This window comes from Ambystoma mexicanum, chromosome 8 (genome assembly GCF_040938575.1).
Source record: "Ambystoma mexicanum isolate Mex_15411 chromosome 8, UKY_AmexF1_1, whole genome shotgun sequence".
In the NCBI taxonomy this organism is placed as follows: domain Eukaryota; kingdom Metazoa; phylum Chordata; class Amphibia; order Caudata; family Ambystomatidae; genus Ambystoma; species Ambystoma mexicanum.
In genome coordinates this window covers 27,018,429-27,595,144 of record NC_090929.1, presented here as the reverse complement: position 1 = coordinate 27,595,144, position 576,716 = coordinate 27,018,429, and the positions used below count along the sequence as shown (strand labels likewise).

General features: G+C 47.5%; 1 protein-coding gene across 4 annotated transcripts; it reads left to right on the top strand.

The window, feature by feature from the left end:
- Window positions 1-97,540: 97,540 nt before the first annotated feature.
- Window positions 97,541-520,807, top strand: ZER1 (zyg-11 related cell cycle regulator). Of its 4 annotated transcripts, none has more exons than XM_069609184.1 (16): window positions 97,541-97,759; window positions 173,833-174,074; window positions 174,704-174,854; window positions 175,547-175,986; window positions 176,277-176,453; window positions 203,676-203,790; window positions 249,556-249,702; window positions 255,607-255,780; window positions 256,320-256,535; window positions 270,323-270,364; window positions 295,988-296,107; window positions 359,827-359,942; window positions 489,454-489,642; window positions 506,758-506,855; window positions 517,866-517,968; window positions 519,342-520,807. In XM_069609184.1, exons 2-16 carry the CDS (start codon window positions 173,917-173,919, stop codon window positions 519,397-519,399), a joined length of 2,304 nt encoding a protein of 767 aa, XP_069465285.1. In that variant the 5' UTR covers window positions 97,541-97,759; window positions 173,833-173,916; the 3' UTR covers window positions 519,400-520,807. The 4 variants fall into 4 exon arrangements, with proteins under 4 accessions (XP_069465285.1, XP_069465287.1, XP_069465286.1 ...); XM_069609186.1 differs by having other exon boundaries at window positions 97,702-97,759; window positions 173,828-174,074; window positions 519,342-519,624; XM_069609185.1 differs by lacking the exon at window positions 97,541-97,759 and adding an exon at window positions 98,613-98,737.
- The last annotated feature ends 55,909 nt before the right edge of the window (window positions 520,808-576,716 follow it).

Here is a 576,716-nt window from a genome sequence, read left to right as displayed (position 1 = left end):
CCCGTGACGCCCACATTTTCACGAGTTGTTCCCCATTCCACGTGTCAAGCCCCGTGTTCCCCCTACTTTTGTTATGTGCGCCACGCTATGTGCGCTTTCGCTGTGGCCTTAGCACACGCCGTTAGATGACCTGTGCGCCGGCGTGCGCCGCACACTTTTTCAGCACACATCCCAGATTTTACTCGCGCACGGACTTCCATGAATAGATGTGCGCTGGTTTCCCTGCGATATTCGCACTTGCACTGCGATTTTCGCTCTTTCACTGCGAATCGCACGTTTTCGCACACTTGCGCCGATATTTTCAGCGCACATTAATTCCATGAATCGGCCTGTGTATGAGACACTTGATCTTGGGTTAATGGAAATCTTGTGTGACGAATGGTGAGACCCCAGGTGCGATCCACAGATATGATGTAGAATGCCTGGCTAGGGAGGCATAGTCTGTTGTGGAGGGGGCTGTAATTGGGGCTCTCTAAGGGAGATTATACACTGGAAAAGACTACATCAGCGGTGCAGCAGTGAATTCCTTTCTTTTTATTTTATTTTTTGGTGGGGCCAGGGGGTAGAAAACCAGTTCTTCCTTCAAGATGATGCATCTTCGTTGTAGTTCACTGTTATGAACGTTGAATATGAAAATGAAATAAAGCTTATTAAAAAATAGGAAAGTAATACCAAGATATCCTAAAAAGACACTGTCAAAAAGAAAGAGTACCCGGGACACAGGAAGAATCCTCGATACTGAGGGGCCTTCTTGTTCAATACCTTCTGAGTAGAACTAGAGGCAGCAACAGGCATCGGCCCCACAGCAAGAAATGCACAAAACCCTTCTCAAAGCTCTCCATAGCCAGAGAAGAGAAACAACTGATGCTAGCCCAATGACACCTTGCCAACAGATTACACAGACTAGAAAACGTCACACAAGGCTCTTAGAGGTGCCAGGAGGATTGACAGATAGTAGTCCACCTGAAAAACCTAGAATTGGGCAAAGTACTTTGTCAAACACAACCACTTAAATGGCCAGAACATGACCACCCATTTCCTGCACTAGCCCTCTGTTGCCAAGGTTGTGGGCAAACTCCTTGCAGCGTTCTGTCTAAAAGACTTAAAAGCATCTGCAGCACCACCAAATGTTTTTCTGCAGCATTAAAGGCATTAGTTCAAAACAGAAGGATTTAGCACAGTACCACCAACCCTAATCGCCAATAATATTCAAAAATATGGGAGAAGAACAGATCACCCCAAATACATTAATGATGACCAACTAGAGCGAAAAAGCTACAAAGGCATCTGTGTAGGCAGCAGCCAACGGAAACCTCTGTGCCATCAAGAACAGGACATTCTAGACAGGAGCCAAGTGGGGGCTGTCGCCAAGCACAGGCCAACTGACCATATTTACATCGCAGATGTGCCAGTACACAAATACGCTCATGGGGCATGCTTACCTTACTTCAAAAAGGCGCCTGACACAATATGATACAGGAGTCGTCCTGACTTGCAGGAGACAAACGTGTAGTATGTGATCAGACAAATGTATTCCAAATCTGAATGCACAGCAAACATAAATAGCACAACCACAGACACATTCAAATAAGAACAGGGAGTGAGGCAAGGGTGAAGAGTTTGGCTAATTTAATTTGACATTTACATGGGTGACCTGGCAGTCACCCCAGACAAATCATTCAAGCCCAAACTACCAGTGTGATATACAGGGATCAGCGGCCTGCAGTCCTGGATCTCACCCCAGACAAATCACTCATGCCCAAACTACCAGTGTGAGATACAGGGATCAGCGGCCTGCAGTCCTGGATCTCGTCCCAGACAAATCACTGAAGCCCAAACTACCAGTGTGAGATACAGGGATCAGCGGCCTGCAGTCCTGGATCTCACCCCAGACAAATCACTCATGCCCAAACTACCAGTGTGAGATACAGGGATCAGCGGCCTGCAGTCCTGGATCTCGTCCCAGACAAATCACTGAAGCCCAAACTACCAGTGTGAGATACAGGGATCAGCGCCCTGCAGTCCTGGATCTCACCCCAGACAAATCACTCAAGCCCAAACCACCAATGTGAGATACAGGGATCAGCAGCCTGCAGTCCTGGATCTCACCCCAGACAAATCACTCAAGCCCAAACTACCAATGTGAGATACTGGGATCAGCAGCCTGCAGTAGGGCTATGACCTTGTCCCCTTGCATCCAGCAGAACACAGAGTACAGAACATTATAGATGTACTTAAAAGCTACTACACCCTACTGCGTCTAAGCGTCAACAAATGAAAGATCAACGTGATGGTCCTTCAGAAAAAAGAGAACAACAATCAACCAATACCAGTTCACGGGACAAAGGCACCACATTTCAACTACTCAGCAATAACATCCTATGGCTCCTGACGCGTCACCCAATCCATGACATACCCACAAGAGATGGCCTCTGAGCACCAAATGCCTAAAGCACAGACTCCAAAGCATGATCTCTGAGTGCATCATCACACCTGGTGAAACTTAAGAGGAAGCTACTAGACAGCGCAATAGAACCTATGCTACTGTATGACCATGAGGGCTGAGGCCCAAAATATACCAAAGACCACACAAAATGGGATATAGCCAAGCAGAAGGCATGCACCTACTGTGCTGCTAAAAAGTAGTCATGATTCACAGAGACAGCCCAGGCAATGTTTGCAGAGCACAGCTAAGGCAACACCATCTTCCAATGGATGGAGAGAAAAGAGCCATGAACTTCAGATGCATCTCAGGAAAAGCAGCAAAAGAATCTTCCAGGCCAGCGCCCCAACACCCCAAACTCCTAAGCAACCAAGAAAACCAACACGCACACAAATCCAAGCCCAGACGTCACCGTGAAGCAAAAGAAATCTGCTCTCAAAAGGGAAAAGCAAAGGTACAGAACTGACTTGCAAAATTTGATGCGGGCGCAAAGCATAATGAAATGCGATTGGCTGCTACTTGGAAAAGGGAAAAAACACAAACAAAGGCAGCTAATAACCAAGTTCTGGGACAGTGACACCAAATGCAAGGCACAGATAGACCTGAAAAGCAGAGCAAGGTGACATCTGTCAGCAATCTGTCAGCAATTGTACCAAGGCCTTGTTCAAAGTGATATCCACTTCCTCATGCAAGGCCCAAAGTACAAAAAAACATGGAAACGCTACTGCTAACAATACGGTTCTATGTGAAAAGAGCTCATTGTAAAGGTCTCAAGAGAAAAAGACTGATTTGGAAACTTGTTTGGAAAGATCATGCATTGCTTGCATCAGCTTGAATCTGTGCTTGTCTCACTACTTTGTGTGGGATAAAGGAAGAACCAGTGCGCATCCAGGGCGCGCGTCCTCGCAAATGGATTGTTAAGTGGTAGTCTTGTAGTCTGCCAGTGCTTGGAGATGTGTTTGGCAAGATTGTGTATTGCTTGCTTGAACCTGAACAAATGGACCAACCCGGAGGTCTAGCTGAAAGTCTTGCACCAAATCCCTCAACTATGTGTTCTGTTATCTGAGGATTTCGATTTCATCCAACCAATGACATGTAAAAACCCTAATGTGTCTAGAGTATACTGTGGAAATGTATAGGCGTGTTACAAATGCCATATCATATCATGTGACAACTGTGTCTTTACTACAGTCTTGTGGCCTTCAAATGTTGAACTCTGGCATTGAGCTTGATGTGGACTTGGAGAAAGAAAATCACGCTCTGCCATTAATAGGCATGAACAATAAGAATAGCAGGCAACTAAAATGATCCAGCACTGGGCAGTCGGATGAAGTTACATCATCTGCTGGTGTTCAAAAACGGTTTAAATGGTTGGTGGAGGCAACAGTGCCGGGTGAGTCCTGTTGAATTGTATCTATCATGTCCTGGAACACGCTGGGTTTTAGTCAAATCTTGGGCTCATCGGAAGCATGTGAAATGTTGACTGGAAACCTGATGTTTACCCTATGGGAAACATGGCTGAGAGATAATCTCTCAGTGGAAGGATTCGTAATCTACCAAACCTTGGCAAAGAAAGGGGAGAAAGGCAGGCCATTTGGTGCTCTTGTAGTGGGTGTTAGTCAATTGTTGAATGCCAGAAGGATTGTAAGGGGCTTGGTCTCTGAGTATTTACTGGCTGTTCAGATTGAGGGCATTAACCCCACCGCTGGTGGTAGTACATCTGTGGTGAATATGTACAATCCACCGGGAGGCGGGATGAGCGAACTGATCCAAGATGAACTGTTCGATTTGTTAGTGGGTTGGTAATATGCAGGTTTTAAGGATCTGGTTATACTATGTGGTGACTAACTGTAGATGCGTATGTAAAGAGGGAAATTGGTCCACGGAGTTAAGGTGTATGAATGTCCAAAACAGACCCTCCACAGAGGGGATTAGGTGGTTGAGATTTTTGGGAGAATGCGATTTGAGGATAACCAATGGCTGCGTAGAGGGTGACATGGCCGCCCCCGCACTTCTGTAGTGCAAACCCAACCCTAATGCTTACATCAGACCTGCCTCGGCGCGAGATTGGCTGTCTGCATCCTAATTTGGCCAATCCCTTGAGGGCAGGCAACAAGCCGGCCCACCCACAAAGGCACACCCATCAAGGCTGGTGCCTGTCCAGAGCCTGTCTAGGGTAGACAGAGGCCAGGGCCAAGAACTCTGTTCGTCTGCTGCCATATTACTCCTGGCTCAAAGCAAAGTATCCAGCTTTACTGGTAAAAAATGCTATGCCTTCAGCATGATTGAAACTTTATAAATCCTTAAATCCACTTGTTCATTGCTACTGATATTCATCTGCCTATCCGGTTATATGTGTTCCATTTGTTGCACTGCCTCCCGCCGCCGGGACTTAAGGTTTAACTGTATCCTCTTACAATGCTTCTGATGACACGCCACCTAAACGCATAGCGCCGTGCACCCTTTTACCTGCCCGTAATACCTGCACCACTACCTGCCTTACTACTAGCCTTAGTGGTACCCATCCGGACTTCTAAGTCCCCCTGCTGCTCTGACCTGGCCATGCTCTAGAGTCATGTGCCCGCACTGCAGAACTTGACCTCCTGCACATGTGCTAAACTTAGCCCTTACATGTCGCCTATGCCTACTTTGCAAGCATCACGCTGAGCTTAGTCTTTAACCTCTGCGACTACCCCGCCAGTAGCGACCTGATCTTGTGTAGCCCATGATCATTATGATAATACTGCTAGTGTTGCCCATATTACGTCCAGCACACTATTATTATGACTACTGCAACAGTACTTGCTTTATATTTAGTCGGTGGCCCTAATGTCCATATCGCTTTTGTGTTTGTGCCAGCCCTGCCTACTTCTGATTGTGCCTGCATTGCCTATCTCTGCAGAGCCTCATAGTTCTGTGATAGTACCGCCTGCCTATATTTAGTCGGTGACCCTAATGTCCATGTCACTAGTGTGATTGTGCCAGCACTGCCTACTTCTGATAGTGATTGTGCCTGCATTGCCTATCTCTGCACAGCCTTATAGTTCTGTGACCTTCACTCTGTGTTATCCATGATTTCTGTGAACACTGCACACATTGCCAGCTACGCCAATAGCACGCTGAGTATGTGAATTTATCGACCATTTTGATCTCTGTGAGCACGTTGCTAGCGCTGCCCATATCATGCCTGGTTTGTCTTACTTATGCACTTTACTTTGCCTATGTGTGCTAACAAGTGCCGTTTCTTGCACTACCTCATAGTGCTGTGACTACCGCACCGCTATTTGCTTGCCCACACCCTAACAGTCACTAGTGCCCACTCTGAGCTTACTCCTTATATATGGTACCTCCACCATTAGTCAGCCCACCTTTACACAAATCATGTATTTGCCAGCTACCTATACAGTCCTATTGAGGACTATCCTACACTTACTCATCACAATAGATGCTAATATGTCTCACACTTTGCCCTCCTTGGCATCTGCGACACCCCCGAACGATCCCAAAAACTTAAATGATATGATCTCTAGACCATGCAATCTCGCCCAAAGAAACCTCAAACTTCGCGCCAGACTTCCTAAAATTTACGAACCCACAGCCAAATCTCTAGACCTCCTCTCCAACAACTTGTCTAGGAACCTAAGAAGTGCCCAGCCTAATACCAAAACCTCTTTGTACAACTCTACTAATACTCAGCACCCACTCCAGCTCAACAGCCGACTCTCTCGAGACCCCACCACCTGCCCGAGATCCCCCACAATACTGCAATACCACCTACTAGTCCACACTGCCAGATATTAGAGGAGCCTTACTAAAGGCTCGGTCTCTGGTGGCACATGCCACAGAAATAGCTGACCTTATCACAACTGAAAACATGGACTTCCTCGCCATTACGGAATCCTGGCTTCACTCAGCAGCTGGCCCAGCAATTATGCTAGCTATCCCTGTGGACTACACTCTTTTAAGAATAGACCGCACCTCCTCCCGAGGCGGTGGCCTAGCCATAATTGCAAAAACTAGCCTAGCACTGAGACTTACGCCTCCACTAAAGGTAGACTCTTGCGAACTCCTGACCACCAAACTAACTATCTCAACCACTCAAACAATATCTATCCACCTTATATACAGGATCCTTTAGGATCCTTTGAAGAAGATCTTACCAATATCCTCTCAGATAACCTCAAAAATACATCACCAAGTCTTCTCCTAGGAGATTTTAATGTTGGTTACAAAGACCCCTCAGATCCTAATGCCACACAGATCAACGACTCCATCGAGGAATTAGGCTTCATCCAAAAGGTAACAGACGTCACTCACTCTAAGGGCAGAACCCTTGATTGGATAGCGGAACACCATTGTGAAACGTCCATCAATGCCATAACACCACTGCCCTGGTCTGACCACCACCTGATCTCTTTCTCCCTTGAAGTCACAGCCCCCCTTCATGCCATTAGTATAGCTCCTGCTATTCCCACCAGGAATAAAAAGAACATTACAGCTGACAAACTAATTCCGCTGATCATCCCCACCTTGACCTCCCTCCCTGACTCTGCAGACCCACTTACCTTGGTCGAAGAAAACAATAAGGCAATGTTAACCGCTTTGGATACCATAGCACCCTTGAAAATCAGAAAATGCAAACAGAGAAAACATGTTAACTCATGGTTCTCTCCCCACCTAAAAGCCATCAGACTTGAGAAAAACAAATATGAAAAGATATGGAGATTAAACCCTTCTGATACTAACAAAAATAACCTCTTAAAACTAGCCTCCCTATACAAAAAAGAAATAATCCTTGCTAAACAAGACTCCTACAATTCGCGCATCACTCAAGCTAACTCCAATACAAAATAACTATTCATAATCCTTAAAGAATTGGAAACACCTATCCAAGCCCCTGACACCTGCCTTAGGGACAAAACTTGGTGCACTAGCATTCAGAATGCCCTTGCTAATAAAATAACGACCCTGCAGGCTAAAATCAACAACAAAAAAGAATCCCTCCTCCTTGCCTCCAACTCCAACAACATCACGGCCCCTGTGCCCTTGGACACTTCACCCCTCACCCCCCAAATTACCTAAACCCCTTTTCAACTTTAAGAAAGTATCCACTCTAGAAGTTGAAAAAGTCATCTTAACTCTCAAACCGTATTGCCACGGCGACCACTGCCCTGCACAAATCATAAAGGATGCTGCAAGGGACCTTTCCCCATTCATAACAAAACTCATAAATGCTTCATTCTCCACCGGTACCATTCCCAACAATCTGAAACAATTGTGGGTCCTCCCACTTCTAAAAAAACAAACACTTGACCCGTCCATTCCCACTAATTATCGCCCCATTACGACAGTGCCATTCCTGCTTAAAATTCTGGACAAGGTAGCGTACCTCCAAGTTCAACAATATCTGGAATGCAACAACCTCCTAGGAGTACGTCAGTCAGGTTTTAGACCGCAACACGGAACGGAAACGGCATTGATCGACCTTAAAGCACAAATAGACACCCTGAGAGACAACGGTATCACAGCATTACTTCTACTGCTCGACCTTTCAGCGGCGTTTGACTTGGTCGATCAAAAGAATCTCTGCCACCACTTAGACTCAGCCACCCACCTCTCACAAGAAGCCATAGGTTGGATTCAATCCTTCTTAGATAATAGAACTATGCGGGTCTTCGCACCTTCAGCAGCTGCAGACCCTATTCCTATCACTTGCGGTGTGCCTCAGGGCTCTTGTGTTTCGCCCACTCTGTACAACATCTTCACGAAGCCCCTTTTTGATGATATAGATGGCCTGGGTATCACCTACACTAATTATGCAGATGATACACAGATCCTCATCCCATTGACGGGAGATTACAGCAAGGATTTGGCCTTTGTGAACAGAGTATATCTCATCATCCAGGCATGGATGGCCTCTCATGGACTATGCCTGAATGATGACAAAACGGAACTCCTCATTTTGGGCACCACGGCTAACCTAAATAAACTAGGCCACTTATATTCTAACTTCACCATAGACAACAACAACATCCCAGTAGCCAAGGAAGTGAAGACTCTTGGTTTCTACCTAGACTCCACTCTCACCTTCAAAAAACAAGTAAACTCTATGGCCTCAGCCACCGCCTACACGTGTAAGTAAATTAGAGCAGCTAAGCCATTCCTTACACCTAACAACTGCATTACTCTATACTCTAGACTTGGTTTTATCTAAATTGGATTATTGTAACGCCCTATACTTAGGCTGCAATAAATACATTACCAACAAGATCCAGATCTTACAAAATAATGCTTTGAGAGCAGCCCTCAACATTCCCAAGAAAGCTCACATATTAGACTTTAGAAGATCCAACAACTGGCTCTCCACCAAAGATAACATTCTCCTTAAATCAGCCTCCCTAACTCATAAATGTTTACACATGGCCAACCCCCAGTACCTCACTTCCAAATTCCCGAGACAATCCTCCAACCGCCCCTCCAGAACAGCTACTGCTAACCTACTTCAAGTCCCTAGATTCAAACGTATGAAGACTGGTGGTAGTAGCTTCCCGGTCAAAGCTGCCCAAAACTGGAACTCACTCCCACCCTCTTTAAGAGAAGACATGCCCTACCTACGCTTTAGATCTAACCTCATCCAATGGATCAAGGAGCATGACATTTGACCCCTGCCACACTGCCACACTACTGTCCACTACTGCGTTTAATTGTATATATTGTATATAATTGTTGTTTGATGTTTCCTGCTACCATTTGTTCTTTTGTATGACTTATGCCAACACTGTTTATTAATATATTGTAATGTAACGCACAGCAATGTAATCTAAGCTGAACAATCCTCTTTTCCTTCTTCTGCACCCTAATACCTTCAGGTCTGGTGCGCATTATAAATAATAAAACAAACAAACAAACAAACAGGGAAATCTTCCATGGAAATTGAGCTGGAAAAGCTACCCTTGATTACTTTCTCGTTACAACCTCAATATTCAGAAATATCATTGGATTGAGGATAAAAGGGAATTGCTGTCTTATAAGATACCTGAGCAAGTTAAAAAGCGTCTCATGGGTGGTGGTATCGAAGTGAATCACGCTGGGAATAAAGTAACTTGGCCAAGGAAAATGTTGACTGGGCGAGGGCGAAGGAACTGGAAGCTAAGAGTGCTGATGAAATCGAGGAATGTTTCACCGAATTCACTTTGAAGTTTGTATATCATAAATCAACACAAATAGCTGTTGAAGTTAAAGGTAAAATGAGATATGATTGGGCGATCAGAGACAAGAAACGAGAAATGAGCGGGAAGTGCGAAGAATTAGTAAGGGAGAGCTCTCCTTAAGGGCTAACATTTCCATGATGAATAGAATAAAAAATAAATACAGAAATTACATCTACTGGTGGAAACATACCTCTACAAGTGGGGATTGGCAACATCTGGTTAAGGCCCTGAAAGAAAAGAATGGGCGTAACATTTGGAAATCACCCGGTGAGGCAAAAGGAATGAAAAATAGAAGAGTCATTCATCCAATCAGTGAAATTCAATGGATCAATCATCTGTGGAAACCACCACCTAAGTACATAAGAAATCCTAGTTTTGTGATTGAGAATGTGGATATTGAGTATAAAATTAGAAGGCTCAAAACACCCAGGGCTCCCGGGCCCAACGGCCTGGTGAATCTAGTATTAAAACAAGAGCCTGAGGCCTCGGCCTGCATTCTAGGAATATTGTTTGAAAAGGTTATAAAGAAGGGGGTGATCCCTCATGTCTGGCAGTCAGCAATTGTGATCCCTGTGCACAAGAAGGGATACGCTATGGATCAGGCTAACTATCGAACTCTTTTGATGCTGAATGTGACTGGCAAAATTGTTGCCTCATTTCTGCTTCAAAAGATGCAGAAATGGGTACCAGAGAAGGGAATACAGGATCGTTTCCAGACAGGTTTCAGAGCTGGATGTGCTGCAGGGGACAATTGGCGGCTTATGGACATGACCACAGTGAGAAGACAGCATAAAGATAGTCCAGGGCTATACGCACTATGCATTGATTTCAAAACAGCCTTCAGATCAGTTAACCGAGAAGGCTTGTGGCAAAACCTGGAGACTTATGGCTGCCGCGAATATATCTTATATTTCGTGAAGATGTTTCACGGTAAGGGGACCGTAACGGCCCCGGTATCGATCTGTGGCGGAGTTAAGCAGGGCTGTGGTATGGCGCCCTTACTTTTCAACCTCTACTTGGCTGATCTGCCGCTAACCTTCAATAGGGTAGGAATGTGTCCCCCTTAGGTTGACGGTCATAGCTATACTACCCTGGCATATGCCGAGGACTCGGTCATTTTGGATCGCACATTTAGGAAACTAAAAAGAATATCAGAGAGCAATTATGGGCATATGCGAAGGAAAACAAATTGACTATTAATAGAGACAAGACCCAGGCGATTTTCTTTGGCAAAAAGGGGTCAGGAGAGTGGCTTTAGACATAGAGGGACATCATATTCAGTACACGGAGCAATACAGATACTTGGGCATTATCATGGAGCCCCAGCAGGGCAATCACAAATGCATTTGAGATCGGATAAGAAGAGCAAATCAGTTAACAGCTTTAATCTTGCATTACGTTTCTCGTACGGGTGGCTTCACACTGACAGGGTCCAGGATGCTGTACTGCCAGTGTTTTATACCCTCAGTACTATATGGGCTCGAGGCTTTGACAATGACCAACTGGAATTGGCTACAGGTGATTGAAATTAAATTCTGGATGAAAATACTGGCGTTATCCCAATGCGTTCCAATAGTAATCGCCTGGAGTTGAGGTTAATATCGTTGGATAGCCTCTTGAAGCAGAAAATAGCACTGGTTTATATAAGGAAAAAAAGCGGCTTCAAATTTGCTACTTCACTCGTTGGAAGGGAAATGCAACGAAAGCAGGGGAGGCATGTATGGCCCAATTTTTGAGACAATTTGAACATTCTGATTGGCTTTCTAATTGGGAGGGGAATAACCAGGTTTTGAAGAACAGCCTGGAAAGGAAAATGGAATTGGTGGATTGGGTAGAAAGTTTAGGTTTATACTGAAGATTGAAGCGGTTGCCAGTGCTGGCTAACACCGGGGTCATTTTGAAAATCCCAGAGCAACTTAGATATTGTAGATTGTGTAAGAATAAGGAGCGTCTGGAAACGGGAAACACGTGTTGACTGAATGCCCTACGATGGGGCCCATTTACATTCGTCATTTGAGTTTCTTGGCACATGATTTGGATGCCATAAAGGAACGTGATGTTTGTTTAAGGTGTCTGAATTCAAACTCAAAGTCAACCCAAATTGCACTGTATAGGATATGACTGGTGGTAAACGAAAAACTGAATTGGGACGAAATTAGAAATTTGAAAGTAGTTTAATTTCATGCATACATACATACATTTTGATATGGACTATTGTTTTAGATTGTTGATTTTTTTTATTGTACATTTTATGGAATGGAACATTTTAGGAAATGTGTATTTGTTTGTATTTATGTGTGAAGTTTTAATTAACTGTAACACATTAAATCAAATAAATAAATAAAAAGACCGATTTACAATGCCCGATTTTCTTTTGATCGTAAAAACAGCATTGTAAAGGTGTTTTTCACTTGAGACCTTTAAAATGTGTGTTTTTGTTTTTTAAATATTTGTTGGGTTTCACCCCTGCGCCACCATTGTCCATCCCTGCCCATCCCCACCCTCTCCCGTGGGATTTCCGCCCCAGCCCCCTCACCCACCCAAAGCAAAACACATACATACACACACACTTACCCGTTCTCCTGGTCCTGCGCTTCCGGGGTCCCGACCTGCCTGTCAGCTCCTGCGCACAGTCGTGTGCAGCAGGGGCGTGACAGTCCGATTTAGAAAGACTGCTCCCTGCGGTTATGTTATGTTATGTTGTTACTTGGCATTTGTATAGCACCTTATATGTCATTGGTATGACCTCAAAGCGCTGGTAGGTTGAACGCCCTCGGGAACCGTAGTTCAACTCAGTAGAGAGAGAGTGTCATACGGAGCGTGGGTGCACCAAATATGTGTGCAGCTGGTGTAGTTGTTGGATGATAGCTTCTTCCTAGCGATAGGTGTTGTGCTGAGGAAATCATTTGGATGTGTTCAGTCTGGTGGGTGGTCACCCAGACTGGGTTCTGGCTGCATTAGGCCTGAGGAACGCATATGCGAACAGTTAGCCGGAATGTGCTCAGCTAGCTGCGTTTTATTAGCGTGATGAGGTGATCATGGAGTCGTTTTCGTATGTGAACAGCTAGGCCGCATTAACAGGGGTATAGCTGTGTTCTGGTTGAATGATGGTGTATAGTAGAGAGTAAGCATAGTGGTGTCATTTGGTGGTTATCAGTATAAGCGCCTGAGAATAGACACGTGAGCAGGACAGTGGGGACGTACGTAGCGACATACGTAGCGACATAGAGATCTATAGCTGCAGGATGGATACAGGTATATATGGGATACAGATATATATGGGGATACAGGTAGGTAACATATCTAGGGGATACAGATATATGGCAACAACATGGTGAACAGGTGTTGCCTCCATCTGCTATATCCGCAACATCCGCACCATCCGTAACATCCGCACCATCCGTAACATCCACACCATCCATAACATCCGCACCATCCATAACATCTGCAACATCCATAACATCCGTAACATCCGCACCATCTGCACCATCCGTAACATCCACACCATCCGTTCCATTCACTCTATCCGTTCCAGTCATTCCATTTACTCCTTTATTTTCTCTACTCGGTCAACTCTGACATTCTGTTTACTGTGTTCATCCACTCTGTTTACTCCATCCATCGACTCCATTCACTCCAATCATTCCCTCTAATCCATCCATTCTGTCCTATCATGTGGGTGAGCACCAGGTAGGACAGCTTCATTGTGTGTTTCATCGTTCGGTTGCTGGGGGGTTTGGACACATCTTTGGTGGTCATCGGTGTTATGGGAAGAGCCACGTTTTTAGTAGTTTGCGGAATGACAAGTAGTCTTCGGTGTGTTGGATGTGGGGTGGAAGCGAGTTCCATAGAGTGGGGGCCAAGGGTGAGAACGAGGATCCTCCTGGTGGTTGGTATCACTAAAAGGAGGGCGGAGCTTGATCTTAGAGTGCGCGGTGGGTGGTAGGGTTTTAGCTTGTCTTGCAGGTATAGAGGGCCGGTCTTGTGCACTGCTCGGTGGGTGATGCATAGGGTTTTGAAAGCGGCCATTCGTCCAACTGGGAGCCAGTGGAGTGTTCTGAGAGCTGGAGAGGTGTGGTCTCTTGGGCCCAGTGCTGGTAGCATTTTGGCGGCAGAGTTTTGTGCTCTTTGTAATTTAATGAGGTGGCATGCCCAGACTCCGAGATAAAGGGAGTTAGCGTAGTTCAGTCTCGACATTACAATAGACGGAACAGCGGCAACTCTGTTAGGAAAGGAGAGGTAGGGAAAAATGCATCTAAGAATTTTGAGGTGGTAATGACAAGGCTTAGATACTTTGTTGATTTGGCGAGAGAGGGTTAGGTCAGAGTCCAGAGTGCATCCAAGGTTTTTTCTGTGGCAGAGGTGGTGGGTGGGTTTCCCATGGATGTGGGCCATGGTAAAGGGTTGGGGGAGAAGCTCGGTGTTGCCACACACCACGATTTCGGTTTTAGTGGGGTTTAGGAGGAGGTGGTTTGTAGTCATCCAACGATCAATGTGAAGGAGGCAGGCTGCGAGGTCGGGCTGAGAGTGGAGTCTGAGTTGAGGAGTTTTAGGATTATTGGCGTATCATCAGTGTAGTTATAACACAGGATATTGTGCTGGCGGATTATTCCAGGGAGGGTGGACATATAGAGGTTGAACAGGAGCGCTGATAGGCATGCTACTTGTGGTACTCCAGTATTGACTGGCCGAGCGGCGGAAGCAAAGGTGGAGAGGAGGGTTATTTGTTTCCTGTTGTTGAGGAAGGAGGCTATCCATTTGAGAGCGTTTCCACGGATTTCTAGGGAGTGGAGGCGGTCAAGTAGGATTGAGTGGTTAATTGTGTCGAGAGGTCTAGGAGGATTAGTGCAGTGCATCCTGCAGAGTCTGCAGTGATCTTAACATCGTCCCAGATTGAGGTCAGAGTGGTTTCGGTTCCGTGTCGTGGTCTGAAGCCTGATTGTGCGGGGTTCAGGAGGTTGTTGGATTCGACAAAGGCATTTAGTTGGGAGTATGCGGTTCGATCGATGAGTTTTGCAAGGAACCTGGTGTTTGAGATGGGGCGGTAGTTTTTGGGGTTGAGGGGTGTTTATTTTAGAAGAGGCTTGACATGTGCAATTTTGAAAGCGTCGGGGAAGATTCCCGAGCTGAGGGGTCGTTTAGGATGGTTCTTGCGTACTCTCCTGTGCAGGAGGATGAGAATATTACTTTGAGAACTGAGGCGGGGCAGGGGTTAAGGGGGGAGCCAGTTGGTTTTTGAGCAGAGAGAAGGTCTAGAAATTCATCTCTCGAGATTGGAATGAAGGAGTCAAAAGTGGGTGGAACTGTTGTTGCCGTGGCGGGCGGGGGGGTGATTTTGTGGCGGTGAGAGGAGGGCCAGTTTGTTGTTAAGAGAAGTTGTTCTGTTGAGAGCAATTATTTTGTAGAGTTCCTTGCTGCGGTTTCCACAGTTGAGAATTCGGGAGTTGTAATGGGCGTTTTTGGCTTTTCTGATTTCAGCTTTGTAGTGGCGATGGTGCAGGGCGAGGGTGGATCTACTCAGGTTGGTTTTACTTTTCCGCCATTTGCATTCGAGGGATTTATTCAGTTGTGTCGCAATCTTCCGTTCTGGTGAAAACCATCTGGGATAAGGACCATGGCGAGAGGAGGATTGGCAAGTGGGGGTGAGCGGTATTAGTGAGATATTGAGCCATGAGTGAAAGGAGTCGATGGTTAAGGGCTCATTACGTGGGATGGTTGAGGGAGGTCTTTGAAGCAGGGCTTCGGCTAGGTCAGGGAGGATCTTTAGTTTCTTCCAGCACTTATGGCGAAGGGGGGCAGCTGGCTCAAGGATGGGCGTGGAGGCAGGCGAGCGGATGGGGAAAAGGGACAATGAAGTGGTCAGTCCAGATGAGAGGTACAGGGGGGTTAGATGTATCTGGTCGTGGGAGCTGAAGATGGCATCAAGGTTGTGTCCTTTAGAGTGAGTTGGGCCGTTCATGTGAAGGTGGAGGTTAAGCGCATCTAGGCAGTCGGCCAGTGAGTGGGTCATGGGGTTTACATTATGTAAAAGATGATCTCTCTCTCTCCCTCCCTCTCTCTCTATACACTTTGTTCCTATGATGTTGCATCTGTTCCTTTACTGCTCTCATCTCTTAGTATACTGAAAATATGCTTAATCCATTTTATCCCACTTTGTAGGTGCTACGATGGTGGAGACAAGGCCACAGGTACTAGAACTCAGTCAGATAGCAGTAGGAATAACGTAAGCGCCACTAGGGCATATTCGTATGACTGTGTCCTTTACTTCACGGCCATAGTATTTTCTATAATATTGCTATGCTTAGGAATGTACTGGAGTATTTATTTTATTGTTGGTGACATAAGGGAGGGGGTCTAATACAAGAAGGGGGAAAACTAATATGGATGGTGTAAAACTGATATGGGAGCAGAACACAAACCTCACTACTTTATACATAAATCACACAAAGGCAGTACCACAACCTGGGCTAGTAGTGATAATGACAGAGAAAAAGTGATCTTTGTACAAAATGATGATTTGTTACTCCATCAATGTTTACATTGCTACAAGTGACTCATAGCCAACGAAAACCCTTGTTGATATTGTGTATACTCTGTCTCCCACTGTCATGCCAACGTGGACACAGGTATTTTTTGTATTTATCGCCTAAATACTGCAAGTACACGCAGAACCCCCAGTGTTAATAACAAACGGTTCAGAAGTTTATTTGCTGATGGTAGAGACAAATGTACAAAGACGAAAATGACAAATACAGCAACACAAATACGATACATATCATGGGTTGGACAAGGTAGAGGATCTTCATCATCCGGACCAGTCTAATAAGTGGTACTCTGATATGAGCGCCACAGGGAGACAGGCCACAAATGGTAGCTGTTATGTGTGTTCACTAATACCTCATGCATCAGGAACAGCCAAGGTTTTGGTGCCACAAGAATCCCCCCCTAGAAGAAGCCCAATGTCTCGTTCATCTCGCACTATGTAGAATCAGGAACACCTTCCAGGCACACACAGTACAACTACAACTGCTTCCTCCTGATGAGGAGTATGCAAGAAGAACCCTGAAGGTGCAACATGCTTTAAGGAGCCGTTCCTAGCAATTAAAGGGACAATGTTTGCTGACAACAAATGGCAAGATGCAACAGTAACGTGCAAGGCAGAAGCGCTACGTGGCCTTTCAGATAAGAGACTGTAATGGATGGAAGACACGTGTGCCCAGATATGGTCCCAACACATCACAAAGCTGACATGGGTCACAGCTCCTGAAAAACCAATCAAGATCCAGCATGAAGAAAAATATGAACTCTGTTTCACGTCGAAGGAAGTGTACCCATGGGCTCAAACACAAGCTGCAACACGGTCACAGAGCGGTCTTTCTAAATCGATCTGTTGGTGAAAAGATCTTTTCACTTAGAACGAAGAATACACCCACACGATCACTTGCTTCATAGAGCTTGAGGGTGAACAGAAGGTCTGAAATCTGCTGTGGTAAACCCAGAAACAGCAGAAAAACCAGAATAGCCAGAAACCTGAAACACCATCAGAAACGCAAGGGTTCGCAGTTTACAAATACTGTGATATTGCGCCAGAAAACCAGCCAGTACTTGTAAGTCCATAAGCCATGTCAATAGAGCATTACTGACTAATTGAATCAAGCACCCCAGTTGCACAAGGTGGAAACTAGTGACAGCACGCTTCCCCTAGAGACTGATATGGGCACTGGTAACCATAAAAGACACCAGTAGAGACAGAAATTAACACTACCGCTGCACACTACGCCCAGAGACTAAGATGAGCACTAGTGACCAAAAAAGAGCCCAGAAAGACAGAAATGAACACTACTGCAGCACACCACCCCCAGGGACTGAAATGGGAACTAGTGCATTCAGACAGAGAGATAGGTACCAGTGACTGCACAGAGACTTCAGGGAGAAGGACATGGACATGATTACTGTCACACTACCCCCAGAGACCAAGACGGGCGCTAGGGACAGCAGAGAGACTCCAGAGAGACAGACATGAACACTAGTAGCGGCACACTACCCCAGAGACCAAGAGGGAGGCTAGTGACAGCACAGAGACTCTGGAGAGACAGACATGAACATTAGTAGCTGCACACTACCCCCAGGGACGGGCATCAGTAATCATACAAAGACTCCAGAGAGATAAACAGTGACACAAGTTGCAGCACACTACCCCTAGAAAGCAAGATGGCCACTAGTGGCAGTACACTGCCCCCAGCTACCAAAATGGATAGTAGTGATGTCATGTGCACCCAGAGAGCAAGATGAGTACGTACTAGAGGCCAAACATAGAACTGCACGATTGGGTAACCCAACATCCAAAGGAAATCCGAGAAAGGAAATCCAAGATTACAATCTTGATTTAGTGAACGGATTACCTTACATTCAAGGCGTGTTATTCCTCCCTACTGAACAAACCTGTCTCAGGGCATTAAAGTGGGGTAATGACTCTTTGGTCGCTGCTCATCCAGGTCAGAAATAAACACTCAAATTGTTACGCAGATGGTGTTGGTGGCCTTCTATGACTCGCGATGTAGTGGATTATGTGAGGTCTTGCTCTGTCTGTGCACAGTGTAAATCCAATCCCCGAAAACCAATGGGGCTTTTGCATCAACTTCCTTTGCCTCACAAGCCGTGGCATATGGTATCAATGGATTTCGTCGTGGACTTGCCCATTGACTGTGGTTTGGATACCATCTGGGTCATCGTGGACTACTTTTTAAAGATGTCTTTGTTCGTGCCGTGTGCCAGAATTCCTACAACAGCACCCATGCTTGCTGATCTGTTTATGCAGCAGATTTTCTGGTTTTTTGGTCTGCGTTCCATTATCATAACCGACAAGGGATAGCAGTTCACGTCTCATTTCTGGAGAGCATTGAGTTCAGCTTTTTTCATCGACAACAGGCTCTCTAGTGCTTATCATCCTCAGACAGACGGCCAAACGGAGCACACAAACAGGATGATGGAACAGTATCTCTGTTGCCTCTGTTTACAACATCAAGCGACGTGGTTGTCTGTGCTGCCTTCGGCAGAATTTGCTTACAATAATTCCCTACATACATCCATTGGGACCTCACTGTTTTTTGCATTGTACGGTCAGCATCCACAATCTATTTCCCTGGACCTGCAGCTGTCTCCTGCCAACCCAGCCGCAGTGGCCTGTGCTCAGGATTTGGTTTCATTGCAACGTAAGATCGAAGGCCAATTGCGTCGGGCACAGGAATGCACCAAGTGGTATGCATACTCCCACAGATTCAAGGCTCTGTCATACCAAGTAGGCATGAAAGTCTGGTTGTCTACCAGAAACCTAAGGATCCTGGGTAAAAGATCCCTACTGCCTAGGTTTGTGGGTCCTTTTTCTATCACCAAGATCATCAATCCGGTGGCCGTGCGTGTAACGCTCACCTGGTATCCACGGGGACGCCACTCAGCCTGTTTGGACCTCCTACGACCTCAAACCGTTCCCTGGAGTCTACTTGACTGGAGGCTGGGCCTGAAACACAGGATTGTCAGAGTTTTACTCTCTATTGTCTCTGCGTGCTTGACCCCCCTCTTTCCTGGGGTCCAAACCTTCCCCTTGGTCCACTCCTCGCCTTGTTTTCTTGTGTAGCGTACTCTCCATCCTGGTTTCAGTGCAGGGGTGCGTTGATTGATGCGAGCTCGTTGCTGCCTAGCTGCTTCACTGGCGTGAGCCCGACGGACAGAGCTTGCTGTAACTTCAGTCCGACCGGTAAGTAGAATGAGTCTTATGAACAGTTCTGCAACTCTCGTTCCTTCTATAATGTGTCTTTCCTTCCTTAGTTGATGGACAGGGTTCGGAGATGGCGGCGTGCTGCTGAGGTGAATAGCACTAACGGTGAGTGAGGGCACGATGCGCAGTGCAGCCCCTTTGTACTTGTATTTATCAAAGTTCATCTCTGTGTCCTTTTAGGTGCCGCATTGTCTCAGCGTGGATGCTAGGTAAGAGGAAGAAGCGCGGTGAGTGAGCGTGATGTGCGGTGCCTCTGAATGCTTTCCACTCTAACCTGGTATGTCTTTTTCCTGTTGCAGATTGATAAGATGCTCCGGAGTTGAAGTTACCCCGAGCAGCTTGAATTCAGGTAAGCGTTTGAATCTCGTACAGTTTTCAAGTAAGCAAAGATATGCAGAATGCTTACTAATGTCCTCTCCTCTGTTCTTTTCCCTTTTCTTAGGAAGACAGAGTGCCGAGATGAAGATGACACCGACGTAGTTGTCCACAGGACTGGTGGAGCGATGGATGGAAGCTGGATGCTCCGCATGGTAAGGCTATTATTAATGGTGTTCTTGTTCTTGCAGGGGCGCTGGGCACGGAAGAAAGGAGCAGGCCTTCTGGAGATGGATCCGAGCACGGTGAGTGTCACGCTACAGGTGCAGAGAAACGCAAAGCATGTTTCTCAGCCTCGGCATGGCTTAAATAGTCTCTAGGTATCCCAGGTATCCCTGGGTTGAACCACACCCAAAAGGCTAGACTGCATATGCAGTTCTAGGAACCGGAAGATGTGGGGGCATCCATCTTGCCCCCCCCCCCTATGCACTACAAGTGCAATGTTCAATGCCATCCTAGGGAAGTGTGTGAGCTTGGCGCCACAGGCGCCAAGTCTGACTACAAGTGGCTCTTTGTAAGGATGGAGAGGCCCTTAGGGGCCATGTAGGTGACCGTGGCCTGGCTCCAGCCTGACATCTCGGAGGGCTGGGTGCAGGAATCATGACAGCACTCCCCCCCAAGGCCCCTCTCAAGGTGGCTCTTCTGTCTGGTCCTGGTTTGGTTGGATGGTTTTGATGAAATCTTCTAACTAAGCATGGTGTTTGGATATACAGGTTCCCATGTTCTGTCCTGCGGACCATACCCCTTCCAGTCCACTAAGTAGTATAGGTTGGATCTGATGTACTTTGAATCCAGATGTCCTTGACTTAAAATTCTGGCTCTCCGGCGACTACTACTGGCTTTGGTGGCGTTGCTATTCGGGTCCCAGGTTGAACAGGTTTAAGGAGAGACACGTGGAACACAGGATGAATCTGCATGTTTGATGGCAAGGCTAGTCTGACAGCCACTGGATTTATCACAGAGGGGACGGTGAATGGACCCAGGTATCTTGAACGGAAGGTTCGGGTTCCTTTAATGGGCACGTGTTTAGATGACAGCCAGACTTTCTCTCCAACATGGTAATTGGGGGCTTTTACTCGGTTTTGATCAGCAAACTTCTTTTGGCGATCCTTAGCTTGAAGTAGGTGTTCAGCAGCTCTTTTAAAGATTTGAGAAATGGTTGTGTGTAAGGTTTTGATTGCTGGCATTTCCAAGGTTGAAGGGACGTCCAACTCGGAAGCACGTGGATGCCTGCCATACATGTATAAAAGGGCGTCTGCCCAGTGCTGGTGTGTAGGGAATTATTATAAGCATATTCAGCTATCCATAATGGGTCTGACCAGTTTCCTTCAGCTTGATGTAACATGCAGCGCAGATACTGCTCGAGCGTTTGATTTGTCCATTCAGTTTGACCATCCATTTGGGAATGGTGACTGGTGGATAGTCAAATTTTGATTTGAGCCATAGAGCAGCACTTCCTCCAGAAGTTAGACACGAATTGAGTACCTCTGTCTGGGACCAGTATTGAAGGAAACCCATGGAGCCGTACGATGCCTTCAAGAAATACCTTTGCCAGAGTAGAAGCGTTTGGGAGCCCCTTAAGAGGAATGAAGTGTCCCATTTTCGAAAACAGGTCCACGACTACTAGAATGGTGTTAAACCTTTGACTTGGTGGTAAGTCAGCAATAAAATCGAGGGATAACTTTGCCAGGGTGCTGGTGGAATCTCCAATGGTTGTAAGAGCCCAGCCGGTTTCTGCCTGGATGATTTGTTTTGTGCACACACTCCACAAAATAGGATTAATTGGATAATGTCTTTATGCCACGTGGCCCACCAGTAATTTCGTTTCATATTGGCTAGGGTTTTTGCGATTCCGGGGTGGCCTTTGATTAAAGAATCATGATAACCGGACATGACTTGTTCTCGTAGTTCTTGGTTTGGCAAGAATAAACGGTTCCTGAAGTAGGGCAACAGGTCCTTTACCATGTAATGTTCTCCTTGTGTACTCCACTCTTGTAATTGCTCAGGACTCATCAAGTTTTGGATTTCTTCATGTAATTCCTTCTGAGTTATGGTTGCCGTGATTCCTAGGAGTTTGTCACTCGGGATGATGGCTATCAAGTCAGGGGTCCGATACCCGTGTGCTTCCACACCCATACGGGAAAGGGCATCGGCTTTCCCGTTTTTTACCCCTGGTCGAAATGTGATCATGCAGTCATATTCAGCGAAGAAAAGAGGCCAACATAGTTGTCGTGAGGATTGAGCCTTTGCTGTTTTTAGGTACTGGAGGTTCCGATGGTCAGTTATTACGGTGATTGTGTGTCTGGCACCCAGAAGGTAGTGTTGCCAGGCCTTAAAGGCTGACTTAATGGCCAGGAGTTATTTGTCCTTGATAGCGTAATTGAGCTCGGGGGGTGTGAATTTATGCGACCAGAAGGCAACAGGGTGTAACTGACCCGTTTCGGGGTCCTTTTGTGAGAGGACGGCTCCCATAGCCATGCTCGAGGCATCCGTCTCCACCAGTTACGGGATAGATCTGGGCGATGGTGACGTAGAATTGGGGTGGAAGTGAATCTTGCCTTGAGTTCCTGGAAAGCCTCCTCGGCTTCTTTTGTCCAATGAAACTTTTTATTGCATTTCCTTAACAATGATTTGATGGGATGCACAATTTGCGAAAACCCCGGGATGAACCGGCGGTAGAAGTTATACCAACATGCTTTGGACCCCCTTCAATGAATTTAGTGATGCCGGTTTAGTATAGCATCTACCTTGTGTACATCCGTTCAGATTCCATTCGGACTGAGGATGAAGGCAAGGAATTCCACCTCGGAGACATGAAATGAGCACTTTTCGAGCTTGGCATAGAGCTGGTGTTGACGGAGTTCTGCCAATACGGATCGCACGCGTTTGACGTGATCCTGTTTAATGCGGAATATACTAGGATATCGTCAATGTACACTAGAGCACAGACATCAATCAATTCCCGTAAGACATCGTTCATGAAGTATTGAAATGCAGCGGGCGCGTTGCAAAGGCCAAAGGGCACTACTTGATATTCGTATAAGCCGTACTTGGTACGAAAGGCGGCTTTCCATTTGTTACCCTTTTTCACATGAACGAGGTGGTATGCTCCTCTCAGGTCTAGTTTTGTGTAGATTTGGGCATCTTTGACTTGGTCAAGCAGTTCAGGGATTAGCGGCAGAGGATAACGATTTTTCATGGTAACCTGGTTCAGTGCGCGATAGTCGATGCATGTTCTCAAGTCCCCTTCCTTCTTCGGTACGAAGAATAGGGGACTGGCTGCTGGAGACTTCGAGGGACGGATGAACCCGTTTGCCAGGTATTGGTCGAGATAGGCCTTCAGGTGCTGGTTTTCTGGTTCTGTGAGTGCGTAGATTCGTCCACAAGGGATTTGTGCGCCGGGTATCAGGTCGATCTGGCAATCTTATGGTCTGTGCGGTGGTAGGGTATTAGCTTATTCTTTCATGAATATTCATCTTTGAAATCCTGGTATTCACGTGGTAGGGTACCGGTTGCCACTGTCCCAAGCGTAGAAGTTCTGGTATCAATTGGTTGTTTCCCTTGGCGATAACATGTGTGGGCGCAATTCTCGGAAAAGGCCACTTTTTTGCTCACCAATCGATTTGAGGATTATGAGCTACCAACCATGGCATTCCTAAAATCAACCGGAACTGCAGTGCCTTAATGAGGTCGAAAACGATAGATTATTAGTGTCCATCCTGGCACAAAAGGGTTAAGGCTGCAGACAGTTTATTGGGATACTGGACCAGAAGCTATTTCCGTGCCATCAACTGTGGTAACAGTGTCTGTGGTTCACTTAGGGCATAAAGGAAGCCCCATCTTTGTTGCGAGATCCTGGTCTATGTAATTCCCAACGGCTCCACTGTCTATGTACGCTCTTACTGCGTGCATCCAAGATGGTTCTTGGTGATTGATCAAGACCACAGTGCAAAATGGGAGGTCTGTAGTTCACCTTCTTCGCTCAACAAGTGGACCCCTACACTTGCCGGGCTTGGGAGTTTTCTGATTCCTTGATGGTATGTTCCTTGTCCGTGGCCCGTACCGTCCTCTTCGGTGGCTTCACAGGGCACTCTTTAAGGAGATGACCTGACCTTCCACAGTATAAACATAGCTGCTGCTGTCTCCTTTTATCCCTTTCCCCCTTAGTCAAAGGGGATCTGACCCCACCCCGATTTGCATTGGTTCCCCTGAGCCTTCTGTTGTTCGAGAGACATAGGGCCTCATTACGAGTCACCCGGTATGGAAATAGCGGTGGCGGTAAACCCCCCCTGCCACCGTTATTTCCATACCGGGTGATCTCGAGTCCTGCAGGCGGAGGTGTCATTCCCGCCAGGTCTGACCTGGCGGGTTTAACACCACCCACCTGCAGGCGGATGTGGAAACACCAGCACCATCACGAGATGGTGCCGGTGTTTCCATGGTCCCCATTCCCATTGAGTCCTATGGGACTCAATGGGAATGGGGATTTACCGAATTCCACCTCCGGAATTCCCGGGTCACCGGAGTTGTAATGCCCCGTTAATTCCGGGAATCACGGAGGCGGAATGGTAATACGAGTCCAGCAGTAACCGAGCCGGAAAAACCGGCAGGTTACCGCCAGACTCGTAATGAGGCCCATTGTATTTTGAACAGACATACATAGGGCGAGGGTCCGGTCTGGTTCGATCTGCTCTTCGATCTTGCAACCTATGATCCAGCTGAACAACAAGGTCAATAAATTCTGAACAATCTTTCGGGGGTTCACTACTTGCATGAGAACATCTTTGAGCTCTCCCCGCAGCCCCCGATGAAATAACGTGGTTCTCTTCTCCTCAGGCTATTCTGCTTCAACTACGAGTCTATTGAACGTGGCTATGTTTGTTAATAGGTCTTGGTTCCCTTGACGTAGAGCCAGAAGTACATTGTCTAATGCCTGCCCATGAGTACGACGGGCGCAAAGTTTTTCCATCTCCTGCTGAAAACCCCTGAAGTCATGCAGCAAAGGATCGTCTTGATTCACAAAGGGTACAGACCAATCTGCGGCGCTTCCGCTCAGATAGGATAGGACAAAAGCGACCCGTGATTGGTCATTCGGAAAGGCCCCTGGTCTTCAAAGGAAGTGCAGGCGGCATTGATTCATGAATGTTGCATACTTCTTGGGATCCCCCATGAATCGCTTTGGCGGGGCCAAGGTAACAGCCCCAGGAAGGGTTATCTGAACGGGGTTGGCTGATGGCACTGGCATTGAGGGCATGTTTCCCGGCAACGGTGCATGCCCCGCTTGTGACTGGAGAAGTTGCCGGCTTAAATCATCAGTGCGTTCTTTAGCAACTATCAACTCTCTCCTCAGGGTGTTGGTCTTCTGCCTGGCTGCATGTACTTCGGCATGTAGCTGCCCCAACATTTGGGCTAACTGGTCGATTTCTGACGTTTCCATGACGCGCAGGTGGATTTTGGTGTGAGGCTTTGCGTTCTGTAACGCTCACCTGGTATACACAGGGACGCCACTCAGCCTGTTCGGACCTCCTACAACCTCTAACCCTTCCCTGGAGTCTACTTGACTGGAGGCTGGGCCTGAAACACAGGATTGTCAGAGTTTTACTCTCTATTGTTTCTGCATGCTTGACCCCCCTCTTTCCTGGGGTCCAAACCTTCCCCTTGGTCCACTCCTCATCTTGTTTTCTTGTGTAGCGCGCTCTTCGTCCTGCTTTCAGTGCTGGGGTGCGTTGATTGATGCGAGCTCGTTGCTGCCTAGTTGCTTCACTGGCGTGAGCCCGACGGACAGTGGTTGCTGTAACTTCAGCCAGACCGGTAAGTAGAATGAGTCTTATGAACAGTTCTGTAACTCTCGTTCCTTCTATAATGTGTCTTTCCTTCCTTAGGTGATGGATGGGGTTTGGAGATGGCGGCGTGCTGCTGAGGTGAGTAGCACTAACGGTGAGTGAGGGCACGATGCACAGTGCAGCTCCTTCGTACTTGTATTTATCAAAGTTCATCTCTGTGTCCTTTTAGGTGCCACAATGTCTCAGCGTGGATGCCAGGTAAGAGGAAGAAGAGCGGTGAGTGAGCGCGATGTGCAGTGCCTCTGACTGCTTTCCACGCTAACCTGGTATGTCTTTTTCCTGTTGCAGATTGATGAGATGCTCCAGAGTTGAAGTTACCCCGAGCGGCTTGAATTCAGGTAAGCGTTTGAATCTCGTACAGTTTTCAAGTAAGCGAAGATATGCAGAATTCTTACTAATGTCTTCTCCTCTGTTCTTTTCCCTTTTCTTAGGAAGCGCCGTGCCGAGATGAAGATGACACCGCCGTAGTTGCCCACAGGACTGGAGGAGCAATGGATGGAAGCTGGATGCTCCGCAAGGTAAGGCTATTATTAATGGTGTTCTTGTTCTTGCAGGGGTGCTGGGCTCGAAGAAAGGAGCAGGCCTTCTGGAGACTGATCCAAGCACGGTAAGTGTCACGCTGCAGGTGCAGAGAAACGCAAAGCATGTTTCTCGGCCTGGGCGTAGCTTAAATAGTCTCTAGGTATCCCAGGTATCCCTGGGTTGAACCACACCCAAAAGGCTAGACTGCATATGCAGTTCTAGGAACCGGAATATGTGGGGGCATCCATCTTCCCCTACACCCCTATGCACTACAAGTCCAATGTTCAATGCCATCCTAGGGAAGTGTGTGAGCCTGGCGCCACATGCGCCAAGTCTGACTCCAAGTGGGTCTTTGGAAGGATGGAGAGGCCCTTAGGGGCCATCTAGGTGATCGTGGCCTGGCTCTAGATGAAAGATGATAGGTAATAGTGTGGAACCCTGTGTTCCACTGCCATTGACAGTATGGAGTGTGGGTCTCATGGAATAGAAACCCCTGGGGGTTTCCACCTAAAGATGAACGATGATAGGTAATAGTGTGGAACCCTGCAATCCACTGCCATTGACAGTATGGAGTGTGGGTCTCATGGAATAGAAACCACTGGGGGTTTCCACCTAAAGATGAAAGATGATAGGTAATAGTGTGGAACCCTGCGTTCCACTGCCATTGACAGTATGGAGTGCGGGTCTCATGGAATAGAAACCCCTTGGGTTCCACCTAAAGATGAAAGATGATAGGTAATAGTGTGGAACCCTGTGTTCCACTGCCATTGACAGTATGGAGTGTGGGTCTCATGGAATAGAAACCCCTTGGGTTCCACCTAAAGATGAAAGATGATAGGTAATAGTGTGGAACCCTGTGTTCCACTGCCATTGACAGTATGGAGTGTGGGTCTCATGGAATAGAAACCCCTGGGGGTTTCCACCTAAAGATGAACAATGATAGGTAATAGTGTGGAACCCTGCGTTCCACTGCCATTGACAGTATGGAGTGTGGGTCTCATGGAATAGAAACCCCTGGGGGTTTCCACCTAAAGATGAACGATGAAAGGTAATAGTGTGGAACCCTGCGTTCCACTGCCATTGACAGTATGGAGTGTGGGTCTCATGGAATAGAAACCCCTGGGGATTTCCACCTAAAGATGAACGATGATAGGTAATAGTGTGGAACCCTGCGTTCCACTGCCATTGACAGTATGGAGTGTGGGTCTCATGGAATAGAAACCCTTGGGGTTTCCACCTAAAGATGAAAGATTGTTGTTATTGTTATTGTTATTGTTATTTTGCATTTATATAGCGCCTTATATACCATTGGTATGGTCTGAAGGCGCTGGTAGGTTGAACGCCCTTGGGAAGCGAGGTTCGGGTCAGTGGAGAGATTAGAGAGGGCCAAAGGTGCGTGTGCGCACCAGGTATGTGTGCAGCTGGTGCGGAATTTCTGTGGTAGCTGCTTCCTAGCGATAGGTGTGGTGGTTGAGGAATCAGGAGTATGTGTTCGGTCTGGCAGGAGTTATCCAGTCCGAGTGAGGCAACGTTAGGCCTGACGAGAACGCTTGGCTGGGGGTGAGAAACCAGCAATGTTTACTTAGAGTGATGGGGAGTGAGCGGCGGATGTTGATATGAGAACAGTTATACCAAATGGTGTCATAGTATCTCTGTGTTCTACTTGAGTGGTGGTGTAAGGAGAGAGTAAGCGTGGCGTGTGAAATGAAGTATGCTCTTACAACGGTTCCTTGCGTTCCACATCAAAGTCTGCACATTACGCAATTCAGAGGGGTCCGGTCCGGTCCGTGCGATGTGTTTTGTTTCTCATCTGCTCTTATGCACTATTCATCGGGTCAGCGAATTCTTCCGTATAGCGTACTCCTCCATCTAGCATAATCATGCGCTCTGGTCCATTCATTCACTTGTTTCGTGCGTTCACCCGCTCCCCAGGCTCATCTGTTACGCACTCATTCGCATCAGATACTCATCCGCCACTTGTCAGTTCTGCATTCATCAGCTCCGTTCACTCTTCCGTACAATGTACTTATCTGTTTTGTGAACACTTGTTTTCTCGCTCTTATTTCTCGTTCGTTCGACGCATACCCGTTCTCTTGCCATACTCAGCCGCTTGCTACACTCGGTCGCCCGACATATTCAGCTGCTTGCCATACTCAGCCGCTCGCTACATTCCGTCGCTCGCCAGATTCAGCCGATAGCTGTACTCATCCGTTCCCTAAGCTCCTCCGCGGTCCATGTTCTTCCCCTCATTACACTCAACCGTTTTCTACATTCATGTGCTCTCCATATTCATTCAGCCGCATTCTACACTCATGTGTTCTCCACATTCATCTGTCCACCACATTTATTGGCTCTTCATATTCGTTCGCTCGGTACGCTCACCGCCCTCCACAGTCATCCGCCCTCCACAGTCATCAGCCCTCCGCAATCATCTGCCCTCTGCAATCATCCGCCCTCCGCAATCATCCGCCCTCCGCAATCATCCGCCCTCCGCAATCATCCGCCTTCCGCAATCATCCGCCCTCCGCAGTCATCCGCCCTCCGCAGTCATCCGCCCTCCGCAGTCATCCGCCCTCCGCAGTCATCTGCCCTCCGCAGTCATCCGCCCTCCACAGTCATCCGCCCTCCACAGTCATCCGCCCTCCACAGTCATCCGCCCTCCACAGTCATCCGCCCTCCGCAATCATCCGCCCTCCGCAATCATCCGCCCTCCGCAATCATCGGTATGACTATTACCTATCATCTTTCATCTTTCAGTATGGAGTGTGGGTCTCATGGAATATAAACCCTTAGGGGTTCCACCTAAAGATGAAAGATGATAGGTAATAGTGTGGAACCCTGTGTTCCACTGCCATTGACAGTATGGAGTGTGGGTCTCATGGAATAGAAACCCCTTCGGTTCCACCTAAAGATGAAAGATGATAGATAATAGTGTGGAACCCTGCATTCCACTGCCATTGACAGTATGGAGTGTGGGTCTCATGGAATAGAAACCCTTGGGGTTTCCACCTAAAGATGAAAGATGATAGGTAATAGTGTGGAACCCTGTGTTCCACTGACATTGACAGTATGGAGTGTGGTCTCATGGAATAGAAACCCCTGGGGGTTTCCACCTAAAGATGAAAGATGATAGGTAATAGTGTGGAACCCTGTGTTCCACTGACATTGACAGTATGGAGTGTGGGTCTCATGGAATAGAAACCCCTGGGGGTTTCCACCTAAAGATGAACGATGATAGGTAATAGTGTGGAACCCTGCGTTCCACTGCCATTGACAGTATGTAGTGTGGGTCTCATGGAATAGAAACCCCTTGGGTTCCACCTAAAGATGAAAGATGATAGGTAATAGTGTGGAACCCTGTGTTCCACTGACATTGACAGTATGGAGTGTGGGTCTCATGGAATAGAAACCACTTCGGTTCCACCTAAAGATGAAAGATGATAGGTAATAGTGTGGAACCCTGCGTTCCACTGCCATTGACAGTATAGAGTGTGGGTCTCATGGAATATAAACCCTTAGGGGTTCCACCTAAAGATGAAAGATGATAGGTAATAGTGTGGAACCCTGTGTTCCACTGCCATTGACAGTATGGAGTGTGGGTCTCATGGAATAGAAACCCTTGGGGTTTCCACCTAAAGATGAAAGATGGTAGGTAATAGTGTGGAACCCTGTGTTCCACTGACATTGACAGTATGGAGTGTGGGTCTCATGGAATAGAAACCCCTTGGGTTCCATCTAAAGATGAAAGATGATAGGTAATAGTGTGGAACCCTGTGTTCCACTGACATTGACAGTATGGAGTGTGGGTCTCATGGAATATAAACCCTTAGGGGTTCCACCTAAATATGAAAGATGATAGGTAATAGTGTGGAACCCTGCGTTCCACTGCCATTGACAGTATGGAGTGTGGGTCTCATGGAATAGAAACCCCTTGGGGTCCACCCAAAGATGAAAGATGATAAGTAATAGTGTAGAACCCTGTGTTCCACTGCCATTGACAGTATGGAGTGTGGGTCTCATGGAATAGAAACCACTTGGGTTCCACCTAAAGATGAAAGATGATAGGTAATAGTGTGGAACCCTGTGTTCCACTGACATTGACAGTATGGAGTGTGGGTCTCATGGAATAGAAACCCCTGGGGGTTTCCACCTAAAGATGAACGATGATAGGTAATAGTGTGGAACCCTGTGTTCCACTGACATTGACAGTATGGAGTGTGGGTCTCATGGAATAGAAACCCCTTGGGTTCCACCTAAAGATGAAATATGATAGGTAATAGTGTGGAACCCTGCGTTCCACTGCCATTGACAGTATGGAGTGTGGGTCTCATGGAATATAAACCCTTAGGGGTTCCACCTAAAGATAAAAGATGATAGGTAATAGTGTGGAACCCTGTGTTCCACTGCCATTGACAGGATGGAGTGTGGGTCTCATGGAATAGAAACCCCTGGGGGTTTCCACCTAAAGATGAACGATGATAGGTAATAGTGTGGAACCCTGTGTTCCACTGTGTTCTGACTTGAGTGTCGTGTAGACCGATGAGACCTTCCTCCCCAAGTGACGCACAGGGGAACTAAAGAAACCCGCTGTACGACCTTTGAGGCCACAGGTGGGAGATGACTTCCCAGATCCACGGAACCTCTGGAACACCGATGCTGCTGGCAAAAAGGAACGAGGTTAAGTACCAGGCAACTACAATACATATACAGTAAACCAAGGATCTAAAAGGTCTTACCTATCGGGTGTTAGGAAAACCCAGGAAACCTAGTAGAGGTTTGAGACTCTGATGATGCGGCAGTCCCTGAAATAGTAGGACCGCAAGATAGCGTGGATGTAGGAACAGCCACCTGTAGGAGTGAAGGCGTGACTTGAATCCCCAGAAGGGAAATGGCGTAGGAGTTCAGTGAAGTACCAAAGGATGATCCAAAGACAAGTCAGGAAGTAGTCCAAAATCCGGCAACAGGTAAACAGTTCCAAGCAAAGGTACAAGGGGTATCCGAAGGAGTCCGAGGTAGAGTTCCGTGATCAAAGGCAACAGTGGAGCAATGCGTAACGCCAAACAGAGTCTGAAGACAGCTGAGAAGCAATGAGTGTTCTGTCTCTCAGATCTTTATACTGTGCGTCTCTGGGTCATGTGACGTCTCTGGGTCACGTGACGTCCACCAAGATCACGTGAGGAACGCCACTCTGGATCACATGATCGACATGGAGACGTAACACCGCCCCTTCTGCTGTACGTTCTCCAAGGCAATTGCCAATGCAGAAAGGGTTGCAATCGAGCCCGTACACCATAGCTGGTACGGAGTTTCTGGTCCTTTGGGTTCACCGAATCACCTGAGCCTCGAACCGTGGGAGGAGATGTTGGGGAAATGTGAGCAGTGTTCTGGTGTGTAGCGGACTGGTGTGCAGAGGATCGCCTAACATAGCCCCTCCCCAACGGCCCACGACCCCGTGGGCAGGACGGATGATCCCTATGGAAGCGGGCCACCAACTGAGGGGCGTCTAGATCCCAGGTGGAAACCCAAGAACGCTCCTCCGGGCCGTAACCCTTCCAATCCACTAGATACTGGAGCCTACCCCTAAACCATCGGGACCCCAAAATGGCCGACACCTCAAAGACATCAGGAGAGGCTAGGGACACCGGTGCAACAGGGGTACGGAGACGGACAGAGTCGGGACAAGGCTTGAGGAGGGAGACATGAAATACAGGATGGATACGCCAAGAACTAGGAAGCACTAGACGAAACGCCACCGGGTTAACAACCTGAGAAATCACATATGGGCCGACAAAACGAGGCAGCAATTTCCGGCAACCCACTAGGCGAAGATGACGTGAAGACAATCAGACCCGAGAACCCACCACCAAAGGAGGAGCAGCTAGACGTTTTCCATCCACACGGGCCTTCATAGAAGCCTTTGCTTCAGTGAGATGGACCACAGTACTAGCATGTATAGCAGACAGATCCCTAAGACATGTCGTGGCCGCAGGATTCGAAGAAAGAGAAGCATCGGGGACCGGCAAGACCTTGGGATGTTGGCCGTAGAGGGCGTAGAAAGGCAAATAACCTGTAGCCGAATGAGCCGCGTTATTATATGCGAACTCAGCAAGCCGTAAAACGGCCAACCAGGAGGTCTGGTGTTGCAATATAAGGCAGCGAAGATACTGCTCCATGGATTGATTCGTCCTTTCAGTCTGCCCATCAGTCTCAGGATGATAGGCCGAAGAATACCTGGTATCAATGCCCAACAATTTAGTCAACGACCTCCAAAAACGAGAGGTGAACTGTGATCCTCGATCGGATATAATGACCGAAGGGAGTCCAAATAACATGAACACGTGTTCAAAAAACAAGTCCGCCACGACCGGAGCCGAAGGAATACCCTTACAAGGAACAAAACGAGCCATTTTTGTGAACGTGTCCACCACTACCCAGATGGAGTCAAAACCTTGTGACTTGGGGAGGTCGGTAACGAAATCCATAGACAGTGTATGCCAAGGTCTGGGAGCTACCGGAAGTAGCAACCCAACCGGTCGGCCTCTCCGATGTTTAGCCTGAGCACACACTGCGCACGAATTGACATAACACTCCACGTCGCGCTTCATAGAGGGCCACCAACACCAGCGCTTGAGAAGATCTAAAGTGCGCTCCTGACCAGGATGGGCATTAAAAGGAGCATCATGAGACCACTCAAGGGCCAGATTACGAGTGTCAGGTGTGGGAAGGAACAGACGTTCATGCACGAAAGGCAACCCATCAGAATACACGGGGTCCCATTCTCGCAACTGTTCGGAATGAATGCTAGTCCAGGATCGGATCAAGTCTAATAATGACAATGAGGGTGTACAGAGGCAAATTACATGACTCTTTTCGAGAACAGTGTCGGGGAATGTTGGCAACTGGACCCCACCTGGGGAACGTGACAAGGCGTCTGCTTTACCATGTGAGGTTCCAGGACGATGCGTAATATGAAAATCAAAAGAGGAAAAGAAAAGATGCCACCGAACCTGTCTGCTATTAATGCACTTCAATGAAGCCAGATCCTGTAAATTACGATGATCTGAGTATACAGTGATGGGATGTTTAGCCCCCAGAAGATGATGGCGCCAAACACGAAAGGCGTCCATGACAGCCAGGAGTTCCTTCTCCGTAACGGTGTAGTGTGTCTCAGTACTGGAGAACTTACGGGAATGGTATGCCACTGGGTGTAATTTGCCTGTTGTAGGACAAGATTGGGACAATACCGCACCGAGAGCAAAAGAAGAGGCATCCGCCTCAACTATGAATGGAAGATCAGGATTGGGGTGTTGGAGCACCGGTGCAGTAGTGAAAGCGTTTTTCAAAGCCTCAAAAGCCTCCTGATGTTCTCTTTGCCAACGGTAGGGTACCTGAGGGCTGGTCAGGGCCGTGAGCGGGGCAACGATTGTGGAAAAGGAGGAAATGAAACGCCTATAGAAATTGGCGAAGCCCAAAAAGGACTGCAATGACTTGAGTGTTTGAGGTACTGGCCACTCTAAGACTGCTCTGACCTTGGAATCGTTCATGGATAATGCTCCCGGGGTAATGTGAAATCCCAGAAACTCAACAGACGTTTTATGAAACTGACATTTCTCAGGTTTGGCAAATAAGGAATGTTCTCTGAGACGGGATAATACCTCTCGGACATGTTTTACATGGTCATCAAGGTTACGAGAAAAGATCAAGATGTCGTCCAGGTACACAACCATGTATACATCCAAAATATCCCTGAATATGTCATTCATAAAGCGTTGGAATGTGGCCGGGGCATTACACAGACCAAAGGGCATGACTAGGTATTCATACAAGCCGTAACGAGTACAGAAAGCAGTTTTCCACTCATCGCCCTCGCGAACGCGTACTAGATTGTATGCGCCGCGCAGATCAAGCTTGGTGAAAACAGTAGCATGTGATAAGTGGTCCAGAAGGGGTGTGATTAACGGAATTGGATACCTATCCTTTTTTGTGATGGCATTAAGACGTTGATAATCCACACAAGGACGTAAATCCCCCTCTTTCTTAGGTACAAAAAATATAGGGCTTGCCGCTGGTGAAGTAGAGGGGCGGATGTGTCCTAAACGAAGGGCGTTCTGTACATACTCTTTCAATGCTAGTTCCTCCGAAGGAGATAAAGAATAAATCCTGCCCGAAGGAATAGAGGAATCAGGGATTAATTTGATTGGGCAGTCGTATGGTCTATGCGGAGGTAGTACCTCAGCAGAGCCACGATCAAAAACTGATTCGAATGCTTTGTACTCCGATGGTATCCCAGACACCAACCCCCCAACTGTATGTGGAGTCACAAGCTCAGATCCATCAACACTCAGCGTGAGTTGAGCTAAGGCTCCCAAAGCCCGAGAAGGAGTATCAGTTGTTTGATGGGTCGGGAGACAATAATTCTGACAGATCTCGGATTCGAAGAGCACAGTGCCTGATTGCCAATTAATCAATGGATTGTGTTCACGTAACCATGGTATCCCTAATATGATACCGAATTGAGGTGTGGTGATTAAGTCAAAACTTAAGGTCTCTGTGTGAATATCTTGTATGGTCAACAAGAGAGGCGCAGTTTGGTGTCTAACAGGACCAGAAACTAACTCAGAACCATCTACGGCTTGAACAGGTTCAGGTCGGGTTTTTACCACTAAAGGTAGATAGAGGGAATGGGCTAACGCAATGTCTATGTAATTTCCAGTGGCACCTGAATCAATGATGATTGTGACTGCATGAAGAAGACCTGTAGAGGGACATAGAGTAGCGTTTACAGAGACGGTTGAACCCGAGCAAAGGCAAGAGAGGTACCCGGAGATGGAGACTGAACACTCGACCTGCTCTCCGGATCTAAGGTCGAGCTGTCCGAAAAACCTGACTCTTCTTGGGACGTCGAGGACACTCTTTCACATAATGTCCCGTGGTGCCACAATAAAAGCAGGCATTATCCACCCTTCTCCGTTCCCTCTCCGATGTTGTAATAGGGCTACGTAAACCTCCCACTTGCATAGGTTCTTCCGTACTGGAAGCAGGAGTACTGGCAAGTGTAGGATGGGAAGAAACCCCCAACTCGGCTCTACGCTCCGATCGCCGTGCATCTACTTGTAGTGCAAGATCAACTAGTTCCTGATACTGAGTGGGCATAGAAGGGATCATTGCTAAAGCGTCTTTCATTATGTTACTCAACCCTCTATAAAAGACAACTGCCCGCTTGTTTTCTGGCCATGATGTTTCAGCTACTAATTGATTGAACCGGGTGATGTATTCTATCAAGGTCCTTCTACCCTGGGTTAGTTCTAACAACTCCAAATCCCTAGACTGTGCCTTGTGTCGGGTATCAAATACTCGAGACATTTCTAGAACCAACAGATCAAAGTCATAAAGGACTGGGTTATTATTTCCTTATGACACATGGCCAATGCCTCAACCAATGTAGATTTTTTCCCCATACCATTTATTACCATTGGCGACTTAGTCATGTTCTCCTCCTCTTCTATGATATTGATTATTTCATCTCCTTCAACCTTCCCTATTTTACCAATGCCGTTTACAGCAACTACGGATTTATTTTTGGTCTGTTTGGAAATAATGTCTACAGAGGGTTCAATAGTCACATTCCTTGAACATACTTCACTGTAGGTTTTCTTGGTTAGTGAAATCAAACTGGGTTATTATTCTCCAACAGAGGATTAGCCCAAGCGGCAGCTGTCCCGGCTAAATGGGAAAGGGCAAAGGCGGCTTTAGCAGTGGAAGTAGGAAAGGACAAAGGTCTGCACAAAAAATGTAACTTGCACTGGTTAATGAAGGTCCTGAATTTCTTGGGGTCACCTTGAAAACGTTCAGGAGCGGCCAGGGGGGAAGGGGTTGGGAGGATCACCGGAGTTGGGACTGTAGAATTAGTCAAGGGAGGAGGTGTGGTTGAGGAACTAGCGTCTCCGAACTCAGGGTCTGCAGGAAGGGAATGTTGAACACTCTGTATGGAGTCTAACCTTTGGTGGATCACCGTATTCGCGGCGGCCATATCTGCCCTTAACACTGTAATCGCCTGGACTAAAGCAGCTATGGGTTCTTCCGTGGATCCCTGCATTGTCTGACACGACTATATGGCTTCTCAGTCTGTTCTGACTTGAGTGTCGTGTAGACCGATGAGACCTCCGTCCCCAAGTGACGCACAGGGGAACTAAAGAAACCTGTTGTACGACCTTTGAGGCCACAGGTGGGAGATGACTTACCAGATCCACGGAACCTCTGGAACACCGATGCTGCTGTCAAAAAGGAACGAGGTTAAGTACCAGGCAACTACAATACATATACAGTAAACCAAGGATATAAAAGGTCTTACCTATCGGGTGTTAGGAAAACCCAGGAAACCTAGTAGAGGTTCGAGACTCTGATGATGCGGCAGTCCCTGAAATAGTAGGACCGCAAGATAGCGTGGATGTAGGAACAGCCACCTGTAGGAGTGAAGGCGTGACTTGAATCCCCAGAAGGGAAATGGCGTAGGAGTTCAGTGAAGTACCAAAGGATGATCCAAAGACAAGTCAGGAAGTAGTCCAAAGTCCGGCAACAGGTAAACAGTTCCAAGCAAAGGTACAAGGGTTATCTGAAGGAGTCCGAGGTAGAGTTCCGTGATCAAAGGCAACAGTGGAGCAATGCGTAACGCCAAACAGAGTCTGAAGACAGCTGAGAAGCAATGAGTGTTCTGTCTTTCAGATCTTTATACTGTGCGTCTCTGGGTCATGTGACGTCTCTGGGTCACGTGACGTCCACCAAGATCATGTGAGGAACGCCACTCTGGATCACATGATCGACGTGGAGACGTAACACCGCCCCTTCTGCTGTACGTTCTCCAAGGCAATTGCCAATGCAGAAAGGGTTGCAATCGAGCCCGTACACCATAGCTGGTACGGAGTTTCCGGTCCTTTGGGTTCACCGAATCACCTGAGCCTCGAACCGTGGGAGGAGATGTTGGGGAAATGTGAGCAGTGTTCTGGTGTGTAGCGGACTGGTGTGCAGAGGATCGCCTAACACACTGACATTGACAGTATGGAGTGTGGGTCTCATGGAATAGAAACCCCTTGGGTTCCATCTAAAGATGAAAGATGATAGGTAATAGTGTGGAACCCTGTGTTCCACTGACATTGACAGTATGGAGTGTGGGTCTCATGGAATATAAACCCTTAGGGGTTCCACCTAAAGTTGAAAGATGATAGGTAATAGTGTGGAACCCTGCGTTCCACTGCCATTGACAGTATGGAGTGTGGGTCTCATGGAATAGAAACCCCTTGGGTTCCATCTAAAGATGAACGATGATAGGTAATAGTGTGGAACCCTGTGTTCCACTGCCATTGACAGTATGGAGTGTGGGTCTCATGGAATAGAAACCCCTTTGGTTCCACCTAAAGATGAAAGATGATAGGTAATAGTGTGGAACCCTGCGTTCCACTGCCATTGTCAGTATGGAGTGTGGGTCTCATGGAATAGAAACCCCTGGGGGTTCCACCTAAAGATGAACGATGATAGGTAATAGTGTGGAACCCTGTGTTCCACTGCCATTGACAGTATGGAGTGTGGGTCTCATGGAATAGAAACCCCTTGGGTTCCACCTAAAGATGAAAGATGATAGGTAATAGTGTGGAACCCTGCGTTCCACTGCCATTGACAGTATGGAGTGTGGGTCTCATGGAATAGAAACCCCTTGGGTTCCACCTAAAGATGAAAGATGATAGGTAATAGTGTGGAACCCTGCGTTCCACTGCCATTGACAGTATGGAGTGTGGGTCTCATGGAATATAAACCCTTAGGGGTTCCACCTAAAGATGAAAGATGATAGGTAATAGTGTGGAACCCTGCGTTCCACTGCCATTGACAGTATGGAGTGTGGGTCTCATGGAATAGAAACCACTTGGGTTCCACCTAAAGATGAAAGATGATAGGTAATAGTGTGGAACCCTGCGTTCCACTGCCATTGACAGTATGGAGTGTGGGTCTCATGGAATAGAAACCCCTGGGGGTTTCCACCTAAAGATGAAAGATGATAGGTAATAGTGTGGAACCCTGCAATCCACTGCCATTGACAGTATGGAGTGTGGGTCTCATGGAATAGAAAGCCCTGGGGGTTCCACCTAAAGATGAAAGATGATAGGTAATAGTGTGGAACCCTGCTTTCCACTGCCATTGACAGTATGGAGTGTGGGTCTAATGGAATAGAAACCCCTGGGGGTTTCCACCTAAAGATGAAAGATGATAGGTAATAGTGTGGAACCCTGTGTTCCACTGCCATTGACAGTATGGAGTGTGGGTCTCATGGAATAGAAACCCTTTGGGTTCCATCTAAAGATGAAAGAGGATAGGTAATAGTGTGGAACCCTGCAATCCACTGCCATTGACAGTATGGAGTGTGGGTCTCATGGAATATAAACCCTTAGGGGTTCCACCTAAAGATGAAAGATGATAGGTAATAGTGTGGAACCCTGTGTTCCACTGCCATTGACAGTATGGAGTGTGGGTCTCATGGAATAGAAACCCTTGGGGTTTCCACCTAAAGATGAAAGATGATAGGTAATAGTGTGGAACCCTGTGTTCCACTGACATTGACAGTATGGAGTGTGGGTCTCATGGAATAGAAACCCCTTGGGTTCCATCTAAAGATGAACGATGATAGGTAATAGTGTGGAACCCTGTGTTCCACTGACATTGACAGTATGGAGTGTGGGTCTCATGGAATATAAACCCTTAGGGGTTCCACCTAAATATGAAAGATGATAGGTAATAGTGTAGAACCCTGTGTTCCACTGCCATTGACAGTATGGAGTGTGGGTCTCATGGAATAGAAACCCCTTGGGTTCCACCTAAAGATGAAAGATGATAGGTAATAGTGTGGAACCCTGTGTTCCACTGACATTGACAGTATGGAGTGTGGGTCTCATGGAATAGAATCCCCTGGGGGTTTCCACCTAAAGATGAACGATGATAGGTAATAGTGTGGAACCCTGAGTTCCACTGACATTGACAGTATGGAGTGTGGGTCTCATGGAATAGAAACCCCTTGGGTTCCACCTAAAGATGAAAGATGATAGGTAATAGTGTGGAACACTGTGTTCCACTGCCATTGACAGTATGGAGTGTGGGTCTCATGGAATATAAGCCCTTAGGGCTTCCACCTAAAGATGAAAGATGATAGGTAATAGTGTGGAACCCTGTGTTCCACTGACATTGACAGTATGGAGTGTGGGTCTCATGGAATAGAAAACCCTTGGGTTCCATCTAAAGATGAAAGATGATAGGTAATAGTGTGGAACCCTGTGTTCCACTGACATTGACAGTATGGAGTGTGGGTCTCATGGAATATAAACCCTTAGGGGTTCCACCTAAAGATGAAAGATGATAGGTAATAGTGTGGAACCCTGCGTTCCACTGCCATTGACAGTATGGAGTGTGGGTCTCATGGAATAGAAACCCCTTGGGGTCCACCCAAAGATGAAAGATGATAGGTAATAGTGTAGAACCCTGTGTTCCACTGCCATTGACAGTATGGAGTGTGGGTCTCATGGAATAGAAACCCCTTGGGTTCCACCTAAAGATGAAAGATGATAGGTAATAGTGTGGAACCCTGTGTTCCACTGACATTGACAGTATGGAGTGTGGGTCTCATGGAATAGAAACCCCTGGGGGTTCCACCTAAAGATGATAGATGATAGGTAATAGTGTGGAACCCTGCGTTCCACTGCCATTGACAGCATGGAGTGTGGGTCTCATGGAATAGAAACCCCTTGGGTTCCACCTAAAGATGAAAGATGATAGGTAATAGTGTGGAACCCTGCGTTCCACTGCCATTGACAGTATGGAGTGTGGGTCTCATGGAATAGAAACCCCTTGGGTTCCACCTATAGATTAGAGATGATAGGTAATAGTGTGGAACCCTGTGTTCCACTGCTATTGACAGTATGGAGTGTGGGTCTCATGGAATAGAAACCCCTTGGGTTCTACCTAAAGATGAAAGATGATAGGTAATAGTGTGGAACCCTGTGTTCCACTGACATTGACAGTATGGAGTGTGGGTCTCATGGAATAGAAACCCCTGGGGGTTCCACCTAAAGATGAAAGATGATAGGTAATAGTGTGGAACCCTGCCTTCCACTGCCATTGACAGTATGGAGTGTGGGTCTCATGGAATAGAAACCCCTTGGGTTCCACCTAAAGATGAAAGATGATAGGTAATAGTGTGGAACCCTGCGTTCCACTGCCATTGACAGTATGGAGTGTGGGTCTCATGGAATAGAAAACCCTGGGGGTTTCCACCTAAAGATGAACGATGATAGGTAATAGTGTGGAACCCTGTGTTCCACTGCCATTGACAGTATGGAGTGTGGGTCTCATGGAATATAAGCCATTAGGGGTTCCACCTAAAGATGAAAGATGATAGGTAATAGTGTGGAACCCTGCATTCCACTGCCATTGACAGTATGGAGTGTGGGTCTCATGGAATATAAACCCTTAGGGGTTCCACCTAAAGATGAACGCTGATAGGTAATAGTGTGGAACCCTGTGTTTCACTGCCATTGACAGTATGGGGTGTGGGTCTCATGGAATATAAGCCCTTAGGGCTTCCACCTAAAGATGAAAGATGATAGGTAATAGTGTGGAACCCTGTGTTCCACTGACATTGACAGTATGGAGTGTGGGTCTCATGGAATAGAAACCCCTGGGGGTTCCACCTAAAGATGACAGATGATAGGTAATAGTGTGGAACCCTGCGTTGCACTGCCATTGACAGCATGGAGTGTGGGTCTCATGGAATAGAAACCCCTTGGGTTCCACCTAAAGATGAAAGATGATAGGTAATAGTGTGGAACCCTGCGTTCCACTGCCATTGACAGTATGGAGTGTGGGTCTCATGGAATAGAAACCCCTTGGGTTCCACCTATAGATTAGAGATGATATGTAATAGTGTGGAACCCTGTGTTCCACTGCCATTGACAGTATGGAGTGTGGGTCTCATGGAATAGAAACCCCTTGGGTTCTACCTAAAGATGAAAGATGATAGGTAATAGTGTGGAACCCTGTGTTCCACTGACATTGACAGTATGGAGTGTGGGTCTCATGGAATAGAAACCCCTGGGGGTTCCACCTAAAGATGAAAGATGATAGGTAATAGTGTGGAACCCTGCCTTCCACTGCCATTGACAGTATGGAGTGTGGGTCTCATGGAATAGAAACCCCTTGGGTTCCACCTAAAGATGAAAGATGATAGGTAATAGTGTGGAACCCTGCGTTCCACTGCCATTGACAATATGGAGTGTGGGTCTCATGGAATAGAAAACCCTGGGGGTTTCCACCTAAAGATGAACGATGATAGGTAATAGTGTGGAACCCTGTGTTCCACTGCCATTCACAGTATGGAGTGTGGGTCTCATGGAATATAAACCATTAGGGGTTCCACCTAAAGATGAAAGATGATAGGTAATAGTGTGGAACCCTGCATTCCACTGCCATTGACAGTATGGGGTGTGGGTCTCATGGAATATAAACCCTTAGGGGTTCCACCTAAAGATGAAAGATGATAGGTAATAGTGTGGAACCCTGCGTTCCACTGCCATTGACAATATGGAGTGTGGGACTCATGGAATATAAACCCTTGGGGGTTCCACCTAAAGATGAACGATGATAGGTAATAGTGTGGAACCCTGCGTTCCACTGCCATTGACAGTATGGGGTGTGGGTCTCATGGAATAGAAACCCCTTGGGTTCCACCTAAAGATGAAAGATGATAGGTAATAGTGTGGAACCCTGCATTCCACTGCCATTGACAGTATGGAGTGTGGGTCTCATGGAATAGAAACCCTTGGGGTTTCCACCTAAAGATGAACAATGATAGGTAAAAGTGTGGAACCCTGCATTCCACTGCCATTGACAGTATGGAGTGTGGGTCTCATGGAATAGAAACCCTGGGGGTTTCCACCTAAAGATGAACGATGATAGGTAATAGTGTGGAACCCTGCAAAACACTGCCATTGACAGTATGGAGTGTGGGTCTCATGGAATCGAAACCCTGGGGGTTTCCACCTAAAGATGAACGATGATAGGTAATAGTGCGGAACCCTGTGTTCCACTGCCATTGACAGCATGGAGTGTGGGTCTCATGGAATATAAACCCCTGGGGGTTTCCACCTAAAGATGAAAGATGATAGGTAATAGTGTGGAACCCTGCATTCCACTGCCATTGACAGTATGGAGTGTGGGTCTCATGAAATAGAAACCCCTTGGGTTCCACCTAAAGATGAAAGATGATAGGTAATAGTGTGGAACCCTGTGTTCCACTGCCATTGACAGTATGGAGTGTGGGTCTCATGGAATAGAAACCCCTTGGTTTCCATCTAAAGATGAAAGATGATAGGTAATAGTGTGGAACCCTGCATTCCACTGCCATTGACAGTATGGAGTGTGGGTCTCATGAAATAGAAACCCCTTGGGTTCCACCTAAAGATGAAAGATGATAGGTAATAGTGTGGAACCCTGCATTCCACTACCATTGACAGTATGGAGTGTGGGTCTCCTGGAATAGAAACCCCTGGGGGTTTCCACCTAAAGATGAACGATGATAGGTAATAGTGTGGAACCCTGTGTTCCACTGACATTGACAGTAAGGAGTGTGGGTCTCATGGAATATAAACCCTTAGGGGGTCCACCTAAAGATGAAAGATGATAGGTAATAGTGTGGAACCCTGCATTCCACTGCCATTGACAGTATGGAGTGTGGGTCTCATGGAATAGAAACCCCTGGGGGTTTCCACCAAAAGATGAAAGATGATAGGTAATAGTGTGGAACCCTGTGTTCCACTGACATTGACAGTATGGAGTGTGGGTCTCATGGAATAGAAACCCCTTGGGGTTTCCACCTAAAAATGAACGATGATAGGTAATAGTGTGGAACCCTGCGTTCCACTGCCATTGACAGTATGTAGTGTGGGTCTCATGGAATAGAAACCCCTTGGGTTCCACCTAAAGATGAAAGATGATAGGTAATAGTGTGGAACCCTGTGTTTCACTGCCATTGACAGTATGGGGTGTGGGTCTCATGGAATATAAGCCCTTAGGGCTTCCACCTAAAGATGAAAGATGATAGGTAATAGTGTGGAACCCTGTGTTCCACTGACATTGACAGTATGGAGTGTGGGTCTCATGGAATAGAAACCCCTGGGGGTTCCACCTAAAGATGACAGATGATAGGTAATAGTGTGGAACCCTGCGTTGCACTGCCATTGACAGCATGGAGTGTGGGTCTCATGGAATAGAAACCCCTTGGGTTCCACCTAAAGATGAAAGATGATAGGTAATAGTGTGGAACCCTGCGTTGCACTGCCATTGACAGCATGGAGTGTGGGTCTCAAGGAATAGAAACCCCTTGGGTTCCACCTAAAGATGACAGATGATAGGTAATAGTGTGGAACCCTGCGTTGCACTGCCATTGACAGCATGGAGTGTGAGTCTCATGGAATAGAAACCCCTTGGGTTCCACCTAAAGATGAAAGATGATAGGTAATAGTGTGGAACCCTGCGTTCCACTGCCATTGACAGTATGGAGTGTGGGTCTCATGGAATAGAAACCCCTTGGGTTCCACCTATAGATTAGAGATGATATGTAATAGTGTGGAACCCTGTGTTCCACTGCCATTGACAGTATGGAGTGTGGGTCTCATGGAATAGAAACCCCTTGGGTTCTACCTAAAGATGAAAGATGATAGGTAATAGTGTGGAACCCTGTGTTCCACTGACATTGACAGTATGGAGTGTGGGTCTCATGGAATAGAAACCCCTGGGGGTTCCACCTAAAGATGAAAGATGATAGGTAATAGTGTGGAACCCTGCCTTCCACTGCCATTGACAGTATGGAGTGTGGGTCTCATGGAATAGAAACCCCTTGGGTTCCACCTAAAGATGAAAGATGATAGGTAATAGTGTGGAACCCTGCGTTCCACTGCCATTGACAATATGGAGTGTGGGTCTCATGGAATAGAAAACCCTGGGGGTTTCCACCTAAAGATGAACGATGATAGGTAATAGTGTGGAACCCTGTGTTCCACTGCCATTCACAGTATGGAGTGTGGGTCTCATGGAATATAAACCATTAGGGGTTCCACCTAAAGATGAAAGATGATAGGTAATAGTGTGGAACCCTGCATTCCACTGCCATTGACAGTATGGGGTGTGGGTCTCATGGAATATAAACCCTTAGGGGTTCCACCTAAAGATGAAAGATGATAGGTAATAGTGTGGAACCCTGCGTTCCACTGCCATTGACAATATGGAGTGTGGGACTCATGGAATATAAACCCTTGGGGGTTCCACCTAAAGATGAACGATGATAGGTAATAGTGTGGAACCCTGCGTTCCACTGCCATTGACAGTATGGGGTGTGGGTCTCATGGAATAGAAACCCCTTGGGTTCCACCTAAAGATGAAAGATGATAGGTAATAGTGTGGAACCCTGCATTCCACTGCCATTGACAGTATGGAGTGTGGGTCTCATGGAATAGAAACCCTTGGGGTTTCCACCTAAAGATGAACAATGATAGGTAAAAGTGTGGAACCCTGCATTCCACTGCCATTGACAGTATGGAGTGTGGGTCTCATGGAATAGAAACCCTGGGGGTTTCCACCTAAAGATGAACGATGATAGGTAATAGTGTGGAACCCTGCAAAACACTGCCATTGACAGTATGGAGTGTGGGTCTCATGGAATCGAAACCCTGGGGGTTTCCACCTAAAGATGAACGATGATAGGTAATAGTGCGGAACCCTGTGTTCCACTGCCATTGACAGCATGGAGTGTGGGTCTCATGGAATATAAACCCCTGGGGGTTTCCACCTAAAGATGAAAGATGATAGGTAATAGTGTGGAACCCTGCATTCCACTGCCATTGACAGTATGGAGTGTGGGTCTCATGAAATAGAAACCCCTTGGGTTCCACCTAAAGATGAAAGATGATAGGTAATAGTGTGGAACCCTGTGTTCCACTGCCATTGACAGTATGGAGTGTGGGTCTCATGGAATAGAAACCCCTTGGTTTCCATCTAAAGATGAAAGATGATAGGTAATAGTGTGGAACCCTGCATTCCACTACCATTGACAGTATGGAGTGTGGGTCTCCTGGAATAGAAACCCCTGGGGGTTTCCACCTAAAGATGAACGATGATAGGTAATAGTGTGGAACCCTGTGTTCCACTGACATTGACAGTAAGGAGTGTGGGTCTCATGGAATATAAACCCTTAGGGGGTCCACCTAAAGATGAAAGATGATAGGTAATAGTGTGGAACCCTGCATTCCACTGCCATTGACAGTATGGAGTGTGGGTCTCATGGAATAGAAACCCCTGGGGGTTTCCACCAAAAGATGAAAGATGATAGGTAATAGTGTGGAACCCTGTGTTCCACTGACATTGACAGTATGGAGTGTGGGTCTCATGGAATAGAAACCCCTTGGGGTTTCCACCTAAAAATGAACGATGATAGGTAATAGTGTGGAACCCTGCGTTCCACTGCCATTGACAGTATGTAGTGTGGGTCTCATGGAATAGAAACCCCTTGGGTTCCACCTAAAGATGAAAGATGATAGGTAATAGTGTGGAACCCTGTGTTCCACTGACATTGACAGTATGGAGTGTGGGTCTCATGGAATAGAAACCCCTTCGGTTCCACCTAAAGATGAAAGATGATAGGTAATAGTGTGGAACCCTGCGTTCCACTGCCATTGACAGTATGGAGTGTGGGTCTCATGGAATATAAACCCTTAGGGGTTCCACCTAAAGATGAAAGATGATAGGTAATAGTGTGGAACACTGTGTTCCACTGCCATTGACAGTATGGAGTGTGGGTCTCATGGAATAGAAACCCTTGGGGTTTCCATCTAAAGATGAAAGATGATAGGTAATAGTGTGGAACCCTGTGTTCCACTGACATTGACAGTATGGAGTGTGGGTCTCATGGAATAGAAACCCTTGGGGTTTCCACCTAAAGATGAAAGATGATAGGTAATAGTGTGGAACCCTGTGTTCCACTGACATTGACAGTATGGAGTGTGGGTCTCATGGAATATAAACCCTTAGGGGTTCCACCTAAAGATGAAAGATGATAGGTAATAGTGTAGAACCCTGTGTTCCACTGCCATTGACAGTATGGAGTGTGGGTCTCATGGAATAGAAACCCCTTGGGTTCCACCTAAAGATGAAAGATGATAGGTAATAGTGTGGAACCCTGTGTTCCACTGACATTGACAGTATGGAGTGTGGGTCTCATGGAATAGAATCTCCTGGGGGTTTCCACCTAAAGATGAACGATGATAGGTAATAGTGTGGAACCCTGTGTTCCACTGACATTGACAGTATGGAGTGTGGGTCTCATGGAATAGAAACCCCTTGGGTTCCACCTAAAGATGAAAGATGATAGGTAATAGTGTGGAACACTGTGTTCCACTGCCATTGACAGTATGGAGTGTGGGTCTCATGGAATATAAGCCCTTAGGGCTTCCACCTAAAGATGAAAGATGATAGGTAATAGTGTGGAACCATGTGTTCCACTGACATTGACAGTATGGAGTGTGGGTCTCATGGAATAGAAACCCCTTGGGTTCCATCTAAAGATGAAAGATGATAGGTAATAGTGTGGAACCCTGTGTTCCACTGACATTGACGGTATGGAGTGTGGGTCTCATGGAATATAAACCCTTAGGGGTTCCACCTAAAGATGAAAGATGATAGGTAATAGTGTGGAACCCTGCGTTCCACTGCCATTGACAGTATGGAGTGTGGGTCTCATGGAATAGAAACCCCTTGGGGTCCACCCAAAGATGAAAGATGATAGGTAATAGTGTAGAACCCTGTGTTCCACTGCCATTGACAGTATGGAGTGTGGGTCTCATGGAATAGAAACCCCTTGGGTTCCACCTAAAGATGAAAGATGATAGGTAATAGTGTGGAACCCTGTGTTCCACTGACATTGACAGTATGGAGTGTGGGTCTCATGGAATAGAATCCCCTGGGGGTTTCCACCTAAAGATGAACGATGATAGGTAATAGTGTGGAACCCTGTGTTCCACTGACATTGACAGTATGGAGTGTGGTTCTCATGGAATAGAAACCCCTTCGGTTCCACCTAAAGATGAAAGATGATAGGTAATAGTGTGGAACCCTGTGTTCCACTGCCATTGACAGTATGGAGTGTGGGTCTCATGGAATATAAACCCTTAGGGGTTCCACCTAAAGATGAAAGATGATAGGTAATAGTGTGGAACCCTGTGTTCCACTGCCATTGACAGTATGGAGTGTGGGTCTCATGGAATAGAAACCCTTGGGGTTTCCACCTAAAGATGAAAGATGATAGGTAATAGCGTGGAACCCTGCATTCCACTGCAATTGACAGTATGGAGTGTGGGTCTCATGGAATATAAACCCTTAGGGGTTCCACCTAAAGATGAAAGATGATAGGTAATAGTGTGGAACCCTGTGTTCCACTGCCATTGACAGTATGGAGTGTGGGTCTCATGGAATAGAAACCCTTGGGGTTTCCACCTAAAGATGAAAGATGATAGGTAATAGTGTGGAACCCTGTGTTCCACTGACATTGACAGTATGGCGTGTGGGTCTCATGGAATAGAAACCCCTTGGGTTCCATCTAAAGATGAAAGATGATAGGTAATATAATAGTGTGGAACCCTGTGTTCCACTGACATTGACAGTATGGAGTGTGGGTCTCATGGAATAGAATCCCCTGGGGGTTTCCACCTAAAGATGAACGATGATAGGTAATAGTGTGGAACCCTGTGTTCCACTGACATTGACAGTATGGAGTGTGGGTCTCATGGAATAGAAACCCCTTCGGTTCCACCTAAAGATGAAGGATGATAGGTAATAGTGTGGAACCCTGTGTTCCACTGCCATTGACAGTATGGAGTGTGGGTCTCATGGAATAGAAACCCTTAGGGGTTCCACCTAAAGATGAAAGATGATAGGTAATAGTGTGGAACCCTGTGTTCCACTGCCATTGACAGTATGGCGTGTGGGTCTCATGGAATAGAAACCCCTTGGGTTCCATCTAAAGATGAAAGATGATAGGTAATAGTGTGGAACCCTGTGTTCCACTGACATTGACAGTATGGAGTGTGGGTCTCATGGAATAGAATCCCCTGGGGGTTTCCACCTAAAGATGAACGATGATAGGTAATAGTGTGGAAACCTGTGTTCCACTGACATTGACAGTATGGAGTGTGGGTCTCATGGAATAGAAACCCCTTCGGTTCCACCTAAAGATGAAAGATGATAGGTAATAGTGTGGAACCCTGTGTTCCACTGCCATTGACAGTATGGAGTGTGGGTCTCATGGAATAGAAACCCTTGGGGTTTCCACCTAAAGATGAAAGATGATAGGTAATAGCGTGGAACCCTGCATTCCACTGCAATTGACAGTATGGAGTGTGGGTCTCATGGAATATAAACCCTTAGGGGTTCCACCTAAAGATGAAAGATGATAGGTAATAGTGTGGAACCCTGTGTTCCACTGCCATTGACAGTATGGAGTGTGGGTCTCATGGAATAGAAACCCTTGGGGTTTCCACCTAAAGATGAAAGATGATAGGTAATAGTGTGGAACCCTGTGTTCCACTGACATTGACAGTATGGCGTGTGGGTCTCATGGAATAGAAACCCCTTGGGTTCCATCTAAAGATGAAAGATGATAGGTAATATAATAGTGTGGAACCCTGTGTTCCACTGACATTGACAGTATGGAGTGTGGGTCTCATGGAATAGAATCCCCTGGGGGTTTCCACCTAAAGATGAACGATGATAGGTAATAGTGTGGAACCCTGTGTTCCACTGACATTGACAGTATGGAGTGTGGGTCTCATGGAATAGAAACCCCTTCGGTTCCACCTAAAGATGAAGGATGATAGGTAATAGTGTGGAACCCTGTGTTCCACTGCCATTGACAGTATGGAGTGTGGGTCTCATGGAATATAAACCCTTAGGGGTTCCACCTAAAGATGAAAGATGATAGGTAATAGTGTGGAACCCTGTGTTCCACTGCCATTGACAGTATGGAGTGTGGGTCTCATGGAATAGAAACCCTTGGGGTTTCCACCTAAAGATGAAAGATGATAGGTAATAGTGTGGAACCCTGTGTTCCACTGACATTGACAGTATGGCGTGTGGGTCTCATGGAATAGAAACCCCTTGGGTTCCATCTAAAGATGAAAGATGATAGGTAATAGTGTGGAACCCTGTGTTCCACTGACATTGACAGTATGGAGTGTGGGTCTCATGGAATAGAATCCCCTGGGGGTTTCCACCTAAAGATGAACGATGATAGGTAATAGTGTGGAAACCTGTGTTCCACTGACATTGACAGTATGGAGTGTGGGTCTCATGGAATAGAAACCCCTTCGGTTCCACCTAAAGATGAAAGATGATAGGTAATAGTGTGGAACCCTGTGTTCCACTGCCATTGACAGTATGGAGTGTGGGTCTCATTGAATATAAACCCTTAGGGGTTCCACCTAAAGATGAAAGATGATAGGTAATAGTGTGGAACCCTGTGTTCCACTGCCATTGACAGTATGGAGTGTGGGTCTCATGGAATAGAAACCCTTGGGGTTTCCACCTAAAGATGAAAGATGATAGGTAATAGTGTGGAACCCTGTGTTCCACTGCCATTGACAGTATGGCGTGTGGGTCTCATGGAATAGAAACCCCTTGGGTTCCATCTAAAGATGAAAGATGATAGGTAATAGTGTGGAACCCTGTGTTCCACTGACATTGACAGTATGGAGTGTGGGTCTCATGGAATATAAACCCTTAGGGGTTCCACCTAAAGATGAAAGATGATAGGAAATAGTGTGGAACCCTGCGTTCCACTGCCATTGACAGTATGGAGTGTGGGTCTCATGGAATAGAAACCCCTTGGGTTCCACCTAAAGATGAACGATGATAGGTAATAGTGTGGAACCCTGTGTTCCACTGACATTGACAGTATGGAGTGTGGGTCTCATGGAATAGAAACCCCTTGGGTTCCACCTAAAGATGAACGATGATAGGTAATAGTGTGGAACCCTGTGTTCCACTGACATTGACAGTATGGAGTGTGGGTCTCATGGAATAGAAACCCCTGGGGGTTTCCTCCTAAAGATGAAAGATGATAGGTAATAGTGTGGAACCCTGCAATCCACTGCCATTGACAGTATGGAGTGTGGGTCTCATGGAATAGAAACCCCTGGGGGTTTCCACCTGAAGATGAAAGATGATAGGTAATAGTGTGGAACCCTGCTTTCCACTGCCATTGACAGTATGGAGTGTGGGTCTCATGGAATAGAAACCCCTGGGGGTTTCCACCTAAAGATGAAAGATGATAGGTAATAGTGTGGAACCCTGTGTTCCACTGCCATTGACAGTATGGAGTGTGGGTCTCATGGAATAGAAACCCCTTGGGTTCCATCTAAAGATGAAAGATGATAGGTAATAGTGTGGAACCCTGCGTTCCACTGCCATTGGCAGTATGGGGTGTGGGTCTCATGGAATATAAACCCTTAGGGCTTCCACCTAAAGATGAACGATGATAGGTAATAGTGTGGAACCCTGTGTTCCACTGCCATTGACAGTATGGAGTGTGGGTCTCATGGAATAGAAACCCCTTCGGTTCCACCTAAAGATGAACGATGATAGGTAATAGTGTGGAACCCTGCGTTCCACTGCCATTGACAGTATGGAGTGTGGGTCTCATGGAATAGAAACCCCTTGGGTTCCACCTAAAGATGAAAGATGATAGGTAATAGTGTGGAACCCTGCGTTCCACTGCCATTGACAGTATGGAGTGTGGGTCTCATGGAATAGAAACCCCTTGGGTTCCACCTAAAGATGAAAGATGATAGGTAATAGTGTGGAACCCTGCGTTCCACTGCCATTGACAGTATGGAGTGTGGGTCTCATGGAATATAAACCCTTAGGGGTTCCACCTAAAGATGAAAGATGATAGGTAATAGTGTGGAACCCTGCGTTCCACTGCCATTGACAGTATGGAGTGTGGGTCTCATGGAATAGAAACCCCTTGGGTTCCACCTAAAGATGAAAGATGATAGGTAATAGTGTGGAACCCTGCGTTCCACTGCCATTGACAGTATGGAGTGTGGGTCTCATGGAATAGAAACCTCTGGGGGTTTCCACCTAAAGATGAAAGATGATAGGTAATAGTGTGGAACCCTGCAATCCACTGCCATTGACAGTATGGAGTGTGGGTCTCATGGAATAGAAACCCCTGGGGGTTTCCCCTTAAAGATGAAAGATGATAGGTAATAGTGTGGAACCCTGCAATCCACTGCCATTGACAGTATGGAGTGTGGGTCTCATGGAATAGAAACCCCTGGGGGTTTCCACCTAAAGATGAAAGATGATAGGTAATAGTGTGGAACCCTGCAATCCACTGCCATTGACAGTATGGAGTGTGGGTCTCATGGAATAGAAACCCCTTGGGTTCCATCTAAAGATGAAAGATGATAGGTAATAGTGTGGAACCCTGCAATCCACTGCCATTGACAGTATGGAGTGTGGGTCTCATGGAATAGAAACCCCTTGGGTTCCACTTAAAGATGAACGCTGATAGGTAATAGTGTGGAACCCTGTGTTTCACTGCCATTGACAGTATGGGGTGTGGGTCTCATGGAATATAAGCCCTTAGGGCTTCCACCTAAAGATGAAAGATGATAGGTAATAGTGTGGAACCCTGTGTTCCACTGACATTGACAGTATGGAGTGTGGGTCTCATGGAATAGAAACCCCTTGGGTTCCACCTAAAGATGAAAGATGATAGGTAATAGTGTGGAACCCTGCGTTCCACTGCCATTGACAGCATGGAGTGTGGGTCTCATGGAATAGAAACCCCTTGGGTTCCACCTAAAGATGAAAGATGATAGGTAATAGTGTGGAACCCTGCGTTCCACTGCCATTGACAGTATGGAGTGTGGGTCTCATGGAATATAAGCCATTAGGGGTTCCACCTAAAGATGAAAGATGATAGGTAATAGTGTGGAACCCTGCATTCCACTGCCATTGACAGTATGGAGTGTGGGTCTCATGGAATATAAACCCTTAGGGGTTCCACCTAAAGATGAACGCTGATAGGTAATAGTGTGGAACCCTGTGTTTCACTGCCATTGACAGTATGGGGTGTGGGTCTCATGGAATATAAGCCCTTAGGGCTTCCACCTAAAGATGAAAGATGATAGGTAATATTGTGGAACCCTGTGTTCCACTGACATTGACAGTATGGAGTGTGGGTCTCATGGAATAGAAACCCCTGGGGGTTCCACCTAAAGATGACAGATGATAGGTAATAGTGTGGAACCCTGCGTTCCACTGCCATTGACAGCATGGAGTGTGGGTCTCATGGAATAGAAACCCCTTGGGTTCCACCTAAAGATGAAAGATGATAGGTAATAGTGTGGAACCCTGCGTTCCACTGCCATTGACAGTATGGAGTGTGGGTCTCATGGAATAGAAACCCCTTGGGTTCCACCTATAGATTAGAGATGATAGGTAATAGTGTGGAACCCTGTGTTCCACTGCCATTGACAGTATGGAGTGTGGGTCTCATGGAATAGAAACCCCTTGGGTTCTACCTAAAGATGAAAGATGATAGGTAATAGTGTGGAACCCTGTGTTCCACTGACATTGACAGTATGGAGTGTGGGTCTCATGGAATAGAAACCCCTGGGGGTTCCACCTAAAGATGAAAGATGATAGGTAATAGTGTGGAACCCTGCCTTCCACTGCCATTGACAGTATGGAGTGTGGGTCTCATGGAATAGAAACCCCTTGGGTTCCACCTAAAGATGAAAGATGATAGGTAATAGTGTGGAACCCTGCGTTCCACTGCCATTGACAGTATGGAGTGTGGGTCTCATGGAATAGAAAACCCTGGGGGTTTCCACCTAAAGATGAACGATGATAGGTAATAGTGTGGAACCCTGTGTTCCACTGCCATTCACAGTATGGAGTGTGGGTCTCATGGAATATAAACCATTAGGGGTTCCACCTAAAGATGAAAGATGATAGGTATAGTGTGGAACCCTGCATTCCACTGCCATTGACAGTATGGGGTCTGGGTCTCATGGAATATAAACCCTTAGGGGTTCCACCTAAAGAGGAAAGATGATAGGTAATAGTGTGGAACCCTGCGTTCCACTGCCATTGACAGTATGGAGTGTGGGACTCATGGAATATAAACCCTTGGGGGTTCCACCTAAAGATGAAAGATGATAGGTAATAGTGTGGAACCCTGCATTCCACTGCCATTGACAGTATGGAGTGTGGGTCTCATGGAATATAAACCCTTAGGGGTTCCACCTAAAGATGAACGCTGATAGGTAATAGTGTGGAACCCTGTGTTTCACTGCCATTGACAGTATGGGGTGTGGGTCTCATGGAATATAAGCCCTTAGGGCTTCCACCTAAAGATGAAAGATGATAGGTAATATTGTGGAACCCTGTGTTCCACTGACATTGACAGTATGGAGTGTGGGTCTCATGGAATAGAAACCCCTGGGGGTTCCACCTAAAGATGACAGATGATAGGTAATAGTGTGGAACCCTGCGTTCCACTGCCATTGACAGCATGGAGTGTGGGTCTCATGGAATAGAAACCCCTTGGGTTCCACCTAAAGATGAAAGATGATAGGTAATAGTGTGGAACCCTGCGTTCCACTGCCATTGACAGTATGGAGTGTGGGTCTCATGGAATAGAAACCCCTTGGGTTCCACCTATAGATTAGAGATGATAGGTAATAGTGTGGAACCCTGTGTTCCACTGCCATTGACAGTATGGAGTGTGGGTCTCATGGAATAGAAACCCCTTGGGTTCTACCTAAAGATGAAAGATGATAGGTAATAGTGTGGAACCCTGTGTTCCACTGACATTGACAGTATGGAGTGTGGGTCTCATGGAATAGAAACCCCTGGGGGTTCCACCTAAAGATGAAAGATGATAGGTAATAGTGTGGAACCCTGCCTTCCACTGCCATTGACAGTATGGAGTGTGGGTCTCATGGAATAGAAACCCCTTGGGTTCCACCTAAAGATGAAAGATGATAGGTAATAGTGTGGAACCCTGCGTTCCACTGCCATTGACAGTATGGAGTGTGGGTCTCATGGAATAGAAAACCCTGGGGGTTTCCACCTAAAGATGAACGATGATAGGTAATAGTGTGGAACCCTGTGTTCCACTGCCATTCACAGTATGGAGTGTGGGTCTCATGGAATATAAACCATTAGGGGTTCCACCTAAAGATGAAAGATGATAGGTAATAGTGTGGAACCCTGCATTCCACTGCCATTGACAGTATGGGGTCTGGGTCTCATGGAATATAAACCCTTAGGGGTTCCACCTAAAGATGAAAGATGATAGGTAATAGTGTGGAACCCTGCGTTCCACTGCCATTGACAGTATGGAGTGTGGGACTCATGGAATATAAACCCTTGGGGGTTCCACCTAAAGATGAACGATGATAGGTAATAGTGTGGAACCCTGCGTTCCACTGCCATTGACAGTATGGGGTGTGGGTCTCATGGAATAGAAACCCCTTGGGTTCCACCTAAAGATGAAAGATGATAGGTAATAGTGTGGAACCCTGCATTCCACTGCCATTGACAGTATGGAGTGTGGGTCTCATGGAATAGAAACCCTTGGGGTTTCCACCTAAAGATGAACAATGATAGGTAATAGTGTGGAACCCTGCATTCCACTGCCATTGACAGTATGGAGTGTGGGTCTCATGGAATAGAAACCCTGGGGGTTTCCACCTAAAGATGAACGATGATAGGTAATAGTGTGGAACCCTGCAATCCACTGCCATTGACAGTATGGAGTGTGGGTCTCATGGAATCGAAACCCTGGGGGTTTCCACCTAAAGATGAACGATGATAGGTAATAGTGCGGAACCCTGTGTTCCACTGCCATTGACAGCATGGAGTGTGGGTCTCATGGAATATAAACCCCTGGGGGTTTCCACCTAAAGATGAAAGATGATAGGTAATAGTGTGGAACCCTGTATTCCACTGCCATTGACAGTATGGAGTGTGGGTCTCATGGAATAGAAACCCCTTGGGTTCCACCTAAAGATGAAAGATGATAGGTAATAGTGTGGAACCCTGTGTTCCACTGCCATTGACAGTATGGAGTGTGGGTCTCATGGAATAGAAACCCCTTGGTTTCCATCTAAAGATGAAAGATGATAGGTAATAGTGTGGAACCCTGCATTCCACTACCATTGACAGTATGGAGTGTGGGTCTCCTGGAATAGAAACCCCTGGGGGGTTCCACCTAAAGAGGAACGATGATAGGTAATAGTGTGGAACCCTGTGTTCCACTGACATTGACAGTAAGGAGTGTGGGTCTCATGGAATATAAACCCTTAGGGGGTCCACCTAAAGATGAAAGATGATAGGTAATAGTGTGGAACCCTGCATTCCACTGCCATTGACAGTATGGAGTGTGGGTCTCATGGAATAGAAACCCCTGGGGGTTTCCACCAAAAGATGAAAGATGATAGGTAATAGTGTGGAACCCTGTGTTCCACTGACATTGACAGTATGGAGTGTGGGTCTCATGGAATAGAGACCCCTGGGGGTTTCCACCTAAAGATGAACGATGATAGGTAATAGTGTGGAACCCTGCGTTCCACTGCCATTGACAGTATGTAGTGTGGGTCTCATGGAATAGAAACCCCTTGGGTTCCACCTAAAGATGAAAGATGATAGGTAATAGTGTGGAACCCTGTGTTCCACTGACATTGACAGTATGGAGTGTGGGTCTCATGGAATAGAAACCCCTTCGGTTCCACCTAAAGGTGAAAGATGATAGGTAATAGTGTGGAACCCTGCGTTCCACTGCCATTGACAGTATGGAGTGTGGGTCTCATGGAATATAAACCCTTAGGGGTTCCACCTAAAGATGAAAGATGATAGGTAATAGTGTGGAACACTGTGTTCCACTGCCATTGACAGTATGGAGTGTGGGTCTCATGGAATAGAAACCCTTGGGGTTTCCACCTAAAGATGAAAGATGATAGGTAATAGTGTGGAACCCTGTGTTCCACTGACATTGACAGTATGGAGTGTGGGTCTCATGGAATAGAAACCCTTGGGGTTTCCACCTAAAGATGAAAGATGATAGGTAATAGTGTGGAACCCTGTGTTCCACTGACATTGACAGTATGGAGTGTGGGTCTCATGGAATATAAACCCTTAGGGGTTCCACCTAAAGATGAAAGATGATAGGTAATAGTGTAGAACCCTGTGTTCCACTGCCATTGACAGTATGGAGTGTGGGTCTCATGGAATAGAAACCCCTTGGGTTCCACCTAAAGATGAAAGATGATAGGTAATAGTGTGGAACCCTGTGTTCCACTGACATTGACAGTATGGAGTGTGGGTCTCATGGAATAGAATCTCCTGGGGGTTTCCACCTAAAGATGAACGATGATAGGTAATAGTGTGGAACCCTGTGTTCCACTGACATTGACAGTATGGAGTGTGGGTCTCATGGAATAGAAACCCCTTGGGTTCCACCTAAAGATGAAAGATGATAGGTAATAGTGTGGAACGCTGTGTTCCACTGCCATTGACAGTATGGAGTGTGGGTCTCATGGAATATAAGCCCTTAGGGCTTCCACCTAAAGATGAAAGATGATAGGTAATAGTGTGGAACCATGTGTTCCACTGACATTGACAGTATGGAGTGTGGGTCTCATGGAATAGAAACCCCTTGGGTTCCATCTAAAGATGAAAGATGATAGGTAATAGTGTGGAACCCTGCGTTCCACTGCCATTGACAGTATGGAGTGTGGGTCTCATGGAATAGAAACCCCTTGGGGTCCACCCAAAGATGAAAGATGATAGGTAATAGTGTAGAACCCTGTGTTCCACTGCCATTGACAGTATGGAGTGTGGGTCTCATGGAATAGAAACCCCTTGGGTTCCACCTAAAGATGAAAGATGATAGGTAATAGTGTGGAACCCTGTGTTCCACTGACATTGACAGTATGGAGTGTGGGTCTCATGGAATAGAATCCCCTGGGGGTTTCCACCTAAAGATGAACGATGATAGGTAATAGTGTGGAACCCTGTGTTCCACTGACATTGACAGTATGGCGTGTGGTTCTCATGGAATAGAAACCCCTTCGGTTCCACCTAAAGATGAAAGATGATAGGTAATAGTGTGGAACCCTGTGTTCCACTGCCATTGACAGTATGGAGTGTGGGTCTCATGGAATATAAACCCTTAGGGGTTCCACCTAAAGATGACAGATGATAGGTAATAGTGTGGAACCCTGTGTTCCACTGCCATTGACAGTATGGAGTGTGGGTCTCATGGAATAGAAACCCTTGGGGTTTCCACCTAAAGATGAAAGATGATAGGTAATAGCGTGGAACCCTGCATTCCACTGCAATTGACAGTATGGAGTGTGGGTCTCATGGAATATAAACCCTTAGGGGTTCCACCTAAAGATGAAAGATGATAGGTAATAGTGTGGAACCCTGTGTTCCACTGCCATTGACAGTATGGAGTGTGGGTCTCATGGAATAGAAACCCTTGGGGTTTCCACCTAAAGATGAAAGATGATAGGTAATAGTGTGGAACCATGTGTTCCACTGACATTGACAGTATGGAGTGTGGGTCTCATGGAATAGAAACCCCTTGGGTTCCATCTAAAGATGAAAGATGATAGGTAATAGTGTGGAACCCTGTGTTCCACTGACATTGACAGTATGGAGTGTGGGTCTCATGGAATATAAACCCTTAGGGGTTCCACCTAAAGATGAAAGATGATAGGTAATAGTGTGGAACCCTGCGTTCCACTGCCATTGACAGTATGGAGTGTGGGTCTCATGGAATAGAAACCCCTTGGGGTCCACCCAAAGATGAAAGATGATAGGTAATAGTGTAGAACCCTGTGTTCCACTGCCATTGACAGTATGGAGTGTGGGTCTCATGGAATAGAAACCCCTTGGGTTCCACCTAAAGATGAAAGATGATAGGTAATAGTGTGGAACCCTGTGTTCCACTGACATTGACAGTATGGAGTGTGGGTCTCATGGAATAGAATCCCCTGGGGGTTTCCACCTAAAGATGAACGATGATAGGTAATAGTGTGGAACCCTGTGTTCCACTGACATTGACAGTATGGAGTGTGGTTCTCATGGAATAGAAACCCCTTCGGTTCCACCTAAAGATGAAAGATGATAGGTAATAGTGTGGAACCCTGTGTTCCACTGCCATTGACAGTATGGAGTGTGGGTCTCATGGAATATAAACCCTTAGGGGTTCCACCTAAAGATGACAGATGATAGGTAATAGTGTGGAACCCTGTGTTCCACTGCCATTGACAGTATGGAGTGTGGGTCTCATGGAATAGAAACCCTTGGGGTTTCCACCTAAAGATGAAAGATGATAGGTAATAGCGTGGAACCCTGCATTCCACTGCAATTGACAGTATGGAGTGTGGGTCTCATGGAATATAAACCCTTAGGGGTTCCACCTAAAGATGAAAGATGATAGGTAATAGTGTGGAACCCTGTGTTCCACTGCCATTGACAGTATGGAGTGTGGGTCTCATGGAATAGAAACCCTTGGGGTTTCCACCTAAAGATGAAAGATGATAGGTAATAGTGTGGAACCCTGTGTTCCACTGACATTGACAGTATGGAGTGTGGGTCTCATGGAATAGAAACCCCTTGGGTTCCACCTAAAGATGAAAGATGATAGGTAATAGTGTGGAACACTGTGTTCCACTGCCATTGACAGTATGGAGTGTGGGTCTCATGGAATATAAGCCCTTAGGGCTTCCACCTAAAGATGAAAGATGATAGGTAATAGTGTGGAACCATGTGTTCCACTGACATTGACAGTATGGAGTGTGGGTCTCATGGAATAGAAACCCCTTGGGTTCCATCTAAAGATGAAAGATGATAGGTAATAGTGTGGAACCCTGTGTTCCACTGACATTGACAGTATGGAGTGTGGGTCTCATGGAATATAAACCCTTAGGGGTTCCACCTAAAGATGAAAGATGATAGGTAATAGTGTGGAACCCTGCGTTCCACTGCCATTGACAGTATGGAGTGTGGGTCTCATGGAATAGAAACCCCTTGGGGTCCACCCAAAGATGAAAGATGATAGGTAATAGTGTAGAACCCTGTGTTCCACTGCCATTGACAGTATGGAGTGTGGGTCTCATGGAATAGAAACCCCTTGGGTTCCACCTAAAGATGAAAGATGATAGGTAATAGTGTGGAACCCTGTGTTCCACTGACATTGACAGTATGGAGTGTTGGTCTCATGGAATAGAATCCCCTGGGGGTTTCCACCTAAAGATGAACGATGATAGGTAATAGTGTGGAACCCTGTGTTCCACTGACATTGACAGTATGGAGTGTGGTTCTCATGGAATAGAAACCCCTTCGGTTCCACCTAAAGATGAAAGATGATAGGTAATAGTGTGGAACCCTGTGTTCCACTGCCATTGACAGTATGGAGTGTGGGTCTCATGGAATATAAACCCTTAGGAGTTCCACCTAAAGATGACAGATGATAGGTAATAGTGTGGAACCCTGTGTTCCACTGCCATTGACAGTATGGAGTGTGGGTCTCATGGAATAGAAACCCTTGGGGTTTCCACCTAAAGATGAAAGATGATAGGTAATAGCGTGGAACCCTGCATTCCACTGCAATTGACAGTATGGAGTGTGGGTCTCATGGAATATAAACCCTTAGGGGTTCCACCTAAAGATGAAAGATGATAGGTAATAGTGTGGAACCCTGTGTTCCACTGCCATTGACAGTATGGAGTGTGGGTCTCATGGAATAGAAACCCTTGGGGTTTCCACCTAAAGATGAAAGATGATAGGTAATAGTGTGGAACCCTGTGTTCCACCGACATTGACAGTATGGAGTGTGGGTCTCATGGAATAGAATCTCCTGGGGGTTTCCACCTAAAGATGAACGATGATAGGTAATAGTGTGGAACCCTGTGTTCCACTGACATTGACAGTATGGAGTGTGGGTCTCATGGAATAGAAACCCCTTGGGTTCCACCTAAAGATGAAAGATGATAGGTAATAGTGTGGAACACTGTGTTCCACTGCTATTGACAGTATGGAGTGTGGGTCTCATGGAATATAAGCCCTTAGAGCTTCCACCTAAAGATGAAAGATGATAGGTAATAGTGTGGAACCATGTGTTCCACTGACATTGACAGTATGGAGTGTGGGTCTCATGGAATAGAAACCCCTTGGGTTCCATCTAAAGATGAAAGATGATAGGTAATAGTGTGGAACCCTGGTTTCCACTGACATTGACAGTATGGAGTGTGGGTCTCATGGAATATAAACCCTTAGGGGTTCCACCTAAAGATGAAAGATGATAGGTAATAGTGTGGAACCCTGCGTTCCATTGCCATTGACAGTATGGAGTGTGGGTCTCATGGAATAGAAACCCCTTGGGGTCCACCCAAAGATGAAAGATGATAGGTAATAGTGTAGAACCCTGTGTTCCACTGCCATTGACAGTATGGAGTGTGGGTCTCATGGAATAGAAACCCCTTGGGTTCCACCTAAAGATGAAAGATGATAGGTAATAGTGTGGAACCCTGTGTTCCACTGACATTGACAGTATGGAGTGTGGGTCTCATGGAATAGAATCCCCTGGGGGTTTCCACCTAAAGATGAACGATGATAGGTAATAGTGTGGAACACTGTGTTCCACTGCCATTGACAGTATGGAGTGTGGGTCTCATGGAATATAAGCCCTTAGGGCTTCCACCTAAAGATGAAAGATGATAGGTAATAGTGTGGAACCATGTGTTCCACTGACATTGACAGTATGGAGTGTGGGTCTCATGGAATAGAAACCCCTTGGGTTCCATCTAAAGATGAAAGATGATAGGTAATAGTGTGGAACCCTGTGTTCCACTGACATTGACAGTATGGAGTGTGGGTCTCATGGAATATAAACCCTTAGGGGTTCCACCTAAAGATGAAAGATGATAGGTAATAGTGTGGAACCCTGCGTTCCACTGCCATTGACAGTATGGAGTGTGGGTCTCATGGAATAGAAACCCCTTGGGGTCCACCCAAAGATGAAAGATGATAGGTAATAGTGTAGAACCCTGTGTTCCACTGCCATTGACAGTATGGAGTGTGGGTCTCATGGAATAGAAACCCCTTGGGTTCCACCTAAAGATGAAAGATGATAGGTAATAGTGTGGAACCCTGTGTTCCACTGACATTGACAGTATGGAGTGTTGGTCTCATGGAATAGAATCCCCTGGGGGTTTCCACCTAAAGATGAACGATGATAGGTAATAGTGTGGAACCCTGTGTTCCACTGACATTGACAGTATGGAGTGTGGTTCTCATGGAATAGAAACCCCTTCGGTTCCACCTAAAGATGAAAGATGATAGGTAATAGTGTGGAACCCTGTGTTCCACTGCCATTGACAGTATGGAGTGTGGGTCTCATGGAATATAAACCCTTAGGAGTTCCACCTAAAGATGACAGATGATAGGTAATAGTGTGGAACCATGTGTTCCACTGCCATTGACAGTATGGAGTGTGGGTCTCATGGAATAGAAACCCTTGGGGTTTCCACCTAAAGATGAAAGATGATAGGTAATAGCGTGGAACCCTGCATTCCACTGCAATTGACAGTATGGAGTGTGGGTCTCATGGAATATAAACCCTTAGGGGTTCCACCTAAAGATGAAAGATGATAGGTAATAGTGTGGAACCCTGTGTTCCACTGCCATTGACAGTATGGAGTGTGGGTCTCATGGAATAGAAACCCTTGGGGTTTCCACCTAAAGATGAAAGATGATAGGTAATAGTGTGGAACCCTGTGTTCCACTGACATTGACAGTATGGAGTGTGGGTCTCATGGAATAGAATCTCCTGGGGGTTTCCACCTAAAGATGAACGATGATAGGTAATAGTGTGGAACCCTGTGTTCCACTGACATTGACAGTATGGAGTGTGGGTCTCATGGAATAGAAACCCCTTGGGTTCCACCTAAAGATGAAAGATGATAGGTAATAGTGTGGAACACTGTGTTCCACTGCCATTGACAGTATGGAGTGTGGGTCTCATGGAATATAAGCCCTTAGAGCTTCCACCTAAAGATGAAAGATGATAGGTAATAGTGTGGAACCATGTGTTCCACTGACATTGACAGTATGGAGTGTGGGTCTCATGGAATAGAAACCCCTTGGGTTCCATCTAAAGATGAAAGATGATAGGTAATAGTGTGGAACCCTGGTTTCCACTGACATTGACAGTATGGAGTGTGGGTCTCATGGAATATAAACCCTTAGGGGTTCCACCTAAAGATGAAAGATGATAGGTAATAGTGTGGAACCCTGCGTTCCACTGCCATTGACAGTATGGAGTGTGGGTCTCATGGAATAGAAACCCCTTGGGGTCCACCCAAAGATGAAAGATGATAGGTAATAGTGTAGAACCCTGTGTTCCACTGCCATTGACAGTATGGAGTGTGGGTCTCATGGAATAGAAACCCCTTGGGTTCCACCTAAAGATGAAAGATGATAGGTAATAGTGTGGAACCCTGTGTTCCACTGACATTGACAGTATGGAGTGTGGGTCTCATGGAATAGAATCCCCTGGGGGTTTCCACCTAAAGATGAACGATGATAGGTAATAGTGTGGAACCCTGTGTTTCACTGACATTGACAGTATGGAGTGTGGTTCTCATGGAATAGAAACCCCTTCGGTTCCACCTAAAGATGAAAGATGATAGGTAATAGTGTGGAACCCTGTGTTCCACTGCCATTGACAGTATGGAGTGTGGGTCTCATGGAATATAAACCCTTAGGGGTTCCACCTAAAGATGACAGATGATAGGTAATAGTGTGGAACCCTGTGTTCCACTGCCATTGACAGTATGGAGTGTGGGTCTCATGGAATAGAAACCCTTGGGGTTTCCACCTAAAGATGAAAGATGATAGGTAATAGCGTGGAACCCTGCATTCCACTGCAATTGACAGTATGGAGTGTGGGTCTCATGGAATATAAACCCTTAGGGGTTCCACCTAAAGATGAAAGATGATAGGTAATAGCGTGGAACCCTGTGTTCCACTGCCATTGACAGTATGGAGTGTGGGTCTCATGGAATAGAAACCCTTGGGGTTTCCACCTAAAGATGAAAGATGATAGGTAATAGTGTGGAACCCTGTGTTCCACTGACATTGACAGTATGGCGTGTGGGTCTCATGGAATAGAAACCCCTTGGGTTCCACCTAAAGATGAAAGATGATAGGTAATAGTGTGGAACCCTGTGTTCCACTGCCATTGACAGTATGGAGTGTGGGTCTCATGGAATAGAAACCCTTGGGGTTTCCACCTAAAGATGAAAGATGATAGGTAATAGTGTGGAACCCTGCGTTCCACTGCCATTGACAGCATGGAGTGTGGGTCTCATGGAATAGAAACCCCTTGGGTTCCACCTAAAGATGAAAGATGAGAGGTAATAGTGTGGAACCCTGCGTTCCACTGCCATTGACAGTATGGAGTGTGGGTCTCATGGAATAGAAACCCCTTGGGTTCCACCTATAGATTAGAGATGATAGGTAATAGTGTGGAACCCTGTGTTCCACTGCCATTGACAGTATGGAGTGTGGGTCTCATGGAATAGAAACCCCTTGGGTTCTACCTAAAGATGAAAGATGATAGGTAATAGTGTGGAACCCTGTGTTCCACTGACATTGACAGTATGGAGTGTGGGTCTCATGGAATAGAAACCCCTGGGGGTTCCACCTAAAGATGAAAGATGATAGGTAATAGTGTGGAACCCTGCCTTCCACTGCCATTGACAGTATGGAGTGTGGGTCTCATGGAATAGAAACCCCTTGGGTTCCACCTAAAGATGAAAGATGATAGGTAATAGTGTGGAACCCTGCGTTCCACTGCCATTGACAGTATGGAGTGTGGGTCTCATGGAATAGAAAACCCTGGGGGTTTCCACCTAAAGATGAACGATGATAGGTAATAGTGTGGAACCCTGTGTTCCACTGCCATTCACAGTATGGAGTGTGGGTCTCATGGAATATAAACCATTAGGGGTTCCACCTAAAGATGAAAGATGATAGGTAATAGTGTGGAACCCTGCATTCCACTGCCATTGACAGTATGGGGTCTGGGTCTCATGGAATATAAACCCTTAGGGGTTCCACCTAAAGATGAAAGATGATAGGTAATAGTGTGGAACCCTGCGTTCCACTGCCATTGACAGTATGGAGTGTGGGACTCATGGAATATAAACCCTTGGGGGTTCCACCTAAAGATGAACGATGATAGGTAATAGTGTGGAACCCTGCGTTCCACTGCCATTGACAGTATGGGGTGTGGGTCTCATGGAATAGAAACCCCTTGGGTTCCACCTAAAGATGAAAGATGATAGGTAATAGTGTGGAACCCTGCATTCCACTGCCATTGACAGTATGGAGTGTGGGTCTCATGGAATAGAAACCCTTGGGGTTTCCACCTAAAGATGAACAATGATAGGTAATAGTGTGGAACCCTGCATTCCACTGCCATTGACAGTATGGAGTGTGGGTCTCATGGAATAGAAACCCTGGGGGTTTCCACCTAAAGATGAACGATGATAGGTAATAGTGTGGAACCCTGCAATCCACTGCCATTGACAGTATGGAGTGTGGGTCTCATGGAATCGAAACCCTGGGGGTTTCCACCTAAAGATGAACGATGATAGGTAATAGTGCGGAACCCTGTGTTCCACTGCCATTGACAGCATGGAGTGTGGGTCTCATGGAATATAAACCCCTGGGGGTTTCCACCTAAAGATGAAAGATGATAGGTAATAGTGTGGAACCCTGTATTCCACTGCCATTGACAGTATGGAGTGTGGGTCTCATGGAATAGAAACCCCTTGGGTTCCACCTAAAGATGAAAGATGATAGGTAATAGTGTGGAACCCTGTGTTCCACTGCCATTGACAGTATGGAGTGTGGGTCTCATGGAATAGAAACCCCTTGGTTTCCATCTAAAGATGAAAGATGATAGGTAATAGTGTGGAACCCTGCATTCCACTACCATTGACAGTATGGAGTGTGGGTCTCCTGGAATAGAAACCCCTGGGGGTTTCCACCTAAAGAGGAACGATGATAGGTAATAGTGTGGAACCCTGTGTTCCACTGACATTGACAGTAAGGAGTGTGGGTCTCATGGAATATAAACCCTTAGGGGGTCCACCTAAAGATGAAAGATGATAGGTAATAGTGTGGAACCCTGCATTCCACTGCCATTGACAGTATGGAGTGGGGGTCTCATGGAATAGAAACCCCTGGGGGTTTCCACCAAAAGATGAAAGATGATAGGTAATAGTGTGGAACCCTGTGTTCCACTGACATTGACAGTATGGAGTGTGGGTCTCATGGAATAGAAACCCCTGGGGGTTTCCACCTAAAGATGAACGATGATAGGTAATAGTGTGGAACCCTGCGTTCCACTGCCATTGACAGTATGTAGTGTGGGTCTCATGGAATAGAAACCCCTTGGGTTCCACCTAAAGATGAAAGATGATAGGTAATAGTGTGGAACCCTGTGTTCCACTGACATTGACAGTATGGAGTGTGGGTCTCATGGAATAGAAACCCCTTCGGTTCCACCTAAAGGTGAAAGATGATAGGTAATAGTGTGGAACCCTGCGTTCCACTGCCATTGACAGTATGGAGTGTGGGTCTCATGGAATATAAACCCTTAGGGGTTCCACCTAAAGATGAAAGATGATAGGTAATAGTGTGGAACACTGTGTTTCACTGCCATTGACAGTATGGAGTGTGGGTCTCATGGAATAGAAACCCTTGGGGTTTCCACCTAAAGATGAAAGATGATAGGTAATAGTGTGGAACCCTGTGTTCCACTGACATTGACAGTATGGAGTGTGGGTCTCATGGAATAGAAACCCTTGGGGTTTCCACCTAAAGATGAAAGATGATAGGTAATAGTGTGGAACCCTGTGTTCCACTGACATTGACAGTATGGAGTGTGGGTCTCATGGAATATAAACCCTTAGGGGTTCCACCTAAAGATGAAAGATGATAGGTAATAGTGTAGAACCCTGTGTTCCACTGCCATTGACAGTATGGAGTGTGGGTCTCATGGAATAGAAACCCCTTGGGTTCCACCTAAAGATGAAAGATGATAGGTAATAGTGTGGAACCCTGTGTTCCACTGACATTGACAGTATGGAGTGTGGGTCTCATGGAATAGAATCTCCTGGGGGTTTCCACCTAAAGATGAACGATGATAGGTAATAGTGTGGAACCCTGTGTTCCACTGACATTGACAGTATGGAGTGTGGGTCTCATGGAATAGAAACCCCTTGGGTTCCACCTAAAGATGAAAGATGATAGGTAATAGTGTGGAACACTGTGTTCCACTGCCATTGACAGTATGGAGTGTGGGTCTCATGGAATATAAGCCCTTAGGGCTTCCACCTAAAGATGAAAGATGATAGGTAATAGTGTGGAACCATGTGTTCCACTGACATTGACAGTATGGAGTGTGGGTCTCATGGAATAGAAACCCCTTGGGTTCCATCTAAAGATGAAAGATGATAGGTAATAGTGTGGAACCCTGCGTTCCACTGCCATTGACAGTATGGAGTGTGGGTCTCATGGAATAGAAACCCCTTGGGGTCCACCCAAAGATGAAAGATGATAGGTAATAGTGTAGAACCCTGTGTTCCACTGCCATTGACAGTATGGAGTGTGGGTCTCATGGAATAGAAACCCCTTGGGTTCCACCTAAAGATGAAAGATGATAGGTAATAGTGTGGAACCCTGTGTTCCACTGACATTGACAGTATGGAGTGTGGGTCTCATGGAATAGAATCCCCTGGGGGTTTCCACCTAAAGATGAACGATGATAGGTAATAGTGTGGAACCCTGTGTTCCACTGACATTGACAGTATGGAGTGTGGTTCTCATGGAATAGAAACCCCTTCGGTTCCACCTAAAGATGAAAGATGATAGGTAATAGTGTGGAACCCTGTGTTCCACTGCCATTGACAGTATGGAGTGTGGGTCTCATGGAATATAAACCCTTAGGGGTTCCACCTAAAGATGACAGATGATAGGTAATAGTGTGGAACCCTGTGTTCCACTGCCATTGACAGTATGGAGTGTGGGTCTCATGGAATAGAAACCCTTGGGGTTTCCACCTAAAGATGAAAGATGATAGGTAATAGCGTGGAACCCTGCATTCCACTGCAATTGACAGTATGGAGTGTGGGTCTCATGGAATATAAACCCTTAGGGGTTCCACCTAAAGATGAAAGATGATAGGTAATAGTGTGGAACCCTGTGTTCCACTGCCATTGACAGTATGGAGTGTGGGTCTCATGGAATAGAAACCCTTGGGGTTTCCACCTAAAGATGAAAGATGATAGGTAATAGTGTGGAACCATGTGTTCCACTGACATTGACAGTATGGAGTGTGGGTCTCATGGAATAGAAACCCCTTGGGTTCCATCTAAAGATGAAAGATGATAGGTAATAGTGTGGAACCCTGTGTTCCACTGACATTGACAGTATGGAGTGTGGGTCTCATGGAATATAAACCCTTAGGGGTTCCACCTAAAGATGAAAGATGATAGGTAATAGTGTGGAACCCTGCGTTCCACTGCCATTGACAGTATGGAGTGTGGGTCTCATGGAATAGAAACCCCTTGGGGTCCACCCAAAGATGAAAGATGATAGGTAATAGTGTAGAACCCTGTGTTCCACTGCCATTGACAGTATGGAGTGTGGGTCTCATGGAATAGAAACCCCTTGGGTTCCACCTAAAGATGAAAGATGATAGGTAATAGTGTGGAACCCTGTGTTCCACTGACATTGACAGTATGGAGTGTGGGTCTCATGGAATAGAATCCCCTGGGGGTTTCCACCTAAAGATGAACGATGATAGGTAATAGTGTGGAACCCTGTGTTCCACTGACATTGACAGTATGGAGTGTGGTTCTCATGGAATAGAAACCCCTTCGGTTCCACCTAAAGATGAAAGATGATAGGTAATAGTGTGGAACCCTGTGTTCCACTGCCATTGACAGTATGGAGTGTGGGTCTCATGGAATATAAACCCTTAGGGGTTCCACCTAAAAATGACAGATGATAGGTAATAGTGTGGAACCCTGTGTTCCACTGCCATTGACAGTATGGAGTGTGGGTCTCATGGAATAGAAACCCTTGGGGTTTCCACCTAAAGATGAAAGATGATAGGTAATAGCGTGGAACCCTGCATTCCACTGCAATTGACAGTATGGAGTGTGGGTCTCATGGAATATAAACCCTTAGGGGTTCCACCTAAAGATGAAAGATGATAGGTAATAGTGTGGAACCCTGTGTTCCACTGCCATTGACAGTATGGAGTGTGGGTCTCATGGAATAGAAACCCTTGGGGTTTCCACCTAAAGATGAAAGATGATAGGTAATAGTGTGGAACCCTGTGTTCCACTGACATTGACAGTATGGAGTGTGGGTCTCATGGAATAGAAACCCCTTGGGTTCCACCTAAAGATGAAAGATGATAGGTAATAGTGTGGAACACTGTGTTCCACTGCCATTGACAGTATGGAGTGTGGGTCTCATGGAATATAAGCCCTTAGGGCTTCCACCTAAAGATGAAAGATGATAGGTAATAGTGTGGAACCATGTGTTCCACTGACATTGACAGTATGGAGTGTGGGTCTCATGGAATAGAAACCCCTTGGGTTCCATCTAAAGATGAAAGATGATAGGTAATAGTGTGGAACCCTGTGTTCCACTGACATTGACAGTATGGAGTGTGGGTCTCATGGAATATAAACCCTTAGGGGTTCCACCTAAAGATGAAAGATGATAGGTAATAGTGTGGAACCCTGCGTTCCACTGCCATTGACAGTATGGAGTGTGGGTCTCATGGAATAGAAACCCCTTGGGGTCCACCCAAAGATGAAAGATGATAGGTAATAGTGTAGAACCCTGTGTTCCACTGCCATTGACAGTATGGAGTGTGGGTCTCATGGAATAGAAACCCCTTGGGTTCCACCTAAAGATGAAAGATGATAGGTAATAGTGTGGAACCCTGTGTTCCACTGACATTGACAGTATGGAGTGTTGGTCTCATGGAATAGAATCCCCTGGGGGTTTCCACCTAAAGATGAACGATGATAGGTAATAGTGTGGAACCCTGTGTTCCACTGACATTGACAGTATGGAGTGTGGTTCTCATGGAATAGAAACCCCTTCGGTTCCACCTAAAGATGAAAGATGATAGGTAATAGTGTGGAACCCTGTGTTCCACTGCCATTGACAGTATGGAGTGTGGGTCTCATGGAATATAAACCCTTAGGAGTTCCACCTAAAGATGACAGATGATAGGTAATAGTGTGGAACCCTGTGTTCCACTGCCATTGACAGTATGGAGTGTGGGTCTCATGGAATAGAAACCCTTGGGGTTTCCACCTAAAGATGAAAGATGATAGGTAATAGCGTGGAACCCTGCATTCCACTGCAATTGACAGTATGGAGTGTGGGTCTCATGGAATATAAACCCTTAGGGGTTCCACCTAAAGATGAAAGATGATAGGTAATAGTGTGGAACCCTGTGTTCCACTGCCATTGACAGTATGGAGTGTGGGTCTCATGGAATAGAAACCCTTGGGGTTTCCACCTAAAGATGAAAGATGATAGGTAATAGTGTGGAACCCTGTGTTCCACTGACATTGACAGTATGGAGTGTGGGTCTCATGGAATAGAATCTCCTGGGGGTTTCCACCTAAAGATGAACGATGATAGGTAATAGTGTGGAACCCTGTGTTCCACTGACATTGACAGTATGGAGTGTGGGTCTCATGGAATAGAAACCCCTTGGGTTCCACCTAAAGATGAAAGATGATAGGTAATAGTGTGGAACACTGTGTTCCACTGCCATTGACAGTATGGAGTGTGGGTCTCATGGAATATAAGCCCTTAGAGCTTCCACCTAAAGATGAAAGATGATAGGTAATAGTGTGGAACCATGTGTTCCACTGACATTGACAGTATGGAGTGTGGGTCTCATGGAATAGAAACCCCTTGGGTTCCATCTAAAGATGAAAGATGATAGGTAATAGTGTGGAACCCTGTGTTCCACTGACATTGACAGTATGGAGTGTGGGTCTCATGGAATATAAACCCTTAGGGGTTCCACCTAAAGATGAAAGATGATAGGTAATAGTGTGGAACCCTGCGTTCCACTGCCATTGACAGTATGGAGTGTGGGTCTCATGGAATAGAAACCCCTTGGGGTCCACCCAAAGATGAAAGATGATAGGTAATAGTGTAGAACCCTGTGTTCCACTGCCATTGACAGTATGGAGTGTGGGTCTCATGGAATAGAAACCCCTTGGGTTCCACCTAAAGATGAAAGATGATAGGTAATAGTGTGGAACCCTGTGTTCCACTGACATTGACAGTATGGAGTGTGGGTCTCATGGAATAGAATCCCCTGGGGGTTTCCACCTAAAGATGAACGATGATAGGTAATAGTGTGGAACCCTGTGTTTCACTGACATTGACAGTATGGAGTGTGGTTCTCATGGAATAGAAACCCCTTCGGTTCCACCTAAAGATGAAAGATGATAGGTAATAGTGTGGAACCCTGTGTTCCACTGCCATTGACAGTATGGAGTGTGGGTCTCATGGAATATAAACCCTTAGGGGTTCCACCTAAAGATGACAGATGATAGGTAATAGTGTGGAACCCTGTGTTCCACTGCCATTGACAGTATGGAGTGTGGGTCTCATGGAATAGAAACCCTTGGGGTTTCCACCTAAAGATGAAAGATGATAGGTAATAGCGTGGAACCCTGCATTCCACTGCAATTGACAGTATGGAGTGTGGGTCTCATGGAATATAAACCCTTAGGGGTTCCACCTAAAGATGAAAGATGATAGGTAATAGTGTGGAACCCTGTGTTCCACTGCCATTGACAGTATGGAGTGTGGGTCTCATGGAATAGAAACCCTTGGGGTTTCCACCTAAAGATGAAAGATGATAGGTAATAGTGTGGAACCCTGTGTTCCACTGACATTGACAGTATGGCGTGTGGGTCTCATGGAATAGAAACCCCTTGGGTTCCATCTAAAGATGAAAGATGATAGGTAATATAATAGTGTGGAACCCTGTGTTCCATTGACATTGACAGTATGGAGTGTGGGTCTCATGGAATAGAATCCCCTGGGGGTTTCCACCTAAAGATGAACGATGATAGGTAATAGTGTGGAACCCTGTGTTCCACTGACATTGACAGTATGGAGTGTGGGTCTCATGGAATAGAAACCCCTTCGGTTCCACCTAAAGATGAAAGATGATAGGTAATAGTGTGGAACCCTGTGTTCCACTGCCATTGACAGTATGGAGTGTGGGTCTCATGGAATATAAACCCTTAGGGGTTCCACCTAAAGATGAAAGATGATAGGTAATAGTGTGGAACCCTGTGTTCCACTGCCATTGACAGTATGGAGTGTGGGTCTCATGGAATAGAAACCCTTGGGGTTTCCACCTAAAGATGAAAGATGATAGGTAATAGTGTGGAACCCTGTGTTCCACTGACATTGACAGTATGGCGTGTGGGTCTCATGGAATAGAAACCCCTTGGGTTCCATCTAAAGATGAAAGATGATAGGTAATAGTGTGGAACCCTGTGTTCCACTGACATTGACAGTATGGAGTGTGGGTCTCATGGAATAGAATCCCCTGGGGGTTTCCACCTAAAGATGAACGATGATAGGTAATAGTGTGGAAACCTGTGTTCCACTGACATTGACAGTATGGAGTGTGGGTCTCATGGAATAGGTAATAGTGTGGAACCCTGCATTCCACTGCCATTGACAGTATGGAGTGTGGGTCTCATGGAATAGAAACCCTTGGGGTTTCCACCTAAAGATGAACGATGATAGGTAATAGTGTGGAACCCTGCAATCCACTGCCATTGACAGTATGTAGTGTGGGTCTCATGGAATAGAAACCCCTTGGGTTCCATCTAAAGATGAAAGATGATAGGTAATAGTGTGGAACCCTGTGTTCCACTGCCATTGACAGTATGGAGTGTGGGTCTCATGGAATAGAAACTCATTGGGTTCCACCTAAAGATGAACGATGATAGGTAATAGTGTGGAACCCTGTTTTCCACTGCCATTGACAGTATGGAGTGTGGGTCTCATGGAATAGAAACCCCTTGGGTTCCACCTAAAGATGAAAGATGATAGGTAATAGTGTGGAACCCTGCGTTCCACTGCCATTGACAGTATGGAGTGTGGGTCTCATGGAATAGAAACCCCTTGGGTTCCACCTAAAGATGAAAGATGATAGGTAATAGTGTGGAACCCTGCGTTCCACTGCCATTGACAGTATGGAGTGTGGGTCTCATGGAATAGAAACCCCTTGGGTTCCACCTAAAGATGAACGATGATAGGTAATAGCGTGGAACCCTGCATTCCACTGCAATTGACAGTATGGAGTGTGGGTCTCATGGAATAGAAACCCCTTGGGGTTCCACCTAAAGATGAAAGATGATAGGTAATAGTGTGGAACCCTGTGTTCCACTGCCATTGACAGTATGGAGTGTGGGTCTCATGGAATAGAAACCCCTTGGGGTTCCACCTAAAGATGAAAGATGATAGGTAATAGTGTGGAACCCTGCATTCCACTGCCATTGACAGTATGGAGTGTGGGTCTCATGGAATAGAAACCCCTTGGGGTTCCACCTAAAGATGAAAGATGATAGGTAATAGTGTGGAACCCTGCGTTCCACTGCCATTGACAGTATGGAGTGTGGGTCTCATGGAATAGAAACCCCTTGGGGTTCCACCTAAAGATGAAAGATGATAGGTAATAGTGTGGAACCCTGCGTTCCACTGTCATTGGCAGTATGGAGTGTGGGTCTCATGGAATAGAAACCCCTGGGGGTTTCCACCTAAAGATGAAAGATGATAGGTAATAGTGTGGAACCCTGCGTTCCACTGCCATTGACAGTATGGAGTGTGGGTCTCATGGAATAGAAACCCCTTGGGTTCCACCTAAAGATGAAAGATGATAGGTAATAGCGTGGAACCCTGCATTCCACTGCAATTGACAGTATGGAGTGTGGGTCTCATGGAATAGAAACCCCTTGGGGTTCCACCTAAAGATGAAAGATGATAGGTAATAGTGTGGAACCCTGTGTTCCACTGCAATTGACAGTATGGAGTCTGGGTCTCATGGAATAGAAACCCCTTGGGGTTCCACCTAAAGATGAAAGATGATAGGTAATAGTGTGGAACCCTGTGTTCCACTGCCATTGACAGTATCGAGTGTGGGTCTCATGGAATAGAAACCCCTTGGGGTTCCACCTAAAGATGAAAGATGATAGGTAATAGTGTGGAACCCTGCATTCCACTGCCATTGACAGTATGGAGTGTGGGTCTCATGGAATAGAAACCCTTGGGGTTTCCACCTAAAGATGAACGATGATAGGTAATAGTGTGGAACCCTGCGTTCCACTGCCATTGATAGAATGGAGTGTGGGTCTCATGGAATAGAAACCCCTGGGGGTTTCCACCTAAAGATGAACGATGACAGGTAATAGTGTGGAACCCTGCGTTCCACTGCCATTGATAGAATGGAGTGTGGGTCTCATGGAATAGAAACCCCTGGGGGTTTCCACCTAAAGATGAACGATGATAGGTAATAGTGTGGAACCCTGTGTTCCACTGCCATTGACAGTATGGAGTGTGGGTCTCATGGAATATAAACCCTTAGGGGTTCCACCTAAAGATGAAAGATGATAGGTAATAGTGTGGAACCCTACGTTCCACTGCCATTGACCGTATGGAGTGTGGGTCTCATGGAATATAAACCCTTAGGGCTTCCACCTACAGATGAAAGTTGATAGGTAATAGTGTGGAACCCTGCATTCCACTGCCATTGACAGTATGGAGTGTGGGTCTCATGGAATAGAAACCCTGGGGGTTTCCACCTAAAGATGAGCGATGATAGGTAATAGTGTGGAACCCTGCAATCCACTGCCATTGACAGTATGGAGTGTGGGTCTTATGGAATAGAAACCCCTGGGGGTTTCCACCTAAAGATGAAAGATGATAGGTAATAGTGTGGAACCCTGTGTTCCACTGCCATTGACAGTATGGAGTGTGGGTCTCATGGAATATAAACCCCTTGGGTTCCACCTAAAGATGAAAGATGATAGGTAATAGTGTGGAACCCTGCATTCCACTGCCATTGACAGTATGGAGTGTGGGTCTCATGGAATAGAAACCCTGGGGGTTTCCACCTAAAGATGAACGATGATAGGTAATAGTGTGGAACCCTGCATTCCACTGCCATTGACAGTATGGAGTGTGGGTCTCATGGAATAGAAACCCCTGGGGGTTTCCACCTAAAGATGAACGATGATAGGTAATAGTGTGGAACCCTGCGTTCCACTGTCATTGACAGTATGGAGTGTGGGTCTCATGGAATATAAACCCTTAGGGGTTCCACCTAAAGATGAACGATGAAAGGTAATAGTGTGGAACCCTGCATTCCACTGCCATTGACAGTATGGAGTGTGGGTCTCATGGAATAGAAACCCCTGGGTTTCCATCTAAAGATAAAAGATGATAGGTAATAGTGTGGAACCCTGCATTCCACTGCCATTGACAGTATGGAGTGTGGGTCTCATGGAATAGAAACCCCTTGGTTTCCATCTAAAGATGAAAGATGATAGGTAATAGTGTGGAACCCTGCAATCCACTGCCATTGACAGTATGGAGTGTGGGTCTCATGGAATAGAAACCCCTTGGGTTCCACTTAAAGATGAACGCTGATAGGTAATAGTGTGGAACCCTGCGTTCCACTGTCATTGACAGTATGGAGTGTGGGTCTCATGGAATAGAAACCCCTTGGTTTCCACCTAAAGATGAAAGATGATAGGTAATAGTGTGGAACCCTGTGTTCCACTGCCATTGACAGTATGGAGTGTGGGTCTCATGGAATAGAAACCCTTGGGGTTTCCACCTAAAGATGAACGATGATAGGTAATAGTGTGGAACCCTGCGTTCCACTGCCATTGACAGTATGGAGTGTGGGTCTCATGGAATAGAAACCCCTTGGGTTCCATCTGAAGATGAACGATGATAGGTAATAGTGTGGAACCCTGTGTTCCACTGCCATTGACAGCATGGAGTGTGGGTCTCATGGAATAGAAACCCCTGGGGGTTTCCACCTAAAGATGAAAGAGGATAGGTAATAGTGTGGAACCCTGCATTCCACTGCCATTGACAGTATGGAGTGTGGGTCTCATGGAATAGAAACACTTTGGGTTCCACCTAAAGATGAAAGATGATAGGTAATAGTGTGGAACCCTGCGTTCCACTGCCATTGACAGTATGGAGTGTGGGTCTCATGGAATAGAAACCCCTTGGGTTCCACCTAAAGATGAAAGATGAAAGGTAATAGTGTGGAACCCTGCGTTCCACTGCCATTGACAGTATGGAGTGTGGGTCTCATGGAATAGAAACCCCTGGGTTTCCATCTAAAGATAAAAGATGATAGGTAATAGTGTGGAACCCTGCATTCCACTGCCATTGACAGTATGGAGTGTGGGTCTCATGGAATAGAAACCCCTTGGTTTCCATCTAAAGATGAAAGATGATAGGTAATAGTGTGGAACCCTGCAATCCACTGCCATTGACAGTATGGAGTGTGGGTCTCATGGAATAGAAACCCCTTGGGTTCCACTTAAAGATGAACGCTGATAGGTAATAGTGTGGAACCCTGCGTTCCACTGTCATTGACAGTATGGAGTGTGGGTCTCATGGAATAGAAACCCCTTGGGTTCCATCTAAAGATGAACGATGATAGGTAATAGTGTGGAACCCTGTGTTCCACTGCCATTGACAATATGGAGTGTGGGTCTCATGGAATAGAAACCCCTTGGTTTCCACCTAAAGATGAAAGATGATAGGTAATAGTGTGGAACCCTGTGTTCCACTGCCATTGACAGTATGGAGTGTGGGTCTCATGGAATAGAAACCCTTGGGGTTTCCACCTAAAGATGAACGATGATAGGTAATAGTGTGGAACCCTGCGTTCCACTGCCATTGACAGTATGGAGTGTGGGTCTCATGGAATAGAAACCCCTTGGGTTCCATCTGAAGATGAACGATGATAGGTAATAGTGTGGAACCCTGTGTTCCACTGCCATTGACAACATGGAGTGTGGGTCTCATGGAATAGAAACCCCTGGGGGTTTCCACCTAAAGATGAAAGAGGATAGGTAATAGTGTGGAACCCTGCATTCCACTGCCATTGACAGTATGGAGTGTGGGTCTCATGGAATAGAAACCCCTTGGGTTCCACCTAAAGATGAAAGATGATAGGTAATAGTGTGGAACCCTGCGTTCCACTGCCATTGACAGTATGGAGTGTGGGTCTCATGGAATAGAAACCCCTTGGGTTCCATCTAAAGATGAACGATGATAGGTAATAGTGTGGAACCCTGTGTTCCACTGCCATTGACAATATGGAGTGTGGGTCTCATGGAATAGAAACCCCTTGGTTTCCACCTAAAGATGAAAGATGATAGGTAATAGTGTGGAACCCTGTGTTCCACTGCCATTGACAGTATGGAGTGTGGGTCTCATGGAATAGAAACCCTTGGGGTTTCCACCTAAAGATGAACGATGATAGGTAATAGTGTGGAACCCTGCGTTCCACTGCCATTGACAGTATGTAGTGTGGGTCTCATGGAATAGAAACCCCTTGGGTTCCATCTACAGATGAACGATGATAGGTAATAGTGTGGAACCCTGTGTTCCACTGCCATTGACAGTATGGAGTGTGGGTCTCATGGAATAGAAACCCCTGGGGGTTTCCACCTAAAGATGAAAGAGGATAGGTAATAGTGTGGAACCCTGCATTCCACTGCCATTGACAGTATGGAGTGTGGGTCTCATGGAATAGAAACCCCTTGGGTTCCACCTAAAGATGAAAGATGATAGGTAATAGTGTGGAACCCTGCGTTCCACTGCCATTGACAGTATGGAGTGTAGGTCTCATGGAATAGAAACCCCTTGGGTTCCACCTAAAGATGAAAGATAATAATGTGGAACCCTGCGTTCCACTGCCATTGACAGTATGGAGTGTGGGTCTCATGGAATACAAACCCCTGGGGGTTTCCACCTAAAGATGAAAGATGATAGGTAATAGTGTGGAACCCTGCATTCCACTGCCATTGACAGTATGGAGTGTGGGTCTCATGGAATAGAAACACTTTGGGTTCCACCTAAAGATGAAAGATGATAGGTAATAGTGTGGAACCCTGCGTTCCACTGCCATTGACAGTATGGAGTGTGGGTCTCATGGAATAGAAACCCCTTGGGTTCCACCTAAAGATGAAAGATGAAAGGTAATAGTGTGGAACCCTGCGTTCCACTGCCATTGACAGTATGGAGTGTGGGTCTCATGGAATAGAAACCCCTGGGGGTTTCCACCTAAAGATGAAAGATGATAGGTAATAGTGTGGAACCCTGCATTCCACTGCCATTGACAGTATGGAGTGTGGGTCTCATGGAATAGAAACACTTTGGGTTCCACCTAAAGATGAAAGATGATAGGTAATAGTGTGGAACCCTGCGTTCCACTGCCATTGACAGTATGGAGTGTGGGTCTCATGGAATAGAAACCCCTTGGGGTTCCACCTAAAGATGAACGATGATAGGTAATAGTGTGGAACCCTGCGTTCCACTGCCATTGACAGTATGGAGTGTGGGTCTCATGGAATAGAAACCCCTTCGGTTCCACCTAAAGATGAACAATGATAGGTAATAGTGTGGAACCCTGTGTCCACTGCCATTGACAAGATGAACGATGATAGGTAATAGTGTGGAACCCTGCATTCCACTGCCATTGACAGTATGGAGTGTGGGTCTCATGGAATAGAAACCCCTTGGGTTCCACCCAAAGATGAAAGATGATAGGTACTAGTGTGGAACCCTGCGTTCCACTGCCATTGACAGTATGGAGTGTGGGTCTCATGGAATAGAAACCCCTGGGGGTTTCCACCTAAAGATGAACGATGATAGGTAATAGTGTGGAACCCTGTGATCAACTGCCATTGACAGTATGGAGTGTGGGTCTCATGGAATAGAAACCCCTGGGGTTTCCACCTATAGACTGAGAATGATAGGTAATAGGATGGAACCCTTTGTTGCACTGCCATTGACAGTATGGATTGTGGATCTCATATAGCTCTCACAGGACAAGGCTGCAGTGTTCAGTGACGCAGGTACGCAGGAGACGCTGCCCAACGATATGTAGTATGCTCCGCTACGTCCACGCACCCGTGCATATAAGAACTGCGGTATGGACCCTCTGCTGCAAAGCCCTCGCAGGACAAGGCCGTGGTGTTGAACAACGCAGGTGCACAGGAAATTGCTTTCTGGGGCTTGGACCCGCACTATATGCAATGCTCTCTTTCTAAATACTCTCCCTCTAGAGCCCTATGCTCATCATCCGCAGGTTGAGCCGTTTTTCCAAGCAGAGATTCGGAGTAGATCTTTATCCTCTGCAGGTCCTCCATCTGGAACAGGTTCACTGCTTCTATTCGCCTTGAGCCGGTGCTCCTTAAATTCCGGAGACTCCTCAAGACCTTCCCCTTCTCTTCCTCTTTCTGTCCCTCTCCCCTGCTATTCCCCTCTCACTTTCTCTCCTGCCTCCACACTCCTCCATCTCTTCCCTACCTCTAATCAGCTTTTGCTGACTGGTCGCCTGGCTCACCACCAGAGCCTCACAGGTCCCACAGGCTTCCCCTCCAGTCTTTGCACTTGCCTCCAGGCCTATGCACTATGGTCAGCACTACTGCACTTTCAGCATACTTTCCATGAGAGGGGCAACCTCTCTGCACTTAACCCAGGACCCTGCTGGACTGGGCGCAGAAGTCCAATTTTCAGCTTCTTCTCCGAAGGGGCATTCTACCTTTCCTCACCTTCCCCCGGAAGCTCAATGCCTTCAGAGCCCTAGCTACCTCAATTTTCCTCTTTCTCCCTTTGCCCCCTCCAACTAATCCAGAAGAGGACTGCAAGACTCATGGTTGGCCTCAAGCCTATGGACCATCTCTCCAGCCCTAAAATCGCTCCACTAGCTCCTGGTGACTGCAAGGATCAAATTCAAAACCCTTTGCATCATCCACAAGGCTGTCTGGGGCCTGGGACCTCTCTACATCCAGCTTTCTCTCCCGAAATACCTCCCAGCCCGAATCCTTCGGTCTTCTGGCTCCAACTCTCTGCAGGTCAAACGTTTCTCCAAGCAGAGAGTGGGAGGTAGATCCCTCTCCTCGGCTGATGCCTTCCTCTGGAACTGCCTCCCCCCCCCTCAGACTTGAGCCAGATCTTCTCAACTTCTGGGAACTTCTCAAAACCTTCCTTTTCTCCTCTTCCTTCCCTCTCCCCTCCCATACTCTCCACCTGCTGCTGCGACTGGGGCCTGGTCTCTTCTGAGTCATACAGGGACCAGACCACCCCCTCACAAGTCCCCCCCAACATCCTTGGCCAGCACTTGCCCTCAGGCTCCCTTTCCCAGACTATCCCAAACCAGTCCTCCTGTCCACTGCACTCCTCCCCCGTCCACACCTTTTCCCCCTGGCACTTGCCACCAGGGCTTGACCAGCACTTCCCACACCTCATCCGTGGGGGTAACCCTCTCTTGCTCTTCTCCCTCTTTCCCCCTCCTCCTTGCAACTATCAGCATGTCATGCACTTGCACGGTAGGATTGTCACAAGGCAAATATAACTGATTCTTTCTTCTTTGTTGTATTCTTATGATTCCAATGTCCCCACCACCCTGTCTTGTGGCGCCTGGAATAACCTGTGTGTAGGCGCCTTACAAATGTCCAATACAAAATAAATAAAAAGAAAAAACAGAATAAGGGCTGGAAAGAGTAGTGGAATGTATAGGATGACAGAGGGTGGTACACTCAGGAACAATCAAGGCACACAAAGGGGACTTAGGGACTGGAGCCTACCGCTTCGACTGATAGGGTCAAGTCCCTGACCTTGTCACAGTATTCCAGCATGGCCTACCCAATGTTCTGGCACTGCATAAGGCATTTGGCGATATTTATCCGGTGCAGTGATACAGCTGTTAGGTATTTGGTGAAGTTGGGTGGGTAGAGTAGCATGGTCTATCCAGTGAAGTGATATAGCTGTTAGGTGTTTGGTGAAGTTGGGTGGGTACAGCAGCATGGTTTATGCGGTGCAGTGAAACAGCTGTTAGGTATTTGGTGAAGTTGGGTGGGTACAGCAGCATGGATTATCCAGTGCAGTGATACAGCTGTTAGATATTTGGTGAAGTTGGGTGGGTAAAGCAGCTGTCATGACCCGGCAAAATTGCCCCTTCTGGACCTCATAGTCATTGTCATGAAGGGCTTGTAATCCTTGTTCCTCCCAACATGGCCGTACCAAGCTCTGTGCTAGGCACTAGCTTTCACGTCGTGGCATGTACTATAAATTGGTCACGCCCCTGCGGGTCCGCGCGTCTCAATGCTATCTTCGGTAATGACCCGACATGTGTTTACTCTCTACATTGGTTTCCTTTGATCCTCTTACTTCCTTCCTTGCCTTTTATCCTGTTCCTGGATTTCCCCCCTACTTACTCATTCATCGCTATCCTGGATACCCTGGAACCACGATTTTCCCGGAACTCTGAATGCGTCCTGCAACCTGACGAGGCTTGGGCGAGCCTATTCAAGACCCGAACCATCCACAGGAAGAGTCCTGCGGCTGAACAAGGGAAATCCCGATCACAGGTGAGACGGGGGGAGATTTACGACAGTTTGAGATGCCAAACGATCAATACGGATTCTACCATGGAGAATGCTATTCAGGACCTGATGCGCGGAATGCAAGAACTTTCCACAGAGATGCAGAATTTAAAAGCCGAGAATGCGGCGCTAAGACAGCTTGTCTTGTCACGTGACTCCGCGAACAAGGACAGCGTACTATTGGGAGGAGTGGTTGATAAATACGACGGTTCAACAAAGACCTTACATGGATTCCTGGATTCTTGTTTGGTACATTTTACCTTCAAGCCCTACTATTTCTCAACTCCTAGGGCTAAGGTGGGCTTCATAATATCGCATCTCTCCGGTAATGCCCTTACATGGGCCACTCCTTTACTCAATTCAGGGGATGCTTTCCTGGATGATTATGAAGGCTTCATCGCGGAACTCAAGACCATGTTCGAACGTCCAGAGCTGGTCCACGGTGCTCAAGAGAAGTTACTCGACTTCCAACAAGGATCCCAAGACATGTTGAACTATGTTACCAGATTCAAACAGCTAGCCAAAGAGGCGGACTGGCCCCTGGAAGCCAGTTTTACCTTATTTCGCAGAGGTCTAAATGAAGAGATTAAGGACGAATTAGCCAGAGTGGCACGTCCTAGTTCATTCCAGGCCCTCCTGGACTTGTCAATGCAAATAGACTTCAGAATCCAAGAAAGAAAGGCCGAAAAGAAAAAGAATAAAGTCTCAATTCAAAGAAACTCCCCAGAGAATACTACAAGGACCGAATCTGCCATGAATCCGAGCACTGATTCTGAACCCATGCAACTCGGAGCCTTTCGTGGACCAATTTCCCCGCAGGAAAGGTTAAGAAGGATACACACAGGCTTATGTATGTATTGTGCCTCAGATAAACATCTAGTTAAAGAGTGTCCTCTGGCTCCTCCCCGACGCTCGGGAAACGCCAGCTCCCGATCCTAAATGGAGCAAGGTTTCGGGAGAGCGATGTTTGCTCCACATCAATTCCATCCTTGAACTCTCCTGAACAAAACAAATTGATGATATTACAGGCCTTTTTATCGCCACCCCAGGACAAGGTCTACCCCATACTGGCCTTGGTGGATTGCGGAGCAATGGGAGTCTTCATTGATCAAGATTGGGTCAGAAGTCATAACATTCCATATGAAGCAAGAGGTTTTTCACAGCCAGTGGAAGCAATTGACGGAAGACCTCTTTCCTCAGGACCCATATGTCTGCAAACAAGGGAGATCCATCTCTCCATAAATCATCATCAAGAAAGAATTGTGTTTGACATTATAAAATCAGCCCATTACCCCTTGGTTCTGGGCATGCCCTGGTTACAAAGGCACCATCCATATATTAACTGGACGGCCGGATCCTTATTCCTGGGCTCGGAGTTCTGTATGAACCATTGTTTAAACCTGGATACCTCAGTCACAGCTCCTATAAGTCTACCAAGGTGTCCAGAGACACCACTCATGGTTTCCAATATTGTACAAGTTCCAGAGATCTATCAAGGGCATGCTGATGTATTATCTACTGCCATTGTTCAAGCCTTACCTCCACATAGACCCGAAGACTGTGCCATAGATACTGAACCCTCAGCAGTGATTCCCTTTGGCAGGATGTTTATCCTTTCAGAACACGAAAAGAGAGCCCTCCGGGAATACCTAGACACTAATCTTGAGAACGGCACCATAAGACCTTCAAAATCACCAGCTGGTGCTTCATTGTTCTTCGTTCCAAAAAAGGATACCAAAGAGCTTAGACCTTGCCTGGACTATCGGGGCCTAAATCAATACACCCTGAAAGACAGATACCCACTACCCCTGATCTCGGATATCCTTGAAGCTGTGAGAGGTGCAGTGATATTCACGAAACTGGATCTCCGAGGTGCTTACCATTTGATCCGTATCCGGGAAGGAGACGAATGGAAAACAGCCTTTAGAACACCCTTTGGTCACTTTGAATACCTAGTCATGCCCTTTGGTCTGACTAATGCTCCCGCAGTCTTCCAGCGTTTTATGGATAGGGTGTACTCTGACATGTTATTTCTCAATGTTATCGTCTACTTGGATGACATATTGATCTTCTCCAAGGACTCCTTGAAACATGAAGAACATGTAAAAGCAGTACTTCAACGTCTTCGTGAAAATCAACTCTTAGCCAAACCAGAAAAATGTTTGTTTCATGTTACATCAGTTCACTATCTGGGATTTGTCCTTAGTTCAGAAGGAATTAGTATGGACCCTTCAAAGGTGAAGACCATACTGGCTTGGCCCGCCCCAACATCTGTTAAGCAAATACAATCCTTCCTGGGCCTTGCCAACTTCTACCGGAAATTCATTCCCACCTTTTCCGAGATTGTTCAACCAATTGTTAATCTCCTGAAGAAAGACGTTCCATTTAACTGGTCCATACCACAAGACAAGGCATTCCAACGCTTGAAAGAAGAATTCACTCAGGCCCCCATCCTGGCCCAACCTGACATAAATCGTCCTTTTCTAGTGGAAACTGATGCCTCCAATTACACCATAGGACCAGTTTTAAAACAAGAATCCGATGATAAGTTGGAACATCCCATTGCTTATCTCTCACGGACCCTGACCACCAGCGAGACTCACTACTCAGTTCTGGAGAAGGAGTTATTGGCTATTCGTCATGCCTTCACTGAATGGAGACATCTACTCCTGGGTGCTAAATATCCAGTTCAGGTCCGTACTGATCATCGAAATCTTCAGGTCCTACAATCCATGGAGTGCAGGAACAGTAGACAAGCTCGATGGGCCTACTTCTTTGCTCAATATCAATTTCAAATTTCACATGTTCCTGGATCGCAAAACTTGATTGCCGATGCCCTTTCTAGGCGTCCCGACTACGTTCCCTTGGAGGATAAGATCTATCCTAAAATGCTTCCACCCACAATCTTTGTAGCTCAAGCAATCAATCTCCTGGAAGAAATCAGAGTACAGACTCAATTATCTGAACTCTGGAAGGACATATCGAAGAAAAATCCCTGGCTTCTGACAATCAAGGAAGGATATTTATTCAAGAACAATTCAGTGGTCATTCTGACAAAAGAACTTCAACAGAAGGTAATGAATCTATGCCATGATACTCTTCACTCCGGCCATCGAGGAGTAACCAACACCTTCCGTCTTATACAAAGACAGTTCTGGTGGCCAGGGATGAAGTCCAGTGTAGTTCAATACATCAAGACCTGTGCTATTTGTAGTCAGAACAAATACGATAATCAGAGGCCGGCGGGTCTGCTTCTACAACCTACGTTGCCAACCAGTCCCTGGGAAGTTATTGCCACTGACTTCATTGTTGAATTACCACCTTCCCAAGGATATACAACCATAATGGTAACCATTGACTTGTTCACTCATCTAGCTCATTTTACACCATTGTATAAACTACCATCTTCCTCAGAACTTGCTGGAATTTTCCTGGAACATATTTTTCGTCTTCATGGCCTTCCTTCCAAGATTATTTCGGATCGGGGAACTCAGTATATTTCAGAATTCTGGAAACATCTCTGTCGTGTTCTAGGAATCCAACGTGCCCTTTCTTCAGGCTATCATCCACAAACCAATGGGGCAACGGAACGAGTAAATCAAACCCTGGAACAATATCTTCGTTGTTTTGCCACCAAGGTTCAAGACGATTGGTCTCTCCTTATACCTTTAGCCGAATTCTCCTACAATAACTCAGATCATTCAGCTCTCAAGATCAGCCCTTTCTATTGCAGTCAAGGTTATCACCCGTCTGTTTTACCATCAGTTCTTCCAGAATCTACTCCGGTACCTACCCTTGACTCTTGGATTCAGACGCTGATCGACTTACAAAGAGAGGCCAAGGATCAGTTAGAACAGGCCCAGACTCGAACCAAAAGATATGCGGACTCTAAGAGAAGACCATCACCTTCCTATTCAGTCGGCGATCAAGTCTGGTTAGCCTCGAAAATGTTACCTCGACATCTACGACCAAACAAATTAGCTCCTCGCTATTATGGTCCATTTTCTATTAAGGAGATCATCAATCCTGTCTCCTTCCGACTTAAGCTCCCGGATTCCTGGAAGAAGATACATCCAGTCTTCCATACTTCCCTGTTGAAACCCTACGTTAGTTCTACTCGAAAACCCTTCAAACCCACACCTGTTGTTGTGGACGACCAGTTGGAATATGAGGTGTCCAGGATATATGATTCCAGGTATAGGAGGGGTCGACTACAATATCTGGTCGAGTGGAAAGGCTACCCCCCTAGCGAGAGAACATGGGAACCAGTTTCTAATTTAAAGACCCCTCGTTTGCTCAGAAGATTCCATCTTATTCACCTAGGCAAGCCTGGAGGAACCAGTCTTCGGAGGGGGCATGCTGTCATGACCCGGCGAAATTGCCCCTTCTGGACCTCATAGTCATTGTCACGAAGGGCTTGTACTCCTTGTTCCTCCCAACATGGTCGTACCAAGCTCCGTGCTACGCACTAGCTTTCACGTCGTGGCACGTACTATAAATTGGTCACGCCCCTGCGGGTCCGCGCGTCTCAACGCTATCTTCGGTAGTGACCTGACGTGTGTTTACTCTCTAGATTGGTTTCCTTTGATCCTCTTACTTCCTTCCTTGCCTTTTATCCTGTTCCTGGATTTCCCCCCCTACTTACTCGTTCATCGCTATCCTTGATACCCTGGAACCACGAACTTCCCGGAACTCTGAACGCGTCCTGCAACCTGACGAGGCTCGGGCAAGCCTATTCAAGACCCGAACCATCCACAGGAAGAGTCCTGCGGCCGAACAAGGGAAATCCCGATCACAGGTGAGACGGGGGGGAGATTTCCAACAGCAGCATGGATTATCCAGTGCAGTGATACAGCTGTTAGGTATTTGGTGTCGTTGGGTGGGTACAGCAGCATGGCTTATCCAGTTCAGTGATACAGCTGTTAAGCATTTGGTGAAGTTGGGTGGGTACAGCAGCATGGTTTATCCAGTACAGTGATACAGCTGTTAGGCATTTGGTGAAGTTGGGTGGGTACAGCAGCATGGTTTATCCAGTTCAGTGATACAGCTGTTAGGTATTTGGTGAAGTTGGGTGGGTACAGCAGCATGGTTTATCCAGTTCAGTGATATAACTGTCAGGTATTTGGTGAAGTTGGGTGGGTACAGCAGCATGGCTTATCAAGTTCAGTGATACAGCTGTCAGGTATTTGGTGAAGTTGGGTGGGTACAGCAGCATGGTCTATCCAGTGATGTGGTGATGGAGTCAGTCATTCAGCGAAGTAGGCTGTGTATTGTAACATGTTTTACCCTGCAGGTCTTTCCTGTTCATATTCCGAAGTGCACATTAGATATCACCTGATGAGGCCTGACTAGGTCGAAACACGTGTCTCGGTTTGCTGATGGTACACTTATTCAGAGGATAATTGTTATGAACGTTTTCTCTTTACTGCACCTTTCCTTCCATTTTAATGGACCACCAAACTTTTTGCTTTTATTTTTGATCCTGACCTGTACTTTTTACAGTGCAGTGAAGCCTTAAGCTTCACTAAACTGTCTTTTGCTCATATGTTATGGGGAAATGAACATGTCCTTCAGGCTGTCAGTACTGGGAAACATTGTTTCCCTTAGTCTTGTTACTTGGTTACTACTTTTAGTAACTTGTTATCTCTTGTGGTAAAGTTTTATCATTGTACAATGTATCTTCCAATGCAGTACATTGGGGTACACTTTTGTTTTTACCTTAGACTAACACTCAGGGGATTTTCGGTTACTCTATGGGCCTCATTACGAGGTTGCCGGTCCGGTAACAACGGTACCTGTATGCTTGCTGGTACTGTTGTTACCGGACCGGCAAACTCCGAGTTGTGCTTGCTGGTGCCTTTCATTCCGCCAGGTCTGCCCTGGTGGAATGGAAGGCACCCGTGAGCACAGCATGCCTGTAGCACCGGCACCGTTATGAGCGGTGCCGGTGCTACAGGCATCCCCATTCCCATTGAACCCTATGGGGCTGAAATGGGAATGGGGATATACCGGCACCGGCACCCGCGAAAGGGCAATTACCGGTCCGGCGGCGCCAGAATACCCCATTAATTGCCCATTCATGGCTGCCGGATTTTCATGCTGGTAAGGCTACTTTCAACCTCGTAATGAGGCCCTATGTGTGCAAAATGGACAAGCTGGTGGCAGCAGTGACTTTTTTACCATTTTTCAGTGCTTTTCGTTTTAGCCTTACCACGTTTACCACATTTGACTACTAACTGTGGCTAATGACCAAACATGGCCATGTCACAAAGTATTTTGCTTGTCCATTGGCCATCTTGTATTGTAGCCTTCTTCCTGGCCTTTGAGGCCAGGAAAATCCTTGTATAGACTTCCAGTGCCTGGGAAACAAAGGCTTTTGGCAGGCAGCTGGAGGGCTATGTGTGTTTGCTGGCAGGGTGTGGGCTGGGACTGTCGGGTCCCAATCCACAAACTGGTTTCAGTGTGTCTGCATGTTATGCATGAGTGTTCCCACCAGTGGTCCTGATTGGACCAATGCTGGGGTGTGTGTGGGGCTAGTTCTGCTATTGGCTAGTGGGAGTTTCGGCTCTTACCTGGTTTTTAGGATAAGAAGAGGACACCTGCAACCACTGTTCAGAGATCCTGGAGAAACTTGAAGGAGCAAAGACTCCTGTCCAGCTGTGAGACCCGTGAGGAGACCGGTGACCTGTCTGAAGGAGGCCTGGCGACCAACTTCTGCTGCTGTCCTGGAAGAGCCCTGTCTTGCTGTTGATCTTCAGCAGTCGTGTGAGGGAGCTGCGACCCTTGGAGTGCAGGGAACATCAATTCCTGACGTCTGCTCAGCACCCTACAAAGAAGAGCCTTCAGAAGTGCCCAGGACCGTCCTGTGGCTGACCAACTCAGAGTTTGGTCTACCGTGGTGCCGACATCACTGTTCCGCATTGAGGCCTGGAACTTGCAGGATCCTCAGCTTGTCCTACAAGACTTACCACTGCAACATTTCAGAGTCCTAGCATCAAGGGGACCCGAGATAGGAGGGAAAGTCCGACGGCGAGAAGTGAGTCCCTTTGTGTCACTGTGCTGCAGTGACCACTGTTAAGATGGATTTCTAAACTCTGACCTGGTGAGCAGAAGTTTAGGAGGCCACCCTAGTGTAGTGGAACCTTCTGGACAAACCAGACCAATCTACGGTAGCTTGACAGGCGATCAAGACTAAGTTTCAGGAGGGGTCAGAGTGATTGGAAGCCCACAATGAGCACAGAACGTAAACCTCCACGGATTGTTCTTAGACATATGTATATCAAAAATACATTTATTATAGGCCTTTATAACAAAACACGATTAAACTACAGTATCAAGAAAACAGGTACCACACACGCTTATTCACTATGTAACATATATACAAAAATGTGTTTATCCTAATGCTGCTGAAAGGGGAGAAAATAACCACAACCTGCAACAGAAAGGGGTAAGTTCAACACAGAGATCGTATTAGGCAGTTCTTTGTAGTCATTTCCTAACTTATGTAGACCGGCCCTAAGAAGTGAGGAGCCTTGTGCTCAAAGTACAGAAGTGCGTTACCAGTGCGCGGTCGTGCGTAAAGTGAAAAACGGGTTCTCTTCAGGGAGCTGTCGCTGCACAGGAAAGGGGTTGAGGTGACGAAGAATAAAGCCCTACCCTTGCAGATAGAGCGACCTTCGGAGTTCAGGAATAGCTGGGGAGCGCAGGCTAGCCCTGCAAACGTGAGTATCTTTTCAGGGATTCTCATGCGTATAAAACAGATGGATGTGCCAGGGGGCCACCGGTAAGTGAGGAAAGTACTCTCCGACCCTCGACACAGTCCGGACCAGACTTTGCCAGTCTATTCCACTTCACTGGTAGGTTTCACCCCTGCAGTTACAGGACACTCTGGCTCTCAGCGGCTGCGGGACGGGACGACAATCCATTGCGGGACAGTAGCCTTTTCTCAGCTCTCAAAGAAAGAAGGATAGTTCCAGTGCAGCACATCTCAGGACAATGGGGGGTAGAGGGGTTGGTCTGTAGGCATGTACATGGATAGTCACCACAGTAGGGTGAAACAGGGACCACAAATGCTTGTGGCATGGTGCACTCTCATAAATCGCGACCCAGAGAAGCTAGGACAACATTTTGGTGGGAGAGGGCCCAGGACCACAAATAAGCGATTCCCAAAGTCTCGAGTCTCAACTCAGAATGGCGGCGTTCCTGTGCATTACCCAGGGTTCAAGCTGGACAGTTCACTGGATGGCCCAGGAACGCCTTCAAAGGGGCTCTTTGCGAGGGTAAGCAGGAGGTGCTGACAATAACTGTTAACATTACTCCAAAGGGTAAAAGCGCCTTGTAGGCCTTCTTGGTTCCAGAAAACAGGGGTCCAACGGGACTACAGTGGGGCAAGGTGCCAAACCATCCTAGCACATCTCCAGTGGTTCCTCAAATCTGCTCTTTCATTAAGGATAATTGGCTTCTTATGAGGTTCGGTGTGAACTTCAGTTGATCGACCTGGAATGGATGGAGAGCCCCTTCTGTTATCCAAGATTCATTTCACGCTCAAATCTCAGATAGCCAATGGAAAATCTGCTCTTTTGCACTCACACCAGGCATGGGCCAATCATGGCCCACGGTGGTTCCAGTCATTCAGGCATACCAGACATATTGAAACCAGTAGTGTGGATTGGGACCAGACACTCCCAACCATCTTCCTGGGCAAGAGCACACGTAACATGCAGCGGCCCGCGAAAGATGCGATTTTTGTGGGAGGCTGCAGGAAGGCAAAGGGACAAAATGGCCAAAGGACACAACAAAAGACTTTGTGGCACTGCCATTTTCGGCACTGGCCACTGTCCTGGGCCAAATGCGGTAAACACGGTATGGTCCATAAAAACTAAGAAAAAATACTAAAAGTAAACTGCTGCCACCCGTTCATCCTAGGCACACTTGTACAAACACCAAAAAAATCCTTAGAGGGTTGCTAGGGCCATAAAACAAAAGGACCCCTATGCGTGGTACTGCAATGTACTTGGCGTATAGATAAAAAGTTGCCAAGAAATGGCAACATAGTCGAAGACTAAGGGAAACATAGTTTCCCAGTACTGACAGCCTGAAGGAAGTGTCAGTTTCCCCATAACTGTCATGACCCCTTACCGGAGGTGGTCGTGGTTGTGCCATCAGGGTATGCGCCTTATGTCTCATCTGCAGTTTTCCTCTCCCAAGATGGCCACCTGTTCTACCCATTGCTCCAGGATGTTGTTCGCACTATTCTCCAGATGTGCTTCACCCCAGCTTCGAGTCCAGTTTATCAGCAGTGGATGTCTGATGCTAGACGCGTCGCTACTCCTGTAACAGACGCTACGTAAGTTCGTTTCTAGGTGCCTTTTGCACTGCTCTTTCCTACTTCTGGTAATCCTATCTTTTCATACTTATAGATTTCCCAAGTTGATCGTGAACGTCTCCTACACTACCTTATGTTCACGGTTCACCCTCTCCTCTCAGGACCTGCCCGGCATCACGCTGTCGGAAACTCACTCTCAAGGAGTTTATGCCTTCGGTTCATTGGCAGGGTAACTCTCACCGGCGTGACGGTAAGTGCGATCCGTGCAAACCTTCTCTATGCTCCACCCATCACCCAATCCCTTCTTACTATTTCCAATCCCTTCCAGCAGCCTCAACACGGTTCACGTGAGAACACATATGAGCCCGTTTACCTGCAGCTCCAAGATCAAACCTGGTTGATCTACGAATTTACCTCACCAGCTGGCACCTCCTTATTTTTGATCCCAAAGAAGAACACAGAAGAACTCCGTCCTTGCCTGGATTATCGAGGCCTCAACAAGATCACGGTGCCAGACCACTACCTCTTATCCCCGACTTATTGGAGGCAGTAAACGGGGCCACCATATATACCAAGCTCGATCTGAGGGGGTTCCTATCACTTGATAAGGATTTCGGAAGGAGACGAATGGAAGACGGTCTTCCGTACTCAGTTTGGACATTATGAATACCATGTTATGCGGTTCGGGCTCTCCAATGGACCGGCAATATTCCAAAGGTTCATGGACCATTTATTCGCTGATGTACTACTACACTTTGTAGTCATATACTTGGACGATATTCTGGTATCCTCCCCCACAGAAAAGGAGCATGTTAAACAAATACAATTGGTTAAGGTGACTGCAATCAAATCATCTGTACTGTAAAATGGAGAAGTGTGAATTCCATCGATCCCAAGTGTCTTATCTCGGATACATCGTATCAGCCCATGGTATAGCCATGGATCAGTCAAAAGTCACAGCAGTTCTTGAGTGGCCACAACTTACCTCTGTCAAGGAAATACAGCGTTTTGTGGGATTTGCCAACTTTTATAGAAAATGTATCCCAGACTTCTCTGATATCTTCTTGCCTCTCACAAGACTGCTCAAAAAGGGTGTCCCATTTCAATGGGACTCCCAAGTTCAGTCCTCATTTGAGCGTCTAAAACAAGCCTTTTCTATGGAACCCATACTTATCACACCAGACCAGAACAAGAAATTAATCCTTCGAGGTGGACGCATCACATCATGCAATAGGGGCAGTCTTATTGCAAGAGAACGACGCTGGATTGGAATCCCCTTTAGCCTATTTATACAAAGCCTTAAACCCATTGGAACTGAACTATTCAGTTCTTGAAAAGGAGCTATTGGCCATAAAGAAGGCCTTCAAAGGGTGAAGGCATCTATTGTTAGGATTGCAATATCTCATTGAGGTCAGGACCGACCACCAGAATGTAAAAGTATTGCAGTATGCCCAAACCACCAACAGCAGACAGGCCAGGTAGGCTCACTTCTTCTCACCATACGATATACTTTTTACATTCCTTCCGGGAAGACAAAACCTAAGAGCCGATGCTTTATCCCAAAAGGATCATCCAACAGTCCAGTTCCAGTCTGAGAGAATCTTCCCCAAGGACGTGTTTGTGTACGTCATCACGGATTTTCTACAAACAGTCAAACAGGAACTCATGCACATATTGCTGGATGCCAAACTATTGCACAGCAACATAACCTAACCTCAGAAAGGGGTTACTACTTTCATAATCACCAACTGCTGATCCCTACTCCTGCACTCCAAGTTGAAATCATGCATATGTGCCATGACTACCTGGCTGCGTGTCATGGAGGGATTTCTAACACCCTAGCCCTTATAAAACGACACTTTTGGTGGCCCACTATGACTACTGACGTACGAGATTATGTCTCATCCTGCTTCATTTGCCTGCAGACCAAGACTCCCCGAAAACACCTCTCTGCCCTCTTATCCCATATGCCTGTCCCAGATAAACTGTAGCAGATCATATCTACTGATTTTATCGTAGACCTTCCTCCTTTAGAACAGCACACTGCTATCATGGTAGTCATTGACTATTTTACTAAAATGGCTCATTTCATTTCATTACTAGGGTCCCCAAGGCTGCTCACATGGCTAGGATATTCATAAATACCATTTTTGCTAGACATGGTTTTCCAGACACCATAGTATCCGATCGAGGCCCTCAATTCACCTCACAATACTGGCTTAAGGTTTGTTCACTTCTCAACATCCGCGGTGCCCTTAGTTCAGGATTCCACCCGCAGAGCAATGGGCAGACCAAGCGTTTAAACCAAACCCTGGGAGACTACTTACGTTGCTTTATTTCTGCAGCGCAAGACAAATGGGTCATTCTCCTTCCATTAGCTGAGTTTGCATATAATAACTCTCCTCATACCACACTGAAATCTAGCCCCTTCTTCTGCACATATGGTTTTCATCCTTCCTGCATTCCGGCTGCGGCTCCATCCTCCTCTCGAATTCCTGATGTGGATGCTTTTGTCATGGACATTCAGCAAGGTCACCAGGCGGCTCATAGGGCCCTCCAGGAGTCTCAGGACCAAATCAATCTGTATGCGGATCGGAACAGGTTGCCTGCTCCGGTGTACTCAATCAGGGATTCTGTGTGGTTGACCACGTCACCTGGTTCCATCTAATTTGTACCCTCACTATTTCAGCCCATTCAAGGTTCTTCAACTAGTTGGTCCTGTGGCAGTGCGCCTCCAGCTTCCTGCTTCATGGTCCCGTATCCATCCGGTTTTTCATTTGTCTCAAATCAAACCTGTTCCTCCGGATCGTTTCCAGCGTGGGAACTCTTCTCACCCTCCTTCGTTGTCCTCCGATACGAGTCCGGAGTTTTAAGTTTCAGGTATCTGCGACTCCCGTTATTACCGGGGTCATCTCCAATACTTGATGGACTGGAAGGGTTACACTCCGGCGGACAGATGTTGGGAACCTGTTGCTGGGGTTCATGCACCCGGTTTGGTTCGCCGTTTCTATTGGCTTCATCCAGGCAAGTCAGGCGGGGCGCCTCTGAGGGGGGGCATACTGTCATGACCCCTTACCAGCAATGGTCGTGGTTGCGCTATCGGGGTATGCGCCTTATGTCTCATCTGCAGTTTTCCTCTCCCAAGATGGCCACCCATTCCTCCAGGACGTTGCTCGCTCTATTCTCAGGACGTGCTTCACCCCAGCTGCCTTCAAGTTCGGCTTATCATCAGTGGATGTCTGATGCTAGACGCGTCGCTACTCCTGTAACAGACGCTATGTTAGTTTGTTTCTAGGTGCATTTTGCATTGCTCTTTCCTACTTCTGGTAATCCTATCTTTTCATACTTATAGGTTTCCCGAGTCGATCGCAAACATCTCCTACTCTACCCTACGTTCAAGGTTTCACCCTCTCCTCTAGGGACCTGCCCGGGATCACGCTGTTGGAAATTCACTCTCAAGGAGTGTATGCCTTCGGTTCATTGGTGGGGTAACTCTCACCGGCGTGACGGTAAGCACAATCCATGCAAACCTTCTCTGAGCTCCACCCATCACCCGATCCCTTCTTACTAATTCCAATCCCTTCCATCAGCCTCAACACGGTTCATGTGAGAACACATACAAGCCCGTTTACCTGCGGCTCCAAGATCAAACTACCAAACCACGTCTTTGCAGCTGCTAACAAACTTCAGAACAGGTTAAGACCCTACCATTAAAATACTTACCAGTCTTTCTTATCACTGTCCTACGTTAACAGCCTGTATCTCTGCCCTCCAGCTAACTGATTCAACCAGCCCAGATTGCCTAGTCCGCAGCACCATTGCCAGTGTCGGATTGGCCCCTCGGCCTTTCGGCCCGTGGCTGGGCCGAAATCATCCCTGGGGACTGGGGGCCGGTTTCTGGCCATGCCTGGGCTGGTTTGGAAGAAGAAAAAAAAATGGACAAAAAAAAATTCTATTTCTTTTTCATTTTTTTTCTCAAGAAGTCTTTCATCCTTCTTAGGTCGATAAATCAGTACCAACACAGGTTGGGCGATATTGTATGCATATTTGTTCTATAAAAAAATAGCTTAAGAGTAAGTGCTATACAATAACATATTATCATTTGACCTTGGACGTCTGCATGGATTCACAGTAATTTAGTGTACTTGGGAACAATGCTATTTGATGCCACTTCCTGTTTTGTCAAGGAGTGAAAGGGCATGTTGCATCGCTTCCCGGGATGTCACTTTGGGGTGGGGTCAAATGACATCACTTCCGGCTCTTCTTCTGACAACAGACTGATGCCGAGAGGCCAGTAATTCATTTGTATAGATGCAACAGCGAAGGGACGGACATGAAGTTGTATTGAATTGTTAACAACAGAACATATTGAGGACTAAGGGAACGTCAGAATGCTTCAAGCTTCAGAAGAAGAGCTCAGGCTCGAAACACGTGTCACGCTGAATCTGCAATAAACAACAAATAATATATGCACCTATGCATGGAACTTTGTAGTGATTGGCGCAATGTGATTGTATATTATTACAAATTGTTTATCTAATTTGTAGCGTGTCTGGCCAGATACCCACGACATACAACCAACTGCTGCCATCAAACCAGTATTCCCTAGGGTGCAGGCGCTTGGGTGACTTTGTCTTTTGTGCCACTGTCTATTTAGAAAATAAATCTATCCTCCAATCCCTTTTCAACTCCCCCTTTTCCCATTACACACCACACACCTCTCCCTCAGCTTTCATGGGGTATTCCCAAACCCATTCCATCTTCCCCTCCCCATCTAATACTGTAACAAGGAAGAGTCAACCGGGAGCAGTGAAGATTTCCCATAGAAACAACATGGGGAAAGTAAGGGAAACCTGCTATAGAAAGAATTCAAGTTGTCCCACTAATAGAGGCAGGCTGGGTCAGGCATTTGATACTAACCACTCACACCTGAATCCACTTGACTGTTTGTTCGACTATAAAAGGTGTGGGTTTTCACAGAGGAATGAGCGAGCTGGGGATGCCGTTTGGACCAGAGAAGCCAAGAAGCAGAGAGGGCCAGGAGCTGAAGGATGGAGGAGAATGGTGTGTGGATACGCTGGCCCGGTGTCTGTGAAGGACTGCAGCGTGGCGAGGGAAGCATGTCTCCCGCTGGAATCTTGCTGGTGGCATTCAGTGGAGTGCTCGTTCCCTTGGGACCTGTTGCTAGCCCCAAGGGTATCTGAGGGGCAGATGGTGAGACCCCGACCTGAATCGGCGCATCCTAGAGAGACTGCATGTCAACGCGACTCTGCCCAGTGTATTTCATGAAAGTTAATGAGAGAGAAACTCGTGAGCTTGCGTGTGACTGCAGCGGAGCAGAAGGAAGGCACCCTAGTAAAGCGGCAGTGAGCGAAAGGCAAGTGACAGATTGTGAGAAGGCATGAAACAAGAAAGCAAGCAGAACGAGTGTAACGCAGCACAAAAGAAAGAAAGTCAAAAGCAAGAGAGAGAAAACAAGCGGAAAGTCAGAAAGAAAGCTTGAAGGAAAATGTGCTAGGGCTGCTGAAATAAGAGGAAAGTTAACTGTTCGAAATATAAGAGACAGAAGAGTGCGAGTGACCCGAAGTAGGAAAGATGGTGCAAGAAATCACTTCAAAAATGTTTTTTGCTTTTTGGGCACGCTATCTTGTTTATACTCAAACAAAAACTTTAAAATAGCGCCAAATTAAAAGAAACTAGGCAAGGAACCTAATAAATGATTGACTAATGGAATTGCAGCTAATACTAAACAAAAACAGTGATGGAGAATCCATTTCCACAATTTTTTCAGAATAATCAAATTTGATGACTTGTCCATAAGGATACAGGGACAATCGTGTCCCACAATATTCATGCAGCCAAATTAGGTAAGAATGGACTTACATACGATTGAAAACGCTGTGATATGAGTAAACCTCAGTGTACTAATGGAGTAATATTACTTTTCCCTCGTTTTTTCTCCTTTTTTAACACATTTCAACAAATATGTATAATCATCTGATTATATGTTTGTGTAACTACAAACTGTGAATTATTTATTTGTATCCATCACTGGAAAGGAGGAGTCAACAAAGGTAGCATGCGCCCCTCTCTCGACATTATAACCTGTTCAGTGGTTATTAACCACATTGAGAGTTTGCAGCCATCTGCTTTTTGCTCACTGTACCTTTCACAGATGGGAAATATCCATTTGCATATCAGTCTTTGTCCCGCCCACAAGGGCAGTCCAGCACCGAAATGCTATGGCAATTCCTCTCTGAACAAGAGTACCTACAGCAACCCCATACACGTGTTTCAGCCTTGTTGGGCATCATCAGTGAGGTGAAGCTGAGCCTCTCTAAGGAAAGGAGGAGTACCCATGATAGGTTCAGCATGGATAAAGCCACATGTAGGCAAACACCCATAACTCAGCATTTGAGATTATGAAAGTTTCTGATAAGCTAGAAAAATCTTTTGGCTGATGGGCCGGGTCATGGTCAGGGGGAGAGGGTCATTGAGCCTCTGGCAGGGGGAGAGGGTCTGTCAGGGGGAGCGGGTCATTGAGCCTCTGGCAGGGGGAGAGGGTCTGTCAGGGGGAGCGGGTCATTGAGCCTCTGGCAGGGGGAGAGGGTCTGTCAGGGGGGTCGGGTCATTGAGCCTCTGGCAGGGGGAGAGGGTCTGTCAGGGGGAGCGGGTCATTGAGCCTCTGGCAGGGGGAGAGGGTCTGTCAGGGGGAGAGGGTCATTGAGCCTCTGGCAGGGGGAGAGGGTCTGTCAGGGGGAGCGGGTCATTGAGCCTCTGGCAGGGGGAGAGGGTCTGGGTCATCAGTGGGTCATTGAGTCTCTGGCAGGGGGAGAGAGTCTGTCAGGGGGAGCGGGTCATTGAGCCTCTGGCAGGGGGAGAGGGTCTGTCAGGGGGAGAGGGTCATTGAGCCTCTGGCAGGGGGAGAGGGTCTGTCAGGGGGAGCGGGTCATTGAGCCTCTGGCAGGGGGAGAGGGTCTGGGTCATCAGTGGGTCATTGAGTCTCTGGCAGGGGGAGAGAGTCTGTCAGGGGGAGAGGGTCATTGAGTCCATGGCTGTGGGGTGTGGGGGGTGGGGAGGGGTCCAGGCTAGGGATCTCTAGGTGGGAGGGGGAGGAGGGGGGGGCACATAATGCCCGTCCACGCCCCCTTCCCTCCCGGAACCTTGCCTCCGGCCACAGTTCCCGGCCGGACCTGCTTCGCAGCCGGAAGCGGTTCCCGTTGCTAGGGCCCATCCCGGAAGTGACGGTGGAGTTTGTTGACAGCGGAGGATCCGTGGACAGACCGGGACGGAGGACCGCCCCCGGCCGGTGAGAGGGGGCGGGGCAAAGGCCGGTAATACCTGGCCCTCCAGGGCCTCCAGGGCCCCCACCCGGAAACAGCTGTGGCACAGGGTGTCACTCCCCAGCTGATTACTGTGGCTGAACTACCGGCCCCTGGCCTGGGAGGACCACCTGAGACAGCGGGGCCTGTACCCTCCCCGCACCCCCAGGACCCCCCACACAATGTCCCCAGGGGAAGCGCCTCACTGTCTCCTTCCCGAGGGGACACCATGGGAACCCACAGTGCCCCCACCCCGAAGCCTCCCCATCTCACCCATCAGTCACCCTGGAGTCCAGGCTAGAATCCCCCACACCCATCAGTTCCCTGCCCCCCCCCCAAATGACATCTCTCCCACCCCACGGCTACCCCATATTCACACCACAGGGGCATCCATGGGAACCCCCCAGTGCTCCCACCCCGAAGCCTCCCCTCCCCACTCATCAGTCACCCTGGAATCTAGACCCCACACCCATCAGTTCCCTGTCCCCCCAAATGACAACTCTCCCACCCCACGGCTACCCCATATTCCCACCACAGGGGCATCCATGTGAACCCCCAGTGCTCCCACCCCGAAGCCTCCCCTCAGTCACCCTGGAATCCAGGATAGAAGCCATCCAAGCTCATCAGTTCCCTGCCCCCCAAAATGACAACTCCCCCAGCCCACGGCTACCCCATAGTGCCCCCACAGGGGCATCCATGGGAACCCCCAGTGCCCCCCACTCCCTCCCCACCTATCAGTCACCCTGGAATCCCCCCACACCCATCAGTTCCCTGCCCCCCAAAATGACAACGGGGTCCCCTCCAATGAACAGCAGGCAGGGAATGGAATCCAGGGCAGAGGGTTAAAGCTGCGTTTAGTTTCACTTTCTGTTCATGGTGTTTCCGGGCTTGGGCGGACTCCTGCCACCTGTTGCCATGTAGAGGGGCTGAGGATAACGTTCGGAATAAATGCTGCATTCCCAAATGTAAGTGCTGTCTGTGCCCGCCCACACCCAAGGAGCCCGTTCGGGCGCCCCTACAGCAGAAGGGCTAGGGCTGTGCCGCAGCTTTCAAGGCGCTTCTTTCCCTTCCCTCTCCAGCTTTACAGCGTCTCGCCAATGCTGGGGATGTGTGGCCATTCGATGCCTCTTCTAGGAATGGGAGTAGTCCGGGGATTGTCCACAGTATCCCTGCGTGGCAGGGGTAGGCCCGATCCCTGCTCTCTTATTTGCCAGCATTTATTTTGCCGTCTTGTGATGTTGCAGCTTCTGGAAGTACACCGGCCCCTGTATATGGGTAGCTTTTCAGCTAGTTAAGGCAGCACTTGAGTTGATAGAGTTTTGATGGAATATAATACATTACAGGCCGTTTTCAAGATGATCCAGGCTGTAACCTTTTCAGAAGGGGAGCAATGTCTCTGTGTTTATTAGTGCTGTCGATAAGTCTGGCAATGGCCTGCTGCACTGTTTCGAGTGGTGCGAGGGCTGTGGCAGGCGTACCCGAGAGGAACACATTGCACCCCTCCACGTGTGATGACCCAGAACACTAATGCTTCAGAGGTTGGAAGAAACATATTTTATTTTGCACAGGAGTCTTGGCTGGAATAGGCTGTTTCTGTACTCTTGACGTTATGAGGTTTGAAGGGTAGTTTGCTGCCAATGATACAACTCAGTGATTTGCACTAGGACATTTTTACTGCTTGAATCTTTCAAGGCATCATGCCAGATAGCCTGACTAGGATGAGTTTTTACTTGGTTGGGTTGACGAGGAGCACAGCCTCGGTTTTGTGTTTTATTTATATATTGTATTGTGAATTGGTGTACACAAGACAAACCTACACAATTACAATACATAACATTGACATTTTTCCTGCCGTTTAAATGCAATTTCATTTAAATATCGTCACCGTAAAATTGAATCCAAATTTAGTTAATTATCTTTAAAAATTCAGAATATAAAACAAATAGCTGCCAGTATCGGAGCAGTCGGAGCACCTGCTAAAATCGGACCCCAGAACACCTGGTCATTAATTCCATTAACTTTGTGAACACATTTAAGCCGTGCATTTCTTCGGTGTAATAACGGGGGACATTCTAAGAGGAGATGTTTCAAGGTCTCGATTTCAAATCCTTAGCTTGTTTGTTTGTTTGTTTGTTTTATTATTTATATTGCACCAGACCCAAAAGTATTAGGGCGCGAAGGTATAAAGAGGGTTAAGCTTTTGTTACATAGTGGACATGAATAATAAGTACAGCTATGGTTACAATGCTGTATGCATGAACAACGGGCAGGAGGGTTAGCATACCCTACATGTTCTATCAGCTCTATTAATCCCAACTCTCTTCAAATGTTGGGTACGGGTACAAATGCAAACACAATTTAATAAAATGTCCCTTCCAGGTTTGATCTGGGAACTTTAAAACATGACCCAGTAAAATACCAGCTCCTCTTTCCTCCACGAACTGGGCGCCAATCATTCTTAGTTCAGCTATTTTATTACGTGTATAAATCTAATCCATTCAAAATAAGGTTTTATTCGCTAGACAGTGAGTTTAAGCTTTGAGTAGGTGCTCGCCATGCAGGACTGAGTAAATGCAACACAGCATAACTACGAGAAATCTTTGACACAACCGACTATTGGGTATAATTGTGTGTCATCTGATAAACTAGTGTTTCTGGGTCGTAGCCCCTTCAGCAATCTCTGCAGAACGCACAGTTAGTACATAGTGTTCTACAAATCTTACTTCCACCACTAAAACGTGTTGTCCAGTAGGTAGAACCCATTTCCTAACACATAATTAAACCAAGTTCTAAGCGCATAGTGTTAATGTGACATATATGTATTTTTGTGTGGCACCAAAACTTGGGGTGTCAAAATTAGCTTCTAATACCAGTTGGTGTCATGCTAACGAGGCTCTTCTGGTCGATAACTTAAATCTCCAGCTTTTTCAATCTCTGAATGTTCCCCAGGGAAACCCCAAGGTTTATAGTGACATTCCATTATGTAATTTTTTCGAAAGTCATAATATCGAGAAAAAAAAGTCAAACAAAAATTTTATTCGAAATGGGGGGGGTTCACCCCCAACCCCTTGTTTTTGTATTTTTTTTTTTGTTTTACCCATTTTCTTTTTATTCCTGGACCCCAAAATAAATATATAATTAAAAAAGAGGGCATTCGACTTTTTTTTTACCCTTTTTGTTTTCGATATTATGACTTTCGACAAAATGTTTTAAATTTTTTTTTTTTTTGACTGCACACCAAACCCCAATTAGTGTTCCCCCTTCCTTGTTACCCCAAAAGGGTCTCTTTCAAACAGTGTTTCTTTCCGGGGGGGGCAAAAGTGTCTCTTTCAAACAATTCTTCGTTCAGGTTGGCAAGTGTCTCTTTCACCCAATTATTCTTTCAGGATGGTAAAAGTATCTCTTTCAAACAATAATTTCTTTAGGATGCCAAAAGGATGTTTGGTATACTCCTTTACCATGTGCTTTGTAAAATAAGTATGTTTCTTTATAAAACTTGAATGGACCTCCTGGTATACTGCCATGCCAGGCCTCCTCTAGAAAACTCTTCAGATCCCATGGTATAGTCCCCGCCAGGTATCTTGCTACTAAATGTTCACTGCCTGATATATTCCCTTTATCAGGACTTCAATATTTTTTAACATAACACAGTTGTATCGTTTCACTGTGTTTATCTTTGCTTGAGGTATGTATGATTTGTTCCAACTTTTCCCACATTGATATCCCGTATATGGGTATTTGTTCAAGTTCTGTTGCTGTGCTTATTTCTTTAACCTTTACTTGCTTAGGATTATACTTGCTACAACTTTCCCAATATTGGCATCCCATATATGGAGACTTGTTAAAGTTCTGCTTTTGCACTTAATTTGTTCGGTATTCAAATATTCATATATGTTTTGTTGGCTTACATGACTGTGGGTACACCTTGGGGTCCCCTATGGCTTTGGGTGGGCTCACTGGTGTTTCGTAGCATTACTGGTCCGTGGTACATCGTATCGATGAAGCTTCCTCTCTGGCACAACGTCCGTTACTCTGAAGACCTTCCTCCGGCTCTCGCCGCAACTTCCAACTCACCCGCCGGCTTCTCTCTGCGATCAGTATCAAAGACCGCTGCCTCTTGGTGTGATGGTATCTCCGGTAGCTCTGTTGCTGCTACTGGTGTTCTGTCGATCCTCGGACGATCCCTGCAGCATCTCTTCTGGTCTTGTGCCACGCCGGTAAGCGGCTCAGATGATTATAAGCTTCTTTCTGGACTTGTCAGCCTTCTCGTTCTTCTCCACTGCGGTCCTGGCATGCCGCTTCTTTCTGCTGCTCTCTCTGCAGTTCGAGTGTGGACAGCATTTTTAAATGTCCTGCGCACTCGTGATCTTCCCAAACCACTAGTCTGCATATTCAGATTGGAGATTTCTTCAATATGCATCAACTCCTCACTCCTCTGCCTCGTCTCAGTATCTGGGCCCATAGGGGAGTTGGAGTTCACATAATGTCTAAGATTTCTACAGTGATATTATTCAGAACTTGCATTTAAGAAAACATTAGAAACAGGAGATATTGTCACCAGGGAGTTAGTGGTGACTCCATCGGATTCATCACCTAAAGGAATGCATTTTTGTTATCCTTGTTTGTAACACCAAATCAGAATACCTCCAATCTGTAAAACTCTTTACTCGCTGCATACATTTAAACTCCACAGTGTCCCCTATAGGAATAGCAGTGTCCTCGAGTGGAGTTTCCCATGGGAACCCGTCAGCTGTTATACAGGAAACCCTCATGGAGTCCCATGTGAAACCATGCAACTTTTCTACTTGCAACTCCCAAATCCTGAAATGTCATGTTCTTACTGTGATGGAACCCTTGTGTACCTTCTTTCTTGCTAGCTCTGCACTGTGATAGTTCTTTCTTTCATGTCAGGAAATGGGAATCTGGGATCGCAGTGTTCTAGCTCCGACTTCAAGTTCCAGCATGCAGCATTTCTCATTTCAATCACTTTAACTAGTTTCTCATACGGCCCTCGGAACTACCTTCCTGGTTTCGGCCAGCAACCTTTCTCCACACAATTGCTTTCTCGAATGTCTTTACTGTGTCTTGAGCCAACTATTAAGATACAGAAGAATTATATCTGAAGAAGATGAATTTGATAAGAAAGCAAATGAACTTACAAAACAATTACTCTCAAGAGGTTACGACCCAATAAAATTACAACAAGACACAGAAAAAGTGAAGAACATCACCAGACAACAAGCTCTACGTCCTTGTGCCAAGGAGGATACCACCGACATAGTGTATGTCACTACCTACTCACAACAAAGTAGACAGATCAAAAAAATAGTCAGACAATTGGGTGAAACTATCTCTAGATCTGAAATTGGTAAATCTTTTTCCAATACTGCCACTTTTTGCTTACAACAAAAATAAGTCAATTCGAGACTGTCTGATCAAATCAGATTTTAATACCAAGAAGCTACAGAGCAATACGTTTAAGGGAACACTTCATGCAACAATTGCAATTGTTGTCACAATGTGATGCAAGGCAACTATATCTACCATCCACATAAAGGCAACAAGATCTCACTGAACCATACCTCTACCTGCGACATACAAAGTGTTATTTATGGCATCAAATGTCCCTGTGGGCTCTATTATGTGGGCCTCGCAGGTAGAAAAGTGAAATGATGGTGCGAACATAAATCCAAAGTGAGGTTGAAACTCACTAAATCCCGTGTAGCACAACACTTCAACGAACAAAATCACACAATTGCCCAAATGCAATTTGTGATTTTAGAACATGTTTAATTACCAAGACGCAGAGGTAATTTACAAAGATTGCTTCAATAAAGAGAAACGTTTATGGATCGATAAACTGGACTCAATGTCCCCACGTGGAATGAATTTGGAATCGGACTTGTATTGTTTTTTGTGACATAAGGCTGTTTTTGTATAAACTACCACCTGTGACAACTTTTAATTGAGACAAGTATAGGCCTCTTTCGTACCGTTGGATTTAACTTATTTGCTTGACACACCTATTTCATTCACCTATTGTATGAACTCCATACTGTTTTGAATGAAGCCTCATGACATAATGGTGATGGAACGCTACACAGGTTCATTTAGAACAACTTGCTAACATCTCAAAATGAGAACTATTTACTCGAATGTAAGAAATTAAAGGTATTTTCGACTCAAATTAATCATCTGTAGCATTGTCCGATTTATATTTCATCTATTTAACTTAGACCGTAGATTTATCTTAGAAATCTTTCGGCCATTTTTCCACCCAAGATGGCTGCTCTTGGAGTTCTCCCCGTAATCAGAGTGACCCTCTAGTCTATATGACACGCACACTTCGCTGAACGTTGCGCAGCAACGGCAGGTGAAACGGGAAACTGTCCGCAATTTTCGAGAGAGACGGGCTGACCGATTCACGTTCATAGATGCAGGTAATTCTCGGTTCTCCGAGTACACGGAGATCTAATAGACACAATACGGCCCGATAGATTTAGAATTGAGCGGAGTAACTGGTTGATTAATACAGAGGTGTCTTTCTCCTCTTTGTTCAACAGATTACGAACACCCGAGGCTAACAGCCTGTTTACCGTATGATACACGGCTTCAGGCTACTGTGCGCGTGAATTGTAAAACAGTTACATGGCCGCTTCTTGGCCATCCATAAGCCATCTCCTTTGAGCCTGAAAGGAACGATCTGAAGGCAGAGACCCCTTTTCTATACACAGTGAAAATCGTACGGAACTAAGCTTACGGTACCGGCTCATTGCCAAAACATTTTTCTACTTTTCGCATTTTAGTATAGTTTAACCCCTAGTTACACCTAAAATTCCGTTGTTTTTACCATAGCCGCTGTGGCATCTTTAAAGATGATGTGTACGAACAGTGGAAACACTCTACGAGTTCTCGGAGGTTAGAATCCTACACCTGCAACCCAGAGAGGTGAGTCAAGAGTTATGTTATCATAACCCACGATCTTTGAGCGGGACCCAGCGCTTTTTATGAGCCCTGGTCCCGTCATAGATCACATTCTACCTATAGGCAAAATGTGAGTTAAGTCTGATTTTACAGTATACTGTGTTCTCTGTTACTTATAGGATTGAATATCCTACACAGTCCATTGCGAATATTGACCATGATCACTGATCACAGCAACAGGTTAGTAAAGTGACTAGCCTATTCTTTTCTTCAGTTAATTAACTTATGAGCTTGATGATTAACTTAATAATACTACTTTATCAATTTTTCAGAAAGAACCAACTGATATCAATAACTGAAGAAGGGTTTTAATAACCCAAACGCATAGTATAGGACAGAAGACACAACAATACTTTCTTGTCCAGATATCGGATCATATTTTGTGTTTTAATAGACTGAAATTTAATGAATTGTTTGTTTTTTGTTCTCCAACGCCAATTGAATGAGATATACAATTGTTAACTGGTTATTATTTGTTTCCTTTTTGATTTAACTGTATATAAACTTGATACAATGAGAATTATGTTACTATGATAGATATGTACTGAATATCACCAACAAGATTCTATGTTGGTAAATGTCTTTCAATAACACTATTTTTTGTTTAAATTATATTGCCTTGAATTATCTTTCCAGAAGTTACAAAGTGTTCATATGAAAGTGTTTAGCAGCTATTAGGCTGCCTTTGTTTGTACCTCGAGTTTTTTCAAGATGGCCATCCCTTTCTCTTCATTATTTGGATCTAGTAGCATAGATCCCAACAGGGAGCACTATTAAGCTGACTTGCATCCATCGATATATATTTTAATGTGTACAATCAACTATTAAACCATTACCTAGGTGTGCACCTCTACAACCAATGTATTCCTTTCCTGTGTTTTGCCACAGATGGGCAGTCTCAGTTCCATTGCCTTTTTCTGGCTCCCCCCGTACAATGGAGTGTGTCTGCAAATTTCTCTCTATCATTGGCTCTCTTTTCTGCTTTGTCTCACTGTCTCCCGGCCTTCTTACTCACATAGACCTCTGAGGCTGGTAATCTTCTGGTCGCTTTGCATGGTCGCAGCGTCTTGCTTTCAACATCTTTCCAGCATCCCGTTCTTCTGCTATCTGGGTATTGTGCTTGTTTTCTTCTTGCTCCGTGTGTGAGATCCGTACACACACCACTATTCAGCCCGCCTTCCCTTCCTGGGCTCTCCATAGCTTGCCCTGCTCCTCCTTCACTACAGCTCTGTTAGAACGCTTTCTCTGACGACCTGTCTTGTCACGGCTCTGGGCAGTGAAGATGGACTCAATATTTCCTGTTGCCTCTCTAGGTTCCAGAGGCTATCGCCCCACAGTAGTCACTTTCCAAAACACTCGGGTGTACACTATAGAAATGCAGTTATTATTGCTATTTCTTTAGTTGTCATGAAGCCATCACAAAGAGTCAAAACACATGGCATAAAATTCAAAATACACAGTACAGCAATCCTATTGTAGCACAGTTTGTAGAGCGCTGTATAGCAGCCAGGTTGGCATCTTGAAGATTTTTTGAGGAGTAAGAAGCATGCAGCCTTAGTGGTATGAGGGGCACCAAGATATATAACAGTCATTAAATCATACAGTTAAGTGAAAATGCATTCAATATGCGGCCTTCTGACATCATGGCAAATATTTGCAGTGGCATTGGCTGTCTGTATTTCCGGTGCCGCTGCCGCCGGTATATCATCTCCTATAGCTATTGCGGATATTTTCTCCTATAGCTGCCGGGGTATCATCACATAATAATGTTCCCGCCTTCTCGTTTCAAGCTATCTCTAGAGGCATGTTGGAGAAAGTTCTTAAGAAAATGCCCCCCCACCACATGGTGGGGGACATCATCCCTTCAAGAATTGTACTGGGACACCGGGGAATCTTTGCTCCTTTTATTTGGTCCACTTTGCAAATTCTACATTTGCAACCAACCATGTGCCAGATTTGCTGAAAAAGGTGATTGTCGCCCCCTGGTTAAAAAAATAAAATAAACAGGGCAAGATCATAAAGTTTTCAGTAATCTAAGACGTCTAACAAATGTGCCTTTCTTGCTGAAAATGATTGACAAATTGACTACACAGCTCCAGGATTATGTGGAAAGCAGGAAGATCCTTCATCCTAGGCAGTCGAGTTTTAGGCCCTTGCACGGCACAGAAAGCGCCCTTTGGATCTACAGGCTGATCTACAGGCTGAAATGCGTAATATCACGGACAAAAGCAAATCGGGGCTGCTGATGTTAGATCCATCAGCAGCCTTCCATCTTGTAGATCATGAGACATTTCTTAGAGGGCTTGTGGACCAGGGAGGGTGCTCTAGTGGAGCAATAGACTGGAGCAGATCCTTTCTCCAAGTTAGGAAATCGAGAATAGTTTGGGGGTAATGCATTCTCCAAGCCTGAGCTAATTAATATGTGTACTGCAAGTGGCTTCCCTCTCCCCGGCACTATTATATTCTGTCGCCCCCTATGCGATCTCTTAGACTCACTAGGTGTGCGATTCAGAAACTATGCCGATGACACTTAGCTCATTATGGAGCTGAGTGGAAATTATGAGAAAGACTTGGTGAACATTGAACAAAGTCCATCCAAAATTGGATGACAGCAAACCGATTTTGCCTTAATGCGGCAAAAACAGAGTTCCTTATCTTTGGATCCACAGAAGCACGCTCCAAACTAGCGATGCAGTATGAAGGATTTACCATAGATGGGCACTATATTAAGACTGTCCAAAGTGAAGACCATGGAGGTGATTTTTGAACCATCTCTCGGTGCTGAAGCCTATGTTAACAGTGCAATCAACCAATCTCAATGTCACCTGAGACTGCTCAGCTTGGTGAAACCGTATGTCTCCCTGGCGCATTGCACGACACTCGTTTGAGCTGTTATAATGCCTAGGCTCGACTATTGTAGTGCGTTACTGGCCGCAGTGCGTAAAGGCTGCATTAAAAAGCTACAGTACGCAAAATTAAAGGCACAGCAAGGCATGATCAGTTTTCTGCCCGTAGGAGGGAGCTGCATTGGCTTCCAGTTGAGGCCCAGAATATGCTTCAAGATGAGTACTATTGTGCATAGATGTTTATATGGACAAGCACCAGAGTACTTAAAAGAACACCTGATACTTGAAAAACGTTCGAGTCACCCGGGAGTCACCCGGTCTAAGGACTCGATGTTACTGGCCCACCCTAGAAGTTAACGAGTTAGAGGCAATGGACGCTCGTTTGAGGTACAAGCAGGGCTGGTCTGGAACAAACTTCCTGCTGAGATGCGCATGGAAGAAAACATGAGCATCTTTAGGAAACGTTTTAAGACGTTACTGTTCATTTAAATTGTAAGCTGATTGTGTTGTCTGTGTCATATATGTTGCACCCTGATGCCTGCGGGCTCCGGCGCATTATAAACCAATAAACATAAACCTAGCTGAGATCTGGTTATCTCTAATAGGAGAGCCTTGTTCTGGTCCTAATTGCGGGGGGATGACATCTTGGTTTTAAGATTTTTCCCATAAGAATATAAAAACAGCATATTGTCCAGCATTTCAATTGAGCTGCTATTGTTGCCATTCATGGCCTCGCTTCCCAACAAGGCTACTTACATGCACCTACCCACCCTCTTTCAGGTTGCTGTCCTCAACATGCCTCGCAGCATAATCGGTGTGAGCTGTGGCAAGGAGGGGACATGAACTAGTGGACACCCTGGCCAGGAAAGCAATTGAGTAGAAATAGGAAGAGAGCTTCTATTGTGAATGGCGTGCCAGAATGAGTGCCGCAGATGCCACTTGCTGCATTGCGCACGCTCCGTTTAAATCACTCTTATTGAACTTCATCTCATTTACTACTGTTTTCCGTTTCTTGCCCTATTTTCTCATCTCTAGACCCTGTTTTGGTGGTTTGGTTGCACCTCCTTTGCCTGTTTTCAACATCAACAATCTTCATTTGAAGTGTCTTTGTATGAGTTTCCATTTTTATATCTTGCATAATCCTGACTCCATTGTGCACATTCCGAGCCATTGCAATCTGCATTTTACTGTCCCTCGTTCCCATGGCTGTCTCCCCAGTCAGCATTGTGGTAGCTATCGACCGGTAGTGAACTATCGACCGATCGCCCTCCTGGACATTGAGGGCAAGTTGTTTATGAGAGTCCTTCTGGGCGAACTAGAGATTTGGGTGAAAAAGGCAAAAATTCTTTCGAAGTACCAAACAGGGTTTAGGAAGGGGCTGTCTGCTGCTTTAAATGGAGTGGCATTAAACATCTTGAGTAAAAACGCAGGGAGTAAGGGAGAGCAACAACTCTTTGGGGCCTGGCTTGATTTTTCAAAAGCGTTCGATCAAGTTGATAGCTTCAACCATAGACGATTTCTAAGAGCTTGGGGCACCCCGGAAGGTATCCTGGCAATGTTGGTCGAGTTCCATAGGGATAGTGCAGTCAGAGTTTGCCTGGATGAGGAGGGGTACCTATCTGAGGCCATCAGGTTGGAGAGAGGGGTTCGGCAGTGCTGTGTGGGTGCACCCCTCTTTAATTTGTATTTGGCGGATGTGGGGGACGTCCTGAAATCATCTGCGTTGGTCAGTCCAGTGATTAATGGATCCGGGATTCGCTGGCTGGCTTACGCTGATGATGTGGTCCTGCTGGACAATACAGCAGTGGGGCTGCAACACCTTTTGAACAGATTGGACTGTTATGCTAAGGAGAAGGGACTCGCACTCAATCCTAAAAAATCTAGGATATTGCTCTTCAGACCCAGGAACAAAAGCGTCATTTATCCCCATTGGGAGATGGGAGGTTAGCATATCACAAGGGTCGAAGACCTGGTTTATCTGGGCTACAAAGTTTATGCCTCCCCGGCAATATGTAAGGTGGAGCAGGATGTGCACAATAAGATCGTGCAGTTCATCCCCCAGATGAAAAAAGTATTGTAGCTTTTCAATCTTATTAAATATTACAAAGCAAAGGTTATCCCGGTCATATTGTATGGGTTGGAGGTGAAGCCCCTCTTGTGGAATGGAGATTGGCAAAGATGGGAGGGTCTCATCTGGAAGAATGCTCTCGTTCTTCCCTTGAGTCTCCCTATGTCATGTCGCAGATTTGAATTAGGCTTGCGGTCATTCAAAGCTGACCTCTCTTTATCGGCTTATCATTACGGCACAGGTGGGGACGTTATATGCAGACATCGGAGCCCATCTGGAAAACACTACCAAAATGCTAACAAATCTGGGAGTTTGGGTAAAGGATGGGCTATTTAAAGCAGAGTTGGACCTCCAAACACTAATCCAGTGAAGGCACAAAAGGCCTGGGAGGAAATGGACTGGATAGTCACAACAGACAATATGCGTGCCATGACCTGTACACACTTATTTTTTAAAGCTGGCAAAAAGCTAGGATATATTGCAAAATACCTGGTGAAGTTTCCCGATTGGCAAATCAAGAAACATTTTCTTAGAATACGTTTAAATGTGGTTCACACTGGGGAGGTCCTTGCCAAAAGGGGATTTGGAGATTCTACCACCATCTTTGCAATGTGTGCAAAAATCCAGAAGATCAATCCCTTAGGCATCTGCTAATGAACTGTGAGGGTACCTGGCCTGTAAGGTGCCTGCTATTTGCCAGATTTGGAGTCGGTTCAGAGAGTTTCCTGCCGGACATGTTCTGGGATAGATTGATCTCAGGGACGCACAATAGCAGTGGTGCATGTGTTGGAAAGAAGCAATATTGTGTTCTAAAATGCCATCTTCGATCTGAGACTTAGTGGGGACAGACAGGTTCTTCCGTGCTCTTCTAACTGATTGAAAGAGTTGCTCCACTGGTGTTGGTTTTTAAGGTTGGGGGTGGGACACTCAACAGCCTTTCGATGTGGTCCAATGGTTATTAGTTAGTATGCTCCACCTTCTACTCCTTTATTTATTTATTTATTTATTATTTTTAATTGGATATTAGAGTTTTAAGGCATATGTTTTTGAATTTTATATGGAATGTATGTTTTATCATGGTCTAATATGAGTATATTTGGGAACTGTTTTATTTAAATTGTGATGGTTATATGTTTTTTGTAAAAGGTTTTTCGTTAACCAAATACAGTAATAAAAAATGTGTAACTATGCAAAACCCTGTGGATTGCCGGCCAGCCTCACCCTTCGAGAGCCTTTTTCAGTGCTCTCTCGAGCTTGCTCTTTAGGGGACGCTAGATTCCAGATCCTTGCTTGTAGAGGGGTGCCAGATATTTTCCAAGTCATACAGTGAATCCAACACCTCCTGAAGGGTAACCAAGCGCGTCGTTCTACTGCTCCACTCCCCCAGGGGCACTTTATTGCAGTAGTTTCTGCGTTTACACTCGCGAAACATAAAGAGAAGTTATCCTCCCAGCCTAAACTCTGTGGGCGGCAAATCCAAATGTCGCTGTCTCCATACTGCTGGTCATGAGGTCGCCCCACTGCCTACTCCTCGCTCCTGTATTGTTAGAATTGGAGGTGTGCTGAATATTATATTTAATATTTTGCCAAATAGCGAATATTTTCTCAAGTATTCAGTCGAAGCCGAATAGTTTTTATTTAATCAATCCTGTTTTAAACTTGAAAACCACACATTTAAATGTGCTCCATCATTAATTTATCCACAGTTCAATCAACATTGCATCCTTATTTGGTGTACCCAAGCCAGAAAAGAACAGATTAACAAAAAAGGTCAGACAGGATGTATGGAAGGATGTTGTTTATTCAAAAAAGTGCCACTAAAAAGTGGCGTGCATCAGAAATGCGGATGTGCTAGGTTGCAATGAACAAAATTGATATTGCAATTTGCAAATGCCATTGCGCACACTGCAGTCTCTTGCATGGAAGGTGAGTTCTGAATCTTCCTTTTAGCTCATGTAGAACAGAAGTCAAAGGTATATGTGTGTGAGGTGCCTGGACTCAATCCGCCAACTATCTTCCCTCCGCCCCACAGAGTGATAATGATGTATTGTTTGTATAGCACTTTCTCCGAAGTGATGTACTTGGAACATAGTTGCATACAATTTTCACCCAACCGAATTTGGTACTGCTTTATTGACCCTGGAAGCATAAAAGTCTCAGTTGGCGGTGCCGGGAGTTGAACCTGCAAACTGCATATCGCACACAGATCGCAGTAATGAGTGCTTAACCCGCTGAGCTATCTGAGTGGCTGTATTCCCAGCGAGGTAGATGATGCTCCTAGGTAGATAGGATTGCAGCACGGTTAGCTACACTGGGAAAACCCTGACGTGTGACGTAGAAGGCCTAAATTCCACCAACTCTATCTGTGCCCACCTCCCTCCCACCACACTGGAGGCTGCAGCCCAGCGCTGCACAATAACAGCACGCAGAAAGACCTTTGCTGCTAGGGAACACTGGGCTGTCCTCTTATTCCAGAGGTGACCCAAAAAGTATGGATTGGGAAATCCTGCACTGTCTGACATGAACAGACCCTTCCCAAGCCCTGTGCCCTAGAAGAGGCAGCCCACCTGTTGGGAAGTCTTCTGATTTCCAAACCTCTTCCTTCTACCCATTTCACTAACCGAACACAGCTCTAGGACTATGACCGATAGAAACCGTGTTCACTCACCGATCTCTCCATACACCCTCTGGCAGACTTGCTCACAAGGACGTGGAGAGGTTTCATTATGTCCAACATATTTATGACTTTAGACCCACTGGTCTCATACTACCTGTTTTGAATTCTGAAAGATTTTCCATATGCATTTGCTGTTGGAGCAAGCAATGCTCGCCTGATGCTAATGCTCGCACCCCTTCTATCCAATACACAAACATATGCGCCTCAGTCTGATATATAATAAGGAATGCCGCAAACGTCAACTTTCACGCTTTTGCGATCTTTACTCCATATTTGCATCAGTCGATTCATTGCATTCAGATAAGAAGACACAAGTATTCTGCAGGAGTAAAATTGCTAAAGCCAAATAGCTTTTTTTTCAGCCTGAATTTGGTCAAATACCTACCGTAAGCCGAAGTTCGGTATGCCCCAGGCATAATGGCCACTGTTTGGGCTCTCGGAAGCAGACTCTGATCTTCATTGTCAACAGGTGTTCTTCTTTCTTCCCTTCACGGGATATACCATCAATTGCGCCTCACTTTATTTATTTTGCAGTTTGCATAGCGCACCATACCCAAAGGCATTTGGGCGCTGTTCTTAGTAAAAAAGCATAAATGTTACATAGTTGCGTGTATACATAAACAGTGACCTACATTTACAAGATACTTGCTTAAAACGTCATCTTAAATTGCATTGGTCCTACTTGAAAATACAGTGCTGTAATGAATCCTGATTGTGACTATTTTAGTAGTTCCTATGAGAGAAGCTGGGTTTTCAACTGGTTTCGGAAGGTCCAGAAGGAATCTTCTGACCTTAGTGTGGCTGGTAAAGTATTCCAATGTCTGGTCGCCATCACTGGGAAGCTACTGCCTCCAACTTTTTGCAATTTAAATCGCGGGGTAGAGAGCAGGTGCATGTATGCTGAACGCGTAGGCCTGTTGGATTGAAAGGTAGTGACTTTATCTGCCAGGTATTTAGGGGCTAACTTAATGTAAACATTTATGCGTCAAGGTTTAGTTTAGTTTAGTTTTATTATTTATAGAGCGTACCTAACCCTGAGGTATCTGGGCGCTTGACATAGGGAATTGTTACAGGCACATACAAATAGCCTAGTTAATTGTTACTGTCACATGCACATATAGGACCAAAGGACACATGGCTTGTTGACGTGGGTTACAAATTGAGTAACGTGCCATCAAAATAAGACGGAAAGCATACAATATACAGAAGTGCTGAAGTAGCTGAAGGTTGGGACACAGCTGCCCTTGGACCAGGGATGCGACCTAGGGGTATATTTTAGTGTTGTTTGCCGAGGAGCCAGTCTTTTACTTTGAATCTGAAATTCCAGAAAGATGATCCAGCCCTGATGACTGGGGGGAGAGGATTCCAGCACTTCGCTGCAAGCACAGGGAAGCTGAGTCCACCTGCGGTTTGATTCCTAGAGAATTCGTCTGCTATATATTTGGGGGCAGATTTTGACAAGCATTTGTGTGTAATAACTAACGTACGCAGAGAGATTCTGTCGTGCACTGTGAGCCAGTGTGTCTCGTCTGATGGCGGAGATGTGGTTGGAGCGTGGGCTATTTAAGGGTGATCTGAGTGCAGTATTCTGGAGAACTTGTAGTCTGTTCAGGTTATGTTCAGAAGAGCCTAGAAATAGGGTGTTGCAATAGTCCAGCTTGGATAAAATCAATGCCCTGGCTAGCGTGAGGCAACTGCTGGTAGATAAGTAGGGTTTGCAGGCATTAATCAATTTATTAGTTTAGGCTGCAGATGAGTTCGTAGCATTGACTTGTTTTTTGAGGGAGAGAGTGGAATCTAGATAGATGCCTAAGGTTTTGACTTCATTGAAAACTTTAATGATATTCCCGTCAATATTGAATGCCTTTATAGCGTGGGTTTAGTCTGTTTAGACAAGCTTGGGATCCGATAATCAGATGCTCTGTCTTATCGTCATTAAGACAGAGGCTTTGGGCAGCCATCCATGCCTGGATTTCGAGGTAGATGTCATTTAGTAGTTTGGATTCCTTATTGTAGCAACCAGTGAGCGTGATGAGGACCTGGGTGTCATCTGCATAATTCGTGTAGGTGACACCCCGATTGTCAAGACGATCAAAGAGGAGCTTTGTAAAAATGTTGTAGAGCGTGGGTGAAATGCAGGAGCCCTGAGGAACTCCCCAGTAAATGGGGATTGGGTTTGCTGATGCTGTGGGTGCGAAGACCCTCGTGGTTCTGTTCTAAAGAAAAGATCGGAGAGAATGCAGCAGCTGTAGTTAATGTTTTGTCAGGATCTGATGGTCAACGAGATCAAATGCTGCAGAGAGGTCCAATAGGAGAAGGATGGGCAGTTTGCCTTTGTCTTTATTTTCATCCATTTGGATTTTTAGGTTCAAAAGGGCCGTTTCAGTGCCATGCCTGGGTCTGAACCCAGATTGACGCAAGCCTAGAAGGTTGTTGTCCTCCATTTGTTTTTGGATTTGTAGATAGGCCGCTCTATCTAGAATTTTTAGGAGGAAAGGGAATGTTATCAGTCTGTAATTAGTGGGTATTTTGGGGTCTAGATTAGGTTTTTTGAGGAGAGGCATAACCCACACCCCTTTAAGATTGTTGGGGACTGAATTTGTTTTGAAGGAAGAGTTGATCAAGGCGGCAATGAATGGAGCTAGGTCTTTTGCTCCTTCCTTAATAACTGATGCAGGGCAAATACCTCCCTGGCACTTTGAGGGTTTTAGGCCGGCTATGATGTTTTCCACTTCTTTAGGGGAAACCGGGATGAAGTAGAAGGGATGACTCGGTGGGGCTTGCTGGTCGGGAAAAGTGCTGAGAATGGAACTTGCGGCTAGGCTGATCTTTCTTTAGTTTAGATTTTTTTGTTTGTAGTAATGCTATTTTGTCTGATAGGGATTTTTTGGATGTTGGCGCACCAGGCCGCATCTTTGGTGCAGGCTTCTGTCAGTGGTGCAGGGGACTCCAATTCCCTTAGTTTTGCAAAGATCTCTTTCGTGCAGGATTTTGCATTTTGAATTCTGACATTAAAGATCTCTTTTTTAGTATTGTAGATGGTTGTTGTATAGGTAGACGCAGCAGCGGTGATTGTTTCCTTTTTAAGGGTTGAGGGTGTTTTTCTCTAGATGGCTTTAGCGGTTCTTTTGGCGTTGTGGAGGGTTTTTAGTTTAGCTGTGAACCATTATTTAGATGAGCTGTGGGTTTAGCCTTTCTTAATTTAACAGGGGCAATATTGTTTAAGGCTTGTTCTAGTGTACCGTTGTACAGGTCGACCAATGTCGACGGGTCCACATCGTGTTTTTTTTGGAAGTTGATGATAGGGAGGAGTAGTGGTAGTAGGTTATCAGATGTAATATTCCGGTTGTTTCTGGCAAAGGTTTGTGGGGCTATGGCGGTACCATTATTGAGGAGGTGCTCTATTGAATAGTAAAGGAGATGCAGTGGTGGTCTGACCAAGCCCAGGGTTCATTTTTGAGGATTGTAGTGGTGCAAGCAAGGTCTGCCAGCCATCCAGTGTTCTACCCTTGTTGTTGGTAAGCTCGTTCATGCGATTTTGGAAGCCAAGCTGAGTGATGGCGTTTTGGAGGTGGCGCTGGTGTCATTACGGTCATGAAGGCATAAGTTAAGGTCACCGAGTAAAATAATGAGAGCCAGGTTTAGTGTTTTGGGTCAGAAGGGAAGTGATGTCCTTGAAGAATGAGATGGGGCCAAGGGAATGAAGCAGAATGGTACGGGTAGCTGATAGAGGGAGTTTAACCAACAGGAGTTCAGCTGAAGGGAAGCTCGCAGTAGGTAATGCTCTGAGGCTGAGGTGCTTTTTGGCTATGAAAGCCATGCCACCGCCTTTGCCGGTACTTATGTCTGCTCGGAAGATCATGTAATCTTCTGGGAGGGCTGAAGACAAGGCTGGACCTGCCGCAGGGTGTAGCCAGGTTTCAGTAATGGCAAGGAAGTCTAGTTGGTTGGTAGCGATGAGGTCAGCGATGCCGAGGGCATGAGCTAACATTGAGTGCTCCTTTTAATTGCTGGTGTGACTAGGGCTGGGGCTCTGAGTAGCGGTATTGCGGTCGCCATTGGACAGGAGCTTTTGATGGAATCCGTGGATATGATGGGTTGAGATGACAGATGTGTGTTGGAGGGGTTGATGCAGGTTGACGGATCATGAGACTTGGTGGTAAGCTTGAAGCCAAGGAAGCGTGAGCCCAGTCGTGCATTCCTAGAACTTAATGGATATGGGATCAGCGGCATAGGTGGCAAGGCGAAGAGGCGGAGCCATTTAGTGGGGCTGATGGGGTAATGGTCATTGTTGGCTGGGGCTTGGTTCAGGTCAGGGCGAGGTACGTGTGGCTGTAGGGGGGGTAGAAACTTGGTTGGTGTTATCGTGTGGAACAGTGGTAGAATGGTGGCCATAGTGAGCGTTACTCTCCGTAGAGTGGCCATGTGGTCTGGGGCTGACTGCTGTGCACAGTATGAAGTGTGGTGCAATACCAGGTTCACCAGCCGCTGAAAGTGGAGTCTAGTGGACTAATAGTGTCGCACTTATAAGATGCAGTTGTGAGCTAGTTCGCAGTAGGTTGAATGCAGTACACAATAGGTTAAATGCGGTATGATGAGGTGTAATACTAAATTCGCTTTAGGTTGAGGTACAATACTAAATTCACTTTGGGTTGGGGTACATTGCTGAATTTGCTTAGGCTGAGGTACAATACTAAATTCACATTGGGCTGGGGTGCAATGCTAAATTCACATTGGGCTGGGGTGCAATGCTAAATTCACATTGGGCTGGCTGGGGGGCAATGCTAAATTCACATTGGGCTGGGGTGCAATACTAAATTCACATTGGGCTGGGGTGCAATGCTAAATTCACATTGGGCTGGGGTGCAATGCTAAATTCACATTGGGCTGGCTGGGGGGCAATGCTAAATTCACATTGGGCTGGGGTGCAATGCTAAATTCACATTGGGCTGGGGTGCAATGCTAAATTCACATTGGGCTGGCTGGGGTGCAATGCTAAATTCACATTGGGCTGGGGTGCAATGCTAAATTCACATTGGGCTGGGGTGCAATGCTAAATTTGCTTTGGACTAAAATGCGGAGCAAGGTAGGCTAAATGCATGCACCTAAGAAATGCAGTTGAGAGCTGGCTGATAGTAGATTAAAGGCAGTAAACAATAGGTTAAGAGCAGTATGCTGAGGTACAGAGCTCAATTCACATTGGGCTAAGGAACAATGTATGCATGCACAGTGCATTAGCAATGCAGTGGAACAGAGTTTGGCAAACATTAAGTGGACTAATTGTGGTATACCCCAGTGCCTGCGCAGCGCAGCAAGTGGGGGGCGTAGGCAGTAAATGGTATGCATTATAGTAAAGACAGACTAAGGCAAGTTATGGACAAGAGTAGTTTTTCAGGATAGCGTTTATATACGTTTGGTTAATGTTAATCCTGGTAGTCAAGCATGCAGCAGTAGGGCTCACGCAGGAGAAATAGGACTGACTGCTCCAGTTAACAGAGGCAGTAGCACAACAGGATGGGCCCTTGGAAAGAGCTCGCTGTAACTGTAGATACGTGGCAATAGTCGAGGGGGGGCTCTGCGTGGCTGTGGGGTGAGAAGGTGATCTTGAGCAGCACTAGGGGTGGAGCCAACAAGCAGAGAGAGATTCACGGTCTCAGACAAAATGGTTAGTGGGGGTGTAGGGGCTCGGTGAGCAGGCGATTGAAGATACAGAAGGTGCTAATGGTACATACAGTTCACGGGCAGAGTGTCGGGCCGACGGCACGAACGGCCTGGACAGGCACAGACAGGCCCTTTGGGAGCAGCGCCGGCTTCCGCCGAAACAGATTGGCTAATGAAGATTCAGGATACCCAATCGGGTTATCCTTGTTTTGGGGGCTCGGTGGCCTAAGAGGGTTGCCTGGCGAATAAGGCACCATCTTAGAATCTTGGTCGTCAGCTGGTCCTAATGAAAGAAACGCGGTGCCGGCTAAGTGTATCGCCTTGCAGCGTATGGAGGAGCGTTCTAGTAACGCGTACTCCATGGATGATGAGGTTGATCCCGTCAGTGATCCCACGAGGCAGGAGATTGTTGGTTGTCGGATGCGGGTCACGGCGGGAGAGGGCTCCTGCCCTCTCGTCTTCATAGGTAAGATTTTGTAAGGCAAGGGTTTTGAATAGGACACACTCCTGAATAGGTAGCCAATGGGAGTTCTTCTTGTCGGGGAGATGTGCATGTTTTTTGGGATGTTTCGAGCTGCTCTATGGGTGTTATTTTGGATAACCTGTAGTTTTCTAATATTGTGGTTCTTGGTACGGGCGTAAAGGACATTACAGTTGTCTAGTCTTAACAAAATGAGGGCTCTGGCTAGTGTGATGCAACTGTCGGGTGACAGGAAGGGTCTGCTAGCATTGATGAACTTGGATGTGTAACCTGCTACTGATGCTGTGGCATTGACTTGTTTGGTTAATGTTCAGACTGAGTCCAGATGAAAGCCCAGAGTTTTTACTTCCTTAGACACCTTGATGGTGATGCCATCTTATGTTGAAGGCCTTAAAAGAGTTGTTAAGTTTGTTCAATCGTTGTGATCCTATGAGGAGGAGTTCCTTTTTTTTTCGTGCATAATCCGTGGTGGGCCATGCAAGTCTGGGTCATTTGATGGATTACGTTGAGTGATTCAGTGTCATGATCGCCCGTGATGGCGATGAGGACTTGAGGTAAAATGATTCAAAGTAGGAGCGATCGGCAATCGCTTTAGCAAATCCAATGTTTATGTTGCCACAATGTTTATTATCTCCCTAATGCGGGCCCCATCTGCTGTCTCACAGTGAGATTCACGAGATACGGAATCCACTCACGTTACAAAACAAAAACGGCAAACAGGTCATTGTCCTCTCACATGTTGCACACAGTCACTAGAGTGTTTAAGTTAAGCATTAGTTTTAATTCAATCCGAGGGCAACACAGATATGCGTCGCAACAGCCCTGGGTGCACTGCATGACAAATATAACAGATTAGCAAGTAAACACTGATATATCTTGATAAATGTGGTAACTAAAGGGTCAACACGATCACAACATTGAATGCATTTTTTAATTTTATACACGCAAATGGAACTGGGCAATAAAGAGATTGAGGATTTAAAGGTGTTGCCACAAATCGGTATTAAGAATCACCAAGATCAAATGAATTTATGATATTTGCTTCTTTATGTCTTTTCTTATCTGTTAAATGTTCGTCTGTATTTGTGGGCACCCTGTATATTACAAATGGACCAAATGCGTCATATCAATGTTTTATGTCAAAATATGACTTTGTATTATGATTTCGACATGCTGTAATCTATGAATTATATCAATATTTCTGAGGCTTGTGGAATCTGCTTAGATCACATGCTGTGCATAGGCCGACATCTAGTGGAAGCTGCGGAGTATTACAGTTTGTTTTTCGAAACTCGAAAATGGGCGTCGACACAGGGTGTGCCAGTAATACTATCCCTAGTGTGATGTCCACTGTACCCAAGATCCCTCACGCGTCTAGGATCCTCAGATTGTTTTTTTCCGCCATACTGGTCGGAAGCATTTGGCGGAGTCCCCTGGCGTTAGCCATACTTTTGCTAAAAATTTAAAAATAATAATCTATTGACATCCTTCCCCACCCCAACGTCGAACTTCGACACTCGACGCCGGCTGGAGAAGAAATCGACCGTCGGCTGCTGCAGGACGGATTTGGGCCTCGGAAGGCCTCTGGCCTCGGCCCGGGCCTTGGAAGGCCTCTGGCCTCGGCCCTGCAAGTAGGGAGAGTGGGGGGTGGTACATACTCTACGCTCTTGGTATATAGGTACACCTTATACATTTCCTACACTTAACCGCCCGCTGCCTCAAGGTGCGTATGGAGGGTACCCCTTTTCAATTCTTCCCCAAGTGCAATCGCAAATACCCTTGGGTCGACAGGCACGCCACGTGCAATCTCTGCTTGCCGAGGGACCACCCCGAAGCGAACTGCAGAGCGTGTAGTAGGTTTAAACCTAAGACACTTAGGACCGCTCTTGGTATATAGGTACACCTTATACATTTCCTACACTTAACCGCCCGCTGCCTCAAGGTGCGTATGGAGGGTACCCCTTTTCAATTCTTCCCCAAGTGCAATCGCAAATACCCTTGGGTCGACAGGCACGCCACGTGCAATCTCTGCTTGCCGAGGGACCACCCCGAAGCGAACTGCAGAGCGTGTAGTAGGTTTAAACCTAAGACACTTAGGACCGTTCGACGAAGCGTTGGGCCCACCACGCCAGGCAGGCGGCCATGGCAGCGAAGGGCGCCTTCAGTGACGGTAGGGACGGCGAGGGCATTACGGCGTCGAAAGACAGCCGAGCGCAGGTCCCCGACCTCGGAAGGTCGTCCGGCAGGGCGGCTATGGGGAAGACCCCCGGCGACACAAGCGCTTCACATACTACACACACTAAACACACTAAGTCCAACCGAGACTCGACGACGTCGAGTTCGCGGAAAGAGGCACAGACAGAACGGTCTGATTCGGTGTCCTCTGGGCGCTCTCGATCAAGATCGCCGCATGACTCAAGGCAATCATCCACTCTTGCCAAGAGTGCCTCGCTCCCTAGGCTAACAGAAGTTCGATCGTCGGAAGACGAAGACGACTTCCACCCCCAGGCCGCGCTCCAGGAGTCGGAGCCCGCAGTTAAAACCAACGAGGCCCCACGCTCGAAGGACAGGGGCACCACCCCCGATCCTCGACGCCAGGTGTCGAAAAACTCCGGAGCTCTAAAGGACAGGGAAATTTTTTTTCCACTCACGGGGAGGGGGGAAAACAGCAGAAGAAACAACCTTTGCACTCTTCCACACCTGTGAAACACACCACTCCCCCTAAACAGACAGACAAAACCAGGTCTGCTGATATGTCTAAAACCAGCAAAGCTACTCAAGATAAATCCCATAGACTTGCTGAGAGAGTCATTCCCAGTTCCAAAAAATTGTCCAGTGAAGACATAGAAAGGGTCATGTCAAGAATGTCTTCTTTGGCAGATTTTTATGATAAAAATCCAGAACATTTCCTCTTGTATGATCCACAGTGGGCGACACCCTCAGGCTCTACTGATCCTATCCCCCCCGAGTAAAAAGCCCCGGTTTGAAACTCCGATGAGGTCAGAACCCTTCGAGGTACAACCATACGCAAGACCATACTCACTGTATCAAGGAGAGGCTTCCTTTTGTGAGGACCAAGAATTTGGTATGATAGAAGAGCAAACCGGGACAGGCTACTATGGGGATGATGAGTACCAGGAAGAGGAGGACCCGGAAACATACAGAGTAGATTCCCCGGTAGAGAACAAAGCCCCGGTTACCGACTCCCCGGTCGATAACCAACCCCTCCTAAACGAGGTTCTCGCATGCGCAGCAGAACATTTCCACATTGACGCCCACAGTGTCCAGGAGGAAAGGGACTTCGCAGAAGAGTTAGTGGGAGAAAGGAGGCCTGTTGCCCATACCATCCCTATCCTTAAGTCCATTCAGCGGAGAATAGATCCGTCCCTGGTGAACCCGAACCTCACCAGAGCAGTCAATCCCAGGGTTGAAAAACTTTTCAGGGTGGCCCAGTCTGACCCTCTCTATATAAGAGGACATCTGAAGCCAGACTCCCTAGTTGTCACCAACACTCGTAAGAGGGCTGGAACACCCTTGTCATCGTCCGAAGCTCCTCCCGACAAGGAGAGCAAAAAACAATACGGTTTCGGCAGGAAAGTACCCTCAACGTCCGCTTATCAAGCAAGGATTGCAAACTCCACCACCCTGTTGGCCAGCTACAACTGCCATCAGTGGGAAGAAGTCGTGGCACTCATAGCCTCTGCTCCTGAACCTTTAAAGGGCCAGTTCACTCGGATCTCCGCAGAGGGTAGAGCCATGTCTGGTTGCATTTTGAAAGCAACCTTCGACGCCACGGACAACGCAGGCAGATTGATAGCGGAAGGCACTGTTATCAAAAGACATGCGTGGTTACGGCAGTCTGGTTTTAAGGCAGAAACCCAGGCATCATTGTTGGACAAACCGGTGGAAACCGATCTGTTGTTTGGTAAGGCGGTCGAAGACGCACTGAAGAATGCCAAGGACGAATACGAAACACTCAAGTCCCTTGGCCAGTTAACCAATAAACCCCCTAACCAGAGAGGGAATAGTAATTTTCGTCGTCCACGCGGCCAAAATTCCCAGAGAGGATCTACCTATTCCCAAGGGCAGGGTACACAGTGGAACAACAACCAACAGTCTGCCCAGGGTTACGGCAGGGGTAATAGGAGAGGTCGTGGTAAAGGCAGAGGCAGCCCCAACAAGGGAGGCGGCACGCCTCCACCAAAGCAGTGACGCTCAGTTCAGGGTCCCTTCTCACGCAACCCCAGTAGGGGGACGCATTTCCAACTTCACCCAGGCTTGGGAAGGGATCACATCAGACAGATGGGTGCTGTCAACAGTATCCATAGGATATTGTATAGAACTACTGCAGCGTCCCCGGAACCATCCTCCACGACAAAGGGTACACTCTTTAGAACATCAAAAGATTCTCCTTGAGGAGATCGCCATTCTGCTAGAAAACGACGCGATAGAACTCGTCCCGGGACACCAGGTAAACAAGGGTATTTATTCAACTTACTTCCTTGTGCCAAAGAAAGATTTGACAATGCGCCCAGTATTGGACTTGCGGCCTGCCAACAAGTATGTCAAGCCCCAAAAATTTCGTATGACCACGCTACAAGAGGTAATCCCCCTCCTAAAAAAGGGGGATTACATGGCAACCTTGGGTATGAAAGATGCTTATTTTCATATTTCCATGTTCCCAGCGCACAAAGTATTTGCGCTTCAAGGTGGACAGCCGACACTACCAATTCAAGGTACTGCCCTTCGGGATAGCTTCAACACCAAGGGTATTCACCAAGGTACTGGCGGTGGCAGCTGCACACCTACGCAGGCAGGCAATCCCAGTGTACCCTTATCTGGACGACTGGCTCATAACGGGGGAAACCCCAGGAATTTGCAGGACAAACATTCAAAGGACTATCGACCTCCTACATGAGTTAGGCTTCTAAATCAACGAGAAAAAGTCAAGCCTAGTGCCAAGCACCTCAAAACAATTCCTAGGAGCAATCCTAGATACCCAAGAGGGGTTGACCTTTCCTTCAGAAGAAAGAATTCAGAATATACTACTGCAAATTCCGCATTATCAGTCCGGTCACCAAATAACGGTACGCAAAGCAATGCGTTTACTGGGCATGATGGCGTCATGTATTTACCTGGTCCCCCACGCTTGCCTGCGCATGCGTCCCATGCAGGAATGGTTGGTGAAACAGTGGTCTCAGGCAAGTGGTCAGTGGGACGATCTAGTGGTCGTTTCACCAACACTGGTACAAAGCCTTCACTGGTGGACAAGAGAGAATCTCGCACAGGGGAAACCCTTTTACGATCCCGAGGTACAGGCAATAGTCACTACAGACGCATGCCTGACGGGGTGGGGAGCTCACCATCTCCACCACACAGCTCAGGGTCTCTGGTCTCACTCAGTGGCCAAGAACCACATCAACCTGCTAGAGCTTCTGGCCGTATTCAGAGCGCTTCAGGCGTTCGAGCCCCACCTACTAAACCTGTCAGTGCAAATCCGGACAGACAGCACAACAGCCATGTTCTACCTGAACAAGCAAGGAGGGACTCGCTCGCCAAATCTGTCCAAGCTTGCCCAGAAAATCTGGATATGGGCACTCAGACGGAACATCTTCCTGTCATCACAACATGTTCCAGGGGAGCTCAATTCCCTAGCGGATGCTCTGAGCAGAGACTCCCTCCCAGAGGAACACGAATGGGTTCTACACAGAGAGGTCGTAGAAAATATCTTCTCTCAGTGGGGTTTCCCCACTATAGACTTATTCGCCACAAGCGAAAACAGACAATGCCCAGGATTTGCATCCAGGTTCCCCCAACCAGACTCCCAGGGGAACGCCCTGTGGATGAACTGGTCAGGGATGTTTGCGTACGCTTTTCCACCAACTCCTCTCATCAGGAAAGTGATGAACAGAGAGTCGATGACGCTCGTCCTAGTTGCTCCCATGTGGGCAAGACAACCGTGGTTTCCACACCTACGCAGGATGGTGGTGTGCGAGCCCATCAAACTTCCAGCCTGGCACAACCTACTGTCCCAGCACCAAGGTCAAACAGTGCACCAGCAACCCAACTCAATGAACCTGGCAGCATGGCTCCTGAGGTCATAGAGTTTGGACATCTCAATTTGCCACAGAGGTGTATGGACATCCTAAAGGAATCTAGGAAACCAAACACAAGGCACTGTTACTTTGACAAGTGGAAGAGTTTCGTTATCTGGTGCCAGAGTAGATCAATCAACCCGGGTGATTGCACTCCTTCCACTATTGTTACATACATGCTCCACCTGCTGGATGCAGGATTGGTTTTTAACTCACTGAAGGTACACCTGGCAGCCCTGTTGGCTTACACCACTTCCCATAGCAAAGTTTTGTGGTGGAAAGTACCAGTAGTTAAAGCCTTCATGGAAGGAGTAAAGAGACTTCACCCTCCTATTTCAAACCCACCACCAGGGAGGGACCTTAATGTGGTGTTAGCCAAGCTCATGGGCCCCCCTTTCGAACCCATGCATAAAAGCAGTCTCAAACACCTGACTTATAAAACGGCCTTCTTAGTAGCTATTACTCCTATAAGAAGGGTCAATGAAATTCAGGCTCTGTCAGTGCAGGATCCCTTCTTTACTGTCCATAAAGACAAACTGGTTTTACGCACACACCCTAGGTTCTCACCTAAGTTTATATCTAAATTCCATGTAAACCAGTCCATCGAGCTTCTGGCTTTCTTCCAAGACCCACAAAGCTCGGCTGAAGTGAAACTACACACCCTAGATGTGCATAGGGCGGTCCTCTACTATGTAAATAAAACCAGACCGCTAAGAAAAACAGATCAACTGTTTGTCTCCGTAGCTACAGGCAGAGAGGGGGATCGCGTCTCTAAAGGTGCCATCTCGAAGTGGATTATTAACTGTATCCAGCTGTGTTACTCACTGTCTGAAAGAACTCTGCCTTTCACGCCAAGAGCCCACTCTACTAGAGGCATTGGGGCCACTCTGGCTTTCATTGCAAATGTCCCCCTTGGCACCATTTGCAAAGCAGCTACTTGGAGCTCTATTCACACTTTTACTCAGCACTACTGCATTGACACCCATTCCAAGGCAGATACACAAGTGGGACAAGCGGTTCTAAGACACTTATTTGCTCATGACCCTTCTCACATCCCACCTCCTTCTTCAGGTACTGCTCGCTAATCTATGCACAGCATGTGATCTAAGCAGATTCCACAAGCCTCAGAAGGGATACATTACTCACCGTAATCGTATTTCTGATGCTTGTATCTGCTTAGATTCACATGCGACCCACCCTTCCTCCCCTCTGAGAGAAGGCGCATGATTGCTTGTAGTCTTACCTTTCTGTCTATCTGCTTGGATTATCTGTACTCGCGCTACTCCTCATGCTACCTCATGTCAGAAAAAATACAATCTGAGGATTCTAGACGCGTGAGGGATCTTGGGTACAGTGGACGTCACACTAGGGATAGTATTACTGGCACGCCCTGTGTCGACGCCCATTTTCGAGTTTCGAAAAACAAACTGTAATACTCCGCAGCTTCCACTAGATGTCGGCCTATGCACAGCATGTGAATCTAAGCAGATACAAGCATCAGAAATACGATTACGGTGAGTAATGTATCCCATATACTTTGTGCACATGATTAAGTTAGAATTCACAACCCGGCTCTGAAGAAGGAAAAAAAATTCCGAAATGCATTAGCCGCATGGGTTTTCGTTTGCCTTAGATACAGCATTAGCCTAATTGGTGAAGCTAATTTTAAAAAATCTGGATATTTGAAACCGGAAATCATCTTGTGAAATAATAAAATAATCTCAACACAACTATAATGGAATGAAAATTTATATATAAATATACCGAATTTGCTGAACCCAAAGTGGGTATTGAGGGTGTACGGCCCACACCGAAGGCTTATTAGCCTTGGTCTCTCTTCTCACAGATGAGGACTTGGGTGAGATGTAGGATCCTTGTGGTACACCGCAAGTGACCGGGGTTGGCTGCGCTGCCGCATTGGGTGACAATACTCTTATAGTTCTCTCCGTAAGGAAACATTTTATCCATTGAATGGCTTTCGGTGAGAAGTGGGCCGCTGACGCTAGATGATTGCAGAGTCTCTTGTGATTTCACTAGATCAAACACTGTGGAGAGGTCCAGTAGGAGGAGGGCTAATTTACCTTTTGTCTTTTAACTCATCCATTAGAATTTCGAAGTCCAGTAGAGCTGTTTCGGTCCCACATCTTGGACGGAACTCTGATTGGAGTAGTCCAAGAAGGTTATTAGTTTCCAGATATTTTTGGATCTGGAGGTACGCTACTCTGTCCAGTATTTTCAGTAGGAAGGCCACTTTGGTTATGGGTCGTAGTTTGTCGGGATGTTGGGGTCTAGCGTAGACTTTTGTTTTGTAAAGGGAGAACCCACGCATCCTTGAGATTAGTTGATACCATGCTGTTTTCAAAGGAGGCGTTGATTAGACTTGCAATGAATGGAGTCAGAATAGGTTCACAGTGTTTGATGATCTCAGGAGGGCATTGGTCACCTTGGTATCTTGATGGTTTGAGACCAGAGATCATTTTTAACACTTTTGGAGACAGGTGTGTATTCGAACAGTGCAGCTGTGTTATGACTGACGTGACTTGTAGTCCGTTGAGGTTGTGGGGCAGGTTTAATATTATTTTTTTTTAGTTTCAATTTTGGATTGTTGGATGGCTATTTTATCGCAGAGAGCATTTTGAATACCAGTGCACCAGTTAGTATCTTTGTTGCAGACTTCTGTTAGTGCCACTGAGGACTCAATTTCTCTCAGGATAGCAAAACGTTCCTTAGTTCCTGATTTGACATTAGTTATTCTCTCATTGTAAGTGGAACTTTTTGTTTGGATGACTCCCTGTTTCGTAATTTTTGGACTCCTCAACAAACATTGCTTTGTTTAGCTCATTTAGCAATTTTTTCCAGTTAGCCTCAGCAGTTCTTTTAGAACTACGCAAGGTTATTAGGTTGGGAGTGTACCAGGATTTGGGGTGGGCTACTGGTGTAGCTTTACACGTAGATAGGGGAGCTACTTTGTCAATGGCTGCCAGGATGGTTGCATAACTCAACCTACATAACTCAACCATGAGGGAAGGTTTGTTAGTCCCTGAGTTTTGGTGTGCCGTGATAGGGTGTAGCAGGGAAGGATATTGTTAACTGTGATATTTTGTTTATTCCTGGATAAAGCAGCAGGTGCACCAGGTAGTTGGATGTGGGTCCCAAGGTTCTTGAAAATATTAAATGTGATGGTCAGACCACGGGCACTGGGAGTTGGAAGTTATGTTTGTGTTGCATTTAAGGTCCGCAAGCCAATCGAGTATGCAGCCTTTAATGTGTGTAGGTTTATTAATCCGGTGAGTAAAGCCTAAAGCTGAGATGGTGTTAGTAATAGCTAAGGCATTGTTGTCCTTAGGATCGTTAAAGCCCAGGTTGAGGTCACCCAGTAGTAAGGTTTGAGAGCTAGATTTGGTGTTTGTTGAAAGGAGTTGAGCTATATCGTCCTCAAATGGCCATATCGGGCCCAGAGGTCTGTAGATCAGGTGAATGTTCCAGGTAGCTATGTGCGATGAGGCCCCCTTGATGGAGAGTGATTTGCCCGAATGGAAAGTGAGATCTCTCTGATGTTAAATGTGTCTTGGCAATAATGGCTACTTCAATCCCCCCACCCCTCTGGCATTTGGTCTATCAGTCCTGAAGATGTTGTAGTGTTCCTGGATAGTGAGAGAGAGGACGGGGCCTGCCGCTGGGTGAAGCCAGGATTCAGTGATGGCAATGAAGTCAAGTTTCTTGGTGGTAATGTCAGCGATGTCTAGGGCATTTGCGAGGAGAGATCTTTTTTGATCGATTGATTGATATTTTATTTCTATCGCGCTCGTACACAAGTGTTTCAGAGTGCGACAAGGTAAAGGAGGGGAACAGGGGAGAACAAAACAGCGATCTTACACGGCCCAGTGACATTGAGAACGCGCAAGTGCATGGGAGAGGGGGGAGGGGAAAAGTGCATGGAAGGGGGAGAGGTGGAAAGTGCGACGCAGTGGAGAAACAGATAGATACCAATAAATAAATAATAAAGGCAACAAACAGTGGTAATGCAGCCAGCAATTTGCAAGTGCTAGGTTTAAGGCAGCAGATAGGGTAGGTCCGATAAGTGCAGGAAGAAAAAGGGGGGGGGCTGTACATTGATGAGGGCCCCCTGTATCCTAGTTGCTTTAGGGTTCGTGTTATGCACTTGGATACATGTGGCGCTGTCATGGGTATATGTGTTGACGTGTCGGGTTTGCTGGGTTCCAACCTTCAGGGATTCCTGGTGGAGGTTAGTGAAAGCAAAAACAAAGAGGTGATGGCTGGAAGGTTTAGAATGAATCTTAACCACTGGCATTGCTCTGGGCAACCCTCCAGACCACCGTTCTTCGCCTGCCAACCCATTACAGAAGGGGAAAGACCATATGCAAATCAGGCTTGGCCCCACCCCAAAAGGGGTAGTCCAGCCCAAACTGCTAGGTCACATCCCTTCTTCACGAGACCACAAGCATCCCCAAACATGTTTCGCCCTTGTTGGGGCTCATCAGTGAGGAGTGGCTTAGGTCTCTAGGCCCAGCAGGTTAGTGAAAGCCTAACGTAGGAGCTAGTAGTGAGGGGTTTGTGGGTTTTAGTGGTGTGGTTTGTGGTTCTGTAGTTAAGGTATGTATTCCTTCGGTTGGTCGAAGGAGTAGTAGTTGAAGTACGGGCCCTATTGGACCTAGTCCTAATAGCGAGTCTGCTATTTCTGATGGCAAGCGGGCAGGGTAGGCAGTGGTTAGATTTAGGTTGCAGGGTCAGTCGCTGGACGGTTTCCGCCTCCGTATTAGGTGGAGTTGTAAGTATACTCCGCGACGGTAGGCTAAGGTTGTGAATGTTGGCTAAAGGAAGGAAGCGAGTCGGGGGGGGGGGGACAGTGCTTGAGTCGGGGAGTTTAGGCGACATAGAAAGTGTGATAATGCCCAGGTTATGGAAAAGGAATTGTATTAGACCAAGTTTAGGGTGGGGTCCACGTGCGAAGGAGTGCATGCCGATGGGATTAGGCATGGTGGGGAAGTTATGGTGTGCATGTAATCGGGAAGGTTGAAGCCTTAGGTGCATGTGGTAACTTTTATAGGTGCAGCTGCAGCTAAGGATTAGCCTAGCAATTCGTACTTGGTGCTTGCCGCATAGGCTAATGCTGTGTGGCATGTTTGTGAGGTGAACAGGTGAAAAGATGTGCGATTAGTTGTATGCATGTGCTTGTGGCTTTACTGTGATGATTAGGTGAAGAACACTGTAATTGCATTAGGGTTCAGTAGACTGTAATCTAGTTGCCAATGCAGTCAATTCGTGAGGCAAGAGAATTAGGCAATTCGTACAGTTCACGGAAGATGGCTACGTAGTGCCGGCAGATTAAAGTCCTTACACTTGTGTTGAATAATGCAGTTTCTACAATGCTATTGATACGCCGTGGGTGCGGGTAGTTAACAATATGTCCATAGTGGCGCAAATGCAAGCAATTACGTCATATTCACTTGCAATTCATGTCATGCGAGCCAGTTGTAAGGTACTAGTGCACGTATGTCTGGATCAGTTTGGGGAGCAGTTAGCGTCTTTACACATTGTCACTTCAAGGGATGGAACAGCCTTCCAGAGCTTCCGCTCTGCCTGCTCCACCCTCCCACTCGCAAGCTTGACCTGAAGTGCGTTACTGCAGTCTGGGTTTGTGCCTAATCCAGCATCCGGCCACCAAGACCTCCTGGCCTCCCTCTATCACCTACAACTCCTCCAGACTCCTGGCCTCATCCGACGACTCCTGGCGTGGGGTACCACGCTCCACACTTCTTGAAAAATGTATTTTCGGAGCACAATAACGAGAGGTAAAACACAGCCGAAACTGAGACACGAGGAGGGGCTTGTCTAGGGGACATCCATCATTGCTGTGCTCCTCTTGAAGCTAGGGGTCCATTGCTGGAATTGTTTAGGGACTATTCAGGTATGTTTTTTTTGGCATCGGCATTCATTGGGGTAGGTTTGAGGTTTTCCTGATCATGAAAATTTGCTTCCGGGGGGCTTTTGAGGGTTGGACCCTATAATGACCCTTTTGCTGGAGTTTAGGACTTTACATTTCTATCCTGGAGTGAGGGAGACCTTTTTCTTACTCTGTCATGGATTTTGATCTGATTTGGACTCTGTTTCTTTTGGTTGTGGAGTCTGACAAACTCCATAGGCATCCCCCCTTTTTGTATTGTGACACACAGCACTTCAGTGCAGTGGCACTGAAATACCTTCTCTTGGGTAAACTACTGTTCCCAAGAGGAGTAAAGTGAAATTGACTTTACTTGCCAGTTTTTCCTATGTAGGTCCAGTACAAACCATCTTATGTGGAAGTACTGGGGAGTTAATAGTAGCCCCTTTTCCTACTTTCTCATGTAACATTTTTGTTACCCTCACTACAATTAATGTCTGGTGGCAGTGCTTTAATGTTCCTACCATTGTGTGTTTTTACCACAGAGTGAATCCTCAGCTGCAGTATTGCACCTATGGGTGCCCATTTTATAAAAATGGCCCTGTCTTCTTTTTCGCCATTTCTTGCCTGTGAGGTCTTTCTTGGGTTTTACTCTGTGCACCAAACTAGGTTTGGTCCCTTTGTTCGTTTTGTCTTTGGCGGACAGTGCTGAAACACGCCTCTGGCTCCAGTGTGTCTGGCAGGGCAGGAAGCGAGGGAGGTTCCTGAAACTCCCTGTGCTTGGTCTCCTTGGTTACAGGAATGCATCCAAAGGTGATTGGCTGTCTGGCTGTTCTCGGAGGATAGCCACCCTGCTGTGTGAGTGACAGCTAGGCTGCGAATGAATGGGAGAAACCTGCATAAAAAGGTGAAGTCTCTTGGAGAGACGGCAGTCGACCAATGGATGAAGGAACCGAAAAAGAAACTAGAAGAGCAGCTTGCTGCACCCTCCTTGTCAGGTTGCTTGATTGTCGTGAAGAGTATTGAAACCTCCGCCCCCAAGTACCACAGAGAGAGAATACAAGATTACTCCCTATGCGATCATTGAGGCCACAGGTGGGTAGTTCTTGAAGCTCGGAAACACCGAAAATGTTGAAACCCAAGGCAGCTGTAAAGGAAAACCTTTATTAGCAATCACCTGAGCACAGTACAAGCAAACAAGCAGAATAAAGAGCAGGGCTTACCTAAGCTGATGGATGAGGAAGCCCAGAATCCTATGACGGTTGATAATTCCGTGGAGGGGCACGTGAGCTGGTTTCCCCGATGACAGTGGGGAGAAGAACTGTAGGCTGGGTTATAACCCAACTTGCCCTCCTGTAACTTGATGAAACAAAAGGACCAAAATCCAAAGTACTTGATAACGTAATGCAGTAAAGAGGAAAAAATGCCAAGTCCAATTCAGGGTAATCCAAGACAGTCCAAAAGGCGTTGCGAGTTCGAGATGATCCAGCAAACAGAGCCAAAAGACGGGAGCAAAGCAAATCCGAAAACAGTCCAAGAGTCAAGAGCCGTGAAACACAAGGTATCCAAACGCCGTACAGAGTCCTCCAAAGAACAGCTGTGAAGCGCAGACGTGCGGAAGTTCAGCGCTTAAGTAGCGGAGGCTTCCGTGTCACCTGATCCGCGAGTGAGACGGATGAACGCGTCACGTGACTCGCAGACGCGACACGTGAGCGTTGTTTTGATCTCAATGTTCTCCATGATCGCGGAATTGACTTTCTGCGCGCAGCCTCCTGTAGCCGGCGCCTGCGAGCTCCCTCTTGCAGACGCCAGTGAAGGAACGGGGAACCCTTGAGTCTGCATATGTGGCCCTTGGGGTAAACCCGCTCACGTGACACCCGTCCACTTTGAGGGACATGGAATGGAAACCTGACTGGGGTAACTGGTGTATTGTGAGTGTTGCCTGTCCTAGATAAAGTGTGAGTATTGTCTGACCTAGATGCTTGTGAAATAGGGACAGAATGAGGGGACACTGTGACACTCTTGAACTGCTGGTTTGCGCGGTGAAGCACTGCTGAAGCTCCCATTTTCGTATCGACTAGAGCAGCCCGGAACTGACAACTTCTTCCCTTGTGTTGGTGGGACCAACTGACCCCAAGACGAACTTGACCTTTCTCCCTGCTGGCTGTACTTTGCTACTGCTGGAACCGAGTGCCAGGGGACAGGAATATCAGGAAAGGGTTCATCGTCTTTAAGCTGGACTCGATGCTCCAGGAAAATCCTCAGGACCCTTCCGAAGCAGGGTGACCCAAGCCTGAGCCACCTCAACAGATTGTTCGACCCCCAGAAGTGAGAGGAGCCCACAAGGTGTCCAAGAACCGCAGTGGTGCTATTTACCGGTGGCTGAAACTGCGAAATGCCGCTGATCTGGAGTAAGCCCATTGCTGCTGCCGACCTTCGAACTGCAGTGTAGGAGTCCTACAGACTCCTCCCTCTTCTCACCACGACTAAGGCCCAGGAACACGGGAACTGCACTACTACAACCAGAACAGAAGCCAGCTGGATCCTTTTCTTCAGACCAAAGTTACTGTTTAACTAGGGATACTTACCTCTTGTTGTTTGTAGCTTGCTTGCTCTCACTGGAGACTTGCATTTGCTGCCCTTTGCAGAGTTGCTTGCATCTTTTGCTTTTCACAAGTCTCTCATCTTGTAGCCCTACAGTGATTCTTTTCTACCAACTCTGTGCAAGACCTATGTGCTATCTACAAGAAGTGCCTCAGCTCCCCTAGACTTTGTTCAATTGACATTGGCTGTCCTGGCTCCCTGTAGACTCTTCTGACCCTTTGACTTTGTATTTATCTGTTCCTCAGACGTGGTACATAAGTTACTTGTATTGCTGGGAAAGGGTTAAAATATACTTCATTGGGGTATTGTAAAGTACTTCCCTGTTCAGAGAACTTGTTAACCTTTGTTTCCTTCCCCAACCTTTTCCTTTTTCCACAACCTCATTATTGCAAGTGTTAAAGTGATATGTTAATGTCCACACTGTCCTAGCTATTGAAGTCACCCCAGGGTGGGGGGGGGGGGGGGGGGAGGGGTGTGTGTGTGTGTGTGTGTGTGTGTGTGTGTGTGTGTGTGTGTTTTTTTTTTTGATGCTGTAGTTTATTTGAAAACATTTTCATCATTTGCTTGAGTTGGATTGGCTTTTTTAATTTTGTTTGTTTAGTTCGAGTATAGAAGATAGGAAGAGAGCAGTTGTGTAAGTGTACTTGTTGTTGTGGCCGCTGAGGAGAGCGGTCCATCTTTCTTGCGTACACATTTGTGTCGATGAGAGTTGACAAAAAGCACCGAATTCTTTGCGTTGTGAGGCGAGTTCATTACATTCCATGACGAGGTTGAATATGGTTTCCTCGATTTTTGTTTGTGTTTTTTTTTTTTGGTCTTTGCAGAACCTGCAGTAGTTGTCTTCGTGCTTGATCTGTCTTTTTGTAGATAGGTATGCTTTTGTAGGAAGAATGTTTAGGCAAATTTTTAGAAATGTTGTTCGAATGGTTTGGTCTGGGAAGGTTTGCAGGTAGGCTGGTGGTTCGTGGATTCTCCTATTGTCTTTTGTGCAATGTAGATTCTGTTTGTAGGTATTTTTTTGTTGGATGGTCTTTATCCAGTCGTTGTGCAGCAGTTTTGTTTTTGCGTGTTGTCGACGAAGTGTAAGCAGTTCTGTGATATTTTCACTATCCATTTCTTTTCTCATTGTATCTTTCCATTTTTGCAATATTGTCGTATTGAAGGTGTTTTCTTTATGTCGCAGTATTTGAATTGCTGGAGTTTTCCCATCTGTCAGTATTTTGCGAAAAATATCTAGTCTTTTCCATTGTACGACTGATTTAATTGATTGAGTTGCCAATTCATAGCGTATTCTTGGCATTGGAAATGTTTGCGGGAGTCGAAGGACTTTGCGCCAGAAAGCCGCTTCATATTTTGTCCAGTTGACTCTCTGAGCGTTCAACATGGCTTCAGTACCGTAGGTCAGAATCGGAATGTACTTGTGTCTGTAGTAGGAGATAATTGGCTTGAAGGAGAACTTGCCGTATTTTCTGTGAAGGAGGCAGCTTTGTCTTGATAGAGTTTGAGATGTTTGTTCGATTTTGTCTATCCACTGCTCTTCTGATTTTGACTGGTTTATTGTGATCCCTAGGTATTTGAACGAAGTAACATTTTCTATTTCGGCATTGTTGATCGTAAAGATACGCTTGTTTGTTCTTTTTTTTTTTAGTGGTTTGGTGAGAGTCATTGTCTTTGTTTTTTCCGTATTGATCGTTAGTTCGTTTTTTTCATGTAATGGCTTAGGTCTGCCAGTGTCGTTTGTAACCCAGTCGGTGTTTTGTCTAGTAACACAATGTCATCGGCGTATGCCATGACTGGGACTGGGGGGATTGGTTTTATGTGATTTTAGATGTTCTTCGATATCAGCAGTGAACAAGTTGTAGAGTGTCGCTGCGAGAGGACAGCCTTGTTTGAGTCCATTTTCTGTTGGTATGGCAGATGTTGTAGCTCCTTGTCTCGACAATCTAACTTTTATCGTGGTTTTTGAATACAGCAGAATAATCGGTTCTAGGATATCAGGTGGACAGTTCCATGTTCTAAGTTTCGACCATAGTTTTTCGCGTGAGATTGCGTCAAAAGCCATTTTTAGGTCAATAAATGCTGCGTAGATTGTCGAGTTGGAGTTGATAGCTTCATGTTTAATTACTTGTAGTAATATCAGGTTGAGGTTTGTTCCAACATTGGCCGTGAATCCTGTTTGTCTGGTCCAGAATTTATTGTTTTTTATGGCCCACGCAGTGAGTTGGTTTAGAAGTACTGCTGCAAATAGTTTTCCTAGCGGATCGAGCAGAGCGATCGGTCGGAAGTTTTGGGGGTCTTCTCTAGGGCCTTGTTTGTGGATTGGTACAATTACTGCTGTTCTCCAAGAGTTTGGTATTCTGTGCAGTTTATTGATCAGTTTTGTGATGTGGCATAGGAGGCTTGCCCAAGCGTTAGGATCTTCTTTGATTATGGCATTGGATAGTCCATCTGGGCCTGTTGCTCTAGAAGTATTGAGTTTGTTAATCAGGAGGATGAAATCTTCAAATTCTGCGTGTACTTTCCATGTTGGGTCTGTTGTGGGCTGTGTATTCTGTTGATCTGTTTCTCGTGGTGCGTAAATGGTAGTAAAGTGCGTTATCCATTTTTCTTGGGTTACATTAGCTGTAAGCTTGTGCTGTTTTTGTTGATTGTCATTGAGTAAGTTCCAAAGTTCTTTTGTATTGTGGGATTTGTGGATTTTCAATATGTTTTCTGCATCTGCTTGCTGAATGAGACTTTTTTGTGATTTAGTCCAGTTTCGATGGTTGTTTTTCAGAATTTTAATCTGGTTTGAGGTATCGAGAGCTGGAATTTTCTATAACTGTCTTATTGTTCGGTTTAAGGCTTTTTTTCCTTTCGACAATTTCTTGGTTGTAGGAATGTCGATGGTCTTTCTGCGGGCGATTTTTACTGGTTTGTCGGAACGGAATTGGGATCCATTCGTAGTCGATTTTTAGAGCATTTGTCAGACTTGCCTGTAGGAATTTTTCCGGTAATGAGGCTAAGGATGCTTGTGGAATTCTCAGTCTTGTTGTTGTTCTGTTTAGTTCTAATAGAGGAGATGGTAATGCTGACTCTATTTTTTCCAGTGTCGCTTCAGAGTGGGCGGTAAGTTGATTGTGGTCGCTCCTGTCTGTTAATATCGTCTGCACGTTTGTGACTGATTGGTGAAGTTTTTCCAGATAGAAATATATAATCGATGATTGCATGGGATGAACCTCTGCTCCATGTTGGTGTATAGGATTTCGAAGTGTTCCCTTGACTTAGAAGGAGTAGGTTGCGTATTGTGGTTTCTTTTATCCATCTCTTTGCGTTTGCCGATAAATCTGAGTGCTTTAAGAGGCCACCGTTCTTATCATATAACTTGATGTTCAGATCGCCACATATTATTATTTCCGATGACGGATATTTAGTTGTGGCCTCATCGATTGAGATGAAAACTCCGTCTAGGAACGTATCTGTTGATATTGCTAGTGGGTTCCAATAGAGGTTTAGGGTTAGGATTGTTGAATTGTTTTTGTCTTCTCGCTTTTGCTGGTTTTTTGTACATATTATTGTGGTCAGTTGAGTCCAAGGGTTTATGTTCTCGGAGAGTATTGCTGTGCTGTGAGGGTTTATCTTGATTAGGGTGAGTAAGCCTGAAGCAGGTCTTCCTTGTTTTTGTACGATAGCTGGGTTTAGGAATGTGATAAAACCATTGCATGTCAGTGGATCGCTGAGCCAGGTTTCTTGGAGGCATATGAATTGGTATTGCGTTCAGCGGCTGTGTCCGTGAATAGATATAGATTTCCTCTGGTGTTCCACGAGCACAGTGACCACATAAATCCATAGTTCGTTAATTGTTATGAGTTTGAGTTCATTGAGTATTCTGTTTTTAAAAAGGTGGTTTCGAAGTCATAGATTCTTCTAATTGCGTGGGCATCTCTGTCTCGTCGTTGGCTTTTTATTGAGTCTTCTATAGATGCAATGTCTGATGAAGGAGTTTCAAAGCTTGTTCTGTTGGGTTTGTTATTTCTGTTTGAGTCTGCTTCTTCTGAGGCACGATTTGAGTGTCTATCGTCAGTTGCCTGTTTTTGTTTCCTTTGGTCAATGTTTTTTCCTTCGTAACTTGCTGTTGCTTTATATTTTGGTTTGCTTGGTATTCTTGTGAATGTTGAGGCCCAGCATGAGAAGCCCAATTTGTGTAATTGTCTTCGTGTTGATATGATGAGTTCTTGGTTATTGGGGTCCGGGAGCTCTATGACGATCTTGTCCAAGTTCCGATCGTCTTTAAAGGTTATCAGATCAATGTCTTTTGTTGTGAGTTTGTTCAGGCGAGGTATTACGCCAAAAAGGCATAGTAGGTTTGTTCTATTTAGAATTACCGGTTCCAGGTTTTTATTTGCATTTTCAATGTGGATTTCATATATTTCATTTTGTCGTAGTGGATTGACAAATGTTGGTCGGATCTGGCTGTGTCGACTGGAGTCTTGTGGTGTTGTTGTTATCGAGATCGACGAGATGGGGTCGTAGGCTTCGTCTCTGGTTGTGGTTGTTGAGATGTTTTCCACTGAGATCATTGAGATTTCTTCTAGGGAGAGTTCAGTAGAGTTGTCTTGATTTTGTTTCGATTGTTGGTCAAGGATTGAGACGTATTCGTCGATTATTATGTAACTCGTCTGGATTATTGGTTGCGAAGACTGTTGATTGTTTTCTGATGGTTGTTCTTCATGGGTGGTCATGTTGAGCAATTCCTCGTCGATCGGCGATTGTGGCGGGATGGGTTGCGCTAATTTGGGTTTTGTCTGGGCTAGCTGAACTTGAATACTTTGTGTGTTGGCAACTGGTAGTTTCTTCTTTGATTGTTTGTCGTTTTTTGTTATTTTTCTGTTGGGTGCATTTTATTTCATTTGTTTTTTCTTTTTCGAAAATCTGAAAGTTTTCATTTGGATTCTTTGTTATGTTGCTTGGGGTAGTGGTTTTTGTTTTTTTGTTAGTGATATTTTGACTCGGTTCTTTTGGTATTTGTTGGGCAAGGTCCGAGATGGTTTCAGGTAGTTGTTGTGTCTGAGTTGGACATTGTGGCGATTTTATAAACGGTGGGCTTTGTAGCCGTTGGTCGTTTGGTCTGGTTGCTTGCTGGTGATGGTGTTCTTTGAGCATCTGTAATCGTTCTCCTGTAAGTTTTGTTTTCTCTTGTCGGTCTCCTCTTGCGATCTCAGCTAGTCTTTGTTGCCACCGGTGTGTCTCGTCTGCTTCTATTGTCAGTCTTGATTCCACTGTCGAGACAAAGTGTTCGATGTGTATCTGTTTTGAATGGATTAGCGCTAGAAGGGTCGCTTGATCTTTTTCAAATCTTCATGTAGTTTCAAGAAGGGGATCATCGACTGGGAGAGTGTTGCGATGAGCATATTTTGCAAATCTAACATTGTTGTTGGGATTCTTGGGTGTGTATCTTCTTCAGCTTGTTCGTGGTTGTCGTTTTTCTGTTGGGGGTCTTTTGGTTTTTGGTTCTTGATTATTGGGTCTGGGGTATAGTAGGATTCATCCGAGTCATAGTTGAATCGTGATGGGACAGTTTTACGTTCATCCAATTCTGGTTGCCGTTCTTTTTTCATCTGCCTGTTTTGGTTTCCATAGGGGATACATGGTGTTGGTGTTGATTGCATTTGATTTGCTTCTATTAGGTCTCCAAATACTTCTTTTCTTTTTTCTGCAGTAGTCATGATTGACTCAATTTCGGTAATGTCCAGTGATAGTTTTGCCAGTTTGTTTCTTGTTTTGGATGTTGTTGGTTCCACTGTGCTGGTGGATTTAACGGAGTTGTGGGTTTTAAGCCACGCAAGTCGTGCTAATCTTGCTTTTTCTTTTTGCTTCTGTTGGTCTGGTGTTGGAGCTGCTGATTTTGTAGTTAAGTCTTGTGTTCGTTCAGTTTGTTGGCAGTTTGAGGTTGGCTTGAAGCCGACAGGGTCAGCTGTGTGTTTTGGTTCTTGATTATTAGCAATCCTCATGCTATCTATTTCGTGTGGTTTCTTCGATTCCATGGATTGCTGATTTCGGATTTGTTTGTCCGGTGTTAATTCCTGTTTTGTGGTTGTCTGCAACTGTTTGGTTGTAAGTTCCATGGGTTCTTGGTTGCTGGTTATAAGATTTGTCAGGGTGTCTTGTATCACGTTGTTTGAAGGATCTTGTTTTGTGGGCTGGTGGTTTGTTTTCAGAACAATTGAAGGATTGATTAGTTGCTGTTCAAGTTGGAGAGCCGGTAATGATGGTACGGACATGGTGGGTTGTCCAGTTTTTGTAGTTGGATTCTGAGCTTGAGGTTTAATGTCCGGTCTATTTAGCCCAGTTGAGATGAATTGCTGATTTTCTACTGTACTGTGTGACTCCACTAATAGTCGGGGGGATGTCACAGTGGGATTAACAGTTTCTAGATTTTGGTCTCTGATGTCTTCTGAGTTCTGTTTAGAATGTGAATTTTGTGCCAGGGACTTTGGGATTTCTTTGTACAATGTCACTTTCTTGAAGGATTGCTCCAGTGTTGGCTGTAGTGAATCTTGGTCCGTGGTGTTAGCGATCGCGGTCTTGGTTGTTTGTCTTGTTTTTGGGCGTTGAGTTGGGTGTTGTTTATTGGTGCGAATTGTTGTCATTGTTTCCAGGTTGTAGTTTGCTAAACTTAAGTTTTGGGAGGTTCCTATTTGGTTTCTCAAGAGTACTGGCCCCCTGGTTAGGGCTTGCTGCTGTTGTCTTTGTCTAATTCAAACGTTTTGGTATTTGGTGCGGTCAAGTTGTTTTGGGGCCGAGAGTAGGGTTCTATGCAGCTTACTGTACTAGATTGAGCTGGGTTAGATGGTGTGTCGTTTGGGATTCAAGGGTCTTACCCTGTCGGTCTCCCGATCGATGAGGGTGCACAGATATGTGTTTGTTGCGGTCTTCCGCGATTTTTTTATTTTTTTTATTTTTTTTTTTTGAGTTGGCTTTCAGGATCCAAGGGTCGAACCCTTTCGGTCTCCTGATCAGCGAGGCTGCGCTGGTGTATCTTTGTTTCGGTCTTCTATAGAGGATCAAGTTGCGCTTTCAGGATCCAAGGGCGGGACCTTTTCGGTTTCCTGATCGGCGAATGGTACGAGGTTGTATGATCGTTTTGTTTCTCTGGAGCGGTTAGGGTTGAGGTTTCAGGATCCAAGGGGCGAACCCTTTCGGTCTCCTGATCAGCGAAGGTAGGCAGATGTTTGCTCTTTACGATTTTCTGCGGTAGGTAGAGTTGGAGGTAGTCTATTACAGACTTCAGTTAGTCGGTAGGGATCAGATCAGGATCCAAGGGTCGAACCTTTTATGCAAATATTTTATTGTTGCATGATGAGATATGGCATTTATAACGTGCCTACAGACAAATGTTTTAAGGCGCAACGAGGCAAGGGAGGGAGAACCGAGGGAAGACCAAGACAACGATCTTACTAGACCAGGTGACAGTGAGATCGCACAAGTGCAGGGGGAAGGGGGAAAGGGAAAGTGCTGGGGCAAAGGGGAAGAGGCAGTGCAATACATAGGATCAACAGCAAATAAATTAAGAAAGAAAAAAGAAAAGAAAAACAATCAGTAAAAGTGCAGCCACCTAGTGTCAAGAGCAGGGGTAAGTGCAGACACCAAGTGTCAAGAGCTGGAGGGGACTGTAGGGATACAGAAACAGCCCTCAAGTGCAGGGGCTGCCCGGGAGGCAATGCTGGTGGTGGCTGGGGGAACCTGGGCCCGAGAGAGGGTAGCCAAGTGACCAGTGCAGTTTCAGTCAGTAGTTCAGCGAGGGAGAGGAGAGAAAGCAGAAGCCAAGAAGAAGGTCTTGAGGTGCTTCCAGAACTGGAGATGGTTCTCGAGTTTCAGGGAGGTTGATCCAGAGGTAGGCCCCAGCTGAAGGAGTTCTACCACCAACTCGTTGCTTGGAGAAGCGACTGATCCTGAGGGAGTTGGAGGCGGATAAGCGAAGAGCTTGAGAAGGAAGATATTTAGGAAGGGGAGAGCTTGAAGATATTGAGGCCCTCGGCCCCAAAAGGCCTTGTGGACAATGCAGAGGGTTTTGAACTTCATACTCGCTGCCACTGGGAGCCAGTGCAGCGATTTCAGTCCCGGAGAGATACGATCGCTGGGCTTGAGGCCAAGGACAAGTCTCGTAGTCCTGTTCTGGATGAGTTGCAGAGGGTGGAGAGTAGAAGAAGGCAGATTTAGAAAGAGGCTGTTGCAGTAGTTCAGCCTAGAGAGAACCAGAGCTCTGGAGACGGTGAGCTTCTGGGGGAAGGAGAGGAAAGGAAGAATACCTCTGAGGAGGTGCAGCTGGTAGTTTGACTTCTTAGAGACGTCAGAGATGTGAGAAGAGAAGGAGAGTGTGGAGTCGAAGATGACCCCAAGGTTTGTAGCCTCAAAGGTGTAAGAAGGAAGAGGGCCAAGGGAGGCTAGCCAGAGAGCGAAAGGCGGGAGTAGGTGTGCCGAAGAGGAGAATCTCAGTTTTACTGGCATTAAGGCAGAGCTCATTGGCGGCACACCACTCCTGGATAGCGGACAGACCGTCAGAGATGAGAAAAGGAGAAGAGATGGCAGAAGGGAGCCTGAAAATGAGCTGGGTGTCGTCCGCATAGCACTGAAAGTTGGGGCATAGAGCAGCGATGCGGTGGGCAAGAAGTGCCAGGTATTGGTTGAACAGCCAGGGAGAGAGGTTAGACCCCTGGGGAACACCACAGGTAGAGATAGAGGAGAGGGAAGACCTAAGTTGGACCTGGTAGGGTCGATCAGAGAGGAAAGAGGTCAATCAAGCCAGGGCCTGATCGGTGATACCCAGGTTATCACAGAGACGGTTGAGCAGGATGGCATGGTTGACCACGTCGAAGGCAGAAGAAAGATCAAGTAAGATAAGGACACAGGGGGTATTGGAGTCAAGGTTGGAGAGCAGGTCTTCACGGATGTTCAGGAGAGCAGTTTCCATGCTTCTGGCAGCTCTGAAGCCAGACTGATGGTCATGGAGACAACCAACCGATTCATTGTGACGGTTAAGCTGGGAGATGGCCAGCTTTTCCAGGAGTTTGCCCAGGAAAGGAGTGATGGAGATTGGGCAATAGTTAGCAGGGCAGGAGGGGTCAGCTGAAGGTTTCTTAAGAAGAGGGTGCACAAGGGAGTGCTTCAGGGGGGAAGAGAAGACTCCAGTGGCGAAGGAGTGGTTGCAGAAGTCGCCCAAGGCAGGAGCCAGGGTGTCAATGTGGTCCTTGATGGTTTTAGAGGAATAGGAGAGAACCTGTTTGGATGAGACTTTCATAGGTCAGACTTGTCTAGAAACCTTGTCTGGAGAGAACAGGGGAAGGCAGATAAGGAGGGAGGAGAAGTTCCCACAGAAGGGCTGGAGGTAGAGCAGGGAGTAGAGTGAGGAGAAGGAGAGGAAGAGAGCGGACAGGATGTCCTGAGTTTTAGAGATGAAATGAGAAGCCAGGGCCGTGCAGAGGGCCTGGAAGGGGACAGGAGAGGTAGAGACTGCAGCAGGATTGGCCAGCTCCTTGCAGATTTTAAAGAGTTCGGCCGAGTTGTTGGATGCCGCAGAGACGCAGGCTTGAATGAGGGCTCTCTTCTTGGTGCAAACAGAGAAGATGGTATTGCCTTTGGAGCAGGCGGCAGGCCAGTTTGTCAGAGGATGTACAGGAAGCACAGATTTCCTCTCAGCCACCCTGCACTTGCGTTTAAGGGTGACGAGGTTTGTGTCATACCAGGAGTTGCACTTGACTTTGGGCTTCAAGCGGATCCTCATGACAAGGGCAAGAACATCAAGAGTTTCAGATATAGCAGAGTGGAGCATAGAAAGGGCTGTGTCTGGGTGTGAGTAAGCCAGAGGGGGATAGGGGTGGGGTGAGAAAGTGGCAGCGAAAGCCTCAACTGACACATGCTTCATGGGTCGGATAACCAAGAAGGTAGGTGGCAGTGCTGGAGTTGGCTTGGCCTAAGGGGTGAAGAGAGTGAGCTGGGAGGAAAGGAGAAAGTGATCACTCCAGGAGAGAGTGATCACTCAAGGAGAGAGGAGTGGTGAGAGGGCTAGTAAGGGGAAGGTCTTTAGAGATCCGAACATCCCGATTGTGTCCTGCAGAGTGAGTCGGGCCAGAGGGGAGGATAGAGAGTTGCAGAGTACGCGAAAGAGTCCAGAGGAAGGACAGAAAAAATCCAGGTGGATGTCCAAGAAGAAGGAGGAGTTGAGTGGTTGAGACCAAGAGGGAAGAGGAGAGGTCCGCCCACTTGGAGAGGAAGGTGGAGATCTGACCAGGTGGCCGATAGATGGTAGCCACAGTAAAGGAGAGTGGGAGATATATATATATTTCTGAGGCTTGTGGAATCTGCTTAGATCACATGCTGTGCATAGGCCGACATCTAGTGGAAGCTGCATAGTATTAGTTTGTTTTTGGGCGTTGAAACAGGGCTTGCCAGTAATACTATCCCTAGTGTGACGTCCACTGTACCCATGATCCCTCACGCATGTAGGACCCTCAGATTGTTTTTTTCCACCATACTGGTCGGAAGCATTTCGCGGAGTTCCCTGGCCTTAGCCATACTTTTGCAAAATATCTTTATATTTTCCCCATTCTCCACCCCAACGTCGAGTCACCGAACTTCCACACTCGACGCCGGCCCGGAGAGGAAATCGACCGTCGAGAGCTGCACAACGGATTTGGGCCTCGGAAGGCCTCTGGCCTTGGCCCGGGCCTCGGAAGGCCTCTGGCCGCGGCCCTGCAAGTAGGGAGAGTGGGGCGTGGACATACTCTACACTCTTTGGTATATAGGTACATTCTTATATATTCCTACACTTATCAGCCCGCTGCCACAAGGTGCGTATGGAAGGTACCCCTTTCCAATTCTGCCCCAAGTGCAACCGCAAGTACCCTTGGGTTGACAGACACGCCACGTGCAATCTCTGCTTGCCGAGGGACCACCCCGGAGCGAACTGCAGAGCGTGTAGTAGGTTTTAAACCGAAAACACTTAAGGACCGTTCGATCAAGCGTTGGGCCCACCACGCCATGCGTCAGGAGGCCATGGCAGCGGAGGGCGCCTTCAGCGATGGCAGCAACGCCGTGCTTTTGGACGGCGAGGGCAACGTGGCGTCAAGAGAAAGCCGAGCGCAAGTCCCCGACCTCGGAAGGTCGTCCGGCAGGGCGGCTATGGGGAAGACCCCCAGCGACACAAGCGCTACCCACAGCACTTCCACAAAGCACATGAAGTCCAACCGAGACTCGGCGCGCACGTTGAGTTCTCGGAAAGAGGCACATAGAGAACGGTCCGAATTGGTGTCCTCTGGGCGTTCTCGATCTAGATCGCCGCATGACTCCAGGCAATCATCCACTGTTGCCAAGAGTGCCTCACTCCCCAAGGTAACGGAAGTTCGATCGTCGGAAGGCGAAGCCGACTTCCATCCCCAGATCGCACTCCAGGAGACAGCGCCCGCAGTCCGCTAACGGCGGCTACCGAGTCCCTACCTTCACGTTCAAAAGATAGGGACACTACCCCCGAACCTAGGCGCCAGGCGTTGGAAGGCTCCGAAGGGGCAAAAAAGCAGGGAAAACACTCGCCCACCCACGGGGAGGGGGAAAAACAACAAAGGAAGCAGTCTCAGCCTGCTTCCGCACCTCTAAAACTTTCCACTCCACATAAATTCCAAAGACCCCTGCTAAAACCAGTAAGTCTAGTCAGGATAAGGCGGAGAAAGTTCCAGAAAGGGTCATTCCCAGTTCTAGAGAATGGTCTAGTGATGACATAGACAGGGTTATGTCAAGGATGTCATCATCGGCAGATTTTTACGCAAAAAACCCTGAACACTTTCTCTCTTATACTCCCGACGGGTCAGCACCCTCAGGCTCTAAGGAGCCAATACCTCCAAGTAAGAAGTCCCGGTACACGGTCTTCGGACCCCTTCTATATACAGCCCTACTCTCAATATCACAGGGATACATCCTTTTGTGAGGATCCAGATTTGGGCATGTTGGAAGAGAAAACTGGTACGGGCTACTATGGGGATGATGAGGACCAAGAAGAGGAAGAGGAAGACCCTGAAACCTACAGAGTAGATTCCCCGGTAGAGAAAGAACCCCCAGTTACCGACTCCCCTGTCGACAATCAACCTCTCCTGAATGAAGTTCTGTCCCGAGCAGCAGAACACTTCCACATTGACACCCAGGGTGCTCAAGAAGAGAGGGACTTCGCCGAGGAGTTAATAGGAGAAAGGAGACCTGTTGCGCAGGCCATCCCTATCCTTAAGTCTATTCAGAGAAGAATAGACCCTTCACTTGTAAATCCCAACCTCACCAGGGCAGTAAACCCAGGGATTGAGAAACTTTTCAGGGCAGCCCAATCAGACCCACTATACATAAGGGGGCATCTGAAGCCGGACTCCCTGGTAGTTACAAACACCCGTAGGAGGGCTGGAACACCCTTGTCATCGTCCGAAGCTCCTCCCGACAAGGAGAGCAAGAAACTATATGGTTTGGGTAGGAAGGTAGCCTCCACTTCAGCCTACCAGGCAAGGATTGCCAACTCCACCACCCTGTTGGCCAGTTACAACAGCCACCAGTGGGAAGAAGTCGCGGCACTCATAGACTCCGCCCCAGAACCCTTAAAGAGCCAATTGGCACGAGTTTCCGCGGAGGGAAGAGCCGTGTCGGTTGCATTTTAAAAGCAACCTTTGATGCCGCGGATAACGCCGGCAGATTGATAGCAGAAGGGACTGTTATCAAGAGACATGATTGGTTACGGCCGTCTGGATTCAAAGCTGAAACCCAAGCATCATTGTTAGATAAACCTGTGGAGCCCGATCTGTTGTTTGGTAAGGCGGTCAAGGACGTGCTGAAAAAATGCCAAGGATGAGTATGAGACACTCAAATCCCTAGGCCAACTAACCAATAAACCCCCTAATCAGGGAGGGAATGGCAATTTTCGTCGCCCACACGGACAAAATTCCCAGAGAGGATCTAACTATTCCCAGGGGCAGGGTTCACCATGGAACAATAACAACCAGCAGTCTACCCAGGGTTATGGCAGGGGTAAAAAAAGAGGATGTGGTAAAGGTAGAGGCAGCCCCAGTAGAGGCGGCGGCGGCACGCCTCCACCAAAACAGTGACGCTCCGTTCAGGGTCCCTTCTCACGGAACCCCAGTAGGGGGATGCATTTCCAACTTCACCCAAGCTTGGGAAGGGATCACATCAGACAGATGGGTGCTATCCACAGTATCCGCAGGGTACTGCATAGAACTGTTAGAGCGTCCCCGGAACCATCCTCCACGACAAAAAATACATTCTTTGGACCACCAGAAGATCCTCCTCGAGGAGATAGTAAAAAAAGGGGGATTACATGGCAACATTGGACATGAAAGATGCCTATTTTCATATTTCCATGTTCCCAGCGCACAGAAAGTACTTGAGCTTCAAGGTGGACAGTCAGCACTACCAGTTCAAGGTACTGCCCTTCGGGATAGCTTCTGCTCCAAGGGTATTCACCAATGTACTGGCGGTGGCGGCAGCACACCTACGCAGGGAGGCAATCCCGGTGTACCCTTACCTGGACGACTGGCTCATCACGGGGGAGACCCCAGTAATTTGCAGAACAACCATTCAAAGAACGATTGACCTCCTCTTCGAATTGGGCTTCTCAATAAACGGGAAGAAGTAAAGTCTGGTGCCAAGCACCTCCAAACAGTTCCTAGGAGCTATCCTAGACACTCAAGAGGGGTTGACCTTTCCATCCGAGGAAAGAATTATCCGGTCGATCGCCAGATAACGGCACGCAAAGCAATGCGTTTGCTGGGTATGATGGCGTCATGTATTTACCTGGTCCCCCACGCGCGCCTGCGCATGCGTCCCATGCAGGAATGGTTGGCGAAACAGTGGTCTCAGGCAAGTGGTCAGTGGGACGATCTCGTGGTCGTTTCGCCAACACTTGTACAAAGCCTTCACTGGTGGACAAGAGAAAATCTGTCCAAGGGAAACCCTTTTACGATCCTGAGATACAGGCGGTCATCGCAACCGATGCATCTCTGACAGGGTGGGGAGCTCACCATCTCCACCACACAGCTCAGGGTCTCTGGTCTCACTCAGTGGCCAGGAATCATATCAACCTATAAGAGCTTCTGGCGGTATTCAGAGCGCTTCAAGCGTTAGAGTCCTACCTGCAGAATCTGTCAGTGCAGATCTGGACGGACAGCACTACAGCCATGTTTTACCTGAACAAGCAAGGGGAGACTCGTTCGCCAAATCTGTCCAAGCTGTCCCAGAAAATTTGGATATGGGCACTCGGACGGAACATCTTCCTGTCATCTCAACATCTTCCAGGGGATCTCAATTCTCTGGCGGATGCTTTGAGCAGAGACTCCCTTCCAGAGGAACACGAATGGTGTCTACACAGAGAAATCGTAGAAGATATCTTCTCTCAGTGGGGATCCCCCACTATAGACCTATTCGCCACAAGCGAAAACAGACAATGCCCAGGATTTGCATCCAGGTTCCCCCAACCAGACTCCCAGGGGAACGCCCTGTGGATGAACTGGTCAGGGATGTTTGCGTACGCTTTTCCACCAACTCCCCTCATCAGGAAGGTGGTCAACAAGATGAACAGAGAATCGATGACGCTCATCCTAGTTGCTCCCATGTGGGCCAGACAACCGTGGTTCCCACACCTACGCAGACTAGCAGTGTGCGAACCCATCAGACTCCCAGGCTGGTACAACCTACTGTCCCAGCACCAAGGGCACAAGGTCATCCTCAACCCAACTCATTGAACCTGGCAGCATGGCGCCTGAGGTCATAGAGTTTGGACATCTCAATTTACCACAGAGATGTATGGACATCCTAAAAGAATCTAGGAAGCCAAACACGAGGCACTGCTACTTTGACAAATGGAAAAGATTCGTTATCTGGTGCCAAAATAAGCAAATCAACCCGGTTGATTGCACTCCTTCAACAATTGTCACATACATGCTCCACCTACTGGATGCAGGACTGGCTTTTAACTCACTAAAGGTACAGCTGGCAGCTCTGTCAGCATACACCACCTCCCATAACAAGGTGTCGTGGTGGAAAGTACCAGTAGTTAAAGCCTTCATGGAAGGAGTAAAGAGACTTCACCCTCCTATTTCAAACCCATCACCAGGATGGGACCTTAATGTGGTGCTATCTAAGCTCATGGGCCCCCCTTTCGAGCCCATGCATAAAAGCAGTCTCAAACACCTGACTTATAAAACGGCCTTCTTAGTAGCAATTACATCTATAAGAAGGGTCAGTGAAATTCAGGCTCTGTCAGTGCAGGATCCTTTCTTTACCGTTCATAAAGATAAACTGGTTTTACTCACACACCCTAGGTTCTCACCTAAGTTTATTTCTAAATTCCACGTGAACCAGTCCATCGAGCTGCCGGCTTTCTTCCAAGACCCACAGAGCTCGGCTGAGGTGAAACTACACACCCTAGAAGTGCGTAGGGCGGTCCTCTACTATGTAACAAGACCAGACCGCTAAGGAAAACAGACCAACTGTTTGTCTCCGTAGCTACAGGCAGAGGGGGGGGGGTCGCGTCTCTAAAGGTTCCATCTCGAAGTGGATTATTAACTGTATCCAGCTGTCTTACTCCCTTTATGAAAAAACTCTGCCTTTCACGCCAAGAGCCCACTCTACAAGAGGCATTGGGGCCACTCTGGCTTTCATTGCAAATGTACCCCTTGACACCATTTGCAAAGCAGCTACTTGGAGCTCTATTCACACTTTTACTCAGCACTACTGCATTGACACCCATTCTAAGACATTTATTTGCTCATGACCCTTCTCACATCCCACCTCCTTCTTCAGGTACTGCTTGCTAATCTATGCATAGCATGTGATCTAAGCAGATTCCACAAGCCTCAGAAGGGATACATTATTCACCGTGATCGTATTTCTGATGCTTGTATCTGCTTAGATATACATGCGACCCACCCTTCCTCCCCTCTGAGAGAAGGCGCATGGATGCTTGTAGTCTTACCTTTCTTTCTATCTGCTTGGATTATCTGTACTCGCGCTACTCCTCATGCTACCTCATGTCAGAAAAAATACAATACGAGGGTCCTACACACGTGAGGGATCATGGGTACAGTGGACGTCGCACTAGGGGTAGTATTACTGGCACGCCCTGTGTCGACGCCCATTTTCGAGTTTCGAAAAACAAACTGTAATACTCCGCAGCTTCCACTAGATGTCGGCCTATGCACAGCATGTGAATCTAAGCAGATACAAGCATCAGAAATGCGATTACGGTGAGTAATGTATCATATATATTCTGCAGACGAGGCATTCAAAAGAGGAGCAGGCCTGCGTAGGGAAGATCAGGGCTACACCCACTCCGGAACGTTTGGACCTTGGTGCGGAGAGGATCTTATAGCCGTCGGGAGGAGAGTGTCAAAGCTTGTGACAGAGCTGGCTGTGAACCATGTCACAGTGAGACCGAGGACATCAAGGTCAAGTTCTTCAAGGAGGCGGCAGATGTCAGAGGAGTGTTTGACAGCTGAGGGAGAGTTTAGAGTGGCAGTATGGAGAAGGTTGCCGACCTTGAAAGACTTCTGGGGAGGGGTACAAATCAGAGGTAAGCCCTGCAGATATGTAGAAGAACCCCAAGGGGGGGGGGGGGCAGAAGAGGAAGGAGGAGAGGGCGAGGTAGCCAAGGAAGAGGCAGCAGGCAGAGGCAAGGAAGCTGTGGAGGGAAGAAAGGGAACGGCACGAGAAGAAAGAAAATTGATGAGGAGTGGGAAGTGTCTTATCAAAGAGAAGGTTGGCCTGATGGCCTTAGACTAAGACGGTACCATTCAGGTAAACCTTAATGATGACCTCAGAGGAGTTGAAGGAGGGCAGGAGGGCCTCCCACCGGGTGCCACCATTAATGGGAGAAGAGGAGAAAGCACAGAAACCATATGGAGAGTCCATAAGTCTGGCGAGGGAATGAAAGAGAGTCCTGTATAGTGGGGGAAAGGCCTAGGTTTCACAATGCAGTTAAATACTTTCACAATATGATAGTTTATTTATATAGCGCCTATACACAATGTGTTTCAAAGAGCTTCAAGGCAAGGGAGGGAACAAGGGAAAATAGAATGACATTCTTACAGGCCATGAACAGTAAGGATGTGAAATTAACTATCGTACTCAGCCTGGCGACACTTCAGAAAGTGCAAGTACTAAAACACAGATAAGGAAGGGAGGGGGAGAGTGGGAAGGAAATTGAAACAGATGGACGACTACCGTACTAGGCCTGACAAAATTTCTGGTAGAGCCGGAGATTAACAAAAGGTGAGGGAGAGGGGTGCAGAAAGGCAGGGGAACATCATAACGAGCAACTAATGTACTAGGCCTGACTACATTTCAGATAGTGCTGGAGGTTGGGGTGGGGGGAGGGGGGGAGAAAATAAGTAGGGGAGGAGACAAACTAGATTGCTATCATACTAGGTCAAGGACAATTCTGATCGAGTAGGTGCATAGAGGAAAGTAAGGGGAGGAGGGGAGGAGATAGGAAAAGGGAGAAAGGGCGAGGAGGAGAGAACAGAGATTGAGCAGTGAAAGTGGAGAAGCAAGAGGGGAGAGTGAATATAATTGCAGAAGTTGCAAGAGAACAGCAAAAACAAACCAGGATTCAAGATGAAGATGGGAACAGCATGATTCAGGGCCACTATGAGTACAAGATGCAGGGGAAGTCCAGCATGAGAGTTGAGCGAGGGTGACGCACCGTGGGTCAATGAAGTCCATAAAAGTCAAATCAAAGCATTATAAAAGGTATTAATGGTGAAACCAGAATGTATCTGGACAGACTCCTGCAGAGGTAGGATGTGGGGGTGGAGGGTGGAGAGGGTTGGAGGGGGGTAGTGGAAGCAGGGTAGAAGAATCAAGCAAAACGGGCAACTCCTGTATGCTCGAGGCGGGGGGGTGGAGAGAATGGAACATCACAGGGGACCAGAGGTGGGGATGGCCTGTGTGGACAGAGGGAGTAAACGCATGTTGGTGCATGCAGACCTGCTGTTTAGGCAGGGGGTTGGGCCCTTGGTCCTTCTGGTCCAAACAGGAATTGCCCTTTTCTTTGTCTGCCCTTTGGAACCAGACGCCTGGGCGAGAGACGCCCTTGATCTTACCAGCAAAAGGAAGTGGCAGGGCTAAGAAGGTAGGTGGGGTTTAGGCCAGGTGACCTAGATCCACTTGGACCTGCTCCCCATCTCCAAAGGAAAAGAGGCTGGAGGGCTGCTTAAGTAGGGAACACATTCAAATACTGGAGAAAAAAAAACAGGGTCTGAGTGTCCTGTGTAGTGGGAGAAAGGCCTATGGTGTGATGCATGCCAATAATCACAGCACTATTCCAGCGTGGGACAGGCTAATAATTACAGTATTATTCTAGTGTAGGTAAGGTTTCTATGGGGCAGGGTTTTCAGTGTAGAGCATGGCTCTATTCCTCACCCGTGCCACTCCTACCTTACTGGCCACTGCTGGTTGACGGCTGGCCACTGGCTTCACCTGCAGACGCGATATGGAGCCGCCTCTGTGGGAGCCGCCCTTTGCCTTGGGGCCCTTAGCCTCCGGGGCTGCATGGACAGAGGGCTGCCCTAGGAGGGTCCGTCAAGAGGAGCAATCTGGCCAATCAGGGGAGGGCTGGGAGGTGGGAGGAGGGTGGGGAAGTGAGAACGAGAGGGTCTGGGGAAGTGAGAACTAAAGGGTCCGGGGAAACAACAATGGTGCATGGGATGCAGGGGGGCTCAACAGGGGCTGATTTGGTCAAAACTCAAGGCCTAGGAGGGTCATGAAAATGCAGCACTCTCCTCGATACGCCCAGATGGAAAGTCTTGATCGAGGTGAGCGGTAGAGGGCTAGTCCCCACAGGAGGATTCAGTTGGGCAATCGGGGGAGGGCGCCGTCCGGGAGGAGGGTGGGGATGGGGAAGTGAGAACGAGAGGGTCTGGGGAAAAAACAACGGTGCAGGGGGGCTCAACAGCATATTGCCCTTTCTAAAGAAGGCTTATTTTAAAACTGGCTGTTAAATTAATAAATAATTATTTTAATAAGAACCCTTGAGTATAAGGTTATTTGAATGCTTGTCACTGTGAATCTCTATGTTGCACCTCTACAGCTCACATTGACCTCTCTTGAGATAAGTCTGGCTGCTCAGTCCCTCTACCAACTTGTGTAGTACACGCCTATACCAAAGGTTGGGTTACCTATTGCCAAGAGGACAAGGCTGGTGTAGTCTCCCACAGGGTTACTACCTACAATCTTGCCTAACAAGTAGTTCACATACCTGCAAGTTAAATTGGAGCACAATGTTAAAAGATTGCAGCCTGCTAACCTATCGGCGGTGCAGGAAAAAATAACGATTGGTGTCTCGAGATGGGAAACGCTGTTGGGCGATGATAAGAAAACAGTAAGATGTGTCTCTTGTCACATATGTCTTCAACAAACCCCAGAATCTAAAGGATGGGTGAAGGGTTTTTATTGAGAAATAATAAAACATATTTATGATAATACTGTCATGCTGGGTAAACTAGTGGTCGTCCCTGCCTGGTCCCCTCAAACTCCTGCGTGCCAATGCCAACCTAACCCAGGCTTCCTTAGCACCCAGGGCAATGTCAAGACCTAGAGATTGGTAACACCTTTTATCTAGCCTAGCTTTTAGGTGAGGGCCTAAAGGACGATACCAATGTGTTCCTGCTCTAGTGCCCACCCAGGAACATATTAGTATGGTTCAAGAACATGCCTGTATCCCTCACTCTCTTTTGCTCATTTTCTTGATGTCACAACTACTTGACTAGTTCCTGTTCTCCCCTACTTCTTCCACAGTCAATACCTTACCATGACTCCCATCCACCACCTCCATTTCCACTTCCCGTCGTCCTCCCGGTCCACCCCCACAAGCCTGACCTCATCTGGACACCTTTCACTCTGGATTGCCTGCGTGCATCCTTTATACCCCCGACTTTTCCAATTTTCTCCATTCCTCCCCCTTCCATTGGCCCTGTGACTCACCTGACTCTGAGGGCCAAATGAATCCTGCACTTCTCCTCGAGGGTGGGCCAACACAAGGTAGAATTTCATAAACCCTCTTAGCCCTGCCCCCTCTTCGTGCATGGGCCCCAGTGGGGCCCCTGCAGTCCTTCCGCTTAGTTTTCGTTCAGCTTTCTCTTCTGTGATTGTGTTGCAGTAGTAGTAGTGTTTGTTTCCCATATTCCGGATTCTGATTGTCGGTGGAGATGCATGGGCTTTAGTGTTGCCAATGACTCCTTTTTAAGCTGTTTGTTCTGTTCACTCCCAGCCGTACATCTTTATGCAATTCCGGTCAAAAACGGGTTTGGAAGGCATTGGTTGCTAGACAGTGGTACCAATGTAATAATTCAAGGCACATTCAGGGCGTCGGGAACTGGGGCCCGCCAAACCTCCTTACCCCACCTTTGCGGTAACATTGGCTCTGGCATTCGCCCAAGTAGACTGCCTACCCCAGGTTGGATGAGTCCCTGTTCCCTCTAGACACTTTACGGAAGGATTTAGAGAAAGTGGGCTGTGTTTTAGGGGATTTTTGTGAGGGGAAGGGATTGCAACTTCAGGAATGGGTCGTTGAGGAAAGAGGTCAGGTTTGGGGGTTTGGTATGCCTCATCTAAGAGATTATTGTGCGTTTCTTCTGCGAGACTCTAGACCAGAGGTCTTCAAACTATATTATGCCAAGCGGAAGTGGTGCAAAAGTGGTGTTGACCGGTGGTGTGCACGGCTTGTATTTTTGGAGATTTGTTGCCAGATCTTCCAGGTGAACTCATGGAGCTGCTGGTGCTTTAAGCAGCTGGAGGAGGAGCTGCTACTGCTGGTCCTGTGACTACCACTAATAAAACTACTTCCGACCACGTAAGCCGTGTTGAACAGTCTTTGGTGGCGTTTACAGGAGTTACTTTTATTGAGAGGAGCTGCACGACAATGAAGAAACTGGGGAGAGACTCCCATCAAATAACGGGGGAGCCCTCTGGCACCCGAACAAGACTCCAGGTGAGACAGCGTGTTAACTCGCTGCCCACATCTACACTTCCCCTGACAGTTAACGGGACCCAAGGGCAGTAGCAGTCGTAGCTGGTATTCAGTACCCGTGAGGGGCAGACTAAATCCCCGACAGGGACTTGGGCTAATAATGAAGACCTCGAGCGGTGGGCGGACAAATCCACCCACTTGGGCTGCCTTGGGGAAAGCTGATTCTTCTAAGATCCAGATGAGTCAGTTAAAGGACAAGTGAATAGGGGTGGAGTTGAAAGGAATTGGATCCGAAATAACCGGCCCTGGTCTGGAGCTGACTCTGTCGGAAGCATCCCCGACGGTGGCACAGATAGGGAGTGCGGGGCACGCATGGAGAGAGGAGGGCAACTTTGTTCCATTTATAAGCCTCCCGTTTCCATGCTCTGATGTGAGCACTGTGCTACAATCAACCAGCATGAAAACCCTGTTGGAAATAGAAGGTCCCACAAACCTGGGGAAAGAGCCAGGGAATAACGGGGATGATGAGATGACCCTGCCAACTCCTCCCGGCTGTGAAATTCTCTTGCAAGGTTTAGTGAAAGATAAGACGACCCCACCAACTCCGCTCGGGTGGGAAAGGCTCCTGCAGGTAGGGGGCACAGATGTCCCCCGGGACTTATTTTTAAAACCACTCGCACTGATGTCGAAATGCGATGGAAAAACTCTGCTCACAGTGCACAGACAAATTGCGAGAATTGCTCAGGTCAAGTTTGTTTTAGGGCATTGGAAAATAACACCTTACCAAAAACTATCGAGGACTTACAATTGTATGAAGATCAGACCACAGAGCCAGACAACAGCGAGTTAGGCAGTCTGGTCTGGGAGGATCTGGATGAGCGAGAAGATCCTGAAGAGCTGGTGGAAGCACTGTGGCGGTTTGGTGAAAATGTTGATATTGATTTGACTATTCCAGCATTTGCAGAACAATTGGAAAGGGAGAAAGTCACAGAGAGCGGGCAAAAGGGAGAACCGCCGCAGAGACCTAGCTCAGTTTAAATGGCGGCAGAGGTTGAGAGGGAGCAGCTGCCCAGAAAGGTAGTTGATAATCATCCAATTATGAAAGCTGGGCAACAACCCAAGGACCCTAGTAACAAGATATATCAGCTTTGACTGGGAGGATTGCACGGAAGAAACGTAACAGCCTCTCATTCATTAAAGAGAAGATCGCGGCATTGGACTAAAAAGCACCACTCTCACCACAGAGGTCCCTTTCCCCTGAGTCAAATGGGAGTGTAAATCCATCTAAAGTGCTGACGCCTCCAGCTCTGAATTCCGCCGCATGAATGAAAATACAGGAAGAGGATTTGGAAAGAGTAATTCATGAAAAAGCAAAGAAGGAAAAAGATGAATGGTCTATCTCATATCCAGAACACAATCCTTGCAGCATTTAATATAGCAGTGGCGCCTTTCCTAAAATTGTATGAAAGCATAAATGGATCCCTGCAAGACATCTATAAAGCAAATGCAAAAACAAAGCTCGGCTGTCCGGTCTGAAGTGCTTCATGAATAAAATCGAACAGAGATTAGATAAAGAAGCTGAGCTAACTAGAGTTTTGCAGAACCGCCTGGGTGGTTTAGCTAGAGGAGAAAGTAATTACTGATGGAGGGGGTGTTAGAAGATTGTAAGTGAATGAGAAGACTGTATAAAACAGAGGAGACCCGTAGAGACTCTCAAAGAAGCGGGGATGTTGTGTTTGTGACCCCATGTAAGAAGAGAAGCTCAAAACTGATGGCTGTTAGAAAGTCCACTGTTATGGGGCAAGTCCAAAACAGAGAAAATAATAAGGACATGACATCATCGAGAGAGGGAAAGGGGTAAAAGCCAATAACAGCTGGGAAAAGTGCTTGAGTTAAGGTCAAAAGCTCAAGTGGGAATTGAGCCCACATGACGGCTAATACTGGGAGACCCTGTAAAAACAACTGTTCCGATCTTCCAGGGCTGAATCTCATTGGAAAACGTCAGTCATTGGTAAGAAGACCGTTGATCTAACTCAGAAGGGAAATAAGGAAGTAAAAAAAATGAAAAATATGAAGCAATTGGCAAAAAGGAAAGTCAACGGATCAAGGGCATTTTTAAGAAATATAAGAACACCTCCAAGACTGGAAATGAAACAATGTGCAAAGAAGCCCAGAAGAGAAATGATGATAGCAAAGGCTATCCCAGATATACAAGTCCTAAATGACTCCCAATCTTCAATTGAAAGCTTAGATGGTGTTGATTCTCAGGACGATGAATCGGAAGCTGGTTTGAGTGACCTGATGGAGATCATTGAAAAAAATCCAGAAGAGGAAGAATGGGAAAATGTCAGTCCCTCGGAGTGGGAGGAAATTGAAAAACAGTTGAGGGACTTGTCACCCGAACCAGTCAGAGAATCGACAAAGTTTAATAAAGAGGGAGACACTAAAGTAAACAAGTGCCTCATCAAGAACAACGAAAAGGTTAGAGGGATGGTTGGACGTGACAAAAATCCTGATGCCTTCAAAACCCGGCAAGAAAATAGAAAGGACTTCTGTAAGGACAATAGAAGAAAATGTAAGGAGACTGAGAAGTATCCAAAGATGGCGGATGTAACAAAAAGATTTATGAACCACTTGTGTTCCAAAAGTAAGGACAGGGACGATGAAAAAAGGCCACAGATGGAAGACAGAACGCACAAAGTACGTCTTGAGAGAATAACAAATGATTCAAAGATGACCCTTTTAAATAGAGAAAAAGTGATGAAGCTACTAAAGGAGATCCCAGCAGTTAGACATATATCGTCGGATGACTTCAGAATTGGGGAATTTGTCAATGAAAGAAGGCTGGATTGAGTGATCTTGCACCTGAAATTCCTAGAAATTAAGGAATCACTAGAGATGACAGATAAAATTGCTAGATTAGGCTACTACATAAGTGAATTCAAAAGTCGAGATCCAGAACCTGGCCTGACTATCTGTCTCGCAAAGGAAAAAAGCCATCTGAAAAAAGAGGAAAGTGACTCTAGCCGTTTGAAAGCTGATGACAAAATGAAGATCAAGAAGAAGCATACTCCTGTGAGGACAGAAGTGAAGATGAGAAGAAATGATTTGTCGAACCACCATACTGAAAGAATGGATAAAGCTAATGGAAAGGGGAGAGTTGAGGAGTGTGTGGAGCGCCCTACATTGTCAGAAGAACCGGGAAAAAGATTTACCATTGATAATTCCAGAAAGCAACTGAAAGCATTAAAATCATCTAATCAAAAGGCTGAGACGCTTTCAGACTTGTCTTGGATGGCAGGAGTATTGACAGAGAAGAAGAAGCAGTAGAATGAAAGGAAGGAGGACGGTGTGAGACTGATATGAGCTTCTAGGAATACACACGGTTTTCAACTTCTGTGTGCAGGAGAAGATAACTCTCTGGGGCAATACAAAGTGCTATGCCTGCAAGAAACATGGTTTAGAAAGAAGCCCATTTGTGAAGGATATGAAGTATATATCAATCCAACAAGGAAAGGAGAGAAGGGAAGACCCTACGCGGGATTGTTAACCTTGATTAAAAACAACAGCGACCTGAAAGGTGACCGAACATCGCATCCCAAATCCTTTTGTTCAGATCATAAAAATCAATAAACAATTGGAGAAGCAGGATATTAAAATCCTCCTGATCAACACATATTGGCGTGTGAATATGTGTTCAATGGAGATATAATGGCAGAAGTGGATAGATCAATGTTAGAGGACAAGAATCAACTCATCATGATAAGTGGAGATCTGAATATTAAATTGTTGAATAAAGATGGGTCGTTGAAAACCGAGTCGCAACTAGAGGGGAGAGCCTTACGATGGACAACTGAAATGGAAATCCGTTCCATGAGGATGTTAAATGGTCTGACAAAGGGGGGATCTATAAGGAGGGGATACCTGTCTAGAAGTAATAGTTCTGCATGCTTGGACTACTGTTTTGTGTCAGGTAATACTCTACAATGGATCCAGTCATCAAATCCATGACATTAAGGATTGAAATGGACCTCCAGGTTTGTAAGCTGGAAAAATCAAACATGGAGCCCAGTGGAAATTACCTGGGGAAGGAACACACTAAGAATAAAGCAGAAAGAAACACTGAAATTGTTAGGGAGATTCGAGAATTGTGTATATGACAATCCTGAAGAAGTCGAGTAAAGATGGTTACTAAAGGTATTTGAAATTAATCAAGATACAAGTAGGAAAATAATGGTAAATCGGAGCACACTCCTATGATATAGATCTGGTGGCCAAAAGGAAAATATATAGAACACAAGTGAAAGAACTACAAAGGTCGGTATGTCATAATAAACTGGAGAGGATTAGGAAGTGCAAACAAACCTATAAGAACTGGCTTCGTGCCACCAGAGCAAAAAGTGCCCTGGGTGATGCCGAAAGAATGCTGGCAGCTGTATGTGCAGGTAATTCAAGAAACCTTTGGGATATCGTCAATAAGGGCGATGACTTTCAAGCTGCAGTGGCGATGAGCCAAGTGTCGGAAGAACGTTGGGTAGAATACTACTCAACTTTATTTGATAAAAGGCCAGCTAGTATTTGTAAGAGGCACAAACCAAAGATCTTGGAGGGTGAAATTTGATCGTACAGAAATAATTTGGATGATCAATAAGTTAACTTCCTCAAGGACGGCGGGCCCTGACAGCGTTTCAAATTACATGCTGAAGGCAAACAAGGAAAGTTAGGGCGATCTAATCCATACATTCACTCAAATTTTGAAGACCAGGACCATTCCATTGTCTTGGAAGGATGCGTTAGTAGTCCCGATTTATAAAAATGGAGATTGTGGAGACCCTAGTAATTATAGACTGATTGCCTTATTAGATTCCTTAGGCAAACTATTTGCATCGCTATTATTGAGAGACCTTAAATGCTGGGCGAAGAAGGCCGGTATATGGATCCCGGCAAACAGGCTTTATAAGTGGAGTTGGTACATCATTAAACCTATTTCTCTTGAGTGTTTTGGAGTCCAAGACACAATCTATTTAGGATTTATCGACCTTGAACAAGCATTCGATGGAGTAAGTCGAACGCTTGTGGGAAAAACTTAGGCAGTGGCAGTGCCCAAAGGACCTGCTTGAAGCTATTCAAGCCCTGTATACGGGAACATCTATACAAATCCTACTATCAAGAGAGGGATCCCTGTTGAGAAGAATAAATACATCAGTGGGTATAAAACAAGGATGCACGTTGGCACCCTTTTATTCGCCCTGTATATGGCTGACATGGATGAATCGCAAAGAAATGAGAGCATTCCTGCCTAAAATGGAACAAGGAGTGATCCCATGGATCCGATATGCGGACAATATTGTTTTCATTGACCAAACGGCAATAGACCTTCAGAGGCGACTCCATGCGTTCAAGGGCTATTTGGATTAAAACTAAATGAGGGCCAAAGTGAGGAAATCAAAGATCCTGACTATGAAGTCAGCACAAAGTACCCAAAAAGGAAATATTCCGTAATTGGCCAATTAACAACCAGAAACTGGAAGTGGTGAACTCCATAATATAATTAGGAGTGCAAATTAATAAAAACTTAAATGAACAAGGTCAATACCTGCTGATCAAAGAAATGCTGAGAAAACTCATAAACCATGGGAGAGTCCTCCATAAAAGATATGGATCCTTCTCATTGGTTCCGATCCTCGCCTTTTACAAGCAAAAGGTTGTGGCAGTTTTGTCGTATGGGTCGGAGGAACTATTGAATCTATCCTGGAGAATATGGGGTGTATATGAGGCTTTCTTTTGGAGAAGTATTTTGAAGCTGCCAAATTTCCTGCAAATGAACATAATAAGATGTGAATTAAGGCTGCATTCATCAATTGTTATGTGGAAAACAATTTCCCTATATCGAAAATGTGTAATCGACTCGCCAGAGGTGCCATTTGAGATTTTGAATAATGCACTGGAGACTAAAGATAAACGCTTAAAGAGGTGGAAAATTCGATGTAACGAGTATTTAAAGATAAATAACATAGAAAAAGAAGTCCTGACAACGAATCCAAATCGAATCCAAATAAGGCAAAGAAGATCTTGCAGGAGAGTGATTGGATGGAGACACTAGAATTAAAGTATAATAAATTCTGTACTGACATCACCTGGGAACAGAAGGTCAACCAGTTACCCAAATATCTGAGACAATTTCCATCGCCTTATTACAGAGATCTTCTTATGCAATGTAGATTCAACATCTTAGCTACAAGAGAGGTCCAGTTAATGAGAAAATAGATAGATCAAAAGGAGGCGTTTTGCCGATTCTGTAAGGATCGGGTGAAAATAGAAACCCTCCGACTTGTGCTACTGAATTGTACATCTCTTACTGAACTAAGAACGAAATCTCTGGGGGCTCATATCCGCCAACATGACTCAATGCAGGAGGATGATTGGTGGGAAAGGAAACTGACAGTGGAGAGAATTGGACTAACACTAGATGCTCTGAAATGTGTAGAGTCGCCTTTAAAGGACAATAATCCATGATAAATTAGTTCTTAGGAACAGTCACTTGAACAATCATAGTTGAAATCACTTATAAGTGCTAAAGGAGGAATGTTAAAGGTTTAAATGTATTTAACCAATAAATCAATTTTAAAAAAAATTATAGTTATGCCAAGCTCCACTTGAGGACAGTTTGAAGTCAGACCTCCCACCCCCTGGGTTATTGAGGTCCCCAGATGAGAGGCAGACAAGGCTTTTAAGAGACCACCTACCCATTGTCACAGGCGTAGCTCTGAGCAGAGAGTATGCCAAGGAACTAAATGCCCACAGTTTGGTTATGTGGTGGGTGGGTTGAGGCAGATGCCTGTATGTTAATTCCTTCTGTATCACACTTCTTCCTTACAGTCCATGCCAATTTGAAAACTCTGCTCTTGTCTCTCTTCCTTTTTTAATTTGCCTGTTCTGTCTGCCATTTTTTCTGGATTTGACTACCATTCTCTTGTTCTCTCATTTTACAACTTGCATCCCCTTAAATTCTGTCTCTCATCACTGTCTGTACAGATGTCTGACACTCCATTAACCCTCCCCTCCCACCATTCTGTCTCTACCCTTCCTCCATTTCTGTCTCATCACTCGCCATACAGACTTTCGTCTCTCCATTATCCCTCCTCCCATTCTGTCTCCTCTCCCTCCATTTCTGTCTCTTGCATATCTAGCCTTGCACCTATTTGATCTGTTGGCCTCTAAACTTCTCATTCTGTCTGTTATCACTCTCCCTACAGACTTCCGACTCCCCATTATCCCTCTCCTCCACCCCTCCCATTCTGTCTCTCCTCTTCCTCCTTGTCTGTATCTTGTTTCGCTAGCCCTGTACCTATTTGGTTTGTTGGCCTCTGCACTTCTCATTCTGTCTATTGTCTCCTTATCGTTCTTGATTTGCATCTTCTCCTTTTCTCCCTCCAGCCGTTTCTGCTCTCTCGCTCTGCTCCCGAACCAATACTCTCTCCTTTTCCCCTTCTGTTATGTCTCTTTTAGTTTCTCTCCATCCTGCCTGTCTCGTCTCTTACTGTTCTGACTTAGTTTCTCCTTTACATGTCGTCTCATCTTTCAATCTTCTGTCCTCTTATCATCTCTTTAAGTTCTCTTCTCATTCCCTCACTCTTTTTTTGTTTCCTCGACTCTCGTAGGCTTCCCTCCCAATCTGTGTTTTTTCCTTTCCCACACTCTGCCCTCCTACTTTGTCTAACCCTCTCCCGCCCATTCTGTCTCGCTCTCTGCCTCCTCCTCTGTCTCTTATTCTGTCCCTTACATTCTGTCTCTCTCCCCTGGCCTGTCCCATTCTGTGAGTGTCTCTCCTGTTCTCGAACAACTTTTTGCCCTCCTCCTGCTCTGTCTCTTCTCTGCTGTTTGAGATTTTGTCTCTCTTCCTGGCTGTGTTATCTAGCATTCTTGTTTTCCTTCTCATTTTTCTCCCTGCAGCCTCATTATGGGCCTCTTGTCATGGCCCTGCTCTATTCCTCTTCTCCCCATTTTGTGTTGTATATGTTCTTTTCTAAACCTTTTACATCCTCCGTAACCCGCAGCAGTCCTCCTTAACCTTGTATTGTGGGGACTGGATAGGGAAGAGGTTACAGTGCCTGCCTCCCTATCGTAATTGTGTTTCCTTTCTTTATCTGAAGCACACTTCAGAAAGGGAGGCAGGCGCCAGAGTGAAAGGAAGAATGTAACTACTGCGCATGCCCCAGGAGAGAGGACTAACAGCCGATCAGTGTTTATCGGCTCACACCAGAATAAATACACGCCGCTAGGGAAATAAGGCCAAAGGCGATCTTGTAAGGATAACCACTTTAATCTTACAAAAGAGGATGGTAGCAAAGGATTGCTGCCTGAATGTTCTTCTCCTGTTCCACTACTCTTTCCTTCCTGCCAAAGTGGTTTCAAGCTGGAGTTTATATAGGTCCAGCGTGTCATAGTGATGTCACTTTTACAACACACTATACACGTACTATTAATGAATTTTTTACAACACACTCCCCCACGACTAATTGGATACGCCCGAAATAATTTTACTGCTGCCCATAAGGGGAGTCGGATTATGACTTCTGCCCAATCTGTCCTTCTTCCATAATAGGGATACTTCAAGGCCTTCTTTCTTAATTGTCGCTGGTTTTGTCAGGGCATGCTGTTCTACTTTTTGCTGGCTATGCAAAAACACATTGCAGCTCTACAGACTTTTACCAACCTTGCGACCTAGCCCAAGGAAAACTCCTAAAACGTTGTTATTCATGTGCAAACCTATTTCATCCATTCTATACACATTCCACTCGTCCTGCTCAGGTTATCTGGGTCCGCAGTTTCCTCCCCAATTTACATTATAATTTGTCCCATTCTGCACTTGGCCACAAAACACAAGCAAGCCCTATTTAGACACGTGCTTTATCCACTCCCCATTGCCCTGTGGACCCTTGACGGACAGTGGACACATGGTGAGTCCGTTCACGCTTCGGCCATAGTGAGGGAATCCGCACGCTAAGCACCTGTTTATTTACGATCCCACAGGTCGCATTCCTTCTGGGGAGGATGGGGAAGTTTGGATCCTCACTAACTAAGCCTTTTGCAAGGCCTGGGCATCCATTCTCCTGTGACTTTGAGCAAGTCTATTCTTTCTGCATACTCGGCAGCTGCAGCCTGTTACCTCAACTACTATTACCGCCGTGCCTCTCATGTCCTACCTATATCTGACATTAAAAAATCTATCCAACTAATAGTTAATTGCGCCTATATATCCTACTGTTGACCATAACTAACTTCTTCAGTGTTCGTCTATGTGTATGTGAAAATGCTTGCATAAGAGAGCCCTCCTGGTGCCCCCCCCACCCCAGTCTGTTATAGTGCCTTGAAGATGTCTCGCCTAACTCTAAAGCGCTTGGGGGTTTGGAGGACCCTGGTTCCTTTCCAACAACTGCAAGCCCTGCCTTTGCATTTTGCCTTTCAGTCGGTGCTCGACGCTCTGACTGAAAGACACGCAACGCTGCTGATAAACAAGAATTGGTTGTGAATTGTTCAAGCTGAGGGATTCGCGCCCCCTCCACACATGGTGCCACGCCCCACAGTTTGAAGAACACTACTTCAGACACTGGTTGACACAATGAGGATCGAACTCTCTGAGTTGGATGTCTCTTGAGAAACCTATTTGTGCCCTGTACCTAACTGACCAATTGATCTCTATGGAAAAGGTGGCAAAGCGTGCGCGCTCCCTACCGATTGTTCTCTGTACTGCTTAGAATGTGTCAGGATTGTTTTGAAACAGCAGATGCAAGCTATCTCTTCCGTGAGGAGCCCTCTCTTTGGGGCAACCCTGCATTGACAAATAGAAACTTGAAGCTTTACCGGCCTAGCTTAATAATGGCTCGGATTTTGTGGATATGTGACATCGAAGTGGCAAATGAATGGTAGATTGCGAGTATCTCGGTTTGGAATATATACTTGTGAGTTGTGAGAAGGGTAGATCTGCAAAGCTCCAGCATCTTCGGATTGGATAGACTACAGTTGACGACTGGAGAGATTGCAGAGCTTCCGTCTCTTGCTAGGTTTCAGGCGTCTCCTGTGTGTGCCTTGTGCCTGGTTTTCCTGACCCGGATGTGTTGGCAGTTGATGGACAGCGAGGGTAGGAAGAGGAATGGTCTTGAACGTTTGACTTGGAATTGACAGATTCTCAGTGGATCCTGGCATGTACTTCCCAGCAGACGGTAGACTTGAACCTGCACATGCAGTACACCTTGTGACAAGGTCGTTGGCCTGACTCTGTCAAGGGGTTGTTGTGGGAAAATGTAGGCGGACCTCTGTCCCTGACTCAAAGGTATGCATGGGGCTTTGTATGCACTTTGGTGCCGCTGTCCTGGCCAGTACTTATATTTTTTTTAATCTTTCCATCCGGGGACAATATTGGGCAGTCTGATTCATACGACAGAAGAGAAGTCACTACATGATAATGAACCTTTAACAACATTAATATCCCATCCTTTCGAATGGATTGCGTCCTCCCACGTATTCCTCATCTTATGATAATTCGTTATCTCCAGCTTCGCTGCTTCGGAAGAAAAAATTCTCGGCAGAGGGCGCCATGCTTGAGGTCGTGGCGTCGATTGTCCCTCGACGGTCTCCGTACCGTGTCGACATCACTGATGGTATAAGTAGCTCGAGCCGCGCCCGTTGCTCCAGTTCCGTTTTTCCGATCGCTTTGCTATCGTGAACGGCGCGCTCCGAGATTTTCTTCGTGAAAATGTCATCTTCTTCGACTCCTTCGACACCCAAGACTGGGTTCAAGAAGTGTATTGATTGTGGATCGAAAATATCACGGATCCTCACCGAGTTTGTCTCGGTTCTAGTCACCGAACCGAAGACTGTGGTTCCTGCCAGTCCATGACCGAGAATGCCCTTCGTCAGAGGAGAGGTAAACTGTCGGTGGGGAGGGAAGCCTCTAAGAAGCTTAAGCATAAAGCATGTCCAAAAAGCATAAGATAGCGACCGATTCGAAAGAATCGGATCGACATAGGCACTCCAAGAGATCTCGATCTAGCAGTAGATCGAGACACTCTTCTTCCTCGTCAAAAAAACTGAAGAGGAGACATAGGTCTCCCTCATCGTCATCATCTTCTGAGTCGACCGAAGAAATTCGATGTCCGACAAAATCGGTTTCCCCCAGAAAATGGGAGGAATTCCGTAAAAAGATGATGGAGGTTTTCGATAATGCGGCCCGGCCCCCTCGAAAGAACCTCGGAAGAGCCATTCCTCTAAGGTCGCTCCATTGGACGACAAAGAGAAGTCGAGAACTACCTTGGTGAAAGCCAGTAGTATCGAAGATACTCGAGTCGACGCCAAGTCGTCGAAGGCTCCTCGTGAGTCGAAGACTCCTCGAGAGTGGAGCACATCTTCGGTGCCTCATTAAAAGCTCAAGTCATCGAAGGCTTCGACGGCTTCATCGGCGTCGACTGCTTCAGCATCGAAGCCAAGAACGTCTTCGACACCTGTATCGAAGTCTTCTTCGAAGTTCCCATCGACAACCTCAAAGGATTTTTCTATTCCTTTGAAGTAAATTGTTGAGGAAGAAAGGAGATTTACTTCGTTGCCCAGAACAGACTTTTTTAGAGCTATGTCCTCAATTTATGAGGAATCTGGCTCGGAGGAAGACAAAGTCACTCCCTTTGGAGTTTCATATGGCACAAGACATGTTCCTGAGGAACTCATTGATCAGGAATCTAGAATGAGAGACTTGAGTGATACTCTACACTCTGCTAGTGGAATTGACACCTCCCTATAGTTAGAATTTGCCAAACCTGACCCTGCAGAACATGCAGACTCAGGGTACAGAGGTCTTATGAACAGGGTAGTAGAATACATGGGTTGGGGTAACACTTCACCCGTGTTTGAACAGGAAGACATGACAGATATAATTGTCAAAGGTCCCCAAAAAGACCCAGTTCTCCCCTTTCATAGGGCTCTTCAGAGAACAGTAGAAAAAAATTGGGAAAATCCTGATAGCATTGCTGCGACAAATAGTAATTTCCCAAAGAAATACAGACCAGCTGGTACAGATCCTGAATATTTAAACAGGCATCCAACTCCAGAAAGTCTGGTTATTCAGGCTGCATCCACAGCAAAACAAACTGCATATCCCACTATCCCTCCGGATAGAGAGGACAAGAAAGTTGATGCTTGGGCCCGTAAAGTTTTCACTTGAGGTAGCATGGCCATGAAATCGACAAATGTCACCTGTACCCTGGCCAGGTTTACCCATACCCTGTGAGACTGTATTTCGGCGGCGGCTGAGCATATTCCGGAAGGTGAGGAAAGGGAAGGCTTCCTGAATATAGTTAAAGAGGGAAAGGAGGCAATGGGGGGAATGTCTCCAGTCTGGACTGGATACTGCTGATAGCATCAGCAGATCCATGGCTACAAGCACTGTGTTGCGCAGATTTGCGTGGTTGAGGAAGTCGGGGTTTGCACAGGATGTGCAATCCAGACTCCTTAACATGCCCTTTGATGGCTCGAGGCTATTTGGCAGTAAGGCTGACGAAAGCCTAGAAAAACTCCAGACCTCGAAAGCGGCAGCTAAATCTCTTAGTGCCTCCATGCGCCAGCCTCAGAAAACCTATTCAGGATCATCTTCCTGGAGAGGTCGTTCTTTTCGCTACTACTCCTCATTTGGTAGAGGAAGAGGACAAGCTTCTCAAAGAGGCAGAAAAAACTTCCCTCGTGGTGGACGAGGAAGAGGTGCGAAATCAGCCTCAGGAGCGGCATCTTTGCCCTCTGCCACTCCTGCAGCTGCCTCCAAATCTCTCTGAGACCTTGCTCCACAAGACACCAGTGGGAGGCAGGATCTCTCAACATCTGAAGGAATGGCGAGGCGTTACCTCAGATGTTTGGGCACTGGAAACAGTAGCTCAAGGTTACTGTCTCCCCTTTCTAAAAAGGCCTCAGAATCATCCACCGGGAGCCAACTCCGTAAAAATTCCAGACCCGCTCCTGTTGCAGGAAATTTTAACCCTGCTAGAGAAAGGTGCCATAGAACAGGTACCTGTAGCGGAGAGGAACAGGGGTTGGTACTCCCCATACTTTCTCATCCCAAAAAAGGATGGAGGATTGAGACCCATCTTGGACTTAAGAAACTTGAACAAGTTCCTCAGGAAGGACAAGTTCAAGATGGTGACCCTTTCTCAGATCCTTCAGGCTTTACAACTCCAAGGCTGGTTGGTATCATTGGACCTCCAGGATGCTTACTTTCATGTGCCAATCCATCCAGGGCACAGAAAGTACCTGAGGTTCGCGATTGGCAATTCTCATTATCAGTTTCGAGTTCTGCCATTCGGGTTGACCTCTGCCCCGAGGGTTTTCACCAAACTGTTGGTGGTTGTGGCAGCAAGTCTCAGGAGAGGAGGTATTCACATATATCCCTACCTGGACGACTGGTTAATCAGAGCAAGTTCTCGAGAACAAGCTCAGGAACATCTTTCGATCACCTGCCACTTCCTCCACAAACTGGGCTTCTCCCTCAATTTCAAGAAGTCCCACATGATACCAACCTAGAAACTCCAGTGTATCGGAGCAGTCTTGGACACTTCATCAGGAAAAGCCTCGCCTCCCGAAGTGAGAGCTCTCCACATCCAGCAGATGGTAACGAAGTTTCAGAATGCCCAACATCTACCGGCCTTAGATTTTCTCAGGTTGCTCGGCCTCATGACATCCTGCATTTTCCTAGTACCAGAGGCCAGGTTGAGAATGAGATCCCTTCAATGGGCACTCAGAACTCAGTGGTCCCAGTTCTCAGGGAATATGTCGGATCTTCTGCAAGTCCCGAGCGTAGTTGCTCAGGATCTACTATGGTGGGCTTGCAACGACAACATTCTCAAGGGAGAATCCTTTTGGCAACCATGGCCGGAGATAACAGTAGTGATGGACGCCTCACTCACAGGGTGGGGAACACACACCAACGATCTGACAATCAGCGGTCGTTGGTCTCCATCGGAGTCCAAACTACACATCAACCTATTGGAGCTGAGGGCAATCAGACTAGCGCTGAAGGCCTTTCTGCCCTCTGTACAGGGAAAGAATGTCCTGATAATGACGGACAACACAGTGGCCATGTACTACCTCAACAAGAGAGGAGGAGTAGGGTCATTACCACTGTGCAGAGAGGCAATGCAGCTCTGGGTCTGGGCAATACGAGAAGGAATCTCTCTATCGGCAATTCACCTGGCCGGAGAGCAAAACACGGCGGCAGACGCTCTGAGCAGGCAGAGCACAGTCTCCCACGAGTGGGAGCTAGGTCAGGAAGTCCTTCAAGAGATCTTCGCCCTTTGGGGAACCCCTCACGTGGATCTGTTCGCCACTGTGATCAATCAGAAGTGCGAGCAGTACTGCTCAAGGGAATTTCCTCAAAGAGGAGCTCTGGGAGACGCATTCGTAGTGGAGTGGAAGTTTCCACTGCTGTACGCGTTTCCCCCAGTCCCCGTGATTCCTCAAGTAATCAGGAGGTTGAGAAAGTTCAGGAAAACCATGATACTAATTGCCCCGGATCGGGCCAGGAGGACGTGGTACCCGGACCTTCTAGACATGTCCATCTGCCCTCCAATACGTCTTCCGCAAACAGAGGATCTTCTCTCACAAGAGGAAGGTCGGGTTCTCCATCCAGAGGTCAAGACACTCAACCTTCACGCATGGTTTCTGAGAGGTTGAGATACAAGGATTGGGATCTTCCGGATGACGTAATGGAGATCTTGCTTTCGGCCAGAAGGCCAGCAACAAAATCTTTATACCGATGTCGCTGGAACAAGTTCCGTAACTGGTGCAAAGATAAGAATGTGGACCCTTTTCAATGTGGCACCCCAATGGTGCTTTATTTCCTACTGCATCTAGCCAATCTGGGGCTCCAGATAGGGACAATTAGATACCTTGCTGCGCTGTCTATTTTCAAGCGCACCTCAGAAGAGGTTTCATATTTCAAAATTCCATTGATCTTTCAATTCTTAAAGGGGCTTACTAATGTATACCCCCCAGTACCTTTTCATGTCCCAACTTGTGACTTAAATCTAGTACTAAAATTCTTGACTTGTATACCTTTTGAGCCTATGCACTCCTGCCCATTGAGACTCTTAACATTAAAAAATGTACTTCTTGTGGCCTTGTCATCAGCCCGCAGGGTTAGCGAACTTCAGGCTCTCTCATGCAAACCACCATTTACTACTTTTTATAAGGATAAAGTTAAACCTTCTTTTTTACCAAAGGTAGTTTCAGACTTCCATTTGTCGCAAAAGATAATATTACCAACTTTTTATCCTCCTCATTTGGGAAAGGAAGAGGAGAGATTGCACGGACTAGATCCCAAGAGGGCTCTTACTTTCTATATCTCAATAATGGCTAAATTGAGGCAAGATGACCAACTATTTGTGGGTTATACTGGTCATAAACTAGGATTATCTGTAACAAAACAGACCATATCCCGCTGGATCATGTTATAACTGAATGCTACAGGTTAGCAGGAAAAGACCCACCAGATGGGCTTTGTGCCCATTCTACAAGGGGAATGGCTACTTCTACAGCTCTAAAGAGGGGCGTACTGGCAGCAGATATTTGTTCAGCTGCTACTTGGAAAACAATACACACTTTTGTAAAACATTACTGTTTGGATACTGCCTCCTCTAATGAGGGTTTATTTGCCAAGGCAGTTCTGCATTCGGTCCATGAAAACTGAAAACTAATACTCCCACCTCCAAAATTACTACTGCTATGGGAGTCTATCATAAAATGAGGAATACGTGGGAGGACACAATCCATTCGAAGAACAAGTTACTTACCAACTGTAACGTTCTTTTGACTGGATGTTCCTCCCACGTATTCCTCATCGACCCTCCCATCCTACCCCGCAGTACAGTTTACGTTTTCTTACACTTTCCTCTCACGAAGTGTGCATCAGTCATGGGGCACGCCTGGGTGTTCCTCCTATATGTTTACATTGAAAAAACAGAACTGGAGCAACGGGCGCGGCTCGAGCTACTTATACCATCAGTGACGTTGACACGGTACGGAGACCGTCGAGGGACAATCGACTCCACGACCTCGAGCACAGCGCCCTCTGCCGAGAATTTTTTTTTCCGAGGCAGCGAAGCTGGAGATAACGAATTATCACAAGATGAGGAATACGTGGGAGGAACATCCAGTCGGAAGAACGTTACAGTTGGTAAGTAACTTGTTCTTCTATTGAAGAAAAAGAAAAACTTGATTAAATTCCATCCATACTGTCCATTTTTTCAAGGCATCAATGGTTCTGCCAATTTTCGTTGCTTTCAGCAGTCTTTCCCATGTGAAATCTTCCTCATATTGCTCAAATTAAGACTGTAGGAATGGCATAACGATTTCTCTTTGCTCTGTTAGCGCTGAACATAGTAGCAACAAATGTCTAGTTGTTTCGACCGCTCTTTACAAAATCGGCAGGTTGATTCCTGCGCCGTTATCACTTTCCTAGACAAGAGTAATTTGTTGGAGGGCAAGATGTTCAGTCCGTCCTGTCCTACGTTTCCAGCTCTGGTGACGCGTATAGCACAGTCTTCAGATTCAGTAATTATTTCTGGGACTCAGGGGCCCTGACCTTCGTTTCCAGCTCTGAGGCCATCTGTAGCATAGTATTCAGATTCTGTTATTTCTGGGACTGAGGTGCCCTGACATACGTTTCCAGCTCAGGGCCACGGATAGCAGTCTTCAGATTCTGTAATTATTTCTTGGACTGAGGTGCCCTGACCTACGTTTCCAGCTTTGGGGCCACGTATAGCGCAGTCTTCAGATTCTGTAATTATTTCTGCGACTCGGGTGCCCTGACGTATGTTTCCACCTCTGGGGCCACCTATAGCGCAGCTTTCAGATTCTGTAATTATTTCTGTGACTCAGGTGCCCTGGCGTACGTTTCCAGCTCTGGGGCACGTATAGCGCAGTCTTCAGATTCTGTAATTATTTTAGTGACTCGGGTGCCCTGACCTGCGTTTGCAGATCTGGGGTCACCTATAGCACAGTCTTCAGATTCTGTCATTATTTCTTGGACCGAGGTGCCCTGACCAACGTTTCCAGCTCTTGGGCCACGTATAGCGCAGTCTTCAGATACTGTAATTATTTCTGGGACTGAGGTGCCCTGACCTGCGTTTCTAGCTTTGGGGCAACCTATAGCGCAGTCTTCAGATTCTGTAATTATTTCTGGGACTGAGGTGCTCTGGGGCCCTCTTTAGCGTAGTCTTGAGATTCTGTATTTATTTCTGGGACTGGGTGCTGTGACCTGCGTTTCCAGCTCTGGGGCCAACTATAGTGTAATCTTCAGGTTCTCTAATTATTTCTGTGACTGATGGGCCGTGATCCAAGTTACTGGCTTTGGGGCCACCTATAGTCTGAACTTTATATTCTATCATTATTTCTGTGTTTAAGGGGTCATAAGCCGAGTTTCTGGTATTATGTCCATCTATTGCATAATCTTCAGATTTTATAATTCTTTCTGGAACTGAGGGACAATACCTGCGTTTCTGACTTGGAGGACCACGAGTAACGTTTCAAGTTACTAACCAGCCATAAAAGAAAGTCACTTGCCCCCTCCATTCAACACATACTCGGAGCACACCATTTCTTACTCTCCAAGGGTCAATTATCACTAGCCAGTAGTAGCCAGTGTACATTTTGAACCCCGTTTGTGGCAATCTATTGAGTTTATAATGAAATGATTTATTTTACTCTGGGGCTTTAACTGGATTTTCTGGCTTTGGGACACGTTTTTGATATTCCTGGGATCCTAGCATTGTTTTGGCTTAAGGGCCTGTGACCCCGGTTCTAGGGTGTGACATCACAATTTTCAAGATTGTTTCTTCAAGTTAGATGTTGTAGTCTTCGACTCTCTGTCTATAGTTGTTAGGTAATGTCAAGTGTTCTTGTATAATGCTCTTCTATTTCACATGATTTCGCAAAAAAAGAGAAGGGATGGTTACTGTGAGGGATGGATGGATTGGTTTGAAATCTGTGGTGTTGATGATTGAGTTGCAAGCACCTGAGTCCTGTGTGCCGGGTGATTCTTTCTCTAGAAGAGAGAGCCCAAGATCTCTTAACTGCCAGTACTGGGACATTGGGAGAGCTCATGGCCTGGAGTGGGTATGTGATAGGCCCCGTAGAGGTTGCCGGCCTGCAGTGAGCTGTAGCTGGTTAGTGCAGTGGGATTGTTGCTTGCAGGTATAGGCGTCTGTATAGAGGGGGCCTTTGTGTGTATTGTAAAGATGAAGGTGATGGGAGAAGAAATGTGAGTCATTAGTTTGGGAGGCTCCTGAGGAGTCCTCTTGTTGGGGTTTTATTCTAGGCAGAGCCCACAGTTGCAGTTTACTGTTGGGCTGAATGTAGTGTTCTTGTAGTGTTGTTATTCGTCAGAAGGGGTGGGGAGTCTTGCTATTGATTTAAGAAATAGACCAATAATGTGCTTATCTGACCTTGTTTGAAAGGATTATTGAGCAGCATCCAAGCAATAGATTGATCGTGGCCGTTTACAGAATGATTGTAGATGTGTGGGCAGGTGTTGCTGTGAGTAGCCACTCGCAGCGGCAGGAAGATCTGGGATTCCAGATTTCGGGGATTTGTATTGGCTTGAATGTGCGCATAGACCTGCAGGCCCTGTTATTTCCAATCCATTTAAACTCCATGGCATTCAGCTTCCCCATAGATGCCGCTAAGATGCACCCAGGAGCCCATGGGAAATGTTGAAAAGGGCATGGGGCCCAAGGTACATGCTTCTTTGATGGGGCTGTAAAAGGATCCAGGAATATTGGACAGAGGTCCTCTTGTGTATCTATGAATTAGACAAAACTTGGATCCATTATTAGTGCTTTTTCAGATCTCGGTTGAAGTGGAGGACTTAAGACATTTACTGCATATGACCCACCACCACCTTCTGCTGGTGGCTCGGGGGGTGTGAGAGACCCTCCCTGTCAACAAAACCCGATTGATTGAACTGAGCAAGAGAGCTGTAGGAAATGTAGAGGTTAACCTGCTGATTAACACAAAGAAACGGTATGGCTTCTGGACTGACTATAAAATGGAGAAAATTAGCCCATATGAGCAAGTATGTGAAAGGTGAACTGACATGCTATACACAAGCCGTTATCCCTCATTGCTAGTAGGCGACATAGAAGTTTTCACTACTTGAGGGAAGAACTCATTGCATTACAGGGAAGGATGTTGTTTGTTATCGCTCATACCACAAGGAGAGAAAAACAGTGTTTCTGTTTAAATATGAGAAATTAATAAACCTGAAATTGAAAAACAAATTTATAAATTCTGAATGATCTGGAATCTTTATCATCAATGAGTCCACTTAAGAGCCACTGATATCGGTGTAGTGTTTTGGGGATCCTTCCCCTTTCACTGAAGCAATGAATAAATCCCTACCTGTGTGCAGTGTTACTTCATGCCATGCTATTCCCCACTGCCATGGAACATGAGAATGGCATGGATGGTTTAACACGAAACTAGTGGCAAAAACATAAATGAAAGTGGAGAACTCAAGTAATGAACTGTCTACCAAAAACTGTGAATTGTTGGAATGTATTTATCTGCTTCAATTACAAAAATGAAGAAAAAATCAATCGCACTAATTTATAATCTGGTTCTATGGATGTTATTTTTCTTAAGTTGCTTTTTCTGGTGCTCATGTGCCTGTTTTCTCTTTTGAACCTTTCTCTGTTTTCTCTCTCCTCCCCTGCAAGTTCAGAAGTTTCTCTAAGACTAATGGGGGGCGATCGGCTTATTGTGGGCCTGAGTTGAATCCTCACCTTCGGAAACCAGACTCTCCACCATGGCGATGGACTGCCCTGAGTCACTGATGACACTCTGTACGGAATACTGTTTGCGGAATTTGGATGGCACTCTCTGCTACTTGCTTGAGAACGAGACCCTGAGACTCCACCCCGACATTTTCCTCCCGAGTGAAATCTGTGACAAGCTGGTCAATGAGTGAGTGACTGGGTGCAAGTACTGCACACACTAGGGGTTTGCACGAGCAATGCTCTCTGGGGGTTTGCACAGGCAGCACATGCCATGTGGATTTGCAGTAAGTGTGATTGGGATGGAAGAGCGTACTTTTAAGCAAACCTTATCTGAGCAAATTTGGGCTGTGGCTCTACCTCTAGGCGCTATGTGGAGCACACACATATCTGTATCCATAAGAAGCCACATGTGGGCCTCGTGCCTCTGTCATCCCTATTAAAATCACTAAGATAGATATAGACTCTATAGAGGGATCGAGCACGCACACACTGATATCACTGGGAAGTGGGGAAATCCCTCGAACGAGCTTTGAGCACTTAATTTAGGGCAAGTGCACCTTGGACGTAAGCCACTTTCAACTGTCTCAGCAGAACCATGCATAAGAAGCACACATCTTCATGTGCAGAAACAAACAAATGTATCTTTCAGAGGGAGCTCCCCGGCCTGTTCCATGGAAAGGGAACATGTGCACGCACGCACGCACGCACACACACTCTCTCTCTCAGTGCAGTTCTGCTGTCCTTAATCTTCGATGAGAATGAGGGTTGGGGGTACTGTTTAGCTGCTTGACTCTTATCCCTCTTCCTCCCTTGCAGGTACATAGAGCTGGTCAATGCTGACAGTGTCTTTGAGGCCCATGACAGCTTCTTTGCATTGTTCTCTGAGCCCCGGAGCACCAGGCTAACGAGAGTCCACCTGCGAGAGGATATAGTGCAGGATCAGGACCTGGAGGCCATACGAAAACAGGTGAGCATGTTTGGTCTTTCAGGCAGGCAGTCATGTGCAGATAGGAACTGCATGATAGGACTGAGTGTGCACCTGTATTCAGTGACCCTTTTCCATATGTATAGCGGGGGTTTGGATGAAAACTTCTTGCAGCAGTGGCTGGAGCCCTAAATGATCTCACCATCTTGGTCAGGTGTTCTTCACCCCTAAGGATGGATTGTGTTGGCTCACTCCCTTACCTCTCTTCTCCCCCTCATCACCTGCGTCAGGTCTCCCTTTTCCCAATGGGTGGCTAGTGTGAGCTTGCCCTCTTATCTCCCTCATCCCCTTGGTCAGGCCTTTCTCACCCCCATGAATGGCCTTTGTTGACTTGCTCTGTTCTCTCTCGTGACCTGATTCAGCTCTTCCCTCTGCTCTGGGATAGTCTGCGTGTTTGCCCACTTATCGCCCTCATCACCTTGTTGACATGTTTCCACCCTCTACTCCCCAAAGGATGGTTTGCTTTAGCTCACCGTTTTATCCCTCTTGTCACCCACATTACCTGGGTAAGTTCTTCCCTTTCCCCGGGAATGGTCTCTGTAGGATAGCCCTCTTATTGGTGCCTCACCTTGGTGTGTCTTAGATGTTTGAACTGGCACTCACATTCTGGAAGTATAGGTTAGAGGTAGGAATGCAGTCTGGTGGTTGTGACATCTTTGTTCTTCTTCCTGCAGGACCTGGTGGAGCTCTCTCTTACGAACTGCGAGAAGCTGACGGCTAAGAGCCTGCAGACCTTGCTAGACTTCAGCCCCACTTTGGTCTCCTTGAGTCTCTTTGGCTGCAGTAACATCTTTTATGAGGAGGAGAATCCTGGGGGCTGCGAAGACTATGACCGGTTGGTTAATCCTTCTCTGCAGGTCCTCGTCAAGGATTTCACCTTTGAGGGCTTTCGACGACTGCGTTTTCTAAACCTAGGGAGCATGACCAAAGGAGTGGACGTGGAAAGGCTGATTCGACCTCTGACCTGCCTGACAGCCCTTGACCTTTCTGGGATCCAGCTTTCCGATCTTAGCTTCCTCACACAATGGAAGGACAGCATGGTTTCTTTGGTGCTTTACAACACAGACCTGTCCGAGGAGCACATCCGGTCTATTATCCAGCTACACAAGCTGAGGTTAGCCTTTGGCCGCCAACTCTGGAGCGGCGGGAGGAAGAGCAGTGTGCCTTTCTTTCAGCCCATCTCGTTCCTCCACAAGGTGGTATCAGTCCCTGGTATCCACAAATACTTTCATGTTTCCTTTGTGCTTCTTGAATTTTCATTGTATTTGCAAAATTGTGTGCTTGTAATTGTTCCCATTTTCTGTGGAAGGAGATAGAGCAATCCTTGCAGCGTTGTGTTTGCAGGTTGATAGCATTTGTTCTCAAATGTATTGTTTTCATAGTTTTCTTTTTGCTCTTTTTCAGGCATTTGGATATTTCCCGGGACCAGCTCTCGAGTTATTACAAGTTTAAACTCAACCGCAGGGTGCTAAGCCTGATTGTTCAGAACCTGAGTAGTCTGACTTCATTGGACATCTCAGGTCACATGATGTTGGAGAACTGCGCCATCGCCAAGATTGATGAAGAATTGGGTCGACCGAGGTAAGAAGTAGTCTGAGAAGGAGATAGATAGTTGAGAACATTGGTAAGGCAGGGACAGGCTAAATCTAGAGGAAGGGGGAATTGGGGTGGAGAAGCTCTGAAATTAGCTGACAATGGAGCTAGAAGAAGGCAGAACCAGCCAAAGTTAATATGAATAACATGCATTTGCACTACGTAGTCACTAGGTGGGAAATGAAGAATTAAAGAATGAACAGGTTGTCCTCTAGTACCACAGGAAAATAAAACTCAGAATGAGTAAAAAGCAAACTGAAAAGGTGCACCCAACTACGGCCTAAAGTTTTAGGGCTCCTAGGGTTGCAAGCCAGAGCTGCTATAGTGCACTCACCAGGACATGGATTCATGTGCAGGAATCTGTGAGCGTGCAACCCTGGCCAGCACTATGCATGCCCATCAGGGTCTCCAGCCGCTAGAATGAGAAATCAAGCACCTACCAAAGTAAAGCATGCTTGAGTTCTTTGCTGCCGATAGACAGTTTCACTGATCGGGTTTGAAAGTTCAAGGAATTTTTTAGGCTAAGGTGGAATAAATAAATTGGACTTAAATGAAGCAGCATGACCCAAAGCCAGTGTTGGCTGCAATCGCACATTTGGTATTCAACCAGTTAAAAATACTACATCCTAGTAGCAAATCAGGTCATGCTTGCAAGCAGCCACATCGAAGAGGAAACACTGAGAGAAGGCAAGCACCAGGCCAGTGAGATTACTCGCCCGGGCTGGGCTACGAGCTGGAGAAATGTTTGTCAAAAAAGAGAGGTGCTATTGGAAAAAATGGAACCAACATAATGAGGGTTGTGAGGTGCCACTTTGGAAAGATGCAGGGATGATGGCCTACACTGACTACTCTGGAATATGTGCCAACTCCGAACCGACCAGCTGACGCTGAATTCTACACACGCAGTTTATGAAGGTTCAGCTTCCATTTCCCTAAGCTGCCCTTGCAGCAACTGCAAACAATTCTGAGACTGGGCAACTATTTTTTCAGTAATAAGTAGAAGGATGCATAAAGGCATCAGTGGGGGCATAGTCACAACATAGGTGCGAGGAGAGAGACTTGCGATTAATAGAGGCTTGGGTAGTGGATGCAGTGTCGGGCTGTGTTACTACCACTGCTCAGTTACAGGTGTAGTAATTGCACCACATGCTTGAGATTGGTGAAGATAGTTCAGCACAGATTGCATGCTAATTGGTTTTACATCACATACATGCATGTGATGGCATCTCTAGTAAGGCTGTAAATATGTTGGATGGATTGTTGACAATGTGGGGTATACATTTCCATATCACGCTACTGGGAGAGTTAAAGGAGCCAAACCCTTGTTGGCTATAGAGAGTGACGGATGAGAGGGTGAGCAAACCAAGACCATCCCCTGGGATGAGTGATACAGCCCAATGAGACAGGGTGGATAATATGGTGTGCTGACATAAGACATCCCTGGGGCCGGCAAAAAACCTGACCAATGATGATGGAGATGAGGGGGCGAGCCAACCTATTCCATCCCCAGGGACAAGAGACACCAGACCAAAGTGACAGGTAAAAGGCCGCGCCCACAGAGACAATTCCTGGCAATGCCGAAGAACTGACCAAGTGAAGTGGAATGTGGGAAACCTACAGATGTGTAGATAAATACCTGGCCAAGATGATGAGGGAGCTAAGAGGTTGAGCTCACAGAAGCAGTACCTGGGGGAGGGAAACCTACAGAGGTGATCCATGGGCAGAGATACAACTGGCCAAGATGGTGAGAGAGCAAGAGGTTGAGCTCACAGAAGCAGTACCTGAGGGAGGGAAACCTACAGAGGTGATCCATGGGCGGAGATACACCTGGCCAAGATGATGAGAGAGCTGAGAGGTTGAGCTCACAGAAGCAGTACCTGAGGGAGGGAAACCTACAGAGGTGATCCATGGGTGGAGATAAACACCTGGCCAGGATGATGAGAGAGCTAAGAGGTTGAGCACACAGAAGCAGTACCTGAGGGAGGGAAACCTACAGAGGTGATCCATGGGCGGATATAAACCTGGCCAAGATGGTGAGAGAGCAAGAGGTTGAGCTCACAGAAGCAGTACCTGAGGGAGGGAAACCTACAGAGGTGATCCATGGGCGGATATAAACCTGGCCAAGATGGTGAGAGAGCAAGAGGTTGAGCTCACAGAAGCAGTACCTGAGGGAGGGAAACCTACAGAGGTGATCCATGGGCGGAGATACACCTGGCCAGGATGATGAGAGAGCTAAGAGGGTGACCTCACAGAAGCAGTACCTGAGGGAGGGAAACCTACAGAGGTGATCCATGGGCGGATATAAACCTGGCCAAGATGGTGAGAGAGCAAGAGGTTGAGCTCACAGAAGCAGTACCTGAGGGAGGGAAACCTACAGAGGTGATCCATGGGCGGAGATAAACCTGGCCAAGATGGTGAGAGAGCAAGAGGTTGAGCTCACAGAAACAGTACCTGAGGGAGGGAAACCTACAGAGGTGATCCATGGGCGGATATAAACCTGGCCAAGATGGTGAGAGAGCAAGAGGTTGAGCTCACAGAAGCAGTACCTGAGGGAGGGAAACCTACAGAGGTGATTCTTGGCAGAGATGAACACCTGACCAAGATGATGAGAGAGTTAAGAGGTTGAGCTCACAGAAGCAGTACCTGAGGGAGGGAAACCTACAGAGGTGATCCATGGGTGGAGATACACCTGGCCAAGATGATGAGAGAGCAAGAGGTTGAGCTCACAGAAGCAGTACCTGAGGGAGGGAAACCTACAGAGGTGATTCATGGGCGGAGATACACCTGGCCAAGATGGTGAGAGAGCAAGAAGTTGAGCTCACAGAAGCAGTACCCGAGGGAGGGAAACCTACAGAGGTGATCCATGGGCGGAGATACACCTGGCCAAGATGGTGAGAGAGCAAGAAGTTGAGCTCACAGAAGCAGTACCCGAGGGAGGGAAACCTATAGAGGTGATCCATGGGCGGAGATAAACACCTGGCCAGAATGATGAGAGAGCAAGAGGTTGAGCTCACAGAAGCAGTACCTGAGGGAGGGAAACCTACAGAGGTGATCCATGGGCGGAGATACACCTGGCCAAGATGGTGAGAGAGCAAGAAGTTGAGCTCACAGAAGCAGAACCTGAGGGAGGGAAACCTACAGAGGTGATCCATGGGCGAAGATACACCTGGCCAAGATGATGAGGGAGCTGAGAGGTTGAGCTCACAGAAGCAGTACCTGAGGGAGGGAAACCTACAGAGGTGATCCATGGGCAGAGATACACCTGGCCAAGATGATGAGAGAGCTGAGAGGTTGAGCTCACAGAAGCAGTACCTGAGGGAGGGAAACCTACAGAAGTGATCCATGGGCGGAGATACACCTGGCCAAGATCATGAGAGAGCTGAGAGGTTGAGCTCACAGAAGCAGTACCTGGGGGAGGGAAACCTACAGAGGTGATCCATGGGCGGAGATACAACTGGCCAAGATGGTGAGAGAGCAAGAGGTTGAGCTCACAGAAGCAGTACCTGAGGGAGGGAAACCTACAGAGGTGATCCATGGGCGGAGGTACACCTGGCCAAGATGATGAGAGAGCTGAGAGGTTGAGCTCACAGAAGCAGTACCTGGGGGAGGGAAACCTACAGAGGTGATCCATGGGCGGAGATACAACTGGCCAAGATGGTGAGAGAGCAAGAGGTTGAGCTCACAGAAGCAGTACCTGAGGGAGGGAAACCTACAGAGGTGATCCATGGGTGGAGATACACCTGACCAAGATGATGAGAGAGCTGAGAGGTTGAGCTCACAGAAGCAGTACCTGAGGGAGGGAAACCTACAGAGGTGATCCATGGGTAGAGATAAACACCTGGCCAGGATGATGAGAGAGCTAAGAGGTTGAGCTCACAGAAGCAGTACCTGAGAGAGGGAAACCTACAGAGGTGATCCATGGGCGGAGATAAACACCTGGCCAGGATGATGAGAGAGCTAAGAGGTTGAGCTCACAGAAGCAGTACCTGAGGGAGGGAAACCTACAGAGGTGATCCATGGCTGGAGATAAACATCTGGCCAGGATGATGAGAGAGCTAAGAGGTTGAGCTCACAGAAGCAGTACCTGAGGGAGGGAAACCTACAGAGGTGATCCATGGCTGGAGATAAACATCTGGCCAGGATGATGAGAGCGCTAAGAGGTTGAGCTCACAGAAGCAGTACCTGAGGGAGGGAAACCTACAGAGGTGATCCATGGGTGGAGATAAACACCTGACCAGGATGATGAGAGAGCAAGAGGTTGAGCTCACAGAAGCAGTACCTGAGGGAGGGAAACCTACAGAGGTGATTCATGGGCAGAGATAAAAACCTGGCCAAGATGATGAGAGAGCTAAGAGGTTGAGCTCACAGAAGCAGTACCTGAGGGAGGGAAACCTACAGAGGTGATCCATGGGCGGAGATACACCTGGCCAAGATGATGAGAGAGCTGAGAGGTTGAGCTCACAGAAGCAGTACCCGAGGGAGGGAAACCTACAGAGGAGATTCATGGGCAGAGATACACCTGGCCAAGATGGTGAGAGAGCAAGAGGTTGAGCTCACAGAAGCAGTACCTGAGGGAGGGAAACCTACAGAGGTGATCCATGGGCGGATATAAACCTGGCCAAGATGGTGAGAGAGCAAGAAGTTGAGCTCACAGAAGCAGTACCTGAGGGAGGGAAACCTACAGAGGTGATCTATGGGCGGATATAAACCTGGCCAAGATGGTGAGAGAGCAAGAAGTTGAGCTCACAGAAGCAGTACCTGAGGGAGGGAAACCTACAGAGGTGATCCATGGGCGGAGATACACCTGGCCAGGATGATGAGAGAGCTAAGAGGTTGAGCTCACAGAAGCAGTACCTGAGGGAGGGAAACCTACAGAGGTGATCCATGGGCGGAGATACACCTGGCCAGGATGGTGAGAGAGCAAGAGGTTGAGCTCACAGAAGCATTACCTGAGGGAGGGACCTCTACAGAGGGGATTCATGGGCAGAGATAAAAACCTGGCCAAGATGGTGAGAGAGCTAAGAGGTTGAGCTCACAGAAGCAGTACCTGAGGGAGGGAAACCTACAGAGGTGATCCATGGGCGGATATAAACCTGGCCAAGATGGTGAGAGAGCAAGAGGTTGAGCTCACAGAAGCAGTACCTGAGGGAGGGAAACCTACAGAGGTGATCCATGGGCGGATATAAACCTGGCCAAGATGGTGAGAGAGCAAGAGGTTGAGCTCACAGAAGCAGTACCCGAGTGAGGGAAACCTACAGAGGTGATTCATGGGTGGAGATAAACACCTGGCCAAGATGATGAGGGAGCCGAGAGGTTGAGCTCACAGAAGCAGTACCTGAGGGAGGGACGCCTACAGAGGTGATTCATGGGTGGAGATAAACACCTGGCCAAGATGGTGAGAGAGCAAGAGGTTGAGTTCACAGAAGCAGTACCTGAGGGAGGGAAACCTACAGAGGTGATTCATGGGCAGAGATAAAAACCTGGCCAAGATGATGAGAGAGCGAAGAGGTTGAGCTCACAGAAGCAGTACCTGAGGGAGGGAAACCTACAGAGGTGATCCATGGGCGGAGATACACCTGGCCAAGATGATGAGAGAGCTGAGAGGTTGAGCTCACAGAAGCAGTACCCGAGGGAGGGAAACCTACAGAGGAGATTCATGGGCAGAGATACACCTGGCCAAGATGGTGAGAGAGCAAGAGGTTGAGCTCACAGAAGCAGTACCTGAGGGAGGGAAACCTACAGAGGTGATCCATGGGCGGATATAAACCTGGCCAAGATGGTGAGAGAGCAAGAAGTTGAGCTCACAGAAGCAGTACCTGAGGGAGGGAAACCTACAGAGGTGATCCATGGGCGGATATAAACCTGGCCAAGATGGTGAGAGAGCAAGAAGTTGAGCTCACAGAAGCAGTACCTGAGGGAGGGAAACCTACAGAGGTGATCCATGGGCGGAGATACACCTGGCCAGGATGGTGAGAGAGCAAGAGGTTGAGCTCACAGAAGCATTACCTGAGGGAGGGACGTCTACAGAGGGGATTCATGGGCAGAGATAAAAACCTGGCCAAGATGGTGAGAGAGCAAGAGGTTGAGCTCACAGAAGCAGTACCTGAGGGAGGGAAACCTACAGAGGTGATCCATGGGCGGATATAAACCTGGCCAAGATGGTGAGAGAGCAAGAGGTTGAGCTCACAGAAGCAGTACCTGAGGGAGGGAAACCTACAGAGGTGATCCATGGGCGGATATAAACCTGGCCAAGATGGTGAGAGAGCAAGAGGTTGAGCTCACAGAAGCAGTACCTGAGTGAGGGAAACCTACAGAGGTGATTCATGGGTGGAGATAAACACCTGGCCAAGATGATGAGGGAGCCGAGAGGTTGAGCTCACAGAAGCAGTACCTGAGGGAGGGACGCCTACAGAGGTGATTCATGGGTGGAGATAAACACCTGGCCAAGATGGTGAGAGAGCAAGAGGTTGAGCTCACAGAAGCAGTACCTGAGGGAGGGAAACCTACAGAGGTGATTCATGGGCAGAGATGCAAACTTGGTCAAGATGATGAGAGAGCGAAGAGGTTGAGCTCCTAGAAGCAGTACCTGAGCGAGGGAAGCCACTGGATAAGGGACCCACAGGTTGATAAGAGGACGATTTGAGAGGATGGCATACATCTGACCCAGGTAACGGGGATGAGGCGCACTGTGGTGGAGGAAGGCATCAGACCAAGATGATGTGGGAGATAAGAGAGTGAGAAAAGAAGCCATACCTGAGAGCTAGAAGTGGCTAGGTTAAGCAGTGAGGGTCATAGAATATTGCATCCCTACAGAGGTGACCTGTAGCCAAGATGATTACCCCAACCACCTATCGTACGTCTTGCCCTTCTAGTTGGCCTTATAGGGGAGAATGAAGACATATAAATGCCAGAATTGACCATTTTTTTTAAAATTTATTCTTATCTGGTTTACTAAGAAACCTACCAAATTACTCAAAATTGTTACCGATAAATATTACATATGAAAAAAGAAATCACTATTTAAAATTGTGAACGCTATGCTGATTAAAGAAGTGCATTAAAGGTAGTGGAAAATCTAGTGCACTTACATCAGGAGGACATATTATTAACCCTTTAAATGCCAGCGACGAGCCGGCTCGTCGGTAAAAACCGCTCCAGGTTGCCACCGACGAGCCGGCTCGTCGGTGGCACTTAAGGGGTTAATGAGGGGGGAAATGCTGGCGGGTTTGGCGGTGAATACCGTGATTTTAAAAAAAAACCATTGGCACTGGGGGGAACCTCAATGGCACTTAAGAGGTTAAAAGGATATGAGAGTTACCCCATGGAGGTATCCACCAAAGAAAAACAACAACCATCGCAGGCACTTCCCAAGAGCCCAATCGTCTTCCCAGCGGCCTTCCAGGAATCCCAGCACGTCCACCTGGCTTCTAAAAATCGGATACTGAGCTGGAATTCACTGGGGTTTCACACCTACATTCAGAAGAAACCGTACGAAAGTTTATGGACATATGATTTCATAATCTCACAAGAAACATCGCTCACCAGCTGTCCAGACCTAGAAGGGTTTTTGCTCGACTATAAACCTGCCAAGAAGGGAGTGAGAGAGGGCCCTCAGGGGGAGCGGCAGAGGGTCTGCTAACAGCTATAGCCAACGGACAATCGCGGTCAAATAAAAATGGAAATGCAAATCTGAAGCGGCACTGGTGACCGAAATAATGGACTCGAGCCACATGAAACCGATACATATGCTAATTTTAAACCTCTATTACAACCCAACCCGATGTCTAATGAATATGACACTGGATGCATTGGAACATTTCCTATTGGACTGGGAACAGCTAGCTCCTTCCAGTCCAATAATCATGGGTGGGGACTTCAGCTGTGAATGTAGCATTTGTGATAATGATTTAGTCCCTTTTGACGAAGCGAATGGTGATGTCCTAGTTCAAATGTGTGACCGGTCAAAAAGGGAAAACCTGGTCTGCTTTTTTGGTAAGATGGGGTTTTGTATATTCTAACATCCTATTTGATGGAAAACTGAAGGATGTACTGTTAGGCAAGAATTTACGTAGTAACCCTGTGCGAGACTGCACAACACTTGTCCACTTGGTATTGGATAACCCACCTTTTGGTATAGGCCTGTACTACACAAGTTGGTAGTGTGACTGAGCAGCCAGGCTTATCTCAAGAGAGGTACATGTGAGCTGTAGAGCTGTAGCAATGAAATCCACAAATACAAGTAGCCAAGTTACACTCAAGGGTTGTAATTATAAATAATTATTTATTTATTTAAAAATAGTTTTAAAAAAGCATTCTTTAAAAGCAGTATATGTAACAATAAAATACTTTTCCAAAATCACAACAAAGCTAGTAGATACTCTTTAGAGATGCTTTTTAACACTTCCTACACCTTGAGGTGACTTCACTAACTAGGACTGTATTGGCATTTATATATCGCTGGTACACTTTGTAGATTCCGAGGTTGGTAGAAAGGAAAGGTTAAGGGAAGGAAAAAGGTTAAACATGTTCTCAGAGCATGTGAGCACTTAAATCTTCCAATGAAGTATAGACAAAAACCTTTCCCATCAATAATAGTTAAAAACTAATTTATCACTTATAAGGGACAGTAAATATAAAAGTCAAATGGACTAGAAGAGTCTGCAGGAAGTCAGGCCATCCAAAGTCAACTTGAGCAAAGTCTATGGAGCGCAGGCACTTCTTAGATGGCAACGTCTTGCACAAAGATAGTTTGTTGAAGAAAAATCACTGTAGTGTCACAAGCTATTACACTTGTGAAGGGTAGCGCTGAAATCAACTCTAGCAAAGCAGCTACTGCAAGTCTCAATTGAGAGGAGCAAAGCTACAGACACTGAGGTCGTACCCCAAGTCAGAGCATTTCCTTTGGTTAGAAGAAGAGTGGTCCAGCTGGCTTCTGTCTGGTTGCAGTGATGCAGATCCTGGGTTCCGGAGTCTCAGTCGTGGCGACAAGAGGGATTACGCCTGGAGAACTCCTCTGGCAGCAATTTGGAGGTCGGCGGCAGCTACGGCTCTTTTCAGACCAGCGGCACTTCGCGGTTAAGCGCTTGGGAAACGGCAGGACTGCGGATCTTAGACACTGGTTGGGCTTCCTTCACTCCTGGAGTCCTACACTCTGGTGAGGGGACTCTAGCTCTGGTCATCCTGCTTCTGGAAGTTCCTAGGGAGACTCCTGGAGCTTCTGGCCGGGTTCACAGACGTTGCACTAGACTACGGATTTCTCGACCCCTGGCACTCGGTTCCTGCAGCAGCAAAGAAGTACAGCCAGTCGGGGAAGGTGGTCCAGTGGAGTTTGTCTCGGGTTTAGTTGGTCCCACTAACCTAAGGGAAGAAGTCGTCCCTTCCAGAGATTCTCTTATCGATTAGAAAAAGGTGTTTCAGCACAGCAGCAGGGCTTTACAGACAATTCAAAGGTCCGGGAGGATGCAGCAAGCTTCGTTCACGGTTTCCCAGTGGTCGACTCAGTTCTAAAACCCTTGCCTTTTTAAGCAGGCTTCTCCCATTCATGCACAGCCTAGCTGTCAATCAAACAGCAGGGTGGCTCTCCTGAAAGGACAGCCAGCCAGCCAATCGGGACTGGGTGCATTCAGGCATTCCTAAAGACAAAGAACAGGGGAGGGTTCGGATCCTCACTCACTTCCTACCCTTCCAGACACACTGGAGCCAGATGCAGGTTTTATTACTGACGCCCGCCAAAGACAAAACGAACAAGGGGCTCAAACCTGGATTGGTGCGCAGAGTAAAACCCAAGAAAGACCTCACAAACAGAAAATGGCGAAAAAAGAAGACTGGGGCCATTTTGACAAAATGGTCACCCATGGGTGCTGTACTAGAGCGGAGGAAAATTAAACGACTGCCACCGGCCATTTAAATTAGTGACGGTAACATAAAAAATGTTACATGAGTAGGTAGGAAAAGGAGTTAAGTAACCCCCCAGCACTCCACATAAGATGGTTTGTTCTGGACCTACATAGGAAAAACTGGTAAGTAAAGTTAATTTGACTTTAATGGTCTTGGGAACAGTAGTTTATCCAAGAAAATGCATTCAAACCTTAGAATGAATCGAAAGGATTTCTGTGACGCTGCACTGAATGTACTGTGTGTCACCATACAAAGCGTAGATGCCTATGGAGTTTGTCAAACTCCAAAAACAAAAGAAACACACAATCCAAATCAGGTCAAAACACATGAGAGAGTGAGAGAAAGGACTTGCTCACACCAGGGTTAAAATTTCAAAGTCCTAAAGTTCAGCAAAAGAGGCGGGGTTCTCTAAGGTTGAAAGGAATTAGCACAGAAATGAGAATTATCCCAAACATGTACCCACGTGGCAAAATATGGGGACAAGTTATATAATTTACTAGATATTTTTGAAGAATGTAAACCCTAAGAATGTATATACCTTTGATATCATACCGACAACATTGAGTGATCACCCGATGCTAAGTTTAGATGGAAAAATAGGTGCTGCAACTATAACAGAAAACAGGGGTATAACTAATCTTATAGCAACTGTAAAAAAACAAAAGGATAAGTCAAACTGGAAACCCCCACAAAGCGAACATCAGACTGGGGGCCAGTTGGGAATCCCTATTGGATGTTTATAAGGATAAGGCAACTCCGACAGAATACTTCCGCTTACTCCTTAACAAACTGGTAATTGTACCTAAACTGGGCAGTGTATTGTAGTTAAAGTGGTTTGAGAGCTTGTTAGGACTGTGGGTCTTGCGCTAGTGTGTGCGTTGCTATCTTCTTTATGTTGCCTGCCGCCTGTCAGGTGGATCTCAGAGGGACCAAGCTCCTAAGGTCCCAATGTTTGCAAGGGTTGTTCTGGGTTACTGAGATCCAGAACTTGAAATTAGGCGCTGGACAGTGGTTCCTTAGTATCCAATGAGTATCAATTTCCACACACGTTAGGTGTTTGCAACATTTGTTGATTTATTTTTCCTTCAGTAATCACACATTGGTTGTCACTCTTGTGACCAACACATTCTTTGCTAAAACTTCATATGTGGTACAGAGTATGTGATATACTTTTATTACCTTAGTACCGACACATGTTTCAACCTTTGAGGTCTTTCTCAAGGCAAATGTAGGGTGTTCCCGGATGGTTGGAATTGAAATTCTTATGTTCAGCAATGGTAGAGGGTGACACCTCTTACACTCGTGTCAAGAATTATGTGAATTCTTGTCATGGCATTTGTACTTAACAAAACCTAATCTGGAGATACTCGCCTCCAAGAACAATTGGTATCAGTGTCCTGAATGTCAAAAGAGATTCAATCGAAAAAACAGTCTGACTCAACATGAGAGAAATCATACTGGAGAAAAACCTTATCAGTACTCAGAATGTTAGAAAGGATTCAGTGATATACATGCTCTAACTAGACATGAAAGAAAACATACTGGAGAAAAACCTTATTAGTGGAATCAATGCACACAGGACCTTTGCAAGTAGTATCTATAAACACTTTACTCATATTGCAAAAGGGGGACATTGTGCAAACTCATGGTAAAGTGCAGTGATAGTCCCTATCGTCAAAAGAGGCAATAGAGCCCAACCGCAGAATTATCGACCCATTTCCCTTTTAGATTCGGCTGCAAAAATCTTTGCCAAATTAGTCTTAAAAGACCCAACTAATTGGGCAGAGACGGACAGGATGCGGAGTCCTCTCCAAATGGGATTCCGCAAGCAGGTTGGTACAACATTGAGTACCCTAGACTTCACGCTTGTACCTCGAACATAGGCGGGCCATTTGGGAAATCAATCTATGTTGCAATAATAGATCTGGAAGCAGCCTTTGACAACCTAGATATTGAGTATCTCTGGCACAAGTTGAAACAATGGGGCATCAATATGGGACTCCTTTCTATGATAAAACTCCCATATGATATGGCATTTATAACGCGCCTACACACAATTTTTTTTCAAGGCGCGACAAGGCAAGGGACGGGGAACAAAGGGAACACCGATGCAACGATCTTACAAGGCCAGGTGACATTGAGATTGCGTAAGTGCAGGGGAGAGGGGTGGGGAAAAGTGTGAGGGCAAAGGGGAGAGGGTAGTGCAGTACATGGGATCAAACAATAAAAGAAGTGCGGCAGCTGCTGGCAAGTGCAAGGGTAAGTGCACACAGCAGGTATCCAAAGTGCAGGTAGGGGGACTGTAGGGTTGCAGATACAAACCCCAGTGCAAGGGGGGCAGTGCAGGTGTGCAACTGGCGGGGAGGGGACCATGGCCTGAGATCCGAGGGTAGCCAGGTGACCAGTGCAGTTCCAGTTTCAGCCAGGAATCCAGCAGGGCAGAAGAAGAGAGAAGGCAGAAGCAAAGAGGAAAGTCCTGAGGTTCTAGTCAAGTTTCAGAGAGGCAGGGAGGCTATTCCAGAGTGAGGCCGCAGCCGAAGAAAGAGATCTACCACCAACTCGTTGCTTGGAGAAGCGACTGACCCTGTGGGAGTTGGAGGCAGAGGAGGAAGAGCTTGAGTAGGAAGATATGTACGAAGAGAGAGTTGGATGTATTGAGGCCCCAGGCCCCAGAAGGCCTTATTGACAATACAGAGGGTCTTGAAGTTAATCCTCGCAACCACTGGAAGCCAGTGCAGAGATTTCAGTCCTGGAGAGATATGATCCATAGGCTTGAGGCCAAGGACAAGTCTCGCAGTCCTGTTCTGGATGAGTTGCGGAGAGTGGAAGCAGGCTGATTTAGGGTCCAGGTTGCCATGTTTACTATGGATAGTGTGGAGGATTGTATCTGTTGCAGTGGTTCAGCCTAGAGAGGACAAGAGCTCTGCAGACAGTGGGCTTCTGGGGGAAGGAGAGGAAAGGAAGAATACCTCTGAGGAGGTGCAGTTCATAGTGTGACTTCTTAGAGATGTGAGGAAAAGAGAGAGTGGAGTCGAAGATGACTCAGAGGTTCTTAGCCTCACAGGTGGGAGCAGGAAGAGGCCCAAGGCAGGCTAGCCAGAGAGTGACAGGAAAGGAGGGAGCAGGTGTGCGGATGAGGAGAATCTCGGTCTTACTGGCATTAAGGCAGAGATCGTTGGCGGCACACCACTCCTGGACAGCAGACAGACAGTCAGAGATGACAGAAGGAGAAGAGGTGGGAGAAGGGAGCCTAAAAAACGAGCTGAGTGTCATCCGCATAGCACTGAAAGTTGGGGCAGAGAGTGGCAAGGCGGTTGGCAAGAGGTGCCAAGTATTGGTTGAACTGCATGGGAGAGAGGTTATACCCCTGGGGAACACCACAGGTAGAGAGAGATATAGAGGCGAGGAAGGACCCTAGTTGGACCTGGGAGGGTCGATCGGAGAGAAAATTGGCCAGCCAGCCCAGGGCCTGATCAGTGATACTCAGGTTATCACAGAGCTGGTTCAGCAGGCTGGCATGGTTGACCGTGTCAAAGGCAGACGAGAGATTGAGTAAGATGAGGACAGACGCGGTATTAGAATCGAGGTTGGAGAGCAGGTCTTCACGGATGTACAGGAGAGCAGTTTCCGTGCTTCTGGCTGCTCTGAAGATAATTGGTCCCTGATAATAATTGGTCCCTGCCTAAGAAATCTTTTAGTATTTCTACGGGGTGGACGAGGCTAAAGAAGCCTATAAATAGAAACATGTTGCTTGAGATACTCCACTCACAATTGCCTGTGAGAATTGTGAAGAGCAGTGATTTCAAGTTTGTGGGGCAATGCTCTAAAGATCTGACCAAGGGTAATTGCTTTTCTGAGTCGGTGGTAGTGTTTATCAGAAATGCAAAATCTGATCTAAAAAAATATGGGTATGAAGTTCATGCTTGCCAAGTTCGTTTAAAAACGAGCAAAATTCTGGGAGAAAAAAATGATGAGGCCTTACAAGCTATAAAAACAAAAACCCCAGAGGCTAAAGATATCACATCACCAAATCCCATTGGGAGTATCTATGCTCCTTTTTGCCACCAATTAATAATCAAAAATAAGGTAAATTAGCTATAGTCTCCTGGAATACTCGCAGCCATTGTCCTCTTTTTGGCACAGCTGGATCATTTGGCCTGCTTGAGGATGGCAAAATATTTTTTTTACAGCAGGCATGGCTGCTATCTAACCCTGTCTTTGATGGCTATACTGCATATTTTAAGCATGCAAAGAAAAGGGAAAAGGAGAGGCCCCTTGGAGGTTTGGTTATATTGGTCAGTAATATCAGTTCCTCTGAACGTATTCAAATGGACAGCGATTCTAATCTGCTGATGGTTGAAATTCTTCTTGATGGTGGGCTCAAAATTGTCTTGGTTAATATTTATGACCCTCCTGAAGATGGGTGTACCCTTGATATCCAATTTAATCTATATCATTGTATAACTGACAAATGTGTTGCTGATGGAGAAGTAAATGTTATCCTTGGGGGTGAGCTAAATGTTAGGGACTTGTTTGATTGCCAGAATGAGATGACTAGGGATTAGGTGGGAAGCAAATGTAATGTAAAATTGGAAAGGTGGAGGGTTTTTCTTGCTGATGTCGATCTGCATATGGCAAATGGATTTGGGAAGGAAAAAACAGGGATTGAGCCAACGTGGGCCAGTGGATATTATCCTCCAGCATGGGGTATAGCATGGATTCACATGCTCATGAATATTCCCCGTCGTCAGGCTGGGAATCCTCGGTAAAAGAAAAAATAAGTTTAATTTCTGAACTGTCTTTCTCCTAACAACCAATCACTGAGCTCTGGGTCCTACTGCCACTAGCCAATGTCTGCCTTCTACATAAGCCCCTCCTCTGGCAACAATCTTCAGATTTTTACAGCACGTTCAAGTGTTGCGCGTCCTCGTGCTCAGCTCTTGAGCTTTTACTGTGTTTTTTGCTTTTTTGAAAGAGTTTAACTCTATTTTCAAGTCAATCGAGCCTTGTGCTTCCGATTAACGGGGATCCGTTTTTCTGATTCTCCAGCGCCCCTCAAGGGCGGATTTCATTGTTTCTTTGTGGAGGCTTCCTGGAGATTCTTCAGACCTACGCCGCGTGGACCATGTTGGACGAGAAGAAGGACTCCACCCCCCTTTTCAAGCTTTGCCCCGACTGTGCCTTAGAGAATGTTTTCACGGAGGACAAACATTCACAGTGCCTTTACTGTTTGTACCCTGCGCACAAGAAGGAAGATTGTTCATTTTGCCATAAATTCACGCCGCGCACGTTGAAGGATCAGCGTAAGCGGCTGAATGAGTGGCTGCAGACCAAGGCCTCTTCATTGGGTGGATCCCAGGAGCATGCCTCTTCCGGATCTGGGAAAGCTGAGCGGGCTTCTAAGTCCTTTGAGGGTGCCCCTCTCGCGGGGTTCCAACAAAAGGCCAAGCACCGCGAATCCACTGCCACCGGGAGATCCGCTGCAGCGGGCTCCTCGACGGCCAGGGTGCGTCCGACGTCTCCAGCAACTTCTGTCACCAGTCAACGCTCAGAATCTTCGTCCAAGGGAAATCGGTCCATCCGGGCAAACTGAAGGTGGCCCCGGAGACGACCAAGGAGAAGTCCACAACCAGCCTGCCCCCGACGGAGAAGGCCAAAGGGGACCGAGTCTCTGACGCGCCCCCTAAGGAGAAGGCCAAGCAGGACAAGGGACCGGTCTTGACCGCGAAGGCCCAGGTACACCTGACGGAGGCTCCGCCTTCCATCGAGGTGGTGGTGGCATCCCTTTTGAAGGCAGCGGAGGCGGACCCGCAGGGCGCACTTCCGAAGGCAAGAGTGTCCCTCCCTGCCAGGAGGGGGAGTCTTCCTTCCAGCCCATTGAGAAGACCCCAGAGAAGAAGATACAGGTCATCTCCCCGAGACCCTCCCCGCTGGACGCGAAGAAAGGGGGGGCGGAGGTCGTCCAGCGCACAGATATCTCCTCAGAGGAGGAGCTTGGCTACCTTCAGACCATCCAGGAGGGCGAAGGCAATGAAGGAAATGTCAGGGTCACGCCCTACGACGAGGGCGCCGACGAGGACGACTATGAAGGCGACGACGACGAGGATACAGTCGATGAAGGCGACGGAGAGCTTCAGGACAAGGGCTTTGGTTCTCTCCCTGCGCCCCAGCTTCCTGTTTGCCCTCCTCTACCTCAGATGCCCCTACAGACCTCTCAGTGGACATTCTCTCTACTCTGCATACACTGATATCCGAGATCCAGAGGAGGATGTCTGTTATGCCGGCGGCCTCGGCCCCGGTGATGGCCGACCCTCTGGTAAAGGGGGAACCGCCGGCCAAGAAAAGGAAGAGGCACCCACCACCTCCTTGCCACCCTTCGCCGCCCTCTCCTCCCCCAAGGGGTGAGACGATCCTGACACCACGACAACAAAGGGCATGGACGACGACGGGCACGGACGACGACTGTGGAATTGGGGACCTCCCGTTGCCTCCTCCCAGATCCTCACCGCCGGACGAGATAGGCTCCATGTGATGATCTACAGAGCTTCGGAACTCTTCCAGCTCACCCCACAGGAGAAGGAGGGCTTCTTATACCAGCGCCACGAGGTGAAGAGAAAGACCATCCTTTCAGTCCCACTCTTAGATGACATTTGGGACGAAGGCCTGTCTCTCATGAAGAATCCTTCCTCGGCCCCAGCAAAGAGGGACTGCCTCGAGAAGAAATACAGGGTGTCGGACTCTACCCAAGTGCTTGCAGGCCCAACCCTCACCGGACTCGGTGGTCTCGGCAGTGGCCAAGAAGTCGTCATTAGGCGCTTCAACTTCGGCAGCGTCCACTCCTCCTGACAACGAGGGAAAGAATTTAGATGCGATGGGACGACGAGTTATCTACTCTGTGGCGAAAACCATCAAGACCACCAACGCCCTCGCCATCGGGAGCTGTGGTTCAAGCTTGCACCTCTGCTGGACTTCCTTCCTGAAGAAAAGGGGTCAGAAGCAGTGGAGATTTTGAAAGGGGGCGAGGTGGCGTCAGACCATGATATCACGATGGCTACGGACATCGCAGATGCGGGCTTCCGCCAGATGGGCAATGGCGTTTGCCTTCATCGCCCTGGCTGGCTCAGGGCCACTAACATTCGACGGGAGGTCCAGACAAGGGTTTTGGACATGCCCTTTGATGGAGACAACCTTTTTCGGGAAGGCTGTGGATGAGTCTACAGGCCATCAAGGAGGACACGGAGACGGCACGTGCCCTAGGCATGCTACAGCAGCGACAGCCGTCCTTTCAATCAGGAGACAAGTCTCCCCGTTCTTCAAAGGGTTACGGCAGGGGCTCCTCTTCTTGCTGCCAACCCTCCCGATCCTCGACCCAAGAGACCAACCGGGGCCGCTCCAAGACCTTCGGAGGAGGACGCTGTCGTCACCAAGGGCCCCAAGGCGGCCTGTCGACCTCCAAACAAGAATGAACCGGCCGTGACGTCGGGGCCCCCACCCGTGCACCATCTCCACCGACCGTTTGGTGCTGGACGCTTTCACCCACAGACACATTCTAGAGTTCCAACAGAGGTGTCCTCAAATACCACTGGTGGCCCGGCAGGAAAACCACATCCCTCAACTTCTGTTGGAGGTCCGGACCATGTTAAAGAAAGGGGCGATGGAGCTGGTTCCAAAGCGGCTCTGGTGCCCTGAAGTTTACTCAGGGTACTTCCTCGTGCGAAAGAAGACCGTGGGCTGCAGGCCCATTCTTGACCTGCGACGACCAAACAAGTTCATAAAGTCTCAAAAGTTCTGGATGGTCACCCTTCAACACGTGCTCGGACAGCTAGAAAAGGGAGACTTTCTGTCATCGTTGGGTCTGGAGGATGGGTACTTCCCCATTCACAAGAGATACCGCAAGTTCCTGTACTTCGTCGTTCAGGGAAAGCATTACCAATTCAAGGCTCTACCCTTTGCATTAAAGTCGGCATCCAGAGTCTTGAGTCTTCACCAAGTCCCTGGCGCCGGTAGCGGCCCATCTGCAACTGCAAGGGATCCCCATCTACCTGTATTTGGATGACTGGCTCATCCGGGCCAGCTCAAGGAGCATTGCCATCGACCACACGGCGAGGACCGTCAGCCCACTGACAGATCTGGGGTTCTCAGTGAATTACGGAGTCATGCTTGACGCCATTGCAAGACGCGCTGTTCCTGGGATCCCGGCTCAACACGGTGTCGTGTCTAGCGTCCCTGTCGGAGGAGAGAGTGACGGCCATCCTGGGCAAGGTGCAGCGGCTGCTCGCTCTGAAGATCGCCACAGTGAGGGCCATCAAGTCTCTGCTTGGCATGATGTCATCATGCATTTCTCTCATCCGACTCTGCAGGTTACGGATGCGCCCACTGCAGGAGTTCCTCGATGCCCATTTGATCCAGGTGTCCGAAAGCTTCCAGGACAAGATCGCTCTTGACAAGGTGTTCCGTCGGGTGATAAGGTGGTGGGGCGTGTGCCCCCATCTGACCGGAGGCACAGATTTCCAGGCCCCACCGCACCAGGAGACGGCAACGACAGACGCTTCCCTGGAGGGATGGGGAGCCCACACCGGAAGTCTCCATGCCAGAGGCCTGTGGCTACCGGAGGAGAAGACGTTGCACATCAACGTTCTGGAGCTACGGGAAGTGTTTTGGACCCTCAAATCGTTCCTGCAGGCCCTCAAAGGCAAGGCAAGGTAGTGCGGGTCTTCACAGATGACACCATAACGATGTTTTACATCAGGAAACGGGGGCACCAGATCCCCAGCACTCTCCAAAGAGGCGCAGGACTTATGGCATTGTGCCGTCGCTCAGGGGATGTTCCTCATTCCGTTCCATCTGGCAGGAGTAAAGAACACTGTCGCAGACTCTCTGAGCAGGGAGGTCCTCTCTTGCCACGAGTGGGAGCTTCGGCAGGGCCTAGTGGAGGACCTGTTCCGCAGATGGGGAAATCCCCAGATCGACTCGTTTGCAACGGCGACGAACACGAGTGCCGGAGTTTTGCCAGCAGGTTTCCCCAGCAGGGGAGCATGTGGGACGGATTCTCATTCCCTTGGGAAGGCCTTTCTCTGTATGCATTCCCTCCGTTGCTGTTGTTACTTCGAGTCATCAATCTACTCGAACCGTGTCCGTGCTGGATGATCCTCGTCACCCAGGCGTGGCCTAGGCAATTCTGGTACCCGGACCTTCTCGGCATGTCAGCGGCACTTGCCAGTCAAGCTGCCAGTGGTTGCGGATCTTCTCGCCCGGGAAGGAGGCGCCATTCTTCACCACGATCCAGGGTCTCTGAACTTAAAGGCCTGGCTCCTGCAGAGCTAGAATTTGGTAGCTATGATCTCCTGGCTGACTGCAATGAAGTTCTCGCCAAGGCTAGAGCATCGTCTACTTTGAAGTGCTACCGACTCAAGTGGAAGAGATTTGCTATTTGGTGCCGTGCCAAGATGATCGACCCACTGAGGGTCAAGGCCCCTCAGGTACTTCTATATTTGCTGTCGTTGGCCAAATCGGGGCTGGCCCATGCCTCCATCAAGGTTCATCTGGCGGCTTTCTCCCGCTACACCAGATCCCCAGGACGACCATCCTTGTGGTCGCACCGATTGGTCAAGGAATTCATCAAGGGACTATTCCGCCGGTGAAGACTCCGGCCCCGGCATGGGAGCTGAATGTGGTGCTTACTATCTCATGGGACCGCCGTTCAAACCTATGCATTCTGCACCTCAAGTTTTTGTCGTGGAAAACAGCTTTTGCACGACAAGTGGGTGATATCCAGGCCCTCTCCTGTAAACCACCTTACTCGACTTTCCACGAGATGTGTGGTGCTGCGGACGCACCCCTCCTTCATGCCCAAGGTGCCGTCATCTAAAAGAGCCCTTGGTGTTACCTGTGTTTTTTCCGACGCCTTCGTCGCCGGCTGAAAGGACTTTGCACTCGCTGGATGTGGCTAGAGCTCTGAAGTTGTATGTGGCCCGAACAAAGAGTTACCGGAAAACTTCTCAGCTCTTTGTGAACATGTCCTGTGAACAATGGGAAGGCCCTGTCCAAGGCTTCCATTTCCAGGTGGCTCTCCGGCTGTTTTTCCCACTGTCACCGGTTGGCAAACCGACCATTGCCTGGCCATCCGAGAACCCACTCTACCAGAGCGATTGCTGCTACAACGGCGTTCCTGTCTGGTGTGCCCCTACTGGACATCTGCAGGGCTGCTACGTGGAGGTCGACGCACACCTTCACGAGATTCTACTGCGTAGACAGGGATTCCAGGGAGGAGTCCAGAGTCGGGGAAGCAGTGCTGCGCAACCTGTTTGCTTGAAGGTGAGCCTGGTGAGGAGGTAAGAGATGCTTATGTTGAGCCTTGCCACCTCCCATTGTTGTGTATGTGTGTACTGCTATGTATTCCTTATTCATGAGCATGTGAATACATGCCAGACCCCATGCTGGAGAAGGAACAAGTTACTTAACTGTAACTGTTGTTCTCCAGCATGGGTCTGGCATGGATTCACATGCAAACCTTCCCGCCTACCCATCTGCGGCTCTTCTCTTGGTCCTACTGCCACTTTACGTGCTACCAAATCTGAAGATGGCTGCTGGAGGAGGGGCTTAGGTAGAGGGCAGTCATTGGCTAGGGGCAGTATTACCCAGAGCTCAGTGATTGATAGTTAGGAGAAAGACAGTTCAGAAATGAAACTGAAACTGTTTTTTTCTTTTACCGAGGATTCCCAGCCTGACGACGGGGAATAGTCATGAGCATGTGAATCCATGCTGGAGAACAACAGTTAAAGCTAAGTAACTTCTTCCTTTCTCTGCCATTGACTATATCTATCTTAGTGCCTGTCTCTTCGACCTTTTGACTCAGTTCGATATTCAGCCTACCCTTTTCAGTGACCACTCACTACTGACCTGTACCCTAACGATGAAGACCTCTGAAGGGTCAACTTTTGATACCATTGGGGAAGTTTTTGTGCTGGGTAAGGGAAATCGGCTGGGTTGGTCTGACCGGAATTTGGCCAAAGCCAGCCACTGGAGTAAGAGCCTTCTGTCATGATGCCTACCCCCGGGCAGCTGGACCAAGCCCATCTGCCCTGGAAGCAGGCATCCGGACATCTGTTTAAACCTCAGAAGCCCCGGCTAGGGGCTATCTGGGTTCAGTCCTGGCGCCTAAGGCGCCATGCTCATAGTCATCACTTACCTCAGGCAGATCATGCTGCACATGCATCCAGGCCAACGTGAGACCTGGAAGGACTATTTTTCCACAAGGACTACTTTTCACTTGGGTGTGGTTCTAGGGACTTCTTACCTGGGACTACTTTCAAAGCTATTTAAACCACGCCCGATCTTCAACACACGCTTCGCGTTATTCTGCATTTAGCAGCGTAACGCTCACCGTGTCTGCAAACCTGCATCCAGCCTTCTGCCACGCCCGCCTCAAACACGGAGCCCCTAGGAGAGAAAAGAAAATAGAAGAAGAGGTTAGATTACAGACTTTAATCTGATTTCGGATCCTGCATCACTCCGAGCCTGAAGGGACATTCTTCCGGCACGCGTCGCATCCCAGCTGCAGCGCCGCTCCATTTTCACCAGCCCACAGCATCTCTGATTCAGCGCTGCCTCCGTCACTTTTTCGGTGATTTTCAACACCTGGGGAAAAGACAAGAAAAAGCAAGGTGAGCCTAAAGAGACTAAAAAGACAATCACTCATATTACAAGACTTACCTGATTATCACCGGAGGCTTTATTCTTCAATACGCCAGATCCAGGAAAAAAGGAAAAGACAGTGGCTAATCTCACGCATCTTTACAGGATAGTTTGGGTAAAACAGACTCTTACCTGAACGCCGCCAGCAACCTCCTGACAGAATTTGCCGCCGCAAATCAACAGGGGAGTGCAAGAGTGAACTTTGGACATTTTGAACTCTTAAAAAACTTGGCAAACTCCGGACTCAATCGTCCAGAACCCCAACACCTAAAACCAGTGAAGTAACTGGCATCTACGCGCCCCTGCATGCCACGCAGGATGGAGAGCTCACCAATCAAAAACATAAGGTGATGACACTGACCGGGAATATCGGAGGTGGCAAGTGGGGAGATCGGGAGCAGGGTCTGCATTCACACCCACGGGGCTAAATACCTTTCTCCATCTACAGGAGAATATTTCTATGAGTCAAGCTTACAAGACTGAGGGGGTCCGTCCAGATGGTCATCTTTGCCCTACGCTTCACGCTGGTGGAGGCCGCAGCTGTCCGGGTTCGATCTACGCCCCTGTGGGAACCAGGTGTGCTTAACACCTTCAAATTGAAGATATGGCTAAGCTTTCGGCTGAAAAGATTGTTAGGTGGGTTTCACTATGCATGTATGGTATGATGCCAATGGGACAAAAACTGCCTCCCCACCCTTTGACATTTTACCACGTCTCTCCTTTTGATAAGATTATAAGTTTTGAAAAGAAGAAAATGCGTGAAGCAGTGAAAAACCCTCGAATATACCTCATCTTCTTGTGCTTACTATAATCTGGAGAAGCGAAAAATAAAGAATACTTATAGGAACTGGTTACATCTGTATAGAGCCTCTAACAATAATGTCAACTCGCAAGCTATGATCAATAGCCTTCTGGCAGGTGACACTGTATAGATAGCGAAACATGGGTGAAATACCTTGAGGAAAAATGTAGGGGAGACAATGTGAGCCTGGTAAAAAAAAAGCCTATACAAAATCTCACAATAACTCGAGATGATGTTATGGATATTATTAAGAAATTGAAAACATCCCGTGCCCCTGGCCCTGATGGTCTGTGCAACACCATCATCAAGGAAAATGCTGACATCTGGGCCGATATATTAGTTACTATTTATCAGAAAGTTAAAGATACTGGAGTAATACCCAAGTCATGGAATACCTCCATAACCATTCCTATATTTAAAAATGAAATGTGGAATTTGCCAGACAATTTTCGTTTATTGGCCCTCACAGACGTGCCCAGCAATATTTTCTGCACGTTTGTCCTTTGGGAAATAAAGATGTGGATATCCCATAATAACATCCTAGATAAAGCCCACTGTGACTGGGTTTTGCAAGGGTTATGCCACTACTGATGATATTCTTCTGGTGAACACTCTCATGGAGCAGGCTAATTGTCCATCTGGTTTACCTCTTTATATCCTTTTTGTGGATTTCTCATCCGCATTTGATATGGTAAACAGAAGTATGCTCTGGCTAAAACTCGAGCATATCGGCATGCCAGCTCATTTATTATACATCTGTAAGCTAATGTATGAACAAAAGAGCACACGGGTATGGCTTAATAATTTGGGCCTGATGTCTGATTGGATATCAGTTAGGATGGGTGTACGTCAGGGTTGCGCTCTTGCCCCTATGTTTTTTAATCTTTTCATGGCGGATTTTGGGGAAATATTTGTTGATAAAATGAATGCCTTCCCCAGAATCGGCCTGAATAAGCTGGGCAGTTGAATAAGAGAGCCAAGGTACTTTCCACCATGGGGGCGGTTCTGTCCTTTTCCAAAAGAACAGCAGGGTATAGGTTTCATGGTATACGTACTATCTATAGATAGAAATTGTCTGCAGCCTTTCTTTATGCTCTTGAGGCATCATATATTGGTCCTCTTTGGCAGATAAAATGGAAGGTTTAATTTGGCGCAGAATAATGGGGTTAAACAAGTATACGCCCATTGAGATGGGGTTAATATCTCTCTCTATCCTAATTAATCTAACTAGAGCTAAGTTGTAAATCAAGATTATGTTTGCGACCCCTATCTCTTTTTTGTCCGATTTATGAACATCTTTGGATAGTGGCACCGGTATAATGATGAATACATTTAGGGCCATGAATGAGCATTTCTTTGAGAGGTTGTGTTGGACCCCGTGCTGGGAACATGATGAAGGCGCCCTGGAAAAATCTTTAAAAAACGTTCCTGAGAAGTTTGATTGGGTAAAAAGCCAAGAGAAGGTTGCCAGCATGAAGTCCTTACACACCTTTTCTAGGATGATAAGGAACCAACCCCAAGATTATCTAAAACTCCTCCCTTCTATAGTAACACGTCATATTTTTCTGAACATCAGGTTAAATCGCCTAAATGTGCTTAAAATAAGAGATGCATGGTCCGGTATTCCACTAAATGAAAGATCTTCTAGAATATGCCTTGATAGAGGGGGAAGTGGACTCAGCAAGACGCATACTTACCAAATGTCCTGGTATGAGATCTGCATATGAACGATACTACTCTAAATTTGTTGAAGATGTTGGCGATATAACCTGAGATGTATGTCCGGCTATGGCCGGAGGAAGATCATTGCCAAAACGCAGGTTTGGAAATGTGCTGATAAGCTCCTGAGAAAGTTTGAAGAGGAGTTAAAACTGTTAAAGGAGCATTACAACCTGACTGTATCTGTGATATTGTAACTATGTTACCCATATTTGGCTAGATGCTCTTGGCTTTCCTTTCTCCGTTTGTAGTGTTCTCTTCTTTTTGGTATTAAGTTTTTTTAAAGATATAAATAACTATTTTAGCTTTTGACTTTTAATTCAGTCTAGCTTTCGTGATTACTTAATTATGAAACTGAATTTGATGTATTTCTGTATAGTATATGTATATATGTGTATGAAGATGATTTATATGTGATCTATATGTGTATAAGATTTTTTTTAACCTGTATACACAATAAAAAAAATTAAAAAAAAAGAAGCCAGGCTGATGGTCATGGAGACAACGAACAGATTCAGTATTTAGATTAAGATTGCAGATGGCCAGTTTTTCCAGGAGTTTGCCCAGGAAAGGAGTGATGGAGATTGGGCAATAGTTAGCCGGGCAAGAGGGATTGGCTGAGGGTTTCTTGAGAAGAGGGTGCACAAGAGTGCTTCAGGGGGGGAAGGGAAGGCTCCAGTGGCGACGGAGTGGTTGCAGAAGTCAGCCACAGCAGGAGCGAGGATGTCAATCTGGTCCTTGATGGTTTCAGAAGAACAGGGGAGACCCTGTTTTGACGAGACTTTCATAGATCAGACTTATCTAGAATCCTCATCAGGGGAGAACAGTGAAAAGGCAGAGGAGGGAGGAGGGAGGAGATGTGGCCACAGGGGGGCCAGAGGAAGAACAGAGATATGATCTGATATGATAGGTTATTTATAACTCATTTATAACTCACTTAATATCAGAGGTTTCTAAGCGCGGACCCGGGGATCGAAACTGTCTTGCTCCGTGTCGTCTTGCTTCCAAGGCGAGCACGTTGCTGCTGAGCTATCCTCCCGAGATCCAGAGTAGAGGGAGGAGTGGGAAGAGGACGAGGGAGAGGGAAGGATGTCCTGAGTTTTAGAGATGAAATGAGAAGTCAGGGCTGTGCAGAGGGCCTGGGAGGAGACAGGAGAGATAGACTGCAGATTGGCCAGCTCCTTGCAGATTTGAAAAGAGTTCGGCCGAGTTGTTGGATGCCGCAGAGACGTGGGCTTGGATGTGGGCTCTCTTTTTGGTGCGGACAAAGAGCTGGTACTGCCTTAGGAGCAGGCGGCAGGCCAGTTTGTCAGAGGATGCAGATGAAGCATGCCATTTACTCTCCGACAACTCGATAAAAGTAGGACTAAACAAGCAGGGAAATACATCTAGGTCCATCCCAATTTTCAAAGGTGTAAGGCAGGGATGTGCCTTTGCTCTCTCCATCTCTTGGCTATGTGGGAGGAATTTAAATCATGGAGATGCTATGCCCCTAAATGGGGTGTCCTTAGGGCAAATATCATCGCCTACGCCGATGATTTGGTCTTGGTGGATTCTTCAGAGATAGGCCTACAGAGACTCTTGGTGGGTGTGGAGAGCTACTTACTCAAGAATCATCTAACTATAAATCCTGAGAAATCTTTTGTAATGACATTTACAAATAGATACATAGTAAAATCTTATGCATGGAAACTTCATGACTTACCAATCAGGCAGGCCTCCGATACTGCTTACCTGGGGTATTCGATTTCCTCAGAGTCAACTCATTAACCAGAAAAGCAAAATGTAGGGGAAAATGAGAGTCAATCTCCTATGATGAAGGTCTTAAAAGGGAAAATGCGTGCCTATTCCTTGATTTCCCTCATTGAACTATACAAGTAAAAAAATTACAGTCATGGTGCTATATGGATGTGAATTTATATCATTAAAAAAACAGAAAATTCCTTAATGTCTTCAAAGGCAAAATCCAGAAGGCTGTTCTGGGCCTGCCTAAATCACCCCAATTAGTGCAATTCGGTTGGAATTGGGGATTACATCTTGGTGGGCCCAGTTTGCTAAGCGTAGCGTGTTTTTGCTATACAAACTAAAGCTGGCCGAAAAACCTAGCCTAGGCTATTGTCTGTACGAGTGCTTGAGGAATACATTCAATACTATGCCCTTTCTAGAAAGCTTCTGCAAGCGCTGTTTGGTTCTTGAAGAAGCAATAGAGATCATAGATACCGAAGAAAAAGAAGATTATGAGGTGGTACAAGTATATGGATACTGCGGATTTAGGGGGACTGACATTTTATAAAGACAAACAGGCGTACGACACTGCAAAGGTCAAAGTTGGAGAATATTTAGCCGAATTTCCATTGCAAAAAATGAGTCCGTTATCTCAAACTCTGCCTTAATGCGCTTCCAACACTGGAGGTATTTGGGCCAAAATGTAACATACCAAAGGAGCTACAAGGATGTTATGTTTTGTGGATTAGCACCCCTGGAAACAATGCAACATCTGGTTTTATGTCTGAATTTCGAAACTAATGGAATCGCACTACTAGGCCCATGCATGCACTCCATTTTCTCAGTCATTCTGCACTGTGGGAGAGAATTAAGACAACAACCAATCAGGGTCTAATACTGGTATTGGCAACATTATTATGATATGATATTTTATTTGTATCACGCTCGTACACAAGGGTTTTAAGTGATTGGGAATAATCCTCAGCAGGGGGAGCACGACTGGCTGGAATGCTGGGATAAGTAAAAATGAAAAGAATGATAGAATGTCCAAGATCTGTTATGTGCAGAGTAACGCTGAACTGATATTCTGTCCGAGCAGGACGGGAGCTAGTGATTTTATTTATATCGAAATGTGAAAATGTATGGATTTGTATTTTGGAAAGCACAACGTGTACCTTTTTAATTCTGTTTATTGTATTTGGGTATTATCAGTGACGAAAGGTTTCTTGGAAACTAGAAATCACTAAATAAAAATAAAGTAAATAATGATCTATTCAAGACATTCACTATCTGCAAAGAAAATAAAAAAACAATCTCTGTAAAATAAAACCTGTGTGTTTTGAGAACTAACATGTTTTCCCTCCATCCCACAGCACGGATCCCAGCAAGAGCAGCATCCTCCCATTCCGAGCCTTGAAGCGGCCGCTTGAGTTCCTGGGCCTCTTCGAGACCTCACTATGTCGCCTGACGCATATTCCCGCATACAAAGTAACTGTGCTATTAATTCACTTTGGTGTTTTAGTATGAATGTGTGCTGTATGCTTCTTGTGATTGTATGCCTGTGTGTCTCCTGTAGACCACATCTTGATTTTATTGACCTATTCCCCCCCCCCATCCGGGCTGTTTGGCCTTACTCCATTCCCCAGTAGCCTTATGCAGCACTGTCACTCACTTTCTTTAAGATCTGGGAGACTGTAGGAAGCCCACGGCTGCCCCTTGTTTATTATATGCAGCGGCTCCATAGATTCGGATCTTCTCCCTCACCCATGTATTAGCTGGACTGGCTCACCAAAAAACAGCCTCCTGCTTCACACCCTCACTATCATCCCAAGCACGTGAGAGGGTGTTTCTCTTCAGATGCCACTCCCCCTCCCTCCAGACTCACGTGATGTTCGTGCTGCAGGACATCATTTGAGAATATTCTTTGAATAGGGGATCTTGCACGCATGTGCTACTGAAGGCTCCGTACCAGGCGCTCCCTGGCTCCTGCACCCGAGTCCTTTTCTTTTGCTGCTCACCGCAGCACATGGTTTACTTAGCTCACAGGTACCTGCTCATTCATTGCTTTTTTTAGGGGGCCTTGGCTGCTGCTGTGGATGTTTGGCCACCAAACCTAGCTTCAGGATCTCGCCAGTGCTGTTGCTGACTGGCTACAAGCAGTGCTATCTGTGGCAGACTCAGATCTTCTGCATCGGCCTGCGTTCAGCACCCCTAGCCTGCTCCCGGCTTCACAAGCCTCTTTCTTTTGGTCTCTCAGGTAGAGGCTTTACTGGTAGGCACATATGCTTTTGGGATTCTGTCACTGCAGCACGTCGAGGACTTTGTAGTTTGGCTGCAGTAGATAGAACTGTCTTAGTTGGGTGGACATTAGTTTTCTCAGTGCCCCCAGCTTTGCGATTGGCTCATTACCACTATGTCTCTATCCTAAAGGGAGCCTCACTGCTGTGCCTGCCTTCACCAAAGCCATTGCGACTGGGGTGCGATTTAGGACTTTAAGAATTTATTTGGAGGATGTTAGGGAGAATTCTCAGAAATGTGCTAATTCCTCTCTACCTTCGAGACCCCCAGCACCTTTGCTGGATTTGAGGACTTTTGATTTTTTAACCTGGAGAGAGTGAGACCCCTTTTTCCCACTCTCTCATGTATTTTCTGTGATTTGGATTCTGTGTTTCATTTGGTTGTGGAGTCTGAAAAACTCCATAGGCATCATCTTTTACATTGTGTCACACAGCACCTTCAGTGCAGTGACACAGGGAAGTCTTTCAGATTTCCCAAAGGTTTAAATACCTTCTCTTGGATAAACTACTGTTTCCCAGAACAGTGAAGTGAAATTGACTTTACTTAAATTTGTAACTTTCTAGACTCAGCAAACACCATCTTACAATAGGGTGCTGGAGGGGTTACTTAGTATCCCCTTTGTAGAGTTTGTCATGTAACATTTTTATGTTACCCTTTCTACAATTAATGGCTGGCGGCAGTGGTTAACTTTTAACTACCATGGTGTGTTTTTACTGCGGGCTGTTCGTTTTGTCTTTGATGGGATTCACAAGTGTAGCCTGTCTCTGGCTCCGAGTGTCTGGCAGGGGCAGGAAGTGAGGGAGGTGCCCGAAACTCCCTGTGCTTAATACCCTTGGTTACAGGAATGCACCCAAAGGGGATTGGCCGGCTGGCTGTCTGACAAGGACAGCCACCCTGCTGGGTGACTGACAGCTAGGCTGGAATGAATGGGAGAAACCTGCATAAAAGGCAAGGCTTTTTTGCTTGCAAGGCAGAGTCGACCACTGGATGAAGGAATCCGAAGAAGAACTTGGAAGAGACGCCTGCTGCAACTCCTGGACTGTTGGTTTGTCCGGAGAAGCCCTGCTGCTGTGCTGAAGCTCAGAATTTGCCTCGATTAGAGAAGCCCTGCAAAGTAAGACTACTCCCCTTGAGTTGATGGGACAATCAACTCCAAATTGAACACGTCTGGACATCCTCTCAGAGCTGGCTGTACTTCCTAGCTGCTGCAGGAACCAAATTGCCAGGGAGAGGAACACTAGATTGGAGTGCATCACTTTTAAATCGGACCCGAGCTTTTGGAAGATCCTCCGGACTTTCAGGAAGCAGGACTGACCAAGCCTGAGCCACCTCAACAGCGTGCTGGACCCTAGAAGCAAGGAAAGTCCAGGGTGGTATACGAGAACCCCTGTGGTGCTATTTGCTGAGACGCGAGGAGCTGAAACCGCGAAGTGCCACTGAATTGAAGTTAGCCCTTTGCTGCTGCTGACTGTCCCATTGCAGTGCAGGAGTCCCCAGAAGTCCTCCCTCTTGTCCCCACGACTGAAGCACAGGAACAACAGGATCTGCAGAGCTGCACAGGAACTGAAGCCAGCTGGAACCATTTCTTCTAACCAAAGGTACTGTGCAGTCTAAGAACTTACCCCTTGTCTTGTAACCTCACTTGTTCTTATTTGAGACGTGTCCTGGTTGCTTCTGTAGAGCTGCTAACAGCTTCTTTACCTCACAAGCCTAATCAGTTTGTGGCCCTACATTGATTCTCCTTTTGTACAAAGACTTCTAAAACATTGTGCAAGACATTTACTTGCCTCTGAGAAGTGCTTCAGTCCACCTAGACATGTGCCCAATTGACATTGGCTGGCCTGGCTCCCTGAGTGACTCCTCCCTCTGTTTGTGTGTTTTGCCTTCCCTCCAGGAAAGGGTTAACTTGCTTTACATTGGGGGTTTCCAAAAGTACTTACCTGCTTCAGAATAATTGTTTGATCTCTTGTTTTATTGTAATAACCTTTCTCTTTGACATACTCCTAAGTATTGCTCTAAATGCATCAGTGATATATTCATGTCCACAGTGTCCTAGTTATTGAAGTCACCTGAGGGTGTCGGAAGTGTCTGTGTGCCATCCCAAAAGGGTACTTTCTGATTTAGAGAAACTAAGAGTGTGTATTTGAGTGTATTTGTGTGTTACTGTTATATTGCTCCCTTCGGAAGAAGGCTTATTCAAACTGTTAAATAAATGAATATTTGTTTAATCAAGAAACCTTGAGTATAAGAGTTTATTTGGCTACTGGTCATTGTGAATCTCTGTGTAACTCCCCTACTGCTCACATTGACCCCTCTTGAAATAAGCCTGGCTGCTCAACACACTACCAACCTGTGTAGTTCAGACTTGTACCAAAGGTTGGATCCCTATTGCCAGGAGGTCAAGGTTGTTGTCGTGCACCCAAAGGGTACTGCATACAATCTTGCCCAACAGAGGCTTACACCATTTCCCAGGCATGGTTTTCCCCAAGTTTTTCCTCTATGTACTGGTGACCTGGATGCCATTTCCTATGGTTGTTCATGACTCTGCCCAGTTCATTAATGACTGAACATGCTCTTTCCTCCTCTGAGCACTCTGGAGTCTTGCAAAAGTGCATAGTTATTCTTGGGACCCTGTATTCCTTGTTGGATTTTTATCTCTCAGGAAATATTTTTGCCTATTCTTCTTTCCTTGGTTGCTGAAAGGTCTGCGCTTGATCTCATTGTTCACTGGGTGCTGAGATTCTACCTAGTCATTCGCTCACCAGACATTTTGTGACTCATTGTAGTTCTGCACCCAGCAAACAGGCCTAACGTTTCCATTTCTCTCTGCTCTCTTACATCTTAGAATGCTACACTAAAGTTGTATTGTTAATCCAAAACAAATCCACTTTTATTGTGATGCGTTGAGACCCAAGGTGGCTTTTGCGGCGCTACATCCTACTGGATTTTCTTTGTGGGCTACTCGCATATTTTGTAAGCACAATGGGGCTCATTACGAGCATTGTGGTGCAGGAAAAAAGTGGCAGTAACGGAATTACCGCCACCTTTCCCGCTCTGCCATAGTACAAATTTGCTCTGGAGTGGGGGATTTACCTCCAGCATCATGCTGGAGGTAAATCCTCCTACTTACGGATGAAAAATCGGTGGAATTATGGAGTGCTATGAACTCCAAATTAATGGAGACTAACACCTCCACCAACACTTGAAATCTGGTGGTAAATCCAATGGACCAAGTGGTGGTAACGGTCATTCCGCTGGTCGGTATTCCGGGAGGTTTACTACCGGAATACCACCCAACTTGTAATGAGGCCCAATGTTTTGTATCCAACAGACCCTTTCCACGCGAGCGCATTTTCTAAACCTTTATATTATCTTTTTAAAAAGCAGGTTTGGGATAACCTCCATGGTGGAAATGGATTGTGTTAGGGTTCGGGATTGGACCCTGTCAGGGAGGAACCTACCTGGGTGAAAGCCAGAGCCAGCCCTGCTCCAGAGGCAGGGAGGAGAGTGGGCGGGCAGTCCCTTGCATGTTAACGTGGATTCCACCCTCTGTCACACAATCCTTCCCAGTTCTTGTTCTGGCCAGAGCTTTTTCAGAACAGCAACACCCAGAAAACATCTGGGCACAACCAAGAAAACTCAGACCGAAACCAGGGGAATGCTATCAAGGGCAGAAAAACAGTGCACTGGGATTTTTATTGCCAGATATGAGACCCCACACACCAGACCTAACTACCTCAAATGGTCCTCCTACCCCCAAATGGTCCCCAGGCACATGGTAGAGCAGCAGAAAATGAACAGTGATAGGCAAGACTGTGTGCAGTACCCTTTGGGAGACTACAACAACCTTGACCTCCTGGCAATAGGGAACCCAACGTTTGGTATAAGTCTGTACTACACAGGTTGGTAGTGTGGCTGAGAAGCCAGGCTTATCTCAAGAGGGGTCAATGTGAGCAGTAGAGTGGTTACACAAAGATTCACAGTGGCAAGTATTCAAATAAACTCTTACATTCATGGTTTCTTGATTAAGCAATTATTAATTTATTTAACAGTCAGTTATACAAGTCTTCTTCAGAACGGAGCAAAACATCTAACACTTCAAAATACATTTCAAAACCCACTCTGTTTCTCTAAATCAGATGATAGCCATTGGGGAGGGCACACAGACGCTTCCTACACCCTCAGGTGACTTAAATAGAACACGGTGGGCATTGATTTATCACTGGTACATTTAGAGCAATACTGAGTTTGGTGCAAAGGTTACATAGGGGAATAAAACAAAGGTTAACAAATAATTCATGAACTGGAAAGTACTTTTTAAACCCTCTAATGCAAATTAAATTAACCCTTTCCTGGACGAAAGGTAAAGGCACAAAGTCGGAGGTAAGAAGAGTCTCTCAGGGAGCCAGGACAGCCAATGTTAGTTGCACAATGTCTAGGGGAGCTGAACATCCTCTTTGTAGGTAAGTCAAAATCTTGCACAATGTTTTTAGAAAAGGTTGTAGAAATAAAATGTGAAGGGCCACAAACTGGGGGGGTTGTGAGGGGCAAAGCTGTAAGCAACTCTGCAAGGTTAACCAAGACAAGTCTCAACTGAGAACAAGTAAGGCTACACCACAAGAGGTAAGTCCTCTTAAACTTTACAGTACCTTTTGGTTAGAAGAAATGGTTCCAGCTGGCTTCTGTTCCTGTACAGCTCTGCAGATCCTGGTTTTCCTGGGCCTCAGTTGTGGGATAGGGACAAGAGGGAGGACTACTGGGGAATCCTGCACTGCAATGGGAAGGTCGGCGGTAGCAATGGGTAAATTTCAATTCAGTGGCACTTTGCAGGTTCAGCTCCTCGCGTCTATAGCAAATAGCATCACTGCGGTCTCCCGGATACCACTGTGGACATTCCTTGCATCTGGTGTCTAGGTGGCTCAGGCTTGGTCAGTCCTGCTTACTGGAAGTCTGGGGGATGTTCCTGAAAACGGGTCTGACTTAAAAGCAGTCCACTCGGTTTGGTGTTCCTTCGTTCAGTGGTCGACTCTGCCTTCCAAGCCAAAAAAGCCTTGCCTTTTATGCAGGTTTCGCCCATTCATTCCAGCCTAGCTGTCAATCACACTGCAGGGTGGCTGTCTTCCAAGGACAGCCAGCCGGCCAATCACCCTAGGGTGCATTCCTGTAACCAAGGGGATTAAGTACAAGGAGTTTCGGGCACCTCCATCACTTCCTGGGTTTATAGTCATAATCCCGAATTTAGAAATCCCGAAAAAAAAATCTCGAATAAAAAAGGCTTATTTTAATTATATAACTAGAGCCAAAAAAAAAATGAAAATTCGATATTATTTTTTTCGGCCTTTTATATTCGAGATTTTTTTTTTTCGGGATTATGACTGACCACCCACTTCCTGCCCCTGCCGGACACGCTGGAGCCAGAGGCAGGCTACACTCCTGATTCCTGCCAAAGACAAAACAAACAGAGACCAAAGCTGGTTTGGTGCGCATAGTAAATCTCAAGAAGGACCTTTCCAACAAGAAATGGCGAAAAAAGACCAGGCCATTTTGACAAAAAGGGGCACCCATGGGTGCCTTACTGCAGCTGCAATTGCAGCCTGCAGTAAAAACACACAATGGTAGTAAAAAGTAAACCACTGCCCCCAGCCATTAATTGTAGAAAGGGTAACATTAAAATGTTACAAGAGAAACTAGATAAAGGGGATACTAAGTAACCCCTCCAGCACCCTATGGTAAGATAGTGTGTGCTGGGTCTAGAAAGTTACAAAATGTAAGTAAAGTCAATTTCACTTCACTGCTCTTGGAAACAGTAGTTTCACCAAGAGAAGGTATTTAAACCTTTTGGGAAATCTGCAAGACTTCCCTGTGCCAGTGCACTGAAGGTGCTGTGTGTCACAATGCAAAGATGCGCCTATGGAGTTTGTCGGACTCCAAAGTCAAAAAGTAACACAGTCCAAATTACAGAAAAATACATGAGAGAGTGGGAAACGGTCACCCTGCCTCTAGGTTAGCGATACAAAGTCCTAAGTTCAGCAAAAGAGCTGGGGGTCTCTCAGGTACAGGGGAATTAGCACATTTCTGAGAATTCTCCCCAACAAACCGAGAGTGAGAGAAGACTACAGGTAGCAGGGGAGACACAGAAATCCTCCCCAGATCAAAATGGAAAGAAAACTCCTTAGTAAATAAGAAAGCCACAAGGAAAACGAGCGGCCTGTGAACCTGCAACTGGAGATTGAAAGGGGGCAGGGCTAATGTTTTCTTTTTGTTTTTTTTGCACCGGTGTAACCCAGCCGGTGGGGAAAGAATAGCCACAGATTGGCCCACAGAGTCAGGTGTGCGCTGAAACCAATGAAGGGCCGGAATAGAAACAGAAAGAGTAGTATAAAAGGAAAATGAATGCGAGACCGAGTGTGCGGTAGGGTTGAGGTCAGGAGGTGTTGAGGTGGACTCGAAGACCGGGTGGAGGATGGATGGTGGAGCAAAGGGGGGAAGAGTTGGTGGCAGAGTTTGAGCAGAGTGCAGTTACGGTATTGGTTATGACAGTGGTACCAGTTGTACAAGAAAAGCATAATTTTCTGTCGAAACCTGGGGACGGGCTGATCAAGGCACCCCTAGAAGAACACCGGAGGGAGACCGATAGTTGAGACTTTTTGCCGTTAGACCATCACCTACAGCCAGTCTTGGATATCAGGTGTTATGACTGCACGTTGAAAGTCCTGGGGGTTAGGGTCACCTGGGTTATGGTGAAGTGAGCCCACTGGATGAACTGCAAACTAGAGCTTCACAGTACTCTTGAGCTTCCCATCTACTCCCAAACCGATCTTCAGTGTAGTCCTGAATAACAGAAACAAGCTCCTATACGTTTAGCTTGTGACTCTACCTCCGTGAACGGAGACACATTCTGAAATTACTTAATAACTGGGCCATGATTGGCTTAGCACTATCATTCTACAGAGGGATACTGACTCCCTTCTTAACTCTTTTTGTATTCACACTTTCGTTAAAGTATTTACAATATAGCAAGGCACACAGGCCAGGTAAACAAACACAGTACAAATTAATTGACATCAGCTCCAAGAACCTACCCCAAATTTCTTCAGATTTTTTTTTTCTTCTTGCATGGAACAACTCGAAGCAGTGACATTTTGCGAAGATCTTCATCCCAAATAGACCATGAGGGAAAGTTGACATTCTTCAAATCTCTCAATATGATTTTCTTAGTAGAGAGGGAAGCCCTAAGAAACACTTCTGTGGGTGTGTCAAACCTTCTAAATGTTCGTCTTCCCCCCTAGCAATGAGCTGAAAATCAAATTCCAGGTCCGAGAACAGAACCTTGTTCATGGTTTCAGTGACTTAGAGCCAGAATGTCCTTACTTTAGAACACTCCCATATCATGTGCTCAAAGGAGCCCGCCCTGTGGCCAAAACCCCAACAGGCACCCGAGTCGCTCGAACCTCTAGCACTCACTTTGGTTGCGGTCCAGTAAACATGGTTGAGAATTTTTATCTGCTGCACTCGTTCCCCAAGATTCAGTGAGGTCAAAGCCACATTTCTGCATAGGTTCTCCCTTCTGTTATTTCTGCACCATTTGACTCTGACCATGACCAGGAACCGAGGAGTTGCTCATTGGACTTCCTGTAGCTCATTAGAAGCCAGTACACATCTGATGCAAAGGGACCTTTTTCTTACAAATTCATTTCTCCAGAGCAACATGTTCATCTATTTCCACCACCCCAATCGCTGTCCTCAATGTTCCTGTGTCAATTTCCTGTATTCACTTTAGGTGCAATCATGGAGGATCTTCATACTAGGCAGCATGTTAAAGGGGATCCAATTCTTGTCCACAAATCTCCAATCCACTGTACTCCATTTTATTAGGTAAGAATTGATGTAGTAACACTGTGAGACTACACAACACTTATCTGCTTGGTATTGGGTAACCCACCTATTGGTATAGGTCTGTACTACACAAGCTGGTAGTGTGACTAAGCAGCCAGGCTTATCTCAAGAGGGGTAAATGTGAGCTGTAGAAATGCACACATGAAATCTGTAAATACAAGTAACCAAGTAACACTTACACTCAAGGTTTCAGTTATAAATAGTTATTTATTTATTTAATATCAATTTTTGTATAAGCGTTCTTTAAAAAGGGCAAGATATGTAACACTGTAAATATACATCTGGATATGCTTTTTACACAATTCCTACACCCTGAGGTGACTTCATTCACAAGGACAGTAATGGCATTTATATATCACACTAGTTATGCTTTTGTTTAGAGTTGTTTAGATTCTGAGGTTGCAGAAAGGAAAGGGTTAAGGAAGGAAGAGGGAGGACGTCTGGAGGGCTCCTGAGGCGGCACTTTGCGGTGTCAGCGCTTGATAAACAGCACCATCACGGATCCTTCCTTTACTCCTTGGGTCCTGCACTCTGGTGAGGGGACTCGAGCTCTGGTTGTCCTGCTTCAGGCCAGATTTCAGACGTTCCACTCGACTATGGATTTCTTGACCCCTGGCACTCTGTTCTTGCAGCAGCAAAGAAGTACAGCCAGTCGGGGAAGATGGTCCAGTGGAGTTCATCTCGGGTTAGTTGGTCCCACTAACCCAAGGGAAGAAGCTGTCCCTTCCGGAGCTTATCTGTCGAATTGAAAAAGGACTATCACTACAGTAGCAGGGCTTCAACAGGCAATTCAAAGGTCCAGGAGGATGCAGCAAGCTTTGTTCACGGTTTCTACGTCGGGTGTTTCTTCCAGTGGTAGACTGCCTCTAGTCCCAAAACCCTCGCCTTTTAAGCAGGTTTCTCCCATTGATGCACAGCCTAGGCTGTCTATGTTATGTTATGTTACTTGGCATTTATATAGCACTCTATATATCATTGGTATGACCTCAAAGCGCTGGTAGGTTGAACGCCCTCGGGAATCGTAGTTCTGGTCAGTAGAGACATAGTGTCGTAGGGTGCGTAGGTGCACCAGATATGTGTGCAGCCGACGCAATTGGCGGATGGTAGCTGCACCCTAGCATTGGGTTTGGTGCTGAAGATATCAGTTGGATGTATGCAGTCTGGTGGCTGGCTCTGGCTGTGTTCGGCCTGAGGGATGCATATGTGAGCAACTAGGCCAGAATGTGCTCAGCTAGCTGCATTTTATTAGGGTGATGAGTTGTTCATGGGGTCGTATTCGTATGTGAAAAGCTAGGCTGAATTAATCAGGGTTATAGCTGTGTTCTAGTTGTATGATGGTGTATAGTAGAGAGTAAACATAGAGATGTGATATGATGGTTATCTTTAAAGCTCCCGAGGCCAGGCACGTGAACAGGATGGCAGGGAACACATGGACACAGAGACAGGGGGCTGGGTTTACAGCGACGGGGGGGATACGGATATAAAGCAACAGCATGGGAAACAGGAAAACAGGGTACACAGTCCTACACGGGTGGGGCATGTTTAACATTTACTTTTACATTTCTGTCAAGATGCGATTCAGGCAAATGTTCACAACTCCACCCAAGTGGAGAAATCTGTCGCCAGAGAGAATACACAACCTCTGGCGCTTCCAGTTGTCAAGAGTGCCTAAGGAGCAAGCAGCGTATTCATGCTAGACTCCGCCATGGCCAAATGCCTGGTGATTCTTCAAGAAATTGAGTTAAATTGATTGCAGAAGAAATAAGATGATATAGCACACAATCTGGGACTCCCGAGCCACCTCTCTCACAAAGAAGTTGTAACCTCCAAAGCTTCAGGTGCTCCGATAGAAAACTCTGTAACCCGGTCTCTATTTCCGTTAAGCTTATTTTCTTTACGGAAAGAGGTAACATACTCAGTATGTAGTTAACTTGCAGAGCAAAAGCCATCTTGATAGCTTTGACCTTCCCCAAAGGGACAGTTTCAATTTGGACCATCTTGCTAGAGTCACATTTTCAAGTTCGTTGTCAGGCACCTCATGTTTTCATCCATCATAAGTCTGCCCTCCTTAGTTAACCAGACTCCTAAATATCTCATCCTATCTGGACACCAGCGCAATCTGAACTGGTGATGCATGTACTATTGTTAGGGAGCATTCCCTCCACCTTAGAGACCCCCAGCAACTCTGCTGGATTTTGAGGAGTTGATTTTTTAACCTGGAGAGAGTGTGACCCTTTTCCCCACTCTCTCGTGTATTTTATTGTGATTTTGAACACACTTTCTTTTGGTTGTGGAGTCTGACAAACTCCGTAGGCATCATCTTTTCCATTGTGTCAGACAGCACCTTCAGTGCAGTGGCACAGGGAAGTCTTTCAGATTTCCCAAAGGTTTAAATACCTTCTCTGGGATAAACTACTGTTTCCAAGAGCAGTGAAGTGAATTTGACTTTACTTACATTTGTACCTTTCTAGACCAGCACACACCATCTTACAATAGGGTGCTGTAGGGGGTACCTAGTATCCCCCTTTGTCTAGCTTCTCATGAAACATTTTTATGTTACCCGTTTCTCACTTAATGGCTGGTGGCAGTGGTTTCGTTTTAACTACCGTGGTATGCGTTTACTGCAGGTTGCGTTTGCAGCTACAATAAAGCACCCAAGGGTGCCATTTTTGTCAAAATGGCCCCAGTCTTCTTTTTTCGCTATTTCTTTGTGGAAAGGTCCTTCTTGAGATTTACTCTGCATGCCAAACCAGGTTTGGTCCCTTTGTTCATTTTGCCTTTGGCGGGATTCACGAGTGAAGCCTGCCTCTGGCTCCAGGGTGTCTGGGGTAGGCAGGAAGTGAGAGATGTGCCTGAAACTACCTATGCTTAGTCTCCTAGGAGACCCAAATGCACTCTGTAGTGATTGGCCGGCTGACTGTCCGGCAAGGACAGCCACCCTGTTGGGTGACTGACAGCTGGGCTGGAATGAATGGGAGAGAACTGAATAAAAGGCGAGGCTTTTGGCTTGGAAGGCAGAGTCGACCACTGGACGAAGGAACCAAAGAAGAGTTTGAAGAGGTCGGCTGCTGCAACTCCTGGACCGTTGGTTTGCCCAGTGAAGCCCTGCTGCAGTGCTGCTGCAGTGCCGAAATGCCAAGTTTACATTGACAGAGAAGCCCCTGCACGGACAACTTCTCCCTTGAGTTGGTGGGACCAATCAACGCCAAAGTAAGCCACCTGGACATCCATCTCGGAGCTGGTTGAATATCCACAGAGTTGGTGCTGGAAACCGTATAGCCAGGGAGAGGAACACCAGATTGTGTGCACTGCTTTTAAGCTGGCCTAGAGCTTCAGGAAGGTCCTCTGGACTCCCAGGAAGCAGGACGGACCAAGCCTGAGCCCCCTCAACAGAGTGTGGGGCCCCAGAAGCAAGGAAAGTCCATCTCGACAGCCAGGAACCACATTGTTGCTATTTGCTGTAGATGCGAGGAGCTGAAACACTGAACAGTGACTGAAAGTGAAGTTTGCCGGTTGCAAGTTTTGTCCGTCCCAGTGCATTGCAGGAGTCCCCCGACGTCCCCCCTCTTGTCCCCACGACTGAGGGCCATGAACAGCGAGATCTGCAGAGCTGCACAGGAACAGAAGTCATCAGCTGCATCTTTTTCTTCATTTCTATGGTATTGTAAAAAGTCTGAGAGAACTTGCCTCTTACTGTAGAGTGTTTGCAACTTCTACAACTCACAAGTCTAAACAGCTTGTGGCCCTACATTTGATTCTTCATCAAAGACTCCTAAGAACTTGTGCAAAGACTTTTCCATTTACTTACCAGAAGTGTTTCATCCTATACAAGACTTTTGCCCATTGACTTTGGCTTAGCCTATTGTACTGAATGACTCTTCTTGAGGTATTCAAAAGTATTTGACTGCTTAAGAATATTTGTGGTCTCTTGTTGTTCTGATAATCTTTGCCTTTTACCAACGTCTAAGAGTATTCTAAATGCCAACAGTAGGATATTAATGCCCCCTGGACCCTAGCTATTGAAGTCACCTGTGGGTGTAGCTGTGTCTCTGGGCCACCCCAAAAGGGTCTTTACTGATTTAGAAACTAAGAGTGTACAGTATTGAAGTGTATTTGTGTGTTACTATTATATTGCCCCCTTCCGAAGAAGGCTTATTCTAACTGACTGATAAAATACATTAATAATTGTTTATGCAAGAAACCTTGGGTGTAAGAGTTCATTTGAATACTTGTAACTGTGAACCTCTGTGTAACTCCCCTACAGCTCACATTGACCGCTCTTGAGATAAGCCTGCCTGCTCAACACGTCTCCAAAACTGTGTAGTACAAGCTTATACCAAAGGTTGGGTTTCCTATACCTGTAGTCAGAGTTGTGTGTAGTGGTCCCAGAGGGTACTGCATACAAATGTTGCCTAACACTGGTGGCAGGCGGTGGAATATATTGTAGAGTTGTTACATTGAGAATTTGCTTTACTTTAGTTCAACTAAAAACCTTCACAAGGCTAAGCCCCACTAGGAAAACAATTGTAACATGCCAGATATGGAAAACTTCAGGCAGGAAGCCCATATCATTTAAACAGTAGAGCAACTGAAAGAAATGTGTAAAGTCAGGAATCTCCCTGTTAAAGGAAACAAAAATGAATTGCAAGATGGTTGAATGATCAAAGTCTGGGTAGTAGGCCCGTCACACCTACTATCCCAGGAAATGTGGAAAATGATGATGAGGATGATAGTTCAGAGTCTAACTCTAATATTGTTGAAGAGTCAGAAGAGTAAGAGGAGTCTCAGGAAGAGAGCCCCTCTTTACCTCAACAGGCCCTTATGCCTTGACCTTTAGCCACAGGGACATTAACAGGTACAGCACTGAGTCCAGAATGTGTGTCTCTTGAAAAAATTAGACTTGAGTCAGAGTTCAAAAGATTACAACTCCAAGCTGAAAACAAATATCGGGACATCAAACCAAGGGAAATGGAAATGCAACATGCTCTGAAATGAAGAAATTGTCTCTTGAAAATGTTTCTATCCCAGAGTCTTCTAGGTCTACCAGTCCTAAGAGACCTTGCATGCCTAAGGAAGCAGTGAGTATGTACGAGGTGAAACTTGATGTTTTGGATTGGTTGGGTGCTTTTCAGTATAACTTAAGGGATTCAAAACGTTACAGGGAATCTGTTGATTCCTTAGCTTTTGTCTAGGCTCCCCCAGGTTGCAACTGATGCTGTAATGGAGGTGGGGGAAATAGACAGGATGGATTATGAAAATGTGAAGCTAGCTTTGACAGCTAGATTTTGGAAAACTCCTTCCCAGTACCTTAAGAGGTTTAGGACCCTCAAGAAGACTGCCCGTACCCCTTGGGTTACCTCGGTGTGTGAATGTTTGAAAAACATGGATGGTTGGGTTAAGGGTTACAGAGTGAACTCTTTTGAAGGAATGAGAAATCTGTTTTTGTTGGAATCTATTTTTGATGCCTGCTCTCCTGAGCTGAGACAGAACTTGGCTGACTCTAAAGAGATTGATCCCGAGAAGCTAGCAAACACTGCTGACTTGTGGGTTGCCAACAGGGCTACTCGCAAGGATTCTGGGGCCACTCATAAAAAGGATGAGGGGAAGCAGCACAAGAAAGATGACCAAGAGAATTCTAAAACCTCCAATCCAAAAGAGGGCCACACACATAAGAAGGGTAAGCCACATGGGAAACCAGGCAAGTCTAGTGAAACCTCTGGTGCCAAACCAGAGGGAGGTCAGCAAAAGCCCTCATTTGTCAAAACATTTGGAAAATGTTATGCGTGTGGGTCAACTGACCATGTGAAAGGGCAAACCTTCAGGGGGCCACACTGCCTCCTTAGCCTTCATCCGTGAGGGAGGAGTACATATGGCAAGTGGACACTTTCAACTATTGGCTGAAGACCCCATTGGAGTCTCTGCCAGTGTTTCTGGGTCTGTGGGAACAGCAGAATGTAGATGTGTATAACTCTATACCAGATAACACAAAAGAATACTACAAGGACAGTGTACTTGTAAATGGTCAGGGGGCCCCTGCCATTAGAGACACTGGGGCCAGCATCACAGTGGTGGATGAAACCTTTTTCAAACCTGAGGATGTTGCTAAGGCACCCAAAGGTCCCACTAAGCTTGCTGGAGGCCCTATCCAGATGGTTCCAATACGACCAGCTCTCATCCAGTGCAACAATATGACTGTTAGAATACATGCCAGTGTAGAAAGTGAGGTGCCTAGGAGAGTCCTGTTGGGGAATGACTTAAAAACTCTTGGAGTTGTAGCAAGCACCCAGAGGCCTCACAGTAAAAGGAAGCAGCACCCACAGGCCTCACAGTAAAAGGAAGCAGGAGAAGACTAGGAAGGCCAGAGTGCTCACTTTAAATGACTCTCAGTGGGTTGTTACAGAAGAAACTATAACACCCAGTCCACAAGAAGAGCCAACCTGTCTTTCAAGGAAGAAAGAGACAAAGGGGAAATCCAAGGTCTCCGGCAACAAGAAAGATAGCACTCCTGTGCATCAAACCAGGACATCCCCAAGAGGACAGTCCAAAGTCACACCAATGACTACTCCACGAGCTGAAGCTGAGTGTGAGATCCAGGCAGGATAGGTTGAGTCAGCTACTGGTGACACTTAGCTGGAAGAAGACCTTCCCCCTGTTGGAGATCTGGATCCTAAAGACCTTCCTGAGCTGCAGTCTTTACTGGCAGAAGGTAGCCCCTGTAGGGCAGGCTTCAGCAGAGGTCAAAGAGAGTGTCCTACTCTTGAAGGACTTCGCCAACAGGCAGCTTCCCTGTTGGAAGGGCAAGAGCCAGGGAAGCACAGGTTGTAATGGGAGGATGGGCTCCTCTACAGTGAACCTATTGAGTCTACCTCGGGAGACTACAGAAGACTTGTAGTGCCCCAGGAGGTGAGACCTCAGTTTCTACAGTTAGCCCATGAGATTCCTTTAGCTGGTCACTTAAGTTGTAAGGAGACAAAGGAAAGGGTTTCTCTGTACTTCTACTGGCCCAAGATGGGGTCTGATGTAGATACATTCTGTAGAAGCTGTCACACTTGTCGGACCTCTGGCAAGAGTGGAGCCAAGAATGTGGCGCCTTTGGTGCCTCTCCTCGTGGTGGGAGTACCTTTTGAGAGGGTAGGAATCGACATTGTTGGTCCCTTAGACCCTCCAACATCTTCAGGCAACCGATTTTATATTGGTTGTGGTAGACCATGCTACCAGGTATCCTGAAGCAATACCCATGAGGACTGTCACAGCTCAGGCCGTGGCTAAGGCTCTACTTTGTATTTTTACCAGAGTATGTTTTCCTAGGACGTTATCTCTGACAGGGGATCAAACTTTATGTCCCACTACATGCAGGCCATGAGGAAAAACTGTGGAGCGACCTACAAGTTCTCAACAGCCTACCATCCCCAGACCAATCGGTTCGTAGAGAGGTTTAACAGAACTATGAAGAGCATGATAGGCGCTTTAGAGGAACCCCTTAGAAGGAAATGGAACCTTCTACTGCCATGCCTTCTCTTTGCTTATAGAGAAGTCCCACCGGAAGGGATTGGATTCAGTCCCTTTAGCTTCTCTATGGTCATCCTGTTGGAGGTCCATTGGCCCTAATCAAGGAGGGGTTGGAGAGTGCTCCTTCCCACAAGCCAGTGAGAGTCACTGACTATGTGTTCGGTCTCCGTGGGAGAATGACGCACATGATGACAGAAGCTTCAGATGAAAGCAGGGCAGGGTCTGGTGAAACATTGGCATGACCAGAAGGTCAACATGGTTGAGTTTACTTAAGACCAGCTAGTTCTAGTTATGGTACCTACAAGGCAGAGGGCCTTGCAAGACAAATGGATTGGACCCTTCAAGGTTGTGGGAAAACTAATTATTTGGTGGACTTAGGCAATCCTAAGGAGGCCCCTAGAAGAGGAATAAACATAACCAAGGCATCCTCTCTTCAGTTGCTCAGCATTAGCATCCATTAAGAATGTCTCTTGCAGAAGGGCCACATCTGCCTCTAACTCATTGAGGTGGTCCAAAATTCTTCTTCGTTTGTTTGGGTTGTTAATACCATTAACGTTGCAAGAAACTTACTTTCAAACTTTGATTACCGGAAAAAAACTGCTCAAAACTCTGTTTTTCTCGATCTCTTTCCCTCCCCTGCTAATCACCCCACTACCGCTGAGACTGGTGGCCTGGTCCCATGAATCTCACAGGATACCAGGACCTTTTACTCTGTCGATACTAGCGCCTCCCCACCAATGCACTGCCCTGCGAGCCCCTGCTTGGCTGCCCTACATCCCACCCTTGGGGGTCACCCGCACTAGCACTTGATCTGAGGCCTCCTCCTTAGCACTTTCCTCCCGGGCTCCCCACCAGCACTTGTCCACACCTTTCCCCCTCCCACACATCCCTATCTCCTGCACTTCTCTTTACTACACTTGCACGTCTGAATAGCACAGGGCCTATTAGGACCACAATTGTATATTTACTGTTTTGCCATTTTATTTTTCTCTCCCCTGGTCCCTTCCCATTTAGCCTTGTGGCACTTTGAAACACAATTCTGTTGTATACGTGCCTAACAAATGCTCAATAAAATAAATAAAAAATAAAATAGACATTGTAAATATGTTATGCCCCCCAGCCAAATGCACAGCACAACAAGGAAAAGACAAAAACAAACGAACACTAAAACACCTATAAAGTTGGTATGGTCACACCTGGCGGCAGAGCGCTTTACAACCTCAACTGTGCTTGGATTGCTCCTATCCCTGCTCCCCCCGCCCCGTCAACGTCACTCCCCAAGAGCTCCTTAACTACATCTTCAAAAGTTCTCCCTGCTTAATCCTATGAGAACTAAGACCCTCCTAGTAACTAGTTCATCAAAAATGAATTCAAACTATAACATGGCCCGAAAGCCACGCTGTATATAACCAGGTGCAATCTCTCACTTGAAACAGCATTACGGTTTGAAGTGGCCTAGCGCACCCGATCACACCTTCTATGGTCATTGGATGATAAGATGTAAGTGGCTACATCTTGGTAAACTTGAAGATGTTTATCTGGTGATGAGGATGTAAATGCAAGTTCAAGGCTATGAAGATGTAAGTGGTTAGTAGGATGATGTCGAGCCCAGTCCATGTACTAGCGCCCCCATTCCAGTGATCTGGTCACGGGTTTGAATCCTGTTGCCTTCTTATGAAACAAGTGCAGATGCCACTAACCCTACTCATAAGATCTATCCCATTAGTCCAGGGATTGTTAGGGTAGTGTTTCGTTTTGTGCCGGGGTCTGGAGCGATCGTGCGCAGGGTCTGTAGCATGCACACTGCCCATGTATTGTATTGCTTTGTCTGGGAAATGGCAACCTCAAAGTGCTGGCTGGCACTGAAACAGAAAGGAGCAGGAGACATCATGCCCCTTCAGAAATCTCATTGAAAGGGGGTTTCCTTGCTTGCGCCCAAGCTATTCAGACAGAGCCTTGCGCGGCATACTTTTCTTAATGGGTGCAACAAAGTTGAAATGGTCAATGGACCTAAAGGTTTGCATTAAAGAACAAGCTTCTTGTTAAAAAGAAGTACACATCCCGACTCCCTAACCCCATAAAGAATACTTGTCCAAATCTATTCTGAATCTGCACGTCGAAGGTTCCGACTTGAATGGATCTTGGGAAATAGTTGTGCCAAGGACGGTGTGTCTTAATTTTATTGTGGTGATCTTTCATTTTCCATAAGACGGCTGATGCATGTTTCACATTTCGTGTGCTTCAGGAAGGTTGATAGTAGACATACAGGATATACAGACTTGCATTCCACTAGACGACTACACGCTGATCCGAAGTTAATGTAACCATATTGAAATAACAGCGCATAACATCATTGCCCTTATAACTCGCCACAAGTGATCCGCATCACTGTACATAATGACGAGGCAGCCCTTCTGAGGTGCCACTGCAAATCCCTACTGGGGAGCCTCAGGGGTCAGAAAACACCCTTTAAAGCAAAGCCTGTAGCTATAAGGGGAAGAGGAGGTCCCGGTCTGCAGACCCAGTCGCTGGGCATAGAAAAGAGATTGGTTCCATTTAAACAAAAGAAAGGCTAAGTGTTACAGCCATACAGACAATGGATCTGTTACTTTGTTTTTCCTGGTAGCTATACTGAGGAAAATTAATATAAAAGCCTGCCTGACCTGTGGCAATACATTGTATCAATTGTTCCTTCTGCCAATGGAAAGAAAACAAACACTCATTAATGTAAAGTGTATCTTGCATTGGGCTCCTGCTCTGGCAAGCATTGGAGGAGATAAAAGGTTACAATGTTTCAGTCCCAAATGAAGAAATGACTACAGCAGTTCCCCAGGTTTACCATATGGTTTATATTGGAGGAAAACGCATGCTAGATGTACATAGATACAAAGAAAGCAGTAGACCGCCTCAGAAGAGATCCAAGGGAGGGAAGGAAAGTACACATGCAGCCCAAGCCAAAGTAAAATCTAAAATGGCATCTGACCTTTAAATAGCTTTACGGTAGCCCCTGAACGAACACCTAACCCCAGACATGTGGGCCAGTGGGACAATGGAACAAACCACGGCGCACAGGTGCAAATGATCACCCTGGGGATCACCAAGGGGAGGAACAGGCGGCCATCCCAATCGGCCTTTTCCAGTCCTGGGCAGCATCTCGAAGAAGGTAGATCCTGGGAGAGCCCGCAGGGCACTTGGCAGCGAACGGCTAGTCCTGGGAAGAGCTGTGAGGAGTACATTTCCTGCGAGACCTCAAGTCAAGAGACTTGGCAACGAACTAGCAGCTCAGAGGAAGCTGTGAGGAGTACATTTCCTGCGAGACCTCAAGTCAAGAGACTTGGCAGCGAACGGCTAGTCCTGGGGAGAGCTGTGAGGAGTACATTTCCTGCGAGACCTCAAGTCAAGAGACTTGGCAGCGAACGGCTAGTCCTGGGGAGAGCTGTGAGGAGTACATTTCCTGCGAGACCTCAAGTCAAGAGACTTGCCAGCGAACGGCTAGTCCTGGGGAGATCTGTGAGGAGTACATTTCCTGCGAGACCTCAAGTCAAGAGACTTGGCAATGAACTGGCAGCTCAGAGGAGAGCTGTGAGGAGTACATTTCCTGCAAGACCTCAAGTCAAGAGACTTGGCAGCGAACGGCTAGTCCTGGGGAGAGCTGTGAGGAGTACATTTCCTGCGAGACCTCAAGTCAAGAGACTTGGCAGCGAACGGCTAATCCTGGGGAGAGCTGTGAGGAGTACATTTCCTGCGAGACCTCAAGTCAAGAGACTTGGCAATGAACTGGCAGCTCAGAGGAGAGCTGTGAGGAGTACATTTCCTGCAAGACCTCAAGTCAAGAGACTTGGCAGCGAACGGCTAGTCCTGGGGAGAGCTGTGAGGAGTACATTTCCTGCGAGACCTCAAGTCAAGAGACTTGGCAGCGAACGGCTAATCCTGGGGAGAGCTGTGAGGAGTACATTTCCTGCGAGATCTCAAGTCAAGAGACTTTGCAACGAACTGGCAGCTCAGAGGAGAGCTAGCTAATGGAGAGCAACAGATCCTGGAAAGCCTGCACAAGAGGGTCCACTTGAAAATGAAATGGCTATGTGCTGCAGAAAGCCCTGGTGAGAGGTAAGATTGGAAAAGCATGGGAGAGTATAGAGGAATTGGGTTCTGTAGAGGGGGAGTTATTTGCAGAAAGGGGTACCATCTAGTAAGTGAGTGAGAGAGCAGAAGTTATTGAGAGAATGGAACAGAAGAAAGAGTTGAAGTACGCAGTGGAAATAGAGATTACCTCAGGGCAGACTGAGAAGGATACCAACTTGGAGGGTGACTTAAGGGATACTATCTTGAAGCTAGAAAGGCGAGCAGAGCAGAAGGGAATTCTGGGGCTTATGTAAAAAACACAAGAAAAGGCGTGAGTTTATCAGAGACCACTAATTAAGTGGTAGGATGGGGTAAACTATAAATTGTCGGGGTAACTTATCTAAGGGATGCTGATCTCCTGCCTCCCTCCTACTATTAAGCATAGCTATCTCCACTCTCTCACTGTAGGTTGCCCCCCTCCAGCCCCCCCCCCCCCCCCCCCCCCCCCCGAGCTAGTAGCAACAACGTGGATCCCTCATATCCCTGGCTTAAGTGTTTGTCATTCTGGGCTATTTTGACCACCCACCGCCCATGGTCCCCCTCGTGGACCAAAGTCTCCTCTCAGTATCAGTGTTGGTGCAGAATTACATTTATAGATTTATTGTACCTGTGCACCCTACATTTTTTGGTGGTGTGTTCTGATTTCTGACTTTCTTTTTGTGATCGGAGGGACTTCTACTGAAGTCCCCCTGTCACTGCATCTCTTATTGCTGTGCTGTAGTAGCTCATACGAATTCCAGCTCAGTTTGGTTGCAGGGTGATTCTATCATGCTAACAGTGTGTTGGGGATTAGGCCTGTGGCAGCTGTACCTTTTTGTTTTGGCTACAACACAGGTGGCGCCCCTTTTACTGAATTGGTAGCCCAGTGCCCATCTATGTTGGTCATTCGGGTAATAATGTATTGTTTGAAGTCCTACGCCTGACCATTTTGCTTTGTGGCCTTTCTTTGTTTGAGCAGACCACGAAGCATGACCAAAATGGCTGTTTTGCTGATGGGCTCATCCTGAGTTCACAAAGGCATCTGTAAGGGATCAAGAGTAAGAGTCAGATACAGTGGCATTATTTTTTTGGTCATAGACTTTTATTAAGATGAAATAACGAAAGGGTTGGGAGAAAATCCTACTTCACCCCAACTCTACAAGTGGGTTCCCTGCCTAAACAAAACGAAGGACCGTCTGTGTCAGGATGTCAACCAAAAAGTGTCCTCTGTCCTGTGTCCAAAAACCCTAAACTGACCCTTACACGCTAAACTCAATATAATGTGCAACTCTGATTTCTGTAAGCTATACAATTATTGCTTTTTTTCAACGTTCCAAACATAACGTTCTAAGGTGCAGAAACGAAAAGGATTACAGTTCCAGCAGGAAAAGGGGTCCTCCTTTGCCATATGTGTCTTCTGCTCCACTTCTTTTTTTTTAAAACAAATTTATTTTAAACCTGCAGCACAGCAGGAAACAATGGAAGCACATTTGACATTCAATGCGACTAAGAGTCATTACTCTAAAAGGCTCTATGTCCATAATCTATATGCCCCGAAATCTCCTCCGTCCCTTTCCTCTGTTCCGGTCCCCCAATCTGGACCCCTCTTGATGCAGTGAGGGAAGCTCGGCTGTAGGCAGCGTCGGGCCCGACCGCAGGGCCAGTTGGGCTAGGCTTGGTTTATAGGTCAGTGCCGGGAAGTTCATGTCGAAGTCCATCAGCGGGGCCCAGATGTTTTCAAATCGGTGGAGGAGGCCCGCCTTGGCCGCCGTTACCTTCTCTGCCACTAGGATCTTGCAAATCTTAATCCACCACAGAGTCATGGAGGGGCCTTTGGTGGTCTTCCATGTTCGGGCAATCGTAATCTTTGCTGGCGGTAGGAGTTGGGTCAGGAGTTTAGCTGTCCTCATAATGTTCCACTTCTTTTGAATGCTTCAATCCCTCACTCTCTGGATCTGTTATCCTTAAAGGGGTATGGTTCTTCCCTTTTCCATTGATTGTCACTGTTCCACAATTTCAAGGAGAGGTGTTGACCCCTAAGATTTCTCAATCCTTTTCCTACCCTTGGTGTACTCTTCTGCCAGGGTTCTTTCAGCTTCGTTATTTATCCTTAAAAGCGGTATGATTTCTTTTATTTTTTATATTGGTTATCACTATTCCACAATTTCAGTAAAAGGTTTTTACCCCTGAGTTTTCTCCCTTCTCTTGTTACCCCTGGTTTACTCTCCTGCCAGGGTATCGCACTTGGATGCGGGTCCCAGACTTGACCACTGCCTGGTTTACTTTCCTGCCAGGGCTTTTTGTCCTATTATGGGTGTTAGTATCGGGTTCCAGTGTTAGGCAGAATTGCATGGAGTACCCTCTGGGACCACCACATACAATTAGGATACATGTGTAAGCAAAACCAACCTTTGGTATAAATCTGTACTACACAGTTTTGTGGTAGCAAGGTGAGCAGCCAGACTTATCTCAAGAGGGAATGTGAGCAGTACAAGAGGTTACACAGAAGTCTTACAATCACAGTGGTTCACGTAGACACTTACACTCAAGGTTTCTTGGTAAAACACTTATTCATTTATTACACAATAATTTAGAAAACATTCACTAGAAGGAGGCAACTTAATAATATACACAAATACACTTCGATAGCAAACCAATATGTTTTTGAACAAATTGGGCTCCCGTGAAATAGGAGCAAAATGGCATTTGTTACTTTCAATGGGAGTAAAAAGGCACAAGTTAGCAGAATAGAACACAAATACTTTCTTAGGCAGTGCAAACAGTTATAGTTCACTAGAGGACTCGATTCAGTTCATTAGGCCTAGGCCAAAGTCAATGGACTAGTGTCTTGGATAGGAAAGAACAGTTCTTGAAATAAACGGTAAAGTCTTTGCCAAAGTTCTCAGAAGTATTTTGAACGAAAAAGAATCATATAATGGGTCACAAGCTGATTAGGCCTGCAAGTTGGGAAAGTTTCACGAACTTTCACCGCGAGAGAAGCGTTCTCTCAATCGAGTTGGCACAGTACTTTAGTATGAAGCAACAAATGCAGCTGAAGACGTTTGTTCCTGGCAGTTCCTGCAGAACTCTCTGTTCATGAGCCTCAGTCATGGGCACAAGAGGGAGGACGTCGGGAGACTCCTGCACTGCACGGTTCTGTCGGAAAATGCGGACAAAATGGAGTCACTTCAGTTCGAGTAGCTGTTCATCAAGCACACAAGATGGTATCCAGGTGGCTTACGAGTTGATTGGTCCCACCAACTCAAAGGAAGAAGTCATCCTTGAAGTGGCTTCTCTGTCAAAAGGAGCTTTGGCGATTCAGACCTGCAGCAGGGCTTCACCGGGCAAACCAACAGTCCAGGAGTTGCAGCAGCCATCCTCTTCCAGCTCGTCTTCAGTTCTTTCGTTCCAGTGGTCGACTCTGCTTTCCAGTCCAAGAGACTCACCTTTTAAACAGTTTTCTCCCATTCATTCCAGCTTAGCTATCACTCAACCAGCAGTGTGGCTGTCCTTGCCGGACAGTCAGCCAGCCAGTCACGCCACAGTGCATTTGGGTCTCCTAGGAGACTAAGCACAGGGAGTTTTGGGCACCTCGCTCACTTCCTGCCCACCCCAGACACTCGGACGCCAGAGGCGGTCTTCAGTCCTGAAGCCCGCCAAAGGCATGGAAACAAAGGGACCAAACCTGGTTTGGCGCACAGAGACAAACACTAGAAGGACCTTTCCAAAAAGAAATGGCGAAAAATGAAGACTGGAACCCGTTTAAACAAAGGGGCTTAAGGTGCCATCATGAAAAACATGGCTCCCGTGATTTTTAGCTACCAGTGTTCGCGGTCGGGAAAAATCATGGTAGTTCATTGTAAAACCACTGCCACTAGGCATTTTAATAGAAAAGTGTAGCATTTGACTGCTACATGAGTTTCCAGACACGGGGGATACTAGGTGACCCCTCCAGCACTCTATAGGAAGATAGTGTGTGCTGGATCTAGGAATTTAAAGACTAGTAAAGTCAATTTAACCTTACATTCTCTGGGAAACAGTAGTTTATCCCAGAGAAGGTATTTAAACCTTTGGGAAGTCTAAAAAGACACCCCGTTGTCGCTGCACTGGGCTGTGTAACACACATACAAAAGATGATGCCTATGGAGTTGTCTAAAACTCCACGACCAAAGAAAATAAACACAGAAAACTAACAGAATAAAAAAAGTACAGAGTCCCAAAGTTCAGCAAAAGAGCTCGGGGGGGTCTCTAAGGTAGAGAGGAATTAGCACATTTGGAAAATTCTCACTACCACCCAGTGCTGAAATCCTACAGGAGCAGTCAAATAGCCCACCAGATCCCCCGAATTGGTTCGCCCAGCAGTTAATGGGAACAACTACTTGGTTGACCAAACCTGTGGAAAAGGGGAAGGGGAAGTGGATAAAATAATGGTCAGGATTCCTCTGGTTCCCTTAGATTTCTGGACGTCTCTGAACTCTGTAAAAACTGCAAATAATACATTGCTGATTAATCATCAAACCTAAATACACTATCAGTAATTAAGTATATTTCTTCCCAAAAACCACTGATTACCTGACTGCCTCTGCTTATTGCCTAGAGGCAACTTCAAGAAATCTAATCTTCTTGTTTAACTGTGTTCTGCAAACTGCCCTTGCTGCTGCACCCTCGAAGGCAACCTTCGTTTTTGACTTTTGAAGTTTCCTCACTGGACACATTTAAATATTTATATTTTCTCTGGTACTTGTTGTAAGCCCGTTATTGTATTCCTGAAGAGTTCTTTCTGAAGACTCTATTTATCGATTGCTTCTAACCTCATAAAGACTCTCCTTAACATTAGGTTCTGTGTTAATTCTCTTATAGCAGGTAAGAACTCCCAGGTCTCATATTATTGATATATAACGTGGTGTGGCCAAACTGCTCTTAACCTCTGTACATTTCCTTAGTTTAGTTTATTATTTGATGATGCGCTCCAAAACCCAGGGGTAGCCGGACGCAGCAGTTACAAGAATACTTAGGCTTAAGGTTGCGTACATACAAAAGGATACATACAGAATATGCATTATATGAGTTATTAACATATATACAAAACCAATATACAAATATACAAGAAATACAGGAATGTGAATCCCTCTCATAGGTCTGGTATCGGGGGAGTCAAAGGTAGTTATGCGCAATGATAGGGCCAGGTTCAGTGGGTTAGTTGTCGTTACTCCAGAGCCAACTTTTCACCTTACTCCTGAAACTAGAGTAGGGTAGATTAGCTCTCAATGCCATGGGGAGTGAATTCCAAGCGCAGGCCGCTCTAACAGGGAAGCTAGCTCCGCCTGCTTTAGTTAGTCTAAATCTGGGGGTTTCAAGTAGGGAGTGGATAGAGGCTCTGGTATGGTGAGTAGAGGATTTTCTAGTCAGTCTAGCCGAGATGTAGGGGGGCGCAGTGTTGTTCAGTCCTTTATGTGTGAGAGATAGTGTTTTAAGGAGAACTCTGTCATTGATTTTTAGCCAGTGGTTGTCTTTCCTAATATTAGATATATGTGCTCTGCGGGGTGTGTCAAGGGCTGCTCTAAGAGCATTATTCTGCAATATTTGCAATTTGTTAGTGACAGTTTTATTGGCGCCCGCATAAAGGGCATTACAGTAATCCAGTTTGGACATTACTAGGGCATTGGCTAGTGTGATACAATTGGTTGTGGACAGGTAAGGTCTGCAGGCCCTGATTAATTTGCAAGTGTAGGCTGTGGAGGAAGCCAAAGCGTTAACTTGTTTTTTGAAAGATAGAGTGGAATCTAGGTAGAAGCCTCGTGTTTTTACCTCCGTTGCCACTTTGATTATATTACCGTCTATATTGATGGCACTGTAGTTAGGGCTGAGTTTTTTAAGGTTGGAGTCGGTACCCAGTATCAGTATCTCTGTTTTATCGTCATTCAGGCAGAGGCCGTGGGAGGCGATCCATGCCTGAATGATGAGGTAAATCTTATTTACTAGAGCTGTGTCTTCAACAAAGTTGCCAGATAGTGGTATGAGGATCTGCGTATCGTCCGCGTAGTTGGTGTAAGTTACCCCCAATGTGTCAAGTTTGTCAAAGAGTGGCTTAGTAAATATATTGTACATTGTGGGGGAGACACATGAACCTTGTGGGACACCACAGGTGATATTTATTGGGTCCGCTGAGGCTAATGGGGAGAACACTCTTATTGTACGGTTAGCTAGGAAGGATTGTACCCATGCTATAGCTTCACTTGAGAAATGGGCGGCAGATGCTAGATGGTTGCATAACACTGCGTGGTCCACTAGGTCGAAGGCCGCCGATAAGTCAAGGAGGAGGAGCATAGCTGTTTTACCTTTATCCTTCAACTCGTCGATTTGTGTCTTAAGGTCGATTAGGGCCGTTTCAGTACCATGTAGTGGTCTGAAGCCAGATTGGCGTGATCCTAGTAGTTGGTTTGTCTCCAGGTAGTTTTGGATCTGGAGGTAAGCTACTCTGTCAATGATTTTAAGGAGAAATGGGACCATAGTAATGGGCCTATAATTAGTTGGGATGGCTGGGTCAAGGGTCCGTTTTTTCAGGAGAGGCAGCACCCAGGATTCTTTAAGGCTAGTGGGTACAGTGCTAGATCTGAAGGAGGAATTTATTAATTTAGAGATGAAAGGCGCTAGGTCTCTGGCTGCATCCTTAATGTGCTGGGCAGCTGTCACCTTGGCAGTTGGATGGTTTCAAAGATAATATCACCTTTTCGGTTTCCAGTATAGATATGTTGGAGAAACTGAATGGTTTGCAGTTGTTTTGAGTGACTATTCTAGGTATATCTGCCATGTGGGAGGTATGGGTTCCAGTGTCATTTAGGGATGCTTTCTTCTTAGCAATTTTCGTTTGAAGAGTTGTGATTTTATTAGCTAGAGCATTTTGGATGCTAGTGCACCATTGTTTGCCCTTGGGGGCATTATCTGTGGGTGTGATTGGGTTTTCCATTTCTCGGAGGATGGAGAAGAGTTCTTTGGAGTTAGAGTTAGCTTTGCTAATTCTCTCATTGAATGTATTCTTTTTGGTTTGGATTATTTCCTTCTTATATTTTTTGGCCAAATTGTCAAGTGAGGTTTTATTCTCAACTGAGGGTGTATGCCTCCAGATAGCTTGGAGTTTGCGTTTTTGGATCCGTAATCCCTTGAGGTAGGGGGTGAACCAGGTGTTAAGATGAGATTCTCGTTTGCTTTTGCGCAGTTTAATAGGGGCAATAGTATCCAGGGCCTTTGACATAGTGTTGTTGAATGTCTCAACTAGCATGTTAGGGTCAGAATTGATGGCGCTAGCGGAGAGGGCAGGTAGGAGGAGAGGAAGTAGTTTATCAGCTGTGATTTGTTTTTTGCTTCTAGTAGGCATAGGCGGAGCTGAAGTAAGCTTGTCTAGTTTGGGAGGCTCTATGGTAGATGAGAAACAAATAAGGTGGTGGTCAGTCCATGTTTGTGGTAAAATGTTGGATATGGTCATGGCGCAGTTTCGGTTAGCTATCCAATCTAGTGTCCGTCCTTTTGTGTGTGTAGGGGCCAAAACTTGTTGGGTAAGGCCATGATCGATTAGGATTGATTGGATGGAGTGGGCCTGTTTGTCTGTGTCGTCATTAAATCCCAGGTTAAAGTCACCTAGTAACAGGAGCTGAGTGGAATCTTTGATGATATTCGAGAGGAGGCTAGATAGGTCTTCCTCAAAGTTACCTAATGGGCCTGGTGGTCTATACACCAGAAGGACAGTTAATGTACTGTTATTAGAGATGGGTATTTTAGCAGAAAGAAGTTCACAGGATGTGATGGCTGGGTGTGGGGTGCGCCTTACAGCTAGTTTCGTTTTGGCAATAATGGCCAGGCCACCGCCCCTAGAGTTGTGTCGATCGACTCTTAGTATATAGTAGCCGTCTGGTATGGCAATCATAAGTGCAGGGCCCCCAGCATCATGGAGCCAGGTCTCAGTAATGGCTAGTAGCTCTAAATTGTCCATGGCTAGTATATCGGCAATTTCCGTATTGTGGGCTATGAGGGACCTTGCATTGATGAGGGCTCCTGATAGGGTAGGAGTTGTGATTATTTTTTGAGTGGGTCTGGGACTAGGGAGACTGGGTCTCTTCTGGTTGTGGAGGAAGTTAGTATGTGTTGTTGGGCGTCTTTCTGCAGCTAGGGCAGGAGGGTTGGAGTCAGAGGCAGTTGGAGTTAGTCTGGACCCAGGTGGTCTAGTTCTTTTGTTTTTTAGGTCGTATAACCGTGGTAATCTCGCTCTGAGTCGCATATTTCTCTCTTGAGGGTTACAAGGTATGGCGTTAGCGTAGGCCGACGTACTGATGGGTCCTTTCCTTGAGCCCGTGATTCCGGCAGCCAGCAGCCCGTCTCGTTTGAGTGTGCGGGCAAGTCTGTGCTGGGCGGAGGCGGAGAACAACGCCGGGAGAAAGCCTGGAGAAAGCGAGGGAGAAGGACTGAAACAAGGAGAGGCCCCGCTTACAAGACATCAGGTGAGAGGTGAAAAGTGAGAGCCGCATCGCGACGCGCCGTGCCGTGTACCGGGTTGCTCTGGAATTGTGCCTAATATCGCACACCACGGCACGGCGGCGAGCGAAGCTATCAGCGGTGCCTAACTCTCACGGCCCTTCTGCCCCACTGCCCCACTGGGGCCCCCCTCTATACATATAAGGAGCCATTAGAAAGAGGTGGTGTGGCACCTCCAGCACCCCCCCAGAGACTGAAGGGGGCAGACGGCAGTTTCCTCACCTGACTAACCTCTCCCCTTGATAAGAGGAGGGGTTGGTGTCAGAGGTGGCAGGGAGGCACCTACAAGTGGTGCAGAGGCATCAAGCATAATCCTACCCTACCCTGAGCTGTACCGGGGAAAAGGGGGAACCCTCTATCCATACTTAGGGACTGAGGGCCCGCCTAAGAGACGGGCGCTATAGCCCTCGGGTCGATTGGCAAAGGGGGGGGGGTCTATAAGTTAAGCGGAAAAGCAACTTTGCCCCCCCACATGGACCGAGGGGAATCACCACACCACGCAAACACCGGACCTTTCTACCTTTAATCTGGAAAGCAAAGAGAACTACAACACAGTTATGCAGCGGGGCAGAAGAGCCCCCCATTCAATATACAATTTACGTAAAAATAAGTGCCCATCCATGAAGGAATCCAAAGAGTGTCCTAAGAAAGGGGGAAATCCCAAAAAGAATGCTAAAAATGCTCTACCTGTGATGCAAGGGGCTATAACCGAATTCTTCCCGGTGAATCCTCCCCCGGCCATTAATTCTACAGTAATTGAGGACACGACAGCACGGACACACAACAATGGCATCTCTTTAAACACCTCCAATTTTGATGACATAGATAACAATTCTCTTCTGGATCTATGCCTGACCATACAGAAAGGGATGCAGACCCAAACTCCGATGAAGCCAAACAGTGGCATAATCCCCACCAAAGACAGTAGTATAAATAATCTTACAGGGGAACATCGTTCGCCGGAAAGGAGCAGACGATTATCTGCATCTCCTAACTTAGTAATGACATCGATGGAGGACGACCCAGATAACTTAACGGCAGACAACATCGACCTTCACCCTAGTCCATCAAAGATAATTGAGCTCCAATCATCGGTGGCGGCCCTGCAATTTGCCCTCAAGATACTGCTACAGATGTCGGGACACATTTTGGCCAACACCAACGCTATCACTATAGCCTTAGGCTCCAAAGGACTCCCACGAGAAGAGGCTGAAATGAATCTTTCAGCTGCATTATTCACAGCAGACGTGATTAATGAACATGACGTGGAGATGGAAGAAAACGAGGGGCCAAATGTATCCAATAATAACAGCATAATTGAGATACCTCTAGAAGAGGGGGAGGAACGGGACAAGGAACATAGCCCCCAGCCCCCCCTTACACGCAAACAGCGCAGACTGGCAAAAAAGGCACTGAAGAATATGCCAGTGGTTATAGGTATCCAATCTCCCATATTGGATTTGAAATCAGCACCGGAGACACGGTCGAAAAAGGCTAGGAAAAGAATGGTGAGAGCAGCCCAACGGGCGGCTAGGGCTAAGGGTCCCCTGTCAGATTGGTTGATACCTGAAGATAAGGCTACTGAAGCGGACGATAATGACATATCTGTGCTGTGTGAAGAGCCTGACCAGGAAACCAGCATTTATACACAGCCGGAGTATGTGCTTGAGACACAGGCGTCAGGGGAATCCGGGGAGCCACCATCATTAGAGCCGAAGAATGCAGTGAACGACACAACTTCTAATCGCATTTGCTTCATCAAGAACCTATATCCTAGTGGCAAAAACCCCTGGTTAGCACGCTCTGAGTTGCTTGCTAGACTATACCACATACCCCAACTGCGTGTTTTAAAATCCGAGGACTTTCTTTTCATTGAACCACTTGGCTGCCCTAATTCCAACGTCTCGGCCATACATTGTACCTTTCCAACTACGACGCAGTTAATCAGGAATCACAAAGAAGACATGTTAGCAGTGGACATTGAGATTGATGTGGACCCCATGAAGAAGGACCTCTCATTAAAACCAGAAGACATTATGCCCGCAGTGCCGGCTGAGACTGTACCTAAAATGAGGCAGGGGGATAACCTTGCACTGGCTGAAATACAGCAAGCCTTGAAATCGCTGCTAGAACATGTCCCTCAAATGTTAAAGAACCACTGATGTTTTTCATTACTCTCTTGGAACTGCAGAGGCTTTTCTCATCTTCTGAGATCTGAGGGTTCGGCTGACCTACTGTCACAACATAGCTGTATCTGTCTCCAAGAGACATGGTCTCTTGACCCTTTGTTACTTGACAGCTTTGTTATATATCAGGCGGGGGCCAAACGTGGCAGTACGGCCGTCCCTATGGGGGGCTTTTAATTGGGGTAATGAATGTGTTTACATCTCGTAAGATACAGTGTAAAGCCGAGGAGCAGCTCTTGGCAGTAGAAGTTGAACTATACGGCGAAAGAGGGCTGGGAGGATATCTAGTAATCAACCTTTATAACCCCCCAGGAGAATTGAGGCGTGACTCGCTGCAGGAGGCGATTCAGGACCTGTTGTCTTCCTGGTGCTTGAGAGATGGAAATGTGGCCGTGATGATCATGGGCGACTTTAACTGCCACATGACTGATGAAACATCCATACCCCTAACCCTGACCTTAACACCAGGTGTGAAATGACCCATGGAAAGAGAGAAGCTGAAGGGCTAGGCTGGCTACAATTGTTCGGAGCTTGGGACATGGCTATGATCAACGGTCGTACCAGGGGAGATCCACCGGGGAAACACACTTGGTCTAACGGTATCTCTTTTAGCAGGTTAGACTATATATTCATGTGCCCCGAGCTACAGACAAGAGTTTCTGATATGACTGTAAAGCACAACGAATGGAGCGACCATGCATCGCTACATTGCACTCTATGTATCCCTATCCCCTCATCAGTACCTCCTAATATAGGCAGTATTCAAACCAACTGTGCAGGTTCCAGAATTGTATGGTCCGAGAGAAATATAAGCTCCGCTACGGAAGCATTTAAATCTACGGCCATTCCAGATTTTCATGACTTTGAATACATGTCAATTAATGAGATCGAGGACTGGATATTTAAATTCTCAGGCCAGCACGCTACGGCCAATAAGGGTCATATGCTAAAGATAGGGGGGTACATACCCCCGTTCAACAGGGAAATTAGGGACGTTAAGAGAGGCCTCAGAGCGGCTATCCGAGGCCTGAAACCGATGAACTTACCTGGAGCCCTATACCGGGAGAAACTAAAGATAATCAAAAATAGATGTAGAGCAGACATCAAATATATCAAGAGCTCTGAAAAAAACAGCAGGTATCAGAAGCTAGTACAAACGATCGGCACTAGAAATTCTCGCGGCATTTGGTCGCTCCTAAACGAGAACAGAGAGAAGGCCAAAGCCCCCTTGGTGAACCCAATAAGTAAGGAGGCATGGGAAAAGTTCCTGTTAGATCGGAACTCAGGAGGGATAGAAAACATGAGTAGCGCTATGGTGAAGGCTCCTTTCCCAATGCCCTTTGACATCTCTGTAGAAGCAATAATGAACAAAATAGTGGCCCTCAAATCCTCCAGAGCCCCTGGACCCAATGGACTAGCCAACGTAGTGATTAAGAGCCGTCCTCTATTTTGGGCCGACTTGTTTGTGCTACTTTTCAATAAAATATTAGAGCAGGGGGCAATCCCCAGATCATGGCAAATGGCCATTCTTGTCCCGGTATTCAAAAAAGGTAGCCGTTTGGATCCTAATAATTATAGGCTATTATCCATGTTAGACATCTCTGGTAAGCTATTTGCCTCGTTGCTACTCAGTGAGTTGCAAAAATGGGTGGATAATACAAACATACTCAGTAGATTCCAATGCGGGTTTAGGCGGGACTTCTCCACCGCACATAACCTCTTGGTCATGGATATACTGCGTACACGGGCACTTAGAAAGGGACAGCCCCCGTTGTACGCCCTATACATTGACTTCAAGGCCGCATTTGACTCGATCCCCCGAGGGAGACTATGGGCCAAGCTAGAAAAATTGGGATGCCCGACAGGTCTGCTATATTACCTAAAATTACTCCATCACAACACCACTGCATGCCTTAGATTAAACCAGGAAGGACACTTGACTCGAAAGGTGACACAAGACAGTGGGGTAAAGCAGGGATGCGTCACTGCACCCCTTATTTACAATCTGTTGTGTACGACATCCCGGCAGCCCTGGCTGAGGTCGACAATTGTCCACCTAAAGTCGGGGAAGCACCTTGCACAGTACTTGCATACGAGGACGATCTGGTTATCTTTGATAACACCATAGGTGGCTTAAGATGTTCTGCTACTTCTCTCTGGGACTACGCCAGAATTAATGGCCTAGTGATTAACCTGGATAAGACAAAAGTACTAAGATTCACGAGGAAAAGAACAACTCGCGTGAATCTGATGGTACATGGTAACCTTATACCTTACGCTCCATCCTACCGCTACTTAGGAGTTGACATTGAGCCCCTAGGCGACTATGCACTTTGTAGACAGGGGCGAATTACAAGAGCAATGCAAGTCACCTCACCTATATCTGCCTTCACAAACAAGCAGGGTGGCTTCACTCTATGGGGGACGCGTCATCTCTACATTCAAGTGTTTGCACCCATGATCGTGTATGGACTTGAATCACTGCTTACTATGGATCTAGGGTGGTTACAAGTGCTGGAGGGTAAGTTCTGGAGACGAATCTTGGGACTACCTCCGGGGACACCGATGGCACTGATTAGATTAGAGTTGGGCCTTCCCTCCCTCAAGGCTATGGTTATGAGGAAAAGAGCTGGTTTCCACCTTAAGATGATAAGTGACTCTAGCAACCCCTTACTATCTGTGATCCACCAGGAGGTGATCAAAAAATATTCCACCTCTCCCTTGAACAAAAATATGGTTGAATTTTTCACTGAGATTGGTTGGATACACAGAGAGACTATGGTCACAAAAGAAACTATACATGCATTAGGTAATAAAATAGACAGATGGGACTGGCTAGAGAACTTTGTGCACATAAGTAATCTTGAGACATATCATTTTGTCAAATACCGGCTGTATAATTATATGAAGCCTCAAGCTTACTTTTCTCTCTGCCCCTCCAGGAAACTCAGACGCTTCATCATTCTGTTTAGACTAGAACAACTACCTACTTTGTATATCAGAGGGGCCTGGGAGAAAATCCCGATGGACAAGCGTATATTTCGTCTCTGTAAATCCCCAGACTGTCTTGAGACTGCTAGACACCTCCTCACGGGATGTCAGACGCTGAGAGATACTATCCTCCGCCATCTGGGCGATTTTGTACACGATTGTATAACAATACATGATATGTCTTTCTGGATTTATTGCACCAATACCAGCAATATGCACTTATTTATTGCACTCTATAACATTTGGCAACAAGTAGAACTTGGCCTTAAGGGAAGGGCAGAATCTACCCAAGATTGAGGAGCACAGGAAAATACTCAGAGATCCTCTATGGAGAGGGAAATTAGCTTCCCATGTAGTATATGCAATGATTTTTCTCAAGTTAGAGTTTATTTTTAATGTCGGTATGTATATATGATTATATTTGTTTTTTAGGTTTATGTACATTTTATATTGAGCACAACGTTATGTATCTTGCAACATGTAAAATTGTATGTGTAAAGTCTGAATTTATTTTTATACTATATCACATTAAAGAATTTATTTATTATTGTTATGATGGTGATGAGAATGGTCCACAGTAGGGAACAGAGTATGAGCGTACGGTAAGTCTTAGTAGAGCACATGTTAAGGGACAGGTAGCAGTAGTTACGTAGTTGCACCACGCTACTTCAGTCGACTCGTCACAACCTGATGCATGCTCATTAAACTGCTGCCGGAGAGCTGCGTTACTTCAGGCAGTCTTTCATCTTTGCAAGCGCGTGTTTCGCTTACATTAAACTCGCTGCTTCTCCTCACGGAAACCCGGGCACATGGTTGCCGGCCGCCGCTCGGCTGATTCTGTCCCCCTTCGCTTCACAGCTGAGAAAACGAAACGCTTGATGATGCCACTGCGCTTTCTTCCTCCCTCACGCAGACTTGTGCTGATGGCTCCTTTGCCCTAGTGCTGCTAGGTTCCCGTCGCGCTCATAGCTACTAACACTGCAGTGCTTTGTTACGCACAGGCGCGCACACGCTGGAGGACAGTTACTACTCGATTCCAATGCCTGCGTGCAACTCAGCAGTTCTTTACAATGCTAATACTTTGACTTTAACAACAACTTTAACTGTTATTCTGGTTACTTCCTGTGACTTGTCTTCAGCAATATATGTACATTTCAGATCAAGAACTTGCTGCTTCCATGTAGTATTGTTTAAAGTTCTCATTGACCAAAACTTATTTTCTCAACAGTCACTTATCTGAATTGGTCTCTGGCACTTTCAGAAGAACTTCTTCTTAGATGTGTGGTTTCTTTTCTCTGGTTTCACTGTTTTTCTCTGGAGCTCTTGAGCGCTGTGACCACTTTCAAAAGGATCTTGAATTAAAGGCAGTTTAGAACCTCTCCTGAGGTTCGAAACTGCATCACAACAGTCTTTAGCCAATTACTGCTGAGCAGGAAGTTCTCCATCTTGGGGCTGGGAATAATAGTAGCTGGCTGATATGATGGTTAAGGAAATATTGTATTGTAAACACAGCAAGTACAACAACTACTAATCCTCCTAAGAATACCTAAACTAATGCCTCCTGTTACCCAGGGACATTTTGCTCGGTTCACTATCCTGCCAGAGCTTTTCTGTTCTCCGTTCACTTTCTCTTGCAGCAAGGAAATAATGCTTTTCAAGTATCAAGTACTGGGTCACCGAACCTCACCAAACCTTTCTATACCATGTTCGTATTTATAGTAACTATTCCAGTTCCTTTAATTTGGCTCTCTCGCGCTTTCAACGGTGAATGGCAATTGCCCTGAAGGGCCCCAGTTTCCTATTCGCTCTCACTGGGCTTACCGATCTTCATTGGCGGCTTCAGCTTTCCTCACGTCTCACTGTCTTCTTTGCTCCTCGCCAGCTGACTGAGAGTGCGTCCCGTTAGCGGATTGGTTCCTGCTTTGCCTTCCTCTGCTTTTGGTGGTTCCAGCTGCCCATGGAAATAATGCAGCAAACTTCTTTCATCTTGGTTTCTCTGCATGCCGTTCTTGTCAGCCTCTGTGCTGCGTCCTGCAGTCTGCTCATCTCCGGTGTACCAATCGGCATCAGAACAAGTGGGATTCTGAAGCAGTCCCTGTCTCTCTCTCGTTCTGTTCAGCTGTGTCAGTTTTAAAGGTCCCGGTATTGGTTAGCATTTTGCACAGACTAGAACGCGGCGTTGGCGTACCTCTTCTTGTCATCCTCATTACTCGATCCCTCTTGCTCGTCTCAGTACTATACAAGGGGTTGGGGAAGGTAAATAATGTTCTTGGCCATGAAAACCAGGAATTCTCCACATAACAATAAGCCATGCAGGAATATTGCAAGGGCACATGGGCGTATTTAAGATTTACAGCTGAAGGATTATTTGCATTCAGTATTTTCCTGTCTTTCTGGAGTTTGACCTCCCCTACTTGGGCTTCCCGCAGATAGCCACCCCAAGGGTTAGTCAGGATAGCTTCTGCCTTTCCCAGGCTACTTAAGAGAAGCTTCCCTCCAGAGAATCGTTGACAATGTTGCTAGATTTGTCACACATCCTAAGTTTAGATGTAAGCAAGTTTAAAATGGCGTATGAGCCTCCAAACATCCCTGGCCACAAATGGTTGGGTGTTTGGGCATTCGGCTAGCCTGTATGATTGGCTGGCTGCCAGAACCTGAATTCTGTGTGTCTGTGTGTTGGTGGACTGTTTTTGGCAACCACTGAGTGAACGTGTCACAGTGGGAGAGCTCTGTTTAGGAACTCCCCTTAGGACTGCTGATATGATGGACTGCTGCTGCGGATCCTGGTGTATCCATTTTGCTGTCTATGGCGCCTTTGTCCTGTGCATCCCGTTTCTCATTTTTGATGGAATCCCCTGCTGAGCTTCCTTTGTCTTCTCCCCTTCCTGCCCTCCTCCTTTCCCGCTGCTCTTGGTTTTCCTTAAATCCTGGCCCTGGTGCTTGAAGGTGGTGGTACGTACCTCTCTGCTGTGCTGTCCTGGAACTAGAGTGGCTGCCAGCTGCTCCGTCTATGCTCTTCATGGGATGTTCGAGTCACCTCCAACCGCTGTCTTCACTCTGGGACCCTCTCCTGTTGGCTGGCTTTAGTCTTGGTACTCCCATCAGACACTTGTGACCGTTTCTGGACTCTCCTGCTGCTGCTGTCACTGCTACAGTGTTGTTTGCCTCGTGGGCTGTTGTGTCAGGTGTCTTCTTCACCTGGATTACCTCATCTGGCTCTATTCAGAACTGTGGGTTCAAGTCACACTGCTGCCAACCAGACCTACACCTGGCACCAAAACGCATCTGCACCACCTGCCGTTCTTGGGCCCACCCTTCAGCTCTGTTAGGGTTTGGTCTGAGGTCCTTAAGTCCCAAATCCGTGGTTGGTTGCACCCTGAGTAGTTTCTAGTTCCGGATGCATAGGTGTTTTTCTGCCCGTTATTGCGACCAATTGTGGGTCTGGGCTCACTCTGCAACCAGAAGCTTGGGCTGGATGTCCTCTGTGGAGGTCCCTTACACTCCCTAGCTGGATCTGACTGCCTCCAACTGCACCTGTGTATAGGAAGTAGAACTTATTTAACATTTCCCCAGAACTGCGGCTGGCCTATTGGGCTTGTCCTGTTGTTCCCTAAGGGAGAATCTTTGCAAACTCTGGGAAGTTACTCTGTTATGTCACAGTACAGGCTACCTTTTTCCCCATGTCTGGCCTGGGACCTCTTCGGCCCAGTACTTTGTCTTTATTGTCTGACTGTTGCCCTTTTGGCTTTAAGGAGTGAGTAGGGATCAGCATTAACCTATTATTGTTTCTTCTATTTCTTTGTTATTGTTGGTATATTTTCCCAAAGTACTTATTTGAAAGTGTTTTTATCCTTCATGTATTACTAATAAATGCTGTCGTTATTTTGACCTTGTGTGGTGTATTTTATTGTGCATTTGTCTGTGCCTAATTGTACTTTGATGTCATCCTTCCCTTGCGCCCTTAAGCGAAAAGGCTGACTGCTCATCAGCACTACTAATTGTGAGAGTTGGGACTAGATTGTGAGACACCCGGATTTATCACTAAGGATAGGCCTTACTACAACCCTCACCAGATAGCTGTGGACCCGACCCGAACAAGCTGCTTACCATCCTCTACGGGTGGTTGCCTTTCTTTCTCTCCCTATGTGGGTCTGGTCTCTACCGGGTCTGAGGTATAACCCTCGGCAGTCTCTTTCTATCTCTTTCTCTCTCTTTCTCTCTCTTTCTCTCTCTTTCTCTCTCTTTCTCTCTCTTTCTCTCTCTTTCTCTCTCTTTCTCTCTCTTTCTCTCTCTTTCTCTCTCTTTCTCTCTTTCTCTCTTTCTTTCTCTTTCTTTCTCTTTCTTTCTCTCTTTCTTTCTCTCTTTCTCTCTCTTGATCTCTCTCTTGATCTCTCTCTTGATCTCTCTCTTTCTCTCTTTCTCTCTGTCTCTCTCGCTCTGTCTCTCGCTCTTTCTCTCTCTCTTTCTCTCGCTCTCTCAATTTCTCTCTCTCGCTCTCTCAATTTCTCTCTCTTTCTAGGTGTGATCTATACCAGGGTCTGAGATAAAGCCCTCAGCACACTTTCTGATTTCTCTCCCTCTGTGGGTCTGGTCTCTACCAATGTCTGAGATATAACCCTCGGCAGACTTTCTGATTTCTCTCCCTCTGTGAGTCTGGTCTCTACCCAGGTCTGAGATATAACCCTCGGCAGACTTTCTGCTTTCTTTCCCTCCCTCAGTCTGGTCTCTGCCAGGGTCTGAGATTTAGCCGTCGGCAGACTTTCTGCTTTCTTTCCCCCTCTGGTTGTGGTCTTGACCAGGGTCTGAGCTATAACCCTCGGCAGACTTTCTGCTTTCTCCCCCTCTCTGGTATCTACCAGGGTCTGAGATATAGCCGCGAGCAGCTGTTCTACTTTCTCTCCCTCCCTGGGTCTGGTCTCTACCAGGGCCTGAGATCTAGCCCTCAGCAGACTTTCTGCTTTTTCTCCCTCTGTGGGCAGGGTCGGACTGGGACAAGAAATGGGCCCGGACACTCAAAAAAAAATGTCAGTGCTGGACTGCCCCTGGGCAGGACAAAGACTGATATGTGGGGACATTTCTTCTCTGTGAAAAGAACAGTGAGCTAAAGACTTGGCTGAGACTCTCCCAGGGGCCATCCACCCAAGAACAAGTCAATTGGCTGTGTTTGTGCTGGTAGAGAGTTTCCCAGATCCCCCTCCCCTGTTTTTCCAAAAAAAAAGCCTGCCTTGGCTTCAAAAAGTGTCCCACCCCTCGCCCCAAAAAAGTGGCCCTCAAACCATCATGCGTGAATCGCATCAAATCACGACTTTACAGAAAATGCTATTTATGGAGGCTTCATGTGTCTGTTGCATGTTATGTTTTGTGTAAACACTTGAGAAAGTGATAACATTCCTTTTTGTACTTTTTTTTAAAAAAAAATCATCACATAGCTAAATACTAATTTTGCAGAACCAGACTCAAGCAAGGCATGTCTCTACTCGTTGCCAGCAGTAATGAAAATAGAGTTGCATTAATAAGCAGTACAGCCAAATGATGACACCGGAAAGTACCTTGCCAGTTTTATTTATGCTCAAATATAATATTATAACACAACTCATAAAATTACATAACTGCATACAGTTCTGTGACCGGGTCCAGAGCTCCGAGGCACAGGAGTGACATGAACCAACCACCCCCACTGCGGTTTTGGGATCTACTGCAGGTCGATGCTTATACAGGGCTCCACAACCCCAGCAGGGAAGGAGGAATTAGGGTGACGATGTCAGGTCCAATCTTGAATCTTCCTGCAGGAGTGATGCTGGCCCACCAGACCCCCCCAAGTCTGCCCGCCTAACAGTCTCTCAGCAGATAAAACTACCAAGCTGGCAAACCCAAGGGGAATTGGAGAACAAAACAAAGACAGATTTTCACGGAACTGCACTGATGCCCTCTGGTACTGGATTGTGGATTGCTCGCCTCAGTGTCTGTGAAATCTAGGAAAAACAATAACATAAATGTTGATGTATATCTGATAAATATGTTTACTTTTTCTTTTACTATAATTTACTTTCTATTTTCCTAAAATACCTGTTGCCTATGCTTTTATGCTGATAGGCTTTCTTTACAGATGATGTTGAGCTGATACTTTTGTAGAACTTGAATGACTTCTAAAAAGTCAGCTGAAATGTCTTTATGTTTTTAAAAAGATTAAATAATATCCTTAACTGAATTGTCTTTGACTAAAACTAACTTGTAATGCTTCAAGCTGAAAAGTCTGTGCACTCTTCTTTTCAAAAACAACTCTGCTGAAAATCTGTAGACTTGTGTGCACTCAATACGAAAACTGTTGTACTGTATAAATCTGTGCTTGAGTTTGATGCTTCTCTTTTAGTCACACGAACCGCGCTTCTTACCGACATAGAAAAATGACCTACCGCGCTTTTATCCGATTCTTGCTTGTTTACAGCGAACCGCGTTTTCACCGTCGCTCTATTTTCTTGATTGATGAACCGCGCATCATCTGGCACTTGCTTGTAGATAAAAACGAACCGCGCACAGCTTCCGAAAGAAAAGACGTGTAAGCGACGGCACGTAATGAACGTAAGGTTCCTTACTGTAACCTTACCAATAACGGCAAAAAGTGAGATTAAGATACGCTCGCGCACGGAACTAGTAAATAGCTTAAATACCAGTACAGCCCGAACATAACTGTACTAGTAAAGAAAAATATATTTTCTTTTTAAAATAACCGCGCCAGAGTTAGTAGATACGTAGCGCAAGTAAAAACTTAAAGAACACAAAAATATATACACGCAATAAACAGATATCAGATAATAAACGAATTCAATTCTGATAATGAAAAATTCAGTCTTTTCAGTATTTCTTAAAAACAATGTCTTTCTTCAAAAATAAGGCAAATAAAAACTTCACTCGATTTCATAAGTCTTGAAGGAGTGAATCACTTAGCTTGCTTCATCTGTATCTTCACTGCTTTCTCTGCTCCTTGTAAAGTCTTGAGTTCAATGACTTTTCTTCTGAAACTTTTGGAATTTATTTTAAAACTCATCTAGTATCAGCTAACTATAAATATTTTAAAAATATACTCTAGGGCTAAGTAGACTGCGACCTGCCACAAAGACAGCTAAAATGAAAGGCAGTTTAGAACCTAGAGTAGCATTCCAAACTACCTCACAATCCATTTACACCAATCACTGCTGCAGGAAAGAACCTCCATCTTGCCTTTAATTCAAACATAACACTTCTAAGTAAAACTACATCCAAAAGGTGTAGCTAAATGATGATTTCTTATTTAATGTGAGCAATTGAATTTAATGAAAATTATCTTGGAATGATAACAGTATGTCTTTTGAGGTTGTGGACCTTTGAAACTCTAGAAATGTACCATGGAATCCTGACAGACGATGGTTGGATACGAAGGGGGGCGGGGAGTAGGGAAATCGGAACAAGGTTTAGGGAGAGGTTATGGATAGGTTGGGGATCTAAGGGTAAGAAATAGAAACACACGTCCCTGCTTCTGACTCTACACACATATACAAAATCACTACAGCAGTATACAAAGGCACAGCAACATAATAAACACACAAGGGTTAGTACAGCACTTAGCTTAGGTTAGTTGTCACCAGAGTGTCCCTTGTTGTCTCCTGCGATTTCGTTGTGCCAGGATGTCGTAGTAGCTGTTCAAATGCTGCAAGAGAGTGCTACAATTAGTGCACATATCAAACACTGGCTCATGTGGCTGTTCACGTTCTTGTACACATGCAAGAGATTTAGAGAGGCCGTACGCACGTGGCTACTAAACATGCACAGTAGGGGCCGCATGTGGCTCTGGTAAGTGGTGGTAATGTGTTAGTTAGGGCATGCATCAGCAGTTAGTAACGCCTTAGGAAAGGTGTTCCAAATTGTGTCCACGGCTAGCGAGCCGGCCTGCTAGCCAATGATTTATAGTGCTGCGCGTGGCTGGGAAGCGCTGATTAGTATTGTGCTCTGTTACGCGGCATGCAGCGTCTTACTGGTACAGTAAGGTTTGTAGGAAGCAGGGCCAGTTGTCTCTGTCTGGTGGGGCTGGGCCCCTTACGTGACCCCACTGCTCCCTGTGGTTATGCAGAGCACTGCAGCACTTATCTGTGTCAGGCGAGGGGCTGGGCTGTTGATCCGGTGGGGCGTGGCCCCTCGCAATGGATATGAAACCGGAGCTGCTCAGAGACACCTCTTCTCAGCAAGAGGACTTGAGCACAAGCACTGTGCCTTTGTTCCTGCGCACGCGCAATGACGTCCCACTCCCAAGGTGGCCTTCCTGTAGTTCTGGGGCCATGTGCTGCTGGGAAACGTAGTTTGGTAGGCGGTTGCCCTACAAAAAGGGCAGAGAGAAGTTTTCTAAAAGGCTGGATTGTCTATTTGGGGATGCATTTTAGTTTTTGCTGTGTCTTTGGCACTATTACAATGTCTCTGGCATGACTAATGCCATTTATTGCTCGCTTGCCTTTCAAATGGATTGTGTCCTCCAACGTATTCCTCATCTTTGACATGTAATGTCCAGGTTCAGCTGCTTCAGAAAGAAATTTCGCCAGAGGGCGCCCTGCGCCATCCAGCCAATCAGCTCTGGGTGCATTCAGGTAACCAAGGAGACTAGGGGCAGGGAGTTTCAGGCACCTCCCTCGCTTCCTGCCCTGACAGACACACTGGAGCCAGAGGCAGGTTTCAGTACTGAAGCCCGCCAAAGCCAAAACGAACACAAGGGTTAAACCTGGTTTGGCGCGCAAAGTAAAACCCAAGAAAGACCTCACTAACAAGAAATGGCGAAAAAAGAAGACTTGGCCATTTTGACACAATGGTCACCCATGGGTGTCATACTGCAGCTGAGGATTCAGCCTGCTGTAGGAAAGCACAATGGTAGGAAACTTAATCCACTGCCACCAGCCATTTAAAGTAGTGAGGTTAACCTAAAAAATGCTACATGAGTAAGTAGGAAAATGGGCCACTAAGTAACCTCCCGGCACTCCACATAAGATGGTGTGTGCTGGATCTACAAAGAAAAAGGGTAAAGTCAATTTCACTTTACTACTTTTGGGAACAGTACTTCACCCAAGAGACGGTATTTAAACCTTATGAGAAATCCAAAGGACTCCTCTGTGACACTGCCCTGAAGGTGCTGTGTCACAATGCAAAGGTAGATGCCTATGGAGTTTGTTAGACTCCAAAAACAAAGAATCACAGAGTCCATATCAGATCATAAATATGTGAGAGAGTGAGAACAAGGTCTCACTCACTCCAGGGTAGAAATTGAAATCCTAAAGTCCAGCAAAAGAGCAGGGGGTCTCTAAGGTTGAAGGGAATTAGCACAGAAATGAGAATTCTCCCTAACACAACCGTACTGCTCTCCTGGCCGCACGGCTCTAAGTAGTAATGCCAGGATTTGCGTCTATCTCCGGTAGTAAGGGTGACTGACCCATACTGCGTTGTGACATATTTTTAGGAGATCGGATTGCCCCGGTTTCTGAGTCAATGCATTATAGAGCTGAAGTGGCAGTCTGCCGACTATCCACAGAGTTCCTTTATTGCCCCACCCTCTTCAGCGCTGCTGCAAAAAACAAAGCACTGTCAATATCGGTGGGGGGGGGGGGATTGCAAGTATCTTGATCGCTATGGGAACACGTGGTGCTGTGAGCAGTTTGTGCTTTCCTCCCATATGGTGTTTGGGGGAGTGGAGTGGCTGACCTCACCTCCTATTTATGGGCTCCCATGGGTCTAACAAATAGGCGAGGTTAGGCAATGGGGAGGGGCCCTGAGGGATACACCAGGGAGCGCCTCCAGGCAGCTTATAGCAGTATGTGTGGCCATACTAGGAATCCCTCACTTCCAGAGCTGACTTCTCTAATGTGAGCACCAAATGCTCTGCTTCTTTTAGCTGGCTGTACTCTCACTGCTCACCAACCTATGTCTGAACCCCTGCTTCCTATCTCCCAGACTGAGGAACCCAAACCTTTTTTCTATTGGCTGGGCTAGGCTCCTAGCCAAGGGGTTCTCTGCAGCGTTCTGATAGTGTACTGAACTACAAAGCTCCTCATTGGGGCTTTGTAGTTCAGACCTTAGTGGGAGGGCATTCAAAAGGCTGGTGACAATTTTGAATTCATGCTTCTGGTGTTTGTCGAGGACCTATTTTCCTCTCTCCCTCAGTTGCTGCTTTCTTTAAAGATATAGGGGTGTAGGGCTGGGAAATTTCCATTTTCTGGGGGCCCGCCTGCTTTGCTTTGCCTTGCCTTGGAAATTTCAGGTTGTTGCATCCAGTGGGGTTTTAGGGCCATGTAAATGTTTTGTAAATGCAAGCCTGGCTAATGACTGGAGGGTGGGTTGAGATTCGCTGTTTTGAGTCAGTGAGGAGGAGGTACTGTTGTCAGTTGAGGAGGGGGCAGGCATGTTTTAATTTGTTCTTGACTGGTGCTGGGTGCATCTAACCTCTTGTTCCGGAGTCAAGGAAGTGGGGGTCCTTTGTAAGGGATGAAGTGGGGAGCTGCGGAAGGGGGTTCTCCTGCATCCTGTCTGGCGCTAGGGTTGTCCAGACTCCCTGTGCCAGGAAGGAGGAGGGAAAGCTTCACTGTCCTGGGAGGAGAACTTTTCATGCTGAAGCATTTGCCCACTTACTGTGTGTGAGCCTGCCATGAGGCATTGGGAGAGGGGAGGGGATGTGGGGGGAACCCCTCCCCCTTTCTACGTCATCTCGGTGTACATCGCATAACAGGTTCCCAGAGCCCCTGTAATCCCAAAAGGACGGGTGTTTACAGTGGCTTCATCACCAATATTCCAACATATTTTACCCGTTGCTTGATGAGGTATGTGCGTGACATGGGTGACTATCATGTAGAATGTTAGGTTGTGGTAACTTGAATGTTCTGTATGGGACAGGTCCAGTTGGGCCTACTTAATAGATGACATCTCAGTATTTGTCTTCCTTTCTACTCATGTTTGATTTGTTGTAACCTGAAGGCCAAAGGAGTAGACTTCTGTTGTGATACGAAATCTGTGAGACACCTATTGTTCTATTGCACACACTACCCCGTGGTTGTTGGTCCAGATCCCATGTTCATCTTAGTCTGGCTCTCTGGAAAAGTGTGTATTGATAAATCGGGCCCATACATATTCTACACCCCCTTCCCCTGCCAAACACAAATTTAATTATAATCTTCCTGTGAGTTTGGCGGAAGGGGCATTGGGTATAGCAGTAAGTGCATGGTTTTCTTGTGACTTTTCTGCTGGTAGACTATAGCCCCACGCCTTCCTCTAGAGAAACCTGCCTTCCAAACCCATTGCCAGCGCCTTGCGTCATGGATGGAGAGGGAAGAAAGACTGAGGTGCATGGGGCCAGTGGGCACCTGCGGAGTGGGTCCTGCAGTCACACATTTACACTGTGCTCCATGTTTTAATAGTTGTTTTGGCTTGCATCAAATGTTTGTGTGCGTTTTCCTGCAGCCGGGCTATCCCATGCACCTGTGTACAGGCGCGTTATAAATGACTTATCATATATATCATATCATGGATCTGAAGAGTACCTATAGTAAGTAATCTGCACTTGTTCTCTGATGAACGGAAGCTGAGTCTGCTCTAGATGAGTCCTCTTTATCTTGTCCCCATTTGACCTCTCGCTTATCATGCATGCATACCCTTCTTCTCTAATCATCTTTTCTGCCCAGGGCTGCTTATGAATGTATGTGCTGCGTCTGTTCTTCCATAACAATTCTTTGCCTGCCCACAGGTGAGCGGGGATAAGAACGAGGAGCAGGTGCTGAATGCCATTGAGGTCTACACAGAGCACCGTCCAGAAATCACCTCTCGTGCCATCAATCTTCTCTTCGACATCGCCCGAATCGAGCGATGCAACCAGTTGCTTAGGGCACTGCAGGTGAGGGATCAACATTTTAGAAGGAAAGTGTGCCTGTTCGGCAATGTTTTCTTTTTGCAGCTTTCCCGCCCACATCTGTGGGACACTGATGCAAAGTTTGTACGCAGTACCCTGTGGCAACACCACACACAACTATGACTACAGGTGTAAGCAAACCAACCTTTGGTAGAAGTCTGTACTACACAGTTTTGGTAGCGGGGCTGAACAGCCAGGCTTATCTCAAGAGGGGAAATGTGAGCAGTAGTGGAGTTACACAAAGATTCACAGTTACAGGTATTCAAATAGACTCTTACACTCCAGGTTTCTTCTATAACAATTAATAATCTATTAATCAGTTCAATTATAAATACTTCAATACTATTTCAGAATTCTTTTTAAGAGGAGTGAAAGGCAAAGGTTATGAGAACATGAAAGGTTACAATTATTCTTAGGCAGTGTAGATACTTTGAGTTTACCGGAAGAGTCAGTTCAATTCAATAGGCTAGGCCAAAGTCAATGGGCTAAAGTCTTGGATAGGATAAAGCAGTTCTGGTGGTTAAACGGAAAGGTCTCTGCACAAGTTTTCAGAAGTAGTTTGTAAAAAGAAGAATCATATGTTGAGTCACAAGCTGATTAGGCCTGTGAGTTGCAAACGTTTCAAGCACTTTCACAGTGAGAGGTAAGTTCTCTGTCTTGTTTTACAGTACCTTTACAATGAAGCAAAAGATGCAGCTGATGACTTCTGTTCCTGGCAGTTCCTGCAGATCTCGCTGTTCCTGAGCCTCAGTCATGGGGACAAGAGGGAGGACGCCGGGGGACTCCTGCACTGGGACTGGTCAAAGCTTGCAACTGGCAAACTTCAAATTCAGTGGCTGTTTTGCGTTTCAGCTACCGCACTGGTAACAACGCTGGTCCTGGCTGTCAAGGTGGACTGTCCTTGCTTCTCAGGTCCTGCACTCAGCTGTGGAGAGTTGGGCTCGCTCGGTCGGTCGGTCCAACGTCATGGGAGTCCAGAGGATCTTCGAAAAGCTTTTGGCCTGCTTACAAGTAACTCACACAACCTGGTGTCCCTCTCCCTGGCTCTACGGTTTCCTGCAGCACTCTGAGGAAATGCAACCAGCTCCGAGATGGGTGCCCAGGTGGCTTACTTGGGAGTTGATTGGTCCTACCAACTCAAAGGGAGAAGTCGTCCTTAGCAGGGCTTCTCTGTCAATGCGGAATTGGCGATTCAGACCTGCAGCAGGGCTTCACCCGGCAAACCAACAGTCAAGGAGTTGCAGCAACTGTCCTCTTCAAGCTCTTCCTCTGTTCTTTCGTTCCAGTGGTCGACTCTGCCTTCCAAGCCAAGAGACTTGCCTTTTATTCAGTTCTCTCCCATTCATTCCAGCCTAGCTGTCACTCACCCAGCAGGGTGTCCTCAGTCAGCCAGCCAATCACCACAGCGTGGTTTGGGGTCTCCTAGGAGACTAAGCACCTCCATTACTTCCTGCCCACCCCAGACACTTGGGCCCCAGAGGCGGGTTTCACTCCTGAAGCCCGCCAAAGGCGAATGAACAAAGAGACCAAACCTGATTTGGCGTGCAGAGAAAAACTCTAGAAGGAACTTTCCACAAAGAAGTGGCGAAAAAAGAAGACCGGTACTTGTTTTAACAAAGGGGGCTCAGACCCCATCTTGAAAACCATGGCTCCCATGATTTAACATTACCGGAGCTACGAATAGTTTGCGGCCGGGAAAAATCATGATAGTTGTTGTAAAACCACTGCCACCAGCCATTCTGAGAGGAAAGAGTAGCATTTGACTGCTACATTAGTATCTAGGCACAGGGGATACTAAGTAACCCCTCCAGCACTGTATTGTAAGATGGTGTGTGCTGGGTATAGGATTTTAAACGACTAGTAAAGTCAATTTCACTTTACTTCCTCTGGGAAACAGTAGTTTATCCCAGAGAAGGTAGTCAAACCTTTGGAAAGCCTGAAAGGCTCCCCTGTGTCACTGCATGGAGGGTGCCGTGTGACACAAAAGAAAAAGATGATGCCTATGGAGTTGGTTAGACTCCATAACCAAATAAAACGCAGAGGTAACACACATCAAAATACATGAGAGAGTGGGACAAGGGTCACACTCTCCAGGTAAAAAAATCAAGCCCTCAAAATCCAGCAAAGTTGCTGGGGGTCTCTAAGGTGAAGGGAATTGGCACATTTTTGAGAACTCTCCCTAACAGACACCCAGCTTATTTTTCAATGGATTGGTTGATCCTGCACTGACTTTGGGAATGAGGTATTTTTCAACCCCACTCACTTGTTTTGGGGGCACTGGTTAGACCTTATGGTTACCAGTGCCGAAGGACTTCTGTCTCCCATATAGATCCTTGTTGGTGTAGTAGTACTACCTCCTTATGGGAATATTGCAGGCATATGTTTCCTGTTGTTAGGCAATAATTGATGTAGTAACGCTGTGGGAGACTACACAACACTTATCTGCTTGGTATTAGGTAACCCACCTATTGGTATAGGTCTGTACTACCCAAGTTGGTAATGTGACTGAGCAGCCAGGCTTATCTCAAGAGGGGTAAATGTGAGCTGTAGAGCTGTACAAATGAAATCCCAAATACAAGTAACACTTGCACTCAAGGTTCTAGTTATACATAGTTATATAGTTATTATGTATTTAACATCAGTTTTTAAATAAGCATTCTTTAAAAAGGGCAATATATGTAACAATCAAATATACTTTAAAATACTTTTCCAGAATCAGCACAAAGCTAGTAGATACACTTCCTACACCCGAAGGTGACTTCATTCACAAGGACAGTAATGGCATTTATATAACACTAGTATACTTTGCAGATTCTGAGGTTTGCAGAAAGGAAAGGTTAAGGGAAGAAAAAACGTTAAACAGGTTCTCAGGGCATGTGAGTATACTTTGATCCTCCAATGAAGTCTAGATAAAAACCTTTTCCAGCAATAATAGTTTAAAACCAAGTTATCACCTCGGAGGGACTGAAAATATCAGTCAATGGACTAGAAGAGTCGGCAGGGAGCCAGGACAGCCAAAATCAATTGGAGCACAGTCTATGGAGCTGAGGCACTTCTTAGTTAATAAAAGTCTTGCACGAAGTTAGACTTTTTGTAGAAAATCACTGTAGGGCCACAAGCTGTTACACTTGTGGAGGATAGAGCTGAAATCAACTCTGGCAAAAGAATCACTACTGCAAGTCTCAACTGAGAAGAGCAAAGTTAAATACACTGAGGTAAGTACCCCAAGTCTGAACATTACCGCTGGTTAGAAAGAAGAGTGGTCCAGCTCGCTACTGTCGTGTTGCAGCGATGCAGATCCTGGGTTCCTGAGTCTCAGTTGTGGGGACAAGAGGGAGAACGTCTGGAGGACTCCTGCAGCACCAATTTGGAGGTAGTGGGCAGCTACAGGCTCTTTTCGGATCAGCTGGACTTTGCGGTTTCAGTGCGCGGTAAACAGCACCACTGCGGATCTTGGATACCGGTTGGGCTTTCTTCACTCCTTGAGTTCTGCACTCTGGTGAGGGGACCTAAACTCTGGTCGACCTGCTTCTGGATGGTCTGTAGGAGACTCCTGGAGCTTCTGGCCGGATCACAGACGTTGCACTCGACTACGCATTTCTCGACCCCTGGCACTCGGTACCTGCAGCAGCAAAGAAATACAGCCAGTCATGGAAGGTGGTCCAGTGGAGTTCATCTCGGGGTTAGTTGGTCCCACTAACCCAAGGGAAGAAGTCATCCCTTCCGGAGCTTCTCTTGTTTATCAGAAAAAGGAGATTCATCGGGCAATGCTAAGGTCCAGGAGGATGCAGCAAGCTTTGTTCACGGTTTCTTCGTCTGGTGTTCTTCCCAGCGGTCGACTCTGCATCTAGTCCCAAAACCCTCACCTTTTAAGCAGGTTTCTCCAATTCATGCACAGCCTAGGCTGTCACTCAAACAGCAAGGTGGCTGTCATGAAAGGACAGCCAGCCAGCCAATCGGGACTGGGTGCGTTCAGGCATTCCTGAAGACAAAGGACGGGGGGGGGGGGTTCTTCATGTTAGGGAGAATGTTCATTTCTGTGCTAATTCCCTTCAAACTTACAGACCCCCAACTTTTTTGCTGGATTTTAGGACTTTTTAATTTCAACCCTGTAGTGGGTGAGACCTTTTTCTCACTCCCTCATGTATTTTTGATCTGATTTGGACTCTGTGTTTTCTTTGTTTTTGGAGTCTGACAAACTCCATAGGCATCCTCTTTTGTATTGTGACACACAGCACCTTCAGTGCAGTGTCACTGATAAGTCACTGGGATCTCTCTTAAGGTTTAAATACCTTCTCTTGGGTTAACTACTGTTCCCAACAGTAGTTAAGTGAAATTGACTTTACTTACCCTTTTCCTATGTAGGTCCAACACACCTCATCCTATGTAGAGTGCTGGGGGGTTACTTGGTAGCCTCTTTTCCTACTTACTCAAAAAAAGAAGACCGGGCCATTTGACAAAATGGTCACCCATGGGTGCTATACTGCAGCTGAGGATTCAGTCTGCGGTAGAAAAGCACAATGGTAGGAAATGTAAACCAGTGCCACCAGCCAGTTAAAGTAGTGAGGGTAACATAAAAAATATTGCATGAGAATGTAGGATAAGGGGCCCCTAGGCAACCCCCAGCACTCCACATAAGATGGTGTGCGCTGGACCTACAAAGTGAAAAGGTAAGTAAAGCCAATTTCACTTTGCAATTTTTGGGAATAGTAGTTCACACAAGAACAGGTATTTAAGCCTTATGAGAAATCTAAAGGTTTTCTCTGTGACACTGCACTGAGGGTGCTGTGTGTCACAATACAAAAAGTAGATGCCTATGGAGATTGTCAGACTCCAAAAATAAAGAAAACACATAATCCAAATCAGTCAAAAGACATGAGAGGGTGAGCAAAAGGTCTGTCTCACGCCAGGGTAAATAGCCCAGCAAAATAGCTGGGGGTTTCTAAGGTTGAAGGGAATTAGCACTGAAATGAGAATTCTCCCTAACAGTGTACTTCTTTCTTGTTTGATTTTGGAGTCAAAGTTAGTACCATAGGCTTGAGCTCGCCTCCCTAACTCTGCCTTCACCCGGGAGGGTCGCTGGTGTCCTTGAAACACAATGCCATCTTCACTTGTGGGATCTGGCCTTCTCCATGCGTCTTTCACGCTCTGTCGTAGGCAACTAACTCCAATAATAGGGATGCCTTCTGGTTTTCGGCCTGCTACTCTTGTCCCTTGGTCTGTTGCTCTGCTCCAGTAGAGAAATTCTGCTTGTTCTCGTGTTCCTCCTTCCTCAGTGCGTCATTAGGTGTTGCCTTTTATTCGTGTGAGGAGAGCTAATTGGTATCAGGTGTATGCACTTAGGGTAAAGTGCCTGACTTTGCCTGACCCGATTAACGTGACATGCCCAGTACGATGTGAGAGAGTTAGTCTGGTTGCTCTCTGTCACCCTCTTTCTCGGCCCAGTGTTGAGTAAAAAGTGGGGGAATGGTCCGGACTTTGGAAAATCCTAAAGAATAGGATGGGCTAGATGAACAAATAAGGTGGGAATACCCTGTCTCACCATCGGCTGCCTAACCCCCACTCCCCGAAGACGCCTCACCCAGGTGATCCACCCGCACTGGTCTACCCCCAGGGTCTGGATCCAAAGGCGATGGCCGTGCTCTGGCCACCAAAGAGAGAGATCCCTGGGGATTAGCGGGTGAGACACCCTCTGGTTTCTCACCTTCCAGGACCCATCCCATGGGCCCATCAATATCAGTCCTGGCTTATAAATCCTTTCTCACCAGTTAGCATCTTGTGTGGAATAGGCACAGCCTTGTTACGCATCTGGCCTGTGATCTGTTTGTCACTCTTTGGTGTCTTGTCTGTGATGGGCCCTTGGTCACTATATCCCTTTGTTGCTTGCAGCTGGTTATCACAGCCCTCAAGAGCCACAAGTATGATAAGACCATCCAGGTGACGGGCAGTGCCGCCTTGTTCTACTTGACCAACTCTGAGTACCGCATGGAGCAGAGTGTGAAGCTGAGGCGGCAGGTCATCCAGGTGGTGCTCAACGGCATGGAATCGTACCAGGAGGTGACGGTAAGTCTACCATATGGTCTACCCGGAATGTCCTCCTATCAGGAAGATCAATTCAGCACACTCTCATTGGATGCGCCAGTACCTGCTGCCTAGCAGTCGAGCAAGTGTGCCCTACACAGTAGTGCAGTGAGCCTCACGTGGAGGAGCATTGCAAGTCTCCGGTATCGATATATCACAAGCATGTTTGAATCTCCAGTTGCTAGCCTTTTCTATGTATACATGTACATTCTTTACTAGATGTGTCAAATGTATATATAAATGTATAATGTAATTCTCATATGCATAGCTCTGTAACTAAGCTCGAAGTATCCTTACAAATCTGTACTCTGTGGTGCCCAGTTACCTATGGGTCCGGTGCGCACTACAAATTAATAAACAAACAAACAAGCTGCCTTCTAGCAGTGCCACAATGGAGCTAAGGTTATCACTATCCCTCTCAAAGCTCACCTTCTCACCTTCTAGCAACTGGCCATAGTTCGGATTGTAGCAGCATGTATTGTCCTTTTCACGCCCTGCTCTATCTAACCTCTGTTCCCCAGGTGCAACGGAACTGCTGCCTTACATTGTGCAACTTTAGCATCCCCGATGAGCTGGAGTTCCAGTACCGCCGAGTAAATGAGCTTTTGCTGAACATCCTTAATCCCACACGTCAGGATGAATCCATCCAGCGCATCGCCGTCCATCTCTGCAATGCGCTAGTCTGCCAGGTGGACAACGACCACAAGGAGGCCGTGGGCAAGATGGGATTCGTCATGGTGAGTGATGTGGGCGCAGGGGAGCTATGTGTATCTGGTGGTGCAGGAGGAAGAAGTGGAGTCATGCATCAGAGGTTGAAGGAGGCGAGCTGTGTGCGTGAGCGGGTAAAAAGAGCAAGCTTCATCATGATGTGTTTTTGTGCAGGAAGGGATTTTCGTCCTTGTGTAAAGGGCAAAGGATGGCTGCTTTATCTCAGTTGTGACAAGTGGTATTGAGCAAAGAAGTGCATCTTAGTTACAGGAGATGGGCTGTGTATGTGAGAGGGCAAAGGAGGCGCGCCTCATCACCATATGTGAGAAGATGAAAGAGCATGCTCTGTAGTGTCAAGAGTGCAGGAAGATCTGAGAACTAAGCAAAGCGGTGCAACAGATCTTAAAGAAGTGCAGCTGTGTATGTCAGAGAGAGAAAGAGACCAGCTTCGTCATGTGTGGAAAAAAAAGCAAGCTGGTAGCATTGCCATCATCTGTGGGAGGATGAAGGAAGCGAGTTTTATCATGTGAGAAGGTACAGCAAGGGTTATTTATTTGTATGTGTGGCCAGTGGATGTAGCTGTGCTTGTGGATGGAAGGAAAGGAACTTTGTGTGTGAAAGTGATGTAGGGGAACTTGGGCATCGCATGAGAGGGTGAAGCTGGGGAGTTATGACATCCATGACCAAGCTGTCCTATGACAAAAGGGAGGGATTGAGTGCAGCGGTGTATGTGATAAATGGGGTGGGGAGGCGTTGAGTAGGTTTTTTGTGAGCGGTAAATGAGGTGCATAATCAATGTGCAATAACTTTGGAACACTTTGTAGCTTATTGATTTTCAGGAATCGCGGGCACACCACCAACACATAGCAAGTATAATTTCTTACAGAGGCCTGTCCTTTAGAAGGCCTTCCCTACTCTAGGGCATAAGTGTTCTCGGAGGCAGAAGCGGGACCCAGGTGGTCCAGTGGCCAACGGTAGTCCGGCCGGGATAAGGCACAGGAGTCGGAGTTCAAGAGGATTTCTTGTCTAACAAGTAAGTACAGACTAGTTAGTAGAAAGTGTTCAGGGATTTTGTAGAAGGCTCCCTAGATGTGTTCCATCATTAGGCCTGGATGAATGGTATGGGCGAACTCCCAACTACACAAATCACCACCCTAGCCACACAAGACTATATATAAGCATTAGACTTGTTAGGGCAGTTTTTCTGAAGTCTTAAGGACTTAGTAAAACTATTTAACTGAGGCAGTACAAGACGCCATTCTTAGTATAAGGCTGTACCGCATGAGTTCATGCTAGCGTAGACAGAGCAGCCAGGCTTATCTTAGGAAGGAGAGAGGGCTGTAGAATCAGTACAAGTGAAATTGTCATACAAATGGTCCAAAGAAACACTGAAACACTTTGTATGTAAAAATAAATGATTTATTTAAATACAGGTAGGCCCAAATAAATCCAGGGGTAAATATTATATGTAATCACATTTCTCAAAACACAGCACTATGCTTGAAGGTACACAGGCCAAAGTAGAAACCTTATTTGGAACACCTAACAGGAGTTCTAGGGAAGTCAAACCTTTTTCATGCGCATTCAGTATAGGTCACACCTTTTCTTGGGGAGTAACAACCAACTGTTACTTTCACAATTACATTCAGTAATGAAAGGGCAGTAGACTCTACCAGTTGTACACTGACTCGAAGTACAAATCATATAATCAGTCAACTGGACAATATCATTTGTGTGAATAGTGGAACAGCGATTCCAGGTACAGTGAAAACCTATAACTACTTTTGTGATAACACACAGTTATGCTAGGTGAGTGAAACCCAAGGATGTAATATTCAATTGCAGGTGCTTTTGAGATCAGTGAAACACAGATGGAGATGAGCAGTAACTCTTGTAACTTATTTTTGGATGGCACACAGCTAACTCAAGATAAGTAAAACCCATATACTTTTTTAATCTCACAAGGAGTCCAGGTTAGATCTTTCACAACTATGCAAGTGATTGAAGTAGGACTTATAAGGGACAGTTAGAACCACAGACTCTGGGTTAGATAGCACAGAGAAAGTAAACCCAAATAGTACACTTTGCTGAATGCCTCAAAGTTATTCTAGGTAGACAATAACCGAATACAGACTTATTCTGGACGGGCTAGCAGCAAGTCAGTGGAAACAAGACCCAGTTGGAGGACACTCATACAATTATCCTTCAGGAATAATCTGGTGAAACCAACCCATTACTTTTGGGAAGAGGCACAACCTAATCACAGGAGAGTAATATACCTTCACATCTACTTTCTGTTAGACTGGCAAAACAGTTTCTAAGGAAAGAAAATATGTTAACCATACTTTTAAGAATAGTGCATCACACATCCAAGGTAAGTAAGAACGTATGTAACTGTTCACTCTTAGAGTTACAGTTACCAACCAACTCTTTACAAGTAAGTAAACTTTTAAACACTTATTTTCTTTTCTAGGCAAAAGTCCCAATCCCTTAAAAGTCTTTCCCTTATTCTTGGAGCATGAGTGTTCTCAGTGGTAGAAGGGGGGTCACTAGGATCTAGTGTCCAACAGGCATTGTCGGGATAGGTTCTTAAGTAGCAAAAGTCGCAGTTCCTTAGGAAGACTGGGCAAACAGGTGAGTACTTTACTTTTGAGTTAGAAGAGGGTCCAGGGGCTTCCCAGAAGACAGGATTCTAGTAGTGGGACTGGGTGCACTGGATGAGAGGCCTCCCCATCACAGAAAACACCCCACAGCTACACAGAAATCCTAAGAGGCTTAAGGTAAGTACATACTCAAGCCAGCACAGTACCTCAGCATTGATGAGATTTTGCAGCAGGAGGACGTAAGGGTCTGCAGCCAAATACCCAGTCAGTGGATTCCTTGTCGTGGTGACTGAAAAACAAGACCTCAGAAGGAACTTTGCAGCAGGGATCAATGAAGAAGGCTCTAGGCAAGGTTTTCCTCACGTCTGAATGTGGTTCTGTGGATTTGGCGCCTTTTCAAGGAGCACAGAAGAAGACAGAATATCTCAGGTCGGATTCATGTTGTTACAAAGGTCCAACATTCTGGTTAGGGTACCTTTCGGACCCGATTCGTGTCTCTGGAGATCCACCAGGATGCCCACAAAGTTTCAGCGAGATTCGGAAGACCGTGCACTGCACAGTGGCTCGAGGTCCCAGGGTATTGGGGTATTGCAGCAACGCAAGGTCGCAGCAATGCGTGGGATGCCGCAAAATGTAGGTCTTCTTGAGTCTAGTGGGTCTCGCCAGGATCGGTCCGGGTCATCGTTTTCGAAGTCCCCAGGTCGATTGAAAGGAAAGGCTACAGCAGGCACTGGTTACACATCAGGCTCTCCAGTCGCTGGAAATGATTTCAGCCGCTTTTCCTTCGTTATCTTCGGTTTCAGTTCCAGTGGTCGACCTTTTCTTCAGCTTCCAGGTTTGCAGTATTTATCAGGAATTACAACACAACTTCTGCATTCTCTCCCTGCATTTTACACGAAAGGGCGGTCTGGTTCGTCCAATCAGCACAGCCAGCCCTCCCATTGGGATTTGTCCCCATTCAGGCAATGAGGAAGACAAAGGGCTGTGAAGTTGTGGACTCTTCCCTCGCTTCCTGCCTTCACATACATACTGGAGCCTGGGCGGGGAGTACAGGGGACTCCCGCCAAAGATAAAATTCACTCAAAGGAATTTCCCACCTGGATGTCAGGGGAAGGAACAAGAAAGGACAAGAAACACAAAAATGGCAAAAAAAGAAGATGGGGCCATTTTGGTAAAATGAGCACCCTTGGGTGCCTTTACTGCAGCTTCGAAAATAGCCCACGGTAAAGGTGCACGAAATTAATACAATGTGTCACTGCCACCAGCCATTAACGGTATCAAAATCAAGGTAGCCAAGGAAGTTAAAACCCTAGGATTTTACTTAGATTCAGCTCTCACCCTCGACAAGCAAGTTAATGCCACAGCCTCAGCAACCAGTCACTACCTGCAAACTTATTCATGCCTGTAAGCCATACCACAACACCAACAAACTCCAAACCCTGCAAAATAACGCCCTCAGAACAGCATTAGCCATTCCTAAAGGGCAACACACATCTGACCAAACAGCCGTCCACTGGCTGGCCATCAGTGACCGTATGAAACTTAAAACTCTGAATATCGCACACAACTGTCTTAATGATAAAGCACCTGCATACCTCACAGAGAAATTCACAAAGCATACATCTGAACGACCTATCAGAAAGGCCCAATCAAATAGTGTCAAAATCCCCAACTTCAAACTGAAAAGAACTGGAGGTTCCAGCTTCCCAGTACTAGCAGCTCATCTTTGGAACTCCATCCCAGACTCACTCAGAGCCACTCCTTCCATGCGTTCAAATCTAACGTCAAACTCTGGCTTCATACCAATGACTGCTAAAAGCCCCCCCCATCAAACATAAGCTCAACTGTATCTGATATTCTGTATATTAATGTAAGATATTTGAAAATGCAACATATGTTAATGTAAGATATGTGATACTGTAACATAAGAAATGCAAGATATTTATGTGCCTGTAACCTAAGATTTTATCTCTCGCAAGCGCCCAGTTGCCTAACGGCCCGGTGCGCTCTATAAATAAATATACAATACAAGGTAAGCTTGTCCCTGTAACAGAATTGTTACAGTTTTAGTGTGAAAGGGGATACATTGTATCTCCCCAGCACTCCACATAAGGTGGGGTGTGCTGGTTTCACTTAACAAAATGTAAAAGGGATCCAAAGATCCTTTCTACCCTTGGGAGCTGTAGTTCTCTCAAGTTTAGCAAAAGAAAGTTAAAAGAAGAGCGCCCAGGGCAACTCAGCAACAACAGGCACTTATTGCCAATAAGTTGTTAAAGAGGATGATAATAATAATAATAATTTGGCACTTATATAGCGCTACGAACCCTCAGGTATCTTTTAAAAGACACTATGGGGAGTCAAAAAAAATTACACCCATTTAAAGAGTAAAATATTCTGTGAATGTGGAAAAAGGTTCCCATTCACAGAGGTATTAAGGAAAAATATCCCAGTAGTAAAGCAAAAAGTTCTGTGGTTGACCCAGGTCATTAAGATTTACGAGTTCTGTGAAAATCTTATCTAACAAGACTCGAGCACAGTATCGAAGCAGAAGTTGCAGATGGATGCCTTCATGATGCAGCAGCAGAGGACCCGGTCTCTGGATTCTTGATCTTGGTGACAAAAGAAAGGACACTGAATGGGAAATCAGACTAGAGGAAAGACTCCCGGCAAAGGATACTTGGGTGCTTCTCGCAGCTCTGTCGATTTGGTGCCCTTTTCAAGGTACCAGATGTGGAACGGTCATTGTATGATTGATTTGCTTCGCTATCTCAGTCCAGCACTCTTGCTTCAAGTAGTGGAATCTTGCTTCTAGAGGTCCAACAGGAGTCTACTGAAGTTTCAGCAAGTTTTCGTTCATGTGAAGACATTGCACAGCACTCAGCCTGGTGGTCCCAGGGTATTGGAAGTTTGCAGCCCAGGAAGATCTCAGCTCATTATGGGATGACTTGAAATGCAGGTCCTCTTAAGACTGATTGGTTCCACCAGTCCAAGGGTTGGAGTCGTCTTCGGGACTCCCAGGTCGCATGGAAGAAGGGGTCAGCATAGGTAGCGGCTGCACAGCAGGCATCTCTGATCGCTGGAATCAGCTATAGCCGTCTTTTCCTCTTCTTCCTCATTGAATTCAGCTCCAGTGGTTGACTTTTCTTCAGCTTCCAGATCCATGGCATTTATTCAGGAGCCCAGCCAATGAGCACCCATGCTACATTCAAACTTTAAGAGGTGGCTGTCATTTCAGGTCCTTTCAGGACAACCAGCCCCCCAGTTGGAACTGGTTCCAGGCAAGCATGCCAGAAGACCAAGAACTGCAGTGTTTCTAACTCCTCCCTCATTTCCTGTCTTCACAGACACTCTGGAGCCTCTGCGGGCTACACAAAGGGTTCTCGCCAAAGACAAAAATCAAACCAGGACCTCCCGCTCGCAGGATGGCAGAAGAAGGACCAGGAAAGGAAAAGCACACTAAAAATGGCAAAAGAAGCCACCGTTCTAGATGAATGGTTACCCTTCTGTGCATTACCGCGGCTGGTTTGACAACCTGCGAGTAAAAGCCACACAAGTCAGTGGAACATGACCATTGCCACCAGCCATAATTGTAAGCTTGCAAAACAAAGGGGGGTCTGGGAGTCTCTACCAGCACAAACACGGCCCAATGACTTGTTCTTGGGTGGATGGCCCCTGGGAGAGTCTCAACCAAGTCTTTAGCTCACTGTCCCTTTCACAGAGAAGAAATATCCCTGCATATCAGTCTTTGTCCTGCCCTGGGGCAGTCCAGCACCAAAATGCTAGGCAATTCTCCTCTGAACAAGAGTACCAACAGCAACCCATCCACCCAAGAACAGGTCAATGGGTGTGTTCGTGAGGTGTATTGGACTCGCAATATATAAAGTAGAGAGGATACGTAGATCTCTCTCTATTCTTGAGAACATGTGTTCTGCAAGCAAGGTAAATAAGTCACTGTAACATGTGGTGTGGTGTTTCACTATGGAGATTGTAGAAAGGATAAAATGTATGCTTCTACCTTTGAGAACAGTAGTTCACACAAGGAACCCAAGAGAAAATAAAAAGGGGAGCCCAAGGGGCACCACAGCAACACTGCACAGAAAGTGCTGTGTGCTGCAATAGGAAAATGCAGATGCCCAAAAAGTTACATGAAAGTACAATTCCCAAAGAAAGTTTGGAAAGTCATAAAAAGGACGCCCATAAAAAAAGAGTAAAAGAAAGGACAAGTGGGGAAAAAGATTTCCACTCACCCAGGAACATAGAAAAAGAATCCTCTAGTCCAGAAAAAAAGTGCTGGAGTGAGGGAGTGTCTCGCAGATGAGGGAGGTTTTGCATAAAAGTCAAAATCTAATCTGACCTGGGGATCTTTGTAATGGTATGTCAGAGTGAGAGGCTAGCTTTCTCATTGTGTGCGAGTGGACAGGACAGTGATTTGTTATCATATGTGAGAGACAGATGGTGGTGTGCCCGGCGTCGTTTGTGGGAGGGTGAATGAGGAGTCGTCATCATATTTGAGAGGGGGACGGTGAGCTTCCTTGTCATTAAATGAGTGAAAGAGGGCAGCCTTGTCAGATGAGAGGTTGGGAAGGAGTAGCGCTGTTTCTCCAGCATGGGGTCTGGCATGGATTCACATGCTCATGAATATTCCCCGTCGTCAGGCTGGGAATCCTCGGTAAAGAAAAATCAGTATCCGTTTCGTTTCTGATCTGTCTTTTGTAGTAGTAACCAATCGCTGATCTCTGTGTCATACTGACCACAGCCAATGACTGCCCTCTCCCTAAGCCCCGCCTTTGGCAGCCATTCTCAGATTTTTACCGCACGTTCAATTGTTGGGAGTCCTCGTGCTTAGCTCTCGAGCTTTTGCTGCGTGTTTCGTGCTTTTTCAGGTGAATTTTCACATTTTTTCGGTTAATCGAGCCTCAAGCTCCACTGTTTCTACTCCCGTTAACGGAGACCCGTTGCAGGATTTTCCTACGCCCCTCAAGGGTGAAGATTTCGTCGAATCAACTTCTTGGAGGATTCCAGAAGATTTGCGGCCTACTTCGAGATGGCCAATGACGCGAGTTCGTCACCCGGACCCAAGCTGTTTCGCAGTTGCCCTGGATGCGGGTTGCAGAATGTGTTTAAGGAGGACGAACCTTTGCGATGCCTCTACTGTCTTCATGGGGACAAGACTCATGTAGAGAAGGACTGCCAGTTCTGCAAGAACTTGTCGGAGCGGACCATGAGGGACCGTCGATCCCGTCTCGCCAGCTGGTTGGAGAAGGGCTCAACGGGTGAGACGAAAGGGTCCTGTGCGGGCGCCCCGGTAACGGGGACCCAACATCAGGCCAAGCGCTGCGAGTCCGCTGGCTCCGGGAGCGCCGAAAGGTCAGGCTCTTCGGTCGCCAGGCAGAGCGCACCTTCCCCGGCACCGTCAACCACGAGCCAGCGCTCCGGTTCGGGGAAGAGGAAGTCCGAGACCCCGGGTAAGCTTTGGGAGAGGGGGAGCGAGGCATCGCCCCTCCCCCTAAGGAGAAGGCCCAGGACGCACCTAAGGTGGTGAAGGCCCCTACCCAGCAGGCAAAGGCCTCTATCGAGGCGATCGCGGCGACTCTGGCCAAGCCTGCAGAGACCCCGCCAGCAGAGACTGCCTCCGGGACTAGAGTTTCCCTGCCGCCAAGGAGGGAATCCTCTTTTCAGCCCATCGTTAAGGCCCCCGTGATGGAAAAAGGGGGGGGCACGGTAGCCTCCTCGAGCTCGGAGTCAGCCTCGAAGGAACTGACTGAGGTCGTGAGGGATCTCGAAGTCCAATTCGAGAGGGTTCAATCCCGCAAGGAAGATCCTCGGGAGATAACCGAGGAAGACGACGATGGCGAGGAAGAGCAGCCTTCCCTTCCGGCGCAGCCGGAACCTAGGCCTCAGGATAGCTTGGCGGCCATTTTGTTTGCGATCCAGTCCTTATGCTCTGAGATAAGGACGAGATTACCACGGGCCAGGCCAGAGGACCCGCAACCTGGCCCGTCGGGAATCCTCGGAACAATCTACGGAGGATCCAATCCTCTCCTCCGCTCGCCCCCGTAAGGCCTGCAGTTCCCTCCTCATCCTCCCACGAGTCGGGAGATGTCGGTGCGGTGTGCTCGACGACGGGTTCTGACGGCGACGGCAATGACGACGGAACGGGTCTCCCGTCGCACGGGCCTCTCCGCCCGACGAGATTGGCTCGTTCCACACCATGATCGCCAGGGCGTCCGAATTGTTCCAGCTCTGCCCGGAGGAGCAGAAAAAGGAAGGTTTCCCCTATCAGCGCCGGGAGGCCAAGAGGAAGACTGTCATCGCGGTGCCTCTAATCGATGACATCTGGGAGGAGGGCCTGTCGGTACTCAAGAACCCCTCCACGGCACCAGCCAAACGGGACCGGTACGAGAAGAAGTACCGGGTCCCCGATACCGCTCCCCTGTGCCTCAGGGCCCAGCCAACGCCAGACTCGGTTGTCTCGGCGGCGGTGAAGAAGAAAGCGGCAGGGTCAGGAGCCTCAACGTCGAATTCCCCGCCGTACGGCGAGGGAAAGAAGTTGGACGCCATGGGGCGACGGGTCATTTCGTCGGCGGCGGCGACGACGACGATCAAAGCGGCCAACGCCCTGGCGATCGTGGCCCGTGACGACAGGGAGCTCTGGTTTATGCTGGCCCCCATATTGGACTTCCTACCGGACGACAAGAGGTCTGAGGCCCTGGAAATACTTCAAGAAGGCGAGGTGGCGTCGGACCATGCCATAACGGTGGCAACCGATATTGCCGATACCGGGTTCCGCCAGCTGGGCAACAGAGTTTGCCTACGACGACGGGGTTGGCTCCGGGCGACCGACTTCCATCAGGACGTCCAGACCAGGGTGTTGGACATGCCGTTCGACGGCAGCAACTTGTTCGGGAAGGCGGTGGACGAATCCCTCCAAGCCATAAAGACGGAGACGGCCCGCGCCCTAGGAGCCCTTCAGCAACGACGGCCCTTTCGGAGCTCCGGAGGCAGACAGGGGGCCTCCAAGGGATCCAGCGGTGGCTCGTCGTCCTACCGCCACGCGGCACGCTCCTCGTCTCAGGAGGCCTACAGGGGTCGCGGCAAGCAGGGAGGGCCTCGCCGCCGTCGGCAAGGTGGCCAGGGCGGCAAGGTCACCACCTCCAAGCAGGACTGAACCGGCCGTGGCGTCGGGCCCCCACCGAAGCACCCCGGTGGGAGGCCGGCTGACGAAGATCGTCGGCGTGTGGAAGTCCATCTCCACCGACAGTTGGGTGCTGGATACCCTGGCAAGAGGACACTCTATCGAATTCCTGAAGAATTGCCCTCATGTTCCACCTGTGGCCAGGAAGGAAAATCACGTCCCGCAACTGCTGTTGGAAGTACGGGCGATGCTCAGAAAAGGCGCCATCGAGCTCGTCCCGAGGAGGCTCCGGGGCTCTGGGGTGTACTCCAGGTACTTCCTCGTCAGGAAGAAGACAGGCGGCTGGCGCCCCATCCTGGACCTTCGTCGTTTGAACAAATACATCAGGTCACAAAAGTTCAGGATGGTCACCCTCCAGCACGTGCTGGGACAGCTGGAGGAAGGCGACTTTCTATCGTCGCTGGACCTAGAGGATGCATACTTCCACGTTCCCATCCTCAGAAGTCACCGAAAGTTCCTCAGGTTCGTCGTCCAGGGTCACCACTACCTATTCAGAGCACTGCTGTTCGGATTGAAGTCGGCCCCCAGGGTCTTACCAAGTGCCTAGCACCTGTGGCGGCGCGGCTGCGCCTGCAGGGGATTCACGTCTACCCCTACCTGGACGACTGGCTCATCCGCTCAAGGACGAGGGAACTCGCCGTCGAACACACTGCGATGACCGTCCAGCTACTCACAGACCTGGGATTCGCCATAAATTACCCAAAGTCCCACCTGGTGCCGTTGCAGGTGGCCCTGTTTCTGGGAGCGAAGCTCGATACAGTGAGGCGCGTGGCGGCACCGTCGGAAGAACGGACGAAGACCATTCTGGGCAAAGTGCAGCGCCTGCTAGCCACGGACGTGGCCACGGTGAGGTCCATCAAGTCCCTCCTGGGGATGATGTCCTCTTGCATCTACCTGGTGCGCCTCTGCAGACTACGGATGCGCCCTCTTCAAGAATTTCTCGACGCCCGTTGGATGCAGGCGACGGGCACCTTCGAAGACAGGGTCCCCCTCAACGAGGTGTTCCGGCGGGCGATTCAGTGGTGGGGCATTCGAGCGCAACTCACGTCGGGCACGGACTTTCAGACGCCGGCGTACCAGGAGACGGTGACGACGGACGCTTCCCTGGAAGGTTGGGGCGCCCACACCGGAGATCTCCACGCAAGAGGCCTCTGGCTCCTGGAGGAGAAGCTCCTGCACATCAACATCCTGGAACTCCGAGCCGTGTTCTGGGCTCTCAAATCGTTCCTCCCGTCGCTCAAGGGCAAGGTGGTGCGGATCTTCACGGACAACACCACGACAATGTTTTACATACGGAAGCAGGGAGGCATCAGATCCCCAGCCCTATCCAAGGAGGCACAGGATCTGTGGCACTGGGCGGTCGCCCAGGGGATGTTCCTGGTTCCCTTCCACCTGGCAGGAGAAAGAAACACCATCGCCGACTCGCTCAGCAGGGAGCTGCGTGCGTGTCACGAGTGGGAGCTGCGCCAGGATCAGGTGGATCAACTCTTCCGACGATGGGGCAAACCCCAAATCGACCTGTTCGCAACAGCGACGAACTCGAAGTGCCAGAGGTTCGCCAGCAGGTTTCCCCAGCCGAGAAGCATGGGCGATGCGTTCTCGTTCCCCTGTGACGGCCTATACCTGTATGCGTTCCCTCCGTTGCCATTGCTACTTCGACTCATCAACCAGCTAAAGAGGTCCCGGTGCAGGATGATCCTCATCGCACCAGCGTGGCCGAGGCAGATCTGGTTCCCGGACCTTCTGGACTTGTCAACGTCCCCATCCATCAAGCTGTCGGCGGACGCGGATCTTCTCTCCAGAGAAGGAGGCGCCACCTTCCACCACGACCCGGCGTCGCTGAACCTGCAGGCTTGGCTCCTGCATCGCTAGAGTTTGGAGGGTACGATATACCGGCCGACTGCAGAGAGGTTCTTGCAAAGGCCAGGGCGTCCTCGACTCTCAAATGCTACGGTCACAAGTGGAAGAGGTTCTCTATCTGGTGCCGAGCACAGAAGATCAACCCCCTACAGATTACGGCCCCTCAAGTGCTGCCGTACCTGCTATCGCTGGCAAAGGCTGGGCTGGCCCATGCCTCCATTAAGATTCATCTGGCGGCGATCTCCAGATATACCAGAACCACAGGACGGACGTCCCTGTGGTCCCATCGACTGGTAAAAGAGTTTATGAAAGGACTGTTCCGGTCGTTCCCGCCGGTGAAGGCCCCGGCACCGGCGTGGGAGCTTAACATGGTGCTGACTTGGCTCATGGGGCCCCCATTCGAGCCGATGCACTCCGCACCGATGAAGTTTGTATCGTGGAAGACTGCATTCCTGGTAGCCATTACCTCCGCACGATGAGTGGGAGAGATCCAGGCCCTATCCTGCAAAGCACCGTACTTGACTTTCCATGCCTCGAGGGTGGTGCTTAGGACGCACTCCTCCTTTATGCCCAAGGTGCCGTCGGACTTCCATCTAAACGAGCCCCTGGTGTTACCTGTTTTCTTCCCGTCTCCTTTGTCGCCGGCCGAGAGGACTTTGCACTCGCTGGATGTGGCTAGAGCGCTGAAGTTCTACGTGGACCGCACAAAGAGTTTTCGGAGGACATCACAGATGTTTGTGAACTTCGGACCTGTGAATCAAGGGAAGGCTCTCTCGAAGTCTTCTATTTCCAGATGGCTCTCCGGCTGCATCATGCACTGCCACCGGTTGGCTAACCGACCTCTGCCAGGCCGTCCGAGAGCCCATTCGACCAGAGCGATCGCTGCTACTACGGCGTTCCTATCTGGTGTACCCCTGCTGGACATCTGCAGGGCTGCTACTTGGAGGTCGACGCACACCTTCACGAGATTCTACTGCATTGATCGGGATTCCAGGGAGGAGTCCAGGGTCGGCCAAGCAGTGCTGCGCAACCTGTTCGCTTAAGGTGAGCCTGATGAGGAGGTAAGACGCTTAATGTTGAGTTGTTGTATTGCTTAATGTTGTGCCTTTTGCCACCTCCCGTGGTTGTGCATGTGTGTACTGCTATGTATTCTTATATTCATGAGCATGTGAATCCATGCCAGACCCCATGCTGGAGAAGGAACAAGTTACTTACCTGTAACTGTTGTTCTCCAGCATGGGTCTGGCATGGATTCACATGCGAACCCTCCCGCCTACCCCTCTGCGGCTCTTCACTTGGTCATACTGCCACTTTACGTGCTACCAAATCTGAGGATGGCTGCCAGAGGCGGGGCTTAGGGAGAGGGCAGTCATTGGCTGTGGTCAGTATGACTCAGAGATCAGTGATTGGTTACTACTACGAAAGACAGATCAGAAACGAAACTGATACTGATTTTTCTTTACCGAGGATTCCCAGCCTGACGACGGGGAATATTCATGAGCATGTGAATCCATGCCAGACCCATGCTGGAGACCAACAGTTACAGGTAAGTAACTTGTTCCATCTTATCTTATAAGAGTGAAAGAAGGCAGCCCCAGTGAGATAGTGCAACTATGTTTGGAAGTCTGGCTGCTTTTGAATGACCATGTTAGGTTTCACACTCTGCGTTGCTCCCCCCTCTGTTTGGTGGGTGTGGAAAGAACAACTAGCACCAGCGAGACATGAATCTTTCCTCTTGAGGCAACCCCGCTGGGTGTCCCAAGTTTCTAACTTCTTTCCATGTAACCTTTGAAGTATTCTGGTGCCTGTGTTAAGTGTAACTATGCATGCACTATGAAAAGTAAATAATGAAAGCATACAAAGCATACGTGAAGGTGGTACAAAGGGATGCTGCTTGTCAGTTGTGGCAAACATATTAATTTATCTCTCAGGGTGGAATATGTGACCTCAACCCTTGGGGCCGAAAGGGTGGGAGTGTTCGAAGGGAGAATTGATGTTGAGACATGTAGCGCTTCAGAGAAAGCACTTGTGCTATAACATAGAGAGGTAGTTGTATGCTAACAGGGGCTTGGCCGAAGGTTTCAAGGGGGCTTTATGTAGCAGGGATTCTTGTTAGTTGAGCGACCGCAAGAGTCATGTCTCCTTTTTCCCTTTTCAGACGATGCTGAAGCTGATTCAGAAGAAGCTGCTGGACCGGACGGTCAGTGTTTACTCTCTCGGGCTGAATTGGGCATTGTTGCAAGAACAAGGCTCTTAGAATCTGTGTCACATTTTACTTACTGATTGCCAACTTTAAAACCTCATTTAGTGTATGTTGATTAGTCCTCTTCTGTTCCCGTGAACACATGATTCTCAAAGTCTCTGAGGCGAGTAGTGTACTCTACAAATGTAATACCTACCTACCTACACGACTGATAGAAAATGTTGCATTAGATCAGCTTAAATCCCTACTTCAGGGAAAAAAAGACACCAGCACTGTCTCCTTTCTGTTTCCATGTCTTTCCCATTGCACCACAGTGCGAAGATCTCTTCTCTCCTTTTTCCTGCCGTCCTGCTTTGCTCCTGGAGTACACGTAGGACCTTTTTTGTGACCCCTGAGGTAGGAGCACCATGCCACAAATTACCAAGTCACTTTGGCGCACGGACGAAAAAACTGAAAAAAGAATCATTTTTATTTGTGCCAAAATGCCTTTTAATTTGCACCTTGCCACTGCGCAGCCTGGTTTTCTCCTCCTGCTCCCACTAAGTGCTGTTGCAGCAATGATGCTGTGTTGCTGTAATCCTCGTGGCACTTCAAAGATGGCTGACGTTTTCTTTGTCTGTCTCCCGATGCTCCTCTGACTTCCTCCTGCATCCTGATTGGCCGCATGTGAGTTTCTTACACCAATGAGGGACCGGCAGGCTTTAGCCCGCCCTCCAAAGGCCCAAAACAAAGGCCCTGTCTACCCCTGTCCACCACGGTACATCTTATTGCTGCCCCCCTTTGAGTGTATCTGTGCCCCCCACCTACTCCCCCGTACATGTATATGTGCCCCCACGCACCCCATGCCACCGTGTAGGTATCTCTGAACCCCCCACCCCCATGCCCCCGTGAGTGTATCTGTGCCCGCCACCCACCCCATGCCCCCTTTGAGTATCTTTGAGTCCCCCTTACCCCCAGCGACTGTCTTGGTTGCCCCTACCCACCCCCTGGCCCCCCTGAATGGTTTGCGCCCTTCCCCTGTGATTGGTTGTGTGGCCCCCCCGCTTTTTTTTTTTGCTCTCCCTTTTTGTGGTGTTGCTGTTGCCTCCCTCCTTCTCCAGCACTTTTGCTATTTCATACTTGTCTAATGTATGACCTGTATGATGGTTGCACGTCTATTTCCCACCCCCTCCTTTTATTCCTCTCCTTTCCCTCACCCTAGCATGACTTGATAGGTCTCGGACCTAGTATGTTGTCGCGTGTCTTCCCCTCCCCTCCTCCTCACCTCTCCCCCCTTTCCTACTCTATTCCCTCCTCCCCACCTCCACACCCCTTCCCTCCTCCTGTTAATTTCCGGCACTACCTCAATTGCTGTCAGGCATAGTAATTCCTAGCCGCCTGTCTTTCGCATCTACCTGCCACCCCCCCCCCCTTTTTCTTGCTAAAGTCTGGCACTACCTCAATTGCCATCAGGAATAGTAATCGCAGCCACCTTGCTCCCTCCCCTTTTTTTATGTCCATTAGCACTTACTCTTATAATTTGTCCCTTGACCTTTGATAGCAGCTTGTCTGTCTCCCCCGTCCCTCCTTGTCTTCTCCTCCCACTCCCCCAGCACTATTCTGAATCGTCGTCTGACCTATTATGATAATAACTTGTTTTGTTCCACTCCTTATCCCTCTCTCCACACCCCTTTCCTTTCATCCCTCCCTCCCCTTGTTACTCATGCACTACATCAATTGTCGTCAAGCATAGTAATGTTACTGCTGGTTTTGTCTTTTTTCCCTTCCCCTCTTCTTAATTGTTCCATGCACTTTCAATATCAGAAATGTCGCCAGGATGATTATGATAGTTATTTTCTCATTCTGAATTGTTTCAAGGACTTGTAAGAATGTAATTGTATTCTCCCATGTTCCCTCCCTCCTTGAAGCCCTTTGAAACACATTGCGTATAGGCGCTATACAAATAAATAATCCATTTAATTCAATATTAGATTGATTTAATCTACAGGGCTATTTTCTACCCGCCTCCCTTTTTCTCGTCAGAAGTAGAAATGCTAAACATTGTCAGGCTTGTGGTGATTAGAATATTGGAAAGCAACCCCTGATTTAATGTGCAGTAGAAATGAACGAACCACCACATGGCTCTCAAGATGCTATGCACTACCAACCCTTCACAATGAATTATGCTGGCTAGGGCTGATGAAACCCAAAGCCTAAAACATCTGGTGAGCCAGATGCATAGTAACCATGCCCCAAAATCTACCAGAGGCGACCACTAGAAGCAGAAGATTCATTTATTTATTTTAATTCTTATAAACGCGCAAGATCGCCCGCAGGCCTCAAGGCGCACAAGATCCGATGAAGAAGGAGGAGGCACGCTACCACTCTCAGCGACCGTCAGAGCCGGCTGAGTAACCTATGCAGTCCCAACCTCAACTTGGACGACTTCCTCCCTTGGACTAGTGGGCCTAACCAGTCCCAAGATGCACTGCATTTGCACCGGGACGAGTTGCAACCTCCACAGCCTGCAATTCCTCAATGTCCTGTGCCATTTTGTGGTACAATGTCTTCTGAAGCCCGGTTTCGTCTGAAACTTGGTAGGCATACTTTCTGAATCTCTAGAGACTGGGTCCCGCTCCTGAAAGTCACCTCAGCCGAGACGAGGACTGAGAAAGTGTGCAAACTCCACCGTGCGACAACTGTCCTTCAACCGAGCCTTGAAAAAGGCACCAACGAGCCAGTACTGTAAAGATCTTCTGCTGAGCATCCAAATACTTGAGAGCAACCTCCAGACCCATCGCCAGTTCTTTCTTCAGTCGCCAAGGCCAAGAATCCTGAAAGGGGGCTCTGCTGTCACTTCTCCTCGGGGACCGTCCTGCACCACCAGCATCTTCACTTAAAATATGCTATTCAGCCCCTAATACTTACCTGGGGCCTGCTCTGTTGTTCTTGTGCTTCGGTGGGTTGCAGTAAAGCTGTTATTTTCATCTCCCAGTCCGTCATTGCTCTACATTGGGGTAGACAACCCATTGTGCTCCTTAACAAAGAAACCTAATTGATACTCACCTGTAAACTTGAACTCCTCATAGGCTCTGCCTTGTTCACTGCTTATCTGCCCTTTCTCCCTCATCCCTTGGTCACTAGATCCCCACTGCCCCCCTGGACTCTGAGATTCACCTAGGATGGGGTTGTATTTCCTAAGATTGGTTAAGCAGGGGTTAACTAAAGTTATAACTAGTCGGTCTAAAGTTTGCATATTTGTTTGAGAGGTTTCTGCAACTTTTTATTTTACCTTACAAATATTCTAAAGTATTAGTATCCTTTGGATATTGCAAGTATTCTTTGTTTAATACTACCTTGTGATGGAACTTGCCTTACTTAAATGCTGTAAGCCTTAGTGTATATAGAATGAATGCTTATTTTGTATAGAACTACTAGTGTGCAAGTGTTTTCCTTGAACTAAGTGTATGCTCTGAGTTGTGTGTGTCTCGCTACAGGAGGCACCTCCTAGACTAAGCCTGGCTACAGCCATTGCATTGCTACCAAGCCTTTGGATAGTGCAGGCTAAACCTAAGGGGTGTAACCCTGTTCACTAAAGGTGGGCTTTCTAAAGTCTTGTCCCAGACTGGACTTTACCAAAAAACCCTAACAGATATACTTATTGGGACGAATCCCAGGATATCGTCACTGCTTCCGAAGGGGGGAGGCCCGTCCCATGAGGCCACGTTGGTTAGGCTGCTACCTGATAGTCCTCCTGTCGGTGGTACTTGACGGGTGGATCTTATGGGAGGGTAAACCCCCTTTGGGACCAGTGACAACCATATCGGGAGAACGTGGTATCCCAGCCAATCACCTGACCCTAGACCCCCTCCCTACAACATCCCCACCACTCCTTCACCTACTCCCTCTCCACCCCTACCGTCATATACCATGAATTTTTGTAGTCCAACAAAAGTAGAAAGTACTGAGATGCGGAAGATCACTAGTGAGTTCCAAGATCATACCTCATTCAGTACTGGGACGAGGAGGCGCGGAGCAGTACAGAATATTTACCAGAACCACTTTGCCCGTTCTAGTGGTTCTCCGCAGCCGATTGGAAGAAGCCATGTGAAAAGCAACAAAGGACTTGACAAAGTGTCAAGCCCTCCCTGGCAGCCGCCTGAGCAAGCAGAGACCAGGAGTGAAGGAGGAAGCTGACCGGGATGCCGAGAACGGAGGGAGAGAGTCTGAGGCCAGTCCAGGCCGTGAGGACCTCACTGCCAGAAGGTGGGCTCAAACTCCGCGGCTCCCCTGAGACCCAAGGAGTGTGCAGGGAAGAAACTGTGCTACCGGGAATGCCAAAAAGACTGCAGAGCCGTCGCAGAGCAAGAGCCAAGACCCAAGACCTGGAAGGAGCATAGTGAAGGAAGTGCACCGGCAGGAGGGAGAAGACTGCGGAGGTGCTGCAGAGCGAGAGAGGCTCCAGAACGCCACTGGAGCCCCATGGCCAAGCCCAGCTACCCTGGCGGAGGCACCACCCGCGGACCCCAAGGAAGTGGTGGCACAAGCTGAGAGGCTGTAAAAAGAGGGTCTGGGGCCCTGAACCCGTGAGAGAAATGGTTTATTGGCCATGGTCTTATGCTAAGGCTTGGCAGGAGAGTGAACCGAGCCTACAGTGGGAAACTAAAGTTAGAAGTGCCAGTCTGGGACCCCACGCATATAGAGAGAACTGCAAAAATGACTGACAGTACCTGCAGTACTTGGTAGGTGAGTAAACCAAGTCTGGATGTGGCACAACAGCATGGGGAGTGCCTCCAGGCTGTTCTTTTTGTTGCAGTACCTGTTAGTAGGCACCAAGGTCTGCCAACCAGGGTCAGGGACCCATCACAGCTTGGGGAGTGCATCTAGGCTGTTCTTCTTCGTCGCAGTGTCTGGTGGGAGGAAACCAGGTCTGCCAACCAGGGTCAGGGAACCACTACAGTTTGGAAACGCATACAAGCTATTTTTGTGTTTGCAACTGTGCCTGGTGAAAAGGAACTAGATCTGCCAATCGGGGTCATGCACAGAAAAGAAGCCTGAGACGGAATTTCCCCCAACAGTTGTTGAACTTTACGAGAAGCCTGAAGAAGGCCCGGGAAGAGAGAGATTTCCAAATTCTTCAAGGTCTGAAAATTCAAGCACTGTCTTTTGTCCAGGGGACGGGTACCACTCCCTTTGGGCTGTAAAGACCGAACTTTCATTTCAGTTTAAATTTAGATGTGAGGGGCAGAGTTAGGATTCCGACATTGGACATTGGGACTTTTGCTTTGGACATTCTGACAATAGTTATTTCAGATGTGGCAGGGAAACCCCTCGGAGTTCTTTTTTTCTTTTTGCACTTGAATACAAGTTTCTAATAATCACCATGGCCCTTCCATATTGGAGTCTTACTTCTGCACCCTTACACAATTGACTTATGGGATGGCCTAAGCCATCAATTACACAAAAGGGCTGTCACACTAAGGTGTTGCAATCAGGCTTGATCTAAAATCTGGCAAACACTCAAGCTCGCCCACACAGCTTGTGCATCGACCTATCTAGGGCTAGCGACTAGTCTAAACCACTACAGAGGGTGCAGGACTGGGTTCACAGCACATGTTTGCAACAGTCTGAGATCTCTAGGTTCCTCTGGAGATGACGGCGGTAATTTCCTTTGAACCTGCAACTTGCCAATCTTTCAAGAGTAGCAATTTACTCTCGCCTGGACTCAGGGCCGAAATCCCTTATCTCTTGAACTACCCCTTTCCCCTTTGGGTTTGCATTGGGTGCAAAGTCCTGTTTACCTTAGTATTATCAGGAGCTGGCCAATGTCGGCGTTGGCTGAGTCAGTACTTCTAGGTAAAGTCCTCTTGGACCATAGTTGTGGTAGTTGTTTCACCAAATAGCTACAACTTGAATTAAAGTCACTTTGTCTGCTACCGCTGGCTCGGAACGTGCTGCTTCTTTGCCCTGAACTCCATATCTGAGTAGCTTCCCATGTGCTACACACCTGTGTCTCTAACGGAACCTTTTATACATTTTAAAGACTCTGAGCCTCATTACAAGCTTGAAGGTGTGAACAAGAAGTGCCAGTAATTCTGTTGTGCCACTTTGTTTTTACCGCACCGCCAAACTACGAGTGTGGCCTTGAAATGGAGGATTTACTTCCAGCATGAGGCTGCAGGCAAGTCCTCCACTATAACGCTAGACATCCACTGACAGTAAATGTGCTAACCACCACCATACCACCACTCTGAATCCTGTGGTAAATCCCCAGGCCGTAGAGGGAACTCATTTGGGCAATAATTCCACAGATTCCCTGCTGAATTATCGCCAAACTCTGAATGAGGCAGTCTGTGACCAGGTAGGGATTGGACTTCGTGAATGTAAAGTCTGTAGGCTAGTTTAATGGTTTTCTGAGCTGCCTTCATAAATAATGTTAAGTCTGTGTTTTTGGATGTGCTAGCAACTTTTTTCCAAACTTTACTAACAATTGTAAATGTATCTATATCTAAAGTAATGAGCAACCCATAGTGGGTTGCCTAACTCTGATTTATATGTAAATAATTTGTGTTATATTTACCTACCTCCTAATTGTTTAATAGATTAACACATTGGATTATTTTGTACTTGGCTGTCTGTTGCCTTTTACTCATCAAATCTGTAAAATGTAAACTGTACTATAGAACAGTACCCCCTTCCCTCCGTAGTTCAGCCGGACTGCTCAGCCTTGCGACTTAAGACAGCAGTTTAAAGTTTAACTCTGGTTGAAACAACTCTGTTGGCTTAGGTAGACACTTTGAAAAGCCCTCGTAACAATGGGCCTAACTGTTCCTTGGTTCTTGTCCACTCCCCTTCTGAGAGTGTAGCCAAACTGCTCTGCCACATTTCCTGTTAGGGCAGAATTCTATTTTCTGGGATTCTGCAGTCCCATTTTATGAGACCTCTACTCTTTTTGCTACCCCCCCCCACCCCCTTATTTATTTTAAATTTAGTTTGATGGTTTGATGGCCTTCTGCTGAAGTCCCCATGCCACTACAACCCCGTATTTTATTTTTTTTCATAACATTTTATTGGGTTATACAGATGAGTACAACATCAAAAACAATACAGTGATCGATATTCGCATCAGTGTGATACTGCCATTCGAGCTGGCCGGCAGGGGGAGGTAGATCTTGGTGGTCTGATCGATGTTGTCCGTGGCCCTATCTATTTGCGGTGTGCTGGCGGGAACTTGCACTCTGGGTCAATCTGATTTGAGTCTGCAGTTTAATAAAGCGGGCTGCCTTGGAGCCATCTGGTTAGCGGAGGCCTTCTGGTGAGAGCTGGGAACTTGGCCACATAGTCTAGTCCATAAATGGGTCCCAGATGTTCAGGGCTCTATTCAGGGATCCTAAGCGGATTGCGGTGACTTTTTCGCCAACTGCTGTGTCCCAACATTTGGACCACCATAGTGCTACTGAAGGTCCGTCTTTGTTTTTCCACAACCGGGCCATTGCGACTTTCGCTGCTAGCAGTAGGTGCGTGCATAGACGGGAGGTGTGCCCTGAGATTGGGAATGCGCCTCCTCCGGTTTCACCCAGCAGGATAACCCCCGGGTCCCAGGGGATGGAGAGACCAGTAATTTCCTTGATGCGTTTTATTATCTCTCTACAGTATGTCTCCGCCTTTGGGCAGTTCCAGACCATATAAAATAGTGAGCCGGGAGCGGGGCAGCCGCGCCAGCAGGTTCCGGGAATGGCTGGGTTGGCCTTATTGAGTTGAACTGGGGTGACATAGTACCTGTAGCAGAGTTTGTAGCTGCCTTCCCTATTTGTGATGCACTGAGAACTTTTATGCAGTCTGGACCATATTTTCTCCCATCCCTCGACCTCTATTTCTCGTCCCAAGTCCTTCTCCCATTCCAGCATATACCTTTCTTTTTTGGAGGGATCTGCTCTGTCTAGGAGTCGATAGAGGGCAGAGGTTCTACCTCTTTTAGTTGGGGTTGTTAGTGAGAGTTCCAGCGCCGATAACTCTCTGGAGCATTTTTCCTGGACCACCCTGTGGGACAGCCAATGCCAGATTTGGGCATAATGGAATCTTTCCCGCCCATCCACCCCAAATTTTGTCTTACATCTCTCGAATGAAATGGGCATTCCCTCTTCTAGAAAGTCACTAGTTTTTAGTAATCCACCCTCCCTCCAGGACTGAAAGCTGAGCGGGGACATGCCTGGTGAGAAATCAGGGTTGTTCAAAATGGGAGTTAGGGGACCCAGAGCTCCTCGGATGCCCCATTTCCAGGCTGCAGTTTTCCAGTAGCGGACTATTGTGACCGTAGTAGAAAGGGGGCCGCTGTTAGCTTGTGGTTTTATGTTTGGTAAATGTGGGAGTTCTGAGGGTGTGACCGGGCACCAGGCCTCTTCGAGCTGTGTCCATTTTGGGGTGTCTTCCTCTTGTGCCCAAGATAATGCGTGCAACAGCTGCGCCGCTAGAGTGTATCTGGCCAGACCGCCTTGCGTTTTACCCCGAATCATTATTCGTTTACTGATTCAGCCCCCCCCCCCCCTCTCAGATAAATTCCTGAATTTTCTTTTGCAGAGCTGTCAGGGCAGGACCCGGGATATGGATCGGCAATGCTGTACAGTGGTACAGCCATCTGGGGATTAGGTTCATTCTTATGGTGGTAATCCGCCCGAACCAGGAGATTTCGTGGGACTTCCACCTCTTGAGGTTTTGGAGCTCTCTAATTAATTACAGGAAGCTGCTCGAGTTCAAGCGTGATGGGTTATTGGTGATATTTACCCCGTGGTATTCGATTGCCCATTTCGCCCATGGGATCGGCATAAGGGGACTGAGGATGGCTCTTTACTGTTTAGATAGATTGATTGCTAGGGCTGAGGATTTGTCCAGGTTTACTCTGAACCCTGATAGAACCCCAAACTCTTTGATCTTTTCCCAAAGGGCCCCCAGGCACGATGCTAGGTTGGACGCGGTTATCAACACATCGTCCGGATATAGCGCGATTTTGTATTCGCAGGCTCCCACGGATATCCCTCTTATTCTAGTGTTCTGTCTAATTTTTGCTGCAAACAGCTCCATGGATAGGGCGAAAATCAAGGGTGAGAGTGGACATCCCTGCCTAGTACCCCAGGATATATGTATTGCTCCAGACCTTGTGCCATTTACCCGCATTTGTGTGGTGGGAGTTTGATAGTTGGCCATTACCCATGTTATGAAATTTGGGCCGAAGCCGAAATGCTTGAGGACAGCCCGAATGTATCCCCAATCCACCAAGTCAAAGGCTTTATGGGTGTCTAGGGAAATGACCGCCATTCCCACCTCCAATTTGTGGGCGCTTTCAATGATATTTATTGTCCTCCTGTTGTTGTTATGGGCCCCTCTCCCCGGAATGAATCCTGTTTGATCGCAGTCGATCAAATTTGGCAGAATCGCTCCCAGCCTGTTAGACAGAACCTTGGCAAAAATCTTGTCATCGTTATTCAGGAGTGCGATGGGGCGGTAGGAGGTGGCCAATTCAGGGTCTTTCCCGGGTTTGTGCAACAGGACTGTCAGTGACTCCGCCATTGAGCCAGTGCCCGTTCTTGGGGACAGGAAGGAGTTGAAAAGGGTGGCCATCTGGGGAGCTAAGATTTTGGCATACTTTTTATAGAAGCTAGCTGTTAGGCCGTCTAGGCCTGGGGTTGTTACGCCTCGGCAGGCCCGCAGGAAGGTTATTGCCCTCCGTAAGGATATGCGTCATATTGCAAACCCATTCTACGCCCATTGGCAACTGCCCTGGAAAATAGTGGCTTCGGCTCACTCCGCAGCACTCTGCGGCAAGTTTGGACTACGATTCCCAGCTTTCCGCCTCCCGCTGTCAGCTGAGAGGCGATGATGCGTGAGCCTCGGTTTTGTCCAGTTCCGCCTTCTCCTTCCCGATTTAAACCTCGGAACCGGGCGAAACGCTGCTTCTGATTAAAGTTGCATCCAGGTATTTAGAAGTTCGTCTTCAATCCTACTTTACTTACCTGTGTACCAGTCCTGTTTCCTCCTTCACGGACTGCTTTTGCCTGCCGCTTTTTGGAAAACTACTTACCCCTGTACCAGACCTGTTTCCTCCTTCACGGACTGCTTTTGCCTGCCGCTTTTTGGAAAACTACTTACCCGTGTACCAGACCTGTTTCCTCCTTTACGGACTGCTTTTGCTTGCCGCTTTTTGGAAAACTACTTACCCGTGTACCAGACCTGTTTCCTCATTCACGGGCTGCTGGTGCCTGCCCTTTTAGAACCTTGTGATCACGGCATCGGTAAGACTCTTCTTTTCACCACTTGCTAACAAGCATATCTCCTGTACTCGTACCTTGCCGCTGAACTATATCACCTGCAATACTCCAACTCAATTGTGTCCTTTATTGTTCCTGTTACCATCCTCTCCACAATCAGACTTCCATTGGACATTCTTCAGTAGTGCACAGGGACGCTTTGCGGATAGTGCACCTACCCGACTCTAGTGCGGCCCTCGTTCCGCCCGGGTTCAGTTTCTCTAACTAACCTACCCATTTGTTATTTTGCACTTCCGTTTTTATGAACTCTTTGGGACAACACAGACTCAACAGCGCATCAGTGGTAAGGGTTTTCTGTTGTATGATTATCCATACTCCTTAGCTAATTGACCACTATAGTCAGGATAGGTTACATTCTCCTCTCTTACTTGTAGGTGGTTCCGGTTGCCTTGAAACAAGGGGAGGGCATAGCTCAGGTACTACTAGAAAGAAGTATCGAGGGAAAGGGATCTTTCTTAAATTTCCAATTGCTCACCTCTTGTTTCTCCTTTACAGCTGGGTTCTTGGCGGCGTGTCCTCCCTGCCCTTTTGAGCGATCAGTCCCTCTGCCTGGTCCTACCCAGCAGAGGGTCATATCGTTAAAAAGGTCTTGTGCCCTCACAGAGAGGAGGCTAGGTTGGAGGCCCCGACCTAGCTCTTCAATCAATAGTTCAGTCCTGTGCCTTCCGGCCACTGATTTGGTATACTTCCCGTCCGGTGAGTAACAGGGGTAGTGGGTTTGAGAGATTTAATGGCTTCGGTGATTTCTTCAGTTTTGATGGGTGATTCTAGGGACTCTAGCTTGGATGGACATTGGGGAGGTACAGCTCACATTATATTCTGGCACGTTATCTAATGCTTTAGGTTTCCCCGACATTATGGCTTTGTGGTGCTTCACCATTTTGTTTGCCTTATTCCCTTTACTATAGTAGAACTGTTTTGTGAAGGCTAAAGATTTGGCAGTTCGTTCGGCGCAGTGCATTTCTAGCGCTATTTTGGCCTTCCTCAGAGCTCTCTCTATTTTCCAGGGGCTGTGTGACTTTAGCTCAGCCTCTAGTTGGGTTACTTTATTCTCCAGTTTGGCTGCCGCGATGTTTGAGATTCTTTTCTGTTCCGCTCCGGCGCTAATTAGGGACCCTCTGACCACTGCTTTCATCGCGTCCCAAATGATGTTGATGGGGGAGTGGTCAGTTGTGTTCTCCTCAAAGTAATTGGATATCGTTTCCTCCACTTCCGTTCTGATACATGCATCTAATAGTAAGGAGTCATTCAGTTTCCAGTGTCTCTGAACAGGGTGCTTTTGGCCCGATGTTACTAGGTTTGCGGACACTAGGGCGTGATCAGATATCATGCAATTGGGAATTTCTGCCTTGTTTAAGCATGGGAACAGCACCCCGGAGATCAGTATGAGGTCTATTCTTGAGAATCCTTTATGTACGCAGGAGTAATAAGTATAGTCTCTCGAGGTTCCGTTGAATAGCCTCCAGGCGTCGATGGATTCGGTTTCCCTAAGTAGCTTAGCTAGGGATTGTGCTTGCACGAAGTCTGCATTTGTGGGGGGAAGAGTTTTGCCCATTTGGGGGTTTGGCATGGAGTTAAAATCCCCACCCATGAACAGGTGTCCTTCTCGGAAGGCCAAGTTTGTTGGGATTAAGTCCGGGATAAAGTTTGCTTGGGACGTGTTGGGGCCATAGATCGTAATGATGGTGATGGGGAGCTCCTCGAATAGGCCCTTGAGTAGGAGGAAGTGACCTTCCGGGTCTCTTCTTATTGTGATTTTGGATAGGGGGACCTTGTCGCTTAATAGTATTGCCACCCCTCTTTTTTTCTTTCCAGATGTGGCGAAATAAGCTCTTTTATATCTGTTGAATCTCACTTAGCGTTCGTCTTCTTGCAGCAAGTGAGTTTCTTGGAGGAGGACGATGTCTCCTGATAATTGCCCCAGTATATGTTCAACTGATCTCCGCTTCCTTGGCGAGTTCAGGCCTTGGACGTTCCATGAGAGAACTATTACCTCGCTTGTGTCAGCCATAAACACTCACGTCTGTGTTGGCTGTGTTTCGCCCTGTGCCTACAGCTGAGGACTGTGCTCTTGAGAGCGGTGCGAGGTCGCTGAGCTGGCGTAGTATAGGAATTGTTGTTCTTGTGATGTTGACCGGGAGGCCAGAATTTGGGCGCTCCAAGCTTTGAAGTAGTCCTTCCTTAACCCATTCCCACCCCCCTTCCCCGATTTGAACTCGTAGGAGAAACGTCATCCTACAGCCACTGGGAAAACTGGTGGCACCAATGCGATCGAAGTTGGCCAACTGGGCCACCAAACTAAGATAGGTTGGAGCTCGAACGTTGCTCCCGCACTGTTACAGAAGTCATAGGCATCTTTTGTTTAAGAACCTCCATGCTGGGGGGATCTTGATTCGTTGCCAATTGGTGGATTCCCTCTGCCGATGGTTCGTTGGTTCGGGGACAATAGTTGTCTTGTCCTAAAGATCCGTGTTTCTCTGGTGAAGTTAATGATTTGTCATCCCGGGTTGGAATCCTTCTTGAGGGGGCCACGGAGTCTGCGCCTTCTTCCGGCTTTCGACCAGGTTCCCTCCCCGGACTTTCTGGGAGTGCGCGGTTTGCCTCTTCGGATTCCGATTCACCCTCTGTTCTCCTGACACCCATGAGTTTGTCCGCCTCTTTCAGAGAGTGGATTTGGTTCTGGGCCCCTTCCCATATGAATCTGACCGAGGTCGGGAATCCGCAGTGGTATAGGATCTTCCTTTCGCACAGCCACTCTGTGAATGGACGCATAGCTTTTCGTTTTTGAAGCGTGGAGTTCGCTAGGTCTTGGTAGAGTGAGATAGTGGATCCCTGGAAGGTGATTTGACGCATTTGCCACGCCTCGCGCATAATTTCCTCCTTGATTTGGAAAAAGTGGATTCTCCCCAGAACGTCTGGGGGGAGAGTAGATGCCTGCCTAGGGATTGTTCTGTGCACCCGGTCCAATTCCAGGAGTGACTCATCCGGAAGTGTGATTATGAACCTAAGCAGATCAGAGACTTAACTTTTGAGGTCTGCATCTGGGATGGAGGATGGAATCCCTCGTAGGCAGATATTGTTCCTTCGGGACCGATTCTCTGCGTCTTCCTGCTTTGTTTCCAGGAGTTCGCATCTCGCCTCTGGGGCAGCTATTCTGTCCCTGTCCTGCTCCTCTTCAAATCTTTGGTCACAGACCTCGGATTTGAGTTCAGCAGTCCGGCGTTCTACCTCCACCACTCTTTTATCCAGAGAGTTGATCTTTTTCGTGACCTCTTCGGTGCTTTTCTGGATTTCTTTGGTTAGAGCCGATAGTAGTTCTTGGAGGTCGGCCTTTGTGACCATTTGTGATGGACTGTGATCTGTTGCAGCCGTGGTGCACGTGGTGCTGTTGGTGGAGTTTTCTGGCGGGTCCCCCTTTTTGGATTTTTCAATGGATGAGCTGGTTATTAGGGCGGCGATGTCCGTTTGCTTGGATGCCTTCCAGCTTTTTGACATTTTAGCCTCTTTTAGGTGTTCACCGCCACTATTCCTGCGGAATGTTCCCAGGCACTCTTCCGCAGGTGAGGGCTCAGGAGTCAGCACTTGTATCCCACCCTCCCTGGCTCCGGATTCTGCCTCGGGTTATCAGATGGGGACAGGGGGGGTTGAGAGTGCGCAGGTCACTTGGCAGGCAGTTTGCTGATTGAAATGGGGTTCGATGGGCAATTTGATGGGTGCGGATTGGAAGTGAGAAAGGCCGCTTGCAGGGGGAAGAGGGTCCAGGACACTGATGGGCCTAGTCAAGTGTTCTAGTTGGTGCCCCTTGAGGATGGAACTGGGCTCAAAAGTAGGCAGAGGGACCGGGAGCCGGGCAGGACTCAGATGCCCAATCCCCCCCCACACCGCGACCGCAACTCCGCACCTGCCACAAAGCGGGGCGGATCTTGAGCGGCAGTGTGGTGCTGTGCAGTGGGACGCCTCCCTCCTCGGCCACCGGGCTCACCCGGGAGGGAAATTGATGCCGGGCGATGTGGGTCCGGTTGCAGGATCACTCTTCGGAGAGCTGGCTAGCTTGCAGCAGTGCGGGCGAGTGAGCTGTAGTCATTTGGCGGCTTCGGCTGCATTAGATTGCCTGCTCCTCCCCCTCATGGTTGTGCTTCATTCATTGGGATCGCGTCCGCCATCTTGCCGCCGAGTGGGTCCCGCTTGAGAAAACAGTTCTAATCATGTCAAATCGGCGTCGGAGCGGGGACCCACTCGAGCGGCCACTGCAGCAGGATTTCCTCAAAAGTCTGCTTCAATTGTGGAGCTTAACGGGGTCTGGAAACGGTACTAATGTTTTACAGCGCAATGGGCCAGGCAGGAGCTCCTAGGAAGACATGCGAATTGCGGCAGCTCTGAGCCACGCCCCCGTGTATGTAACCCCGTTTTACTCTTTAGGAGTATATGGACCTAAGTGACTGTTAGGGAGAATTCACAGAAATGTGCTAATTCCTCTCTACCTTAGAGACCCCCAGCAACCTTACTGGATTTTAGGATTTCATTTTCTACCTGGAGAGAGTGAGACCCTTTTTTCCCCACCTTCTCATGTGTTTTAAATGTGATTTGAACTCTTATAAATTATGGAGTCTGACCACAAACTCCATAGGCATCATCTTTTACATTGTGTCACACAGCACCTTTAGTGCAGTGACACAGGGAAGTCTTTCAGATTTCCCAAGGTTTAAATACCTTTCTTTTGGATAAACTACTGTTTTCAAGAGCAGTGAAGTGAAATTGACTTTACTTACATTGTAACTTTCTAGACCCAGCACACGCCATCATACAACAGGGTGCTGGAGGGGTTACTTGGTATGTTTAGATTCTCATGTAAATATGTTATGTTGCCCTTTCCTCGATGAATGGCTGGTGGCAGTGGTTTACTTTAAACTACTGTGGTGTGCATTTACCGCAGGCTGCATTCGTTTGTGAAAATGGCCCGGTCTTTCTTTGTGGAAAGGCCCTTCTTGAGATATACTCTGCGCGCCAAACCAGGTTTGGTCCCTTTGTTCGCTTTGCCTTTGGCGGGATTCACGAGTGAAGCCCGCCTCTGGCTCCAGGGTGTCTGGCAGGGGCAGGAAGCAAGGGAGGCCCCCGAAGCTCCCTGTGCTTAGTCTCCTAGGACACAGGAATGTACCCTTAGGTGATTGGCCGGCTGGCTGTCCGGCAAGGACAGCCACCCTGCTGGGTGACTGACAGCTGGGCTGGAATGAATGGGAGAAACCTGCATAAAAGGCAAGGCTTTTTTGCTTGCAAGGCAGAGTCGACCACTGGATGAAGGAATCCGAAGAAGAACTTGGAAGAGACGCCTGCTGCAACTCCTGGACCGTTGTTTTGCCCGGTGAAGCCCTGCTGCTGTGTTGAAGATCCGTATTGGCCTCAACCCCGAGTTGGTGGGACCAATCAACTCCAAAGTAAGCCACCTGGACGTCCTCTCGGAGCTGCTTGAAATTCCACTGCAGTTGCTGTTGGAACCGAATAGCCAGGGAGAGGAACACCAGTTTGTGTGCGTTGCTTTTAAGTTGGCCAAGAGCTCCTGGAAGATCCTCCGGACTCCCAGGAAGCAGGACTGACCGAGCCTTAGCCACCTCAACAGAGTGCTGGACCCCAGATGCAAGGAAAGCCCATCTTGACAGACAAGAGTCTGTAGTGTTGCTATTTGCTTAGACGCGAGGAGCTGAAACCGCAAAGTGCCACTGCATAGAAGTTGGTCCTTTTCTATCGCTGATCGTCCTGTTACAGTGCAGGAGTCCTCCAGATGTCCTCCCTCTTGTCCCCACGACTGAGGCCCAGGAACATGGGATCTGCAGAGCTGCACAGGAACAGAAGCTAGCCCAAGACCTTTTCTTCTAATCAAAGGTACTGTACAGTCTAAGAAAACTTACCTCTTGTTGTGTAACTGCACTTGTTCTCAGTGGAGGCTGGTGGTTTCTTCGGTAGAGTTGCTGACAGCTTCTTTACTTCACAAGCGTAAACAGCTTGTGGCCTTACTTTGATTTCTTCTTGTCTACAAAGACTTCTAAAACACTGTGCAACACTTTTACCTACCTCTGAGAAGTGCTTCAGCTCACCTAGACTTTTGCGCAACTCGACTTTGGCCTAGCCTGGCTCCCTGAATGACTCTTCTTCCCTCTGTCATTGTGTGTGGTATTCCTTCCAGGAAGGAGTTAACTAACTTTGCATTGGGGTTTTTTCAAAAGTACTTACCTGCTTTAGGAATATTTGTGAGATCGCTTGCTATGTCCTAATAACCTTTCTCTTTGAAAAAAATCTTCATTCTGATTATAAATGCTAACAGTAGTATATTAATGTCCACAGTGTCCTAGTTACTAAAGTCACCTGAGGGTGTATGAAGTGTCTGTGTGCCATCCCAAAAAGGTACTTACTGATTTAGAAGTATTAAGAGTGTGTATTTTGAAGTGTATTTTTGTGTTACTATTATATTGCCCCCTTCTGAAGAAGGCTTACTCTAACTGACTGTTAAATTAATAATTGTTTAATCAAGAAACCTTGTGTGTAAGAGTTTATTTGAATACTTCCCACTGTGAATCTCAATGTGACATTGACCCCTCTTGAGAGAAGCCTGGCTGCTCAATTACGCTACCAGCCTGTGTAGTACAGACTTATACCAAAGGTTGGGTTCCTATTGCCAGGAGGTCAGGGTTGTTGTAGTGCACCCAAAGGGTATTGCATACAATCTTGTCACTCCTATGCCCAGGGTGCGTCTTGAACAACCCCATTTTACCCTATGTATAATTGTACCCTCCAATGATTTTTGGGGTAGGCTGGTGGCAGCTAATATTTAGTTTAGGGGTGCAAGCCAGTTTACTTCATTAGTAGCCTAGTGTATCTTTATAGTAGCCATTGGGGAATGAATTGATTTTTTGTTCAGTCCTGCTCTCTGCCCTTATGTTGTAGGGCCAGGCTTAGCTTAAGAGGAAGATGTGAGCTGTGGGTAAGTACCCTGGATCTAGTTAGTGATGCACATCAAAGAAACACTTACACATACATTTATATTAAAATATAATTTATTATATTTACACAAGTGTCACTGTTAAATACTTAGCACAATAAACCAACACACATAGGTATACTTTTCAATACTTTCAAAAGGCCACTTCTTAGTTGGTAGTTGCTGAACGCGCACTATTGTTACAGGAGTTTGACAGGTCTACTGTACTATTGGTAATAACATGCACCCACAAAGTAATAGAATAATAACATTTAGTCAGCATACATATATAAGATAGTGATTTTTGAGAAGGAAAACATTGGTTAGTGTTATCCTAGCAGAGCGTCAGGTTCTAGAGGCAGTTTCCCTGCACAGCAAGTCTTTTAAAGTCCAAAACGCAACCCTAGCTAAAAGGCAGTTCAGAGAGTCTCAAAGTCTTGCAAAGCAGCAGAAGTCAAAAGTTCCTGTGGATATTTAGAAGTCTATAGGAAAGAAGATCCAAGAAGGCTTGACCAATGTTGGCGACCCTGTGAAAGGACTCGCTCAAGGGGCACAAACAGTGGCTTGAGTTGGAGGTAAGAGGGGGTTGCCCTGGGCACCTCTTCGTGCACTCCAATGCTCTGGAGCGACTTTCTGGAATAAGGTAAGCAATACCTTTTTCCCCACAGTTCCTTTAGGTTTGAAGAAAATGTTTGTGGTGGATGCTCTGCGATGTTGCAGCTCTGGACCCGACCTCCGATTCCTTGGTCTGATGACGAAAGGCCGGACAATGGACAGGATCTCTCAGTAGTAGTCCCGAGGGAGGACCTCTGGCATGGCACAGCTTTCATTAACCTCTTCGGTCACTCTGCGGTTTTGATGCCTTTCCTGCAGCACTAACAAGACACGATTCGCCCTGCCAATCTTTTTCAGTTGCTGCAGTTCCGTACTCTGATGAGGGGGGTCTGGGCGAGTTAGATCGGATCTCTAGTGTGTCGTTGAGGGCTCAGGAAAGAATTGGACAGATTCAGCCTTTCCACAACGATGCACTTGGAATGGGCAGCAAGCCTCCGGGTATTGGGGTTCTGCAGCTCTGGAAACTCGCAGAACCTCGGGAGATGGCTCAAATCAAAGTTTGTCTTGGGACTGGTTGTTCCCACCAGTCAAAGGGAAGCATTGGTCCTCTTTGGGGTTCCTCTGTCGCACAGAAAACGGGGTCAGGACAGCAGTGGTTGCTTCATAGTGTTGCAAAGGGTCTGCAGGTCTCTCTGGTCATCTTCAGCTTCCAGTAGTCAACTTCTTTTACACTCAGGAGCCTTGCCTTTTATCCATTTGCAGCACTTGCTCCTCTGCAATCTTCCTCAGCAGTTTATAGAAAGGGTGTTTGGCTGTCCAATCAAGACAGCCAGCCCCCCAGTGGGAGCTCGTCCCATTCAGGCACTCTGGCAGACAAAGGACAGGGGTTTGAAAACTCCCCCCCCGCCCGCCCCCCCACCCCTTTCTGCCTGCACAGACACCTTGGAGCCTAGACGGAGACTCCCAAGGGTTCCCACCAAAGGCCAAACACGCACACAGGCATCTCCCTTCCAGAATGGTAGAATGGCTGACAAAGGACAACCACGCTAGTAATGGTGATAAAAGAAGGCTGGCCCCAAGTTAGTGCTTGGGTGCCCCTATTGTGCACTACCGAGGCCATCGATATAGCCTGCGGTAGAAGAATCACACAATAGTAGGTGGAACACATCCACTGCCACCAGCCATTACTGGGAGTTTGTCTATGTGACTAAAAAGTCACAGGAGCAGAGAGAAGGGGAGTATTTGGTATCCGTTTGACACTCCACATAAGGTGATGTGTGCCAATCTCTCAGACTATAAAGGTTTGGGAGAGATACTAAATATCTCTCTATCCTTAAAACCAGTAGTTACTTGAGGATATAGGGAAAGAATCTCAAAGGAGGAACTTAAGGGTCCCCAGCAACACTTCCCATTAAGGAGCTGTGTGCTGCAATAGAAAAATACAGATAGATGACTTCAAGAGGTAGAGGTATGGAGTAGACAGACTCCCTAGTACAGGTAGAATACAAAGAATAGAGTTCCAAAAGACAGAGCCCACAAGAATGAATGAATGGGTGGGGAAAAAGGCTCCACTCGTTCAGGATTTCAGAAAAAGGTCCAGAAGTCCAGCAAATAAGTGCTGGGGGTCTCACTAGGAGAGGGGGTGAAGCATCATAAACATGATAAATCTCCCTAACACTCCTGTCTGAGGCACATCAGAAAGGCATCAAAGACGTTGCCAAACAAAAGTGAAAAATGTGTGTGAAGTATCCTTACAGCATTTTAGGCAGAGTTTGTATGCAGTACCCTCTGGGACCACTACACACAACTATGACTGCAGGTGTAAGCAACCCAACATTTGTTATAAGTCTGTACTACACAGTTTTGGTAGCAGAGCTGAGCAGCCAGGCTTATCTCAAGAGGGGAAATGTGAGCAGTAATGATGTTACACAAAGGTCTACAATCAGAGGTGTTCAAATAAACTCTTACACTCAAGGTTTCTTTGATAAATACTTATTAATTGATTTATTTGTCAGTTATAAAACATTCAATAGAAGGAGGCAATCATATAATAACACACAAATATACTTCAATACTATTTCAGAATACTTTTCAAGAGGAGTAAAAGGCAAAGATTATTAGAACATGAAAGGTTACAATTATTCTTAGGCAGTGTAGATACTTTGAGTTTACCGGAAGAGTCAGTTCAATTCAATAGGCTAGGCCAAAGTCAATGGGCTAAAGTCTTGGATAGGATAAAGCAGTTCTGGTAAGTAAACGGTAAAGTCTCTGCACAAGTTCTCAGAAGTAGTTTGTAAAAAGAAGAATCATATGTTGGGTTACAGGCTGATCAGGCCTGCGAGTTGCAAAGGTTTCAAGCACTTTCATCGCAAGAGGTAAGTACTCTGTCTCTTTTCACCGTACCTTTCAATGAAGAAAAAGATGCAGCTGGTGACTTCTGTTCCTGGCAGTTCCTGCAGATCTCGCTGTTCCTGGGCCTCAGTCGTGGGACAAGAGGGAGGACGTCGGGGACTCCTGCACTGGGACCGGTCAATAAGCTTGCAACTGGCAAACTTCAATTCCTGTGGCTGTAAGTAACGCACACAAGCTGGTGTCCCTCTCCCAGGTTATACGGTTTCCTGTAGCACTCTGAGGAAAATGCAACCAGCTCCGAGATGGGTCTCCAGGTGGCTTACTGTTGAGTTGATGGGTCCCGCCAACTCAAAGGGAGAAGTCGTCCTGGCAGGGCTTCTCTGTCAAGGTGAATTTGGCGATTTGGACCTGCAGCAGGGCTTCACCGGGCAAACCAACGGTCCAGGAGTTGCAGCAGCCGTCTTCTTCAAGCTCGTCTTTGGTTCTTTCGTTCCAGTGGTCAACTCTGCCTTCCCAGCCAAGAGACTCGCCTTTTATTCAGTTCTCTCCCATTCATTCCAGCCTGGGTGGCTGGCCTTGCCGGACAGTCAGCCAGCCAATCAAGTCAGAGTACTTTTGGGTCTCCTAGGAGACTTAAGCACAGGGAGTTTCGGGCACCTTCCTCACTTCCTGCCCACCCCCAGAAACTCAGGCGCCAGAGGCGGTCTTCAGTCCTGAAGCCCGCTAAAGGCATAGAAACAAAGGGACCAAATCTAGTTTGGCGTGCAGAGACAAACTCTAGAAGGACCTTTCCAAAAAGAAATGGCAAAAAAAGAACTCTGGGACCTGTTTAAACAAAGGGGGCTCAGACGGCATCTTGAAAAACATGGCTCCCGTGATTATTTGCTACCGGTGTTCGCGGTCGGGAAAAATCATGGTAGTTCCTTGTAAAACTACTGCCACCAGCAATTTCGATATGAAAGGGTAGCATTTGACTGCTAAATGAGTTTCTAGACACAGGGGATACTAGGTAACCCCTCCAGAACTCTATTGTAAGATAGTGTGTGCTGGGCATAGGAATTTCAAAAGACTAGTAGAGTCAATTTAACTTCACATTCTCTGGGAAACAGTAGTCTATCCCAGAGAAGGTATTTAAACCTTGGGACAGCCTAAAAGGCTTTCTTGTGTCACTGCACTAAGGGTGATGTGTGACACAAATAAAAAGAGGATGCTAACCAAACGATTTGAACACAGAAAACAAAACAGAATAAAAAGTACAGAGTCCCAAAGTTCAGCAAAAGAGCTGGGGGTCTCTAAGGTACAGAGGAATTAGCACATTTTGAGAACTCTTCCTCACACGGGGTATGGCAGCCCAGCAAGGTCACAGCACATCGTGGGATGGCTCAAAATGATATATGAGTCCTTTATAACACGTCTGTACACAAGTGTTTCTAGGTGTGACAAGACAAGGTAGGGAAGACAGAGGCAGGACAAACAACGATCGTTTTAGGCCTTGTGTCATTCAGATCGTGCAAGTGCTTGGGGGAGAGGGAGAGGAGAAGTGGCAGGTTGAGGGAAAGGGGAAGTGCAGCCAGAGCAGCGTGGAGGCAGGGGACTGTATGATTACAGATACAGCCCCTAAGTGTGCAGTAGGCCTCGAGGAAGTGCAGGGGCTACTGGTCGCAGAGGAGCCTGGTGCCCATAGGGATTCTGAGGGTAGGCATTCAACTGGTCAGCGCAGCAGATGGGTAGGTCAGCAGGGGAGAGAGAGAAAGCAGAAGCGAAACTGAAGATCTTGAGCTGCTTCTGGAACCTCAGGTGGTTAGGCTCAATTTCAAGAGGGGCAGGGAGAGCATTACAGAGGGAGCCACCTGCTGAGGAGAGAGATCTACACCACACTTTCTGCCTGGAGAAGCGTCTGACCCTCAGAGAGTTGGAGGTGACTAAGCAAACAGCTCGAGAAGGAAGGTGTTTAGGAAGAGATAGTTGGATGTAGTGTGGGCTAGGGCCCCAGAAATCCTTGTGGACGGCGCAGGATCTTGAAATTGATCCTTGCAGCCACTGGGAGCCAGTGGAGAGATTTCAGGGCTGGAGAGATACAATCTCTGGGCTTGAGGCCAAGGACAATTCTTCGGAGAGCAGAAGTAGGAAGATTTGAGAGAGACTGTTGCAGTAGTCCAGCCTAGAGAAAACAGGTGCCATGGTCTTTCTAGAGAGGAGCGCTTGCTACCTTTTTTTTAAAAATATTTGCAAGGAACTTGGGGTTGGTCACCTTGAGTTACCTGGGGGCAACCAGACGTGGACTCACTGCTCACTGTGCTCAGAGAGGCACAGCCTCACCTCACTGATGAGGCCCAACAAAGCTGAAACACGTGTATGGGGTTGCTGTTGGTACTCTTGTTCAGAGAGGAATTGCCATAGCATTTGGGCGGGACAAAGACTGATATGAAAATGGATATTTCCCATCTGTGAAAGGTACAGTGAGCAAAAAGCATGTGCTGCAAACTCTCATCTCAGAACAGGTTATCATGCCATGCTCTTTCTGGAGAGGAGCGCCTGCTACCTTTTTAAAAAAAATATTTTAGAGAACCAGGGCTCTGGAAACGGTGAGCTTCTGGGGGAAAGTGAGAAAAGGAAGAATACCTCTGAGGAGGTGCAGCTGCAGCGAGATCCATGTTTTGAGGAGAAAAGGAGAGAGTGGAGTTGAAGATGACATCAAGGTTTTTTGCCTCACAGGAAGGCGCAGGAAGCGGGCTCAAGGAGGGTGGCCAGCATGAAAGAGGAAACGCGGGAGCAGGCTTCCGAGTGAGAAGGATCTCAGTCTTACTGGCATTACGGCAGAGATCGTTGGAGGCGCACCATTTCTGAATGGCGGATAATCAGGAATGCATGAGGGAGGAGAGGAGACTGAAGGGATCCTGAAGGAGAGCAGAGTGTTTTCCGCATAACACTAAAAGTTAGAGGAGAAGGTAGAGGTGAGGTGAGCCAAAGGGGCCAAGTAGACATTGAAAAGCCAGGGTGAGAGGTTAGAGACCTAGGGAACACCACAAGTGGAGAGAGAGGACCCAAGTTGGACCTGGGAGGGTCGGTCCAGGAGGAAGGAGGATGCCCAGGTTCTCAGAGACGATTGATCAAGATGGCATGATAGACAGTGTTGAAAGCAGGATGAGGACAGAAGTAAGGCTAGAGTTGGGATTAGTTAGCAGATCTTCATGGGTGTTCAGGAGAGCAGTTTCCATACCTCTGGCTGCTCTGAAGCCAGACTGATGGTCATGGAGACAACCAACAGATTCAGTGCGGTGAGTAAGCTGGGAGATGGCCAGCTTTACCAGGAGTTTGGCCAGGAAAGGAGTGATAGAGATTGGGCGATAGTTTGCCTGACAGGAAGGATCGGCGGAAGGTTTTTTCAGGAGGGGGTGCACAAGGGAGTGCTTTGTGGGGAGGGGAAATTTCCAATGGCAAAAGAGTGATTGCTTAATTCGGCCAAGGCTGGAGCGAGGGTGACGATGTGCAGGTCTTCTTGACACTAGTGGATCTCACCAGCCTCTGGATAGGAGTCGTATTCGGGACACCCAGGACGATTGCAAGGAAGGGTAACAGCAGGCTCCAGTTACACAGCAGGCTCTCTGGTCGCTGTGAATCCATATGGCCGCCGATTTTCATCTTCCTCTTCGTTGCAGCTCCAGTGGTCGACTTGTCAGCAGTTTCCAAGTTTGGAGTATTTAACAGGAAGTACAGCCCAACTTCTGCAATCTCTACCTGCTTTTTACAGCAAGGGGCGGTCTGGCTGTCCAATCCGAACAGCCATCCCCCTGCTGGGAGTTGGTTCCTTTCAGGCAAGTTGAAAGACAAAGGGCTGCAGAGTGTTGGATTCCTCCCTTGCTTCCTGCCTTCTAAGATACTCTGGAGCCTGGGCGGGGAATCAAAAGGATTCCAGCCAAAGAAAAAACTTCCACTGAGGTCGTTCCTGCCTAGAATGGCAGGGGAAGACCTCCGAAACAGCAAGCGCACAAGAAATGGTGAAAGAAGGAGCCCACCATTTAAGAAAAATGGTGGCTCTTCTATGCATTACCGAGGCTGAACTAACAGCCCGCGGGCAATAAAGACTAAAGGTAATCAAGGTTAAACCACTGCCACCAGCCGTTCATGTAAACTTGCAATTGTACCAAAATGTTACCAGGTAAGTAAGAAAAGGTACCCATTGTATCCTCCAACACTCCACATAAGGTAGGGTGTGATGGCTCACTTATACAAAATGTAAAGGGGATGAAAATCGTTTTTTTTACTACTTGGGACCTGTAGTTCATCCAAGTATAGGAAAGAGAAATTAACAGGGGAGCCCAAAGGGGCAACCCAGCCTAAGCCCAAAAGTTGTAGGAAACTATAACTTCAACCATATACTAGGGAGAGACATACACAGGTCACCCATTAAAATAATAAAATATTAGGGGAGAGGGGAAAAAGATTCCCCTCCACCTAGGGACAAGGTAAAATAATTACCAAGTCCAAGCAAAAAGTTCTGGGGTTGACACAGGTCAGGAAGATTTATCATAAATATGAAAATCTTACCCAACACTCGTTATTCAAGTTAATGTCTGCTTACAATCGGGTCTTTTCAGAAAATGCTAAATATAGTTGAAAATTCAAAGAAGAGTCTTCCTTGTATGTGTTAAGTGTGTCTTTGGCTGGAACATAGAGCTCATTGTGCATCCTTCATATGTGATGTGGTAGAGCAGGTCACGCAATGCTCACGCACGCACCATCACCCACACACACACACGCATTCTTCCTCACACACACATTGGCTCAGCCTCTTTCCCTGTCTGACTGTCATTCTTCTTAACTTCTAAGGCTCTTACATGTGGCCTAATTAGAAGTATGGCGGTCTGGAATCAAAATGCCAGTAATTCCATTTACCGGCACGTTTCCGGACCGCCATACTAAAAGTTTGGTGGTGGGGTGGCTGGATTTACCTGCAGCTCTGAGCTGCCGGTAATTCTGGCACGACACCACCAAAAAATGCTGGTATTACCGTCAATGGTATTAGCGTTATTGCCGGCAATACCGGCAATTCCCCCCATGGCGTCCATGGAATGGGGAATTACCGCTGTTACTGGTACTTGGAATATGCTGGTAAATCCAGCATTCCAAGTGCCGGTAACAGTATTACCGTTTGTCGGTTTCCCGCCGGATTTACCGGCGGGTTACCGGCAAACATTTAATGAGGCCCATGGTCTGTTGTGCACTCAAATTCTGCCTTTACTAGTCGTCTCTCCTACAAGCGACTCAATTGTCTATTCTATCTATCTCTCCCACCCATCGCTCTCCCTTTCATCTCCATGGGTAATCGCTCTTTAGTGCCATTGAGGTCTCCACATGCTGTCTTTCCTAGTGTCAAGTAGGACCCAGCCTCAACAGATGTTTAGCCTCACTCTCTTCTTCCTCTTTTCCCTGGTCTTACAGTGTGATCAAGTGATGGAGTTCTCCTGGAGTGCCTTGTGGAACATCACGGATGAGACGCCTGACAACTGCGAGATGTTTCTGAACTACAGCGGGATGAAGCTCTTCCTGGAGTGCCTCAAGGTATTGCTGCTTCTTTCTCTGCGTTTGGGTGAATCCACTACTAATAACCTGCACCATTTCCTCTCGTCGTCCTGTTATGTCCTCAAGGCAATTGGACCCCAACACCTTATGCAGGGTTCTATGTTCTACCCCGAAATCTGTTTGGAAAAATGTTTCACCTGCAGAGAGTTGGAGGAGGCTGAGTGGAGGGCTCTAGAAGAAGAGTATTTAGGAAGAAAGCATTGTAGATAGTAAGGGCCCGGCCCCAGAAAGCCTTGTGGACTATGCAGAGGGACTTGAACTTGATTCTTGCAGCCACAGGGAGCCAGTGGAGGGATTTCAGCGGCAGAGAGACACAGTCCCTGGGCTTGAGGCCAAGGATAAGTCTTGCGGTTCTGTTCTAGATGAGTTGCATGGGGGGCAGGGCAGAAGAAGGGAGGTTGAGGAAGAAGCTGTTGCAGTAGTCCAGCCTAAAGAGAACCAGGGCTCTCGAGGTGGAGAGCCTCTGGGGGAAGGTGAGAAAAGGTGGCGTACCTCGGAGGAGGTGCAGCTGGTAGTGGGACTTTTTGGACATGTCGAGATATGAGAAGAGAAATAGAGAGTAGAGTCGAAGATGACGCCCAGATGTTTTGCCTCACCAGTGGGTGGGGGCGCAGGACCAAGGGAGGCTGGCCAGAGTGAAAGTGGGAAAGCGGGAGCAGGGGTCCCAATGAGGACGATCTCTGTCTTACTGGCATTAAGCCAGAGATCATTGGCAGCACACCAGGACTGAATTGCGGACAGTCAGGAATGAGCGAGAAGGAGGAAGCGGCTGAGGGTTGCCTGAAACAATGCTGTGCATCATCCGCATAACACTGAAAGTTGGAGGTGAAGGCAGAGATGTTGTGGCCCAAAGGGGCCATGTAGGCATTGAAAATCCAGGGGGATAGATTAGATCCCTGGGGGACACCACAAGTAGAGAGAGTGATGGCAGAGAGAATGGACCCAATTTCCACCTGGGAAGGACGGTCAGAGAGAAAGGACACTAGCCACGCCAGGGCCTGATCTGTGATGCCCAGAGGAGACGTCAAGAAGAATGAGGACAGAGGGAGAGTTGGAATCAAGGTTTGAAAGTAGGACTTCACGGGTGTTCATAAGAGCAGTTTCCATTCATCTGGATGCTCTAAATATGCACATTAACAAGGGGGGTCCGGGGAGTCCCTCTGCCAGACATTAGTCCTGGTTACGAGAGACTTACCCAGAGTCTTTAGCTCACTATCTTTCACAGAGGATAATTATCCCAAACATATCAGTCTTTGTCCTGCCCTGGGGCAGTCCAGCACCGGAATGCTAGGCAATTCTCCTCTGAACAAGAGTACCAACAGAATCCTCAGACACGTGTTTCGGTCTGGTTGGACCTCATCAGTAGGGTGGATCTGTGCCTCTCTAAGAATACTGAGCAAGGGGTCCACGTCTGGATTCCCCTAGTAACTTAGGGTGAGACCCAAAGTTACTTAAATATGCAAATTAACAAGGGGGGGGGTCCTGGGAGTTCCTCTGCCAGACATTAGTCCTGGTTACGAGAGATTTACCCAGAGTCTTTAGCTCACTATCTTTCACAGAGGATAATTATCCCAAACATATCAGTCTTTGTCCTGCCCTGGGGCAGTCCAGCACCGGAATGCTAGGCAATTCTCCTCTGAACAAGAGTACCAACAGAAACCCCAGACACGTGTTTCGGTCTGGTTGGACCTCATCAGTAGGGTGGATCTGTGCCTCTCTAAGAATAGTGAGCAAGGGATCCAGGATCTACTGCATTGCCTCGTGAAGGCAACCAGCTGGAACACTTTCTTCATTTTCAAGGTACTGTGGGGCTTGGGGTATTTTATCCTTTTGCCATTTGGGGTGCTTCCCATCTTTGGGAGTGCAAGTTAACCCTACCCTAAATTGCCCTTAACTTACCTGCATTGACCTTTCAGCTTTAGCTTTCCAAAGGTGACTCCTCTTGAGTTGCTGGGATTTCTCTTTTGAACACTGGCTATTTAAGAACTTTTTTCTAAGAAGAGCAACAGAACTTTGACTTTGTCCATTGACTTCTGCACCTATTTGATTTGGCAGTGCTTGTTCCCTTACAGGTTTTAAATGTTGAACACTTTAATGCTGGGATTAATTTTTTATTTTTTTATTGTGTATACAGTTTAAAAGAAAACTTTAACGCAGTCTGGGATAATAGACTGCCTCCATCCCTTTGGGAGAATCTAAATGTTCTTAGAACCTATCAGTCTGTTCTAATCTAACCCTAACCTTTCCTTCCTTGAAAACTTAATATTGAAAAGGTGATACTATATAAATGCTATATGACCTCAAATGACGTCACCTCCGGGTGCTGGAACATGTGTAACATATGAATTAATTACTCACCTGCTTTATTGTTCACTTTTTAAATTGAATCCTACCTTGGGATTAATGTTACAGCAGAATGCTTTAAATATCTTTGTGTATAAATACTTCTGATGCTTGTTAATCTGCTGTGTATATAGTCTGACATCCAGTGGTAACGCAGAGTATTGCATCTTGTCTTTCTGGGACCGAAAGGGGACGTCGGCATAGGCGTGTCTGTAACACTAACCCTATCGTGACGTGTAGTGTACCCAAAATCCCTCATGTGCCGAGGTCCCTCATATTTTGTTTCCGCCCAGATTACTGGACGCCCTATTGCAGAGCTCTTTCATAGAGACATTGTTATCACCTTGTTATCGACTTTGTCGATTATTCCCTTAAAGTCATTTTGACGTTGGTTCCTGTACTATGCCGAAGACTGCGGTGGACTTTCGACGCCTACGATCCGGCGATGGAGCCGTCCACGTGGCCGGGCCCTCTGACCGGCCTACACAGTAGGGAGAGTGGGGTAGGGGTGACCATATGCTTTCAGCTATGTCTCTCCTCTTTCCCCCTATTTACCATCTAGGTCTGATCATAGCCTTTATTTCCTTTTGCTATGGAAAGGACACCATTTAGTTTTTGCCCCTCTTGCAGGGCCAGATATCCTTGGAAGGACGGGCACTCTAAGTGCAATGGTTGTCTACCCCTTGACCACGACGAAGCGCGGTGTGCAGCCTTTAAACTCCTGCACCCTAAAACGCTTAAGGAGCGCTGCATTAAGCTGCTGCACCTGCCAAAAGTGACAGGGGTACTAGTGATGACCAGGCATCCGTGTCGGATGCCATCGACCTCAAAACGGACTCTCCTAGGTCCACCACGCCCATCCCCGACCCCGCTAGGCCTGACGCGAGTCACGCCATGGGGATAACACCTGGCGACAAGGGAGTACAAGATCGAAGCCACACTAAACGCCCAACCCCGGTTTCGACGATACCGTCGAAACGGGCGAAAGCGCCAACAGGACCGCCAAAATTATCGACAGGATCCTCTGATCTTCAAGATCAACAGCCTTCCCCGCATCCGCAGCAGCATCTTGCGACTGCGCCTTCTAAACCAAAGGGCGCTACCTCCAAAACACATCCGGCCGTCGAAGCGCGCTTAGCTGACGCTCCGACGCCCTCGAAGACCCCGGTACGAGAAAAATCTACCGCTTGGCCTCCTAGTCAATCGGCACATCGCCCACTTCGCCGAACATCTCCGAAAGCATTGCTAGGATTGCTTCGGCAGTGGGGCTGAAGGAGAAGTCTAAAGAGACGACGAAGCGCAAGGAGCGGTCCGCAGCCACGTCGAAAGACGTGCCACAGCACCCTGATGCTCCCGAGTACTACATAGAGAGTCCTGTGCCTTTGTCTAGATCTATTGGAGACACATTTTGGTGCCATAGGGAGGAAAATGAACATTTTCCACCCTTCTGGTTCATCTAGATGGACCAGAGAAACATTTGAAGGGTGTATGGACAGGTTGGAGAAGTTTCTGTCACTTTCAGAGCAACCTACCCCCAAGGGACCTCGAGAGGACTCTCCCTATGTGCCTGCTTCTAATTTTCTAAGAAATGTAGGACCTTCTCAGGAGGATTACACTTCCATCCACCCCGAAAACGAGATCCAGATGCACACGTAGCAGGACATTTATGATGAGGGGGCGGATAGTAGCTTCCTACAAAACTACACTGTGGATGACCCGGCGGATCCCACGGGAGACTGGGATGACAGTTACCAGGTTGAGGCAGAACCATGGGCGCTCCCTACTCACGACCAGGTCCCTGATGTCCTATGTTTGGATTCCCCTCCCTCCACTCAGGCCCGCCAGGCTTCCCCAGTGGACGATCAGATGGCGTTCAGCGCCATCTTGAGAAAGGCGGCTGAATATTTTCAAATAGGAACAGGACTTTGTGGAGGATATCCTCAAAGAAAAGCCCCCTCCAGCCAAGCCATACCTCTTCTGAATTCCATCAAGAGGAGATTGGCTCCTTCCTTGATCACACTAGCCCAGACTAGGGCAGTAAATCCAAGGGTGGAAAAATTATTTCGCTCATCGCCTACTGACCCTACGTACATTAAGGGCCATGCCACCCCCGATTCACTAGTGGTTACCACCATCCGAAACGGGCAGCGGATACCCCTTGCTACAGGAGAGGTGCCTCCCGATAAGGAGTCGAAAAGGCTGTACGCCTTGGGAAAACGAATCACCATGGCAGCTGCCTTTTCCATGTGCATAGCAAATAACACTACGTTGTTTGCTAGTGAAGGCGAGCGTCCCCAGCTAGCACGATCCTCCCCATAATGAGAGACAATAATGGACTCTCCCAGGATGGGAATAAGGCCAAGACAAAGTGCGGGTGAGCGTAAATGGGAGTTTATCAGTCAAAATAGGGCATGCAAAGAACTCTGCAAACTCCGAGAGCGCTCTGTCTGACAATAGCAAAGACAGGCGTATATATTTACAAAAAACGTCATAAGAACCTACATACTATAGGGGGCACAAGTTCGTGGGGATTGGGTGGCGACGACTAGCTATAGGTGCTGCTGCGATGTGGTTTGTCGTGGCTGGAGGACGTCACTGGTTACCCTCGTGGGTTGGGCTGGGCCTGGCAGGTCAGCTGGGCTCATCCGGGCGGTGTTGTTGTGCCAACTGTGGCCAGTGTCAGAGATGAATGTCTTTCCTGACTTTCTGCCGTAGGGCCACGCACACCGCAGTCATTCAACCATTGCAATATTATCTTCTCTGGTAAATCTTCCAATAGGTTATTCTACAGGTTAATGCAACACAGGAGGAATGCACCTGGAGTGGTGTCTGTTGGCGATTCATCAATACATGGTTACCATCGTCCTGTTGACCGGGTATCGTAGGTCGTGGGGTTGGGTCTCGGGGCCTGGGACAGGCGGTCCATGTCATCATGTCTTGTTAGAAGCCATTATGGATGTGTTCCTGTAATGTTGCCATAATATTAGGTGTTCTAATTTTACAGGGGCCAAGAACCTAAGTTGAGCCAGTGGGTCGTGGAGCCTAGGAAAGGGCGCCTCTGGATCTGTGTTTTCAGGCCGGGGTTTACTGCTGGGTTGTAAATAAGTCAGGTGGCAGGCCGTGGCCTTGGCTGCTGCGGGGGGACTACAAATCTTTGAAGCGGCTCCAGCCGAGTTGGGGGAGGTGGGGGAGCGCGGCACAGGCCTCTGCTTTTTCGTCCGGCAGGCTTCACTGGGAGGAAGGGGGACTGGCCTTGCATGTGCTCACAAAGGTATTTTTCTCGTGTGTTGCAGACTTTAAGTGGAAGAGGCATAAAGATTCAAATAATATACAATACTCATTGAGTCTTTCCAAAGCTCATGTTTTGACATTGCTCGTGCCATCCATATGGCCAATTCGAGCACATTACTTGTACACTACGTTTTTAACAACTACAACATTTTGTTATATGCTTATACATGCGCGGTAAGTGAGGTAGTAGTAAGGTTGGTGGAGCACGCAGAAACAACCCGCCAATGAGACTGACGGCAGCGGCACATAGTGGGCTTGGACACACATATGGTGCATTTTCGTGCACCCCTTACATGAGCCCTCAATATGCTTGCATTTGTCTTCCTTTGCACTCTAGCAGCATTAGCTCGGTTATGGCGTGGGACCGTGGGGTGCAGTCTTTTCAATGAAACACATAACACGAAAAACCCCCGGGACTCTTTTACTATTTGCGCATAACTGCAGGGATGTGGGTGCTTCATTCCTAATGTCATATGAGCACACATTTTGCCATGTTTATACATTTTACAGGTTTTTTAGTCAGAGAGGTTGTGGAGAGAACGCTTTCATCACAGGTGGTTTACTCATTAGTATTTGGGAACTTTGCTTTTGTCAGGGGACCATTTTACAGTTCTTTTCCACCCAGGCCCTGCTGGCCGGGTCATGCTGGGAATAGTGATACACTGCGGAAGGTGAAATGTTACAGTGTTGGTATCTACCACTAGCTCATGTCCGTCTTGTTCGTGGGAACGGGCTCTCAGCCGATCTGTCAGAGAGCTGTGGCCACAGGGATAATTGAAACTCTCCAAAGGTGGGGGCCGTGCTGCGGTGCACGGGGCTCAAACCATTGTTATTAGACAAAATGGTTTCTGAGGCCTAGCTAAATTCAGCAGGTGTGGTCAATGTCTTCAGCCAGTGACCCATCCACCACCTGGGCCCTGGTGGTAGGGGGGACCCCTGACGAGCCATGGGCCTCACCTTAGGAGAGGATGCAGGGGAGGGGGGTCTTTTGGACCAATCCTCCCCTACACTATTTATGCCAATGTGCAGTGGAATCCACTGCAGGAAGGTATCCAGGAGGTGCCTGAGCCCGCTAGAACCAAATTACTTGCCATTATGACCGAGGGCAGGCAGGTCAACCAGAACGTACTGAAAAACATGCTGGATGCTGTGGCGACAGTGGGAAGATCGCTAGCTCAAGGCACCCTGCTCAAACGGCATGCTTGGCTTAGGAACTCTGGTTTCAAGCCGGAAACCCAAGCAGCTCTTACTAATAAGCCTGTTGTGGAGACGAATCTCTTTGGTAAAGCAGTCGACGATTCCCTTGAGACTGCCAAAAAGGAGCATGAGACTCTTAAGTCCCTTCAGCAAATCACCCAAAAGCCCTCGCCCCAGATGGGAAGCGGTTCCCGCAGGTCCTTTCCGGGCCAATCCCGATCCACACAAAACCTGTATAATACGGGAAATATCTGGAACTCAGGACAGACATCCAGCACCCCCACCAAATCTCCACCCAGGGGACAGCAGCGCGGGAGGGACTGAGGCCCCAACTCCAGGGGAGCCACAGCCTCTGGTCAGAAATGACCTACGGATCCAGTTCCCCTCCCATGTCACCCCAGTCGGGGGGCGCTTAACATCTTTCCTTTCGGCATGGGAGGGGATAACGTCAGACCAGTGGGTTCTCAAGACGGTCGCCCATGGGTACTGTGTGGATTTCGCCCGACCACCACAATTCAGACCGCACAAAGCACGACGCCTGACGCCACACCATCTGCAAATCCTGATGCAAGAGGTGGAAGCACTTTTGGAAAAGGACGCCATAGAAGCTATCCCTATTCTTCAGGTAAACAAGGGTATTTTTTCAGTGTACTTCCTTGTACTCAAAAAGGACCTCGCCATGCGCCCTGTGCTAGACTTACGCCCAGCGAACAAATTTGTCAGACATCACAAGTTCCGTATGGTAACTCTGCAGGAAGTAATCCCACTCTTGAAACAGGGGGATTACATGGCGACACTGGACATGAAAGATGAATACTTTCATATTTCAAAGGTGCCAGCGCACAGAAAATATCTAAGGTTCATGATGGAGGGCAGGCACTATGAATTCAAAGTACTCCCCTTCGGAATTGCCTCTGCGCCAAGGGTGTTTACCAAGTAGCTGCAGCACACCTGCGCAGGTTATCTGTCCTGGTTTACCCTTACCTCGACGACTGGCTCATAACAGGGGAGTCCTACGAAACATGCCTGTTGAACACTCAGAAGACAATAGACCTCTTCTTCAGTCTGGGATGCTCCATCAACGAGACGAAATCCAGCTTAGACCCCAATCAGGTCAAACAGGACGGTCTTGTCTTCCCCTCTAACGAGAGGGCTCAGAACATGCTTTTTCAGATCCCTCAATAGGTAGCTAGTTGGGAAGTGAAGGTACGCAAGGCCATGCGACTGCTAGGAATGATGGCGTCATGCATTTATTTAGTTCCCCATGCAGGGCTGCGCATGTGTCCCATGCAAGAGTGGCTCAACAGCCAGTGGTGTCAGGCCAGCGGACAATGGGAGGATCTGATAGTTGTCTCGCCAGCCCTCGTTCTCTCTCTGCAAACCTCTTGAAGGGGAACACCTTCACCACCCCTGCAGTAGAAGCCACTCCCACGACAGATGCATCTCTCACGGGTGGCGGGCTCATCTGCTACAGCAGACAGGGTATGGAGTGCGGTCCCCACAAGTAGCGTCCAACCACATAAACCTGTTAGAGCTATTAGCAGTATTCAAAGCACTGAAGGGCCTTTAAGACACAGCTACAGGGGAAGACAGTTCTGATCTTGATAGACAGCACCACAGCCATGTACCTAAACAAACAGGGGGGGCCACACTCTCCAGGGCTATCCAAGCTGTCCCAGAACATTTGGATGTGGGCTCTCAAACACAAGATGTTCCTGCTTTCCCAACGCGTTCCTGGTGAACTCAACCTTCTAGACCTCGTCTCCAACGTCTTCGCAGAATGGGGCTTCCCAGAGATCGACTTGTTCACCACTCAGGAAAATGCCCAATGCCAAGACTACGCCTCCAGGTATCCCCAGAACAGGCTCTGGATAACATGGTTAAGGAAAATTGTTTTCGCGCCCCCCCCTTTGCCCCCCCCCCCCCTCGACTCCCCTACTCAACAAGGAACCAGTCACCATGATATTGGCCACCAACCCTGGTTCTCTCATCTGATGGAGATGTCCCTCTTCCCTCCGGTAAAGTTGCCCTGCCCGTACAACATGTTGTCTCGGGACAGAAGAGAAACACTACACCCATGCCCACAAACTGTGAACTTAACGGCCTGGCTCCTGAGGTCATAGAGTTTGGACACCTTCAACTCCCTCAGAGATGCATGGACATACTTAGGGAAGCTAGGAAACCTAACACCAGGTATTGCTATTCCGGTAAGTGGAAACGCTTTGTCATCTGGTGCAATACCAAGGGCATCAACCTGATTGACTGCTCTCCTACCCACATTTTGTTGTACCTGACACACTTGCTAAGACTCAGGACTGGTCTTTAATTCCCTAAAGGTTCACCTAGCTGCTCTCTCAGCCTACACTACGTCACAACAGAAGGTGTTGTGGTGGAAAATACCAGTTATTAAGGCCTTTATGGAAGGGGTTAAGAGAATGTATCCCCTGTTTCAAACTCAGCTCCTGGATGGGATCTACACGTGGTATTGACCAGACTCATGGGGTCTCCCTTTGAACCAATGCATAAAGCAAGTCTAAAATACCTTACTTATAAGACGACCTTCCCAGTGGCTATCACTTCTATTAGAAGGGTTAGTGAACTTCAGGCCCTGTTAGTTCTAGACCCTTTTGTTCCACTCCATAGGGATAAGGTGGTTCTGCCCACTCATCCTAGAAATGCGCCTAAATTCAACTCTAAGTTCCATGTGAACCAATCAATTGAACTACCCAATTTCTTCCAGAATCCCACTAGCATGGCCGAAATAAGCCTACACAACACTAGATGTGCGCAGGGCAGTCATGTTTTACCTGGAAAGAAAGAAACCACTGAGGAAGACAAACCAGTTTTTCGTTTCAGTGGCAGCTGGTAGAGAAGGGGATCATGTCTCTAAATCAGCCATCTCAAGTTGGGTTGTCAGATGCATCACACCGTTACACTCTTGCTAAGAGAGAACTGCCCTTCAAGCCCTAGAGCACATTCTACTCAGGGCACTTGGGCTTCCATAGCATTCATTGCAAATGTTCCCCTTGAGTCAATTTGCAAAGCGGCAACCTGGAGTTCTGTACTCATCTTTACAAAACACTATTGCCTAGACACTCATTCTAGATCTGATTCTCAAGTGGGACAAGAAGTACTAAGACATCTTTTCACTACTGTTCCTTCTCACAACCAACCTCCAGCTCGCTAGTCTATGCACAGCATGTGATTCTAAGCAGATTAACAAGTAGCAGAAGACATGCATTACTCACTGTAATAGCATTTCTGATGATTGGATCTGCTTAGATTCACATGCACCTACCCTGTCTCCCCGCTCGGGTGGAAGGAACATGGACATTTTACTACTTTCTCTCTTTATGTACTCACTCACAATATCCTTGGGCTCCCTCATGGCTGAAAGAATACAATCGGAGAGACCTCGGGGCATGAGGGATTTTGGGTACACTACACGTCACGATAGGGATAGTGATACAGACACGCCTATGCCGACGTCCCCTTTTGGTCCCCGAAAGACGAGATGCAGTACTCTGTGGTTACCAGTGGATGTCGGACCATATGCACAGCATGTGAATCTAAGCAGATACAATCATCAGAAATGCTATTACAGTGAGTAATGCATGTCATATTTTTTTATATAACTTCAAGTCTGTAAGTGTTTAATTGGATACTTGTATTTACTGGTTTCATTGCACAGCTCTACAGCTCCCATTACCCCTCTGAAGATAAGCCTGACTGCTCAGTCACACTACCAACTTGTGTAATACAGGCCTATATTAAAAGGTGGTTTACCTAATACCAAGAGACAAGTCTTGTGTAGTCCCACACCAGTTGAACTGCACTAATTCTTACCTAACCGCAAACTCTCTCCTACCCTGTCAATCACTCTCGCTACCATCTACAGGTCCCTTGAGTCGGTCTCCCTCTTCGTATTGGAGTGGGCCGACAGCACTTCTATCCTGACATCTACCTCTAAGCTTCTCCTCCTCAGAGACTTCAATATTAATCTTGACTCTCCTGAAGCGGACTTACCTTTCCGCAACCTCTGTGACTCCTTCTACCTCACCATTCTTCCCTGTGGTCCAACTCACTCTTGATGCTCTCATCTCAGCTGACCTCTCTCTCTATCTAACCCTCTCAGTACACTGCTCTCTTGGTCTGGTCATTATCTCCTCGCATCTGGAGCTTCTCGGCTCCCCTGCTAAGCCTCTGGCTGCACTGCCAGCCACCTTCTCCATCATCTGACCGATTAAGCGAGTGTGTGTCAGTAGCCACCTTTGCCGCCTCTGTTATTCCCCCCCCTCCACACCTGCTACTGACTCTCACACTTACTCAGTCCTTGCTAACCTCTCTGTTTCCAACACCCTTGACATTCTTGTCCTGTGCCATGAGGATCTGCATGAAGCCTGCCTCCAAGTGCAACCGTTGGTATGATTCCGACTTGGCCTCGCTGAAGAGCAAGTGCAGAGTTGCGGAATGGAAGTGGTTGTCTTCTCTGACATCCTCTGACGAACTGGCCTGTCGCCTACTCCAAAGGCATTATAGACTTTCCATCCGGTCCAAGAAGCTGGCCCATATTCAAGCCCGCATCTCTGGGTCCACCAACAACACAGCTGAACTTTTCAAAATCTGCCAGGAACTTGCCAATCCAACTACTGTCTCTGCTTCTCATCTTCCCAGGACCTCTGATCGGGTTTGGACTCTCACTTCACTACCAAAACTCGGGACATGCTGTCCTCACTCTACTCTACTCCACTCCCATCCCACCTGCACCTAGGCCTCCCCTGGCTGTCTTCTCGCCATCTCTCCTACTCTCCCCCTTCTCACCCATAGCTCCGGATGCAGTCACCAAGACTGCTCTATGAAACACCCCTCCAAACAGGTGCTTCCCAGCTCCTCTAGAACTATCAAGGACAATGTTTCCGCCCTCGCCCCCTCTTTGGCTGAGTGGCACACAGCAGCACTCCTGGCCCTGCCTGATTGGCCAGCTGTACTACATCTCCTGCCATTGGACGCCGGCAGGCGAAGCCGGCCCTCTCTGACCAAGGCCCTCGAGACTAAGGCTGGAGCCTGTTCTCAGCCTGTTACCTGCCGATCCTGCCACCTGCCAGTCCCCTGGCCTCCCAACACTAGCCTCCTAAGGTAACATCCACCCGTGACACCTATGCCCTTCAAAGATGGCCCTCCACCTTAGCGCTCCATGCCTAAATGCAAGGCAAAATCCTTTCTAAAGTCACACGCGTGTGCCTATTTAAACCCTCCTTCATCGTGTCTGACCACATTCTATTTTGACTGGTTCACAGCCCATTTACAACATTTCGAATCTAGATGCTATGACAAGGTTCTGCGCCTAACTACTTTATGACTCTCTGATTTATATATATAAAACTCTCTGCCTTTGCTCTGCTGATCTGCCCATTCGCTTTTCTGAATTTAGTGGCTAATAAAACTGCACTGTGCCTCATTGATGCTTTGTTACCCTAATGCAATTCTAGTTACCATTTCTAACTGCATTGTGACCATTTGCCTTTGTTCTGCTGATCTGCTTACCAACTACCTCTAGATCTGTTGACCTGTAGCCCAATGTGTCCTCGTGCAACATATCTCCATAGCCTCTAAACTCAATGCTGTACTTCAATCTCCAAATGCATGTCACGTTTAATCTAAGTGCTATTTGGAATGTAGGTGCTAGGTTGAATCTAGGTGTTATTTTGAACTAAGTGTTACTCTGAACCTAGATGTTATTCCCAATCCAGGCGCTATCCCGAATCTATGTGCCACTCTGAACTCATGAGCTACTCCGATCTACTGCTGTGCTAATCTCAAACGCTTGCTATTTTTGATCCTAATTGCTAATCTGCACATCTGTGCTACTCTAAATCTAAGGGCCACTTTGCATGCCTGTATCTGACGATTTTCTGGCGATTTTCATATAACCTATACCTGTCAATTCTAGGTGCCCTCTGGCATATATGCATTTTAGTGTGTTTTGGGACAGTCAATCCTAGGTGCATTTAAGGACAGTCTACTTGCTAGCCATTGTGCCTTAATCTATTGTGTCACTGTGCCTGCCAATTACCCCGCTACTCTGAATCAGACTACTTGCCTCCCCGCCCATCCCGACCCAGGCGGCTCCCAATCCACTGCAACCCACTCTACTGCCATCTAGTCGACCTCACCATACCATATCCAGGTTGCACACTGACCACCCATGGCAAACCTCCTCTTAGCCATTCTCACCTTAACGGCTACACTCGCCTTGCTCCACCACAACAACATCACCCGCCACAAACCTCAACCACAATCACACCCAACCCAACATCCTCCATACACCTCGACTATGGGTTTCTTCGAGACCCAACACACTGACCAGCTTAACGGCACCCTCAGCCCCATAGAATGGATCCGCCGATTTGCTGCTCCACCCTCTCCCTGGAACCCATGCACATTGAAAGACAGAAACCTGAGACTCGGCTCTCGGTTCATAACCCCTACAACACTCCCCAAAAAACACTCCCCTCTTCCCGCGCACAATCAAGCTAACACCGCTCAAATTTTGAACATCACCCAAACGGCCCCCCCTGAGCACATCCAAACAGCCGCTGATCAAGGGTGCCCTCATCAATGCCCGCTCCCTGGTCGCCCATGCGCTAGATATTGCAGACTGCATCTCTGCCAACAACCTGCACTTCCTGGCTATCACTGAAACCTGGCTGCACCAAGCAGCAGGCCCAGCGCTATCCCTCGCCATCCCAGAAGGCTACTCAATACTGAGGAAAGACCGGGACATAGGCAAAGGAGGAGGAGTATCCTTCATCGCCAAAACATCCCTTGGCCTCAGATTAACCCCACCGCCTAGCTTCCGGTCTGCAGAACTTCTGTCAGCCAAGCTTCAACTCTCAGCTACACAAACCGTACTATTACACCTCCTATACAGACCCCCAGGCCCCATCACCACATTAGAGGAAGAGATATCTGACCTCTTGACCACCAACACCAAAACAGGATCGCAAATCATCCTCCTTGGCGACCTCGACCTCGGCCTCGGTGACCCAAACGATGCCAATGCACTCTCCCTGGAAAGCACCATCTCCCAACTAGGGTTCAAGCTCGACCACCACGCCATCTCCTTCTCCATCCAAGGGAAACAACAACCAAACCCTCCTACCCCCATCATACCCCAAGCCCTCAGCAGAAATAACCGCAACATTACCTTACAAAACCTCAGCCCACTCGTAGACCACATCCTTTCTCCCACAAACTATGTCAACCTAGATGCGGAGAAACTTGCTGACCTATACAACAAAACGCTAGAATCAGCAGTTGACACCATCGCCCCACTCAAACTCACCAAAGCCAAACCGGCAGCCCACATGAACAAATGGTTCACACCAGAGCTAAAAATCCTCCGAAACCCCAAACGAGCTGCAAAAGCCACCTGGAGAAAAACGCCCAACCCCTCCAACAAAACACAACTCTCAATAGCAGCCACCACCTACATAACTGCCATCCTCAAGGCCAAAAAAGAGACATATGACTACAGAATTGAGAGCGCCAAATCCAAAACAAAAGAGCTTTTCAATATCCTCAGGGAACTCGAATCCCCCCCCCCCCACTCTGGCAGAAACCTGCGTGAAAGATGCAGACTGGTGTGAGAAGATTCAAAAAGCACTAGCAGACAAAATCACCATGTTACAATCCAAAATCGAACAGAAAAAGCTTAACCTATCCAAAAAAACAAACCATCCACCGTCCACTACTCCCAAAACACCTACCTGCCCCCCTTCTCCTTCTCACCAGTATCCACTAAAGAAGTAGAAAGCATCATTAAGGGCCTCAAACCCTCTAGATGCCAAGGGGACTCATGCCCAGCTCCCATCATCCAGGAAGGCGCCAACATGCTGGCCCCCTTCATAACAGCCCTTATCAACGCATCCTTCAAATCAAGCTCAGTGCCTAGCACCCTCAAAGAGGCCTGGGTCATGCCACTGCTAAAGAAAACCTAATCTAGACCCCAATAACCCAACCAACTACAGGCCAATCACCACCGTTCCCTACATCCTAAAGATCTTAGACAGAGTGGCCTACCTGCAAATACAGAAGCACCTGGAAGACAATAACCTCCTGGGTCTCAGACAATCCGGTTTCAGGCCAAGGCACGGAACAGAGTCAGCCCTACTGGACCTAAAAATCCAGATGGACGAGGCAAAGGACAAGGGTAATCTAGCCATTCTCTTGTTGCTAGATCTATCAGCAGCCTTCGACCTCGTCGACCATCAGATCCTCACGGAACATCTGATGACGTCAGCCTGGATCCAGTCCTTCCTAACCAACCGAACCACCCGGGTCTTCTCCCCGGGGGCCTCAGCACTCCCTGTCCACATCACATTCGGCGTCCCTCAAGGCTCGTGCGTCTCGCCGACCCTATACAATATCTTCACTAAGCTATTGTTTGACCACCTAGACGACCTGGGTGTCACATACACAAACTATGCTGACGACACCCAGGTTCTCATCACCCTATCAGGGTGCTATGACGAGGACTCCACCAGAATCAACAATCTATTCTTGGAGATCCAAGCCTGGATGGCAGAGCACAGGCTATGCCTCAACGATGAGAAAATTGAGCTCCTTCTTGTCGGCTCCCAACCACGGCTAAACAAACTAGACCCCCGTTACGCGTCCATCAACATAGACGGTAACCTAATCACAGTTTCCAAAGAAATTGAAACCCTTGGGGTTTATCTAGACTCCACTCTCTCGCTCAAAAGACAGGTAAATGCCACAGCCTCATCCACAGCTTACACAAATAAGCTTATCAACGCCTGCAAACCTTTCCTTTCTGCCTCCAGCTGCATTAGGCTAGCCAGAGCACTAGTGCTCTCAAAAATGGACTACTGCAATACACTCTTTCTCGGCACGTCGGAACGCAACCTGAACAAACTACAGGTGCTTCAAAATAATGCCCTCAGAGCCGCCCTAAGTATCCCACGACACGCCCACATCTCCAGCATCAGGCAAGATGCTCACTGGCTACCGGTACGAGACAGAATCACCCTCAGATCCCTCGTCATTGTCCATAAATGCCGCTCCAATGATGCACCCAAATACCTGGCAGACAAGTTCCACAACTACACCTCAACTAGACCAACCAGAACGCCATACTCACATTGCCTCTCCGTTCCCAAATTCGCCCTAAAAAAAGCCGGCGGCGCCAGCTTCCCAGTCCTAGCTGCCAAACTATGGAACGATATGCCGCTAATCCTCAGAACAGAACCCTCCTTTTGGACTTTTAGAGCCAAAACTAAAACATGGCTTTCCAACAGAAACTCTGCCTAATGTACTTCCTCTCCACATGTCCCTGTCGACCAGCCTGTAACCTGGTCTTCCATAACCTGGTCCTCCATACTTATTGTTGTTATTTCACAGTCTTGTATTATTGTTTCTGATGTTTGTTAATCTGCTTAGAATCACATGCTGTGCATAGGTCCGACATCCAGTGGTCACTGCGGAGTATTGCATTTTGTTTTTCGTAGTCGAAAAATGGGACGTCGACAAGGCGTGTCTGTAACACTATCCCTATAGTGACGTGCGTTGTACCCACAATCCGTCACGCGTCGAGGTCCCTCAGATTGTTTTTTTCCACCCAGCTTCTGGTCGCCTTACGCGGAGCTCCTAGAGAGACATTGCAAATACTTACTACGGACCTCGGTCCTTAATTATACTTATTATATTGTTAAAGATCCCTCCCCTCGACGTTAGCTGTGAAGCTGTTTCTCCGCCGAGCAAGTTTTCGACGGAGGGGATGAGACGGAGGAGATCCTTCGGCGCTGCCGAACACGTGGCCTGGCCTCGCCGGCCAACATACAGTAGGGAGAGTGGGGGTTTGAACTTTTATCTTCTCTTTGCGAATGTCTTTCTTTCTCCCCTATCTTTCCCTTGGGGTTGTCATCACCAGTTATTATTGCCTCCGCTATGGAGAGGACACCTTTTAAGTTTTGCCCACACTGTAGGGGCAAATACATTTGGAAGGACAAACACAAGCTCTGTAATCGTTGCTTGCCCCTCGATCATAAGGAGGACAGCAGCGCGGCCTGTAAGCTCTTGAAACCAAGAACTCTTAAAGAACGAAAAGTTAAGAGGTGGGCGGACTACGCTATGTCGAAGTCAGTTTCCTCACCCGCCGCCGCTGTTACAGAAAGTGACGAGGAGGGTGATAACTCGACGTCCGTTACGGAAGTCATTAACCCCCAGAAGGAGCGCTCGCGCTCCTCAACGTCCGTCCCCGACGGGCTCGGCTCACGCCCTGCTTATGGGGATGAACACCCCGGCGACAAGGACGCACATAGACCCCATAGGCCTAAGCACACAACCCACGGCTCTTCTTCGTCGAAGACGAAGGATCCATCAGTGCCGAAGGGGACGCAGGGCACTCCGGCGTCTACCTCAGACCGTAAGGGTCTCAAGCCCCACCCGCAAACGCAGCCGCGACCAGCGATTGGGCTTTCATCAAACACGGGCGCTACCTCAAAATCATCCGACGTAACGCTCCATAGAGCGGCCGTCGAGGAACAACGCGTAACGCAGGCAACGTCGACACCAGAGCCCTCTACTGACAAACTCGTTGTCGAGAGCCTGGCGAGAATTGTTTCCGAAGACGAACGTAAGCGGACGACGAAACAAACGTCGAATACCGCACAAAAAGCTATGGAAACGCCGAAAAAGCGTAAGAGTAGCCAGGAACTGCCCCCTTCATCTAAGGGCACTTATGAACTACCGGAGGGCTTTTCAGAGGGCGACGGAAACCTTTCTTCGACGTTGTGGGAGCGTTCTAAGTGTTTTGAAGGTGAAGACACTGATTTCCCCCCTCTAGACTATTCAGGGGTCCCCCATGAGACCCTTGAAAGACACCATTCTTGTATAGAGAAAATGGAAAGGTTTTTGGGAAGCCAAAACCCACCCACACCCAAAAGACCAAGAGAATGGCCCCAGGATGACCCTAGGGTCAAGATTCCTAGGCTGTTTCCCCCTTCTACAGACGCATATGACCTCACTGAAGAGGAGCAATACCTCCAGGAAGATGAGGAGTGTTTGGGTGGAGAGGAAGAACATGAGGAAGAGGGGTTTGAAGAAGATCCTTACACTAGTGCAGGAGCTTTTGAAGAAGATACAGCTACCTCGCAGCCCTGGCAATCCCCATCAGTGCAGCCTTGGCAATATCCATCAGTGCACTCAGACCCTGATGTCTTTCACCCTTCTCCTCCCAAGGATTCACCTATTGGAAACACCTCTCCCATAGATGACCAACCTTCACTTAATGCACTATTGCGCAAGGCAGCAGCGCATTTTGAAATAGACACAGGGGAGACTCTTCCTGACATAGACTTTGTAGAGAAAGTTATTAAAGAAAAAGCCTCTGTTAGTCAGTCTATTCCGCTCCTGGCTTCTATAAAGAGAAGAATAACTCCTTCCCTTTCCAATCCGGCCTTAGTCAGAGGGGTCAACCCTCGGATAGAAAAGCTCTTCAGCCCTTCGTCCTCTGACCCTTTGTACATCAGAGGACATTCTATTCCGTACTCCCTCGTAGTTACTAATACAAGAAAGAGAGCAGGGGTACCACTATCCACTAGTGAGGCACCACCTGACAAAGAGGGCAAGAAGCTCTATGCACTTGGGAAGAGAATCACGACCTCCGCCGCCTTCTCAACTAGGATTGCAAATAACAATTCCCTACTAGCTAGCTACGCAGATGCACAGTGAAGCAAGCTGCGCAGCGAAGCAGAGGACGCACCAGAACCCCTGCGTTCACGCCTGTTAGCTATAATCTCAGAGGGAACTCTTGTAAACCAGGGCATCGTAAAGAACTCCTTAGATGCCGCAGAGACGGCTGGCCGTTCCCTGGTTCAGGGAATACTTCTCAAACGCCATGTCTGGCTGCGCAATTCGGGATTCAAGCCGGAAACCCAGGCTTCCCTGATAAATAAGCCCATAGAACAAACACATCTGTTTTTGGGAAAGCAGTTGATGAGGCCCTAGAACATGCAAAGAAAGAGTTTGATACCATCAAGACTCTTGACCAAATTTCTAGGCCCCCTAACAGACGCAGCTATGGCAATAGACGCTCCTTTCGTGGCCAACGCCAGCAGCAAAACCAACAGCAATTTTACTCTGCTACCAACTGGCCCTCTAACCAGGGTAACTACACCCAGTTCAGTCAAAGAGGCCAACGCCGTGGCAAAGGAAGAGGTTGCGGCTCCAGCCCCAAAGGTTCCACGCCCAATACCAACAAATGACCGGAAGATTCGGGTCCCCTCCCATGCATCACCGGTCGGGGGCCGGCTAACATTGTTCCTTTCAGCATGGGAGGGAATATCGTCAGACCGCTGGGTATTATCCACCATAGCCCACGGATACTGCATCGAATTCAACGGTTCCCCGAAGTACAGACCCCCACAGAACCGACGCATGACACCGGAACACCTCACTATTCTTCTTCAAGAAGTAGAAGAGCTACTGAAAAAAGAAACTATAGAGGCTGTCCCCCTATCTCAGGTAGACATGAAAGATGCATACTTTCATATTTTAATGTTGCCAGCGCACAGAAAATACCTCAGGTTCAAGATAGAGAACAAACACTACCAGTTCAGAGTACTACCCTTCGGGATAGCATCTGCACCAAGGGTATTCACGAAAGTACTGGCAGTGGCAGCGGCCCACCTGCGCAGGTTATCCATCCCGGTATACCCTTACCTCGACGGCTGGCTCATAACAGGGGATTCTTACGAAACATGCTTCTCCAATACCCAAAAGACCGTAGACCTTTTGTCCCAACTGGGCTTCTCCATCAACGAAAAGAAGTCCAGCTTAGACCCCAGCCAAATCAAACAATTCCTAGGGGCTCTAATTCAAACAAAGGACGGCCTCGTCTTCCCCTCCAACGAGAGGGTCCAAAACATGCTGTTTCAGATCCCCCATTATGTGGCAGGTCGAGAGGTGACGGTACGCAAAGCAATGCGCTTGCTAGGGATGATGGCGTCATGTATTTATTTGGTACCTCACGCGCGCATGCGCCCAATGCAAGAGTGGCTCTACAGCCAGTGGTGTCAGGCCAGCGGACAATGGGACGATCTACTGGTGGTCTCGCAGGCCTTGGTTCTCTCGCTACGGTGGTGGACAAAAGAAAACCTGTTATTAGGGAAAACTTTTGCCACACCCGCAGTGGAAGCCACTCTAACCACAGACGCATCCCTTACAGGATGGGGGGCTCACCTATCCCATCAGACTGCTCACGGAGTGTGGACTCCGAGCTTAGCATCCAAGCATATAAACCTGCTGGAACTACTAGCGGTGTTCAAAGCACTGAAAGCCTTTCAGGAACACTTACAAGGAAAGACAGTGATGGTCCTCACAGACAGCACCACAGCCATGTACTACCCCAACAAGCAAGGGGGCACTCACTCTCCAGGACTGTCCAAGCTGTCCCAGAATATATGGAAGTTGGCTCTCAAACACAACATGTTCCTACTATCACAACATGTACCAGGGGAACTCAATCTGCTAGCAGACAAACTCAGCAGAGACTTCCCCCCTGCCCGAAGAGTACGAATGGCAATTGCACGAAGACATCGTCTTAGACGTCTTCACGCAATGGGGATTCCCGGAAATAGACCTGTTCGCAACTCTGGAGAACTCACAATGCCAAAGTTACGCCTCCAGGTACCCCCAGAACCAGTCCAAGGGGAACGGTCTGTCGATTCAATGGTCAGGGAAATTTGTTTACGCCTTTCCCCCGACTCCCCTTCTCAACAAAGTGGTGCACAAGATGCACCAGGAGCAGGTTACCATGATACTAGTGGCCCCAATGTGGGCCCGGCAGCCATGGTTCGCTCACTTTATGGAGATGTCCCTATCTCCCCCAGTGAAACTTCCCTGCCCGTACAACATGCTGTCACAGGACAAGGGCAGGACACTGCATCCATGCCCTCAGACCATGAACTTAGCAGCCTGGCTCCTGAGATCATAGAATTTGGACATTTACAACTCCCGCAGAGATGTATGGACATCCTCAGGGAAGCCAGAAAACCTAATACTCGCCACTGCTATTCTAGCAAGTGGAAAAGATTTGTCATCTGGTGTAGAGGTAAGAGCATCAACCCGGTTGACTGCTCTCCCACTAACATTGTTCTGTACTTGACCCATTTACTGGATTCAGGTCTAGTCTTCAATTCCATTAAAGTCCACCTAGCAGCACTTTCTGCATACACCACTTCCCAACTTAAAGTGTCGTGGTGGAAGATACCAGTTATCAAGGCCTTCATGGAGGGGGTAAAGAGAATACACCCTCCGATAGCTAACCCAGCTCCCGGATGGGACTTAAATGTGGTACTTTCTAGACTCATGTGCCCTCCTTTCGAACCCATGCACAAGGCAACTCTTAAAGACATCACTCTTAAGACTGCTTTCCTAATAGCTATCACCTCCATTAGGAGAGTAAGTGAACTACAGGCTCTTTCTGTACTAGACCCCTTCGTAACAGTTCACAAGGATAAGGTGGTTCTACGCACACGCCCAAGGTTTGCAACAAAATTCATCTCGAAATTTCATGTAAACCAGTCAATAGAACTACCAACGTTCTTTCAAAACCCTTCCAACTTGGGAGAAAAAAGTCTGCATACACTAGATGTACGCAGAGCTGTCATGTTCTACATGGAAACCAGACCACTGAGAAAGACTAATCAGTTCTTTGTCTCTGTGGCAGCAGGAAGAGAAGGAGATGCAGTTTCAAAGTCCACTATATCTAGATGGATTGTTCAATGCATCACTCTCTGTTACACTCTTGCTAAGAGAGAACTACCCTTCAAGCCAAGAGCACATTCTACTCGAGGCACTGGGGCTTCCATAGCGTTCATTGCAAATGTTCCCCTTGAGTCCATCTGCAAAGCGGCTACCTGGAGTTCTGTGCACACCTTTACAAAACACTACTGTCTAGATGCACACTCTAGATCTGACTCCCAGGTGGGACAGGCAGTATTAAGACATCTTTTCTCTACTGTTCCTTCACATAACCCACAGCCAACTCCGGGTACTGCTCGCTAGTCTATGCACAGCATGTGATTCTAAGCAGATTAACAAACATCAGAAGACCATGCATTACTTGCCGTAAAAGCATTTCTGATGGTTGTATCTGCTTAGATTCACATGCGCCCACCCTTCCTCCCCGCTCGGATGGAAGGAACATAGACATCCTTTTCTATATTTCTCTCTTTTCTGTACTCACTCACGTCTAGAAGGCTCCCTCAGGGCAGAAAAATACAAACAGAGGGACCTCGACGCGTGAGGGATTGTGGGTACAACGCACGTCACTATAGGGATAGTGTTACAGACACGCCTTGTCGACGTCCCATTTTTCGACTACGAAAAACAAAATGCAATACTCCGCAATGACCACTGGATGTCGGACCTATGCACAGCATGTGAATCTAAGCAGATACAACCATCAGAAATGCTATTACGGTAAGTAATGCATTGTCATATTGTATATTCCTGACATGTTGTAACTGCATCTAAGTCTTGCCATGTGTAACTGCATCTAAGTCTCCGGCGCCCGGTTACCCCAGGGTTCGGCGCGCGGTATAAATAAAGAAACTAAACTAAACTTCTGCAATCACTCTTTTGCCACTGGCTCCATCCCATCACCTCTCAAGCACTCACTTGTGCACCCCCTCCTAAAAAAGCAGTCTACAGACCCCTCTTGCCCGGCTATCTACCGCCCTATCTCCACTACCCCCTTCTTGGGCAAACCTTTGGAGAAGTTGGTCATCTCCCAACTAATACTCCACACTAAGTCTGTTGGCTGTCTCCACGACCACCAGTCTGGCATCAGAGCAGCCAGAGGCACTGATGCTGCTCTCAAACCTAGATTCCAACTCTCCTTCTGTTCTCATCCTCCTTGATCTGTCCTCTGCCTTCGACACAGTCAATCACGCAAACCCTCTTAAATCGACTCCGAGATACTCTGGGCATCACGGACCGGGCACTGGCCTGGCTGACCTCTTTCCTTTCGAACCGGCTCTCCCAGGTTCAAATGGGCCCTTTTCTATCCTCTACCTTACTCTCTACTTGCGGCGTCCCTCAGGGCTCTATCTTCTTGTCGTGGCTTTTTAACATTTACCATGCCCCTCTGGCCCACCCGATCTCCACCTTCTCTCCTCATGTCCAGTGTTATGTGGATGACACTCGGCTCTCCTTTAAGCTTCCCTCCTCTACCTCCTCTCCCTCTTCTCTCATCCCAGATTGCCTGACTGCTCTTCAGGCATGGTGTGCTGCTAACGATCTCTCTTGATGCCAGTAAGACCGTGATCCTTCTCATTGGAACTCCCCCCTCTTTCCTTCCCCACTTCTGGCTGCCCTCCTTGGCCCCCTCCCCTAACCCGGGTGTCGTCCTCAACTCCTCTTTCTCCTCACCTCATATCGCTGACCTTGCTGTTAGGTAAGGTTGTATGAAGATTGTATGCAGTACCCTGTGGGAGACTGCACCAGCCTTGTCCTCTTGGCAATAGGAACCCAACCTTTGGTATAAGTCTGTACTATACAAGTTTGTAGAGTCACTGAGCAGCCAGGTTTATCTCAAGAGGGGTCAGTGTGAGCTGTAGGGTTGCAACATAGAGTTTCACAGTGAAAAGAATCCAAATGAAACTTATACTCAAGGTTTCTTGATTAAACAATTATTTATTAATGTGTCAGTATGAATAAGCCTTCTTTAGAAGGGAGCAAATATGTAGCATTTAAAATACACTTAAAAATACATACTCTGTTTCAATAAATCAGTAGATGCCCTTTTGGGATGGCACACAGACACTTCCTACACCCTCAGGTGACTTCAATAACTAGGACACTGTGGACATTGATATATCACTGGTACATTTAGAGCATTACTGAGTTTGGTGTCAAAAAGGAAAAGGTTAGAGGAAGAAACAATGGTTACCAAGTTTCTCAAACAGGTAAGCACTTTTGAACCCCCCCAATGCAATGTAGATTAACCCTTCCCCAGCTATACAAGTAAAGAATGTATGACTTTTTGGAGGGACAGATCAAAACACAGTCCGAGGATAGAGTCCTTCAGGGAGCTAGGATGGCCAATGTCACTTGAGCAAAGTCTAGGGGAGCTGAAGTTCTTCTTCAAGGCAAGTAAAAAGTATTGCACAATGTTATAGAGAGATTTGCTGGGAAGCTTGTGAAAGGCAGAGCTGCAAGCAACTCTACAAAAGGCAAGTCTCAACTGAGAGCAAGCAAACTACACAGCAAGAGGTAAGTACCCCTTAGTTCACAGTACCTTAGGTCTGAAGAAATTGGTTCCAGCTGGCTTCTGTTCCTGTTGTAGTATGGCAGATCCTGTATTTCCTGGGCCTCTGTCGCGGGGACAAGAGGAAGGACGCCTGCGGACTCCTGCACTACGATTCGAAGGTCAGCGGCAGCAATGGCCAAGGTTCAGATCGGCAGCGCTTCGCGGTTTCAGCTACTCGCAAATAGCTCTACCGCAGTTCTCGGATATCTTGTGGGCTTTCCTTGCTTCTGGGGTCCAACACTCTGTTGAGGTGGCTCAGGCTTGGTTAGTCCTGCTTCGAGGGAGCCGGAGGATTTTCCTGGAGCTTGGGTCCGACTTAAAATGATGCACTCGATTCTGGTGTTCCTCTCACTGGCAATCAGTTCCTGCAGCAGCAATGGAAGTGCAGCTAGCTCCGAGAGGATTTCCAGATGAGGTTGTTTTGGGGTTTTTGGGGTTGATTGGTTCCACCAACCCAAGGGGAGAAGTCGTCCTTTGCAGGGCTTCTCTAATCAAGGCGAATTCGGAGCTTCAGCACTGCAGCAGGGCTTCACCGGGCAAACAAACGGTCCAGGAGTTGCAGCAAGCTTCTCTTCAAGTTCTTCTTCGGATTACCTTATCCAGTGGTCGACTCTGCCTTCCAAGCAAAAGACCTCGCATTTTATGCAGGTTTCTTCCATTCATTCGCAGCCTAGCTGTCACTCACACAGCAGGGTGGCTGTCCTCCAAGGACAGCCAGCCGGCCAATCACCTTTGGGTGCATTCCTGTAACCAAGGAGACTAAGCACAGGGAGTTTCGGGAACCTCCCTCGCTTCCTGCCCTGCCAGAAACACTGGAGCCAGAGACGGTCTTCACCAGTGAACTCCGCGAAAGACAAAACAAACAAAGGGACCAAACCTGGTTTGGTGCGCAGAGTAAATCTCAAGAAGGACCTTTCCAACAAGAAATGGCAAAAAAAGACCAGTGCCATTTTGACAAATGCTTCACTGCAGTTGCAATTGCAGCCCGCGTTAGAAACACTCAATGGTAGAAAAAAGGAAACCACTGCCACCAGCTATTAATTGTAAAAAAAAGGGTAACATTAAAATGTTACATGAGAAACTAGACAAATGAGAATTTTAAGTAACCCCTCCAGCACCAGATTGTAAGATAGTGTGTGCTTGGTCTAGAAAGTTACACATGTAAGTAAAGTCAATTTCACTTCACTGCTCTTGGAAACAGTAGTTTATCCAAGAGAAGGTATTTAAACCTTAGCAGAAATCCAAAGGATTTCTCTGTGACACTGCACCAGGGGTGCTGTGTGTCACAATGTAAAAAGATGATGCCTATGGAGTTTGTCAGACTCCAAAACGAAAAACACAGGGTTCAAATCAATGAAAAATACATGAGAGTGGGAAAAAGGTCTACTCTCTCCAGGATAAAAATTAAAGGTCCTAAAGTAAAGCAAAAGAGCTGAGGGTCTCTAAGGTAGAAGGAAATTGGCACATGTCTGAGAATTCTCCCCAACACTCGCCCCCCCCCCCGTACTAAGGGACAGGAGAGTTTTATCCACTCCTGGATGAATCTCCTTACTCCAGTCGGTCATACTTTCTGTAGAGACATCAGCATTTTGGTGATTACACCCTGACCTGTGTTCTATGGTGAAATCAAACCCCTGAAGGCTGATTGACCATCTTGACAATTTAGGATTCTCCCCCTTCATCTGCATTAACCACCTCAAGGGCTTGTGGTCTGTTTGAATTACAAATGTAGATCCATACAAGTGTGGTGTAAAGTTCTTCAAAGACCACACACTTGCAAAACATTCTCTTTCAGTGGTTGCCCACCTTGTTTCACGGTCTTTCAGTTTCCTAATGATGAAGCACCGCAGATGGTATTACACAAATTGACCTTTTACAATTGACCTTTTGTCCTAATTGACCTAATTATAGTGGTTCTAATTGACCTTCTGCACAATTGACCTTTATATTATTTTAGTTATTTTATATATGTATTGGGTTGGTTTTGAATTATAAATAATATAAGGGGATTGGGTGAGGGGTTGCAGGGGTTTTTGGATTGGATGGGGAGTTGATGGGGGGTTTCCCCCCGCATATATGTCCTAATTGACCTTTTAAATTAGGTCAATTCTCCCGAGGTCAATTGTGAAAAGGTCAATTAGTATACATCCAAGCAGATAGGGTGTTCCCTGCCTTTCTCACCCAGCTGACTAAAAACTGCAGCTATTCCTGTATTTGAAGCATCAGTTTGTACAATGAAGGATTGGTTGTAGTCAGGAGCTCTCGAGGCTGGAGCTTGAGAAAGGGCTTTTTGGTGCACTCCTCATTCCACCTGACAATCTTGAGGAATTTGGGTGAGGAGATCACATTCAAGGGAGAAGCTATGGTCCCATAGTTCTCAATGAAGTTCCTATAGTAACCTGGGAGATCTAAAAAGGCTCTCACTTGGGTTTGAGTAGTAGGGGTGGCCCAGTCTTGTACTTTGCTATCCAATGGCCTAATTCCACCTCCTCCTACCTCATGTCCAAGGTAGACCACTTTACTCTGACCAATTTGACATTTGCTTGCCCTTATGATCAGATGGGCATGTTCAAGAGCCTGCAACACATTTCCAAGGTGTTCATGATACTCTTCCCAAGTGGGGCTGAACACTGCAATGTCATCCAGGTATGCCATGCAGAAGACCTCCATCCCATTCAGAATATGATTCACCATCCTTTGGCATGTAGCATGTGCCTTTTCTTAATACAAAAGGCATAACCTTCAACTGGTAGAGGCCTCCTGGGGTGGAAAATGCAGTTTTCTCCTTGGCATGGTCTGTCAGAGCTATTTGCTAATAGCCTGATGTTGGTTCAGCCAAGTTCCTCAGTACATTTGACCTAAGTTTGTCCACCAGCTCATCTGTCCTAGGTAAAGGATGGGCACCAGTCGTGGTGACTTCATTAAGAACTCTATAAACCACACAAATTCTGAACTCCTTGGATCCTGCCTTTGGCACTAGCACAACTGGACTAGCCCATGGAATTGTAGATGGCTCTATTACCCCAGGATCAAGCATGTTTGTGGCTTCTTCCTTTATGTGGGTTCTTACATGGTCTGACATTCTGTAACCCCTGCTTTTGACAAGGAGACTGTCACCAGTGAGTATATCCTGCTTGGCCCCAAGTGGACAAGCCTGGTGTTAGTGAAAACAGGGAGGCAAACTGATTTAACAGAATTTTGCACTCCTGCTGTTGTTGCAGAGTCAGATCAGAAGAGATCCTTCTATTTTCCAATCTAAAGGCTGTCCGCTGAGAGGGTCGGATAAAGGTTCACTCTCCTCCTTCTCTTGATCAGAGGCTAAGAGCAAATCTCCCAGTTCTTGTCTAAATACATATGCCTTTAGCCGGTTAGTGTGAAAGACCCTAGTGGTCTCAGTGGGATTGCCCAGGTCCACTAAGTAATTGACCTCTCCAGGTTTACCCACAGCCCTGAAGGGTCCAGTCCATTTGCCCTGTAAGGTTCTCTGCCTTGTAGGTACCATAACTGAAACTAGCTGATCTGGAGTGAACTCCACCATGTTGGCCTTCTGGTCATGCCAATGTTTAGCCAGAGCCTGCCCTGCTTTCAAGTTATCAGAAGCTTCTGTCATCATCATCATTCGGAGACTTAACACATAGTCAGTGACTCTCACTGGCTTGAGCGAAGGAGCACTTTCCAACCCCTCCTTGATTAGGGCCAATGGACCTCTAACCGGATGACCATAGAGGAGCTCAAAGGGGTGAAACCAACCCCTTCCTGAGGGACTTCGCTATAAGCAAAGAGAAGGCATGGCAGTAGAAGGTCCCACTTTCTTCCAAGGTGTTCCTCTAAAGCACCAATCATGCTCGTCATAGTTATATTAAACCTCTCCACCAACCCATTGGTTTGGGAATGGTGGGCTGTTGAGAACTTGTAGGTCACTCCACAGGTTTTCCACAAGGCTTGCATGTAGTGGGACACTAAATTGGTCCCCCTGTCAGAGATGACCTCCTTAGGAAAACCGACCCTGGTAAAAATACCAAGGAGGGCCTTAGCCACTGCCTGAGCAGTAACAGTCCTCGAAGGTATGGCTTCGGGATACCTGGTAGCATGGTTTCCCACAACCAATATAAATCGGTTGCCTGAAGATGTGGAAGTGTCTAGGGGACCAGCAATGTCAATCCCTACCCTCTCAAAAGGAACTCCCACTACTGGGAGAGGCACCAAGGGTTCCACATTCTTGGCTCCATTCTTGCCAGAAGTCTGACAAGTGTGAAAGTTTCTACAGAATTTATCTACATCAGACCCCATCTTATGCCAGTAGAAATAGAGAGAAATGCTTTCCTTGGTCTTCTTGAAACTCAAGTAACTAGCTAAAGTGATCTCATGGGCTAACTGTAGAAACTGGGGTCTCACCTCCTGAGGCACTACAAGTCTTCTGTAGTCCCCTGGGGTAGACTGCATAGCTTCACTGTAAAAGAGGCCATCCTCCCAGTACAGCTTGTGCTTACCTGGCTCTTGCCCTTCCAGCTGGGAAGCTGCCTGTTGACCAAGTCTTTCAAGAGTAGGACGCTCTCTTTGACCGCTGCTGAAGTCAGCCCTAGAGGGTCCACCTTCTGCAAGTAAAGTCTGCAGCTCAGGATGGTCTTTGGGATCCAGATTTTCAACATAGGGAGGGCTTCTTCCAGCTCTGGTTCACCACTTTCTAGTTGATCCTCCCACTTAGCCTCAGCTGGTGGAGGGGTCACAGGTGTGACCTTGGACTGTCCTCTCAGGGATGTCCTTGTCCTATGTACAGGCGTGATACCTTTCTTCTTTCCTGAGACCTTGAGTTTCCCCTTTGTTTTTTTCTTTGGCTTAGAAGTAGAAGAGTCTCCTTCCTGTGGACTGGGAGTTATAGGTACTTCTGTAACTTCCCATTGAGAGTCATCTAATGTTGCCTCCCTGGCCAATCTAGTTTTCTCCTGCTTCCCTTTACTGGGAGGCCTGGGCGTGCTTGATACAACTCCAAGAGTCTTTAAGTCCCAGGTACCTCACGTTATTTATTTGCATTTGTAAAGCACACAACTGCCCTCGGGCATCGTGGCACTGTTGAGAAGTCTTACTTGGTTACATAAGTGCTAGCAAAGACTAAGACATAGAGTTTGCTTTTCAGTCAGTATATATGGCACATACAAGATGCACAACCCCGACTAGAGGGGTGGCAACACATACAATGTAGAAGACAATATAGGTATGTGGCACAGACATGATGCACAACCCCGACTTGAGGGGTGGCAACGCATAGAAGATAATGTAGGTATGTGGCACATACAAGATGCACAACCACATCTTGAAGGGTGGCAACGCATACAATGCAGCAGACAATATAGGTATGTGGCACAGACATGATGCACAACCCCATGTGAAGGGTGGCAACGCATACAATGCATCAGAAAATATAGGTATGTGGCACAGGCAGGTGCGCAGCCCTACTTGGAGGGTGGCAACACCTTACGCTGCCCAAAAGTCAAATAGGTAAGGTGGCATAGCAGTTACAGTTACGTAAGGTACTACAGATTCCAAAAATAGAAGGGCAGATGCACAGTGACAGCCATGAGTTCCACGGCTGCAGCAACACGTATTTGCAGAGTCAGTTTAGAGCATCTCATACATTGGAACGCACGGCCAGGGCGGCAGGTGCGATAATGTAACGATACAGACGATCAGGGAGCAGACATTTAGAATGTGTGGAACAGTTGAGGGCATTCACATCAGTGAAACAAGTGAGACAGGCAGATGCAGTACAATAAAGGGTTAAGTAGTGCAGGAAATGAGGTTACAGAATTGTCTTAGTCTAGGAAGCAGAGTAGTTGCTTGAGTATATGGTTGTATATGGTTCCATAAATATGGAGATGAGAGTTCTTAGTGTCAGAGGGGAATGGTGACCATACACACCGAGATTTAGAATGAGAATGGGAGCAGCGAGCAGTGGGGTTAGCAAATAGAATGGTTGTTCGTGGAATTGCAGATGGATCCAATGAGTCTTACAGGGTTCAAGACGGTGACCGTGTATGATGCAGAGTGCCTGCAGCTATGGTAGCACAGATCGTGCTGGGCATACTGCATGAGAAGCTTGAAGGAAGCTTAGGCAAAGAGACGGGGGTTAAGTGAGTCAGTAGGAGAGCGAGTAGCAGGTGGAGCGTGACACAGGAGAAAAAGAGGGGTTGCAGTAGCCCATCGCCTCTTACCTGAGAGAGAGCCGGGTGCTGCTGAGCACGTAGGTGTTGGCTGGCAGCTATTTGCACTGTAGGCAGGGGCAATTCCAGGTAAGGACAGGGAAAGACAGGGCCCTTGCATACGGCCTTTTCAAATAGGCCGGCTTCGCATCCCGGCTCGGTCACTAGCACGGATTTGATGCGGACGGCAGCCAATCAGTGGCCTGCATGATAGTAGGTGCCTCCAGGCAACCAGGAGAGCAAACAAAGCGGCGGCCCTCTTAATCAGGCAAAATTTGTATTGCAGAGCATTGAAGCAGAATGAAGGTTCAGGCTCTGTACCCCGATGGAAAGGGAGTACAACCTTCCCCTTCAGGAAGATAACTTTGTACACCGACAGGTATTCTTACAGTCATATTGTGCACTGGATGAGATCTGGTAGTATAGGACCCATCTGGAGCATGCCTCCAGCAAGTTTAGTGGGACCTTTGGGTGCCTTAGCAACATCCCCAGGCTTGAAAAAAGTTTCATCCACTACTGTAATGCTGGCCCAAGTGTCTCTACTGGCAGTGGTCTCCTGGACATTTACAAGTACACTGTCCTTGTAGTAGTCTTTTGTGTTATCTGGTATAGAGTTATACACATCTAAATTCTGCTGTTCCCACAGACCCAGGGACACTAAAGAAACACTGTCTGAGACTCCAGTGGGGTCTTCAGCCAATACTTGAAAGTTACCACTTGCCATATGAACTTCTTCCTCGGGGATGAAGGCTAAGGAGGACCCTTGCATCTGGGATCCCATTTCACAGGGTCAGCTGACCAACAAGCATAAAATTTGCCAGATGTTCTGTGGAATGGGGATTCTGCTGATCTCCCTATGGTTTAGCACCAGAGGTTTCACTAGACTGACCTGGTTTCCAATGGCGTTTACCCTTTTTCTGTTTGTGGCCCTCTTTTGGGTGGTTGGAATTAGAACTCTCTTTTCCATCTTTCTTGTGCTGCTTCCCCTCATCCTTTCTGTGAGTGACTCAGTTGGCAACCCACAAGTAAGCAGCCTTTGCTACCTTTTTGTGCTCAATCTCTTTGGAGTCAGCCAAGTGCTGTCTCCGCTCAGGAGAGCAGGCATCAAAAATAGACTCTAATAAAAACAGATTTCTCATTCCTTCAAAGGAGTTCACTCTGTAACCTTTACCCCAACCATCTAGGTTTTTCAAACATTCACACACCCAGGTAGCCCAAGGGGTACCATCAGTCTATTTGAGGGTCCTACACCTGTTAAGGTACTGGGAAGGAGTTTTCACAAATCTGGCTATTAAGGCCAACTTCACATTCTCATACTCCTGTCTTTCAAGTTCACCCGCCTCCATTACAGCATCATTTGCAACCTGGGGAAGCTTAGCCAAAATGTTAGGCAAGATTGTGTGCAGTGCCCTTTGGGTGCACTACAGCTACCCTGAGCGCCTGACAATAGGAATCCAACCTTTGGTATAAGTCTGTACTACACAGGTTGGTAGTGTGGCTGAGCAGCCAGGCTTATCTCAAGTGGGGTCAATGTGAGCAGTAGTGTTCTTGCACAGAGGTTTACAGTGACAAGTGTTCAAATAAACTCTTACTTGATTAAACAATTATTAATTTATTTAACAGTCATTTGAATAAGCCTTCTTCCGAAGGGAGCAATATAACAGTAACACACAAATACACTCAAATACACACTCTTAGTTTCTCTAAATCAGAAAGTACCCATTTGGGATGGCACACAGATTATTCCTACACCCTAAGGTGACTTAAATAACTAGGACACTGTGGACATTATTATGTCACTGGTACATTTAGAGCAGTACTGACATTGGTGTCAAAGAAAAGGGTTTGAGAATAAAACAAAGGTTACACAAATATTATGAAGCAGGTAAGTACTTTTGAATCCCCCCAATTTAAATAAAATTAACCCTTTCCTGCAGGAAAGGTAAAACACAAATTCAGAGGGAAGAACAGTCTTTCAAGGAGTCAGGCCAGTCAATGTTAATTGAACAAGAGTCTAGGTGAGATGAAGCACTTCTTGCAGGTAAGTAAAAGTCTTGCACAATGTTTTAGAAGTCTTTGTAGAAAAAGTTGAATCAATGAAGGGCCACAAGCTGGGAGGCTTGTGAGGGGCAAAGCTGTAAGCAACTCCGCAAGGTTAACCAACTGAGAAGAAGTAAGGCTACACCACAAGAGGTAAGTCCTCTTAAACGTTACAGTACTTTTGGTTAGAATAAATGGTTCCAGCTGGCTTCTGTTCCTGTGCAGCTCTGCAGATCCTGTTGTTCCTGTGCCTCAGTCGTGGGGACAAGAGGGAGTACTTCTGGGGACTCCTGCACTGCAATGGGACGGTCAGCATCAGCAAAGGGCAAACTTCAATTCAGCGGCACTTCGTTGTTTCAGCTCCTCGCGTTTCAGCAAATGATGTTAAAGCATTTATAACGCACCTATACACAAGTGTTTCAAGGCGCGACGTGGCAAGAGAGGGGGGGAACAGAGGGAAGACAGAGACAACGATCATACTAGGCCAAGTGTCAGTCAGATCACGCAAGTGCAGGGGAGGGGGGAGAGGAAAAGTGCATAGTGGGAGGAGGGTGGGGACAGTGCAGTACATGGGAAAATAGAATAAATAACAATATGAGAAGTAGGGCCAGCTGGTGGCAAGGGTAAGTGCACCACTGCGGTCTCTTGGATACCACTCTGGACTTTCCTTGCATCTGGGATCCAGCACTCTGTTGAGGTGGCTCAGGCTTGGTCAGTCCTGCTTCCTGGGAGTCAGGAGGATCTTCCACAAGCTCGGCTCCGACTTAATAGTGATGTACTCCGTTTGATGTTCCTCTCCCTGGCACTTTGGTTCCAGCAGCAGCAGTTGAAGTACAGCCAGCTCCGAGAGGATGTCCAAACAAGTTCATTTTGGAGTTGATTGGTCCCACCAACTCAACGGGAGAAGTCGTCCTTGCAGGGATTCTCTAGTCAAAGCGAATTTGGAGCTTCAGCAGAGCAGCAGGGCTTCACCCGGCAAACCAACGGTCCAGGAGTGGCAGCAGGTGACTCTTTCAAGTTCTTCTTTGGATTCCTTTCACCCAGTGGTCGCCTCGCCTTTTATGCAGGTTTCTCCCATTCATTCCATCCTAGCTCCCAATCACACTGCACCGTGCCCGTCTTCCAAGGACAGCCAGCGGCCAATCACCTTTGGGTGCATTCCTGTAACCAAGGGGATTAAGTACAGGGAGTTTTGGGCACCTCCCTCACTTCCTGCCCCTGCCAGACACTCTGGAGCCACAGGCGGGCTACACTTGTGAATCCTGCCAAAGACAAAACAAACAAAGGGACCAAACCTGGTTTGGCGCGCAGAGTGAATCTCAAGAAGGACCTTTCCAGCAAGAAATGGCAAAAAAAGACCAGCAGGCCATTTTGACAAAATGGGTACCCATGGGGGCCTTACTGCAGCTGCGAACGCAGCCCGCGTTTAAAACACACAATGGTAGTAAAAAGTAAACCACTGCCACCAGCCATTAATTGTAGAAAGGGTAACATAAATATGTTGCATTAGAAACTAGACAAAGGGGATACTAAGTATCCCCTCCAGCACCCTATGGTAAGATAGTGTGGGCTGGGTCTAGAAAGTTACAAAATGTAAGTAGTCAATTTCACTTCACTTCACTGCTCTTGGAAACAGTAGTTGTCCAAGAGAAGGTATTTAAACCTTTTGGAAATCTAAGAGACTTTCCTCTGTCAATGCACTGAAGGTGCTGTGTTGCACATTATAAAAAGGTGATGCCTATGGAGTTTGTCAGACTCCATAACCAAAAAGAAACAGAGTTCAAATCACAGAAAAATACCTGAGAGAGTGGGAAAAAGAGTCTCACTCTCTCCAGGTTAAAAATTAAAAGCCCTTTAATCCTGAAAAAGTTCTGGGGGTCTCTAAGGTAGAAGGGGATTAGCACATTTCTGAGAATTCTCACTAACATAAAAGCCAAGGAATCTGCGGATTCCCTGTGAGACCCTGAATCCCTTGATTGTATTCAAAGGCACCCAACCAATCCAAAATATAAAGTTTCACAACATACATACTCACTGCTTCTTTGGACAGGCGAGGCCTCTTGGGAATGTTAGACCTAGAGGACTCTGGTAGGGAAACATTTTCAAGAGACAATCTTTTCATTTCAAGAGCATGCTGCATTTCTAATTCCCTGAGCTTGATGTCCTGATGTTTGGCTTCAGCATGAGCGTGCAACCTTTTTAAATTCCAATTCAAGTCTCATTGTTTCAAGAGACACATATTCTGGACTCAGTGTTGGACCTTGTGGGGTCCCTGTGGACATAGCTTTAGGCAAAATGGCAGATTATGGCAAAGCGGCGCTCCTATCCCAGGACTCTGCTACCTCCTCCGAGTCTTCTAAGACATTAGAGTTCGACTCTGAACTATCATCCTCATGATAATTTTCCATGTTCCCTTGGTTAGTAGGTGGTACAGGCCTACTACCCAAACTTTGGTGATTCAACATCCTTGTAATCAACTCTTTTTTTTTCTTCTTTCCTTTTACAGTCAGATTCCTGACTTTACACATTTATTTCAGTTGATCTACTGTTAAAATGTCCATGGCTTCCTGACAGAAGTTATCCATATTTGGCATGTTACAATTGTTTTTCTGATGGAGCTTAGCCTTGTGGAGGTTTAGTTGAACACAAGTAAAGCAAAATACTCAATGTAACAACTTTACAATAGATCCTCACCGCCTGCCACCAGTGTTAGGCAAGATTGTATGCAGTATCCTGTAGGAGACTGCATCAGCTTTCTCCTCTTGGCAATAGGAACCCAACCTTCGGTAGAGGTCTGTACTACACAAGTTTGTAGAGTTACTGAGCAGCCAGGCTTATCTCAAGTGGGGTCACTGTGAGCTGTAGGGTTGCAACACAGAGTTTTACAGTGACAAGTTTCCAAATAAAACTTATACTCAAGGTTTCTTGATTAAACAATTATTTATTAATTGAACAGTCAGTTTGAATAAGCCTTCATTAGAAGGGAGCAAATATGTAACATTTAAAATACACTTCAAAATACACACTCTCAGTTTCAATAAATCGGTAGATACCCTTTTGAGATGGCACACTGACACTTCCTAGACCTTCAGGTGACTTTGATAACTAGGACACTGTGGACATTGATATATCACTGGTACATTTAGAGCAATATTGAGTTTGGTGTCAAAAGGGAAAAGGCTAGAGGAAGAAACAATGGTTAACACGTTTCTCAAACAGGTAAGCACTTTTGAAATCCCCAATGAAATGTAGATTAACCCTTTCCTAGCTATACAAGTAAATAATGTATGACTTTTTGGTGGGACAGATCAAAACACTGTGTGGAGACTTTACTTACCAGTTTTTCCTATGTAGGTCCAGTACAAACCATCTAATGTGGAAGTACTGGGGGTTACTTAGTAGCCCCTTTTCCTACTTTATCATTTTTATGTTACCCTCACTACATTTAATGGCTGGTGTCAGTGGTTTAATTTTCCTACCATTGTGTGTTTTTACCGCAGGCTGAATCGTCAGCTGCAGTATTGCACCCATGGGTGCTGAATTTGTCAAAATGGCCCTGGTCTTCTTTTTTTCCATTTCTTGCTTGTGAGGTCTTTTTTGGGTTTTACTCTGGGTGCCAAACTCGGTTTGGTCCCTTTTTGTTTTGTCTTTGGCAGGCTTCAGTGCTGAAACTCCCCCCCCCCTCTGGCTCCAGTGTGTCTGGAAGGGCAGGAAGCGAGGGAGGTTCCCGAAACTGCCTGTGCTTAGTCTCCTTGGTTACAGGAATGCACCCAAAGGTGATTGGCTGGCTGGCTGGCTGTCCTTGGAGGACAGCCAGCCACCTTGCTGTGTGAGTGACAGCTAGGCTGCAAATGAATGGGAGAATCCTGCATAAAAGGCAAGGTCTCTTGGAGAGAAGGCAGAGTCAACCACTGGACGAAGGAACCGAAGAAGAAACTGGAAGAGAAGCTTGCTGCACCCTCCTGGACCGTTGGTTTGCCCGGTGAAGCCCTGCTGCAGTGCTGAAGCTCCAATTTTCGTATCGACTAGAGAAGCCCGGAATGGACGACTTCTTACCTTGGGTTGGTGGGACCAACTGACCCCAAGACGAACTTGACTGGAACCCCTCTCCCTGTTGGCTGTACTTGTTTGCTGCTGCTGAAACCGAGTGCCAAGGAACAGGAACACCAGGAACGAGTGCATCGTCTTTAAGCTGGACCCGAGCTCCAGGAAGATCCTGAGGACCCTCCCGAAGCAGGGTGACCCAAGCCTGAGCCACCTCAACAGAGTGCTGGACCCCAGAAGCAAGGGGAGCCCACAGGGTGTCCAGGAACCGTGGTGGTGCTATTTGCCGGTAGCTGAAACCACAAAGTGCTGCTGATCTGAAGTAAGCCCATTGTAGCTGCCGACCTTCAAACTGCAGTGCAGGAGTCCTCCAGATGTCCTCCCTCTTGTCCCCACGACTGAGGCCCAGGAACACAGGAACTGCAGGACTGCAACCAGAACAGAAGCCAGCTGGATCCTTTTCTTCAGACCTAAGGTACTGTCTAACTAGGGGTACTTAACTCTTGTTGCTTGTAACTTGCTCGCTCTCACTGGAGACCTGCAGTAGCTGCATTTTGCAGTGTCGCTTGCATCTTTGCTGTAATGCAAGTTTATATGCAGTACCCTTTGGGTGCACTACAACAACCCTGAGCGCCTGGCAATAGGAACCCAACCTTTGGTATAAGTCTGTACTACACAAATTGGTAGCGTGATTGAGCAGCCAGGCTTATCTCAAGAGTGGTCAGTGTGAGCTGTTGGGGAGTTGCACGGAGATTCACAGTGACAAGTATTCAAATAAACTCTTACACACAGGGTTTCTTGATTAATCAATTATTAATTTATTTAATAGTCAGAGTAAGCCTTCTTCAGAAGGGGGCAATATAATAGTAACACACATATACACTCCAAAATACACACTCTTAATACTTCTAAATTAGTAAGTACCCTTCTGGGATGAGACACACACTTCCTACACCCTCAGGTGACTTTAGTAACTAGGACACTGTGGACATTAATATACTACTGTTGGCATTTAGAATCAGACTTAAGAGTTTGGCAAAGAGAAAGGTTATTAGGACAAAACAAGAGATCTCACAAATATTCTGAAAGCAGGCAAGTATTTTTGACAACCCCCCCAATGCAAAGTTAGTTAACCCCTTCCTGGAAGGAAGACCAAACACAATGACAGAGGGAAGAAGAGTCATTCAGGGAGCCAGGCTAAGCCAAAGTCGATTTGAACAAAAGTCTAGGTGAGCTGAAGCACTTCTCAGAGGTAGGTAAACGTCTTGCACAATGTTTTAGAAGTCTTTTTAGAAAAGAAGAAATCAAAGTAAGGCCACAAGCTGTTTAGGCTTGTGAATTAAAGAAGCTGTCAGCAACTCGACAGAAGTAAACCACAACAGTCTCCACTGAGAACAAGTGCACAACAAGAGGTAAGTTCTCTCAGACTGTACAGTACCTCTGGTTAGAAGAAAAGGGCTTTGGCTAGCTTCTGTTCCTGTGCAGCTCTGTAGATCCCGTGTTCCTGGGCCTCAGTCGTGGGGACAAGAGGGAGGACGTCTGGAGGACTCCTGCAACGGGACGATCAGCGACAGAAAAGCACCTTCTATTCAGTGGCACTTCGTGGTTTCAGCTCCTCACGTCTAAGCAAATAGCAGTACCGCAGACTCTTGGCTGTCGAGATTGGCTTTCCTTGCATCTGGGGTCCAGCACTCTGTTGAGGTGGCTCAGGCTCGGTCAGTCCTGCTTCCTGGGAGGATCTTCCTGGAGCTCTTGGCCAACTTAAAAGCAACACTGACAAACTGGTGTTCCTCTCTCTGGCTATTCGGTTCCAGCAGCAACTGCAGTGGAATTTCAACCAGCTTCGAGAGGATGTCCAGGTGGCTTACTTTGGAGTTGATTGGTCCCACCAACTCAAGGGGTTGAGGCGAATTCGGAGATTCAGCACAGCAGCAGGGCTTCACCGGGCAAACCAACTTTCCAGGAGTTGCAGCAGGCGTCTCTTTGAAGTTCTTATTCGGATTCCTTCGTCGAGTGGTCGACTCTGCCTTCCTGGCCAAAAAGCCTTGCCTTTTATGCAGGTTTCTCCCATTAATTCCAGCCTAGCTGTCAGTCACCCAGCAGGGTGGCTGTCCTTGCCAGACAGCCAGCCGGCCAATCACCTAAGAGTGCATTCCTGTGTCCTTGGAGACTAAGCACAGGGAGTTTTGGGCACTGCCCTCGCTTCCTGCTCCTGCCAGACACTGGGACCAAACCAGGTTTGGCGTGCAGAGTAAATCTCAAGAAGGACCTTTCCACAAAGAAATGGCGTAAAAAGACAACCAGGGCCATTTTGACAAAAATTGCACCCCTGTGTGCTTTACTGCAGCTGCGAACACAGCCCGCAGTAAAAGCAAACACTGTAGTTAAAAGTAAAACACTGCCACCAGCCATTGATCGAGGAAAGGGTAACATAAACATGTTACATGAGAAGCTATACAAAGGGGATACTAAATAACCGCTCCAGCACTCTATTGTAAGATAGTGTGTGCTGGGCCTAGAAAGTTCCAATGCAAGTAAAGTCAATTTCACTTCACTGCTCTTGGAAACAGAAGTTTATCCAAGAGAAGGTATTTAAACTGTGAGGAAATCTGCAAGGTGCTGTGACACAATGTAAAAGATGATGCCTATAGAGTTTGTCAGACTCCACAACCAAAAGAAACACAGAGTTCGAATCATATTTAAGATACATGAGAGAGTGGGAAAAAGGGTCTCACTCTCTCTAGGTTAAAAAATCATAGTCCTAAAATCCAGGAAAGTTACTGGGGGGGTCTCTAAGGTAGAGAGGAATGAGCAAATTTCTGAGAATTCTCCCTAACAAGAGCCATCTACAAGTCCATGGGCTAGTCCAGTTGTTCTAGTACCAAAGGCAAGATCCAAAGAGTTGAGATTCTGTGTGGACTATAGAGCTCCAAATGCAGTCACTAAGACTGATGCCCATCCTTTACCTAGGACAGATGAGCTGGTGGACAAACCTGGTTGAGCTAAGTTCCTCAGTACATTTGACCTTACCTCAGGCGATTGGCAATACTCCTTTGTCCCATCCCCTTTCCTCCATACTTTTGGGACATTCCGTCCAGTGGGATGGGACCGGAGCACTTTTGTAAAAAAGCATCAAATTGAAAAATGTGTCCTTCTCTTTTTCCGCGGGGTACCGCACGTGGCCGTAACCCCGCCCTCCTGAGCTCTGCCCCATGCATAGCCCTTCAGTCTTTTTCTCTGAGGGGTCGGGGCTGGACGCACTTGCATCACCGGGAAGACATTTTTTCTTCTTTCCCGTTGTCCTCCTCTCCTGCTCTGGTTCTGCGGTTGCGTAGTCCTCCGTCTATGCCGGATTGCATGGGATTTGTCTCCTGTTCCTCTTGCGATCATCGCTTCGCTAGGGTGGATCCCTATTCTCTCTGTTTGGAGTGTTTGGGACTGGATCGCCGTTGGGACTCGTGATTATACTGCGACTTCCTTTCGGTCCGGGCACTTCAGCTTCATCTTCATCGGTGGGAGGAGGTCTTCCAGCTAGTTCCTCCACTGCATTTTCAACTCTTCATTGACGAAAAGAAGAGACGCCTGGTAAATTCCTTACTTTTAGGGCATCCCGGCCGGGGAACTCCTTCCCAGGGTCCTCCAGGTCAGGAGGGGCTTCAAGAGCTCTGCTACGAGGGTTTCCCCAGAGGTGCCTCGCAGGCCTAATAGGCGTACCAGGGTTTTCTCATAGGGTTCCTGCGAGGGGCCTGCTGACACCGGATTACGATCCGAGGTTCACCAATCGGGTGCTAATAGCCAGCCCAGTTGTGCTGAGGCTTCGGGTACCGGAGTTCGCTCAGAGGTCTCCTTGTCTGGAGCTTCCCATACAGACACCGGGGTGCGCCCTGAGACTTTCTGTACCGAACCACGGTTCGAGACCCCTCTCGGGGGAGCTAGACAGACCGGACTCCGTTCTGAGGTTCCTCTCATTGAGGCTAAGGTGTGTACTGACAGAACTGAGAGACCCGTTAAGGTCTTGTCTGTGAGGTGGATTCCTCAACATTCCCGCGCTCGCTGCGATAGCGGCTCTGTTGAGGGGGCACAGGGAGAGGTTGCTGACCGTATCTCCTCTGTTACCGGCTTTGCCGAGTTTCCTCTCTTGGAGGCTAATTCAAGGGGCCCCTTCAGGATGTCCACTAAACATCCGAGGCCCCACAGTACTGGCTCTGTCGAGGATCCTTGTGTCAAGGCTAAAGTTTCGATCAAGTCCCCTGACCATTTTGTGTAGATACCTGCCTCATCCACAAATGTGACGCAGTTCTCTTCAGGTATGGACAAAATGGCGGGCCTTCCCTCATGGTCTACAGTGGCCATTTTGGATTCTTCCCTTACTCCCACGCTATCGAAGACTGGTGCTGGCAACCTTCTTTTTGTTGAACAATCGTTTCCACTAGTCCGTGCGAATCCGTTCCGCACTTCTTATGACTGGCATGCTCGGATGCCACTACCGCATACTGTCTCACTTCCTGGCAGCCTTCCTCATTACGTTTGTGGGGGTATACCCCTTATGAGCGGCCTCTGCCCACTCGAGTGTCTAAATCTTCATCAGAGGATGCCTTTTTCGGGAAGTTTCAGAGACTTATGCACTCTGACCCCATGAGGGAGTACTTTAAGGGCCTTTCTTGTAGCTCTGTCACCAGGCTTTCCCCTGAGGTGCCCCAAGGGCCTAACAGGCGTACCAGAGATTCCTCAGAGGGCCCTGACGGACCTGCCAGTACTGGACATTGTTCTGAGGTTCACCATCACGGTGCTAAAGTTAAGTCCAGTTCGGCTGGGTGCTGGGATACCAGGGTTCACCACGAGTTCTCATTTTCTGGAGATTTCCCTGCTGTAACCTGGTTGAAACCTGAGTTTCCTCTTGTGGAGGCTAAAGTCTGTACCTTGTCCCGACTCGAGGCTCCTTTTTAAGGGAGCTTTACGTACCAGGTTGAAACCAGAGGTTTCTCTTGTGGAGGCTAAAATCTATATCGACAGATCTGAGAGGCCTTTCCAGAGGGTCTTGTCGTTGAGGTATTGTCCTCAACTGTCCCACGCTCAGGGTCGTGGTGGTACCGGTTCTGTCGAGGGGGCAAAGAGGGGGGCCACGGACCGCAATACCTCTGATACCGGCTAATTTTGAGTCTGGTTCGAAGATGTCGACTTAACATCCGAGACCACCCACTACCGGCTCTGCCGAGGATCCTTAAGTCCCCTGATTCTCCTGAGGAGGCAATTGCCTCAGCTACGCACGTGACGCAGATCTCTACAGGTGGCGATAAAATGGAGGCCATTTTGGATACCTCCCTTACACCTACGTTCACAACATCTGGTGCTGGAAGCATTCCTTTCGGCAATAGTAACCTGTTCCGCCCCCTTCTTTTGACCGGCGTGCGTGGCTCTGCTGCCTCATACTGTCTCGCTCCCTCCTGCTTTTGCTCCACTGATCAATGTGGACCCGGCTGGTGGTGGACCCTCCTGGCAACCATCCTCCTTGTGTTCGGGGGGTAGGTCCCTTACGAGCGGTTTCTTCCTCTTCGACACCTAAGCCCTGAGGATGAGTTTTTTTGGGAAGTTTCAGATGCTCATGCACTCTGACCCTATGAAGACGTATTTCAAATGTCTTTTCACTCCTGTTCCGCCCCGGCTGCTCCGATTCAGCTTTCTTTTTAAAACCTGAGGCGGTAGGCGTGGAGGACCATTCTCGTTGGGATGTGCCTTAAGCGGTTTAGGACGGCGATGAGCAGCCCTGCTCGGTGAGAGCATTCCATGACCGGGAGGGGCTTGTGTAGCTCTGTTTCCAGGGATTCCCCTGAGGTGCCTCAAGGGCCTAATAGGCACAATAGAGTGTTCTCTGAGGGTCCCTCAGAAGACCTGCCAAAACCGGACGTGGCTCCGAGGTTTACTGAGGTTCACCATTTGGGTGCTAAGTTTCAGCTCAGTTCGCCTGTGGCTCTGGATACCAGGGTTCGCCCTGAGGTCTCCGTTTCTGGTGCTTGTCACAACGAGCCACGGCTTGAGGCCCCTCTTGAGGGAGCTATATGTTCCGGGTTAAAACCCAAGGTTCCTCTAAATACAGTACTGACGGAGTCAAGAGATCCTCTAAGGGTCCTGTCGGTAGGGTACATTCCTCAACCGTCCCACGCTCAGGGTTGTGGTGGTACCGATTCTGTCGAGGGGGCAAAGAAGGTGATCAGCAACATGCCTTCCAGTACCGGCTCTGCCGAGGTTCCTCCATTAGAGGCTAATTCTGGGTCAGTTCCTAGGTTGTCCACTAAACATCCTCGATCTGCCAGCACTGGCTCGGCCGAGGATCCTTGTTTCAAGGCTAAGTGTTTCTTAAGTCTCCTGACTCCCCTGAGGCGACAGTTGCCTCATTTTCCCCTATGACACAGTTCTCTTCAGGTGTTGACTAAATGGCGGCCCAACCTCCTTGGTCCACGGTGGCCATTTTGGATACCTCCCTTACATCAACTTTCATGACGACTGGTGCTGGGAGCGTTCCTTTTGGGGCTGAGCAGCTTTTCCACGCTTTGTGGACAACAAAGACCCATTTGCCGGTCCTGGCGACAGCTTCAGCTAAGTCCCCTTGTACACAGAGGTCAGGATCCCAGACTCGGAACTTCTCTGGGATCAGGGGTTTCAGGGTCGCCGTGCGTGCCGATCTGAAACTCCTGTTGGGAGCCCTGCCTTAAGCAGCATCGGCAAGGTGGTTGGTTTTTCTCTCGGGCATCAGCCTCCTCTACAGGGACAGGTAAACTCCCTGCCGACAAATCACCAAATGATATTTTTGTTGGTCACACTACACTTCGGTGGGAAGACGAATCTCGTCTCATCTGGAGGCATGGCAAACCATCACCGAAGACTGATGGGGTTTGTCCATCGTTAAGGCAGGTTTCCGCTTGCCCTTTCCTCTTACCCCACCCTTCATACCTCTCTTCCGACAGATCGGGATGCCTTCCCTCAGAGCAGAGGTACAGAAACGTCTATACCACAGAGCGGTGGAACCTGTTCCCCTCATGGAGCAGGGAAGGGGCTAGTACTACCATCCCTTTACAGTGCTCAACCAGGCTGGCCTGTGCACTATCTTTGGTCTTTCCGAGAGAGATTCAAGTTGATCACGCCCTGCCAAATAATAGTCCTCTCTTCGAAAGGGCAATTGGCTCACTGTGGTGGTCTTCCAGGATGCGTAAATGCACATTCTGACTTGGAGCCCGCATATGGAATATCTGCGGTTCTCCGTGGGAGCAGAACACTTAAGATTCAGGTACTCCTTTTGGTCTCGGCTCAGATATACGCACAGGAAACTCCTCTGAGGGGCCCTGCAGCGGTCTCCCAGTACCAGATCTTCTTCCAAGGTTCCCCATTTGGGGCTAAGGCTGACCTCAGTTCTGCTGTGGCTTTGGACACCAGGGTTCTCCCTGCGGCTTCTCCATCTGGAGCGAACTGTACCAAGGCCTGCCTCGAGGCCCTCGCGAGGTGGCTATAAGACCAAGGTTAAACCTGAGGTTCCACTGCTTGGGGCTAAATTGGTCACCAACAGAGTTGAGAGGTGCTCATCAAAGGTCCTGGCTATAAGGTATATCCCTAAGCCTTTCCGCGCGCGCAGCCGTGGTGATACCAGGTCTGTTGAGGGGGAGAAAGAAGGCAGTCACGCAACACAGACCTTCCAGTACCAGCTCTGCCAAGGATCCCCCACTAGAGGCTAATAATGGGGAAGCCCCTGACGTGTCGAATAAACACCCTAGATCTGCCAGTAGCGGCTCTGCCAAGGTCCTTGTTTCAAGGCTATGATGGCACGCAGGGCCCCTGACTCCTGTGGGGAGACTATTGCTCCACTTGCTTCTGTGCCGCACTTCGCCCCTGGTGTGTGATAATGGCTGCCCAACCTCTGTGGGCCACGGCGGCCATTTTGAATACCTCCCTTAAAGCAAGGTTTTACATCAACGAGCAGGGCGACACAGACTCGCCTCTCCTTGTGGATCTTGCCATACAAATTTGGGCTGGGCCATCCAGTATATTGTTTGGCTCCAGGCTCCACACATCCTGGGTCACCTCAATATGACCGCAGATTAATTCAGTCGGCATCGGTTACGAGTGTGAGATGAACAGCAATATCATCTCCAGCTTTTTCCAGCAATGGGGCACGCCAGAGGTGGTCCTTTTAGCAGCTTGAGGGTCAACATGAAAGCTTATGCTTTCCTCTCATTGCCTCCCATCTATTGGTCGCTCTGTAAGCACATCGAACCGTTGCAAAAAGCAGCTACGTGGGCTTTCCCATCAGCTTTTGGTAAGCATTACTGCTTAGACCTGAGCTCCAGAGCCGATGCTCAATTCGGCCAGGCTGTTCTTAAAAACCTTTTTCAGTAAGGAGGTTCCATCCACCCGTATTTCCTGTGAGGAGTGCTTGGTAATCTCCCAAAAGTATGGAGGAAAGGGGATGGGACGTAGGAGTATAACAACGTTACTCACCGTAGTGACTATCTTACTCCTAGTCCAAAGTCCCCTTTCGTCCATACAGCCGCCCGCCGTCCCCTCTAATAAGTATCCTCTATTATTGCTTAAAAGGTCTCAGACCTGGCGATAGAGAAGGACTGAAGGGCGATGCGTGGGGCGGAGCTCAAGAGGGCGGGGTTACAGCCACATGCGGTACTCCGCGTGAAAAGAGAAGGACACATTTTTCAATTTGATGCTTTTTTACGAAAGTGCTCCGGTCCCGTCGCACTGGACGGAATGTCCCAAAAGTTTGGAGGAAAGGGGACTATGGACTAGGAGTAAGATAGTCACTACGGTGAGTAACTTTAATAGCTCTGACAGACCATGCCAAGGACAAAACTGCATTTTCTACCCCAGGACGCCTCTACCAGTTTAAGGTTATGCCTTTTGGACGCAAGAATGCACCTGCTACATTCCAGAGGATGGTGAATCAAGTTCTGAATGGGATGGAGGACTTCTGCATGGCATACTTGGATGGCATTGCAGTGTTCAGCCCCACTTGGGAGGAGCATCTTGACCACCTTGGATATGTTTTCCAGGCTCTTAAACAGGCCCATCTGACCATAAAGGCTATTAAATGTGAAATTGGTCAGAGCAAAGTGGTCTACCTTGAGGTAGGAGGAGGTGAAATAAGGCCATTGCCTGGCAAAGTACAATCTGTACAAGACTGGGCCACCCCTACTTCTCAAACCCAAGTGAAAGCCTTTCTAGATCTCACTGGGTACTATAGGAACTTCATTGAGAACTATGGGACCATAGCTTCTCCCTTAAATGTGATCTCCACACCGAAATTCCCCAAGAATGTCAGGCGGAATGAGGAATGCACTCAAGCCTTTGAAGGATTTAAGAAAGCCCTTTGTCAAGCTCCAGTCTCGAGAGCTCCTGAATACAACCAATCCTTTATTGTAAAGACAGATGCTTCTAATACAGGGGTAGGTGCAGTTCTGAGTCAGCTGGATGTGAAAGGCAGGGAACACCCTATCTGCTTCATCATTAGGAAACTGAAGGACCCTGAGACAAGGTGGGCAACTATTGAACGTGAGTGTTTTGCCATTGTCTGGTCTCTGAAGAAGTTTAGACCATACTTGTATGGATCTACTTTTGTAATTCAGACAGACCCCCAACCCTTGAGATGGTTAGTGCAGATGAAGGGGGAGAATCATAAATTGTTAAACTGGTCAATCAGCCTCCAGGGGTTTGATTTCACCATAGTACACAGGTCAGGGTGTAATCACAAAAATGCGGATTGGTCTCTTCAGAAAGTATGACCGACTGGATTAGGAGATTCATCCAGGAGTGGATTAAATACTCTTGTCCCTTAGTCTGGGGGGGACGAGTGTTAAGGAGAATTCTCATTTCTGTGCTAATTCCCTTCTACCTTAGAGACCCCCAACTCTTTTGCTGATATGATATGAGATGGTATTTGTTACGTGCCTATACACAAGTGTTTCAAGGCGCGACGAGGCAAGCAGGCTTTGGCGTGTTCTAAATAAAATAACATAAGATAACATAACATAACAAGGAAGGGGGAACAGAGGGAGGACAGAAACAACGATCTTACTAGGCCAAGTGACATTGAGATTGCGCAAGTGCAGGGGTGGGGAGGAGGAGAAAAGTGCCAGGGGAAAGGGGAGGGGGCAGTGCTGTACATGGGATTAAAACAGTAACAAGCAGTGCGGCCAGCAGGTAGCAGGTGCAAGGGTAAGTGAAGACAGCAGGTGTCCAAAAGTGCAGGTAGGGGGACTGCATGGTTATAGATAAAGACCCAAGTGCAAGGGTTGCGGGGAGGCAATGTAGGTGTGCAACTGGGTGGCAGGTACTTGGGCCCAAAATCAGCGGGTAGCCAGGTGACCAGTGCTGTATCAGACAGGAAATCGGCAGGGGAGAGGAAGAGAGAAAGCAGATGCAAAGAGGAAGGTCTTGAGGTGCTTCCGGAACCAGAGATGGTTCTCCTCAAGTTTCAGAGAAGCAGGGAGGCTGTTCCAGAGGGAGGCCCCAGCCGAAGAAAGAGATCTACCACCAACTCGTTGCTTGGAGAAGCGACTGACCCTGCGGGAGTTGGAGGTGGAGGAGCGAAGTAGGAAGGGATTTAGGAAGAGAGAGTTGAAGGTATTGAGGACCCAGGTCCCAGAAGGCCTTGTGGACAATGCGCAGGGTCTTGAACTTAATACTTGCAGCAACTGGTAGCCAATGCAGAGATTTCAGTGCTGGAGAGATACGGTCCCTGGGCTTGAGGCCAAGGACAAGTCTTGCACTCCTGTTCTGGATAAGTTGCAGAGGGCGGAGAGTAGAAGCAGGCAGGTTTAGAAAGAGGCAGTTGCAGTAGTCCAGCCTAGAGAGAACCAGAGCTCTAGAGACAGCAAACTTCCTGGGGAAGGAGAGGAAAGGAAGAATACCTCTGAAGAGGTGCAGTTGGTAGTTTGACTTCTTAGAGACATCAGAGATGTGTGGAGACAAGTAGAGTGTGGAGTCGAAAATGGCCGCAAAGTTCTTGGCCTCACAGGTGGGAGCAGGAAGGCGGTCAAGGGAGGCTGGCCAGAGAGTGACAGGAAAGGAGGGTGCAGGTGTACCGATGAAAATAATCTCCATCTTACTGGCATTAAGGCAGAAATCGTTGGGGACACACCACTCCTGGATAGCAGACAGACAGAGATGAGAGGAGAACAGGTGGCAGTGGGGAGCCTGAAAACAAGTTGATTGTCATCCGCATAGCACTGAAAGTTGGAGCAGAGAGCAGCAGTGCAGTGGGCGAGAGGTGCCAGCTATTAGTTGAACAGCCAGGGAGAGAGGTTAGACCCCTGGGGAACACCACAGGGAGAGAGTGAGATCGAGGAAAGGAAGGACCCAAGTTGGACCTGGGAGGGTCGATCAGAGAGGAACAAGGTCAGCCAGGCCAGGGCAGGGCCTGATCGGTGATGCCCAAGTTATCACGGAGACAATTGAGCAGGATGGCATGGTTGACCATGTCAAAGGCAGAAGAGAGATAGAGTAAGATGCAGAGAGAGGGGTGATTAGAATCAACGTTAGAGAGCAGGTCTTTACGGATGTTCAGGAGAGCAGTTTCCGTGCTTCTGGCTGCTCTGAAGACAGACTGATGGTCATGGAGACAACCAACAGATTCCGTGTGAAGATTAAGCTGGGAGATGGCCAGCCTTTCCAGGAGTTTGCCCAGGAAAGGGGTGATGGAGATCGGGCAATAGTTAGCCGGGCAGGAGGGGTCAGCTGAGGGTTTCTTGAGAAGAGGTTGCACAAGAGAGTGCTTCAGGGGGGAAGGGAAGGCTCCAGTGGCGAAGGAGTGATTGTAGATGTCCACCAGGGCAGAAGCGAGGGCGTCAGTGTGGGCCTTGATTGTTTTGGAAGAACAGGGAAGAACCTGTTTTGATGAGATTTTCATAGGTCGGACGTGTCTAGAAACCTTGTTAGGGGAGAACAGAGAAAAGGAAGCTAAAAAAGGAGGAGAGGGGGCCAGAGGTAGAGGAGTGAGTAGAGGGAGGAGGAGCAGAGGACGAGAGGGTGGACAGAAGGTACTGGGTTTTAAAGATGAAATGAGGGGACAGGAGAGGTATAGACTGCAGCAGGATTGGCCAGCTCCTTGCAGATTTTAAAGAGTTTGGCTGAGTTGTCGATGCTGCAGAGACGCCGGTTTGGATGTGGGCTCTCTGCTTAGTCCGGACAGAGAGCCGGTATTGCCTTTGGACCAGGCGGCAGGCCAGTTTGTCAGAGGATGCGCAAGAAGCTAGCCATTTCCTCTCAGCCACCCTGAGAAGGAGGGGGAAGAGGAGGAAGAGGAGGAAGAGGAGGAGGTGGAGGAGGAGGAGGAGGAGGAGGCCTCAATTGACACACTCTTCATGGGTCGGATGACCGAGACGGTAGGTGGCAGTGCTGGAGTTGGCTTGTTCTGAGGGGTGAAGAGGGAGAGATGGGAGGAAAGGAGAAGGTGATCCCTCCAGGAGAGAAGAGTGGTGAGGGGGATAGAGAGGTGGAGGTTTGATGAGATCAGAACATCCAGAGTGCCCTGCAGAGTGAGTCGGGCCAGCGGGTAGAATAGAAAGTGAGTCGCAGAGGTTGTGAAAGAGTCCAGAGGAGGGACAGGAAGCATCCAGGTGGATGTTAGGCTCCAAGAAGGAGGTGTTGAGTGGTTGAGGCAAGGAGGGAGGAGGAGAGGTCCGCCCACTCAGAGAGGAAGGAGGCGATCTGACCAGGTGGGTGATCGTAGCCACGGTAAGAGAGTGGCCAGGAGAGAGAGAGAGAGCCTGCAGACAAGGCATTTGAAAGAGGAGTAGGCCTGCATAGGAATGACAGAGGCAGGAATCCACTCCAGGAAGATCAAGGCTACACCCCCTGCAGATCGGTTGGATATGGGGGCAGAGAGGATCTTGTAGCCATCAGGGAGAAGAGTGTCAAAGCTTGTGACAGAGCTGGCTGTGAACCATGTCTTCGTAAGACCAAGGCCATAGATATCGAGTTCTTCCAAGAGGCGGCAGATGTCAGAGGAGTATTTGACAGCTGAGCGAGAGTTGAGAGGGGCAATATGGAGAAGGTTGCCAACCTTGAAAGACTTTCCGGGCAGGGGTACAAATTGACTTCATGACTTTTCATTTTTATCATGGATTGAGTGAGACTGTTTTCTCACTCTCTCATGCATTTTTATCTGATTTGGACTCTGTGTTTCTTTTGGTTTTGGAGTCTGACAAACTCCATAGGTATCACCTCTTGTATTGTGACACACAGCACCTTCAGTGCACTGTCACAGAGAAGTCCTATGGATTTCTCTAAGGTTTAAATACCTTCTCTTGGGCGAACTATTGTTCCCAAGAGCAGTAAAGTGAAATTGCCTACTTTCCAGTTTTTCCTATGTAGGTCCAGTACAAACCATCTAATGTGGAAGTACTGGGGATTACTTAGTAGCCCCTTTTCCTACTTTCTCATGTAACATTTGTTATGTTACCCTTTCTACAATTAATGGCTGGTGGCAGTGGTTTAATTTTCCAACCATTGTGTGTTTTTACTGCAGGCTGAATCCTCAGGTGCAGTATTGCACCCAAGGGTGCCAATTTTGTCAAAATGGACCTGGTCTTCTTTTTTCGCCATTTCTTGCTTGTGAGGTCTTTCTTGGGTTTTACTCTGCGCGCCAATCCAGGTTTGATCCCTTTGTTCGTTTTGTCTTTCGCGGGCTTCACTGCTGAAACCCGTGTCTAGCTCCAGCGTGTCTGGCAGGGCAGGAAGCGAGGGAGGTTCCCGAAACTCCCTGTGCTTAGTCGCCTTGGTTACAGGAATGCACCCACAGGTGATTGGCTGGCTGGCTGGCTGTCCTTGGAGGACAGCCACCTTGCTGTGTGTGTGACAGCTAGGCTGCAGATGAATGGGAGAATCCTGCATAAAAGGCAAGGTCTCTTGGAGAGAAGGCAGAGTCGACCACTGGACGAAGGAACCGAAGAAGAAACTGGAAGAGAAGCTTGCTGCACCCTCCTGGACAGTTGGTTTGCCCGGTGAAGCCCTGCTGCAGTGCTGAAGCTCCAATTTTCGTATCGACTAGAGAAGCCCGGAACGGACGACTTCTTACCTTGGGTTGGTGGGACCAACTGACCCCAAGACGAACTTGACTGGAACCCCTCTCCCTGCTGGCTGTACTTGTTTGCCGCTGCTGAAACCGAGTGCCAAGGAACAGGAACACCAGGAACGAGTGCATCGTCTTTAAGCTGGACCCGAGCTCCAGGAAGATCCTGAGGACCCTCCCGAAGCAGGGTGACCCAAGCCTGAGCAACCTCAACAGAGTGCTGGACCCCAGAAGCAAGGGGAGCCCACAAGGTGTCCAGGAACCGTGGTGGTGCTATTTGCCGGTATCTGAAACCACAAAGTGCTGCTGATCTGAAGTAAGCCCATTGTAGCTGCCGACCTTCAAACTGCAGTGCAGGAGTCCTCCAGATGTCCTCCCTCTTGTCCCCACGACTGAGGCCCAGGAACACAGGAACACAGGAACTGCAGGATTGCAACCAGAACAGAAGCCAGCTGGATCCTTTTCTTCAGACCTAAGGTACTGTCTAACTAGGGGTACTTAACTCTTGTTGCTTGTAGCTTGCTCGCTCGCACTGGAGACCTGCAGTAGCTGCATTTTGCAGCGTTGCTTGAATCTTTGCTTTTCAGAAGCCTCTCATCTTGTAGCCCTAGTGATTCTTTTCTACAAACTTGCTCTTTAATATTGTGCACGACGTTTGTGCTTTCTACAAGAAGTGCCTCAGTTCCTCTAGACTTTGTTCAAGTGTGTGTGTGAGTGAGAGTGAGATATATATATATATATATCCCAAAAGGGTATCTACGTACTTAACTGAAAGCTGAAGGAGTGTATTTTATTGTTGCCTATTGCCCTTTCTAAACAATGCTTATTTTAAAACTGACTGTTAAATTAATGAATAATTATTTTACTAGAAAACCTTGAGTATAAGTGTTATTTCAATACTTGTCATTCTGAATCTCTATGTTGCATCTCTACAGCTAACAATTGCCCCTCTTGAGATGAGTCTGGCTGCTCAGTCACTCTACCAACTTGTGTAGTACAGTCCTATACCAATAGTTGGGTATCTATTGCCCAGAGGACAAGGCTGGTGTAGTCTCCCACAGGATTACTACATGCAATCTTGCCTAACACCCGCTATACCATGACGTTGGACTTGTTCTGTTAAGTCAACAATCTCCTCGTCCCTTACCGGTGTCAGACCAAGTTGTTGGTTTCCGGGTAAGGGCACCGCCGGTGCAGATGGTGCCAAACATGACTGAAGTTTAGCTTGGAGCATGCGGTTCAAATGGGAGGTGCAGGAGTGATAGGTTCCTGGGGAACTTTCTTGAGCCCATACCCACATTCTTAAGGGTGGTTTTCCTGTTTTTTGACTTCTTTGAGACCTGCCCACCAGTTAATGGTTCCACAGTCACCAACAATTGATTAGTCCTAGGCGTCGGACTTTATTCGAAGGGATTATGTCCTCCGACGTATTCCTCATCTTAGATATCTCCTTCCAGCTCTGCTGGCCTCGGAACATTTTTTCTCTAGAGGGCGCTGCGCGTTGACGTCCTCCGAGTCGATGTCCCTCGACAGCCGCCGTATCGACGTCGACGTCATCCTGCCTATAAAGGCCGCGCGCAGCGTCTGTTGCTCAGTTCCGTTTTTCCACGCTTACTCAGTGCCTCGGAATAACGTTGCTCAGTTCTTGTCAGATTAATCTTATTTACCTCGAGTTATTCGATCCGTACTCGATGGCTTCCTCGTCGGAACCGACAACTCCTCGATCCGGCTTCAAAAAATGCTGAGATTGTGGGGAAAAGATGTCTCTGACTGACCCTCACAGAGTTTGTCTGTGGTGTTTGGGAGCTGAACATCATTGTTCGGAGTGCGAGGACTGTATGTCCATGACAGCTAAAGCCCTGAAGGAGCGTTTGGGGAAGCTGGAGAAAGGTAAGACTTTTAAAGCTTCTTCTTCGTCGACGAAGTCGAGACATTCGTCTCCTCGTCACCATTCGCGCTCCAGGTCTCGGAGTGGGTCCCATCACTCCTCGAGATCGAAGCACTCGAAGAGGAGACGTCGAAGATCCCCTTCTCCGTCTTCATCTTCCTCTGTTTCGCCAAAAAGAATCCCTTGCCCCACGAAACATAGTTCCCGGGCTGAATGGGAGGAATTCCGCAAAAATATGATGAGCGACTTCGAGAAAGCGGCCTCGACCCCCTCGAAGACTGCCGAGAGCGATGCTCTGGTCAAAAGACCCGAAGGTCAAAAACGCCGCGAGTCGCAGTACCCGGCGAAGGAAACCTCTCGAGCGCGTCTCGAACCCTCGAGTAGGACTATGACCTCCAAACCTTCCTCGAAGGTTCCGTCGACGCCGAGGTCGGTGTCTTCGACGCCGTTGTCGAAGGAACCATCGACACACGGGTCTGTCGACTCGACGCCAGCTTCGACACCAAGAAAAGTCACGGTCACGACACACCCATTGACTATCCCCAGGTCCGCGATGGCTTCGAGATTGTCGAGTAGAATCCCAATTCTGTCGAGGTCTTCGAAGCCTCCGCCTTTGTTTTCGACGCCACTCTCGAAGCCTTCGGCGTCATCGACGTTTTCGAGGCCGATAATGACAAGCTCGGCACCCTCTGCCCTGGAAATGGGATTTACTCCCTTTATGAGTTCAGAACAATTGAGAACTATGTCCTCAATTTTGGAAGAGGGTGAATTGTCTGAACAGGAAGACACATTTGAGTTGCAGGGACCTGTAACCCCAATTAGAGAGGAATTTTCCTCTGAAGAACGCAGGTTAAAGGATCTTCATGATTCCTTACATGAGGCAAGTGGGTTAGACACTTCCCCTGAGGTGGAGTTTGCTAGGCCAGATCCGGGGGAGCATGCTGAAACCCCCTATAGAGCCTTAATGGCCAGGATCACAGAGTTCATGGGGTGGTCTGCACCTTCACAATCTTTCCAACAAGATGACTTCACGGATATTCTTGACAAAGGCCCACAGGAGAATCCTGTGGTGCCTTTTCATAAAGCTCTTCAGAGGAAGGTCATGACAAACTGGGAAACCCCAGATGTCGTACCAGCAGTAAACAAAAAACTATCTACTAAGTACAGGGTATCCTCTACAGACCCGGAGTTTTTGTCTAAACACCCATCCCCAGAAAGTCTGGTGGTACAGGCAGCATCCTCTACTGATGTCAAGACGGCTTATCCTACCGTCCCACAGGACAGGGACGATAAAAAATATGATGCTATGGCAAAGAAAGTCTTTTCAGCATGTAGCATGGCATTAAAATCTGTTAATGCTACTTGCACCCTTGCTAGGTTCAGCCATACACTTTGGGAGTGTGCTTCTACAGCGGCTGACTGCATCCCAGAGGGAGAAGAAAGGGATGCGTTCCTGAATATTATACAGGACGGTAAAGACGCTATGTGCGAATCCCTCCAGATGGGCATTGATTCGGCTGACAGTATCAGCAGAGCAATGGCGGCAAGTACATCAACCAGAGATTCGCTTGGTTGAGAAAGTCTGGTTTTGCCCCAGATGTGCAAGCCAGGCTCTTGAACATGCCATTCGATGGCTCTTCTTTGTTCGGGAAAAAGGCGGATGACAGTTTAGAAAAACTGCAAACTTCAAAAGCAGCAGCAAAATCCTTAGGAGCTGCAATCCGTCAAACTCCTTTTCGTCCTACAGGAACCTCTGCGAGGGGCAAGTCCTTTCGCTTCTACTCCGCATTCGGAAGAGGTAGAGGACGACCGGCTCAAAGGGGACAAAGAAGACCTACCCGAGGTGGACGGGGTAGATATTCAAAAGCCGCAGCAACAGCAGGTGCCTCTTTACCATCGGCATCTGCATCAGCCGCTCCAAAACCACTCTGAGGACTTCCCTCACAGGACACCTGTAGGAGGCAGGTTGACTCCACATCTGGCGGTATGGCAGGTTATCACGTCAGATGCTTGGGCATTGGAAACAGTTGCCCAAGGTTACTGCCTGCCTTTCCTACGTATACCTCAGAGTCATCCACCGGGGATCAGCTCTCAGAAAGCTCCAGACCCGCTCCTCTTGCAGGAAATTTTGGACCTGCTAGAGAAAGGTGCCATAGAACCGGTACCTGTAGCGGAGAGGAACAAGGGCTGGTACTCCCCTTACTTTCTCATTCCAAAGAAAGACGGAGGACTGAGACCCATCTTGGACTTGCGAGAATTGAACAAATTCCTCAGAAAAGACAAATTCAAGATGTTCACTCTTTCTCAGATCCTCCAGGCCCTTCAGTTCCAGGACTGGTTGGTATCTCTGGACCTTCAGGACGCTTATTTCCATGTGCCTATCCATCTCAAACACAGGAAATACCTGAGGTTCGCAATTGGCAACTCTCACTATCAATTTCGAGTGCTGCCATTTGGGCTGACCTCCGCCCCGAGGGTCTTCACCAAGTTAATGTCGGTAGTGGCAGCAAGTCTAAGGAGGGAAGGGATTCACGTCTACCCCTACCTGGACGATTGGTTGATCAGGGCTGTTTCTTCGGAACAAGCTCAGATCCAACTAAATCACGTTTGCCACTTCCTTCACAGACTGGGCTTCTCCCTCAATTTAAAGAAGTCACAAATGATACCATCGCAGAGACTCCAGTTCATAGGAGCGATCCTGGACACTTCCCTGGGAAAAGCCTCGCCACCAGAGGTGAGGGCTCAAGATATTCTACAGATGGTTACCAAGTTCCAAAATGCCCAACGTCTCCCAGCCTTTGACTTTTTGAGGTTGCTAGGCCTCATGGCATCCTGCATTTTCCTAGTGCCAGAGGCTCGCCTGAGAATGAGATCCCTCCAGTGGGCACTGAGGACTCGGTGGTCACAATTCTCAGGGAGAATGACAGATCTTCTTCAGAGTAGCTCGAGACCTTCAGTGGTGGGCCTGTCAGGAGAACATTCTGAAAGGAGAACATTTTTGGCAACCCTGGCCGGAGATAACAGTAGTCACGGATGCCTCACTCACGGGGTGGGGAGCCCACGCCAACGACTTGACCATCAGCGGTCGTTGGTCTCCATCGGAGTCCAGACTACATATCAACCTGTTAGAGCTGAGAGCCATCAGACTTGCGCTGAAGGCGTTCCTGCCAGCTGTACAAGGGAAAAACGTCCTGATAATGACGGACAACACAGTGGCCATGCATTACCTCAACAAAAGAGGAGGCGTAGGATCACTACCCCTGTGCAGAGAGGCGATGCAGCTCTGGTTTTGGGCAATCCAAGAAGGAATCTCTCTATCGGCAGTTCACCTAGCCGGAGAGAAGAACTTGACAGCGGACACTCTGAGCAGGCAGAGCACAGTCTCCCAGGAGTGGGAACTAGCTCAGGAAGTCCTTCAAGAGATCTTCGCCCTTTGGGGAACCCCTCAGGTGGATCTGTTCACCACCAGCGTCAACAGGAAATACGATCTGTTCTGCTCAAGGGAATTTCCCCCGAGAGGAGGTCTGGGAGACGCGTTCATAGTGGACTGGGAGTTTCCGCTTCTGTACGCGTTCCCACCGGTCCCTGTCATTCCTCAAATGATCAGGAGGTTGAGAAGATTCCGGAGAACCATGATCCTAATTGCCCCGGATTGGGCCAGGAGAACGTGGTACCCGGACCTTCTAGACTTGTCCATCTGCCCTCCAATTCGACTTCCACTCAGAGAGAACCTACTCTCACAGAAGGGAGGTCAGGTTCTCCATCCAGACATCAAAACCCTCAACCTTCACGCTTGGCTTCTGAAAGGTTGAGGTACAAGGATTGGGACCTCCCTGATGATGATATGGAGGTGTTGCTTTCGGCAAGGAGGCCATCAACAAAGTCTTTATACCGCTGCCGTTGGAACAGATTTTGCAGCTGGTGTAGAGAACAGAATATCGACCCTTTTTCATGTGGTACACCAATGGTTTTGTCCTTCCTTCTATATTTGGCGAATTCAGGCCTTCAAGTTGGCACCATTAAGGGCTATCTCGCAGCGCTATCCATCTTTAAGCGCACTGCGGAAGAACCATCCTATTTCAAATTACCCTTGGTAATACAGTTTCTAAAGGGGTTAACTAATGTTTATCCCCCAAGACCATTCCAAGAACCCTTATGGGATTTAAACTTAGTACTAACTTTCCTGATGGGCACACCTTTCGAACCTCTCCATTCTTGTTCGTTAAGATTCCTTACCCTTAAAACTGTTTTATTAATAGCACTTACATCTGCTAGAAGGGTGAGCGAATTACAAGCTCTTTCTTGTAAACCCCCTCACACACTATTTCACAAAGACAAAGTTGTCCTGCAAGTGAAGCCTAATTTCCTCCCAAAGGTGGTTTCGGAATTCCATATCACTCAGAAGATTACCCTACCATCTTTCTATCCTCCTCCTCATCGGGGAAAGAGGAAGAGAGGTTACACAGGCTAGACCCTAGAAGGGCTTTAAGTTTTTACATCAGTAGACTAGCCAGGATAAGACAGGCAGACCAGCTGTTTGTAGGTTACACAGGTCACAAGCTGGGGTTACCAATAACTAAGACCATTTCCAGATGGATCATTCTAGCCATTCTGGAATGTTATAAACTGGCAGGGAAAGAGCCCCCTCAAAACCTTAGGGCTCATTCGACCAGAGGTATTGCAGCTTCATCGGCCCTCAAAAGAGGTGTGCCGGTTAAAGACATCTGTGCGGACGCTACATGGTCGTCTGTCCATACCTTTACACGATTTTACAACTTGGATTCCTCCTCCAGTCAAGAGACTAGGTTTGGAAGGGCTGTACTGCATTCTATTCATCAATAGAAGACAGCATGAAGTCAGTACTCCCTCCTCCGATAATAGAATACTGCTATGGGAGCCTATCTAAGATGAGGAATACGTCGGAGGACACAATCCCTTCGAAGAACAAGTTACTTCTTACCTTGTAACGCTCTTTCGACGGGATGTTCCTCCGACGTATTCCTCATCGACCCTCCCATCCATCCCCGCAGTTCTACTTCCCTTGTTTTTGCAGCTTACGCTCCTTCAGGGTGATTAGTCTAGTCCAGAAAGAATTATTGTGGGCTACAAAACGGAACTGAGCAACGGACGCTGCGTGCGGCCTTTATAGGCAGGATGACGTCGACGTCGATACGGCGGCTGTCGAGGGACATCGACTCGGAGGACGTCGATGCGCAGCGCCCTCTAGAGAAAACATTTTCCGAGGCCAGCAGAGCTGGAAGGAGATATCTAAGATGAGGAATACGTCGGAGGAACATCCCGTCGAAAGAACGTTACAAGGTAAGAAGTAACTTGTTCTTTGGCCTCACTGAGGGGGGACCGAAAATCTCACAAGGCATCAGAGGTATCAATGGTGACTCGGCCAACTCAGCCGCTTCAGTATCTTTATGGCACAACTCCCCCTCTCCCTTCACGCAATAAGGCCTCCACTGTTTGCATTAGGGCTGGGTCTATGTGAACAGCCGCCTCTATCATGATTCCTTGAGAGACCTAAAGAAAGCTAGATGTGGCAGCATCCAGGGGCAGCAGACTGCATCCAACCTCATCATTTGGTTCCAGGGAAGGCTAGACTGAGGAGGTAGGGGCACAGGCCCAAGACCTTGCGTCCAATTCCCTCAGGATGGACCAGTCTGGACATATGATCTAACGGCGTGAACCGCTGATGAACTTTGGTGAAGGATTCCACTAAGAACATTTTTTCTGTAATGACAGCAGTGGAGACCAGTTTCTGCTGGTTGTATAATGCTTTCAGATCCTGTTGGGTACCCACACACATATTGCATAACGGCATTGATTTCTTAGCTGGGCAAACCCTGGTATCTTTCACAGGAGTACAAATAATCCTTTCAAGTTGTGGGGTTACGTCCAGTGAAAAAGGGGCCTTTAATGTTCCCTGAAGAGTCTTGGCTACCAATGATGGTAAAGGTAAAGGTCATTGGTTCACTGAATCAATTCTGTTCTAAATCCTTGATTGCCAACATGGAAATGTTCTTATTGTGGGGCGAGTGGACTCCTTTTCTGGTGGTTCTTGATGGTGAAATAGGGGCCCAGGCACCCTCCTCGTTAAAGGAGTCATCATTCTCATTAGGTGGTACATCAGAAGTTATGCCTGGGTTAGCAGAGTGTCTAACTGATGGCATGAATATCCTGTTTCTTTTGTTTTTAAACAAAAATGATGACAGTTGGATTTACCAAATTTAAAACATTCTCCCAAAAGGCCTGCATCGCAACCATTGCGGTGGTGGGGGCAGATTTAGGGGGACCTAAATTGTCTCTTGCAAACACTGGCGTTGAAGCTCTAATGATGGAAAGGAAATGGGGGAGGAGGGACTGCATACAATAAGTTCCTTAATTGAGCAGGCTGAAGGAGCGTCCCGACCCCCCCCTATCTGTTTACTCCACAATAGCAGAGTTTGAGTTACTTGCGAGGGATGAGGTATATAAACCTCCGCTTATAGGCATAGCTGTGGCCAAGGTTGATGGTTTTTTAACTTTGAGGCATGATCCGTGACCAGCGAGGCTTTTGTCTCGCTTAGGAGGGAGACTCGCTCATCCTCCGTATAGGACGGATTGTTGGGGAGAATTTTCATTTCAATGCTAAATTCCTCCCAGCTTAGAGACCCCTAGCTATTTTGCTGGACTGTAGGACTTTTTAATTTTAACCCTGGAGTGAGTAAGACCTTTTTCTCACTCTAATGTATTTACCTGATTTGGATTATGTGTTGCCACTGTTTTTGGAGTCTGACAAACTCCATAGGCATCTACTTTTTGTATGGTGACGCACAGCACCTTCAGTGCAGTGTCGGAGAAATCCTTTTAGATTTCTCATAAGGTTTGAATACCTTTTCTTGTTTGAACTACAGTTCCCAAGAATAGTAAAGTGAAATTGACTTTACTTACCTTTTCTCTTTGTGGGTCCAGCACACACCATCCTCCGTGGAGTGCTGGGGGGTTACCTAGTAGCCCCTTATCCTACATTCTCATGTAACATTTTTTTTGTTACCCTCACTACTTTAAATGGCTGTTGGCAATGGTTTACATTTCCTACCATTGTGCTTTTCTACCGCAGGCTGAACCCTCAGCTGCATTACAGCACCCATGGGTGTCCATTTCGTCAAAATGGGCATGGTCTTCTTTCTTCGTCATTTTCTGTTTGTGAGGTCTTTTTAGTATGTGCGTTGAGCAAGGTTTGAGCCCTTTGTTCATTTTGCCTTTGACGTGTTACAGCCCTAAAGCCCGCCTCTGGCTCCAGTGGGTCTGGAAAGGCAGAATGTGAGAGAGGTTCCCGAAACTCCCCTGTCGCTTTGTCTCTATGAATGCCTGAATGCAACCAGTCATGATTGGCTGGCTGTCCTTTCAGGACAGCCACCCTGCTGTGTGATTGACAGGTTAGGCTGTGCATAAATGGGAGAAACCTGCTTAAAAGGCAAGGGTTTTGGCACTAGAGACAGAGTCGACCACTGGAAGAAACACCCGACGTAGAAACCGTGAACAAAGCTTGCTGCATCCTCCTGGACCTTTGAATTGCCCTGTGAAGCCCTGCTCCTGTGCTGAAACTCCTTTTTCAGTTCGACAGAGAAGCCCTGGAAGGGACGCCCTCGTCCCTTTGGTTAGTGGGATCAACTAACCCCTAGACGAACTCCACTGGACCATCTTCCCCAACTGGCTGTACTTCTTCGCTGCAGCAAGAACCGAGTGCCAGGGGTCGAAAAATCTGTAGTCGTGTGCAACGTTTGAAATCTGGCCAGAAGCTCCAGGAGTCTCTAAGGACCGTCCAGAAGCAGGATGACCAGAGCTCGAGTCCCCTCACCAGAGGGCAGGACCCAAGGAGTGAAGGAAGCCCAACCGGTATCGGAGATCTGCGACGGTGCTGTTTACCAAACGCTGATTCCGCTAAATGCTGCTGAACCGAAAAGAGCTCGTAGCTGCCCACGATCTCCAAAGTGCCACTGCAGGAGCCCTCCAGACGTCCTCCCTCTTATTCCCATGACTGAGGCTCAGGAACCCCGGGTCTGCATCGCTGCAACCGGACAGAATCCAGCTGGGCCACTCTTTTATCAAACCAGAGGTACTGTTTAGACTTGGGGTACTTACCTCTGTGTCTTTGAGCTGTGCCTTTCTCAGTTGAGACTTGCAGTGGCTTACCTTTTAGAGTTGATTCCAACTCTGCTTTTCACAGGCTTATTTGCTTATGACCCTAAAAGTGATTTTTCTACAAACTTTCTAACTTTGTGCAAGACTTTTTGTCTAAGAAGTGCCCCAGCTCAATACACTGTGCTCCAATTGACTTTGGCTGTCCTAGCTCCCAGCAGACTCTTCTAGTCCATTGACTGATATTGTTTGTCCCTCATAGTTGGTAACGTGTTTCCTCTGTTACTGCTGGGAAAGGCTTGTTCTCAGAAATGTGCTAATTCCTCTCTACCTTAGAGACCCCCAGCAACTTTGCTGGATTTTAGGACTTTTAATTTTTAGCCTGGAGAGAATGGGGCCCTTTTTCCCACTCTCCCATGTATTTTAAAGTGATTTGAACTCTGTGTTTCTTTGTTAAGTATGGAGTCTGACAAACTCCATAGGCATCATCTTTACATTGTGTCAAACAGCACCTTCAGTGCATTGGCACTGGGAAGTCTTTCAGATTTCCCAAAGGTTTAAATACCTTCTCTTGGATAAACTACTGTTTCCAAGAACAGTGAAGTGAAATTGACTTTACTTACATTTGTACCTTTCTAGACCCAGCACACACTATCTACCATAGGGTTCTAGAGGGGTTACTTAGTATCCCCATTGTCTAGTTGCTCATGTAACATTTTTATGTTACCCTTTCTACAATTTATGGCTGGTGGCAGTGGTTTATTTTTTACTACCATTGTGTGTTTTTACCGTGGGCTGCAATTGCAGCCTTGGTAAAGCACCCAGGGTGCCCTTTTTGTCAAAATGGCCCAGTCTTCTTTTTTCGACATTTCTTGTTGGAAAAGTCCTTCTTGAGATTTACTCTATGCGCCAAACCGGTTTGGTCCCTTTTTTCGTTTTGTCTTTGGCGAGATTCTGGCTCCAGAGTGTCTGGTTGATGCAGGAATTGAGGGAGGTGCCTGGAACTCCCTGTGCTTAGTCTCCTAGGAGACCCAAGTGCACTCTTAGGTGATTGGCCGCTGACTGTCCGGCAAGGACAGCCATCCTGCTGGGTGACAGACAGCTCGGCTGGAATGAATATAAGGAACCTGCATAAAAGGCAAAGCTTTTTGGCTTGGAAGGTAGAGTCGACCACTGGACGAAGGAATCCGAAGAAGAACTCGAAGAAGATGCCTGTTGCAACTCCTGGACCGTTGGTTTGCCTGGTGAAGCCCTGCTGCTGTGCTGAAACTCCAAATTCATTTCAACTAGAGAAGCCCTGTAAGGACGACCTCTCCCCTTGAGTTGGTGGGACCAATCCACTCCAAAGTAAGCCACTTTGACATCCTCTCAGAGCTGGTTGCAATTCCACTGCAGTTGCTGTTGGAACCGAAGAGCCAGGGAGAGGAACACCAGGGTTACAGGTCATTTGGTCGAAAATAAATGGTCGACAGGACAAATGGTCGACGCAATTTGGTCAAAAGACAAATGGTCGAATTTTTTTTTTGGTATTTTCACATTTTCTTTTTTTTTTTTGGGAGGGGGGGTCCCCCTCCGGACCCCCTTTTTTTTGCTAAAAACCCTTTTTTTCCTAAACGAAAACCTGAAAAATATATATATAAATAAAAAAAAAAAATTCGACCATTTGTCTTTCGACCAAATTGCGTCGACCATTTGTCTGTCGACCAAATGACTGGACAGCGAACACCAGTTTGTGTGTGTTGCTTTTAAGCTGGCCAAGAGCTCCAGGAAGATCCTCCGGACTCCCAGGAAGCAGGACTGACCGAACCTGAGCCACCTCAACAGAGTGCTGGACCCCAGAAGCAAGGAAAGCCCATCTCGACTGCCAGGAACCACGGTGGTGCTGTTTGCGGTAGACAGAAGGAGTTGAAACACTGAAGTGCCACTTGTTTGAAGATTGCCGGTTACTGTCGGTGACCGTCTCATTGCAGTGCAGGAGTCCCCAGAAATCCCCCCTCTTCTCCCCATGACTGAGGCACAGGAACACCAGGATCTGCAGAGCTGCACAGAAACAGAAGTCATCTGCTGCATTCTAACTTAAGGTACTGTGAAATTCTGAGAGAACTTACCTCTTATTTTAGAGTTGCTTGCATCTTTCTACTATGCACAAGTCTAACAACTTGTGGCCCTACATAGATTGTTCTTTTTCTTCAAAGACTTCTAAAACAAACATTGTACAAAGACTTTTCTTACTTACCTGCAAGAAGTGCTTCAGCTCCCATAGACTTTTGCCCATTGACTTTGGCTTGGCCTGTTTCATCTGAATGACTCTGATTGGGGGTATCCAAAGTATTTGCCTGCTTAAGAATATGTGTGATCTCTTGTTTGTTCTAATAACCTTTTCTTTGACACTCTTCTCAGTGCTATTCTAAATGCTGACAGTAATATATCAATGTCCACAGTGTCCTAGCTACTAAACTCACCCGAGGGTGTAGGAAGTGTCTATTTGTCATCCTCAATGGGTGTTTTCTGATTTAGAAACTAAGATTGTGTATTTTGAAGGTATTTGTGTGTTGCTGGTAAATTGCTCCCTTCTGTAGAAGGTTTATTCAAATGACCGGTTAATAAAATAATAACTGTTTTATGAAGAAACCTTGTGTATAAGCGCTTATTTGGATACTTGTCCCTGTGAATCTTTGTGTAAATTCACTACAGCTCACATTGACCCCTCTTGAGATTAGCCCGGCTGCTCTACCACATTACCAACCTGTGTAGTTCAGACTTATACCAAAGGGTGGGTCCTATTGACAGGAGGCTAATGTTGTTGTAGTGCACCCAAAGGGTACTACCCCAAATCTTTACCTAACAGACAGCATGGTGAAATTAGGTCATGCTCTTGGGAAGCGTGGTAAAAGACACCGGGCTATGGAGAAACATGCTGAGGTAGAGTCAGGCTCCTGGGAAACCTGGTGAAAAAAGCTTGCCTCCTAGGAAATCTCATGAGCTCTTCCAGGCTCTGTGGAATTGCGATGAGCTCTTTCAGACTCTTGGGAAATGTGCAGTAGGGCATTCTCGTGTATTCTGATAGTCCAGGCTAGAGGGACTGTGCTTTTTATTGTATAGATGATATATCTTCATTCTCCACACAGGCTTTACTAACATGGCTTTTTCCCATTTTCGTAGGAATTCCCAGAGAAGCAGGAACTTCACCGAAATATGCTGGGTCTGCTGGGGAACGTGGCCGAAGTGAGGGAGCTCCGTCCCCAGCTCATGACACCTCAGTTTATCACTGTTTTCAGGTGGGTGTGTATTCCAGAAATGGCAACTGGGGAGAGGGGCCTTGGTTGCCAGCAAGAAGGTGGGTAAATGAACTGTGAACCTGTGGACATACCTCCAGCTCTGGTTACAGCCAGGGCTTTTGAAGGTAATCTTAGTTCCTGCCTACTGTAACCAGCAGCCTGGAAGTCTACAGTGTGCCCTTTTCATCTTTCCCTCCTAAGGACTGCTCAGATATCATGCCCGATCCTGCTTGTGTACTCTAGTTCAGGGGCTTGTTACACCGGGATTGGCATCTTTCAAGGCTGTCATGCATGCCTCCGCCACACTAGTAACCATGACCAGGAATTTTAACTTGTCACACCTGTGCTAAAACAACTTTCACTAGTTTCTCTCTGGAAACCGTGCATTTTAAACTAACCAGTTAACTTTTAAAGCAGTGCCTTAAGCCTCTTCATATCTGGCAAATGATCTCTTGGCATTGTGGGTGGGAGGATCTGGTAATAGGAGGAGCAATGACAGCTTCCATTGGAAGTGAGAAATTATGGAAAAGGTCATTTTCAAAATTGTGCGTACTCTTGCAGCGCTGTTTGTTTGGTTGTGGCAAGGTCAAATGCTTAAGTAGTAAACATGAATAAAATGATTGAAGGCTGAAAGTATTGTTAAAAGGCTCAGAAAGAGAGTGAGATTGTGGCCTTTAATGAGCCCCTACCATTGCGGTTGTCGATGCCGAGCCCCTACCATTGCGGCAGCAGACTGCCTGATCTGACCACAATCCCCACCTAAACCCAGGAGGAACACCCAAACAAACTACGGGGCTTTCCAGAAATATCAGTGGAGACATTCGTCAAACTGGTGAATTAAAGCAATAACTCGGGGTCTCCCGAAGACCCCTGCCCACCAGATATATACAAATCAATTCTTAAACAAGGAACACCCCTGGAATATCACAGGAACGTCCTCAATCATTCCATCGCAACTCGGAAAGTGCCAAAAGCCTTAAAAAATGCATACATCAGGCCACTACTCGGATAATGCAGATCAATAATAAATGTCTGAGTTGGATAAGTTGGATAAATAAGGGAATTCTGAGGTTAGCGGATGTGATGGATGGAGGCTGGTTGTTTTGAGGAATTACAGTGTAAATACAACTTGAGATGAAGTGAAGAGAATAGATACTTGGCTTTAGCTTCTATGATTAATATGAGGATAGATATGGCTGATGGTTCAATTGGAAAGAAACCGGAGGTTAGCAAGTTATTAGAAGGTCAAGAATACAGTGTACAAACTTACATGCAATTTATGCCTATTGATAAGAAATTCAAATATGGTCTGGATTGAGAGAAACTTTGTCGAATGATGTTAAAGTTATTTCTGATGTGGATTGGAGAGATATTCTGAAGGTGAATTTGAACTTGAGAGCGGATATGGGTTTGCGTTTAATTCGACAGTTATTGGGAGGTTGTATTGGACACTGGTTAAGATGTTTAAATTGGGGCATCAACTAAATGATTTATGCTGGTGGTGTGATGTTGGTACAGGTACTCTTTTGCATTTACTGTGGGAATGCCCGAGAGTGCAGTCGTTTTGGAAGGATGTAATGGATAGGATTGATTTGATTTTTGATATTCACTTGCAAAGATCTGCAGCAAACATAATTTTACTGTCACATAAAGAAAGATGCGGGTGTGCTAGAAAACATACTTGTTGGATTGACAGGGCCATAATGATAGCAATTAAGCTAATACTCAGGATTTGGAAAACGTGAAAGAAGCCTAATGTTGAGGAATGGTTGACGGAGTTGCAAGTTTTAACGCAATATGATAAGGTTTCATTGAATAATAAAGAATGGAAGAGGACTACATGAAGCTATGGGGCCCATTTATTGATCTTTATGATTGATATGACGATAGGATTGTAACAATGGGGGTAGCATTTATGAGAATGGTTGGAGTACAGTGAGAGAAGGTTTTATTTTTTTTCTCTTTTTTCTCTCTTTCATTCCCGCTTGTGTTGTCTTTTGTGTTGTCTTTAGTGTATACCTGTCAGAATGTTTATTATGTTTCACGGGATATGGTTACTTTGTTGGAATGAACTATATATGATGCTTAAGATATTCTGTAAATTTGGTTCTATCTGATTGATGCGAGACATTGTTGCTTTCTATGAAATTATCTAAGTTTATTGTAAAATTAATAAAATGTAAAAAAAAAAAAAAAAAGTAAGTACCTGAATCAGGACACAAACCCCACTAACTTAACCCTCAATCTTCTGCATACTTAAACCACACAAACCACATAACCATATCTCTCCCAGCAATCCCCACGCACTTTACCACGCCGCATCAACAACACATAAACATTACCTACAGCACCCGAGGTCTCGGCCGATCCGATACTAGCACCAAAGCCCAGCACTCGGTGTATACCGAGCTGAATCTGCCAACAGTACATCACCTCTCCTGCTCCCCTCCTCCAGACTAACCATACCCACCCTTCCTGTATACAGATCCGCCAGAGCGCCTGGGGACCAATTCCGTTGATGATGGTGCGCTATATAAGTACCTTTAACATAACATAACATGTCCAAAGGTGGTAAGGATCCCAGCTTCTCCTTTTCATTTAGGTCCATGTCGGTTTTAAGCCACAGTATTAGCCAACGTGCTTTCTTCTAGATTAGAGACCACTCTTTCCAGGTTGTGTGCAATAAGACCAGTGAGGATTTGTAAGAAGTCAGCTTGGGGTGGACAGCGGTTAGGAGGTTGTGGGTAAAGTCCTGTCTGAGACAAGACTTTAGAAGGGCCATCGGAAAGATTTAGCCTGAACTACTGAAAGGTTTGGTAGCGATGGCTGAGCAGCCAGGCTTATTCTAGGAGGGATGAGGGCTGTAGCAAGGCACACAGTACTCAGGGCATACACTAAGTTCAAGGAAACACTTACACACTCGAGGTTATATAAAAAGTATTTATTTTATATACACTAAAGCTGATCCCTTTTGAGTAAAGTAAGTGTTAGGTGGAATTTTCGTTCGTATGCCAAATCTCCTCCACCTGTGAGACCCCCAGCACATTTTGCTGGATCCTGCTTTTTCTTGTCTGTTCTCCTGAGTGAGTGGGAGCCTTTTTCCCAATTGCTCATCTTTTGCTCTGATTATGGGAACCCTTGTTAATTTTTGTAGTACTTTATTCTATGGAGTCCTGCTTGCCTCCATCTTTTCTAAGGCATCTGTAATTTACTTTTGCATCACACAGCACTTTCTGTGCAGTGTTGCTGGGAGCCCTTTTATTTTCCTTGTTCCCAAAGATAGGGGGGTGATACATTTTATCTTTCTTACATTATCTTTTGTGAGATCAGCACACCTATGTGGTGTGCTGAGGGGTTACACTGTATCCCCTTTCTCACTGCTCCTGCAACATTTCTGTTACAGTGACGAGTATACCTGAATGGCTGGTGGCAGCGGACTTGTTCTTCCGACTTTTGTGTAATTTATTTTATTGCAGAATGTTCTCAAAGCCGCGGTAAGACACCAAAGGGTCACCATTGACCGGAAATTGCGACTTATTTCACCATTTCTTGGTTGCTTGTCCTTTCTTGGTCCTTTCTCTGCTGTGCTGGGTGGGGAAGGTATTGGCTTGAGTTTTGTCTTCAGCCAGACTTTTTTGAGAGGCCCGCAAGTCTCCAGAGTGTCTGTGAGGTGTGAGAAACCAGAAGGTGTCGCACCCGCTAATCCCAGAGGATCTGTAATCCCGGTGAACAGGACACGGCCATCGGTTTTGGATCCAGTTCCTGGGGGTGGACCAGTGCGGGAGGATCACCTGGGTGATGGGTCTTCGGAGAGTGGGACACCGGATGGTGAGACGCGGTAACCCCTTCCCTAGAACACTATTTTGTCATCCTACCAACTAGGATACGTAGGAACTTTACGCCCCTCACCCCCTTTTTACAACACAAACACTTTCTCACAGTCAACCCGCTCTAGGAGAAAACAGACTAACACCCGAGCCGTATACCGGACGTGTCCCAATACAATGGTCAGGCAAAGTCAGTTAAATACGGATCATCACACACCCCTGACTTCCATTACACTTCCCCACATGGATAAAAGGCGCAGCACAAGAGCGCACTCTGAGCGAGGCAAAGCACATGAGGAAACATCAGTTGCAAGATGGCAGTTTAACGAGAAAAGAAAAACGGCAAGACGGAAGGGCGACGCAAGGAGGGAAGTTCCCTTGACCTTTTTGATAAGAGACCGTCAGTTTCGTGTAACCTTGAGAATAGAAAGTGGAAGACAAGGAAACCAGGTTGAAGAAACCTGCATTCTGTGTCTGAGGTAACCGGGCCCTCCCGTGTAGATAATCAAGTCGGGGAGAATCGGCAGCTGTCGTGGTACTGTCCTTGGCTCCAAGAACAAAGCAACACCACAGCGAAATCAACACAGCCGTTGAGTTGGAGAGACTGATACAAGACCTGTCTGTGTTGAAGCCAAGGTTGCAAGCGGCAACATTGCATGGCGAGCGCTGGAACGAACATTGTTAAAAACGTGTGCGATAAAAAACGCGAGTAAAGCCAAGCTTCAGATAAGTGGTTGAACTCTGCAACCAAGATACAATAGCTTTTGACAGAGTGGTCCGAAGATCTCTAAGGTATCCAGCTGAGAGGTAGCAAAAGTGAAAGAGTGGCAAAGAATTGTGAATCGAAGTGGTCCGGCGATGAGTCAAGCAAAATCAGGTGCACAATCAAAAGTCTTTGATGTTGATACAGTAAAGAAAGTTTATGGAAAAGTAGATAAAGTTGGTCCGAGCCCGGCACAGGGAGATCAATCGAAAGCTTTGTGTTAAAACAAGTTGGTGTCAAAGTGGATCTGAGCCCGGCGGAGGGGGATCCGGGGTGAATAGTGAAACACCTGAGAAATTGGATACATGAAAATCCTGAGAACATTGTGTTAAAGTGGATCTGAACCTGGCAGAGGGGGCTCCGAGGTGAATAGGGAAAGTCCTAAGAAACTTGTGTACATGCGAAATACTAAAAGGAAAGGAACTTTGTTTGTTGGCTCTGGCCCTCTGAAAGAAGAGACTTTGAATGGCAAAGAGACTTTGGCATAGAAGGCCATGATGTTGAAGTTTTGAACTGCACTCTCGTGCTAGAGAAGCCAGAGACTGTGCTAAGCTCGAGTGTGCCGCCTTTTCCCGTGCTGAAAATGTGGGGAAGGGAATATATATTTTTTGAACACTTTTCTTTTGCATAACATTGTTTTCCACAGTATTTGCATCAGCAATGGAAGTACAGCCAGCTCCGAGAGGATTTCCAGATGTGCTTGTATTGGGGTAGTCTGGTCCCACCAACCCAAGGGGAGAAGTCGTCCTTTGCAGGTCTTCTTTAGTCGAGGCGAATTTGGAGCTTCAGCGCAGCAGCAGAAGGGCTTTGCCAGGAAAACCAACGGTCCAGGAGTCGCATCAGGCGTCTCTTCCAAATTCTTCTTCGGATTCCTCTGTCCAGTGGTTGACTATGCCTTCCAAGCCAAAAAGCCTTGCCTTTTATGCAGGTTTCTCCCAGTCATTCCAGCCTAGCTGTCAATCACACAGCAGGGTGGCTGTCCTCCAAGGACAGCCAGCTGGCCAATCACCTTTGGGTGCATTTCTGTAACCAAGGGAATTAAGCCCAGGGAGTTTCGGGCACCTGCCACACTTCCTGCCCCTGCTAGACACGCTGGAGCAAGAGGCGGGCTTCACTGGTGAATCCCGCCAAAGACAAAACCAACAAAGGGCCCAAACCTGGTTTGGCGCGCAGAGTAAATCTCAAGAAGGACCTTTCCAACAAGAAATGGCGAAAAAACAAGACTGGGGCCATTTTGACAAAATGGGCACCCACCTTACTGCAGCTGCGATTGCAGCTTGCGGTAAAAACACACAATGGTAAAAAAAAGTAAACCACTGCCACCAGCCATTAATTGTAGAAAGGGTAACATAAACATGTTACATGAGAAACTAGACAAAGGGGATACTAAGTAACCCCTCCAGCACCCTATGGTAAGAGAGTGTGTGCTGAGTCTAGAAAGTTACAACATGTAAGTAAAGTCAATTTCACTTCACTGCTCAGTAGTTTCACCAAGCAAAGGTATTTAAACCTTTGGGAAATCTAAGAGACTTCCTTGTGCCACTGCGCTGAAGGTGCTGTGTGTCACAATGTAAAGATGAGGTTTATGGTCTTTCCAACGAAAACTTCCCAACAAACGTTTTTTGCAACGAATCCTATCCATCGAAATATTTTGCATCTCATGCTATTTATTTTTTGGGGGGTCCCTCCCCAAACCCCCTGTTTTTTTCCTTAAAAACCCACCCCAACGAAAATGAACCCTTTACCTAACACATATATGCATTTGATGCATATTTTTTCGATGGATAGGTTTCGATGGGAAAGGTTTCGTTGGAAACCTTTTCGATGGAGGCACTAGATACCTAAAGATGATGCCTTTTGGAGTTTCAGACTCCAAAGTCAAAAGAAACGAGAGTCCAAATCCCAGAAATTAAAAGTCCCTCTCAAATGTGCCCCATAATGCCAGCAACCATTGAGTGCAATGATATGACTGTCAGGATTCCAGTCATTGTTCAGTCTGAAGTGCCTGGTAGGGTAACCTTAGACAATGATCTAAAGACCCTGGGTGTAGTCTCCAGCACACACAAGCCACCTAGCCAGAAGAAAAGGAAGCTGACCAAAAAGGCCGGGGGGGCAACCTTAAGAGCCCTCTCCCCACTGATACCAAGGAGTAATCCAGTCTCTCCATAGTGGAGAAAAGCCTTCAGCCCACACCTTCCAACAAGAAGACTTAAGACCATAGAGAGATCCGGTGTCTCCAAAGGAAAGCAGGGCCTCAAGCCCAAACCTTCCACAAGGAAAAAAGCTCCTTTTGAAGGAAAAGACCCCACCTCCAGCAGAGGCTGAACTGGTGGAAACAGAATCCCCTGAAAACCCACCCAATGGTGAAACGGAGGTGGGAGATTCCCCTAGTCTAGAGAATCTGGATCCTAGAGACCGTTATGAGCTGCATACATTACTTGCAGAAGGGCAGACTTGAGCAGGGGACAAAGAGTGTCCCTCACCTGAAGGCCAGCAGGCAGCTTCCCAGCTTGAAAGGCAAGAGCCTGGGGGGAGCATAGACTCTACTGGGAGGATGGCCTCCTCTACAGTGAGCCTATTGAATCTACTCCAGGTGACCTCAGGATACTGGTGGCCCCAAGAAGTAAGACACATGTTTCTGTGATTGGCCCATGAATTCCCTGTGTCTGGTCACTTGAGTACCAAAGAGAGAGACTCATTTTATTTCTATTGGCCCAAGATGGGAGCAGAGGTAAACATTGCAGAAGCTGCCACACTTGCCACTTATCTGGCAAAAGTGGAACCAAGAATGCCTTTGTGCCTCTCCCAGTTCTGGGAACTCCTTTTGAGATGGTCGGGATAGACATTGTTGGTCCCCTTGACCCTCCAACCTCCTCGAGCAACCGGTTTATACTGGTTATAGTGGACCATGCCACTAGATACCCTGAGGCCATACCTATGAGAACTGTCCTTGCTCAGGCAGTTGCCAAGGTCCTACTTGGTATTTTTACAAGGGTAGGTTTTCCCTAGCCAGTAGTATCCAACTGCGAGTCAACCTTTATGTCCCACTACATGCATGCCATGTGGAACACCTTTGTGGTCTCCTACAAGTTCTCGACTGCCAACCATCCCCAGACCAATGGTTTGGTAGAGAGGTTTAATAGAACTGTGAAGAGCATGATAGGTGCTTTAGAGGAATCTCTTAAAAGAAGCTGGGAGCTTCTAATGCCATGTCTTCTTGCATAAAGTGAAGTACCTCAAGCTGTAGTGGGCTTAAGCCCCTTTGAGCTCCTGTATGGTCATCCAGTCAGAGGCTCCTTGACACTGATTCAATTTATTTGTATTTTTTATTTTATTTCTAAAGCGCTGAGACCAAGAGCCCTGAGGCATTAGAGTACTGAAACGGACATACAACAGTGAAGATAAAACAACATATAAAGGTCTGGAGGATTCCCCACCTTCTAAGCCAGTGGCAATCACTATGTGCTAGGCCTCAGAAGAAAGAGGGCACAGATGATGACTGAAGCATCTGAAAACTTGAAGGCTGGTCAAGCCCTGGTCAATCATTGGCATGACCAGAAAGCTAACATGGTGGAGTTTACGCCCGGACAACTAGTTCTTGTGGGCAGAGTGTCTGGTGTGCTGAGCAGTCTGTGCTCTCATTGCCGTGTGGAGCTTCGTTGATTAAACATTTACTGCATCGTGAAAGCAGCTCTGCGAGCCGCGTGTAAAGGACTACTCCAATCTGAAGTTACCTGTGCAAAGGACTTCAAGGCCAGCAATTCAAGTGGAGTTTCAACCAGACACAGCAAGCCCCGCCTCTTACTGCGTGCGCTGTGGGGTTAAAACCTGCCCCTCCAGCGAAACTTCCATATAGAGGGAAAGCTCCTAGCTGTAAAAGAGCCTGACGCGAGTGCGGGGCAGAAAGGCGCACAGGGAGACGCTTCAAACACCCCCATTCAATTCTGTGACGCCACTCAAGAGGGCAATCGGCAGAAGCAGATTTGCCCTTTCTACATTAACGTAGAAATGGGCCTAATTACGGGATCCTGCACCTAAAGCTTTCATCAAGTCCTGCCTCGGGAACCAGCTACATGTCAGGGGCTGTGCATGCAGAGAGGGCAACTGTGGCGCAGATCATGAAGATCGACAATCCAACGAGGTGGCGCAGGTAAAGGAGCAGAGTCCAGCGGAACCAGAACAGGCAGCATCTTCTGAAACGCTGCCGCAGGACATACCATTTATGGAGCCGGTAAAGTTGGTGGCCAGTCGGGCTGAGGCCTACTCGAGTATTCAGTGTGTTTCACCCAGTGATTTAAAACACCTGCCAAAAAAAAGAGCACCACCACCCTTGCAGAAAACAATGTGCTTGAAATAAACGCTTCGAATGTGGTAAGAAACGAGCTAACCTTTCCAAGTCTATTTGATATGAATGGTAAATATAAGGAAAAAATACCAAAAAAGAACAGTGACACGTCTAATTTAATTCTCGGTAAAGAAAGAGAGGTTTCCAACCACACATCAACTATTACGGCCGCCCGCCCCTCAGAGGCCGTCATTAATCAACAAATGTACTTTCCAGGGGACAAGAACCTGTGGAAACCTCCGAGCGTGGCATTTGGGGATAACTTTGCGAACCGCCGATTTTATCTTTAATTCTAAACAGTCTACAAGGTCGCCCTGTCGCACGGAGAGGTGGCCGCTTAACTGGATCACAAATGAAAGTGAAATTCTGTATCAAATCTTACTGGAAACATCGCTATCCTTGGAACCAGAGTACAGGAAGGGGACGTTGTCATCAAATAAAAGAACTCAGCAGGCGGCCCAAGAACCTGGACTTAGCTCGTCAATGGAAACTAAAAACCAAAGCTCGCAAACCACCTCTAGAGAGGAGGCAGCAGGGGGACCAAAAGAGAAGGTGACCCAGACTACTGAGGAAACCTTACCTGTGGTCGAACTGGGGAACAAGGTTGGTGCCCCCACCCACCCAACACACTCTATTGAAGGCCTAAAAACCATTAATGCAAATACAGACACGGCTTTCTATTTAGTCTCTACATTATCGGCGATCCTTGCGCCTTTCATGAAACTGCATGAGACAATGGAGGGAACTTTAAAAGATCAAAGTACGATTTTGGCCATGGTACACAGTAAAATGATCTACATGGAGGGCTTAACTGCAGCCATCTAGAAAAATCTTGACAATAGTGCTGCAGGGGTGAACCAGCTACTACATAACATCTTGGATCCACTGATCAAGAGAAAATCTGAGAGAAGAGCGGCGCTTTTCTTTGGGAACTGAAGCGGGGCTCCCGGAAGGGAGGAGTCTAAGGGATCAGCTTGACCTAACTCATATCATATGACGGGAGGACCCAAGAAGCAAGGTCGCCTCACCGATAATTAGTTCTACAGGTGTGGGGGCGACAGGGTGTCCACCAGATTCCCTTAAAAGAGGCGCTACTCTACCACTCCAAACTGAAGGCGACTTGACCCCGAGAGCAGCCCCATATTTAAACCAAACCTTTGCAGGTGATCAAATAATGGCGACCTCAACAAAGAGGGCTCCTGCACACAAAAACAAGGGGCAGAGGGCACATCTGAAGGAGTCGGCTATAGCTGTCCACCTAAACCCCATATCAAAATGACCAGTGGTTAGTGGACCGATTAGCCTTGAGGCTGAGGCGGTGAAAACCATAAACAGATACAGCAAATTGCTCAAAGAATTTAACTCCGCCTCTGTTGGTAAAAGAGGCGACTCAGTGCAAAATAAAAAAGACTGGCATAAAGCCACAAGAAAAGAAGACGAAAAACTTACAAACAGCAGGAAAATGGAATTAGAACAGTACGAATACCTTTTAAAAAAATCTGTTGGTACCCCCAGAGTAGGTAAACCTACCAAAGTAAGGCGTCCCGAACAATTGTTCACAAACGAGCCAGCTAAGGTACTCATCAGGAGTGAAACGGAGGACCACCCAAGAGACGACCAATCGTAAATTCATTGTATGGACCTCTCAACGTACAGTACAACGGGGTCCGAAATCTCATCATTGGATGACAGTGTGGTATCAGTTATTTCATCAATGCCCGAAACAGAGGGTGAGAACTCCGAGAAAGATGAGGAATCACCCAATAAAGATCTAAGACGAAATGCCTCCACAAGAGGACAGAAGGAGGGAAGGAAAGCCCGAGATCAGAAAAAAACAACTGAGCCACAGGGGAAGGTGGCGACTAAGGGTAATAAGGAAACACCATATAAACTGAAAGTGGTGAGGCTAAGTGACTCTACAGATGTGGAATCGTTGGGTGTGCAGGCGAACGCTAACGATTCGGAATCGGATGAGGTCCAGATGATAAGAGTGGAAGATGCCTACTTAACCAAATGGCCATCAACCCAACTCATGACACGAGCACCATCTAGGCCGGTTGAGGACCCTGATAGCGAAAGGGTTTTTAAGGGTGCTCAACCAATAACAAAGTTACATTTAAAACTCCCTCCAAAGCATTAACCAAGGGACACCCAAAACGATTTTCAAACGGGAGATGATAACCTTATGCTATGCCTGGACAGAATGCTACTCAACGATGATGGCCTAGTGCTTAATCAAGCTAATGTAATTAGACTGCTCCATCATGTTCCAGCCCTTAGTGCAGTCACTTCAAAAGAATTTGCAGTGATAGAATTCCCAGAGGAACAGAGAACGGATAAAGTCATTTTACATCTAATATGCAAATTGGCCAAACAACGTTTATTGAAAAAGGCCCATCATCTAAGGCCACTTGGATTCGATATGAAGGAGGTGAAACAGATAAAGGTCGAATCTGCATACACAGCTGAAAGAGGGACAAAATGAAAAGCCAAAAGAGAAAAGTCGACAGAATAGAGCCCAAGGAATTCAAAGCAAAGAAAGCAATCTAAAAGAGCTTATCCACCAAAAACAAGGACAGGAGGACGATGAAGCGAATTGGAAGTGGCTGGCCGCCCTGCTGGCTGAAAAACCTCACAACCAATAGCACTCAACAGCAGTAGAAAAGGTGGAATGGACCCTAATCAGCTGGAACACGAGGGGTTCTTCTCACCTGTTTTCGGAATTAGACTCTGAATTGAGGAAAGCAGACCTTATTTGTCTGAAGAAGACCTGGTTAGATGAAGTTCCTAGGTTAGAAGGATATTGGGTTCTGTTAAATCCAGCAATCAGGAACCCTGTGGGCAGACCTAATTGTGGTTCGCTGATTGCGGTTAAGAACGATTTATTATGGAACCTGTTGTATACTCTAACGCTGACGCCATTTATGCAACTGACCGCAATCCACATCCAATCATGTCAACCCGCAGATCTTAATCTTCGTGAACCTTAATTGGAATTCAACTGACCCAAGGAATAGCAATTTGGTGGCAGATGTCACCTTTATGTTGGATGAAGAATGCACAAAGTGGAAGGATCCGATTTTAATTATAGTAGGGGATCAAAATTGTACTTGTCTAGACAAGTTTAACGAGGCTATCAATGAAGTGTCCCTGTCAGCCAACCATAAAGGAAAAAGGGGCGTTGCATGGAGGAAAATGTTGAATTACAGAGACCGTTTTATTCTGAATGGAATGATTGTAGGTGATATTCCAGCCAAACCTACATGGAGGGGAAGATGTAGTAATTCCAAATTAACTATATCTGTGTGTCATCCAACTTATGCGGTCTACTAAAATCTATGGAAGTTAAGAGATCCGGAGAGAGTGACCTCCACCAACTGAAATTGGTTTGTTATGCACTTAAGTCCGAACTTTACCAACAGTACGAACAAAAACTTCAAATAAACCCAGGTCACAATAGACTGAGCATTAAAATGCATAAGCTACCGGAACTTACCAACAATCGAGCCGGTCTAATTAAGGACACAAAGGGAACGGAAGAAAGGCATCGGATTAACTATTTCCCCTTGTTTCAAAAATGTGCAGTCAATCTCTGAGGGGGACCAGGGAAACCGATAATGGGGATTGCCCAAGCGCATAGCGCAGGAAGTCTTAATTCTATTAAAGACGTGGAGGCGATGCATTATTACTGCTCCAACAGCTTTTTAAATCTTTCACTTTATTTCTTTTTCTTTTTTTAATACATTTTGAAATGCAAAACTGAGAATAAAAACAAACTAATAAAAAGGCGTAAGAGGATGTGTTCAAACTACAGTCCCCATGAGACCTAGCAGCTTAGAGGTCCTGAGCCTCAGTCCTGTTGTCCAATCAGGGCTCCCTTATGAGTACAAATCCCTGCTGCTCTAGGTCCCTTCCTCTTCTTTTCTGAACTGCTTTAACTCTTTGCAACAGTCTAAGGAACAGTCTTAGATAACTTTTCTGCTTTCACTATCTTGCGCTGTCTTGCACCAATCCACTTTACTTGAACTCCTTTTCCATATTCTCCCTGATGATCTGTGGTTAATCACTCACGAGAATTCTTTTGCTCGTTTCCTACGTGGGAAGAGATTGGTATTGTCGGAGGGGGGAATTCGCTAATTTTCACATTATTGCATAACATACAGTGTAGATCTTATTCAGCGTATTCCCAGTGGGAGGGATAATGCTTGCCTCTGTGTCTTTAATAGAATTAAGACTTCCTGCGCTATGCGCTTGGGCAATCCCCATTCTATTACAAGACCGGAGAGAGCCATTATGCTTGTTCAAAGCTTTGTACCACTGCCTTGGCAATATTGGAGACTGGCTGGAAATAGAAGGTTCTGAAAACTGAGTCGCTGGATCAATCCGCTGACTTCATGATCTCCTGCAGCGGAACTCCTGCTGCAAAAGCTCAGGAAGCAATAGCTCCTCTGGTCGAGTGGTCTCCAAAAGCAGAAGTATCAATACCTGCCAGTTCCATGACTTCCCTTACCCATCTCGCTATGGTGGCCAGAGCTACTGCTTTACGCGTGCTATCAGTAACTGACTTACTCCTTGCGGTCCTTGCAGTTTTATGGCTGCTTTTGCTGCCTCATAGCATTTTATGCACTGCGTTACACAGAGTTTGTCGTTATCTGAGAAATAGTAGGTGGAGACGCAAGGAAATGTATTACGTGCACTATAGGTGCTGAAATGGACGAATACTCCTCCTCCTGCACCATAGTTCCCAGGTTTTCCAAGCGTAATTATAGATCTGAACTGTGGAAAGGGCCCATGATGCCTTCATAAGCTCTGTAGCCTCCTGAAAGTCCCGGCAAACACCATCTGCACATGAAATTCTGCAGGCTATCAGGGTCAGCCTCCGGTCTTGTATTAGTGGATGTGGAGCTCCCGCTGGATCGGATAGGAGATCCGGTCTGTGAGAAATCGTCTGGGGGAAATCCATAGAAAGTTCCATCAGAACTGGAAACCACGCCTGCGATTTCCATTCTGGTGTCACTATCACGAGCTCTGCTTTGTCTCTGCGCATCTTTGCTAGTGCCCACGCCAGCATCACGAAAGGGGGAAAGGCATAGTGAGTGTGGCCTTTCCAGTTGTGCAGGAACGCATCCGTCCCTACCGCCTCTGGATCCAGTCTCCAGCTGAAATATCTTGGCAGATGGGCGTTCATTCTCGAGGCAAATAGGTCTGTATGTAGACGTCCCCACCTTTGCTATAACTTGTCGAAGACTGAATTGTGTAGTTTCCAGTCGCTCAAATCTATTAAGTAACGGGAGTTCCAGTCTGCTACTGTATTCATTGCTCCCGGAAGATATTCTGCTTTGATCGCAATGTTCTTCTCTAGGCAAAAGTGCCAGAAATCCTTTGCTAGCTCTGCTAACCTCTTGGATTTCATGCCTCCTAGCTTGTTTATATACCTTATTGCTGATATATTGTCCATGCATAGGAGGATACAGCATTGTACTCTGCCTTTTGGTAAATGCTTTGACTGTGAATGAGCCGGCGAGAAGCTCCAGACAGTTGATGTGGAGCGCTAGCTCTTTCTGAGACCATTTCCCCCTGTCTTCAAGTGTCCGCACCTGGCTCCCCAGCCTGATCTGCTGGCATCTGACTCTGTAATGAGCTCTGGTAGGTCTCTGAAGATGGCTCGGCCGTTCCATGCTTCCATTGTGGAGCCACCAGCGAATCTCCGTCTTGTTGTCCTCGTCTACTGGTACGTGGTGATGGTATCTCCATCCTTTCTGTAGATACCTGATTTTGAGCCTCTGAAGAGCTCAAAAATGTAATGGCCCTGGAAAGATCGCCTGGATAGAGGCTGCTAGCAGACCGACTATCCTGGCTAGATTCCGAAGCGAAATAGCCGGCTTCTTGAGAGCTGTCCTCAGATATTTCTTTATGGATCTCATCTTGGGTGCTGGGAGTTCTAGTGTGGCTTTTCTTGTATCTATTGTAAAGCCTAGAAACTCTATCCTTTTGGGGCGTCAGAGCTGATTTCTCTTTGCTCACTAAAAATCCTAGTCCTTAGATCAAGGCTATAGCCCACTGCACTTGCCTCTGCAATCTCTTCTTGTTTTCCGCCATAAATAGGATTTCGTCCAGATAGATGATCATCCGAACTCCCTGATCTCGCAGTGCGGTCGCTAGGGGTCTCATGAGCTTGGTGAATGCTCATGGCGCTGAGGCTAGACTGAAGGGTAAAGTCTTGAATTGCCATACTTCCTCCTTCCAGAGAAATCTCAGGAAGGGGCGGTACTGTACTGCTATCGGCACTGTAAGATAAGAGTAGATCTCCTAGCAGATGGATTCCTTCCATCTTGAAGTGTCTGTACACTAACTAGCTGTTTAGCTCTTTTAAATTGATGACTGGTCTCACCTTGTCTTTGTGGTGAACTAAAAACGTGTTGCTGAGGAACCCTGCTGTGTGTGGGTGTGCTCTCTATGGCATTTTTGTGCGCTAGCGCTTGAATCTCTGTATCCAATAACTCACTCTCTGCTTGCGAAATGTGCATGCGTGGTGGAGGGTTTTTGCTGTACTGAATTCTCTAGAAACTCTAACTCGAAACCCTGGACAGTTTGTAACACCCATGCGTCTGATGAAAGCTTGCGCCAATTGGGAATGCAAAGTAAAGTCCTCCCTCCCACTGAGGGTTATATTGCTTTGTGCTCTCTCACCTGTGGTATTCTGGTGTCTGTAGTACCCTCTGCGGCCTCTGTAGCCTCTACCTCGGTTGGGAAAGAAGGCGCCTTGTTGACGAGTTTCACAGTAGTTGGCTCTTAGGCCCTGGGGCCTTCTGTTTGAGTTTAATCAGCCAGTCGAGCGGCCTCTGTAGCGAATGGCCCCTGCAAAAACCCTTCCAGGGAATACTTTTCTTATTAAAGCTTGCGCCTTCTCTTAGGCTGTAAATGTTCCCACAAACTTGTTCATCTCCTTTACTAACGCGTCTCCAAAGAGCAATCCTCGTGCTCCCTCACCTGCCTTGTAGGATGCTAGGTCTCCGAGCTTATTGTCAATTTTTAGGAGCATTGTCCTACGCCTCTCAGACGAAATTGCTGTGTTCGCGTTTCATAGCATGCACACTGCCCTTTGAGCCCATCCAGCCAGATTGAAAGGGTGTACTGGTTCTCCCGTATCTTTAGACCTCTCCGCCAGGTCCATAATTTTAGCGATGTCAGGTCCAATATTTTGTCCCAGCATGCTCTCCAGGCACGGTCCTTCCCTGCCTTAGTGACAAAGGTAAGCATTCTGGGATCTAGCTCCGGAGTATCCACTACTTTCCCCGTAAATTCAGGCCTGGTCTCTTTCTCCAGTGGTTTCTGTATTTTCTGAGCCATGTATTTTGCTACCCTCGGAGATGGAGTCCACTCAGTGGACCTAGGGTCCCTGATGGTATCTGGCTCGAACATATCGGATATGTCCTCTTCATCTGGGGGACTCTTCACACTGCTGGCTTTATTCTCGCAGGTCGGTTTGCTCTACTACCTTCTCCTCTCTTTCCCAAGACTCTTGTCATCTTCTTGTTCCTCCTCCTGATCAAACTCCTCTGAGGACGAGAGCGCTTCCCCTGTGTTTTTCGCCCCTGGGGTAAGGGGTATGAGGCCGGGCACTGCTGACTTAGATAGACAAGCGTTCTTTAGCCTGTTTAAGTCATCATCTGCCTCCTGGGGCTTCTCTTTCTTCCCCATAGTTGAGCCTGGGGGAGTAGAAGAGTGTTTCCTCTTCTGGGCAGCTTTTCTCCTCTTTGTGTTGTCTTCCAGAGGCTTATTAGTGGAGGTCCCCTCACCTGGGTCATCGTGTAAACCAGCTTTGGTGCCCAATAAATTCTCAAGGACCTGTAACCTGTCCTGAAGTGGCTGCACTCCCTGAGCAACTGCTCGTACAAGACAGTCTCCCAAAACATTCTTAAAACTTTGGGAGAGGTCTATCTCCTCCTCTCCCAGGTCTTGCTCCTGGCCGCTGTATTTGCTCCAAGCCTCTTCTCCCCTGTCATAGGCCATGGTAGTGGGTCTATGCAGTGGGGAGGAGTGCTGCTGTTACTAGCAGTATGTCAATTCGACCTGGTTACAGTCTGAATAGCTGTATAGGCTGTTCTTTTCAACTTTCGTTTTTGATTTTTTTTTTTTTTTATAATCTGTTATATTTTCGAAATCCTCCTCTGTATTGGAGCTGAAACGCTGTAAAAGCGCTTTTATCTGCACCAGGTATGCTCCGGAGCGTGTAAATCTTCTCCCGTTCATTTCCGGAACATACCAGTGAGAAGAAGTAATCATGCATGCGCGAACTGTTTCAGGAGGGTGTCACTGGCTCTGTCGAGTGAACGAGCCAACCCGCTGAGGGAAACTTCAATGAGCCGGTAAATACTAAATGGATGTAAACACAGACCGGAGTCCTACGCAAGAGAGATCGCTCGCGGTCCCGGCCTGCTTCATGGTAAAAGATTAAATGTTAATGTAGTAAACCACTCGATTTCATTACCAGTTATGACGCACACGCTACAAAGATACTCTGCATGTTGACATCATGATTTACAACATAATCGCCATAACTGTACGTGCGGACGGCGTAATTAAGGCTAAATACATTATCATAATGGGAATTGAAAACCGAAATAGGTACTTAGCTGTCGGTAAGCAGCAAAAAAAGAAGAGCAAAAAGTCTGATAAATCTTGACGCACAAGCACTGTTAACATCCGAGCTAAAAATGTGGCAGCTATATGGACATTTATCAATCAACTGGAGGCCCCTCAAGACGCGCTTCAAGCCACAGCAATTTTGGCAATTACATGGCAAAAATCACTTTTCAAATTTACAAGAAAGAAAAGAAGACAATATTTTTGAAGTCAACACGTCTGCAACGGCACCTCGCGATGGAAAGTGTAAGTCCTTTCAACTCGATATAGACATTTCAACAATAGAAGACATCATCCAGAGATCGAAGAACTCCAGGGCACCTGGGCCAGACGGGTTGTCCAATATGGAACTAAGAAAGAAAAAAAAAAGACCTTGTTGCCAACGTTCCTCCACCAGTTATATAAGGGAGTTCTAAAATTTGAAAGTGTTCCTCTGTCTCGGAAATCGGCGGTAGTTGTCCCCATTTTTTAAAAGGGCTTAAGAACTGACCCGGACAACTATCGGCCGATCGCGCTACTTGATGTGGCAGGGAAAGTCTTTGGAACGATACTGTTGAAGCTCTTTTTGAGATGGAGAATTGCCACAAAGCATTTCAACCCCTGGCAAGCGGCTTTTGTTAAGGGCATTGGTCCAGAACTTAACATCTTTTTCATAAATCTGCTGAAAGTGAAAGTAATGCGAAACAAGGGTCACAAAATGTATTTGGCCTTTATAGATCTTTCAAAAGCGTTTGATTCGATCAGAAGACCTCTACTATGGTCAAAGTTGGAAAAATGGCAATGTCCAGAATTAATACAGAATAACATCAAAGATCTCCACGAGTAGATCAACAGGACCTCCTTACAGAGGCAATCCCGATTCATCTAGGTCTTAAGCAAGGTTCCCTTTGGCACCTGAACTTTTTAACCTGTTTCTCTCGGATACTGATGACCCTTTATCCTGAACTTGTTCTTTCCCTCCGAAGATCGCAGACACGCCTATCGGTAGACTCCTTTATGGTGATGACATTGTTGTCATCGACCAGACGCCGATAGGATTACACCGTCAGCTTAACACCTTGCAAAATTACCTCGACTTTAACAAGCTGACATTAAATCCTGCAAAATCGAGGATCATGGTTTTCAGCCCTGCGGAGTGGGTTTGCAACAAACAAACCCACGCATGGTTCTTAAGAGGGCAACAAATCAACGTGGTCAAGGAATTAACATACTTAGGGGTATGTATTAATACCAGTAGGTGTGAGGCGCCCAGACCTGATTCTCTTTGAAATAAAGCAAAGAACTTGGCAGCACTTGGAAAGGTGTCACTAAAAAGATATTGCTGTTACTCACTAATTCCTTTGATCACATTCTATCCCTCAAAGGTGGTACCAATCTTGATGTACAGAGCAGAAACATCCTTCATGCTACCGGAATCTATATGGCCTCATTTAGAGGGCATTTTCTGGAAACGAGTACTTTGCCTCCCAAAAAATATTCCAATCGCTGCGATCAGAAGAGAAATGGCACGAACTTCGCTTAAAGCTATTGTCCGCTGGAAGTCACTTTCCCTATACCGAAAATGTGTAGAAGAAACCCCGAATGGTGGCTTTGCAGTACTAAAGCAAGCACTCCAGGATCTTCGAGAGAAAACCTTACTGGAATGGAAAGCTATCTGCCAAACCATCCTCTCGAACGTCAATGAGACAGATGAATCATTATGCCTCGAACCAGGTAAGACAAAAAGCAAGTTATATTGCAACGACTGGACCGAGACGCACAAATCACTCTTTGATTATAAACATCAAGAGGAGTTTTGGTTTTGGCTGCGAAAATTGAATGGTCCATCAAAGTACATTCACATTTTTCCAAATCCGTTTCTAAGAGTGCAATACATGCGTCTCCGTTTTAACATCTTCCCGTCAAACCTACACCCGAGTGAAAGAAAAGGATCGATTATTAACCCCAGGTACAGGCTTTGTCAAAATGAAAATGTAATTGAATCAATTCAGCATTTGATTTTGAGATGCCCTGAAATGAGATCAGAAAGAGAGTTGGAGATGGGCTGCATATGTAGAAATACGCCACCAGATCCATTAAGGAATGGTGGAAAATTCTGTTTGAAGGTGAAAAAACACACATTACCTTGGCACTGTCAAAATTTCTGCTACTAATAATGGGATTACAGCAATATCAAGTGAATGTCTCTGACTTGGCTATATAGTATATTTGCTGTTAAACTCCTCTTGTACGTTTCGCTCTATAGAAGGGCTGGTGTATTAATAGTTATTCTTTTAAAGCTGTTTTTTATAGATTTTTTTGCTTTGTTTCTTTCTCGCTTTTTTTTATTTCTCATCTTTTTTCTCTTTTCATGACTATTGGCGAAAGGTTTTCTAAATTGTAAACCATATAATGCCAAATAAATAAAAAAAATAAAAAACTAGTTCTTGTTAGTTTTACAGGTCAAATGGACAGGACACTTCAAAACTGTAGGAACACTTGGAGAGGTCAATTCTTTGGTGGACTTGGGCAACCCAAGGGGCTCCTAGGGTCTTTCACACCAACCGCCTGAAGGCCTATGTCCCGAGATGAGAGCTTTGTTTCTAGCTTCTGAGCAAGAAGAAGAGGAGGGGAGTGAGCCTCTCCCTGATCTTCTAAAAGGACACCCATCCGATGGGTCTTTAGGGGTACAGCTCCCTTCTAACCTGACACTGCAGCAACAACAGGAATTCAAAGCTCTGATGAATCAGTTTTCCCCTCTGTTCTCACTGACACCAGACCTGACCCCCTGGGGTCTGCATGATATTGACACCGGTGACAGTGTCCCCGTAAAGAGCAGGGGCTACAGGATAGACTCAGTGAGAAATCACAGCAAACAAGAGGTCAACAAAATGCTTGACCTTGGAGTCATTAAACACTTCACAAGTCCATGGGCTAGTCCAGTTGTACTAGTGCCAAAAGCAGGGACCAAAGAGTGAAGGTTCTACAGGGCCTTGGACTTGGTCACCAAGACTGATGCCATCCATTGTCAAGGACAGATGAACTGATGGATAGACTTGGTTTAGTCAAGTTCCTCAGGACATTTGTCTTGACATCAGGCTATTGGCAAATGGCACTGGCAGACGATGCCAAGGAATAAACATCGCTTCTACCCCAGAAGGCCTGTATCAGTTTATGGTCATGCCTTTTGTATTGAAAGATGCACCTGCCACTTTTCAAAGTATGGTGAATCATGTCTGGAATGGGCTATAGAACTTGTGCATGGCATACGTGGATGACATAGCAGTTTTCAGCCCCACTTGGGAAGAACATCTTTCCCATCTTGAACAGGTGTTGCAGGCTATCCAACAGGCCAATCTAACTATAAAGGCAAGAAAATGTCAAGTTGGTCAGAGTAAAGTGGTCTGCTTTGGGCATGAGAGAGGAACGAGTGATATAAAGCCCTTGCCCAGCAACGTGCAGGCTGTATAAGATTGGGGGACCCCCCACTACTTTGACACAAGTGAGTGCCTTCTTAGGCCTCACTGGATTTTACAGGAGTTTTATAGAGGGCTGTGGAATCATTGCAGCTCCTATGAATCCCCTATCTTTTCCTAAATACCACAAGAAGGTGGAATGTAATGAAGAATGCCATAAAGCATTTCAGGGACTGAAAGAGGCCCTGCATCAAGCTTCAGTGCTGAGAGCTCCAGATTACACCCAGGCCTTCATAGTGCAGACTGATACAGGAATTGGGGCAGTCTTGAGCCAAATGGATGACAAAAGCAGGGAGCACCCCATCTGCTTCATCAGCAGGAGGCTGGCGCCTCCCTCTGGAACAGCCTCTCTCTCCCCATCAGACTTGAGCCTGATCTTCTTAAATTCTGGAAACTTCTTAAGACCTTCCTTTTCTCTTCCGCCTTCCATCTCCCCCTCCCTTGCTAAGCTCTCCACCTGCCACTGTGACTGGTGCCTGGTCCCTTTGAGTCTTACAGGGACCAGACACCCCCACTGTCATGATCTCTGCTTCCAAAAGGTCAGGGTTTTCCCAACTCCCTTGGAAGCAGATCCATAACCCAGGTTCCGAGTGCCAACCAGTCCCAATTGGGACCTTTTGGACCCAGTCCTGGCGCCAGTGGCACCAGGCTCATAAATATGCCCAGTCCCAACGCTGGAAGCGCCGGGCTCATAATGCTTGGGTGGACTTACCTGCAGCAGACCATGCTGCTTACTTGCCTGCCAGTTGAGTCTCTGATCCTCTTCTGTTTGGAACTACTTTTCCTGTTGGGTGGGGCAGGAGCCACTCCCTAGATTCAGAACACTGGAACTCTTCTGGAAAGCAGGAACTCTTTTCTTACCTAGGCGTGGCTGTGGAAGGAGACACCTAAGCACTACAGGAGGCTATTTAAACCACACCCGATGGATGAATCTTGCTTTGCGTTATTCTGCATCCTCAGCAGCAGAACGCTCATCGTGTCTTCTGCATCTGATCCTGGGCCTAAGGAAAAAAGCTTACCATTCTGAATCCAGTCTTCAGCAACACCTATAAAGACAAAGAACAGATTAGCATTACGGTCTTCAGTGACAGCTCTTCACTTACCTGGTCCATCGGCTGTCACCAACGCCTCGTGCTGCATTCCGGCATCTGAAAGACAAAGGCTTACCTACTCTTTGTGCGCTCCGGAGGTCTTCACACTGCATTCCGGCATCTGAAAGACAAAAGCTTACCAACTCTTCGCACGCTCCGGAGGCCTTCGGCGCTGCATCCCGCATCTGAAAGACAAAACAAGGTGCGTTTAAAGACATTGGGGAACTTTAATACTCACGTGCCATTACTCCTTTCCACATCTAACCCAGTGGGTATTCCGGCACCACTCAGCCGCCCCGAACTTGTACCTGCAAAATAAAAAGACAGTTAGAGCGCATCGTGAAGCAGGCAACAAGCGCTTACCTACGTGCTTCCAGGCGCTTCTATTCATCACACGGGCTCCATCTTCAACTCACTTCAGCCCGCAATCCGCCATCGCCGGAACCCTGCAAAACAAGAGACCTCATTACTAAAGACTTTAAAGACATTAGAATTACTCGAAACTTACCGTTCGTGCAGTAAACGACGGACAGCAGTCCTCTGAAGTCAAGAGGCCTGCTCCCCTTATCCAGTGAAGAAACTGGTTACAGCACCCTGCCTCGAGGCAGATGGAGAGCACGGCGTTCACTTACCTAAGGTGAGAGCGTTAACCTTTGGGGTTCTACAGGAGAAGAGAAAGGGAAGAAGAGAGAGACATTCAATAACCCAGTTCATTAATCGCACATTTTCTATCTGCAGACATCTTACCCTTCGAGCCAGACATACAGTGCACAGAGGTCCAGCCCAAAGAGCCAGCCGTGTGTTACACATCACCTTTGAAGATAGGGTATACGCCCAGTCAAGACCGGCGCCTCTACGGGAATCAGGTGAGCGTTACACCCACTCCCCTACCAGCATCCTTCGCTAGCATTTGACCTTGTGCTCCCTTTCCAGGACTACTCTCACCCAGTCCGCCTGCCCACTGCACTTCGACGCCCATGCCCCCCTCTCTCCCCTGGCACTTGCCACCATGGCCTGTTATAGCACTTACTCCCCCTGTGGGGTCCCCCCACTATTGCACTTCTCCCTCCACCCCTCCCCTTGTACTTATCCTCAAGCACTTGCACGGTTGGATTGTCAGAAAGCCAATATAATCGTCTGTTTTTTCTTTTTTTTTTTTTTTATAAAGTATTTTATTGTTATTAACATAGTACAATGGTCATAATAACAAAGCAACAAGCAAACAAAAACAACTTCAGACTGTCATAGTCGTTCACAATCAGAAAAGGTACCCTGAGCATCAACAGTTGAGCGATCATCTCATCACATGCAATAATGTATAGTATGGTACAAGCACAAAACAAAACCCCCAGTGCACATTCCCCCGCCTGTACATGGGACACTCAGGCCACACCTTCCTCCCACCTGTCCCATATTTTCGACGCTTTGTTGGGACAGCCTCGCGCCGAGTAAATCCTACGCTCCATCATAGCGCATATGTCCATATCCAATTTCCATTGTTCCAGCGTTGGGGAGTCAGGGGCACCCCATTTCTGCGCGATATTGCGCTTAACCAGCCCCATCGCCGTGTGTAGGAGCAATCTTTCCCACTTATTAGCTTCTATCTCATCGGGCACGCCCAGAAGCAAAGCCCTTGGGTCCAGTGGTATGGTGCGAGTCAGAACTCGGGAGAGTTCCCTACAGCATGCGTTCCAAAAAGTTTGTATCTGGGGACACAGCCACAAAATGTGAATAAAGGTCCCCTCCCCATCCCCACACCGCAAACAGTTTGGGTCAGAAGCCCGTTTCCAGCCATATAGACGTGTCCTAGGGTAATAAACCCGGTGTAGTATTTTCAACTGCACTAATCGAAGCCTAGAGGAAATGGCGATTTCCCGGGGATGCATAAGGACTTGTATCCAATCCTCAGGATCTATCACCCCCACATCTACTTCCCATTTTGCCTTTAGTTCATTCAATTCGGGGGTAGCAAAGGAGGATATAGCATTGTAAAGGATGGAAGTGCATTTGGTAGGGATATGCGCCGGAAGGATGTTACGCTCTATGGGGGTATAGTCCGGTAACTGCGTATCTGCTGTCAGGTAGGGTCTCAAAGCATGGGCGAGGCGAATGTAGTGGTAATGTTCCGTATTCGGAATCTGGAATCGCAACTGTAGGTCATCAAATGAGGCCAAACACCCCTGTGTAAGCATGTCCCCAATCCTGGCAATCCCCGCATTCACCCACCTAGGCCACGGCTCCAACTTCTGGGTCTCAGCTAGGTTGTTGTTCCGCCAGAGGGGTTGTGCTCTAGTAGCTTTATTTTCCCACCCAATGAATCGGTGTGCCTGTCTCCACACTGTGATCATATGCGTAGTGGTTGTGGGCGGAGAGGTTCTCGAAAGGGGCTGATAGAGGAGAAGCAGCGGGTCAGTGTTGCGCATAGTGGCTATCTCAGCCCGTATATGGGGCAGGTCTCGGTCCCCGTGGAGAAGGTCATTAACCACCACCAGTTGTGATGCCCAGTAATACGTTTGAAGGCGGGGAACTCCTATTCCACCCTCCCAAATAGATCTTTGAAGTGTAGTTAACGCAATTCGTGACTGGCCTCCCCCCCATATGAGGTCTCTGAGAAGTGTCTCCACCTGGTGGAACTCCGAGTCGGGGACTTTAAGTGGGGCATTTTGAAGGACATAGAGGAATCTAGGAAGGGTCATCATTTTAAAAAGTGCCGCTCTTCCCATAAGTGTCAGGGGGAGGAGTTTCCAGTGCCGGACATCAACAATAAAGCGGTCTGTGATTGGTCGGAGATTGTTCCTTATATAGCTTGTTAAATCCCCGGATATCCATATTCCCAGGTAGCGAAACCCCTGTCGTTCCACCCGGTACGGGCAGTCCTGGGGGATTGCCTGTTCCCCACCCTTCACCGGAAAGAGGACTGATTTCCCCCAGTTGATTCTGAGTCCGCTGAGTTCCCCAAAGCGGACTAACATTTGCGTTACAATGGCAGAGGATGTTAGTGGGTCACCCAGGTACACCAGGAGGTCATCCGCATACAGGGATGTACGATCCTCGTGTCCCTCCGGCCATCTGAATCCTCTCCAGGCGGTGTTTTGGCGAAGCCAAAGAGCTAATGGCTCGATAGCAAGGGCGAACAAAAGAGGGGACAAAGGGCATCCCTGTCGCGTACCACGGCCCAGGGGGAAGGACCCAGAGGACCAGCCATTCACTCTCACTTCCGCCTTGATGTTAACATAAAGTAGCTGCACCCAGCCTAAATAGGCCTCTCCGAACCCCATGCGGCGCATTATTTCCCAAAGGTAGTCCCATCGAATGGAGTCGAACGCCTTTTCAAAATCGATTGCCAACAAGGCCAAGGGTTCGTTTATAATCGGGGATCTCTCCAATGCTAAATGGAGGCGGCGCAGATTCATCCGAGTCGATTTGGCAGGCATAAAACCACACTGATCCGGATGGATCAAGGAGGATGTGACTAACTGCAACCGATTCGCTAATAGCTTAGCAAGGACCTTAGCTTCTCCGTTAATCAGCGATATGGGTCTATAAGAAGCACAATCATGTGGAGGTTTGCCAGGCTTGGGAATGACCACAATGGTGGCCTTGCAAAGATCTGGTGGGAGGGTACCCTGTTCCCGGGCAGCAAGAAACATCCTATGTAGAGGACCGGCCATTTTGTCTACTCCTAGCTTCTGCCAAGTTTCAACTGGGAATCCGTTCGGGCCCGGTGCCTTTCCCGACTGGAGCTGAGACAGTGCCTCTGCAATCTCAGCCTCTGATAAAGCAGAGTCCAGCTGGTCCCTCTGTTGCCCCGAAAGGATCGGCAGCGTCACCTCATCTAGGAGGCAGGGGTTTAGCGGTGAGGTCGGAGCCCGATACAAATCTGCGTAAAACTCTGTGAAGGCCTCGGCAATCCCAGAGTCCGAATGTTGGGTGTCGCCCTGTGCCGTGACAATTTCCCGGACATGGCGCTGCCCCTCGTCTCTCCTCTGCAACCAAGCGAGCAGTTTACCCGACTTATCCCCAAGTTCATACACCCTCGCCCTAGCCTGCCAATGGGCCTGCTTGGCGTCATCCATCGTTCTGTTACGGAGGCACTCCTGGGCGCGCTGGAGGGATCGGTGGGTCTCAGGCGTAGGATCGGATATATGCTCAATCTCCCTGTCTCTCACTTCCTCTTCGGCCTTTAATATTTCCCGGAACCGGATGTTTCTTTTATGTGTCGTCCAAGAAAGGATTTCACCCCTTAGCACTGTTTTATAGGCCTCCCATAATATCACGGGGCTGTCCACCGACTTCTCGTTAATTTCGAAATATTCACCAGAAACTTCCTCGAGGCGATCTATCAGTTCCGGGGACCCCAGATAATAATTGTTAAGTCTCCACGTTCTAGGGGGAAGGGGACCCTGCATACGCAATTCAACTAAGAGGGGGGAGTGGTCCGAAATGCCCCGGGGGAGTAAATCTGCGGACATTGCCCTATGGAGGTCGGTATGTGGCAAGAAGAAGTAGTCCAGTCTGGACATGGAGCCGTGAGCGCCGGAATGGAAGGAGTACTCCCTATCAGTCGGGTGTAACTCTCTCCATACATCTCGGAGCCCAAGGGCCGATGCAAAACTGGCCAATCTAGTCGAGGTGTCAGGGTTGCGATTTCGGAGATGGGAACGGTCAAAGTTATCATTCATGGTATCATTAAAATCACCCCCCAGAATGAACGTATCAGGATGGTGTTTCCCTATAAGGGTAGTAAGATCGTCCAGTAATTCCTGTCCCAACCCGGGTGGGGAATAAATTGCGGCAATGGCCATCGTCTGACCCCAGATGGTCCCCATGACGAACACGTATCGACCCCTTGGGTCGCGCTCAACCAATTGCTGAGTAAATGGAATGCGCTTGTGTATCAGGATGAGGGTGCCCCTGGAGCCCATTGTGTACCCCGCCTGAAGGGCAAGGTGGTAATTAGTCCTCTGAAAAAAGGCACAGTGTGATCCGGCCAGGTGGGTTTCTGTCAAAAGGGCCACATCAGGGGAGTGTCTATTTAGAAATTGCCTAAGCAGGCGCCGTTTAATCCCGGACCCCATCCCATTCACGTTCCAGGTGAGGAACTTCAGGGATTTGGTGTGGCGCATGGGTGTCCCGTGAGTCTGTGCACAGGATATCTATCACACATGATGGGGGTCTGTACGATTGTAGCAATCAGTGAGAGATGGTGAAGTGGTAACTTCGACCAAAGACAGTGGTTCGTGTCCGTTATAAACATATGACAGTCTTGAAGTAACAAACAAACTTCCAAACATTCCCAACTTACCCCCACCCTATACTCCACCCCAACACGAAGTACCTGTCGCCCAAACATAGCTGGACCTTCAACTTAAGGTAGCAGCTCAAAAACCCAGACCCTAGAGCCGGGTCTAGATAAACAAGAAAGAGGGGGGGGGAAAAGGGAGAAGGAGAAGGAGAAGGAAAGGAGGAAGTTCGGCTAGGGGGGGGGGGTTTTCAGAGGCTCCTCCAGAGTCCCCTCCCATGCGCCAGTGTCAACATCTTCCATGGTGGACTACTCATGCGTCCGGCTTAAGAATACAAACAAAGAAAGAATACTTCAAAGCGCCATTACTAGGCCAGAGGGGCGACAGTCCGGTCAATGTCCTCGCTGATCTGCATCGGGGTCCAGGACCCCCTGTTCATTCCTCTCCGGGTTTCCTCTCGGGGAGGCGTGCCTGGGCCTCGGTCTTCCTCTCGGCCTCCTCGGTCTCGCAGTCCAATCACCTTCTATATGGGCCTCCGCCCATTTCCATGCCTCCTGCGGGTCGCTGAAATGAACCGTGGTTCCACCATGATATATCTTCAGTTGGGCCGGGAAGAGCAGGCCATATTTCACATTTAGTTGGGCCAGCTGTCTCTTGAGTGGCTCAAACGATTGTCGTGCCCGCTGCACTTCTCGGGTGTAGTCCGGGAAAAAGGCGATTCGGGAGCCGTTATGGGTAATCGAGCCTTGTGCCCGCGACAGTTGCAGGAGGGCATCCCTATCTCGGTAGTTGAGTAAGCGGGCGATGATAGTACGTGGCGGGGCACCCGGGGGTGGTCTACCCGCCGGCATTCTGTGAGCCCTCTCCACTGAGAAGAACTTTGAAAAGGATGTGGCCTCGAAGATGTCTACAAGCCACTGCTCCAAGAACAGCTCCATACACTGTCCCTCCTCCCCTTCTGGCAGACCCAGGATACGGACATTATTGCGACGGGATCGCCCCTCTCCATCCTCCACTCTTGATTCAAGGGTCTTAAGGCGGTTTAAGGCCTGGGACAGTTGGCGGTTAATCCCGCCTATATTGTCTTCCACTTCAGAAATACGTTGTTCCGCCTCTCCCGTTCTGGAGGTTAGTTTCTGTAGATCGTGGCGTAGGAAGGAGACGTCTGCCGCCATGCTATCTATTTTGGTCTCCATGGAGGATCGGGAATTAGCAATGGCCGCCATTACATCATGGAGAGAAAGAGGGCCCTCCCCATTGGGGGAGTTCGGTCGCGTTGCTGGGGCCGCCGGGGCCGGGGTGGTGGCGACGGCAAATTGGTCCATGCTGCTCTGTGTGGAGGGTTTCTTCTGCCTTTCTTTCCCCATAGTTCCGGGGAGGCGTGGGGCGTCCGGCACGGCAGGTCGAACAGTGCTAATTACGCCCTTATGGATCTACTCCGGTGTACCGTGTCGCAGCCCCGCAACAGGCCAGGTGGAAGGCCTCGGGGTCCTCCAAACACCTTCCAACACGCAGGTTCCACGAATCCACCGTCTGTATGGAGCAGGGGGGGGGGGAGAGTTAATCCCACCTACCTCTAGCTCTGTCGGGCCAGGCCGCTGCCGTCCTCCACCACTCGGGGCTGGGTCGAAACAGCCCAAGAGCAGGAGCCGTTTGTCCGGGCGACCTCCGGTTGTAAGAAAAGTCAGTGTCCACTGCGTGTGCCGCACCACACCAGGCCGCTTCAAGCCCCAATCAGACAGGAGGTGGTCTGCCCTCAAGCTCCGGCGGCCATCTTGGTTTCGCAGTTCGGGGCCCCCGGCCTTCAGTAAATTGCAGATTATGGCCCTCCAAACGGGCAGACCACAGCCCGGATTTCCGCCGGTCGTAGCCCCCAGCTTCACGGGCACAATCGTGGCGTTGATGTCGCTCGATGTCCCCAGGAATCAGGATAAAGGTACAGGATTGTGTCGGCGCTTACGGGAGCTCACTCAGCTCACGTCCGCATCGCTCGCGCGCTAGCCACGCCCCGTCTGTTTTTTCTTTTTGCTACTTTCGTATGATATCCCTGGTTCCCCCTACCCCCTTTGTGTCTTGTGGTGCCCGGAAACACTTGTGTATAGGTGCCATGTAAATGTCCAATAAATAAAACAAATAGAGGTGGGCAACAGTTGAGCGAGAATATTTTGCCATTATGTGGGCATGGAAGAAGTTTAAACCATACTTGTATGAATCTACTTTGAAAATTCAAACAGACCACCAACCTCTAAGATGGTTAATCAGATGAAGGGTTAGAATCCAAAATTTCTCAGGTGGTCCATTAGCCTCCAGGGCTTTAACTTCACAATAGAGCATCGGTTAGATATCGAACCTAAGAATGCTGATGGACTCTCCAGGCAGTATGGACGACTGGAACAAGAGCTCCACCAAGGAGTGGATTAGATCCTCCTGTCCCTTAGTCTGAGGGGGACGAGTGCTGCGTAGATTCTTTATTTTTATGCCAAATCTCTGCCACCCGTGAGACCCCAAGCCTAAATCCTCCTCCTACGTGGCTAGGGGAAGGCAGCCGCTGTATGATCCTAACCCTGGGGTTGGCATTATGAGGGAGGAGCTCATGGAAGGAGATGGCTGTTTGGGAGATGTGATGACCTCTGTAGGAGGGACCTTGTATTCTTCTATATGTGAATAGGAAAATCCCATAATCCCTAAATACCTAATGGCATGTTGTCATTCTACCAGTCCTTCCCATGTTAAAGCCCAAACCTCCCCAGTGGAATAACATTTACCCCTTAAGAATGCATAGTTTACATTCAACATCTCCTGATTATAAAGCGTTATATCTGGATAGGCGTCCTAGACAAAACATTACTGTACATAATCTTCACATGACTTCTCCTGAATCCGATGACTGCTATTCTAACAAGTATGTAAAAACACATTGCCCTGAGAAGCCTAGAAAATATATGGACTCCAATTCCCATAACCATTGGGATACTGAGACGAAGAAGAACAGAGAGTTGATGTGGAGGACATCTGACTTGAAACCTCCAAGACTGAATCAGCTGCACGGGCCATTTAAACACGAATGTTGCTTGCAGCTGAGGAAGCGAGAAGAAAGCAAGGAGACGAAATACTGCAGAGTATGCAGAGCGGGAAGTGAGACCGGCAGCAGCAGCAGTCCAGAGGAGAGTGTTGGGTAAGAATTGATGCAGTCACACTGTGTGAGACTACACAACACTTATCTGTTTGGTATTAGGTAACCCACCTTTTGTTATAGGTCTGTACTACACAAGTTGTTGGTGTGACTGAGCAGCCAGGCCTATCTCAAGAGGGGTCAATGTGAGCTGTAGAGCTGTACAAATGAAATCCGTAAAGCAAGTAGCCAAGTAACACTTACACTCAAGGTTTCTATTGCAAATAGTTATTTATTGAATTAACATCCATTTTTAAATAAGCGTTCTTTAAAAAGGCAATTCATGTAACCATGTAAATTACTTTTAAAATTACTTTTCAGAATCGGAACAAGTTAGTGGATACTCTTTGGATATGCTTCTTATACAATTCCTACACCCTGAGGGGACTTCAATCACAAGGACATTAATGGTATTTATGTATCACACTAGTTATACTTTGCAGATTCTGAGGTTGCAGAAAGGAAAGGTTTAGGGAAGGAAAAAGGTTAAACAGATTCTCAGTAACTGTGAGAACAACTAAATCTTCCAATGAAATCTAGACAAGCCTTTCCCAACAGTAACAGTCTACTACAAGCTACCACCTTTGAGGGACAAACAATATCAAAGTCAATGGACTAGAAGAGTCTTCGGGGAGCCAGGACAGCCAAAGTCAATTGGAACACAGTCTATGGAGCTGAGGCACTTCTTAGATCAGAAACAGTCTTGCATAAAGTTAGAGAGTTTGTAGAGAATTACTTGTAGGGTCACAAGCTGTTAAGCCTGTGAGGAGAGAGTTGAAATAAACTCTAAAAGGTAAGCCACTGCACTTCCCAGCTGAGAAGAGCGCGGCTGAAAGACAATAAGATAAGTACCCCAAGTCTAAACAGTACCTCTGGTTTGAAGAAGAGTGGTCCGGCTGGATTCTGTCTTGCTACAGCAGTGCAGACCCTTGTTCCTGAGCCTCAGTCATGGGGACAAGAGGGAAGACGTCTGGAGGGCTCCTGCGGCGGCACTTGGGAGGTTGTCCGCAGCTATGGGCTCTTTTCGGTTCATCATCACTTTGCGATTTCAACGCTTAGCAAACAGCACCGTCCCGAATCTCGGATACCGGTTGGGCTTCTATCACTCCTTGGGTCCTGTGCTCTGGTGAGGGGACTCGGAATCTGGCCGTCCTGCTTCTGGAGGGTCCTTAGACTCCTGGAACGTTCTAGCCGGATTCGTTATCGCTTCAGACGTTTCACTCGACTACGGATTACTCGACCCCTGGCATTCGATTCGCACAGCAACAAAGAAGCACAGCCAGTCGGGGAAGGGAAGGTGGTCCAGTGGAGTTCATCTCGGGGTTAGTTGCCCCACTAACCCAAGGGGAGAAGTCATTCCATCCAGAGATACTCTGTCGAAATGTAAAAGGAGTTTCAGCACAGCAGCAGGGCTTCACCGCGCAATTCAAAGGTCCAGGAGGATGCAGCAGGCTTCGTTCATGGTTTCTTCGTCGGGTATTTCACCCAGTGGTCGGCTCTGCTTCTAGTCCCAAATCCCTCTCCATTTAAGCAGGTTTCTCCCTTTCATGCACAGCCAGGCTGTCAATCACACAGCAGGGTGGCTGTCCTGAAAGGCCAGCCAGCCAGCCAATCAGGACTGGTTGCAGTCAGGTATTCCTAGAGTCAAAGGACAGGGGAGTTTCGGGACCCTCCCTCACATCCTCTCCTTCCAGACACACTGAAGCCAGAGGGCTCAAATCTCTCTCGATGCACAGAGTAAAACCCAAGAAAGACCTCTCAAACAGAAAATGGCGAAAAAAGAAGTCAGGGGCCATTTTGACAAAATGGTTACCCAAGGGTGCTGTACTGCAGTCGAGGGTTCAGCCCGCAGTAGAAAAGCACAATGGTAGGAAAATTAAACCACTGCCACCAGCCATTTAATGTAGTGATGGGAACATAAAAATGTTACATGAGAATGTAGGATAAGGGGCTACTAGGTAACCCCCCAGCACTCCACATAAGATGGGGTTTTCTGGACCTACAAAGAGAAAAGGTAAGTAAAGTCAATTTCACTTTACTATTTTTGGGAACTGTCGTTCACACAAGAAAAGGTATTTAAACCATATGAGAAATCTAAAGGATTTCTCTGTGACACTGCACTGAAGGTGCTGTGTGTCACCATACAAAAAGTAGATGCCTATGGAGTTTGTCAGACTCCAAAAACAGGGGAAACACACTATCCAAATCGGGTAAGAACATATGAGAGAGTGAGAAAAAGGTCTCACTCACTCCAGGGTTAAAATTAATAAATCCTAAGTCAAGCAAAAGAACTAGGGGGTCTCTAAGGTTGAAGGGTATTAGCACAGAAATGAGAATTCTCCCTAACAGAGAGAAGCCGCGGAGCGAGCGGAAAGCTTTTACCAGCAACAGCGTGGCAGTATTCTGAACCGGAAAGGAGAGATTCTGGTACAGAAACAGTGAATGAAGCGCAGCAGAGGCAGGGAGACTAGGCGGCAGGGGAGACTAGGTCCTGCAAAGCTGCGCAGGTTCCATCAGTGAGGAAAGCGAATGCCGAAACGGGAACCAGAGGAGCCTCTGCTTAGAGGGGAAAGTCAGTCGTGCATCACACTGTCAGCAACAGCACGCCATACCGGTGAGTCACCCTGGAAGGGAGAGGAGCCTTGGAACGTGCGAGATTGATAAAGCTACCAGATTACACATAAGAAAAAGTAAAGCATTCCTTTACGGTCCAGAGAATTATACTTTAGCTAAATAAGTCCAAAATCTTTATTCTTTGCGGACACCAGTTCTCTCGAAAGTCCTTTTGGAGAAAGTCCAACACACACTCCCATTCTTTCTTAAATTTTCTTTGTTCACTTTGTACTACATAAGTAACCCATTCCAAAGAGACATAATGCCAGATTTTCGTTAGCCACTCTGTTCTGTTGGGGGTGCGGGTTGTTTCCATTTTTGGGCCATGAGTAAAACAGCAGCAATCGTCAATATCATATATGCTTTCCTCTGGGTTTTTTTCAGTTAAAACCTCCAGAGTATCTCCCAGGCCTAGCATTCGCTCACCCATGTCTCTTCGTATCTGGGTGCCAAAAATCTCATACATTGCATTATTGACACTTTCCCAATAGGTTTTAATTTTTGGACACTCCCACCATATATGCACACATGTTCCCATTACTTTGCAACCCTGTCAACATAGAACTTTGTAATTACTCTGGTGTGCGGTGCCATTACCCTGTTATAGAACTTTGTAATTACTCTGGTGTGCGGTGCCATTGTACCATTACCTTAACCCACATTTCTCATATTCTCGTGTCAGTGTAGGAATTCCCTTCCATACCGCCAACCATTGGGTCTCCATAGTGGCACTACCTATAGCCTTCTCCCATAGTTTCATGTACCCCCATTCCTCTTGACTCCTTCGAGGGGCGACTCTCTGCATCGTCGTCGTGAGTCCGGGGGTTCTCGGTCTGGGAGTTGGTCCCGCCATTCCTCTGCCTCTTTGACACCCTCGCCGCCTTTCGAGGCAGCCTTGTCGGAGGTACCCCGTGGCACTCCCAAGAAAGGCGATGCATGTCTTTGTGCCTTTTTCTGTACCCTCTTTCCAGCCTCTAGATTATATTTCTGAGGTGGATGAGGGGTCTGAGGAAGGTGAGGTTCCTGCCTTGGTTTCTGATGACATTGTTTTCAGTCACAGTCAGCTTGAGGACCTGCGTCAGTCGATGCACGACGCCAGTGGTCTAGACACCTCTCCGGAGGTGGAGTTTGGTAGGCCGGAGCCTGGCACGCATGCCGAATCGTCATCTCGGCGCCTCATGTTGAGGGTCACTGAATACCTGGGTTGGTCTGCCCTCCCTGGGAATTTTCAGCAGGATGACCTGACTGATATCCTGGACCAAGGTTCTCCAACTGACCCGGTGCTGCCATTCCATATGGCCTTGCAGAGAAGGATGGCTGCGGCTTGGACTGCTCCGGAGAGTCTCCCGGAAGTGAGCAAGTCCTTGCCGATGAAATATCGACCAGCCATTGGCGACCCCTGCTACTTGACCACGCACCCTACTCCGAAGAGTTTGGTGGTGCAGATGGCTACGGGCCCCGCAAAGTAGGTGACGTACCCTACCATCCCTCCTGATAGGGATGACAAACGTTTTGACGGCTGGGCGAAGGTGTTTTCTTCTGGGGGTATGGCGCTTCAGGCTGCCAACTCCGTTGGTGCCTTGTCCCATTTCACGCACACTCTGTGGAACTGTATTTCCCTAGCGGCTGATCATATTCCCAAAGGGGAGGAACGGGATGGTTTCCTTGCTATCGTGCAGGACGGCAAGGATGCCATGTGTGAATCCGTTCAGTCGGGTCTGGACATGGTTGATTGCGTCAGCCGGTCCATGGTGGCGAGCACCGTGATGCAAAGGTTTGCGTGGTTGCGGAAGTCAGGGTTTTGATCCTGATGTGCAGGCCCGCCTCCTCAACTTGCCCTTTGATGGTGTACATCTTTTTGGCAGCAAGGCTGACGAGAGTCTTCAGAGGTTGCAGACCTCCAAAGCTGCAGCAAAGTCGTTGGGCGCTGCAGTCCGCCAACCTCTGCCTTTTCGTCCTAGGGGATAGCAATGGAGGGGAGGTTCCTTTTGATATTACTCGTCCTTTAGTAAATCGAGAGGAGCTGCTAGTCAAAGGGGCAACCGTAGGAGTGCCAGAGGTGGAAAACAAGGTACTCGAGGTGCCAAGGCAGCGCAAGCAGTTGCCTCTTTACCCTCAGGCACTGCCGCAGCTGCTTCAGCTCAGTCATGACCCCCATGCTTCTCCGGTTGGGGGAAGGCTGGCGCAGCATCTCGTAGAATGGCGTGCCATTACTTCAGATGTGTGGGTTCTGGAGATCATAGCCCACGGCTACTGTCTTCCTTTCCGGCAGAGGCCTCACGACAATCCACCAGGCAACCTCTCTTTGAAGAGTCCGGATCCGCTCCTTGCGCAGGAAATTCAATCCCTGCTGGAGAAAGGCGCCATAGAACTGTGCCTGTAGCAGAGAGGAACAAGGGATGGTATTCCCCTTATTTTTTGATTTCGAAGAAAGACGGAGGATTGAGACCCATCATGGCGCAGTTTGAACAAGCTCCTCAGGAAGGACAAGTTCAAGATGGTTACTCTTTTTCAAGTCCTCCAGGCCCTTCAACTTCAGGACTGGTTGGTGTCTCTCGACCTCAAGGACGCTTATTTTCATGTGCCGATCCATCCAAAGCACAAGAAGTACCTGAGGTTCGCGGTTGGCGACTCGCACTTTCACTTTCGGGTCCTGCCGTTCGGATTGACCTCCGCCCCGAGTGTCTTCACCAAGCTCATGGTGGTGGTGGCAGCTCATCTCAGGAAAGGGGGGGATTCACATTTACCCCTACCTGGACGATTGGTTGATCAGGGCGCACTCTCCCAAGCAAGTCCTGGATCATCTGTCCGTCACCTGCCACTCCCTTCACAAGCTGGGCTTCTCCCTCAACTTAAAGAAGGTTCACTTGATGCCAACTCAGTGGCTCCAGTACATCGGAGCAGTGCTCGACACGTCCCTTGGGCAGTGTTTTCCTCCCCAGGTGAGGGCTCACCACATTCAGCAGATGGTGCACAAGTTTCAACATGCCCAGAGTCTCCCAGCGTTCGAGTTCTTGAGGTTGTTCGGCCTCATGGCATCCTGCATTCTTCTGGTGCCAGAGGCCCGACTGCGGATGAGATCTTTGCAGTGGGTTCTCAAGATGCAGTGGTCACAGTCCTCCGGCAGGATGTTGGACCCCGTTCAGGTGCCGCCCTCAGTCGCCCAGGACCTTCTGTGGTGGGCTGACAAAGGCAATCTGATGTGGGGGGCTCCATTTTGGCTGCCCTGGCCAGAGGTGACGATCGTGACGGACGCATCCCTCACGGGATGGGGAGCCCATGCCAACGAGCTGACAGTCGGCGGTCGTTGGTGTCCGTCGGAGTCCAGACTCCAAATCAATCTGTTGGAGCTGAGGGCCGTCAGGCTGGCACTGAAGGCTTTTCTGCTGACTGTGCGAGGAAAGAATGTCCTGATCCTGACGGACAACACAGTGGCCATGCACTACCTCAACAAAAAGGGGGGGGCAGGGTCACTTCATCTGTGCAGGGAGGCGATGTAGCTCTGGTTCTGGGCCATCCAGCAGGAAACTTCGATCTCGGCAGTTCATCTGGCCGGAGACAAAAACGAGACTTCAGATGCTCTGTGCAGGCAGAGAGCGATCTTTCACGAGTGGGAGTTGGCTCAGGAGATTCTCCTGGAGATCTTTGCCTTTTGGGGGACCCTTAAGTGGATCTCTTCGCCTCCAGTGTCAACTGGAAGTGCGAAAGGTTTTGCTCGCGGGAATTTCCTCCAAGAGGAGCCTTAGGAGACGCGTTCATGGTTGAGTGGTCCTTCCCACTGCTGAACGAGTTTCCTCCAGGCCCCGTCATCCCGCAGGTGCTGCGGAGGTTACGGGGGTTCGGTTCCCGGATGATCCTCATTGCTCTGGCTTGGGCCAGGAGGGCGTGGTACCCGGACCTTCTCGACTTGACATCTGCCCTCCACGTCGTCTTCCCTACCGAGACGATCTGCTCTCACGGGAGGGGGGGGTCAGGTTCTCCATCCAGAGATCAGATCTCTCAACTTTCACGCTTTGCTTCTGAAAGGTTGAGGTATAAGGATTGGGTCCTCCCTGAAGATGTGATGGAGGTGTTGCTCTCGGCCAGACGGCCGGCAACAAAGTCCATGTACCGTTGGAGTAAGTTCTGCGACTGGTGCAGGGTTAAGAATGTGGATCCTTTTTCATGTGACATTCCTGTAGTTCTGTCTTTTTTGCTTTTTTTAGCCCACAGGGGCTTGCAAGTGGGTACCATTAAAGGTTACCTGGCGGCGCTGTCCACATTTAAGCGCTCATCTGAGGAGTGTTCTTATTTTAAAATTCCTTTAATTTCTCAGTTTCTGAAAGGGCTCACTAATGTGTTCCCTCCGTCACCTTTCCAAGTGCCCGGTTGGGATTTGAACCTTGTTCTCAAGTTTCTAATGGGTTCCCCTTTTGAGCCTTTTCATTCTTGTCCTTTGAGACTGTTAACCCTTAAAACTGTATTTTTAGTTGCAGTCACTTCCGCTCGCAGAGTGAGTGAGTTACAGGCACTTTCAGTTAAGCCACCCTTCACTATGTTTCATAAGGACAGGGTTATCCTTCGAGTTCGTCCTTCCTTTCTTCCGAAGGTGGTGTCGGAATTTCATTTGAGCCAGAAGGTTGTTCTTCCGGCATTTTATCCTCCTCCGCATCCTGGTAAGGACGAGGAGAGGCTCCATAGGTTAGATCCTAGGAGAGCTTTAAGTTTCTACATTTCACGCATGTCCCGGCTCAGAGTGGACGATCAGTCTTTATTGGTTACGCTGGAAGACGTTTGGGACAAGCTGTGACTAAGCAAACTTTGTCCAGATGGATTATCTTGACAATTTCTGAATGTTACCGCCTGGCGGGTAAGGATACTCCTGTAGGCTTACGGGCCCATTCGACTAGAGGTATGGCTGCCTCTACTGCCCTGCAGAGGGGTGTTCCTATTCGTAACATCTGTGATGCAGCCACTTGGGCTTCGGTCCATACTTTTGTACGTCACTCCTCCCTTGATTCTATCCATGGGCAGGATCTGGCATTTGGCAAGGCGGTCCTTTACTCTGCAATTTGATTGGGCCTTCTAAATGTGTATATTCTAAATTCTTTTCCCACCTCCTTATGTTGGTACTGCTTTGGGAGTCTGTCATAGATATGGAATATGTCGGAGGACCCAATCCCCTCGAAGAACAAGTTACTCTCTTACCTGGTAACGTTCTTTCGATGGGATGGTCTGACGACGTATTCCATATCGATCCTTCCCTGCCTTCCCCGCTACAGAATTTCTTATGCGATTGCAGCTTGCGTTTCCGCAAGGCTTTCTGTGGTCATATTGGCAGTAGATTGGTGCAACACGTTCTGGGAAAAAACTACAACTGAGGTTAAGGGCGTCGTGCCTCCTACTTATAACATCTGGTGATGTCGGCTCGACGGAGGCCCTCGAGGACGGCGTACCGACGTCATTGACGCAGGACGCAGCCGCTGAAAGATTTTCCGAAGCAGCACAGCTGTGGTGATTACTGTCATAGATATGGAATACGTCGTCCGACCATCCCATTGAAAGAACGTTACCAGGTAAGAGAGTAACTTGTTGTTTTTCAATGGGGATAGGTCTCTTATCATGAAACACGTATTAACCATTATCCAATGATGAAGTTGAACATACCTCAAACTTTCACTTTCATTCAATAAAAACGCCAACTTGCATTGTTGAAATGTACTGCTCTCTTGACCCTCTACCATGTCGCCCATCTTCGGACATCCCGCTTCTTCCCATGCCTTAAATGCATTTCGCTCTAATCCCGGAGTAAAGTGGGGGTTGCGAAAAATAGTGTAAAAGGGGGAGGGATATGTAGTAATATCTGACTGTTTCACCACCACTGTGATTTTGCTTTGATACATATTAATTGGACGATCTTGCTTTTGACACCAAAGTACTTCTTCAAGGGGTTTACCCACAATTAAGTATAAGACAGTGTCGAATAACGACTGAAACAAATTAAAAGGCAAACATGGTACAATTCTCCTGACATGAGATGTCAGTTGGTGGATGTTAGGGAGAATTTTAATTTCTGTGCCAATTCCCTTTTACCTTAGAGACCCCCAGCTCTTTTGCTGGACTTTAGGACTTTTTAATTTCAACCTTGGAGTGAGTGAGTCCTTTGTCCCACTCTCTCATGTATTTTGAGTGGATTGTGTCCTCCAACGTATTCCTCATCTTAGATGTATTCCATCCAACTTTGCTGCTCTTCGGAAATTTTTTCGGCAGAGGGCGCCGTACGTCGATGTCGTCGAGTCGATGGTCCCTCGAAGGCCTCCGTCGAGGGTGACGTCATCGGGTGTATAAGTAGCACGCGCGGCGCCCGTTGGCCTCCGTTCCGTTTTTCCGCAGTATATGTTGCTTCGGACATTCGGCGCACCTCGAGTTCTGTGAAGTATAATATACAAAGAAGAAATATGTCTTCGTCATCGACGCCGACCCCAAGATCGGGATTCAAAAAGTGCAAGTCGTGCGGCTCAAAAATGTCGATCACGGACCCACACCGTGAGTGTTTGTGGTGCCTCGGAGAAGGCCACGACATGGAGGCCTGTTCAAAGTGTCAGGCGATGACTGGGAAGGCCTTGCGAGAAAGGAGAGGAAAGCTACAGGTAGGTCGAAAAACCGATCGAAAAACCTCTAGCGTCGAGTCGAGAACCCATGAGGAGAAATCTCCTCGACGCGAAAGGCATCGATCTAGGTCATGAAGCGATTCTCATCGCTCGTCGTCTTCATCAAAAAAATCGAAGAAACAACGCCACAGGTCTCCCTCCACCTCGTCGTCAGACGAGTCTCAGAAAAGAATGAAATGCCCCACGAAACATTCGTCTTCCGAAGAGTGGGAAGCATTCAGGGTCAAAATGATGGAGGTGTTTGAGAAGGCGAATTCTCGGTCCGCGCCTTCTTCGGAAGCCGGCCGGGAGCGTCATCGCTCCGACACTCGTGCGCCCTCGAGCCCGAGTGATCGAAAAAGGAAGGATAAGGGTACCTTCCAGGACGCCGAGCGAAAAACGCTCGAGTCGACCGTTCGAGGTCACCGACGCCGTCCGAGACCTATCACACCTCGAAGGGAAAGTCATCTAAGACAGCCTCGACGCCCTCGAAGCAGACCCTGTCGATGACCACAATGTCGTCGACGCCTTTATCGACGTCGACGCCGAAACCCTCGGTGCCAAAGGCTCCAGCCAAGCCAGGGAAGCCAGAAAAAGAGAGGGTTACAAAACATGTAATTTCCTCAGAGCCTGGTACTACACCTCTTCCTCCTCCTCTCCCAGAGAAGGTTTTCAAGCTTCTCCCTAGGAAGGAGTTTTTCAAATCCCTGACCTCAATTCTTGAGGAACAGGAGAAATCTGATGAGGAAAATGTACCTTTTGGGTTGGAATATGGCACCCCAAATGTCCAAGAATGCTTGATCTCAGAGGAAAGCAGAATGAGGGATTTGGCGGAGTCTTTACACAATGCAAGTGGCATTGACACATCTCCTGAGAATGACTTTGGTAGAGCAGATCCAGGAGAGCATGCCAGTCCATCATACCGTCAGTTAATGACCAAGGGGGTAGATTACTTGGGATGGGCTAAACCACCAGCCCAATTCGTCCAAGATGATTTAACAGACATATTGGACCATGGTCCCACTGAAGACCCAGTACTACCCTTTCATGTAGCCTTGCAAAACAGGGTGGCCAAGAATTGGGAAACTCTGGATTCTATTCCTCTGGTAAATAAGTCCCTCGCATCAAAATACCACCCGGCCAGTAGCGACCCCGGCTATCTGTCAAAACATCCAACTCCCGAGAGTCTGGTCATACAGGCAGCCACAGCTTCCAACAAACTTGCGTACCCTTCTATCCCTCCAGACAGGGACGATAAGCGTGTGGATGGTTGGGCACGGAAGGGATTTTCAGCTGGGAGCATGGCATTAAAATCTGCCAACTCCACATGTGCCTTGGCAAAATTTTCGTACACTCTGGGAGTGCATCTAAGTGGCGGCGGAGCACATACCAGAAGGGGAAGAAAGGGAAGGTTTCCTAGCCATCGTTGGAGATGGAAAGGAAGCCATGCAAGAATCCCTTCAATCTGGATTGGACACTGCGGATAGTGTAAGCAGGTCCATGGGCACTAGCACGGTAATGCACAGATTTGCGTGGTTACGGAAGTCGGGTTTTGCACCGGACGTACAGAACCGCCTTCTGAACATGCCTTTTGACGGGTCTCACCTTTTTGGCAACAAGGCTGACTAGAGCCTTGAGAAGTTGCAGACCTCAAAAGCAGCTGCCAAATCTTTAGGAGCTGCTATTGGGCAACCTCAGCCTTTTCGTGCGCAAGGACAGTCATGGAGGGGACGATCCTATCGTTATTACACCTCATATGGAAAGGCGAGAGGAATGGCCAGTCAAAGGGGCCAGAAAAAGGCCACTTGCGGGGGACGAGTAAAACGTGCTAAGCCGACTCCAGCTGCTGCCTCTCTGCCATTAGCGGCTGCAACATCCACCACAAAACCACTTTGAGGACTTGCATCACAAAACACCTGTAGGAGGCAGGCTGTCGCAGCATCTGCAAGAATGGCGAGCCATTACTTCAGATGTTTGGGCTCTAGAAATAATAGCCCAAGGCTACTGCCTTCCCTTTCTAAAGCAACCTCAAAGCAATCCACCAGGGAGACACCCGTTGAAGTCTTCAAACCCGCTCCTACACCAGGAAGTTTCAACCCTGCTGGAGAAAGGTGCTATAGAACCAGTACCTGCAGCGGAGAGGAACAAGGGATGGTACTCCCTGTATTTTTTGATCCCCAAAAAGAACGTAGGACTGAGACCCATCTTGGACTTAAGAAACTTGAACAAATTCCTCAGGAAGGACAAGTTCAAGATGGTTACCCTTTCTCAGATCCTTCAGGCCCTTCAACTTCAGGACTGGTTGGTGTCATTGGACCTGCAGGATGCTTATTTTCATGTGCCGATTCATCTCAAACACAGAAAATACCTGAGGTTCGTAGTTGGCGACTCACACTATCAGTTTCGAGTCCTGCCATTCGGGTTGGCCTCCGCCCCGAGGGTCTTCACCAAGTTAATGGTAGTGGTGGCAGCGCACCTCAGGAAAGGGGGGATTCATGTCTACCCCTACCTGGACGATTGGTTGATCAGAGCGCGTTCTGCCGAGCAAGCACTGGATCATCTGAAAGTCACCTGCCACTTTCTCCACAAACTGGGCTTCTCCCTCAATTTCAAGAAGTCACAGATAACACCTTCCCAACAGCTTCAGTACATAGGAGCTGTACTAGACACATCCTTGGGAAAGAGCTCGCCTCCCAAGGTGAGGGCTCAAGACATTCTTCAGATGGTTTCCAAATTCCAAAATGCCCAAAATCTCCAGGCTTACGACTTTTTAAGGTTGCTCGACCTCATGGCATCCTGCATCTTCCTGGTGCCAGAGGCACGCTTGAGGATGAGATCCCTTCAATGGGCTCTAAAGACTCAGTGGTCCCAGTTCTCGGGTCAAATGACGGATCTTCTCCAGATTCCGAACAAGGTTCGTCAAGATCTTCTATGGTGGACTTGTACAGAGAACATCCTAAAAGGAGAACCTTTTTGGCAACCATTGTAATATTTCTGTTCAGTTTCTTTCGTTTCCAGTTATAATTATGTTTCCCTATAAACATGCACCCACTGACCTGATCCTGTAGTCTGGACGGGTGGAATATGAGAAGCCCCCCCGGGGGAATCCCCTCCTATCCCGTGATGGTTTACACCAGGAAGGAGTGAACTCCCCAGGGAAACCCTCTGGGGAAGAAAACCCTGTCCGCCTCGGTTGTTGGAAGTCTTCTCTGTGAGCAGGTAAGGGCAAGTCTTTAACACATTTCCAGGTGACAGTATAAAGAGGATAGAGATCTATATTGCCTCAAGATTGCATCCGTTCGGATTTCATCTGTGGAACGTTGAGAGTGATGACTCGTGGATAACGCGATGTAACTTCGGGAGCCTGGCAGCAGATTTGAATCGAAGCAAAAGCCTTATGAACAATGCGGCTGGGAGATGAGTGAAACAGCTGACTCGAATCAAGGTGTGTACACGGTCCAACCTGGTGTGAATGGAAGCGGTTGTCGAAGAAAGGAGAGGGATCTGTTTTGATCAGCACTGGAACTCGTAAATAGAGTTTAGGAAGCGGAATCTCTGTCTTTGGAGTGCAACAAGAAGGCTTGAAGCGCTGACTGGGAAGAGTAGCAACGCACTCGAGCGTTGTGCCTGCCGTAAGATATCCGGATCTCTGCTGAGGAGGAGGAGCCTCCACAGCCCGCAACTCTTGCAAGACTGGAACACCTCCCTCGGACGGCGCCGCCATCTTGGGAGAAAAAATGGCCGCCACCCGTGATTGGGACCAACGGCGCCACAATGACCATCTCCTTCTATGGAATATGACAGTATGCCCCCTCCAAAGGGCTGACGTACCCGGTTTGCCTGGATGAGAGCGATGAAAGCGGCGAACCAGTTGTGGAGCATGAACGGCAGAAGCCGGTTCCCAGGACCGTTCAGCCGGCGAATACCCCCGCCAATCCACCAAGTACTGAAGACGGCCCCGGTGGTAACGGGAATCGCAAATGCCGGCAACTTCAAACTCCGGTCCCGAAGGAGTCGAAACAGGAGGAGGATGAGCCAACCGATGACGGGAAAAGCGATCCGCCACGTCCTGTTTAAGCTGAGAAACATGAAATACCGGGTGAATCCTGGACCAAGAAGGAGGAAGACGTAGACGATAGGCTGCCTCCCCCAGACGTTGAAGCACAGGAAACGGACCAAAATACTTAGGAGAAAGTTTAGAAGGCACCAGGTGTCGAGGAAGAAAACGAGAGGCCAACCACACCCTGTCCCCGGGTGCAAAAACCGGAGCTGGAGAGCGCCTGCGATCAGCAAAACGTTTGATTCGTTCCTGAGCGTTCTGAAGAGAAGATAGAGCCTTCTGATGACCCTGCTGGATATCCTGCAGCAGACAGACTACATCCGGGAAGGAAGACGCAGACGACACCTCCACAGGGAAGCAGGTAGGACGAAATCCATAGGAACAGTGAAAAGGACTGGATCCCAAGGATGTGTGATGTGCATTATTATAAGCAAATTCGGCCAACGACAATAACTCCGTCCAATTGTCTTGAGATGCTGAAACATAGCATCTAAGGTAGCCCTCAAGGGTCTGATTCAATCGTTCCGTTTGTCCATTGGTTTGCGGATGGAAACCCGAGCTCAAGGCGCGGGTAACACCAAGCATTTTGCACAGTTGCTGCCAATATCTAGACATGTACTGGGGACCTCTGTCCGAAACGATAGTATCCGGCAAGCCGTGAACAGAAAAGATATGTGTAATAAAGATCCTTGCCATCTGTGCTGAGGTAGGTAATCGAGGCAAGGCCACGAAGTGGGCCATTTTAGTGAAATAGTCAATAGTGACCATAATGGTCGTACATCCCGCTGAATTAGGAAGGTCCACTACAAAGTCCGTGGAAATGATCTGCCATGGACGAATCGGCACGGGCATTCTCGTGAGTAGACCTAAGGGGGAACCTCGAGGTGCCTTTGATTGTAAACAGACGGTACAGGCAGCCACATATTGTTTAACATCTTCCACAAGACTAGGCCACCAAAAGTTGCGACGGACCAGTTCCACAGTATTGTTGACTCCTCGATGACCAGCTATGAGTGAGTCATGACACATTGTAAGAACAGATTTTTGGAGTTCAGCTGAGGGTAAAAACAGTTTCTGATGTCGGTAAGCACAGTCTTGAAATACCGTGAGTCCCAGGGCCCGAAACAGGTCAGGGTTAGCCTGTTGGAAAACGGATGTAGCTCTTGCTACGGACTGAAGAAAACTGGATATCACATGCACAAAACGAGCATTGGGAAATAAAGGTTCGGGCCGGAAATGAGCCCAATCAGTAGATTCCTTCCTAGATAAGGCATCCGCCTTTAGATTACTTTTGCCAGGAATGAAAGTAAACACGATCTCATATGGAGAGAGAAAATGAGCCCAACGGGCTTGTCTGCTATTGCGAGTTTGTGCATTCTGAAGGGCTCGAAGATTGTGGTGGTCAGTCCGAACCTCAACCGGAAATTGGGCTCCTAGCAGTAAATGTCGCCATTCCTCAAAAGCCCGTTTGATGGCAAGTAACTCCTTCTCAAGGACCGTATAGTTCAGTTCTGAAGGAGAAAGGGTCTTGGACATATACGCCACGGGACACTCCACCCCCTGATCATCTTCTTGAAGAAGGATAGCTCCAAGGGCAAAGTGGGAGGCATCCGATTCTACAATAAATCGTTTTCCCTGATCCGGAGAGAGTAGAATAGGCCCGGTCATGAAACAGTCTTTCAGGGAGGTGAAAGCTTCTTCTGCTTGTTTGGACCAATGGAATGGAACCCCTTTCTTGAGGAGAGCCGTTAACGGTAAAATGATCTCAGAGAATCTGGGAATAAATCGCCGATAGAAGTTGGCAAACCCCAGGAAACGTTGGATATCCTTCACGCAATTTGGAGAAGCCCAGTCTCGGATAGCAGAAACTTTCCGGGGATCCATAGAAACCCCCTGAGCGGATAGAATGAAGCCCAAATATGCCACACTGTCTTGATGAAACTCACACTTGTCCAGCTTACAGAACAAATGATTGTCTAGAAGGCGCTGTAGAACATCCGTAACATGACCAATGTGTTCAGTGGGAGTATTAGAAAAAACCAAAATATCATCGAGATATACAATAACTGAATGCAGGAGAATGTCAGAGAATAAATGGTCCATAAAGCGCTGAAAAACTGCCGGAGCATTGGATAATCCAAAAGGCATCACGCGATACTCATAATGACCAAATGGCGTCCGAAAAGCCGTCTTCCATTCATCACCTGATTTGATGCGGATGAGATGGTAGGCTCCTCGCAGATCTAACTTAGTAAAAATCCTGGCTCCTTTTATGGCTTCAAGGATGTCAGCTATTAGGGGCATTGGATAACGATCAGGAACCGTAATCCTGTTCAATCCGCGAAAGTCTATGCAAGGTCGGAGTTCAGCAGAGTCTTTCTTAGGAATAAAAAACAAGGAAGCCCCCGCAGGGGAGGTGGATTCGGCAATGAGACCATTGTGCATGTTCTTGCGAAGATACTCTTTAAGAACCTCCTTTTCTCTTGCGGATAGCACGTACAAGCGACCAAATGGGATAGGGAGGTCCGGACGTAATTCAATGGCACAATCATCCCTGCGATGAGGTGGCAGTTCAGCATATTCAGTATTAGAAAATACTTTATGGAAAGAGTGATAAGGTTCAGGAATCCCCTGAATCTGATTTAGCACAGTGGTTCTTAATCCTTCCCCTTCGCGTGACGAGGCAGAAAGTAGTTCACCAGTACCACGAATAAAACAATGAGCTTGACAGTGAACAGAACCTAGAAAAAATGTTCCCGCTGACCAATTGATGTAGGGGTTGTGCACTCTAAGCCAAGGTAAACCCAATATCACCGGATAATGGGCAGTCCGGATAATGTCTAACGTGATGGTTTCCCTATGATTACCTATAGACATCTGTAAAGGAACTGTCTGCTCCTTAATGGGACCTGAGACCAACGGACTCCCATCTACTGATTCAACGGGAATAGCCATAGATTTGGAAGAACGGGGAATTCTAAATTGAGTCGCCCAAACGTCATCAATAAAGTTGCCTGCTGCCCCGCAGTCCACCAATGCGGGAACCTCAACCAATCCCAAAGAATCACAAGAAAAAGTAACCTTAAGAACCAACATAGAGGTGTCAGGGACGTCAGTACCATTGGATGAAATGGAGGAAGAAGGGGAACCGCTCACTGATTCCCTAACCGCGGTTCCCCTGACGGTCGGGTTCGAGCGTTTCCCTGCTTCCGGGAGAGAATTATCGGACAATTTTGTAAAGAATGCTCCTTGGAACCACAGTACATACATAGCCCTAAGGTGCGACGTCGAAGCCGCTCCTCAGTGGACAAAGGACCCCGAGCAGCTCCTATTTGCATTGGTTCGTCAGATAAGTGTCCCTGAGGGGAGTTCAATGACCTTTCAGGTTGAGACCTAAAATTCTTTTGCCGTCTTTTTTCCTGACGTCTTTCCAAAATTCTATAGTCCATCTGCATAACCATGGATATTAATTCGGCCAAATTAGGGGGGCGAGGAACTCTAGAGACCTCATCCTTTAGTTCCTCATTCAAGCCCCGTCTAAAAAGCGTAATCAAGGCGTCATCTGCCCAAGCTGTGCCTGCCGCTAATTGTTTGAAACGGGTAATGTACACCAAGAGATCCAAAGAACCCTGACGGAAGTCCAATAGTTGTTCTTGAGCTGATACTGTGACCTCCTGCCTCCCGAACATGGTCTTAAGACTATTCACAAAGGCGGGATATGAATCTAATATTGGATTATTTGAAGTGACTAAAGGGGTAGCCCAGGCTAGAGCGGGACCGGTAAGGTGAGCAATCATGTGTCCCACCTTATCCCTATCCGTGTGAAAGAATGCCGTCTTAAACGTAAACTGCACTGTGCAAGATTCTAAAAACTCTCTCAGCTTATGCGGGTCTCCATCAAAGCGTCCCCCTGGTAAAGGTCCAGGAGGTAGCTCGGAACAACTAGGGGACCTCCCCATGTGTTGCCGTAACACCGCATTCTCTTGTTTAAGTGCCTGGGCTTCGGCCGTTAGTGACTGGACCGCCGCCAATAATTGCTGTTGTTGAGCCGGATCCATCTCAGTGTGAGCGTAAGGGGAAGAACAATTATGCCTGGAAACCGAATGGAGGTAAAAATGAAAAAAGAGACTAAGATAATCTCTATATATATATTTTTTATGGCGTTGCTAACTGTAATATTTCTGTTCAGTTTCTTTCGTTTCCAGTTATAATTATGTTTCCCTATAAACATGCACCCACTGACCTGATCCTGTAGTCTGGACGGGTGGAATATGAGAAGCCCCCCCGGGGGAATCCCCTCCTATCCCGTGATGGTTTACACCAGGAAGGAGTGAACTCCCCAGGGAAACCCTCTGGGGAAGAAAACCCTGTCCGCCTCGGTTGTTGGAAGTCTTCTCTGTGAGCAGGTAAGGGCAAGTCTTTAACACATTTCCAGGTGACAGTATAAAGAGGATAGAGATCTATATTGCCTCAAGATTGCATCCGTTCGGATTTCATCTGTGGAACGTTGAGAGTGATGACTCGTGGATAACGCGATGTAACTTCGGGAGCCTGGCAGCAGATTTGAATCGAAGCAAAAGCCTTATGAACAATGCGGCTGGGAGATGAGTGAAACAGCTGACTCGAATCAAGGTGTGTACACGGTCCAACCTGGTGTGAATGGAAGCGGTTGTCGAAGAAAGGAGAGGGATCTGTTTTGATCAGCACTGGAACTCGTAAATAGAGTTTAGGAAGCGGAATCTCTGTCTTTGGAGTGCAACAAGAAGGCTTGAAGCGCTGACTGGGAAGAGTAGCAACGCACTCGAGCGTTGTGCCTGCCGTAAGATATCCGGATCTCTGCTGAGGAGGAGGAGCCTCCACAGCCCGCAACTCTTGCAAGACTGGAACACCTCCCTCGGACGGCGCCGCCATCTTGGGAGAAAAAATGGCCGCCACCCGTGATTGGGACCAACGGCGCCACAATGACCATCTCCTTCTATGGAATATGACAACCATGGCCGGAGATCACAGTAGTGATGGACGCCTCACTCATGGGGTGGGGAGCTCATGCCAACGATTTGACAATCAACGGTCGTTGGTCTCCATCAGAGTCCAAACTACACATCAACCTTTTAGAGCTGAGGGCAATCAGACTAGCGATGAAGGCCTTCCTGCCATCTGTCAGGGGAAAGAATGTCCTGATAATGACAGACAACACAGTGGTCATGCATTACCTAAACAAAAGAGGAGGTGTGGGGTCACTACCTCTGTGCAGAGAGGCAATGCAGCTCTGGTATTGGGCAATTCAGGAGGGAATCTCTTTAACGGAAATTCATCTAGCCGGGGAAGAGAATATGACGGCAGATGCTTTGAGCAGGTAGAGCACGGTGTCCCACGAATGGGAACTGGCTCAGGAAGTCATTTAAGTGATCTTCGCCCTTTGGGGAACCCCTCAGGTAGACCTGTTTGCAACCAGTACCAACTGAAAATGCGAAAGGTATTGCTCAAGGGAATTTCTCCCGAGAGGAGCCCTGGGGGATGCGTTCGTGGTGGAGTGGAATTTCCCACGATTGTACGCGTTCCCTCAGATTCCTGTCATTCCTCGGGTCATCAGGAGGCTGAGACGCTTCAGGAGCCGCATGATCCTAATTGACCCGGATTGGGCCAGGCGAACGTGGTACCCGGACCTTCTAGATACGTCCATCTGTCCTCCAGTACGTCTTCCTCAGAGAGAGAACCGTCTCTCTCAAATGGAGGGTCAGGCTGTCCATCCAGAGGGCAAAACACTCAACCTTCATGCTTGGTATCTGAAAGGCTGAGATACAGGGATTGGAACCTTCCAGATGATATGGAGGTGTTGCTTTCGGCAAGAAGGCCAGCAACAAAGTCTCTATACCGTTGCCGTTGGAAAAAGTTTTGCAACTGGTGCAGAGAAAAGAATGTCGATCCTTTTCTATGTTCTATTCCGGAAGTACTATCTTTCCTTTTGACCCTAGCACATGGAGGTCTAAATAACGGAACAATAAAAGGTTACCTTGCGGCGCTTTCCGTTTTCAAGCGCTCATCGGAAGAATGCTCCTACTTCAAAATTCCTTTGATAACACAATTCTTAAAAGGTCTCACTAATGTGTTTCCTCCTCACCCATTTCAAGTACCGATTTGGGATCTCAATTTAGTCCTAAAATTCTTAATGTGTGCTCCTTTTGAGCCTATGCACACGTGTCCATTAAGATTACTAACGTGGAAAATGGCCTTCTTAGTTGCTCTAACATCAGCAAGAAGAGTGAGCGAATTGCAGGCACTGTCTTCTGGGCTGTACTGTGTTCTATAAGGACAGAGTTGTACTGAGGGTTAAACCATAATTTTTACCAAAAGTAATATCTGATTTTCATGTAAGTCAGAAAATTGTTTTACCCTCATTCTATCCTCCTCCGCATCCTTCTAAGGAGGAGGAACGATTACACAGAACGGATCCAAAAAGAGCTTTAAGCTTTTACATCTGTAGACTTTCCAGACTTAGAGTGGACAACCAGTTTTTTATAGGCTACACAGGAAGGAAACTGGGTCAATCGGTGACAAAACAGACAATTTCACGCTGGATCATACTTTGCATTTCAGAATGCTACAGACTAGCACAAAAAGACCCACCAGAAGGGTTAAGGGCTCATTCCACCAGAGGCATCGCCTCTTCGACGGCCCTTCTAAGAGGTGTTCCAATAAGGTCCATTTGCGAAGCAGCAACTTGGTCTTCACTACACACCTTCTCAAAATTCTATAACCTGGATGCTTCCCAGTCTAGGGAGCTGACTTTTGGAAAAGCAGTTCTTTATTCCGCCATCTAAAGGCATTGGGAAAAGAATCTGACCCCTCCTCCAGAGAAAGTATGCAAAATACTGCTTTGGGAGTCTATCTAAGATGAGGAATACGTTGGAGGACACAATCCACTCAAAGAACAAGTTACTTAACAACTGGTAACGTTCTTTCGATTGGATGTTCCTCCAACGTATTCCTCATCGCCCTCCCAACCTACCCCTCTGTAGATTTTTCCGGGTTATTGCCATCTCAAATGTCACAAGGCTGATACCTGTCTGCCGGCACAATCTACACAGTACAAGATCACAGGCAAAAAAGGGGGAAAAACGGAACTTAGGCCAACGGGCGCCACGCGTGCTACTTATACACCCGATGACGTCACCCTCGACGGAGGCCTTCGGGGTACCATCGACTTGACGACATCGGCACCCTCTGCCGAAAAAAATTCCGAAGAGCAGCAAAGCTGGATGGAATACATCTAAGATGAGGAATACGTTGGAGGAACATCCAATCGAAAGAACGTTACCAGTTGGTAAGCAACTTGTTCTTTTCTTTGATTTGAACCCTGTGTTTCTTTTGGTTTCGGAGTCTGACAAACTCTATAGGCATCATCTTTTTGTATTGTGACGCACAGTACCCTCTGTGCAGTGTCACAGAGAAGTACTTTGGATTAATGTAAGGTTTAAATACATTCTCTTGGATAAACTACTCTTTCCAAGAGTAGTAAAGAGAAATTGGCTTTACTTACCTTTTTCTCTTTGTAGACACACCACACATTATCTTAGGGGTTACTTAGTATCCCCTTTGTCTACCTTCTCATGTAACATTTTTATGTTACCCTTTTTGCAATTAATGGCTGGTGGCAGTAGTTCACTTTTTCCTACCATTGCGTGTTTTTCCTCAGCTGCAGTATTGCACCAATGGGTGCCCATTTTGTCAAAATGGCCCCGGTCTTCTTTTTTCACCATTTCTTGTTGGAAAGTCCTTCTTGAGATTTACTCTGCGCGCCAAACCAGGTTTGGCCCCTTTGTTTGTTTTGTCTTTGGCGGGATTGACTTGTGAAGCCCGCCTCTGGCTCCAGCATGTCTGATAGGGCAGGAAGCAAGGGAGGTTCCCAAAACTCCCTGTGCTTAGTCTCCTTGGTTATAGGAATGCACCCAAAGGTGATTGGCTGGCTGGCTGTCCTTGAAGGACAGCCAACCTGCTGTGTGCGTGACAGCTAGGCTGCGAATGAATGGGAGAGAATTGCATAAAAGGCGAGGCCTTTTGCAAGGAAAGCAGAGTCGACCACCGGATGAAGGAACCGAAGAAGAAACTGGAAGAGAAGCTTGCTGCACCCTCCTGGACCACTGGTTTGCCCAGTGAAGCCCTGCTGCAGTGCTGAAGCTCCGAATTTCTAATCGACTAGAGAAGCCCGGAAAGGAAGACTTCTCCCCTTGGGTTGGTGGGACCAATCGACCCCAAGACGAACTTGCCTGTAACCCCTCTCTCTGCTGGCTGTGCTTTTTTTTGCTGCTGCAGGAACCGAGTGCCAGGGAACAGGAACACTCGGATGAGTGCTTCGCCTTTAAGCCGAACCCGAGCTCCAGGAAGATCCTCTGTACTCCCTCAAAGCTGGGCTAACCAAGACGGAGCCACCTCAACAGAGTGCTGGACCCCAGAAGCAAGGAAAGTCCACAAGGTGTCCAAGAACCACAGTAGTGTAATTTGCGAGTAGCCGAAACCACGATGTGCCGCTGATCTGAAGTGTGCCCATTGCTATCGCCGAGCATCAAACCGCAGTATAGGAGTCCCCAGACGTCCTCCCTCTTGTCCCCACGACTGAGTCCCAGGAACAACAGGATCTGCAGGACTACAACAGGAACAGTAGTCAGCTGGAACCTTTTATTCAGACTCGAGGTACTGTGTAACTAGGGGTACTTGCCTCTTGTTGTGTGTAGCTTGCTTGCTCTCACTGGAGACTTTCATTGGCTGCCCTTTGCAGAGTTGCTTACAGCTTTGCTCTTCACAAGCCTCCCAGCGTGTGGCCCAACAGTGATTCTTTTTACAACAAAACTCTCTTTAACATTGTGCAAGACTTTTGTGCTATCTTTAAGAAGTGCCTCAGCGCCCCTAGACTTTTCTGTCCTGGCTCCCTGCAGACTCTTCTTACCCTCTGACTTTGTGTTTATCTGTCCCTCCAAAAAGTCATACATACCTTACTTATATAGCTGGGAAAGGGTTAACCTATAGTTCATTGGGGGATTGAAAAGTGCTTACCTGTTTTAAGAAAATTGTTAACCTTTGTTTCCTTCCCTAACCTTTTCCTTTTTCCATAACTCCAGTATTGCATGTAAGTGTTAAAGTGATATATCAATGTCCACTGCACCCTAGTTGGTGCTGAGGGTGTAGGAAGTGGGTGTGTGTGTGTGTGTGTGTGACATCCCAAAAGGGTATCTACTTACGTAACTGAAACTGAAAGAGTGTATTATTGAAGTGTATTTTTGTGTTGCATATTGCCCCTTCTAAAGAAGGCTTATTTGAAAACGAACTTTTCAATGAATAAATAATTATTTTTTATCAAACCTTGAGTATAAGTGTTATTTGAATACTTGTCTATGTTGCACCTCTACAGCTCACATTGACCCCTCTTGAGATAAATCTGGCTGCTCAGTCACTCTACCAACTTGTGTAGTACAGGCCTATACCAAAGGTTGGGTTTCCTATTGCCAAGAGGACAAGGCTGGTGTAGTCTACCACAGTGTTACTACATACAATCTTGCCTAACACCTATAATTCATTTAACCCTCATGTACCCTTTTGTTACACTAACTCACTTGAATGGCTGGTGGCAGTGGTTTCTTTTTTACTACCTAGTGACATTATCTGCAGGTTGATACCTCCGTGCAGTGCTGCACACAAGGGTGATCATTTTCCAAAATGGCCCGTTTTCTTTTTTTGCCATTTCTGGTTAGTTTCTTCTAGGCTTTTACTCTGTTGTTTGCATCTGGTTTGAGACCTTTGTGTAGTTTGCCTTTGGCGGACTTCTACCCTGAGAAAAAGAATGAGTGCGTGAGTAGGAAAAAGCCTCCCCCTCAGGAGAACAGACAAGACAATCCATGAGACCAGCAAAATGTGCTGGGGGTCTGCGAGGGGGCAAAAATGAGATGGACACAAAGTTGTGGGGTTCTCAATATTTGCCATTTTATTACAAACAAATAGGGTGGGATGGCATATGTCCCTATCCTAATGAGAATGTCCCTACATATAAAATGAAAGCAAGTTGACCTTGTGTCCAAATTGTATCTGACCCTCAATACTAACACGTAGCAACATTATGTGTAGGGTCAATGTCTGGTTCCAACATAACAAAAAGTGTGCAAGTTCAAATAGGTAATTCCAATAAAGGCAATCCTTGTATTCAGGAGTTGGGTCCCTTCCCCTGAGTCAATTCAGGAAGCCTGTAGGAAATATGGTGTTCCAATAATGTTCTGTCAAATTAATGAATAATGGGTTCGCCACAAAACGTCTTTGGCAAAGCCAAATGTCCCATCCATAGAATATAGTTGTCAGAATAATCAATTATTGATCTTTTCCACAAAACACTTTTCTCAGGATGGCAGAACCAAATGTCTCATCCATAGAACACTTTTCTCTGAAAGGCAAAACCTTTGATATCCTGGTATACTCTCCTACCAGGAATATCTCCATATCCTGGTTGACTCTCCTGGCAGGAATACCTCTTTAACAGCACAAAGAAAGCTTCTGGATATCCTGCTTTATTCTCCTTCCAGGAATATCCCTTTAACTGCAAAAATAACACTTTCATATTCTGGTATACTCTCCTGCCAGGAATATATTGGTAAAGGCAAACTTCCTTCCGCTTTCGTTATCACACAACCACATTTCTTCAGTAACACAACCTGTTGTTTTCAGTAGTTACTTATCCCAATTTTCCTCATGCAGACATCCCATAATTGAGGGGTTGCTCAAGTTCTGTCTGTCAACCTTTCTTTCACTTTCTCTTGGCTCTTGGCAATGCCTGCTCCAGATTTCCCCCAACTGACATCTCATGCCAAGAGAATTGCACCATGTCTGTCTTTATCTCACAATGTCTGCTGGATTTTGGCAATGCTTGTTCCAGGTTTCCCGTTAGGTAAGAATTAGTGCAGTCCAACTGGTGTGGGACTACACAAGACTTATTTCCTTGTTATTAGACCCACCTTTTAATATAGGCCTGTACTAAACAAGTTGATATTCTGACTGAGCAGCCAGGCTTCTCTTAAGAGGGGTAATGTGAGCTGTAGAGATGTGCAGTGAAACTAGTAAATACAGGTATCCAATTAAACGCTTACACACTTGACGTTATAATACATTAATTATTTATACACAAAAGATATTTAAAGCATTCTTTAAAAAGCAGTAAGTAGCTGTAACATTAATCGCAAGTTAAGATTCAATTCAAAAAGTGAACAATAAAGCAGGTGAGTAATTCCAGCAACTAGAGGTGATGTGTTTTGAGGTCAGTATAGCATTTATATAGTATCACCTTTGTAATATTGAGGCTCCAGAGTGTCTGTGGGTACAGGAAGCAGCAGAGGATCCTGAAACTCTGCTGGTCTTTGTTTTCTGGCATGCCTGCCTGGAACCCGTTCCAACTGGGAGCCTGCCACCCCCAAAGCTGGAATGTAGCATGTGTGTTGATTGGCTGCGTTCCTGGATAAAAGGCAAGGATCCTGAGGCTGAGTCTGAATCGACCACTGGAACTGAAGATCCGAAGCGGAAGACGACCATAGACACCCATAGCACCTTCCAGCAACCGGAGAAGCCTGCTAAAGTGACCGCTGCTATCCTGACCCTGTTTTCAAATCACCAGGAAAGCTCAGAGGACGACTTCCTCCCTTGGACTTGTGGGCATAATTAGTCCTAAGACGACCTGCAATTTGAGCCTTCGCACGAAGATCTACGACTTTCCTGGCCAGCAAACCACCAATACCCTGGGACCTGCGACCACTTTGCGGTACATCATCTTGCCACATACAAATTCTCCCGAAAGTTTGGTGGACTCTTTCTGGACGTCCAGCGGCAGTATTCCCCCCTCAAAGTCCCCTTACCAGAGTGCAGGACCGAGCAAGTGAGGCGAATTGACTGGGCAGTAACCGTTCTTCATTAGTGTCTGTGAAAAGGCGCCAAAACCACAGATCTGCATTGGGGCATGAAGAATCCTGTGCTGGGGGTCCCCTCTCTCGACTGCTGCTGCATCCCTTCAAGTGTCCCTCTTTTCATCACCATGACCAAGGAATTTAGGTGTGCTTTCATCCTGCATTGATTGTGACTGTTAGTTTAAAAATTCAAATCTAGGTGTGCTTTCATCCTGAAAAACGTTCCAGAGTCACCCGGTCTAAGGACTCGATGTTACTGGCCCAGCCTAGAAGTAAACGAGTTAGAGGCAATGGACGCTCGTTTGCGGTACAAGCAGGGCTGGTCTGGAACAAACTTCTTGCTGAGATGCGCATGGAAGAAAGCATGGGAATCTTTAGGAAACTTCTTAACACGTTACTGTTCATTTAAATTGTAAGATGGTTGTGTTGTCTGTGACGTATATGTTGCGCCCTGATGCCTGCGGGCTCCGGTGCATTATAAACAAATAAACATCCTGCATTGATTGCGACTGCTAGATTAAAAAAATGAATTATGTGTGCTTTCATCCTGCATTGACTGTCACTGTTAGTTTAAAAATTCAAATCTAGGTGTGCTTTCATCCTGCATTGTTTGAGACTGTTAGTTTAAAAAACAAATTTAGGTGTGTTTTCATCCTGCATTACTATGTTCTGCTAGTTAGAAATCCAACATGCTTCCCTGCTCTCTTTGTTTCTTGCTCCCTTGCCCCCCCCCCCAGCTCCCACTGCTTTTTACCATTCCTATTGGAATTCCTTGTGCGCTTGTGCCCTCCTGCCAACTCTCCCCCTGAGCCTCAGCTGCTCAGCCTGGTTAAGTACACCACACTATGTGCCTCCTCACAATGGCGCTCTCTAGCTCTCCTATTTTCTCTAACTGCTCCTCTATCTCCTATCCTTCACCGCTCACTAAGTCTTGCAGGAAGAACCTCAAGAAGGACATACTGGACCCCAACCCAGGTCTTTCTATTGCTGACACCTACGTCAGTGCATCCGCCAGAGAGACTCTCGGTGACATCCTCTTTGTCGTCCCTTTCCCGACCTATGGACTCTACATATGGTTGCTCTGCTCTCGCCCTACTCTTATTCACACATCAATGGTGGCACCCACTGGGAGGTCCTTCTAGCCTTCTATTCGACCTCCAGGGTCATCATAAATGTCTTTCGAAATGGTAACGTTTTGGTACAAGGGCCTCAACCTTCTTCCTTTTGATAGGCTCCTCCATCGCCTTGTCAACTTTCCACCTCCCTCATCACTGGCTCCCTTGCCAACTGCACCTACGGCCTCCCTGGCTCCCTTGCCTGCTAGGCACACCTTGGCTACCTTGTCCCCTCCTGATCACACTGTGTTAGGCAAAGTTTGTATGCAGTACCCTTTGGGACCACTGCACACAACTAGGACTAAAGGTGTAAGCAAAACCAACCTTTGGTATAAGTCTGTACTACACAGTTTTGTGGTAGCGTTGCTGAGCACCCAGGCTTATCTCAAGAAGGGAATGTGAGCTGTAATGATGTTACAGAGGTCTACAATCACACGTATTGAAATAGACTCTTCTACTCAAGGTTTCTTGTTAAAACACTTATTAATTTATTTCAAAGTCAGTTATAAAACATTCACTAGAAGGAGGCAATCTATATCACACAAAAATATACTTCAGTACTTCGCACTATCAGGTTCTGAGGCATTTAAACTACTTTGAAGAAGGAGCAAAATGGCATTCAGAGCATTTGAAGTAGGAGCAAAAAGGCATAGGTTGATAAAAAGAAGATTACAGTTACTTTTAAACAGTGGCAATAGTTTGCGTTCACCAGAGGAGTCAATTCAATGCAATAGGTTAGGCCAAAGTCAATGGCCTAAAGTCTTGTATAGGATAAAGCAGTTCTGGTAGTTAAACAAAAAAGTCTTTGCCAAAGTTACGATATATGATATGATATGGCATTTATGCTGCGCCTATACACAAGTGTTTCAAGGCGCGATGAGGCAAGGGAGGGGGAACAGAGGGAAGACAGTCAACAATCTTACTAGGCCAGGTGTCATTCAGATCGTGCAAGTGCAAGGGAAGGGGGGAAATAAAAGTGTGGGGGGAGGGGAAAGTGCAGTACATGGTATAACAAATAACAAGATAAATAAAAGAAAGGCCAACTGGTGGCAGTGCAGGGTGAGTGCAGACATAAGTGTTAGTGCGGGGACTGTAGAGATACAGAAAACAGTCCGCAGGTGCAGGGGTTGCCCGGAGGGCAGTGTAGACGTGCAACTGGCAGGGCTAGGGCCCGAGATCAGATGGGTGGCCAGCTAACCAATGCAGTCTCAGTATCAGCCAGCAAAAACAAAGAGATGATGGCTGGAAGGTTTAGAATTAATCTTAACCACTGGCATTCCTCTGGGCAACCCTCCAGACCACCGTTCTTCACCTGCCAAGCCATTACAGAAGGGGAAAAGACCATATGCAAATCAGGCTTGGCCCCACCCCAAAAGGGGCAGTCCAGCCCGCACTGCTAGGTCACATCCCTTCTGCACGAGACCACAAGCATCCCCAAACATGTTTCGCCCTTGTTGGGGCTCATCGGTGAGGAGTAGCTTGGCTCTCTAGGCCCAGCAGGCACGGGACCCACGTCTGGGCATACCTGTCCCACTCAGGGTGACAAAACAGAAACAAAGCGGTGATGGCCGGAAGGTTTAGAATTAATCTTAACCACTGGCATTGCTCTGGGCCAGTGGTTAAGATTAATTCTAAATTCTAATTCAGTATCAGCCAGGACTTAAGCAAGGGAGAGAAAGCAGAAGCAAAGAGGAAGGTTTTAAGGTGCTTCCGGAACCAAAGATGGTCCTCCTCAAGTTTCAGGGAGGCAGTGGAGCTGTGCCAGAGGGAAGGCCTTAGTCGAAGAGAGAGATCTACCACCCGCTCGTTGCTTGGAGAAGCGACCGACCATGAGGGAGTTGGAGGAGGATGACCGAAGAGCTCGAGAGGGAAGATATTTAGGAAGAGAGAAAGTATTGAGGCCCCAGAAGGCCTTGTGGACGATGCAGAGGGTTTTGTACTTAATCCTCGCAGCCACTGGGAGGCAGTGCAGAGATTTCAGTCCTGGAGAGATACGATCCCTGGGCTTGAGGCCAAGGACAAGCCTTGCAGTTCTGTTCTGGATGAGTGAGGGGGTAGAATAGAAGCAGGCAGATTTAGAAAGAGGCTGTTGCAATAGTCCAGCCTGGAGAGAACCAGAGCTCTGGAGACAGTGAGCTTCTGGAGGAAGGAGAGGAAAGGAAGAATACCTCTGAGGAGGTGCAGCTGGTAGTGTGACTCTTAGAGACGTCAGAGATGTGAGGGGAGAAAGAGAAGATGACCCCAAGGTTTTGAGCCTTGCAGATGGGAGCAGGAAGAGGGCCAAGATAGGCCGGCCAGAGAGCTACAGGAAAGGAGGGAGTGGGTGTGCCGATGAGGAGAAGCTCAGTCTTATTAGCATTAAGGCAGAGGTCATTGGCGGCACACCACTCCTGGATAGCATACAGACAGTCAGAGATGAGGGACGGAGAGGAGGTGGCCGAAGGTAGCCTGAAAATGAGCTGAGTCATCCGCATAGCACTGAAAGTTGGGGCAGAGAGCGGCAATGCGGTGGGCAAGGAGTGCCCGGTATTGGTTGAACAGCCAGAGAGAGAGGTTAGACCCCTGGGGGACACCACAGGTGGAGAACAAGATAGCAGAGAGGAAGGACCCGAGTTGGACCTAGGAGGGTCAGTCAGAGAGGAAGGAAGTCAGCCACGCCAGGGTCTGACCGGTGATACCAAGGTTATCACTGAGACAATTTAGCAGGATGGCATGGTTGACAGTGTCAAAGGCAGAAGAGAGAGCAAGAAAGATGAGGACACAGGGGGTGTTAGAGTCAAGGTTCGAGAGCAGGTCTTCACAGATGTTCAGAAGAGCAGTTTCCGTGCTTCTGGCAGCTCTGAAGCCAGACTGATGGTCATGAAGACAACAAACAGATTCAGTGTGGAGATTAAGCTGGGAGATGGCCATTTTCTACAGGAGCTTGCCCAGGAAGGGAGTGATGGAGATTGGGCGATAGTTAGCCCGGCAGGAGGGATCTGCAGAGGGTTTCCTAAGAAGAGGGTGCACAAGAGAGTGCTTCAGGGGGGATGGGAAGACTCCAGTGGCAAAGGAGTGGTTGCAGAAGTCAGCCAGGGCAGGAGCAAGGGTGTCCATTTGGTCCATCATGGTTTTCGAGGAACAGGGGTGAACCTGTTTTGATGAGACTTTCATAGATCGGACTTGTCTAGAAACCTTGTCTGTGGTGAAGAGGGGTAAGGCAGAGAAGGAGGATGGAGAGGTGGCTGCAGAAGGGCCAGAGGAAGAGCAGGGAGTATAGGGAGGGAGGGGAGAGGAGGAGAGTGAGGACAGGATGTCCTGAATTTTAGAGATGAAGTGAGAAGCCAGTGCCGTGCAGAGGGCCTGGGAAGGGACAGGAGAGGTAGAGACTGCGGCAGGATTGTCCAGTTCCTTGCAGATTTTAAAGGGTTCAGCCGAGTTGTTAGATGCCGCCCAGATGCGGGCTTGAATATGAGCTCTCTTGGTGAGGACAGAGGGCTGATATTGCCTTTGGAGCAGACGGCAGGCCAGTTTGTCAGAGGATGTACAAGAAGCATGCAATTACCTCTCGGCCACCCTGCACTTGCGTTTAAGGGTGACAAGGTCTGATTCGTACCAGGAGTTGCACTTGGCTTTGGGCTTCAGGCGGATGCTCATGACAGGAGCAAGGATCTCAAGAATATCAGATATAGCAGAGTGGAGCGTGGAGAGGGTTGTGTCAGGGTGCAAGTCCGCCAAAGGGGGAGAAGGGGGTGAGAAAGTGGCGGCGAAAGCCTCAACTGATACGTGCTTCATGGGTCGGATGACCGTGAAGGTGGGTGGCAGTGATGGAAGTGGCTTGGCCTCTGGGGTAGTGAGGGTGAGATGGGAGGAAAGGAGAAATTGATCGCTCCAGGAGTGAGGAGTGGTGAGAGGGATAGAAAGGGGGAGGTCTGAGGAGATCAGAACATCCAGAGTGTTCCCTGCAGCGTGAGTCGGGCCAGAGGGGAGAATAGAGAGTGAGAGAGAGTCGCAAAGGTCACGAAAGAGTCCAGATGGAGGAGAGGATGCATCCAGGTGGATGTTGACGTCTCCAAGAAGGAGGAGATGAGTGGTCAAGGCCAGGATTGAGGAGGAGCTTTCCGCCCACTCTGAGAGGAAGGAGGCAATCTGACCGGGTGGCCGATTCTCACAAGTAGTTCGTAAAATAAAGATTCATATGTTGGGTCACAAGCTGACTAGGCCTGCAAGTTGCTAAAGTTTCAAGCACTTTTGCAGTGAGTGGTAAGTTCTCTCGGTTGGGTTTTCACAGTACCTTACAATGAAGAAAAAGATGCTGCTAAAGACGTCTGTTCCTGGCAGTTCCTGCAGATCTCGCTGTTTCTGAGCCTCAGTCGTTGGGGACAAGAGGGAGGACATTGGGGGACTCCTGCACTGGGACTGGTCGAAAAGCTGGCAAATGGCAAATCTTCAATTCCGGTAGCTGTAGTCAAGCACACAAACTGGTGTCACTCTTCCTGGTTAAAATACAACCAGCTTCGAGAATGGTATCCAGGTGGCTTAGTGTCAAGTTGATTGGTCCCACCAACTCAAAGGGAGAAGTCGTACTTGCAGGGCTTCTCTGTCGAGATTAACTTGGCGATTTGGACCTGCAGCAGGCTTCACTGGGCAAACCAACGGTCCAGGAGTTGCAGCAGCCATCCTCTTCAAGCTCATCTTCGGTTTGTTCGTTCCAGTGGTCGACTCTGCCTTCCAGGCCAAGAGACTCGCCTTTTATCCATTTTCCTCCCATTCATTCCAGCCTAACTGCCACTCACCCTGCAGGGTGGCTGTCCTTGCCGGACAGTCAGCCAGCCAATCACGCCAGAGTGCATTTGGGTCTCCTAGGAGATTATGCACAGGGAGTTTTGGGCACCTCCCTCACTTCCCGCCGACCCCAGACTCTCTGGCGCCAGAGGCGGTCTTCAGTCCTGAAGCCCGCCAAAGGCGTAGAAACAATGGGACCAAACCTGGTTTGGCGCGCAGACACAAACTCTAGAAGGACCTTCCAAAAAGAAACGGCAAAAACAGACCGCTACCTGTTTTTACAGAGGGGAATCAGACGCCATCTTGAAAAACATGGCTCCTGCGATTTAACGCTACCTTTGTTTGCGGTCGGGAAAAATCATGGTAGTTTGTTGTAAAACCACTGCCACCAGCCATTTCGAGACGAAAGGGCAGCATTTGACTACTACATAGTTTCTTGACACGGGGGTTACTAAGTAATCCGTCCAGCACTCTATTGTAAGATAGGGTGTGCTGGGTCTAGGAATTTGGAAAGACTTAAAGTTAATTTCACTTTACTTTCTCTGGGAAACACTAGTTTATCCCAGAGAAGGTATTTAAACCTTGGAACAGCCTAAACGGCTTCCCTTTGTCACTGCACTGAGGGTGCTGTGTAACACACATGAAAAGATGCCTATGGAGTTTTCTAAAACTCCATAATCAAAGAATACAAGAGTAAAATGCACATCAAAATACATGAGCGAGTGGGGAAAAAAGGCTTGCACTCTCTCCAGGTAAAAAAATCAAGTCATCAAAATCCAGCAAAGTCGCTGGGGGTCTCTAAGGTGAAGGGAATTGGCACATTTATGAGAATTCTCCCTAACACACTGCTTCTCTTACCATGGCTCCTTTGTTTTCTCCTATCCTGGTTCCCTTGCCCACGCTCTCTGCATTGACAACCTTTTCAGCCTCACGCACGCCGGTGCCTTTGCCATCCAATGCTAACGCATCTGGAGCTCCCTTGCCCCCCTGCGGCCCCATCTTCACTGGCTCCCTTTTCATCTACCATTGTCCCGGCTCCCTTGCCTGCACTCTCTTCCGCCCCTCTGCCTTCTCTTGCCTCTATCTTTAAGGCACCTGTGCCGCTTATGAGGGGCGGGGGGGGGCCTCTGTCCCTTGCACCACCCCACGTAAGTCTTTAAAAATGGCAATCTGCTCCACGTTGCCGCACTTAACTCTGCCACCTCCTGGAACACCTGGACCTTGATGTTCTTGCTTTCACTGAGACCTAGTTTAAGAACGGCTCTGTCACCAGTTTTGGCACACTTCTCTCCAAAGGCTACAAGATCCTCTCTGATCCCAGGCCCAACAGGCCAGGAGGAGGAGTTGCCCGATCTTTCCAGAGTGGATCCCTGTTTCCTCCATTACCACTCAGGGCTGTTCCTCTTTCGAATGCCTGGTCTGCAGGCTCTCTCTCTCTCTCTCTCCTGTCTCTTTTCTTTCTTCTATCGGCCACCGGGCCAGTCTCCAACCTCTTCCTCTCTGAATGGGCTGACCTGGCATCTTTTCTCCTTTCCTCCTCCTCCCACTGCCTCCTGCTGGGGGATCTCAACATCCATCTTGACTCTCCTGACTCTTTAGGAGCTTTCTGCAACTCGCTCTCTCTCCATTCTACCCTCTAGTCCGAAGCACACTGCTAGGCACACCTTGGATGATCTTATCTCCACAGACATCCCTCTCTCTATCCCACTCTCATGGACTGATCACTCTCTCCTCACCTCTCACTTGAAGCTTTGCTCTCCTTTAGCATTGGCATATCCTGCACTGCCCCCCACCTTCAAGGTCATCCGACCCATGAAAAAGTGTCAGTGGCTGCCGTTGCCGCCACCTTCTCTCCTCCTCCTACTCTTGCGGCTGACTCCCACCCTGACACAGCCCTCTCTAACTTTCACCTTTCAATTTCCAGTACTCTCGACATCCTTTCCCCTGTCATGAGGGTCCGACTGAAGCCTGCCAAAAGGTGTAACTCCTGGTATGACTCTGACCTGGCTGACCTTAAACGCAAGCGCAGGGCAGCGGAACGGAAATGGGGATCTTCAGGTGCACCCTCTGACGAACTGGCCTGCCTCCTTCTGCAAAGGCAATATAGACTCTGCATCTGGTCCAAGAAAAGAGTCCATATTCAAACCTTCATCTCCTCGGCATCCAACAACACGGCCAAACGTTTCAAAGTCTGTAAGAAACTGGCCAACCCTATTGCTGCCTCATCCTCTATTGCACCCACCCAAGCCCTTTGCAGGTCCCTGGCTGCACACTTCACCACCGAAACACAAGACATTTGTCCACTCCTCCGCACTCGCCCATGTACCATCATCTTTTGGGCCACCCTCGGCCCCCCCCACAATGCCCCTTATTCGCTCCTCCCTCTCCCCTCTGAGGGCAAAATGTGTTCTCTGGGTGGGAGGCCAATTTATTTATTGAATTTTATTTATTGAACATTTGTATGGCGCCTATGCAGCAGAATGTGATTATTCCAGGCACCACAAGACAAAAGGGTGGGGAGGGGGGGACGGACAGAGGAGGTCCTTGTGACATTCGCATCATGCAAGTGCTGTATGAAAGTGCAGGGGGGGGAAATCAGGGCGAGGGGATGGGAGAGGGAGAAGTGCTAGAGGCAGGGGGTCCAGTACTCTGCAAGTGCTAAAGGGTTCCCAGGAGGGCCTCTGCCCCGGGGAAAGCCAGGGGGTAGGGTCAAGTGTAAGGACAGGGATGGACCGGCCTCAGAAGGCTAGTCAGGGCATGGTGCCCGAGGGCAAGTGCTGGTTGGAAGGGGTGCAGAAAAAGTCTGGTCGGAGGAGAGCCTGAACTCCGGCAACCAGTCGCAGCAGCATGAGGAGATTAGCAGGGTGTGGGGAGAGGGAAGGAGGAGGAGAAAAGGAAGTTCTTGAGAAGCTGCCGGACCTTAAGGAGATCCAGTCTCAGTCAGAGATGGGCAGGGAGGCCGTTCCAAAGGGAGGCTCCTGCCGAAGAGAGAGATCTACCCCCACTCTCTGCTTGGAGAAACGTCTGTAGTGGGGTCCCAAGCCCCAGACAGCCCTGTGGGTGCTGTAAATTGTCTTGAATTTGATCCTTGCAACACTGCAGTCCCTGGGCTTGAGGCGAAAGATAAGTCTTGCAGTCCCGTTCTGGATTAGTTGAAGGGGCGAAGGGAAGTAGGTTAAGGAAGAGGCTGTTACAGTAATCAAACCTTTAGAGAACCAGAGCTTTAGAGAGATTGAGTTTCTGGGGAAGGTGAGTGGTGAAGCTGATAGTGAGCCTTCTTGGCAAGGTCAGCGATATGAGGAGAGGCAAGAGAGGAGTCAAAGATGACACCTATGTTTTTAGGGGCCCAAGGAGGGCAGCCAGGGTGTAGGAGGGAATTAGGGGATAGGAGTCCCAGTGAGAAGGATCTCAGTCTTACTGGCATTAAGGCAGAGATCATTAGCAGCGCACCATGCCTGAATAGCAGTCAGACAGTCTGGAATGAGAGGGGAAGGAGAGGCGGAAGAGGAGGGAAGCTTAATGGAGAACTGTGTGTCATCAGCATAACACTGGAAATGAGGAGAGAAGGTGGAGCTCAAGTGGGCCAGGGGGCAAGGTAAATGTTGAAAGGCCACGGCGAGAGGATAGAGTCCTGAGGGACGCCGCAAGTCGAGAGTGAGGTAGAGGAGAGAAAAAGGCCCAGTTGCACTTGAGAAGGCCGATTTGAGCGGAAAGAGGTCAACCAGTCCAGTGCCCGGTCTGCGATATGCAGGATATCATGGAGCCGCTTTATGAGTATGGAATTATTGGCTGTGTCTAAGGCAGAGGACAAATCGAGGAGGATAAGGGCGGAAGGAGTGTTGGAGTTGAGGTTTGAGAGCAAGTCATCACAGGTGTTCAGGAGAGCAGTTTCCGTGCATGTGGTTGCTCTGAAGCCAGACCGTTTACAGTGATATTTTCGAAAGTCAAATTTTTTATCGAAATGCCATTTTGTCGACACAAAAATGCTGGGAAAAGAAATTTCGACTGTTTTTATTTTTTAATTTTTTTTAATGGGGGTCCCCCCCGAAACTCCCCTTTTTTTTATTGATCCTTTTTGGGGGGTTTCGGGGAAGCCTGCATGCAGGCGGGGGAGAGAGGGAAGAAGCGGAGAGAGAGGGCAGGATATCCTGAGTTTTGGTTGTGAAATGGGAGGCCAAGGCCATGCAGAGGGCCTGAGAAGGAAGAGAAGAGGTGGAGACTGGGTAGGATTGGCAACTTCCTTACAGATTTTGAAAAGTTCAGCCGTGTTGTTTGAGGCCCCAGAGATGTGGGATTGGATGTGGGCCTGTTTCAGTCAGCAGGCAGGCCGCAGCGTTTTGGATTCTTTGGAGTTTCACAAGTTGGAACGTTGGTGCGCCTAGATAAAGGCAGTTTGCATAGTCTAAGCGGGAGAGGATGATGGTGAGGATGGCAGAGATTTGGTGTGGATAGGCGAGGTGAGGTAAGGGAAGATGCGTCCGAGGATGCGTAGATGGAAGAAACAGGTCCCGGATACAGAGTTATATATGATATGATATGGCATTTATAACGCGCCTGTACACAAGTGCGTCGAGGTGCGACAAGGCAAGGAAGGGAAGACAGGAGGAGGACAACAACGATCTTACTAGGCCTTGTGTAATTCAGATTGTGCAAGTGCAGGAGGGAGAAGTGCCGGGGGGGGAGAGTGCAAAGGAACATTTAAGTGCTGCCAGGGAGGTGGCTCACAAGTGCAACGAGTCAGGGGAATTTAGGGTTGCAGATACAGTCCGTAACTGGTTGGGAGGCCTGGAGGCAATGCAAGAGCAACTTTTTGTGCAGGAGTTGGATCCCGTAATTTTACTGGGTGGCCAGGTAACCAGTTTGCGCAGCAAACCTGCGCATCAGCAAGGGAGAGGGAGAGAGAAAGTGGAAGCGAAAAGGAAGGTCTTGAGTTGCTTCCAGAACCTTAAGTGGTCCTGCTCAAGTTTGAGGAGGGAGGCCCCAGCTGAGGACAGAGATCTACCCCCCACTCTTCCTGGAGAAGCGTCTGACCCTCCGAGTTGGAGGTGGATGAGCGGAGGGCTCGAGAAGAAAGATGCTTAGGAAGAGAAAGTTGGATTTAGTGTGGTCCCCAGCCCCAGAAAGCCTTGTGGACGATGCAGAGGGTCTTGAACTTGATCCTTGCAGCCACAGGGAGCCAGTGGAGAGATTTCAGGGCTGAAGAATACGATCCCCTGGGCTTGAGGCCAAGGCCAAGCCTTGCAGTCCTGTTCTGGATTAGTTGTAAAGGCAGATTTAGAAAGAGGCTGTTGCAGTAGTCCAGCATAGAGAGGACCAGGCCTCTGGAGACGGTGAGCCTCTAGGCGAAAGTGAGAAAAGGAACGAGACGTTAAACAAGAAAAAAAATAGACTTCCAAGCCAAGAGTAAACGACCAACAAATCAAAGAAATGCTGAAACCACCACTAGAAGGAACATCCTGTAGACAATTATGGTATGGACCCGTGACATTGAAATCATGAAATCCTACGTGGTTTGGGAAAGGGAGACCAGCATGGGATTTTTTTTTTTAAGCGAGGCTGTGGGGTGAACGATTTTGAAAAGGGTTAGAATATGTACGCTTTTTCCACCACACTTCACTTCGGTTATAAGTGAAAATAGATTTTTTTTTTTAAAAGCTTGATTTCGAAAGACCACTCTGAGACCGCACAAGGTAGGGGGGGAAATGAAAGTGCTTGTGTGTGTGGTGGGGAAGCCGGGTTACGAGGAGAAACAAAGTACTCAGGGGGTGAAACCACCCGAATATTAAAAAAAAGAAAACATCTCAGCCATGTCCCTTTTCGGCTTTTTGAGGGCCGCGCATAATCAACCTAAATAAGTCTTTTTTATGTGGGACCTTTAAAAAGCAGAAAAATGGCATAGAACCGTAATGTAACAAGAGACGGCTTTCTAAAGTTTCTCTTTGGCATTCAACTCTGTGAAATGACACTAGACTGCAGAGGATTACATTTCTGCACCTATCCCAAGAAGCAAGGGGGGACATGGGTAATTTCAGTGCACTGTGTCCCAGCAAGTAATGAGAGTCAGCAGGAAGCACACACACCCAGGTGCTGCCAAGTGGCTAGTCTGTGTCGTTTGTAATAATATTTCATCAACTACAATGTCACTGTTCCTTTTATATGGGGGGGGGGTAATAATTTTAGATTGAATTATTGGCAATGTATTGCGTTTACTTTAGGATGCTGGGAGTTCCCTTAAAAAAAAAAAATCCAAACACAATTGCTATAACGGACTATACTTAGCTATGTACAGAACCAATTTGAGATGTGCTGCGTACAAGAAATGTTCACTGTAAAGAACTCATGACTCCTTGAAGCCAAGTTCACACTTGAAATACTTAAAGAAAAACATTTAAAAACATGCCCTCGTTCCACCTTGCTGCAAGATTAACAGCTCCCACTATGGGCAGCATGATATCTACAAGTTTCATCATGTCCGTTTCTCAGTTGCCAAATAAGTGCCTAGAGGCGTTAAGCCCAGGGTGGGGGGTTTGGCTTTTAACATTATTAACATAGGACAGTAGTAATGAGGCAGCTCCTTGAACAGGACATGCAACACTTGTTGAGCTCTGACTCTCAAAGCATCGTTTCATTATAGATCTTTGCTACAAATACTTCACTTACAAGGGTTTGTTGAGTAATAAAATATGCTTAAGTGGGAAGTAGGAAATGATTGGGCATACAATAAAATGTGAGTCACGTTGTGGGAATTTATGACATTCATGTCATTTGATGTTGAAAGTGGGAGGTATGGCAGATGTTAACCAAGCACAACACAGCAGCAGAATTGCTTGCAAGCAGGTCGCTTATTGCAGAGCTTGTACTATGCAAGCAAGTCCACCATCGAATGAATCAAACGAACAGGCAGACAATTAGCGACAGCTCATAATACACAACCAATGTAACCTTGCAGCATATGAATCAATGACACCGACTATTTTTTACAGATATTTAAACCCTTAGGTCCTAGAACTTTCTTTGTGGGTAGGAGGTGAAGACAAAGAAGCCTAACAGTCTTAAGTTCCTATCAGGGAATGGTACACAGGGAATACAGCTGTGCTGCAGAAGGTGAACCGGTTTCACATACAATATGTTTTCCAGATAAATATTAAAAATTACTTATCCCATTCCTTGGTTTATGTTGATGTCTCGGCAGAGGGATAGATTCGATTCCAGTGTGCATCTGTGTTTTTCACTGAAGTAGAGGTTGCCGGTGGGAGGCCTAGAGAGTGAGGGGTAGAAGGATACTTTTTATCCTTTCTACATTTATATTGTGTGATCAGCATTTCTGTTACAGTGACAAGCATACCCGACTAACTGTTGGCAGAGGATGTGTTCTACCGACTTTTGTGTCTTATTTACCCACATGCTGTGTTCATAGCTGCGGTAATGCACAGAAGAGTCACCATTGACCCAAAATGGTGACTGTATTCTTTTTTTGCTATTTCTTGTGTGCTGTTCCTTCTTCTGCCGTCCTGGGTGCAGAATGTCCTGGATTGACCTTTGTCTTCGGCAGGAATCCTTTGTGAAGCCTGCTGAGGCTCCAGATGTCTGTGAAGACAGTAAACGTGGGAGGAGTCCAAAACTCTGCAGTTCTTTGTCTTCTGGCATGCCTGCCTGGAACCAGTTTCAACTGGGAGGCTGTCTGTCCTAAAAAGGGCAGCCACCCCCCAAAGTTTGAATGTAGCATGAGTGCTGATTGGCTGGGCTCCTAGATAAATGGCTTGGATCCTGAGGCTGAAGGCAAGTCGACCATTGGAGCTGAATCCGACAGGAAGAAGAAAAGATGCCTGTAGCTACTTCCAGCGACCGGAGATGCTTGCTGATTGACCACTTCTGTGCTGACCCTTTCTTCCATGTGATAGAGTAGGCCCAAAGAGGCGTCTCCTTCCCTTGGACTGGTGGGACCAATCCGTTTTAAGAAGACCTGTGTAGAGGAGCAGCTGAATGCCTCTTCAGGAAGGCCCGCCCCCTACTTCTGGTATGTTGGAAGCCTGAGATGGTCCCATGCTTGACACCAGCAGTTGTGACCATACCACAGAGAATATTTGAAAAAAGTTCCCCCCTGAGAAAGCCCTATCAAATGTATTCTCGAAGAGATGATAATCTGAGGGGGGAACTCCCCGAAGGAATATGAGAAAGAGCGAAAGTGGAGCTAGTGATGTCACAAGCGACGAGCGTGATGCACTAAGAAGACTGGCTGAAGAGAATGCATGGGCCATATAGAAACTGATGACGAAGTTAAGAATAGAGTAAACTTTCATATGCAGAAAGAAGATTGCATGTGTGTGACGCACTGCAGAAAATGCAAGCCGCTCAATAACTGTACAGATGCAGCAATGCAGGTAGACTAAGTGATCTTAGAAGCTGGCTATACGTAGTGAATAGACTGCAGGCGGAGCTGCCATTGTATAGAAGATGGACATCAGTGTCATGAATTTAGTAAGCTCAAACCCATGGAGAAGAAAAGCTGAGAGCTGTGACGCAGCAAAGAATTAACTGAGGCCGCGGATGTGAGTGGGAAGGTTGTCTGGCCTGGTACCAAAGATGAAGCAATCCAAGGCCGGTTATCTCTTCCCGAAGGCGGCAAAAGTGAGAAGCTGAATCATTCCTTCTTAAGGTGCAAAGAAGGAACACCAAGCTTGCCAAGTTTTATTCAATTAACACATTTAATTATTGCAAAATGGACCAAATCGTGGTCTCCTGTCACGTGAGCAAAGGATGAAAATAGAGTGGAGCATTGAGTTTGAAAATAACGATAGCATGTGTGCACACTCACTTATATTCCCAGAGATAAGGATATACTGCAAGGCCCAGTTCAAAGACAATCTTCATGGCAGAAGGCATGGGTGATGAGAGATGTTGAGCTAATTGGGTGGGTAGGTAAAGTCATGTCCACCTCCTGGCACCTGGTTATGAGCTTATGTGCTGCTAAATGAACCGAATGTTCCAGACATCGCAAGAGTGTTCCAACCAATTGTAGAATGCCATATAACGATGGGCCTTATAGTTTGAGAGCCAATGAGATACCGTGTACCTAATGGTGTTGAAGATGACTTGCACTAGAGGTGGACATAAGTTGTCCACTTAACAGTAGACATCCAATCACAACCGCAGCATACTTAGATGTTCCCCTTGATCCTATCACAACTCCTCGTAGGTTTTTCTTATTTGCCACGCATTATGACGTCCTGTATGATGAATTTTTAATATAAATGTGATTTTTTTGTAAAATGTACTGAGAGACTTGAGCGAACGTATGTTGATGTCCGTTGTAACTCCCTGTTTATGACAATTGATAATAAAACAGCAAACCTTTGCCATCTTCCTGAGTTGGTTTGATTATTTGGTGTCAGAGTTATTCTGCATCCCATCTACTGCATGCATGCTATCCAAAGGGATCCAAGCTCACCTGCATTTCGTGCCATCCCATGTTGAGCTCTGACCTTCCTGGGCTGCAACTCTGGACTCCTGCTGGACCTCCAGAAGCAAGATTCCACTCCTTGAAGTCCTCTCACCAGAGTGCTCGTCCGAGAAAGCGAGGCGAAGCATTCGGCCGAGAACTGTTCTTCATCTGGTGTCTTGAAGAGGGTGCCAAAATCACAGAGCCACGAGAAGCAACAAAGAATCCTTTGCTCGGAGCCTTTCCACCACTCGACTGCTACTGCAAAATCCCTTCCAGTGTCCTTTCTTTCGCCTGAATACCAAGAATCCAGTAAGCGGGTCCCGTAGCTTCCTTATCGTGCGGGCGTCCCCTTGTATCCTCTTTTTCACTGCCGGGGTACTGTGGTACTCGAGGTAACACTTACCTAGTCGTTCTGTCGCTCCTGTGTGGCTAGAGAGGTAATTCTTGTGGTTGGGCGTTCGCCCATCCACATTCGCCCTGCCCTAACGCTGGAACGCATTCAGGGAGTCTTCTATGAAGTCCCTGAATCCTTTTACCAACTATAAAGTCTGATACTTACTTGTTATGGAATATATCCTGTATATCCTCTGAAACTCTGACTTTCCTACAGTTTTTGCCTGATCCTGTTCTACCTGCAGCTGGCCACTGGACCAGCAGTGTCCCCTTCTGCCTCTGTGAACACTCATGTCTAGATAGGGAAGGACTACTAAAGCATAAGGCTTCTGTGAAGAAAAGTATTACAAGTGTTGCCAAGTACTTACTTGCTAATGTTGGTAGAGTAACTATTATTCCTGAAACAGAATAAGTTACAAGTGTTACAAAGTTATTACTCACCTTTGAATTGCATACTGTTCAAAAATGATCTACACAATGTACTACAAAGTGTTTTTTATGTTACCTTGAATTGCATACTGCCATTCTATACGTCTTTTACACTGAGGCTTACTTAACAGAAGTATTGTATTGGTTTTAATTGTGTTTGCTAATTGTGATAGTACTTGCCTTTCTGAAGATTTATCTTTACCTGTGTGTATAATAAACCACTATTTTTATAACCTAGAGTGTATGCTTCTCTTTGGCCCATATGTATGCTACAAGTTCATTGTGCTTTCCTACAGCCCTCTCCCTCCTAAGATAAGCCTGGCTGCTCTGCCATTGCTACCCTTACCTTGAGTGATGCAGGCCTATACTAAGCATTGGAGCTCTGTATTGCCAAGTAGAGAGTCTTATAAAATCCTAGCTATATGGACTTTAGAAAAACTCCCTAACACCTCGCAAAACAGCACAGGACCCCGGGCATCAGTGAATTGTGGCACGTGGAGGTCTCAGCTCTTCCAGGGAGGGCACAAAATGCACGTCTTGGGACTGGTTAGGCCCACCAGTCCAAAGGAGGAAGTCATCCGCTTTGCGACTTCCCTGTCGCACAGAAGTTGAGGTCAGGACTGCAGCGGTTACTCAGACGAATCTGGTGGTCACTGGAAGCGGCTACGGAAGTCCTTCTCTTTTGGATCTTCAGTTCCAGTGGTCGACTCTGATCCAGGACCCTCAACTTTTATGCAGGAAAACTGTCTGAGCCCACCAATCACCAGGCATTCATTCAAACTTGGGAGTGTGCAGGGGTGACTGTCCAATGGGGACATCCAGCCACACAGCCCAAACTGGTTCCAGGCAGGCACACTTCAGGACAAAGACTTGGGGTTACGGTCACCTCCCCCACTTCCTGTCATTTGAGGCACTCTGAGAGCCCAAGTCATCAAGAACATGGATTAGAAAACAACAGCCACCATTTTAGGCAAAAGGTGACCCTTGTGTCCCTTAACGCAGCTGCGAAGGCAGTCTACAAAAAAAGTAATGCTAAAAGGTACACTGCCACCAGCCTGTCAGATGAACTTGGAACAGTAACTAAAAGTTACTTGAAAAGCTGGAACGGGCACACAATGTTTCCCCTGTACACTCCACTTAAGGTAGGGTGAGCTGATTTCGCAAAAAAATAAATACAGGTGCGACATTGTCCCCCCCTGCCCTCCTAACATGTGTTAACACAGGTAAAATGAAAAGGGAAGCTCAAGCAGCTCCCCAGCAACACTGCACAGAAAGTACTGTACACTACAATAGTAAAACGTAGATGCCAGAAAAGATGGAGGAAAGCATAACTCCATTAAAAAGTATCAAAATTAGGTCAAATGTGTTCCCATGGTCAGAGTAAAAGAATGAGTGAGTGTGGAAAAAGGTTCCCACTCACTCAGGAGAATCTGTCCAAAAATACAATAGTACAGTACAAATGCTGAGGAACTCAAGGTGGGGAGAATTTCACTCAAGAAGGAAAATCTACCTAACAGAATAGGCAGAATCCTAATTCCATTAACTCAGCATTGACAGGAAGTGGTACTCATCTTTTCTATGTATGGAAAAAATGCCTTTGATATGGTCTCATTGCATTTTTGACAGATAAACTTGGGGTGTAATGACACTGTGCCAAATCTCCCTACTTCACCAATCTCATTACTAGTCTTCGATCTCAAGCCCACAAACTCTCCAAGCCATGCTGGCCACCCTCGCCCTTGTGCTATCTCCTCTTCCCTACCTACAGATGACCTTGCCCATTACTGCTCTTCTAAAATTGAAATGATTTACGAAAACTTCTCCCCCCTTAACCTTCTGTCCACCTGCTTCTTTCTCCCACCCAACACCTATCTCTAACACGACCTGCTTATACTCTTTCCCCCCAACCTTTCTTGTTGAGTTGTCACATATTCTAAGGAATGCCATACTTCCTTTTACCCCCCACTGACCTGTTTTCCCCCACAGACGGTTAAAGGGCTGGTGGCTGGTATCTCTCACATACTCTCCTCTCCTCCTCCTTGCTCTCCATAGGAACCTTTCCTGCCTTCAGGGCAGCGACTGTCTTACACTGCCTGTATCTCTCTCCTCTCTCCTCTCTCTCTCATTGCTCCAAAATCCTAGAATGTCGCATCTTTAATAGGATTGTCTCATATGTGGCAACTAACGACCTCTTGGCCCCTCCAACCTGGATTTCATGGGGTCCATTAAGCCCACAGCTAGTGAAGGGCACGCTGCTGTTTACGCTGTTTGCCTGGAGGCCGGAGCCAGAGTCGGATAAAGAAAAGATGAGGTAAGCAACCAAGCTGACCCTAGGAAACGGGTAGACGGATATCCCCACAGGCTACATTTCTTTAACGTTGCACGCAAGAGCCCCTACCCGCATCCCTGCTTTCCTGCAGCTGATACTGACGAGAGCCAAATCTGCATCCACAGACAGAAAAACGTATTAGCAGGAAGCAAGTGCCAGTGTTCTTACGCACCTCGAACTCGATGCTTGAAACCTAGAGACGTCCCCTGCTAATTTAACCATTTGCCGCGCTGCTGACAATTAATAATCTCAAATCCCTCCTCCGTAAAAAAAAAAAAATAAAACTGAAAAAAAGTGAAGGAGCAACTCTTTGGACACCGTACTACAGGATACACATTGCGCCCCCCCTCGGCTCAGTGTCACCACGTCAAAGTGGCTCCAACTCTAATGTGCTAAAAAGCACCAACTCACTCGGTCACAAACTACGCTGGAACATTAGTGGAGACCGCAGACTCACTTGATCTGCCACCCCCTAGCGGCACCTACTCCAACGTGCATGCAAGCACCAAAGCCTCCCGACCCACACTACGATAGCGCATTGGTGGAGACTGTGGGCCCCCCTGGCATTGATTCGCCACACTTTAAGCGACTCCAACTCCTACGTGCATACAAGCGCCAACGCAACTAGTCAATTACTATGCCAGCCCTCTGGTGGAGACTGCGGGCTCTCCTGGCCTTTGATCCACCATCTTCCAAACGGCACCCACTCCTACGTGCATACAAGCACCAATTTAGCTGGTCAATTACTACGCCAGCCCTCTGGTGGAGACTGCGGGCCCTCCTGGCCTTTGATCCACCATCTTCTAAGCGGCACCCACTCCTACGTGCATACAAGCACCAATTTAGCTGGTCATTTACTACGCAAGGCCTCTGGTGGAGACCCCGGGCCCCCTTGGACTTTGATCCACCACCTTCTAAGTGGCACCATTCGCAACGTGCGAGTCAGCACCAACTCATCTAGCCACATACTACGCCAGCTCATTGGTGGAGACTGCGAAACGTCCTGACCTGTAAAACATCCGGGAGGCCCTCAAATGGCATTCTGAAAAAGAACAAATCAAGAAATGACACCCCCCCCTCCACAAACTAGATTACAAACAAAGAACACGGGAACCCCTAACATGGAAAACAAAGGCACAAAGAAGCAGGGCAAAAGTAATGCAGCAGCAAGCGACAACTCAACAACAGACAATGGTGACACTGATAAAGAATGGGAAAACAAAGACCGGAAACGTAGCATACTACAAAATACAAGCGGCAAGTTGTTGACCAAAGGCAATCTAAAAGGAAATGACAAGAACGCGCACCCTATGGCAGAGAGAACTTGCTCTGCACCGCCAGAAAAAAGTGATGGCAGCTCAAGTCACGAGAAAACCAAGCAAGAAGAACAGGATACAATAAATTTAGAGGAAAAAAGAGACCTAAATGATCAGAGTTGCGAAATAGAGATAGAAAATAAGAAAATAGGATAAAACGCTAATCCCATAACAACTGATGAACGAAAAAAGGTTGTGCCAACAAACAATGACGTCCAAAAGGACACAAAAAAGGAGAAAAAAACTACAACTGATGACTTGATGCATTGAAACAGCAGATAACGCATGAGAACGAGGAGGAGGAACTAACACAGCAGCAAAAAGCAAAAAAGGCAAGAAGAAAATGGCAATCGTTTTACGAGAGCAGAATATAATCTCAACTGACGTTGAACAAAGCTGCTCAGCAAACAATCCCTAAAGCAGCCCGGCTATCGCTAGCTATAGCTGAAATCGAAAATCTCATGAAGAGCCATGAAAAAAGGAAAGAGGTATTTGGTAATAGACAGCCTCCCAAGCAAATGGACACAAATAACACCAGTACCCAAGAGCTACAAGAAAGCAGAAAACAAATCGAGAGAGAATATAAAGAATACCAGAAAAGGTCTTTCAAAGGCAATCCTTTTACAGAAGAACACATTTAAAAAAATAACATATCATTCCATCCAGAAGAATCATCAACACCAAACATATGCGGATGTGAGAAGGGACATAAACATGAAACGGCATCAATTCCAACGTCAATGCTGAACCTCCAAAATATGTTATTCACAACAAAATCTCAATCACTAATTCCATATATGAAACTGCAAGAAGCTCTAGCTGAGACAATAAAAGATCAAGCCACCTTACTCACACTAATACACTCGAAACAAACATATCAAGACACACATATGAAGAAATTGCAGGAACGGCTCGACATAGAAGCAAGCGCCAGTCAGCTAAGGCAATCAAGATTAATCGACATTGCAAGGAGCGAACGTGCCGAAAAATCAGATCTAACGCATGCATTGATCACGATGATGACTGAAAGAAACTCCCCGAGAAACCAGACCAAGAACGACAGAGCAAAGGAAAAAATAAACAATCAGTCGAGCAACAAAGAGCGAAAGGAAACAGGGAATGTCTCCCCGGAAGAGGAGACAGAACATATTGCACAAAAAACCTTGCATAACATTCTGGTGGAAAATGTAATTGATTTGACAGAGCCCTTGAGCTCGCTAGCGATTCCTACAAAAAACAACCTGGAAAAACCCCAAAACAATGACATTTTCAATAAAGGAAATAAAACGATGACAGTCGAATAGAAACAAAAAAAAAGATATAAACGGTCAAAACAAAAGAAAAACAGGTTCATGCGCGTTTCTGAGAAACCTAAAAATTTCTGAAAAAGAAAGCGCAGAAAAAAGCCCCAGAAAGTGAAAAATGTGGAAACTGCAAAGAAAATTGAACCACCACGGCATGAAGAAAATACTGAGGAAAGATTAATGGGCGAACTGATGGAAATGTCAGTACATGAAGACGAAATTGTTGATCTATCAGAAGAGACACAAATTCAAATGAGCCAAGTCTCCATGATTACTATAGACCACTACGAGGAAAATCACTTACAAGATTCCACAAGATACAATTTTTCACTTGAAATCTCAAATGAAGAACTACAGGAAATAACTCAACCACAGGAAGATTTAGAAGAAGAATCTCGAATAACAGAGAGGAATGAAACATGTTATGAAAAAAGCAGCTCTGATGAAGGCGAAACTTCGATTGAGCAGAAGAGAAAGAAAAAGGACTGGCGAGAATCGCCTGAGAGAGAAACAGAAATAAAAAAGGAAAAAGGGTCGTCCTTCAGCTGGTCTCCTGTCCCTGATTAAGAGCACAGCAAACATGGAAATAACTGAGTTGGAAAATATCCTTCCCTGGGTCCAGGCCACTACAATCAACAAACAAACACCCAATTCAACTCTGACTCTAATATAAGCGGCGGGAAAAATCTCATCTGGTGTATAATCAACGTATATTGGAACCCTATCGCAATAAAAGAAGAAACCTTTTATAGATGCTGTGTTCTCAACAATCGACCAAGCCAAAATTAAACATTCAGGCACAGAATTCATCATCTGTGGAGACCTAAACATACATTTGTATAGCAACAAAGGCAAAGAACTAAACAATCTTGCATTAGAAAATCGAGCAAGAAAATGGAACAAAGAAGTAGCTAACAGACAGCTGCTCAGATCAGATTGCATTGAAAGCGCAGAAGGCCGAGTGATCGAAACTTGGGCAAACGGAAAGAAAACTGCAATAATAGACTACATATATATGTCCAAAGGAATACATGAAGAGATAAATTACTCCATCAATCTCAAAAACTCGAACAGTGACCATTACATATTGAAAAGATCATTGAGTGTTGCTTGCACGAAGAAAGCAACTTGTTCCCTACCATGCATGGAGATAAACAAAGGAATTAATAGATTAAGAATTAGCCAGCACGATGTGGGAAAGCTACCAAGTGTAATGACCAAATCAAATTTGGATAACAAAAAAAAATGAATTATGCTTGGCTCTTATTCCCATACAGGAAAGATACAAAAAGAAACCAAAAAGCTATGCAGAAACATCACCATGCATATAATCACAAAGTTGTACAAAACAAGAAAGACCTGAGACATGCAATAAAAGCAATAAAAAAAGAGAACTTAAGAGACTGGAAAGAAAGGTGAAGAGGGCAAAGCAACAACACAGAAACTGGACTAAAAATAACAAAGCGACAATACTGCAAGAAGATGCAGAGAGCATGCTACATGCCACGAGAAACCGGAATATGAGACAGCTATGGTCATTGCTTAATTCCCAGCCGCAGACTCAAGACGCCATGACAGCAAACGTCCCTGAGGCAAGCTGGATAAAATACTTCAAGGATCTATTTGGAGAAAAGATGCTGAATAAAGATGAGGAAAAGCGGACAAAGAAGTCTACATGGCATCTGGTGTGGGACTTGGATGACATCAATGAAGCAATAAAGAGCTTGAATATGTCCAGAGCACCAGGGACGGACGGCTTGACCAACATGATTATCAAACAAAACCCGGAACCCTGGAGCTCAATATGCAATAGCATATTCAAACTCATACAGAAAACCAAAAATATACCAGAAACGTAGCAGCAAGCCACCATAATTCCCACATACAAAAACTGAAAAACAGAGGAACCAAGCAATTATCGCCCACTGGCCTTATTAGATGCACTTGGGAAAGTATTTGCGAAAATCCTACTGAAGAGCTTGAACAACTGGGCTACTAAAGAAAAAAAATACGCCAAGAGACAGACTGGATTTGTAAAATATATAGGAACTAACATCAACCTTTCATCTTGAATTTGCTAAAACATCAAGCCATACAATCCAAGACAGAAATTTACGCAGGATGTATAGACCTAAAACTTGTGTTCGACTCAGTCAACAGAAATCTCATTTGGAAGAAACTTAGTGACTGGGAATGTCCGAATAACATCTTGGATCCGATTAAGCTACTCTAGCAGAACACCACCATAAGGATAAGAATATCCATAGAAGGCACACTCTCAGACAAGATTAAAACAACCAAAGGCCTAAAACAGGGCTGCCCACTGGCAGCCACGTTATTCCATCTATACTCAGCTGATTTAGAAGAAAGTATCTACACACCCCGGATTAATCCACCAAAGTTGAATGGCACAACCATAACCTGCATTATACAGATGACATTGTTGTTCTAGCAAGAACACTGATTGGCCTGCAGATAGCTTTAGAAAACATACAGACATACATGGCCAAAAAACAGCTGGAAATAAATGTGAAGAAAACAAAAATTATGACTCTGAAGAAGCAAAACAAAAAGAAAGGCCCAGTCAATGTCTTCCACATTGGAAAGGAAGAAATTGAGGAAGTGAACAGAGTCCAATACCTTGGAATATGGCTAAATCAAGCCTCAACCGAGTCAGAATCGGTACTACTCCTCAAAGACAACACATTAGCACAAGTGCGGCAAGAAAAGGGGCTACATGCAAAATATGGAAAATTCTCCACGATACCAGTCATAACGTTTTACAAACAGAAAGTCATGGCAATACTTACATATGGCGCAGAGGCAATGTTAAACATAGAAAACACCATATGGCAACAGGTCAAAGGTCAGTTTTGGAGGAAAGTACTAAACCTACCAACATCATTTCCCATGCCACGCATCCGTGCCGAACTAGCGCTACAATCAATACAATCTCTTGTTCTCTGAAAACAAATGGATTTGTATAGAAAGATCATGAGTGAAAACTATGCACCGCCATTAGAAATCCTTCAATATAAAAGCAGCGGGATGATAGCACAACCTCTGGAAACTTGGAAATGATACATCGAAACCAAATGCGAAGACGAAGGAATAACCAGAGAACAACTCATAAACAGACCAAAGAAGGCAAAAAAGAGAGTGATAGAAAATGACTGGATAAAGACAAACGAGATCAAGTCTAAATTTGCATTGTATATCCCGTGCAAACTAGACAATAGACCAGTCAACAAACTACAAGACTATCTAAAGTGCTTTCCGTCATTGAAAATCAGAGACATCTTCATGAGAATGAGATTGAACATCCTCCTCACACGACAAGTCATGGCTGCTAGGAAAACAATAGCAGATCAAGAAAAATTCTGTAGGTTCTGCGGCAACGGATTGACAATAGAAAGCTTGCACCATATAATAATGGCACGTTCAGCCCTAAGCGAGAAAAGAAACTATCCGTAGGATGGTTCATACAGAATCAAACAACGCTCTCGCCCGAAGATCAGTGGGCACTAATTGTAGCTGGAAAAGAAGAAAAAACAAATATACGCGGTAGTTTCGTACTGGAACAACATCATGGAGCATGCACAGATGGGCTGAGAAACAAGAAAGAAAGAAATGAACTTCCTAAGGCTGATAGCATCGGGCACATTGCTCATTACTGATGAAATAATGAAATAAAGAAAGAGAACCGAGATAATCTGACAAAATGAAAGATTTGAAAGACAAACTAAAACAAAAAACAAAATAGGTTGCATTCTACTTAATATACCCTCACCCACATCCCTGTACTCACCACTGTAAACTATTGTCTATCTTGTTCCTCTGGGATCTTTCAGTCACCTTTGATATGGTAGATCACTCCACTTTTTCAAACCTTTGCTGACCTTGGACTCCAGGGCACTGCCCTTGGCTGGGGTGCCTCCCATCTTTCTCATCAGTCCATCCCCACCTCTTGGATCTGTGCCCCTTCTGATCCAACCTCCCTCCCTATTGATGTCCCCCAAGGCTCAGTGTTTGAGCCCTTACTTTTCAGCCACTACACCACCTCCCTCAGCCAAGTGATCTCTTCCATTGGATTCTCCTACCTTCTTTTTGTGGACATCATGCAAGTCGTCTTCTCCTTCCCTGCCTTTACTCCCGACCTCGCTGCCCTCTTACCTGCCTGTCTGCGATCAATCACTGGATGGCACTTTGTCTTCTGTTCAACTCCTCCAAGTCCGGTCTCCCCTGGCCGCTTCCATCGCCTATCTCATTTCCCCCTCCTTCCCCAGGCCATTTTAGCCTCCACCAGTTCATTAGTTCTGCCTCAATTGCGGTTAGGAGTAACCGGCTCACCATCAGGAAGATCTGCTCATCCTCACTTTTAATTCAAACAAAACCCTCACATACCTTTGTGCTTGGCTGCCTCGACTGCTATGCCAGGTGTCTACTTAGTCTCTCCCTCCACTCCTTCTCCCTACTTGACAAAGTACAAAACTTTGCTTTAAAGGCCCCCTACAGTCTTCCTTGCTCTTCTCTCACTTCATGCTGGATGGCTTTAAGCGTCTACTGCTTGTTGTCAAATCCCTGCATGAGCTGGCACTTACCTAACACTCCCTTCTGCTACTCACCTCCCCGCAGCCTCTCCTCTACTGCACTCCCCAGTCTGTTTCCTGGCCATCCTGTGCTTCAATCTCGCTTCCACCGCTTCTCTTTCTGCGCACCACTGGAAGGCCATCCTATTCATATTGAAAACACTGCTACTCCTCACTCTTCTCCCACCTCCAAGCATTACCTCTATGCCGGGTGGCTTCCCATGAAAGACTGATCCCTTTCGTCATTACTACTGCTCATGACGTAGCTTGGCCTTACTTTGCTTAGGAGTTTGGTTTTAAGCCCCAATTGTAGGTATTCTTTGTGCAGTGTTTATTTTTAGACACCATTCTTGGTCATGTTTCATTCAAATAATTGAAAACCCACAGTTTTGTATTTTCGGCCTGAGTTTGTTAATGATCTCAAGGACGTGTTATATTGGATTTTTTACCATGCTCTGCTACCATTTGCATGGCCTTTGGGTACTTAGGGGATTTGAAAAACAGGAAGGTTGATTTGGTTAGTGCAAGAAGAGTGAACATTCAAGATAGATTTGCAGGTTTGTAGTTGGGTTAGTGCATGCAGTGTGAGGCACTGTGTGCAGGTCTGTTCTTGGATAGCTCATGTCGAGAGCATGTTGGCTGTCTGTGGCCAGGAGAAGAGCCGCAGTTTGTGTACAACCCTCGATTGAGGGATCTACAACCACTGATCTTAATGGGTGGCTAAAACACCAGACAACAAAGGGTGGCCAAACCTCTCTTAAAGGTTAGTAATGTAGACAGCAACAAGACTCTCAGTTATGGGTGGCTGGCTGAGACAAGGGTACAATTAGTCCACATAACATGCACTGCACTGATAGACTGAACAATACATACTTTAATTATGTTAGACATATAGAACTCTATCAGGTCAAATAAGCTTCTCCAGCATTGGATCTTTCATAGATTCACATGCTGTACGAATATTCCCTGCCGTCAGGCTGATAATCCTCCGTGACATAGAGCAGTTTATTTTTGAAAACTTAAAACTTTAGTCACTTTAACGCTCTAGTACAGTCATTTTGGGTCATATTGCCCACAGCCAATAGAAAGGGCTCCCTTCGATCCACCCCTGGAGGCCATCTTCTGAGTTTTTACTGCATTCTGTAGCCTCCCCTTTGTTTCATCTGTTCTGGATCAAATAAGCTGTTGTTACCCTGATAGCTACCTATATGTATCTGTGTAAATGTAACCAAGCAACATGTACCAAGTGTTGAGCCGTATTCCTGTAACCCTGAATGAAGCCTACCTACTCCCCCCTGTAATAGCGCCTCGATGCCTGTGGGCTGTAGTGCGCTCTACAAATCCCATTGACCAGCTGGAGCCGATTCTCATCTTTAAGGCCTACATCAAGCCATGGTGGAGACCAGTAGGAAATCGTCTTCCAGGCCTGTGGCAGGTGCAGCCTCAAGAATGTCTACATGGAAGATCTCCAATAAGCATATCACACATGATACACATTATTAACAAATACAAAGTATACTATAAAACATACTATAAAAATAGTAAATGTCTTTCTGGAGCTTGTGGATCTGCTTAGATCACATGCTCTGCTTAGTCCAACATCTAGTGGTAGTCACAGAGTATTACAAGATTTGTTTTTGAAACTCAAACGGACGTCAACAGGGCGTGTTAGTAATGCTATCCCTAGTGTGACGTGTACTGTACCCATGTTCCGTCACGCGTCGAGGTCCCTCCGATTGTTTCTTTCTGCCATAGTGGTCGGTCACAAGTTGTGGAGTTCTTTACCAGGCTGATGCCTTTAACTAGTTAAACATTTATTTGTAGACTTTTCTTTTTCCTTATTGTCCGCATTTGCTGCACGGCAAACAGACTGCTTGACGGACTTTGACGGACAACTCCATCGTCGACTGCTCGGCCCTTACAGTAGGGAGAGAGGGGGGAGGGTCTTCATACTGACCGCTTTAGAGAATGCATATTCTGCCATCCACGTTCCTTTTTTTCTCGCCAAACTGCCCTTTTAAATAAAAATGTACAAATCTCCCTTTAAACGTTGCCCTACCAGCCATCGAAAATTCCTGTGGAAGGACACACACCGAGTGTACAATTGCTGTCTCCTTAGGGATTACCCCGAAAAGCTCTGCAAGTCCTGCAAACTTATACGACCAAAAACTCTCAAAGATCGACGCACCAAACGCTGGGTCGCTCACACAATGCAGGCTGAGGCCTCCATCAACGTTATGGAGGACTCCAGCAATGGCAGTATCAGTGTCCTTAGTGACGCGGAAGGTGAGCAGGGTTCGTCAGAACCCCATGTGCAGGCCCCCGACTCCAATAAGCAGGCCGGCGGCTCTGTGACAGACGACACCCAGCAGCCATAGCACACACCAGTCCAAGAACACAAAGCACATACAGCACTGCCGACATTCCACAAAATGGATGAGCGTTGAGGTCAATGCAGTGTCCTCCGAAAAAGCCTCAAGTTCTTTCTTGTCCTCTGTGCCATCGCAAACGCTTTTGCCTCATGACAGTCCTCCGAAACCAGACCCCAAGGTCGGTTCGGACACCGTGCACAAAAAAGCTCTCCTTTCATGCACCGAAGAACAGGCGGCGAAATGCGCATCTGCGTCCCCTAAACAAACGGAGAAAATGCTCGAAATTATTTAAAAACACGTTGGTGCTACCCTGTTAAAAGCTAAGTCACCAAAAAAGTCCAAATCCTTGATGCCTTTGTCCTCCAAAAGCACCCAGGCTGTGCATTCTCCCTCCCGCCCCCATGGACAAACTCTCAGGTGATATACACCACAAGGACCAAGCTCCCTCCCAAGCCACCACTACCTTGTCAGGCTTCCCATCTTCATGTGACTATACTCCTGAACAATTTAATACAATTTTAAAGAGGATGTTGTGCTTTGTCAACTTTATGGACAGGCATCCAGAAGAACTAACGTCCCTTAGAGATGCCTCACAGCCAGGGGCCTCAGTACACCAACCCCCTGACAAAAAACCTTGGGCCTCATCACGAGTTGGGCTGTATTCCCGGCTGTAATACCGCCGACTGTAATAGCCCTAGCACCGACCGGTCCGGTGGTATTACCACTGGATCACGGGTTGGGTCTTAACGGTAAATCCCCATTCTTGATTGGATCCAATGGGGAATTTTCGGTGCTAATACTGCGGGCTAATACAGCCGGCTTTAATACTGCCGAAAACGGGGATTTTCACCTCCCCGAAAAAAGGTGGAGGAAAAAGTCGATTTAGGGCCCAACTCGTGATAGGGCCAGCCCTTAAATGCGGCGTTAATACCGTTACCCCAGCATTTAAGGGCTACATCCCAACTCGTGATGAGGCCCCTTGTCTTGAGCCACAGCCTAGCACCTCTGCACTAGGTCCCCTGGCCTCAACCTACCAAGACCCCTCTCCGGACATGTATAATGTTGATCTCTCTGTGTCACAAGACCCCGGCTCTCAAGGGGATCTTTATAGTCCAGATCAATACTACTACGATGATGATGATGACGATATCTACGACATCCAGTCGCCTGACAACCAAGACCAGCCTGTACCAGATTCTCCCATTGACAACCAACTACAATATAATGAACTGCGGCTGAAGGCTGCCCAACACTTTAATATTGAAACCCAAGAGGCACAAGTAGACAAGGACTTGGTGGTTGACTTTCTGGGAGACAGAATGTCCCTGGAAAGCTTCTTTCAAACAGGTGGACCCTTGCCCCTCCAAAACCACCAAGGACGGCATTGACTCGCTAGCTCCAGCCTTGGCAGGCCTCTGCAACCTCTCCTTCGCCACTGGAGTTTTGCCAACTTCTCTCATGCATTCTCTTGTGCACCGTCTGCAAAACCCTCTGCCAACCCTACTATTCCGGCTAACTATTGCACAACTCCTTTTCAGGGCAAACTCCTGTAGAAGTTGGCTATCTCTCAGCTTACCCTCCGCACTGAATCTGTTGGTTGTCTCCCTGACCATCAGTCTGGCGTTAGAGCATCGAGAGGCACGGAAACTGCTCTTCTGAACACCTGTGAAGACCTGCTCTCAAACCTTGACTCTAACACTCCCTCTGTCCTCATTCTTCTTGACCTCTCCTCTGCTTTCGATACAATGAACCACAAAATCTTCATCTCCCTTCTCTGTGAGACCCTGGGTATCACTGATTAAGCCCTGGTGTGGCTAGCATCCTTACGCTCTGACCGTCCTTCCCAGGTAGAACTCGGTTCCTTTCTCTCCGCTATCACTCTCACTACTTGACTACTTGTGGTGTTGCACAGGGATCAAATCTATCCCCCTGGTTTTTCAATCTCTACATGGCCCCTTTGGCCCATATGATGTCTGCCTTCACAGCCAACTTTCAGTGCTTTGCGGATGACACACAGCTCTCTTTCAGAATACACTCGGCCTCTTCCTCCTCCTCGCTCTTCCCTGACTGACTGTCTGCAATTCAGTCCTGGTGTTCTGCTAATGATCGCTGCCTTAATGCCAGTAAGACAGAGATCATCCTCATTGGGACCCCAGCTCCCACTTTCCCACTCTCACTCTGGCCAACCACCCTTGGTCCTGCACCCTCACTCTCTAGTGAGGCAAAACATCTGGGGGTCATCTTCAACTCTTCTCTCTCCTTCCCCTCTCATATCTCCCTCGGACATGTCCAAAAAAGTTCCACTACCAACTGCACCTCCTCCGAGGTATTCTACCTTTTCTCACCTTCCCCCAGGGGCTTATTGTCTGCAGAGCCCTGGTTCTCTCCAGACTGGACTACTGCAAAACTCTCTTTCTCAATCTTCCTAGACTTATGCTTGGCCTCAAGCCCAGGGACCGTATCTCTCTGGCGCTGAAATCCCTCCACTAGCTCTTTGTGGCTGCAAGGAGTTCCTCTGCATAGTCCACAAGGCTTTCTGGATCCACAGCCTGTACTATCTACAATGCTCTCTTCCTAAATACTCTCCATCCAGAGCGCTCCGCTCGGCCTCCTCCAACTCTCTGCGGGTGAGCCGTTTTTCCAAACAGAGATTTGGGGGTAGATCCTTATCCTGTGCAGGTGCCTCCCTCTGGAACAGCCTCCCTGGCTCTCTCCGCCTTGAGCCGGACTTCCTTAAGTTCTGGAAACTCCTCAAGACATTCCTCTTCTCCTTTTTCTCTCTACCTCTCCCTTGCTAACCTACTTTCTCTTCCTGCTTCCCTCTTTCGTTCTCATTCCCAACGTGTTGGTCAGCTGACTGGTCGCCTGGCGCACCAGCCAGTCCTGCACTTGCCTCTGGGCCTGCACACTCTGCCTTGCATTACTGCACTCGTAATACATTCCATGAGAGTGGCTCTCACTCTGTACTTAACCCTGGACCCTGCTGGACTGGGCGCACTTGCCCCCCTTCACCTCCCTCGCACTTCTGTCTGCACACTTGCACAACCTTGTATGTACTAGGCTTAGCATGTTTGTCTGTTCCTGTCCTCCTCTCCCTCCCCGCCATAGCTGCTTGCATGCATAGGCGCATTGATGATATATGTGCCTCCCTTTCCCCACCCCCCATCTCTCCCCCTACTCTTTGTCACACACTTAATGCCCTAGCCTAGTATGCTAGTTATTGATGTTAGTTCCTTCAGAATCTTCAATGCCTAAGAATGACAATGTTATCCCCTTATTCCCTTCCCGCCTTGAAGCGCTTCACTTGTGTATAAGCCCTTTACAAATAAACAATTCCAATGTACAATTTACAATTACAGAAAGTCCGCCACTCAGTTTATCCCGCTGTTACAGTCTGTACAAAGACGTATACAGCCCTCCCTACTTGCGCCCACTCTCACAAGGGTGGTTAATCATAGAACAACTAAACTATTCAGTACCCACTGACCCTCTGTATATTAGGGGTCAGCTAAAACCTGATTCACTAGTGCTTACCCCTACCAGAAAGAGGGCGGGCACTCCCCTGGCATCAGCTGAAGCCCCGCCAGACGAGGAAAGCAAGAAAATCTATACTTTCGGGAGAAAGGTTGCCTCCTCAGTGGCATATCGAGCCAGAATCACTAACAACACTACGCTTCTAGCGAATAACGGCTGCCACAAGTGGGATGACCTGGAACATCAGATTGAAGCAGTTCCAGAACCCCTAAAGTTGCAATTATTAAGTACTATTGCAGAGGGCAAGCCGGTATCAAACTGCATTCTCAAAAATAATCTTGATGCAGCAGACAATGCAGGCTGCGTCATCACAGAAGGCACGCTCATCAAGCGACACGCCTGGCTCAGACAGTCTGGTTTTAAGATAGAAACACAGGCCACCCTCCTTAACATGCCGGTTGCGCCTAATGTAGTTTTCGGTAAGGCTGTCGAAGACACCCTCAAGAGTGCAAAGTATGTAAGGAAGGCATGGTATCAAAAATACAGACACAAGTGATCACAATTCAAGGGTGTTTATTAAACTGTATAGGTAGGTTGAAAAAACACCTAATCTATACCTAAATCTAAGATGGGAGCAAGCTACGACCATCAAATAATAATAAGGCAGTCATAGTCGTGTCTTGTCAAATAAAAGGGCCTATACTAAGAGAAACCTATTGCCAGTCGTTACAGCTGTTAGGTAGAATTGCAGGAAGTACTCTCTAGGGCCACTACACACAATTAGGACTACACGTGTTCGCCAAACCAACCTTTGGTATAGGTCTGTACCACACAGTTTTTGGTAGCGAGTTGAGCAGCCAGGCTTATCTCAAGAGTGAATGTGAGCAGTACAAGTAGTTACACAGAGGACTTTCAATCATAGTGGTTCAAGTAAACACTTATACTTAAGGTTTCTTGGTAAAAACACTTAGTAATTTATTACACAATCATTTAGAAAACATTTCACTAGAAGAAGGCAACTTAATATTATAAACAAGTAAACTTTAATACAAAATTCTAAGGTTTTGAGACAGTTTGAGCTCCCCTGAAATAGGAGCCAAATGGCAGTTCAGTTACTTAGAAAGGAGCAAAAGGCACAAGGTAAGTAAAATAGATCATATATACTTTTTAGACAGTGCAAATAGTTTCAGTTCACCGGAAGAGTTCAATTCAAGTCAATAGTCCAGGCCAAAGTCAATGGGCTAGTGTTCTGTATAGGAAAGAGCAGTTCTGGTATCAAACAGTAAAGTCTGCGAAATTTCTTGGAAGTAGTTTAGGCGAAAAAGAATCATATGTCGGGTCACAAGCTGATTAGGGCTGCAAGTTGGGAAAGTTTCACAAACTTTCACCGCGAGAGTGGCGTTCTCTCAATCGGGTTGGCACAGTACCTTAGAATGAAGGACAAAATGCAGCTGAAGACGTTGGTTCCTGGCAGGTCCTGCTGATCTCACTGTTCCTGAGCCTCAGTCATGGGGACAAGAGGGAGGACGTTGGGGGACTCCTGCACTGCACGGGATCGTCATAAAAGCAAACAAGATGGAGACACTTCAGTTCCAGTAGCTATAGATTAAAGCGCACAAGCTGGTATCCCTCTCCCTGGTTAATCCTAACCAACCTTGAGAATGGTATTCAGGTGGCCTACGAGTTGATTGGTCCCACCAACTCAAAGGAAGAAGTCGTCCTTGAAGGGGCTTTTCTGTCGAGATGAACTTGGGAATTTGGACCTGCAGCAGGGCTTCAACGGGCAAACCAACGGTCCAGGAGTTGCAGCAGCCGTCCTTTTCCAGCTCTTCTTCGGTTCTTTCGTTCCAGTGGTCGACTCTGCTTTCCAGTCCTGGAGACTCGCCTTTTAAACAGTTCTCTCACTTTCATTACAGCCTAGCTGTCACTCACCCGGCAGGGTGGCTGTCCTTGCCGGACAGTCAGCCAGCCAATCACGCCAGAGTGCATTTGGGTCTCCTAGGAGACTAATCACAGGGAGTTTCGGGCACTTCCCTCACTTCCTGCCCACCCCAGACACTCCGGCGCTAGAGGTGGTCTTCAGTCCTGAAGCCCGCCAAAGGCATACGAACAAAGGGACTTAACCTGGTTTGGCACGCAGAGACAAACACTAGAAGGACCTTTCCAAAAAGAAACAGCAAAAAAGAAGACCAGGACCTGTTTAAACAAAGGGAGTTAAGGCGCCATCTTGAAAAACATGGCTCCCGTGATTTTTAGCTACCGGTGTTCACTGTCGGGAAAAACCATGGTAGTTTGTTGTAAAACCACTGCCACCAGCCTTTTCAATAGGAAAGGGTAGCATTTGACGGCTACATGAGTATTTAACCACAGGGGATACTATGTAATCATTCCAGCACTCCATTGTAAGATGGTGTGTGCTGGGTCTAGGAATTTGGAAAGACTAGTGAAGTCAACGTCACTTTACATTCTCTGGGAAAATGTAGTTTACCCCAGGGAAGGTAGTTAAACCTGTGGGAAGTCTAAAAAGATATCCCTGTGTCACTGCACTGAGGGTGCTGTGTAACACACATGAAAAGGTGATGCCTATGGAGTTATCTTAAAACTCCATAACCAAAAGAGAAATAAACACAGAAAACAAACAATTAAAAAGTACAGAGTCCCAAAGTTCAGCAAAAGAGCTGGGGGTCTCTAAGGTAGAGAGGAATTAGCACATTTTGAGAATTCTGCTTAACAACAACTAAATACAAAAGAGTGTGGGATAACGTTCACAAGAAAGCTAGAATTGTTCACAAATGATAAGTCAGGATGTGGTATTCGGGGGTCTCCCTTCCCCACGTTTTGAGCATGCGACAAGGCGGCACTCCTGAGCACAGCACACTCTCGAGATTCCCCAGCACGAGATGACTGTTCCGCTTCTCAGATATTAGGACCTTCGGTGGTTAAGTCTCTTTTCAGTAAAAGACTCTGGCCTCCAAGGACCTGATGTGATCCAAAATAATAAACAAAAGTTCCTTCCTGCTTGTATGCTGGGTGATGCCTTTTCACCCCTGTATCTCCCTCATCCGGGCTCAGATTCACAAACCGTTCCTTTCTACAAAAATCATAACCAAATGTTCTTTTCTGATTGCACTTGGATGATGATTCTTCACCCCTGGCTCCCCCTCTTCTGGGCTCAGACCCCTCACGAATATCAGCCTCCCTCCATCGTGTTCACACTTGCTTGTATTCAAAAGATCTCTTCTGTTGCATTCATATTTCAGTGGGTTGATGGTTTTTCACCCTTGGATTCCCCCTCTTCCGGGCTCAGACCCTTTTCGAATGTTTGCCTCCCTCCGTCGGGTTCACTACAGCCTATTGCGGTGGGTGATGGCTTTTCACCCCTCGATCCCCCTCTTCCGGGCTTAGAACCATCACAAATGTTAGCCTCCCTCTGTCAGGTTCACTATGGCTTTCCTCAAATCAACTTCAATTATGGCATTCGCAAATCTTAGTGTCTTTTTAAACAGTTCACTGTGGACATCCCTCTGTCGGGTTCACTTTTGTCAACACACTGTTCATCAAGACTTTAGGCTTTGCTCCTTTCAATCGGCACCCCTCTTTCGGGTTTACTCTTGTTAACCTTACAGTTCCTTTCACGGTCTCACTATGTGGGATTCGCTTCCCTTGGTTTCAAACTGTTTGCCGATCAAAGACGTTCGACTGTACAGAGGATTTTGCAAGACCCCTGTATGTCCACTTTGACCTTTCTCTTCCGGCTCTCCTCCGGCCTTCTGGTTTCAGTAGTTTCAACAGTAGGGGGAATTTACCAGTCCCTCTCGAATGACCACCTAAGTGGTTCGGACCCCTCTGCAGATGGTTTCCCCTTGAAGAGTTAACAGTTGTTTGAACTTTTCTTTCTCCAGCATGGGGTCTGGCATGGATTCACATGCTCATGAATATTCCCTGTCGTCAGGCCGGGAATCCTCGGTTAAAAAAAAAGAAAAAACAGTTTCACTTTCATATCAAACTGTATTTCTCCTCTAAACCAATCACTGCACTCTGGGTCATACTGCCCCCCAGCCAATGACAGTCCTCTCCCTAAGCCCCTCCTCTGGCAGCCATCTTCAGATTTTTGACACATGTTCAAGTGTTGGGAGTCCTCGAGTTTTGCTCTGTGAGCTACTTCTACAGTTTTTTTCCTTTTTCGATGGAAACAGTTTCTATTTTTGCCAAAAAAGAGCCGTTGTGCTCTTCTCTCCATCTGCCGACAGCAGGGATCCGTTTGTCTGTGAATTTCAATGCCCCTCAAGGGCAAGAATCATTTCTTCGAAGTTTCCAGAAAGCTATTAGGCCTACTTTGCACCTCCGGCCATGACGGAGGAGAAGAAAGAATGAAGATCCCTCTTAATGCCTCTGTCTTCATCTGGACCACAAAGAAAGAGAGTGCAAGATCTGCCTCGACTTCTCCAAGAAAACCATGAAGGATCAACACAGTAGACAGGCGGCGTGGATAAACGCCAAGGCATCTGCCCTGTGCCCCAAGTAGGGTCATGCCTCACCCTGGACCGGCTGGTCCGAGGAGCGGGCTTCTAAGTCCTTTGATGGCGCCCCATCCGTGGGGGCCCAAGACAAGGCCAAGCACTGCGAGTCTGGTTCCAACTGGGTTGTTGTGCAAGTGGGTCCCATGATGGGCAGTGCGCGATCAACGTCACCATCCACCTCCATCGCCAGCCATCGATCGAGCTCCTTCTCAAAGTGGAAAACATTCAACCCGGCTAAGCTGCGGGAGAAACCTGAGAAGCCCAGTACCGAGGGAAAGGGCGGCCGACTTGTCCAAGAAAGCCCAAGTGGCGCAGGAGAAATCTTGGTCGACGATGGATCTGGTGACAGCTGCTCTCATGAAGGCCCAGGGGGCTGACCCTGTGAGGGTAGCCGCTACTGCACCCAGGGTGTCCCTGCCTCCGAGGCAGGAGTCCTCAGCTGGGGTGGTGCCGAAGCATGCTGGCATGCCCGAGAAGAGGATGTCGTCGCTGAGCCCGGCCCGACCCGACCCCTCAGGGTGCAAAAAAGGGCTGGGGGGGGGCCCAGGCCAACCACAGATCGTACCCCAGGCCATGAAAGTTTCGTCCTCGGGGGACGAGGACCTGGAGTCCCTTCACACAGCCCACAAGGATGTGGAGGATGATGACGATGGCGGCAATGCCGACGACGGCACTGGCAACGACGGCGCTGGGCCTAGTGTTCAACCACGCCAGCTCAGCTGAGAGATCTATCCCTGGGCATCCTTTCAACCCTACACATGTTTGTGTCAGAAATCCAGAAAAGGATGCTGGAGACCCCGGTCCTGGCGGCCCCAGATCAGCCTCTGGCTAAAGACAGGAAGCGTCATCCGACACCCTTGTACCAAGCGCTCTACCCCCTCCTGGTGGACACGGGGACGGGTACGGCGACAATGGATGACGATATCGTCTCGGCGGGCGGTTCTCCATAACCGAGAGCGTCCCCACCAGATGAGGTGGGGTCATTTAATTCCATGGTTACCAAAGCCTCCAAATTTTTCCAGCTTACGCCTGAGGAAACCAAGAAGGTGGGCTTCCTGTACCATAGGCGCGAGGCCAAGAGGAAAACCATCATGGCGGTGCCCCTCCTGGACAACGTGTGGTAGGAAGGCCTGGCCCTCTTGCAGAATCCTTGCACGTTCACGGCCAAACGGGATAGGCTGGAGAAAAAGTACCAGGTGCCGGAGTCCGCTCCCAGGTGTCTGCGGTCGCAACCATCGCCAAAGTCTGTGGTTTTGGCGAGCACGAGGAAGAGATCGTCGAACCCTTCCTCGTCATCCTCAGTCCCTCCGGACAGTGAGGGGAAGAAATTGGACGCCATGAGGAGGAGGGTTATTTACACCGAGGCGAACACCATCAAGGCTGCCAATGCACTGGCGATCCTGGCCAGGTATGACGGAGAGCTGTGGTACAAGCTGGGCCCGATTCTGGAGTTCATACCAGATGACAAGAGGACAGAGGCGATCGCCATTTTACAGGAGCGAGAGGTGGCTTTGAACCATGTCATCACAGTGGTGCTGTACATCGCCGACACAGGTTTCCGGCAGATGTGGAATGGTGTCTACCTCCGTCGTCGAAGCTGGCTGAAGGCCACAAATTTCCGCCATGAAGTAGAGACGAGGGTGCTGGACGTGTCGTTCAACGGAGATAACCTCTTTGGAAAGGCAGTCGACGGGACCCTGCAAAGGCATCAAGGCGAATACAGAGACGGCTCGTGCCCTGGGCACTCTTCAACAACACTGCTCTTCCTTTCGCCCCTCCAGAGGAAATTCTGACACATCGACAAAAGGGTTCTCCTCATCGTACCGTCGGCCCTCCTTGTCCACGGCCCAGGAGGCATACAGGGGCCGTTCAAAGGCCTACGGTGGAGGTGGTTAGCGCCATCATTGCCCTCAAGGCGGTACGCCAGCGCAGAAGCAGGACTGAACCGGCCAAGACGTTGGGCCTCCACCCATGCACCCTGGTGGGAGGCCGGCTGACAGGATTCGTCAGTGAGTGGGAGAAGATCTCCACCGACAGATGGGTGCTGGACGCTCTCGCCCACGGACATACCCTGGAGTTTCAGCACAAGTGTCTGCGGATCTCTCCGGTGGCCCGGCAGGAGCAGCACATCCCTCAACTCTTCGAGGAGGTACGGGCCATGCTGCGAAAGGGGGCAATAGAGCTGGTTCCACGACGACTCTGGGGCTCCGGAGTCTACTCCAGATACTTTCTGGTCAAAAAGAAAACCCGGGTCTGGCAGCCCATTCTAGACCTGCGATGTTTCAACAAGTACCTCAAGTCCCAAAAATACAAGATGGTCACGTTGCAACACGTGGTCGGCCAACTGGAAGGAGACTTCTTGACGTCGGTGGACCTGGAGGATGCCTACTTCCACGTCCCCATTCACAGGAAACACTGAATGTTCCTATGCTTCGTAGTGCAGGGACGGCACTACCAGTACTAGGCCCTCCCCTTCGGCCTGAAATCGGCACCCAAGGTGTTCACAAAGTCCCTGGCACAAGTGGCGGTCCATCTGCGTCTATGGGGGACGCACGTGTACCCGTACATGGACGACTGGCTCATCCGGGCCAGTTCGTGAGATTTGGCCGTCGGACATACGGAGACAACCGTCCAGCTGCTGACGGATCTGGGGTTCTCCATCAATTATCCGAAGTCCTGCTTGACACCATCGCAGAAAGTGCTGTTCCTAGGAGCCAGACTTAATACAGTCTCCTGCCTAGCGTTGCCCTCGCAGGAGAGGGTAGCAGCCATTGTGGTGAAATTGCAGTGACTGTTTTCACTGAAGACTGCCACGGTGCAGCCCATCAAGTCGCTCCTCGGCATGATGTCGTCTTGCATCTTCCTTATCCGGCTCTGCAGGTTTACAGATGCAACCTCTTCAGGAGTTCCTGGACGCTTGCTGGATTCAGGTGTCCTGTAGCTTCGTGGACAAGATCCCGCTCGTCGACGAGTTCCGAGGAGCGATTCGGTGGTGGGGCGTCCACTCCGCCCGTGGGATAGGGTTCCAAAGCCCCACGTACCAGGAGACTGTCACCACGGATGCTTCCCTGGAAGGCTGGGGACACCACACAGAACGCCTGCATGCCAGAGGACTGTGGCAGGCGTAGGAGAAGGATCTTCACATCAATTTCTTAGAGCTGCAGGCAGTGTTCTAGGCCCTCAAGTCATTCCTTCCATCTCTGAAGGGCAAGGTGGTGAGGATCTTCATGGACAATACCACCACAGTGTTCTACATCAGGAAGCAGGGGGGCACTCGATCCCCAGCGCTCTCCAAAGAGGCACAGGACTTGTAGAATTCGGCCATCAAATAAGAGATGTTCCTAATTCCTTTTAACTGGCTTGAGTCAAGAAGACCATTGCCTACTCCCTTCGGCAGGACAAGATGGAAGGCATCTTCATCAAGTTGGGCAGGCCCCAGATCGATCTGTTAGCGATGGCGGCGAACTCCAAATGCCAGAAATTTGCCAGCAGATTCTGCCAACCGGGGAGCATGGGGGACACGTTCTCCTTCCCCTGGGATGTCTGTTTCTGTACGCGTTCCCTCTGTTGCCTCTCTTGCTGCGAGTCATCAATCGACTCAAACAGTGCCGATGCAGGATAATACTCATTACCCTGGCGTGGCTGAGGCAGATTTGGTACCCAGACCTTCTCAGCCTGTCAGCGTCGCCGCGGTCAAGCTGCCGGTGGTCATGGTTCTGCTCACCAGAGAATGATGCACAATCCTGCATCGCCACCCAGGATTGCTTAACCAGAGGGCTTGGCTCCTGCAGCCCTAGAGTTTGGAGGATACGAGTTGCCACCGGACTGCAGGGAGGTCCTTACCAAGGCCAGAGCGTCATCAACTCTTAAGTGCTACGTCACAAGTGGAAGTGTTTCGTTACGTGTTGCCGGTCACAGAAGATCACCCCTATGAGGGTCACGGCCCACAGATTCTTCCATACTTGTTGTCTGTGGCCAAGGCGGGACTGGCGCATGCCTTTATCAGGGTGCATCTGGCAGCTTTCTCCCGCTACACCAGGTCTCCAGGAAGATCTTCTCTTTGGTCCCACCATCTAGTCAAGGAGTTCGTCAAAGGACTGTTTCGGTCTTTTCCGTCTGTGAAGGCTCCTGCCCTGGCGTGGGAACTCAACGATGCTGATGAGGCTCATGGGGGTCCCCTTCGGGCCTATGCATCAGGCCCCCCTCTAGTGCCTCTCGTGGAAGACCGCTTACCTTGTGGCCATCACCTCTGCCAGGAGGGTAGGTGAGATCCAGGCCCTATCCTGCAAACAGCCTTATCTGACTTTCCATGAGGCAAGGGTGGTGCTGTGGATGCACCCCTCGTTTATGACAATGGTTCCATCAGAATTCCACCTCAACGAACCTTTGGTGTTACCAGTGTTTTTTCCGAAGCCTTCGGCACCGGCTGAAAAGGCCTTGCACTCGCTGGACATTGCTCGTGCCCTGAAGTTCTACGTGGCACGCACAAAGAGTTTTCGGAAAATGTCTCAACTGTTTGTGAACTTTGGTCCTGTGAACCATGGGAAGGCCTTGTCCAAGGCTTCCATCTCCAGGTGGCTCTACCGGCTGCATCATGCACTGTTATCGGTTGGCGAACAGACTGCTGCCCGGCCGACGAAGAGCCCACTCCACCAGAGCCATTGCTGCAACAGCATTCCTATCTGGTGTGCCCCTGCTGGATATCTGCAGGCCTGCTATGTGGAGGTCCACGCACACCTTCACGAGATTATACTTCGTCGACAGGGATTCCAGGGAGAAGTCAAGGGTCAGCCAAGCAGTGCTGCGCAACCTGTTTGCTTGAGGTGAGCCTGTCCCAGAGGTAAGGGTGATTGCTTCTGTTGAGGCTTGCCAACTCCCATGGTTGTGTAATGTTGTACTGCTATGTATTCTTTTTTCATTAGCATGTGAATCCATACCAGACCCATGCTGGAGATAGTCCAAGTTACTTACCTGTAACTATTGTTCTCCAGCATGGGTATGGCATGGATTCACATGCGAACCCTCCCGCCTGCCCCTCTGCGGCTCAGCCTGGTCATACTGCAACATTACGTATTTTCCATATCTGAAGATGGCTTCCATACGAGGGGCTTAGGCAGAGAACTGTCATTGGCTGGGGTCAGTAGGTTTAGAGGAGAAATTGTCATGGCCACAGGACAATAACTACAACTGACATCACTTAATGGGTCCAGTTGGACCGAAAGTGTGCTTTGCACACTTTTTTCCTAAAGCACGTGCTATTTCATCTCTTGCTGAGCCCCCACGTGCACCCAGGCCGGGCGTGGCCATAGGAATGCATTTGGCTACACGTGCAGAATCTTCTGGGAGTGTTAGGGTGGAGCCATCAAGCAGAGCAAAGGGGGCATGGCTGGGATCAAGCTATTTAAGCCTGCCCCGCCTGCATGCCAGCGCTTCACGTTAATCTGCTCATGCAGCGTAACGCTCATCACCGCATGAAGCGCATCTTGCCTGTTTTCCAGCAAAATCATCGCTGAACCGCATCTTACCTGTTTTACAGCAAATCATTTCTGAAGCGCATGTTACCCGTTTTCCAGCAAAAACATCACTGAAGTTCATCTTACCTGTTTCCGGCAAAACCATCGCCTGACGCGCATTTTACCTGCTTTCAGGAACATCATCTACCATCGCCTAGAGTGCACCTACCTGACTCCAGCAATACTACGCCTGCAGCGTTTCTCACCTGTTCCGCAGGAGTTCTTCTCGGCCAGCATCCTCGCGGCTACAGTCATACATCATCGGACAGCTGCTCCTCGTCAGGCGTCGCCAGGCCATACCTGCAGGAGAAAAGGATAATTATGGTTAGAAACCACATAAAGACAATTTGCTAAGGTTGTGCACTACATAACCCTCGCGCTGACCTTAGGGCTCAAACTTAGCACCTATTTCGGACATTGTAAACTCCTCAGGGCTCTATTCGGGCTCACTTCTAGCAGCGCGACTCCGCTGGGCCTGCATCACCTACGGGGAGAAAGAAAGACATTACTAGGGATAAGAACACTAATCGTGTGGAAAAGACATTGTTAATGAATACGGACAACAATCATTGTTGAAGAACACTTATCTGTGGATCAGTCACAGCCGGTCTGGGCTGCCACACACAAGAGCCAGTGAAGGAACTAGGCCCAATTAAAGCGTCTCTGCACTTGAGAAGCAGGAGAGAGAGCTCATCATCATAGTTTAACAGGGGCAGTTCCAACCATCAGAGCAGTTCACAACATGGGAGCAGGGGAAGAAGCCTGATCCAGGGGAGCCAGATCCTGGGAGGGCTGCAACCATGCCCCAACGTCCCAGCAGAGACCAGGTGAGCGTAACAGAAATACAGTTTGTTAGTGAAAGTGAAACTGTTTTCTCTTTTACCGAGGATTCCCAGCCTGACGACAGAATATTTATGAGCATGTGAATCCATGCCAGACCCATGCTGGAGAATAATAGTTACAGGTAAGTAACGTGTTCCTAAATTGTCTTTTGCAACTTTCATTCAACACAGTTCGGTTTCTTATCGGTTCTCCCCTCGACTCACCGGCTGCGATGAACCGCTTGGCTTTCTTTGAATCTGGACGGCACCACTTTCGTAAGCGTCTCTCCTCGGCTTAGTTATCAGCGGAGGAGGGCTCCGTGTACCGTTGACATCTGCTGCAACAAACGCTGGCTAGTGTTCGCGGTCTTCCGATTCCTTCTTTAGAGGTTTCACAGGCCTGGGTCAGAAAGGGCAAGGCCGCTTCTCTCCTTGTTACCCTTTCGGTTCTCGCCGTCTTTCTCCTCCTCTTCAACTGCCGTACTTGAATACCTGAGTCATTGTGCGGTCTGCCTTGCTCCTCTTGTGCTCCACCTTTTATCCCTGTGGGGAAAGGAAAGAGCTGTCAGCGGTGAGTGTATCTGGTCAATCGCCTGAATTTGCCTGACCCTTATGTTTGGACATGTCAGGTAAACGGCTTTACTGTTAGTCTGTTGTCTTTCGTGTCGGGAGAAAGTGGGCCTCATTACAACCAACCTGGTATGGAAACAACGGTGGCGGTAAACCCGTCGCCACCGTTGTTTCCATGCCGGGTGATCACAACACTTGCAGGCGGAGGCGTCAAACCTGGCGGTTTAACACCGCCCGCCTGCAGGCAGACGAGGAAACACCGGCACCATCATGAGATGGTGCCGGTGTTTCCATGATCCCCGTTCCTATGGGACTCAATGATAATGGGTATTAACACCATTCCGCCTCTGGAATTCCCGGGTCACCGGGGTTGTGATGCCCCGGTGATTGCGGGAATCACGGAGGCAGAATGGTAATACGAGTCCGGCGGTAACCAGGCGGTTTTACATTTTTCTTAGGCTTGTGGAATCTGCTTAGATCATATGCTGTGCATAGGCTGACATCTAGTGGAAGCTGCAGAGTATTACAGTTGTTGTTTTCGAAACTCGAAATGGGACGTCGACAGGGCATGCCAGTAATACTATCCCTAGTGTGAGGTCCACTTTACCCATGAAACCTCACGCGTCGAGGTCCCTCAGATTGTTTTTTTCCACCATACTAGACGGACGCGTATAGCGGCGTTCCTTTCGGTGATAAGCCATTGAATTTGTATAATTACGATAGTTTTTCTTTCTATCCTTTCTTCGATTGCCGTAACACCACGGCGAGGAAAGAGAAAGAATACTGCCGTCGGAGACCATCGCAACAGACCGTACGGCCTTGGAAGGCCGCCCCGGGCCTCGGCCCAGCCAGTAGGGAGAGAGGGGGGAAGCCATTGTTAGGAGGCCATTTTAAAAAGCATATTCTCCCCTTCCTACACTTTGTTCGCCCAGCTGCCATCCCCTTTACCCAGAATTATGAAAAACACTCCATTTAAGTTTTGCCCCAAGTGCAACCGTAAATTGCGTAAATTCCCCTGGGTGGACAAGCATTTAGTTTGCAACTTGTGTCTCCCGAGAACGTCTTGTCGAGCGTGCAGGCTCTTCAAGCTTAAGACGTTGAAGGACCATTCCACTAAGGGCTGGGCCCACTACGCCAGGCAACTCAAGGCCATGGAGGTAGAAGGATCTTACAGTGATGGCAGCGACGCCGCACTTTCGGACGGTGAGGGCACCGGAGTAGCTTCAGCTACCCAAGCGCAGGCCCCGACCCCGTAGGACAGGCCAGCGGCCATGTTGTGGGGACTACACCCGGCGGCGGGAGCGCTTCAAAAGCACACACCACAAAACACATAAGCCCCAGTCGACATTCGACAGATGAGTCGAATACTTGACAACGTTCAACACCCCGTGAACAGTCCACCGAGTCCCGGTCCTCTGGGCAATCTCGTTCAAGATTGCCACACGACAGGGCTAAGACGTCGAAAGACGGCAAGGGTGTTGCACGTAAAACACCTTCTGAAGGTTGTTCGTCCGTGGACGAGACCTCGGCCACCACGTTCTTCATCTAGTAAAACGTCAGGCCCCAAAATGTCTGTTACACACTCCTCTGGGCCCTAGGGTGGGGAGAAACACCATAAGAAATCCTCTAAAACCCCTCATAGGGACAAGAGTCACAAAAGGGAATTTTATCCAAGCCCATAGAGAAACCTAAAGACTCTAGGCCAAAGCTTATACCTCCAACTAATGAAGACATGGGTATTCCCGACACTGTAATCCCAAATTCAAAGGAATGGTCTTTGCAGGATATCGACAGTTATGCGAAGAATTACCTTTATGGCGAATTTCTTTGAAACAAATTCAGATTACCTTGAAAGTTTTCAGACCACCTCTCCCACCTCAGCCCCTTCTGGCTCCCAACCCTCTGTCTCTCAACCTCCTACCAAGAGGGCTCGTTCTGATGTCCCCGCACAGAGCAGAATTATAGATATATATGACCCTGAAATAGATCCAGAAGACCAGGATGCGAACATGTATTCCATAGAGTCTCCTATTAATCAGGACCCTCCAGTGGTAGATTCCCCTGCGGACAATCAACCCCTCCTCAACGAAGTCTTAACCAAAGTGGCAGAACATTTCCGCATTGACACACAGGAAGTACAGGAGGACAGAGACTTTGCTGAACAATTGTTGGGAGACAAAGACAGTAGAGCAGTTTATCCCAATGCTAAAATCTGAGCAACGTAGAATCCAACCTTCTTTGGAGGCACAGAATCTCACATGGGCCGTTAACCTGCGTGTGGAAATACTGTTCAGGCCTGCATTTTCAGACCCCTATACCTAAGAGGCCAGTTAAAACCAGCATCGTTGGTGGTTAACACCACACGAAAGAGAGCAGGCACACCCCTTGCTTCCTCCGTGGCTCCTCCAGATAAGGAGAGCAAAACAATCTATTTTTTTTTTTTTTTTTTTTTTTTGTGTTTAACCTGTTTAGGGTTTTTTACAAATCTGTGCTGTGTTGAGTTGGGTTTGTGCTGCTTCCAAGAAGTTTTTGCCCAGAACTTACGACACCACTCTCGAATTTCCTCGAAGGTCTCTTGCTGGCATTGGTGTTGCGGGCGGCAAAGTGCTCTCACTGGCTTTTACCAGAGCTACTTCCAGAAACTTAGCTGCAGCTCTGGACCATCTGGTGGAATCGCCTGCAATTAACCGAAACCATATTGTCTCTTCGTCGAGTGTGAGCGGGCACGTGATGAGTGGTGTCAAGTAAGCCCTTCTTTCGTGCGCCAAGCCAGGACATGAGGTGAGTAGATGACGAACAGATTCTATTTGATCAACTAGTCCACAGACCCGGCAGTGAGGAGAATTTGCCAGTGCCCTTTTAGCCAAAATTTCTCTCGTATGCAGAAGATTCAGGCGGGCTCGAAGAAGAATTTTCCTCAGCCTTTTTTCGGGAAATTTTTCGCAGTATTTCAGCGGAATCTTTGGGCGGTTGTAAGTAGGTGGGAGATCTTTTAGAGATGTATACGTTAGGATTTTCTCGTTGGTACGTATCCAGTCTTGTTCCAAAAGTTTTTGTTTCACACGCCCAGGATTTAAGATGAGGAGGTCGTCCGTGCAGTGGACTTCTTCTAATTTTTGTCCGATTTTCTTCGCCCAGTTGGTGAATGGTGTGCACTTCCCGTTTTCCAGTTCGTTTTCTAATATCCGAAAAATCGGCAGAGAGTCGGGGGTTCGTATTTTCCTATAAAGTAGAATCGCGCTTTGCATGACAACTGAGGCTAGTGAAGGAAGGCCAAGGTCACGCCGAATGGCTGGCATGGGGGCTGCGATAGGAAGTCCCAAGACCGATTTCCATAGAAATCCTTCCAGTCTCAGCCAAAATTCAGCAGGTAGAGTTAAGTTGGCTGCCATTCCGTATGTTATGGCCGGTACTACCTTTGTTTTGTAAAATTGCAGTACCGGGGTCCAAGAGAACTTGCCGAATTTACTATCGACAGCTCGAGATTGGGCTGTCAGGTTCTTAATTTTTGCCCATAGCGAGGCTTGAAGTGAAGAGTCGTTTAGAGTGTTGTCTAGTTGGATGCCCAGGTACTTAAACTCATCTACTACTTCGATTTTTTCTTCATCGAGGAACCATGTCGGACACTTCTTTGTCTTTTTTTTGCTTTTTGAAAAGAACAGGATTTTAGTTTTGCTTTTGTTTATTTGCAGGTTATTTTCTTCCATGTATTTGGCCAAATTTGTTAACTGTCTCTGAAGGCCCACTGCCGTCTGGTCAATCAAAATTAAATCGTCGGCATACCACAGTCTTGAGATTTTAGAGGTGCCCACTCGCGGTGGGAAAGATCTTACTGATTTCACTGAGTCTTGGAAGTCTCCAATAAACGAGATAAACAGAGCTGGGGCTAACGGGCAGCCCTGTTTTACTCCCCGTTTTGTAAAAATTTGCTCTGAGAGTGTGCCTTGTTGGTTTAGGCGGACTCTGAGTGAGGTGGTTTCATGGAGTGCCATTACTGGTGCGAGAATCGAGTCTGGACATTTCCAGTTTGCTAACTTGGTCCACAGTCTTTCTCGATCTACCAGGTCAAAGGCCTGGGACAAGTCTACCATTGCCATATGGACCTTTCCCGTGCCCCTCTTTGTATTTGCTTTAAGTATGTTCAGAAACAGTAGGTTGATTGACGTTCCTGCTCCCTTCTGGAATCCTGTTTGGAACATGTCGGCTGCTGGGGAGGCACTGGCCCAGACTTTGAAGTGGCGGAGGAGTGATGCTGCGAAAATCTTCCCTATGACATCCAGTAAGACAATAGGTCTGTAATTGGCGGGGGTGTCTCTGTTTCCTTTCTTATAGATGGGTACCAGTACAGCCTCTGTCCAGGTTTTGGGAATTTCTTTTGTTTTCTGAATTTGGGTAAATATTTCTCCAATTGCTTGCGCCCATAATAGTGGGTGTGCCTTGAGATCAATGTTAGTCAGGCCATCTGGCCCAGGAGCCCTTGAGGGTTTGAGATTGTTGATTGCTTCTGTGATGTCCTCGATCGATGAGAGAGTGATCCATGGGGAGTCTGAGAGGACGGGAAGATGTAGTAACGTGGAGGTGGGACAGCGGTATAACTCCGTGAAATGCTGAATCCACTTTGACTCTGAGACACAGTTTGCCAGCGCGTTTGCCTTCTGCCCATTGGTTGATTTCAGTAGTGACCAAAAGTTCCGAGTGTTTCTTGTGGCACAGGTGTGGAGCATTTCTTCAGCGTCATTTTGGTACATGAGCAACCGATGCTGTTTTAGCCAGGATTTGTAGGACTTTTGTTCTGCTTGGTAATCGAGCCATGTTGCCGGCGAGTCAGCTAGTGTGGCCGTTTTTTTCAGTTTGTTAAGATTTTTTCTTTTTTTTTGCCACTTCAGCGTCGAAGGAGTGCGTATGGATCGATTTCCCTGTTTTTGTTCCCGCAAATTTCGTTTTGTGTGCGGCCAAAAGCGACACGTATTCTGGCCGACTGCCGCTTTTGCTCTTTGTTATTTGGACGGTTTTCCTCGCCATGTTAGAGAAAAAGTTTTGTACATTTTCAGAGGTTAAGCGAAGCCTGTTTTGCTGTGCGTTAGTTTCCACTACTGCAGGATAGAAGGGTCTTGATGGAGCTGTTCCGCTCCATGACATTTTTAAGAGGTTGTGGTCACTTTCCTGCGTTTTTACCACCGTGAAATCGGTGAAATAAGCTATCAGCCCTTCCGTGATGAATAAGTAGTCCAGCGTGGCGGACGAGCTCAGTCTTTCCCACGTAGGGATTTGCAATTCTCGGTCTTGGAGTGATGATACATTGTGGAAGTTCCTTGATTTCATTAGGAGGGACCAGGCTCGACCTCTTTCGTCCATCGATGAGTTCGGGCTTTGTTTGTTTTCCACTCTCCCCTCACATTTAGAGTTCAGATCGCCGCAAATGATGATATTGGGTACTTTCCGCTCCACCATTAGGTCGTCAATTTGGTTGGCGACCATGGTGCAAAATTCATTGGTGCTGGTTTTCGCCGGGTTCCAGTAGAGGTTTATTATGCCTAGGTCTGAGTTTAACCAAGCATCTCTGGTTAGGTCTTGATGGCACCATGAGGCCAGCGTCGTCAGCATTCCGTAGCCCTCTGCTGTTTTCCCTTTTGGAATGATCCCTGAGCCAGTCCGGATGGCTGTTAGTATGCCTCCGGAGGGGCGTCCTAGGATGGATTTGCAGGCGGGCGAGGCCTCTGTTACGTATCCGTCCATGGCTGGTTTGTGGACCAACCATGTTTCTTGAAGGCAGATCAATTCGAACATACCTAAATTTGTGTCACTAGGCTTTGTAAGATGTTGATGACCTCTCGTATTCCATGAAGCCATGTTTAGGGAGCATGTTTGTAGAGGATTTAAAGGAACAATGTTTTGTTTCTCCGTCGAATGCAGTCCTTGGTTTTGTTGCTATTTCTTGTGAGTTTGCGTAAAGGTTTCTGAAAGCCATTTCCATGGGTTGCGTGCTGGTGGTCTGCTCTCCTTTGTAAGTTCCGTTCTAGATTGTCTTGTTTCTCTTTTCTCGTGATGACTTTGTGTTTTTGAAGTTTCGTAGTTGTTATTTCGGGTTCTAGGTTGAAGGGTAGTTTGGTGTCTCCGCCCCCACCTTTCGTCGCCGTGTGCCGCGTTTTGTTTTCTCGGAGGCCTCTGTACGTAGTTTTCTCTGTGTCGCTCCCTGTCTCGAGTTGGATCTCCAGTTTTTTCTTTTGTCTCCTTGATGTTTTCCTTCGAATATTTCTGAAGGCAGTGGATTTTTAGGCCCATTTTTTGGAGGTCCTTATGCACGTCGGGAGTTAACTCCAATGAAGTTTTTCTTCGTAAATGGAGATAAGCTTTTGCTTTGTGTTCCCGGTGGTAGGGTTCGACCAATGTGAAGTCTTCCGTTCTTAAGTGACGGAGTGTTCCTATTTTTCCCAGTCTATTTAACACTGTTCTGCGGTTTAGGACCAGGTAAGAATCTTTAGATGATGTTTGTTCTAACTTGAAGATTTTTCCCCCTTCAGAGGTCTTGTCTTTGTCTGAGGGAGTATCCTTTGCTCTTTGGTCCTTCGATGACTGGACTCTGGCAGGGTCGTTCGGTTTATAGTGTTTCTGATCTCGGTCTCTGTGAGGCTCATGTCCAACGTGTTCGTGAGTCTCTTTTAAGTTTTTCAGGGCTTCTAAGGCAATAGATGGGGAGTTTGAGTGAGATCGTTGTCTGGGCAGCTCTCTTGATACCTCAGAAAAAAATGTTTTCTTTTGTTCTCGGATAAGTTCGTCATTAGATAGGGGGTTTGTTTGCATTTGCTTTGAAGCATCGTTGCAGTTTGTCGGCTGTGGGGAATCTGTTTCCCGTTCGTCGGGGTACAACGATATGTTTGACAAGTCTGAGGATGAAGTTGAGTCTACACTTATTCTGGTTTTGTCTGTTGCGGTCAACTGCGTCAAGTTTGTAAGTGTGGGGTTCATAGTCACTTCCCCTTGGTTAGCTCCCATCTCTGTTTCCCCAGAACAATTTCGGTTTTGAGGGACTTTTTGAGGGGATTCCTTTGGGTGCAGCCACACTGGTGGTTTGGTGCCGTTTTTGGTCTTTTCTTTGACTTTGCCCCTAGCTGAGGATTTTGAGGGGGACAGTACTAGTGTATTCTGCTCAGTTTTATGTTTTTGGGGAATTTTTGTGAAGATTGGGGCAACTTCTTTGTTCTTCTCGGTCTGTGTGGACTGTGTGGTTTTGGTTGGTGGTTCCACATTTTTGTGCTTAGTGCCCTCTTTCTTTAGTAGTTCTGACATCACAATGTCTATTTTTTCCTCCCATTTTGAATGTGTGGAGTTTGACGTTCTTTCCATTGCTGTAAGGTAGCCTTCCACGTAAATTAGTTTGTCCTTTAGTTCACTGATCATTGCTGTATTGTCTTTCAAGGCCTCGTGTATTGATTCGTACAGCTTTGTGAACGGGTTTAGCACTATTGAAAATGCAGACATCACTGACAGAAGATCTTTTTTCTTTGTCGCGGGAGAGTCGTTTTCTGACATATTTGATGTGTTTCCAGGACGTCTGCTTTTCTGCGGGGTATTTGAGTCTTTGGCGGCATTGAGTGGTGCGAGTCTTTCTGAGGATCTTCTTTCTACAGTTGGTACGTTCATTAGGGGAGGCTGAGATGGATTTTCCGACGATTGGGTCAGGTTCCCCAAAGTATGCGGCTTGTGCCGCACATAATTTTCTTGTTGTTGGCTGAGGCAGGAGTTGGTCTGCTGTGGTCTCTCTAGGGTGGGCACTGGAGTTTGAGAATTCGCGTGTGGCAGCTTTGGGAGACTGGGAGAGACTTCGGGGAGCTTATATGTTTCGTCTGCCTTCTTTTTGTTCAGGTCTTTTCCTCTTTCTTCTTGCTGAGACAGTTCAGGCGGCGCTGGTCTCCTTTGGTTCAGGTCTCCCGATTTCGTGGGCTCATGGTCGGTGACAGTATGTGCCGTCTGAATCCGTTCTTGAAGATTTGTGTCAGTTTTTCTGACTTTGCTCAGTGGGGATTTGTCTTGGATAGCCTCTAGGATTTCGGCGTCTGATAGCTCAGACTCTTGGCTAATCTTTCGTTTATGTTGTTTTAGGAAGTAGTCCTTTAAGCTGCTTAGGTTTGTCAAGGTCGGGTTGCCTTTGGACCCTCCTAAAGGTTGAGAGGTGGCTTTTTTTTTCAGGGTCTTTGATATTGTTTTTTTTTCCCTTATTACATTCAAATTAAGGTTTTCCTTTTTTCGTGGAGTCTTTCTTCTCTGGGATGAGTTTGTTAGGACTGTGTTTTGATGACCGTTGTCACTCAGCTGTATTTCAGCCGGCACCAAAGGCGTGCCTTCTGGTGATTTTGATGGTTGAGGACTCAGATGTCGGTCTAGGTCCTGGACTGGGGATTCGTTTCCTTCTGGGTACCCTACGGACCCCTCGGACTGAATTACTATTGATTGGTTTTGGGCCTGCTCCGGGACATTGGTGCTGGGAGTTTCTGATGGTGAATGCCCTTCCAGTCCTTTGTTCGTGAATACGTCGTCTTCAGATTCCGTGTCCCATGAGGAAGTTGGAGTACCTCGTCTCGAGGTTAGCTGGGCCTTTCTGAAATGAAATCTCTTTTCAGGGTTCGTCTGATAGGCTCGACTCTGATGGACCTGAGCTTGAACCTTAATTGCTGTATCGCGTGAGTGTTCTTGTGCTGCCGTCGCCTCAGCATGTGTCGCGCTGCTGACCAGCATAGTAGCCCGATCTGAGTTTTCCCCAAGTTTCTGGGGTGCTGGGTGGGGGTGACATGGCGAGGTATGTGAAGCCTCCAGGTCACTTTTTCCGTTAGTGGAATAAGTAAGTTGCAGATGGGTCGTGTTTGGCCTGGCCTGCTCTGCAGTGCCCTGCCGTGCCCACCCTCCAGTGGTCACCGGCAGAGGGTCGCTCGTCGAGACGGTAGTTGGACTGGGCGGCTGAGGTCGCTCCGTTCTTGGTGCTTGGCTGGGGTGACTGTGGGAGTTTCCAGTTGTAATAGCGAGACTTTCCAGACCCCTTGCTTGTATGGCGGGCTTCAAGTTTCCCTGACCTGAGTCAGAGTCACATTTTTTGGAAGTAGTAGGTGTTGTTGCTGGACAAGCCTCGCCCTTCCAGTGCCTATCCGTTGTTTTAGCACTGGCAGGGCGATCTTGCAGGTTCTCTTGGTCAGTTTTGCTGCTGCGCAGCCGGCGGCTGATATCGCCCTCCGTAGGTGATAAGGGAGGCATATATGTGATGAGTGTGGTGGCAAGGTGGCGATGGGATTTGTACGATGGAATCGGGGCGACACGTGTTCTTCGCTTGCCACAGTGCGCCAAACAGTCGCTCAACAGTCCCTGGGCTTTACTCCTCTCGGGCTTAACGCCGCGAGGGTGAGTGTCTCGGTGTTTTGAAGCAGCTGGGGGTCACGTGATGCCTCACGTGTGTCACGCAAGCCACGCCTCCTCCAGGAAGCAGGCACGGGACAGAGGACCAGAAGGAGCCCCTTCACGGCTCAAAAACGTTCGTTTTGCAGAAAAAAGTGCTGCTTAAGGTAGGTGCAGCAACGTTCGCCCCTCGGGCGAGTGTCTCGGTGTTTTGAAGCAGCTGGGGGTCACGTGATGCCTCACGTGTGTCACGCAAGCCACGCCTCCTCCAGGAAGCAGGCACGGGACAGAGGACCAGAAGGAGCCCCTTCACGGCTCAAAAACGTTCGTTTTGCAGAAAAAAGTGCTGCTTAAGGTAGGTGCAGCAACGTTCGCCCCTCGGGCGAGTGTCTCGGTGTTTTGAAGCAGCTGGGGGTCACGTGATGCCTCACGTGTGTCACGCAAGCCACGCCTCCTCCAGGAAGCAGGCACGGGACAGAGGACCAGAAGGAGCCCCTTCACGGCTCAAAAACGTTCGTTTTGCAGAAAAAAGTGCTGCTTAAGGTAGGTGCAGCAAAACAATCTATGCAATGGGCAGAAAAGTAGCCACTTCTGCAGCATACTAGACCAGAATTGTGAATAATGCTACACTTCTGGCAAGTTACAACTGCCATAAGTGGGAGGAGGTTTCTGCGTTACTCTCATCCGCAGCTGAGCCACTTAAATCTCAATTAGCTCAGGTGTCAGCAGACGGAAGAGCTGTGTCTACGTGTCTCCTCAAGTCAAATTTTGATGCGGCTGACAATGCAGGGAGAGTTATCGCAGAGGAATAAAGAGGCACGCATGGCTTCGCCAATCGGGCTTGAGGCCAGAAACACAGGCCACCTTAATTAATATGCCAGTGGAACCTGATGTGCTCTTCTGCAAGGCTGTAGAAGACCCACTTAAGACAGCAAAGGATGAGTATGACACTCTAAAGTCCTTAGGTCAGCTCACGAATAAGCCCACGGGGCAAAGAGGTAACAGCAATTTTCGCCGATTTCGGGGCCAAAGTTCTCAGAGGGGATCAGGATCCATCCAAGGCCATGGTTCCTATGGCAACAACCAAGGACAAACCTTTCAGGGCTATCCACGAGGACAGCATAGAGGTCGTGGTAATCGGGGCAGGGCCCCAGCTCGAGGTGGCACCCCACCTCAGAGCAAGTGACATTCCGCTCCAGGTACCCTCCCATGCATCTCCAGTAGGAGGACGCATTTCGAACTTCACCCACACATGGGAGGGGGAATCACCTCGGACAGATGCGTGCTGCCCACGTTAGCAGGGGGCTACTGCATAGAACTTCTTCAAGGTCCTCGCGATCACCCCCTGAGACAAAAGGTCCACTCAGAGGAACATCAGCAGATCCTTCTAGAAGAAATAACAGCGCTTCTATTAAAGGATGCCATAGAAGTGGTCCCAGCCAACCAGGTAAACAGGGGTATTTATTCAACCTACTTCCTTGTGCCAAAAAAAGATCTAACGATGCGCCCATGCGCCGATTAGATGAGGCCTGCGAACAAGTATGTCAAGCCTCAAAAGTTCTGTATGACTATGCTACTAGAGGTAATCCTGCTTCTAAAAAAGGGGGGTACATGGGAACACTGGATATGAAAGATGCCTATTTTCATATTTCAATGTTCCTAGGGCACAGAAGATTCTTGCGTTTCAAGATGGCAAACCAGCACTACCAATTCAAGGTCCTGCCCTTCGGAATAGCCTCGGCTCCAAGGGTATTCACCAAGGTACTGGCGGTGGTGGCAGTGCACCTGCGCAGGGAGGCAATCCGAGTGTACCCTTACTTGGACGACTGGCTCATAACAGGGGAATCAACTCTGATTTGCAGACAAAACATCCAAAACAATTATCAACCTCAGCTTTCAAATGGGCTTCTCAATCAAAGGGAAAATATCAAGCCTAGTGCCAAGTACTTCAAAACAGTTCCTAGGAGCTATAATAAACACAGAGGAAGATTGGTCTTTCCCTCAGAGGAGAGAATAAAGAATTTGTTACTGCAAATACATTATCAATCCGGCTGCCAGACAAGGGTGCGCAAAGCAATGCGTTTAATTGGCATGATGGCATCTTGCATATACCTGGTTCTTCACGCGCGCCTGTGCATGAGTCCCATACAGCAGTGGTTGGCAAACAATGGTCTCAGGCAAGCGGTCAGTGGGACGATCTAGTGGTCGTTTCATCAACACTGGTACAAAATCTTTGCGGTGTACAAGAGAAAACCTGACTAAGGGGAAACCCTTCTACGACCCACAGATACAAGCGTGGTCACAACAGACGCCTCACTGGCAGGGTGGGGGGCTCACTACCTTCATCACACAGCACATGGTCTGTGTTCTCACACTGCAGCTCAGAACCACATCAATGTGCTGGAACTTCTGGCAGTATTGAAAGCTCTCCAGGCGTTCGAACCCCATTTAACAAACCTGTCGGTGCAGATCCTGATGGACAGCACCACAGCGATGATTTATATCATAAAACAGGGGCGTACGCGCTCTCCAAATCTATCCAGACTTGCACAAAAAATCTGGAAATGGGCACTCAGACGGAAGATGTTCCTGTTATCGCAACATGTTCCAGGGGAACGTAACGCTGTAGCAGACTCATTGAGCAGAGATCCCCTACCAGAGGAACACAAGTGGCGTCTACACTAAGAAGTTATAGAACACCTCTTCTCTCAATGGGGTTTTCTGACTATAGACTTCGCGTTCAGGTTCCCCCAGCCAGGCTCCAAGGGGAACGCCCTATGGATGAACTGGTCAAGGAAGTTTGCTTACGCTCCCCCCTACTCCTCTCATGAGGAAGGTGGTGAACAAGTTACACAAGGAGCCGATGACGCTGATCCTTGTTTCTCCTATGTGGGAAAGACAGCCATGGTATCCACATCTGCGCAGACTGGCGATGTGTGAACCCATCAAACTCCTGTGCCAGTATAACCTACTCACCCAGCACGGAGGACTAACGATGCACCCACAACCCCACTCTATGAACCAGGCAGCATGGCTCCTGAAGCCATAGAGTTCGGACATCTCAATCTACCGCAGAGATGTATGGGTATCTTGAAAGAGTCAAGAAAACCGAACACGAAGCACTGTTACTGTGATAAATGGAAACAAGTCGAATTTTGGTACAAGAATAAGCAAATCGGCCCCCGTTGATTGTACTCCTTCTAATATTCTAACCTATATGCTCCACTTACTGGATGCAGGGTTAATGTTTAACTCGCTAAAGGTACACCTGGCTGCTTTGTCAGCCTACACCACTTCCCATAACAAGGTCTCATGGTGGAAAGTACCAGTCGTCAAAGCGTTTATGGAAGGGGTAAAGAGACTCCACCCTCCAATTTCTAACCCATCTCCAGGTTGGGACCTTAATGTGGTACTCGCTAAGCACATGGGACCACCCTTTGAGCATATGCACAAGTCTAGTTTCAAACACCTGACTTATAAAATTCCCTTCTTAGTAGCCATCACTTCCATAAGAAGGGTTAGTGAAATCCAAGCTTTGTCCGTGCAGGATCCTTTCTTTACTATACATAAGGATAAGGACAAACTGGTTTTACGGACTCACCCTAGGTTCCCACCTAAGTTCATTTCCAAATTCCATTTTAACCAGTCTATACAGCTACCGGCTTTCTTCCAGGAACCCAAAAGCTCTGCTGAGGTAAAACTCCACACACTAGATGTGATGAGGGCGGTCCTCTACTACGTAGACAAGACTTGACCGCTAAGAAAAACAGATCAACTGTTTGTCTCCATAGAGCCAGGCACAGAAGAAGATTGCATCTCTAAAAATGCCATCTCTAGGTGGATAGTCAGATGTATCCAACTGTGCTATTCCCTTTCAAATAAAACGCTGCCTTTTATGCGAAGGGCCCACTCCACAAGAGGTACTGGAGCCACTCTGGCTTTCATTGCAAATGTCCCCTTAGACAGTATTTGCAAAGCAGCTACATGGAGCTCTATGCATACTTTCACTCAGCACTACTGCATTGACACTCATTCCAAGGCAGATACACAAGTGGGACAAGCGGTTCTAAGACATTTATTCGCTCATGAACCTTCTCACATCCAACCTCCTTCTGCCACTGCTCGCTAATCTACGCACAGCATGTGATCTAAGCAGATTCCACAAGCCTCAGAAGGGATACATTACTCACTGTAATCGTATTTCTGATTCTTGTATCTACTTAGATTCACATGCGACCCACCCTTCCTCCCCTCGGAGAGAAGGCGCATGGATGCTTATGAGCTTGTCTGATCGTACCTGCTTGGATACAACTGTATTTATTTGCATTTCTTTTTTTTACTCGCGCTACACCTCATGCTACCTCATGTCAGAAAAATAACAATCTGAGGGACCTTGACGCGTGAGGGATCATGGCTACAGTGGACCTCACACTAGGGATAGTATTAATGGCACGACCTGTCGACGTCCCTTTTCAAGCTTAGAAAACAACAACTGTAATACTCTGCAGCTTCCACTAGATGTCGGCCTATGCAGAGCATGTGAATCTAAGCAGATACAAGCATCAGAAATACGATTACGGTGAGTAATGTATTCCAAATTAACACAAAGATATTTAAAGCATTCTTTAAAAAGCAGAAACTAATAGTAACATTAATACCAAGTTAGGATTCAATTAAAAAAGTGAACAATAAAGCAGGTGAGTAATTCTTTCATATGTTATACATTTTCCAGCACCAAGGGTGACATCATTTGAGGTCAGTAATAAAATGTATTTTGTATCACCTTTGCAGTATTGAGTTGTTAGGGAGGGAAAGGTTATGGTTAGATCAGAACATACTGGTGTTCTACAAAAACAATTAGATTCTTCCAAACGGATGCAGGCAGCCTTTTATCCCAGCAATAATAGTGTTCAACAATTAAAACCTGTAAAGGGAGCAAGCACTGCCTAAGCCAACAGGTTCAGAAGGGGACCTTTAGGGAGCCAGGACAGCCAAAGTCAATGGGCCAGTTCAAAATTCTGATGGTCTCTTCTTAGAACATGTCTTTAGATAGTCAGTAGTTCAAATAGAAAATCACAGCAACTCAAGAGGAGCCACCTTCAAGAAACAAGCTGAAAGGCCAGTGCAAGTGAGTTGAGATCAGCTCAAAATAGGGTAAAAGCCCCACAAATGGCTAAAGGTTGTACCCCAGTCCCAACAGTACCTGTGAACTGAAGAATTTGTTCCAGCTGGATGCCTTCTGTTTTCAGTGCAGCAGACCCTTGTTCCTGGTCCTTAGTCGTGGTGACGAAAGGGAGGATGTCTTGCGGGCTCCTGCCGCAGCACTCGAGAGAGAGGGACTCGGCAGCAATGGATTCTCCTGGGTTCAGTGGCTCTTTGTGGTTTTGGCACCTATTTCTCTGCGCCAAAGAAGAACGAACAGCTCTGGTTAAAAGTTACTTGCTCCCTTGGTCCTAGGTGAAGGGACTCTGGATGAACATTTCCTGCTTCTGTAGGGTCCTCTGGATACCCACAAGGTTTTTGCCGGAATCGCATTTTGAAAGACAATGCACTCGAAGATGGTCAGGGGTCCCCGGGCATTGGGATTATGCAGCCTTGGAAAATCACAGCAAGTCGGGGGTTGAGCCAAAATAGAGTTTGTCTTGAGGCTAGTTGGTCCCACCATCCGAAGGGAGGTAGTCGTCCCGTACGGGTCTTCCAATTCGAAACAAAAAAGGGGTTAGCACAGCTGCAGGGCTTCACCGGGCACTTCACAGTCCAGTAGGGTGCTGCTCGTGTCTCTTCACATCTTCATCGGATGTTGTCCTCCAGTGGTCGACTCTGCCTCTAGTCCCAAAAACTTTAATGCAAGTTCCAATTCCTTCACAGCCCTAGGCTGTCAATCACCCAGCTGGGTGGATGTCCTCCAGGACAGCCAGCCGGCCAATCAGAACTGGTTTCACTCAGGCACACCTAGAGACAAAGGACAGGGAAGTTTCAGAACCCTCCCTCACTTCCTGACTTTCCAGACACACTGGAGCCTGGGCAGACTTCAGGGCTAAAGCCCGCCAAAGGCAAGACACACAACGGGCTCAAACCTGATGCAAACAACAGAGTGAAAGCCTAGAAGAATTTAACTAACAAGAAATGGCGAAAAAAGAACACGGGGGGCCATTTTGAGAAAATGGTCACCCTTGGGTGCTGTACTGCAGCTGAGGAATCGGCCTGCAGATACATGGCACATGGTAGTAAAAAAAGAAACCACTGCCACCAGACTTAGTGTAACACAATGTTACATGAGAAGTGGGATAAAGGAGTTAATATGTAACCCCCCAGCACTCCACATAGGGTGGTGTGTGCTCGGCCCAAAAAAGAAAAACTAAGTAAGACAGGAGTCATCGTCCTATGCTTGGGAACAGTAGTTTCAACCAAGCAAATGTAGTTAAACATTAAGAGAAGTCCAAGTGGCACTGCACTTAAGGTGCTGTGTCTCACCATGCAAAAAGCAGATGCCTATGGAGTTTACCAGACTCCATTAAACAGTAGGAAACACACAGATCCTCTGAGTCCAGCAAAAGAGCCGGGGGTCTCTAAGGATAAAGGGAATTGGCACAGAAATTAAAATTCTCCCTAACACAGGCTCTTCTCTAGTGGTCCAGGGACAACCTGCTAAGAGGAAAACCCTTCTGCATTCCACCAGCACAAGCGATCCTAACTGCAGACGCCGTACTCGCCGGAACGGGAGCTCACTTCCTCCACCACACAGTCCAGGATCAGTGGACACGTGCTACAGCCCAAAGACACATCAACTTCCTGGAACTTTTGGCAGTCCTCGAGACCCTTCAGGCCTTTCAGCAACATCTTACAGGTCAGACAGTGCAAGTCCTTATAGACAGCACCACTGCCATGGTCTGCATAAACAAGCAAGGAGGCACACGCTCTCAAAGACTGTCCAAGCTATCCCAAAAAACAGGGAAGTGGGCATTCAAGCGCAACATGTTCCTAACATCCCAACATGTTCCTAAGGAACTCAATTCTCTGGTAGACACACTAAGCAGGTACCGTATACTAGAAGAACACGAGTGGTAACCCGAGAAGGATATCCTAGACGGAATATTCTCACAATGGGGCCATCCCCCATTAGATATGTTTCAACAAGCCTAAACGCGCAATGCCCAGACTTCGTGTCCAGGTTTCCCCAACCAGGGTCAAAGGGGAACGCCCTGTGGATGAACTGGTCAGGAAAATGTGCCTATGCTATTCCCCCAATGCCACTCCTGCCACTCCTGAGCAAAATCGTGCACAAGATGCACCAGGAACAAGCAACTCTAATCCTGGTTGCTCCATGTGGGCGAGACCAGCTTGATTTCCACATCTGCTGAAACTGGCGATGTGCGACCCAATCAAGCTCCTGTGCCCGTACAACATGCTAACACAACACAAGGGAGCGTCCCTCCACTCATACCCTCAATCTATGAACTTGGCAGCCTGGCTCCTGAAGTCACAGAGTTTTGCCACTTAAATCTTACACAACGGTGTACGGATATCCTAAAGGAGGCACGAAATCCCAACACCAGGCACTGTATTTCAATAGTTGGAAGATATTTGTGATATGGTGCACGTCACAAATGCTAAACCCAACAGAATGTTCCCCAGCTAACATTCTACATTACATGCTTTACCTACTAGACTCCGGCCTAGTATTCAACTCCATCAAAGTACACCTGGCGGCCCTAGCTTCCACCACTTCACAAAACAAGGTGTCCTGGTGGAAATTTCCTGTCATTGGAGGGGTAAAGAGGCTATACCCCCCCCAATTTCCAACCCTCCTCTGGGTCGGGATCTTCATATTGTGCTCTCAAAGCTCATGGGTCCACCTTTTGAGCCTATGCCTAAAACATGTAACTTACAAAACTGCATTCCTAGTAGCTATCACTTCTATAAGACGAGTCAGTGAGCCACAGGCTTTTTCCATACAAGACCCTTTCTTCATAATCCACAAGGACAAAGTTGTCCTCAGAAAACACCCTAGGTTTTCACCGAAGTTTGTCTCAAAGCTCCATGTTAATCAATCTATAGAACTTCCTACCTTCTTTCAAAATCCATCCAATTCAGCTGAAAGGAGCCTCCATACACTTGATGTCCGGAGCGCAGCCTTGTACTATGTGAACAAAATTTAACCTCTAAGGAAAACAGACCAACTCTTTGTTTCCATAGCACCTGGCAGAGAGAGCAATCCCATATCAAAAGATGCCATCTCCAAATGGATAGTCCAGTGCATACAGCTTTGCTATTCCATATCCAAAAGGTTTTACCTTTCACCCCCAGGGCTCACTCTACTAGAAGTACAGGAGCTACCTTAGCTTTTATTGCGAACGTCCCTCTAGACGCCATTCGCAAAGCTGCTACATGGAGTTCCATCCATACTTTCACACAGCATTATTGCATTGACACACACCCTAAAGCAGATTCACAGGTGGGACAAGCGGTCCTAAAACATCTCTTTGCTGCTGTACCTTCTAACTTCCCCCTTCCTTCTCCAGATACTGCTTGCTAATCTATGCAGAGCATGTGATTTAAGCAGATAAACATGCTCCAGAAGGGATACATTACTCACCGTAATCGTATTTCTGGTGCTTGTATCTGCTTAGATTCATGTGCGCCTACCCTTCCTCCCCTGCTTTTTCCGGGTCACCACTGTTTCTGCTTTATCATATCTGTACTCACGCTACACTTCATGTACCCTCATGTCAGAAATAAACAATCTGAGGGACCTCGACACGTGAAGGACCATGGGTACAGTACACGTCACACTAGGGATAGTATTACTAACACGCTCGGTCAACGTCCGTTTACGAGTTTCGAAAAAAAAATCTTGTAATACTTTGCGACTACCACTAGATGTCGGACTATGCAGAACATGTGAATCTAAGCAGATACAAGCACCAGAAATACGATTACGGTGAGTAATGTATCCCATAAGGACTCTCCCCACCCCATGGCCCACTATATCGGAGGGGTGACGAGAACAAGGGAACCACACAATTTAACAAAGCAGGCAAAATCCCCAATGGGGCTGCACAATTAAGTGCAGTGTCCTGTAGATAAAATCTCCCCTGTCATGTATTGGTAGGCCTTAGACCAGGGGTCAGCACCCAACACAGCTATGTCCGCGCTCAATAAATACCATAATAATAATACTGTTCTGTTGTTACCACTGAAAATCGTTCCGTTATGCATCTGTAATGTTGTACACCTCTGAAGTATTCTGTTGCTTCTGGAAGCTAGGTCCGCGCTCAATACCTACCAGAATAATAATAGGCAAGGGTTAGGGGAAAAGGGGAAGTCGAATAATCGCTGATGAACCAAAACTAATTCAAATGCACACCACATGGTAATTAAACATAGTGGCAAATGGTAGGAAACAGTTCAAAACCATAGCCCAAGGACTTTACCATACACTTCAGGGCAAAAATATTTACATAGTCACGCTGTTAGCTACAGTGTTCTAATACCTTGATCCAGAGCTCACTGAACTCCTTGTGGACACAGGAAACATTTCCAGGGGCAGGTAAGTACCCTCAAAGTCGCTTTAGAGGATTTCCAGTACATGGAGGTAAGACTGCTTTACCCCACAGATGCGGATTCCATGGCAAACAACCCCAGGGAGGACCTGAGGAGACCCCAGTGAAGAGATTGTTAGGACAGTTTTTGTGAAGTCCAACTAAGGGCTTAGCAAAACCATTCAACTGAGACAGTACAAGCCTCCACTCTTAGCATAAGGCTTTACCACCTGATTATATGGTAGCGAAGACAGAGCAGCCAGGCTCATTTTAGGAGGGAGAGAGGGCTGTAGAATCAGTACAAAGAAATTGTAGTACACATATGGTCCAAAGAAGCACAGACCCTTTATGTATTGTAAACATGTTAATGTTAAATGTTAAAGGTATTTGTACTGCGCACCGTCACCAACGGAATTGGTCCCCAGGCGCTCTGGCGGATCTGTAAACGATAAGGGAGATGGGGGGGGGTTAGTAAGGTGAAGAGGGAGTAGGATAGTGAGAGGAGTGGTGTTCTGTTGGCAGCTTCAACTCGGTATACACCAGATGCTGAGCTTTGGTGCGGGTATTGGATCGGTGTCAGTCTGCGTGTGCTGCTGTTCCGGCTTATGTGGTGTTGCAATGTTGTGAAGTGCGTGCGGCTTGTGGTGCGAGAGATGGTTGTGTGAGTTTTTGAGTGAGATAAGTATGCAGAGTTTGAGGTTATATTGGTTAGTGGGTTACCTGACCTTTAGCATGCTAACATTCACAGTATTGTCTAAGCGTGGCACTTGTTGGCCTTCACAATCCTATCTAGAAGCGGCGCAGGCCACTGTTAAGAATTCTATCTAGGTGTGGGCATGCCAACATTCACAATCCTGTCTAGATGCAGCGCAGGCCACTGTTCAGAATTCTATCTAGGTGTGGACATGCTAATGTTCACAGTTCTACCTAAGTGTGGACATGCTAATATTCACAATTCTATCTAAGTGTGGACATGCTAATATTCACAATTCTATCTAAGTGTGGACATGCTAATATTCACGATTCTATCTAGATGCGACGCAGGCTAGTGTTCACAATTCTATCTAGGTGTGGACATGCCAACATTCACAAATCTATCTAGGTGTGGACATGCTAACATTCACAATTCTATCTAGGTGTGGACATGCTAATATTCACGATTCTATCTAGATGCGACGCAGGCTAGTGTTCACAAATCTATCTAGGTGTGGACATGCTAATAAAGGAGGTGAGATAGAGTGGCAGGGGTTTTCTGGAGTAGAGTGATTGCTCTAAACCCGACCCATGCCACACTCACGGTTTTTGTTGGTGTCTGTTGGCTGCTGGCTTCCTTGGCGTCCCCTGCGGACACCTGCAGACACATCTTGGGGCCATCCTTTGCCTCGGGGTCCTTTGCCGCAGGGCTGCCGGGCAGAGGGCTGCCCTAGGGTGTCCTTGATGTGTGGTATGTGGACTAATCCGGATGGAGTGGGCGTGTTGGGAGGCGGGCAGAGGGAAACCAGGAAGGGGTGGGAAGGGCTAGAGGGATCAAGCGCCGAGTGCGCTATGGTGCTTTTAAGCACCTTTACAAAATAATATTGCTATTTTTGGGGAGGTGGGGGTCAAGAGACTCCTTACCTGGCCCTGGCCTCGCTGGAAATCGCAGGTTCTGCCTACAGCAGACCCTCGCCACGGCCTCTGTTTCCTTTTTTTTTTTTACAAACATAAAGGGTTTATTTAAATACAAACAGGCCAAGGTAAATCTTGGCTAAATAAGTACCATCACATTATATATAAACACATTATAAAAACACAACACTATGCTTTAAAATCCACAGACCAAAGCATAGACCCTATTTAGAAAATCTCACAGAATTTCTAGGTAGGTCAGACCTTTAGTTACTTTTAGATTACTTCCAGTATTTCCAGGGTAGTAGACCCTAGCCGCTCAACAAGAAATCACATAGTAATTTAACTGGACAATATACTTTTCCGATCCACTAAAACACAGATTCTAGGACCAGTTAGTAAGACCTTTTTGGTGTAATATTCAATTACAGTTGCTTTTCAGTTCACAGGGAAGCAATAACTTGTTAACGTATTTTTGGATGGAGCACAGCTATGCAAGGTAAGTAAAACCGATATACCTTTGTAAGGAGCTTCCAGCAACCTAAAAGGTAAGTATGACCTAGGCAGACTTATTCTAGGCAGGTTAACAGCCAGTCAGGGAAAGCACCCAGTTGGGGACACTCATACAATTATCCTAACGGGAGTAATAAAGTGAAACCAACAGCATTACTTTTGGGAAGAGGGGGGCCCAATTCATAGGTGAGTAAATTGACCTATCATCTACTTTCTTTTATAATGGCGAGACAGTTTCTAATGAAAGTAAGACTTTGAGAATACTTATTTAAGAAGGCACACTGCTTATTCAAGGTAAGTGAATACTATATATACTTTTCACAATGGCAGAACATATCTAAGGTAAGTAACATGTTTTGTAACTATTCACTCTGAAAGCTTAAAGTTGCCCACTAACTCATTTACAAGTAAGTAAACATTTGAACACTTGTTTTACTTTTCAAAGCAGACCCCTTAAAGTATCAAGCCCTTCCCTATTCTATGGTATGAGTTCTCTGAGGCAGAAGAGGGTCCCTAGTGTTCTAGGAGCCAGCTGTAGGCAGGGTGACATAGGCATCAGTTGCAGGCAAAGTTCAGAGTTCCAAAGGAAGACAATTCAAACAAGTAGGTATTTCACTTTAGAGTTAGTTAGGGTCCATGCACTTCAGAGAAGACACCATAGGAGAATTCCAGCAGTGGGCCTGGGTGAACTGGACAAGAGACCTACTATTGGGTAATAATTAGTGTAGTAACACTGTGTGAGACTACAAAACACTTATCTGCTTGGCATTAGGTAACGCACCTTTTGGTGTAAGTCTGTACTACACAAGTTGGTAGTGTGACTGAGCAGCCAGGCCTATCTCAAGAGGGGTAAATGTGAGCTGTAGCAATGAAATTCGCAAATACAAGTAACACTTACACTCTAGGTTCCAGTTATAGTTATTTATTTAACATCAGTTTTTAAATAATCGTTCTTTAAAAAGGTAATTCTTGTAACAATGTAAATACACTTTAAAATCACTTTTCAGAATCAGACTAAGTTAGTGGATAATCTTTGAATATCTTTCTTACACAATTCTTACACACTGAGGTGACTTCCTTCACAAGGACAGCAATGGCATTTATGTATCACACTAAATGTACTTTGCATATTCTGAGGTTGCAGAAGGGAAAGGTTTGAGGAAGGAAAAAGGTTAAACAGGTTCTCAGTATGTGTGAGGACAACTAAATCTTCCAATGAAATCTAGACACGCCTTTCCCAGCAGTAACAGTCTAAAACAAGTTACTACCTATGAGGGACAGAAATATCAAAGGTAATGGGCTAGAGGAGTCTGTAGGGAGCCAGGACAGCCAAAGTCAATTGGAGCACAGTCTGTGGAGCTGAGGCACTTCTTAGATAAAAAGTTAGAGAGTGTGTAGAAAAATCATTTGTAGTGTCACAAGCTGTTAAGCCTGTGAAACGCAGAGTTGGAATCAACTCTAAGGGTAAGCCACTGCAAGTCTCCACTGAGAAAAGCACAGCTCAAAGACACTGAGGTAAGTACCCCAAGTCTAAACAATACCTCTGGGTTGAAGAAGAGTGGATCAGCTGGATTCTGTTCTGTTGCAGCAATGCAGACCCTGGGTTCCTGAACCTCAGTCGTGGGGACAAGAGGGAGGACGTCTGGAGGGCTCTTGCAGCGGCCATTTGGAGTTCGTCGGCAGCTACAGGCTCTTTTCAGATCCACGTCACTTTGCGGTTTCAGCGCTCGGTAAACAGCACCACCACGGATCTCGGATACCGGTTGGGCTTCCTTCACTCCTTGGGTTCTGCACTCTGGTGAGGGGACCCTAGCAATGGTCGTACTGCTTCTGGAGGGTGCTTGGGGGACTCGTGGAGCTTCTGGCCGGATTTCAGACATTGCACTCGACTACGGATTTCTCGACCCCTGGCACTCCGTTCTTGCAGCAGCGAAGAAGTACAGCCAGTCGGGTGAGATGGTCCAGTGGAGTTTGTCTCGGGGTTAGTTGGTCCCACTAACCCAAGGGAAGACGTCGTCCCTTCCGGAGCTTCTCTTGTCGATTAGAAAAAGGAGTTTCAGCACATGAGCAGGGCTTCACCGGGCAATTTAAAGGTCCAGGAGTATGCAGCAAGCTTCGTTCACTGGTTCTTCATCTGGTGTTTCTCCCAGTGGTCGACTCTGACTCTAGTCCCAAAACCCTCGCCTTTTAAGCAGGTTTCTCCCATTCATGCACAACCTAGGCTGTCAATCACACAGCAGGGTGGTTGTCCTGAAAGGACACCCAGCCAGCCAATCAGGACTGGTTGCATTCAGGCATTCTTAGAGACAAAGGACAGGGGAGTTTCGGGAACCTCCCTCACATCCTGCCTTTCCAGACAAACTGGAGCCAGAGGCGGGCTTCAGGGCTGAAGCGCGCCAAAAGGCACAATGAATAAAAAAGGACTCAACTCGGCCTCGACGCACAGAGTAAAACCCAAGATAGACCACACAAACAGAAAATGGCGAAAAAAGAAGACCGGACCATTTTGACAAAATGGTCTCCCATGGGTGCTATACTGCAGCTGAGGGTTCAGCCTGCGGTAGACGAGCACAATGGTAGAAAAATTAAACCACTGCCACCTGCCATTTAAAGTAGTGAGGGTAACATAAAAAATGTTACATGAGAGAGTTGGCGAAGGGGCTACTAGGTAACCCCCCAGCACTCCACATAAGATGGGGTGTGCTGGACCTACAAATAGAAAAGGTAAGCAAAGTCAATTTCACTTTGCTATTCTTGGGAACAGTAGTTCACACATGAAAGAGTATTTAAACCTTAGGAGAAATCTAAAGGATTTCTCTGTGACACTGCACTGAAGGTGCTGCGTGTCACCATACAAAAAGAAGATGCCTATGGAGTTTGCTAGACCCCAAAAACAGAGGAAACACATAATCCAAATCAGGTCAAAACACATGAGAGAGTGAGAAAAAAGGTCTCGCTCACTCCAGGGTTAAAATGAAAAGTCCTAATTCCAGCAAAAGAGCTGGGGGTGTCTAAGGTGGGAGGATTATAGCACAAAAATGAAAATTCTCCCTAACACCCCCCAATCACAGAAAACACCCCAAAACTACACAGGGATCACAAGAGATTTAAGGTAAGTTAATACCCAAACCACCACAGTTCGTCAGCACAGAAGATTTTGCAGCAGGAGGACTAAAAACCCAGGTGCTGCATTCATTGTTGTTGTGACAGTTTTTCTGAAGTCCAGCTAAGGGCTTAGTAAAACCATTCATCTGAGACAGTACAAGACTCCACACTTAGTATAAGGCTGTACCACCTGAGTATATGGTAGCATAGACGGAGCAGCCAGGCTTATCTTAGATGGGAGAGAGGGCTGTAGAATCAGTACAAAGAAATGGTATTCTACATATGGTCCAAAGAAACACTATTGTAAAAAATAAATGGTTTATTTACATACAAGTAGGCCCAGATAAATCTTTGGGGGAATAAGTACTGTTAGGGAGAATTCTCAGAAATGTGCTAATTCCCTCCACCTTAGAGACCCCCAGCAACTTTGCTGGATTTTGAGGACTTGATTTTTTTCCCCCCACTCTCATGTATTTTAATGTGATTTTGAACTCTGTTTCTTTTGGTTGTGGATTCTGACAAACTCCATCTTTTACATTCTGTCACACAGCACTTTCAGTGCAGTTGCACAGGGAAGCCTTTCAGATTTCCCAAAGGTTTAAATACCTTCTCTTAGATAAACTACTGTTTCCCAGAGCAGTGAAGTGAAATTGACTTTACTTACACTTGTAACTTTCTAGACCCAGCGCACACTATCTTACAATAGGGTGCTGGAGGGGTTATCTAGTATCCCCTTTGACTAGCTTCTCATGAAACATTTTTATGTTACCCTTTTCTCACTGAATGGCTGGTGGCAGTGGTTTCGTTTTAACTACTGTGGTGTGCATTTACTGTGGGCTGCGTTCGCAGCTGCAGTAAAGCACCCAAGGGTGCCATTTTTGCCAAAATGGCCCCAGTCTTCTTTTTTCGCAATTTGTTTGTGGAAAGATCCTTATTGAGATTTACTCTGCGCGCCAAACCAGGTTTGGTCGCATTGTTCGCTTTGCCTTTGGCGGGATTCACAAGTGAAGCCCGCCTCTGGCTCCAGGGTGTCTGTGGTAGGGAGGAAGTGAGGGAGGTGCCGAAACTCCCTGTGCTTAGTCTCCTAGGAGACCCAAATGCACTCTGTAGTGATTGGCAGGCTGACTGTCCGGCAAACACAGCCCCCCTGCTGGGTGACTGACAGCTAGGCTGGAATGAATGGGAGAGAACTGAATAAAAGGCGAGGCTTTTGGCTTGGAAGGCAGAGTCAACCACTAGACCAAGGAACCAAAGAAGAACTTGAAGAGGACTCCTGCTCCAACTCCTAGACCGTTGGTTTGCCCGGTGAAGCCCTGACGCTGTGCTGAAACTCCAGATTCGTATCGACAGAGAAGCCCCTGCTAGGATGACTTCTCCCCTTGAGTTGGTGGGACCAAACAACTCCAAAGTAAGCCACCTGGACATCCTTCTTGGAGCTGGTTAAATTTCCACATAGTTGCTGCTGGAAACGTATAACCAGGGAGAGGAACACCAGATTGTGTGCGTTGCTTTTAAGTTGGCCAAGAGTTCCAGGAAGATCCTTCGACTCACAGGAAGCAGTACTAACCAAGCATGAACCCCCTCAACAGAGTGCGGGACCCCAGAAGCAAGGAAAGTCCATCTCGACAGCCAGAAACCGTGGTGTTGCTATTTGCGGTAGTCGCGAGGAGCTGAAACAGAAGTGCCACTTGTTGGAAAGATTGCCGGTTGCGAGCAGTGACTGTCCCATTGCAGAGCAGGAGTCCCCAGAAGTCCTCCCTCTTGTCCCCACGACTGAGGCCCAGGAACAGTGAGATCTTCAGAGCTGCACAGGAAAAGAAGTCTTCTGCTGCACTTTTTCTTCAATACAAAGGTACTGTAAAGTCTGAGAGAACTTACCTCTCTTTGAAGAGTTGCTTGCATCTTCTACTGCTCACATGTCTAATCAGCTTGTGGCCCTACATTTGATTATTATTTTCTTCAAAGACTTCTAAGACATTGTGCAAAGACTTTTCTACTTACCTACCAGAAGTGCTTCATCCTATATAAGACTTTTGCCCATTGACTTTGGCCTAGCCTCTTGTACTGAATGACTCTTCTTAGGGGATCCAAAATGATTTGCCTGCTTAAGAATATTTGTGGTCTCTTGTTGTTCTAATAACCTTTTCCTTTTACCAACTTCTAAAAGTATTCTAAATGCAAACAGTAAGATATTCATGTCTCCAGCACCCTAGCTATTGAAGTCACCTGAGGGTGTAAGTTGTGTCTGTGGGCCACCCCAAAAGGGTCTTTACTGATTTAGAAACTAAGAGTGTACAGTATTGAAGTGTATTTGTGAGTTACTTTTAGATTGCTCCCTTCTGAAGAAGGCTTATTCTAACTGACTGATGAAAAAAATTAATTGTTTATTCAAGAAACCTTGTGTGTAAGGGTTTATTTGAATACTTGTCACTGTGAATCTCTGTGTAACTCCCCTACAGCTCACATTCACTCTTCTTGAGACACTTGTGTATAGGCGCATTATAAATGCTATATCATATCATATATTTTATCATATCATAAGCCTGGCTGCTCAACACGCTACCAGAACTGTGTAGTACAAGCTTATACCAAAGGTTGGGTTTCCTATTCCTGTAGCCAGAGTTGTGTGTAGTGCACCCAAAGGGTACTGCATACAAACTTTGCCTAACAAGTACTATCACATTATATATCACCACAATTATAAAACACAGCACTATGCTTGAAGGAGCACAGACCAAAGCATATAACCTTATTTGGAACACCTAACAGGAGTTCTAGGGAAGTCAAACCAATGTATACACATTTAGTATAGGGCACCCCTATTCTTGGGTGATAAAAAACCATGAGTTACTTCCAGATACTTTACAGTAATACAAGGGTAGTAGACCCTATCAGCTGTACCATGACGCTCAGCAAGAAATCACATAGTAACATTAACTGGACAATCTACTTTTCTGATCGGGTGAAACACAGATTCTAGGAAAAGCATAAACCTATGACTCTGATTCAGGATAATACTGTTTTTCATATGGAGGCAGGCTTTGGGGTGTAATATTCAATTACAGTTGCTTTTCAGTTCACAGACTAATGCAAGCAATAACTTATTTTAGGATAACACAGTTCTACTCAAGGTAAGTGAAACCTATATACCTTTGTAAGGAGCTATCAGCAACCTAAAAGGCAAGGCTGACTCATTCTGGACAGGCTAACAGCAAGTCAGGGGAAGCAAGACCCAATTGGGGACACTCATACATTTATCCTAACAGGAATAATAAAGTGAAACCAACAGCATTACTTTTGGGGAAGAGGCACAACCAAATCACAGGTGTGTAACTTAACGTTATATATACTTTTCAGAATAGTTCAACACACATTCAAGGTAAGTAAGAACTTGTGTAACTGTGCACCCTGAGTTACAGTTACCAATCAACTTTCTTTACAAGTAAGTAAGTTGTGCACACTTCTTTTCAAGGCAGAACCCTTTTCTTATCCAGTCCTTCCCTTATTCTATAGCATGAGTTCACTCAGAGGCAGTAGAGGGAACCTAGTGGTCTAGGTGCCAGCTGTAGGCAGGGTGAGAGGGTTCAGCTGCTGGCAAAGTCAGAGTTCCTGAGAAAGACTGTTCAAACAAGTAAGTAGACTTCAGAGAAGACACCCTAGGAGGATTCCGCAGTGGGCCTGGGTGAACTGGATGAGTGGCCTCCCAATCACAGAAAACACCCCAAAGCTATACAGAAATCACAAAGGCTTAAGGTAGGTAAAATACCCCAGCCAACGCAGGACCTCATTACAGGAGAAGAGTTGCATCAGGAAGACTTCAGGATATGCAGCCAAAAACCTGGTCGATGGATTCCTTTGTCTAGAAGATGGAAGACAGGACTTTGGAAGGACTTTTGCAGCAGAGATCACGGAAGAAGGCTCCAGGCAAGACTTTCCTCGCGGTTGAATGCGGCTCTGTGGATTTGGCGCCTTTTCAGGAGCACAGAAGAGAGAATATCACTGGTCGGATTCTCGTCGTTTGCAAGGTCCAGCACTCTGGTGAGGGGACTTTTTGGACTGGAATCGTGCCTGTGGAGATCCAGCAGGATGCCCACAAATTTGCTGCGAGATTTGGAATTAGGAAGACCGTGCACCGCACAATGGCTCGAGGTCCCAGGGTATTGGGGTATTGCAGCCCCGCAAGGTCACAGCACAACATCGGATGGCTCAAAATGCATGTCTTCATGAGACTAGTGGGTCTCGCCAGGCTCTGGGCCAGGGTCGTCGTTTTTGTAGTCCCCAGGTCGATTGGAAGGAAGGGCTACAGCAGGCTCCGGTTACACAGCAGGATCTGCGGTCGCTGGAAATAGTGCCTGCCGCAAATCCTTCATATTACTCATTGGTTTTGTTTCGAGTGGTCGACTACCTCTTCAGCTTCCAGGTTTGGACTTTTATGCAGGAACCCAGCCAATCAAACAACTTTGCAACATTCAAACTTGGGGGGGTTGGCGCTCCTTTCAGGACAGCCAGCCTCACAGTTTGAACAGGAATCTCGCACTCGGGCTGGAAGACAAAGGGCTGCAGAGTTTTGGACTCCTCCCTCGCTTCCTACCTTCACAGACACTCTGGAGCCTGGGCTGGCTTGACCGATGTCTCCCGCCGAAGATAAAGTTAACACAAAGGATTTTCCCACCCTGAATGTCAGTAGAAGGAGCAAGAAAGGACAAGGAACTCTGAAATGGCGAAAAAAGAAGACAGGGGCCATTTTGGGAAAATGAGCACCCATGCAGGGTCGGACTGGGACAAGAAATGGGCCCGGTCACCCAAAAAAAGTGGCCCACCCCTCGCCTCAAAGTCGCCCATCCCTCGTCTCATGACCCTTGACCTCTTAATACATCACCAGAAGTGATGTCATTTGACCCCACCCCAAAGTGACATCCCGGGAAGCGATGAAACACAACCTTTCACCCCTTGACAAAACAGGAAGTGTCATCAAATAGCATTGTTCCTAAGTACACTAAATTACTGTGAATTCAAGCAGACGTCCAAGGCCAAATGATATGTTATTGTATAGCACTTACGCTTAAGCTCTTTTTTATGGAACAAATATGCATACAATGTTACCCAACCTGTGTTGGTATTTATCGACCTAAGAAGGATGAAAGGCTTTTTGGCAAAAAATAAAAATGTGATTTTTTTTTTTTTTTTCTTTTTTTTTTTTCAATTTTTTTTTTCAAAACCGGCCCAGGCATGGCCAGCAACCGGCCTCCACTTTCCAGGGACGATTTCGGCTCAGCCATTGGCCGAAAGGCCGAGGGGCCAGTCTCACCCTGCACCCATGGGTGCCTTTACCAGGGCTGTGGAAACAGCCTGTGGTAAAGGTGCACCGAATTAATAAAAGGGTTCACTGCCATTAAAGTTAAGTTTGTCCTTGTGACATAAATGTTACATTTAAAATGAGGATACCCAATATCCCCCCCAACACTTCAGATAAGTTGGGGGCTGCTCGTCTCACCTATTAAAATGTAAAAGGGATCCGAAGATCATTTCTACCCTCGGGAACTGTAGTTCCCAGAAGGTTAGCCAGAGAAAGTAAAAGGGGTGCCCCAAGGGCAACCCAGCAACAATAGGCAGTGTGTGCCAAAAGTTGCCAAAGAGGATACAATTAAAAAGACACTATGAAGAGTCTTAATGACACCAATAAAAAGAGTAAAAGACTCTGTGAGTGTGGAAAAAGGTTCCCACTCACTGAGGTATAGGGAGAAATAATCCACCAGTAAAGCAAAAAAGTTCTGGGGTTGACACAGGTCAGGAAGATTTCATTGCTATGAAAATCTCACCCAACAGAGATGCAGAGGTTGGTTGCATAACTGGAAGCCACAAATAAGTTGCAGCAGAGCAGGAGAACCTACAATGTAAGTCAATGAGAAACACAGTTGTTCAGGCGGTTTTTATACCACTCTCTGTTGAGGGTACTACAACCACTAGCCCTGACAAGAAAGGGTAGCCACAACTCTCTTAAGGTAGGTAATGTGGACAGAGTGACCATGTGTAACTCTCAGGTAGTGGTGGCTGGCTGACACAAAGGTACCATTAATGCACACACTAATCTCTAGAAAATACACTGACATTGTGAGAAATATATACTTTATTTAAGCCACGCGTATCACAGTATCATTTCATAAGAGCACAGTATTAAAAATGATCCCATTATATTGGAGAGAGAAGGGGGGGGTGGGGAGATGGACTGGGGAGAGAAAGAGCGACTGGGAGACAGAGAAGGAGACTTGAATAATTTAACAAAAAACATGCGCTTATACTACAGTTCAGTCTTCCTAAACCAGAGGGAAAAAACACCCTAACATATGCATACTGTAAATCATATCCTGGGGTCGTCAGAGAACCTCAGTCCCACGCATGTGATTTGTTCAAAGATACGTCACTCGTGACCTTGTGTTGCAGGTAAGTAACTTATTTCAGGCTTTATTGACCTGCCACTTTGGCCTCTGGGCTGCAGCTTTTGATTGTTCACTTTCAGAGGCAGCCATTGTAGTTTAGGAACCATTGGGTCGTTTTTACAGAACCTGTTTTCCCTTTCTATTACTTCGGATGTTTCTTCCTCGCATGATCCCATTCTTGGTTTCTGTCTCCACAGCAACCTACTCGAGAGCAAAGCGGATGGGATTGAAGTGTCATATAATGCTTGCGGAGTCCTCTCCCATATCATGTTTGATGGACCGGACGCTTGGTTTATCAGCGAGCCATCTCGTGACGAAGTTGTCGACCGTATGTGGGGAGCCATTCAGAGTTGGGACTTCAGCTCCCGGAGGAACATCAACTATAGGTGAGACGTTTGTGCCAACTGTGAGGAATGGAGAGCAAATGGTGGAACTGGTTAAAATATTTGAGTTTTATACCATGCTACTTTGCGAAGAAGCTGCTTCAAAGAAGGGTGGAGGTGAAGACAGGATGGAGGGGAGCAAGAGGGTTGCATTATACTGATGCTGATGCATATCCCCCCGTTTCTGACCTAAGACTACCACGCTTGCGTACTCGGGTTCCCTGTAACCAACCAAACTGTATACACTTGAAGTGTTTGTCCTTTACCTCTGTAACTATGTAATCTTCCAAGGAGTACTCCTCCATCTCTGTAACAGCGCCACGCTGTCCACACGCTGTTGGGCGCTATACAAATAAAAAATAAATAACATAAATATGCAGGTGGTCTTAGTGATCATCAAGGTGGGTGTCCTCTCTAGTATGACTGACCTGTGACTGCCTGCTATTCCTCCTCAGCTCCTCATGGGACAACTTGGGTCATCTTTAGCCATTGCCTCTGTCATGGTGTCATGGGATTGCGTTTGCTGGCTGGCTTGACTCTGCTTCTCCCCTGAGGGTTCCTGAACCTTGCTTGATCTTAATGAGCACTCCTCCAACTTTAGCCGCTTCTGCAGTGTCCTGGCCTCCTGGGTTACCATCCTAAATCATCTTCAATAAGTGGATCTCCTTGTCTGGGTGCTTCCAGTAATCCGAGTTCAAGCCCATTGACTCGAGGCTGGCAACGGCAACCCAGATAAAATTTCAACATAGAAACGTACCTATACACTCACTTTTCTTCAGCCGTTTACATTTGAACAGGCACTGTGGGTGCTCTTTCTGGGTCCTCCCCTCAAGGATCACTGGGCCCCGGGTGCAAATGTGTTTATCTGCCCCCTACCGTTGCCGTGACCAGACTGCCCAATCGTGATCCTGGCCTCACTCTGCATCCAGCTTTCTCCAACACGCTGAATCTCTTTTGGGTGATCCCTCAGGCTCCCTGGTATGCTGGCATCTTCCTCTGATGCTTCTATCGGCTGTCTTACCGCCCCTATGCTAGCCTATAACTATGGCAGACCTATCGAGTTGGCTTTCTAAAACTTGAAAAAGCCCTGAATTTGTGATTACTGTAGCTGTCATCCACCATTTGTTGTTTGTTCCCCTTAGGGTTGTGAAGCTATTGAAGTAACTCTAAGGTAGTCCAGTGATCTGCTGTACATATGCATGTGTAAATCCATGCAGTTTACTCTATTTGACTGAACCTATGTGGCTAGTGGGTTGTGTTTAGGGGGTGAACTTGGTCCTGATCAAACCCAGCATTGTATTCTCTGTTTTTTTTAATCCTTTCTTCTCATGTTTGTTGCTACAGTAATGCAGTCACCCCTAGGAGCATTTTAAGTGCACTTATACTACTGTTGAGTATTTGGTAGTCACTTGCTCCCGCAGTGAAAAGGATCTCTTCTAGGGCCCTGTGTTTTGTGATCAATGGCCTGTCATTGTTAGGGGAGTTTTCCTAAAGTCCCACTTGCAAGTAAGACTTTAGTAATCTACCCCAGTGGTTTGTAGAAGCCCAACTCTTAGTTTCTGTCTGTACTACTCGGATACCTTGGTAGAGTGGCAGAGCAGTCAGGCTTATCTTAAGAAGATGTGAGCTGTAGGTAAGTACGCTGAACCCAGTTAGTAATGCACATAAAAGAAATACTTACACATACATTTTTATTAGAATATAGATTTATTATATTTACCCAAGTGTCACTGGTAAATACTTAGCACAATAAACCCACACACATAGGTTTACTTTACAATACTTTCAAAAGGCCACTTCTTAGTTGGTAGTTGCTGAACGAATACAATTTTTATAGGAGTTTGACTGGCCTACCATACTCTCGGTAATAACATGTACCAACAAAGTAATGCAGTAATTGCATTTAGTCAGAATACATACAAAAGATGAGTAATGTGGGATCGATCACTGTAGGTGCGCTAGTTACCACTATTAATATATCAGTTAATGATCACAATTTAGAAAGAATAAAAAGCAAAAAAGCGGTGGCAGCGAGAATACCGACTCCCTCAGACTTCCCACAAAGCCATATAAACAGACAGATTGGGGCTTGGGAGAGTATCTCGCGCTCTAAACCACAATATTTTAGAATAGTCCATCAATTTCTAATAATATAGTAGTCCAAGTGATCCAATAGATGATGTGGAATTTTTTATTCTTGTATGATGAGAGCAGCCGACACATGTTTCGACCCCTGGTCGTTGTCAAGGCTGTGACATAAATTGGTCAAAACATAAATCACGCAAAGTTTATAATGGTACCAAATAATCAATACCAGTTGACATCATATTGAATACATTACAAAATAAGAACATCAATAGAACAAAGATGAACCAGACCATGTTGCGTCACATGTCAGGCCAGGTTTGGAGAGAATGAGTCAGAATGGACAAATAATAAGAAAACAAAAGAAAGGATAAATCCTCATTAGCAAAATCATTCATTTTGTGAGAAAGTATTCAAAAAGAGAACATACGTATGGTTTCCTATGAGACCATATATACACTTGTCACACACACCCTGTGCTCCTATTGTTAGTCAAGATAGGTATATCATTTTAAAACATTGTTGTTAGTTGAAAGGTCAGAGCCAGATCATTAGCTTCCTCATTGTTGTGAGACCGTGAAGCCACAAAACCAGCAAACTGCTTCGCATCAAAATGTCTGATATTGATTAGAAGGTATGAGCTAAGGAGATGTTAAAGAAGTGAGAAATGATAGAAAAGAAAGCCAGGCAAAGGTCACTGATATCAAACCTAGCTCACCCTTCTAATATTTGTCCAAAATGATCAGCCCTTGTTTAGTAGTATCTAAGTTTAATGAAGCCTAGTTCGGCTGGTATCCAGTACTGGTTAATGATTAGTAGTGCTGATGGCAGATTTAACTGTAATCGCCGAAGCCCTGTTTTCATAAGAAATCTTACCTCTCAGTCTTGATTATTGCGGCATGTGCATATTGGTTGCTGAGTCTACTATTAATGAGCCCCATTAAAGTTCATCTTTACTGATTGTATTGTCAATATGTTTCCTGTGAAGAAGAAATATATATATGTATTTAAAAAAAAAAAGCCCTTGACATTTAAGTATATACTAGTATTGTTCCTGATTTATATTAAAGGATACTGTGGAATACCTCAAAATACGATGAGTATTCTAAAAAGGTCTAATTGTTTGGCCCATTACATTTAATTTTTAAGATGTGAATTTAATATAGCAGCGTTGGAACGTTTAAAAGATCCAAGTTCATGTTGGAGAAAATATTTACTGCTATATAAATTTGCATCCCAATCAATCTTTACCTGCAATCACGGGTTAAATCCCAAGAATCTGTTGTTAATGGCTAAAAGCCAGTGTACACCGCACTCCCCCAGTTCCTGCCTCAAGTGTGGATGCGACACAAATGTGTTTATTCAAAATGGCGCTTGTAGTAAACGAATCTGTACTGCAGTGCCATTGTTCATGATTATCATTTTACAAGTAACTTTAATGAATGTTGTTACTCGAAATATAGTTAAGCGCAATCAATAGATAGTTGATAGTTGATGAAGAATATTTGGTAGTGGAAAGCTCTTAAAGAAATCAATTACTACAGCAAAATAAGAAACTAGAATGCTTAAGTATGACTCAATATTGAATTCATTTTTTATTTTTTTATTTTCTTTATTGGGTTTTAACAATATAAACAAACCACTGTCATGTATCAATGCAATATACATAATCACACATCTAATCTCCTTCCCTCCCCTGACTCCCCTCCCTCCCCCAAGACCACGGTCGATCCATCAGTCCTCATCGAGCCAGCTTTCGGGCCAGGGCTATTCGTACCGTCTGAGGTACCATCTGACGCTATGGAATGGAGCAATGGCACTGTTATCGCTACCCAACGGTGTAGTTCTTCACTGGTGTCTAGCCTCTGTTCATGAATTGCGGTTTCCCATGCTCCAGTCTCAGCGGCTATCCACCTCCTAAGGTCTCCCCACCATTGAGCCTCGCTCAGGCTTCTGGGGCTTTTCCATCCCATGGCTATGCGTCTTTTTGCCGTTATGTATGTTAGGTCTTTGAGTCTGTTTAGAAACTTGTTTTTCCTGCTGCGTTTGTATCTGCCCAAAATACAGGCCACTGGCTTATGCCCTTCCACTTCAATGTCCGCGTTTGCCACTCTTTCCTTTACTTGTGCCCAGAAACCTCGTATCACTGGACAGCCCCAGAACATATGGGTCATTCCCGCCCTAGGCTCGTTGCATTTGGGGCATATCTGGATTTCTGCACCCCTGAACCTCGATATGGCTTCCGGTGTGAGGTAAGCCCTGTTGGTGATGTACAGTTGGATAAGTTGTAAACGGGCATTTCTGGAGATTTTTTTTGTGATAGTGGGTTATCTCCTCCCATTCTTTATCTTCGAATTCGAGGCCCAGTTCGTTTTCCCACTTCCTTCTGCATTTGAGTTCGTTTCTGGTCGTGTCTCGCATCAAGGCTTCATAAGAGTCGTGAAGTTTTGTGTCTAGCATTGTTTCTATGATCTCGTTCTCCGTTGCCAGGTTGGCAGCCCCGGGCCATCTGTTCCTCATAGCCTGTACCACTGCCCTGTGGAGCAAAAACTGTCCTGCAGGTAGGCCTGTGGCTTCGCTGAGTTCGGTGAATGTTAAGATCTCTTGTTCCTGAATCAGGTCTCCTAGGATAGCCACACTATAGGGTTCCCACTGGGTACACACTTCCAATTGGCCCCATGAGTATTTTGCCATGATTGCCGCTATGGGAATTTGTGGGGAGTACAGATCTTCTGCCCGCACTGATCTGCAGGCCCGTTTCCAAAGCTGGGTCCCAAGTCTGGCCAGGTATGGACAGTGTCGTATAACACTCTCCTCGACCCAAAGTAGGTCTCTGAGTAACAGTCGAGGCAGAGCTGGTTGGAGGAGTCGGGTGTCTGTTGTGATCTCGTCGGCCATCCATCGCATCACATGCCTCAGTTGACTTGCAAGGTAGTATAGCTCGAAGTTGGGAACTTTCATTCCTCCCCTCTCGTAGGGTCTTTGGAGTGTCTCCAACGCCACCCTGTGCATGCCCCCCTGCCAGAGGAATCTCCTACAGAGTTTATTTATGTCTCTAAAGAATGAGGGGGGGATGTTGAAGGGGGCATTGGTGAAATTCTGTAGTAGGCGGGAGAGTGCCACCATCTTGAGGAGACCCGCCCTTCCGGCCACCGAGAGCGGGAGCTTACCCCAAAATTCCATAGATTTCTCAAGGGTGTCTTTAGCTCTAACCGTATTGAGGATGTGTTCTGTGTTTGGATTTCGATGTATAGTGATTCCCAGGTATCTAAAGGAAGTCACCTGCCATTGAAGATCCAAGGGGGGCAGGGATCTGAATTTGTCGTTATATAGTGCAGCGAGAGGGTAGAGACCAGACTTGTCTTTGTTGATCTGGATCCCCGTATGTCTTTGAAATCCGTCTTGGGTCTCTAGGATATAGGGCAGGAGATGCTCAGGATTGTGTAGATACAATAGTGTATCGTCGGCGTACATGGAGACGAGGTGGGTCACACCGTCTATCTCAATGCCCCCAACTCCGTATTCCTGTCTAAGGTAAGCAGCTACGGGTTTAGCGGCGATGATATATAACATGGGGGGACAGTGGGCATCCCTGACGGGAGCCTCTATGGAGGGACCACTTGTCGGCATGTCTTGTTCGTGCGCACCCTGTCGTTTGGGTTGGTGTAAACCAATTGGGTCCATTTTAAAAAAGCTGGTCCTATCCCCATCCCCATTTTAACCATGGTGGCATATAGCCATTCCCACCGAATCAAAGGCCTTGGTGGAGTCGAGTGACGCGGCTGCGTATTTCTGAGGCCTTCGTTCCGCGCTATAGATGACGTGTTGTAACCTGCGCAGGATCTCGGTGATGGAGCACCCCGGCACGTAGCCCGTTTGGTCCTAACGGATCAACAGGGGGATTACTCTACGCAATCTATTCGCTAGCAGGGCAGTTAGAATCTTGCTATCTACTTTTAAAATAGAGAGAGGCCTGTATGAGCCGCAGTCCGTTCCGTCCTTTCTAGGCTTAAGTAGGGGGATGATTACGGCTTCCCTCATGGAGTCCGAAAGGGTACCGTGTTCATAGGCTTCGTTAAACACCTGCGCCAACAGTGGGGCCAGGATCTCCTTATATAACTTATAAAGGAGGCCATCCGTGCCCGGAGATTTTCTGGATGGTAGGGATCTAATGATTACCATTACTTCGTCGGAAGTGATATTCTCGTCTAGGGCTTCCGCCATCTGTGAGTCTAATTTGGGCAGCTCAATGATGTCCAGGACATCCTCGATCTCGGTGTCAGTAGGAGGCGGGGTCTTGGAATAGAGGTTGCGATAGAACTCAGAGAAGACTTGAGTTGATTTCTTTTTGGGTATGTGCATGGTGCCATCTGGTTTGAGTATATGGCAAATGGGTGTCCGGGGAGTCAGATAAAGCCAGGCTAAGAGTTTCCCGGGTTTGTCTCCCAGGGCATTTGTTCTTTCGGTGTGCTTAGCATAACTCAATTTCCCCAGGGATTCCCAGTGTGTTAAACAGGTTTGCCTTAGTTTGGTTATTTTTTGTAGGTGTTCTGGGGTTGAGTCAGCCCTGCCCTCCAGTTCTCCTAGCTCTTTCTCAGAGCATTCTAATGAAGTTATGATGGATCTTTGGGCACCACCTATAGCTGCAATCCTCTCTCCCCTTATAACTACCTTGTACGCCTCCCACGCTGTGCTTATATATCTTACGCTATTCAAGTTACTTCGCCAGTATTCCTCGGTACTATCCCTTATGTGCTCACAGAAAGCCGTATCAAGCAGGGCCTCTGCCCTAAGCCTCCACGTGGGCACCGGGGGTCTAGGCGGGGACACTTCCCAGGTGACCAACAGGGGGGAGTGGTCAAACAGCACGCTGGGCAGGTAATGTGCGTCGCCAAACTTGGCTTATTGCTCTTGACTTGCAAAAATGTAGTCCAGCCTAGTGTGGACGGCGTGAGGTGGGGAGAAAAAGGAGTATTCATGTTGTTCTAGGTGGTGTTCCCTCCACAAATCCCAGAGTAACAGCTGATGTGTTAGTTTAGATAATATTTTGGCAGGAGGGGATGGGCGAGTATGTTTGTTGTCTAATCTTTCCTTTAGGGGGTCAAGGGTGCAGTTGTGGGTGCCCCCCAGATCATAATGTTGTCTCTATAAGGGCTAAGTCGTGAATATAGGGAGTGGAAAAAGACTGTTGCGTCATGGTTAGGTGCATAGGTGCTGATAAGACATAACTCTCTACCCTCAATAGTGCCATACACAAGTGCCATCCTACCCTCATCAGCCGTTTTGGTGCTTATTAGCCTGAAGGGGATGGTCGGATCAATCCAAATCAAGACCCCTCTGGCATAAGAGGAGTAAGAGGATCCTATCAGGGGGGTCCCCCGCCATGTCTTGGCTAATGCTTCCAGTTTTTTCGCAGCTAGGTGTGTCTCTTGGAGCCTGGCAATCCCAGTCTTGCATCTTTTCAAATATGCGTGAATTTGGCGTTGCTTAACAAAGCTATTCATGCCTCTGACATTCCACGTCATAACCTTTATCCTATCAGCCATGCGTATCATGCGGTCTGTCGTTCGTTTCTGGCGTCGCTTGAGGTCCTGCTGGTGATGTATGTGAAATTTCCCTGTGGTCTTGATGTCTCCCGGTTTAGGTTCCCAACTTTGGTGCTAACACCCCATTTCCCCCCCCCAATAACTGTAAATTCCCCAAACTTAGAACAGGTCCAGCGAGATTCCCCTTGTTATGACGGTCCCGTTTCCGCTCCGTTTGACCACACATTGGTCTTCAGGTGCCCTACGGGCGGGTATATATACCCTGAAAGAAACTTCCGGGGGTGGAGTGACATTTGGCTCCAGTGTCTCGCTCTAGAGGAACATTCCAGCTGTGCCTAGACTCGGTCATTCTGGTGATGGGCTATTGCAATTGGAAGGACTCTCCTGTACTTCGTGGCGAAGGGCTCAGTGCGGCCTCCGCTTCTTCTCCTCAATGTCAGGAATCTGCTGCCCGTCCATCCAGTCCCGGGCCTGTGCCGGTGTGTCAAACAGGTGGGCCTTGTTGTTGTGTATTACCTTCAATCTTGAAGGGTACAGAAGCATGTAGCGCAATCCTGCTGCTTTCAGTCTGGCTTTTGTGTGTATGAACTTCGCCTTATTCATTTGGACCTGGAAGGTGTAATCTGGATAGATGGCAATTTTTGCGCAGTTTCTTTGGATCTGACCACCTGATCGCGAAAAGGCCAGTATGACCTCTCGATCCCTGTAATTAAGTACCTTCGCTATCATAGGCCTTGGTGGGGTGCCCGGCGGCGTTTTCTTTGCAAGAGACATATGGGCTCTCTCGATAGTGAAGCCTTGCGAAAGCCTTTCTGCTCCTACTTCCTGCAGCAGGAGGTTCTCAACGTAATTAGTGGGGTCAGGTCCCTCAATACCCTCCGGCAGACCGAGGAGTCGAATATTGTACCGGCGAGCTCGCCCCTCTGCCTCCTCAGCCCTATCCTCCAAATTCTTGACTCTTGGTTGAAGCACATCCACGTCTTGAAGGAGTTGGGTTCTGGCTTCTGTATTTTCTTGGACCTGGGTTTCTAGTGCTTCAGTTCTGCTGGCTAAGGAATGGACGTCTTGACGCAGGAGGCCCAGGTCTGTGGCCACGGCATCAATTTTGTTTTCCATTGTTGCTTGGAACAACTTAATGGCCTCGAGGATCTGGGTATTGCTGGGTTCAGCTGCCGCTTCGGTGGGGTCGGGTTGTGCCTCTGTAGTTTCCACATTTGAGCATTCAGGGCCTGTGGGCCCGCCGGCTGTGAAGGTGTCTATAGTGGTTTGGCACTGCTTGGACCTTGCTCCCTTCCCAGACATCTTGTCAGGTGTTGACACCCCTCCGACCCATGTGCAGGTAGCGTGGTTTGGAGGCTGCGAACGTGGGGGCCGGCACAGTGTCACGTGCCTGCCATTACAGATCTGGTTGTAGTTTCACTACGTTGAGGTGAGATGGTGTTCCGAACCCAGCAAGACGCTGCAGGGTGCTTGTATTGAGGACACAAGGGTCTCCGGCACCTTTCAATCAATTGCCTGCTCAGGCCCTGGGTAGCTGGGCGGGTTGGTCTGTGGTAGCTTATTTGTTTTGAATGCTATCTATCGCATCCGGAGAGCTTGCTTCTACCACTCATTGTTTCGTATGCCAATTGTGTCTCATAGGAAGGGGATGTCGTGCGGGCTGCCTCCTACCCCTCTGCAGCTCTTCTTGGTCCTACTGCCACTGTACATGCTTACCAAATCTGAAGATGGCTGCCAGAGGAGGGGCTTGGGGAGAGGGCAGTCATTGGCTGGGGGCAGTATGACCCAGAGTACAGTGACTGGTTTAGAGGAGAAATACAGTCTGTAAGTGAAAGTGAAACTGTTTTTTGTTTTATCGAGGATTACCAGCCTGACGGGGAATATTCATGATCATGTAAATCCATGCCAGACCCATGCTGGAGAACAAGTTACAGGTAAGTAATTTGTTCTTTAGTGTTTATATTAAAGGCCTAATAAAGCTTTGTATATTTTTCCACATCTTCTGTCTTACTGGGATTATTGTAGCAGTCTGTGAGTCTCTTATTGTAGCTTTTGGCAAATCTTGAACCTCCCCCCCCCCCCCGCTCCAGGGTCTAAGCCTTGCCGCTCTGCTACCCTACCTAGACTGGGTCTGGCTAGACTTCACTGTCTTTCCTGTTCACCATAATGCATTGGCCTCTCGGAATGCAACCCCAAGGTTGATTCTGAAAATCCATTTTGACAACCCGACAATGGAGAAGAAGGGATAGGACTTTGTACCTGTACAACCCTCTAGCGTGAGGAAGTAGAGGGAATTTATAGGAAGGCTCGTCCCCATTCCCCGCTTCTAGTAGAAGCCAACTGTAGGGGTCCTTGATTCTCTGAGCCCACTTACTCAGATTATTGGTTCTGTTGCAAGGGTCCCAGGGGGCGTGGGTGCTTTGGCCGTTTTCTGCATCAGGATTGGGTTTGGCTAGGCAGCGGTTCTGAATTCCGACTAGAGTGTTCCTGATGGTTTGCAGTTGAATGACAGAAGCACCCCTGACATGCAGTCTCCTACAGGTCCCACAACAATAGGAGACCCCTATGACACAATGGAAGCGAGCAGCAGCGAAGAACGCAGCGCTCAGGTGTCAGCAGGCGACTCACTTGGTGAAGGAAAGGAAACCTCTCCAAAATTACCCTTCTTTAGGTTAGTGAGCAGCAGCTGTAAGAGTACTGTTCTTGGGCCACAAGCTGGCGACCTGCAAAGTTCAAAGTAAAAAACTCAGAACAGGGGCCGATGCACAGCTGATGCTCTGAATGGAGCAGGTCAGCCTAACGTTTAGTTCACCGCCGAAGGCTTCAGTGGCCAGGAATTGCATGCCCAGACTAGTTGATCCCAGCAGCTCAGGTATGGAAACACTGACAAGGGTCTGCAGGACATCAATCTGGAGAGGCGGGGCTTCTTGGCTGGAGGCAATTCCTGATGTCTTCGATAGTCTGTTTCAGCTGGCTGCCACTCTTCGTAGGGCTCCCAGCTCCAAAGGCTGCTAGACTCCTTTTATGTTAATGTTATTGTTAAAGGAAATTTGTACCGCGCACTATCACCACCGGAGTGGTCCCATGGCGCTCTGGTGGCTCTGAAAGAGGAAGGGAAGGGGGGGTGTTATTGGGAGGAAGCTGGACAAGTGCGAGAGAGAAGTGTTGTGCTGTTGGCAGCCTCAGCCCGGTGGGTCCGTTGGCTGGGCCTGGGGTGTTTGCGGCCAGTAGTCGTCGTGTACTGTTGTGCAGTCTGTGTGTTTTTGTTTTGTTGTTGCAATGTAGTGAAGTTTGTGCGGTTTGTTGTGCTGTAGGTTTGTGATTGTGTTTGGAGTTTGAAAGGTGTATGCAGAGGGGGAAATTGTTAGTGCAATTGGTTAGTTGGCATCTCTATCCTGACTTGAGGTGGTGGGCTTCTGTTATCTCCCCAGATGGGTTTCAGGAGCATCCCTGCGCCTCTGTCCTGATCTGGGTTCCGTCCGGCCTTGAAGGTCCCTTTCGCATCTGGCCCCCTCCTCCCACAGCCTCTCACGCAGCCCTACCTGTCTTCCCTTCCCACTCATACGATACGGCCAGTGCACCTGCCAATGTCCACAGCTCAGCTATTGTGGTGTTTGCTAATATCCGGACAATTTCACAACACTGTGGTGCCTGGTGGCAACTAAGGGGCGAGTACGAGTGTTGGGTGGGGTTGTTGACTCCGTCTCCATGGGTGTCGCCTGTGTTCAACTCTATACTCGGCGTCACTTGTCCGGGTGCCGTGGGAGCTTCCCAGTCGGTTCTGGGAGTTGTGCGTGTCCACTCTAGTTTAGCCATCCCTTTTCCTTTCTGTTTCGGTTTTCAATTTGTCTGTGGTGTTGAAGAGCCAGATTTTTAGTAATTTCCTAAATTTTAGGTGATCTTTGTTGTTTCTTATTTCTTTTGGGATGTTGTTTGAGGTTTTTGCGGCTAAGTGGTAGAAGGAGGTGCCTCCAAGTTTTTTCTTGAGGTATGGTTGTGGTTGCAGGCGGATTTCGTTGCTTGACCTGAGGAGTCTTGTTGGCTTGTAGATTATTTTCTTTTGTAGGAATTCGGCTCCTTGTCCCCTGATTGCACATTGTTTTGAAGGTGATGTGATGTTTTACTCAGAGCCAGTGTAGTTTTCAGAGCAGGAGTGATGTGTTCTCTTCTTGATAGTTTGAGGAGTAGTCTGGCTGCTGTATTTTGGATCTGTTGTAGTTTCTTCAGGAGGTATTCTGGTATTCCGAAGTAGAGGCTGTTTGCATAGTCGATTCTTCACATGATGAGGGCGACGATAGTGAGTGTTTTGTGCGTTAAGGAGAGAAATGGTAGGATTCTTCTTGCCGTCTGGAGGAGGAATTCTTGACTGTTGCATTTATTTGTGGTTCTAGGGTTAGGGTGTTGTCCATCAGGATTCCCAGATTTTTTACTACCTTAGATGGTGATGGTGGGGTTCCCATTTCCGTTGGCCACGGGATGGCGGTTTCGTTCTCTTGGTCTTTAGATATGATCATGATTTCTGTCTTTCCTGGGTTGATTTTCAGGTTGTTGGCAGTCATCCAGTTGAAGACTTCTTTTAGACACTGGATTAGGGTTGAATGATCGGCTTGGGTGTCTTTGATTTTGTAGATGATTTGAGTATCATCTGCTTAGTTGTAGCATGTAATGTACTTTTTGAAGATTCTGATAACCAGAGTCTGATAGATGTTGAAGTACAGTGGTGATAGTGAGGATCCTTGTGGCACTCCACAGTCGTTAGCTCTTGGAGTGGATTTGAAGTGTTTAATCCATACGGCTTCTGTTCTGTCTGCTAGGAATGATTTAGTCCAGAGTAGTGCTGTCTGTTATGCCTATATCTTCTAGTCTTTTGGTTAGGGTGTCATGACTAACTGTGTCGAAGGATGCAGAGAGGTCGAGTAGGATAAGGGCTGAGGTTGTGTTTGAGTCTGCGTTAGTTTTTAGGTCGTCCCAGATGGATAAGTAGTGCTGTTTCCGTTCCTCCTGCGGGTCTGACACCGACTTGAGCTTGGTTTAGCAGGTGGTGTTTTTCTACATGTTCTTGGATTAGTTTATATGTGTAGGTTTCCAGGAGTTTTGCCGGGTAGGGAATGTTTGAAATCGGCCTGTAGTTGGAGAGGTCTTCTACGTCGCCACTTGTGTTTTTCAGAAGTGGTTTAATATATGCTGATTTGAAGGTCCTCGGTACAGTTCCTGGTGCTAGTGAATAGGTTCAGAAGGTTTCTGTAGTATTCTGCTGGCGTTCCTTGTGAGAGGATTGATTTGTAGATGTCCGGGGGACAGGGATCCATGGGTGATCCAGCTTGCTTGCTGTGTTTTACCACCATTGTGAATGCCTCTGCTGATATTTCAGGAAAGTTTTAGAGTTTGTGCTGAGGTTCTGTGATAGGTTTGCTTGGTAGTATGTTGTGGTCGGTTGGTATGTTTTGTATGGTTTGTCGGATGTCATTGATTTTCTTCTTGAAGTGGTCTGCCAGGTCGTTGCATAGTTTCTTTGAGGGGGTTGGGGTGTTGTCACAGCCTGGTGGGTTTCACATCTCTTTAATTATGTTAAACATTTCTTTTTGTGTGTTGGCGGCATTGCTGATTCTGTCATCATAATGCCTTCTCTTTGCCTTTTGAATTTCCTTCTTGTATGCGCAGAATTGTCTCTGGGACAGTGTTTTTTTGTCTGGGTTGTATTCTTTCTTCTATTCCAGTCCCATCTTTTTGATTTCCTTTTTCATGGTGGTTAATAGTGGGGTGAACCATTTTGCCATTGCTCTTTTTTTGTTTTGTTGATGGGGTGAATGGTTTTTCTGGGGCGATCTTGCCAATCGTGCCTGCAATCCGTTTGTGTAGTAGCTCTGCTTTCCCGTCTAGGTCACTAGCTCTAGTTCTGTAGGTGAGGGTTTGGTTAACTCCAGTTGTTCGAATAGGTTGCTTTCTTTGATGTGTTTCCGGTTTCTTTTGGTGGTGGTTGTGAGTTTAGGAGGTTGGATGCAGACTTGAGTAGGCAGAGTGATCACGAATGGGATGATGAGATGGTCGCTCCACAGTATTTGTATCGGCGGTGCCGTGGTGAGTTTTTCCTTGGCGAAAATTGCGTCGAGGGTGTGTCCTGCCAAGTGTGTTGCCCCTTTGACTAGTTGTCGTAGTTTCATGGTAGTGAATTGTTCAATCAGTGAGTTTTGGGAGTTGGCGTGACTGTCTTGAAACCAGATGTTGAAGTCCCCCAGATGATTAGGTGTTCGTGGTTGATGGCTATGTTGGTGATGGCTTCTATGAAATTGCTGACGAAGGTTGCATCATATGTCAGTGGTCTGTACACCAGGATGAATGTGACGTTGGTTTTTGGGCTTGCTGTTAGGTGTATTACCATAGTTTCGCAGTTGAGGATGTTGAGCGGTTCGTCTGTTTTTATTTTCAGGTGTCCTTTGAATGCTATTGTGATGCCGCCTCCTTTTTTGTTTTTCCTGTTTATTTGAAGGCATTTGAAGTCGGTTGGAAGGCAGCTTTGGAGTGTGATTTTGTAGTTGTCGTCTAGCCATGTTTCTGTGATGAACAGGATGTCCATGCTGTTGTCATCGAGTAGGTCGAAGATCTCTTGAGTGTTTTGACATGGATCTTGCGTTTATAAGATTGCACTGGAGTTTGGAGGTGTTGTTTGGTTTGGACTTTCTTGTTGAGGTAGTCTTCTGATCGGAGTTGGGGTTTCCATCCTGGTCGATCTCTTGTTGAGGTGTAGGTTTTGGGGTGTCAGCGTCTTCGAAGAGTTCTTCTAGGTTCTGTCTTGGGTTTTTTGTTTTCATCCGGTTCGTCTTCCATGAGTTGTGGTTGTTGATTTGCTTTGGTGATGTAAGGTGTTATCGCATCAGTCGTGTTTGCTGTTTCTTGTGGTGTTCATCCTTCTTCTGCACGTTTGTGTTGGGTAGTTTGATGTTGCTGCTTCTAGCGTTGGGTTGGTTTGCTCTGATGACCATTTGTCAGCGAGGTAAGGAGTTGGGTAGAGGGATTTGTCTCTTCTCTCTGTGTCAGTTCAATTCTTGTTCCTGACTGCGGGGGTGCGTTCTGTAGTTGTGGTTCTATGTTGCTGTTCCGGAGTGTTTGTTCTTTCTTCTCTTTTTCTTTCCCTCGGAATGGGTCGTTTGCGCAGCATTATTAGATAGAGAGTTGTTTAGTCTTTATTTGTTTGCTGATGTCCAGTTGGTTCTGCTTTGGTCTGGTTGTCTTGTGGTGTAGTAATGGGTGTGGAGGCTGTCCGCTAACAGTTAGGGCTCTGTCTATAGGTGATATTTCCGACTGATGTAGCCGACTCGTTCAGTCGTTATCTTGAGAGGGTTAGGGGGTGGTTAGGGGTTATATAGTTGGATTTTAACGGTGGCTCTCTTTGGTGTCCGTCTCCCTACTGCAATGAACAAGTAGTGTGGGTTTAAGAAGGATATCTACTAGTTGAAGGGTGATTTTGAGGGGCCTAAATTCCTAAATCCTAAATTTGAGCCTGAGTTGTCCTCGGCCCCCCAATGGAAAGGCTCTTCCCCACTCAAACTGGCAAGCAAGGTCTGTCCAATCATGGACAGCCTCTTGCCTCACATCTACCCCAAAACAGACATATCCCTGGCCTGAGCGTGGATTGGGACTGACAGTCCCAACCCTCCCATCCGGCCAGATGCTCATATCGCCCCTTTGACCAGGAAACTCAAAAGGGGACAAGGGACTACCATATATGTAATTTTCTGACCTGGGATGGAAGGAAGAAGGCCAAAGGACGAGATAGAGAAAGGACAGAGCAGGAAACGTGTGGATTTTGAGCATATGATACTTAAAATTGCATTATGCAGTCAAGTGCAAAAGTGCATGCGAGAAAAATATCTGCTGCCACTAGCCCGTCTTGGACACATCATGAAAGTAACAGAAATCTCCTGAAAAGAAAAAGGAAAAGGACTTCAAAGTAAGGTGATGTGTGCAGCTAAAAACCAGACGGAATCTTGCAAAATGGTGATAGTCCCTCTGCACTGGTAACCATTTGGGCTGACCAGTGCCTTCAAAAGAGATGAGCTGAGCAAAAAGACTTTACTTACCTCCAAAAGTCAGGGCAGGTGTCAAATCATAGCAAAAAGTTGGTAGGTTCCATTGATGTCAATGGACGGAAAGGTGCACAAAAGAAATCTTTCTTAACACTGAGCTAGAGTATTTTTGTGAGTTCATTGGTCAGGACTGGATTGGGAACTGCGCAGCCCCATTAAACATTCCTGACAGAAAATATCTGTTGCTTGGAAGGTATGTGGTTTGTGGCTGGCTATGAGTTGCAGCCCTTACCTGTTTGAATGGTGTAGATTCTTGCCACGTGCGGGCTGGGGGTAGTCTCGAACCTGAATCTTGGATAACAAGAGGAGCCCTAGAGCCGTTTATCAGGTAAAGACTGGAGCCTTGAATTCAAGTTAGAGGCGCACACACTGAAGACCTGCAAGACTGCTGCTGAGGACAAGCATTACCAAAGCTATCCCCCACTGAAGCCCTGCTGCCTTTGCTTGCCACGCACTCGTTGGTGCTCCAAAGGTTAGACTGCTGAAGCTAAGCAGACCCGTGCCCTGCACTAGAAGCCTGCTGTTGGATCATTGCTGAAGTGTCCCGTGACCATCCTGTGGGCTGCACATCTGAAGACGAGCCCTCTCCGCTGCACCAGCTGCCATTGTGAGCTGGATCTTGGGGCTCTGCGGGTCATCGACTTGTGGCATATGATCGTCTCTGCTGCTGTTGCTGCTCTCCTAGATGAAGAAAGCCTTCCTGGAGACTGAACTTTGCTGCGTCCACAATTCCCTTCTGCTGACACCTGACGTGTGTTTCTTTGCTACTGCCCTGCTTCTTCTGTGTCCCAGAGGTCTCTTCACCTAGTTGAACCTTCTGTAGCTACTGTCTTGAGGTGTTTGGCATGTCCAGCTGTAGGTCTGTCTGAGCCATCCCTGAACCAGAGATCAAAACCGCAGAGAAGCGTTACCCAATCCCCACAGTGTCTTCAGACACTGCATTTACGACCTATGGACCTCCTTTGACAGGATCAACAGCAGAAGTAAGCATCCCCAGCAATTCTGAATACCCCAGCGGTGGTCACTTACAGATGCAGGTGTATGTACCTGTTTTTGGGTCCCCCTCCTGCCATAAGCAGTACATGGGTGTAAAGTCGACTCAATAACAGGGAGGGAGTTGCAAATTGAAGTGACTGGTGGTTTGCAGATAGATCTGAGGAGGTTGAATAGTTTCTGTGTATGACTGGTGGCAGATTCCTACCTGTTTCCCTATGTTGTGTAAATACCTGTTGTTTCTGAAGTGGCTCTTGTTGAAACGGTGCCAATAAAATGCCATTGTGTTTGCACCAATGAAAAGACATGCCAATGCTTTTAGTTCCTGCACTTTAAGGCAGGACAAATGTAACTGTGACAAACTGTTAAATTTGTGAGCACTGACAGATGCTTATCATTATTCCATGCAGGTCATTCGAGCCTATCCTTCGACTGCTCCCACAGGGAGTCTCGCCCGTCAGCCAGCACTGGGCCACATGGGCTTTGTTCAACCTGGTCTCTGTGTACCGTAAGTAACTTGATTCTTAAAATGTCAGTCCATTCAGAGTGGTTTACTCTGCTGTGCACCAAAGCTCTCCTCTAAATGGCCTGTGGCACACTGGCTCATCTCATGCTTGAGGAACTGTTAGGATCTCTTGTTGAAGCCTTTCTCTGGCCTTGCTGTCTTAACACACATGCTGTCAATAGACTCGTCAAAACCTGGATGAGGCCAATCTGCCCACTCCCACATCATCATCTTCCCTTCTCACTGGCATAAAACGGCAGCTGTTTTATACACACACACAAAACCATCTCTTAATCGATGCTTTCAACCACAGACTTGGCCTTTTATTTCTCCAGGAAAAAAGGAAGATTGTCTAACATGCCCTTCCTTGATCTCCCACTTCACCACTCATTGCCTCTCGAAAAGCATATTCCGGCCTTTGGTGCTTCCCGTCACTTTTCTGCAGTAGGGTTTGCCACAGTCCCCAATCAGCCAACACCACCTTGTGCACCTTCAGTTCTCGTTTTCCTCAAACCATCAAATCCTGTCTCACACTTCTTCACCTCTTCCACCCTGTTAAGATGGTAACTCTTCCTAATTGATCCCTGCACTCCCTGTATTCATGAAAGCCATTGAATTTCCTCATCTACCCAACCCTTCAAGCTTGTGTGATTTTGAACCTTTTTCTTTTCAGTATTCTGTAAAGAATTGCCTTCAGCTTCCTCACTAACCAGCTTTCCCACACCAATTTATTGAACCCAAGCCAAGTATTTGCACAACTGCCTTTACCTGTAACTGAAATGTACTGCATTCTACTGCCTAGGCCTTAGCACCGGCCCATCTGCCCGCTGCTCTATGTGATGCTTCCTGCTGTCTATTAGCATTACTGCCTCCCCCCAGTGCTTACGCCACCCGCCACATATACTGCTATACATTAACGACTGCCCTGCCCAAAGCGCATGCCCACCGGATAGCACTCCTTGTGTTGTGTACCACAGCACGATATCTACTGGCACTTACCTGCGCCACCTCTCTTCCCTCCAACGCGCAGTAAAGGTTTACTTACGCCCCCTAACTTGCACCTACCATGTTGCCCAAGATCACCTCTGCAACCCCAATCATCTGTCATTCCCACTATCACTGGCACCTCACTATAACAGCAGTGACAGCCATCCTTCTCTCCCTTGCCTTCATCGCCCTAACCAGCAACCAGAGAAATACATCCTGCACAGGACAAGTAAAACTTATTCCCACCACTAGACACGCCACCCCTCACATCCTACCCACTCCCATGACCACATACTGGCCACCCTCTGCCCCCAATCCGGATTCACCACTCCTACACTGCCCTGTCAATCTTACCCTCAGATGTAATATACTAAGGACTCGCACTCAGCCTACGCAACACAACTGCCGTCCTTTACACACAGCTTCTAGGAATCACAGGTTAGGCACTCGCTCCTCCAATAGATGCACCTCACCCACCATCCGCCTCTTCCCACTGGACTCGCGGCCTCCCGCCCATCGTGAAATCCACACATCCTTATGCACACGCCCCACCTCCACACACAGCACTAACATCACCACGACCCCTCTTACAAGTCCTCACAAATCTGATCCACTAATACCTCATCTTAAATGTGCACTGCTCAACGTCCGCTCCCTTCCAGCCCATGCACTGGAAATTAATGACCTCCTATACAGCCATGACCTAGACTTACTGGCCATCACTGTGACGTGGCTACATGATGCATCAGGCCCCGCAGTCACACTAGCTCTCCCTCCAGGCTACATCATTCTCAGACAAGATAGACCATCTCAGCTAGGAGGCGGTGCAACTCTCATCTCCAAGAAAGCCCTCTCTCTTAGACTTAACAACCACCCTTGGGAAGGTAACTTAGAGATCCTATCTACCAAACTCTCCTTGTCCCCCAACAGCACCATCAACATTCACATCATATACCGACCACCAGGCCTCCCATCAGATTTTCAGGGACATCTCATCCATCTACTTAGTGAAAACCTCAAAAGCTCCACTAAATCTCTCCTCCTTGGGGACCTGAATCTAGGGTTCAGTGACCCTAAAGATAAAGCCGCCGCCTCCCTTAACAAAGAGCTTCAAAACCTAGGCTTCATACAAAGTTTTGTGAGTCCTACCCATTCCAAAGGTCGCACCCTTGACTGGTTTGCAGACCACAGCTGCTCCACCACCATTACTTCCAATGCTGCACTTCCTTGGACCGACCACAATTGTATTCAGTTTTCAATACCTCTTACCAATACCACTAAAACCCCTTCCCTTGCCCCTCCAGCACAGCTGAGGAGCTCCAAAAAAGCTCAACAAGGAATGACCCTAACATTCTAGCAGAAATTTCCAAAGATACCCTCACCAGAGCAATCAAATCTATAGCCCCATTAGAATGCAAAAAAAAGTCTCTCCATTCCAATTCCTGGTTCACAGAAGAACTACAGGCCATTCGCTTATGCGAGAGAATGGCCCTCAGCAAGTGGCAGGCCAAACCCTACTACCTCACCAAGAACACTTTTAACCAGATCTCACTAAAATATGAATCCGCCATCACCCTAGCCAAATCCAACTCCCTTCAACACTCGTATAACCATTGCCAAGTCCCAATCCAAAGAAATCTTTGCAATATTCAATCAACTCATCTCCCCCCTACTAGCCCAGATGAAATCATCGAAGACGAGGCCTAGTGTGCAAGCGTACAAGCTACTATGCTGAACAAAATAAACCTGCTTCAAAAATGAATCCAGGACCAGTAAAAAGCCGTACCACCTCACCTCCTACCACCTCAAACAGCTCCCTCCCTCATGAATCCCCCCATCCCTCCATGCTCCTACTGAGATATCTGAGACTGAAGTCATCAACCTCCTCAAGCACCTTGAACCTTCCATGTGCAAAGGAGACATCTGCCCTCCTAAAGTAATCAAGGACTGTGCTGACTCCCTCGCCCCTCTTCTCACGGCCTTTATTAACACCTCCTTTAAAACAGGCATCATCCCGGAAAGTCTCAAAGAAGCATGGGTCCGCCCCCTCCTACAAAAGACCACACTCCACCCTGCACAACCCAATAACTACCGACCCATAACCACCGTCCCTTTCCTCCTCAAAATTCTTGACAAAGCAGCACATAGCCAGATACAACAATTCCTCAAAGACAACTCTATCCTAGGGAAAGACAGTCCGGCTTCCGCAAAGGACACGGCACGGAAACTGCCCTTGTATACTTAAAAAACCCAAATCATTGATAAAGGCAAGCCAGCACTTCTTCTAATCTTAGATCTTTCAGCAGCCTTCGATCTTGTAGATTACAAGACCCTCACGTCACACCTCACCCACTCAGCCAAATTCTCAAAAGAAGCAGCCTCCTGGATCACTGCCTTCCTCGAGGGTAGAGCAATTAAGGTTTTCTCCAACATAGCCAATGCAGCTCCCTCTATCATCCACTGTGGAGTCCCACAAGGCTCATGCACTGCCGCCACACTATACAATTTGTTTACGAAGCCCTCTTCGACAAGCTTGACGTGCTCGGCATTGCATACACAAATTACGCCGACGACACTCAAGTACTCCTACCACTCTCCGGCTCTTACAACCAAGATGCCAAAGCTCTGCACCTCATTTATGCCACCATCCAGGCCTGGATGGCGGCAAATGGCCTTTGCTTGGATGGAGACAAGACCGAGATCATTATTCTCAGCCAAAAAGCTACGCTCGCCAAACTCGCCAACCTCTACGCCAACTTCAACATGGATAATTCCAACATCTGTCTCCTCCTCAGTAAAAACCTTAGGCGTACACTTAGACTCTACACTGTCGATTGAACAAACAGGTCAGCGCCATTATTTCAGCCTCTGCCCATACCTCTAAGCTCAAACGCCATAAAACCCTACCTCTCCAACCCCAACTGTCTCTCTATAGGTATCGCTACTATAACGGCTAAATTACCCCCTTCTTGCTGGAACTTCTAATCAAACCTCCCTTTTCCCCCTTCTCTTGCGCTTGCGCGATCTGAATGTCACCTGGCCTAGTAAGATCGTTGTATGGCACTTTTACTAGGTCTATTAGATTCTAACTTATCACTCAGTGCCTTTACCTACTGACACTTTTCCAGTGTTTTGTTTTTCTCTTTGCCCTTTTAACTGCACGCAACAGTAATTTTTTCGAGCGTCGCGATAAAAAAGGACCCTTATTCTCTGAGTTAGTGATATAGGATTCCTCTTCATCCATTTGTTCAATGACTTTTATTAGTACAGAAGGACTATCCCCCGACATACAGCCATTTGGAGCATCTGTAGATGAGGATACGTTTTGAGTACCTAAAATATGCTGCCTCACCTCTTCAAGCAAGAGTTTCATTGCACCAATCTCAGCAACTAATTCGCCTATATCAAGGTCCATTGCACCCGGACATTGAGTGCTGTTGTCCACAGCAGTTGTGCCCTGTTTGAGTAAGGCACCTGCAGGATGTCTGCATTGCTCGCTGGGTTGACTTTCATGTTTAACTGAGCAAGTCTCCCTTACGAGCATAAAGCCTTCCAGCCGATTGGTGGTGGCTAGTATGTCAACCATTGCTGCTTTTAGCACCCTGATCTCATGGTGGGTGTAGTCATGTCCTTTATCCAATAAATCAAGTATGCAAATTATTACAGGAAATGATTGTGGGACTTGAGGTGAGGAAAGGGAAGATTTGGTCACATTTATACCATCATTATGCAAAGCACCATCACTACTCTGGTCATCCCCAATAATAAGATTACACACACTAACTTTCGGGATCCCTTTATTTAAAGGTTCTTCTCCCTTTTTCAGATGGCATATATTGTTAACTTGCTTGCGGGGATCACTAAAGATGGTAATAATTGTTAATTACTACACTTAGTGCCCCAGGGGCCCTCCGTATTCATTAGGTTTGATCGTTCGTCCATGACACGAGGGTGCGGGACAAGTGGAGTTAGCATACCTATTGATAGCCTAACCCGCTTGTCCAATTCAGCCATCATGTCAAGGCCGAATCTAGAAATGTCATTAAATGACCTATTAGTGCATGAAGTTAGATTCATCAAGCTTATGTCATGTAAGTGCATATGCTCGTTATCTATGGTCACTGCACCTTCAACATGGCTAATTTGGATGAAACCTTGCGGTGGCTCCATACCACCGCCACCCACATGTGAGCATTGCACAGTGTCATACACCAGGACCTTAGACGCCTCCCCAACCCCACCCCTACCTTCCACTTGCAACATATTCATTTCATTAATCACATTTGCATCGGGTGCCCCGATGTCTTCCATTACCAGCTCCACTTCATTGTGATGCAAGACCATGGAATCCTTTATGGGTGGATAAGTACTTTTTCCAGAGCAAACCATTAGGTCCACATTGATTTTATCATTAGGCGCAGGCTCGGGGAAATTTAAGCTTTTCAAAAGGGCGCTTTCAGCCTCAAAACCCCTGAATAATACAAGCTCACCTTAGTCAGATTTCAACGTTATTTTTCCGCAACCAAGGACGCTCCCACCCTAACAGCCCAACAACCTAACAGCCTGTACACTTCCAAATGCACGTGCGATGCGCGTGCACCGTGTTCTTAACGGGTAGGTGCACATAAACGAGGCTGTGTCAGGGGCCGTGGCTACAGAGGATTCAGCAAGACGTTGTATGAGCGGAAAAGGAAAGAGAGGTGTAAGTGAGGGGCGTGAGCAGCACAAACACAATGAGTCCTTTAGAGAACGCAAGCACAAACACAAAGTTGTCGCTTCAAAGTTCAAAAGTCCAGTCAATTACTTGATTTGTAATCCGATGACAAGTCTGTGTTTCCAATGCTTCAAGCTTCCTCTTGGCGACTGATGCCTTGCCACGGACCGAAGCAGGAACAAGAAGCAGATATGCAGGACAGCAGCGTGGCAGCCCAACAGCCTGTACACTTCCAAATGGACTTACAATGTGCGCGCACCGTGGTCTTGACGGGTAGGTGCGCGTAAATGAGGCTGTGCAAGGGGCCGTGGCTACAGATGATTCATCAAGACGTTTTGATTTGTAATCAGATGACAGTCTGTGTTTACAATGCTTCAAGCTTCCTCTTGGCGACTGATGCCTTGCCACGGAGCGAAGCAGGAACAAGAAGCAGATATGCAGGACAGCAGCACGGCAGCTCAACAGCCTGTACACTTCTTAATGCACTTACGATGCAGTAAGACTTTACTTACCTTCAAAAAAGATCTTCAGCTCCCCTAGACTTTGTACAACTAACATTGACTGGCATGGCTCCCTGAGAGACTCTTCTTACCTCTGACCCTGTGCCTTACCTTTCCTCCAGGAAAGGGTTAATTTACTTTGCATTGGAGGGTTTAAAAAGTACTTACCAGTTTATGAATTATTTGTTAACTTTTGTTTTATTCCCCAATCCAACCTTTACATCAAACTCAGTATTGCTCTAAATGCTCCAGTGATATATCAATGTCCACAGTGTCCCAGCTATTGAACTCACCCCAGGGTGTAGGAAGTGTATGTGCGCCATCCCCAATGGGTATTATCTGATTTAGAGAAACAGTGTGTTTTGAAGTGTAGTTTTTGCTCCCTTCCGAAAAAGGCTTATATAACTGACTGTTAAATAAATTAATAATTGTTTAATCAAGAAACCTTGAGTGCAAGAGTTTATTTGAGTAATTGGCATTGTGAATCTCTGTGCATATCTCTTGAGATAAGCCTGGCTGCTCAGCCACACTACCAAACTGTTTAGTACAGACGTATACCAAAGGTTGGGTTCCTATTGCCAGGAGGTCAAGGTTGCTGTAGTCTCCCAAAGGATACAGCAAACAATCTTGCTGAACAATGTGTGAGGACAACTAAATCTTCCAATGAAATCTAGACCCGCCTTTCCCAGCAGTAACAGTCTAAAACAAGTTACCACCTATGAGGGACAAACAATATCAAAGTCAATGGGCTAGAAGAGTCTGCAGGGAGCCAGTACAGCCAAAGTCCATTGGAGCACAGTCTATGGAGCTGAGGCACTTATTAGATAAAAGGTCTTGCACAAAGTCAGAGAGTTTGTAGAAAAATCACATGTAGGGTCACAAGCTGTTAAGCCTGTGAAAGCAGAGTCGGAATTAACTCTACATGTTAGCCACTGCAAGTCTCAACTAAGAAAAGCACAGCTCACAGACAAGGAGGTAAGTACCCTAGGTCTAAACAGTACCTCTGGTATGAAGAACAGTGGTCCAGCTGGATTTTGTCTGGTTGCAGCGATGCAGACCCTGGGTTCCTGGGCCTCAGTCGTGGGGACAAGAGGAAGGACAGCTCCTGTGGTGGCAGTTTGTAGGTCGTCAGCAGCTACCGGCTCTTTTCGGTTCAGCGGCACTTCGCAATTTCAGCACTTGGTGAACAGCACCACTGCGGATACCGGTTGGGATTCCTTAACTCCTTGGAGTCTCCTGGAGCTTCTGGAAGGATTTAAGATGTTGCACTCGACTACGGATTTCTCGACCCCTGGCACTTGGTTCTTGCAGCAGCGAAGAAGTACAGCCAGTCCGCGAAGATGTCCAGTGGAGTTCGTCTCAGGGCTCAAGGCCAAGACTCCTCGCCTTTTAAACAGGTTTCTCCCATTCATGCACAGCCTAGGCTGTCAATCACACAGCAGGGTGGCTGTCCTGAAAGGGCAGCCAGCCAGCCAGCCAGCCAGCCAATTAGGACTGGTTGCATTCAAGTACTCCTAGAGACAAAGAGTTTTGGGAACCTCCCACACATCCTGCCTTTTCAGACAGACTGAAGCCAGAGGCGGGTTTCAGGGCTAAAGCCTCCCAAAGGCAAAACGAACAAAGGGCTCAACTCAGCCTCGATGCACAGTAAAGCCCAGGAAAGACCTCACAAACCGAAAATGGTGAAAAAAGAAGACCGGGCCATTTTGACAAAATGGTCACCCATGGGTGGTATACTGCAGCTGAGGGGTATCGGGTAATATTATCCCCATATATATGGTCGCCGTAAATAATATCGCCGGGAAAAGGTTGTGGCAATATTATATGGGTGACCATATATATGGGGACAGGGGCAAAAAAAAAGTTTGGGGTGTCCCCCGCATGTTCTATGCCATAATGTCGCCATAAAAACAGCAATTTTTCGGCGATATTTTTGCATGGCGAGATTTTTGTGGCGACATTATTACATGGAACCAGCTGAGGATTCAGCCTGCGGTAGAAAAACACAATGGTAGGAAAATTAAACCACTGCCACCAGCCTTTTAAAGTAGTGAGGGGTAACATAAAAATGTTACATGCAAAGGTAGGATAAGAGGCTACTAAGTAACCCCTCCCCCCCAGCACTCCACATAAGAAAAGGTATTTAAACCTTATGAGAAGTCTAAAGGATTTCTCTGTGACACTGCACTGAAGGTCCTGCGTGTCACCATACAACAAGTAGATGCCTATGGAGTTTGTCAGACTCAAAAACAGAGGAAACACATAATCCAAATCCGGTCAAAACACATGAGAGGGTGAGAAAAAGGGCTCACTCACTGCAGGGTCAAAAGGTCCAGCAAAAGAGCTGGGGGTCTCTAAGGTGGGAGGAATTTAGCAAAAAAATAAAAATTCTCCTTATCATGTGACCAATTCACATTTGGCCACTCCCTGGCCTAGTGGAAAGTCCTCCTCTAAGAGGCCCACACTGGTTATGGCCTCTTCCATTAGTCCAACATTCACTATAGCTTGCTTGGGTAAGCCCTTGCAAGCAGGATCCCCTTTCCTATGGCCCAACTCCTTACACACAAAACAACCTTTGGGTTGTGAGAGCGCAGGCGTCCCAGTGTTAGGGGTGTCTGTGCTCTTCTTTTCAGTGTGCACGGCTGAAGTAGAGTTTTGGGATTTCCCATCGTTCTTTTGGGGACATGACTTTGAATAGAATTGGGTTGAACCTTTATCCTTCCCATCCTTAACTATTTTGTCTGCCGATTTCTTTTCACGTTTGGGTGTGCTTGCATGAGCCTTTTTCTGGAATTGAGTACTCACAAACGTGTCGGCAGCCCTTGCAAGCTCCTTAGGGTCCATGATAGTCTTGTCGACAAGATGCTGGTGTAGGTCAACCTCACAATTTTTCAAAACATGCTCTGAGAAACCAGAGAGTGTCTCACCCGCTAGTCCCTGGGGATCTCTCTCTCTCAAGAGGCCAGGGCACGGCCAGCGCCTTTGGATCCAAACTCTGGGGGTGGACCAGTGCGGGAGGATCGCCTGGGTGAGGGGTCTTCAGGGAGTGGGGCTGTGGCCGCTGATGGTGAGACGCGGTATTCCCCCTTGTGTTGTTTCTCCAGCATGGGGTCTGGCATGGATTCACATGCTCATGAATATTCCCTGTCATCGGGCTGGCCCAGCCAATGACTGCCCTCTCCGTAAGCCCCTCCTCTGGCAACCATCTTCAGATTTTTACCACAGGTCCAAGTGTTGGGAGTCCTCGTGTTTCGCTTTTAGAGCTTTCTGTGTTTTTCGTGCTATTTTTGCTAGAAAAATCCGATTTCCGTTCAATCGTGCCGGGGCTCTATCGTTTCTTCATCTGACTAACGGGGATCCGTTTTTCGGCAGCTTTCACCCCTCCCCCCCTCTAGGGCAGAATCGTCAAGTGTTTCTTCTTTGAAGTTTCCAGAAGGCCATCGGGCCTACACCGCACGCCAGACTACGTCGGAGGAGAAGGACGAGGAGTTCCTCTTCGAGCTCTGCACCAGCTGTGGTTGCGCAATGTTTTCATCGAGGACAAGCATTCCCAGTGCCTTTGTCTTCACCCGATGCACAAGGAGGAGGATTGTGAAATCTGCCGTGGCTTTACCAAGCGCACTATGAAGGATCAGCACACCAGACTGGCGGCGTGGCTCAAGGCCAAGGCCCCTGCATCCGGATCCGGCCAGTTAGAGCGGCCTTCTAAGTCCTTTGAGGGTGCTCCATCCTTGCGGGCCCAAGACAAGGCCAAGCACTGCAAGTCTGTTTCTGTCGGGGTCGCAGTGCAAGCGGGTCCCAAGGCGGCCAGGGCACGCTCATTATCTCTATTGGCCTCAGTCTCCAGCCATCGCTCCAGTTCTTCCTCGAAGAGAAAGTCAGCTACCCCAGGGAAGCTGCGGTAGGAACTGGAGAAGGCCAGACAACAGGACAAGATGTCCGACCTGCCCGTAAAGGCCCAGGTGATACAAGCTAAATCGTCCTCATCTATCGAGCTGCTGGCAGCCGCCCATTCTAAGGCGAAAGGGGCTGACCCGGTCCAGGGTATCCATACAGCGGCCAGGGTGAGTCTTCCTCCCATGCGGGAGGTTGCGGCCAAGCCAGTGGAAAAGACCCTGGAAAAGAGGATGCCGTCCCTTGGCCCGTGACTGACCCCTCAGGACCCAATAAAGGGGCTGGGGGAGGTGGAAGAACTCCAGGGCATGGATATTTCTTCTTCTGAGGAAGAGAACAAGGGTTCCGTCCACACCATCCTGGACATGCCGTTCGACCGTGACAATCTCTTCGGAAAGGCGTTGATGAATCTCTTCAAGCCATCAAGACAGACAAAGAGACGGCCCGTGCTCTGGGCACGCTGCAACAGCACCCTCTGTCCTTTCGTTCCTCAGGAGGGAAGTCGGGCAGATCTTTGAAGAGTTTCGGAGGAGGATCGTCCTCTTACCGACAGCCCTCCTGTTCCACAGCCCATGTATCCTACAGGGGTCGTTCCAAGGCCTTCGGAGGTGGCCACTGTTGTCATCAAGGCTCTCAAGGCAGTACGCCGCCCTCCAAGTTATGCTTGCTGTACAGCCTTGGAATGCTTTTAGAATGTTGGGGTGTTGGTGCAGCCCCAGCATCTCATCGTCAGTCCATCTCCATCAGCTTGACTTCAGTCAGTCAGAACATAGAATTATTGAACCATGGCACATTAACCCATTACTATATTTTCAATATGTTCTGCTTGATGATTGTATGCTCTTTGTTCATTGGTTTATTCGGGAATAGCAGCAGTCTTGTGGAGGCACAACAAATTAACTTGAGTTTCTCTTTCAGCGGACAAGTACTGCCCCCTATTGATCAAAGAAGGTGGGATGCCTCTTTTAAAGGAGTTGGTTGCTATGACGACAGCTCGGCAAGAAACCAAGGACATGGCCTGGTAGGAAATATGCCACAGCTAACTGTGTATTGCTTTTATAGTAATAAAGCTGGGATATGGGCATCCAACCAGAGAGCATAGACAGTAGAACAGTGCTGGTGCTGGGACGGTGTCATGGGTAGTATAGATATTACAACTGTGCTGGTTAAAGCCTGAGTAAGAGAGCCCTAGATAGAGCTGTGCTGGTGCTGGGACGGTGTCATGGGTAGTATAGATATTACAACTGTGCTGGTTAAAGCCTGAGTAAGAGAGCCCTAGATAGAGCTGTGCTGGTGCTGGGACGGTGTCATGGGTAGCATAGATATTACAACTGTGCTGGTTAAAGCCTGGGTAAGAGGGCCCTAGATAGAGCTGTGCTGGTGCAGGGACGGTGTCATGGGTAGCATAGATAGTGTAACTCTGCTGCTTTAGGACCAGGGTAAGAGGGCCATAGATAGCAGAGAAGTGCAGGTGCAGGGGCAGTGGTATTGGTAGCATAAATAGTGTAACTGTGCTGCTTTAGGACCGGGGTTAGAGAGCCATAGATAGTAGAGCAGTGCTGGTACAGGGGCAGTGGTATGGGTAGCATAGATAGTGTAACTGTGCTGCTTTAGGACCAGGGATAGAGGGCTATAGATAGCAGAGCAGCGCTGGTGCAGAGGCAGTGGTATGGGTAGAATAGATGCTTTGCGGCTTTAGGTCCGGGGTAATAGGGCCATAGATAGTAGAGCAGTGCTGGTACGGGGGCGGTGGTATGGGTAGCATAGATAACTGTGCTGCTTCAGGACTGGGGTTCATAGATAGTGAAACAGAGATGGTACAGGGGCATTTTATTGGCAGTAGAGATAGTGAAACAGTGATAAGGACCAGGGTACTGCCACAGGGATTGTGTGTAGCAGAGCTTGTGTGAGGGCTCTGGTGTGCAGGGGAGGACGTTGATTTAGAACAGGATTCTGGTTCTAGGGCCATTGATGATGACAAAGATATTGTACATGCAGTTTCAAGAAGTGCACGCTCTGGGACATAGATCGCAGTTGAGAGTTTACAGGTTTGGATGGAGGGCAAGAGACTGGATCTGGAATCTGATAGACAGCCCAAAAATTGCAGTGTTTGGGTGCAGTGGCCAAGTACTTGAAAGGAACCAGTGAGCAAAGGAGGATAGATGATTTTATAGGTGTGACTGTGTGAGTGCACAGCTCTTTAACTTTGCAACTCGTTTTCATTTCTCTGGGATGAATGTTGAATGGTGCAGATATATTGGTGTACAGGTGGGTTGCTGTATTTGGAGGAGGTTTGATTACTGAACAGGCCTTCAAAATTGGTTTGTCAGGCCTCAATGCCTGCACTGTTCCTGGTTTGTCGATGATTCCTTTCCTGTCTCCCTTCTGTTGTAGGAAAGTTTTAGAACACTGCGGTAACTTCAAAGAAGAGACCATGGAGACCGCCAGCTAGAGGCAGTACCTTGATCCAAGCACTGAAACGGACCCTCTCCAGAACCTTCCAAATCGGCAGTCACTGGGGGAGCCCATTCTCAAGTTCCCTTAGAAAAGAGGAGCGATGGAGAAACTTTTTTTTGCACAAGACAAACTTTGATGATGTTTCAAGTTATGCCCTCAAAGGCCAAGTTGTCTGTGTGATTTCTTTGAAAACAAAATTGAAATGAAACGAGGAATTGCAGCTGAGCTTCCACTATTTATCTTTGGGACTTTGTTGGAGCAACCTCATAAATGAGCGCACTCCGATTAATCTAGCTGTGTTATTGGTGGTGTGGCCCTTTCTTCTGTCATACCTACACTATTGCACGGGGCTCAAGCAGTACTTCATGGGAAAGCAAAGTCACACCTCCAATCACATCAGAGGGAGATGCATTTGAAGCCATTTCCATAAAGGTTGACGGGTATACTACACATGTCCCTGTTAACATGCTTCTTGGCACGGTTCAAGGCAATCGGCTATGGGATGGCGAACACAGACTTTGCACCTGTGTGTGCACACTGAGGGTTCTGGTTTAATTTCTCTGCAAATATCCTTCGTGAAACCGAGCACACAAGATTCGTACTGCTGCCGCCTACATCTTTCCTGATGTGTGTCTTTATATCTATAGCACCACCCCCACCCCAGTGTCACTGTCACTACCTGTTTTACCTGCAAACTCTGGGATTCCTTGGATGACCACAAGTGTTTCACGAAGCTGGAAGCCTACGTTTGCTTCTCTCCTGGCTCTGTTTTTCATTTTTAAACTGCTGCAATCCCTGCTTTGGTGAGGCCTACATGTGTTCAGACACACGCACATTTGAATGTATGTATATATTTTTGTGTCCCTACTGCCTTTGGCGCCTTTCTCCTTTGATGTGTCATTTTATCTCAGTTGTTGCGTTTTATGCAGGATACTGTATTGCTGTCCCGGGTACAGGCCGTACCGTATATTATTTTTCCCCCTGGCCCTCCTGCGATATTTCCCCTCTGAGAGACCAGAGGGGGACGATCGCCCATATCTGTGCACTTTGTAGTTACATGGCAATCTTCACTGACCCTTTCCTGTGACCTATGAACTCCTGCCTGTGGGAACGAGATCAAGGCAGGTGAAGCTATTCCCAGACCACACCCTACGGAGGGAATGATCCTTGTATGTGCTTAAGGATCCATGCTTTGTTTTGGCACCTGTCCCATAGGATTCTATGCCCTCTTCCCAAGTAGTTAGGACAATAGGAATGTGGCCCTAAGGGCCATGGGGTGTTGTATTCTTGAGCTGAGTAGGGTGTCTGGAATGCACAACCTTGGAAGGGAGCCTCAATTACCTGTGGGATTTATGTATGGCAATCATTATGGTCGTCTTCTAAATAAATTCCCAGTAAAATCATTTGGTTCCAATGACCCTGAGTGAATTGTTGAGAATCTCTGTTTTCCCTGGATACAGAGTCACCTGTGCGTGTTACTTTGCAGTGTTTGCTCAATCTACCCCTGTGGCCAGCCTGTTCCCCTGCAGAACCTGCACACGCTGCATTGGTAATAGTGAATCCGTGGAACGTTCTGTGTCGCGTGGCCTGTTTCCATGCAGCATGGCAAACTAAATTACTCAAAAACAACAAACTGTGATGTGACCCGTCGGTGCCCTTGTGTTACTCCTTCCCTTCCTCCCCCTGTTTGTAATTAGTCAGCAGAAGTTGATGACAAATGCAACATGTCAAGGTCATGGACATTTAGAAACTTTTCGGTTACCTGATAAGCAAAGCCTTTCAGTGGAATTAAGAATTGGCTGGGAGGTTCTGCTTTAGGGTGTTTTGGTCCAAATCCTCTTGGTGGCATTTATAGCAAGACAAAAAATAAAACAGCCACTAACTTGATATATTGCCCCCAATAGGCATGCAAGGAACGATAGAGTCTCAGGAAGTTAACAGGAAGCTACTGTGAACCCCAATGGCGTTTGTATCGAACACCAATAAGTAAAGCACCATAGAAGGTGCCCCCGACAAGTCTTCATCAAGTCTCTGACATCATAATCAAAGTGCACTTGTGCCAAATTAGCATAGCCCCACCAGGAGACGTAGACCAGATCAGCAGATGGGCAATAGGCTTGGTAGTTTTCAATACAAGGCCTACATAAGGTGGTTTCAGTGGTTCTGTATGTGATTCGTTAAGGGCCATATTTCATTGCTCATGCTGTGAGAAAATGTCAGCAGACGCACACCACTTCAAAAACCTATCCCTAGATCCACCTGTGCAGATCTGCAATGCAGCTTTCTCGAACCGCCATCAACTGTCTGCCCATGTCGAGAGCAATGATCGTTCCCAAGTGTAATCGGCTTTTATGATCGGACCAAAATCCCCAGCCTTTGTCTTCCGAACAATGCATGGAGCACGCTAGAGTCGTATTGTCAGTACTCTGTTTGCTGTTTGGTCATAAGCATAACACTGCGGTCGGAGCCTCCACTCACCCACTCATAAGCCCAGGCCAGAGAGCCATCTAGCATGTTTATCAGCTGTGACTCTCCAGTCTCCTGACAGCACCCTGCTGAAACGCTTGCTTCCTGAGCGAGTAATGCAAGCTCTGATATCATGGTAGGGGAAGCAAGGGATCCACCACCGACTCATAATTCTTCAATGATTCTACTGCCTGTCCTCATAGCTTCTTTTCATTAAATATCTTCCTTAAAAAATATGTTTTTGAATTATACTAAAACCCAATTAAAACATTCCTTCAGGAGTCATGGGAACATAAACTTGCTTTCATTTGGCTTTGACCGCTGATTGAATGCACCGACCCTAAGGAGAACGTAATTTTGTGAGAGCAGGATTCATAAACGGAAACTTATTTACGTACTTATTTATTGTATGTTATTTACTCCTACGTACCATCCCCTCTCCTCCATCCTGTAAGGGCTGATGCAGCATTTGGCCAGGCTATCCTCCGTAATCTGTTTCCCTAAAGTGACCACCTCGCCTCTCCAAGGCGGTTGTATCAGTTGTAGTCGCCCATACAGGACGAAAGAAAGGAGACTATGGACTAGGAGTACATTAGTCACTCAGGTAAGTAACACTTAATTTTGTGCTTTTTGTACCCACCATCCCCATTGTTTGTTTCAACATCCAACTGTCTTTATTTGAGTGATGTCCTGATTTTTCACACGTGTGTGTCGTTTCAGGCCATGTGTTTGTTGCGGGTCTAAATGCAATCTTAAGGTAAAATATAAGGTTCACGCTGGCATTTCTGGTGCTTACTTAGCCTGCGCCTAACTACAACATTCAGCACTCTGACATTGCAGAGAATGAAGCACAGGGCCTTGAAATAGGACTGTCTTTTGATCTTCACTAGGGTCTTTAAAACAAACATTGTGTCAGAACCCAATCCTAAAAGATTTTTCAAAATAATTTGTTACAAACTGATGCCTCTCTCACATTGTTATGAGCAGTTTTATCGTAAATGTGTGATGAATTAGAACACCCTATCCTATTCACTAGTCAAACTCTTCCCACGTGAAAAATGACTTTGTGTTGGAATTAGAGGCCCTTGTCATCAAATGGGCAATCACCCATCTAAGATACTACTTTCTAGTTCACACTCGTCACCGACCACTCACCTTTAGTATGGATAAGTCAACGGAAGGACTCTAACCCTTGAGTCATGCAATGGTTCTTAGGGCTGCAACCCTACTGTTTCACTGTGGAACACTGAAAAGGTAAAACCAGGGGAACGTTGATTCCCTTTTGCGATTTCCCTATGAAACAGATGCAGCTATATTGTTGCCTCGTGTTTGCTTCTTTTTGCTTCCTTGTACCCCCTGCCCCTCTTTGTTTTTCCCGGTTCTCCTTCCTCCTTGTTCCCCTCCCTCCCGACTCTCTGCCCACCCACCACCCCCTAATTGGCTATCCCTGCCATCGTGCGTGGGTCTTGTGTTTTGCAGCACACCGCACTCGCCATTGAACACCTTGGCTGAGCAGGTGCCTACCTGGGAAAGTCTCTGCTGGTAAGACCCATCGGGCCTTTACAAATATTGTTGCCTCGTGTTTGCTTCTTCTTTTTGCTTCGTTGTGCCCCTTGCCCCTCTTTGTTTTTCCCGGTTTCCCTTCCTCCTTGTTCCCCTACCTCCAGACTCTCTGCCCGCCCACCACCCCCCATGATTGGCCATTCTGTCCTTCACCTCTAACCCTCCTAGGGCAGCCCTCTGCCCGGCAGCCCCTACGGCTAAGGGCCCATAGGCAAAGGGCAGCTCCCACAGAGGCGGCTCCCTGCTGTGCCTGCAGATATCCGCAGGGGGTAGCCAGTTGCTAGCCATCCGCTAGTGTTGACCTGCACGCTGCTCTACCTACCCCTGTCCACCCAGAAGTCTCCTGTCTCTAAGAGTGCACTGTGAGTGTTTTTTAAAAACTGCATTGATAAACCTAGGCTTTTTTTGCTCTATCCAGGACTCTCAAACTTAGCTGTGTTTTCTCCTGCCTCTAAAAGTGCACTGGGGTAGTCTTATATCAGACTGTCTGTCGTCTTGTCCAATTGACAACTTGTCATCTCATCTGTCCCGTCTGCTTGCAACCTGCCCTTTTTTCCTTCCCTAGCCTAGTGTTCTCCCCTCCCTCGTCCTCTTCTCTCCTCTCCCCACATACTCTATGGTGCTCTCTTTCTCTCCTATCTTTTCTAACTGCTTCTCTATCGACTATCCTGCTCTCCTCACTAAATCTGGTAGGAAGAAGTTGAAAAAGAACCTCCTGGTCGCCAACCCAGGCCTCCCTATCGCTGACACCTATACCAGTGCCTCCTCCAGGCAAGCTTTCACTGACATCCTCTTTGTCGTTTCCTCACCAGACCTATGGACTCTACATATGGTCTCTGTGCTCTCTCCCTTCTCTTCTTCTCCCATTAATGGTGGCCCTCGTGGCCTCCTTCCACTCCTCCAAGGTCATCATTAATGTATATTGAATGGCATCGTCTTGGTCCAAGGCCCTCAGGCCAACCTTCTCCTCTTTGATAGATGCTTCCCGCGCCTCATCAATTTCCTTTCTTATCCTGCTGTCCCCTCTTCCCCTTCCACAGCTTCCTTGCCTTCCCCTGCTGCCTTCTCCTTGGCTACCTTGCCCACTCTTCCCTCTTATGCCACCCCTCGGGCTGCCTCTACACCTCCGCAGGGCATACCTCTGATTTGTACCCCTCCCCGGAAGTCTTTCAAGGGCGGCAACCTTCTCCACATTGCCACTCTTAACTCTCGCTCAGCTGTCAAACATTCCTCCGACATCTGCCGCCTTCTGGAGGAACTTGACCTCAATGTCCTTGGTCTCACCGAGATATGGTTCACGGCCAGCTCGGTCACAAGCTTTGACACTCTCCTCCCTGACGGCTATAAGATCCTCTCCGCGCCCAGGTCTAACCGCTCCAGAGGGGTCTAGCCCTGATCTTCCCTGAGTGGCTTCCTGCCTCTGTCGTTCCTATGCAGGCCTACTCCTCTTTCAAAAGCCTCATCTGCAGGCTCTTTCTCTCCTAGCCATTCTCTTATTGTGGCTACTACTTATCGGCCACCTGGTCAGATATCCTCCTCCTTCTTCTCAGAGTGGGCGGACCTCTCCTCTTCCCTCCTGGTCTCGACCACTCAACTCCTCCTTCTTGGAGACTTCAACATCCACCTTGATACTTCTGTCCTTCCACTAGACTCTTATACGACCTTTGCGACTCTCCCACTCTCTATTCTCCACTCTGGCCCGACTCACTCTGCAGGGCACACTCTGGATGTTCTGATCTCCTCAGACCTTCCCCTTTCTATCCCTCTCACCACTCCTCTCTACTGAAGTGATCACTTTCTCCTTTCCTCCCCGCTCACCCTCTCTACCCCTCAGGCCAAGCCACCTCCATTACTGCCACCCACCTTCTCGGTCATCCGACCCATGAAGCGTGTGTCAGTTGAGGCTTTCGCTGCTGCTTTCTCATAATCCCCTCCTCCTATGGCTGACTCACACCCTGACACAGCCCTTTCCATGCTCCACTCTGCCATATCTGAAACTCTAGACGTTCTGCCCCTGTCATGAGGATCCACCTGAAGCCCAAAGCCAAATGCAACTCCTGGTATGATTCAAACCTCGTCACCCTTAAATGCAAGTGCAGGGTGGCTGAGGAAATGGAATGCTTCATACACATCCTCTGACAAACTGCCTTGCTGCCTGCTCCAAAGGCAATACCGGCTCTCTGTCCTCACCAAGAAGAGAGCTCACATCCAATCCCGCATGTCTGGGGCTTCTAACAACTCGGCTGAACTCTTTAAAATCTGCAAGGAACTGGCCAATCCTGCTGCAGTCTCTATCACTCCTGTCCCTTCCCATGATATATGATATGGCATTTGTAACGCGCCTATACACAAGTGGCCCTCTGCACGGGACTGGCTTCTCATTTCATCTCTAAAACTCAGGACATCCTGTCCTCCCTCTCCTCCTCTCCCCTTACTGCCTGTTCCTCCTCTGTCTCCTCTTCGGCCTCCTCTCCTCCAACCTTATCTGCCATTCCCCTGTTCTCACCAGACAAGATTTCTAGACAAGTCTGATCTATGAAAGTCTCGTCAAAACAGGTTCATCCCTGTTCCTCCAAAACCATTAAGGACCACATTGACTCCCTGGCTCCTGCTGCTCTGGTTGACTTCTGCAACCACTCCTTCACCGCTGGAGTCTTCCCTTCCCCCCCCGAAGCACTCCCTCGTGCACCCTCTTCTCAAAAAACCCTCTGCCAACCCTTCCTGCCCAGCCAACTACCGCCCAATCTCCATCACTCCTTTCTTGGGAAAACTCTTGGATAGGCTGGCCATCTCCCAGCTCAATCGTCACACTGAATCTGTTGGTTGTCTCCATGATCATCAGTCTGGCTTCAGGGCTGCCAGAAGCACGGAAACTGCTCTCCTGAACATCTGCGAAGACCTGTTCTCCAACCTTGATTCCAACACCCCTTGTCCTCATCTTACTTGATCTCCCTTTTGCCTTTGACACGGTCAGCCATGGCATCCTGCTCAACCGTCTCCGTGATAACCTGGGTATCACCGGGCAGGCCCTGGCGTGGCTGACTTCTTTCCTCTCCGATTGACCCTCCCAGGTTCAACTCGGCTCCTTCCTCACCTCTATCTCTACCTGTGGTGTTCCCCAGGGGTCTAATTTCTCTCCCTGGCTGTTCAACCAATACCTTGCACTTCTTGCCCACCGCATTGCCGCACTCTGCCCCATCTTCCAGTGCTATGCGGATGACACCCAGCTCATCTTCAGGTTACTTTCAGCCACCTCATCGCCCTCTCTCATCTCTGACTGTCCACCATCCAGGAGTGGTATGCCGCCAATGATCTGTGCCTTAATGCCAGTAAGACTGGGATTCTCCTCATCGGCATACCCGCTCCCTCCTTTCCTGTCACTCTCTGGCCGGCCTCTCTTGGCCCTCCCCCTGCTCCCACCTGTGAGGCTAAAAACCTCGGGGTCATCTTTGACTCCTCACTCTCCTTCTCTCCTCACATCGCTGACATCTCTAAGAAGTCACACTACCAGCTGCACCTCCTCAGAGGTATTCTTCCTTTCCTCTCCTTCCCCCAGAAGCTCACTGTCTCCAGAGCTCTGATTCTCTCCAGGCTGGACAACTGCAACAGCCTCTTTCTAAATCTACCTGCTTCTACTCTCCGCCCTCTGCAACTTATCCAAAACAGGACTGCAAGACTTGTCCTTGGTCTCAAGCCCAGGGATCGTATCTCTCCAGAACTGAAATTTCTGCACTGACTCCCAATGGCTGCGAGGATTAAGTTTCAAAACCCTCTGCATTGTCCAAAAGGCCTTCTGGGGTCTGGGACCTCAATACCTTCAACTCTCTCTTCCTAAATATCTTCCTTCTCGAGCCCTTCACTCAGCCGCCTCCAACTCCCTCAGGGTCAGTCGCTTCTTCAAGCAACGAGTTGGTGATAGATCTCTTTCCGCTGCTGGAGCCTCCCTTTGGAACAGCCTCCCTTAAACTCGAGGAGAACCATCTCTGATTCCGGAGACATCTCAAAACCTTTGTGTTTGCCTCTGCTTTTTCTTCTCTGCTCCCCTGCTGACTTTCTGTCTTAAGCTGACACTGCACTGGGTACCTGGCCAGCTTCTGATCGATGGCCCAGGTCCCCTCCCCTACCAGCTGTGCACCTGCACTGCCTTCCTGGCAACCCCCACGCTTGGGGACTGTTTCTGTATCCCTACATGTCGCACTAGCAGCACTTGACACTTCTCTGCACTTACCCTTGCCACCTATACCAAAGGTTGGGTTCCCTATTGCCAAGAAGACAAGGCTGGTGCAGTCTCCCACAGGGTACGCATGGAGTGGACTGGAGTGCATGGAGCTGTCCGACTTGCATGGAAAGGTTTGGAGTGCATGGAATGTTTGAAAGAGCATGTAACCCATCATATCACATCACCACGCTTACTCTCTTCTTTACACCACCATTCAACTAGAACACAGATACTATGACACCATTTGGTATAGCTGTTCTTATACCAACATCTGCCTCATACACCCCATCACTCTAACTAATCACTGCTGGTTACACACACCCCATCCAGGCGTTCTCCTCAAGCCTAACGCAGCCACAATCGGTCTGGATAAATCCTGCCAGAACGAACACATACTCTTGATCTCTCAACCACCACACCTACTGCTAAGAAGCAGCTATTACACGAATGCCACACCAGCTGCACACATATCCGGTGCTCACATGCACCTTTGACTCTCTCTACTGACTTGAACTCCAGTTCCCAAGGGCGTTCAGCCTATCAATGCCTTCAGACCATACCAATGGTACATAAGGTGCTATATAAATGCAAAGTAACATATCAGCAGCGCTGGCCGTACTTTACTTATTGCTATTTATTTATCCCATGTACTGCACTGTTCCCCCTCCCCCGCACTTTCCCACTTCCCCCTTCCATGCACTTGCGCAATCTGAATGACACCTGGCCTAGTAGGATCGTTGTCCGTCTTCCCTCTGTTTCCCACCCCCCCTTGCCTCGTTGCGCCTTGAAACAAACTTGTGTATAGGCGCGTTACAAATGCCATATCATATTGCATAGGGGAAGGGTATGTGAAAAACCAGAAGGTGTCTCACCCGCTAGCCCCCGGGAATCTCTCTCCCAGGTTGCAATGGCACGGCCATCGCCTTTGGATCCAGACCCTAGGGGTGGACCAGTGCGGGAGGATCACCTGGGTGAGGGGTCTTCGGGGAGTGGGACACCTGATGGTGAGATGCAGTATCCCCTTCCCTGTAGCACCTTTACCCCGTCCTAGCCGGAAGGATATTTAGGAAATCTACCATGTCCCCCCTTTCCCTACACAAACACTTTCACAGGGACAGCCCGCTCTGGGAGAAAACAAACTCACACCCGATCATTGTACCTGACATGTCCCACTACTATGGTCAGGCAATGTCAGGCAATGAATGGTAACCACTCACACCTTACTTCCATTAAGCTTCCACATATGGATAAAAGGCAGAGCACGAGAGCACACTCTGAGCGAGGCAAAGCACACGAAGGAACAGTATTTTCGAGACTGCAGCTGAACAAGGGGAGAAAGACGGCAAATCAAGAAGGGTGCACCAGGAGGGAGGTACCCTTGACCTTTCCGCCGGAAAACCATTACTTCCAAAGTCCTTCGGATCGAAAGGCGTAAGGCCCAGAAACAAGACTGAAGAATCCTGCATTGTGTGTTGGAGATACCCGGTGCCCTCCTGCATGGCTGATGGAATCGCAGAGGAGCAACAGCCGCTGCAGTACTGTCCTTGGCTCCAGGATTAAAGCAGCGCCAGTAAGATTAACGCAGCCAGTGAGTTGAGGAGAATGATGCAAGACCGGTCTGTGTTGAAGTCAAGGTTGCTAGCGGCAATATTGTATAAAGAGCGTAACAAGGAAGATTTGTAACGCGTGTGATGGGACATGCGGAAAGGCTGAATTGCTTATGGATGTTTGGACTAAGAGAAGAAAGATACAACACCTGTGACAGTGGTCTGGCACCGCGAGTGTGCTCAATCAAAGGTCTCTGTAAGGTGTCCAGCTAAAAGTGATGATAAAGTAAAAGATGAGAAATGAAGTGAATCCAAGTGGTCCTGCGACGGTTTAAGCAAAATCCATCGCACAAACGAGGGAGACAAATTGAGAACATTGTGTTAAGGGGTCCAAACCTGAATGAGGGAGATCCGTGGTCCAAGCCCGATTGAGGGAGACCAATTGTGAATATTGTACTAAAGGGGGTCCGAGCCTGCAGGAGAGATACCCATGGCGAATAGTGAACCAGAGAACTCGTGAATGTGAAAAACCTGGGAAGAAAGGAACTTTAGTGATAGTTTTGTTATGTCAGGTCCTCTGCAATAAAGAGACTTTGAATGGTAAAGAGACTTTGGCACAGAAGGCCCTGATACCTATGCGTTGAACTGTATCCTTGCGGCAGAGAAGCCAGAATGTGTGCGAAGCTCGAATGTGCCGCCTTGTCCCATGCGGAAAACGTGGGGAAGGGAAGCCACTGCTCAACTATCCTGACATATTCTTTCTTTAACACTTTTCTTTTGCATACATTGTTATCCCAAACCATTTGTATTTGGAAGTAAGGACTGGCAAAAGGTTTATTAGTATATGCCATTTTATTTTGACAGTGACGCCACTAGGACTACGTTATTTATTATTTGATGATGGTTGTAACTTGCTCCCATACTTAGATTTAGGGTTAGTTAGGCGTTCAACCAACCCATTGAAGTTCAATAAACACCTTTGAACTGTGATCACTTGTGTCTGTCTTCACTGTTTGATACCATGCCTTCCTTACAACAGTTAAAAAGGTTTGGGCAGAGCAGGCTAAACTGCACCAGAGGTTTGTAGAAATGTATATGCTTGATCTTAGTGTTAGGATGGTGCTATGCTGCGTGTTCAAGTGGTGATAGGCTATGCCCAGTGCCTACTTGATCAAATCCCAACATAAACACAAATTGATAACTAGGTGCATGCCCAAATAAAACCACAGCAAAGGTTATGAATATCACAATGGTTAAATGTTAACAGTGTTAGAACAGATTCTTGGCCTATCCAACAAGTGTTTTGACCCTTCTCCAGCATGGGGTCTGGCATGGATTCACATGCTCATGAATATTCCCTGTCGTCAGACTAGGAATCCTCAGTAAAAAAAAGAAAGCAGTGTTGCTTTAAGAAAAACTCAAAACTGCCTTTCGAGCAATAACCAATTACTGTAGGCTGGGTCATACTGCACCCATCCAATGACAATCGCCTCCCTAAGCCCATCCCCTGGTGCCATCCTCAGATCTTTACTGCACGCTTTGGTGCTGGGAGTCCTCTATAGTTGCTTTATGAGCAAAACCTCTGTTTTTGCATTTATTGATGAAAAGTCTGTTATTTGGTCAAAACATTCAATTTTCCTGTCCGATATCCAGTCCGGCAACAGTGCTCCTTTCGCCGGTGAAGAATCGACCGCTACACTGTTGGATCTTCATGTCAAGTTCCAAGGCCTAGTTGAGGCCTACTTCGCACCTCACCATCTCCGAAGAGGGCAAGAGGAGCCTGTTTAAGCTCTGCACCAGATTCGGCTTGCGCAACGTGTATGTAGAAGACAAGCACTCGAGGTACCTTTATTGTCTATGCCCAGATCACGATGAGGATGACTGCGAAATCTGTCTGGGGTTCCCCGCCAAAACAAAGAGGGACCGTTCTCGCAGACTGGTGGCTTGGCTGAAGGAGGAGAAGGCCGCGGCTCCTGGGAGTTTGCAGGCTTCTTCCATATACAGTCGTCCTCTGGAACATTCTCCCTCTGGTAAGAGTTTGAGATCCGCCGAGGAGGCTGAGCTCCCTCACAGGAGACCCATAAAAAGGTGAAGCGCCACGCTGTGCATTCGACAGGGGTCGCCGCTACCATGGGTCCTGGTCTGGAGTTTGCCCACTCACCTTTGCCGTCGACGGCAAACATGCCGGTGAGTGGAGCATTATCTGGAAAATCGTTGTCTTCATCAAAGCAAGTGTTTCCTTGTAGCATAAGACAAGCAGAGAACCTTGCAGTGAAATGGCAAGGTCATCTTCAAAACACTTGTCCGACGATAAGACCTCCAGTTACCAGTACGTCAGTGCTGAGACCCTCATCAACAACTACCCTGTCGACAACCACCCTGTCTGTGCAAGAGTGCCTACAACAATCCTGTTGACGGCCCCATTGTCGACAGCCCAGCCGACGGCTACATTGATGACCACGCCAATGGATATGACAACATCCGCGCCTTTGTCGTCGGCATTTTGCAACGACTAAATCGTCTACGAGAACAGTCCTTCCTCCTTGACCAATGACTGCAGCGCGCCAACCACAGATGCAGGTTCCGTAACCGCAACTGTGCGGTCAATAAAGTCCCCACTCTCGTATCTTCTTCGACCGGGGGAGCAGGATAAGAGGAGGAGGACCCAGTCAGTGTGATTTCAGTTCTGAAGAAGAATTGCCACAAGGCTGTGTATCGGACCTAGAGGAGGACGACCCCAGGGTTCAACCCTTGAGGGTGCATTGTCATCCGGTGAAATCATTGGAGGGTCCTGTCCCATCGAGAGACACACTATCGTGCTCTAGGGGTTTGTCCCTGGACATCTTAACTACCCTGCACACACTCGTGGTGGAAATACTACAGCGCGTGCCTCCACAGCTGGCTCCAGTGGAACCCACCCCGGAGGACAGCCCGCCAAGACCAAGACATATACCTCGCCCATCTATGATATGATATGATATGGCATTTGTAACGCGCCTATACACAAGTGTTTCAAGGCGCGACGAGGCAGGGAGGGGGGAAACAAGGGGAGGACAGACAGCGATCCTACTAGGCCAGGTGTCATTCAGATCGCGCAAGTGCAGGGGTAGGGGGAAGGGAGAAGTGCAAGGGGAAGGGGAGGGGGGAAGTGCAGTACAAGAAAGGGCCTAGACTGGCACCACCATCCATAGTGGAGGACCCGCCCCTGACGGACACTGCAGCAGAGGATACAACGGATGAATTTGATTACTTCATAACAGCCAATGACACACTGCTACCACAGACGACACCCCTAGGGCGTCCCCTCCAGACCAAGTGAGTTAATTCCACTCCATGTTAGCAACAGCTTCCACCTTGTTTAATTTGGTACGCGAGGAGAAGGAGGAGGGATTCTTGTATGAGAACCTCATCCCAAAAGACAGTAACCTCAATTCCACTCCTGGATGATGTGTGGGAGGAGGGCCTGGCCCTTATGAAGGCCCCAAACTCAGCTCCACCTAGACAGGATAGGCTGGAGAAAAAGTACAGGCTTCCAGACTCGGCACCCAAGTGCCTAAGATCCCAGCCATCCCCAGACTCTGTGTTCTCAGCTGCAGCAAGCAAGAGGTCGCCAAATCCGTCCTTGAAGTCTCTGGTTACACCAGAACAAGAGGGCAAGATGCTTGACTCCATGGGCAAGCGCATTATATATACAGGCGCCTCCACAGTTAAAGCTGCAAACGCACTGGCAATACTGCCACGCTATGATAGAGAGCTATGGTATAAGCCCAATCCTTGATTTTTCTCCCCAAGGACAAAAAGACGGAGACCCTAACTCTATTTCAAGAAGAAGAGGAGGTAGCCTCCGATCATGCCATCACAGTAGCCCTGAATGTGGCAGGCCAGGCTTCTGGCAAATGGGGAATGAAGTGGCTCTGAGAACACAAGGGTGGCTCAAGGCCACAAACTTCAAGCAGGACGTGCAGTCGAAGGTCGTCGATATGCCCTTCGACGGAGAGAACCTGTTTGGCAAGGCAGTTGACGATACATTGCAGTCAATAAAGAAAGACACAGAACCGGCTAGGTCCTTGAAGACCATTCAACAACGGCGAACATCGTCCTTTCGTTCTTCCAGAGGAAAGTTCAGTCCATCTAAAGGCTACCCAACAACCTCCTACCGCCAGTCCTCCCTTTCTTCGTCACAAGAGTCATACAGAGGCCAGTCGCAGGCTTTTTGCAGGGAGCGCAATGGCAGCATCATCCACAAGCAAAGGCACAAATGCCCAAGCAAGCCTGACCAGGCACAGAGCCCGGACGCCCACTTTCACACCCTGGTGGGGGGCCGCTTAACACATTTCGTCAAGGAGTGGGACAACATCACCACCGATGAGTGGATGCTAGACATAGTGCACCATGGGCACACCCTGGAATTCAAACACAGGTGTTCACACATTCCTCCAGTGGCAAAGAGGGAGCTGCACATGGAACAACTGCTGCAGGAAGTGCAGGCAATGTTAAAAAAGGGGCGGTAGAACAAGTTTCCCCAAAGTATAACCTCGCCGAATTATACTCCAGATACTTTCTAGTCCTAAAGAAGTCAGGAGGATGGCGCCCAATCCTCAACCTGCGGCGCCTCAACAAGTACCTAAAGTCTCTAAAGTTCAGGATGGTCACATTACAACAAGTACTCAACCAGCTGGAAAAAAGGGACTTCCTGGCGACACTAGACCTGGAGGAGGCCTATTTTCACATTCCCATACTTCCAAAGCACAGAAAGTATCTACGCTTTGTAGTCCTGGGGCGTCATTACCAATTCAAGACACTTCCCTTTGGGCTAAAATCAGCACTCAGTGTGTTCACAAAGTGTCTGGCACCGGTTGTGGCCCACCTGTGCCTCAAAGGCATTAATGTCTGCGCATACCTTGACGGCTGGCTCGTCTGATCCCCTTCTCAAGAGCTGGCAGTGTAGCACACCAAGGAGGTCATTCACCTCCTAACAGTTCTAGGGTTTTCCATCACCTATCCAAAATCCTGTTTGGTGCCATCACAAGATGCACTGTTTCTAGGTGCTCGGCTCAACACAGTGGCATCCCTGGCGTTCCCCTCGGAAGAGAGGGTTACATCCATACTGTACAAGGTCCGTCGGCTGACGGCGACAAAGGTCACAGGGGGTCTGCAGCATCAAGTCGCTTTTAGGGATGATGTCCTGCATTCTCCTGACTGTTCTGCAGGCTCCAGATGTGGCCGCTACAAAAATTCCTGGATGCCAGGTGGCTCCGGGTCACAGGCAAGTGAACAGACAAGATTGCCCTCAACAAGGAATTCAGACAATCCATTTATTGGTGGGGGTGCGTAGGCACCTCACCTAAGGAGCCCCACTGTTACAAGCTACCATCATCACAGACGAATACCTGGACGGATGGGGGGCCCACACCGGCCAGTATCATGCCATGGGGCTCTGGCATCCAGAGGAGAAGACCCTGCACATAAACATCCTAGTGCTACGGGCCGTGTTCTGGGCTCTAAAATCCTTCCTGCCGCTTCTACAGGGGCAGGTGGTGAGGATTTTCACAGACAATACGACCACAATGTCCTACATGCGTAAATAGGGCGGAACCCGCTCACCGGCTTTCTCCATGAAAGGACAAGCGCAGTGGCCCATTCTTCAGGGCATGTTTCTCGTACCTTTCCACCTGGCCGGTATCAAGAACATGATTGCGGACTCGCTCAGCGGGAAGCTGCAAGCCTGCCCTGAATGGGAACTACAGCAAGCTCAGACATCCTGTCTTTTCAGCATGTGGGGCATACCCCAGATCGACCTGTCAGCGACAGCAGCAAATACGAAATGCCAGGCGGTTTCCCCAGCCAGCGGGCATGGGAGACATGTTCTCTTTCATGTGGGAAGGCCTCTTCCTTTACGCATTCCCCCCCAATACCACTGCTGTCACTTGTGATCAACACGCTCAAATGCTGCCGCAGCTAGATGATCCTAATTTCCCTGGCGTGGCCGCGGCACATCTGGTACACAGAACTGCTCTGCATGGCGATGGCACCAGCAGTCAGCTTGCCTCCTCTTCCGGACCGCCTGTCCAGGGAAGCAGGATCCATCTTGCATCACAACCTGATGTCACTGAACTTCACGGCTTGGCTCCTGCAGCTCTAGAATTTGGATACTATGACATCCCGCTGGACTGCAGGAAAGTCCTGGCAAAGGCTACGGTGTCTTCTATGCCCCAGTGTTACAACCACAAATGGAAGAGATTCACGATATGATGCAGAGCCCAAAGGATCGTTCCTCTCCAGGTTACAGCTCCACAACTTCTACCATACATGCTATCGCTGGCCAAGTCTGGTCTGGATCATACATCCATCCAGATACATTTGGCTGCCATTTCCCAATAAACAAGGTCGCCAGGCAGTGTCATCGTGGTTGCACAGGCTAGTCAAGGAGTTCCTAAAGGTCCTCTTAAGAATGTTTCCGCCTGTCAAGGATCCTGCCCCGGCTTGTGTTTACAAGGCTCGCGGGGCCTCCTTTCGAACCTTTGCACCAAGCTTCTCTGAAGTTTCTCTCATGGAAGACTGCTTTCCTGGTGGCCATCACGTTGGCCAGGTGGGTCTGGGAGATCCAGGCATTATCCTGCAAACACCCATACCCATCCTTCGAAGGGATTGTGTCCTCCGACATATTCCTTATCTTGATAGATTACTTCCAGCTTGCTGGCCTCGGAAACATTTTTCAGTAGAGGGCGCTGCGTGTCGACGTCCCTCGAGTTGGTGTCCCTCGACAGCCTCCGTATCGGCGCCAACGTCATCATGCCTATAAATAGACTTGCGCACCGTCCGTTGCTCAGTTCCGTTTTTCCGCGCTTCGTGGGCCTCGGAATCATGTTGCTCAGTTACGTTCTTCAAGTAGATTCTACTTATTCCTCAAATATATCTTACTCTTTTCGATGGCCTCCTCATCTGAACCGTCGACCCCACGGTTCGGCTTCAAAAAGTGTCGAGATTGTGGAAAGAAAATGTCGTTGACGAATCCTCACAGGATCTGTTTATGGTGCCTTTGATCAGAGCACCATTGTTCAGAATGCGAGGACTGCATGTCCATGACAGCGAAAGCCTTGAAGGAGCGTAAGGGGAAGCTCGAAAGAGGTAAGACTCTTAAAACTTCTACTCCTTCGAAAGTTTCCTCGGCAGAGTCGAGACATTCGTCTCCTCACCGTCACAGGAAACATTCCCGTTCGAGGTCTCGAAACAGTTCCCATCACTCTTCGAGATCCAAACACTCGTAAAAGAGGCGTTGAAGATCACCCTCTTCTTCTTCTGTTTCCCCGGAAAGGGTCACCTGCCCCACAAAACACAGCTCTACAGCTAAGTGAGAGGAATTCCATGAAAAGATGCTTAGCGTCTTCGAGAAAGCGGCCTCGACCCCATTGGAGACGGCTAAAGGTGATACCCTGGGTGAAAGACCCGAAAAATCGAAACGCCGCGAGTCGTTGCACCCGGTGAAAGAAACTACCCGAGAGCATCATGAACCCTCGAGCAAAGGCAGTAAGATCCCGTCATCGACGCCATCGTCGAAGGTCCCTTTGACTCATAAATCTGCGTCATCGACGCCATTATCGAAGGGCTCATCGACGCATAGATCGGTCGAATCAACGCCGTCTTCGACACCGATGTCGATGCCGATAAAGGACAAACCTACGGCTGTCACTACTTCGCAGTCAGTAGTCATACCGAGGGCTTCCACCATGAGCTCGAGAATGTCGTTGATAACCTCGACGACTCGGAGTAGGATTCCGATCCTCTCGAGTTCTTCAAGGTCTCTCCATACCTTTTCGACACCTTTTTCGGTTTCTTCGAAGCCTTTGACTTCCGCGTCGACGACGTCAACGTTTTCTCAACCGGTTACTACAAGCTTGGGCCCTTCTGCTTTAGAAATGGGTTTTAAGCCATTTCCAAGGTCAGATTATTTCATAGGCTTGTCCACTATTTATGAGGAAGGGGAGGATTCTGATCGGGGAAGACCTTTTGGGTTGCAGAGGACTACAACACCTGTACCAAAGGAATTTATCTCTGAAGAAAATTGGTTGAAGGACCTTCAAGAATCCTTGCATGATGCAAGTGGGTTAGATACTTCCCCAGAAGTAGAATTTGCCAAACCAGACCCAGGGGAACATGCTGAGACCCCTTATAGAACTTTAATGGCCAGAATAATATAATTCATGGGTTGGTCTACACCTTCACCTGCTTTTCAACAAGATGATCTTACAGACATTTTAATTAAAGGCCACCATGAAGATCCTGTGGTTCCATTTCATACTGCATTGCAGAGGAAAATATCGGCCAACTGGGAAACTCCTGAGGTTATCCCAGCAGTTAACAAAAACCTATCTGCCAACTGTGGGGTATCTGCTTCTGACCCTGAATATTTGTCCAAACATCCAACTCCAAAGAGTCTGGTTGTTCAAGCAGCAACTTCATCGAACAGTAGATCTGCATACCTTACTGTTCCACAAGACAGGGATGATAAGAGATTTGACGCTATGTCAAAAAAGGTCTTTTCTGCGTGTAGCATGGCGCTTAAATCCATTAATGCTACTTGTACGCTCGCAAGATTCAGCCATACACTTTGGGAGTGTGCTTCATCAGCGGCTGACTGCCACCCGGAAGGAGAAGAAAGGGAAGCTTTCTCCAGCATGGGGTCTGGCATGGATTCACATGCTCATGAATATTCCCCGTCGTCAGGCTGGGAATCCTCGGTAAAGAAAAAACCAGTATCAGTTTCGTTTCTGATCTGTCTTTCGTAGTAATAACCAATCACTGGTCTCTGCGTCATACTGACCACAGCCAATGACTGCCCTCTACCTAAGCACCGCCTCTGGCAGCCATCTTCAGATTTTTACCGCACGTTCATGTGTTGGGATCCTCGTGCTATTGCTCTCGAGCGTTAGTGCTATTTTTTTCACGTTTTTTCTCAAAAACTTTGTTTTTTCGGTCAAAAGAGCCTCAAGCTCCACCGACTCTCCATCCGATCAACGGGGACCCGTGTCGGATTCGTCTGCGCCCCTCAAGGGTGAAGATTTCGTCGAGCTACGCTTTTGGAGGACTCCAGAAGCTTCTCAGGCCCGGACATGGCCCAGGAGAAGGGAAGCTCGACGCCCGGAAAGCTGTTCAGGATCTGCCCTGGATGCCAGCTGCAGAACGTCTTTAAGGAGGACGAACACTCCTTTTGTCTCTACTGCTTACATGAGGACAAGACGCACGTGGAGAAGGACTGTGCGTTTTGCGGCAATATGTCAGAGCGGACCATGAAGGACCGCCATCAACGTCTCGCCAACTGGCTGGAAGGGAAGAGCCCGTCAGGCGAGAAGAAGAGGAAGAAATCCGAGCGGTCTTCTAAGACCTTAGAGGACGCCCCAGCGAGGGGGGTCCAACACAAGGCCAAGCACCGCGAGTCCGCTGGCACTGGGAGCGCCGAACGGTCGGGCTCTACGGGCGCAAGGCAAGGCGCACCCTCCCCGGCACCATCAGCCACGAGCCAACGCTCTGGGTCGGGTAAGAGGAAGGGCGAGCACCCGGCGAAGCTCCTGGAGAGGCCCCGGTCGAGCTCGAAGGCCCCATCGGAGGGGGAGCGAGGCAGTGTCCCCCCCCTCAAGGATAAGGCGGTGAGCGCACCTAAGGTGGTGAAGGCCTTAATCCATCCGGCCAAGCCCTCTATCGATACTGTCGCGGCGGCCCTGGCTCAGCCTGTGGAGGCTACACCAGTGGTGGCGACCTCGGGGCTCAGAGTCTCCCTGCCACCTCGGAGGGAGTCCTCTTTTGTGCCCATCGATAGGACCCCCGTGAAATCCCCGGCGGGGAAGAAGGGGGGGCAGGGCGTCGTCGTAGATTCGGCCTCAACCTCGGAGGAAGAGCTGATCGAGGTCTTAAGCCACGGCCTTGGCGTGGAAGAAGACCGGCCCGTCGGGATGGATCCCGACGCAGGTGACGACGACATCGTCGAGGGTGCCGACGGGGCCCCTGATCGCCCGTCGGATTCCCCTCTGCCAGCGCCGCAAGACAACTCGGCGGCCATTTTGTTGGCTATACAGTCCTTATGCTCAGAGATAAGGACGAGACTACCGTTGCCGACGGAGGAACCTCTCCCGTCGGGGGATCCTGAACCGGGACCTTCTGGTGTTCCCCCGCCCAAGAAAAGAAGGATTCACCCTCCACCTCCTTTTCAGCCGTCGCACCCCATCCAGCCCTCCTCCCCGTCCACCCGAGGGGATGATATGGGGACTGACACGGCAGCGACGGGTACGGACGACGAGGTATACAACGAGGATCTACCGTCGTCACCTCCCACCAGGGCTTCTCCGCCCGACGAGATTGGATCGTTCCACTCCATGATCGCCAGGGCATCCGAGCTTTTCCAACTCTGCCCTGAGGAGAAGAAAAAGGAAGGATTCCTTTATCAACGGCGCAAGGCCAAGAGGAAGACGATCCTCGCGGTGCCTCTACTGGACGACATTTGGGATGAGGGCCTCGCCCTCCTCAAGAACCCTTCCACGACGCCAGCTAGAAGAGACCGGTACGAGAAGAAGTACCGGGTCCCGGACGCGGCCCCCCTGTGCCTCCGGGCGCGGCCTACCCCGGACACTGTCGTCTCCGGGGCGGCCAGGAAGAAAGCGGGGGGGGTGCGGCCTCCACATCGACTTCCCCACCGGACGGCGAGGGAAAGAAATTGGACGCTATGGGACGCAGGGTCATCTCGTCTGCAGCGACGACGATTAAAGCGGCCAACGCCTTGGCTATCGTGGCCCGCTACGACAGGGAGCTATGGTACAAACTGGCTCCCCTGCTGGACTTCCTACCGGACGACAAGAGGGCGGATGCCCTGGAGATCCTGCAGGAAGGTGAGGTGGCGTCGGACCACGCCATCACTATTGCGACGGACATCGGCGACACTGGGTTTCGCCAGTTGGGCAACGGCGTGTGCCTTAGGCGGCGTGGATGGCTCAAGGCTACGGACTTCCGTCAAGACGTACAGACCAGAGTCCTGGACATGCCGTTCGATGGGAACAACCTGTTTGGGAAAACAGTGGACGATTCCCTTCAGGCCATTAAAGCGGACACTGAGACGGCCCGGGCCCTTGGGGTTCTGCAGCAATGACGGACGCCCTTTCGGAGCAGCGGAGGCAAGGGCGCCTCCAAAGGTTCCGGCGGCGGTTTCTCCACCTACCGTCAAGCGGCCCGCTCGTCGTCTCAGGAGGCCTACAGAGGACGAGGCAAGTCTGGCGGACCCCGCCGTCGTCGCCAAGGAGGTCAAGGCGGCAAAGCCTCGTCGAAACAGGATTGAACCGGCCGTGGGGTGGGGCCCCCACCGAAGCACCCCGGTGGGAGGCCGGCTGGCGAGCTTCGTCAGCGTGTGGGAGTCCATCTCCACCGACCGTTGGGTGCTGGACGCCTTAGCCCGGGGCCACGCGCTCGAGTTTCAAAGAAGGTGCCCGCGCGTCCCCCCGTGGCCAGGAAAGAGCTTCACGTCCCTCAGCTTCTACTGGAGGTAAAGGCGATGCTCAGGAAGGGCGCCATCGAACTCGTCCCAAAGAGGCTTCGGGGCTCCGGAGTTTACTCGAGATACTTCCTCGTGAAGAAGAAGACGGGAGGATGGCGCCCCATCCTAGACCTGCGACGTCTGAACAAGTTCATCAAGGCGCAGAAGTTTCGGATGGTCACCCTCCAGCACGTCCTGGGGCAGCTGGAGGAAGGAGACTTCCTGTCGTCGTTGGATTTGGAGGATGCCTACTTCCATATTCCCATCCTAAGGGGGCACCGAAAATTCCTCAGGTTTGTGGTCCAAGGGCGTCACTACCAGTTCAAAGCCCTCCCCTTCGGACTACGGTCGGCACCCAGGGTATTCACCAAGTGCCTTGCACCGGTGGCGGCGCAGCTGCGCCGCGAGGGGATCCACGTCTACCCCTACCTGGACGACTGGCTCATCCGAGCCAAGACGAGGGAGCTCGCCGTGGAGCACACGGCAAGGACCGTCCAACTTCTCACGGACCTGGGATTCTCCGTGAACTACGCCAAGTCCCACCTGGTACCCGCGCAAAACGCACTGTTTCTGGGAGCGAAGCTCGACACAGTGTCCGAAGCTCGGAGGAAAGGACCAGGTCCATCCTGGGCAAGGTACAGCGGATATTGGTTTCCGACGCGGCCAAGGTGAGGTCCATCAAGTCCCTCCTCGGAATGATGTCTTCTTGCATCTACCTCATTCCCATGTGCAGGCTCCGGATGCGCCCGTTGCAGGAGTTCCTGGACGCGCGCTGGATCCAAACGACGGGCGGCTTCGAGGAGAGGATCACACTCGACGAGAGTTTCCGCCGAGCGGTCCGGTGGTGGGGCAACCGCGCGCATCTGACGGCGGGCATGGGCTTCCAGACCCCAGACCACCAGGAGACTGTGACCACGGATGCCTCCCTGGAAGGGTGGGGAGCGCACACCGAAAATCTGCACGCGAGAGGCCTTTGGCTCCCGACGGAGAAGTCCCTCCATATCAACGTCCTGGAGCTCCGTGCAGTGTTCTGGGCCCTCAGGTCCTTCCTTCCGTCCCTCAAGGGCAAGGTGGTGAGGATCTTCACCGACAACACCACCACCATGTTTTACATCAGGAAACAGGGCGGAACCAGGTCCCCAGCGCTGTCCAAGGAGGCGCAGGACCTGTGGCATTGGGCCGTCGCCCAAAGGATGTTTCTGGTGCTGTTTCATCTGGCAGGGATAAAAAACACCATCGCCGACTCACTTAGCAGGGAGCTGCGCTCGTGCCATGAGTGGGAACTACGGCAGGATCTAGTGGATCGCCTCTTCCGACGGTGGGGCACACCCCAGATCGACCTGTTCGCGACGGCGACGAACTCCAAGTGCCGGAGGTTCGCCAGCAAGTTTCCCCAGGCGAGGAGCATGGGCAATGCTTTCTCGTTCCCCTGGGAGGACCTGTTCCTCTACGCGTTCCCTCCTTTGCCACTGCTAATCCGGCTCGTCAACCAGCTCAAGAGGTCACGGTGCAGGATGATCCTCGTCGCACCTGCGTGGCCGAGGCAGATATGGCTCCCGGACCTTCTGGACTTGTCAGCGTCCCCGCCAATCAAGCTGCCGGTGGACGCGGATCTACTCTCCAGGGAAGGAGGCGCCATCCTCCACCACAACCCGAAATCGCTGAACTGCAGGCCTGGCTCCTGCAGCGCTAGAGTTTGGAGGATACGACATACCGGCCGACTGCAGAGAGGTTCTTGCAAAGGCCAGGGCGTCCTCGACTCTTAAATGCTACGGACACAAATGGAAGAGGTTCTCTGTCTGGTGCCACGCACAGAAGATTAACCCTCTACGGATTACGGCTCCCCAGGTACTGCCGTACCTGCTGACGCTGGCCAAAGCTGGACTGGCACACGCGTCCATCAAGATTCATCTTGCTGCGATCTCCCGATACACCAGAACCACGGGCCGGACGTCCTTGTGGTCTCATCGTCTGGTGAAAGAGTTCATGAAGGGACTGTTCAGATCGTTCCCGCCGGTGAAGGCTCCGGCCCCGGCGTGGGAGCTCAACGTGGTGCTGACCAAGCTCATGGGACCTCCGTTCGAGCCTCTGCACTCGGCCCCGTTGAAGTTTCTGTCGTGGAAAACAGCGTTTCTTGTGGCCATCACCTCCGCACGACGGGTGGGAGAGATCCAGGCCCTTTCCTGCAAGGCCCCGTACTTGACTTTTCACGACACGAGAGTAGTGCTCCGGACGCACCCCTCCTTCATGCCCAAGGTACCGTCGGACTTCCATCTCAACGAACCCTTGGTGTTGCCTGTGTTCTTCCCGTCGCCTTCGTCACCGGCTGAGAGGACTTTGCACTCGCTGGATGTGGCTAGAGCGCTGAAGTTCTACGTGGACCGCACGAAGTGTTTTCGGAAGACGTCACAACTCTTTGTGAACTTTGGACCTGTCAATCAGGGGAAGGCTCTCTCGAAGGCTTCCATTTCCAGATGGCTCTCCGGCTGTATCATGTACTGTCATCGGTTGGCAAACCGACCGCTGCCTGGCCGTCCGAGAGCCCATTCCACCAGAGCGATCGCAGCTACCACGGCGTTCCTTTCTGGTGTGCCCCTGCTGGACATATACAGGGCTGCTAAGTGGAGGTCGACGCACACCTTCACGAAATTCTACTGCGTCGATCGGGATTCCAGGGAGGAGTCCAGGGTCGGCCAAGCAGTGCTGCGCAACCTGTTCGCCTGAGGTGAGCCTGGTGAGGAGGTAAGATGCTTAATGTTGAGTTTGATGTACTGCTTAATGTTGAGCCTTTGCCACCTCCCGTGGTTGTGCATGTGTGTACTGCTATGTATTCTTTATTCATGAGCATGTGAATCCATGCCAGACCCCATGCTGGAGAAGGAACAAGTTACTTACCTGTAACTGTTGTTCTCCAGCATGGGTCTGGCATGGATTCACATGCGAACCCTCCCGCCTACCCCTCTGCGGCTCTTCACTTGGTCATACTGCCACTTCACGTGCTTCCAAATCTGAAGATGGCTGCCAGAGGCGGTGCTTAGGTAGAGGGCAGTCATTGGCTGTGGTCAGTATGACGCAGAGACCAGTGATTGGTTATTACTACGAAAGACAGATCAGAAACTAAACTGATACTGGTTTTTTCTTTACCGAGGATTCCCAGCCTGACGACGGGGAATATTCATGAGCATGTGAATCCATGCCAGACCCATGCTGGAGAACAACAGTTACAGGTAAGTAACTTGTTCCTTTCTGAACATCATTAAAGATGGTAAAGACGTAATGTGCGAATCCCTTCAAACTGGCATTGATTCTGCTGACAGTATCGGCAGGGCCATGGCGGCAAGTACTACAATCCTCAGCATTTGCGTGGTTGCGAAAGTCTGGTTTTGCTCCAGATGTACAGGCCAGACTTTTGAATATGCCCTTTTACGGCTCTTCTTTATTTGGTAAGAAGGCTGATGACAGCCTAGAGACGTTACAAACATCCAAGGCAGCAGCAAAATCCCTTGGAGCTGCAATCCGTCAAACTCCCTATCGCCCCTCAAGAACCTCTTGGAGAGGTAGGTCCTTTCGATTTTATTCCGCATTCGGAAAAGGCAGAGGACAGCCAGCTCAAAAAGGCCAAAAGAAATTCACCTGAGGTGGACGGGTTAAAAGTACAAAAGCCACAGCAGCAGCAGGTGCCTCTTTACCCTCGGCATCTGCATCAGCCGCCACTAAACCACTCTGAGGACTCTCCTCACAAGACACCAGTAGGGGGCAGGTTAACTCAGCATCTGACGGAATGGCAGGCTATTACGTCAGATGCTTGGGCATTGGAGACAGTTGCCCAAGGTGACTGCCTGTCTTTTCTACGCACCCCTCAGAGTCATCCACCGGGGAACAACTCTTTGAAGATTCCAGATCCGCTCCTTTTGCAGGAGATTCTAGACCTGCTGGAGAAAGGTGCCATAGAACCGGTACCTGTAGCGGAGAGGAACAAGGGTTGGTACTCCCCATACTTCTTGATACCGAAGAAGGACGGAGGACTGAGACCTATCTTGGACTTACGAGAATTGAACAAGTTCCTCAGGAAGGACAAGTTCAAGATGGTAACTCTCTCAGATCCTTCAGGCCCTCCAGCTTCAGGACTGGCTGGTATCTCTGGACCTTCAAGATGCTTATTTCCATGTGCCAATCCATCTCAAACACAGGAACTACCTGAGGTTCGAAATTGGCAACTCTTATTATCAATTTCGAGTTCTGCCATTTGGGCTGACCTCTGCCCCGAGGGTCTTCACCAAGCTAATGTCGGTAGTGGCTGCAAGTCTAAGGAGGAAAGGGATTCACGTCTACCCCTACCTAGACGAGTGGTTGATCAGAGCTGTATCTTCGGAACAAGCTCAGATTCAGCTAGATTATGTCTGCCACTTCCTTCACAAACTGGGCTTCTCCCTCAATTTAAAGAAGTCACAGATGATACCATCACAGAGACTCCAGTTCATTGGAGCGGTCCTAGACACTTCCCTGGGGAAAGCCTCGCCACCAGAGGTGAGGGCTCAAGATATTCTGCAGATGGTCACCAAGTTTCAAAATGATGTCTCCCAGCCTTTGACTTTTTGAGGTTGCAAGGCCTCATGGCATCCTGCATCTTCCTTGTGCCAGAGGCTCGCCTGAGAATAAGATCTCTCCAGTGGGCACTCAGGAAGAATGACAGACTTCCTTCAGGTTCCGGACAAAGTGGCTCGAGACCTTCAGTGGTGGGCCTGTCGGGAGGTCATTTTGAAAGGAGAACTGTTTTGGCAACCATGGCCAGAGATAGCAGTAGTCACGGATGCCTCACTCACGGGGTGGGGAGCCCATGCCAACGACTTGACCATCAGCGGTCGTTGGTCTCCATCGGAGTCCAGACTACATATCAACCTGTTGGAGCTGAGAGCTATCAGACTAGCGCTGAAGGCTTTTCTGCCATCTGTACAAGGGAATAATGTCCTAATAATGACGGACCATACAGTGGCCATGCACTACTTCAACAAAAAAGGGGGCGTAGGATCACTGCCACTGTGCAGAGAGGCGATGCAGCTCTGGTTTTGGGCAATTCAAGAAGGAATCTCTCTATCGGCAGTTCACCTAGCCGGAGAGAAGAACTTGACAGCGGACGCTCTGAGCAGGCAGAGCACAGTCTCTCACGAGTGGGAGATAGCTCAGGAAGTCCTTCGAGGGATCTTCGCCCTTTAGGGAACCCCTCAAGTGGATCTGTTCACCACCAGTATCAACAGGAAGTGTGATCAGGTTTGTTCAAGGGAATTTCCCCCGAGAGGAGCTCTAGGAGACGCGTTTGTGGGAGACTGTGAGTTTCCACTTCTATACACTTTTCCTCCAGTCCCTGTCATTCCTCAGATGATCAGGAGGTTGGAAAGATTCTGGAAGACTATGATCCTAATTGCCCCAGACTGGGCCAGGAGAACGTGGTACCCGGACCTTCTGGACATGTCCATCTGCCCTCCGATTCGTCTTCCACACAGGGAGGATCTTCTCTCGCAGAAGGGAGGTCAGGTTCTCCATCCAGACATCAGAACCCTCAAGCTTCACGCTTGGTTTCTGAAGGGTTGAGATACAAGGATTGGGACCTCCCAGATGACGTCATGGAGGTGTTGCTTTCAGCCAGAAGGCCAGCAACAAAGACTTTATACCGCTGCCGTTGGAACAAATTTTGCAGCTGGTGTAGAGAAAAGAATATTGAACCCTTTTCATGTGGTACACCAATGGTGTTATCCTTTCTACTCTATCTGTCGATCTTCAAGCGCACTGCAGAGGAGCCATCATATTTCAAATTACCCTTAGTAATACAATTTCTGAAGGGGTTAACTAATGTCTATCCCCCCAAGACCGTTCCAAGTTCCCTTATGGGACTTACATTTGGTATTAAACTTCCTGATGGGTACTCCTTTTGAACCACTCCACTCTTGTTTGTTAAGATTTCTCACCCTTAAAACTGTCTTATTAGTGGCTTTGACATCTGCCAGAAGGGTGAGCGAATTACAAGCCCTATCTTGTAAACCCCCTCATACAATTTTTCACAAAGACAAAGTTGTCCTACAAGTGAAGCCTAATTTCCTCCCAAAGGTGGTTTCTGAATTCCACATCACTCAGAAGATAACCTTACCTTCATTCTATCCTCCTCCCCATCCTGGGAAAGAGGAAGAGAGGCTACATAGGCTGGATCCAATGCGAGCCTTGAGTTTTTATATCAGCAGACTTGCTAGGATTAGGCAAGCAGACCAACTGTTCATAGGTTACACAGGGCACAAATTAGGATTGCCAATCACAAAACAGACCATTTCCCGATGGATTATTTTAGCCATTCTAGAATGTTACAAATTGGCAGGGAAAGAGCCCCCTCAAAATCCTAGGGCTCATTCAACCAGGGGTATCGCAGCCTCTTCGGCCCTACAAAGAGGGGTACCGATTCGAGACATATGTGCGGCTGCCAAATAGTCGTCCGCACATACCTTTACAAAATTCTACAATCTGGATTCCTCCTCTAGCCAGGAGACTAGATTTGGCAAAGCTGTGTTACACTCTGTTCATTCTTAAAGGGGAATATGCCACTTTTACTCCCACCTCCGTTTACACACCACTGCTATGGGAATCTATCAAGATAAGGAATACGTCGGAGGACACAATCCCTTCGAAGAACAAGTTACTTCTTACCTGGTAACGTTCTTTCGATGGGATGTTCCTCTGACTTATTCCTTATCGCCCCTCCCATCCATCCCCTCAGTAAAACTTCCCTTGTGGTTGCAGCTTACGCTCCTTCAAGGTCAATAACCAATTCATGCACAGCTACTCTTAAGCTTTAAAACGGAACTGAGCAACGGACGCTGCGTGAGTCTATTTATACGCGTGATGACGTTGGCGCTGATACGTAGGCTGTCGAGGGACACCAACTCGAAGGATGTCGACGCGCAGCGCCCGCTACTGAAAAACATTTACGAGGCCAGCAAGCTGGAAGTAATCTATCAAGTAAGGAATACGTCAGAGGAACATCCCATCGAAAGAATGTTACCAGGTAAGAAGTAATTTGTTCTTCCATGCTACAAAGGTGGTGCTGAGAAAGCATCCATCCTTCCCAAAGGTCCCTTCTGTATTAAACCTTAATGAACCTTTGGTGCTTTCAGTCTTCTTTCCGAATCCTTCCTCACCCGCTCAAAAGGTTGCTGCATACGCTGGACGTTGCTCGTGCCTTAAAGTTCTATGTGGCACGCATAAAGGCTTTCCGGAAGACGTCCAACTCTTTGTTAATTTTGGTGCTGTGAATCATGGGAAGGCTTTATCAAAAGCCTTCATATCCAGGTGACTCTCTGGCTGCATCATGCATTGTCACCGTCTGGCCAACAGACCCCTTCCAGGCCGGCTGAGAGCCCACACCACCAGAGCCATTGCTGCTGCAATGGCGTTTCTCTGTGGGGTCCCCCTGCTGGACATTTGAAGAGCTGCTATGTGGAGGTTGACAAACATCTTCACGAGATTCTGCTGTGTCAACAGGGATTCCAGGGAGGAGTCCAGAATCGTCCAGGCAGTGCTGCACAACCTGTTTGTTTGAACTGAGTCTGTTCCAGGGGTAGGTCTATTGCTTCTGTTGAGCCTTGCCACCTCCTGTGGTTGTGTTTCTTTTTTTAACGTAACCTTTTATTTGCTTTTTAAATAAAACATTTCCATAGAATTTGACTCCCCCCCCCCCCGCATCTCCCGACCCCCAAACCCCTCCTCCCCACCAGGTCTGTAAATTGTTTAAATCACTTTGCAGTACCCCTGTTTGATCCATCTCTCCCTCCACCATGAGGGTAAGCCACGAGTTCCAGCTCCGGTCACTCCCTGGCCCCCTTCCCTCCCCACTGGCAGGTTCACACCACCCCCAGTAGGCGTGTTTTCTTTGGTCACCATGAGCCTCTGTGCCCATCCTGTAAGAACTGAAATGTCCTGCACCAGTCTGCCCGGAAGCTTCAATGGTCTCCTTGCAGGGAGTAGGTTAGCCATTCGAGAGCCGCAACATTCCATATTTTCCCTACCCACTTGTGTTCCATCATTGGGTCCTTAGATTTCCACTTTTATGCCAATGTCAGGGCACCCGCCATCATCAAGATGACAAGTTTTTTAGTACCCCGTCTAGTCCTATCAGAGCAAGGCCTCCGTGACCTCTGGGTTTCACCTCTAGCGTTCTCTGTATTGCTTCCTGAATAACTTCCCAGTACTCCTGTATACACAAGCATTAGCACCATATATGGTTCCATGATCCCTCCATCCTGCAACCCCTCCAGCAGTGCATAAGTGCCCCAGGAAATATTTTATGGAGCCTTACTGGGGTTAAATGCCACTGTATAATCAACTCCTGAATCTGGAGGGTTCTGGTAAGCTTAGGAATGTTCTACCATAATTTGATCCAGTTGGTTTCCTCTATTGAATGGGCGGACATCGTTTCCCATCGGGTCATGTACCTCCTTTGGGCCGGGTCCTCCCCCTTTTTTATGTGTGCATATATTGTGGCCACAACTCGCCTGTACCCCGCGTCTGTAGTTAAGTACTTCTCGAAGGTGGTTAATTCATGGGTCGCTGCCTCTTTCATGATGCAGTGTTGGAGACAGTGGCTAATTTGTGTGTATCGAAACCTTTCAGCTTTTCCCACCCCAAAGTCTGCCTTACACTGGATGAAGGATTTCACCTGTGCCCCTTCAAACATATCTCTAATCCTTTGACACCCTCCCTCCTGCCACTTATCAAAGAGGGTGCCCGTCACTCTCGGGGTGAAATGTGTGTTGCCGAATGTTGGTGTCAGCGGGGATGGGAAAGAGGTCATGTGAGCGTGTTTGATAGATTTGTCCCAGTATTCTCCTACTAGAGATATTATTGTGCTATTATTGTGCTGCTATACATCTTAGCCGATCTCTCTGCCTTGGGTTTCCGTAGCAACTCTTGCAGGTTCTCGCCTGCCACTGTCATGCACTCACCTGTGAGGCATGGTAGCAACAAGAATCCTTACGCCTTTAGAACGGCAGCCAAACCTTTCTATACTAAATGGAAACTGTTCTCCAAGCTTCCTGCCAAACGATATTGAAATCTGAGTTGGTTCACATGATCAGTCACGTGTCTAGGGCACGTATTTAGGTCCTTTCCTCAGAACGCTCTGTGCTTCTGATTGAAGTTTTTCCTCGTGGACCGTTCGGTTACTCCTGAACTGCTTTCCTTCATCTTCCCGGAGTCTTCTGTTACAGCCATTTCAGACGCTTCATTCCGGCAGCTTTCATCTGCTACTCCACCATTTCCACATGGCGGCTTTCCTGCCGGCCACGTCAGCTTACATCTGCAATTCCTCGTGTTCGCCTTTTACACGCAAAGGATTTTACCGGCGGCGTGCATTTACAGAGCACGTTCATTGATGAGGCGGCTTCCCTGCCGGCCACATTGTTTTTCACTGTCAGCGGCTTTCTACGCGGGATGATTCCAGCTTCCCTCCTTGAACTACCAGCTGCAGAGCATTCTATGCGGTGGTCTTGCCAGGGGCTATTCCAACCGCAGAGGCTGTTTATCTGCAGAGCATTCTATGCGGCGGTCTTGCCAGGGGCTGTTCCAACCACAGAGGCTGTTTATGTTTACTAAAGGTATGAGATTTGTCATCACTTATTTCCTCATAGAACCCTCCAACTTATTTCCGGAAGTACGGAAGTGCTATTTTTTGCTCCATTGGGTGAAACTGCCTTACAACCCAGTGGAAGTGCTGTTATTTACCAATTGTTTTCTTGTAACAGATTGGAGGCTGTGCATAGTTATTCATCCTTTCAATTGATTCTTCACTCTGGCTGTATATTACTTCAGGCAGTGAGGGGAATCAGTGGAAAGGATATTTCTTGAGGATTCGTCACTGAAGGTTGAGAAGAAAGACCCGGATCCTTCGTGTATCCTTTTCTTAACATACACGTATCCTTTTTGTGGTTGTAGTTACCAGTGAAATATTGGGTGGCATGTCAGCCACAGCTTGATCCATAGGTGTCCAGATCTTGCCCTGATCATCCTTCTGCCAATCCCTAATAACTCTAATTTGCGCTGCCAAGTAATAAGCTTTAAAATCAGGTTCCCCCAGGCCCCCTCTACCCATGGGCATCATCATGGCCCTTTTAGCTACCCTTGGTATCTATTTTTCCAGACAAATCTACTTGTAAGCTTTTGGATTGCCCTAAATCGGGATGCGGGTACGTACGCTGGGAGAGCTGAGAAATAATATGACATCTGGGGGAGTATCACCATCTTTAGAACATTCATCCTGCCTAACCAAGATATATAAAGGGGACCCCAATCAATCAGTTTACTCTTAATCGCTTTTAGCAGGGGTGGGTAGTTTGCCTAGTAAAGCCCTTCCATTGATTAATTCCTAAGTATGCAATAGTGTTCTCAATCCATCTGTAGCTGGAGCCCCTTATTCCCTCAATTTTTTCACTTTCTCTTACCGAGGCCAGGAGAGGCACCAAGTGAATGGCATAAAACATGGGCAACCCTGCTTTGTTCCCTGTTGAACTATAACTGGTTCTGTCAGTTGGCCATTTATGGCTAATCAGAGCCGAGGGTGTTGATAGTTGGCCTTAACCCTAGCCAGAAACGTATTCCAATAGCCCATCGTTTCCATGGTTGCAAATGGAAATCCCCACTCCACCCAATCAAAAGCTTTCTCTGCGTCCAATGCTACGAGGAGGGTTGGTATTTCTTTCTTGTTGGCTTTCGCTATGAGATGTGCAAGTCTTCTAATAGTATTGCCGGTTTGTCTGCCCCGTACAAAGCCCGAGTGGATGGCCCTTTCATTAATGTCCACCCTTTCTTCCATTTTGTGTATGTCCCACTTTATTTCCTGTAGCCCCTCCGCTAGATCCTCTCGCAGCATGTCCATCTGCCTTTGCACAGTGTTTGCTATCTTGTCACTGAAGTATTTCAAGTACTGCCGTTTGTGTCACTGGTTGTTCTTGTTCCATGTGCAGGTGTCCCCCTTTTCCCTCTAATTGATCTTTGCAGCTTGAGTGTCTCCGGAGGTGCCACTCTACTTGGCCCAGATCTTAGGGAGTGCGCCTTCCTGAGATTTCTTGACACCCTTCATTGGGGTCGGTGGTTCCTTCCCCCTGGACTTTGACATTTCTGAGTCGACGTGCAGGCCGGCTTCACAGGTTCTTTCCTCGAGCCCTGTCAGGAATGTTTTTCGTGTGGTTCGGGGGTCTGCCTCAGATTGGTGTTAACCTTCTTCAGGTCTGCTGCTAGGCTCCCCCTCTCAGTGGTGGGACTAGGTCCTTTGTTGCACCGTTCCCAGTGAATGCCTGTGGCGTGTGCGCATTCTTGAGGGGAACAGAGGTGTTCCTTTGGGTGGTAAGTTTGCTTGGAGGGTGAGCGCTTGACCTTGGGGTTTCACCTCCTACATTGGGGGGGAGTATCTCCCTTCTTTCTGTGTGTTCTTTAATTTATCTTCCTCGGTTCCTGGGTGGTTGCAAGGGACCCCTTGGTCTGCTGGGATGTCTGCTCCTCCAAGTTGGTGGCCAGGGGCTCTAGGTGTAGAGGGTTGTTGTGGGTGTAGATCGTCCATCAGGGCGTCAACTCTAGTTGCTGGTCTTTCCCGATGCCTCAGTGAGAGATTCTTTATATACTGTTTTCAGGCTCCCCACTGGGGATTGTTAAGGCCCTCTGTTTGCCGTGTCTAGGGGCCAGAATCTTCCTCCTCCCTCTGGGGTTTTGCAATGGTCTAGCGGGAGAGAGTGGAGCAGGAGGGTGATTGCGACCTTGACCCACCAGGCTGTCTCTAATCTACAGGGTTCCACCGCTGATCTCCGCTAATATCAGGGAGGACGAGGAGTTCCGAAACTGGCCTCTCCAGGCTCCTCTTCAGCCCTCACTCGGCTCCCAGCTCTGTCCCGCCCCTCCTCCTCAACGTCCTTTGCCCTGCATGGGCGCTGTTTCTCCCGCCACTCAGGTCTCCTTATAGCGGGACTCGGCTATCCGGACCTTTGATTGCTCCTCCTTCTCTTCAGTGGTCTGAGACTTTGTCCGTGCCAGCCGCTGTACCATGGGGGTCTTCGGTCCTGATATTCTGTGAGGACCGCTGGGCCCTCTGTCTCTGCAGGGCTGTCAGCAAACTCTTCTCATGGTGCTCTCCCTCCTCTCCTGGCGCCGACTTCATGCGGTGGCTCTGCAGGACCCGCCTTTGAAGCAGCCTCTGGTTGTAACCGGTCCCCCTCACTGGGGCCTCTTTCACTTCTTCCACTGAGTTGGTCTTCCAGGCCGTGGTGGGGTCCCAGGAGGCCGCCGCGCTTTCGGTGCAATCAATTCGGTGCGCTGCTGTTGCTGCTGCTGCCGGATCTAGCCAGTGTCCCTCACTGGGGACCTCTATCTCTTCTTCCTCTGAGTGGGCAGCGCATTCTGTGCAATCGATCCAGTGCGCCAGAGGGACGTGGCTCCAGCCCAACCAACAATCTCTTCCGGTCACAGCCAGCGGTGCCTGGGAGGGCAAAAAATGCTGCTTTATAGGCTTTGCAAGTCGTGTGGTTCAGGAGCGCATCGGCTACGGTGCGTTCCACCCGGCGGCCTTCTTGTTCCAAGATACCATGGTTGTGTTTATGTACTGCTGTGTAATCATATTCATGACCATGTGAATCCATGCCAAACCCCATGCTGGAGAAGGATCAAGTTACTTACCTGTAACTTTTGTCTTCTCCAGCATGGGTCTGGCATGGCTTCCCTGCTGTGGCTCTTCTGGGTTCATACTGGCACCTCGCATGCTTTGAATCTGAGGATGGCCACCAGGGGATGGGTTTACGGAGAAGATCGACATTGAATTGGTGCAGTATGATCCAGCCTACAGTGATTGGTTATTGCTAGAAAGGCAGCTTCCTTTTTTTACCGAGGATTCCCAGTCTGACGACGGGGAATATTCATGAGCAAGTGAATCCATGCCAGACCCATGCTGGAGAACAACAGTTATAGGTAAGTAACTTGTTCCTTCTGGGTCCTTCTCAAGGCTTCACAATGGCAAGTGTGTCTTATTACATTTGTCATTAACACACAGTTCAAACAGATTATTTAGACAACATCTGGCACTTTCTTGAAATTAAAGGTGTCTCATGTTATTAATGTTGATTCCATGGTAGTGTCTCCATGATCATATTATGTGAGTGTAGTTCATGAGATGATATTGCATAAATGCGCAGTTGCGCCCACAATATATTTTAATTTGGATAAACTTCCAGTTAGTTCAGTGAAGGGTGTCTGGTTAAGATCACCCTCGCCATGCTCGGCATTCCACGAGTTTCCACTGCCTGTTCTCTCAGACTAGTCTCCCCTCCTCAACCGAATCTTACTGACTGCTTCTCAGGATGGAATGTTCTCCCTGAATCTCAAGTGCCAGAGTGTTGAATGAATACTCCCTCCCCGGTACAGAAGCACATGTATAGCATGCGTCTGCCTTCCTCGTTCAATCGACTGATTGTAGATGCTTCATTGCATGTTTTAGCAGGTCTCGTAAAGATTATGATACCACTCAAAGAATCTGTGGTAGGAAGTTCACCTTGTGTTCCTTTCTTTGAGTTTCTATCACCTGGTGCTTTGGCAAGTCCAGGAAACTGCCTTCTTTCTCAGCTACTGGTGAAAAAACATGAACCAAATTTAACAGGATCTTCTGCCTGCCAAATTATCGGTGCATTCAATCCTGGTGTGATGGGGTCAAGCTGTAGAGACAAATGTTGTAATTCAATATACTCATCCAGCACTCCAAACTCACCTGGCACTCTTAAAGGGATGATTAATGAACCATCAAGCTTGGCAATGTAGATTGCAGGTCTTTGCAGTGGCATAGCTACCAAATCTTAATCTTTGGCCGTCAGCTAGTCCCTGCCTGTAGAACCTCATACTTCAGCATCCTGCTCCTAGCATGGCATCGCTACGAGCTCAGTATTTAGTGCCATGGTTGGTGGATGAAGCTTCTCTGTGACACTAATCCTGCTCTACTCCGTGACGATACTGTGGACCTGAGCAGTTATCGGGGAAGGTCCTCAGATGGTTTGTACGTAGCTGAGAGCCAGCAGAGGTGGAGCCAGACAGATGTTCCTCTCTCCATGGATTCCTTTGCTCAGATGCACCAGCTTTCATTCCAGTTTAATATAACTTGGTCTGAAAGGAATCATTCACCAGTTCACCACCATATATAATGCTCCCCATGCAATCAAAGCCTGAATAGCCACAAACACTAAACGGCCCAAAGACAGATATTCTGGTTCTGTGCATAAAACACAGACATTTTGCCTAGCCCCAACTTTCCCCCGAAATAGTACAGATCAATCAAAGGGGAAATACGTGAGGTAAGCTAGGGTGCTAACCTTCGCCTCAACACACAGTTTGGCACAGTACTGAAATCATAACTCTCAACTAAAACACCTCATCATAAAGAGGCCTTCTTGGTGTTGCACTTCTAGTCCCTGAAGAAGTATGTTGAACCCAAACAGCCTTCCCTTTGACAGGATTTGGGAGGTTCTCACCTTACTCAAAAGTGTCATACCTTGGCCAAACACCTATTTGATTTCACCAGGATAGGAAGACAACCTAACGGGAGTGCCTACATTTATAAACCGCATGTGTCTGGATGTGAGGTACATGATATCAGGTGAGCCCTAATATTAAGCACCAAAGTCCAGTTCTCCAGTCTAAATCAAAGGTTCCTGCAGCAACAATGCCCTTTGAGTCCCTCAGAGCCTTGGATTGGTGTGTGGTGCCCAGCACCTCTTTTTCCTTCTCACTGTCTGGAGCCACGCCTCCATTGCACTCTTTGTCTTGATTTGTTGCCTGGTCTTGACCTTGACCTTTTTGCTTCTGGAACGATCAGATGGCTTTTGATCTTCTACCTAGTTTACCCCTTCTTGCCCTTGGCGTTCTCTCAGCTTGTTACCTTGGGCAATACCTAGAACACCCCCCTCTTACACTCCATTTTTGTCGGTTTTGCAGGTAAATAGTCCCTTCCCATCAGGGTAATTACGGGTAGGGTCCCCTGACATAAAGTGGGACTTCCAGGTTAAGCAAGGTTGATTTGCTTGGGATGGTGCCCTTGTTCTTGCCACCACAGTCTGAGTTATAGCCCCAGCCGGCTGCTCTTGGTATGTGCATGAAGTTGGGGCCCCTGGCAACGTCTGGGCCCTAGTTTTCAGCTAGTCTCCAACCTTATCTGACTCTCCCCCAAGTTGTGTACTATCTGGCACAACCATGGCCTCTCTAATAGGGACCTGCACTGGGCTCAATGTCAGATTTCTCTGGCCCGCAGAATCCCTGAACTAGGTCCAGTAGCTTGCTTGACCCAAGCATTACACCATGATATTCCAGGGATTGGAGTAAGCTAAATGGGTGGGAGGATAAAGGGGACTGATTGTTAAACCTGGAGGATCTGTGATGAGAAAAGAATGTGTGTATGTATGGGGCCCATGTCGGTTCATTCCAGAACTCAGTGCTGGGTTTCTGGGAGGTCTTGTGGACTGGGTGTGGTATTAACCCTCCACCAGCACCACTCCCTCCGAAAGCTAGCAATTCAATGGCTCCTGGCGTTTTCTGACTGATCTGGGCTCAAGGGGGCAGTTGGAATCTTGGGGGACCTTTCCCCCAGCTTGTGTCCACCTCAGAGACTTGTGATTCCTTGATTCCTGGGCCAGGGTGTGCCCTCTCTATTGGGTCACTGAAAGGGGGAGGGGACTATGGGGAACCCCTCCCCATACCACCTCCAGGGGTTGCTTGCCATAGCCGGCAGCTCCCCCTAGACCCAGGGTCTTAAATGGCCATTCCCAATGAGTCTTTGTCAGACACCGAAAACAGAGCATATTTATTTTTCTTTTTTTTTTATTGTTGCATTGTTAGTTTACAAGAAACCTTATACAACATAATACAAATTCTAAAAATATACAGTCCGTTAAAAAACACAATACATTGTACAAATACAAAAAAAATCAATAACCTACATATAAATAAATCCTTAATCCCCCAATGTCAATTCATCCTACATTAAAATCTATCACAACCCTTAGTTTTTTTATATAAAATCCTTGCGTAATAAGTTCATTTTTTCCAGTTCCTCCGTAATATCCTGGAGTCATAGGTTCAAAGCTAAAATTAACTAAATTTTTACACCCCACATACAACGGCTCCAAAACAGATGCCTAGACATTTCGAGATCCTTATTAAATCTATCGTTTAGGCTCAAAATATTTACAAGATAATACAAGGTGCTTAAGTGTCTCTTGCTGTCTGGTTTCTCCACAAAATCGACATGTAAAATCCATTTGTTCCAGTTTAAGTACTGCATCATTGTACAACCGATACCGTATCCTTTCTAAGGTCGGTATCTGATTGAGCCTAGAGCGCATGTATGTGCATCTGGCCCTGTCACAGGGGAACCTTTGTAAATAAAGGGGTACACATTCCCTAGCGTGACCATAACTTGCATACTCCTTGTAAGTGGAATATGAGGCCACCCCATTCACCGTATATCTACCCAATCAGCCTTGAATAGAAGCCTCTTAACCAGCCCTGGACACTGGACCAGATCCTCTAAACAAAGACCCAATGTACTTAATAACAGAGTCATTTTGTCCCAGAACTTTCTGATAGATACCACTGACCCAGATTTTACAATTTCACTTAACAATTCATACAAAGTGTTAATGGGTGGATCATTCATTTTCCTAAACCAAGATAATTGCCTCCAAAGGTATCTTGCTTTAAGTGATATGAGGCATAACTCATGTCGGATAATTGCATTGGGGATTGCCATCGATAGACCAAGAAGTTCTTTCCACATTTTACCCTGAACAATATCAAGGCTCAAACTCATATCATGGGTACAGATGTCTAGGCCATACAAGAGGACCGGTTCACATTTTGCAAGATAAAATCGCCTTAAAGGTAATGACGAGAATTTACACACCCTGGCCTTCAAGAATTTCATTTGCACTTTGAGTTTTATCGCCTTCTCCTCCAGGCTCAGTTTCCACATCTTCAGGCTAGATCTGTTAGTAAAATTATAGCCTAAATATGTGATAGCCTGAACCTGTTCCACCAGGTCCTCACCCATCCTCCAACTATAGGATTTCTTTTTGTTAGCACGATCGTCCGGGATTTGGATGCATTCGGTGAAAGATTATTTGCTATTGCATAATGATAAAAGAGGTCCATCTTACTACGAAGGCCACGGAGGGCGGGGTTTTACGGTCAAATAGAATAAAATCATCAGCAAAAGCCATACACCCGATAGCCAAACTCCCCAACCTAGCTGGTGCAATCAAAGGGCCCTGCCATATGTCCTCCACATCGCACACATATAGGTTGAAGAGTGTTGGCGCGAGCGAACAGCCCTGTTTGACCCCTACTTTAGTAGCAATGGCCTCTGAGAGAACACCTTCATTGGTCAAACGAACCCTGACCGAGGTATTCCTATGAAGCAGAGCCAAGAGTTGGACAATCTTACGAGGAATACTTAATAGCTAACATTTTAGTCCATAGTCTAGCTCTGACTCCGTCAAAGGCATTGGAAAGGTCTAAAGATGCCAAAAAAATCTCTCCTATATTAGATTGATGAACCGTGTCTCTAAGGTGGGCCAGGATGTTCCCATTCAAATTAGTTCCCAAGCCCTCTCTAAAACCGACCTGAAATTTACTGAAACAGGCATTATTTTATTAAGGTCTCTAAGAAGCAAAATACAGAAGACCTTACTGGCCGCATCCAAGAGTGCTATAGGTCTATAGTTGTTAGGATTGAGAACATCACCCTTTTTAAATATGGGAAGTATAATACTTTGAGCCCAGGATTCGGGAATAGAATAGGTCACAAAGATGTCATCAAATATCGGTTTAAGCAACTTAGCCCATATTTCCAGCGCCGCCTTTATAACAAACAGCGGTATGCCATCGGGGCCTGGCGCTCTGGACGGCTTAAGTTTATTAATAGCCCAAGTAATATCCCCAAGATCCCAAGAACGTTCTCCCACTACCGGAGGACCCAAATCGGAATCCTGTTCCATAACAAATTTAGACGGCAATTCAAATTTTTTCTTGTAGTAAGCGCACCACGCCTCTGCTTGAATAGGGCACTCAAGTCTATCCTTAACAGGCGTAAGGGTATTATTAACAGTCGCCCAAAATTTTACATCCCTGCCCTTACATACATTTTCCATCATCTGTTGCATTTTCTTAATTCCCAAAGAGAGGCACCACACGGTGGTGGGAACTCTGGTCCCCTCATTATCAGGGCAATGAGAGGCCTCCACGGTGGAACTACATGCACGCTGGGGGTAAGTGTCCCTTCTCAACTCACAGGCCTTCCTTTAAGGTATTGGTGTGTGTAGGGCATGGGGGAAGTGGAGTCTTGCATTTCTTCATACTGAACCGCTGACCTCTCCCATGCATCCACCTGGATCGCAATGCCAGGGCGGTGAAAGGCACCATCACCCACTGTAACCAACTGCAGTGGTTTCTGAAGCCCAAATCATTCAATTCCCATTTGTCGCACTGAACAAAAGTACTGTCACTGTCATTTTTACATGTGACATTTGAAAAGTGATATGGCCTTCCTTTCTAGCAGTTCAGCAGACTACCTTCCATGCAACCTCACTTAACTGCTGGAGTGGGCGGAGCACAATATTGTTTCCTATGGGAATTCAGGGCAACATGCTCGCCCTTAGCACTTAAGAGGGTTTATTCTTGTGGAAGCTCTGCCATTGTCATGTCACTAATATGAGTCATGTTAAAAAAGAAAAAGTTTCAAGGGTCTGGTAATTGGGTTGTGATCTAATGAACCTGCCAATGAAGTAGTGTTGTGCGCCAAAGCGTAAGATATGCTGCCATGCGTCCCTTAGGTGTCGTCCTGGCCTACCAGAGAATTAACATGTAACTGTATGCTGACAACACTCACTTTACGTGATGCTCTCATTGGTCAGTGACATCTGCTACCTCAAGAGTATCCTCTCACTTGCCATGCCCTGGATGTCCAGTGAATTCCTCAAGCTCAATGCAGAAAGAGTCCTGCCATTACTGCCAGACATCGACCTAGAGCGATTCACACCTGAGCTGTCACGCTTTGCCCAGTTCCCTGCTTTACGCTAACAGCAAGCTGCCCTCCTAGGAGCACGTCATGAGGAAAGGTCAAACTTCCCAATTTCAGCCAAATCCATTTCTACATTCAGAATCGCCCCCCTGAGCTATTGTCCAAGCCATAGTCTTATCACGTGTTCTTTTCAATTTATACAGCGCCCAAATGTATCAGAGCATGCGTCACAATCAATCTTTAACATTAAGACGGCCGATGTGGCGGGCACTAGGACCATGGAATGCCAGGTGTTGTTTACAAAAGAGGCCATTCTCTATTCATTGCAGACTCGAATGCCACGGGTTGGTGTCTTGGACAAATATTGCTTTTCCTTCAAAATGCTCCAGGCTAGACCTCAACCACAGTGGTCTGGGTGAGGTATATTTTTCAGAGAGCTCTTCAGTATTAAGATCCTTATTTATTTATTTACAGTTTGTTAGGTGGGAACATAGCACCAAAGTTGTGTGAGATCACCATTCGCCATGTACCAGCGGTCCTCCAAAGCTCGTAATGAATAGTTACCACAACTAGTCCAAAAAGCACACACCGGGCCAGAAGTAACGCTGGTTATTACAGCAGGGCAAGCACAAATCAAATAGAACAGTGGAAGAGAACGGGTTGATGAGAGATGACAAACTGGCACACAGCGAACATGCTAATACAATATTCATGGAATTATAAACAGTTGCACATCAAACTTCATTTTTATTGGTTAAAATACATCATAGCTAAACATACGATGGTCAAACATGATTGGAACAAACAGATCTGCCCACTCCCAGCTCATCTTCTTCCCATGTCGCGCCACATTGCTTCCCACTCCTCCCGCAAACAGTTTGCAATAATTACATATTTGAGCTGACCTCCGTTTTTTTTTTTGTTTTTCTGCCTTCGGTCAGCACCAAAGCGGAAGGAATACGAGCCACCCTGAACTAGTGGGAAGGGAGACATTTACACAGCACCTGCAAGATAGCAACCTTCACAAATGCTGTAGTGAACACTCAGGGCTGGTTACTTCCCAGGGACACCAGAATTTACCGTCTGATTAGTTCTCCATTCCACCTCCCCATTCCCATACCCGCTGGCCAAAGGGCAATTATGACTGCCTTGGTGTTGTGTGAGTGCTTCTCTTGGTCAGGTCGACTTCCCCATCTCCCTCAAGCAGCCATGGGACTGACTCGCCGAACTTGATTACATCACCCAGAGCTGTCTTATCAACTGTGGTCCGCCGAAACGTTCAGCTTCCCCCCTCCCTAAACTGTGGTGCGCGGGTCATGTTTTTGAAGCAGGCCTTCAGGGTGAAGCCCAACCTGTGGCATCCCCATAGAATGCTTTTACCTCAGGTTTCACCTGTTTCATGTTTATGCATACAAGTTCATTGTGTCAATGTTGTGTCATAAACAAGGTGTCCCCCTCCCCTGGTTCCCTTCCAGGCCTGTTCCAGAGGCGGGATGCAGCTCCCAGGGTCCCTGTTTCCCCCCCTCCAGGAGATGTCACCGCCCCTCCTGCTTAACCCCTCAGTTGGTAGGTGCACCCCCTTGTCTGGTGCTGAATCAGCACCTTCATTTCATTCCCTTCTTTGATCAATCTTTCGATTGATACCTTCTTTCCCATCATCTCCCTACATAGTTCCTTGGGCATCCATATCCTAGTTACCCTCTTCATGTCCCTTCCTTCTTCCTCATACCACTCCAGTGGGTCCCCAATTATTTGACAATCCTGTCCATCTAGGGAGCATCCCACACAGAAAGCATCATTGTCTTCTACAAAATTGGGTGGGGGTGCTGAAAAAACCACATGCACTCCATCCGCTTCCTCATTCATCCTGGGAGGCTGCCCTTGTAGTTCATTACCATCCTCATCAATTTTATTAACAGACATTATATATCATGCTTTCCTCTTGCGACAATTGCACTGGCTGAAGATCCACTGACCAACGTAGAAGGCGACAGGCACCACGAAGCGAGCACTGGGACAGTTATTTTGAACATAGCCGCTAGCCACTCTGGCACCCAAGCAAATAGTGAATCGAGCAAATTGTCGGGTGTGATGATATGTGTTTCTTTGGCCATTTTCTCATGTAAGGTACGTATCTGCTCAACAGCTTCTGTAAGTATCCAATTGGCGGCATAGTTGGTGGGTATTCCGGTGCAGCAGCTGCTTCCTATCTTGTGGCAGACGCCACCCTCCATTGCAATCATCAAGTTGAGAATGAATCTGTTTTGCAGGGCCATCAAGCGCAGGACATGGAGCTCTTCCTGCACTGCGTTCAGTTTTTTTTCAGTTGCGTTAGCCAACTGGAGCACCTCGTACTGGGTTATCTGCAGCCATTTAGCATGGCGGCTGCTTGTACCCCAGGAAGCAGGATAGATGTAAAGAACATGGATGCTTTGCTGAAAAGTTTTACATTCTGTGGGATGGCGTCCAAGCTCTGGGTTGATTCGGCAGATATGTAGTTGCTGTTCCTTTTCTTCCTTGTCAATTGTTTTGGCTCATCTCTCACCTCCTTCAGCTCTTTTTTTCTTATTCCTTTCCCTTAGTGCAAAAAAGATCATTAAACAGCAACAGGTCTGCCCAGGGCATGACCAATGCAGGGCTGTGGAGGTTCACAAGTCTGCATATGCCTCCCCAGACTGGAGGCAGCTAGGTGTAGGCCCTTGTCCCAAAGGCCCACCAGTAGTTCCTTTCTGCAGCGCTGCAAAGCTCATTGTCCTCTCGCAGCCAGTGTTCACCTCCAGCAAGATCGTCCCAATTGCTCTGAAACACAAAGAATGCGATTTGAGCCTTTTTATGTATACTGGACAGTGTTTTTTTATCTATCCATGTCAAAGCATGTACATTGACATTCCATGTTCCTTTGCACTCACCATTTATTTTCTTAACCATCCCTTCTTTATAACCCACCAGCCCTTCTGCGCGACACTGCACAATTCCGTCATGAAACACTGAACCCCCTATTCGCATCAGGGGTCTGGTGTGGCAACATAGGATATTGTGTCCTGTCACATTTTTGCAATAAATTCTCCTGTGGGTAGTAGCTAACTGTTTCCCCCTCTCCGCCCATATATGCCAGTATGACATGCTTTGCGGCTTCTTCCCTGGCAATGCTTTCGAGCTGTATATAATTATCTGCATTCACCTCTTCCCCTTCGTCTATCCATTGTACTTCTACTGTGTGCCCCTGGAGAACTCTCTAGTTTTCCAGAGAGACAAATGCATCAGGCATCCCCCTCCTTGGCTGCCACTTGTGGCCAGAATTGTTTTGGTGTCCCTTCATGGTGCAGGATTAGCAAGCACACATAGCAACTGCCATTGGTGCTCCCTCCCCCCACCCTCTTCATCTCGTTGTACCACACATTTTCAGATGCCGTGTCTCCTCCCTCCGCAATGGGATCATTGAACATTTCAACATTGGATATACTTCTTTTGGTGCGTGTCTCCCTTACACTAGCAGCTGATGCACCATCATTACCTTTATGGAATAAAAAACAGAAACGACAGAAGACCAAGAAAAGAACCATTCCTATCCCTGTTATTTTCATATTGACCATATATTTTTTCCTGTCACCCCCCCCCGTTGCTTGTTTGTCCATTATCTTCTTCATTTGTAGGCTTTCTATAAAGTTTTATCATTGAAAAGAAAGTCAATAATAACTGATTAATGCTCCCCATCAAGTGGCGTTTCTCTCTTCTCCTCCCGCTATCTTGGTGTTGACCTTGCGGACGTCGGTCATATGAATCCATGCCCTTCTTTCTTTAACCTTTACTATCTGGGTGTCGCGTATACAACCTTATCAGGGCCAGTAAACTGGGGTTCCTGTCACTTCCCTATGACATTAGGGACAAAAATGTTATCACCTAAATAGAAAATTCCTCCTCCCTGTGGTCAGTTGTCAGTGCTTCAATGTTGGTCGGCTTATATGTTGAACGGTGGAACTGGCTGGAGATGTATTTGAGGACCTCAGTAATTTTAGTCAAGTACTTTTCCATCTCTTTTCCTAGAACCTCTGTTGTGGTGTTAGTATGCACAATTGAATCTGCAGGAGGGACAGGTGCATGCAGCCTCCTACCAAAGGCGCTAATGGGAGGCAACAAAACCAGTTTTGGCACAATGTGGAGGTTATCTTTGCTAAGAATACTTTGGGCGAGCCGTTTAGCCGCTCAACAATTCTGTTTGCCTGCAGCCGGTACACTGTGCATAGCATGTGTTTTATTCCCAGGAGGTGTGTTATTTCTTTAAAGAGGTCATTAGCAAAATGCTGGCCATTGTCCGACCTTATCTCATCACAGACCCCCACCTTGGAAACACTTCCCTTACTAGGAACTTTGTGGCTGACTTTGCATCATTTTTAGCACAGTGCCCCGCCTCAAGCCAACGTGAAAATGGACAGACAACAGCGAGCATGTCCCTGTAAGAGGCACATCTACTTTGCATATCAATATAGTCAATATGCAAATGCCAGAAGGGCCCTTCCAGTTGCAGTAATGTTCCTTTCACATTTCTCAAAAGTATGACCAGACACAAATTGTTGACACACCACACAATTTCCTATAAACTCTGCCACTCGCTCATGTAAGTTTGGTACATACCACCCTTCATTTATTTCTGCTGCTATATTCTCTTTGAATATGTGGGCAGGAAAGTGCAGCTGTTCTAGTGCTACACCCAGCAATATTTTGGCCTCCAGATCAAGTCGGTTGGTGAAAGGGAACATTCTCTTTGTATGCATAAGTATTTTTCCTCCTTCAAGGCCTCTGCTTGCAGCCCTATAATCTGAAGTATTGGTATTGTATTGAAACTCTCCCCCCCTCTCTACCTCTCAACCCTTCCTTCTCTCTGCCACCATTATTTGTGTTTTCCCCCTAGGTATAGTCTCATGCTCCCCTCAGGTAAGTATTGTATTTGTATTTATTAAGCACCTTACACCAAGGCGCTGTACAGTGGAAAAACTTAATACATAAAAACATAAACAATATAACGGTGGAAGCAAAATTACAATATGAAGCATTCAACAAAACAGTGAAAAGGGCAATTAACTGAAGGGGAAAGGGGGAAAAGGCGAGTGGGACTGGGGGAGAGAGGTGGTGATTAGTTGGAGGATGGAAAGGGAAGGACGTGAGAGGGGAGGTGGGAGAGAGAGATAGTCAAGGGGAAAGAACAAGGAGGGAGGGGATGAAGAGGGGTGAGGGGGTTTCAAGGAGGAGAATGGGGAGGAGAAATTTAAGGGAAGTACGGAATGAGGAGAAGGTCGGGGTAGAGCGGATTGCGAGAGGAAGGGAGTTCCAGTGCAGAGGCGCTAGGTGTTGGAAGGAGCGGAAACGGGAGGAGGCACAGGGGGATGGAGGTACAGGGAGAAGGAAATGGTCAGCGGATCGAAGGGAATGGGAGGGGGAGTAGAAAGAGAGAAGGGAGGAGTGATAAGGGGGAGCGAGACCATGGAGGGATTTGAAGACAAGGCAGAGAAAGTGAAATTTAAGTTGGGAGTGAAATGGTAGCCAGCCAAGGTAAGAGAGCAAAGTAGAGATGGAGTCACGGGAGGTAAGGAGACATAGGGTACGAACAGCAGAGTGGTAGATGGATTTAAGGGGGGCAAGATGAGATGTATGTAGTCCAAAGAGTAGAGAAGAGCAATAGAAGAGGCGGGAGAAGATGAGGGAGGAGATTAAGAGTTTAATAGCATGGAAAGTGAGGGAGGGATGGATTTTGCGAATATTGAAGAGGTGGTAGCGACAGGTGCGAGAAGTGAGGGAAATATGTTTGGAGAAGGGGAGAGAGGAGTCAAAGAGAACGCCTAAATTACAAGCTTGGAGAGAGATAGGGAGAAGTGATCCACTTCTTTGTCTGCTCTGTCAGCCATTTAATTCCCTAAAGATATTCGGTCTTGCTCACCTGTATGGGCAGCACATTTTATTATGGCCACCTCCACCGGCAGTTTTAGTGCTTCAATCAATAGCCCATGCAGCTCTGCATGTTGTTCCGGGGATCCGTCACTTCTCCGAAACCCCCTTCTCTCCCACCGCGCCAATCCTGAATGTATTGTGGATGTCACATATGCTGAATCCAAAAACATGTTCGCTGCATTCCCTTCCATCATCTTTAATGCACTGATCATTGCTACTAACTATGCTTCCTGTGCTAAATAATGTGATAGTAATCGCTACTGGGATGCTATTACATATCCCCCATCCTTGTAGAACACTATTCATGCTCCATTATGTTTCCTTCCAGTATCGGGGTCTATATTTCACGACCCGTCAATATAAACCATGTCTGCCCCCTCTATTTCTTCTTCTTTGACCTGTATTTTCCCTTCCATTCTTTCCATATGTGCTGCACAGTCATGTATATAGTCACCTTTTGCAGGTTCTGCTATGAATGTTGCCAGGTTTACCACACAACACCTCACTACCTCAATAGCTCAGTTTGTCAGTATCACCTCATACCCCGATGCCCTCTGCTTCGTCAATGTGCTTTATGATCTCCCAGAACGTCAAATAATGAGTGCTCCATGTACAATACAACAGGGCACCCCATGGTGATTGCCGCTGCCTTCTCTATTGCCAATGCTGCAGCCGCGAGCGCTTGTTTGCAGGGGAAGTGTCCTTGCATTTCTGGATCTAGAATACCGCTGTAGTAAGCCAGTGGCTTGTGTCCCTTTGGCTTTTTTTGTGTGAGGACCGCCGTCATCAATGAACCATCTGAGTGGGTGAACAAATAGAATTTCACTTTATTGTTAGGGGTGGCCAACACTGATGCATGGGCCAATACTTCTTTTAGTTCTGTGAATCTTTCCTTCATTTCTGGTATTCATTTGAACTCCCTCTTTTGTGCTTCCTTAAGTGCCTGCAGTAAGGGTTTTGTGTATATAGAATAGTCAAAAACCCACGCCCTGCAGTAAGTGCATAACCCCAGAAACATCTGCATTTCCTTCACTGTGCGTGGATGTGCTGTTAAGTGAATTGCCTCTACCCTCTCTTGTGTTATCCTGCACCCTTCAATGTATATTATTTGTCCCAGGTACACAAACTCCTCTTGTCAGTATTGCAGTTTTGACTTGTCCACCTTGTACCCCTTCTCTGCTAGTAGTGTTGAGAGGTGTACTGACTCTGCCCAACACTCTTCCTCAGTCTCACTGCATATCAGCAAATCATCAGCATACTGGATCACTGTGCGTGGCATTTGTAAATTGCTCAGGTCCATTTGGATGACTCTGTTGAAAATGCTAGGTGATTGGCAGCGCCCCTGAGGCAGCATAGTGCGTTCAAGTCGGGGCCCCCGATACGTTCACACTGTCAGGTATCTTGAGTCAGGGTGCAATGTAATGGAGAAAAAGGCATTCTTCAAGTCAATGACTGTCAAGTACTTTGCCTTTGTTGTGATGTTGCACAGTATTGTAGAGGGTTCGGTACCAGGGGGAATTCTGCTTCAACCACATCGTTTAGAGGGCATAAATCCTGTATGAATCTCTATGCCCCCCCCTTTGATTGGGTATATAGCTGTGTGTCATGGTGATATGAATGTCTGTATGATGCCCTGTTGCCATAGTGCATGCAGAGTTGGGTATATTCCCTCATCTGCTTCTCTGGACAATGGGTATTGTTTTGCACGGGTCAGCAGTGCCCCCTCCTTTAACTTTATCTTCACCTCCCCCACTCACTGTGTCGATCATTAAAAATCTTGGGGTTACTCTATCATCTACTTTGTCTATGGCTGTTCAGGTTGGAGCAGTGTCTAAGGCTGGCCATTTTCATCTGAGGATTCTGCGCTGGGTTCTTACCCTTTTTGCCATGTCATCTTAGACCTCTGGTGATGCCCTTACAGGTGCTGAGTTGTATAGATCACTGTAACTCCTTGTTCATGGCTCAGCCAGTTGGGCTTATCCACCGGTTGCAGTTGTTGCAGAATCTGTCCGCTAGGGTGTCCACTAACACTCCTTATGGGCCACATATCACTCCAGTCCTGCGTTCCCTTCCTTCCTGTTGCCAGGTGCATAGAATTTAAGGCTCTCTGCCTCGTTCATCGGTCCTTCTATCGTCAGGGGGAGGACTATTTTAGGGATAAATTCCCTCCGTACCTCCCTACCTGAGCCCTACGCTCGGGAAGGGCCGGTTTAATCTCTGTCCCTAGGATCTGCCTTCATTGAGTGGGTGGTCTTGCCTTTTCTGTGGTGCCCGCAAAACTCTGGAATACGCTCCCTCCAGCTCTGAGATCTACTCCCAACCATTTGCACTTTAGGTGGCTTTTGAAAACGCTCCTCTTCTAAAAACATCCTGGACCAGTTAGCTGTGTTGATGTCTTAGTACCAAGATGCCTTTGGGCCTATGCGCACTCTATAAAACTTTATAACAGAACATAACTACGTTTGGTCCACAATTTCTCTGGGACCCTTTTGAGATCTTCATCTGTGTGTTTCCTCCCCCTTTTCACCAGTTGTGTCAGTATTGACACCAGCTTTTCTACTACTTTGACTGGACAAGGCATCTGTAGCTGGAATACCATCTCTCCCTCTTCTTCCTCATCGGAGAACAGCTGTTCATCTGTTACACCTATTACTGTCAATGTTGGGTGATTGCAGAGCACTGTATGCCATTCTATGTTATCATTGTCTGTCCCACATAAGATCACCATGTCTTTGCATATTACTGCCTCATTCTAGCATAGGACGAGTGTGGTACCTTTTATGTCATCCTTCTGGCACTGTGGTCTGAACAAGAACTCTGCCAATCGGAACACCTTACCTTGTATTCCCGGGCCCCATCCCAGTAGTATCTCGACCCCATACAAAAACATGCTTGGGTACATGGGTTGGTCTTGTAGTGTGCTCTGGGTGTGTGCCGCTAACAGAAGCGCAGCCACACGTGTGTAGTAAATGCCTGGCATTGTGCACACCATCCCTTTCTAAGTGAATGATATAATTTTCGGACCCAACGGTGGTCAGTTATTTGAACAGCTGCAATCTCTCAAGAGGTCTTAACCCTAATGATAGCAGACTCTTTAGCAGTCTATTTTCTTTGGGCTACTTTTACTTAGGCAGGGAGAACCAGGTGGCCCCGGGGCAGGCCCTCTGCGGGACTGTGGGGAGGGATGATGGGTGGAGGGAAGGGGGGTTAGGGTCCGTGGTATCCACTGTTTGGCCGCAGTAATGTTGGAGGGTGGAGAACCCCAGCTAACCAGGGTGGGCTGAAGCGTGGGAGGGAAAAGGAACCTATGGGTGGACCTGAGCTAATCAATAGGTATGAGGTCTTAACCTCATGTGAAGATCTGGACTGACAGGTGTTCCAGCCCGGCTGGCTAACCAAGAGGTTCAGGTGGAAAGGGTGGAGGAGCAGGGGGCAGTGCTTTGTGAGGGCAGGACACCTAATATGGTACTTTCAGAGCTCCGCCTGCCATCATGGAATATAGCCGGGTCAAGGAGAAATTTGAAAGGGCAGATATCATTGAGCTCTTAAAAGCCCATGAAGTTATCCTCTTGCAGGAAACGTGGGCCTTGGAGCCCCCACTGTTGGATGGTTTCCTTTCATTTGGGATTCCTGCCAAGAAAATCGCTAGAGGAAGATGCTATGGAGGCCTGTTATTGTTAATTAAGATATCTCTTGACTGTAGGGTTAGGGTATTGGAGACCAATATGGACTTTCTACAGGCGATTCGCCTTTCGCCTGCAAAGGGTGATCCAATTTGTATTATAAATCTGTATAATAGCCCCCATAAAGCGGAGGCTGACAGGCTTTCAGGGGTGAAGGTGTTTATCGATGATCTTCTTGCCAACAGAAGGAATATGCATGAGAGCTATATCTGGGGTGGGGCCTTTAACCTCAAAATGGGTGCTGGTGTCCCCAAAGATTTAGTAGACCCATTAGAAGACCAGATGTTGAGCATTCCACAGCCACAGATGAGGGATGCTAGGGGTTGTGCTAAGGGTCTCCAAATGGGCTTCTGGCTGACAGAATGGGGGTTTCGCAGAGTCAATGGTCGTTTGACACCTGATATAACTGGCCAAATGACCTTCAATAATCATTTAGGCTCATCGACAATAGATTATTTCTGTACCTGTCTGGATCTTTGGGACAGGGCGGTGGGTTTTGAAGTACTGCCGGATGTCAACAGCGATCATCATCCTATTTGTTTGACAATGAAGGAGGCGTTGGGAGAGGGGGATCCTTGAGGCAACTTAGTGTGTCCAGTAAAGGTGTTGGCTCTGTGTACCAAAATAAAATGGGAGAATACCAATCTGCATCTATCTACGATATCGGAGAAAGTAGCTCTATTTCTCGGTATTCTAGATGGTACCTCAACCTCTAGGGCGATTGTGGACCATTTTGTTGAATTGTCGGGGGGTTTCTCTAAAAGCTTTACGGCTGTTATTAAGAGGAAAGGGAAGACTCCTAGGGTGGGGTGGTTTGAGGAGGCTTGCAAAGGTGCTAAGAGAGCCTTGTTGAAGGCCGTTAAGGCTCCAGTTTGCTGTAGGAGAGAGATTGCCCACGCTAGAGCTAAACAGCAGGGCAAGCTCAAGAGAAGGAAACTGGAGGTTGAAGGTGTAGCCTGGTAGGGCTTTCTGGATGCATCTAAACGTAATGGTCAGAAGGCCTTCTGGGAATTTGCGAAGGGGAGCACCTCTGGGTCTACAATGGAATGGACGTGTGGAGGAGGCTGCCTGGTTAGAGCATTTTGGGAACCTATTTAGGGGGGGCAATGTAATGGACAGTCATGGTCAGAGTCATTCCGGTTTTAAGTTCAAGTTGGAAGACGTGTCCAGAGCGATCAGTCAGCAGGCACATAATCGAGCGCCGGAGGCTGATGTGATTCCTTCAGACCTATTTCAGGATCCCCTTGATTTGTGGGCACCGCTGCTAACGGTAGTGTTTAATGCCTGTATGGAGTTGGGCAGTTACCCTCCATCATGGAAAAAGGTCATCTTATTCCCCATTTATAAGAAGGGGGACCCAGCAAGCCCGACTTCATATGGACCAATTTCGCTTTTGGAGACGTCCTTCAAGATCTTTGGGAGAGACCTGTTGGGGTTGATAGAAACGTGGCTCATTGAGGAGTCGGTTCTGTCTGGTGTACAGTTTGCTTTTCGCACCAGGGTAGGTACCTTGGAGCAGAGTCTTAACCTGTATCTACTGGTGGCCAATTCAGTTTTTTGTAGGGGAAGGGGTGCACCTTGCATTCAGGGACCTGAGCATGGCCTTTGACAAAGTAGATCGATCAAAACCTTGGCCCGTGCTCGGGCCCATGGGCTGTCCGGGGATATCCTGAGGGTTTTGGTGGAAATCCATAGAGAAAATGAGGCCTGCGTCCACAGTGGCCCGGGGGGGGTCACTGTACTGTCTGCTTTAAGGAGGAGTGTGGCGTCCGGCAAGGATGAGTCTTGGCACCTATCTGTTTTTGTTTGTATATTAATGGGCTATCGAAAGACCTGATTGACACAAAGGCTGACCTTTTGGTTCTTGATACCGTGTTGCTAGCCAGGAGCCCCAGAGCATTACAGATTCTTATTGAGGTGTATGCGATCTTTATGGGCAACTTGGGCCTCAAGATAAATACAAAGAATTAGGCTGTAATGGCCTGTGTAGGAAGAAAGTGGTCAGCGAAAATGCGGCTTATGTTATGAAGTGGAGAAATCATTCCAAGAATGAAGGAGTTTGATTACCTTGGGGTCAGATTTTCAGAATCCCTTACAGGGAAGGCACATTTAAAAGAACAATCAGATAAATTGACCCAACAACTTGGGTGAATTTCCCGCTTTCTCTCTCGTTGTGAGGGCCAACCGCTAGATGCCATGGTTAAAATCTATTCGGCACAATAGAAGGTTGTCACTTTGTATGGTGCTCTGCTATGGGATTTTGAAAAGGCTCATGAAATCCAAGTGAAAGAGAATCTGTTCTTCAGGAGACTACTGGGGCTCCCAAATTCCTCTCCCTGTATCTCTACCCACAGAGAGTTGGGTATGGAATTTTGGGAAGACGAGTGGCCGTTGGCCTCAATACATTTCTGGGTGAGGCTATGGCGTATGAACATGCCTTACTTTGCCATTTTATAATCAGGTCTGTAATGGCCAGGGCTGGCCGGAGAAGAATTCCATGGCTTGACTATCTTGATAAAGAATTAGTAGAGGGCAACATAAGAGCCCTTTCACCCCCAGTTGCACTTTTGAATAAAATACAGCCAAGAAGCTATGAATGCTTATTGGGGGAAGTTTTTGCAATGAAGAGAGTCTTTCAGTATCATGTGACCAATTCAGATAGAGCATTTAGTGATCAGCCGGGCAAATGAGATACAACCGTACCTAATTTGGGGCACCACTAGCAAAGACCGCTGGTTAATCACACATGCAAGATTTGACTGTCTTCTCCTGCAGGGAAACACAGTTAATTGGAGTGGTTGCCCAGATTCAGCAGGGTACTCAGTGTGTTGGCACACAAAAGAAGACCTGCTCTTGTTTTGCCCGGGGTACAGTGGGATTAGACGAATAACTTTACTACCATTCCTAAGGGAGGCTAACATCCGAGCCCATAGGCCTGCTATCCTGTTGCTCCTGAGCACTGACACTGTTTTGGCGGCGTGGGCGTTGCTCTCGTTTTTGAAAAGAACTATGCATCTCAGGAAGAGGCTGTTAGATGAATGTTAATATCTGGCTACTTTCCTGTCTTAACATTTTTCAGAGGCTTCAGAGTCATGTTCATCGGACCTTGTAATTTCATGGCTGTTGCTGAAAGCCTACTGTGACGTAACATTGGACTTTTTATTTTTGTATTTTATATTCAATGTAATATGATGGTTTGTATCTGTGTGGAATTTCAAGGGAAGGAATTTTATGGATTGTAATTAATTGTGTGTTGTTTTTATGTTTTTGATGGATTTCAATCTGATCAAAACTTATTGATTGATTGAATGATTGATTGATTGATTGATTGATTGAAAATGGAACTGTTGGCTCTTGCTGTGAAAGCTCAAGAGTGTGCTGTGCTCAGGAGTTCCGCCTTGTCCCATGCTCAAAACGTGGGGAAGGGAGACTACAGTCTAACACATTCTGACTTATCATTTGTGAACACTTTTTTTCTTTTTTGTGAATCTTATCCCACACTATTTTTGTATTTAGTTGTTAGGATTGGCAATCGTTTTGTTTTTAGTATAGGCCCTTTTATTTGTCAAGACGCCACTAGGACTAGCTTATTATTATTTGATGGTCATAGCTTGCTCCCAATTTAGTTTTAGGTTTAGATGAGGCATTTTCCAAACCTCCATATACAATTTAATAAACACCCTTGAACTGTGATCACTTGTGTCTGTCTTTACTGTTGCCAACATGAGTTCCTTACAACACACTAGAGCTTTCTGCAGGCCCCCCTATTCTTGCGGGTTTCCCTGTGGGAAGGGGAAAGGATTTCCTCCAACAGCACTGACCCTGGTGTATTGGGGTACCACGTTCTGTCCTAACACCCCGATGCTCCCTATGCTAGTGCTGGTGTCTGTGTCACTGTTAGGGGGTGCCATCCACCATCCATTGGCCCCCCTTGCACTTGAGGCGGTCCCTGCTGCAGCTGAGCTGGTAATGGCGACATCTGCTGTCGCTGCAGCTGTGCTGTGACAAACCCTTGCTGCTGTGCCATTTGCATTGCTTGTGCCTGAGCTTGTTGCCGAAAGGACACGTACGCGCAAAGTGCCCCATGTTCTGGCATATGAAGCATGGCCCAAATACCCTGTATCCTGCCCCTCTGTATCCTCCTCCTCTTCCCCGGTGTAGGTATCCTCTCCCCTTCGGGAAGAATCCCCTATGCATATAACTCCCCTGCTGCGGGGATCCCCACTGTAGCATATACTGCAGCTGCATGTAATCCCCTTGCTGTGGTGTGTTCCCCACGGGAAACCTTTCATATTGGGAGGGTGCCACTCTGGCAGCATCAGGTACAAGCATTTTCCCTTCCAGTTTCTTTTTTACCTGTTTGTTTTCTGCCTTTGCAACATTTTCTGATGCCGGCCTCTCGCTCTCCTGCTTATATTTACAGTAGTGTACTATTGTTGCCTGTATCTCTGGCCATCCATTCATTCTAGTCCCACTATCTTGTCCAATGATGCCTGGACATCTGTCGGCAGCCTCTTGACCAGTATTTGGTAAAACAAGGGTATACACTCGTCCCAGGACCTCCATGTCTCCTGTGTCCAGAGATCCTGTACCTGTTTTATGTAATCTATGGGATCATCATCAGGCTTCATTTTATGTGCCATCACTATTGCCAGATCGTATATATCGGAATACATACTCCTCAAGACCTCCCATACATGTGCTCAGCAGTTGCTGAATGGAGCCCCATCGTGGGCGTTCGTGTTTAATTTCAACTCCTTTTACCCCACCTGTTCCCATATTTTGTCCCCTTGTTCTCCTATTATGGTCACGAACAAACTTTTTATATCCCCTATTTCCAGTGTCACCCCAGCTGTCTTTTTCTTGTGTGCCTGTATCCATTTGCTGGTTGACGGCTGCACTGCAGGCTCCGCTGGTGAACACTGGCAAACACAATCTGGAGCTGCTTCTTCAGGAGCTGCCCTTTGCCTCATTGCCCTTAGCCGAGGGGGCTGCCCTGGTGAGTTGTGTGTTAAAGGCACAATTAACCAATCAGGGGAGTGAGCGCCCAAGGAGGCAGGATCAGGGGCCAGGAAAGCAGGAAGAGCGGGCGCAGAGTGCCTAGGAAGCAAAAAAGAGAAAATGCACAAATAGTGCAAGCAGTTTACCGTTTAATATTACCAAAGTACATGTTCATTGTAAGGCTTGTTTATAAGCAACATTTCCAGTTGGAGCAAAGATGCACAACTGATTCGGGGAACCCACTCTATAACCTGCGACATATACCTGCCCGTGGGAGAAACATGGAAGATCCAAGTTGATACCAGTGCACTTGATTAAACTGGCCCTGTGCCTTGTTTATCATGATATCAAATGCCATGCTCACTGGGAACTGTAGGTGCTTGAAACTGAATGGCATGTCTGTCGTAATGAGTGGAATGTGGGGGATGAATACATCTTCTACTTTTCCCTTCCCGGTCAACACGTTCGCTCCAATTACTCTGAGCAGCTAGCACTATTCGTAAGAGAGTAACAGAAAGGCCTGTCGCACCTCTTTATATAGCAACAATTTGTAAACTTCTGGAATGCTACCTGCCTTCACTTTCACCTCTCAGGTCGCCTCTCAGGTCCATTCGCATCACCTTCAGATCTCATACACCTTTGCCTGCCATGCGCCAACGCTTCGCCAAGCCAGAAAACTACAAACAAGCACATTTTGACTATATATATATATATATATATATATATTTGGCTTCACGCCTACAGCTTAGTCAGCCATAATTTATATATGCAGTCAACATTAGAAGCACTGCCAGGTATTTTGGATTTTGGCACAATAGAACTGAACATGGATTCAGTGAAGTGCCTGAAGTCCAGCCTTCTTTTGTGACCTATGTCGGAAAAGGGGCCTCCCCTTTGCCAGTCATGCTAGAAAACTCAAAATTCTGAAAAGCCACCTAGCTTTTGATGAAGCCAGGGTGGTGGAGGAGATACAATGATTTTGAGCCACCAAGCCAGGTACCCTTTTCTAGTGGAGAGTGTGCTAGTGGATGGGGCAGCGACAGATGCTATCAGCATTCTTACTAAATGAAGGGTAGAGCGGTTTTCCAAGGATTCAGTGTTTCAGTTAAGTCACAAACTTCAGGGAGGTCCCAGGTCACAGCCAGGTCTCTGGGTAGTCTCACTGGGGGAGAGCTGGCTACGAGGCAGCTCCTTCTAGGGGAAAGGAGCATAAGCAATGGGATGAGAGGCAGAAACAGAAGGATCAAGTGATGTTGCATAGGTTAGAGCCTGGGGAACAGCCTGGGGAACAGAGGGAAGCCATAACACAGACCTCTCGTGGGGAGAGTCCCCAAGGACTTACTACAGCTGTATGAGGTGGGGAAAGACCTCTTTGATTGGCTTGATTGGCTTGAACCACTAGAGTTGGCCTTCCAGCTTCAGGAGATGGGAGAAGGATTGTGGGGTGCAGTCCTGATGAACCACCTACTGACACATGGTTCTGATATCATCATTCTGTTGGCTCTTGAGGAGAGGCCCTTTTGTTCCAAATTGAAGGCTGCCATCCTCGAGAAGTTGTGTAAGAACCCATAACAATGCTTTAGATGTTTTGGAGATCTCACAAGAATGGGCAATCAAACCTTTGTGGCGCTAACACACTTGTCCTTGACTTATCTGAGTGAAAGTGACTGGCAACAAAGTTGACACTTTTGAAGGAATGCATAATTGCGTTGCATGTGAGCACAGCTACACCAGCATGCAGTGGACAAGAATATCACAGATCCTAGGGAGCTAACTTGGGCTGCTGACTGATATCATCCACAAGGCTGTCTGGGGCCTGGGACATCTCTACCTCCAGCTTTCTCTCCCTAAATATCTCCCTGCTAGAGCTCTTTGGACTTCTTGCTCCAACTCTCTGCAGGTCAGGCGCTTCTCCATGCAGGGAGTGGGAGGGACATCCCTTTTCCCGGGAGGAGCCTCCCTCTGGAATGGCCTCCATGCCCACCTCAAGACTTTCCTCTTCTCCTCCTTCTTCCCTCTCCCCCTCCTGTGCCAATCTCCCTCTTCCCAAATAAGCCCTCCACAAATATGAAGGGAAATCCTCATAACATGGCACATCCGCTCCCACAGAAAAGGTGAGTGGTTGTATGGGTGCCCCTAACTCTGGCACATCCACACCCCCAACAACCAGAGGATGTTTTCTTTGTGGAGTCATGACCCATGACAAGGGAGATCCAGCCTCTATGGAGCAGTCAGTGCTACTCTCATGTAAGAAGCCATCATCTAAGAGGGCATCCCAGCAGATCAAGTCCAGCTAAGGC

Excerpts from the sequence above, each read along its gene's own strand:
- ZER1 (XM_069609184.1), top strand. The coding sequence starts at position 173,917 with ATGGCGATGGACTGCCCTGAGTCACTGATGACACTCTGTACGGAATAC. Across the intron at positions 270,365-295,987 it reads AGAAGCTGCTGGACCGGACG|TGTGATCAAGTGATGGAGTT; the intron begins GTCAGTGTTTAC and ends CTGGTCTTACAG. Across the intron at positions 517,969-519,341 it reads GAAACCAAGGACATGGCCTG|GAAAGTTTTAGAACACTGCG; the intron begins GTAGGAAATATG and ends CTTCTGTTGTAG.